This window comes from Pararge aegeria, chromosome 8 (genome assembly GCF_905163445.1).
Source record: "Pararge aegeria chromosome 8, ilParAegt1.1, whole genome shotgun sequence".
NCBI classification, from domain to species: domain Eukaryota; kingdom Metazoa; phylum Arthropoda; class Insecta; order Lepidoptera; family Nymphalidae; genus Pararge; species Pararge aegeria.
The window spans coordinates 2,629,017-3,106,822 of NC_053187.1; the positions used below are offsets into that span (position 1 = coordinate 2,629,017).

Consider the following 477,806-nt stretch of genomic DNA (forward strand, 5'->3'; position numbering starts at 1 on the left):
AAAACGGTTAAGTGGATCTGGATTAAATTTTGCACGAAGATACATTTATTAATATACTCTGGAAGAAGCACATAGGCTTATTTTTATCCCGGAAAATGTACGATTCCCGTGGGAATGATTTGTTTTATTACTATTGCTAATATATTTCATAGAGCAAGAGATCGACATGTTTTTTGCAGGTAACATACATGCATATACATAGGCGTAAACATCAAAATTTCTACGCAAACAAAGTCGCGTGCAACATCTAGTAGCATATTATTGAGTTTCTTTCATTCGACAGGATTCTGAGGAGGTAATTGTAAATATCCATATCATCAACTGAGTATTATTTGTTTCATACCCATTTTCAGAGAAGGAATAAATCCGGGAATTTCACGTGTTTTACATTGTCTACATTTCTGCGTAATTACCGGCTCTACGTTTCGATTACAATACGATTCGGTTGCTATAAAAGCATAACTACAACATATAAACTTATAAAAACGTACTATTTAAACTAAATATCCTTATCACCCCTATCGCACATAAAAATAGAGTGTAAATTCCTTTAACAATTTATATAATCACTTTAATAGCAACCAACTTAATCTTGCAGTACATTTGCTTTAATCTATTTAACAATAAGGATTCTTTTTCTAAAACTATGCTTAAAGCTAAATTGGTTTCCATGCAGGTTGTTGGTTGTTTGCACGCGGTTGCTTTGGCAACTGTCGGGCCATCTAAAACTTGGCGTGGTCAAGTGATTTGACCAGCGGTCGTTGACTCCATTCTCATGTATATTATACACATTTATTTAGAGGTTAATAACGCAATTTTATTGAATCTTATACAAGGTCACGGAAATATATGGCTCTAAACAGTGCGTGTGGCTTGTGATGTTTTATGGCTCCGAAACATGCTCGCTAGCCTCGGGACTGATAACAAATCTCATAGAAAGTGGTTGGTCTCACTAAGTGGTTTTAGCATTGCTTCGTGTTCAAATCAGAAATTAGGAGATCTGTTGAAGAAACAGTGGCTCGATGAGTGACGCCACGAATAGGACACGTTAACGATTATGTTTTGATATGAGTTATCACTAGAAACACCCACGATATTGGTCCGAAGGCTAGTAGTAGTAAAGCTGTATGTGGCATTACTATCGCCTTGCTTATGAGTGCCTGGTAGCATCGCTAAGCTCCAGTATGAAGGGCGTGGTTGCCGGCGTGATTCCATGATTCCAGGCACATGAGGGTTACCACCAACGCCTCAAGTTGATGGGCATAAGCCACCAATTTGTAGGTCATGTTACTTGCATGCCCTGCGAAGTGTTATTTGGTTTATAGGCGATGATTTTCCACTTACAATCAGATGGCCATTTGCTTGGTCTTGAAACTAATCTAACTTGATTGGATTGCAAGTCCTGATCAAGTTTATAATTGTTTAGAAAAAAATAAATTAGGAGAATTCTGCATGTCGCACTTTGAAAATGGCGTCGTCCAACCTGTGAGAACTTTTTCACGAAACCCGATTATTATCACTGAGATCGGTCACTATCATCCTACTAACGCTGGCAGCCTTCCTTTCTCATACGGCTGGAATTTTAATTTTGTGTTTAATTTTATTAAAAAAAATCACAATTCACAAATTAATCGGATTCCCAACAATATCTGTGACAGGTTGCACGAAGCGCTTTTCATATACGTTTCTGATACGGACTGTTAAGTTTGGAACGCTCTTCCGGCTTCGGTGTTTCCTGATTCATACAACTTGAATGCTTTCAAGGCAAGAGTGAATAGGCATTTTCTAGGCAAGCGCGCCCCAACTTTGACCGCATCATTGCTTTAGATCAGGCATGATAGTTGTCAAGCGCAAGTCTATCCAGTATAAAAAAAAAGACTGGTGGAGCAAAATATGACCATTTTATGACCAATTTGCAATACATAGAAGCAGGCGTTAATTTGGTGAATTCCATGATTGAACATATACCTAAGTATAGCTATATATATATACATTATATATATATATATATAGCTATTCTGCACCTACCTGAATGATTCAGATACCAAACGTAAAATTTATCCAATCGTACTGGAAGTGCCAAATATACAAACCTATTAAGTATTTCAACATATTAAAACAAATGGGGCAAATAATATGTGTTTTTGCTCTTGACGCTTTATTCACCCACTATTTGAACCTTTAATCACGTAAACATTGCCTATCGCAAATGCCCGTCCCGAGAACCTACTCCCGTTTTGCTTTGAATTCCCTATAAAAAATACTGCAAAAATAATGTTTTGCTTAACAGCAGCACTACATATTTGTTATATGTTATAGCAACATTTAACCAAGTCAGTGAATGGATGGGTGCCCGTCTTTGGAAATTTGAAAGATACTTTGGTTTCAATGTACAGAATTCAACTCGTTACAGTATTATTATGAGTATAGAAGATATTATTAGCTATTCAAGTGACTTAGTCATAGATACTGAACTGGTTACAAGATTACAGTAATCCACACAAACTGGACTTTAATAGTTTTAGTTTACGGCACGCATACATTATTTATACGTAAAGGTCGAGTTTCTGGGACAGATGAGGTAATACTAACTAAAATATGAATTTGTTGATTACACAATCCGTTCGTGCCTACTTGTATATAGTACCTACACATAATGGTCTTTATTATTCCAAATGGCACGGATTTTTTTAAAGTAATCATTAGGCTTTCAGTAAGAAGTTCCAGTAACATCTGGTAAAATCATCGTGACCTAAGTCTTAGTTTAATTACGAGTAATAATAAGTTGCTGTAAAAAGCTTATAAAACTTTTAATCGTCGAATTAGATACCCAGGCGAGGATTCACTAACTCCTGCGCAACTTAAGTCTCGATCTTCGTCGTCAAGCCTTAAAACAATTTCATCAATGGAATTTTTTTTTCTTTTTCTTCTGTCGTCATACAGCCAATGTCAAGTGTTTATATGTTTAATAAAAGTTAGGGAAACTTAAAATATAAAACATCAGGAGAAATTGGCTGATGAAAAGGGCGGGAAACTTCGCCCATCTACCGCAAACCCGCCCCGAAAGCGACTGGTGCTGCTTTTACTGCACATACCGCAGTACCAGCGCCACTCCAACAGCAGCTAGCCGCTTGCTAATATAGGCAAGTTATTCAAAATATTATATTGTAAATTTTAAACTTTTATAAAATTGTAAAAGAACTCACTCATAAAAACAGTCACTGACACCAACACCACAAAATGTATATACAAACAACACCTATTCTCCCCAACACGTCGAGTTCACAATAAATTTAAAGTAAAATCCGAAAAAACTATGTCAACCATGGACAAAGCCTCCCGCCATTTTTTCTCAATGTAAATTAAGATCTGTGTTTACATCTATGGTACTAAAATAAAAACCTAAGCTTAGTTCCGCTATTCAACACTAGATGGCGTTAATAAGGTAAAAATAAATATTTTCGGCCAGTGTTCAGATACTTTATTTTCCTTAAAATCTACAATGAAAGTAACTAAAACTACGTTATTCAATTTTGATTATAAATTCATAAAAAAATCATGAAAACGAATATTTTGACAAAAAGTTCAAGACGAAAACATTGAATAAAATCTACAATTATGAAAGTATTAAAAACTACATTATAAAATTTTGATTCTAAATTCATAATTTATGAATTAGAATTCGCCACTTGTTATTTTTTTCCAAAAGTTTTAAGTTGTAGGCCAAAACATAAATGCCTCCCTTCTCTAAATATTTCTATTTTTGTTTTGGACCTTAAACATATCTATAACTAGTCGACAATAATTTAACTTAGGTACATAAATTATGGAGGAAGTTTTGGAAAAACTATTTAATTTAACATTACTTTTATCTAAAATCTATTACAGAGTGGACTAGTTTTAGAATTTATTTTAATGCTTACAAATATTGACAAGTGCGTAATGCGTATTCGATTTAAAGACAAAATAGGATAAGAATGCCGTACCTACCTACTACCTACACTATAAACAGTGTATATCTAACATATATTTTTACAGTGGAATTTTTACAGCATCATTTATTTTCAAACATGTCAGCATTTATAGATATAATCCACAGAATAAACAACATACAGAAACCGTGTAGACTAATATGGAAGCATCAAAAACCATTCCACTTTTGTAGTGTTTCACGAACAGTCACTTCATTCAACTTAGCAGTTGACAGTAAATGATTAACCTCCACAATAGGGAAAACGGTAAATGGTTGTGAGTTAGCATCATTCTGCGGGTGTGAAGTGAGATGTGCGCGGGATGTTTTCACTGTTTTTGGACATAATGCACTGCATGCAATAATGGCTGAAAGCAGAATGTGGGTTCTGTAGGTTCTTAATTCTGTGGTATAACTGATTTTATATAAGACGAATAACTGATTTTTAATTATTAACAAGGAAGGTATAAATGAAATTAGGAAGGATAGTAGGCATACACTGTACAAAATGATGGGATTTTAAAATTGTAATTCTTAACTTGAAATATATACCTCCCTACTTACTAGGTAGCATCTTACTTTCGTAATTTCAATGGATAAGTTCTTGAAATAATGGTAGATAAATATCAAAAGTTTAACATTAATAGAATCATCTTTTATTATTTTTTCCATGATATGCTATTTTTGAGTTAATAAACTATAATTATATTTGGGAAAAATCTAAGTAAAATATGAAATATATGATTTACACTTGTCAAAATTATTTTAATATTATTTTTAAATGCGAGGACTAAGATATTGGCACTATAAAGATAACTAAGTAGTTTCAGTTTTTTTTTAACTTAATTAATTGAACAGGACGCGCCACAAAAGTTGACACTAAGTTTATATGTATGATAAAATTTAATTTGAATCGACAATCGACCATCAATGTTGGTTATTTTAGTCGACGAATGCAGTCTACATTGATCACCATGGATTATAGACTGCTCAACTTCAACCATTGTGTTCTGAACAACCAACCATCATCAACTATTGTGTTCTGATCAAACCGCTCAACATCAACCATTGTGTCCTGATCAAACTGCTCAACATCAACATTTGTGTTCTAAACAAACAAAGAAATCGATTGATGAACGTTCTGATCTGTTTTCGTTATATAATATGTAACTGTCGATTGTTTCATTAAACTTTTTTGCTACGGTTGACAAATCGACAGAATATCAAAATATAGTTGATATATATTTGTCCGAGGCTCCCTCCCAGAATTATCTACGTTGGTCGGGGTGTTATGTTATGGGTGATAACATTTTCAACTTTCGAAGCGCGTACTGGTTATATAGTGGAACGTACATATATAATTAGAATAATACTTATTTTAAAATTATTTAATTTAACAAGCAAATGCCAATATGAAGTACGACACATTTCCAACTCGTATTCTCAAATAAAAACACTTATAGCGATGAGAATGTTAGCATTGTTAAATTATAATTTATTTTCATTATAATAAATGAATATTTAATCAAAAAACTTAAGTTACGTTTTAATTAGTAGTATGAATCTTAAGATTTTAATATGAAAGGCAAATATTAGTGAGAATTAAAATTATATAAAGTCCACGCTCGCTTTTTTACGATGAAGCATAGTCATTTAATTTATAGATATTTCTTGGTTTTATTACATCGAAAGCAACAATGTATTCTAAAATCAAAGTGTGCTGAACAGGTTATAATTAGGAACCTACTCTTACGTTCTTCTGTTCATTTTCTCCTTGGTTTTATACCAAAAAAATAAATTGCTAAACAGTTAGATTTTCACGACAGTGTTGTGGTAACTAGCCTCGGTCAAAGTCATACGCGAATCAATTTAGAAATCTTCATTTTCCAGGAACCTTATCACACCTCTAATCTCCTAGTTTATTCATCTTGATGTCATTTTCTTAACGAGTTAGGCGTACAACGGGTTACATAATTCATACCATTTTCCTTAGATTTTTTTTTCAGATCACAACCAGGTCTCTGTCTTTGCATATGTATTATATAAATATTAGTTCGGAATAATATTTCAATGTGATAGATAGCTTTATTTTGACAGCGTTTATGAAATCGGCAATTAACGAGCGTGAACTTTATTTTCCATTCTTTAATAATTAAAATGCATATACGCTGTTATTCTTTAAATGCTTAGGTTCGTACATCTTTCGATTTAACTTACTGACTAGTTTTACACTACGTAATTTTGATGATTTTATAATTGGGTTTAGTGTGTTAATATAACTATTACTAAGCGGTACTTAAAATTAAAATGCTGTTTGACGGTTTAACTATAAGGGTTTATTTAGACATATCAGAGTTGGACGAGCAAGACTGGATTTTCGAGATTAAACTAAAGGTTAGATTGGGGACTTATAAAGCTTTGAAAGAGAGGGTCATGGATAGAGAAGGTTGGACAGGGCTATACCGACAAGAGCTTAGCTTACTTAGCTAAGTTCATGGTTAAAGGACCCTAGAAACCTGTCACGGATCCGTGCTGTCAGTTATCTATGTTCATAAATATAATAGCAAATTGCTCAGAGGATTGGATGGTTATTCGGGTACGAAGTTTTAGAATGGCGACCCTGCAGTGAAAACGAAACGTTGGTAGACCTCTTGTGGCATAACGTGAACGTTGGCATAAGACGTGTCACAGGGTGTCTGGATACACATGCGATGTCCTGCAGAAGTACGGCGAGTAAGATAAAGACAAAAAGTGCACTTTACCGGAAAATAAACATCGGTCTCTTCAGTTAGTTGGAAGGTTTGACAGCTATAAAACAGTCTGGGTTACGTCAAAGCAAAACTGGGTAGACTTAAGAGCATATGTTTGTCCCCACATGCTTTTGAAGTTCTCCAAACCTTCAGATAAGGCTGAAAAAAATCTTAAAAAAGTATTGAAGCCATTTTTCCCTGTTCTTGGCGGAATACTGACAGGTTACAGACCCTGATATGTCTGGATAGACCATAAAGATGCAAGAAATCGTAATTCCTATGCAGACAGTGGTGCAGACTTAAGAATCACGTTTACACATTATTATTTAAGTCTGAACCAAGCCTTACATTTATACATCACAGACTAAAGAAAAAACAGACAGGCGTCAGCACTGGTATCAATTTCATGAATAAATTTGTCCACGATGGCTACCTACTTCCATATTTTTGCTTTAGTGTGTGCTAAACATATATACTTTCTTAGTGCTTATTCATATGGCCTGTTTTGAACTGCAAGCCAACTGCATATTGGCAGTTTGAGTGCATGTATGCACTTGTCATATAAGTAGTGTGGGTACGCTTTTGTAAGTAGACGACTGCTAGTCGGCAGTTCTAATGTACCTATGCCAGTTGCATTAAAACTGCATCAAAACTGCAATTTAAGACTGGCTTTCAGTTCAAATGCAGTCTGTCTCTAAACTCTTAACGTTAAAAAAACGCAATCATAATAAATCTGATTGTTTGAAAGCCTAAGACTTAGTACACACGATGCAATTATAGTAAATAAGTGTTCACACAGAACTTCACAGCGAAGCACATCTTAAAATTACACAAAAAATACAGTTTATAAAAAATAAATACTTGTTGTAAATAAAAAAAGTTCATGTTCACGTATTTATAATCGGGCAATAATTCTGAAAAAGGAATCAGTTAAGCTTCGAGGCACGAGTGATGCGAGCTCATGAATTTCCATTCAAACCTTGATTTATAGTTCGTAGGTGAGCAAAGATGATATCGTGATTTTATTGTGATTTTGTATACATGTTTGACGTTTATTGTTAACTGTCACACTTATTATTTAAAGAGTGCTTTATTAAAAACAATTGTTTTACTCAGAATGTAGAGTTAATTTTTAGTTGAAACCTCAGTTTTTCTCTATGTTCCGTAACATCATTGTAAGTGTGCGTGCGATCAGCATTATAAGAGTAGGTGTTCAGATCTTTTTTTTAAATGGGTATGATAAGAAATTTCATCATCTTTGAGTGAATATAAACCGATGCGTCAGTGCCGATTATAAAGTTTGCCGTGAACATCTAGACTAAAATATAATAATAAAGATTCTTTGCAAATTGGGTGGGACTTGTGGAAAAAATAAGAAAATACTATCCCAGTACGTTTTTACGGTTCGTAGTCGAATCGATTTTGAAGAATAAAATACTGGAACGTCAGAGTAAAATGTACCTAATTTGTGCAAGTTTTCAATCTTTATTCCGCACGTTTACAGTAAGCGCTCCAAGCGGAATTATTATAAACTAAAACTAGTGGTACAGATAACGACTTTAAAGTCAGTTAGGTTAATTTTACTCTGATGCACGATTTTACTGTTTCAAAAAAGACTACTATTGCGAGCGATCAAATCATACAAAGAGCATAAGCTAAAAATGAAGAGTGCGAATTTAATGGGCGATAATATAATCGAAAGCGTTGCACATTTTTTTAATCAGCAAAAAATGTCAACCAGAGCTGTAAGACATGAAAAAGAAACGCTTGCGGAAGTGCTAAAAGCTTTAGGCATTCGAAGCGTACAGATAAGAATTAAGATTAAAAGTGAAAGGAACTTATAAAGAATTTATTTCGATTTAATTTAACGGATTCAATGGGAATTACCAATAACGCTCATATTAATTTGACGCATTTACAAAGCTGGTTTGAGATAAACTTTATCTCTTTGCAAAAGATTTTGGGAACCCCACTTGTAGATAAATTCCAGACTTCGATAACTCATAAAATTATGGATGTTATTAATATGTGAGTAAATTATTAAAAAAGTTGATGAGCGTTTCAGTTAATAATCCAAAGAAGTCTACCTATTACCAAATCCCGCGCGTTGGCCTCGGTAAAACTACAGGGGCGGGTGGCGGCATCATATCGAACTCTTCTACGATCGTTTTGGGATGAAGCGCGCTTATGTTATTATCTACGGTGTACGTCCGGGCGTGTGTGCGAACTATCGCTGGTGGGGCATCATTTACGAGCCATTCGTCTTTGTCCCGTATCCGCTTACGGCGGGCGATTTGTCTGTCGCGCATGTGTTGTAGGCGCGAGAGGTGGGCGTTGATTTGCTGAGGAGTGAGGCCGGTGCGTCCCGAACGGAGAATGTTGACGTTCAATTGGTATGAGCCTTCGGGGTCGCGCCTGTTCCATCGGTAACTGGAATTTGGAGACAACGAAATCATTTAGTGCTTATTTTTTTTTTTTTTATGAACTGGCGAAAGGAATAAGCTCAAGTCAACAATAATGGAATATATCAAAGCAGAAACTATAACAATCACAATAAAAACCTATAAAGGAATGGGCTGGGCATATATCATACGAGAAAAAGGTAAAATTTAATAGAATAGAATTTAGTAGGCTTTTGCAGAAATCCATGATATACAAGCTTCATCATCAACATTGTATCTATTTAATAGATACACATACATTGCTCACTACTGCAGGCGCACGTCCCATCCTATATAATAATCTGGTAAATCTGCACGGCGCAATTTGCACACCACATAGACCTTCTGAAATTCACTATCCCGCAATTTAATCTACCATTTTTATGCAATAACAGTTAGGAGGTAGGTAACCAATACATACCCTGGGAATGGTCTCTTAAGCTTTCTTTGGGCGTTAGGTCGCGATCGCTTCCTCAACTCATTGGGTCGAAGGTCGTAAACTTTCGGGTTGTTGCGTATCGGGTTTTTCTGGCCTCGTCGTGAATTTGGATGAAGGTCATAAGATTTCGGGTTCAAAATGGGATTGCTAGTGACGTCATTCGTTCTAGGATGGTCCTCCTCCCTACTCGACAGTACAGTGATCTCGTTGATCTTCCCCATCCTCTGGTACCTTCGTCGAAGGCCTTTGAGTTTCGACTGGGGGACCTTTTTTAGTTTCGTTTGGCAGATGAATTGTCGAGGCTCATAGCAGCTCTTTGGGGTCCACCTGTGAATGAAAGCACAAGGGATTTAATGTTAAACTAACACAGATAACAGGACAATGTACCTACTGATGGTTGTCGATATGCTGGAAGGTGCAAAAGAGATAAGGTATCATCAAAATTATTTAAAATCTAATTTCAAATTCTGCATTAAAAAGTGTTTGTAAAGTTTGGGTGCCATAAAGGGGTCCATACATTAAAATGAGTGTTACAATAAGAAATAAAAAATCTTTTGTCATATGTCAATGTCTATAGAATACTTTTTTGGTGCGCATTGCATGTTATTTAAATAATCTCAGTAAGAATTAAAAAAAGTCTCAAACTTCCCGAAGCTAGTCGTAACTAACTTAAAGCAACCTTATAAATAAATTGAAGTACATCCTTGCTGCCACCCAGCCCGTAACACTTACGAGGACAATCGATGCAAAATGGTTTAATCAGATCAATTGAGAAAGGTGATTGTGAACTCGCATCTGTTCACAAATGCGAATTGGCGTGTGGGTCAACTCGGTTGACATTTAATTTACACTCTACTTTGAAACAGAGGAACGATGAATAAAATATTGTATGAATACACTGAATGAATACACTTTTATTGTACACCAAAGAAAAAAGTAGTTACAGAGATATATATACATAGCAAGAGAGTACAATTTGGTGGCCTTATCGCTACATAGCGATTTCTTCCAGGCAACCAATGGCGTAAAAGGAAAAAGCACAAAAAACATTGTATTTGGTGAATTAAAAAAAAGTATGGCTGGAAATGTATGTAGTGTCATTATATTTTTTAGGAAATATAATTTCGATATGTAATATGACACTTGACAATTTTGGCCTTGGTGGTAAATATCCAGGGAGATTTACTACTACGCCGGAGATATTATAGTGCACATAATAAACACAGGTTCACTCTCCATTCCCCAACTCTCATGGTCCGATTCGAAGGCACGGTCCTGGACCGCTTGCCTCCAGCGCTTTTGGCTCCCAGCGACTCGCCTGATGTCATCTGTCCATCCCGTTGGGGGCCGACCTACACTGCGTTTACCGGTGCGGGGTCCGGTTCATTGGTCCGACCAAGGGATTGAAACCAGGGCCTCGTGATCTGCAGTCCAAAATGCACACCACTCGACCAACGATGCAGCAAGAAGTTGGTCTTTTACTATAATGAAATCTGGAATTCTATAGACTAGGAGATTTCTATAGACGTTGTTTTGTATTGTGAATACTGTTATAAGTGAATTTAACAGATGTAGTGGTTACGGGTTGAACATTTTAAAGCAAGTATTGGTGAACTTCTCATAAATAGCCTATAACAGTTCACTGCTGCACAGATGGGTTGGTGATCGCTGTAGTTGAGAGAGATAGAAGAGGAGACAATTATAAGCCGTCACCACTCGGCTTATAATTGGCCACACGTTGAACATAAAAATAATTTTAAGATGTGATCAAAGGAATAAAACAATTCATACTGATCAAAGTTTTGTTATCTTAAACGAATGTTTTATTCACTAATCTACTATACAATAGTCTACCTAAAGAGATTTTTTGCGTGAAATCTTTTAAGTCATTTAAAAATAAGCTAAAAAGCACTGTTTACATTTTTTATAACGTGCCGCCTTTTATTTTATTTTACTACTAAAAACTGTTATTAGTTTAATTGGAAGTTTTTTATCACAGTAACTAGATAATATATTACCACTTCTTTATGTTAATTTTAATTTCTCATTAAGTGAAACTGTTTGCAATCGCAACATTTACATATCGATCGCATGTAGGTACCTACTCTTTTTATACAGTCCCAATACTTTTTACCATGACATAAGCCCATCATACACCTAATCAAATCAATTGAGCGAGGCAATTGTAGGGAAACAATTCTCGAAAATAATATGAATTGACGTGAGGGTCAACTAGTTTGACATTTAATTTACACTTCGCTCCCATGGCACATGTTTATCTCACATTGTCCATTGTTCGCTTCGATCTCAATCAAAAATGTGACTCTCACAAATACCAAATACACATACGTAATAAACATGTCGGATTTATAGGCGCTCCTTGAGAATTCTGAGAATATCACATATGTCATAACTACATTGTATTTGTAATCTTTGAAATCGTAGAGGTATTAATTTTAATACGAGTGTTTTGCTGTATTTTGGGAATAACATCATCATCATATAAACCCATTATCGTCTCCTCCCACAATGAGGAGAGTTTAAGGCCGTAGTCCACCACGCTGGACCAGTGCGGCTTGGTGGACCCCACACACCTTTGCGAACAGTATGGAGAACTCTCAGGCATGCAGGTTTCCATTCCACTTCAATTGTTAAAAACACACATAACTAAGAAAAGTTCGAGTTGCGAGCTGGGATTCGAACTCGGCCCCCGAAAGAGAAGCCGAAGTCACTGGGCTATTACCGCATCTATGGGAATATATTGTAAACTATATAATATGAAATACCGCATTCATGACATACTGTTGAGCATTCTCTGTCTGTCCGTCTTCTCATCATAAAGAAGAGCAAGATGAGCTTAGCCGGTCTTATCTGCTCTAAAATGATTATTATCGCATGGAATTGTTAAAAACCGGGTGTTTTTCAAAATGCTAGGTGGACAATGAAATTTTCGTAAACCCGGGAACTAAGAATTTCATTCGACTTAACTGAACCCGAGAATCGAAAGCTTCAATAAAATCCGAGCAAAACATTTGCTGTAGTGTCTTAAATAAATCTTGGGAAAACAAACTTTTCATGAAAGTCATATTTCGCTATTAAAAATGTAGATCGCTATTAAGCGATAAGGCCGCCTTTTATATTCTACTTCTTACTATATGTTTCCGTTTTTTGTTATATTTTGTATATTTTAATGTTGTGGTATACAAATAAAGTGTTTAATAATAATATTTCTAGCAATAATATACGCGAACGAGTTAGTAAAAAGAAGCAGTAATAAAGGTTATTAAATCCGTTTGCTTAGTTTATTACAGCTACAATGACACATCCCACATCCCCTTTCGAAAACCGTTCCCCTTTTCCTAATTTAATTTCGGATAACAGCAATCCCAATAAGAGTTTACTGGTCACATCGCCATCTGCGTTGAGGAATTAAGGGCAGACACAATGGGCCAATAGGCGATTTGGACACGTATACTAAAATATCGCACATAAAATTTTATTGTGTTTCGTCGTATAGCTCTTTGTTAAACAATAATGGTTAACCGAATCTGTTTTATTTTAATATTTTGTGTGACACATGTTACAGGCGTTAGCGGATCTCAACTAGGCGAAAGTTAGAGCAAATTTTGTATTATGTATAAATCATTTAAAGCTGTAAATGCAGCTCTAAGGCCGTTGGAGGCATACATTTCGGCATGCTGCATCGAAGTCGGAATGCAAATATAGTTACATAGTAGGGAATTATAGCATTGTAACTGTCTTTGAACCAAGATAAAATTTAATGATTCAAACACACTTTGTCAACATACTATATTAATTTGCCTGATTCAATATACTGTTGTCAGTACATCATTCTCATTTTAAAATTTTGTCATTATAATTTAATAAATAATGTTTAACGGAAGTTAAATGTGTATTAGCAAATCAAGTGACGATGAGAACTATGCTTTGCCTGCTATGTCCTGCGAGTTCTGTAGTATACTGTGCTACGTCACATGTATTAGCATACGGTCAACAAAAAATTAACCCGTCATGTACATTTCTCGTAGTACATAATAGCTTAATTATTCCATATAAACGTGAATAACTGAATAGTACATACATAAAAGCTGCCACGTTTTAATATATTTTATTTGAATAACATTCAATCCAAATTCAATTCATATTTATCGTAAAGATAATAAATAAAACGTGTTTTGATCTTGATGTTAGATCAACCCATATCATGCTGGTCACTCTTAAGGCAGACATCGATGGCGACGATGTATTGAAAATAACAATCTACCAACCGAATATAACACTACTGGACGAGACTACAGTAGGTGACGGATACGTGAGGCCAGCCTTGTTTGGACAAAGACTTAAACGAATCTCACACGCAGTTGAGCTCTGCTAGTGAGGTTGAACAAGGACGACCTATAACCCCAAACGAATAAAAATATCGGAAAACAAACGTACGAATTTGAAGTAGTTGTTTATGTATAAATTATTCACTATATTTTATAGTTATAATTGACAGACAAAGCAGATATCTCACCTGATGGTGAGAAGTAAATAAATATATTACGACAATACACACATCGCCATCTAGCCCCAAATTAAGTGTAACTTGTTTTTTGGGTACCGAGATGACTTATGATTATTTTTATGAATATTAAACATCAAGTTGCAAATCCACAATTTTTTTTCATATACCATTTACATCCCATCTCGGAAAACAAGCGCCTATTACGTATTTGTGCGAAATACAACGAGTTTTTTAAAAAGATACCTGGCATCGATATCTTCCATGACTCACCCACAGCTTTTAGAAAAAAACTCCCCGAACACTTATCGGTGAGTTAAATATTGTGTTAATTTTTTTTGTCAAATTAAGTTTACACGAACCTTTGTCAATGCTATGTGCACTTGTCATTGACGTGCATATCAGTAAATGTTTTTGAGTGTTTGCTATGTTTAAAAAACGTGTAATATGCATGTTGTTAGTGCTCTTAATAAATAAATTAATAAATACTTATAATATACAGATAAAAACTCTCATTTTCTGTGTGTGATTCATGTTCATCACACAAACATTTTCCAGTTTTGCGAATGGCTGTCCACTGCGCCAATCGGCCGTCAAATTGGAAAGCTATTGCCTCTGAAAAGAATAAAATTTCGCAGGGCATGCAAGAAACATGACCTACAAAGTGCCGCCCTATGCCTATTAAGTTGAGACGCAGGTGTTAAGCCTCGTGGGCCAATGACCAACCAGCAAGAAAAAAGCATGGCGGATGTACTGCCACGGACGTACTCTTTCACAAAAAGCTGTACTATTAAAACACTTATGACTTGCCCCACACACTGTCGGTCCATATTACTCGGTTTTATTATTATGAATTCCTATGTATACTGTTGTTAATGGTCGCTGGAATCAGTGTGTCAGTGGCTTAAATCTGTTAGCGCTTACCTCTCGCATTGATTCCCCCTCTTCTTTATATGTCACGAAATCTCGACATTTTGCACAGTAACTTTATGGCAAAAATATTCATGAAATATGTATAGACGCGGTGATAGCCGGGTAGGATTTCGACTTCACTTCAGGGAGTCGAGTTCGAATCCTAGCACACTTTTCTAAGATATGTGCGTTTCATGCAATTAAAATACGATCTTCAACGTTGAAGGAAACCAACCTGCATGCCTGAGAGTTCTCCATAATGTTCTCAAAGGCGTGTGGAGTCCAACAAACCGCACTGGGCCAGCGCGGTTGACTTCGGCCTAAATCCCTCTCATTCTGAGTGGAGACCTGTACCCTGTAGGGGGTCGGTATTGGGGTGTAGATGATGAGGCTGATGATATATATATGTATCAAAGATTCGAAGATTAATATCTTCTCTAAGACGACCTGGCGCTGCGGTGAGCGCTGTGGTTTTAAGTTCGAGGCCCCGGGTTCGATTCCCGGCGGAGAAATTTGGAAATTTATTATTTCTGAATTTTTAATCTAGGCTCCAGCCATGGTAGTTACTACCCTACAGCGTTCCGGTACGATTTCGCGAAGAATCTGATAAGGATACCCCTTTTCAGTTTCTACGCAACTACGGGTTTAATATAACTGCATTACTCCTAGGCAGGTTATCCCGCTTCCATCTTAGATTGCATCATCACTTATCACCAGGTGAGATTGCAGTCATAGTCAAACTTGTAGTGGCATCAAAAAAACAAGAATTTTTCATCAGCATGGATTCAATTTGATTATAAATGTACGGAACATGGTTAATGCGTATTGATGTACGCTTTAGATCGTTCAAATTTTTCTTAGGTTGGAAAAAGTTTTTAATTTGATTCTCAAATAGTTTTTTTTAAAATTTTTTTTGTTAAATTTTGTATATATATATCTTGCTACACATACATATATAAAGACATACATAAATCGTATGTCTTTATGTTATTGAAAGAAAGTTTCGAAACAAATATTTTATGCGAAAAACAATAAGCTTTTTAAGTGATTAAGTGCGTTCATATTTACGAGTAATTAAGTAAAAACTAGTCGTTAACTTTCGTTCTCACAGATTTTTATTGTGGATCTTCTATAAAGTTGCAAGCTTAGCATTTAAATAAAATACCTAAAAGGGACATTTATGCTTTAACATATAACATATACACATTAAATATTTAAAGTTCCGGTAACATCAATAAAACTAGAAGCTTAAAAGCTCTACGGAATTGACATTTATACGGTACATTAGCAACGGTGATTTATTTTCAGTTGTGTCATGACATTTAAAAGTTTCGCGACCGCTATGCATTTAAAAATGATAATGTATTCATCTCACTTTGATTTTATTTACGAGGTGATATATGAATACATTTCCGATGATAAAATAGGTCAAAGACGTCATTGTCTTATTTCTATAGACATATTCTACTTAAAACGGCGTAAGAATGTCTACATAATATCTTTGATCAGATTTGAAAACTCTTTTTGCAGTTAATAGTCAAATTCTTGAGGAAGGTTAAGGCTGTATTTTCACTAGAGAAGTTAAGAGGATTTCAAATAGTGGAAACTTCTCAGCTGAGCGATGTTTTTGTACTGTACAAAACAAAATAAGGATGGTTTAGAGGTATGTCTAGTGGTGAGCATGTTGGACTGCAGATTACGAGGGCCTGAGTTCGATCCCCCATAGAGGATATGCAGATGAAATAAAATGAAGAAAATCTCAAGTACCAGTTATAAATACTTAAGGGTAGGCTTTTTATCACTCTTACAATGCCTATCCTTAAGTTTATTACAACTCGTACCGGAGATTATTCTCATTTTATATCACCTGCATACCCTGTGCATACCCTCTATGCACGCCACTGGGCTGGCCCAATGAATAAGCATTGGGTTTCTCTATCAAGAAATTCTTAATAAGAACGTAAATCTATGGCTGTTAAATGTAACAAATTGGCCCACAGGTTCGCTCGATGTAGCAAGGAAGTTAAAGTAACGTTGTTTAAAGCCTACTGGAAACCTTTTACACGGGAGCCCTGTGGGTTAACTATACACAAAGAGCACTGAATACATCACGTGCTCAGTATATCAATGGGTTTAACACAGTTGGGTTTGCCGAGGTTCTGTTCGGCGTCAGGGATATTTACGCCATTATGAGAAAAAATACGTCATCGCTCCTGACAATGCTGCGGCCAAGCTCAAACAGTTTCTTAAATATGTTAGCGGGAAAGTTCGACTCACTTATCCTACATCACTTCATGTCAGTGCTTTACGGTGAACTGAACTTTAAGTGTTGTAAGTTTTTATTATTATTTTAATTTAACAAATATTTAATGTATAATGTATACATAGTCGTTTAAGTTGTACTACTAATAAATGGGCCTTAGTTGTCATAATAAAGAAATTTATTTTCATAATTAATATTATAAATACGAATGTGAGTTTCTTTTGTTCGTTTCATAAGTTTTTACTGCTCAACCGATTCATTTTGCACGGTTCGAGAAATGCAGAGAAAGGAAATAGTGTAAGTTTCGTTCAGGAACAAAGGACTTCCTTAGAAAGGAATTTAAATTGATTGATAACAGGAATTGATTGACAGAATCAAGTATATAATAAGATTGCCTACACAGGGATTGCAGTCTAGTGAAGACGCATAGCTAGTTAGCTAGTCAAACATAATAATTTGACGGCCGATTGGCATCGTGGGCTGCAGCGACCCTGCTTGAACATGAATGTTTTTCAGTTTCTGGGTGTTTATCTGGACTTATATTATAAGTAATAATGAATATTATTCATGGGTTATCTTGTTTTTTATATTAATAATGATGGACCAAGCAGATGGCCCTGTGTCGATCAATTTGTGGCGTAGGTGTTAAGCTTGACGTGCCTATAATTACACCGGCCACCACGCCCTTCAGACTGGAACACAACATTGTAAAAATGCCGCTTAGGCCTTCTTTATTACTTCCCCATACGAGCTTTGTGACAAACAAGTAATAATAGAGCTCACTACTGAATCTGAGTACCTATAACACAAGCTACGCTTACAAATTCAAATTCAAATTCAAAATTAGGTATTTGCTGCCAGATTCGACTGCCCTATACTGTGCCACTGTGTGAGAGTAGCAATCGGGCGAGTGTAATGTTGTTTATTTTTATTTTAAATTTTTTTTATTTATTTTATTTATTTTTATTATTTAAACTAATCAATACTAACTTAGTGGCTAAGGATTTTTTTTTTCTAATATACTAACAATCTATGGATGGAAACGTATAAACGTATTATAAATTCAAATTCAAAAATGTTTTATTCATGTAGACCTAATTACAGGCACTTATGAAGCATTCATACATTTAACATGTTACACTAATTAGTGATGGTGATAACTGCATTCGTTAACTTACAACTAAAGCTAGGCGGGTTCCAAACGCGCCCTAATCTAAGAAGAGCCCATAACACACGTAGCCAGGTTACTTTCGGGCTCGATGGCGTTGTGTTTATTGTCGTAGTATATTTATTATTAGTATATTTAGTTACCTGTATAGCAACTCCGGGGCCATGGCGATGCAATGGAACTGCAGTTCCGCGGGTGACAGCCTCTTCATCTTGGAGAAGGACTGGTAGTGCATCTGACGCAGCTCTCCGCCCCACTTCCAATCCCGCGCCTTGTAGTCGTAGATGCCGCCGATCCAGCGGCTGGCTCGCACTGGGAAGCACAAACCATGTTTTTTTTATTCCACTGGAAGGTCAGCCTTTGATTGCAATCCCACCAGCGGGGCTAGCTCAGGCGCAGTTGTTAAAGCACGAGAACATGGAATAGGAGAAGTTTACCCCCGTTTATTATTACACATTTTTTGATATTATTTCCACTCTTGCGCCAGTGCTCTGCGAGTTTATAAAGCTGTGGGAGAAGATACATTTTTATGCTTTTCCCGGGGATGCCCGTGCTAGCCGTGCTGGTGAGTGATGATATATATATTTTTTAATTTATTTATTAAAAATAAAATCCATAACTAATTTAAGTGAGAAATCTGTCCTTCACAACCTGATGAGCGAACACCGCTGTAGCCGCCTGCCTCATAGGATCCAGGGCTACGCCTCAAACCCCTAGCGCTCCAAAAGCCCCGTGAGCTGGCACCCTCACAACCCCCAGGTTACTGTAATAGCTGCCCCCCAAAGTCAACGCGGGACGCAGCAGTAAACAAGAGCGCTCAGCGAGCAAAGTTCAGCGATAGGCTAGAGTCCTTCCTTACATTTTTTTTATAAATTTTTAATAGTGTTTTTTTATTTTTTTTAAGCATTGTTAAGAATTAAAAAAAAGAATAAACGGAAGAAGTGTAAAAACTAGGTGAAATAGTTCTAGCATGTCTCAATGTTCTTGTATGTAATATGACCAGGAGATCTGTATCACGGCAACCAACTTCCACCACGAATCCAAACAAAAGCTAGTGAAGTTCACAAAAATTAAATTAGGTACCTTCTTAAAAATATTTTAACATGCAAAGCTTGTGTTGTAAGTTGCTAGTGGGTTAACCTGTTTGGGTTATGGCGCCCTAATCAGTGAAGTGGTGATAGACATCGGCTTTACTTTCGGGGGTTGACTAAAGGTTCATGCCGGGGCATGAACCTCTCTACTTTAGAATTAAAATGAGGGCCCTGTGTAGTCGGATTATAATATTTTTCACTTACCCACGTTATGTTTGTTGAGATACTTCCGTAGGTTTCTGTCTTCCCACCGCGCCGGCACAGAAAGGCTGCTGTCGCGATCCTGTAACAAAAAGCACACTGGGTTATCCACTTACTCCTTTCTTTCGATTTCAATGGACACCTTGCGGGCTATGAGTACGAGAATTACATTTAAAAAGAGAGAGCCAAAAATTATTAAATTATATAGTTCGGAAACTGGCTCCGCCTAGCTCTCTAGCCTCGGAGAGAACTTTACGCCATCGGGCGCGGTTGTTTTCGTTAACTTGTGATAATCTATACTAATATTCAAACGAGGAAAGCGGCAAAATAAGCATGGCAATAGTACTTCCCCGGACGACCTCTGTCACTAAAAAGCTCTACTACTACTTAAACATATAGACCAATGGACGAAATATTTCATCATCATCATATCAACCCATTATAAGCACACTACCGGGCACCGGTCTCCTCCCACAATGAGAAGGGATTAACGCCGTAGTCCACCGCTGGCCCACTGCGGATTGGTGGACTCCACACACCTTTGTGAACATTATGGAGAACTCGCGGGCAAGCAGGTTTCCTCACGATGTTTTCCTTCACCGTTGAAGCAAGTAATATTTTAACTGGAAAATTTAGAGACAAAAGTGTAGTGTAAATCCTACCAACTGGGCTATCACTGCTTCCATAAATTATTAATTAAAAAAAAAAATAGTATTTTCAAATGAAAAAATATGAACCTTTGCAACAAAGCCAAAATAAAGTAAGCTATTCTTTAAGCGCTCAACTATTTTATGATACAAGTCGCTATTTGTCTATGGATGTTTTGGCGGTAAATCAAAGTAGCTCGTATTAAAAAGTATACTTTTTGAAAAAATACTAATAATGATCGACACAAAGTAAATAGAAAAACAACACGGTATTTCTTATTGTGATAACAATACACCTACAATATGATTCAAGAGATGGCGTTAAGCAAAAACGGTAAAAGTTTATGTGCCTTGCAGGGCAAGGTCTTACTTCGGGGCGTACCACTAGTTCATATAATGTTGACATTAAACTCATACTTTTATACGTACATTAACGTTCATACTTAAAACATGCATAAAATATAATCGATTCTGTTTTAAATTACACGCCGACACAAATGATAACAAGCTGAGCTTAATTTTAGATTTTTTTCTCTTAATCTGTTGATCGTTACACCTTGAGATGTCAAAATGTTTGATCAAAGTGACTGATGAATTAACACACTGACCTCATTTAAAGTAAGCCACATTTGCAAGGAGTTAAACCAAAATGGAAACAATGTTATAAATGTGAAAGTGTGTTTTTTTGTTAGAAATAAGTGTAAACTTACAGTGCAATATATTAGGTGACAAGAAATTCATAATTCGTTTAAGGAAAATTGCATACAATTCTATAATAAACTACCCGTTTACATCATGGAGATTTTTGCGGGCTTCTTTTTAGACCATTACGCGTTTGGAACCCTCGTAGCTTTAGTTTTAAGTTTACGAATATGGTTATCGAAATCATATCACTACCGTATAATTCTCATGTAATGTACGCATCAAAAATGCCATCGACCGGCCTACTTGCAATTGTATGCAATGTATTTCTCTCCGACGCCGGAGCATCCGCCACAATAACAATGGATAAGATTATAGTGGTCAACAAGCGCTTTCTGGTCAGCTATAGGGTCAACCAAGTAGTAGTAGTAGGTCAAACACATAGGAACTAGTATATAACCTTTAATGTATTATTAAAGTTTCCCCACGGAGTCTGGTATCTCTCTAGAAAGGCCTCGTTACTTTTGTCCCACAATGCTTTTACCGGAAAACGAATACAACAAGTCGATGCGGTTTTGAGGATTGAACAAAGTTACGTAATCAGTACAGCACATATCCCGACTTCAATACAAATTCATTGACTTTATCAGTTCTACAGATGAAGGCAAAATTTTCGCTTTACTTATGATCTTGCTGAATCAATATTACCATTAACATTCTCTCAGCTTCCATCATGATGTCATCAGGGACTCCAGTCATTGGCAATTGTCCCACTTTAGTACTTGCGCCAATATTTACCATGTCTAAAGACTCTAAACCGCTTCTTTGTATTGAAGTGAACAACTCAATTATGTCTATCGGTATTCTTGGAATCTACGATGTTTTACGACTTTCGCTTCTTGCAAATAATTTTAAACTCTGTCCTGTCTGGTTAAGGATGAAATTAAAATACACGCGGGTTCTATGTTTGTAAAACCTAATGCCTTTTAGGTAGGACAGTATCTAGGTATGGGTCTCTATAAGAAGTAAGAAAGTATTTTTTATTGTACACCAAAAATTACACAATATTAACGCACAAACGGAACATTGAATTAAAAATATAGGATTTGCGGAGATTCCTCTCCTCAACTCCCGCACTACCCGGACCACTCCTAGAACACTCCTCGCAAAGTCCACTTTCTACACAAGAAAAGAAAAAATCTGTAGGACCGTTAATTGTTTTCTCGCGGTAAAATGTGTTAAAGTTTTCCCTGCATACTTTTATTTACCGGCCTGTGAAAGTACCGATACAACAAGCCCACTTGGTTTCTATAGTAAAGTGCTGTAGTGTTGTCATTCCTGACAAAGTTCAAAGTCAAAGTTGACCTGATGTGGATGCTTTGATAATACTCCTACAGTCCTCTACCTGCCAGCAAAAGTCCTGAGAAAGTTAATTTAGCCGTTTCGATGATTTTGTTCTGTGACAAACTGACAGTCAAGCAATAGCCATGTACCCATGACGTGGCATGAATTCTGTTTGTTGACCTAAATGTAAGAGTAGGTGACACATATTCTATAAATTGATAAAGCATTTTAGCGTTCAACAATCTTTCTCAATTAGAGTATAAAAATAGCATTGAGCGTTCGAACACACTGGAGATATGACGCGAGACAAAAAGTTACATATACTAAGCTGAAGTTAAACTGTCTATGTTAAATTTACTAACGTATTAAAGACGTATAGTGCTGAGATTACACTAAGCATAAGCAACTAAAATCGAAGATGACAAATTCAAAACATCTTTGACTGACTCCAGTTATAGCGCTTATATTTTAAAGTACGCCTCAAGTGTTAGGTGTACCAAAAATGTTACACTTATTTCGAATGTAAGTACAACATTTTGTCATGTTGCTATCATAAGGTTTTGCGTACATTGCTTTGCTAAGCAGGGAATGAACTGGAACTCGATGATAACCATGAAAATACCAATATTTCCTTAATATCAAGATAAGTTGGAAATTTGAGCTAAAGCTAAGCACGTAGGTTTAGGAAGTTTGTACAGTTAATATCGCTTTCATACTTACGTTTGTAATCATAAAAGGTTTGTTGGTCTACGTTACTATTAAAATATTAATCCTGAATTAGAAGTCCTGGCAAAATTGGTCCGGAAATATAGCAGACTAGCCCGAGCTAACAGATATATAAATAATAATGTGTGATAAGCTTATTCGTTTTTTCAGATAGGTAATCATGATAGTTAATTAATGTAACAAAATAAATATGCATGTGCAGAAACCTAACCAGACAGAACGTCGCAAGACAATTTGTTCTAGTCAGACGGAAATAAAATGTAGTTAAGAGATAAAGAAAAATAGTAGACTCAATCATAAAGACCTATTAAAATGTTTGTCTGAATGAATCATTGAGACAGTTTGATGGGCTACAACCATAACTGCAAGATTTAAACGATACGATCCATTTATTTCTCGTAATATTTGTGTAAAGCTTGGCTGAAATAGCCAAGTAGGTAGGTTCATTTTTGTTTTCAGGGAGGCCGAGTGCAAACCCCGGCATACACCTCTAACTTTTTTAAGTTATCAGCGTTTTATGAATTAAATATCAATGATTTAACGGTGAAGGAAAACATTGTGAGAAAACCTGAATGCCTGAGAGTTGAACAAAATGTTCACTTGGCAAGCGTGGTAGGTTTCGGCCTGAACCCAAAAATGAGAACATTCTGAGAGGAAGCCCGTGCCCTGTAGCGGGTCCGTAATGAATGATGATGATGATGATGATGTTAAACTAAAATCTCTATTACGCTCTGACTTCCATTAACCAAACTCACTCACTAGAGTTTGCGTTTAAGTTTTTCTTCATCATGATTCTCAAACTAATAGTATCCCACTACAGTTCTTTTTAATATTAGAGAATAGAGATTTAGAGCCCGATCACCTTGTTTGTTTAGCCATGCTGCTCCAATGCTGATAAACGGTCCTATAATCTCTCAGGTTGTTTAGGGAACCAAAAGGTTAGAGACGATAATTAAGTTACCAAATATTTTGAGAGGTAAGTTTTTGGTGATGGGAAGATTGGCTTTAGAAATTTAGTTCCAGAATATTCCTTGGTCACATTACTAATTATTTAATTCGTAATATCATATTATGTGTCCATTGAAGTATCTACTAATAAATATAACTAAGTACTCCCATAATATTTCTAATACCATTTGCATTTTTACCCAAGTTTGGTTATTGACACCATAAAGAATTGTTTAATTGTTGCGTTTCATCCTAAACTATAGTGAAATACTAAGAAAAAGAACACGAAAGCGGGTAGTAAGATTCTGCCCGTGTCATCTAATTTGTCATCTCGCACCTCCGCAGTCCCGTCCACAGATAATACACTTAAACTAGGTTCCGCCGTGACCACGATCCATGCAACTGGGTCGAAATCTCGACATATTCCATAATATTATCGCGGTATGTACCGGTTGAACTATTTTAAAAAAATACAAACTATAGTTATTTTATTGTTATTAAAGTTATACTTCTTTTTGGCGCGTTAGGGAAAAATGATGAGAGTAAATTTTTACGATGCGCGCTCACACCGTCACAATAAACCGACACCCTGAAGTTAGCTATAAGGTTTGACAGTGTACACTTTCAATAGTCAAAATCTGCGGGCGGTTCCGGTGATTAAATTGATTCAATTGTACATAAATCTCAAATTTTAATGTTGTTTGTCCGATAATGAGTATATTTGTATTCCAAATTTATTTATATTTATTAGGGTCATTTCTTTTATCATATAGAAATATTTTTTTTGTGAAATTTAAATAAACTTTATTTAACTTACTAAATAACTAACTGATAATGCGTTATAATAAAACTTTTAACGTATTAAATACCTTTTCCTACAAACGTTGAATAAGGTGAAAGATGATTTATTGAAAAGATTTTTAATTTTTATCTTGTTACGCCAAAGGAGTATAACTTATAACGTGTGTTCATAAGTACACGCACGTTTTTCTTACATTTGTGATAAATCAAAACGTTTGGAAAGATCATAGCTAAATACAATAATGACAGCGCGATAAATGATATTTCACCACCTCAATAATATTAATATCGCCGTCGAAAAAATATTCCAACTGACTGTTCCAGCTGGCAGCGTTTAAATCCGACAGAGTCCGGAGAATCATGCGAACATAAATTGCTATTTCCCACGCTTGAAATAACGTATTGTTTAACACGCCCCGTACTTTTAGAAACTATTTCGAATTGAGAACTCAAATGTTGATGAAAAGCTCATAACGATTAATACTATCAGATGATGATAAAGCGGTTGGTGTGGGTAAAGTGCAAATCAATCGATTGCGTTAGTTAAGCAACTATTATTATTCTTTAGGGTACTTTTTTTTTGACGACATCCCTTGCGTAATAGTTACCGCTTTGAATGTATGTAGGAGGTCCCGAGTTCGATTCCAGGCAGAGGCAATCTGGGAATTTATAATTTTAGATTTTTTTCTGGTCTGGTCTGGTGGCCGTGGCTAGTGACCACCCTACCTACAAAGACGTGCCGCTAAGCGATTTAGTGCTTCTGTGCGATTTCGCGTTCACCTATTAGGGATATTACTACCATACTCCCTAACAGTTTAGCCCGCTACCATCTTAGACTGCATCATCACTTACCACCAGGTGAGATTGCAGTTAAGGGCTAACTTGTAGTGGAATAAAAAATGTTAATCTACTTTATTCAACAATAACTGGTTACGTTTCCATTATCAGGTTAAAGAATCATTTATTTCTCTTAAAGAATAATTTACATATTCACTTACAGAGAAATCATATTGAACTTATATTATTAGATTAGCAATCATTTATTTTAAACTTATTATTAAGGTATACATATAAATTATTAAAGATCTACCCTCAGATACTTCGATAACCGTATGTTGCGAAATGCGAAGTCGTTGCCATAGTGTAGTCATAAGCGGTATTACAACATTACAACTGAGATAGTAGATTTTTTAGTTTGCGTTATGATCCTGATCATAATCATTTACTAGCGATTTGGATAAAAGCATTATTTTCCGAAATTCTATGATATAATATAATATAAGTAGGTACTACGAAGACGAAGCTTAATTTCGCGAAAACCACGGGTTGATGACTTAGCAATTATTCTTTGCAAAGTAAGTCTCCTCTATTGTGTCGGGGCAAAAAGTGCGCAGAGAGTACGATTTGGATTATCTGTTTGGTTTGAAGAAGTTATTTTAACTCGCTATCCATGGCGATTAACTAATGAAGATTTCGTTATTCTATAAATTAAAAATGTAATAACCCCGAATTTCAATTAAGTGTATATTATTCTACTAGTCAAGCCCGTTCGTTTACTCATATTGCAGGAGTTGTGGAAAAAATATGATATCCGCCATTTTGTGGCGGCAGTCGTTTTTGCGTCGTGAGTTAAAAATTGAAGCACTGTATAATAACTTGGTTTCTTAAGTGATAACTTGACAGCGTAGTACCAGATGGCTGGCGTCTAAGATGGTAATATAAGATGGTAAGATGGATTTCCAGAAGTAGAAGAGCTTTTTGTAGCATAGCTTGTCTAGGAAAATACTATCGCCATGCTTATTTCTGCCTTTGAGCAGCATTGTTGCAATGCTGTGTTCCGAATTCATAGCTAAATTTAATTTTTGACAATCACAATGATAACAAAAAAAAAAGCCGGCTAAGTTTGTTCTGGGCTCTTCTTAGACTAGGGCGCCTAGCTCCTAGATTTAATTTAAAGTTAACGAATGTAGTTGTCACCAGCACCTCCCAATAATGGTAATAGTATCTGTATGATAGCTTCATAAGTGCCTGTGATAGGTACATGAATAATAATAACCTTTATTGAATTTTAATTTAGAACTTTTGAATTTGAGTTTACTGCTTTATCGGTGCCAGAATTTAAATTACTTGAAAGTGCGTGATGCTTCCTAAAATACGTGCAATATGTTTGCAACAAATTAATCCGAAGACCTCGGCCTAGAAATTATGGGGAACAGAGGCAGTCTTTTTTGTATCACCTCTTAGCTTTACGAGCTAGTATTTTACACCCAAGTATTTTTATTCTATCGCTTTAAGTGTCCAATAAATTCGTTTACTCCTAAGCTTTATCTGCCCGAACATTAAACAAGACATAAATCGCGAGGCGCGTCCACATTAGTCTGGTGTGTGGCGGGACGTTGCAATTTACAAATTGGATAAGAAACTTTCATTAAAAAAACCAATAATCTATTTTTAGCCCAAACCAATCCCCAAACCAATATAAAATTAAACAGTGTTTGAGTTTCGCCACAATCAACGAAATTTGTCTCATCCCTCTGTTCTTTTACTTTTGAATTATTATGGACCGATTCTCGTCCAAAATCCCTCAGTGCCTGAAGACTAAAGTCTTCGAAAAGTGCGTGTTGCCAGGGATGACAGCAGAGTCGCTAACTATAGGCCTCGTAAGAAGGCTCAGTGTCACTCAGCGGGCGATGGAGATATGCCAGGAGTATCTCTAAGTAATCAAATCAGAAATGAGGAGATCCGTAGAAGAACTAGAGTTACCGACATAGCTCAGCGAGTCGCGAAGCTGAAGTGGCTGAAGTGGGAGACCCCGCACCGGTAAACGCAGCGTAGGTCGGCCCCAACGAGGTGGACAGATGACATCAGGCGAGTAGCTGGGAGCCGCTGGAGGCAAGCGCCTCAAGACCGTGTATTGTGGAACTCCCTACAAAAGACCTATGTCCAGCAGTGGACTTCAATTGGTTGAGGTGATGAAGGGCCGATTTGCGTTAGACCCACTTGTTTGTGCATTATCTATCAATCAGTAAGCTAGAAATCTTTTGATTAAGATGTTAATGTAGGTTACTCAATAACTAAAAGATTTCTTGTAGGAATAAAATAACTATTGACTTAAAGTTTAAGGAAAATATACGAACTACGGAACTACGAACAAATTGCAGCCAAGTTAAGAGCACCTGCGACTTGGTAACTTTCCAATCATCGATTTACGGGCTTCGCAACTTGACTCTCAGATTGATTGTTACAACTTAACTTCATTGAGTTCCACAATATTTACTCTGGTTTCTGCCCACAGAGTACTTCATTAGTTTAACTTATATGGTTTCTACGTTGACACAATTAAAATACTTATTAATAAAGAAAAATTCTGGGGAAACTGACGGTTCCCGCGGGATTTTTAAAAACCGTAATCAACGCAGACGAAGTAGTGGGCAACAGATAGTTATAATATAAAGTTGAAAGCGAAACAATATAAAAACTTCTCGCATTACTCCATAAATTGCAAAGATAAAGACGTCTTGGATGCAGACGGGAATATTATTATCATATTAAATTATTAAAGTTTTTGCACACGAAGAGACTGGTTTGATTTAGAATTTACGAGTAGATTTTAATGGACTGCAAAGTCTAGATATCTACGACGAAAAACGTGTTAAAATATAATAGAATCTGTTTTTTGTGAGGCACCTCTTGAAATCGAGTAAGGGGCATAGGAAAAGGGTGAAGGGAAAGAGTGCGGTCGGACTGAGATTAGTCCACCTCCTTAGATCGGAAGCAGGTGTCTGGTGAACAAAAAAATCAGGACTATTATACTCAAGAATAAAGTACGGCGAAGAAGTAGGTACTCTTGATTAATGTTAGCCAAGAGCTTCAACTTTTCAGGGCAGTGATTAAAGATGAAGCATTTGTTTGTTTTATTGGTACGTACCTATCTACATTTTAATGTATTTAGTAAAAGCTGTTACTTAATATTATAAACAGATGTTTCAATTCGTACGACTTATATATATTAGTTATTAATATATATATTATACATATATTAATAACAGGTGTTAGAGATACCGCTACTAAGGGTTAACTGCGAACAGCGCATTTTACCAGTGATGACTTATGGATCAAAAACGTGGTCGCTAACTATGGGCTTCATAAGAAGGTTCAGAGACACACTGCGGGCAATGGAAAGAGCTATGTATCTCTACATAATGTTCTCGAAGGTGGAGTCCACCAATCCGCACTGGGCCAGCGTGGTGGACTATGGCCTTAACCCCTTCTATTAGTGGGAGAAGACCCGTGCTCTGCACTGGGACGGTAATGGGTCGATGTGATGATGATGATGATGCTGATGTTACCGACTGATATCAATTCGAATTTAAAAAGTTATCTTTTTATAAGCTTCAGCTGAAAAAGATCCTCCATAAATACATCACTCTGGTAAGTACCACTATATAAATCATGTATCCATTTTTATTTTATTTTCTGCTCAATATATAAATAGACATGAATCAGGGATCTGCGTGAGGGATACCGACTATTTTCTCAATCCGTGATTCATAAGGACGTCTACCATCCGGCTGTATTTCGAATCGATTGCAAATACTGCAAGCGAGCTACGAATACAAATCAAAGATTTATTCTCAACTCGATTTCTCTCGGATAAGTCTAGAACGTTATACCTACTGATGTTCTTCTTTGTGGAAAGTAAAATCTTTTGTAACAGAAACTAATACTTAAGTATTTTAGTTAAAACTCGCTCTCGTATATATCATCCAGAATTGTTTGATTGTTAAAAATACAAAAACATACTCAAAAATGAAGCGGGGAACGACAAAGTTTCGGGGCGCAGGGGGGTCCCAGCACGCACCTCTAAATTTCGTTTTTATGTGCGTTTTAGGTAATTTCAAAATAGCATGTTTCGACGGTGAAGAAAAACATCGTGTGGAAACCTGCCTGAGCGCTCTCGATATTGTTCTCAAAGGCGTGTGGAGTTTACCAAACCGCACTGGGCCAGCCAGCGTGGTGGACTATGGCCTAAACTCTCATTGTATGGTTTTTTAAATACTTTTTTGATAATACTCAAAAAAGTATTTAAAAAAAACCAATCGCAAAGTGTTGTTTATACTTCTAATGATGGAAAAGGATACCGCAAGTGCCTTATTTGCGAATGAATGATTTGTTGTTTGTGTTGAGAAGATTCCATTATTTAAATTAATATAATTACCAAAAAAAAATAAAAAATGAAATAATTTAAATGGTTTTTTCAAAATCAACATATAATATGATGCATTATGCTCTGAGCACAGCCCAGATTAAAATCCACTATAGAATAAAGTCTATAGATCTGATTAGAATTTTCTCTGAAACTGAGAGTAGCCATGGAGACATACATCCTCATCTCAAAGCAGGGAGACATCATCAAGACCGGCATCCGCAGCTGAGATGGCTGAAAACGGCAAAGGGCGTAGGTATGCCTCTCTTATAGAAATTTACATATTTGCTTCGTATGCAGTGGAGACCTTTGGGGTCATGGAGACTGAAGTCTAAGTGCAAAGAAAATCCTGCGAGACATTCCACCGCGTTTGATTGTCTTACCTGGTGATAGAAGGGCTGGTTCATTTTTCGCGAAAAGAATCACGGGTACGACCTTAACATTAATTAGTTTAGTAGGTAAACTGAAAAAAAGGGTAAGCATTAATGATAATTCATATGCTGTGTTTACTTTTAAGAAAACATTACACTTAAATAGAATAGTTAAATTTTAAAAACGGTTGTATTAGTGTAAGTGTTTGTAAGTAAACCTAATAAATAAAATAAAATAAAATAAAATAAAATAAAAATAAAATAATTAGACTGATGACGATGAAGCTGAAGATGAAGGGGAGAATCTGCTGATATCGAAACTATTGCACGCCTCATAAGCGAAGCGTTGAGGTGGGTATATTTATATTGCAGAAAAGCGCTGCACGATCAATATATAAACTTAAAGAAATAGGTATACTAACTGTAGCTTCACAATATATTTATAATAATAATATTTGTAAGACTTTTTGTTTATATAGACTAATATGTTCAGTCTATATGAACAAAAAGTGGATATAAAAAGTCGTCTTACAAGAGATGGTCATAAATTAGTGTCAAGTAATAAGTCATTTGTGGGATTTACTATACGCTTTTAAAATATGATTCCTAAGGTAATTTTAGGACATAAGTTTTAATAATAATACACATTTATTATAGCGAGGTGCTTATATTAGGTCTACTTGAAATAAATTAATTTTGAATTTTAAAGATAAGGCGTATTATGGCGATGCTTTTATTGTACAGGGTATCATAAACTTCCGCAAAGTAACGTCGGATTCTGAATCCTATGAGTATTCTAATGGTTGACCTTCAGTTTGTATGAATTTATATAACTTTTAACGTTTAAAATTCATAACCAATATTTTGCAGCAGCTGCAATATACTACTTTGTTTATACGACTACATTGCCAAGTTTTCTGGTGGTATTTAAAATAAACGATTGGTGGAAGCAGGTGGCGTCAATCATAGCGGCTTCTAAAACAATGAACTAAGGAGCGTCAGGCTGAAATACTGGCAGTAATACAGCTTTGTAAATTTTAGGTCATAGTTATTGTAACCTTTAAAGAAGTATTGCAATTTTGATTGTTGGAACTTTAGATTTTTTTTGTATTAAAAATGTTAAAACAATAATCCACGACATTGCTTATCAGCTACAAGGACTTTAAAGCAGTGTTATAAAAAAAATCTTCATCAATAGCTTCAGGTTGTTTTGGCTTTTTTTTTTAATAGATCAAAAATATAGTTAAAACTTTGACAAAACAGTACAATAGGTTGCTATATTTATTAAACTGGTAAGTAAGTAAACACTTGAAGTAGATCAACATTTATTCCTATAAGTCTTGTTTATTTAAGAATTAAGTTAACTTTTTTTTGTTTTGGTGTCTCATTGTAATATGGACCTTTGAAAAAGTAGATTGAAACTGCAACGTTTCCTACTAGATGACGCTACAGTCGCTATAAGACTGATGTGAAAGGCATATACTAATTTCGGCATCGACGGTAGGAGAGCCGTTGCTGAATTGGAGAAAGTGCTCAGGCCGCGATTGCCAGAGAGTCGCAGGTTCAAATCATGTCGGTTCCGAAATTTTTTATATGCATTTTAAATTTATAAAATTAAGTTATTTCAAAGACAAAAAGTTTTATCGCGCTCAACATTGACACTACATTAGAATTCCCGTCGTAAAGTCTATGTGGTCTCGGCTTCCTCCCAAATAGCTAGCCATATATATATACCTTGACTTTGTAGTCAGATATTTTTTCCGCGAAGCAAAATGGAAAATAAACGAGATCGAGTGGCATTCTTCGTTCTTTGAAGGAAAGGAAACGCGTGATCGCGTAATCATTTCAAATAGGCCACTTCTGTGTCTACCAACTTTTAACTAGGTATATGCAAGATAATCTTGCGCTTGATCATCTTTCCTGATGGAATGCAATAGTACTTACCTATGCTTTATATATGTGTCTATATATGTGTGTGGTTATATATGTGTCCAGTGGCGTGCATGCACAGGGTATGCAGATGATATAAATAGAAGAAAATATCCAGTACGAGGTATAAAAAACTTAAGTATATCGTATCGTAAGTGTTATAAAAAGCCTACCCTTAAAAGTATTAATAATTCGTACGGGAGATTTTCGTCATTTTATATCATTACCATACCGCTACGCTCTATGTACGCCACTGTATGTGTCTAATGCACAGAATTAAGAACATACAGAAACCTCATGCAGTTATTGCAAGCAGTGCATTGTGTCCAAAAACAGTGAAAACGCCCCGCGCACGCCTCACTTCGTACCCGCGGAATGTTGCTAGCTTACTCACTTTTTACATTTTCCCCCTTTTATGGTAAACGTTTGAATAGAAGAGTTGAAAAAATAACAAAGCAGAAAGATTCTTCTGCAATACGGGTTTTACGAATCTTGAGGGTTAACAAGCAATGCTTGTATGTACTATGAAGTACACGGCACTGTACGGACAGTAAACTTAAAGGTTGGGTTTTGTATTATAAGGTTTCATTAACATTATCCTGTATATTATAATATAATCCTATTATAATATTAAGGATTACATGTATGATAAAAAAGCAGTATGAATTGCTCTTTCTTCATAGCTCAACACTAGACTGTGAGATGGTGATAACAAAAAAAACCTGGCTAAGTTTGTTATGGGCTCTTCTTAGACCAGGGCGCGTTTGAAACCCTTCTAGTTTTAGTTTTAAGTTAACGAATGCAGTTATCACCATCACTAACATTAGTGTAACATGTCAAATGTATGAACGCTTCATAAGTGCCTGTAATAAGGTCTACATGAATAACACATTTTTGAATTTAATTGGAGCATCTGCTTGTACTATAAAAAAAAATAAGTATTTTGTGTAGTCTATATATTATATACCTGATTTGCATGAAGTATTAACTTTCATTAATATGCATATTTGATATATCATAATCGGAAAAAAAAGTCAATAAAGATTGCCTTGTGGATGGAGACGTTCTGAGAAAAATTCTGCGGCTATCGCAGGTATCGTAAAAAACGATTTTATCTGTCGTAAAACGATAAAACTGTCCGCGGATTCATTTGGGTTTAAATTGAATTATGATACTTAGGATATCTTTTTGGAATCGACACAAGTGGGATATATTATTATGTGCTTTTTAGAAGCATAATAATATTGTATTATATGAATATTCACTTAATATTTAAATTATATATATCTAATATCTTCTGATTTGATCAAAAGTTGAATGGCATAAAATGTTTTGTGTAAATATTGGGTGTCTAATTAAATAAATAAATATATACAATACCATATTACACACGTCGCGATCTAGCCCCGAAGAAAGCATCGCTTGCTTTAAGGGCACTTAGATGTCTGATGAATATTTTTATGAAACTGATAAACACCTAAACACTGAAAAATATTCATGTTCATCGCACAAACATTTTCCAGTTGTGGGAATCGAACCCATAGCCTTGGACTCAGAAAGCAGTGGCTGCCCACTGCGCCAATCGGCCATTTTTAGAGACGAGTTAATTTTTATTCCACGCAAGGGCAATAATGAAAGGTTAGGACCCCAGCCCTAGCTCAAGGCTATACTTCTAATTGGCTAAAGTCAAAGTCAAAGTCAAAAATATCTTTATTCAAGTAGGCCCACAGGTGGCACTTTTGATGCGTACATAAGAATTACACGGTAGTGAGATGATGGCGATAACCACATTCGTAAACTTAAAACTAAAGCTACGAGGGTTCCAAACGCGTCCCGGTCTAAGAAGAAGCCCACAACAAACTTAGCCGGGTGTTTTTTTTTTTTTTTTTTTGTTATCGCCATCTCACAATGTCATTTTAAATTATTAGAAGAGCAACCTGGTTAGAGCAATAATTTACACCCAAGCTTTTTTATCGTTGACGTAGTCCTTTATACTATAATAGGACTTTTCTATAAGCTTACGTTTAATACAAACTTTGAACTTTTTAAGAGACATCTCCAAGATGTCAATTGGTAGTTTATTGTAAAATTGTATGCAATTTCCTTTAAACGAATTATGAATTTTATGTAACCTAGTATATTGCACTGTAAGTTTATTCTTACTTCTAATGTTTAAATTATTGCAGTCACATTTTTTCTTAAATTTAGAAATGTTTTTATGGACGTACATTAAATTTTCAAATATGTACTGACTATACACTGTCATTATTTTAAAATCTTTAAATTTATCTCTCAATGACTCTCTCGGACCCATTTTGTAGATAGAACGAACAGCCCTCTTCTGCAGCACGAAAATAGTGCTAATATCAGCAGCATTACCCCAAAGTAAAATTCCATATGACATAATGCTGTGAAAGTAACTAAAATATACCAGTCTAGCAGTTTCTACGTCGGTCATATGGCGTATCTTCTTTACCGCATAGGCAGCAGAACTAAGCCTGTTCGATAAATTATTTACATGAGGGCCCCATTGAAGTTTAGAATCTAACGTTATTCCTAGAAAAACTGTCGTATCCTCCAGTTTCAGTTCCTCATTATTAAGTAGTACAGTGGTTTTCACGTGTTTAACATTAGGTAAAGTGAATTTTATACACTTGGTTTTTTTTCCGTTAAGAACCAAATTATTAGCTTCAAACCACTGTACCACTTTAGCGAGAGAGTTGTTTACGTCGTCAAAAGCTAGTTCACGTCGATTTATTTTAAAAGTCAGTGATGTATCATCGGCAAACAGAACTATCCCGTGTTTATCCTTGGCAAGGTAAGGAAGGTCATTAATGTAAATAAGGAACAGAAATGGTCCTAATATAGACCCCTGTGGGACACCTATTTTCATAACTGATCCATTAGACCGTTTTCCATTCACGTCGACTTTCTGAATTCTATCGCGTAGATAGTTACTCATTAAGTCTAGAGCTACACTCTGAATTCCATAGTGGTGTAGTTTCCTAACTAACGTTTCGTGTTGAACACAATCAAACGCCTTAGATAAGTCACAGAACACACCAAGTGCATCACGTGACTCCTCCCAGGCTTCAAATATGTTTTGTATTAGCTCAACACCTGCGTCGATTGTTGAGCGACCCCGTGTGAAACCAAATTGCTTAATATGAAGTAAATTATACTTATGAAAATGGTAAAGTAATTGATTTAAAATGAGTTTTTCAAAGATTTTACTGAAAGTGGGTAGTACGGATACTGGTCTAAAGTTAGTGGGGTCAGAAGTACTACCCGATTTAAACAATGGAACTATTTTACTAAGTTTCATTAAGTCAGGAAACACACCACAATCTATACAATTATTAAATATTAAGGCTAAGTCGGGTGCAACAATATCAATTAATGATTTGACAACGTTTACGGAAATGCCCCACAGATCATTTGTTTTTTTATTAATTAATAATTTAAAGGCTTTAATAACGTCAGAGCCACTAACATGCGTGAATTTAAAAGAATGGTTACACTCAGGCACATTCTGGTGAAGAGTTTAATGATTCTGTTGTGGAGACGGGAATGTTGGTAAAGAAGGTTTCAAAAGCAGTAGCCACCTCGAAATCTGTTGTTAAGGCTTTATTATCTACATTAAGTTTAAAGTTAATGTTCAAATAGGTTTTAGAAAGAATAAATCGATCAATTTGGCTATTTATAACCTTCTTAAGGAGGTTATGGTTAATAGGGATAAAAAGAAGCTCGTATGCGCGTTGTTCATGGACCTTACTAAGGCATTTGACTACGTTGACCATAACATATTAATAGATAAACTTAGTGTATACGGCATTAGAGGGAACGCACTGGCATTGATCAATTCATATCTGACAGGTAGGCAGCAAATGACGCAGATTACAAGTTTAGTCGGGTACAATAAAACTGAAACTGCATATTTATCAGAGTCAAAAACTGTAATAACTGGAGTTCCGCAGGGTAGTATATTGGGTCCACTGCTGTTTATAGTATATATTAATGATTTTCCCAGGGTAACCGATCATAAGATGGTTTTATTTGCTGACGATAGCACAGTGATCTTTGTGGGTGAGAATAAAATAGAATTTGAAAATGATATAAATGATACAATATGTAATATTATTAATTGGCTGACATTTAACAATTTAATTATTAATCTTGACAAAACAAAAATTATGACATTCATGAATAAAGGTAATAGTATGGCACTAGACATTAAGTATTTAGGTAAAAAAATTGAGGTAACAACAAACACAAAATTTTTAGGCTTGCAAATTGATGATAGCCTTAATTGGAAGAATCATATTGAGAATTTGTGTTTAAAATTAAACAGATTTTCGTTTGCATTATATATGCTGTCGAAAGTGGTTAATCAGACAGCGGTTATAATTGCATACAATGCGTATGTCACAGCAAGTTTAAGATATGGTATAATATTTTGGGGTAATTCGTCTGATAGAGAGCGAATATTTAAATGTCAAAAGAAGTGTCTAAGAGCTATATGTCACTTGCGTCCCACAGATACGTGTAAACCGTATTTTGAGAAAATGAAAATACTAACTTGTCCTTGTTTGTATATTTATGAAGTTCTGATATTTATCAAAAAAAACAATCACTTGTTTACATATAGTGATAGCGAACGCAGGAAAAATAAATTATTGTATAAGCCACATTCCACAGCGTTATTTGGGAATAGTATTTTCATTATGGCGCCTAAAATATACAACAAATTGCCAGCGTCGCTGGCCAACAGAAGCATGAATCTTGTGGATTTTAAAGATAAGATAAAAAAATTACTTATTGGGAAATGTTATTATACCATCCAAGAATATTTAACAGACACAATATTATAGGTTTGACATTTACAGTGATTATAATTTGACATGAATAATAATATTTGTACTTTTGATATCACTCTTAAATTTTATTCTTATTTTAATAATATCGATTGATTTAAGATAGTATTATTATTGTATAATTATTGTACGATCATATATATTTTTTGCATGCCATCTAAGGCGGATTGTTTGTCCCTTTGTTTTGTGTACCTACCAACAATGTAATACCAATCTGCAAATAAACGATTTGATTTGATTTGATTTGATTTGATTAATATTTCGTGGTGTTACTCTTCCCGTCTCCTCATTAATTATGTTCCAAGTAGTTTTGATTGCATTGCTGCTATTTTTAATTTTATTTTTGATGTATCGCGTCTTTTCTAAGTGGCAAGCGCGTTTAAAATTCTTGGAAAACAATTTAACATAATCCCCAAACTTATCACCAGTGTTAAATTGACGTTCAGCATACAATTCGTACAGCTTTTGCCTATTTTTATGAAGTTCAACTGTCGCCCACTCACTAAAATTTAATGTATCAGTAATCACAACCGACTTACTAGTAAATATAGAATGAAATAGTCTATTAAAGGTATTGAAAAAGGAGCTGTACATTGCATTTGGAGTCGCCCCTGAGGGTAGGAATGGGAGGTCATTTACTAGGCTATATCTCATTTTCTCTATGCGGTTGGATGTTACAGGAACAAATGTTATTTTACGTTTAGAAACATTTTTCTTCACATTTTCAAATTGAATAATTTGACCACAATGATCAGAGTCTAATTTACTAATAATATTTTTGCTTATAGGAATTATATTTGTAAAGATGTTATCCAAACAGGTGGCGCTAGTAGCAGTTATTCTTGTGGGCTCCATGAACATATTTGATAGATTGTAAGTTTTAAATAAATTCAATAACTTGATACTTAAAGAGTTATTTTCTAAAATGTTTACATTAAAATCTCCGCATATTATTAACTTTTTATTACACTTTGATATTTTAAATAACACTTCATCCATTACCTTTTCAAAAAGTTCAAAGTTTGACAAGGGTGGCCTATAAACAGTAACAATTATAAATTGCTCTAGTTCAACCGAGGCTAGCTCTATTGTCCGTTCAACAGAAAGGCTAACAATATCGTTTCTGTTTTTAAATTTTAAATTTTTATTTAATAAAATTAAAGAGCCTCCATGAATCGCTGTAACCCTGGTGAACGAACTACTAATTAGTAAAATCGTAAAAGTCCCATAAATCAATTAAATACGCTCCAGTCCCTTGTATATATGTTAATGGGCAAAAAGTGCCATGGTCATACAATAATTTTATTTAATGGGTCCCAGCTGAGGTCCAGACACATTCACGGCTACCAGTCAATGACAACGCCTAATCAGAATATCATGTCAAATAAAATTTGTTAAACTATGATGGCGTCAACTTTGGCGCCGCGCCGTTTCGTCGCGTAGAAATGTAGGTTAAAGCGTGGCACAAGACCGAAGATAAGTGCGGTTACCAAAAGTACAAATATATTAGCATAATGAATGAATGAACTAATGAATATACTTTTATTGCACACCACAGAAGTACATACAAAGAAAAAAGTAACAAAACAACGTATACAATTTGGCGGCCTTATCGCTTCTTAGCGATTTCTTCCAGGCAACCAATGGCGAAGAAAACAAATACAGACATTAGTTAGGTGCTGAATATACCCATAAAATAAATATTTCATTACTTAAATAAATATAAATAATATATATAACAATATCTGTAACTAAAGACAAATAAATAAATAGGTAACTACCAATATGAATATAATATCATAAAATATGATATTTACTTAAAAATAATATAATTAATTAAAATTGAAAAAATAATGACGTGAACTTGAATTATAAACAGCAAAGTTGGCAATATAGTATTGACGACATCCATTTTAGTTGTTTTCAGTATGCTATCAACTTGCTTAGAACGTATTAGAATGTTGCCATATCTGGATATTTATATCATAGCACTCAAATTAAAACTAAATGGAAAACACAAATAAACTTAATTAAGCATAGTAACGTGTCAAAAGTTTGATACTTAACCCAAACTATTTGACATGGTGTTCTCTGAGGATTTATTGTACAATTGTATTATGCTAGTATGACGTCATCGCTGACGTCACCGTCCGTCCTTACCTTAAGTCCCTTCGACATGATTATAGTAACATTATCAATTGGTTCGGATTACGTTGAGTAAGCCTCGGTGTCAGTAAGTTGTAAGCGTAGCGACAGTTTAGAGCGCGAACACACTCGATACTTTAGGCCTCACAAAACATTAATCCAATTAAAATGAAGTTAATTTATTAAATAAAATAATCTTTTAACCTATAATAATTGTATCATGAGTCCTGAAGTATGTTTTAAAAATATGTACCTACCTGTATACACTGACATATATTGGTGAAAAAAAAAATACTGAAAATGTTTATAAACTATTTAATTGTTTTTTTGGTTAACTTGGTAATTATTTCTTTATTCTGCATTCGTTTCTCAAATAGATTAAACTTTGTGTTTTGTAATATAAAAAATTTGGTCTTAACCCATTTGTTTCGAAGATTCAATTTTGTCTGGAAGTTACTCAAGTAAGCGAAATATTTGGCAGGAAACACAGACGCCGGAAGGACGTTCCACACCTAAGCGACTTATATCAGAAACGTGAATAAATAGCTTTTCCTGTGAGTTGATGGACTGTTAATTTCAAGCGATAACAATGCAATAATGTTACAGCGTTTTATTTATCAATGGCATAGAAACGTCTGGTACTCAGGCCAGTCATTACATAATATATTACAATAATGGATTAAGAAATCGTGCGAGTTATCGATGGGGTGTGGCCTTAGGAAATTGTATATTGAATCCATCCATAAGATGATTGTGTGATATGCTCTATGTAATGCCTTTTGCAATCATTCTCACCCCATGCATCCGAGAGCTTTCCGTTATTTCGCATCCATCATTCTTGAATTGATGAACGCACTTTATCACGGGATAAAGATCGCGCAAACTGATCGTGAAGAATCCTGCAAATTTTTGAAGATGGAGATAAATTTAAGAATTAAATGTCCATTTTTCATTTTGGTTTCGACTGTTTCTATAATTGCGTTCTTGTTTTTATCGAATGTCCCCTATTCGAGAGCAGGGGGACACTGCTTAGTTCTTGTACAATCATTAAACCGATAACTTTTACTCCATTCATCATTGTTAGAAACATTAACCATAATTGAACATGTCGGAGGAGTTTATGTGAAACGTGCCTTGTGAAAAATGCTATGTTTTTTAACCCCCCACTAAAAAATACGTGTCTGTATGTGGTTAAATTATTTTTTTCACTACTCCCTGAATTATTATTGAAGCAGTATTCAAGGATTCCATACCCATGTTTCGAGTCCTTGAATACTGCTTTGAGGCAGAAATAAACATGGCGGATACTACTTCCCCGGCTGAGCTTTCACAAAAAGCTTTACTTATGCGTGCTTCCCCTTACGAACTGCACTTTCAACTGCAGCACTAGCTAGCAGCACAGCAAAGCACTGCTACAGTTTATAATAAAAGACACGATAACCGATATAAAACTGTTTCCGAATTTCGATCACCGTGTCGAAGGAAAAAAAGGTGAAACTCATGAAAGATGTCATCAAATGCATACATTAATAAAATGCTTGAAGTCAATTAGCGATTCGCAAACAAGATAATTACGCTCAGCAATTGTTGGAATGACTGATGAGTATTTAATGAGGCGGCGTTTACAAGCCGATTGAGTTATACAACGTTTCTGTACCATGATTGCGGCATAGCTGCATTCATTGATGGAGAAGTTTAACCATAATAGGTACGGAGATAAAGAGAGGACGAGCAAATATGTGTAATTGGCGTAATTGATCACATGTTTGCCTGTACGTGGTTATGTGCACTATATTTTTAGTTCATGCCATCATTATCATCACTTTACCGATTGACGTCCACTGTTTGACATTGTTTGACTCTTAGGTCTTTGTAGGAAGTTCCAAAATCCACGGTCTTGTCCCAGCGAATCGTTTGATGTCGTATATCCCTCTCGTTGGGGGTCGACCAACGCTGCGTCACCATTACAGTACTTTGAGACCCCAACTTCCATTGGTTTGCCGAGCTATGTGCCCTGCCCATTGTCACTTCAGCTTCACGACTCGCTGAGCTGTGTCAGTAACACTAGTTCTTCTACGGATCTCATAATTTCTCTCTTCATTTGATCACGTAGAGACATTCCCAGCGCCCATTGGAATAAAAGACACTGGAAAGTACCCTATGAGTCTTATTAATAAAAGTGGCATTAGTGGGAATATAACAATTAAAGAAGAAGAACACTGCATAACTACTCCGACGTTATGCCACGTTCATTAATAACGCCAAGGTTTTGATAAAAGTCGGTGATTTAATTTTTTTGTTTAAAAACACGCTTTGCATTTTTTCAATAAAAACAAATTTAAATATTGCCTGTACAAATTATTTGCACGGGACACTTAGTTTGTTTAAATGAATAGATTTTTTCCATACTATCAATATGAGGTTTTAAACTTTTAAAACGCAATGCATTTAATACGTTCTAAAACTTTTTCACTGTCTGCTTAATTTAATTGATCTTATGTTTACTTTTAATTTGGACCCATTTCAATCATCGGCCACTGAGTCAATGGCCGTGGTGAAGTAATAATATACAAAAACTTGAGAGCGTCTCAGATTGGCCGGAGGAAGTGGTGATAAGCTGTTGATTGATCGTTCAGCGGCAACATAGTTATAAGTTAAGGTGAGCACACGATGCGCAGTACAGGCAGAGTACACTCGTATACCGCATTGCATTGCAATTGCTATACCACGATCTAATGAATGACTTACTTTATTAGTTTTTTTTTATGACCTGGTGGTCTAAGTGGTCTTATAAAGGAAGGTCACGGGTTCGAACCCGGCGGGGGCAAATGGAGAATTTATGATTTCTGTATTTCTGTGTCTTTGTCTGGTCTGGTCTGGTCGGAGGCTCTTACGCCCTTACGCTGCTTGCCACCCGACAAAGACATGCCGCCAATCGATTTAGCGTTACGGTACTATATCGCGCAAAAATAGGGTAGAGGGCTTATAACTGCTTTTAACAGGTTAGCCCACTCAGATGAGATTGCAATCTTGGGCTAATTCGTAGTGGAATCCTTACTTAATATTACAAATGCGAATGAGTGTTTTGTTCTTTTGTTTGTACTTCCTTTACGCCCCAACTAAGCAACTTATCAACTAGATATTTGAATAGATTTAATTGTTAGGACGGAGGATTAGGATAACCTTTTTATTCCGGGAAAACAAACGTTTCCCACGGGGTTTTTAAAAAGCCGTAATAAACGCTACAGGTAGTAAAAATAATTAAACTGGATACCACTTCCTAGTGTAACTACTGATACTTTCACTATTATCTCTTATACCATTTATAAGTATGCCAATATGCGAATCGATTTATATAACAATGTGTAGCCAGTCTCCCTGGAGTGTAAAGCGGTTCAAATGAAAAGCGCAATATTGTGCGACCGTCAACTTTGACTGGCATCTGTCACTCCAAACACGTCTTACAGTCTAAGTATTATAACAATACCCGTGCCGTCGAAATGGTATTAGAATTTCATTTAAGCGTCCTACTTTATATCTTACTTGAATAAGTTTCTTCATTTACATATCGATTATAATCATCAGTGTAAACTTCCTGCACCTACGTTTTTAGGAGACAAAGATTTGGGTTTTACCTCTACCACGCTGATTCATCAACATTCAGAAAAAAATCAAAATTATTTTTTTTCAAGTAGGCCCAGTTTATAAGCACTTTTGAAACGTCAAGTCAGTCTGTTTGTAGTGACTCTCGCACCACCACCAAGAAGAGCCGGCAAGAAACTCAGCAGATTGCTCTTTTTCAACATCATTTTACAGTTTACAATCTTTTAAATTCACCATCTTGTGAGAAATGAGAGCTGAGCCTGGTCCCAAGCAGCATGTCGTTAAGACATTCAGCAATCGTATAGTAACCACGATTTATTAAATGTGTTTTAACACAGTGTTTAAACTTATGCATTGGCAGGTCGTAAATTACTTTGGGAATCATATTATAAAAGCATATACTCAATCCCAGAAATGACTTTTGCACCCTTTTGCAAACGATATGCAGATGTCACTAACTTATGTCCATTTCGAGTAAGGCGGTTGTTTATATCCACTTTTCGTTAATAAAGAGTAATGTTTTGTCTTACAAATACTATATTGTTATAAATATATTGTGAGGCTACCGTAATTATACCTTTTCTGCAATATGAATATAGCAGAGCTGTACAGGTATTCTTCTAATAAATACCATATTTCGTTTAAAAAAAAACTGCACCTCACAGTAATACGAACATACAGAAACCGTGTACACGACTAATACTGAAGCATCAAAAACCACTCCACACTAGTGTTTCTCGAACAGGCGGTTATTTACTTCACGCCATTTAGCTGACGACAATAATTATTTTACCTCCAATGTTCTACACGTTTACCATAAATGGGGACAATGGTACACGTTTGGGAGCTAGCAACATTACGCGAGTATGAAGTAAAACGTGCGCTTTTTTCACTGTTTTTGGACACAATACACTGCATGTATTAATGGCTGTACGAGGGTTCTGTACGTTCCTAATTCTGTGCTGCAGCTATTATAATAACATTGGACTGGCTGTTCCATAAAATTAACAGATTTAAAAAAAATACCATTGAAAGCGTCGCATTTGACATAATCAAGTGTCTCCTAAGTGTTTTTATTAACTTTGGCGTCAATTATTAATCAATTGGAGACAAAGTAAGACAAATCTAAGAAGTTACTGCAGTCCGTCATTGGTATAACTAAAGGAACATTGGCTTCAAGTAGGCCCTTACTTGCCTCACCTCATTCGCGTAATAGTTCGTGCTTAGCTTAATAGTTCTTGCTTGTTTTAATTTCGTTTACCAGTCAGCAGATACTAGGGGCGGTTTAATAACTTACCAAACTGAAAATATCAATGTCATGGCTCGTTTGACGGACGGAGGGTAAGAACTAAAACAACTTCTGAAGAACCCCTGCTAAGACGAAGTTTGTTAGATTAGTTTAGAACCCTTACAACTTTACAAGCTATTCATGAATTAACGCGACTCAGTAAACAACTGGGAAGAATTAGTGAGTTCAAATATTCAGTCAATTGTGATAAATATCATACCCGTCAGTTTGAACACTAAAAACCCGCAATGAAAACAAACATACATAAAAAGTTAATATCTGTCGATAACGATTATATTGATTAGGATTCCCGACGCGATGTCGATTTGCCGACGCGTGCGATTGTCATTGACTGTTTAATCAGCAACCGAGATCAATATCACGGTCGCCGAATGGAATGATGTTACGTTGTGTACGGAGCAAGACAGAGCCGATAGCGATGATACTTAGACAGCTTGAAAAATAAGGATACCAAAGTTTCCATACGCAGTGGCGCGCATATAGTTTATTACCAGGGTAAGCGTAAGGCAGGAAGATGGCATAAAATGGTAATATCCTCCTGTTATAAGAGTTATATCAAGTAATGTGGGTAAGCAGTGCTTTTACGAATGTATGAAGTTCACGCCACTGTCCATACGAAGCTCTGAAGTTTGAACTGTTGTTCTTTGTAAACGTTTGTGAGCTAGCAACATTACGCGGGTATGAAGTAAAACGTGCGCAAACGATTTTAAACTTGTCGCAAGGAATTGCCGGCCACAAGAATTGTGTTTAGTTTATTTCCAACATCCGTCTAGCAGACCATCGGTTGACATGACGATGTTGGTATTTATTTTCCTATTTTAATTAAAATACACTTTCTTTCTTTCTTTGCTTACTTATTATTTATGTGTGTAGCGCACACCAACTGGGCGACAGCAAATAATAATATAGAAGAACGATATTAAGGTTGCTGATTTGCTCCTAGCAAACAAAAGTTTGTACTTGCAGAAAACAATAAAAAGAATGGAGTTTATGCTATTATGTTTATGCTTGGAGTAGCGTGGTGGTCTATGCTTTAAAAATCAAAGCTCACCTGTCCACGCTTCTGTTTAGACTACACCTTTATTAATTACAGTCAGGTGAGCCTATTTTATATACAAGACCTGTAGCCATTAAAATACCGTAGCATAAAAAGATTATTATAACGTAGGTTATATAATCTGAAAAAACTCTGTAGATTATAGATAAGATTTCGTAGTACAGTCTGTGTTGATTTGTATTTAGGTGCGCGTGGCATTGACAATGAAATCGATTATCAAAACCACGGTCGTCAAGTTGTATTGCATTGCGTGTGGTGCAAAATGAAAACGCCAGCGAAATATCACCGTTACTTATTAATAACTAACGTCCATACAAAATTACCAAGGAGTTTCTAACTTTAATTTATCTCAAACAACCTCTGTATATTGGCAACAAAAACTAAAACAATCAAATTGGTCTAGTAATTTCTGAGTTTTAGCTAGACTAAAGAACAGCAATTCATTTAGATAATTATAGATGTAAACTTATTTAACATAGTGGTTATGTTTCATGATTTCGGATTTATAGGAATTTTCATTAACAACCATTGATTTTAATTTAACAATGACTGATTTTTATGAACAATTTAATTTTTGTGTTTGCCGTATTTCTGTGACTTCGTAGTGTTTAAAGGAACGCCATTGTACAAAATGTCACTAGACAATAACCTACTATAATCGTCCTAGCCTTAAGGAGGTCGAGATTCTGTTTTCAAAGTTATGGAATCCGTTCGCTTTAATAATAATAATAATAGGTTCAAAATAAAATTGCTCCAAATATGTTTTGCCATAAAGGAGTGCAAAATTTTTTACGGATACAAATCTATTCAATTAGGCAATTTATTGTATTTAAGATTAATTCATTTAGTTTCAGTTTTAATAGTAAAATAAGGTAAATGCCAACTTCGTGGTCAACTCAAAAACAAAAATTTATATTCGAATTTCCATTACTCTGAATAAAATAGTCTCGCCTTGAGCAGTTTTATAGTTTAATAATAAATTCTCTTGTTTTTTAAGGTCAAACTTACTTACATAATATGTGTTTTAGATAGAATTAAGAACATATATAGCCCTCATTCAGCTTTTATTGCTTGCAGTGCATTGTGTCCAAAAACGGTGAAAACGGCCCGAGCACATCTCAGTTCACGTCCGCGAAATGATGCTAGCTCCACATACTTTTCCCCATTTTATGGTAAACGTTTAGAACGTTAGAGGTAGAATAATTATTGTCAACTGCTAAACGAAAAGCAGTGACTAACCGCCTGTTAGAGAAACAGTACTAAAGTGGAGTGGTTTTTAATGCTGTCTGTATATTCTTAATTCTGTCGGGTTTCACATAGAAACATCTGCGATCGAGTAATTAATTAACACGGGCGTGCTTTCGGGAAAAATGTTTTGATGTATTTTTCGCTCCAACAAACAGTACATTAGCGACAGACGAATTGATTTACGAATTCATTAGGGGGACTATTTATGTGTGCCAGATAGGAGCCAGATTTATAATGGGCTACGTAATTCCAAAGTCATATTTCGAAATCATTCCGGCCTGTTTTTTAGTGTTAATTCAAAATATCTTTGATTATTGTATTGAAGCGTTGATAGTCTAGTCTAGTGGTAAGGGCTTAGGTTTCATTTTCGGGGTGCCGAGTTCGAATCCCAGCACGCAACTCTAACTTTTTTAAGTTACGTGCGTTTTAAGCAATTTCAATATCACTTGCTTCAATTGTGACGGAAAACATCGTGGGGAAAACCGTGTTCTGTAGTGCAGTGGCGCGCATACAGGGCATACACAGGGTATGCAGAGGATATAAAATGAAGTAAATCTCCCGTACGAGTTAAAAAAATCTTTTTAGGAATGAATTTTAAGAGTTATAAAAAGCCTACCCTTAAGTTTTTATAACTCGTACTGAAGATTTTATTCATTTTGTATTATCTGCATACCCTTTGCAATACCCTGTATGCACGCCACTGCTGTAGTGGGTCGGTAATCGGTTGATATGATGATGATGATTGAAGCTCTAAAGGTTTAATAGGTGTAATATACTTATTATAATTTGTGACGTAAGGACATTATGCGCGGGTTGGTAGAAAAAAAATAGTTATTATAACTTAAATTCCCGTTAAAATATCGTATTATAGACACTTCTTCAACCTAGGTATACGTTTAGTAAAAAAAAAAACGGATCTTAGGTTGTAATAACCAAAGTTATTTTTGTTCCGAGATCTTTGATTGGACATCCAAAACGACAGGAATGCAGATGTGAAAATTGAATAATTAAAAATATATAAATTCTAGTACGAGGCTATTTTGAAATAATTCCCAGCGAATAAGCGTAAATATTGAATTATGCGGTAATTAAAGATATATACGACTAAATTCTTGTAAGATACACACCTATTTATATATCGATTTGTAATATACAGTTATATATTTAGATTTGTAAGGTACAGTTTTTAATTTCTTCTTCTCTAGTATCTTATGATAAACTATAAGCTTATCATAAGATATATTAGGTTACTATTTTTATATTTATTTCACATATATTTTTTTAATTTGTGTAATTTTTGTTTCTGTATTCGTATGTAGTTATTTGATTGTAGGTTTATAATAATTTTACACCGCCTATTTGTTCTCGCTCTTGTTTTCCTATTTCAAAGGTTGCCTGGCAGAGATCGCTTCTAAGCGATAAGCTTTTGTATTTTACTCCAGTCGTTGTGTTTCTCTCTTTTCGTCCTTTATATCCCTAACTGTGTAGTGGTGTACAAATAAAGAGTTTAAATAAATAAATAAGATAAGCATAATTCTTGTGTGTCCAGCAGTTGTAGTATATTTGCTGAGATGATACTATAAAGTTCGTTTGACGACGAGAAACAAAGCTGCGATTCTAAGGTGATAATTAAAGTTAAATCGCTTCCTGCATATTTTTTCATGTTAAAACTTAGGAAAATATATAATATATATGAAACACATAAACTACAAAAGCATACAAAAATAGGAAACTTGATTGCCTCTATAGAAATATCATGCCATGATAATGGATAAACAATTTTGCTGTACGTGCGTATCGGAGGTATTACATTAAATTTGAATTGGAAAACCGTGGACACACAGATACGGTACCGTCGACGTCAGTAAACATAATCCGACTTGATCTTGACCGAGGCTTCATTGCAAATAATCAGACGGTTAATCTTCCGGCTGGGTGAAATGACAACAACAACAGAATGTGATCACTGATCTCATTGTTCTAAAATTACCTTTTCATGGAGATAATAGAAAATGTAGACTTTATACTCTATTACTTTGTAGACTTATATTTAAAAGACACATTACTATATTGAACTAATCAGTAAATAGATGGAAGACTAACTTTAGAGATCCGTTTTTCGGTGTCCCGGACTCCCAACAAAATCCCGCCGATGAATATTATTATGAATAATATACATAAAAACGTATTATCTACAAATAAACATCCACTGAAAAAAATCATGTTCATTAAACAAAGATATTCCAGTTATGGGAATCGAACCTACGGCCTTGGACGCAGACAGCAGGTTCGCTGCCCATTGCGCCAACCGGCTGTCAATTAAATAATGAACTAATTAAGTAACATTGAGCCAAATCAGTATATTTGATGGAAGAACTTGAAAAATCCGGTTTTCCGTGTCCCAGACTCCCAACAAAATACCGCCGCTGCTGGACATATCCAGCACTATGTCAATTTGTATGCTCAATTTATATGCTAATGATGGGGTTTTTTTTATTAATAAATAAATATACTACGACAATTAACGCATCGCCATGTAGTCCCAATGTAAGCGTAGTTTGTGTTATGGTTACTAAGATGACAGATGAATATTTTTATGAATAATATACATAAATACTTATAATATACAAATAAACACCCAGACGCTGAAAAACATTCATGTTCATCACACAAACATTTTTCGAGTTGTGGGATTCGAACCCACGGCCTTGGGCGTAGAAAGCAGGGTCGATGCCCACTATGCAAATCGGCCGTTAAGTGATAATGTTTAGGATGATGCTGATGATGTACCCGTTCAAAGATTCATTCCATAGTGAAAGTGTATCACTTTAATTACACTAATTAGAAACAGACCACAACATTTTCCTAGTTGTCTTTGTCGCACATTTAGTATTTAAAAATTTCATTTAAATTTCAAAGAGCAAACTGCATAAAAGTTATGATACGATAACTTAATCAGTATTCTATTCGCTCGGAAACTTTAATGTGCTGCTACCGTCATAAATTGATTAGTACCTAATTGGGTGCACGACGTTTATGCCTCTAATTGACACGTCTCAATATACGTTGACAGATCCTAATAAACTTTCGCTCGGTGACGTGTGAATGAATTATTTTTAATTGACATCACTTGATACAATTTCAAGTGTTGTTTAAGATTTTCAAATTGTTCATGATCGACCGGAATTCAGCGTGTCTTTCCGCAATGTCGCAATATCGCAATAGAATAACGACCGTTTACACTAAGCCTATCCTAATGCCTAGAAATCGCTTAAGAATAGACGTTACTTATTAAGGCATTCCCTTGTTCGTCGTTAGTAAAACCAGGCATAAATCAGTTGTCTCCTTTTAACTTCCATCAAGAAAAACAAGATTCGTTGCCTTCCCTGGCGCAGTGATTCCCGGCAGGGTCATGAGTGTGTTGTCGTAGTATAGTTATTTACTATTATTTGAATAACATCAGGCGAGATCGTTCAAAATAAGAAACAAGAAAACCTTATCTTTAAAAAAATTGCATTGTTAACAATGAAAATATCTGTACTAAATACCAATAATACAAATAAAATTAACCTCATGTTTAATTAAAGTGCCTCTATTACCAATCGAAATATTACATCTATTGAACGAGACGAAAGTGTTGGAAGAACATAGCAGATTAATGCTCCTTCGTTGAACGTTAAATACTTTATTTAACGTACCTATTACTTCGGGCCTATGGGAGGCAGTTATTTTTACTACTGTTCCAATAATGGTTTCTGTATTGGTAATCAGTTTCATATTCATTTATGATTGTTTGTGTTTACGAGATTTCAAAAAGTTTATTTATTTACTCGCAAAAAAGTAGTCATCATCGTCATCATCTTTATCTACACGTTACCAAGAAGCGGTCATAGCCCAGTGGTTAGGACTTCGTCTTCACTTCACCTAGTTCGAAACTCAGCACGCACCTCTAATTTTTTTAAGTTATGTGCATTTTAAGCAATTAAAATAGCACTTCAACGGTGAAGGAAAACATCGTGAGGAAACCTGCACGCCTGAGAGTTCTTCACAATTTTCTCAAAGGTGTGTGGAGTCCACCAATCCGCACTTGACCAGCATGATGGACTACGGCCTGGAGAGGTCGTGTGGAGTGGATCGGTAATGGGGTTGATAAGACCATCCCACTACGGAACAGAACGGTTTTCTCTCAAAATTACAAAGTTTTAGGCCGTAGTCCTCAAAGCCGGCTAAGTGCGGATTGGTAGACTTAACACGTCTTTGGGAGCATTATGAGGAGCTCTCATGCATACAGGTTTAATCACGACGGTTCCCTTCGGGGTTGATTCAAGTGATATTTAAATTGTTCAAATGCTCGAACTCTTTTCCCCCGAAAGGAAGGTCGAAGTCCTAACCCATGGGAAGAAAGTAGGCACAAGTATTATTTTCTACGGTTTTATAACTATTAGGGTCAGCAGTTTCCATAATTAAGTAATAATAAAACTGTCAGATCACCGTTTACACGACAAACATAAATGCCAGCTTTAATTACGAAGACACAAGATGAAAAGCGCATTAAGTGAGGTTAGTTCGACCGCAGCTAGTTCATGCATATTGAAACCTTTGGTGCTTGTCAGTAATAAATTGAGCAGCGAGTTATTCTCATAAATAAACTTGACCCCAAAGCATCGGGGACCAAATCCCGTCACTTTCTAAACGGTGCCAAATGGGTCGTAAACCGGTCAACAATTTCGTACTACGATTCCTATTTGTATCAGACGAATTCAGCGACTGTACGTGCCAATATCATAAGTCATCAGCATTTACAATACGCGATGCCGATACGATCTGGATGTGTCAAACTAATTTCAGCTCCTTGTAATCAATTTGAGAACACAAGGTTAACATATTTTTTAGGGTATTTATTCTTTATTCGACTGATTGTGTCATGAAAAAATAACTGCTTTCTGGAACCATTACTCTGAAATCAAAGTTCATTCATAATTTCTAATATCGATGTGATAAGATGTTTAAAAACTATAGGATTTCTTTCTCTTCGCATTACTTCAATAAATCAATACAACAAATCTTATATTTGCATATTACGTATCAAAGTAGTCGTCGTAAACTCATTATTTATTCCACTACAAGTTAGTTCTTGGGTGCAATCTCACCAGGTGGTAAGTGTCGATAAAGTAAAAAGTGGTAGCCGGCTAATCTGTTTACCTGCCTGGAGTGTGGCAATTATTAAATTCTTATCTCCAATCGGTTTCTACGCGACATCGTACCGGAATCGGTAAATCTTATAGCGGCACGACTTTGACGGTAGGGTGGCAGCAAGCCTTGGATAAGTCATCCCACCAGATAAAATATTATGATTTGGTCAAGTCACGAAGTTTAGCCATCCATTGACGGTAAGAAATGTTGTATTTTGTCATATCTTCTTGACACTTACTTAACTGTTGAAGTTTTGTCGTGGATTGTAAAATATATCCCGCCTATAGCGCTGGCACACTCGCTTTTATTTCTGGGAAACACTCCATCCTTAAGTTTTAAGCAAAAAGCTGATGCTTCTTGGAATTCAAATTCCAAATATTTAAACGACACTGTTAAGATGTAACGAATATCAATTGGCTTCAGTTTAAGATGTACCAACTCAAATTTTAGTTTTCCTGACAATACTCGTGTCTATTTAAGGCTGCAATCGAGACCATAATTTTGTCCAGAGCTTTCGCCTTGTTTCTTTGTTGATTTGTAGATTGGTATGGGCGTACCCAAAATGCTGGCGCTGTTGCCACTTTGTATTGCCACACTTAGCCGTTGGCCTAAATAAGCTCCAGCTCTTGGGTCACGAGACGTCAAGACCAATTTTGGGACACGATGTTAAGAAAACCTTTCGTGTCCGAAGACCGTGGGCCCAGAGTCTCAAACGCAAGCGCTGCAAATCGTAGTCATTACAAATAACGGAGTATTTACTGTGCACTAAGCACTTAAGCAGAATTGGCAGCTGTTGCCGCTAAATAAGATTATTAAATCTGAGCGTAAAAGGAAGTAAATACCGCTGACGCTTATAAATCGCACCGCACATACTTTCGTGTTTGCATATTTTGTCATCCGTTAAAATTATTCGCACCGCGACACACATACATCGCTCTTACATGCCATTGAGTGATGCACCAATAACAATAATAGTCGCTCATCAACAACGCTCGCTGGTCGTTCCATTATACGGAGCACAAGGACAAACATCAATTCTCGAGATAATTTATGCAAGAGGAACGTTTGTTATCTATTGTTTTGTTTCGAGTGTCAAACGAAAATTTATTTTTCTGAGCGGAGTTTTCAGTTCCGGGTCATTTCAGAGTTATAGGGCAACAAAGTAAATAAACAAATATACTACGACAAAATCGCCATCTAGCCCTAAAGTAAGCGTAGCTCGTGTTATGGGCACTAAGATAGCTGATTAATATTTTTTTATTAATAAAATACAAATAAATACTTATAATATTCAGATAAATGCAGTTAAAACTTATTCTACTATTCTTACTAGTCGACTGGTTTTTATTTTTTTCCATCTATTCATTAATTTAGCTTATCATAATATAAATTAGTTTATTATTTTTATATTTATTTTATATATATGTATTTATATATATTTTTTAATTTGTGTATATTTTGTTTATATATTCTTATGAAGAGATATTTGAATGAAGGTTTATAATAATTTTACACCACCTATTTGCTTTTGTTGTCACTTGTCCTAATCCTAAGATTGCCTGGCAGAGATCGCTTTTAAGCGATGAGGCTCCAGTCTTTGTGTTTCTCTCTATTCGTCCTTCATTTTCCTAACTGTGTAGTGGTGTACAAATAAAGAGTATAAATAAATAAATAGATAAACACCCAGAAACTGAAAACATTAATGTTCATCACATAAACTTTCTCCAGCTTAAGCTTGTTGCTATGTCCATCATAATAAAGCTGCCATGCTATGCATTCAGCTCCCGTGCATGTTATTAATCTTATATCGTGTAAAGTCATTTGCAAGATGACGTCATAGGCTGAACGTTAGGCTCAAGTGAATCACCTGACAACTGAGATTACAGAATGCAAAAAGATAACTTTTAGTATTTAATTACCATAGTTACAAATGTTTATAGACCTGTTATTCTTAGTGCAAAAGAACCTGAGAACCTGTTAAATATTGCTCTTAAAATCAACTGGACTTTTTTACACGTTAAAAAAATATTTATACTAACTAAGAAACTTATGAATTCAATGCATTATATCATTAACTTATGTATATCTAATATAGATTTAGATTGTCTCAGATTAGGCATTTGAAAGTATTATAATGTCAGAAAAGTTTGGCACACCATAGCAAACGTTATTAATATGTTCCCAAATCTGTATAGGCATACATACCACGCTTACCGGATTTAACCGCCATAGTTCCCAGTATATAAAACACATTAAAAGACAATCTATAAATAAACGTAATCCAAAAGTATTTGAAACATCTCACTATTGTTTGTTTTGCTTCGCATCCAACAATAGAGACTCGTATATTATCCTCAAAGTGTTCTATTTTGCCGCTGGTTCGTTGCTGAACTATTTAGATGCTTTCAAGTTCAAGGCAATTAAAGCTTAGCTAAAATTAGCAACTTGAGATCCGATGACACACTCTCTATGAGAATAAAAGAAGATTAGGTGCATCGACTTGTCTAAGAATAAATATTATACTTCTATAATCCTTTAAAATAAAACAGTAAACAGTGTGTCGTGCAATTTAAAGAATAGGACTTCAGAGTTTGGAGCATCGTCGTAGTTGTGCCTTTCGGAATTCTATGAGATATATTTCGGAGAGTGCTCAAGAACTGTTTGATCTAGTTCTCCTATCAGCTTTTTACCATCGAACCGTAAGGTAACGGATCTGCACCCGTACGTGGTGGATATACCATGGACACGTACGAAGCGCTTTGCATCTTCGTTTCTGATTCGCACCGCTCTTCCATATATATGTATATATAAATAAATAAATTGTTTTCAGCAGGAGTATATTTAGCTATATGTTGATGTAGTAATAAGACTATAGCCAATTCGATCTTTCGAATTGACTATAGTTTTATTAATCTCGTTAATTACCTCTTGGTAATAAAGGAATCAAATAATGATGATTTAGATATTTAGAGAATCTCTTTCTTTAAATCGATACATAACCTGCTGCGATTTTGAAAGTATTTGATATTACTGGACCATGATCGTGAACTATTAAACAAATCCGAATAAGCTAGAGATAGAGTATCTATTAATAAGTAATGGAAGCAGACGTTCATAACTCGGCTTTGCTGCCTCTTGTTGCTATCCGCTATAATTAGCCCAAGTTTATGATGCTGCACGCGTCTAATCAAATATCTGAGATAAAACAAACATTTATTTTATAGAGGTGTCTTAAGTGGCTGCGCAACATACCAAAGGCGTACCACAAGCACATCATCTACGCTTCTCCAAAACTGACATACTATTATTGTTTGTCAACTAATAAAAATAACATAAACACCATTCAATAACTTCTCAAAAGAAACATCAATTAATTAAAATACAATTCAATCATAATGATGATGATTAGCAGTGGCGTGCACTTCATACATGCACAAAAGCACTGCATACCCAAAGTATTTAATATAACTCATATTTGAGGGGAAAATTTTCATTTTATGCCATGTTCCTGCTTCATGCATGCCCTGGTCGAAGGTCCTGTGCAAGCCACTGCTGATTAGCAGCACAGCCTATTAAAGTCCCACTGCTGGGCATAGGAGAAACGGTTTAAGAGCATAGACCCACCATGCTGCCCCAGTGCTGTTTCGTGGGCTTTAAAGACTATTACGCCAAGATAGTGATAATAGCCGGAACTAACGGCTTAACGTGCTCTTTAAGGCCGAACAGAGGTTGACACTGTCAAACCCCTAAATCTGGACTAGTACAGAAATTTCCTGAACAGAAAATACACAATTCTACTAATATTCTAAATGTGAAAATGTGAAAGTGTGGATGTTTGTTACTCAATCACGCTAGAACGGCTGAACGGACTTGGCATCCATAGAGCCATGGTAAAGAACATAGACTACCTTTAATCCCGGGAAATAAGAGAGTTCCAGCGGGAATAAAAACCTTAAACCACGCGAACGAAGTCGCGGGTATCAGCTAGTACTTTATAATTTTTGGCCCAACCCAGAATTCGAACCCATAACCTCGTGGTCCATAGTTGATCACGCCAACCACTAGACCAACGATTTTCAATAGTGACGCAAAATGACCGATTTTCGTTTATCTATTCATGGTATAGACAGGGAGTTTAATTTAAACTCTTCGCTTTAAGTAGTTAAATAGATTTAAGTTTTACTCACAAAAGATTAAGGCAGCTGAGAGTGATATAATTTATGCTTTTTTATATTTAAAAAACTATTAATTTTGTCGCTACTCAACAAAACGTGTTCTTTAGGAAAATACCGAGCTTAAAACAAGATAATTCGTGAACATATTAGCTTGTTAGGAAGATGTCTATGTGGCTCCCTCTTTCAAATTCAAAATTTCTTTATTCATGTAGGCCTATCACAGGAACTTATGAAGCGTTCATACATATATGTTTACATAACTGTAAGGGGATGGTGATAACTTCGTTCGCCAACTTAAACCTCAAGCTACGAGGGTTCCAAACGCGCCCTGGTCTAAGAAGAGCCTACCACAAACTTAGCCGGCTAAATTAGTTTTGTTATCACCATGTTACATTCAATTAATATTCATAGCTTTGAAGTTAGAGCAAATCACACTCAAGCTTTTTTATCGTTTAAGTAATCCTTAACATTATAATAGGATACCAAAGTTGATGACAAAAAAATTACGTCTGCATCCATCCACTATCTTAAGGTATACTAATTTTTACTCATCAGCTTTAGTTTCTTCATAGTCATGATCATATAAACCAATTACCGACCTACAGGTCTCAAGTCTCCTCCCACATTGAGCCGGGTTTAGGCTGCCACGCCTGGCCCAGTGCGGATTTGTCGACTCTGGTACGCTTTTGAGAACATTATGGAGAACTCTCAGGCTTCTCAACGATGTTTTCATTCAGCGTTGAAGCAAGTGATATTCTAATTGCTTAAAATGCACATTACTTAGAAAAGTTGGAGAAGAGAAACCGAAGTCTGCCGTTACTTACCCTTATTGTTTCAGCTTTAAAATTAGATGCGCTCGTTAAAGTTACAATCTTGCAGACACTTACAACTGCTGCATTGTGGCCAACTGTAGATGTTCAAGCGTACTAGCAATCATGTCATAACTGTAAAGTAGTTACTTTTACCTGCAACTTCTTCCATGGTTTGTTTACCCGGAACATAAGTAGCCCACGACACTGTTTGGTATTTTAACTGTATCTGTGCAGAAAATAACGTTATTGCGTGAACGAAGGTCTAACCAACTAACAAATGCGATATGTCCGTGATTGCTTCGGATTTGCCTAAAAATTCGCCGGGATCCGTTTGTTTTAATTGGCAAATAACTATCTTATATCCGTATCCCGGAGCAAGCTCGGCAAAATGTTACCAAGATCGGTTTAGCTGCGGTGTGTAAACGTGTTCGACATACTACACTGACAACGACCTACTTGTTTAATTTAAGTTTGTGTTAGTTTTAGTTTTATTGGCTCTCTTTTACAGTTTATTTGGATTTTGTTTTTTTATTTAAATTTCTTTCTTAAATTTACTCGGGCGTCGCGGTTGTTTGCTCAGTCTGATACTGGTGCAGACTGAAAATCAGTGCTGAGCATTGTTGCTAATGCACAGCATAAGGCTGAGTTTGCGGCCATTTGCCATATTGTTAATATTAATTGATGATTCTTTTAGTTATTAATCTTGTATTAACAATAAAGGATTTTTATTATTATTATTATTATTAACGTCACTTTTAAATTGAGAAGCTGTACGATGCTTTCTTGGTTTGCATATTTCTACCACTTCCACACACTTACTAATTTAAAACCGATCCATGCAACTGGGTCGAAATATCGACTAATCAAAAAATATTTTCGTGGTATGTACCCGTTGAACTATATTTAAGAAATGTTGATTAACCACAAAAATCTTAGTTTAAAATCTTTAGTCATTATTAACATATCAATCCGCAAGTCTCGTCCCACAATAATTAGGGTTTAGGTCGTAGTCTTGCACGCTGGCGAAGTGCGGACTGGTGGACTATACGCTTTTGGAAACATTACAAAAAAATCTCAGGCGTGCAGGTTTCTTCACAATCTTTTCCTTCACCGTTAGGAAAAGGTAATTTAATTCCAACGGCTAGTAAAATTCATAAAATTATATGATCTACTGTGCATGCTTGCGTTGATGTAGTGTTGTGTGTGGGATCCAGGCTATGCCTTAAGATGATGTATTTATAGAAGGACGATCTAATAAGAGCCAATCATCTGAGAGACAGTACAATTATTGGAGGCACTTGACCTCATAATATACGAAAATAATCGCCAATTAATTTTATTGGCCATCGGACGTTCCTAATGCCGCAGTTTAGAGATCGCACAGTTTGGCAAACCGCTGAAGATTTCAGTTACCTTATCGTAATTTGTCGTCATTTCTTTATTAGCTTTTGTCTACCTCGCTTTCGATACTGTAAATTTCGTCAATCGATTCGGTTTGTTCTTTCCTTAAATTTATTATGTTATTCCATTGGAAACAGCACTTTTTTTTGGAATGAAGGTACTATATGTTATTTCCTGTATACCTGACAATATGGTACGTCCAATTTCACAGTGATAGGCTGAGTAGTTAGGACTGTAAACGTAACAAATTAAAATACATAATAACTCACAGCTGAAATGCCGATTTTTAGTCCACATTGCATGACCATCGGTAACTCTAACTGTCTATTCAATTAAATTTATTACTTTTTAACAATATAGGAATGAAATTTAATAACTTATTAAATATTCTATGCTATGTATGAACAGTATTTTAGTGATATTTGACAGTTAAGTGTATTTTAGTTTTAGTTTATTATTAATTTATATAATTGACGATTTTAACTGTAACACTAGTACAGTATAGTAACAACATAAACAGTAACCATCTATTACTCTCTCTTAACTGTGTGTTTGATAAACTGTGTTAATCTTAACGATTAAGAATATTGTGAGACGGAGACAGGAATTCTGTTTGCTTAAGATAAAAAGAGACAGAAATTATAGCTCGCTAGATTGTAACGCTCTTTTTTATTGCTATAATAGGCCGTTATCGGGGTAATAAAGCTGATAGATAGGCTTGTTCATGGAAATCATTTTATTATGAAAAACATCAAATTGTAAGGCTGGTTTCCACTATTTACTTTGCTTTTCAGGCACTCAGGTCTGTGTCTTACTCTGTTGTGGTGTGTAATGTATCGTTTCTAACTTTAAGTGCTCGGTGTGCTTTAGCGATGGGCATCCGTTATTTTTACCATAACTTGAAAAAGAAATAAAAGGAAGAAAAAATAGCATAACTGGCACATATTTGTGTATAATTAGAATAATTGTGAACTATAATATCTCTCGCATAGATGGACAATATCTCTAGTGATTGGCCAGCGTGGCTCTAATAGGTCAGGGAAAAAGTTTTTCTTTATTGAATGGTCGTGGTGCTTTACGACGATGTGAGTGGGATACTCACATCGTCGTAAAGCACCATAAAAACGATAATTAAAGGCATGTTGATAATTGTGAGCTAGCTGATGATGACATCGGCACGGCATATGATAATTATTCAATGGCCCAAGCTGGTTAAGGCCATGCTTGCACAGATGCGCTCTACAAACATAACCTACTTTACCGATACCTGCTGTGTTCGAAACAAACATTAATATAATATTCAACTGTTAAAGAAATACGATAATGTAATAGCTACCTTCTCGTAAAGGAGTAGGTAAATGTATACTTATATTAATAACTGTATGCAGCATTTAGCTGTGATACCGTGCGGGCATAGGTAAAAAACTAATTTATTTACAATACTCTGGGGAAATTTACCCGGGTGCTAAAAAGAATCCATCCCCAAGGTCCAAGCTATATATGTATATGCTAAATTTCATCAGAATCTTTGTAGTGGGTTAACATAAAACAGGTAACATTCAAACAGACAATCAGACGCACTTTCGCATGTATAGTATTACCGGCTCACTACAAGGCACGGGTCTCTTCTGAGGCCTGAGGCCGTAGTCCACTTCGCTGGACATGGGCGGATTGGTGGGCTTCACACGCTGATGAGAGCATAATGTCTCATTCTCAAGCGGGCAGGTTTCCTCACGATGTTTTCCTTCACCGTTAAAGCAAGTGATTTACTTAATGTATAATAACGCAGTTAAATCTGCAAAGTAAGAGGTGCGTTTCTGGGATCGAACTCGGTCACCCCAAAGGGAGGCTGATGCCCTAAACACAAGACTATCACTCTTAGTACACTCAGTATTAGTATAGATTAAGAAATTACTTATCGATATGCAGGTACTCGTTTAAGGTAGAACAGCCTCGTAATGTGTTATTCAATTCGACGACTGCAGTCATTGAGTACACAAACATCTATAATCTATATTTACATGTTGTATTACACGGCGTGAGTCAGAACTCAGAGCACGTAGTCACTATTTGCGAGTATATCCACCACCGCCGGTGCATTTTATTGCCCTATTGTGTGAGTGACATCACTATAAGATGAAAAATTGTGTAATATTAGTATTTATTGGCTTACAAGGTCCTTTATTATGGTCTCATCATAAACGCTGCGGTTCATGAATAAGAGTGAATGCTTAGAGGCCGTAATCGATTTAATTGTATTGAATAATTTGTCAAGGAATATTTGTTGTTAGGTCTTGCCCACTTATTTGTTGGCATGGGTTACTTTTGCCAGTAAAACACTACGACTTTTTAACTATCTTTTTGGAGAATTTTCTTTTTTTCATTTCATGCGATATAAAATACCTTCCCCAGTTCTCTGTGTTGATACTCCTACTTTAAATAAGTAACGTACCACAAACCCCTACGATCAGAGCTTGGCCAAATTGCGGATGATACCGCCGTGTTCACCTCATACCGAGCAATTACCTTAATCTGGACTTGCCTTCATAAAGTTTTCGAGGGCCGTACCCTGGTTCAATAGAGGGTAGAGGTGGTTGGACTTCGACTTCCCTTTAGGTGGGCCGAGTTCGAATCCGAGTACGGCCCTTTAACTTTTCTGAGTGTGCGTTTAAAGCAATTAAACTATCACTTGCTTCAACGGTGAATGAAAAACTTGTGAGGAAACCTGCATTCTTGAGAGTTCTCCATAATGTTCTCATAGTGCTAGTTCTATGGCCTCAACCCCTTCTCCTTGTTCAAGGACACCCGTGCTCTGAAGTGGGCCGGTAACGGGTTGATGATGGTGATGATTGTTTCCTCATATAATGTATCATTTCAGTGTTGCAATACGTAATATTTATGTAATAAAGCTACACGATGTACGCGTAAATATTTATTTCAAAGCATGTTTCTTTTAGCTATAGCTTTTAGAATAGTTTTTCGCAAATCGATAAGTGTTTATATGCTCGTACATAAATTTTATCGGACCGTTTGATTTAATTTTCCAATAGTACTTCATTTGAGTGGGAAGTGCATTTAAGCTAAAAGCATCAATCAATAGTCAACAGTCTTGACGTGTTCCAGCGAACTACGTGCTGGAGTAGCCTCCTAGCAACTGATACATTGCGAGGGCTGCCAATTTTTTAATTTATATCATGTTCGAAGCACGTATGGATATTTTAATATAGTTTTTGTGTTTAACCTTGAAATCGTTAATATACCTACATTTGAAGTCGATGTAAACAAACGGAAACTTTTACAATGCTACCTGGTTAAGCACATTACGAAGTAATTGTTTTCATAAAAAATGCATAATTTGACAGCTTATAGCTTATAACGGCAGATAACGGATTTCTTGTTATCAGTGTTTAAAACTGTCTATAAGTTTATGTCCTTACTTAAAATAAGATACCTATTCTGTAGGCTTCGTTGCACTTTTAATCTTGTGTGAATTCTAATTTTTTCACAGTAACAATTAAGCAAATAATTATTTTTACGAAAAAATTTGGAGACTGACAGAAAACATACATACCCTATGTTACGGGGTAAGATATATTATTTATTTACCAAATTTTACTTTTCATGAACATAAAAAAACTTATGTCAAACCTATTTCTGACGCAAGGAAAAGATCTGACATAATAGTTTTTTTGGTTCCTGAGGTCAAAATTTTCATTTGACTCCGAATAAGAGAACGTATAACCTTATCGATCCGAGGTTAGTCTCGCGATGCGTAATATTTACAATCGAAGCTCATACGTATTACCAGTAGTAACATATTAAACCAATGCATATTACTAACATTTGTATGTAAGCGTATGTTTGATAATCAGCGAACGGAAGCAATTCTTTCGCTAATGATAACGGTATGATGTACAAATGTCGTAGATGGGAAGACATTGTAATTCATTAAAAGTTAATATGAAGGAAAGAGATCCCTTCACACAGAGCCGTGCAAAAGGTTAGAAGGGCCTTCTTATAGTATGACATATTTTTCGTTAGGGCAATATAGGTTGGATTATCAAAGATTTTTTACTAGGTATTACAAGTTTTTTATTAATAGACCTATCGATTTTAAAAACAAGGACCAGTGGCGTGCATAGAGGGTATGGACAGGGTATGCAGATGATATAAAATGAAGAAAATCTAAAGTACGAGTTATGAAAAACTTAAAGATAGGCAGTATAAGAGTTATTAAAATTCTACCCTTAAGTATTTATAACTCGTACAGGAGACTTTCTTAATTTTATACCATCTGCATACCCTTTGCATGTCCTCTATGCACGCCACTGTACATGACGTGTCACAATTATTTTCGGAACCTTAACCGCACTAAAGCAACGTGTTGGGTGTAAGCTCTATATTACTTAATCCTTTGAGGGGTAGGCTTTTTTGCCCAGTAGTGGGACACTTATTGGGCTGATTATGATCAAAGAGCAGAGTTTATTCGACGGTCATAGTCTAGTCAGCAATTGACGAACTACGGAAGGAAACCGACCCGAATTGAAGCAGCGTGATGGGTCTTAGCTCATCATCAACACTATCATATCATCCCATTTCCGGCCACAGGGCACGGGTCTCTGCTTCCAATGAGAAGGGCTTGGACCGTAGTCCACTGCGCTGGCCCAGTGCGGAGCGAACATTATGGAGAGCTCTCGGGCATGCAGGTTTCCTCACGATGTTTTCCCTTCAACGTTGAAGCAAGTGAAATTTGGAATTAAAAGAAAGACTTATAAAACCTTTAAACACACGATAACAAAACGTGTTTGTACTTATGTACACGCGTTAGAAGTTCTAGTACTTTGGCGTAACAAGATGAAAATCTTTTCAAAAATTTTATCCTTCGCCTTATTGTTCGTTTCTTGAAAAAAACGACACTAACAATAGAAAAAAGGTATTTAATACATTGAAAGTTTTATTATAACGCATTATCTAGTTATCTCACTATCGGACAACCAAAATTTGCGATTTTGTACAATTGAACCAATTGAAAAAACTACCGGAATGAGCCCGCAGACTGACAATTAAAAGTGTACTGTCAAACCTTATAGCTAACTTCAGGGTGTCCGTTTTTTTTGACGGTGTGCGCGCGCACCGTGAAAATTTACTATTATCAATTTTCCCTAACGCGTCAAAAGAAGTATAACTTCAAAAGAACACATAGTCTACACAACAGTTATCGGTACGGTGTGATCCCAAAATGGTCTTCACTTAGCATGTTTGCTGTGTCCGTTAAGACCCAGAGCTGACCCTTAATATCTATGGATATGCTATAAATACAAGTATTATATAAAAATAATTGCTTAAAACGCAAATAACTTCAAAGTTAGAGTTGTGTTCTGGGATTCGAATTCGGTCTCCCGAAAATAAAACCGAACTCTTAACCACCAAGCTTTTAGTTATCACAGCTGTCTCAGCTCCATATCGCTGAAGATGACGAAATAAAAGTTGGGCTTCTACAGCCCTAACTGTTGTTGGTCCCAGAATAACACTAAATAATTCTAAAACACTATGGTTACTATAAATTCCAATTACAAGCGCAGTCGAAGGTCGTACGTGACTCGCTGCATAGGAATAGTAATGACATAATACTAGTGTACGCAATCGATGGGAAATAATATAAACGATACGTTTAATATGCGAAATGACTGGGAAAATTTATTAAGCTTCATTGGTTTTCATATTAATATGTTAAAATAGTTGAATATGTAGTTGCTATAGAGCTAAACAGTCGATTGTGCTCATAAAGCTATATATTGATGCTAGATTTTGAGTTTACATAGAGGAGTGCAGAATGCAAATATTTTTTAAAAATTACCCACACTACCATATTTTTGACATATACACGAATATATACCTAGTCTTTTTCAATGATTTTTTGGATAATAGTTTGTTTAAATAAAACGGCTATTTGATACTCTAGCCTTGGCGAAAACTGTGATTAAAGATACTTTGAAAATAGAAATTTAATAATATTCAAACTTATGATTTAAATTAATTATGGTCGAATATCGATGGTAGGCGACCACTAAGTAGTAAAAATCACACATTTGCAACTGGATGGGTAGCCGACATCGGAGATCTGTTTACATTCGGCTTAAAGACATTATTCCTCAAAAAGAACACAATAGTTCACTTACAACAAGAAATACAATAATATTTTAAAATTAGTAAATACAAAATCTTAAAGTGCTTTACAAATGTTCCATATTATTTAAAGTAATTTTTTTTTGCGGGTGGTTAAAGAAAAAGTTAGCGAGCGATAATACAAATCGTTTTATAGGATATTTCCTATAAAACGATTTGTATTATCCTACCTAGACCTATTGGTCACATTAACTTAACTGAACGGTATTTTGTACATGTTCAATAACAAGTTTTTTAAATATGCTTATTAGGTATATGCTTTCGGCTTGGGTAATAATTTTAACTTAAAGGACGTTCGTGGACTTAGCCCGCCAACAAGTGTGGTTTGAGCTCTATTATGTCTCCTTCATATGATAGGAGGGATTAATTATGTTGATTAGGGGCAAATTGGGAATATCGGAAAGATGGGAGGTCTGGAAAGAGCCTTCGGCCGTGGCTAGTTACTACTGTACCAGGGACCAAGGACGTGATTCCAAGCAATTGAGCATTCCGCTACAAACGACGTAAAACCAATTAGGGGTATGTATTAGTTGAATATAAGTGCCATTATCTTAACAGGTCAACCCGCCACCATCTTATACTTCACAATCATCACCAGGTAAGATTTTATTGAACTAGTACTAGTTACTAGTAAGTTATTTTGGTTTTATAGCTTGGGAATCAAAACCAGTCTCAGATTGCTTATCTAAACTTCGCCATAACGGAAATAGAACCCGGAATCAGTAGCGCGACGTATATTCTCTTCACTGCTCCAGAGAGGTCGTTAAAATTGACACTTTCTTTTTATAAATCTCGTTCGGTTAATAATACGAAGAGATTTGTCAATAAAGTAGAGTGGCTTTAATCAAAAGTGTTAAATTAAAAAAAATATGAAGTAAAAAATAAAAACTTTACGAGGAATCTGCAGGGCGTTTTGAATCGTTTGCAAGAATTGATGAAAAAAAGGGATGTGGATTCTATTGTTTTTTTGGTATACAGTAGTAAAATAAAAGCAAAGGTACATTACCTAAGTCTAAAATATAAATGCTTTATCTGTCTAATCAGCAATATTAAAATGTGTCTAACTTCGCAATCAGCGTTGGATTTTGATTTGGTTTTAACAGTTCGTCAATTGTCAATTATAAATAGTACGTTAAGAAAAATAGTTATAAGGAAGATTGTGTTTTAAATAATAGTTTGAATATTTATGTTTTTTTTGTTAACAATTATGCTTGTTTTTCAGTAATAAAGGGCTTTATTATTATTTATTATTATTAAATAAATCGGGTGAATTAGCTGGCAAGGAAAGGATTAAACCAAATAAAAAGTAACTCAGATCAAACGAGACAAAAGATTGTCCAACTCTTGTCAATGTCATGCAAAAAAGAACTGTAGGCTTTATCTACAGGTGTAGGAAAATGAGCAGATGTCCTTTAGTATGATTTTATTAAAACAATCTAACATTCTCTAGACTCTAGAAGTAAACTGATGCTAGAGCGTGAAGTAGCCAAAGTAATTTTTCTTCGACATGCAAATTGTTTCATCTGTCACTAATTAATAATTTATATAATCTCTGAACTGAAAGCATAAATTGTGTTAATGTGCTAAGTCGTTAATACCTTTGTCACGTTACAGATAGTAACATATTAAATCAATGGCACAGAGTAAATATCTTAATACTCAGTGATCATTTTGCATGTGACAACATTGACAGATCTCTCACTTGTCACGTATTGTCACATATTTGTCACACTAAATTGCCTGTGTCCAGATCGATGTATCCTAATTTCTCACTTGTCGCAATGTCCACGGGTGTTGACTTTCGCTTTTGTATAGCTTGAACTTTATTTATATTATTAATGTTTGTATATTTGACGGCCGATTGGCGCAGTGGGCAGCCACCACGTTTTCTAGTGGGTTCTATTCCCACAACTGGAAAATGTTTGTGTGATGGTCATGAATGTTTATCAGTGTCTGGGTGTTTATTTGTATATTATAGTAATGTATGTATATTATTCATAAAAATATTCATCAGTCGTTTTAGTACCCATAACACAATCTACGCTTACTATGGGGCTAGATGGCGATGTGTGTATTGTAAAAGAAAAAAAAAATAATACAAGGGGAAGGTTTTTGAGTGTATTTTTTTATATTGATAATCGTTATTGTGAAGTTATTTAACGCGCTAAGATATTATTTAAATATGTTAAATAATATTATTTGTAGATCATTATATGAAGGATGGCGATGGTGATTTGTTTTTAAATTAAATTTACAACCTTTTTAAATTAGATTTACAATTATAATTTAGACAATAACTATTTAGCTCGCTTGAGATTCCATCATCACTTACCATCAGGTGTCATTGTGGTTGCAGTTGTATTGTTAATTGTAGTAGAATAATAGAAAAATGAATACTTTAATTAGGTTATTAATCAGGAACCAAGATAACCTTATTCAAAGCATTGGTCGTGATATAGACTGAATCGAATAACTGATTTAAAAGAAAATATAATTGTAACATTACAATAAAACGCAATACTGACCCGCTAACACTAGATGCCGTTAGTTGTAGTTGCGTGAAATGTAAATCGCGCTAAAGAGATTTTTTCCCACTAGTACAAGACGGTGCCACGGCCAACCATTGTCGATACTACTTTGAAAATGCATCCTACTTTGAAAATGCATCTACTTTGAAAATGCAGTCCGACACCCCAACCCCCTAGTGGTCGAGGCGTCCACTTATACCCCCGTCCCCGACGTCGAACCAAAGCGGCGACGTCCGAAGCATGTCCTTGACGACCCTGACGACAAAATAACTAGAACTACCGACAACGTGTCCCAACAACACACACACACGCAACATACACAGCGTCTTCGCGGGCGAAGACGAGGTCCCCGATTTCTGACGTCATCCGGACGTGGATCCTTACCACGGTCACGGGGGCGTTCGGCCTAAACAATGATTAGTCCAAAAGTCCACCAACAGTCAGATTAACGTCGAACCGAGCCGAGGTCCGAGTCCTCGCAGGAGGCACCCTCGGGTCGACGTCTCCCATACTCCCCCCGATGTCGTCGAGCCCTGGGGCTCTTCTCATGGCGAGCTTTCGCGCTCGCCCCACTCCCCCGGTGACGCCGTAGCAACCCCTTAGGTGGTTATCGGCAAGTGTCCTTCCGAAAAAGCAAAAAAAAGCAAAAAAGCAAACCATTGTCGATCACTCCGCCATTGTCAATCACTAGCGGTACCTGCCTGCAGTGCTTCAGCAAACGCTTTCCTCTCGAAGATACTTGCTGGACGCTGTAGTTAGGAACCTTGCTAGTGAAACCTACAGGACGTGCTTCCAGCTTTTGCTTCCACTGCGTGGGACTTTAGCCAGGGACACTGTTCTAGACTGTCGAGTAATTCTAAGTAAATTCTAAATACAACTTTGTTCTTCACGCGTGTCTTATAATTCCATCGCCCCGTCACGTAGAATTGGTTACATAATTATATAAATGTAGCTTAATACCGCTCCTTAAGAAGTCAGTGTCTTATAATTACCAACACTATTTTGTTTTATCGACATTTGACCCGCAAAACAGAAGGAAGCGTCGTAAAATTTTATCGATATCCTGAATAGCTGTGCCAAACTCTCTGACACTTCTAGGTATGATGTTATGGGGACTATTCTGCGTCACGGATTACGAAAACCACCTACATTACTGTGTACAATTCGTCATGGCTTATTTCAGAGCTGGATTCTGTAGCCTTAGTACAAGTTTTGATCGCTCGCAATCGAGTAGTGACATTTTTGAGTATTAAACTCTGTATTGCCAATGTAAAATATTAGTCTATTCAGAATCGCAATTCCTGTACTTCTAATTTTTTTTTACAAACGTTCTTGCCCACCAACCCGCATCGGAGCAGCGTGTTGGGTCAATGCTCTAAATCCTATGAGAGACGAGGCTTGGGCCCTATAGTCTAGTAGTACATATATAGAGGCCGTTAATAGGCTGCGGATGAATTATGAATGTAACGTTCTAAGAAATATTTATATTGAAGTAAAAATACGCATATGAGTTGAATGAGTGTAATGGTTCAAAACATTAAATAATATTATCTTGAATAGTTATACCTTTATGAAAATAAATGCTTTAAATTACATCACCAGTTACGCAGCCTTGTATGCGGAGCAATAAACTACAACAATAGTTTCTTTATTCCTATATACAATTATCGTTACGGCTCTTAAAAATATACACACATATCGCAGATCTGACATATTTACGAGATGAATATTTTTTTCGCGAAACGTTAGGGCGCGGTCGCAATAATAATTTAAATCACAGACATGGTAAAAAAAAATCAGAAATATTTTCTCCATGAGGTTCTTTATAGTTCGTTATTCCAATACACTTTTGATAGGGATTGAAAATGAATTTACTTTATAGTAAATATACGTCCGCAATATAGGCTCTGCGACATTGAATTTGCCAGGTCAATTTAAAAAAATAAAGCAAATATAAAACGATTTAAATCACGCCCACGTGCTGTTTGAGTCTGAATTTACTAAAATTTATCGATGCGTAAAATGGATGTTGCGTCCCGATATACTCCGCCCACGCTCTTAATATCATTGACATTGAACTTGTTTCAATTAAGACCAGCTGCCCGAATCAGTGACTTTTCCATCAAGTTATCAACTGTATTAACATAGCATTCAACAAACTTAGCTTTTGTGTAAAGTTAATCTGTCATATTTGCGAGTAAAAATGTGGATGCTAAAATGACAGATTTACGTTAAACAAAAAAGTTTTCGTGTAAACTGACATGACATCATGATATGTACACTCATCAACTCATCACTCATCAAATTTATTATGAAGTTGCCATATCACCAGTTAGCAACTGTTAAAAATTCGTTAAATTTGGTTTACCTCTGCTAAATGAAAAATTTCTTTTAAAATGTGTACACAATATACACATAATATACCCATTTTGATAAATGTGCAATACTTATTTAAATTTTATATTAATTACATTATATTTGGCCAATTTTTTTATTATTGGGTTAATATTAAGAGATTTTGAATATTTATTTGCAAAAAATAAAGTTTTCTAAAATTGTCCCATATGAAATAATCCTTACACGTGCTTTTATAGGTCAGTGTTGATGTAAAAGATTCTTTCAAAACGCAACACATGGTTTACTTTTTAATCTATGCCGCGAGATTCTCTATAACATCTGTATTGCTCTCTAACAACATAGTAACATATACAACCGGTTAACATTTGATCTTTAAGATACATGGAACTATATGATCAGAATACCATTTACGTATTTATCTAATATAATGACTTAAGCAAACTATATTAGAAAGCACGAACGCTTGGCTTACATATATAAATCCGATAAAATATCATAATCATCATCAGCCCACAAGCGTTCACAGCTGAACATAGGTCTTTCCAAGAGCGCGCCACCACGCGGTCTTCCGCCTTACTCATCCAGCCGCCTCCAGCCACCTTTTTAATGCCATCTGTCCAGTCCAATTTACAAATTATCAGCTAGGCGTACAACGACGAAAGTGCCAACGCGTGATAATGTTTCATTATTCTATCGTAGTGCTATAGAAATATAAATAGTATTTATTTGCTTGTTGTACAAAATAACTGTTCCAGTTTCAACATATTCTACCATTTCGGCATGCAAATATACAAATAATTGTTTACAGCGATGTTAATAATTACTAACAATGCCATTTTGAAAAATTTATTGATTTAAAATTTGAATTTACTAAACACAATGTCACAGAAATAATAATATGATTACAATTCAAGTTTAATAATAAAATATAATGAGAATAAAACATTTAATAAATCGTGGTTACTAAACGAGTGACGAATTTCTCAACGTTACACGAAGCAGACCGCTCTGGTCTCATCTCTCACAAGATAGAAAGATATAAAACTTCTGGAAACTTCTGCTGAGCTTCTTGCCGGCTTTTTTCAGTAAACTGGACGTTTGAAAAGTGCTTTTAAACTAGGCCTATTTGAAATAAATGAATTTTGAATTTTAATTTAATACATATTTTTTATATTGTTGTTTAGTTTAATTGAGGTTGCAGTTACTCAGTAAATGTAACGCGCGTATTTAAAAAGTTTGAGGTGTGTCGCGAGGACAGAAAAAGTTTTTATAGTGTAAACGGGGTCTCATAGATTAAATAAACACGTTCGCAATGCGGATTGTACGGTAAGCCCACGCGCTTCGACGGTGGTCTATTTATTTAATCTATTTAAAAATTCTACGTGCCATCGCAATAGAATATATTTATTGAGAATTCTACGATGTGTGTTAGCGTAAACCCATTTAGATTGGCTATGGTATTGATACTAGAGATATACTTATCTCAGTAGCGCAATGGTTAAGAATGCGGATTTATATCCAAAAGGTAGTAGATCCACGACCAACCGTCATTATTTAATAAGCTTCTAGCCTTTTTTTTAGTTATCATAGTTGACGGACCAAGTTCACCTGATGGCAAGTGGAAAACCATCGCCTATAAACAGAGCAACACTTCGAAGGGCATCCAAATAATACGTCCTACAACGTCCCGCCCTGGTCCTATTGACCTGAGGCGTAGTGGTAGTGGCGAAGGTGTGCCTGTAATTATACCGGCAACCATGCTCTTTCGACCAAAATACTGCATTGCAACAATACTGCTTGTCGGCAGTAATAAGCACAGTGGTACTTCCATAAAAAAGCTCTGTCAGAAAAAGCTCTACTGCTACTGAAAACCTAGCCTAGTTGCTGATGATGACGTTGGATGTTAAAGACGAAGTCACGGTGAATGTGATTTATTACTGTCAACTGAATATACATACACAACGTATAACAGAATTATTAAATAATATTGAAGTATGCATAAGTATATTCAATAAGGAATCACCTTTTAAAAATATTAAATCAAAAGAAGCATATTTATTTTTCCACACAAATGAATCCATAAAAGTGTTTACTTATGACAACCCTATTGAAGATAAAAGACCGACACGCGTATAGTACCTTCGCTACACAACGCGTACCTAATAAAGGTACAGAAATCACGTGATTTTAATTTTGCATGTGATGTTAGGGCTGTATCTGATTTCGGTTTCACGGACAACAGAGACAGTACATAATGTTCCTCTAAAGCCTGTGAAGTATTATTTCGGTTGTATAATATATGGGAAAACACAGTAGCGTAAAACAAGCGGTCAATCTGTATAGTCCGCTCTCATATTAACTCTGCACGATTGAATAATGTCCCTTTTGAAAGATTTGTTTCATCTTTTATTCAGTACTATTTTGCAGTGACAAATACAGGCTACTGCAACTGATAATGATGGGCTAAGTTGCTGGAAAGAGACGCATCGGTCGCAAGAGGAAGTCTTGGTTGCGCAACATTAGAGAGTGGACTGGGATCGCGAGTGCCGCCCAGCTATTTAGCCCCGCGAGAGAAAAGGAAAATTATCAAAAACTGACGGCCAACCTTCACTAGTTGGGGAGGCACCTAAAGAAAAAGATTTTGCATTGATTTTTCAACTTTATTTGAATCACATAATCAATGAGTTGAGTGAGTTTTGTGACAGAGTTCATCTTTGCAAGGACCTACTACCGTCATGCTTATTTTTGCCGCCAAGCCAAGCATTGCTGTGTTCCAGTCTGAAGGGCATGGTCACAGGCCCATGAGGCTTAACACCTACGCCTCAGGTTGATCGTCTTAGGAAAATTCGTCTAAAAATCGAACGTCGGACACACTTTAATATATTTTTAGGGCTTGTCTATCTTCAAAATCCTAGGAACGCTACTGACTTTATTCCGTGCCACCAAGGGATTTAGCGTTCTGGTACAATGCCGCATAGAAACCTACTAGGGTTCGGGTTTACCATAACTAGCATACCCCTATCAGGTTAGCCCGCTGCCATCTCAGACTGCATTCAAATGCTGAGATTGTAAATGTATGTAGGTATGTAGAAGCTAAAAAAGTAAGCTGACATTGTAGGAAGGGTTCCTTGCATGCCCTGGCGATGGTTTTTCGTTTAAGATAGGTGGGCCATTTTTGCTCGGTAGGGCAATTATAACAGTAAAAAAAAAAATAGAATTTTGCAGTAATCATGATATCAAAATATTACTTGCGGGAAATAAACGCAAGCATGCGGGTGGAGTATGAATCTCATTTTGTTATAACAGACAGAACATCAAGTTTGTCAATAAGCTAACCTAGACTTAGGCCCGTTTTCACCAAACCTAGGAATCGCTTAACCGAATGCCTAATGAGTTAGGAAATGTCTATCAACAAAAAACGTTTTATCAAGGTGATCATTATTGGTCAAAGCTAGACGCATGCCTACGAATATCCTTAGATTAGGCGATACTTGTTTAAGCATTACCTTGTTCGTCGTTAGTGAAAGCTGGCAGAAGCGTATTTTAGGTCAAAGATTTATCGGTTGTTTAATTGTAGCCTCATTTTGATAACGTTATCAAGAAAGATTCCTTTATTGTAACAGATATGACCCGATTTTAATTCGCAAATTGAATGAAGCAAAGACTTTAAAAGATGTACGCCGACTCTTTATCTCTGTAGTATACTCTTGAAGTAGATACTGTGGCACCCATAAATTGCAGACACGGTTGGATTTGAACCTGTATCAATCTGCACGTATAACTTTAATCTTCAGGATTTAATTGCGTGTAATCTTCAGTGTGCTGATGCCAAAGTTTTGATATTGTAGAGACATCTAGTAACTCACGTTTAAGGGGATATTCTTCGTATCTGCTATGAAAGGTGAGACTGGCTCAGATGAGTGAGATGGCCGTAAGGCATTTCTAAGCTGATAATGTATTCTTTTAAATTAATACAATTAGGTTCCAAATAATTATTTTCTTGAGCCTTTTGGATACAGTATAAAACTAAAGGTTAAGATAGTTTAGAGGTTTAATAGATTTTTGGGTCTTAAGATACTTGATAGACGATGACCCGCTACTAATGATTGATCTTATGGATGACACAAGCGGCACGAGAACGTGGAGTCCATGGACATGCACAAATTAAAATAAGAGTACGTTCATTTCTTAAGACTGCAATAAGAAAGACGACGTAAAATACAAAAAAAACCTGGAGCATAACATTCTGAAGCCCACTTGATTACAAGTAAGGAATGTTATGCCAAAACAGATAGGATTTTCACAAAATTGACGTTAACCGCAATAAAATTCTCAGATTATTTGGCATGAAATTAAACGAATACTCTACCTTCACACTCAATACAATGTTATTTTTTTTAAGTGTCAATACGACATCCAATTATAATTTTGCGATGTTTACCGTTACCCGTACCACTTCTCGCCTCCTTGACACTCCCATCTTGCGCAAGGCAATGGCGGTGTGTACCATTCTTTAGATTTGCATATGAAAAACGCCGTCGAGAAGTGAACCGGTATAATGTGATGCAAATCTGCCTCATTTCACGCATCTTGCGAACCAAATATGTATTCGATAAAATAATTTTATTCTCTAATGGATCACGAGATCCTGGTTTCAACCCCTTTATATTTTATTTTTTTGGCGTGGTGGAAAGCTTTATGGCTACATCCGACCCTTGGGCAGGATGGAGGTTATGTGGTACCCATATAGATAGCCCTCTTGTTGGCTTTGTTAGACCCTTGTTTGTTCAACCCTGGGTCAGGCCAATAAATTTATGATAATCATTCATCATATCAACCCAATATCGGCCCACTACAGGGCACGGGTTGCATCCCACCACGATTAGGGCCGTAATCCACCACGCTGGCCCAAAGCGGATTGGTGGACTCACCACACCTTTTAGAACATTATCGAGAACTCTCAGGTATACAGTTTCCTCTCGATGTTTTCCTGATCTGTTTATCTGTGTAATAATTTTTATTAGTGTTTTTACCTACACTTGGAGGAATTATCAATTCAAACTAATTTCGGCATCGACGGCAGGAGAGCCGTAGCTTAATTGGAGAAAGCGCTCAGGCCGCGATTGCCAGAGAGTCGCAGGTTCGAATTATGTCGGTTCCGAAATTTTTTAGATACATTTTAAATTTATAAAAATGTTCATTGTTTATTCCGCAAAGTAATGCTTGCTTGTATCCAATACCTATAATAAAAGTTTATACCTTGCTCGGGACGTTTGGTATCACCGGCCGAATACTTACACAATTTTAGTGTAGACTTTAAATTACATTATAACGCGGGATACAGCTGGTATAAAATAAAGATTACGTCATGTAAACGCTCGAGTGAGGACAAATTGTTTAGTGCTAGTTAACTTGCCATTTTTACTTAGAATTCAATTCTTAAATTATTCAATTGGTGTTGTTCTCACCGAAGCGTGAGATATCATTATTGTGTACGTACCTATGCCAAGTGACGTGGGCACAATTTGGGGTAGGTATTTGTACTTATCACAAGTGACGTTGTATGAATATAAATTATTACCTCAAAATGAGCAAAGCAACTTAACTGAATAAGCAAATTTTATTATTATTTTAAAGAATGAGACCTTAAATGTTCACAACTGATTATTGTGGACTACAAGTTCGGCGGTTAGTAATGAGGCAATAAAAGATGGTAGTGGGAGAACCTGTTGGGGGTAAAACAGTTATATTAAACGCAAATATCTAATTGGTTTCTTCAAGGCATCGTACCAGAGCGCTGAATCAAGGAAGTCGTAAAAAATACGATCATACATCCAAAAGCCAGAAAAATCTCTTTCACAAGGTTTTCAAAAGATCCATATTTTATAATAGTCATAATTGACAGACAGAGCGGATGGTCCGTCCAAATGGAAAACTACCGCTTATTAACAGAGTTACACTTTGCATGACAACGACCTTCAAAGTGCATCCTCAACCTAAGGCCTTGTGTTTAGCTTACAGTGCCTGAATTTACACCGGCAACCACGTCTTTCAGAGCGGAATTCAGCAATGCTTCTTGGCGGCACAAGTAACGTCGGACTTCCCCGGACGAGCTCTTCTACTGCTTATGCCTTCAGTCAGGTCTAAATCCCTATCCTTTTTTTTTTTTTTATCCCTACTAATATTATAAGTGCCCAAATGTGGTATCGGATTTTATAATACGAATATTATTGAATATTAAAGGAATCACGGGACGGTTTAAATATAGTTAGCAGATAAAAAGACAGAGGTCTGTCCTACACCAAGTCCCTATCCCTACTTCCCTACTAATTTTATAAATATCAATGTAAGTTTTTTTGTTACGCTTTCACGCAAAAACTACTTAACAGATCCTCATGAAACTTTGTACACATATTCTTGAAAAACATCTTGAGGAAACCTGCATGCCTACAGAGTTCTCCATAATGTTACTACGTAAGGACTACGGCTTCACTTTAACAGTCTATGTATGGATTACTCTACGTTGAAACAAAACACTTTAAGCTGTTAAAGGAAATTGAGAAAAATGAGACCATCTGCTGTAAGTACAGCCAAGGCCATACTACTTGCGGTTTTAGTGCTTGCAATAAATTCTAATAACTCTAGTTCACTTTGGCCGATTCATCGCTTCAACACTAAGCTGATTAATGCGGAGACCTTGGACATATGTTTGTATGCGCAGTGAACGATTGTCATATTTATATGGTAAATCAATTTCGCGCTTTGTAATTATATTTTCCATAAAATAGCGGTTGTCCGTGAATTATTGGCGTTTTTCAAAATAAATAGCTATTCTTCTAGAGTTTATAATGTTTACAATTTTGCTTTCCGGTTCTGATGAGATAAGACTAAAATTAGTTTATAGAAGACGAAGGATAGATATTTAGTAGCGATCGTGTAGCTTCTGTACACGAATACTAAATTAATTCATCTTTTATATAAATTGAAATTAAATTCTCTTATTAATTGCATCACTTATGAAAGGCTGATTTATTTTTCTCAGTTTTCTAAATTAAAAGGTAGAAAAAATAGCGCGAAAAATTGATACATATATATATATATATATATATATGTATCAATTTTTCGCGCTATTTTTTATATATATATATATATATATAGGAAAAGCTGAATGTGCTTTTTCTGTGTGAATTTTGCACGATGGATTTGGTATATTAATTTTTGTTTCTGACAACTTTTCAGGGGGAAAAATTACAAGGACATCAAAAACAAATTTATTAAATTCCTGTCGCGACACTCCATATGTCGGATCAGCAACATTAAACATTTCTGTAACGTAAATATAAATTTTCTAGAATATCCTACATATTCTAGAAACTACTCAGATTTTTTAAAAGATACTCTTGGTTTTTGAATTTCCACTCTCTCGGGTGTCCTAGAATTTCTAAGAAAAGTTTCTGGTTTTAACACTAGGGTGCAAAATGTTAATAGCTTACCTTGCAAGCAAAGAGTGCATCGTGCCACGTGGCTTTGTTCTCGCTGAAGTAATAGCAGCCGTGGCCCAGTCTGATGAACTGTGGCGGACACACATACGACATCTTTGTGTGGTTTTTGTGTCCGTCCACGCCTTTGCCTGAAAGTTAAATATTCTTTCATATCAATAGCCTCCCTGGCGCAGTGGTGAGCGCTGTGGTCTTATAAGTTTGAATCACCGGGTTCGATACACGGCGGAAAAAATTTACTGTAGCTAGTTACCATCCTACCGACAAAGTCGTGCTGAGAAGCGATGTAGGGGTCGTGTATGATGCCGTGTAGAAATCGATTAGTGGAATGGCCTTTTTCACAGAATTAAGAACATTCAGATTCTTCATTCAGCCATTATTGCATACAGTACTTTGTATCAAAAAACAGTAAAAACGCCGCGCTCACATCTCACACACTTGCAAAATGTTACTAGTTCACCAACTTTTCCCATTTCCCCCATTTTATGGTTAACGGTTAGAACATTAGAGATAAAATAATTACTGTCAACTGTTAAATGGAATGAAGTGACTAACCGCCTGTTCTAGTAACACTACTAATGTGGAGTGGTTTTTGAGTGAGCGACCCTGCTTTCTAAGCCGAGGCCGTGGGTTCGATTCCCACAACTGGATAATGTTTGTGTGATGAACATGAATGTTTTTCAGTGTCTGCGTGTTTATCTATATATTATAAGTACTTATGTATATTATTCATATAATTATTCCGCAGTAATTTTAGCACCCATAACACAAGCTTACTTTGGGGCTAGATGGCGATGTGTGTATTGTCGTAGTATATTTATTTATTTATTTATAAAAAAAAAGAAACTGCCCTCCCCTGCAAAAGGAAATCCGCTGTGACAGACGGACGGATTAAATCTCATTATATATGGGTAAGGGATCAATTTTTAACCCCCGACGCAAAAATGACGGGGGTTAAAAAGTACAAGTTTTATGTGTCTGTGTGTGTGTATGTGTATGTCTGTCTGTCGCATCGTATTACCCACACGGATAAACCGATTTTGATTTTGTTTTTGTGTTTGAAAGGTAGATTAGTTGGGAGTGTTCTTAGCTATGTTTGATGTAAATCAGTCCAAGATGGCCGCCAACACAAAATGGCGGATGAAATTTTTACCAATGAATAAACGGATGTATCATATAAAGTTACTATTTTGGTATGGACCTTTAAAACGCTTGGGTTCCTAAGCAATTATGTTACGTTATACTTACACTGAGACCAGAAGACGATCAAAACTATTGCTATCATCGAAATCCTCTTTCCTCTCCTCTCTAAGGCTTCCATTATAAACACTGGCACAGATATTATCACGAATATGTAATACTTTTGAAATACTTAATTAATTTATCACTTGGACACAGCACTATATTTTTATTTATCAAGTCATATTGTAAAAAAAACTGAGTTATGTTATTATTTACGATATTAATAATATAATGACACTTCACTGTTTTCACTGGTACCGGCTAACCTGAAATAAAAGAAACATAAATTAATATCGTCGTATGTCGGAAAACCATCACTCTGTTAATATTCAATTTTCTTTAATTCAACTACAAGTTAGCCCTCGACTGCAATCCCACCAGATTGTGAGTTTAGGATAACGGGTAGGGTAGAGTTAAGGGTACGGCAATTTTAAGAACCCATACCCCTAATCGGATTTAACGCGACATTGTAGTGGAACACTTAATCGCGTAGTGGCACGTCTTTATCGATTGGGTGGTAACTAGCCACGACCGAAGCCTCTCACCAGACTTATCTATATCCTCATTCGGCAGGATGAATGGTATGTTTTTTTTATGGCCCACCTGATGGAAAGTGAACAACTATCGCCTATGAACAGAGCAACACTTCACATGTCATGCAGGTGGCACGTCCTGCAATATGCCGCCAGTGGCGTACACTTCATACATGCACAAAAGCACTGCCTACCCAAATTATTTTATATAACCTCCTCCATTTTCTTGCTTTATGCATAACCTGGTCGAACACCGTGCATGCCGACATCAATTTGAGGCGTAGGTGTTAAGCCACATGTGCCGGAACCGGAATAGCAACAATGCTGTTTAGCAGTTGAAATAAACAAAGCGATAGTCCTTCCCGGGACGAGCTTTGTCGCAAAAAGCTCTGATACTACTGAGTTATGTCTGTGCCAAACAGGAAATATGTTCGGTGCAGCGATTAGGTCATACAAACAAACAAATAAAAAACAAACATTCAGATTCACTTCCACATTTTGTAAATGAGTAGATATTTTTGTGAATATAGTGGACGTGGCATAAAGCTATATTGTTATATCTCTTCTTAAAGAAGTATAGGCCTGATTTAAGAAACGTCAATGTATCTATATATACATAAAAGAGAAAGTGTGTGGGTATGTTCCGTATAGGCTCCGAAACGGCTGGACCGATTTTAATGAAACTTTCAGGGAATCTCCGGATTGACCTAGCGAGTAATCCTGCAAAGTTTGGTGTCGATTGGAGCACTCCTATTTTTGAACTGTCAAATACAGCTTTTGTTTACTAAGATGATATTCTATTGTTGGGTGTACATGGGTGTAGATAATGATCTTCACCCTCTCGAGAAGAGAATAGAAGAGAATAAATACGGAGATAAATATATGATTTAATATATTATGAGACTTAAATTAAAAATTTAATGATGTAAGTTTATCTTTTAAATAAAATAAAGCAAAATCTAGCCCGGCGAAGCGGGCTGGGTACGCTAGTGTCATATAAAACTGTCATTAAAAAGTAGTTATGCTTTAAACGATGGTACAATTACGATTACCCACAGGTGTAGCTGTACTGTGGTCTTAAATAAAAAATGTGGTTCAGAACCGCAACAACTATGGAGAAAACTTGACGCAGTGTTAATACCTCGACTGCCGTCCAGCAGTACTGGTATATCGATTTTGTATGACAACATGAATGAATAATGATTTCCAAGAAGTTTTAATTTGAAAGCGGCTAACAATAAACAATTTCCGCCCGCGTATTTAGGTCAGCGTAGAAAGTCTAGCCATAAAGAGAAATCTAGATTTAGACCGTAAAAGTGTCTTAATGTTGATCATAAACTAGCTTATGGGACGGCGTTGGTATGTAGATTGCGTTTATTGTTTTCTGCAAATAGCATTATGGTTTTTTGTACTTTGACATATATTAAGTGCCGGCTGAACAGCACAGGTGGTAATGGCGCCACACATCAGAAATATTAAACTTGTAGTTAACCTCTTGGTCGAGGTGTATTTGTGATTTTTTCATGTGCAAAAATATCAACGTTTGCACGAGCTATGCCAAAAAGTAAAACTCTATCACAATATTCAAAAAAATCAAATTCAAAATTCATTTATTTCAAGTAGGCCTAATATAAGCATTTGTAACGTATTTTGTAACGTCAAGTCTGTTTGTGTGTAGTGACTCTACTACCGGTTCGGAAGGCAGATTCTACCGAGAAGAAGACGGCAAGAAACTCAGCAGTTGCTCTTTTCCAATATCAACAATTTACATTTTACATTTTAAAATTCATTTTTCTATCTTGTGAGAGATGAAAGCGGAACTGGATGCTTCCAAGCAACCTTGTCATTAAGAAACTCATCAATTGTATTGTACCTCGCTGTAATAAATGTGTTTTAACACATTCTTTAAACTTATGCATTGGTAGGTCCAAAATTACCTTAGGAATTATATTATAAAAGCGTACTTTTTAGATATGTTGGAATATGATATATATAGTGCTTTATAACTAAAAAACTCGAAACGAAACGAAAGTTCGTAAACGCGTTCGGGACGTAGTATATAACTATACTACGTCCCGAACGCGTTTACGAACTTTCGGGGCGCCGTATATTGTCATAATATGTATATCTATGATTTTAATATTTGTTAAAATAGCTAGGAAAAGTAAAACCTTTTAAAAACTGGTCTATGTTCGTCTTATACAAAATATTTCTGAAGTTAAATGAAGGCTCCTTCTGTTTTAGGGTTCAGTAACCTATTGGCAACTGTAAAACCAGTATTATTTCACCCATCCGTCTGCCTGTAAGTCAACATAATTTAAAAAAATACTTTGAAGCCAATTCCGAAAACATGTCACGTAAGCTAAGTTTACGCGAAATTTTTTAAAGGTAGTTTTTTTTTTAAGTTCCGACTACAGGTTCGCCCTTGACTGCATCTCACCTGGTGGTAGTAAGATGATGCATTCTTAGATGGTAGTGGGCTAACCTGTTAGGGAGTATGGTATACCCCCTAATCGGTACCTACACAAAATCGCACCGGAATATATTGTTATGCTTAGCGGCACGTCTTTGTCGGTATTACTATGTATTATTATTATTTATTATTCAATGAAAAATATACATTTTTTATGTTAACATAACAATATCTGTTACGGCGTAACAAAAACCCAGTCGGTACACCGGTAGGGTAGGGTGGTAACTAGCCACTGCCAAAGCCTCCCACCAGGCCAATTGAACCGGAACCCGAATTAAACCTGGGGACCTCCTATTTAAACTCACAGCGCTCACCGTTGCGCCAGGGAAGTCGTGAAAAATTAATGTCTATTTCGCAAATAATTCATGAAGGCTTGCAGCGATTAGCTTGAATATAGTGCGAAAATACAGCTAGTTATACCGTATATGCCATTCGGTTCGAATCTAATGTACTTTCAAAGTATAGCAGTGCGATGAGATAGGAACTTAGCTCCACAAAACATTATCAGCTGCTTCACGCTCGAGTTCGTGGCAGTAATGCTTGAAATTTCAATTTCCTTTACACTTTGAAGTTGCCGTGCACGACCTAGATAACCTATGTACTTTGATGCTACATTACAGCTATAAAACTACTTTTTAGGGTTCTGTACTTTAAGGGTAAAACGGGGACCCTATTGCTGAGACAACACTGTCCGTCCGACTATGTGTCTGTCCGTCTGTCACAATTTTGACAGATGATGCATTTCTAAAGTTGCTATAACAACAAAAAACTAAAAACAGAACAAAATAAGTATTTTCGGGTGCTCCCACATGACAACAACAAACATAATTTTTTGGCAATTTTTTTAAATAATGGTACGGAACTCATTGTGCACGAGTTCGACTCGCACTTGACCGGTTTTTAAAAGACTTCAGCAAAAGGATTCCAAATTGAAGCTGAACACGCATGTCCTAGCTATTCACGAACAAATAATAAATCAACGTTCGGAACGTTGGGACTTTCGGCTTCATCAAAGACTCGGACAAAGTTGAGAAACAACAAAAATATCTAGCGATCCAATAAGGTGATCTAATCGCAAAACCAAGTTATGCTGGTAGATCGCGAACCAATGTTGTGGTTTTATAGGTAAAACAAAATGTAAATCGTAGTGTCAAAGTCAAACGTGAAACTGTAGCAAAAATTCTTTATCTGTGCCATTGATTTAATATGTTACTATTGTAAGCTCACTGATCCATTGCCTTTAACAGTTAATATTTTAAAACTCACCCAGCAAAACCATAAAACATTAACAACATAATACTTTATAAAGAGCTCCAATTGAATAAGGTAGCATAGTCTAACGTAGTCTTATGGTATTTGGTTCTATGAAGTGTCCACGTCATCATACCATAATTTATTATTTTTCTATTCGACAAGTCAACCTTATAAAGCTGTTGCCGGTAATCAGCAGTTAGCATTGGGCATTACATAAGGCCTTTGTTTAACAAATCTGTTAATTTGTGTACATGGTCAATTTTAGTGACTTTAAATTCTAGTTTATAAAGTCGATATCATACTGCTGCAAGAGTCGCGCTTGGTACTCAAAATTTAATCTTATTAACTGGCTGGAATGCAATGCTAATATTGTTTGCTCCCTCATCTCCATACGTTGAGTAAAAACTTATATTAATCCCGGATATTTAAGATATTTGTAAAAGTGTGAGCCCTCAAGCATGGAACCCCCCTTGCATTGATGATACTGTATATGACACAGTATCTTCAATATCATGTATGGACGGTATCTTTCATCTATCAAATACATTGTCTTGATTAACTGTCAGGCGACCTACAGCCCAAACAGTTGAACTTACAAATTTGAAATTTTATGAAAGTATTTTTTAAATTCTAGCCTTAAGTTTGTAGTAAAATCCGTAATTTTTCGAGTTATGTTCAACAAAATGTTGATATTCGGGCTTTTGATTATAAGGATGAGTAAGAAATGAAGTTTGTTCATGTTATTCCTGTATACCAAAATTAGTATTATGACTTTTATTTGATTAGCTTTGCCAAACAAATGCCACGTACAAATGTCACGGGCACCGGGGAAATGTCTGAATCTCGCGGAATATTAGAAATTCTACGCAGATTAAGTTTTTCGCATCTGTTACTTTTTATTAACAACTGATAGTAATAAAAAAAGTTACTGCAGGCTGGAGTATCGCATTCTGATCAAATTAGGAGATTAGTAGAAGAACTAGAGTTATCGGCATAGCGCAGCTGAAGTTGAAGAGAGTGAGGCAAATAAATTGGAGAATTAATTAACGTAGGGGTCCCAAGACCCTGAAAATGCAGAGTTCACTAAAGGACTGGGCAAGTTGCAGAAAGTCGCTGGTCACAAACAACACCTTTGCAATTTGGAAATCCCTTAAAAAACCTTGTTACAGTAGATATCCATCGATTGGGATATTGATTTTTATTTGATAAAAATAGTTGAAGCACCATCAGTGTGGAATTTATAGGAAAAATGTGATCATGATAACATAACCACACACGCCACACACGCCACACACACACACACATACGTCACACACACACATACGTCACATACACACTCCACACTCACATACTCGCACTCACGCAATCACACACAAATAAATAAATTAGTTAATTAAGAATGCACTGATTTTGTTATTTTAGTACTTAATCAATATTAAGGAGGGTAGGTCGCTGATGCCTATAGCACAGGGTTACCTAAATTAGGCAGCAGAGACCGTCCATACTTTTTGTTTGTGTATTACTAAATGTAATCATGTTGCCACAATAAATAATTTTTCATTTTCATTTCATTTTCATTTCATAAGTACTGCACCCAATTGAAAACCTCCAGCTTTTCGGAAGTTGGTGAAAAAAATTGTCTTCGCAGTTTGTGCGTGTTAAAAAGCGATTCGATGTTGAAACCAACCATGCTCAAACCGTTTCATTCGCAGCGGGAAGATGATTCGCGTGTAATTAAAAAGTGAATTTTGTTTTTTCTGTGCTAGAAAGTGTGAAAAAGAATCTTAGATAGATTAGTTTTACTTGAATGGTGAAAGTGACTTTCAGTGTACATCCAAGACTGAGAGGATAGTCTCCGTCAATAAAAGTATGAGTACACAGAATTAAGAACAAACAGAATCCTCATCCTGCCGAGAAAACCGAGAAAATTCCCCGAGCACGTGTCACTTCGCACCCGCGGAATGTTGCTAGTTCACAAAATATTCCTATTTTACCCATTTTACGGTAAACATTTAGAAAATTAGAGGTAAAATAATTACCGTCAACTGCTAAATGAACGAAGTGACTAACTGCCTGTTCAAGAAACACTTCTAAAGTGGAGTGGTTTTTGATGCTTCAATATTAGTCGTGTAAACGATTACATTAGGTAAAACTTACCTAAAGTATACTATAACAAAACTTTTAAATCCTGAAGCAAATTTGTATTAGGACATAATTCTCTATTATTCCTATTTAATACTTTAAGAGCGACGACAGCCTATCGGTGTGCAGTCAGTTATGTGCAATATTTGATTCATTTTAAGGAAAAGCTATCGCCTTCTCTCAGCCTTTGTTTAAAGATTTGCTTCAAACAACGGCTGATGTTGATGAGTTTTTAAATATGCATCTATCAGGTATTCCAGCTCAAGCGACACACTAATGGTGTAGATGCCTTTGCCACCTGATCCGATGACCGCAGGAGCAGTCACGCGTACAAACGTGTATTTTTATACTACGCTCATATAATCGAGTTCTAATTCTGTTCTATCTGCGTACTGCTGATCACACATTATCGGCTGTTCCGAACCTAAAACTGGACTCTTCTAGAAGAGAGACAGGATCTTAATACGTCAGTGATTTTAATACAATAATTTTCATATTATATTGATTAGTAGCTGCTGTAAACAACACGTTTACTAGATGGGTGTTCACCTTTGGAGACTTTTTTGGCGAATTTAGCCTCTAGCGAATTTAGCCTTAGTATTGTGTGCCTCGGTCATTCCATAAAAATAGTTCTTTAATAATTTTTTTGACCGTAGGGACTCGTTTGACTTATGGCTCCACAGAAATTAGAGCGATTAATGTAAATAAGAATTAGCGTTTGATACACGCGTGTAATGATTTCAATGTCATAGACAATAATAAAACTTAAAATGTATTTTCTACTTTCTGTCTAAAAAAGATTAGAGTGAGGGAAGCGTTTGGTTGTCTTGGTATATACTAGAAGAGGGCAAAGGGGGTCACGTATTTTTAAGTATGGTAATGTTCTCTTACATGAACTCGGAGCGCTGAGTGTGTATCCAGCTTTACGGTGTATACAGGAGCTAAGGATTGATTTCAGGCCGACTACACGTTGGATATAATTAGACGCAGAGCGCTGGAGGAATGGTCATTATAATGTACAGTTGTATCGATGAGCAATAATTATAGGTACGATGTAATGTTTATGTTACTATTCAGCTACTGCATTAGTACATCAAACAAGAATTGTGTTACCATTCCCTTTCCATACGTTATTACGCTTCCAGTCGTAGTATAAAGTAGAAGGAATGCTTTTGAAACTATGGAAAGATCAGGATATGCCGGTTTTAATAGGATAATAGATTGCACGAGATGAAGTAAAGTTAGCTCAACAGTCAACTAAAGTTAGCTAAAAGGAATCAAATGTCACCTCATTTTTGTTGTGTTGTCAACAACTTCCAGAAGTATTACGGGATAAGTGATGTCACAAAAAGCATTAGTAGGTGTTGGACGCCAAAAATGTATATGGTGGAGCAATGGTAATGACAAAGTCTTCCCTCACTGTTTGCCGGATAAATTGGAGCGTTTCAATCAATCTTTGTGTATATCTGATGAAAGTGGTTGGAGATAGAGGACAGAACTCCTCAGTTCCTTAAGGCTTAGCGATACATTTTTTTAGAACTACAACTAAATTGAATGCCACATCAAAAAAACAAAATCAAACGCAGACGAAGTCGCGGGCAACAGCTGGTTACATATAAAAACTCATATATAATGAGGCATATTTCTTGCCACCTGAGCAGGCATTTGAGCTTGGTGTTTATGTCTTTCATCGTGATAATTTAATTAATAACCGATATCTAGTGGATAAGTAGACTGCAATCGTTTAATGCAAATCAGTGCACACGACTAAATAATACTCATTATAAGTAACGACAGCTGTGAACGCGCCGAGTGAACTTTCAATATGGCATATCGTATCATGCAATCAATGAATAATAAATAATTGACTCGTATTCTACTAAGAGCTTTGGGCAGCTTTCTCAAAAAATAAAGCTTTTGTTAGCTGAACTAACTTTAACGTAGTTACTTTAAAGCAATCACGTACTTGACAAAAACATATTACAAACTAGCTATGACCCGCGATTTCGTCTGTGTTTATTTCAGGTATCAAGCCCTTAATTTTTCCGGGAACAGGAATACAAAAAATTAAAAATATCCTTGACCAAAATGTGTCCGTCTCCGTCAAGATATAAATTATTTACGAAAATAACTTCACAAGATAAGTTGAACCGGTCAAGCCATGCAGAGGTAACAAATGCTATAGTAACATTAGTTAAGCTTGCCGGTAACTTAACCTTTAAATATTAACCTTTGTCATTCTCCAGAATGCAAGCTACATGTTTTCCAAATTTCATCAAACATTGGTTACGAACATACAATCAGAAATACTTTCGCATTAATTATAGTAGTAAAGATTTACAAGAGGCCAGAATTTGAGATTTTGCTGAGTTTTACAATTGACTCAAATATATACCTGCCAAATCTCCATGTGGGTCGAGTCTTTTGGCAAGTTTTCATTTAATATATATCGGTCTAAGGACTCGTAACTTAAAACATAAACCACTGAACTAAAACCCTGAGTAGGCTAAGCTAGACAGTTCCAAGTAAATTCATCTCTATCCTTTCGTGATAATTTCGTACGAAATAAACAAAAACAATTACCTACTCGTATAATCAAGCAAAACACGCGAGACGATGAAAATTTTAAATATAAAGTTTGCTATATTGATCCTTAGTGCAATGAACTTTAGAGACAAATTCGCAAGTCCAATACAAGAAAATGCAACGTATATGCATGCACATGAAATGCATCGGGTTCAAAGCACACTCGAGATTAAGAACACTTGAGCGATCACGATGAGATGCGCTTGTTATTATCTTGTGGTGTGTTGGTTTACTTTCTAGACCTAGAGCCGGTGTAGTATTATAATCTAACAGTTGTTTTTGTAAGAGCGGTAATAGCGCAGTGGTTAGGACTTCGGCTTCACTTTTTGGGGGGTGAGTTTTAATCCCAGCACGCACCTCTAACTTTTCTTAGTTAAGTGCGTTTTGAGTAAATTAAATATTACTCGTTTCAATGGTAAACGGCCGAACAGTTTTTGTTGACAACCTTCATGATGCAGTGGTTAGCGCTATGGTTTTATGCGAGGGGTCCCGGGTTCGATCTAACGCAGAGACAATTTCAGCATTCATAATTTATGATTTTTCTCTGGTCTTGTCTGGCTTCTCGGCTGGCTTTGCCGCGGCTAGTTAACAACCTACCGATAAAAACGTGCCGCTAAGCGATTTAACGATCTGCTACGATGTCGCGTAGAAACACTTACGGGTATGGGTTTTTAATAATACCCCTGACAGGTTAGCCCTTTACTGTCTTAGACTGCATCATCACTTAGCAGCAGTTGAGATTGCAATTAAGGGCTAACTTTTAGTGGTATAAAAAAACTCATAACGCTATTATGAGAGCTTGCAATTTGTGTCTTAAGATAATGCACGTTTCTACTAGAGCAGACAAATGCCCAATGTCTTACAACCGGAATTCCAAGCGGCGGGTTAGGTGATTTATCTGGTAGGGTATAGAACCTAGCTGCGGCTGGCTGAAGTTTTGCATCATACCAGTGTTAAGCCAAGCCTTATAATCCATAATTGGCTACCGCTGCCCATTAAACCCGGAAACTATGAGTGCAGCGCACAAAAAGAGATTTAAATAAAACGTTTCTTAATAGGACGTATTAATGTCTTACTGCTTGGCACAGGTGTCTCATAGGAAAGAGAGTTCCAGAGCATAGACAAACCATGCTGCTCCAACGCGGGTTCGCGGGCTACCATTATGGCCGACTACATGCCTATTTATCACGGTGGACTCCGTACCTACAAAAATCGACGTGGCAACATACACTGATTTGTGGTAAATAGATAAGCTCGTAAAACATAAAATGCACCACGCCATGTTTAGATTCTCATTCTTGGTTATTTTTAAACCAATTTTTATCTTGCTGTTGCGTGTTTACTTTAAGGTCGCTGACGGTGGTAAGATTTTTTATGTCGCCATCATATAGTTATTTTTGTTCATTAACAGTAAGTCGTAAACTACAAAGTCCGGATATTCGGCGACCTTCGAGGGCTTTGAACATAGGCTTAGTAATTATTGTATGCTGTTTAATTTTAGTCACAGTCATAAATTCTCATACATCTTTTTGCACAGAGCAGATTTGGTACAGATGTTTTTTCTTATTTACAGTGACATACCTAAATTACATTGCATCATTCCATCGTTGTCATAAATTTTGATAATTTTTTGCATAGAGCGGGTCAATGACGGAAATCTATGAAGAAAATGAATGTTCTTAGACCACATCATTACATACCAGCTGGTGAGTCTAAGATGGTAGCGGGCTAACCTGTAGGGAGTATAACAGTTACATTAAACCCTACCTAATCGGTTTCTACCCGACATCGTACCGGAACTCTAAATCGTCTAGCGGCACGTATTTTCGGTAGGGTGGTAACTAGCCACGGCCGAAGCTTCCCATCAGAGCAGACCAGAGAATATTCAGAAATTATAAATTCCCGAAATGCTCTGGCCGGGAATTTAAAACCACATTGCTCACCGCTGCGCCAAGAAGGTCGTCCAAAGCCCGCCAACCCACCATACAGCAGCGTGGTGGGTCTATGCTGTATAACATTTTCTAATGTTTGAGAGAGAAGGCTTGGTCTGGAAGTGTGACTTTAATAAGCTGAGAAAGAAGATTGATGATTCTATAGACAAAGTAGCCTATAATAATGGCGTTACGTCACCGCGTAACGCTTTCAGTGGATGAATTACACTTGAATGTATAATGTATGAGGCATTTTTGTGTATCGCTCATTACTGCTGATTAGATCTTGAATACGTTTATTTTAATCTTTCAATAAACTCTTTAATCTATTCGCAGGTATTTTTGGCGCAATAGACAAGAGATATGGCGTTCTTTGGTAGTATGGAAAAGTTTTACTTTAATTTTTGCGCTCTCTGCTCTATAACTTATTATCACAGTTTTTAGAAAAAAAACTCATTGAACACTTATCGGTGAATTAAATTTTTTGTGAAATTAAATTTACATGACTCTTTGTCAATGCTATAAATAAATATAAATAAATAAATATACTACGACAATACACACATCGCCATCTAGCCCCAAAGTAAGCATAGCTTGTGTTGTGGGTACGAAGATATCTGAAAAATATCTTTATGAATATAATACACGTAAATACTTATAATATACTGATAAACACCCAGCACTGAAAAACATTCATGTTCATCACACACACATTTTCCAGTTGTGGGAATCAAACCCACCGCCTTGGACTCAGAAAGCAGGGTCGCTGCCCACTGCGCCAGTAGGCCGTCAAATGATATGGGCACTTGTAATTGTCCATGTTTGTGCGTGTGTGCTATGTTATAAACGTGTTATATGCATGTTGTTAGTGCTCTTAATAAATAAATAAATAAATCACCATAAACCATATAATATGATGATAAGTTATAAAGCCATAGTATAAATGATGTACCATTACGGTGAACGGGTAAATTTAACGACAAATATTTCAAATATTTATTTTTTAATATTTATTAAAATAGCCATATGTCAACTGGTCTTAAATCATTATAAGACTTTGCTTTTCCCGAGGCCGGGTTGTTAATGGTTGAGGAGTTCTCCCAGCACTGCACTATCTTTTATATTATTTTATTTGCTTTTTTATTGTCATGAGCATAAATTGCTGAGCAGTCATATACCATAATCGAACCGCAACCTGTATAATACTAATTATTGTATAGTTCCGGTAGCCAGCCATGATCTTCATCATCAGAACCACTTGACCAGTGCAAACAAATTTTCACCAAATTAAAATAGAACCACCTCTGAGAAAAGATTGAAACAAGAAGGAAAAATTAAAAAAGGAATCATCAAAATCGGTTTATAATTGGCGGCGTAATCAAGTAACAAATATACAATTAAAAAACATACAGTTCAGTTTGAGAAACTCCTTTTTTCAAGTCGGTTCAAGATGCACACTTTTGATGAGTACATTAGATAAACAATATGTACATAGTAGTGGGATAATGGCGATAACTACATTCGTTTACTTTTAGCTAAAGCTACGAGGGTTCCACTCGCTCCCTGGTCTAAGAAAAAGTTTACATATTTAAGTGGGCGACCATTCAGTATGATGCTATACTTAACTTCACACTCCTTCGCCGGTATACCTTTGGCCTTGATGTTCTCTTATCATGTATTCGCTCTTTTTTGCAATGGTGCTCACCATGTGCTGTGAATCTAAATAGGAGGGTTCGACTTCCGGCAGGGGAAATTTGGTAATTTATAATTTCTGAATTTTCTCTGGTCTGGTCTGGTGGAAGGGTTTGGCCGTGGCTAGTTACCGCCCTACCGACAACGACGTGCCGCCAAGCGATTTAGTGTTTCGGTGCGATGTCGCGTGGATACCGATCACCATAATCCCTGACTGTTTAGCCCGCTATCATCTAAAACTGCATCATCACGAGGTGAGATAGTAGTCAGGGCTAACATGTAGTGGAATAAAAAAAAAGTTCACATTCCTTCCTCCTGAGCGTCCCTTCAACTTGTAGTTGATTCTGTAGAAGGGATAGACGCAAGAATCAAAATTGTATCATAAGTTAGTGACATCTGCATATCGTTTGCGAAAAGTGCAGAAGTGCAAATAAACCGTGGTAACTATACGATTGATGAATTTCTTAACGACAAGGCTGCTTGGAAGCAGGCACCGCTCTGATCTCTCACAAGATAGAACATTTATTATAAATGAAAATATATATTTTCACTGTAAACTATAAAATGATGTTGAAAAAGAGCAATCTGCTGAGTTTCTTGCCGGCTCTTTTCGGTCGAATCTGCCTTCCGAGCCGGTGGTAGAGTCACTACAAACAGACTGACTTGACGTTTCAAAAGTGCTTATAAACTGGGCCTACTTGAAATAAATTTTAAATTTTGTATTTTGTAAATACAACTATAGTCTCAGACAGGCGGAACCGGAACTTGATGTGTATTTCCAGCCTTAATCTTTTCGCTAGTTTATTGTTAAGATGCACTGTAAGGCGTCATAGTAATGTTTGTGAACTTGGTCAGTATGCTGAAGAGGTCGTGTCCGGCAACTATGTATAAGCACCAATAAAAATGCCATTCACAATCAAACGAATCAATCGACCTTTTTTAACGACAGAGACAACCCGAAATAAATTGGTCGCATCGCTTTCACCGCAGGCGGCCGTTGAAGTGGTTCGCACACCAAACATTTCCCGCACCCGCTGGACAAGCTTAAACGTTTGAGAGATACGACTAAAAGTAGAACTAAAAAAAACTGTTTTGCTTTGTGCAACGTCGCAGGAATAAGCTCACATTTGCTTATGAAATCAACTTTACGCGTTTGAAACTAGTGGGTGTGACCCACTAGTTTCAAACTGTGAAAAAAATTATCTGCGACCTCTTTACTCTGATCCGATGTTACATACAGCTACAAAATATCGACTTTTATAAAAATAAAAAACTGACTTTTTATTGGCGCTTACTTGAAATGTAGAAATAATTAATTTTTTACTTTTAAATTGGTATAATAGCATAACCTCATATCTCCTCTCTCCTTTCTCATAACCTTTTACAAAATATTGCTTTTCCATGCTACTCCTATGCGGGTTGGTGGGCTTGAGATTGTTAGAGTCTAATGAAACGTGATATTCGCAGCCTGACACTAAAATCTTCGCAGCTTAAATGCACCGTTTTACTTCACCACGAACAGAGCTAAAATTATCGCCCAAAATTCTAGCCCCATCGGTACGCGTCGACAAAGTCGAACACACTATAAAAATGCAAATGACGTCACACACTACATTAGTTTTGCGATGCGTACGGCACGTGCTTGGTACGCGATCAACTTAAATAAGGGACGGATGCATTCGCATACTTTGCCGGAAAATGCATTGAGCACAAGGTGAAATGAGACGTGAGATAAATTGGACCGTTAAAGATGGATGTTGCTTCAATGTAGGTTCGTGAGAAATGGCAATCTCCCCACGCAGGCTCTAATATATGAAGCTGAGTTTCTTTGTTTACTTGAACGCGATGATCTCAGGAACTACTGATCCGATTTGAAAAATTGTTTCAGTGATAGATAGCCCATTACTCAAGGAACGCTATATATATATCAACACGGTAAGATCAATGAAGTACATAGCACCAATAATGTTTGAAAATCGGGTTTTTATTCCTTTTGAGAGCTTCCACTGCGTGCGCTGCTTAAACCATTAGTTTCGATAAAATCATGACAAATTAATCCCAATAAAAGTTCCAAAAAAAAGTCCGAACATATGTGTATCTGTTAAAGTTGACTTATACGCGGACGAATCCGTCCAAACAAAGCGGTGATAGCCTAGTGGTTAGAACTTCGGCTTTAGTTTCGGGGGCCAAGTTCGAATCCCAGCACAAACATCTAACCTTTCTTAGTAATGTGCGTTTCAAATTAAAATATCACTTGCTTCAACGGTGAAGGAAAACATCGTGAAGAAACCTGCATGCCTGAAAGTTTTCTTTAAAAATCTCAAAGGCGCCTCCAATCCCCAAAAGACCAGCGTGGTGGACTACAGCCCTTCTCATTGTGGGAAGAGATTCGTGCCTTGTAGTGGGCCGGAAAGGGCCTGATATGATGTCGACGTCGATGTTTCTTCACCGTTAAAGCGAGTGATATTTAATTGCTTAAATCAAAAACGCACATGTCTCCGAGTTGCGTGCTTAAAAATAATAAAAAAAAAGCATTTTAAATCGTTTAAAATTAAAACGATTTATATAAACATAAATATTGGTTCTAACATTATTTCGGCCTAACAATAATTTTTCTTAATGTGACTATCCATAGCGCTTTCTGATACAGAGTTACCATTAATGTAATGGTTAGTTTTGATGTCGAGTTGATGATCTATCGGTCTCCGCGTTACGCACACGAATGGGCAATTTAAAAACGTAGTGAGCTCTACGTAGACTTCTGTTTCAGTTATAAATTAAAATGTAGATCGATAAATGAATAAATTGTGTGTATTGTTTCAAAACAGCCGGTTATCAGAAAAGTCATAAAAGGGCCTGGATACCTCTATTTAAATAAATAAATATACTACGACAATACACACGTCGCCATCTAGCCCCAATTTAAGCGTAGCTTGTGTTATGGGTACTAAGATGACTGATGAAAATTTTTATAAATAATATACATAAATACTTAGAATATACATATACCTTAACACCCAGACACCCAGACACTGAAAACATGCTCATCACACAAAGATTTTCCAGTAGTGGGAATCGAACCCACGGCCTTGAACGCAGAAAGCAGGGTCGCCGCAAACTGCGCCAATCGGCCGTCAAATAATATCATCATATCAACCCATTACCGGCCCACAGCTCTACTCAAGATTTGTCCTGCACCGTTGAAGCAAGTTATAACTTAGAAAAGTAAGAGTGCGTACGGGCGATGCGGTATGGGATTCGAACTCGGCCCCCCGAAAGTTAACCCGAGCTCCTACCCACCTGTCTATCACCGCTTCTCAAATATAAGAATGTGGAAAAATCAGAAAAAAAACGTTTACCAAGGATTTTTGAGATAAATTATAATAATGAAATACACTGGTAAAAATGAATATTTTATAGTGTATCGCAATTCAAATTAGAGTAGGTAGGTACGCAGAAAATACTTTCTATTGCAAATATGTATTTTAATTTTTTCTGTAATAATTATTATTTTTCTTTAGTGCAATCATTAAAATTCAGATGTATATTTGAGTTAGTTATAATATAAAAATCAGTAAAAGAGATACTTCATTTTACATATCTTCTAACCAGTTGGAAGACTTATTTGTCACAAGTCTAATGAACGGGGTCCAAGCATACTTTTCACTCGTGAATAAACCTTGCGCGATATCTGCATATTTCGATTCAGGTTTTTATTTCAATACCTCGCCTGCAATTTGCAAAACGACAAGCAAAAGATCGAAACGTACCAATATTTTTTTACTTCAACTAAAAGTTAGCCTTTGTCGTCAACCTTATCCGGTAAGAGCAAGAGTCTAAAGGGATAACGGGCTAACCAATTAGATGTATAGCCATTACACCACCCCTCCTCTAATTGGTGGCATTGACTCAATGAAGCATAAAACCGTTTTTGAGGATAGAGTTGTTACTCTATCGTCAAAAATGGTTATGTTGGTAGACTGGTAAGTAGCTACGGCTGAAGCCGCTCACCAGGACATACAAGAGAAAATCTAGATATTGGAAACTCACATTGTAAATTCAAACTTTGACCCTAGCAGGAATCAAACCCAGCACCTATTATAAGAAAGTGATCAATCACTGCGCCAGGCACGCTGTCAAAAACACAATACGCACCAAATTATAAACACGTGTCTTATGCAATACGTGTGTCATAAACATATCATATTTCAAGTTTATCGAGCGTGCACGAAATGTCTTGGCAAAAAACCGCATATTCATGTGCCATTGACCTTAAAACGCGGGAAGTCGGGCTCCGGAGAGGAAACGCATAATTAATGTAACGAGTATTGTGCGATATAATGTGTTTTCTCAAAAAAAGTTTTATGCGTAAAACTTTCTTTACTTTTTTGACTAATAGTGATTTTTAAATGGCATACGATGGGCGGAGCATCTCATTGGTGGAGCATAGAGCTCAGACTTTTTTGACGTGCCAACGTCTTATAATTCGATGGAGCCGGCTGCACGCACGAAAAAACATGACGCATGCGGCGTTTCCTCGCTCTGAGGCGTTCCATTCAAGGCTTGAAGTGCAAGCGAGAGCGCGGAACGAGCGACAAAGAGGCAAAGTCGGCCTCCACGTTCGACATCTGTCTCTCTCCTACTTGAGTGAGCGGTGCGTCCGCGTGGACAGCTTCCAGACAATAATACATTTACATGTTCACGGCAAGGATGAAGTGCAGTGAAAAGTGAATGTGGTGTCAATTGTTTATAGCAACGATAATATCTATCAAACAAATAAAATTAAAAATTTCTTCTGAAAAATGCAACCATTCCATCTATTTTCTTACGACGTTGTCACAGTTTACAGACAACCAATTTTTTTTTGTTTAATATTGCTTTCTCAGGGTCAGTTTTTACTCTAACCTCCTCCTAACTTTTTTCAATGATTTGGATTTGTTGTTGTGTTTTCTACCCACACTTTATTATTATCTGTATCACAAATTTCAAATCACTGTTGTCTGTTCTCTGTTATTTATTGTATATGGTGTAAATCTGTGTTGGTCTTATATTATGAAGGGCGTACCTTCATTGTTCTTAGGTTACGCCTGTAATTAAAGACATTTTTTTCCACTACACGTTAGCCCTTGACTGTAATCTCATCGGGTGCTTAGTGTTGATACAGTCTATGGTGGTAGCGGGTACCATCCCCCTTTTAGACAGCGATGGAGTACCGGAACGTCTATTTCAGTAGGGTGGTAACTAGCAACGGCTGAAGCCTCATAGACCAGACGAGTGAAAAATTTGAAATTAAGATCGAAATTGCACTGCAAGGGATCGAACCCGGGACCTCGCACTTATAAGACTAGAATATGAGTTTGATGTTTCAATAAAAATTCCACGTGTTACCACAATTTATTCCTGTACCTTTCAGTTCAAGGCTGACGTCAGATGTTACGTATACTTGCTACCATTGTGCAACAAAAAATATATCTGAATTCCTACCGAAAGTGCAAATGATTAAGAACCTTATTTTATAGCCACCGTACTGTAGCTGAGAAATTTTCGTTCAATAGGTTCCTAGAGTGTGGGTGTGTTCATATTAAACCGCTGCTAGCATGTGATTTATGGTCCGAGAACTCAAAATAGAAGACTTGCGAATAAAATAGAACAGTAGAGCATTTTTAATGTGCTATTAATTGGATATTTAATAAGCAGACCATTTCTAAATTAGGGTATGTCTAGACGGTTTCTTGGTGAGGGCTCGACTACCCATCGAACAAAATGAGTTGCGAAGATAGACATACAATGTCCATTGACACTCACATGTGTAAAATGTGCTACACCACTGCGGAATTGTTCCACAGATATGCGAATATAGCTTGTGTTAGCTTTTATTAAAATAAATTGGTAAAATTATTGAAAATTTTTGGAACATTACGTAAGTTGTATAAAATAAAAGTACAGATTATTAAAAATTAAGTTAATGTAATTTAAAATTATTAATGTTGTTCAAACTTCCGTAAAAACATGTTTAATTTAACTTGTAATTTTAAAAGAGATGTTTCACAATTTTCATATTTTTAAATCCTTTAGTAGCTCAATTTTGACTTCCGGTAATTATGATAAAATCCAGCGGCCCCCATCGACTCGCCTGATGGGGACCTCGGTGGGGGCGGACCTACGCTGCGTTTACCGGTGCGAGGTCGCCATTCCAGTACTTGAAGACGCCAACGTTCTTGGGTTCTCCGAGCTACGTGCCCTGCCCATTGCCACTTCAGCTTCGCAAATCACTGAGTTGTCTGTAACTCTAATTCTCCCACGGATTTCCTCTTTTTACGTAGAGATTATTTTTTGATTATGTAGAGATACTCCCAGCTAACAAACTTCCGCATTAATAATATTCGTAAGGATGTATGGATTACGCGAATGTATTTCGGTCCAAACTTGTTTGCTTTGACGTTGCGTTGATTTGTACTCGTACCTCAACAATCTCTTTCAATTATCAGTTGAAGCAACAAATTAGGGCACCTTGCTTCTTTCTTCGCTTTATAGCCTGCTAATTAATTTTATTGCCTTCGTATAGTTCGTGGTGCGGGTAAGAAGCGCTGATAGCCAAGCGGTTAAGGCATCGACTTTCCTTTCGTGGAGGCCGAGTTCGAGCCCCGGCACGCACGTGTGACTTTTCGGAGTTATGTGCGTTTTTAATTTAAAAATTACTTGCTTTAACGGTGAAGGATAACATCGTGAGGAAACCTGCATGCCTGGGAGTTCTCCATAATGTTCTCAACGACGTGTGAAATCTAGCAATCCGCACTTGTATGTAATGTATATATGGTGGTAGCAAAAAAAGGCACAGTAAATTAACACACCGCCAACCCGTCAAGGGTTAATATGTAAAAAAAAAAAAAACGGGCGGACTGTAAAGTCGACTAATACATATTTTTATTCATATTACCTCATCCGTCCCAGAATCTCGACCTTTGTGTATAAATAATGTATGCATGCCGTAAACTACACCATTAAAGCCCAGTTTGCACGGATTACTGTAATCTTGTAATTTGTATTTATACACCTACGTCTTTGAAAATAATATAAAGGTTTATATACATTCAACAGGCGTAATAGAGGCGGCTTATTATTTTTTTTTTTAGTTAGCCCTTAGCTAAGATAGTAGCAGGCTAACCTGATAGGGAGTTTGGTAGTCATACCACTAATCGCACCGAAATACTAAATTGCTTAACGGCGCGTCTTTGTCGGTAGGGTGGTAACTATCCGCGGCCAAAGCCTTCCACCAGAACAGACCGGAGTAAATTTTGCAATTATAAATTACCGAATTGCCGGGACTCGAACCCGGGAACTCCTGCTTAAATTCACAGCGCTCACAACGTCAGGGAGATCGTCAAGCCCGCAGTGCCCGAATTCGGGGCGTTCTCACTTCAGCTATCGAGTTCAAATCTGCTCATGATCTTTAAAGACAAAGAATTCTTTTTTCAAATAGGCACATAGATGGCACTTTTGATGCGTTCTTTACATGTAAAATATGACATAGGGAGTTGATACGATAACTAAATTCCTCAACTTAAAACTAAAGCTACGAGGGTTCGAAACGTGCCCTGGTCTAAGAAGTAAACAGTCCCCTTTTACGACCTCTTTGGCGCAGTGTAAGAGCTATAATAACTAATATTATAAATGCGAAAGTGTGTTCGCTTGTTGTCCTCCCTTCACGCCCTAACTAAGGCTGGCAACCAACTTGATTTTTGGCATAGTTTAAAGGACGGAGAATAACAAAGGCTACTTCTTAATCCAGGAAAACAAGCGGTTTTATTAAAAAAACCTTCGATTTATATGGTCCGGTCCAGTGGGACTTCGAACGTGGCTAGTAACCACCCTATCAAGAAAAAGTGTGCTGCCAAGCGATAAAGTTATTTCGCTTAGAAGCCGACTGGTAGTGCCTCAGTAGTGTACTGCACACTCTCTTGGCAATCGAAGTGCGTCGGCATACCTGACCTGGTTTCCATCCTAACAACATTACTTCTAATTTTCACGCTTTAACAATATTTGGACTGCACGCGCGTTTATATTTGTAGGAAATTAATGTAGGAAGCGGCGCGCCGTTCGCCAAGGTCGCCTGTATCTGCTGTAATTGAAAGAAATGTACCTACAAGTGGTTGGATGCCGATCATGTAGTGTGAGCTACATTTTAGCAATACTGTGGATTGTCTCCTTTGGTATTTGCGTTCATGTGTGCTATCATCATCTCAATAACCAATTGACATGCTCTATTGATCTCCTCGTTTCGTATTTGAACATGTAGAGATAAAAATTAATTAATAGATTGCTTTATTTGTTATGAGAAAAAAAAACAGAAGTAATTAAAAATCCTAACAAATATTATGTATGAGAAAGTGTGTTCCTTCGTCTGTCGTTCCTTCACGCCCTAACAGAGTAACCAATCAACGTCATTTTTGGCATAGCGTTAGTTGAAAGGACAGAGAGTAACATATGCTACTTTTTATCCTAGGAAAACAAGCGGTACCAACGGGATTGTAAAAAATCCTGATAAACGAGGACGAATGCATAAATTCGTACATATTCCGAGATAACTAATAATAATAACTTCGCAGTTCATTGATATATAAGGTAAGAGTCCGTAATAAACCATCCCAAGCAAAACTTTTCAACATCGCTGTCAAAGTAAAACGCGTGTTATAATGAAGTTTTCAAGTATCAGAAAACTATATCGTTAAAGTAAACTGGAGCTAAGGGTTTTCGATTTTTATTTAACAGATGTTCTGCCAAAAGTGCTGGCTCTAGAAGTGCAGATGATTTTAAGCTTTAAAGCAGATTAACTTTGTTCGAAATTGACTTTTGGATTATACTAAAGGTGTCCTTAGAGTTGCTGAGCGTTGGTCACACAGTGCCTAACCCATCGGTAGCGCTTGGCGACGAGGCGCCGCGGCGCAGTAAATTAATTTGTTTTTATTGTTACTACCCGACCTATTTATTAACAAACATGAAGTGACGTTTCATTGAGCAATGGTCGATAGCTTTGTTTGCGTATGCTGGGTGGTCCGCTGATTTCTCTTTATAAAAACTAAGACACTACCTACCGGTTACCTAACGTAATAAAAAATATAAAAACATATTAGGGACGTACTTAGTTTATGCCTCTGATATTATGTATGGCTATATGGCGATTCTTATTCTAAACTGGCCATGATTTGTATTTTGTGAAATAATTTTAGACATTCATAAGGAGTTTTAATATTGGCTTGTACCTACCTACAAACTGTGGAAAAGAGTGGGCTACTCTTTTTATCGTAATTGATTGAAATGCAGTGGGATTTTTGGCCAAAAAGCGGACATTCTTGTTCTATAAAATGTGTAATCAGTATGTCGTTGTCTGGAAGAGATCGCTTTAGTGATAAGACCGCCTTTGCACGCTATATTTTATTTTCTAAGTTTCTTCTGTATTTGTGTTTAATTTGTATAAAATGTGTGTGAGCAATAAAGACTTCTAACAAACAAACAAACAATAAGTATTGTAAGCGTACGGCTGTCTTTGGTCCATCTTAATTGGCGTTATAAACTTATTTTTTTTTTCAAACCCAACCTTGTGGCCTTCTCATCGTCGACTACTTCCAGAGTTCTACTTCGTCTAATTCTTTTGGTTAACAATGTACCTAGAAGAATTCTGAACACCAGAAACCTCACCTTTCCTTGCTCTAAATGTAGAGTTAGTGTCTAGTCGACATATTGCGAATTTTTAACGTGTTCTCCGTGTAGTGGGACGGAACAGAGCCGATTTACTAACTTTCGCTGCAATGTAGGAATTTAGACAGTAAGTACTCCAATATGTCCGTCCTCGTGATCGAAGTCGAAGATGCATGCCTGGACCACCCCAATTACTTCATATACATATTCCTTGCAAACAATAACAGGGGACGATTATTAAGAATTGTTAGCAGTCTAAAAAAATAGGCGCCTACCTTTATATGCAAAACGTGACATTTTATGTCCTCGTGGAGTTATGTATAGAATTTAAATGTGGTTTCACTACTAAAATATATTATAGTCAGGTTTAAGACTATTTAAGTAACCACGAAATAACAAACGATGCCCATTTATGGTCTGGCTTTATAATGTGGAATTTCGTTTATCCTTTTCTGTTAGTCGTGTTAGATACTTAACGTATTTTTTAATCTCGAATAAAATAATACAAGTGTTAGACCGACTTTGTTTTAACCTTAGTTGGTTTGGTCAAAACGCCCGAAATCTGCTCAGTAAACTGGATTAACTAATGGTGGTCAGTAAAGTGGAGAGTAAACGCGGCCGAACCTGGTCGCTGATCTGACCAGGTCAACTTGCTCATCGATCTAACTATTACAGTAGTTGAGAAAAAGTCTGAGGATAGAAAATAATGGAAGCCTGCAATAAACAACGTAACGAATGAACTAGAGTCCATACACGACGTTCAGTAATAAATAACACGAGAAAGAAGAGAAAAAAGTAGTTACAGATATATACAGATAAGAGCGAGGGGTACAATTCGGTGGCCTTATTACTACAAAGCACTCTTCCAGGCAACCAAAGGCGTAAAAGGAAATAAATGGAATGTTTTTCAGAGTCTGGGTGTGTATACGATATAATAAGTATTTGGTGGACAAGTGATATTATCGAGCCGATATCTACACACTATTACTACATTATTTATAAAAATATTCATTATTCATCTGTTATGGGTACTACCCATAACAAAAGCTACGCTTACTTTGGGGCTAGATGGCGATATATTTATTTATTTATAGATTAATATAAATAACCTCTGTGAGATGTCTCTCGCAACTTACTCGACATTTTAACACTACTCTTTATTCGCCATAACAACGGTTCAAGAGTTAAATTACTAACTTAAAATTTATTCTTTCCTATAAATCTGATGACAAGGAATCTGGAGGTGTTCTGACTACGTTGAGGCGTGCCGGTGTGATACGATGGCACTTCATATCGTGCTATCGTATCAAACTGTTTTATTGGTCATATAGCTTCGATATCTAAACATGAGGTCCTGGATTCAATTTCTCGGTCGACCTTGATGATTGAATGACGCAAAGCAGCATTTATTATTGTACAATCCTGTTAAACTTGACCTGGATTATTTCATCGTAGAAAGAATGTGCAGTAATAATTCACTAGTTCACCCACTTCGTGCTGTAACACTAACACTAAACACCACATGCAGTTTAAATATATTTTGCATCAGTGTGTAGGCTATTTCGGTTGTATATCCTAGATACAAAATCATACAGTTGGCAAACGGCTATACCTCGATTGCGTTACTAATGGTAAATGTATTGTCCCAAACATGATACTGCTACCCAGAATGCTATGCAAATGAGTACTTAAACTATCCTAAACTTTTTTATTTCACGAATTACCCCTAATTTGTAGGAATTTTATTATCTTTTAACCAAATGCACTCATTCATCACCATCTGACTTAACATATCAACCGATGGATCTCCATTGCTCATTGCTGGAAGTATTTTGCAGGGAGTCGAAATGTGTCTATCATATACAATAATTATATGTTCCGGTTTTTTTGTGGTAACAACGCTATGCAAAGATTATTGCCTTACGCTTTTTTGCAAGAAAATACGCGTATCAAGATATAAAAGCCAATGTACATAATCGTTTAACTTTTAACCGGCAAAGAATATATAGAACACATTGATATCAAACATCGATGTCAACGCAATTTTTTTAATGATGGATAAGAGTTTACATGGCTTGTTTTAACATGAGTGCGCCATGATGCACTCGTGCAGCTTGAACAAGCAGGTCGTTTCAAACTGTAAGATTTCTAAACTGTTGATAGCATGTCTAAAATAAAAGTTTTTTGGTTTTTACAAGGCTTTCTCTGTGTGGGCCAAATTCTTCTTTTCTGATCTCTCTTTGACATTAAATTATGTTGTTAAGTAACCGATAATACGATTACAGATAAACACTGTTAATAATGAATATATTATGTAAAATTCATGCGAATATTCAACCGAGGTAGGAATGTTGTGAATTTGTTGACATCATACAATTCACTCTTTGTATTTTCCATGAACTCTAGTAATATGCTAAGTAGATTGACATTTCAATTATTTTATTATCATATCGTTTTTTTTATTCATCCTACTGAATATTCTCGAAAAAAATAATGTTTAACGAATGTGTATCGCACATGTTCAAAAATATTTATTGCCATACTTAAACAATCAACATTACGCTAATATGTAATAACTTCCTTATTACTCTGTCATAATTAACGATTATCATAATAACATTCCTGATATACTTCACTACGTATTAAAAATGTCCAGTTTATTTTTCCACTTGAATGTTTTTCTTGGTCAGTTGCGTTAAAGACGTTTATTATATTTTCCAAATAAATGGATAACTTTAAATTTTAATAACTTATTATTTTGTTCCAAATAAACCAAAATTAAAAAAAATATATATATTATTATTAAATACACTTTCATTGTACACCACATAAACATATAGAAAAATCGTACGTTTAACGAAAAGTATATATATCATAGCGATCTCTTCCACGCAACCAATGGCGAAAAATACAGCTCAAGAAGAAAGGATTTATGTAAGTTTCTTAAAATGTTGAATTAGTGAGCGGTTCGGTGCTTGCGGATGCTGATTTGTCTGCGTTGGATATCTGATTTCTTTATTCGCATCGTGCCCTGGCCTACAACCCTGCACGCCGCCCTACTCTGTGTTAACCGGCACGTTTTACCAAAAGATCATCGTATATAACTTTCAAACTTTATGTCCTAATTACTTCTTGTAAAAGACAAAGTTCGTGTACTTTAAATGTCAGAAGCGATTAAGGTATTTATTTTGATAAGAATTAATTTATTACTAGTTATCTATTCATGTAAATTCAGTGTAAATTCAGATTTTAGTGAAACTGGCTCTTAGACAATTTAAAGAAACCTAGCTGAATTTAAATGTCCATGTCACTTTCTTCCGAGCCCTATTCCTATCCCATTAACTTCCCGTTAGCTGTTTTAGGGATTAACCCATACAAACAGAAAGACAATTGACACAGTTATTTCGAAAAAAACCTTTCTAGCAACAATATTAACGTGCCAACCCTAAATAAGAACTATGCGCATTCAAACCACAAGTAGATACTAAAACAACGGGCATGTGTAAAGGCTCTTAATCCAAAGTAGAACAACGCTGCGGTCGAGCCCTAAATACTTACTACTAAAGAAGAGGTTGTGGCCAGTAACATGAGAATATCAGATGGTTAGACCCCGTTCACACTGAGAAGAAGCAGAAAAATATAACAGCAAACTGAGCGAGTAATGTTAAGGATTCAGAACGCTGGAGATGTTGAACTCAAGGGAAAGCATTGACAATTATTTTAAAAGATTGCGGTATCAGCACAGCACAATAAGAAGAAATTTATTGAAAGCCAACAGTTGATCTGGAGTGACGAGGTTAACACCGACGTAAAAACCATAGGAATAAAAAAACAGGACGATACAAAGTCTTCCCCGAAACGTTGAGATAGTCTGGAGAAAGCCCCGGCCCACAAAATGCTGTTGCCCCAATGATGATGATGAAGCTGTTTAAGGTAAAGTTTTGGACAGTTAAGGCTTAAAAGTTGGGATTATATTTTTGAAATGTGTCTAGTGAAAAATAAACAAATTATTTTGCACAGTATAACTGGCGCGTGTTTTAAGTTTTATTCATAACTTACGCAAACAGGTGTGATAACCATGACATTCCTCAAACTTACAACAACGGTCAAATGGCTATTGGTCTTTTGGATCTTGTGGATTTCAGGTCTGAGAATATTAAAAAGGTTTTAAAGGAATTATGCTTTTAATTATTTTTGTTAAAAGCTAAGAAGCTAATTCGGTACAAGTTTGCTCTTTACTTGTTCAAGACATTCTCTAGGGAATTAAAATCTTAATTTTACGATTTGTGGTTTAGACGGCCGACTGGCGCAGTGGGCAGCGACCCTGCTTTCTGAGTCCAAGGCCGTGGGTTCGTTTCCCATTTCCCACAACTGGAAAATGTTTGTGTGATCAACATGAATGTTTTTAAGTGCCTGGGTGTTTATCTGTATATTATAAGCATTTCTTATGTATTTTATTAATAAAAATATTCACCAACTATCTTAGTACCCATAACACAAGTTACGCTTACTTTGGGGCTAGATGGCGATGTGTGTATTGTCAGGGCCCCAGTTTGTATTTCTATGTGAAGGTGTCTTTACAGTTTCAGGGTCGTATTTTTGATGATTTTTGTAACCTTCATTGCCGTGTATATCAGTGGGCCGATTTAAATCGGTCGCGACCCGATTTCTCAGAAAGTGTCTGTGTCATCTTCAATACATACATCTTGCGTAAAAAATAACACTCACTGTTTTTATTTTAAACGAAAAATATTTTTATTTCGGCCTACGGCGATCACACTGAGTATTTTCCGTTTTGAAATTTGTCGCCGTAAACTCGTCACAAGTATAACGACGCTATATTTTTAAACCTTATCCTTTCAAAATGCCGTCATTCACGCTGACTAGAGTGGTATGTATAATTTGAATTTTGTTTAATACGTAGTTTTTTTTACTTAGTTACTTCTATAATAAAATATAGAATTGTGCCGAGATTTGGCGAAATGGTTAATTAGACGTAAAGTTTAAAATATTATTTCTAAGTAAATATTTGTGTAGTTTATCCAGTAAAAAAAGATTTTACAAAAAATTAATGTTAGGTTGTAAGTTTAAAAAAAAAACTTATATTTTCTCTATATTTGTATGTAGATGCGAAGTAAAATATTCCTTCCTATTATGTAATATCGAACGGTATAAACTTAGTTTTTTTCCCTGACCCAGCCAATTTCGTACCTACCACCTACCTATATACAAGGTAATCTGAAAGGGCAATTCCTAAACAAGTTTAACAATATGGAACTTTTAAATTTTACAGCTTTCATTGTTTAAACGCACTTATCTCTAGCACTACCAGTCTGTTTTAACCCCCGACGCAAAACCGACATGGTGTTTAATGTGTAGTGATAAGTTTGACGTCAACCGATTTTGATTTGGTAATTTTTCTTTCATAGTTTTGTTAGTCGGGACTATTCAAAAATTATTCTTTTTTCATGTAGGCCTATCACAGGCACTTATGAAGCGTTCATACATATATGTTTACATAATTGTAAGAAATTGGTGATAATTTCGTTCACCAACTTAAACCTAAAGTACGAGGGTTCCAAACGCACCGTTTGAGCACGCACGCATGCAAAAGCACACAACAAACTTAACCGGGTAATTTTTTTAACAGTAAATTTATATTATTTAGCTATGAAGTTAGAGCAAGTGTTCTTTAGCTAAGATAATCTGTCCAAAATGGCCGCCACCACAAAACGAGGGATTACATTTTTTTTTCAGCTCACTCAATTATCATTTGAAAGGGCTTGACACTAGTCACTAAAATATATTAAAAAAATTAAAATATATTTTACTAAAATAATGTATACTATATTAGGGATTTTTTAAATTTAAACAGTAAACACAGTATTGCTTATGTTTTTTGAGAATACAGAAACCACTGAGGTCAAGCAAAGTGTTCAAGTTAGATCAAAAAGTCTTGCATCCTATAATCTGTCAAAATATATAACACTCCTTCTTACAAAGTCAAAATATACGATCGAATAATCGCATAAATTTGCCAGGGTTTTGTAAGTGTGTACACTATACTTCACGCCTTATTCATAAAACGTGTGCATTACCAATTCAAATCTCTTATTAAGTGGCCTTGAATCTCGTATAAACTGTATAGATGGCGAAGTTTGACTCTCATTTTAATGATAATATTAGTAAAGTATAATAGAAAAAAATAAGATGTGAATACATTAGTATGTAAATAAAAAGTTCATGCCTATATATAGGTTATAATATATACACCTACATTTTGATTGGTTTTCATATATATGTGCTATCTTGACCGACTTCCAAACAAACATGTTTGGTCAATCATGCTTGGAATACCTTTGAAAGTGTAGTGGAATAAAAATAAACAAACAAATAATATTTATAATATTAAGGATTTGCTTCAAGCTCATTTAACTTCCCGATAGCTTTATGCGGTAGCAGTAATTCTTACGTATGTATATAGAGTTCGGTTAGTAGGTATGAGTCAAACGTACGGACAGTTGAATGGCGATGTGCAGTATGATAACCTCAATAACCTCGGACATTTCGTTGGTAAAATCTCCAGACGCAAGCCGGTAGCTGAGATGTTATGAGTAAAGTGCAAAATCCATTTAAAGCTACGATATCTTGCAGTGAATTCTAGTGAATATTGTCATTTGATTTTCAAAATAAATTAGAGAGTAGAGGCTAAAGTTTACCATGCAACGAGTAATGGTAAAAAAAAGACATGCCTAGGCTTGGCACAATGTTAGGAAGTTGATAGAATTAAAAATATTTTAATCTAATACAAAAACATACAAAGAAAAGTATGGTTTATGTTTTTTTGTAAATACAAAAGGCACTGAGGTCAGGCAAAGGTTTTTTCGGATCAATACAAAAAGGTTTGCATCTATAAACTAATCTCTACAAACTGTAAAACAGTCCTTCAAAACCACGCAACAGATGTGAATGCGGTTTTCACCATCGTATAGATATTTTTTTTATTACTTAAATTACTGTCCATATTTGTCTGGATTTCGCGGATTAAGCTCGACATCGAATAATTCTGCAATTTAATAAAATGCGATTGCTTTTAAGTATAATAAAGAGTGAAAACACAGTTCAAATTGTCTTTGCTATTGCATATATATGAGAAGCAACAATGACGGAAGTAAACACGTACGCCGGAAGGGCATTTCATACCTTAACAGTACAGTTTACAAACTAGGAAACTAGTTTCTAACGCTTTATCAGAATGACAATAGCAAAGACAATAAATTAAAAAATTATACATAAATAATAGGGTGGATAACTTTAGGGTGCCATCTTCAGAGCTTTGTCCAAAAATGCTTTATACCAATCCGTAGTAAATAATCAGTAGTTAGAATGCGCTTTAGAATTTAAAACTCTTGTTGCCAGCGTTTTCTGTTGTTATATTGCAATTTAGTTTTACAGTGGACAGTGGCCCTATCTAGATATGCCATAAAAGCTAACAAGGCTGACAGTCCTGAGACAAAGAGAAACATACAAACGTTCAAATGTCTTCTAATGTTCTAGACAAACGCAAAATTCGTAAAGCAGTTCTCTTCAGTTACATTTTTGAAAGCTCAAATATAAATATTTTTGGCCTGAGAGCATGCAGTGTAATCCATAATGACAATTACTTTAAGTCCTTAATAATCAAGATTAAGTTTTGGGCAAGTTCAGCAATATATGAAGCCTAAAAAATAAGAAAAACTTTTATATATTATGACATTGCCAAATTAAATTCTATCAGAATTTTTATTAATTGAATATGTTGCCAGAATGGAAGAACGTGAAACCTATAAGACGATGCTAGATGATGACATGAACCGTTTGAAATAAGTGATTCAATTTTGGATTTGGTTTGGATTAGAAAACATTGATGTCTTTTGGTTGAGTTGGTTTACATTTGGTTTGTGGCTGTGCCATTGAAGCTGTATGCAAAAATCACGAACCTGTTTAATACTTTTCAACCCATATACTCCATGAATTGTATTTTTGAAAGTAACCTTTTAACTGACATTTAACTGTTAATGATCTTTGTAATTTATCTGCATACGAGCGATTAATCAGCCATTTAAATTGTAAATAAAAAATAAGTCACGATCGATACTTGGGTGTTGACCTACTTTTACGGAATTCTATCCAAATTATATTTAACGAGCTCATGCGTGTGACTTTATTTATTTTATCAGATACATTTTGGACATTCATATTACTCGCCCAAATTAGTCATAGCAAGGTGGACGAAAATACTCACAAACGCAAGAGTATAAAAATCATCTAGTACTCGTACAAAATATTTCTTGATGCAGTTTTATTAGGGAACACTAACGTTGTCATTAACGACTGGATATGTGAACAAAATGTAAATGAAGAACCACGTATAGTTTTATGGAATCCCGTTGCGGAGCGCAAAATGGAAATGGCCATATGATTTCATTTGGGAGCCTTTTGCTGATGCTTTATTTATTTTCATATGAAATTAACTACCAGATTAATTTAAGGCTTAAGGCTTAAGTTCCAATGAGAACAGATGATTTAACTTTCTGGGTAGGTGGCAAAGCTTTTTTTATAAGTCGTTTTCTGGGCTCCTTCATGAATATGTCAGAAACAACATAGAAAATATTATAGTTTGACCAAACCTGAAAATGATTACTAGAAAAAACGGGTCTAACGAGCAATCTGATTGTGAAATTAGTCCTTAACGTTGCTTGGAATCGCGGGAGCATTAACAACGGTGAAAGGTGCCACATTTATAGTTGGCCGAAGATCCAGACGATATAGCGGTCCCATGTCCCTTATACAAGAAAACACTCTCTATCGGAATCAATGTAAGTGCTAAACTTATAAATCTGAAGCTTAAATATTAACTGCGTGAGTTTGATTTTAAGTTCTATATACGAGTAGATATTGAATTAAAAGCAAGTTTCGAAGAAATTATGTAAAAGTTCGTTTTGGCTAAATTAATAAAAAAAACATAATAGTCACTAGCGCGGGCTGGGTGGCGAAATATTTTATTAATTTGTATCAGAAACATATAATGGATTGTGATCTTTATCATTTTAACAGTCCTTACGTCAATCAGCAGTGCTTTGGAAAGACATAATTATTTAAAATGTTTATGTGTGTTCCAAAATTTAATAAATAAGGTGATTGGTTACCTTTATAAACTAAAAGCAAACTAAATTCATATCTCCTTGTGACGAAGTTCAAGGTTAAGCTAGCATTTATTGTCTCTAATTAGTCTCCTAGCTTGAGGATCCACCGAATCCAAAAACTCAAGCTCGGAATTTGCAAAGTTGTAAATAGTTTAAGAGTACTTTGTAGGATCAAACTTTAGTTTGATGTGGCCAGAAGCTTTTGGAGGATGCCAAGTATCTTGCAAGTAGTTTTCAACTTTCATAAAATTGACACCTAAAAAGCCAATGAGCCGATGTGGTTTAATTGAATTTAAATACTTCAGAAAGTCGGAGTCAAGGTAAATAGACTTAATTTCGTAGTGAACAAACACTTGCAATTTGGTCGCTTTAAATTTGACTATGTTATCGTGTCTCTTTCATTCCACTTCTTATAAAGTCAAATAATTTAATTTCCCATGCCATTTTAGCCTAAGTCATGTTTTAATATGTACAGTTAAGATGGCTGAACTCATGATAATTTTCGTCGACGTATGCTCGACTAGCTTCCCAGTTTCAGACCGATTCGGTGTTCTTAATCGTGAGCTTTTTTGAACTAATTACGTGCAATGCACAGTATCTCAACATCTTTGTAAGAACCTGTAGTAGGTTCATTTGAATGAAAACGTTTTGAGTTTAAGGATTAATAAAACGGATAAAAAGAGGTTATATGAAAACCTTATTATGTTTAATCCTATTAATTGTTATTGGCAAATAGTCGCGGAATATGATAATATGAGAGGAATTTAAACAATTACAAGCCTACGCAATGCCCAATTATATGGACCTGATAATTAAGAGATACGATATGCCAGATATTTCAATCAAAATCTCATAATGATAACCCTTGAACGGCTGTCAATGCTCGAGATTCAGTGAAAGGTTCCTGTAGACCGGTTCAGTATCCAGTGTCCAGATCTTTGTTTAAGGCGTACCTCGAAACCGTGGGGTTACGAAACCCGTATTGCAAAGTATAATAAGTATTTCCTTGTTCTTTTATAATTGAATAATGCATTACTTTAGGTATTAGAGACACATCAACACCGATATATCTCGTGATTTTGCAGAGATGGCCACACACGTTCACAAAAATACAGAAATATAATGGTACCGACATGACACGACTGATATGACAATTTGTAATCAAAGTTGGTAGTTCTGTTATGGAAATTGCTTGAAGAGACGTAATATCAAAAATTGCATTCGAGATTTAGCTTCGCAGGAGTGAACAGTCTTGAACAGTTCCTATCTTTACCTTATATTCCGACAAACAGTAGAACAGCGTACAGATTTTTGTGTAATTCTTTTTTAAGAAAATATACCTGGAGAGTCATATATCCCTTGTGCCGCTCCTCTCGCGTGGGAAGCTCATCAAACCTGTGCCCAGCAGTGGCTTTGCTACTGATATTGATTATTACACATTTCTTTCTTTTTTTTAAATAATATAATAGATTTACTTTTTAATTAGATTATTTTATTGCATATCGATAGTTATTAAGCGTTGCTCTGTCAGTGTCTACCTTCCAAACGTCACGTCTGGCTTCACGGAAGATCGAAGGTCTTCAACAGACACCGAAAACATGCTGAGTGAAGACCATTTTGGGATCACACCGTACCTATAACTGTTGTGTAGACTGCAAGTTGTATTTTAATTTTAGTGTGTGTAAACCCAAATAAAAGCTTTTCTTTCTTTACTTCTTTCTCTTCACGGAAGATCAGAGCTGGGTCTTCAACAGACACAGAAAACATGCTGAGTGAAGACCATTTTGTGATCACACCGTACCTATAACTGTTGTGTAGACTGTAAGTTGTATTTTGTTTTAGTGTTTGTATACCCAAATAAAAGCTTTTCTTTCTTTCTGATACTGGGAATGATGAAATCACACCTTAGATTCGAGAGTTTTATATGATTTTTGGATGACATGAAAAAAAAAAAAGTAAAAGTATTCTGAAGTTGAGCGAGCATAACAAACTACTGAACGATCGATCGTCTTTTAGATCGCAGACAGAGTGGCTACACAAGTGCACCTTATAAATCGATACAAGTATCTATATTATTTTATACATTTATGCAATCGTATCTAAGCTCAGCGGGTATGGTAACGCGATACCGAGGTTAATTTGCATGTACAATGTCCAGGTGCGGGGTCCGTTAGTCGGTGCAAAGCCTTGCGTAGTACGTTGTACTGGCACTTAATACGGTTAGCGCTGTGAATTTAAGCAGGAGGAGGAGGGTTCGATTCCGGCAGAAAGGGGCAATTTAGGATTTTATAATTACTGAATTTTCTCTGGTCTGGTCTGCAAGGCTTTGGCCGTGGCTAGTAAACCGACAAAGACGTGCCACTAAACATTTAAGTGTTCCGGTGCGATGTCGCGTACAAACCGATTAGGGGTATGGCTACCATGCTCCCTAACAGGTTAGCCCGCTACCATCTTACCACCAGTTGAGATTGCAATCAAGGGCTAACTTGTAATGGAATAATAATAATAAATCTTGGAATGCATCCTCGCTTATTACCTGGTGAAAAATTGCATTTGCATTGATTTGGTAAATTTTAACTGCAACGTGTTAAAAAAAAAGTCTTGCTGCTAATAGTTAGATATGAACGGAAATTCTGAAAACAGAAATCAGAAACTTTCATTTTCATCCCCTATTTTGATGCCTTTGGAGTTGGAATTTTTAAAATTTGTGAAACACGTATTTCTTTATTTTTAATCGAAAACTTGAAATCAAAGTTGCATTGATGTAACTTGAAAAATAAATTGATAAATTAAGCATATGTCAGTCACTTTTGCCTTTTATATATGTATTCATCTTTTTTTCTCAAATTAAGTGAAACTACTAGGAAGAATCGAAAAAACGTGGATATTAATACATATTGCTATTGTAAAAATATTAATATTGTATAAAACATTTCTTTTGGGTCTTCGGTTCGGTTTCAATTTATAATATTTCACAAAATACTTTCACATAGTTGTTTATTAAATATAATAATTATATTAGTGACACTGGGCACGTTCGTCTTTTGCTGAACCTGGGGTCAGATAGGGTCAGAGAGAGGACATCAACAACTGCTGTCAGTTATACGTCAACTTGCTGTCACTAGGGACGTACCTGTAGACTAGTGATGCTACTATAGCTTTAGGCGAACGGCATAGATATTTAAGAAAAGTAATATGAGTAGGTAGTTACGATATTAGTCCACGTGTATGTTTAAATCTTCTATTGGATTTAATAAGATAATCAGTAAGAAATTAATTGATATATATCAAACCACATCTTTCATTCATAAAAAATTCAATGAGTATGAGTGTTCTAAATATTGTACAAGAAACTCTTTAAAAAATAATCAAAAGTATTTGTTTACAAAGCTATTACCTAATGAAATTATTATCTTATCGCAGAGCGTTATAATAAGTCAATTACCAACGCATATATATTTTAATAGCTCATTACATTTAATTAAATTCACATTTATTCAATACATTTAATTAGCTTTATATTAATCATATATTAAGCTACTTTCCAGTGAAATCTAAACTAAAACGGTAACTTCGTACACTCTTAAAGAACGCTGTCTATTGAAAGTTATCCAGAGTGGCAATTCCCAAACCATATTAAGTTTGATTTTTCGTTTCTCTTTGAAGCTTTCCTAATTTTCTTGCATTAATAAACCACCATGTCCTGCATGTACCACGTCTTGGATTTAAAGTTTAAGTCTTATTAAAAAAACGCTGCCGAAGTCACGGTTGATACATAATTTGCAATAAATTATTTATGCCAGGCTTAGGCTCTACGTAGAAATAACGTAACTGTTTCACACAATTTAAAACTTCGGAGTTAAAATATATATTCTAATAACGTACTAGCAAAAACCATGATATCATCCCATTGTTAGGCCGAAAAACAATTCTTAGAGATAATATAATCATAAAAGCAACGCGGCTCTCCCTTGGCCACTATGTGGACGGGTATTTTTTGGAAAAGTATCGGACCACTAGGCCTACAATATGGATGTAAGAACCGACACAACACATACACCTTAACATAGGTACTTTTATGTCCACCAATCTGCAATGGGACAGCGTGGTGGAATACGGCCTTAACCCCTTCTCATTGCGGGAGAAGCCCCTTTAGCTGTAGTAGGTAATGGGTTGACATGACATCTACGTGCTACATTCAATTTTAAGTTAACATATTGTGTGATGCGGCTGATTATTATATGGCTGGCATTGTGAATCTTCTCGTTGGATCCCTCAGTTGGTTTTCAGTGGACGCCTACAGATGGTTGATTTGAGTTGTATCGTATGTTGTTTAATATAAAATTAAAAAAAAATAGGTTTAAGAACAGCTCATCATCTTGCTGTTTCTTTCGGGTAGAATGGTTCCAAGCTAGTAATTACCTTTTTTTAATTTACTCCATCTCTGCTCTAAGATAAGAGCGTATGAATTAAAAATATTGCCATATTGTATCGGGAACAAATAATTTCCTCTCTTTGACGTATTACTCAACGTTAAGGAAGATAAGTGAAAAGAGATAATTTTGCGAATTTGATTCTAATGCGGATGTCTTATGGTTTAAATTTGTGTGGCTTTAGTGGCCAGGAGATGAATTCTGTGGCGTCTTCCCATCACCGTTACCTATACGCTGGTGTCACGTCAGCCAGCGGTTCTGTTGAAAGGTGCATACATTAACTCTGTACATAAAGGCAGGATTCGTATACATTATATAACTTTGAGGTATCCATACCTGTAGGTATAGGAAAGGATTAGGATTAATTTGATTCTGTAAACATCCGCTCTATATAATAGATACTTATCAAAATAAAGCTCAATTTGAAAGAAAGAAAGAAAGAAAGAAAAATCGTATTTATTGTCACACATTTGTGTAAAATGTTACATTTGTGAAATAAAATAATTGTTTAAGTATAAAAATTTAAAAAAAAAAATGATTTGCTATACTCCGCGAAAAGCAGGAGAATCTGCGTGGTGCAATTTATAATTTCTTCAATCCTTATACTCCATCTCCTGATGATGCTCCGGTTTCGGAGCGAAACGTGCGTAGAGGGTGTATTGCCGAGGATCTGTTTGGTGTGGAGTATAAGGATGGAAGAAATTATAAATTGCACCACGCAGATTCTCCTGCTTTTCGCGGAGTATAGCAAATTGAGCTTAATTTTGATAATATATCATGGATTTCCGCAAGGTAACGCCTGCTTCTATACAATATAATAGATACTGATATTATGAATGCGAAACTGTGTAAGTTAGTTTGTCCTTACTTCACGCACAAAGCAAATATTGGACTTGATTTTTGGTTGACAGTTAAAAGACGGTACCATACTTTTGGCTCTGGGAAAACATCAAATTCCAAATGAATGGTGGTCGAATCGCAGTGCGCACCTCTAACTTTTCTAACTTTTGTGCGGTTTAAGCCATTCAAATATCACTTGCTTCAACTGTGAAGGAAAACATCGTGAGGAAACCTGCTTGCGACACGTGCTCCATAATATTCGCAAAGGCTTGTGGAATCCACCAAATCCACTCCACCACAGCCATTTTTGTGGAACACAGCCGAAACACTTCACTGTGGAAAGAGAGCCTTGCTGGCTAGTGGGCCGATAAATAAATAAATAAATAAATATACCATGATAATATACACATCGCTATCTAGTCCCAAAGTAAGCGTAGCTTGTGTTATGAGTACTAAGATAACTGATGAATATTTTTTTTTTATGAATAATATACATAAATACTTATAATATATAGATAAACACCCAACACTATAAATAATAGGTTGAAATGATGAATGTGCTTTTTTAATGGAATGTGAAGTACAAGAACAAGGCGTCAAGACTTAAGGGTGCGAAGAATCTATGATATCATCATCAACAGCCTATTACACTGTCACTAAGTGCCTCTGCCTCTCCCAACTGGAGGATTTGCCCATAATCACCACGCTGGGCAGGCGGATTGGTGATTGCAGTAGATGGTAGTATTAACAAAGAGGACGCTGCTGCCCGCTCTCCGTTATATACCCTTAGTCGCCTCGTACGACACCCGCGGGAAGAAGAGGGGTGGTGACACCTGTATTCTGATCTGCCATCACCACACGGCAACGTGGTAGTATCTATGATACTCTACATATTAATATGTATGAATAAATAAAATAAAATACATAAATATTTCCTTATCGATACTTATAATAAAACTGTAACTGGACGATTTCTGTACATTCAATATATTTTGAAAATTTTGACCGGGGGCTTTATAATCGATACTGAGACCGAAACAGATTTTTATTGAATTTTTGTCTGTCTGTCTGTCTGTTCGGGCGTTACGTGAAAACTACTGAACGGATTTAAATAAAATTTGGTATAGCGGTAGCTGATATTCCGGGTCAACAGATAGGAGACATTTTATCCCGATAAACAATAGGTTTACTCCAGGAAATGGGATATAATTTTTTATCAATTTGACTTCATAGCGCGTTTAAATTTGAGCCGATTTTAATAACTCTTTTTTATTTGAACTCTTGAATAACTCTTGTCTTATTTTAATAAGGATCTGATAAATATTGTCGGAGATAAAGGACATAACTCTTCATAAATAACAGCAAGTCGCAAGGCATATAGGACAACGATCGAATGCATGCATATAATGATATATCATCCTACTAATATTATAAATGCGAAAGTTTGTGAGTATGTATGGATGGATGTATGTATGTATCAACTAAAACAATGACATCTCTACTCATCTCTAAAATAAAACTCAGTATACCACGTAAAATAATAGAGGATATTTATTATGATGTTAGTATCAGATCTGTTCTAGCTTTTTGATTGACTCTGAGTTTTATACAAAAAAAACGCAATCGAAAATATAAAGGTGATTTTCAAACGTTTTTATAAGGCGTAGAATGTACTGGAGCCTACCTCATTTTAGTATTCTGTGCTCTTTCTGCTATCTCTGAGTTTTCAATTTTCCAATTTCCATGGGAATGGGTTTCAATACCAAAGTGAGCTATAGGCTATAGTGAAGCGTGGCTTAATTTATTCATATTCATATATTCAGCAATTCAAACCCTGTTGGAGTTAAGCTTTACCAAAAAAAACATTGACATTATAATATTAATGGAATCTTTCCAGTTTACTACTTGAAAAACTAAATTCTAAAATACGAACTTTCATTCCCTATTTTACCCTTTAGGGGGTCGTATTTTTAGTGACTCTGATACATGTGTCCTTAAGCAAAAGCCCAAATACCTCTTTCGTGGATCTAACTCGAAAAATCACGGCATGTATTTTTTACTTCACAAGTTGAATTAAAATAATTTAAGGATAATTAATATAACAAAACCCGTTCTCAGTTCACTTCTAGAGTTCTGGAAGAAACATCAAAATTTCAAATAACCTCGTTCAGCCGTTTATCTGTCAGTCAGTGAAGACAAAGTGAATTATTCATTGTTCCTGGAGATTTGGACAGTATTTATTTACATAATCTATTCTAGCACTCATGTACCGATAATATTAGCGAGTGTGTTTTGTTTTTTATATTTTTGAAATTCAAATTTGGAAACACGAGCTTACAAGGCTGTTGTTTTTTTTCAGTTCGACACAAAAAGAGGGATGTTTAAGGTTTGAGTATGTGTTCGTCTATCTGTCTGTCTATGTATCTGTCTTTACAGTCTACGTATTGTAGTTATTTAGTTATTAGCAGGTAAGTTATATAGTACTAAATGGCTCAATAATAGGTATTATTTTTAAGTGTTTAGATATTCTACGTTGGTTGAACCAGATGTTACCGACATTCCGTTTTAGACAATTTTCTCCCCGGGAAAGAATAATATCTTCTTTATTTTTTTTTTATCTTCACCTCTATACGCCAATTTGCTCGGATAGCTTTATGAACTAACTATTCGAGCCAATTGGCGCACATAATATCCAAATAATATACCCACGTGTAATAAATAATAAACGGGGGTAAACTTATACTCCTATTCCATTTTGCCGTGCTCTTGCAGGTTGAAACTTAATTTTTTTCCTTTTTGAGGGGATACATTCGGGGGATATAATTTTGGTCTCCTGCTTAAGTCAGCCGTGCTGGATGAACCCGCTTAATATTTGGTTCGATGTGGATAACTCCGGTTCTCTTTTCAAATACAATAAAACATTTGGCTGACATGTCTGAATAAAGGTACCAACTCAAAAGATTTGTCAATGGAATGGAGTGAGAGTTTAGACGGCCGAGTGGCGCAGTGGGCAGCGACCCTGCTTTCTGAGTCCAAGATCGGGGGTTCGATTCCCACAACTGGAAAATGTTTGTGTGATGAACTGAATGTTTTTCAGTGTCTGGGTGTTTATCTGTATTTTATAAGTATTTATGTGTATTTTATTCATACAATATATATATATATATATATATATTTATCAGTTATTTTAGTACCCATAACACAAGCTACGCTTACTTTGGGGCTAGATGGCGTTTGTATTGTCGTAGTATATTTATATTTATAATGGCATTGTTAAGCTCGGGAAATTAATAATAATAAGTCTAAGCCGCCGGTGAAGTTTCAACTAACAGATTTTTGCCAATTTAGGTATTTCTCAGGATTCCATAGGGAATACTAAAAAAAAATATCGGCGAATACATTATCTCTTATGGCAATACAATTTACATAATCTTTTAAAGCAACCGAATAACAATATCGACGGACATTATGCGAACGTGTTTTGATGCTTTGTATTTTTGAAATTTAAATTCGAATGGAACGAGGTGATATGATAAGCTCATGTTTTCAAATTTTATTTTTTTTGGATGAATATAAAATCAAAGAGTATTTCGCTCAACTGAAAAGTAAGTTGTAAGTTAATAAATTTCATTAAGTACCCGAGGTTATACTCAGGTACTTTATAGGACGTTTATTATATATATATTCCGCGAAAAATAATTAATATGTTTAGTGATTAATATGTTCGATTATTACGGATTATGAGTCGGGCTATAAATTATTATTTATTACTCTTAATGGGTGATTCGGCCAAGAAAACTTTCGTTCTTTGCAGTAGGTACCTACCGGCCCGGAGTTAGAATAATTGGCAATGCCTCCGAACACGCTGTTCTGTCGGTCCCAATTCCTACCACGAATAGGCGACTGTTATCATTGCATTGCAGTATGGAAGAGCATCTAAACCTTAAATCTCTCTGTCCTATGAGATATTTTACCTCTTTATTAAAAGGCTATTCGCTTTTGCCTTATAACCTTAGTACAAGATTTTCTCTCTCGCAATCTAGGTTTTGAGTATTATAACAATGTATGTGTGTGGTAATATATATGTCAAATGGACCTACTATACTTTTGATTTTTACAAACGTATTGTCAAAAGACCGAGCTTGAGAAATTTAGTCAATTTTAAGCTTTAGCATAATACAAATAACATCCATTTTACTCCGATGTTCAAGTATTTCCATATTTGAAAACGACTCCTCGATTGCGAGCCAACAAATCATTGTAAGGCAACCGGTGACTTCAATTGAACTAACTGGAAACTTTACAGAAAAGAAAACGAGAAAAAAATCGTCCCTGTTTATTTCTGTCTATTAATTACTTTTGAGTCCAATGCACGGAATTCCAGCAAGTTCCATAATTAAATTATTAGCTAATAAAATCCCCATAATAAATCATAAAAGTAGGTAGAAATATTTAGGTCAAGTAGATGTAAAGTGACTCTTAAACGTAATAGAGTCAGTCATCGGCCTGGTTGAGTAAGAGGCGAGCTTCAGCTATCACGCGTTATCAGTTTATCGTATCCAGCGATAGCTTATCACCCATCTGAGGCCTACTTAACTCGTATAACAAGGAAACTAGACCCATATACAGTATTGTACTACATTATTGGCTAAGGTAATGGAAGTATTACCGCTTTGCATATTATGAGAACACTATCTTATGCATATAACATTAAAGGATTTATAATAATAATCCTTAATTGCCATACACTATTGTTAAAACAAGATTTTTAACGAAATGTTTATCAATTTATTATTAACAATATGGAAAATGGCCGCAAACTCAGCCTTATGCTGTGCATTAGTATCCCGCCCGTTGCTATTTAACTATAACAAGAGTTAATTTTTGATCAAAAATTGATTTAAATTGTAAAAAGAACACAAACAGTACATATTTAACAGTATAAAGTAAACAAGTAAAATTGTAGAAAAAATAAAGTAAAAAAAATAAACAAAACGGCAAATATATATAACTGATCAAATGACTTACTATTTATCTATTTATTTCAAAGAAAACACATTTGGCATTGAATACATGTGAATCGTTTAAGAAAAGTAGGAATTCTGTAAAGAGTAGTTAAAATTCGAATTAAAATTGAAATTCATTTATTTCAAATAGGACTACTTTATAAGCACTTTTGAAACGTCAAGTATGTATGTTTGTAGTGATATATTATCAAAATTAAGCTTAATTTGCTATACTCAGCGAAAAGCAGGAGAATCTGTTTGTAGTAATTTATAATTATTTCAATCCTTATACTCCACACCAAACAGATCTTCGGCAATATACCCTCTACGCACGTTTCGCTCCGAAACCGGAGCATCCTCAGGAGATGTTGACTTTACAATGAATAATTATTGTTAAGTGCTGTACTAAGAAATTCTTAGTACCAGTCCTGAGTTTACAAATTGGAGGTGATTCACCCCCGTGCCTCGAAGAGCACGTGAAGCTGTCGGTCCTGCGCCTGATTTTTTCCGGTCGTGGCGGAGCTGCCATCCCCTTGGACTATGTGAGTGAGAGAGTAGAGAGTGCAACTGTGTTTGCACACTCACTTGTGTACCAATATCTCCAGCGTACTTCTCTCTGAATATTGACCACATTTAATACATAAAGGTATATTTACAGTACACTTCTTAGCTACAATGTTGTTTGGATAAACGCGCGCATGATATATATATACATATATATATATATATACATCCTCTTTCATCTCTCACATGATAGAGACATGGTTATTGTTGTAAATAAATTACCAGCTTCTTTTTGGTAGAATCTGCTTTCCAAACCCTAGGTAGACTGACTACAAACAGATAGACAAACGTTTTAAAAATGCTTATAACGTAAGCTTAGTTACTTGAATTGAATGAATTTGGAATTTTGGTACTCTGTAGTCCGGGTACGTAGAGAATTCAGCACATTTTGTAAACTAAACTTTTTCTAGTCTAGTCTTGCGACTTAGTATGCGAGTAATTTCTACTTTCCCTCTGTACTTAAATATTTGCGCGGGCTATAAAGTATTCAAGTTAATCCAGGACATATTATAATGATAGTATTACACGCTTTCCTATAACTTGATACGTTTGTAAATCCGTCTTTCCGGTTTAAAATTAGCGAGTAAAGTAAATGAATAAGTATGCCACATTTCACTAACTTATAAGTCCTGAATTTTACACAGGATAGTTTCAAAATCACATAAAACTACTAGAAAAATAAATATTAAGAGTGAGATTGTTGATTTTTCCGTGTAACACGCAGTAAGTTTGTAATTATAATAAAAGCAGGGGAGTAGACAAACATTACCTAATAGCTAATATTGTAAACGCGAATGTGAGCTTGATGGTTTTTGTTACGTGTAAACGCCTCATCATGAGAAAACACGTTGTCCAGAGTAAAGAATGTGTGCCTCGTATCCAGAAAAAAAAATAGCGATAAAAAATAAATTTTAGAATAACAACCCGAATATTTTTAGAAATCCTAGACCAAAGTTTTTTTTAGCTTGTTTGCAAAAGCAAACAACAAAAACAAAAAACAAACAACAAGAAAAAATACTCTAAAAAACAAAGGAAGATACAAACCCGGATTTTTATTGGAAACAAGGCATGGAAATACGCTTGAAGAATATCGATAGGCACGTTCACAGGTGCGTCAACCATGAGTCAACATGGCGTCAAATGCAGACGCTGAATTATAGTACCTACTAACCGTTACGGTGGCACATCGTGATTAGAATACATTTAGGTCCTCATTTAGTTGGAACGATATAATCTTCTTAATTGGAACCATAAGGACTTAGAAAGCTGTTTCATAATAGGTATTTATTAATAATTGTTTTACATATAACAATAGAACCAGCAGATTGCCTCGCTGATCTAGTGGTCAGTCTTTTTAACTACGAGTAAAAATGTCCTGAAAATTGTTAAGTATTGTGTTGTTTCTGTTAAAGAATTTCGCAGTACCAGTCCGGAGTTAGGAAATAGGGTGTAGTGCATCTATGCTCTAAAACCGTCTCTCCTACGAGAGAAAAGGCATGTGTCCAGCAGTTGGAATTTAATGGAAATATATAATAATAGGATTAACCTATTCGCAACCTATCTAAATTGCGATCTGCCCGGGCTTTACTCCCCAAACTACTGCCATGTTAATTTATAAAAAACTTTACTTAAAAGTAGCACTGCAAGTTTATCACAGCTTAAGTAACTTAAATCAGTTCAAATCTTGGTGTGAATATTTGCATTTTAATTACTCATAATAAATCCAGTTACCGAATCGATCTTCGTTACGTAATCATTGCATTCAATCAATTTTATATGCGCCCGCGCACGCCTCCGCACTACTCTATTGATTATATAGTCCTCCAGTTATACATAGACCAATGCTGTTGTGCATCTTAATTGATTTCTTGACAAATTCAAACACTTTAAAAATAAACAATAAATTAAAAATATACAAGGCCAGATTTCATGACTTAAATGAATATATCAAATATATATACAAGTACAGTTTATTAATAAATAAATAAGTAACTACCAATAAAAATATAATATATAAAATTTCCTTAAATGTATATATATATAATAAATATGAAACAAAATAAATAATTATTCTCAAACATAAAATGATAAAAACTGAAAAAAGAGTGAGCAGTGAACTATCACGGTTCATCAGACGATTGGTTTTTTTAGTTGAACGCGAAGATCTCAGGAACTACTGGTCCGATTTGAAAAGTTCTTTCAGTGCTTGGTAGCCCATTCATCGAGGTAGGCTATAGGGAATATATCATCACGCTAAGACCAATAGGAGCAAAGCACCAATGAAGAAGGTTTCGAAATCGGGGTTTTTTCCTTATGAGAGCTTCCGCTGCGTGTGCTGCGTAAACGTTTAAAGTTTCGATGAAATTATGTTCCCCTTTAAAAGTTAAAAAAAAACCGCGATAGCATATGTCCACCTTTTATGGACTTATGCGCGGACGAAGTCGTGAGGGGCCGCTAGTAAAACACTACAGCTCCGCAAAGGGATTACGCAAGTGATTCGAATATTAGATTGGTATTTTTAGTAGGTATTTTTTTGTAAACCACAAAAACCAGGAAGTATTCATACTTAATTTTTGCTCCCGAAAACAAAGTTTATTATTTGACTACATAAATCACTCATGTAAGATACCGACATATTATTTAGATCTATAGACGAAAACGTATTGTGGCTTAAGAGATTTATTGTTATAATATGAAAAAGGTTGTACTGAATATAAGCAGTTTGACTTCTTTGTTCTTGATTGCAAACCGCCAACGCGTTACTACCTATGCGATGGCGGCATACGTTTAAGAATACAGGAACTCAATCGGGAGTTAGGGACGCCAAAAAAATAAAAATTAATAAAAATACTTTTATTTCGAATATCACTGAATTTTGAAGGATATTTAGTTGAAAGAAAAAAACCATAAAGAATTTTTCGTTCTTTTTTGTTTCACGCTTGTTTATTGTTTGAATTCTATCGCAAATACAACTCAAATAAAACGTTAGATTATATTAATTATACAAGGAATTCCATTTGTGTTATCAAATATCTTGCTGAATGCGGTAGTAGTCCTATCAAATGAGTTCAACTCCGAGGTGTTTTTCTCGTTTGGGAAAAGATAAAAATTATGCAATCTGAATGATAAAAATCTGAAGTGGTGATAACTAATGCATAATGTTACATGTTTAAAATAACTTCGCTATTATTAGCAAATGAAGTAATTAATGCACTTTTATGTTACACCAAAGAATAAATGTTTATAGAGTTATAGAGCAGTATATTATATACTGCCTCTGAGACTTATCTGTGAAACCAAAAACTTACAAGTTTTTGAGTAAACCACTACCATAGTTTGAACTGAAAGAAACCAGCTACAGACATCACATACAAAATGATATGTAATATTAATATTTATAAATAATAATAAAATACATATCTATTATTACAGGGTGATTCCCTATGAAATATACCTACTGTTGCATCCTTCAACTATGTTTTGTATTTCGGTAACACTTTGTATATATATTACTTATATATACAAATAAGAATAACTGCTTTATCTGCAATTAAAATACGGAGAAGAAGGCGGTAAAAGAAGTAGTTTTATACGGTATTAACGGCTTATTGTTCTCTATAATAATCCTAAAGCATGCCAACCCGCATTTAGCAGCAGTGATGGGTTTCCGCTCTAAATTAGTGTTTTATATATGGGAGAAAGCCTTTGACCAGCTCTGGTGCTTTAATTAACTGAGCATTATAGACGATTAATAACAACGTTTTGTTATAAGTGGCTTTCAAAGTCAGGTTTTATTTCATTCAAAACAAAAATTTGCGGATTTATATTTGTATACTACGAAAACGCAAACATCAATTGTGATTATGATATTATATGTCTGACGGAAACCTGGCTGCTCCCGAGTATTTTTGATCTCGAATTATTTGACAACAGATACAGTGTCTATCGTTGTGACCGTAATTATGCACTGAGGGGGGACAAAATGGGTGGTGGTGTTTTAATAGCAGTTAATCGTGAACTCAAAGTTAAGTACTCAACTACCATCCCATCGCCCGACTCAGTGGCTGACATTATTTGTGTTTCAGTTACCATTAAAAGCCGACATATACAAACTTGGAACTTTTATTGTTGCTATTAGCCACCCCTAAACACAAAAAGGCAGGGTTCAGGGGCTGCTTTCGATTCGCTGCGGCCAAGATCTGGAATGATCTTCCTCCTCCGTTCCGTACATGTGATAATATTCTTGGCGAAATAGTATTTAAACACAAGCTAAAAAATTTATACCTTAACTTACAAATTGAAGCAGCGAGATTTGTCTATGCAAAATGAGTACTGTTTGGAAGTATGTATATGTTATGTATTTATTTTTTGTTTTTTCTACAATTTCATTTCATTTCATTTTATTTTCATTTTATTTTTTTTATTTTTTAATTACTTTTATTTACCAACTTGTTTAATTTAAGTTTGCGTTAGTTTTAGTTTTATTGGCTCTCTTTTACAGTTTATTTGGATTTTTTTTTTTTTTTTTTTCTCTTTTATTTAAATTTCTTTCTTAAATTTACTCGGGCGTCGCGGTTGTTTGCTCAGTCGGATACTGGTGCAGACTGAAAATCAGCGCTGAGCATTGTTGCTAATGCACAGCATAAGGCTGAGTTTGCGGCCATTTGCCATATTGTTAATATTAATGGATGATTCTTTTAGTTATTAATCTTGTATTAGCAATAGTGTATGGCAATAAAGGATTTTTATTATTATTATTATTATTATTTTCCTCCATGTCGTGCTCACAGGGACTTGTTGTTAAATTTTTATGAACGAATGACGGATTTGACTTTGGCTAGTCCTGATGATTATTATATTGTATTTGGGGACTTCAACATACCTAATGCTACTTGGGTGAGCAATGTGCATCCACACGTGTCTCTCCAGGGTGACTTTTCATCGGACTTAGTCAACGAGCTTTCAAATTTTCTTGCTTTTAATAATTTTCAGCAATACAATGGAATAAATAATTCCAACAATCGTATTTTGGATCTAGTAATGTCGAATATTGAGTGTAAAATCATCTCATCTTCGGCGCCACTGGTGCCTGAGGATGCACATCATCCGGCTTTCGAGGTTATCCTGGCTAGTACAAGCGGAAAGTCACTTGGACCCCGGCAAAATAAGATAAGAATATTTAAGACTGCAGATTATGACGAAATAAATAAAGCTTTGTCGGTGTTTGATTGGGAAAGTTATTTACTTTCTGATGATATTGAAGTTTCGGTTGAGAGATTTTATATTAAGTTAAATGAAGTTATTGAGAAATTTGTCCCTTGTAAGTCTTTTAATTGTAACGCTAAATATCCAATATGGTATAACCGGGCATTGGTTAAGATAATCCGTGAAAAACAAAAATTTCACCGTAAGTGGAAAATCTACAACCAGTATTGTGATTATCAATCTTTTTCAATACTAAGGGACAGGCAGAAGATTATGGAAACTGAGTGTTATAACAAGTTTATTGAGAGTGCAGAGTATAAGATGGGCATAAATAGCAAATACTTTTGGTCATACGTTAAATCTAAACGTAAATCTAATGACCTACCGGACTCGATGTACATTGGTGATGTTAGAGCCTCTGATGGTGAGACAATTTGTGAATTGTTTAATAGTCATTTTAATTCGGTTTTTGACAAAAATAAGGACTCCCTTAGGGATACTCAGTCTTTAACTTCGTTCACTTCAATATTTGTTAATTCTGTTTCCTTCAGTGTGCCCCTAGTAGCTTCGTATTTAAAAAAAAATAGATATTAGTAAGGGAGCAGGACCCGATTGTATTCCTCCTATATTTTTGAAAAGTTGTTGCTATCAGCTGGCGTATCCCTTAGTATTATTATTTAGACAGTCCTTAGGGCAGGGCAAAATGCCTATGGTATGGAAAAAGTCATTTATTACTCCTATCTTCAAATGTGGTGACAAGCACAATATTAGTAACTATCGTCCTATTTCAAAGTTGAGTACTATTCCCAAATTATTCGAGAAAATTATATATGATACCCTTTTTCGTATTATTCGACCAATTATTATACAGGAACAACATGGGTTCGTTACACGGAAGTCTACAGAAAGCAATCTCTGTGAATTCCTCGACTATGTCTACAGAGCCATGGATGCCGGGGTTCAGGTTGATGCTGTGTATACCGACTATTCTAAAGCATTTGATAAAATATCGCATGAAATTCTCATACAGAAGCTCGATAAAATTGGTATACATGGTGACCTGTTACGATGGCTTGCATCTTACCTTAGGGATCGTACCCAGGCTGTAGCTATAAAAGGATACTGTTCCTCATTCCTGCCAGTTTCCTCTGGTGTCCCTCAAGGCTCACATCTTGGTCCGTTGCTATTCAACATCTTTATCAATGACGTTATTTCTTGTTTTAAAAATTCAAAGGTTTTGCTTTTTGCAGATGACATGAAAATTTATAGGTCTATCAATACACTTCATGATTGTAAACTCCTACAAGAAGATCTTTTTAGATTGAATACGTATTGTAAAGTCAACCTTCTTGATACTAATGTCAAGAAGTGTAATGTTATTACTTTTACCAGAAAGAAAAATCATATAATTAGTGATTATTACCTAAGCAATAGCTTGCTTGTTAGAGTGGATGAGCTGCGTGACCTGGGTGTACAACTTGATAGCAAGCTCTTGTTCAGGTCGCACATAAATAAAATTACTAATAGGGCATTTGGAATGCTTGGTTTTATCATGCGTGTTACTAAGGATTTTAAGAAGACGTCAACTCTGGTTCTTTTATTTAATGCCTTGATACGTTCTATTCTTGAATACTGTTCAGCATGCTGGAATCCGCAGTATAACGTGTACATTGATGCAATTGAAAGGATTTACAGTAAATTTCTGCGTTATATTAAACGTCGTAATTTACTATGTGATCACAGTATATCTGCAACTGAAAATACTTTAGAAAAAAGACGCGATTTAAGAGATCAAATGTTGTTATATAAAATAATACATAATTTAGTTGACTCCCCTCTTCTTCTAAGTAATATCGATTTTGCATGTCGTAGGTTAAATGCAAGGCGTAAACCTCCCTTTGCGTGGGCTAGATGGAAGACAAGGTATTCGGCAAATAACTTTTTATCTCGTGCGTGCAATGCTTTTAACAACAAATATTGTGAGACGGACATTTTTCATGTCAATATTGGCACGTTTAGAAAATTTATTTTGACAAAATAAGTACTATAGCTTTAAAGTTTTTTTTTTTCATTTTTGTTTTACTTGCATTATTATTATTTTTTCTTTTTTTTTTGTACAATAATTGCTTGCTAGGTACTTACTCCTAAGCAATTGTGGTTAATGTTATCGTGTTATATGTATAACCAAGTTGTGGAAGCTTTATTGGTCTATGTGATACAAAAATACGGCATTACTTTTATGTATAATTATACTGTTTGTTTCCCTTGAAAAGCTAATAAATAAATAAATAAATAAATAAAATCGCCATCTAGCCCCAAAGTAAGCGTAGCTTGTGTTATGGGTACTGAGATGACTGATGAATATTTTTATGAATAATATACATATAAACACCCAGACACTGAAAAACATTCATGCTCATCAACAAACATTTTCCAGTTGTGGGAATCGAACACACGGCCTTGGGCTCAGAAAGCAGGGTCGCTGCAAACTGCGCCAATCGGCCGTCCTAAATTTAAATATTTATTTAGAATTAAGAAGATGATAATAAATATTTTTAAAACCTCGTAAAAGATAAGATCATTGAGCCCTATTATTTTTGCATCTGCTGCACCCCACGTTACGAGAAGTTAGATTGCATCATGGTCGGTTTTTTTTTAATCCTGCGGACTTCGACGTGGTTGAAGGGCGTGTACGACTCGCGCAGCAAAAATCCCATACAAATCATTGTATATTCGCTTAAGCGCTGCAACCTCACAGGTACACAGTCATACAGAAAAAGCGGTCACACTAACGCCCCTCGTTTCGCGTCAGCGGTTAATAAACACGAGAGTTTCAGGTTTAATTTGCACGAATAAATTCGTTTAGCTGTGGCTCCTGAAAGTTGCCAATTAAGGGGTACTTAGCTCATTGTACGCGGTCACGTACAGGTGTGCGAATTCGTGACCAGCGACGGCCCCGGTGACCCACTTGGCCGTAGGGCTACCAAACTCATTACTTCTACTCATATAATTTAATGAGCATAGTGGATAGGACTTCGGCTTCACTTTCGGGAAGCCGAGTCCAAACTAAACCTGCACCAACAGTGAAAGAAACCTGCATGCCTGAAAATTCTCCACAATGTTCACATAGGCGTGTGAAGTCCACCGTTCCACACTGGGCCTGCATAATTGGTGGACTACGGCCTAAACCACTTCTCATTGTGGAGGAGACCCATGCCCTGTTGTGGGCCGATAATGGGTTGAGATGATGATATCATTTAATTGTTTTTTGATCCTTACTAATAATATAAATGCAAATTTGTTTTTCTTTGTTTGTCTTTCGTTTACACCCTAACTAAGCAACAAATGAACTTGACTCTTGGCATAGAGTTAGTTGAACGGAGAGTATCATAGTCTACTTTTTGTCCCAGAAAAAGTGCCCGGACAGCCGTAATGAACGTGGACGAAGAACGCGGGCAGTAGCTTGTGTAAAAATAATTAAATGGCAAATTATATTGTACACACGATTATGACTATAATAATAATTCTATATATAAATTTGTAATAGATTTCTGTTAAGAAAAAATAAGATACCTCAAATAGAGCTTGCTGGTGTTCTGTCAAATCTCTTTGTTTATGAAATATACTCAAGCTGTAATCGATAGTGTTATTGATTTTTAACTGTTTCAAAAGATTTAAGAAACGAGACAAAGATCGGTGACCTAGCCAATAAAAAACTTAAGAGTTTGGAACATCGTCGCAAGGTTGCCTGCCTTTCGGTATTCTATAGGATATATTTCGGAGAGTGTGCTCAAGAACTATTTGATCTAGTTCCCCCCTCGCCTTTTTACCATCGAACCGCGAGGCACCGGAAGGATCTGCATCCCTACGTGGTCGATATACCGCGGACGCGTACGAAGCGCTTCGCATCTTCGTTTCTAATTCGCACCGCTAGGATCTGGAATGTTCTTCCAGCTTCCATTTTCCCCAGTTCTTACAACATTAGTACCTTCAAATCAAGAGTGAATAGGCATCTTCTAGGCAAGCGCGCTCCACCTTAGGCTGCATCATCGCTTACCATCAGGTGTGATTGCAGTCAAGCGCTCGTCTATAAATATAAAAAAAAAAAAAAAAGATATGTATCTTACCTTAATCTGTCTAGCTTTAACACTTAATATGTCTGAGCAGCCTTATAGTCGTAGCAACCCTGAGGTGAATTCGCAATATGCTATTCCTTGCACATACTAACTTGGTTCTTTATGAATTGGTATTGTTTTAAGATAAGCCTTTTAAATCAAGTGTCTGCTTGAGTAACTTTTATTTAGTAACATCGAGGACCAAACCACACACCTTCCGATATTTATTCCATCGTTGGAAGTTATGATGTTAAACTTGACGTGGTATTTCCGGTGCCGGTAATCCTATAGTTTATTCACTGTTGAATAATACTTACAGTCTCTCTGACTTACTGTAAGGTTCCAAATAACGAATGATGAATTTACCTGAAAAAATAAAAAAATTAAACTAATAACAGTTTTTATTGGAATAGTCAAAATATAGTCCCAGATCAGACTTTAAGTTATAAGTAATAATAATAACAAACTAAAATTAATATTTACAATAAATATAAGCCGTCTAACTGTTCACTTATGGGCATGGTACCCAAAATGCTGGCGATTGCCCCTTCGAATTGCTAGACTTAGCCGTTGGGCTAAATAAGCGTCAGCTCTTGGGTCACCAGACGACCATGAACCAGAAGATCATGGGCCCAGAGTCTCAAACGCAAGCGCCGCAAAAACGTAGTCATTACAAATAACGGAGTATTTACGGCGCTTAAGCCTTTGAGCAGATGAGACGTAGGTACTCGGCAAGTGAGAAACTGCCAACGTATCAACGTATAAACAACATTGTCCAGTAATTTTAAAAATAACATTATTCATTAATTCATTATTAGTCAGAGATAAATATTTATCTACTCAGCAAAAAAAAAGTAACTAACAAAAACTTATAGCTTCCATATTGTTTTAGACTTAATCAAAATAGTTTACGTATATGCAGTTAACTTAAATACCTATTTCCAACAATATAACCTGAAAAATAACGGACTTTTATATAAACTTTCAGCCCCTATTCATCCCTAACCCAACCTAGTGGGTGAGACTTCGGTTTTCTTATCCTGGAGACCGAGTTTTAGCCTCGGCACGCACCACTGACTTTTATGAGTTACGTGCGTTTTTAATTAAAGCAATTTAAATATCACTTGCTTTAACAAGAGAAAGAAAACATCGTGAGAAAACTTGCATGCCTGAGAGTTCTCCATAATGTTCTCATCGGCGTGTGAAGTCTACCAATCACACTTGGCCAGCGTGGTAGACTGCCTAAAGCCTTCTCATTCTGAAAGGAGTGGGCTGGTAACGGGTTGTTGGTCATTTAGACTAGAAATCGCAAAAAGTACTTAGTACAAGAGATTAACGCGATCAAACAAACAAATAAACCATCTCTTTAGCTTTATTATTAGTTAAGATATAGATATAGATAACGCATTCCTTTAATTAGTGGCCACTGGTATCTGATAAGGATATGATATCATGTGTGAAGTGTTTAGAATATAACAATATATACAGTGTCTACTTTAATCAGGAATTTTAATGAGATAATGGTCGGCGCCGGCGCAACGAGGAAGCTATTATTATGTTATACATAGCTATCGTAATTATTGCCCCTATGTGGCGGTTCTACCTAATTGGGATTGTCACGTAAGTTGTCTTTTTAGTTACTAGAGTTGCACTACGGTTTTACCCGCGTTCAAGTGTTTTTTTTGTACTAATTTAATAGGGAAGCGGTGATACCCTAGTTTAGGATTTTGGCTTAACTTGCGGAAGGCAGAGTTCCAGCTGGCACCTCTATCTTTTCTAAGTTTTGTGCGTTCTAAGCCATAAAAATATCACTTGCTTCAACGGTGAAGGGGAAACCTGCTTCAGAGTTCTCCATAATGTTCTCAAAAGCGGGCGGACACCAATGCGCACGGGGTCAACGTCGTAACGTCCTAAATCCTTCTCATTGTAGGGGGTTGATATGGTGATGAATTTAAATGAGGGACATAATATTTAATCAATGGATGGACGGTAAAGACGGAGGTCTTCGTGATGGTTACTAGGAAGCCATCGCCTGTGAACAGGGCAATACTTTATAGGGCATGCAAGGAACACGTCCTAAAACGTGCCGTCTCCTGTCCATCAACCTGAGGCGTAGGTGTCAAGCCTCATTTGCCTGTAATTACACCGGCAACCACGCCCTTCAAATCTCAACACAACGTCCGTCAATTCCTACTTTAAAAAAAGTTAGAGGCATCCATATTGAAAAAATTATAAATACGTGTCCGTTTATTTATTTATTCGTTTGTTAGATCTTTATATTTAGCTTAATAAGCTTCGAACATATTATAGAGCTTTCTAGAGATGGACATAGGATTTATTACCCCGTAAAGTACCATATAACTTGCTCGAGGGATTAAAAAACAAAGGCCTTTGTTACATATGCACGGCCTATAGTTAAACCTATCCTGGCAAAATCTTTCATAAATATATCTCAATTCTTTGGGGCGGACATTGGCTACTTGTACCCTAGAGAAAAGCGCACAAAAACGAGATAAACTGGGGCCGATGTCGCGGGCAAAAGCTATTTTACCATAAATAGGACAACGTTCAATTTGTCTGAATTGTAAGCAAGCGCAACACTAAAACCCCTTGTTTGCGTCAGGGGTTTTTCAAATATAAATTCAAAAATTCTTAATTCATGACCATCACAGTCACTTATGAAGAGTTCATACAGATGTTTCCATTATTATAAGGTGATGGTGATAACTGTATTAGGTTCTAGTTATTCATTAATCGTTCTGGTAACCTGCTACACCTACGCATCAGTACATAACGACCGTACACTAAAGTAATACCTACAACGGCTATATCTTAACTCCTTAACACTATTTTGCTATATCTGGAGGCGGGACTCTGATTGTGCTTCTAAGAACAATGGCTTTAAGCAATTTTGAAACTTAAGTTGAACTGCATAGAGTTTACATTGAAACAGTTATTTTAATCTCATCGGTATAATATTAATGGTCAATGGGGCTAGAATTACAAGATGAAGCTCAGACATGATATTTTCGAGATTAATTACACGCAGGATCGCAACGGTACCTAAATGGCTTTAAATTGAGGTCTTTGATCCGACGTGAAACATGTATCGAGTTCGCTCTACTAATTTGAATGAAAGTTTAAAATAAAAAAAATTAACAACAGAACTTTCGAAACCCCCCTTACTGTACTCATGGGACAATAATGGGACATACGATATTAAACCAGACGCAGATGGCCGCTGAGCTCAAGCTATGGAATTTATAACTACAGACAGAATATTTATGCCCAGCGTTGGTTTCAAACGGTTATGCATATGTTTGTGTGTTGGTATTACTTTATAGCTACAATAAATCAGAAGTCATTATTAATTTCATATTGAAGGGTGTATAGATTCGTCCCTTTTAAAATTTTACGAGTGACTGAAAGAAAAGCAGAAATGAGTGCCATAGGCTAATAAACCGGAGGTACACTAGAAACCATTGGTATTATATATATATTAAAGGTATTATATGCCACACGAGTAGCGTTAGTTTTCATCAAACTTATTTATATCCAACTAAAGATGACTAAAAGCGAGTTTTTGAAAAGATTTTAAATAGTAAAGCTCTGTTCTAAACTGATTTGAAGTAGCCGGAAATAACGTTGGCATATTTTGTTAGGATACGTGGCCTCTAAATTTGTAGCTGCATTATATATCAATTTAGAATCTGGGATCATTTAACTAAACGCAAAATCGCTTGGTAGCACATCTTTGTCGGTAGGGTGGTAACCAGCCACGCCAGAAGCCTGCCACTAAACCAGATCAAAGAATTCGGAAACTATAAATTCCTAAATTGCCCCTGTCGAGAATTGAACCCGATACGAGAAAGAACTTAAAACCGCTATATCGGGGAGGTTGTTAAAAAGGTATATACAAATATACTGTGTTATTGTGCAAAACTAATCACATTTTTGTAACGCAAATAACCACTTTACAAAACTACAAATACAAGTATTACCCTCTCGGGAAATAATACTTGTAAAAGCGCAAAATAACAGGTACCTACCTATAAAATTTTTGTAACGCAAATTTCACTTATCACAATTTGTAAGCTTATGAAGTCGCGTGAAAACAATATTTATAAGTAAAAGTAGAGTCGGTGTTTCTTTGAAGTTTGCTCCATTTACGTTTAAATGTTAATTATTTTTAATCTCTCCCCCTTTGATGAAGTACAACATTGACAGCACGTCCGAAGGTTAACTTAACGCTATAAGTATTAACGTGAATATTTAAATACCAGATTATTAAACTTACCAGTCGCCTACTTACTCGATGCGAAATTATATGGTTGTATCGATTAAATGGATTCAATTTGGCATGGCATTAATCTTAGACCTATGTTAGTTCCAAGCACAATTATTAATCTAGTTCCCATCTTATCTGTTTAAACTATTACCTACCTGTTTATTAATCTAAGTTCTACATCATCATCATCAGCCTATCTCAGTCCACTGCTGGACTAAGGCCTCTTAATTTGCACGCCATCTCGGTCTATTGCTGGTTAGCTGCCTCCAGTTCTTCCCTACTGCCTTTACAATATCATCTCTCCATCGAGCTGGTGGTCGGCCAATGCTTCTGTGTCCAGTACGCGGTTGCCAATCCAGAATCACTCGGCTCCACCGCCCGTCTTCCCTTCGACATATGTGACCCGCCCAGTTCCATTTCAGGGCCGCTGCTCTTTGAACGATGTCAGTGATTCCAGTTCGGTTTCTGATCTCTACGTTGGGAATCTTATCTAATAGAGACAAACCTAACATCGACAAACCTTAGTTCTACAACTATCTTAAAATCTTATTAAATTCATCTTATGTTTGTCTGATGAATATGAATGTTTTTCAGTATCTGCATATTATAAGTGAATAATATCTATACATAAATATACATATAAAATATTCAAACGTCAGCTTAGTACCAATAAAGCTACGCTTACTTTGTGGCTAGATGGCCACGTGTAAATGTGTGTCATAGTATTGTTTTTTTTTTCTGGTGGGAGGCTTCGGCCGTGGCTAGTTACCACACTACCGACAAAGAAGTGCCGCTAAGTGATTTAGTATTCCGGTGTGATGTCGCGTAGACACCGATTAGGGGTTACTCCCTAACAGGTTGGCCCGCTAACATCTTAGACTGCATCATCACTTACATGTGAGTTTGCAATCAAGTTCTAACCTGTAGTGGGATAAAATAAAATAAAAAATATTATATAATTATTGTCATAATATTTAGTTTGCCAAATTGTGGGTACAAAACACTGACGTAATAATATACCTATCGTCAGTGGTACTTAGCAAATAAACGTTTAATTAAATAGTTCTTTCACAAGCGACTGTCACCGATAATGTTTTAAAGTTAAATTACATTTGAATGAATTATATTTAAAATAAAAATACAATAATCAAACTTTTTTTTAAATTTTAAATTAATAAGGCCAATTATACAATTACAAATTAGTTAACTAATTAGTATGTCATTGTAATAACGGTATTCTTTTACATTAGAATAGTTTTTGTGTTGAAAATTTCTAAATTTGCTCGCTTGTATTTTAGTAGAGATAGGTATGTAGGACAGGTAAAAGAGAGTTTAGAACTCCTCGCGCGTTTCGACATCCTCCTGCGGTAAAGTAAATTTGGTTCTAGCCCGTAGTCTACCACGCTGGCGAAGTGCGGATTTGTAAACTATTGTAGAATTATTACAAGAAGGGTTTCCTCACGATCTTTTCCTACACCGTTGCAAGAGGTGATATTTGAATAATATAGGAAACTCTGAGAAATTTCGTGCGTGGGATTGAATTCAGCCTTACTTACACTATCAGAACTTAGAGATCGGAATGCTCCCATTGTAATACTAACCATATGCTACAATAAACATTTGCTTGCCATAATTTGGCGCCATAGCAACAAAACACAATACGCATTCTGTGCGCGCCCTTAAAGGGAAAGTAACGGCACACCGTGTATTGAACGGTTGGTATTCGTAACTTGATCCTTGTAGTTCGGGGTTAACTTTTTACACTAACGGTTTAAATGTCGGTATTTTCTGACTCGTTTTGATCTTACCTTAAGAATGATTTTCCACCTTATAGGGTCGGTGTCACCTTGTTCAATTTCATATAAGACGTACGCATATTACTTCTTACTCAAAAAAACTCTTAAAGACTATAACGTGTAGTGTTAGTTATACAAGAGCGCTATAATCATTGTGCACCTCTAATAGTGTTTTAACTGTTATTGTCAACTCTGCATCAGAGTTAAACGGTATATTCATATTTCATAATTAAGATATAGACCACATTATGCAATCTTCCGAAAATGTCTGATGTGTTATTTACGTAGCGACATTTTGGCTTCAACAACACATGTTTCAAGAATTCACAGTATTCAAAAACAAATAACATTATACTATTAATTTTGCTTGTGGTTGTAAATAACAATAAGATAAATTGATGTTAACTTTATACAACGTGTCAATGAAAACCGAAATAATATTTCACAGGCTTTAGAGGCACATTATGTACTGTATCTGAGACTTATCTGTAAAACCGAAAACCTAAAAGTTTTGGAGTAAATCAATGTCATAGTTTTTACTGAACGTAATCAGATACAGCCGTAACATCACATGCAAAATTAAAATAATGTGACTCCTGTCACTTTGTAAGTCTAGGCGTCGCGTAGCGTAGTTGCTAAGCGCGTGTCGGTCTTTTATATCCAACAGGGTTGTCATAAGTAAACACTTAGAATGTTTTGAATTCGTTTAATGGAAAAATAAATATGCTTCTTTCGATTTAATATTATGGCAGGGTGATTTATTATGAAATATACTTATGAATCCTTCAACATTATTTCGTAATTCGATTACACGTTGTATAATAGATTCCTGTGCGTAAAATTTTGGCGCAACCACGCCTTTCAGATCAGAACAGCGGTGCTTGGCTGCAGGAATAAAGAACACGGCATGGCGGAGTTAAGATATCAAACCATTATATGCGTAGATGATCTAATAACCGTAAATAGCCGTCAATGTAGAGCGCTGTATAATAATCGCTTATGAGTAAATTGCCTTAGTAAACAATCCAACCCATCAATCATACTTATTCATAACCTTAAGGCATATTGCGCACCGACGTTTTAAACAAGGTATCTTCTTCGAACTTGAATTATTAACTTTATACTAATCACTGTAAAATTGTTAATGTTTTTTTTTCTTAACAATAGGCCCGCGTTTGACAATAATTACGCCTGTTAGAAAGTAATAATGACGTCCACGCAAGCATGCCTAGAAAAAACACACTCTTGCTTTAAAGGCGAAAGGTTTGGAGGATTTGAGGATCTTTTATGAAAGGTTTTGAGGATTTGATCGACCTATTACCGGCCCACTACAGGGCAAGGGTCTCCTCCCACGATGAGAAGGGCCTTAGTCCACCACGCTGACCCAGTGGGGATTGGTGGACTCCACATACCTTTGAGAACATTATGTAGAACTCAGGTATGAAGGTTTCTTCACGATGTTTTCCTTCACCGTCGAAGCAAGTGATATTTGTTAATTAGTTAAAATGCACATAAATTAGAGAAGTTAGAGGTGCGTGCTGGGATCCGAACCTTACATAACCGAACCGAAGTTTACATTATTTTTTAAATATTATTGTACTGTTGGAATATAGATAGTTTCCATTACTTTGACGCACGTATTATTACGACGAAATAAATCACATTGCAATTTCGATCCTATGTAATATATAATATCAGATAATTTACCTAGAGCATAAAATCAACATGTTTAAGTAAGCTTCTTTACTTTATTATTTTAATTTTATGCTCTACATAAATTATGCGATATATTCCGTATGATCAATATTGCACGATGTAACACAAATCAGCAAGTAATCAATTAAATTCAGTGCATACATAAATGTTTTATTCGATTAACTTCTATTCTAGCAAATCTCACCTATTATTTTATAAATGAAATTGTTGTACTGAAGCAGGACTTCAAGTAAATTATAGTAGTAATAAGTTTTTTTTTTTAAATAAATTGCATAATATTGTCTATTCAGAATTACTCTATTTATAAGCCAGCAAATAGCTTTCAAATAGAGTACCATCTGCTATCGGAATTGTACTCAGCATATAATTATTAATACTATTCATGTTTAATTTAAATACTGAAAGAAAAAACTAAAATTAAAGTTGATAAAAATTATAGTTTTTGTGTAAAATAAGTTAAATTTACTGATCTTGCACCATGCAGGTTTAAAGCAAAACCCTATACAAATTGTTAGTGCAATAGGTAAATCAAACCCGGGAACTCGTGATCCGTTATTGAAAATGCGAACCTCTACGCTGAGGAGGCAGTTATTTCTATTCTGGCCATTATTTCAGTTTATCCACAACGTAACATGACTCATGAGTGTAAATGCGCTATTGTACAGTACCCTTATGTTGTCGTGTCGTTTATGATCATGGCTTGAATGGGCAATGATTGTAAACTCCATGAATGGCGATGATCGATTATGAATTCGATACTCGATACTTGAATGTATGTAACCTGGAACGCCGATGATTGGCATGTCGGAGTATTGTGACTGACAGGGCGAATCGTGTTCGCAATGACAATTATTAATAATAAATATGAGTATTACAAACGGCGGTGCCAAGTTTTATTCGTTTTTTATAATATTATTTTAGTCACGTTACTCTACAGACACTATGATAGCCTAGTGAAGCGGGGAAAAGTGCAGAATATATGGAGGAAGCGTAACATAAGCAAAGCCACGAAACAAAAGTCAAAGCGCTTGTTTTCCCGACATTCCTCTAAACTTCAGAAAGTTGGATCCTACGGAAAAGTGAGAAGAAGATAGACGTTTTTGTGATGTGGTGCTGAAGAAGAATGTTAAGAGTATGCATTCCAGACCAACAAATCCATTCTTGCAGAACTCGGCATAACGTGACGTCTATCCTCCATTCTACAGGCTCTAATTCTCACTTTCTTTGGACACGTATCAAGAAGAGCCAATGACTCCGTAGAACTTCTTTTTGTCCAAGGAAGACACGAGAGCACCAGATCACGCAGAAGATTGCTCATGAGATGGACCGACACAATAAAGGCTGCAGTAGCTTTTCCCATACATGAGAGAGAAGAGTGGCGACAGATAGGTCCAGCGTGCCACAACACGTAACTCACGACAACGCCCGCTCTGACAAGAGCGAACCAGTAAGGTTAGGTGCAATTAAAGTAATTAAATATCAACTGCTTTAACGGCCAAGCATAACCTAATTAGTGGTCTCCGTAAAGTTCTCAAATGTTTGTGAAGTCTATAAATCTGCAGTTGCCCGTGTCTGTAGTGGGCCGGTAAAGGGTTGATAAAGCCTTTATTTAAAGAATATATATACCTATATATAAGATGGGCACTTCTAGGCATCGGCATCGAGTAAGGATAGTCATAAAGAGGTCCGACAACGCCGTCTAGACAAAGCTATCGTGTGGTAGTGCAGGGTGAGGAATGGATCCATAAAGGCTTACGAAGTATGGGTCGTGATCTTGACGCATTTCTGTCGAACACAAATCTTTAATCTCCACACTAAATTGACAGATCAAAAAGTAGTGATGTCCTTTTCACAATATTTCCACTGGAAAAGGATAGCATAATGTTTAGACCGCTCATGTAAGTTTAGTTTCGATATTTATATACGACATAATGGGTACCAATGAAATGTTAAGGTCACGCGCGTCTTGCACGAGGTAGCGGTAATTTTATATTGTCATCACAGTCTCATGTTGTACATGCTTCATGCTCTCAAAGTGGCCTATATCGATCCCAAGGTGTCATCGATGACCTGCATGGGTTCCATGTCAGCGAAAAAACAAATGGCACAGGGCATGCAAAGAACACGCCCTCAAAGTGCCGCACTGTGCCCGTATTTTTGAAGCCTACAATTAATTACACTGGCAACCTTACGTCCGGAACACAGCAATACTATTTGGCGGTGAAAATAAGCTTGGCGGTCATACTTCCCCGTACAAGCTCTGACGCAAAAAGTTCTACCACTACAACTAGTTTAAGATTTGATTTCTACCCAAAAACTTACACTTTTTAGTCTAGTAGAAGGTATTGAGTAGGTATAGCTTTTACATAGTACCATAAGTAGAAAGTGCTTGCACACTTGAGGGCTGGCTTGCATCATGCAATGCGCCATCCTGAAACTAGGTTGCATTTATTTATAAAGCACTCAAAACAATGCAGGAAATCGTGTTTCGTATCCACCGTGCGTTACTATATTAAGCGGTGTAGTATTTTTTATCTATTACGTGTTAAAGTAGATAGCCTATATCATATATGTATATGCAGATGGGCAGGACACATATTTCTCCCCGGGGAAAGGACGAATTGTATCTTCTTTTAGAAGCACAGCTTTATCAACTCTCCGAGTATCCCTATCCCTATCCCTATCCCTACTTCCCTACTAATGTTATAAATGTAAATGTAAGTTTGTTTGTTACGCTTTCACGCAAAAACTACTTAACCGATCCTCATGAAACTTTGTACGCATATTCTTGGAAGTGTAAGAAATAATATAGGATACTTTTTATCCGGAAATTAAGCTCGGTTCCTTCGGGAGAGGTTATGAAAGTGTTTAACGATTTTAAACTCCGACGAATTATAACCAGTTTAAATAATTTTTTTTTTTACTAAAGAGGTTATAATATGTGTTTAATTTTGCCCAAACTTTGTGTAGATCTGATGAATCTGGTTGGAGTTAAAGGACATAACTCCTCAGTTTGAGGCTTAGCGATACTGAATACTATAATTTTTAGTACTACAACTAAATTGAATGCCAAATCAAAAAACAAAATCAAACGTAGACGACGTTGCAGGCATCAGCTAGTTATTTATAAGTAATAGCCAAATAAGTGTAATGATAAACGGGGGTAAACTTCTCATATTTCCTGTTGCCGTGCCTAGGCAGGTGGACACGTAAATTTTATCCCATGGGATAAAATCGGGGAAATCATTTTTATTTCCTGCCTTTGCTAGCCCTTCTGCACGGGAAGCATGGATAGGAGACAATTATCGCTCCGGGGCAAAGGACAAAAAAATATTGCTTTCACAGCTTTATCAGCTCTCAGAGCACTGGCGCATAAATGGAAATAATATATGTGTAACAATAAACGGGGTAAACATCTCCAATTCCATGTTCTCGTGCTTTAGCAGGTGGATACGTTCATTATATCCCTTGTCAGGGGATCAAATCGGGGGATATAATTTTTATCTCCAGCTATAGATATCTCTTTTGCTAGCCCATCTGGGGCGTTAATGGTTTCGGGTTATTCTTGCCTAGGTGTGTTTCTACTGACACCGACACGAAATGACAGAATACCAGCGTTGTGGGTACATTAGTATCCGGAACATTAAGCTGAGTCAGAACCTTTTTATTGGCACGACACATCATAGACTTAAGCTATTAATTATTAAGTACAAAATTTTTAATTTACTCCGTATGTAAGTCTGTTTGTGTTGTTCTGGTAAATAAACAAATTCTATTCTATTCTATTCTAAATGTGCTAGACCAATCAGATCATCATACTCATATACAAAATGGTGAAATGTTTGTAGGTTCAGGCTTCTTTCATGTAGCAACAGAACAAAGCAAAAGTATTAGGCTTATTTCTATTTCATTTTAATGTTGCTTTTAGGTACAGGACACAAGACTTTATATATTATTAGGTCGGTAGTCGGGGCATAGCAATTTGGTCCAAATTATATAAACTAAAACAAAATAACATAACTTAAAAAATCAAGTTTAATAAATTAAACTACATTTTTTATGTTATGTTATTTTGTTTTAGTTTATGTGTTATATATTTTAGCTATGTTAAAATACGCCTATTTTAACATATATTATCTTTTTCATACTAAAAATAAAAGAAATAAAACATTTAGTATATCATTGCCTGGCGATATAAATCAATGAAGCCCATGAATGTTAACTTGTCCTTTGCTGATGAATTCAATTTTATCTTTTTATAGGTAACCTTTAGAACAGCAATCATATAACGTGCCTAGTATAATTTATTTAATTCACGCTAGGTAAACAACTTGTTTTCTGTGGTAATGGATGATAATTCACGGACTAGCCCGCAACGTTATATTATTTAATGAAAAACATGCAATTATTGTAAGTTATAAGCTTGTATGATAAGTTCCAAGTAAACATATTGTATTCTCTATGATTGGGGTCCCAAGGTGCTGGAATAGCGAAAGATAATGGCAGCGTTGGTCGTCTCCCAAAGAGGTGGACAGACGACATCAAGAGCGTCGCAGTGAGCCGTTGGACACAAGCAGCAAAAAACCCTGAAATTTAACTCCCTACACAAGATTCCTATATCCAGCAGGTTTATCGGGCACGTTTATCGGTTATTGGATATCAGTCGGATATTGATTATGAATTTTATAATTTATATTTGTGTTTTTACCTACACTTATCAATTTTGTAAATTTTAAAATGTAGTTTAATATTTTCGGAACCTACAGGATTTCAACCTGCGACGCTCGCTTTATCAATTAAGCTACGGCTCTCCTACTGTCGATGCCGAAATTAGTATTATCAAAACGCACATAGCATTCAAAAGTCAGAGATTGCTGGGATTCGAAGTCGGCACCCGAAGCCGAAGTCGTAACCACTAGGCTATCACCGCTTTTCCGAATATAATGTGCTTTCCCATCACACTATAATAATGAAAAAGTACTTACCCGTAAATTCTAGTAGAAACGCATCTGTAGTTCAGATTATGACTAAGTGGATGTAACCTACTTCGAGCAGAAACTGCCTGACGTATTTGCATAATAGCGTCATTGCCCACTACATAATTTACAATGCACATCTCACGTTAAGTGACTAACCGAAATATAACTTGAGTACCTACGAGGCTATGTAGGCAAATACGTGAGGAGATTATGCGAGATACACTTAGATTTTAATGAATTCAATTGTGGTATGTTGAGGAAAATACTGGCAAACAAGCATGCATGATTCTAAACTGGTAGATTTGACGAAGAAAAACTTAAGTGCATTCTAAGTTTTAAGTAGTTCTAATAATCTTAAATTTATTTGTAACGTTTCTTTCGTTTCAAAAATTGAAGACACAAAGACACTATGAGTTTGCGATCAAACTGAATCTTAAAAGATTCTTAGGCGTGACTCAGTGGTGTGCATAGAGGGTATGCACAGGGTATGCAGATAATATAAAATGATGAAAATCTCCAGTACGAGTTATAAATACCTAAGGCCTATGCCTTTTTATAAATAAAATAAATATATAAATATACTACGAAAATACACACATCGCCATCTAGCCCCAAAGTAAGCGTAACTTGTGTTATGGGTACTAAGATTACTGATGAATATTTTTATGAATGAAATACTTGGAATATAAATATAAACACCCAGACACTGAAAAACATTCATGCTCGTAACACAAACATCTTCCAGTAGTGGGAATCGAACCCACGGCCTTGGGCTCAAAAAGCAGGGTCGCTGCAAACTGCGCCAATCGGCCGTCACCCTTACAAAGCCTATCCTTAAGTTTTTTTTAACTCGTACCGGATATTTTCTTCATTTTATATCATCTGCATAGCCTTTGCATACCCTCTATGCACGCTACTGGCGTTTGTTAGTATAAAAATGAGAAGGGGTTAAGGTAGTCCACCACGCTGACCCAGTGCGGATTGGTGGACTTCAGATACCTTTTAGAACATTATGGAGAACTCTCTGGTATGTAGAACTCCTTACGACGTTTTCCTTCACCGTTGAAGCAAGTGATTGTTTATAACGCACATAACTTAGAAAAGTTAGCGGTGGGATTTGAACTCGCTCCCCCGAAAGTGATTTTGAAGTCCTACCCACTGGGCAATCACCACTTTAATATGCTTAAATATGACTTTCCTCTTTTCGTAGGACCGACTTCTATCGGAGGTTGGCAACCATTAAGGTATTTAATATTTCGTATAAAAGGCATATGCCAGCAGTGGACGTCCATAGGTTGATACGAAAACGAGGGTTAATAATACTGCCTAATATCAAAAGCTCGAAAATGTGTTTGTTTGTTTGTCCTTCCTTCACGTCCTAGCTAAGCAACCAATCAAATGTATTTTGGCATAGATTTAGTTGAAAGGACGGGACGGGAAAAATTCAAAATTGATTGATTGATTTCAAGAAGGCCAAGTTTATAAGCACTTTTGAAACGTCAAGTCGGTCTGTTTGTAGTGACTCTACCACAGTTTCGGAAGGCAGATTAAACCGAAAAAAGCCGGCAAGAAACTCAGCAAATTTCTCTTTTTTTTTTTAAACAAAAGGTTCCCACGGGATTTTTGAAAAAACTTAATAAACGCGGATGAAGAACGCGGAATTAATAAGGCTCGCAAACCTACATTGGAACAGGGGGGTGTTTTTTGGTTCTATAACTTTTACACCTATGAGAAAGAAAGCTTGTGATGAGAACTTAATTGTCTGGTGGTGATGATAACGATGATCTATTGTGTGAAGTATGATAATTATTAACATAAATACAAGGACTGGTTGAATCACACAATTCCTGAGTAACAATATCTACCTTCATATTCATTAATTGCGCGTATTTAACACCGATCAATCACAATTGTTTTACTTGACATATTTATAAATGTATCTTCGTAATCTTGGTGAGGCAATAACTGGTTTATTCAGTCATTAATTAATTAATGGCCGGAAGTCTGAGATGATAGATGCAAGAATAAATTAATATAAACACATTCCATACAAAGTTAAAATAATTATCTACTACACCTTTAAGATGATGTATTCGGTGTAGTGATAAATTACCCTTCCGTTTGAGGAAAATATCTGAAAATTGGCATTGCCAAAAACTTTCTTGATTTGTAACTGTTATAATTAATGATTAAACTTACATACCTAAATGTGAATTTTTATCATATTATAGGTATGTATATACTGCTTCCTACGAAAATATTATTTCTATAAGTACCGATATTGTTTTAATTTTATCAATTAAGTTTCCCAAGTCTATTGAAGATCTCAAGTTTAGTTTTTTATATCACATAATATGATAAATTAATTCTTAAACCTAAAAAATTGAAATGAACTATTTGACCCAATTGAATTTAAAACAACAAAAGCATCTCTCTCTCTCATATTCCTCAACCTCAATAATTCAAACATATCCCATGGCTGGACACGGTTTTCCACTTTAATTTAAAAAAGTCTAGAGCGCTTATACAGCCCAATATTCTCCAATATGGGCTGTCAGCTTAGCTAACGTACTGGGGCTCTTGTTTCAACGATACAATAAATTATCACGTGACCGTAGTTGTAGGTTTTGTTTTGCTTTCTAAGGACTACGAATCCAGGGTTCCAGGCCAGGTCAGACCAATAATTAATGTGAGGATAGGCTAATAATAAGTGACCCAAGAGACAGGCGTTTATTTGACCCAACGGCTATATTGCAATTCAAAGGGCAATATCGCCGGCGTTTTGGGTATCATGCCCATAAATAAATTGTACGGCATATATATTTAAAAAAATCAGTATTATCGGTATACGTATTTACGGTTAAATTATAAGAAGTCGATCTTAATACAATAACTCGCAGTGAGGTATAAACTTAACTTAATCGGGATATCATAGATGAAACACAAGTACGGTAATGTTAAATAAAACACGCGTGTCTAATATCTTGGATTATGAGTCTTATATCGATGGAAAAAAGTCCATGTTACGAGCAAGTGTGATGAAAAATTATATTTAGAAAGCAAGAAAACAAATAAACGCAATATTATCAGTATGTAAACACCATTTTCATATATCACAAAGCGTGTCACGTGTTTAAAACACATAGATACTTGACCGGTTTTAAATATAAAAGCTAACAAATAAAATTGAAGTGTCTCTCTACTATTTTGAAATAACTGCCGCTTATTAAACTCATATTATTATGGCTTGAAAGATTTACTTCCTGTCTGTTTGTCATTGTAAAGCTGTATCATATAAACTTTTACAGATGGAGGTTTAAACAACGAATTTTTAAGAGGGAAAAGGCTTAACAGATTTTGATGGAACTTCGTTTTAGGACTCATTAAGTAGTGTTCCAGGTCAGGATTTTATATTATATGGGATGCAAATATCACTGCCTATGTATAGTTAACTGTGTAAGAAGGCATGGGAATATAAACTGAATGCCTTTAACAAGGATATTTTATCTAAAGAAAATGAAAAAAAGAAAGATCCCGATTTACTTACTGACTGACTCTTTATCGCACTGCTTATAAACATTTATACCTAGAAAGCCATTTTTCTCAGGCGTTACCTCTAAAAAGCTACTTCGCTCAAGTTCAGTACCTACACGCTATTTTGGAAACCATGTAAAATTAAGGTAAGGTACCTAACATTTAATATTATTTTTTAAATACAATATTGAAATAATGAAGAACCCTCCAAATCACGACGCAGCAATACTCCGCAGTGTATACTGCGGATGTATAGTGCGTGCCGAGTCTTCGAAGTAGCTGACTCCTTTAGCTTGTTTCGGCGCTTGGCGCAACGATGCTTTCAAAGCAGGTCGAGTATTTGATAGAAATAATATAGTAGATAAGGATTAAAGCCGGATTTTTTAAATTCTTACCGGATAATGGTTAAATAATTAAGAAACAGAAAAGCAGCATTAGAAGAAGTCATAAACAATAGCTAGTGTAAAAAAGCGCGCATAAACAATAAGTGCTCTTCACTTCAAGCTCAATGGGCGCATATTACAGACCGCCGTGCCCAGTGACCGTGTGTGACTGTGTAGGCTTGAGTCCAGTCGTGACGTAACTCACTAGGTCAGGGTCCCGCGTAGGCTGTGTATCATAATGTTACCGCGAGAGAAGCTACACACTAGCGACATTGGCGTGCATTCACGATATGCAATAAGCGGGCAAATGATATGCAGAACAGAACAAGTTATAAAAACCTCAACAGTAAACTTTGTACGAGTTATAAAAAGCCTTCCATATTATTATATTCCATATAATAAGGTTTTTATGTATATGTATATACTCGTAGTAGAGATTTACCATTTTATACGTATTAAGAATTGTTGTCAAAAATCTAGTCACATTATATTATACTGGCATAATAACTTATTACACACGTACATTTTTATACCCAAACTTAAGCTTTTTTCTCTGGTGGGAGGGTCGTGGCTTGTACCAAATCGACAAAGACGTGTCGCCAAACTATTTAGCGTCGCGCTACAATGTCGCGCAGAAAACGGTGCATGTAGAATAATCGTATAATTACTCAGGATGATTTTTCGACACATAAAAGGTTGAAGTGTTTGTTTTAGGGCGTAGTTGTGTTGGCAATGTTATGTAACGTTTGAAGAAAAGCGATACGACTAAAAGTTGCAAAACAAAAAGTCCATAGTGTAGCTTTTATAGATTTATCGATGGTAAATACTGATTGAATAATATGTTGATTTGTATAATTTATGTTAATTATGCAAAATTCTGTCGGATTCTTTAGTAATAAATAATAAATATTTTGATGGGTAACGTAATTGTAGATCTCAAATTCAATAATGGGATTTATTGGTATATAGTAGATAATTGTTTTGAGCAGTTGCGCAGAAGCCATGCTATTTAAGATGGGCCCTGCAAACACAAAAATAGTCTTTTTGAGTTCGTTAAATGAACATAATCCAAAACTTGATATAAGTCCCCTAATGAGGTCGTAATGTTAGTATCATTTACATTTAAGAAAACACGGAGAGCTGCTTAGGTAGCAAAAAATACATATTTTTTTGTTAAATCAAACGCACAACCTGTAAACTGTAACGTCTGCATATATCCAAATAACATATTGTTGCTGCTATAAGATTGGCCCATAAGAGTTATTGTCATGGCAACTATCCGCGCTTCATTCACGTGTGGTAGAATCACTACAAACAGACAGACTTGACGTTTCAAAAGTGCTTATATTAGGCCTACTTGAAATAAATGAATTTTGAATTTTGATTTTTTTGAATTTCATTGGCTAATCATCGCGTTGCCATGACAACAAGTTGCTCCGCCAATGAGGAGCCGTTCCCATTTACTCGCTTTCCCAATTGACGTCACCTCAAAATCTAGTCCAAGAAGAATTGCTAGTCTTGTTTAGTAATTTTAGGTCACACGTTTTAATCACTGCGGCATGCAGCGTAAGCTTATCCACATTGTAAATCATCTTTATCACTACGATCAAAGTCATCAAGCGATGACGATGGTTACATGATCAATGTTGGCATTGTGAGCCACATCTGACATACTTACGGAATTATGGTTGTAAGAATTCTTGTGTCATGGAGTTCTGATGATTTTACATCGATCACACATCACACAAATCAATAGCCTATAACAGTCTACTACGGGACAAAAGACCTCTCCCAAAGGGAGGGTTTGCCCATAAATGAGGTAAGTATCAAATCGGGTGACATCCGACTGCACGCGTTTCATGAATTCTTCATTAGACGGCCGATTGGCTTACTAGGCAGCGACCCTGCTTTCTGAGTCCAAGGCCTTTGGTTCGATTCCCACAACTGGCCAATATTTGTGTGATGAACATGAATGTTTTTCAGTGTCTGAGTGTTTATCTATATATTATCAGTAATTATGTATATTATTCATAAAAATTATTCATCAGTTATCTTAGTACCCATAACACAAGCTACGCATACTTTGGGACTATATGGCGATGTGTGTATTGTCGTAGTATATTTATTTATTATTTTTATATTTTTTTCTGTTGAGATTAATACTAAGCAAATAAATATATTTTTTATTATATCTCAAGTTATTATTTTCTCGCGCTTAAGATGGAAATGAGAATCACTCTTAGATAAAAATAGAAAACATTGCTATCGTCATAAAATAAGAGAGCATGGAAAATACCTAGAGGCGAGAGTAAAAATTAAATTCAACGGAAGCAACTTTCAAACAGAATTTCATAAAAGTGGAAGAGATACGACTATTATGCAGGAATAAAAGTGAATTCAAACACCAGTAGGCACGCTCTGCTGACGAAATTTAATGAAAAATTCTCTCTGGAATAAAATTAAAAAACTTAAAGAACAGAATGCAGTATTGTTTTAGCTCGTGGCCACGAGAAAGCCTAATTAGCCGCAATTTATTCACTATTCAACCGAAGCAGATGATGAGAGGTAAGCATATTTTTAAACTTTAGAAATACTATCCCATAGTTTATAGAAGAGGTGATAACGCATTGGGTAGGAGCTCAACTTCACTTTCGGGGTGCCGCGTTCGAATCCCAGCACGCACCCCTAACTTTTCTGAGTTATGTGCGTTTTAAGTAATTCAAATATCACTTGCTTCAACGGTGAGTTCTACATAATGTTCTCAAACGTGTGTGAAGTGTACAACTTGGTCAGCGTGGTAGACTACGACTTAAATCATTCATATATGTATAGTTTTATAATGATGATATAATGATGACATTTTGGTGGACGGATTTGCAACAGTCGATTGTGAAAAATAGCACAAGTGGAATAAACATCTATACATACACACGTAGTCTGGTAAAATACAGTCAATTGCGATGCCAGTTCCTTACTTTGGAATATATAAACTGAATAGTTATTTGTACTTACTATTTGTAGTAAATTGTTATTTCAACAAGAACAAACAAACTGTGGAAAACTCAAAAATACGACAAGGAGGCGTCTTCTCAATTTTCTATTCCTTAAACACCACAAAGAATAAAGAGGACTCTGTACTTATATTTTGGAAATGGTGACTGAATTTTGAAGTTGAAAATGAATTAAGCCACACATATTTGATGGTAAAGTTTAGATGGTTCATTTCAATCAAATTGCATGTCATGTCATTACATTGTGCAAACCGTAGGAGGCTTCTTAGAAGCCAGAGTGATTACATATTTTATGAACATTGCAATGTCAGTGAAATATTATGATGCTATTGTTAAATGTAAGGGTCACTGACCGGTAATGAATTTTAACAGGTTACATCTACTATCGACACGAGTTTTTGTTAACAATGTAAGGGTAAAACAAGGAATGTAATACGAAAACAATTAATAATAAAAAATATTTAGATTTTTCGAATTTTATAATTTATCTTCAAAACGCGCAAAACAACAAGAAGAGTTTTCTACCGAAACGCTTTATCGCTCGGCAAGTCTTTGTTGGTAGAGTGTTTCTGATATTTACTTAATTATGTTCATCTTAACATTTCACTTGTCTTGATAAAATTTTGCACATATGTATAAATTGCACCCTGGGAATGGACATAGAATACCTTTCATTTAGAAAGTTACGGGTGACGTATGCAGATGATTCTTTAAAATAATGTATGTTAGTTTTAAGTATCATTCTGCTAGCTGCAGCCCGCGACATCTCGCGAGAGCCTTAAGTTTCCCCGGGATAAAATGATTTTCCTATTCAATTTCCCATAGAACAACTTAGCTGTGAAACTGTGCATAGGAAACAAAGGCTATTTTTTTCTTTACCTGCGAAAATTTTACCACGGTACTCCTTTTTCGGGATAAATTAACGAAAGATCCTATGTCCTTTAACAGTATACCAGGTGTTTTGTGCAAAATTATAAAACTCAGTGCAATCAGAGGTGTATCCAAACGCACCTTCTCATTTATAATGTGGAACTATCTTGTTTACGTATTGCATTTTTTAGTACCTCAATGGTAAGCATGTATAACTACGGATCAAGATCTCCTAGGTTCGAATCCCAGTTTGTGCCTAAACATGATAGTTATTGGGTTGTTCTATTAAAGAATTCTCAGTACCAGCCAGGAAGTAGAAAGTTGAAACGAGAGAAGAGCACTTCAAGCCTTCGTTTCCGGTGATTATTATCATTTACTTGTGATAATTGCCCACCAACCCGCATTGGAGCAGCGTGGTGGGACTATGCTCTAAAACATTCGCTCTTATGAGAGCGGTGACCTGTGCCCAGCAGTGGGACAACGAATTAATTTCAATATTTTCAATATCCACAACAGTATTCATTATTGACAGCTATATTTTAAGTTAACGTCGATTTGGTACGCCTTTAAAAAACTTGTAAGTCCTACATCAAGTATTGACAAAGATTAAGGATTACCTTTTATGACTTTCCAACCTAAGCACGCCATTTTTAAAACGATCGTCAACCATTGATGATGCCTAATTTTTCGTGAGATTAAACCGAGTTCAAGGATAATAGTGATCGCCCACTTATATATTAAAAACAAATGGAAATGTCTCCTAATCTGTCGCCGCTGCAATCAATTGTGAAGGTCTCTAACGTCAGTGATCTCATGTGTAAGTGGGAGTTGCATGAAAAATCTCCATTTATAATTCCTCTTATTCTAGCTCTCGCTTAAATAATGATGCTCGAACGGAACTTAATTATGTAACGAATCTATTTTCATCATATCGACCCATTACCGATTACACTACAGGGCACGGGTCTCCCACATTGAGAAACGGTTAAGGCCGTAGTCCACCACGCTGGCCCAGTGCTGATTGATGGACTCCGATACGTTTGTGATCATTATCTCAGGCATGCAGGTTTCCTCACGATGTTTTCCTTCACCGTCGAAGGCAGTGAGAATTTTAAAACGCACATAACTTAAAAAAAGTTAGAATTGCATACTCTGCGGAATGGAACTCTTCCACTCAGAAGAGTTTAAAATTTAAAAATGAAGAAAAATTACATTAAATTTAGCTAATCCATATTTGAAAAAATATTTTAATAATTCCATTACGTACTGGCGGTCTAGCGCGGATATGAAGCCAGCATTCTTGGCACCTTTCCTCGCGGGAAATAATTATTAGTTTAGTTGTAAGTTGTATAGTAACAATACATCTTGTAACACATGTTAACTTCACTAGTTTTGGCCCGTGGTTTATTTCTTGTTAAGTTTGGGCTGTAGCATGCACACAAACTTGTAGTTACATCTCAGTAGATATGTGCATTGATATTTTCATAACAATTGTAATTACGCATCAAAAATACGCGGCTCTTGTCAGCAGTTGACCGTCGATATGATTTTGATGCGATGGTGCTTCAAAACTACACACTTACAATTTAAAATGTATTTATGATGCAAGATGCAAATTTTTATAATTACCCTCTTTTTAAAAATTAGCCTGTACGTTCCATTTAAGTGGAAATTCCTTTATGAAACAATAAATATCTTAAACCAGAAAATGCCTTCTAAAGGCCAATTTGAATAAAGAATACGACGTTGTCTTTAAACAAACTCAAATAATTGATTTCTTTGTATAAAGTGCTTGAATTAGTAATATACTTTTAACTCAGTTGTTAGTATGTTCTAGTCCAGGAAACGTGGGTTCGTTTCCCTAGACCACTTAGATGCTAAGCCCACGAATAATGGCGTAATAAAACATTATGGAAACAAGATTAACCAACTTTTCTACTGAATGCCACAAATGAGATAATAATATGACAGAGTCGCGATCACATTTAAATATTTTATGTGATGACAAATAACGATTAAGTAAGAATATGCAAATACACATAAACGTTTTCTATTAAAAGAAAAAATGACACCACATTTTATATGTACCAATAGATATGATAATGAATAGATACGTCATTGTTACTTTACGTGTCACACAGTGATTCATTTGTTCATAACGTTCTCAGCCTATTAATGTCACAAGGCTTTGATTTACCTTAGCTTTAGGTCCGCTGAACGTGTGACGGTAAAATTATTCAATTTGAGCAAATACTACAAAATTACTTAAATCGATTTCAAGGGATTTTTAGCAATTATTTATGGTAAATAATTGCTAAAAATCCCTTGAGGATCATCTCTTGAGGATCCTCCAGTGTCGGAGCGTAAAGTGCAAAGAAAGTACATTTTAAAAGACTGGTTTGACACGGAGTATAAAGATAACAGACATTTTTCCTGCTTTTTGCGGTTTAAAAAATGTAACTTAATATTCGTTGTATATCACGGAATTCCGGAAACTAACTGCTCCTTCTATTTATCTAATACTAGCTGTTTCCCGGGACTTCGTCTGCGTTTGATTTTGTTTTTTCATGTGGCAATAAATTTAGCTGCAGTTAAAAAAAAAATTAAAGTATTCAGTATCGCTAAGCCTTACATTCAACAAGGTTTTCTGCTGTCCGCTAAGGAGTTCTGTTTTCTATCTCCAACCACAGTTTGGGCAAAATTAAACATTTATTATAACCTCTATAGTATAAAAAGAAGTATTTCAATCGGTTATAATTTGTCGGACACCATAACGGTGTAAAATCGTCAAACACTATTCCCCTCTCCCGAGCTTAATGTCGGGATAAAAAGTATCCTATATTACTTCTAACACTTCCAAGAATATGTGAACAACGTTTCATGAGGATCGGTTAAGTAGTTTTTTCGTCAAAGCGTAACAAACAAACTTACATTGACATTTATTATATTGGTATGATATTATAGAATGGATTCCATATTTGAATCATTGTAATCGAATACGTAAGTTTAGTCACCAAAGGGTAATTTGGCTACTAAACATACGTAAACAATCACCGTTGGTCATCTGCTTGCCTAGTGCGCGAGAAACTTTATACATAATAATAAAAAAGTCCAAAAGTCTGTCCTCTTATCCGCTTTTTTTTGTTAGGTTTTTCGTTCAGTCGTTTGGTTGTTACCTATTTTCGGTTCAGCCACTGCATTGATCTTAATAAAACTTGACAGAAACATAGATTGCACTCTGCAGATGGACAAATGATAATTATTTTGGGTTAAACTTGGAACCGTTCCCACAGTATTAAAATATAGCTGATTCAGCTATAAGCTGTGATAGACATTCTTTTTACCGATCTTGGAGAAATTTTGCATTGTGATAGAGATATATGCAGTGTCCTTTTTCCTTTTTAATTTAGGGATTCAAGAATCCCTAAATGAAAAAGGATACTGTTGAGCTTAAAAAAAAAACAAACGATTGCTGGATATTTCGATAACCGAAACAAACGTCGATGAAGTTGCGGGCAACAGCCAGTGCTTGATATTTTCGGCTCTGGCTACTCGTTTTGTTGGCCTTCACGTCAGAGGTTCAACAAAGCTAATCTCCTTGAAAGGTGTAAAGGTGTAAAGTGACATATTTGTGTAGTTTGCCCAAGCGACATTTACGTGGGAGGCAAACAAAAGACATGGGAGTGTAGGACAATGAATAATTTGTTTAAATGTGTCCTTTTTTTTAAAGGCTTTCAAAAATGTTGTTTGGTGCGCTGATTTATTTATGTACCTAATCCGATTTTAGCCGCTTATTGTGGTTTTTATTCGATGTAGGTAGGATGAGATGGGATCCTATGTATTTAAATTTGATTGAAAAAATTTGATAACAATTAATTAAATTGTTATAATTTTGACAAATTAGGCGTAAAATTGACTACACTACAAATCGAAATAAAATACAAACGCCTGTCTAGAAAGCCTGCTATTGAAAAGGTACTAGTTTTTTTTAGCAAAGGAATACGTTAACTAAATACAAACATTAATTAGAATGGTATGAGCTTTTTTATAACATTTTTTTGGTTTCAAAATGATAATTTCTTGCGTATAATGAAGAATAACCTATATCGTGTAGATAAACTTAAATAATACCTTATCTAAATACAAACTTAATCCAAATCGTTACAGTCGTATCTGATATACTGAAAATATATTTATTTAATAACTTGGTCATTTAACATATTAGAGGATAAATAAATATTTCTGACTATTCATACCGGCGCATCAGCTGGTATACTTTTTTTTTTATTCAACTACAAGTTAGTCCTAAGGTAAGTTATAATGCAGTCTAAGATGGTAGCGGGCTAACCTGTTACCTGTTAGTCTGGCAGTTATATTAAACCGATACCCCTAATCGGTTTCTACATGAAATCGTACCGGAACGCTAAATAGCTTAGCTGCACTACTTTGATAACTAGCCACGGATAAAGCTTTCCATCAGACCATACCAGAGAAATTCAGAAATTATAAATTCCCAAATTGCCCGTGCCGGAACCGAACTCGGGACCTCCAATTTAAAACCACTGTACTCAGCGCGGCATCAGGGAGATCGTCAAATACTGCGTATACTGTGTAAACCAACTGATACAGTCGGTAAATTATTCTTGTCTCTCTTGCCTTATTGATACAGATGCAGCTACTATGGCTGGCACCTCTTACTCGTAGTAAAATAAGAATGTTACGGTCAACAACGGGGTTTTCATGGTGTTACAATATTCATTGCGGTGCCTCATGGCGTTTAGAATTCGGAATTCGTGGCCAATCGCGTTCCGGACGTCTCGCGCCGGAACGAATTACTTAAATCCCATTATTTGTGTACTTTTGAAGTTCAATGTCTGTCTGGAATATTATTAATAAAACTTCTTAGTAGTTGTAGAGCTTTTTGTGACAGACCTCGTCCGTGGAAGTACTACCGTTTTAAATTTCCCAAATAAAATATACGTATTATTATTACTAGCGGACCCCCGCGACTTCGTCAGCGAGTCAATCGAGAACCTAGAATATATCTAATGACATCATAATCATCGTGGGTATAGCTACCCACCTACTATTATTTTACGTGGTATTTTAGTTGATACATACATACATCCATCCTCACAATCTTTCGCATTTATAATATTAGTAGGATGGTACGCATGCATTCGATCGCTGTCCCATACGCTTTGCGACTGACTGTTATTTGTGAAGAGTTATGTTCTTTATCTCCGACAATATTTATCAGATCCTTATTAAAATAAGACCATACATGCTTGATATTATACACTTTCAAATAAAAAAAAGAATGATTAAAATCGGTGCAAATTTAACAGAGATATTTAGTAAAATTGATAAAAGTTTTCATCCCATTTCCCGAAGGAAACTTATTGTTTATCGGGATAAAAAGTAGCCTATATGTTAACCCGGAAGTAGCCTATATGTTAGCTACCACTATACTAAATTGTATCTAAATCCGTTCAGTAGTTTTCACGTGATGCCCGGACAGACAGACAAAAATTAAATAAAAGTCTGTTTTGGACTCAGTATCGATTATAAAACATCCCCCGGTCAAAATTTTCAAAATATATTAAATGTACAGAAATCTTCCAGTTACAGTTTTATTATAAGTATAGATATGATTTTATTTTTATCTATAATTATGACCGCCAATAATCAGTGGCGTGCATTGAGGGTATGCACAGGGTATGCAGATGATATAATATAAAGAAAATTCTCCAGTACGAGTTATAAAAAACTTAAGGATAGGCATTGTAAGAGTTATAAAAAGCCTACCCTTAAGTATTTTTAACTCGTACTGGAGATTTTCTTCATTTTATATCATCTGCATACCCTCTATGCACGCCACCAACCGCCATGTTTATTTTCACCGCCTAGCAGCAATGCTCTGGAATATTACCAAAAATCCGTAGTAAAGCCTTTTTGCGACCGAGTTCGTCTGGGGATGTACCTACTACCGCCATGTTTATTTCCACCACACATAGGTCTTTTATAGAGAGTTCCAAAATCCACGGTCCTGGACCGCTTGTTCCCAGCGACTCGTTTGATGTCGTCTGTCCACCTCGTTGGGGGCCGACAGACACTGCGATTACTTGTGCGGGGTCGCCATTCTAACACCTTGGAACCCCAACGTCCATCGGTTATCCCAGCTATTTGCCCCGCCCATTTCTACTTTAGCTTTGCAACTCGCTGAGCTATGTCGGTCACTCTGGTTCTTCTACCTCATTTCAGTTTTGATCACGTAGACATACTCCCAACATTGCTCTTTCCATCGCCCGCTGAGTGATTCTGAGCCTTCTTATGAGGCCCATAGTAAGCGACCACGTTTCGGATCTGTAAGTCATCAACACGAACTGTTCGAAGACTTTGGTCTTCAGGCACTGGATCTTGGACGAAAAGATGTCTCGAAGTTCACGTTTCGGATCTGTAAATCATCACTGGCAACACGAACTGTTCGAAGACTTTGGTCTTCAGGCACTGGATCTTGGACGAAAAGATTTCCCAAACGAGTTGGATTCGGCGGTTCACCTCTTTCTTTGTAATAGTTCCTCTCTCTTGGTGGGATACAAATTTGTTTTTGTTTTCTTTTTTATTCTACTTCTAGTTAACCCTTCCTTGACTACAACCCACCTGCTGGTAAATAATGATGCAGTCTAAGATCGGAACGGGCTAACCTATTAGGGGTATAGCAGTAAACCTGTACCCCTAAGCGGTTTCAACGCGACATCTTTCCAGAATACTAAAACGTTTTTTTAGTAGCAACGGCGGAAGCCTTCTCCAAATAAATACTTTAATAAGAAAGAAACGGTTATGTCCTATTTTATAAAAAAAAATCACGGAACATGCTGCGCAATGTTTTTTTATCTGCAAGTTCTAGTGACCAATTGAACGTAATATCATCTTATCTGCGAGATATCGATTTTCCGATATCAATACTGGTCGTGTTGACCACTTGTCTAGGAAGTAAGGTAATATTAGGTACAAAAAATAAGGAAGAGTTTTAAATCCGTTAGGGATTAAACCTTTAACGTCCAGCCCAGGCTCGATTCTAGGCTGTGTCAATTTAAAAATTATATTGGCTCAGTGATTTTAGTCGGGTGGAATGTTTGAGCCGCGGCTAGATATGTAACATTTTTTATTCAATGGCAAATATAGTATTACTGTAAAATCACCTGTTTTATATAACCCACTAACGTCGTAACGTAATATCATGGGAATGGGCATAATATACCTTTTATCCCGGAAAAATATCCGGCTAAAAATCGACGAGTCGAACGACTTCGTTTCATATGCGCGGCTTCACAGTTACTACTACTCCCCTACCTTCAACGTGCTGTGTGGTATTGTAAATCTAATCGGTGACATCGTGAATGAATTCAAATTCAAATTCAAAAATTCTTTAATCATGTAGGCCTATCACAGGCACTTATGAAGCGTTCATACATATATGTTTAATTGTAAGGGGATGGTGATAACTTCGTTGCCAACTCAAAGCTAAAGCTACGATGGTTCCAAATGCGCCCTGGTCTAAGAAGAGCCCAAAACAAACTTAGCTGATATTTTTTTGTTATCACCATCTCACAGTAAATTAATATTAGCCCATAAAGTTAGAGCAATTCACACCCAAGATTTTTTGTCGTTTAAATAATCCTTAACATTATAAGGTAAGGTCTCTTAGCGGTACACATTTTCTCATAAGTTAATACAGATATACGGAATCAATCATATGATATCAGGAATTAATTTCTTCGTTTTTTAGATTTTTTAGATCAAGGATAAGATGATGTAACGAGAAAAATCTTTTAATAAAAAGTTCGATTATTTAGAAAACATGTAAGGCTTTTATTTAGAATAATAAACATGAATGAATGAATGAAAAATCTGCACAGACGCTGGCCATGTGTGGCCTGGTGGACTACGATCTTGACCCCCTTCTCATTTTCGTAGGATTTCGGCATGAGCCCTTATTCTGAGATGGCATCCGTGCCCTGTAGTGGTAATGGGTATAGGTATATACTATTCTGATAATTCCACACGCTTACAGGTTTTTTTTCTTTTTTTAAATAAATATACTAACACAATACACACATCGCCATCTAGCCCCAAAGTAAGCGAAGCTTGTGTTATGGTTACTAAGATGACTGATGAATATTTTTATGAATGTAATACACATACATACTTATAATATACAGATAAACACCCAGCCACTGAAAATCATCCATGCTCATCACACAAACACTTTTCAGTTGTGAGAATCGAACCAACGGCCTTGGACTCAGAAAGCAGGGTCGCTGCACACTGCGCCAACCGACTGTCGTATTAGTTTTAACTTAGCTTTCTCTCATTTGCCAGCGGCATATATTTTAATATAAGCATGATTTCATTATCTAGGTTATAGTTAAGATTTAAGTGTTCTATTAAATATAGTTATGGTGACGCATCACTATAAAAGTCCCCTACCTTCAACGTGCTGTGTGGTATCGTAAAACTAATCGGTGACATAATTCAGACAACGACTTCAAATACATTTTGGTGCAAGTGATAAACTTATAGTGCGTGCGATTAAAGTTGGACGGACTGAAATAAGTCACCAGTCGCTGCGCTGATATCTTGTTTCAACTTCAAGTTAAGTAAACCATGCGACCAATACATAACCATTCTGTACTACTAATTCATTTTGATGTTGTCAGTTTTGTTAATATTATATTAGAATAGTATATATAACATAGTTAGAATATTGCTAGTATCGATTGACTCACGTGAATACTTTCTAAGAATAGGTAATGAACTTTTTTTTTTTTTTAAGTATTTTAATATCATTGAGTTAATCGAAACTTTAACATTACTAGCGTAGATTATTGCGTAGGTTCGCGTAGATCGCGTAGATTCGCGCCTTTGATTGACTGGAAGAGGTCGCTAAATTGTACTTTGTTATATTGTGGCATGTTACAGAATATTTTCCTTTCACGTCCAGCGAAGTGTTGCTTTATTTTTCCACTTAAAATCAGGTACGCCATCTGTAAGGTCCGTCAATTATTACTGTACAAAAACGCTATTAACAATTTGTTCGTTCAACAAATCACATTCGAGCCTCGTGTAAATACACCGCTATCGCTGGTATCATAAACCGTGCGTAGCTTTCACAGAACATTTTCGAGAAATGACCTCGAGCGACCTTCAAGTTGTATCATCTGTAATGAGCATTCACAATATAATCGCACCATTTCGGTAACAATGCCACGCCGACCTCGGATACACCTGCTCTTGGACTATTTATGCACCCGATGTACTAATAAGGCTTTCCACTTTTAAAGCATTCTTTAATTTAAGGATCGCTATCTTATTAATACGTAAATTCAGGTTTCTTGCGCTTGGGCTTGTCCATGTTGTGTATGACAACATCATCATCTGACAGCCAGTTGGCGCAGTGGGCAGCGACCCTGCTCTCTGAATCCAAGGCCATGGGTTCGATTCCCACAACCGGAAAAAGTTTGTGTTATGAACATGTTTTTCAGTTTCTGTGTGTTTATCCGTATATTATGTGTATTATATTTATAAAAATATTCATCAGCTATCTTAGTACCTATAACACAAGCTACGCTTACTTTGGGGCTAGATGGCGATGTGTGTATTGTCGTAATATATATATTATATACCATCACATCAACACTGTACCGGCCCACTACAGCGCACGGGTCTCCTCCCACAATGACAGGGGTTTAAACCGTAGTCCACCACGCTGGCCTAGTGCGGATTGGTGGACAATATCTAACATATGTAAGTACGTATAGTATACTCATTTTAACACGCGAAATAGTCCATTGTAGAATTTAAAAAAAAAACGTTCGGAATTGTACATCTAACTTTTAGGAATACCCATTTTTTTATCCTTCACTTTTTACGAGAAATAATTGTTTACAATAACGATTTTAACAACTATAATCCTTGTCCAATTAATAAATACCTTGTGCATTTAATATAGATCAATATGGTTTTGGACAGCATAAAATGAATACTTTCGAAGATATTACAGATTTTTCAAATGCAGAGACGAAGCGGTTACCGCGGTACCGGCCGTGCGTTTAAAAAAAAAGCTGTGAACGTTTTATATAAAGACATTCTATAGGTAGTATATTTAGTATCAGCGTTGCACACGGGTGAAGCAAGAGCCGGCCGCTAGTAAATCATATGTTACCTTAACGTGCTATTATTTCTACTTTGTCAAGCAATCCGGACTGCACTTTTGAATTGTAATTTTTAGTTTTCTTTTGTTATTTTTTAGTGTTTCTTATTGTAATATTAATTTTGTTTAACTCTTTGTATTTTTATTATAGTTTGTAGTGTTAATATCGGTAATTTTGTAGTAAATGCTGTGCACACCTTTGATTGGCTAGTCACACTGATTAGAACAAAATATTTGTATTTTTTCTTTACTACGTTTTGTGAACAAGCTATTGGTGCAACAAGCAAAAAAATAAACAGCATGTAATGAAAAACGGGTTTGATGAAAAACATTTTGTGTTTATCAAGAACTTTAAGAAATTTTAAATTGTTAATGTTTTATCGGGGCCACTTTTGTTATCGGTCCTCAAATCTGAAGATTGACGTCAAGTGTTTAATAAAAAATGGTTGCTCAAGTGATTATTTACTATCAAGATTTTTTTATTACACTACAAGTTAGCCATGAGTGCAATCTTACCTGCAGGTAAGTAATAATACAGTCTAAGATTTAGGGGGTAACCTGTAATGGGTTAGTTATTTTAATATAAGTACTTAATAATTTATGGACCATGCAAATAGCCCTCCATATGTTAATTGGAAAACCAATGCAAATCTAAATATAAATAAAAGAAAGTTGTGCTAGTTACACCATTTATAACTCAAAAACGGCCAGACCGATTTTTATGATATTTGATTTCTTGGATTCCTCTTAGACCGGAATAGGATAATAAGTATTAAAATATAACATTCATCAAAAAAAAAGATCCGCGTTACGAATTTCGCCGGAACAGCTAGTCTATATATATAAAAGGAATTTGTGTTAGTTACACCATTTATAACTCAAGAACGGCTGGACCAATTTTTATGATATTGGTTTTTTTGGATTCCTCCTAAAAATATAACTTTCATCAAAAAAAAAAAGATCCGCGGTACGAAGTTCGCCGGGACAGCTAGTACAATTGTACAATTGTACATGTAATTATTGTACTTAATTAGTAGTAAGAATAAACTTACAGTGCAATATACTAGGTTACATAAAATTCATACTTCGTTTGAAGGAAATTGCATACAATTCTACAATAAACTACCCATTAACATCTTGGAGATGTCTCTTAAAAAGTTCAAAGTTAGTATTAAACGTAAACTTATAGAAAAGTCCTTATGTAGTATAAAGGACTACTTAATCGATAAAAAAGCTTGGGTGTGAATTATGCTCTAACCAGGTTGTCTCTTCTTATAATTTTAAATGAGAATGTAGAATGTAAGATGGTGATAACAAAACAAAACAATCGACTAAGTTTGTTGTGGGCTTCTTCTTAGACCAGGACGCGTTTGGAACCCTCGTAGCTTTAGTTTTAAGTTTACGAATATGATTATCGCCATCATCTTACTACTGTGTAATTCTCATGTACGCATCAAAAGTGCCTCTTGAATAAAGATATTTTTGACTATGACTTTGACTTTACATGAATGCCGATAACCACTTGAGGGGTTGCTAAGGCGTCACCGGGGGATGGGGCGAGCGCGAGAACTCGCCATGAGAAGAGCCCCAGGGCTGGACGACATCGGGGGGAAGGTGGGAGACGTCGACCCAAGGGTGCCTCCTACGAAGACTCGGCTCGGTTCGACGTTAATCTGACTGTTGGTGGACTTTTGGACTAATCATTGTTTAGTCCAAACGCCCCCGTGACCGTGGTAAGGGTCAATGTCCGGATGACGTCAGAAATCGGGGCCCTCGTCTTTGCCGGCGAAGACACTGTGTTAGTTGTTCGGACACTTTGTCGGTAGTTATTTTATCGTAAGGGTCGTCAAGGACATGCTTCGGACGTCGCCGCTTGAGCTCAACGTCGGGGACGGGGGTATAGGTGGACGCCTTGACCACTAGGGAGTTGGGTGTCGGACTGCGTTCTAGTAATACTAAAACAAGGATGCAAACTTGAACGCCGCTGACGATCCGTAGCTAGTTTAATTATAATCCGCACAAAAACATTAACGCGTTCATGACCGGGTTTGTTGACAGAGGCGAAAATAGCGCCGATATAAAGATGAAAGTCGCTCCATTGGCACACATTCACCGAAATTGTAGCGGTGATTCAGTTTACACACACCTGTGTCTACATCAGACCTGGATGTAACAAAAGTGTGAAATTGTATATGTTAATTCAACTGGATACTGGTAAATTATCGAAATCTTGCAGCTTAGATATAATTGCAAACCTACTAAAAAACGTGGTAACAATTTTGACAAAAAAGAACCGACTTTGTTAAACGTCGGTAAAAAAAAGGTAAAATGTAAAAAATACGAAGTATATGATCTACACATGTATAGATTAATTTTATGTCCATAAAAATATAACAAAATTTAGTAACATATTAACTTTCTACATTTTTGGTGGCACCTATTTAAGCTAGCCCTTGACTGTAGTCTTAGAATGATCATCTTAGAATGCATCACACACCATCAGGTGAGTGAAGATAACTAGAATTTAACTTATAATATACAGATAAACACCCAGACACTGAAAAACATTCATGTTCATCACACAAGCATATTCCAGTTGTGGGAATCGAACCCACGGCCTTGGACCCAAACTGCACCTACCGGGAATTACCCCGGGGCATAAAACTTAAAACCACAGCGCTGACTGCGCCAGAGAGGTCGTCAAACAATATGTGCTACAACATTTTTAAGTTGGTCATTTAAGTCATAAGTCATATAATGGCGAACGATCTTATAGCTTGTACCAACTAGTAGTACTCAAAAATACAAGCACAGATTATTCCATCATTAAAAATATTGGTAACATCTCTTTATTAACGTTTATAGAAATAAGAAAATTTGAATATCGCGTGTCATTAAAGTGGCTACTAAAAGTTCGCACTTAGTTGGCAAGTTTTATAAAATACCACTAGAATAGAGTGTTTTGCTTTTACCTGCCTTCTGTGTCGAGGTTTTTCTTTGTAGGTAATGTTTTATTTTTAGCGCTTTACTTCGATACCACCTGAAAGTAAGTAATGAAGTGTCAAGTAAGTAAGTTAGTTTAGACAGTTTATTAAAACGATTTATGAAAAAAGGGATTATTTATGAACTCGTTGACTAGCCTATCGTACTTCATTGGCAAGTTCTATAATGTCGAATAAACTTGTATCTGAGGGACTTTCTCAATAGAATGTTTTGATCAATAGAATGTTTTATTTAGTAGGCAATGTTTTATTTTTAGCGCTTTACCACCTTAGATACCACCTAACAGTAAGTAATGAAGTGTCAAGTAAGTAAGTAAAATGTTTATACACACGTTTTTGAACTAGCCTTTCGTACTTCGCAGGCAAATTATATAATGTCGAATAAATTTGTATCTGAGCAGAGACTATCGAAGTGTGGGACGTTAGATTGTCTAGACTCCAGCGCTTAGTCAGCTGTCACGACAGTCGACAGCGCGGACGGGGCATATTTATACTGTGAAAGTTAAAGGGACTTATCTCAGCGTTTCCGTGCCTTGTACAAACTATTGTGGGCACAGATTTACTTGGGTATCTTAATATAAATCGGCGCTTATCTGGCCGTCATCCAATGTAACTTATTTTGTCTCCTACCTATAGATGGAATTAATGACTTTCTCCATTGCATTAGGGACTTTCTCAATAGAGCGTTTTGCTTTTACTTGCCGATTACCATTTAGTATTTTTTTTATTTCTATTGGATAGAAGCAGGCGTTACTTTGCGGAAATCCGTGATATATTATGAAGATTAAGCTTAAATTGCTATAGTCCGCGAAAAGCAGGAGAATCTGTATGGTGTAATTGTAACAATATGTTATAAAGATATGAATAATTGTAATAACAATCATAAGATATGTTTGGTGTGGAGTATAAGGATTGAAGAAATTATAAATTACACCATACAGAGTCTCCTGCTTTTCGCGGACTATAGCTAATTAAGCTAAATATTTTTTACTCGTAGCACTGGACATAGATTCCACCTGAATTATTTTGAGACAGTTGCGTCTGAAAAAAGTACCTACGGCAGTTTATTACAAACATATTCACAATCAAATCAAAATCGGTTGAGTAGTGTTTGCTAACAATCGTTCCAGATATTCACATTGAACCTCTTAACTAACCTACTCTACAGATAAAAAAAAATACTGTAGGTAAAACTGATGCTAATTAACTTGCATACATGTTTACTTATAAACTCCTAAATAAATGCTATCCTACTAAAATACTAAGTTAACTACTACTACTAAATTTATAAGTTAATAACTTAAAAAATTCTCCCTTTTTAACATTTCTAATTAAATGAAATTAAAAGATTATATCCTGTTATTGTATCTTGAAAATTAGCACAAACTAAAGTCTAATATAAACCCTGAAAATTAACAGTATGTGTACCCATGTGTCATTTTAATTACGAAACTAACTACCTATTTTAGTTAATTGTTTTTGTGACACTAAATATTATGCCTTTGCCACCATTCTCACTTATAAATTTAAGATGGTTGCGGACTAATATGTTAGCAGTGTGGCAGTTAAATAAACTATACTCCTAATTTATTTTATGAAAATAGAGGATGAATACAGATTCTCCTGCTTTTCGCGGATTTCCGCAAAGTAACGCCTGCTTCTATCCAATACTTCTAACCGATTTCTTCGCGACATCGTACCGGAAAATCGCTAAGCAAAAACACTTAGTTGGTACGTGTTGTCAGTAAGGTGGTAACTAGCAGCGGCCGTAGCCTCCCACCAGACCTGACCAGAGAAAATTCAGAAATTTTATAATCTTGAAAACAAGCCTGGTGTCGACACCTTGATCCTCTCTCACACTGTAATGTGAAACCGCCTTAATTTAATTACAAGTGAGGAATTTTTCTTGGAGATTCTATGTTTAGAATGTAATGATTTCTTACCGTTTTTAAATAATCCTCTATCACCGACCACATGAAACGCTGATTCTTGAAAGAAAACCTCGGAGAAACTTCAAAAGACTTCCTCAAACTAAACGTTTGTTCGTTTTGAAGATAGCTATGTTTATGTGAACCACAAGGATGTTTCCTTCGTGGAAATTGAAATATAAGAGGCGTTTACTCAATTGCGGACAAGCCTATTTTGTATGGCCTAGTTCCGGCAGTCTGTGTAACTCTTCGTTTAAGTAGTGCTTACTGTTAATAGTAATTATAAATAAATAAATAAATATAGTACGGACAAGATACACATCGCCATCTTGTCCCAAAGTAAGCGTAGCTTGTGTTATGGGTACTAAGATAACTGATAAATATTTTTTATAAATATTATACATAAATACTTATAATATAAACACCCAGACACTGAAAAACATTCATGTTCATCACACAAATATTGTCCAGTTGTGGAAATCGAACCCACGACCTAGGACTCAGAAAGCAGGGTCGCTGCCCACTGCGCCAGTCGGCGGTCTATTGTTTAATATAACTGCCATACCCCTAAAATATTGACGTGCTACTATCTAGGACCATCAAATGCACCTTAATGCATCATCAATAACCACCACGTTTTATGTGCTCTCCGGGCTCCGTGCTCTACTGAAAATTCTGTAATGGACACAAACACACACACAATACTTTATATAATTTTTAAACCGAACCGGGATTCGATCCCAGGACCTCATGACCCGTAGTTGAACATACTAACTAGTAGACCAACGAGGCAGTTCCTACCACACGATAAATAAAGCAGAATTGCATAGCTGTGTCTACCCTTTGATGTATTACCCAACTGGTTAGATGTCGTGACCATTCGTCCAAAGGGATGTTATCTTTTACACCATTTACGTCGAGAAGTAAACCGAGTTTGGTTACGCGGTCGCTAAAACAACGTCCTGCTTTACCCGAAAAGGGAAGATCAAAGACAATTAAAACTCTACATTCCACATTTCACCACGTTTTTGGTGGTGTTTATCTTGATAGTATTACATGGATGAAGTAATTTACTCGCTGTTCGTTTTAATCCGAGTGGAATTCGGAAAATTTAGTAAATTTGATTTGTTTTTATTTTCTAACATTTATTGATTTTCATTTTTATTTTAAATTTATAATAATGCTTAATTATATTTATAACTTATTTAAGTTTTTAATTTTTTTTTTTTGAATTGTGTCCGGAGATAACAGCGATAATGCTGTATACCTATGAGGACTCCACACACCTTTGAGAACATTATGTAGAACTCTCAGGCATGCAGGTTTTTTCACCATGTTTTCCTTCACCGTTGAAGAAAGTGATAATATAATTACTTAGAAAAGTTAGAGGTGGCTTTTGAGCAATTAGCTGTGTTCAATCAATAAAGGCAATGGATGCTATCTAGAACTTGGGTGCATAGCTTTTGTTTAAAGCAAGTGATATATAAATAACTTAAATTAATAACGCACATAACTCCGAGAAGTAATTGCTGCGTGCCGGGGTTCGAACTCGCTCTCCAGGAAAGGAAAACCGAAACCGTACCCACTAGGCTATCATCCCTTTCAAAATTATAAACATACTAGTTGTACCCTGCCACGTTACGCTGTGGCACATTGGTTGAGAAAAAAAGATAAAAACAATCCTTGATGCGTATTGAATATCATGCTAAAATTTCAGCCCGATCATTGCAGAACTTTTTGAGTTTTCGAAGCGTACACAAACCTACATAACTTTTTTATAAATAAAGATATGTGTTTTAGCACTAAATTGTCCCTCCTACTTCCAGAGGCAACCATTATTAATTGGAAATTAAAGATAGTTGCAATCATTCACTGCAAATCTTACATAGCCTTTTCCGCACTTAAAGTTTTAGTAGTAGTACCTATTAAAGCATTTTGTGGCCAAGCTTGTCCAGGGAAGTCCCTACTACCCCCATGCCTATTTAAGCTGCTAAGCTGCGTTCCAGTCTGAAGGGTGTCATTTCATAGGATGTGTTCCATGCATGGCATTCAAAGTGTTCCTCTGTTTATGTAACATAATATTATTATGGTTTTTTCACTAACCATTAGGTTACCACAGCTTGGTCCATCATTCATTACTATAAAAAAACCTTTAGGATGTTATCAACAATTATAATTATATAAATAATTTTAACGCCCCACAATCTCCTAAAATTTTTCGTAATCTGATAGTAAGTGACCTTAATTTAACAAACATGAAACTTTTATTAAATTTTAAGTCTTTGGGAGTTTTAGTATAAAACTTTAATTTTTTTTCATTAGCACCCGCGTAACCGATTTTGTGATTTAAACTTCATTCAATACATTCTTGTTTGCTCGTAAAATAGCCCAAAAAAATTCTGTCCAAATTTCATGTCTAAAAGAGTTTAGTTTTTTATGATTTTTTCTAATCATTAACGCCCCCGCTATATACTTCGGAGATTTAACACTTATAAAAAAGTTAGCCTATAAATTAAGTCAATGTATCCTCTACATGGATGCAAAGTTTCAATTCAATCGGATGTATACTTTAATAGTTGTAAGGGAACAACCGTAAAAAACTCTATAGATTTATATATTAGTATAGATTTATATATTTATTATCTTATATAATTAATAGTATTTTTTTTTGTATGTAAATATATGTTATTATTTGAATTTTATTGCGATTCCCCGTCTGTCATTACCTTATTCCGGACATTTAGGTAGCCTGGCAGAGATCACTTTTAGTGATAAGGTTACCTTTTGCACATACTATATTTAAGTTGAATCCTGTGTATGTTTTCCTACATTCTGCAATAAAGATGTCTAAATAAATAAATGACTCCAGTATCCATAATCTTATGTTAGACTTAAACGGGTGAAATACGTTGCAAAGTTTAAAAGGCAAAAGGCAATACACATATCATAACTAAAAGTCAGTATTAGCCAATGAAGAAAGTTAAATTTTATTACCCTCCAGAAACTTTAACGATTACCATCACTCCAATCTTATTAACAGGGAATAAAGTTCAAAATCTTTTACGTCTTTTGCGTGTGTACATATGACTGTTCAGTTATCATGTCGTACCATGAGGATGGAATGGGTTTGCAGACGAGAGCAATTGATTTACAACTTGCATTGTGGGCTGGCTATAATTGAATGACCGATATTGGTGTTACGAGTGAAAAGGCAATTGCATTAATGTACAATGTACACTCATCTTTACAGTGAAAGCGTTATTACAACAAAGAATGCTATAGAGTAGCCCTAAATTAATTCAGATGGCCATAAAGCTTTGTAAAGAAAGAAGCGAATTGGTACCAGTATATCCGATCTCTTAGCGTACGAATTATAACGTTTTTTTGCGTAAACAAGTCAAAGTTAGCTGGAGTGAACCAGCGGATCTTGAAAATTAGCATTTTTCAGCCGCTTGGCTGGAATAGTACGTAGAGCTGTCTTTTTTATTTTTTATTATTTCAAAAGTGTTTTCTAGTTACAATTGACGGAGCAAGCAAATGGTCCATCTGATGTTTAGTGGAAACCAACCATTTATTTTATTACATTACAAGTTAGCCCTTGACTGCAAACTCAATTCTTCAGGCAACCTAAGCGTAAGAAACTAGCAGCTGTACGATTTCAGATAATTTTGGTAAAGTAACATTGACAAGGTTTGAAGTCGTAACTTAAATTCCACTGTCTTTTTTACACAAAAACTTAAGGAAGCAATATCGTTTTATCATTCAGAATTGATTGCATAATATGAACCACGCCTCCAAACATTAGCTGTTGCATCGGTGATAAGATTAATAATCTAAAGATTGCAATCATAAGGGACTTGCCCACGATAAAATGATAATGATATAATCGTTTTTTTTAAGTAGAATATAAAATTTACTTAATTTGTCTTTTTTACATGAACCCCGCGCCAAAAATATTATAACACTCTCACACACACATACAAATATACACTTACACACACACACACACAAAACGCACACCCACACATACACACGTAAAGAAGGGTACATCTTACATACTTTACTAAATACCTTAATTTTAATATTTATAGATGTCAAAATGAAAGCTACATAATAGAAATGTCCTAATTTCAAACTGTTTATGTACATTCCGAAGGGCTGGTTATCCTTAACACAAATTAAGTCTAGCTAGCCAGTATCATAATATGCGGAATTTTAATTAAAGAAATAAACGATATTTTTATTATTACAGATATTATCATACATAACAAAGAAACTCATCAGTTTTATAATCATCATTAGTATAGCAGTTCCCTAATTTAGTTGACGTTTATGGTAACTGCATAGGGGTGGGCCAAGGGGTCGCAGAAAAATGTTATAATAGCCTATAGCCCTCCGCAATATGTTAAGCAGAAATATTTTTCAAATTGGACTGATATAACTGAGATAAGTGCGTTCAAATATACCAATAACTCTGCAGCATTCTTTTATTATGACAAATCAAATTATAGCGATGTTATTTATCTTACTTATACACAAACATATGTGTGTAAACAACATACTTAATTTATTAATAAAAAATTTAAGTTGACATTCTACTCGTATATGTAACAGTGATGACTAAAAATGTCCTTTCTTTAATATCTTTCTCAATGCTAAATGCGTTTTTGTGGCGTATTTAAAATGGAACAGCTCCATCGATTTATGGGTTCCCGGATAATTTTATTTCAGCGAATTACGTCTTTTTCTTCTAGCTTGTTTTAAATACCACACTAAAATATTACACACCGTTCCTGAAAATTGTAGCCTCTAGTTAATTACTCTCGATGAGAATGTAGCTTCCTATTATATCTTTGTGTCAAACTCTTTATAAGAATAATGCAACGAGTGCTTAAGCACTCGACCACTGCTGTCAAATCACCGCTGTCAACGGGGGTCGCTCTGCAGTAAACTTGGTAATGTATTTTTGACGACAAACGGTTGGCAACCTGTCATATAAGTTACACAATACGGCAGCTGGTGAGTAACCCTGTCCACACTACCCATAAAAGGAGTAGTTTGGCGCGACGCTCGTATCATAAAGTAGCGATGCTATGGCCGGAGCAGGTGGCGTTCGTACAAACAATGTTTTGGCAAATATCCCCGCGATCAGCTTCAATGCACAATGCTGACTGGCTACATAATGCTTTATACGTACGTGCTTTATTGCAATAACATTGCGTGATTTGTGCTTATACGCTCGTGTGATGTGTCTGAATTAGATTCTAGCGGAACTGGTAACTATGCAACTTTACAAAATAATATTAGACATTTTGTAATATTTTGTATATTACCTAAGATCTTCTTTCGAAAACCCTAACAGGCAAAGCAATCTGTGCCAATCTGAGAACCCATGTCAAATGAAGCATATAAAAACAGATCATGAAGTATCCCATAAAAAACGATTTCCCTACTATACGAGCCTACGAGAGATTTAACCAGGGTATGCAAAAGAAGGATGATGCCATAAAATGAAACAATCTTTTAACGTAACGTTTATGAGTTATACAAAAAATTTTGGGTATTCAAAGCTTTTGTGCATATATGAAGTGCACGCCACTGTATACGAGTACTAATCATGTCCAATTTGTGTTTCAGAAATTTATAGAATTATTTTATTAAAAAATGGATGGCTCACAAACTAGGCGTATTGTGCCTAGCACAATACATATATACCTGTATGTATTGTGCTGTATAAATAAATTTGAATTAAAATGGATCTGATTGAATGGATTTAATTATTTTTCTGTTTCTGATCTGTTTTATACATTAAATTTAGTAGTCTGCGTTTAAGCTATTATTTTTTATGGCCCAGAGAAAGTTGTTATTATTATTTGAACACTACAAACAACAGTAGGTAATACTATTTCAATCTGCTTGCCAATTATTGTCTTGTTTTCCAGACTCTCTCAAGATCTCCAACATCACCGGCGTCTATTTCGTTAAAATAATCGAGTATTCAAATGACAATAATGCAAATTAATCTTTATGACTTTCAATTCAAGTTTCATAGCCCCCAATCAACAAGGAACATCAAATTAAATAATCATCGCACAATTCTTTTAACATTAATTCATAACTATTTAAAATCGCTGACATCATGCGCATAGTAAATGGGGATTTATTGAAGAACTAGCTAATTTGTGTCACGGATGGACATCCCAATATAAATCAATGTCACTTTTGCGACACAATTGCTTTTGAGGAACTCAAAATAGCCCTGATTGGTCATTGGGCCCGCGTCAAAGGTCCACAATGATTTACGATGCCTTTCAGGAACTCGTTGTACTAATTAGTGGCCCTTTTTTGATGATGGTTTCATCGCTTTTCAGGGCTCCGTTGTTAGAATAACTGACACAAGGATATATTCATAAACGGAGAATTAGATAGATTTTTTTTTTTTGAATGTTGTAGTAGTTTATTGTAATTTTGTATTAGACCTTGAAAGCTTCTGTGCTCATACGGAGACTTTGTTTGGACTCGTTATTTTAAGCCTGGGAAAATTCGTTTCGACGATTCCTATGCCTTTAAGATAAATCTACAGAATAGGTTCTTGCACACTTGTTTTTACGAGCCAAGCCTAGCTTGGTGGGTAATCCAAGTGGTCTAAGTGATCCAGTGGCTAAACAGAGTCATAGGTAATTCAAACAGTTGATCAACCTTTTTATCATGTTTTCAGAGGTAATTTTGGATATACTAATGCATAAGTTGAGTGACAAGGTGAAATTAAAAAGTAGAAGTAAAAGCGGTGAAAACAATAGTATAAAATGTTATTGTATTTTAAAAATTAAATTACTAACACAAAGTGGTTAGTATATATGATACTATAAATATAAAATATAAATAAAAATGTTAATATATAGGTGTAACGCTTAATAATTGCTTGTGTGATAGGTCTAGATGAATAGAACATATTTGAATTAGTATTTTGAATTTATCTGAGAAGCTGGAATAACACCAAAATTCTGAAAAGTACTGTATTTAAATATTTAGTATTTCTTTACTAAAGAGAATTATCAATTATTTACACGTACTTTCGTTTCCCCCCGTAAGCTTCGAATATTTCCGCGTTTATGAAACGTTGCATGATGATCAAATGTTTCGACCGGCGCGTCGGATGTTTGTTAAACGAAAATGTTTGAAATAAATTCGTTCAATTGCCCAGTTAATGTTCTCGGCAAACTAATTGATTTACGACATCGATTTATTAATATACCAGTGTACAGACGCGCAAAAAATGTGTGAGCCTACTGACGTCATGTGAGATAGTCTGGCTTCCGCCCGCACCGGTTGACACGCTTGGGTTTATTTTGTTGTAGGATAAAGAAATTGATGAATAGGAAGCCAAATTTATTAGATATATGGTTCAATTATTTCTGCTGCCCTTCACAAATATTTACAAATAATAAAAATCAGGAATTAAGAGATCCGAGTGGCGCTGAAGTGGCAATGGGCGGGGCACATAGCTCGGAGAACCGATGGACGGTAGGGTCTGTGCTGGACCTCGCACCGGAACATTCAGCTCTGGTAGATCCTCGACGAGACGGGTGGCATCAAGCGAGTTGCAGGGAGCCGCTGGACTTAAGCAACATTAGACCGCGGTATTTGGAACTCCCTACAAAATACCTATGTCCAGCAGTGGACGTCCGTAGGTTGATATAATGCTGATCGTACATTAAAGTAAATTACCATGTTTCAGAAGCAAGTTAAACATGACATTAGCTGTGGTCTTTAAAACAAAGCTTATGCCCGTTTTTACTAAACCACGGAATCGCCTAAATCGAATGCCTAATGATAGGCGATGACTATAGAAAAAAAACTTTTCACCAACTCTGAGTTAATAACTATTCGTCAAATGTAAGTATGTACCTAGGAATATCCTAAGATTAGGCGTCACTTATTGCATTGCCTTGTTCGACGTTAGTGATAACGGGCAATAGTCACTCAGTAGACGATTTAACTATGCTCGGAGTATTTCCAAGTGATTGAATCGGACATAGCTGTATTAGTTCTGAGGCTGAAATAGCAATTGGTGAGACATTTAGCTCGGAGAATCGATGGACGCTGGGGTCTCAAGCTGGAAGACTTCCAACCAGGTGTACAGATGTCATCAATAGAGTCGTTGGGAGCCGCTGGACTTAGGTGGCAAGAACCCGTTGAATTCCCTATGTTCAGCAGTGGACTTTCATCAGTTGATATGACGATACTGATGCAAGATAAGAAAAGTTAGTGTTGTTTTGTTATATTTATAAAATAATTGCCTCTTATTGCATATTCACCCGCCTCAAAAATTTATATAATTTGTTCCTGTAAAATTGTCAAACGTTTGTTAATAGACCATAGATATAGGGAAGGCACTGTCTCCTGTAACACAGTTTAAACTACCGCCTGAGACAGGGCCACACTCAAGAAATGTAAAATAAAGATAAAAATATTTTTAATATTCATTAAGCCAAAATTCGAAAAAAAACGTGCACTTAAATACGGTCAAACCTCCCTAGAACCAAAAAAACAACAAATAGCTATATGGTGTCAGGTTATTTTGTCACTTTCATTTAGAAAAAGTGTCGAAATTTGACACTGCATTCGTCACATTCATTCCAAAAAAAAAGTAGAGTCCACAGAGTAGTGTTATGTACAGTCAGTAGCAAATATTCGCTTTCATTTTAATCACATTTTATGTCATCACCTTCATTTTCATCCTCGGCCTATATAAAAGAGATTGTATTCTTAGATATACAATAGCGTTTGTCAAAATAAGAATTTAGGTATTTTATCATCAAAATTTAACCTCCCCGAAAGTGAAGTTGAAGTCCTACCTACTGGGCTATCACAACTTCTATAATACATACAATCATCAGGCCAACTAGTAAGTACCATTACGACGTATAAACTCATTTCGGTAAATATACAAAGATAACAGTTACCTACAACTGTTAGTAAGTAAGTACGGTTGAGTGTACAGGGGGTATTAGCACGTGATAAAAACTGGCTCGTCGATCACGTCGGTACGTCACGTTGACAGATGCGCTGGTTTTTGTATCGCATCGTAAATCGCGGCCATTCATCCGAGGCGTTTGTGAATGGACGCTGACGAGCGTTAGGATGCCTTCACAAATGTTCGTGCTACGTTCGGAATGCCAGATTTCAGTTTTGCGTATAAAATATAAATATGTGTAAGAAAAAAATGTACTCTATAGATACCACTAAACACACTTTAGTGGTTATCATGGATTATAATATTATGGTTACGCATTATAAAAGGTCGCTCATCAATCACACCAATACGTCATGTTGACAGGGTCTCTGGTTTTTATATGTTGTAAATTGCGGCCGTTCATTCGATGTGTTGTAAATGGACGTTGAGGGGTGACGAGCGTTCGGTTGCATTCATAAATGTTCACGCTACATTTTATAATAATAATTAATAACATTTATTTGAATATGTCAGTTAATATGGCAAGTGAACAATTAACATTATGTGGCATAAGGTATCATTTCGATGCAAGGGTTTTAATCTAGTAACTGACAACAAACAAAAAACACGTTTTTCATGGAAAATGATATTGATTTTTTTTTTATATACGCCTGCATTAAAAAAAATTTAAAGATGCAAACATACATCACATCATAATAATACACCCCACCAATCTTGGTTTTCCTTATTCTAAGGTGCCTAAGGTTAGAAGAGATCGCAACTAAGCGATAAAGGGGGCCTTATCGCTTTTTTGTTTTGTATACTACTATCCTTTACTTTTTTTAAGTTTCCACTTTATTTTTTGTGGTGTACAAATGAAGTATACACTTAATATAATAGAAATAAATGAATATATCCATCACATTGTTTATTCTACCGTAATAATATGGCTGGCCCGTACAAGTCTGTAGACTCCCCCAAGTTCACACTTCACACTTTACGGCAGATGCGCTGTGCTGTTGTATCTAATGATGCAATCACGAGAACTGAGTGGCACACATTTCGAGTCATTACAATAATATTTACGTTATACCAATTGTGAAGCATCAGCTGTTTTGATGTTTCTTTTAAGTTTTTTTTTATTCGCCTAATAGCCCTTGACTGCAATTTCACTTAATGTTAAGTGATGCAATCTAAAGTGGGGATGGCAAACCTCATAGGAGTATGGCATATAATGGCATTAATATCTTCAACGGCCGACTGGCGCAGTGGGCAGCGAACCTGCTATCTGAGTCGTGGCCGTGGGTTCGATTCCCACTACTGGAAAATGTTTGTGGGATGAACATGAATGTTTTTCAGTGTCTGGGTGTTTATCTGTATATTATGAGTAATTCTATGTATTATATTCATAGAAATATTCAACAGCCATCTTAGTAACACAAGCTATGCTTACTTTGGGGCTAGATGGCGGTGTGTGTAATGTCGTAGTATATTGATTTATTTATATTTATCTTTGTATGTAGGGTGGTACGTAGCCACGGCCGAATGTCAGACCATATAAGAGAAAATCCGAAACGCTTAAATTTCCAAATTGTCCCTACCGGAGGTTAAACCTATGACCTCACACTTGTAAGACCGCTCCACCAGGGAGGTTGAAAAGATGTTTATGTATATGTAAATATATGATGATGGATTTTATATCCATCATCATATATAAAAAACTAAAAGAGTTTGGAGGACTACATTAGAGGTCTTACTTATATGTTGAATATTAAAACTTGATTAGTTAAACAATGTACAACTTATATTCAATGTTTATTTATTTATTTTTATTTTAAATTCTTTATACACCACTACACAGTTACGAAAATATAGGACGAATAGAGAGAAACACAAAAGCTTGAGTAAAATACAAAAGGCGGCCGTTTCGCTTAAAAGCGATCTCTGCCATGCAACCTTAGGATTAAGGACAATAAGAGCGAGACCAAATAGGTGGTGGTAATTACTATAAACCTACATTCAAATAACTACATACGACTACATAAACAAAATATACACAAATAAAAACATAAAATAAAAAATTTATATATATGTATAAAATAAATATGTCGTGGAGTTTATGTCGTTTATGTTTTATTTTTGGTGTGCAATAAAGTATACTTCCAATTACAATACTATGTCTTCTCTCTATCTGCCATCAATAATTTGAAGAAGACAAAACATTGCGTAACTATGCAAACGCCTTGACAGCATCGCATATATACGCATATATACGCATTGATTTTATATGTCACTATCAATATACGTAAGGAAATGAATTTGCCGGTACGTACATAATAATTTGTGTACATCTTTATTCTTAGCACCGCGAATTCAGTCTGGCGAGGAAACATCTGCTGTCAATGCAATTATAACGATCGTGCTGTTCCGTTTGTTTATTTATCTCAAATAAACTAGTTCACACCTTTCTAGAATTAGTTATGATATTACACCCCAATGAAAATCTGCAATTCATATTATGGCAGCAACAATTTCTATACTTAACAACATTTGCATTTTTTTTAACATTTTATATTTATTTTTATAATAATTATCTAATTATTAATGTAGTTCTTTAAAAAAGACAATTAATACCGGCTTTATTTGTTGTGTACCTACTTCTATTTAGACCTGCGCGTTTGCGAATGTACCTTCCGCCATCAAGTCACCGCTATGTACACATTTTTATATGATGTGGCTAATATTTGACTTTGATTTTTACTTTGAATAATAAAAGAAGTCTGTGTGGGAGTTGGAATAATTACTTATGAATAGTTAGAATCCAATTAATGCTAGGTGGTACGACGTTCACCGGGTCATCAAGTATTTTATTTAAAGAATTCCAATCGCCCAGTTTAAAGCCACTATAAAGTTGAGACAAGATTTGCTTGTATTTGGCTTTTTAGTGCAAAAAAAAACATTTTGCTCAGTTATTTCACAGATGGCATATAATAGGATATCAACTTTGTATGGATAATATTCACCTATTTGATGCCCCATGCTATAAAGTAAGAATACCTTTTATATATTGTTTAGAGTTAAGATATTTTTTGTAAATTCAAAATTCAAAAAATTCAAATTCAAAATTCATTTATTTCAAGTAGGCCTAATACAAGCACTTTTGAAACGTCAAGTCTGTCCGTGTGTAGTTGACTCTACCATCGGTTCGGAAGGCAGATTCTACCGAGAAGAAGCCGGCAAGAAACTCAGCAGTTGCTCTTTTCCAACATCAAAAATTTACATTTTATATTTTAACATTCATTTTTCTATCTTGTGAGAGATGAAAGCGGAGCCGGATGCTTCCAAGCAACCTTGTCATTAAGAAACTCATCAATTGTATAATAACCTCGCTGTAATAAATGTGTTTTAACACATTCTTTAAACTTATGGATTGGTAGGTCCAAAATTACCTTAGGAATCATATTATAAAAGCGTATACTCAATCCCACAAATGACTTCTGCACCTTTCGCAGACGATATGCAGATGTCACTAATTTATGACCATTTCTTGTAAGTCGACTGTTTATATCCACTTTTTGTTTATAAAGACTAATATGTTGTCTTACAAATACTATATTGTTATAAATGTATTGTGAGGCTACCGTAAGTATACCAATTTCTTTAAATTTTTCACGGAGGGATTCACGTGATTTAAGTTTATATATTGACCGTACAGCTCTTTTCTGCAATATGAATATAGTTTCAATATCAGCAGCTTTGCCCCATAATAAGATCCCGTAAGACATCACACTATGAAAGTACGCGAAGTAAACAAGTCTTGCTGTTTCTACGTCAGTAATCTGTCTAATTTTCCTGACGGCGTAGGCAGCCGAGCTTAGTTTACCTGCTAGTGTATCTATATGGGTACCCCACTGAAGCTTACAATCCAAGGTCATGCCTAGAAAAACTGTGGAATCTTCCATTTTTAGTGATTCTCCATTTATTATTATATTTTTATTAACTTTCTCTACATTTGGTAAAATAAATTCCACACACTTAGTTTTTTTTGCATTTAAAAGTATATTATTGACAGTAAACCAGTGCGACACATGCGACATAGCACGGCTTACATCGTCAGAGTTGTCTCTACCTCTATCAGTTTTAAAAATTAGAGATGTATCATCAGCAAACAGTACAATGTCACAGGTTTCACTGACATGGTGTGGTAGATCATTTATATACACCAAAAATAGAAAGGGACCCAAGATTGAACCCTGTGCGACACCCATTGACGTAGCCGACCCCTGCTACTTAATGTCTTTTATGCAAACCCTTTGGGTTCTGTCACTGAGATAAGAGGCAACCAAATTTAGTGCAACGTTTTTGATACCATAATGGGCTAGTTTAAGAAGCAAGGTTTTATGATCGACACAATCGAATGCTTTGGATAGAGCACAAAAAACACCAATGGCATTCTGCGAACGTTCCCAGGCATCGTACACATGTTTTAAAAGTTTAGCGCCTGCATCCGTGGTGCTACGACCTTTAGTAAAACCGTACTGCTCCGGATGTAGTAAGTTATTTACATTGAAGTGATTCAAAAGTTGATTTAATATAATTTTTTCAAAGACCTTACTAAGAGCTGGTAAGATTGAAATGGGTCTGTAATTGTTAATGTCGTTTTTATTGCCAGATTTAAATAGAGGTATAAGTTTACTATGTTTCATTAAATTTGGAAAAGTACCTCTATCAACACATTCATTAAAAAGTATGGCTAAGTAAGGGGCAATAACGTCTATAATGTTAGATATTACCATTACAGACATACCCCATAAATCACCGGTTTTTTTCTGTTTCAACAACTTAAAATTCTTTATTATATCATATGCAGATATATGTTTAAAATTAAATAAAACGTTGCACTCATTAACGTTGTTCCTCAATAAACTCTGAGTTGCAGTAGGTGAAGAATTAAGTGAATCAGTCAACAAAATAGGAACACTCTGAAAAAAGTTTTCAAAGGTACTTGCAACCTCACTGTCAGCGGTAACTTTATTATCATTAATAATTAATTCAAAGTTTACGTTGCGAGATTTAGCTTTCCCAGTTTCATTATTAACAATTTTCCAGGTTGTTTGTACTTTGTTATCCGATTTTATGATTTGATCCTTAAAGTATAGCGACTTAGCATGAAAGCAAACGTTCTTAAACGTTTTAGAGTACATTTTTACGTGTTGTAGGAAAGCTGGAGTATGGTTATATTGTTTTTCACTATAGAGCTCATACAAATTATCTCTACTTTTGTATATGCCAATAGTTGCCCAATCGCTAAACTTTATTTTTTTATTGAAATCTATATGTTTGAAATTGAATATTTTGTTAAATTCATTTTCTATGATATTAAAGAGCGTACCATAAATGCTGTCAGGATGACCGTTCTTAAAGACAAGGGCAGGAATTTTGGATGATATTTCACCTTTGAATCGCGTCAATTTGCTCTTAGTTATCGGCCTACACTTGACGGTATGTTTATCTTTGTTTATATTATTCAAAACAGTAATTTGTTGGCCACAATGATCTGATCTTAAGTTGGTTATTATCGATTTACCTAAGATATCACAGTTGAGAAAAATATTATCTAAACACGATGCTGAGGTTGCTGTGATTCTAGTAGGTTCACTAAAAGCATAATTTAAATTAAAACATTTAAATAAGTTTAGCAACCTAGTCGTAGTTGCATTACTAAGTAAAATATCAACATTAAAATCCCCGCATACTATTGCTTTTTTTGTGGATACAGACAATCGCTTAAGCACATCTTCCATTACATCCTCAAAAAGGCTAAAATCACCTGAGGGGGGACGATATACACACACTATTATAAATCGCTCCAGCTCCACACAAGATAGTTGTACAGTGCGTTCAACAGAAATACTAACTATGTCTTTTCGCTCCTTACAAGTTATATTATTGTGTACAAAAATTAAGGACCCACCATGAATTGCAGTCCTTCTGAAGAACACACTTGACATTTTGAAATTCCTTAAGATAACTGCTGGATGTGCACCAGTGAGCCAATGCTCAGTAATACACAGAATGTGTATATTGAGTTTTTCCACAAACAGTTCTATTTCAATTTCTTTGCCGGTTAAGCTCTGTATATTTTGATGTACAATGTTCATATTGGAGAGCTTCTCCGTTGTCTGGCTGGCCGTTGTTAAATAAACATTATTATTATTATATTTATTTAATAAAAGTACGATGATAAAGTCGCAGTCAATATCGTGGGTAGCTACAGCATAATAAGGCCGCTACATACACAGTGGCGTGCACTTCGTACATGCACAAAAGCACTATATACCCAAATTATTTTATATCACTCGTGTTGGAGGGGAATTTTTCCATTTTATGCCATGTACCTGCTTTATGCATACCCTACAAAAACCCTATGCACGCCACTGTACATACATACCGAACGTATTATAAACTTATATGTATATAATATATTTATATAAGTACCTTATACGACATACAAAAGAATTTGAATTGATTAGCATAACTTTTACCGAGATAAATATTCTCGTCTTAATTGATAATAAAAAATATAATGTTATGCAAACAACGCAAACAAGAAACGCCTTTAAAAACAATTATTATCAAAATGATGAATGGAACCGCGAACAGAATTATTATTATAAAGATTAAATTTGCATCATCAAATAGTTTGGAAACTAAATAAACAATAGGCGGTTTTATCAACGAGAGAACTGGTCTTGAGTAGGGTTTCATAGTGGTATTACGACTCGATCCTTCGCTTCATATCGTCATGACGAGCCTCCGGCTTTCTAATACCTTTCCTAAAAGCTCCACATTCATTCGAACATTATTGACTTTTATTATTGTTCCACAAGGTGGATAACAGTATTAAAACTGTAAACGTAGTTTTAATAATAACGCATACAAGCATATTTCCATTATTATATCTCGAATGCCGGCAAAACTAAATACCACAGACAATGACAATGTGTCAATATCTGTGGTTAAACTTAGGGGTTGCTAACAACCGCTTTGGTAATTCCGCACTAACAATATAATTTAAAATGTGTCTGTTTGTTTGTTACCTATGTTTTGGCTAAACCACCGATCTAGATTTTTTTTACGACAATACACACATCGCCATATAGCCCCAAAGTAAGCGTAGCTTTTGTTATGGGTACTAAGATGACTGATGAATAATTTTATGATTAATATACATAAATACTTATAAAATACAAATAAACATCCAGACACTGAAAAACATTCATGTTCATCACATAATCATTTTCCAGCTGTGGGAATCGAACCCACGGCCTTGGTCTTAGAAAGCAGGGTAGCTGCCCCCTGCGCCAATCAGCCGTCTTTCAGATTGGTATACATATAAGTACCTACTCGTATTTTGTAGCTGGCTTTAGTTTGGAGATTAATGCCGCATTGGACTCTAGCCTATAGCCTGTAAAGCGATCCAGCTTACTGTACTTTCCACCCCTTCATCTCGTGTATTTTTTTGTCTATAGTGTACAGTAAAAATATTATTCAACAATAATTAATTGAAAATTCATTAAAGCAATAATTAGCCTCTAAATTTTTGTTAGAGTATTAGATCATTTAGTGTTTACTTTTTCAATTTAGTAAACAATTACAATAATCCAAAACATTTTTCATCATCATAGTATCACGACGATCAAATCAGCTATCAATTTAATTTAAATATCGATACCAAAATATAACCCATCCCTATCGGGCTGAAATACGAGTGTGTTCGAATAACCATCTCAGGTTTGGAGGTTTGGAGTGGCGCGGGCGTTCCGTTTCTCGGAACCATTTGGCGAGCCGAGCGTTTGAAATAAATTGGTTCCTTGTGAACAATAAAATATACTACAGCCATCTGATACTTGTACATTAAATAAACAATTATGTTCATTTTGGTTTTAAAATGCTGCGTTAAAATAAATACTGTTAGTTTTTTTAATAGTAATAATTGACGGACCAAGTACATGAAGAAGAAACTTCCGCAACGCCTATGTTTGCCTCGAGTGCCGTTAATAAAACCAGCAACCACGCTCTTCAGAAAATAGTTCTAACAGTTACTACGCTGTAGCTTATAGCTCTGAGAAACCATGAACATTGGGTACCCATGGTGCTGGAATGTTGACTTTGCACGAAATGCAACATAACATAGCATCCTTTTATCTAAATATTGGATAGAAGCAGGCTATACTTTGCGGAAATCCATAATATATTAGGAAAAATTGATAAGTAAAAGTTAAGCTTAACAATTCAGGAGAAGTTGACTTTTCAATGAATAATTGTTAAGCTTAACAATTATTCATTTTAAAGTAAACATCTCCTGAGGATGCTTCGGTTTCGGAGCGAAATGTGGGTACATTGCCGAGGATCTGTTTGGTGTGGAGTATACGGATAGAAGTAATTATAAATTACACCATACAGATTCTGCTGCTGTTCGCGGAGTATAGCAAATTAAGCTTAATTTTCATAACATCCTTTTATCACCATCGTCATTAGCATATTAACGTCCGATTGATGGGCACGGGCCACAGCTTCCATGAAAGGAAGAGTTTTAGTGAATAAACCCATCACGCTGCCCAATGCATGATGTGTGGGCTTTAACGGTTTAACACATGTTGTGATAACCGGGAGCTATGGATTATCGAGCTGTCTATTTACACACTCTCATTGTCACTGGTCAGCCAAGAGATATCAGGTCTCGGTTTATAGGTTAAAAAAACCTCAGTACCATCCCGGTGTTTGGAATTTGTGAATTATTCAGCCCCGTGCCTCGGAGAGCACGTTAAGCTGTCGGTCTAACGCCTGATCTATTTTCAGTCGTGTCAGAGCTGCCTTCCCATCGGACTGTGAGAGTACGAGAACAGACAGTGTACCTACCTATGTTTGTGTACATACTCAGGCGTATTTGAATATCGGTGGGGATTGACCACAATGGCCGAAAGCAGTCTGGGAAACTGTATTCTGTATACTTTTCGGAGTTATGTGCTTTTTAAGCAATTAAAATAGTTTGATTTAACGATGCACTTAAACCCGCACGCCTAAGAGTTACGCCATAAAGTTTTCTAAGGCGTGTGAATTCCATCAACCCTCGCTTTGCCAGCACGGTTGACTACGGCCTACGCTTATTGTGAGAGGAGACCCGTGCCACAGTCATCTTTATTATCATCATCTATCCTCATCACCGGCCCACTACAGGACACGGGTCTCCTCCTATAATAAAAAAAAAAATGCTTTATTGTCATAAAGAAAAACAAAACAGAATCAAAAATACTTAAACATAACACATATAATAAGAAGGGGTTAGGCCGTACGCCACAATGCTAGTCCAGTGCGGACTGGTGGACTCTACATGCCTTTGGGAACATTATGGAGAACTTAAATTCACGCAGATTTCCTCACGACGTATTCCTTCACCGTTGAAGCAAGTGATATTTTAATTAACCGTCGGCCGATTGGCGCAGTTTGCAGCGACCCTGCTTTCTGATATGAATCGGCCGTTGGTTCGATTCCCACAACTGGAAAATGTTTGTGTGATGAGCATGAATGTTTTTCAGTGTCTTGGTGTTAATATGTATATTATAGGTATTTATGTAAATTATTTAAAAATATTCATTAGTCATCTTAGTACCCATAACACAAGCTACGCTTACTTTGGAGCTAGATGGTGATGTGTGTGTTGTCATAGTATATAAATTAAATTATAATTAATTTAAACGCACATAACTTAATTAATTTAAGCATGCTAGGATTCGAATACGGCCCTTCAAAAATGAAGCTGAAGCCCTAACCACTGAGCTATCACTACTAGTGGGAGTGGGAGTGGCATAGTAAGCCATTACTGATAATAATGATGAGCTATTACGATAAAATTCGATTGGAATAAATGTTTTGGCAGTTTCCCTGTGAGTTATTTGAATAATATTCAGTTATGTGGTTGCCGGTTGCTCTAATAAAATGCATTATGAATAAACATTAGCATGCGGCGAACATTGGAGACGTCTGTACAGTTTACGCATATTTAAATACTATTTAGTACGAATCATATGTACGACGTCGTGACGGCAGATCAGAACACAGTTGTCACAACCCCTCCTTTTCCCGCGGGTGTCGTACGAGTGTAGTACGATTTACGGAGAACGGGAAGCAACTTCGCGTGCTTCTACTACCATCTACTGCGATCACCAACCCGTCTGCCCGCCAAACCAAAACTAAGGCAAAACCTCCCGAGGCGTTTAATAAAGCAATACACTGTTTATATATACTATTGATGAGAAATAAAGAAATAATATGTAATTCCGTAAAGAACTCATCTTGAGTTAAGTATATTTCAATTATATCCATACTAATATTATAAGTGCAAATATGTGTTTGTTTGTACGTTCGGCTCCGCTACCGACATTGAATATCGTGGAGACGATTGGGATATCTTTAGGCTCGGAAAGATTAACGACTAAAATAAAACGAACGTAGAAAAAAAAAGTGGACGTATTGCTTATGTCATACAATCATCTTTTTAGAAACTTACGTTTTGTATTTACATAAAATACATACTATTATAGTAAGCTTAATTATTTTATATTATACTAGCTGACCCGTGCAACTTCGTCTGCACCAAATCGGTTATTACCGGAAAACACGAATAAAATGTCATTTTCTAAAAATGAATCCTAGCTAGATCGATTTATCGCCCCCGAAACCCCCTGTATACTAAATTTCATGAAAATCGTTGGAGCCGATTCCGAGATTCCAATTTTACATATATAAGAATTGCTCCTTTAAAGATATAAGATAATCGTTCTGTAAACGCATCTTTTTACGTTAAAACGTAATTCTTGTGTTCATTTATTAATTTCTTTCAAAACAAAATCAATACATAAGTTTAATTCAAATTCAAAATTCATTTATTTCAAGTAGGTCTAGTTTATAAGCACTTTTGAAACATCAAGTCAGTCTTTACTTGTAGGACGGTAGCTACCGAAGCCTCCCATTAGACCAAACCAGAAACCATTTAGAATTCCCAAATGGCTCCTGCCAGGATTCGAACCCGAGACCTCCAACTTAAAACACTTAAACTCACAGCGCTCACCGCAGGGAGGTTGCCAAGAAAATTGTACTTATAGCTTTATCGTAATATTTGATGATAAGCAAAGTGCAAGCATTTCTTTCCGTAAGAAACATAAAAATTTGCAATAAAATACCAGATTCATTCAAATAAATATGCATATTCCTCAATAAAGGACATGTAAAAATATTAAGGTTCTAGGAAAGGATTATATTGAAAGTCCTACGATCGACGCAAAATGCTCTTCAACATATAAATTTATCAATAATTATCTTTTGTCAAATGCCGCAAACCCTCAACGGGCCGACTGCAATCTGTAAAAACGTAGGTTCCTTCGTTCAACAATTATATTAACGCGCCAACGCGGTTTATAATAAATCTAGGGCCAAAATTTTGAACGCAATGTTATTTCGACTGACTTAAAAATATATATTCATAGTATAAGTACACTTAGGTAGATTATGTTATTTCCCTAATAATTATAGCTTGAACACACCTTTGCAAAAAACGAGACATAAAATTAGTGATAAAATAAAATAAAATTTAAATAAAATTATTATAATAATAAATTTTATTTAACGTCTAAATAGTCATTTCTCTTGAAATGTATGTAACTTATATTAATTACAATTAACTAATATCCTTTATATTATAATTTTTTTAACACTGAAATTATGAAAGAAAATTGTAAGGTAGAGTTTTCATTTGATCAACAGATCTAAATTCATTATTTACTTTGGGATAAAGTTGTAACCTCTAGCGATATATTAAAAAGATTTAAGGTTTATATTATATATATTATTTTTTATTTACATTGGCACATCCCGGCATATTTTACTTAAATTCATTTATTTCATAATTACCTTGCAATCACGTGGTACCTTCTTTAAATTGCACTTATGCACTTATCAGTTACCGCCAAACACAGTTACAGAGTTGAAAAAAATATTTTAATTCAGGTTTTAATTTACCGGCGCGGTTACAGAACCGCGAAAACCGCACGTCCTCCCTCAACGACAGTTAGGCACCGACTGGCCATGTAGGCAGCGGGCGATAATCGAGATGCGTGCGAATCGTGAAAATTATTCGTTTTTCTTTCAATTCAGCGATGTGTCATGATGTCATCTATAACGTAACCATTTTTATTTCATAACTAGCAGCGCCCCGCGGTGTTACTTGCGAGGAATAAATCGTTTGGTTGCTTTGTTAGGACGTGAAGGAAAGAAGATGTTTGGTGTAATAATACGAACTGTAAAATTTTTAAAGAACCAAGCAGATGGACCACCTGTTGGTAAGTGTTTCCACTTACCAACAGGTGGTCCATCTGCTCGGTCCATCGCATATAAACAGAGCAACACTTCACAGGGCATGAAAGGAGTACGTCCTAAAACATGCCGCCCTGGGTCTGTCAATTTGAGGTATAGTGTTAAGCCTCATGTGTCTGTAATTCAGCTGCCAACTACGCCTTTTAGACCGGAATACAGCATTGCAACAATGCGGATTAGCGGCAGAAATAAGCATTGCGATAGTACCTTCTTCCCCGGACGAGCTCTGTCGCCACTACGAAAATCAGCTAAAAAAACTACAAAAATTAAGTACATTGGTTGCTTAGTTAGAGCGTAACGGAAAGGACAAACAAATAAACAAACAAACACACGTTGGCAAGGATCATCAACTCATTACGGGCTCGCTAAAAGGCACGGGTCTCTTCTAAGAATTAGAAGGATTTAGGCCGTATCCACATAACCAAAGTACGGATTGATCACACGTCTAAGAGAACATTAACATCAGTGGCGTGCATAGAGGGTATGCACAGGGTATGCAGATGATATAAAATTAACAAAATCACCAGTACGAGGGTATACACAGGGTATACAGATGATATAAAATTAACAAAATCTGCGAGCTATAAAAACTTAAGGGTAGGCTTTCTATAACTCTTACAATGCCTATCCTTAAGTATTTATAACTCGTACTGCAGATTTTCTTCATTTTATATCATCAGCATACCCTGTGCATATACATACCCTGATTAACATTGACATATTAATACCGAATTAAATTGAATAGTGTTGAATTTTAATTAATTAATTAATTTAATAATAAATTTGTTATTATTTCATAATCTGTCATATTTTGCTACTGTTTATAAACAAAAGAAGAATAAACTAAGCTAATCGCCTCGTACGACGACCGCGGGAGGAGGGGTCTTGACAACTGTATTAAATTGATTGATCTGAACTCAAGAAATGGTTAAAATAAGAACTTTTACACTGTTAATGATTTTTTACAACAAAATGACATTTGATGCTTTATTTGCATGATGCTTAATGAATGCTATGTATGGCATTACACTGTAAACTAAAACCTTTTTAAATATGTAACAGCTTTAAAACGTGTATTTTGCAAATAAATAAATAAAATATAAATAAATAAAAATAAGATTACAAATAATATAAATATACTACGACATAACACACATCGTCATCTAGCCCCAAAGTAAGCGTAGCTGGTGTTATGTGTAGGTAAGATGACTGATGAATATTTTAATGAATAATATCCATAAATACATATAAAATACAGATAAACACCCAGACAATGAAAAATACCCATGGTGGTCACACAAATAATTTTCAGTTGGATTCAGAAAGCAGGGTCGTTGCTTACTGCATCATTCGACTGTCTTTATGGAGAACTCTCAGACATGCAGGATTCCTTAGCTGAAGCAAGTGATATTTATTTGCATAAGTTGAGTTGAGTTTAAAGAATTTGTTAAAACACATTTATTACAGCGAGGTTACTATACATTTGATGATTTTTTTAATGACAAGGTTGCTTGGAAGCATCCGGCTCCGCTTTCAGCTCTCACAAGAAAAATGAATGTTAAAATGTAAAATGTAAATTGTTGATGTTGGAAAAGAGCAACTGCTGAGTTTCTTGCCGGCTTCTTCTCGGTAGAATCTGCCTTCCGAACCGGTGGTAGAATCACTACAAACAGACAGTCTTGACGTTTCAAAAGTGCTTATATTAGGCCTACTTGAAATAAACGAATTTTGAATTTTGATTTTTTTTGAATTTTCATAAATTATTGACGCATATATGAACGTGACGTGGCTGGTAATGGGTCGATATGATAAAAAATAAAAACCATGTCATTAATATATCTAAAGAATCTTCTAGTTTAAATTAGACATAAATGACATCACAAAATTAACTTTATATAGTTTTTATCAAATACATTCAAATTAGTAGTAATGATAAGTAAAATTGTTATAGATCAATCAATTTTTTATTTTGCTTGAATATGGTACATGCAACATGTTTACATAGGTGATAATTAAATTTTATAAGTATCACATATCCTTCCAAGATTGGCGTGCAAAAATTATTCGTTAATTATTATATAAATTTTCTACATTAAATAACAAGTCACATTTAAATAATTAATTAAAAGTAAAAACACAAAAAAAAAGGAAATGAAAATATCAGGTTATATAAAAAATTAATACTTAATAAATAAAATGAATTCATGAATGTCTATAAACATAATAAATTTCCATTTAGGTAGTCATTCATATGATAATAAAGTCTATCCAAAAGTTTATCAAATAAAACTGATTCGAAAGAAAAAAGTTATAATTAAATAATTGGTAGTAGAATAAAGGCTTTTTATATTATATTATATTTATATATCTACAGGTACTACCTACTCACCAACATTCCGAACTCACTATTTGGCAGAAAAATATACCTAAAAAAAAATATAACAAATATGCTATGTACTTATAGCTGCCCAGCTATAACCTTTGTTATGATAAACTAGCTACGATAACCTCCCAAAGCTGATATAGTATAGCATAGTATATTCGTAGCGGATACAGATCATTTATCGGTATCCGCGACCTCTTAATTAATATTTAATCCATACTAACAAATAAAATGTGTTTGTTTGTTCATTACCTATGTTCAGCTCAACCTACCGATCTTGATCAAATTTGGCACATATAGCTTATATTCACAACACTTAATCTGAATATATATAAATCTCCTGTCACGATGTTTGTCCGCGATGGACTCCTAAACTACTTAACCAATTTTAAATTAAATTGGCACACCGTGAGCAGTCTGTACCAACTTAAGAGATAGCATAGCTTAGATCTTTAATTATAGTCGATCTGTAATTATAATCGTCGCAATTTCATTTTATTGCAAATTATTTGTCTATAATCAATTGACAGTCACCTGTTATATATATATATATATATATATATATATACTACTATGGCTATGACATAATATGAGGCTTAGCGATACTGAATACATTAAAAACAAAATCAAACGCTGACGAAGTCGCGGGCAACAGCTAATAGAGTATAGAAAGTTAAAGGTAGTTAGTAGTAGAGCTTCGAAGGACATCGTCAGGGGAAGTACGTCCATGCTTATTTCTGCTACCCAGCAGTACGGCTGTGTTCAACTCTAAAAGGCGTGGCTGCAGCCGATATAATTACGCCTCAGGTTGATGAACACGGAGTGAAACCTACGCTAAGGTGCTGTCTATAATCTATATATATAAAAGAGAAAGTGTGTGGGTATGTTCCGTATAGGCTCCGAAACGGCTGGACCGATTTCAATGAAATAGCTTTAAGTTTAAGTTGGCGAACGAAGTTATCACCATCCCCTTGCAATTATGTAAACATGTATGTATCAACGCTTCATAAGTGCCTGTGATAGGCCTTCATGAATAAAGAAATTTTGAATTTATTACAGTTTTTTCCAAATCCCGTGGGCACTGTTCATTTTAATAATATATATAAAATAAGATAAAAAGTAGCCTTGCTTTCAACTAACTCTATGCCAAAAATAAAGTTAATTCGCTGCTTAGTTAGAGCGTGAAGCAAGGAACAAAAACACATTTTTGCAACTAATATTAATAAGGTTTTTTTTCTTGACCGCAATGGCTGACAAATGAAGATGTAGTCGAAAGCAGGAGCAGGAGAATTTGTATGGTATAATTTATAATATCATTCATTCCTTATACTACACACCAAACAGAACTTCGGCAGTTTACCCTCTACGCACGTTTCGCTCCGAAACCGAAGAGAAACTCCTGTTTCTCGCGGAGTATAGCAAATTAAGCTTCATTTTGAAGTTTACCTTAATTTTCCTTTCTGTGAAGTGGTGTACAATTAAACAGTTTAAATAAATAAAATACAATAATAAATTACATTATGTCAGGTTTACATCTTATTATAACTGAAATTAGATATAGACTGTAATATTAATGAATTAGTAAATACCTTTCCAACTGTGAAAGAATTATTAGGAACGGTTAAGTACTTTCAAAGTATATGGTTTAAAAACCAACAAATCTTTACTTTTGCTATATTAGAAGAAGAATCATTTTATTGCCCGCAAAACATAAAGAAAGAGAGACTGTAAGAAGTTTACAATACAGGGTATACAAAGGCGGCTTTATTGCTGTAAGCATTCTCTTGCAAAAAAGCAATCGTAGGTAAAACTTATAGCAAGACAACGTATTTTATACGTTATTAGTATAAGATGTTACCTACCGCAAGATTAAAAAAATAAACTAAGAAAACGCGCAAGGCGCGAGCAAAAGCTAGTAATTTATAACTATAAGACCAATTTAAAGTTCAAGTTCATTGACTCACTATCAGTGGTGGGATTTTACAATCATAAAACAATAATACTAAATTATCACAATACACGAAATAATTATCTCCTCCTTTTTGAAGGAAGTCATTTAAAAATAACAGTCTTGTTTATTTATTTCACACGATGAAACAATCAATGAAACATTTTCGAGGAGTGATTTCAATGATTTTTAAAAATGAATTTTAAACACATTTTCAATGATTGAAAATGTGTTTTCCAACGATACATCACAATGATCACAATTTCAAAATATTAAATTTTATTCAGAAATTTTTTCATTTCTACTAAAGGAACTATTCGGGACGAGAGGATTACAATAATACTTGCTCTACAATTCTGTATGGCAACTCTATAAACTCTATGTTGAAATAAACGTTACAGATGCAGCTATTACTAAATGATAAAAAATTTGAGCTTATTCCAGCATTTAATATACTATTAGTAGAATATAAAACCTAAGTAAGGACATTTTGTCATTTTCAATACAATAGCTTTGATTGAACTTAAGGTTTATTGAATGAATGAATGAATGAATACACTGTTATTGTACATGTAGTAAAATTATAAGTAAAAATTTAACAAAAAGTATACAATTTGGCGGTGTTATCGCTACATAACGATCTCTTCCAGGCAACCAAAGGCGTTAAAAACAGCTCAAGAAGAGAGGTAGGTGGTGCATTTAAATAAACTTGCATATATACCTATATATACAAATATAATATATACATATAATAAACTTACAATAAAATATATAGATAGTGATAATAATTAATATCAGTAATAAGTAAATTTTATTGTATGTTACAGACATTTTTTTTACAACAAGTTAGCAAGCACAAGGAGTTAGCACAACGAGTTAGCTCTTGACCTGATCTCATCTGGTAGTAAGTGATGATGCAGTGTAATATGGTAGCGGACTAACCTGTTAGGGAGTATGGTAGTCATACCCCTAATCGGTTTCTACGTGTAATCGCACCGGAATACTAAATCGCTTAGCGGCACGTCTATGTCGGTAGGTTGGTAACTAGCCACGGCCAAAGCCTCCTACCAGACCAGACCAGAGAAAATTCAGAAATTATAAATTGTTCCTGCCGGGAATCAAACCCGGGACCACCATATTAAAATCACAGAGCTCACCGTTGCGCCAGGGAGGTCGTCAGACACGCAATATATCATTTCGTTACGTACTTACGTATATACAGAGTAGCAGTCGTGTGGAGCTACCTTTACAAATGCTTCTGAAATAGAACACCATAAGCGCCGTTCCTTTGAAGTGGCCGCCGTCCGTTCTCAGCTTTAACTATTTCGTTCTACGAAGTGATTTGGCTATGAGAAATATCTTAATATGGTTACGTGCTAGGGTTACACGGCTAGGATAGAAGGAGATAAAAATTATATACTCCTAATATATCCCCTTTAAAAAAATTACACGCAGGGCGTATTAAACTATTAGGTATACCTATAGCTCTTACCTTTGCGTATTACTTAATCAAATTCTCAGAGTCATTATTAAAAAATTGGTCAATCTCTGGTACAAATACGATTAACCATTGGGGCCTAGTGGTTAATAATGTATTCTACCTAGTTTTTGGAATTCTACAGAAGTAACAAATAAACTAAAATAGATTAAACAATTTTACAATTGTTTGAATAAGCTAATGAATAATAATTAAAAAAAAAAAACAGTTGGAAACATTGAAACCATTGAACTATATTTTGAGGTGTAATATCCACACCCTATATTTATTTTTCGGCGACTCAATTGTGATTTGTTATATGACCCATCTGTGAAACATGACCTATGAGATAATGAAAATACTAAACTGCATTAAAAAAAAAAGCAAAGTAGAATAACCATATCACGACAATCGTGAGCTGGCACTTATTCAGAGCAAAAAGGTCTCTGACACCATGTCAAAGGATAACTGAGTGCGAAATATAAAAAAAAAACTGCATTCAAATCCGTTTTTCGGAATATTTAGCGGATAAACAGACAAACGCGGAAAGCTGCTTAGCTGCTTGCTTAGATATATATATGTTACTGATTTTGATACTGAATAAAAGTCAAAAAATGTTTTTGGTATTAAACAATAGGTATCGAAACAAATGAGGAAAGTTTAAATTTTCCTATAAAGGTTTCATATAAAAATTATTATACTCATGATAATGATGAAACTTCTCCGGTATGTTTACTACATCTATTATTTCAGTAATTAATTATGTTATCTATCTATCTGTTATCTATTCGGAATAGCAATAGATAATAATTAATTAATGTATTTTTTAACGTAAGCAAATAAATAGTAACATTAAAAATATAATATCCGGTATAATTGTTTTTTTTTTTGGTAGAGATAATTATTCATATTAATGTTCGTCAATCGAAACCTGCCGAGTCTAACTTTTCCGTCTAAGTTATTCGCATTTTAAGTAATTCAAATAAACTTGCTTCAACGGTAAAGGGAAACATCATGTTAAAACATGCATGCCGGAGCACGCTAAAACATGCACGCTCGAAAATGCTCTCAAAGGTGTGTGGAGTCCACCAATAATAAATCAGGGCGTAAACAGTGGCATTTCGTATAAGCACAAATGCACTGTCTACCTTTAAAATTTCATATAACTCGAATAGGAAGAGGATTTTTCCATTTAATACCATTATCTCGCTTGCTAACCGGGTCTATATTCTTGTGCACGCCACTGGGCGTAAGGTAAGTACAAACAAAAAAATCTTCGCATTTAGGGATTTTTGAGATACAGTATAGATTACTAGCGTACCCAGCCCGCTTCGCCGGGCTAGATTTTGCTTTATTTTATTTAAACAATAAACTTAAATCATTAAATTTTTAACTTAAGTCTCATAATATATTAAATCATTTATTTCTCTCCGTATTCATTCTCTTCTCCAGCGGGTGAAGATCATTATCTACACCCATGTACACCCAACAATAGAATACCATCATAGTAAATTAAAGCTGTATTTGACAGTTCAAATATAGGAGTGCTCCGATCGTCACCAAACTTTACAGGATTACTCGCCAGGTCAATCCGGAAATTCCCTGAAAGTTTCATTGAAATCGGTCCAGCCGTTTCGGAGCCTATACGGAACATGCCCACACACTTTCTCTTTTATATATATATGTATATAGAGATTGAGAAGATTACGTCTATTGCATAAAAGTAAATCCTCAATTCCAATCCATTTATTGTCCATCCAATTATATTTACATCAACTATTTTTTTTTTCAGATTTTTGTTATGTACACACGTTAGCCTTTAACCGCCGTCTCACATGGTGGTAAGTGATGATGCAGTATAAGATGGTATCGGGCTAACCTGTTGGGTTAGGTACGGTTAGGCAGTTAAAGCCCGTACCCTTATCGGTTTCTACACGTCTTTGTTGGTTGTGTGGTGTCCAGCCAAGAAGCTACGCTATACCAGACCAGAGGAAATGCAGAAAATATAAATTCCAGCTGCCACTGCCTGGGATCAAACCTAAGACCGCTTAAAGTTCAACCACAACGCTTCACCACTGATTCAGAAAGGTCATCAAAACCTCTATTATGGTGTAATGTCAAATTATTTAAATTTTATTACCCTGCACGTGATGGCATCGACAAGGGTAGCATATAACGATATTTTCTTGTTCACATACCTGCTTACCTACGCTTCGATACGCATGTGCTAAAATAATAGGTGGTGATATTAACTTCAAGACTAGCAATGTTCAGGATACTATCAATGAGTATACAAACTATGATTTGTTGATATCTTTATATATATATTTCTTGTGTGCGTGTCACTGAATCACTGTCACTGAATTTTTTTAATATGCGTTTGGGTGGCACCCTGGATGGTTTAGATTTACAAATCAGCCCGACAGATGGCGTTGGGGTCCGCTAGTATTTAATATAATCATCGGGTTTATCATAGATAAAGTGCTGTAATTCCCTACATCCTAACACATACTTTTGGAATTGCTTCATAGTTTAACACAGATTTGATATTTGAGAATTTTTTTTCTTATACATATAGGTAGTTACATAGAATTAGGAACATACAGAACCCTCATTCAGCCATAATTGAAGGTAGTATATTGTGTCCAAAAACAGTGAAAACGCCTCGCAAACGTCTGAATTTACACCGTCTATATAAATGATGTCGCTAGCTAACATTTTTTTCCCATTTTTCCCATATTATGGTAAACGTGTAGCTGTGAGCTGTAAACTGCTATGTGATTAACCACCTGTTCGTAAACACTTCTAAGGAGGAGTGGTTTTTGATGCTTCAATATTAGTCGTGTACGCGGTTTCTATATGTTCTTAATTCTGTTAGTAGTTATAATCGATGGACATAGCATATGGCCCACCACACAAAAAAACACTTCGCAAGGCATGCAAGGAACACATCTTTGACGGCCGATTGGTGCAGTTTGCAGCGACCCTGCTTTCTGAGTCCACGGCCGTGGGTTCGAATTCCACAACTAGAAAATGTTTGTGTGATGAGCATGAACGTTTTTCAGTGTCTGTGTGTTTATATGTATATTATAAGTATTTATGTATTATATCGATAAAAAATATTCAACAGCTATCTTAGTACACATAACACAAGCTACGCTTACTTTGGGGCTAGATGGCGATGTGTGAATTTTCGTAGTATATTTATTATTTATTTATTATTATCTTGTAAAGTGCCGCCCTGTTATTATCGACCTGAGACGTAGATGTTAAGTAGCATGTGCTTGTAAATACACAGGCAATCAGACAGACAGAAACATTGTGAAAATGCTGTTTAGCGGCAGAAATAAGCATGATAGTACTTCGCTGGATGAGGTTCTTCACAAAAAGCTCTCCTTACAAAATTATCAGTGCTTCTCGGAAGCGGCCCTCTCGACTTAACTCTTTATTTAGGAAAGGTTTTGCTTCTAAAGTTTAACTTATTAAATGTCTTTTATGCAAAAACGTGATCTTACGTTAAAATAAATCTTTTAAATACAATGCAGCGAAATATTAAAGAAAACGAAAGTCCGGAACAAAATGTACGTTTTGCATTTCAGGTTAATCTAAATAAGATCTACTTAGAAAAAACCTATTATAAAAAAAAATGTGATAATATAAAAATGATATATTATGAAAATGAAACTTAATTTGCTATATTCCGCGAAAAGAAGAGAATCTGTATGGTGTAATTTATAATTTCTTCAATCCTAATACTCCACACCAACAGATCTTCGGCAATGTACCCTCTACGCACGTTTCGCTCCGAAACCGGAGCATCCTCAGGACAAGATCCTCCTGACTTTACAATGAATAATTGTTAAGAGACCACTTCACAACGAATAATTATTAATTTTCATAAAAACAAGACTGATTATAGAAACTAGATATGTCATTGCTGAAGTGTTGGCTAAAAAATAGGTAAGGATATATAATATTATACAGTCACCGAACAAAATTGTTTACTGAACAGTCCACTCCTTATCCCCATCCGTTTCTTATTTAAATATAGGTAATCACCTATATTACAGGCTAAGACATGTACAACTTAGGTATAATGAAAGGAAATAAAAAAAATATGTTTGATTGGATTCATAACACAGTTAAATATAACGTTTATGGTTCATTCGATTTCTACACTTGTATTCATATTAATAAATTATTCATAATTCATTTTTAAAGTTCGTTTCTTTATATACAATGCACTACTTCACCTTAAAACTAGTAGCGCTGTCTAGTGTTAAATATATTTATTTTGTTCGTAACTACTCACCACGAGATGGCGTTTGAACAGTTTTAATAGTTTTCCTCAACTATCTAATAGATGGCGCTGTGTGTGGACCTTCTAAACAAAAAAATTAAGGTGTATAATCCCGGCTACTGTATTATAAATGCTACATTGACTAATTAAGCCATTTTAACATTATTTATCTTGAAAATTTAGTATTGAGTGATATTAAATTTTACAGCACCTAACTTATCTACCACCTTACTTAGACCGACTCGGGATTCAAACCGATGTCAGACATGCTATTCTAATAAACCTGTTTCTTAACAATAAAAACACTTGTATTTTTTATTACGTTACCAAAACTTAACAATAAATAATAATAATAAATAAATATACTACGACAATACACACATCGCCACCTAGCCCCAAAGTAAGCGTAGCTTGTGTTACGAGCACTAATATGACTGATGAATATTTTTATGAATAATATACATAAATACTACTACTAGAATATACATATAAACATCCAGACACTGAAAACATTCATCACAAAAACATTTTCCAGTTGAGGGAGTCGAACCCACGGCCTTGTACTCAGAAAGTATTATAACAACCATTCATATATTACGATTACTGTTATACCTAATCTATTATTTAAATAAATAAGTAAGTTAAATCTAATACTTCAATGGTTACTTTATGATTCAATACTGTTTTCGGTCTAACAAAATATGTGTTATCTAGCTACCCGCGGTTAATCAGCCTGTACACGTAAGTAGTTGCATTAAAAAAAAATATGATTTCTAGTACTAAAAGTAGACTAAGAATATCTCCGTCCTTTCATCGATTTCTATACCTAATCATGTCATGAAGAATGGACAAACAAACCCATTTTCGCATATATAATATTAGTTAGGATTATAAAGGTGTTGTAAAAAGGTGCTTTCAGCGGTAAAACCACTTATTACGGTTACAATTTGAGTCCAGGAGTCAAAGTCTGCTACCATGTTAACGTTAAATACGATTACGCGAAAGTTAACTAGGTACTATTTATACGGTATCAAAAGCGCGCGATCTAGTGACAGTATGGTTTCCAAGCATTTTAACTAGATGTCGCTCTTTCTATACAATATAAATAGTAGTTAAACCTTCATGAATAAAAAGGTTTTAGAGTCACACAGTAAACGTTTCTTTTTTACTATTATTATCGCAATAGCCACAGAAATAAGAACATACAGAAACCGTGTACACGACTAATATTGAAGTATCAAAAACCACTCCACTTTAGTCCATTCACTTCATTCCATTTAGCGGTTGAGGGTAAGTATTTTACCTCTAATGTTCCAAATGTTTACCATAAAATGGGAATTGGGCTAGCTACATTTCGCGGGTGTGAAGTGGGATGTGCGCGAGGCTTTTACACTGTTTTTGGACACAATGAACTACATGCAATAATGGCTGATTCTGTACCTATGTTCTAAATGCTGCGGCAATATGAGACTTGGGTCCCTGATTGTGAATGAAACAACAACTATGAAGTCATTGCTATGCGCCGCGTCGCGTCATTAGACACCGAGGTCTATGATAATGACTTATCGTTATCCATAGCATACAAACACAATCAGTGGGAGAAAATGACCCACTTCCTTTGTAACCGGATTAATTTCATTCGTAAGGTTTCCATGAATCCGATACGCGACATTAGACAACACTTTGAAGGTGTGCGCATTCGGTGACACAATAGGTACATATAGCTTAATCTAATCTGAGAATTATTAAAACAAAAAACATTTACATAAAGTGTAGCGCGTTAAAGCCTTGTGGCACAGAATTGAGAACAGACAGAACCCTCTTTCAGTCATTATTGCAATCCAATAATAGTAAAAACGCTAACTTTTCCCAATTTTATGGTAAGCGTTTGGAGCATTAGCAGGTAAAATAATTACTGTCAACTGCTCAATGGAATAATGTGACTGATCGGCTTTTCGAGAAACACTACTAAAGTGGATTGGTTTTTTATGCTTCAATATTAATCGTGTACAAGATTTCTGTACATTCTTAATTATGTGCCTACTTTGTTAAAGCTAAGGTTTTCCTTTAGAGGGAACCCGGCTTGATCTTTGGCACGCATAACTTTTCGGAGTTACGTGCGTTTTAAATTTAATCAATTTAAACATCACTTGCTTTATAATAAAATGCTAATAATAATATGTTGACGGCCGACTGGCGCAGTGGGCAGCGAACCTGCTTTCTGAGTCCAAGGCCGTGGGTTCGATTCCCACAACTGGAAAATGTTTGTGTGATGAACAATAAGTGTTTTTCAGTGTCTGGGTGTTTATATGTATTTTCTAAGTATTTATGTATATATAGTTCATAGAAATATTCATCAGTCATCTTGGTACCCATAACACAAGCTACGCTTACTTTGGGGCTAGATGTCGATTTGTGTATTGTCGTAGTATATTTATTTATTATTATTATTTGTTCTTACGTTTTGGTAACGTAATAAACGGCTTCGCTATTTAATTCGATCATTTTTTTTCTGTCATAGCTACAAGTGTTTTTATTGTTAAGAAACAGGTGTACTAGAATAGCATGTCTGACATCGGTTTGAATCGGTCGGTCTTGAGAGTTCGCTATAATGTTCTCAAAGGCGTGGGAAGTCTACCAATCTTGACCTCGCCGGATTAGTGCGCCTGTAGAGAGGTCATGAGATGATAATGAAGATGATACCAGTGCTTTAATAACATTTTGATTTGTCCCGCCTTGGCTACTTAGCACCTATATGCTCGTTAATTAAACTTTTGATAACTATAAATTCATATTTGCCAGATATTTTATTAAATTGATCAGATTTTTTACAAATGCGCTAATAATTAGAACTCCGCCGTTCTAGTTACTACTTTGTACCTAAAATGTTGAGTAAAATGGCCTTTACAGGAGCTTATAAATCGCTCGTAATTAAAATTTTAATAAAATTGTAGCGCTTAATAGTTTCTGTCAACGAAAGAATCACGACATTGCAAAGTACCCGCTGTATATTATTGTAACGGCGGCCATTAACTCACTTTATTACTGAAGGTCGTTTAATGTGTAATTAATGCAGAAAATGAAGGCAATTAATGATTTTGTTAATAAAATAATTACTTTTAAAATCAACACAAAACTTTAAATACAATACAGCTGTACCTCTGATATGGAAGAGGTGTTAAACATGTGGAGAAAATTTCACTGTTTTATCTGCTATTATTGGGCGATACTTATTATTTAATACATAGATTATATCAATATAACATATCAGGTATCGAAAACGTATCAAACACTAATAATTCTAATAACTGACCCACTGAAATACATGGTCTAGTAAAAAAACGCAGTAGTATTTTCTAAAATATCTACAAATTAGTATAAATGTTGTAAAAAAATTTACCGGTATTTCGATATAAATATGTTTTTTTTATTAAATGGCAATAACTTACCATATAGTCAAAAACTTTTTGGCACTCATTGCAAACCTGTAAATCGGTATTATTAATATTCTTACTGTTTGTTTTTCTTTTATATCAAGAAAAACGTTAAATACCATCAACACGTACGAAGCGTTTTGCTTCTTCCTTTCTAATCCGCACCGTAAAGGCTTGGAATGACCTCCCATCTGCCGTCTGCCCCGATACCTATAACCTGGGTACCTTCAAATCAAGAGTGAATAGGCATCCTCTAGGCAAGCGCGCTCCATCTTAGGCTGCATCATCAATTACCATCAGGTGTGATTCCAGTCAAGGACATGTCTCTCTCTACGTCGTGTTCCTCATTGCTGAGGGTCGTGACCCCTTCCACTTACAACCTTTTGGACGATTTTGTGCCATTGGACTCGGCTTTGAGCAACGTTTAAAGCAGTATGCACTTTGGTGTCGGGAGCAGTGCGGATTTGATCCCACCAACGAATCGGGCTACATCCTCGAGGTCTCTTTCCTTCCACTTTGCCAGTGACCACTATCTTTTCAAGATTGTCTCCATCTCTTCTGGCAATGTGACCGAAGTACTCGAGAATCCTCTTAAGACAGGTTGACAGCCTTCTTGTAATTTTAAGCTGTCTCAATATCGATTCGCAGCATTCTCCTCCAGCACCACATCTCCAGCGTCTATACGTTGTCTATCAGCTGCTTTAATGGTCCATGTCTCAGCTGCATACGTAAATATAGGAAAAATAAGTGCGCGGACCAGACGCACAGGACATGTCTATATGTTTATTAAAAAAAAGAATATTTACAAAAAAACAGAAAATGTATACCTAATACAAAAGGCTTATTATGGCTTATCGCTTAACACACAACCTTAGAATTAGAAAAAAAATGTGTATGATGGTTTTATGACGCCTTCCACCCCAAATCGACCACGCGGTGGGTCCATCCCCTAAAACTCTCCCTCCTACGAGAGAGCCTGTGCCCAACCGTGTGACGTTAATAGGTTGTCCCATTTGTACTGTCACGTTTTAGGGTTACATCTACTAAGCCGTCATAAAATAAGTATACGTGACAACCTCAAGGTCGATAAATATAATAATTAGCGATGAGCCCATTCTATGGAATATGAGTCAGAGTGAGGAAAAAACAGCTACATCCCATCGGGCCTACTATATTGTTTGCGAGAAGTTTTAGGTCATGACTGCAGATGTCGATATGTGATGTCATCTACTACTTTAAAATAAATTGTTGGTTTTATTTACTTTCACTAATCAAAATAATTTATGTAGCACTAGACTTTGCTCGCGTTTTCGTCTGCATTTGTTTGAGGTTTTTTTTGATTACCTACAGGATTTCTTTGTTTCAAAGATCTTTCATAGATTCAAGCTATTTTTTTTGTTTAATATAACTACTAAAATCGATATTACATAAATATTAAATAATCTTTATTATACATATCTTTGCAAAATTTAGCTAATGGCGCAAAAGTTAATCAGCTTTAATGATTTCAAATGCTGCGGAAATGCCGCTTGGGTATTTTTCCAAGACAGTAAGTATCCATATCTATCCATATCCATATCCATATCTCCAGGATGAGCTCTCTTCCAAAATATAAATAAATACAGATTCTACCCAAGAAACAAGCAAGCAAGCAAGAAACTCAGCAGTTGCTATTTTCCAACATCAACAATTTACATTTTACATTTTAACATTCATTTCTCTATCTTGTGAGAGATGAAAGCTGAGCCGGATGCTTCCAAGCAACCTTGTCATTAAGAAATTCATCAGTTGTATATTAACCTCGCTGTAATAAATGTGTTTTAACATATTCGTTAAAATATCGAATTATGTAAACATATGTATATATACGTAATATAAGAATTTATTCAATGAATATAGTTTATTATCAGCATTAGCCTCTTAAACAATCTACTGCTGGACTAATAAACTCCAACGGGTGGATTTTCCTATAATCACCGCGTTTGGCAGAGTATTTGGTGATCGCAGTAGATCCCGGAACAAATAAAAGAAAAAGAAAGTATAAACTTATTTACAAAATCCTTAAAAAATTACTTGCTGGAAAAAGCTTATTATAAAATAAACGACTTCCTAAATGAGAATATTTAATATTGACAACAATAAGTCCGCCTCTCAACCTCACAGGGTTCCATTTCAAAAGTAAACATTAGATTGACATTCTTTTTGAAAAATATTATAACTATGTAATCTATATGACATTGTAATGGACTTGTAAATTAATAAATAAATAAATTAAAAAAAAAAAAAAAAAATGGTAGTAGTAGCACAGAGGACGCTGCTGCCCGTTATAATGCCTTATTCTTCTCGTACAAATACCGTGGTAAACGTGTGGTGACGGTAGATCAGAATACATTTGTCGCCACGCCTCCTCTACCAGCTGGTGTTTTACGAGTTGACTAAGACAATATAGCGGAGATCGGGTAGAAGCTTCCTTTGTGTCAAAGTCAATGTCAAAGACAAAAATATCTTTATTCAAGTAGGACCATAGTTGGCACTTTTGATGCGTACATTATACATAACAATTACACGGTAGTTAGATGATGGCGATAACCACATTCGTAAACTTAAAACTAAAGCTACGAGGGTTATAAACGCGTCCTGGTCTAAGAAGAAGCCCACAACAAACTTAGCCGGGTGTTTTTTTTTGTTATCACCATCTCACAATGTCATTTAAAATTATTAGAAGAGCAACCTGGTTAGAGCAATAATTCACACGCAAGCTTTTTTATCGATTACGTATACTATAATAGGACTTTTCTATAAGCTTACGTTTAATAGGAACTTTGAACTTTTTAAGAAACATCTCCAAGATTTCAATGGGTAGTTTATTGCAGAATTGTATGCAATTTCCTTTAAACGAATTATCAATTTTATGTAACCTAGTATATTGCACTGTAAGTTTATTCTTACTTCTAATGTTTAAATTATTGCAGTCACATAAAATGTTTTTCTTAAATTCATAAATGTTTTTATGAACGTACATTAAATTTTCAAATATGTGCTATTACCATCTACTGAAATCACAAACCGTCTATCCAGCGTGGGGATAATGGGCAAACCTCTCTTTTTAGAAGAGGCATTCTGTTCAAAAGCGACGGCGGACCACGAAAGGAAAGCCGGAGCCTTACCCACTGGGCTATCACCGCTTTAGTATGTCTCAAGCAAGTGTCCTAACTCCGGTTATATCTCTGAATATATCAGAAGTAGGTAGATACCGTCGTAAGCTTCATAAAACTTAATAACTTGTTAACACGTTTCATACAATTTTCATCAGGTTTTAATAATGAAGTTAGTGGGGTGAAGTTTTTAAAAACTTGTTACAAAGAACCGAGTCGGTGTAGCATAAAAAATTAACGAGAAAGACCCTGTGAACTCATAAGTTTTGTATTTTCAGTTGAAGCTTTTATAATTTCACTTTTTAATATGTAGCTTAAAGATGGTCATACTTTTTCATTTTTTCGACTACAAGTTAGCCCTTGACTGCAATCTTATCAGCTTAAATTTTTAACGGACTATCCTGTTAGTGGTATTGCAGTTACATTAAACCCTTAAATTCGAACTCCTACCCGCTATCACCGCTTCGCATTTTTGTGAATAATAAACATAAATACTTATATATACAGATAGACACCCAGCCACTGAAAAACATTTCCAGTTGTGGGAATCGAACCCACGGCCTTGGACTCAAAAATAAGGGTCGCTGTCCACTGCGCCAATCGGCCGTCAAATATGTAGAATGTCAAAGTACGAGGTCAAAGTTCAACCGCATGAATTTTTCTATATTTTGTTACTCTACCGACTTATACTGACGTATGGAACCGTGCTGAAGTAGGTACTTCTCCATGAATATTGTCTATAGTTTCAAGAGATTGGCATTCTATTATGGGGTTATGCTGCTGATATTGATTCTAGTTTTGCACAGTAGACTACTGTTCGGGCAATATATTATATGGGCCTAGAGGATTTTTATACAGATAAATTTAAAGAAGTAGAAGTAATGACGGTGCATACTCTATTCATATTTGAAAATTTTATTTATGTACATAAAAATATAACAATATAAAAGAAAGTGGACAGTAACAATATGAATATAAGAATATAAGAAATAAACTTGTAGTGCAGTCTTCATAAAATTTGTAATTCATTGAAGGAAAATTGTATATTATTTTAAAACAAATTACTGGTTGAAATCTTATTGATGTCTCTCAATAATATAAGCTTATCGAAAAATCCTATTATAATTTTAGGGATTAAGTGAATGATAAAACTAATTAACCACGGTAGCCCAGGACAAGATTTGCTCGAATCGAAGAGTCGTTTTCGAGTATCGAAACGCTGTCACGTTAAAGTAAAGTGGACCTTTCTTACTTGATTTCAGAGTCCATTATCCTGCCAGTTCTACTCAGAGAGCTGCCTAAAGAAGTGTGGACAACTTGACCTTTAACACAAGGTTGATTGTACTAAGGGTAGTGAAGTGAAAACTGATATGAGCATTAAATCACACGCACGTTTTTGTAAGTTCAGTAATCCTTTTAAACGTAATAATAGGATTTTATAGTGACATTTAATTCGGTGAATCACAACGAATAACACAAGCTGTTTATGGCGTTTGCGCCATTACCATACAAATGAGAAAGACGTGACTGAATCACAGTTTCTAATTCGAATTTGCATTTAGTGCGGGGGTAAGTTAAACGAACGTATTAATATTGGTGTTAGTCTCGTATATGTAAGGTTTATATGACTTAAAGGCAGCTATACAATAAAATTTAATATGACAGAGAACCAGCCGAAAGAGAATTACGAAGCTAAATTGCTAATCGTATATACTCGTAAATTAAGTATCCCTATCCCTACTAATATTATAAATGTCAATGTAAGTTTGTTTGTTACGCTTTCACGCAAAACTAATAAACCGATCCGCTGAAACACATATTTTAGAAAATTTTAGAAGTAATATAGAATACTTTTTATCCCGACATTAAGCTCGGTTCCTTTGGGAGAGGGGATGAATGTTTGACGATTTTACACGATAACTCCTACAAATTATAACCGATTTAAATTATTATTTTTGTACTATCTTCTTCTTCTTTGTCGTTACACTCATGACAGAGTGGTCGTGGTCATCATGAAGCGTCTTTGAGGGCAGATGTCACACGCCCCACGTGCATACGCCACTTCTCTCGGCTGGCCGAAAGCCTGGTGCAATAATTTGTACTAAAGAGGTTATAATATGTGTTTAATTTTGCCCAAACTATGGTTGGATATAGAGGACAGAACTCCTCAACGGACAGCAGCAAAACCCCTCATTTAAGCCTTAGCGATACTATATACTTAATTTTTCACATTAAAAATACAAAATCAAAAGCAAACGAATTTTCTCTGGTCTGATCTGGTGTGAGGGTTTACTACTTTACTGTGACAAAGACGTGCCGATGACCGATTTGGTGTTCCGGTGCAATGTCGCATAGACACCGATTATGACAACCTAGTCCCTAACAGGTTAGCACGCTACCATATGAGTCTGCATCATCACTTGCTACCAGGTGAGATTGCAGTCAAGGGCTAACTTGTAGAGAAATAAAATAAAAATAAATAAAAAAGGAGATAGAAAGGTTTCGCGACCTCACTGGCGCAATGGTAAGTTCATGGATCCTGTGTGTGGGAGGTGTTGGGTCCACCGTCTGGGGCACGCCATTCTCTATATCTAATAAATGTATAGCTGAGTTTCTTGCCGGCTTCTTCTCGGTAGAATCTGCCTTCCGAACCGGTGGTAGAGTCACTACAAACAGACATACTCGACGTTTCGAAAGTGCTTATTATTATTTATTTATTTAATGAAAAAATATACATTTTTTATGTTAACATAATAATATCGGTTACGGCGTACCGAAAACCCAGTCGGGTTTATAGGTACACCGGTATTCATCGTTAAGCGCTCGGAATTATAAGTAGTTAAAGTATTTTAAAGCTACATACAAAATATGACGGGTAGTTCTAAAAAAAAATATGAAAAATAATGATCGCGTTTCAACCAGTTCCACATATCGCACTTTATCGTTTGAGTAAACTTTACACAGGATGTTCCAACTATTTCTTATTACATTTATTAGTTTAAAAGAAAAATGTCTTAAGTTTCTCGTACAGATTGTTACTTTGGGGAATAATGAGTTGGGCGTTTGACATACTGCGCGTTATTATTGGTAGTTTAATCTGTTTTTAGAGATTTTTCTTGAAAAAGTTCTCCATTTATAAGGTATTTTTAATTTTATCGTGTATTGGCATGATTGGGCCTACTTGAAATAAATGAATCTTGCATTTGAATTTTGAATTTTATAGGTTTTCTTGGTATAATTTAAGCCATTAAAATATAACTTTAGTGGTGAAGGTAAACTTCGTAAGGAAACCTGCATGCCTAAGTTCTCCATAACGTTCTCAAAGGCGTGTGAAGTATACGAATCTGCGCCTAGCCAGCGTGATGGTCTACGCCCCTTCTCTTTCTAAGACGAGCCCTGTTGTGAGCTGGTAATGGATTTATGATGATAGATTTTGACCTCTCTGGCGCAGTAAGCTGAGTGATCGTTAGTGGGAGATGGGTCTAGAAATATAGAATTACTGAACTTCGTCAATGTCTGGTCTAGCGAGTGTGGTGGCTGTGACTCTAATGTCTGATGCTAGAGACGGGCCGCCAACCTTTGCATTGCAGCTTTGAGCGGAACGCTTTGGAAATCGGTGGTGTCTCCGTGTCGGAGAGCACGTAAAGCTCTCAGTCCTATACCTGATCGCTGTCCGGTCGTATGGGAGCTGCTGTTTTATCTGACTATGAGAATGAGAATGCCTATATGGTTGCACTTATGCAGGAGATATAGTTAATATTTCTGTAGGAGATATTAAAGTGCACACACTTGTGCACTTTAATATCTCCTGCATAATTGGAAAACCTCTGGAGACTGACCAACGTGGCCGAAATCGGTCAAGGTTTTTTTTTTGGTTTAATTTAACCAAACACAACATAATTAAGTTTATTTTAATTAACGCATGATGTTCGAGCCACTAAAGTGGAAAAATTTGCATTTATGTCCGCAGATTAAAGGAGAATTTTCACTCTAGATAGAGCCCTCGCAAAACCACTTGTTTAAAAAGTGAATCCTGTGTTGTTTAAAAGTGTGTGTGTGTGCTAAGAGATTTGGTTTGATTCCGTTTGAAAAGACAGCTTCTTTTGCAAACTTTTGTACTCCCAATTTTGATATACTTTTTTTTGTTATAACTATAAGTGAGTTAGGTAATATGCATTAATAGTTAATATTTCTTTAAGGATCATATTGTAAATTTAAGATATTAAATATAACATGCTTTACCGGTGAAGGAAAGCATCGTCAGGAAACACAAATGGAATGGTAAAGAGGTTCTCTGTGTAAAATAGAAATAATTCGAATTAAAAATTAATTTTTTTCCAGTACTCCTAATTTATAAGCACTTTTGAAACGTCAAGTCAGTCTGTTTGTAGTGACTCTACCACCGGTTCAGAAGGCAGATTCCACCGAGAAGAGCCGGCAAGAAACTCAGCAGATTTCTCTTTTCCAACACAAAAATTGATTTCGTACTTTATTTGTCTAGTCTGTGTTATAAAGTAGGGTAAAGTTGCCAGTTCGCCTGCTATTGGCAGCTCAATGGCACGATGACCGTGAACAAATTTAATAGGTCGCGTTCAAATTGATTTTCGGTGGAAAACTATTTAAATTAATTCCCTGCTAGTGAAAGTGGTGCTTGGGAAAACTGCTTTCATTTTGTTATTTGAATTAAAACGAAGAAATAAGCAAAATCGTATTTTATGCACATCATCATCAACGTCATGTACTGCTGGGTACACTTTTAACAGCCGTTATATTTTACATTGTAATGTAATAAAAAATATAGCGAATTACCGACGTAACACATGCGACCCGATCCTTACAATAATTTACACAAGAATCTCACACAGTAATGCCATACGAAGCCCAAACGCGAATTTGTCGTTAAGCACCGTTTATCAAAAACAGTTTCCCAGACCGATTTCGGCCACGATGGTCAATCAATGAGATTTTCCAACTACGCATGAGATATTGTACACAAGTGTGTGCGCAAACACAGGTTTTGGGGGTAGCTTTCCTAGGGTGATAGTGGCTGTGGCGGTATCCACATAACCAAACTAGATGGCGCAACAAAGATCCAACATCGCGTTAACGAAGTGTTCACCAAAATTTACCGTATACAACGTGTAAATGAAACCGAAATAATACTTCTTATCTGTGAAACCGAAAACCTTATAGTTTATGAGTAAAGCACTGCCATAGTTTTTACTGAACGAAATCAGATACAGCCCTAACATCAGGTGCAAAATTAAAATCATGTGACTGCTGTCATTTTATTAGGTAGGCGTCGTGTAGCGTACTATGCGTGTGTCAGTTTTTTATCTACATAAGTAAAAACTTTGAATGTTTTGAAGTCGTTTGTATGGAAAAATAAACATGCTTCTATTGATTTAATATTTTTGCCTTATGAAATATACTTATGCATTGTTCAATATTATTTCTAAATTCAAGTACACGTTGTATGCAACTTTCAAAGATGAATGGTCCCCGACACGATCACCCCCTCGGAGGAAGATCTTCTTAATGTTACTGTCGATCATATAACCAAAATTCCCAGACATTTGTGACCCCGACGTGATCGCCCCAACAACGACTTTAAATAGAATGCACAATGGGCCTTCAAAATGGTCTAGCCCCAAAGTAAGCGTAGTTTGTGTTATGGGTACTAAGATAACTGATAAATATTTTTATGAATAATATACATAAATACTTATTATGTACAGATAAACACCCAGACGCTCAAAAACATACATGTTCATTACACAAAAACAAATTTTTCCAGTTGTGGGAATCGAACCCACAGCCTGTGACCCAGAAAGCGCTGCCCACTTCTCAAACCTCTTTAAGGCCGTCAGTAAACCTCTTTAAGATTCCTAACGCGGCACTCAGTGTTCCCACTGGTTAACTTTGACTTACCTACTCCTGCTCGCGTGCAAATGTCAACGTGTGCGATGCTCGTAAAACCTTTTTGGTTGAACTCTAATCGCAATAATTAGATTTGCTCTCTTAGGAAGTCCCTGTGAGTTAGACCCATGTCCCCGTGCAATCTTTACAAAGGCCTTGTCCGACCGTCTGTTCCACCTGACCCTTGATGAGGGGACATATTAACTGAATTAAAATTATATAACTTGGCTTTCTTTGAAAGCCACAGAAATAACTTTACCAACTTTACTTTCAGCAGTATATGTCTCTTAAAATAGTATTCGGCTTTATGCCGTATACTCCTGTAATTATGACTTAAGATAAAAATTGTCAAAATCCACCAGCCTATATTGGAGCAGCGTGGTGGTTCTATCTCTTACTCACTATCTCCTAAGACATATGAGGCTTATGCCAACCTGTTGGGCACTGGTTGGACAGGCTAAGGATAGTGATTATTATGTGTCTAGGAAAGAGAAATGGCAATCTTTATATATATAATTCTTGTGTGCGTGTGTATGTCACTGGACTCCTCCTAAACGGCTGGACCGATTTAAATGATTTTTTTGGTATGCCTTTGGGTGGCACCCTGAATGGTTTAGATTCACAAATCAGCCCGACAGATGGCGCTGGGGTCCGCTTGTGTCTTATAATTTTTCAGACACGAATGCGTAATTATGATCCGATAGCGTACAAATTTTAAGAGAAGTTTCATTGAAACAAAAAGAAAAACATAAAAGTAGCCTATTTTTCTATTCAGACGTTAAGTTCAAGATATTTACCTATCAGCGCGTTTACGTTTTAAAATGCCTTTTAATATTCACTTTGAAATAAATATTCAAAAATCCATTTCTTAGACCTATTATTTTAGGCTATCGCTTAGTAACTTTCACATAACACCCGTGGTGTCTAAGACAATAAATGCAGTCAACAACGGTGTAAGCGTGTCCAGAAAATGCCTATTCTTGTTATAACTTTGGGAAAACAGAAGACGACTTTGTATCAGGCAAGATAGAAAAGTGATATTTGAAGTTGAAGCCAGTGATATTTTAATTGCTTAAAAAGCACAAAGCTTAGAGGTGCATGCTGGAATTCGAACTCGGCACCCCGAAAGTGAAACTGAAGCCCTTACCACTAGCCTATCGCCGCTTCAAGACGGGTATACATAAATGTAAATAAAGTTAAATTAAGCTTTATCCCTGAAATGGAATTAACAATTATAAATTAGATCTAGTTTCAATTTTGAGTAGTGAAATGTTAGATAGTTTTGTAGTTGAAAATTAGTTTCAATTTAACCGTATCTTACTAATCTATACAGCTAACAGTATATACTTCGGCCGAACCAATAATGCTTTTCTGACAGGTCTTAATTGAATGGACGATATAACTTTGCAGGGGCGTTGCTTTACCATGGAAATGTATTCATTATTTATTTGCCCTCCTATCGAATGCTTATCATTAAAAACTATATAATTATATCAAATTACAATTTCACTTAATTTAAAAGCCAGATTATACATTGGTTTGAAACAAACATAGTTCGTGGCCAAATTCAGGGGCAGCAGCTAGTAATTTTTTTATTACAATCCTCGTAATTTCAAATTCAAATTAAAAAATTCTTTATTCATGTAGGCCTATCACAGGCCCTTATGAAGCGTTGATACATATATGTTTACATAATAATTGTAAGGATATGGATATCATAAGGAATCACCATATAAAACATTAAATCAAAAGAAGCATATTTTTTCATACAAACGAATTAAATATATTCAAATTCAAATTCAAATTCATTTATTTCAAGTAGGCCTTGAAACGTCAAGAATGTATGTTTGTGTGACTCTACCACCGGTTCGGAAAGCAGATTCTACCGAGAAGAGCCGGCAAGAAACTCAGTAGTTGCTCTTTTCCAACATCAACATTTACAATCATTTTGCTATCTTGCGGGAGATGAGAGCGAGGCTGGCTGCTTCCAATCTACCTTGTCATTGAGGAATTCATCAAATGTATAGTAACCTCGCTGTACTAGATGCGTTTTTACACATTTTTTAAATGTATGCATATAAAGGAAATTCTTGACCTACACGTCAAGAATTTCCTTAGGAATCATGTTGTAAAAGCGTATACTCAAGAAAGAATCTGCACCGTTACGTGGTTGAAATACCATCAACACGTACGAAGCGTTTTGCTTCTTCCTTTCTGATCCGCACCGCAAAGGCCTGGAATGCCCTCCCATCTTCCGTCTTCCCTGATACCTATAATCTGGGTACCTTCAAATCAAGAGTGAATAGGCATCTTCTAGGCAAGCGCGCTTCATCTTAGGCTGCATCATCATTTACCATCAGGTGTGATTGCAGTCAAGCACTTGTCTATATACTTTAAAAAAAAAAAAAAAAAAAACTCAACCCCACAAAGGAGTTCTGCACCTTTCGCAGACGATATGCAGAAATCACTAATTTATGACCGTTTCTGGTAAGTCGATTGTTAAGTTCAAAGTGTTTAATTATGGCTATAGGGATTGAAGATAAAATACCGATACGTGCATAGTACCTACGCTACGCCTACCTACCTTATAATGTCTGTGAAGTATAATTTCTGTATTCATTTACATTTTGTATTTGAATACGTTATTGTTTTTTTTTTTCTTTAACGATCTCCAAAGAGCCAAAATGTAAAGTTTGGAGGCTTAATATTTAATTAAAAAGCTCCGTAAGAATAAAAATTTAATAAAACCTCGGTAGAGTAAATGAAGAACAAAAAGGTTAATATAGCTGTACAAGTAAGCACAAAATTGTCTCATTTACGCTACCTGCATTGTATTAGCTTAGATGAAAACGGTGCAGAATTAAGTTAAGGTCATTGTATAGTAGTACTTTTGACGCTAATATGATTCTTATCTAATTATCTTCGTCGGCATTGTTCTATTAACTAATGGAAATGGAAAATAACTTTTAGTCTAAGAATTAAGAAGATACTGAATTCTCATTTACCATTATTGCAGCGTCCAAAAACAGTGAAAACGCCACGCTCACGTCTCACCTGCGGAACCTTGCTAGCTCACAAACTTTTTCCCACTGTCCCATTTTATGGTAAAGATTTAGAACATAAGAGGTAAAATATAGGTTTATTGGAAAACACAGTTATCATCACAACTGTAACCGATTGACGTCCCCTGTACATAGGTCTCTTATAGGGCCCTGGGCCATGGATTTTGGAACTCCCTACAAAGCCATATTTCCAGTTGTTTCCAGCGACCGACCAATGCTACGTTAACCGGTGCGGAGTCGCCATTACAGCACTTTGGGGCCCCAAAGCCTATCGGTTTTCCAAACTATGTGCCTAGCCTCTGCACCTATTAGTAAATTATGATAAGTGCTAACGGGCTAAACTGTTAACAGGCAACGAAGGATTTTAGACTTGAAAATTCAAAATTCAAAATTTACTTTATAAGCACTTTTGAAACGTCAAGTCTGTCTGTTTGTAGTGACTCTACCACCGGTTCGGAAGGCAGATTCTACCGAGAAGAAGCCGGCAAGAAACTCAGCAGTTGCTCTTTTCCAACATCAACAATTTACATTTTACATGTTGATGAAAGCGAAGCCGGATACTTCCAAGCAACCTTGTCATTAAGAAATTCATCAATTGCCTAGTAACCTCGCTGTAATAAATGAAATGATTGATCACAACAATGTTGCAGAAACAAGCATTGGTACTTCCCGGGACGATCACGGTCTCCAAAAGCTCTATTATTACTAAAAGTAGTATATATTTCTCTATTAGTACTAAGAGCATAGAATTAAGAACATACAGAAACCGTGTACACGATTAATATTGAAGCATCAAAAACCACTCCACTTTAGACTTTAGTAGTGTTTCTCGAACAGGCGGTTAGTCACTTCAAACCATTTAGTAGTTGGCAGAAATTATTTTACCTCTAATGTGGACATTACCCATAAAATGGGAAAGTGCGAAAATATATTTTATTGTACTACAGGTTAGCCTTTGCACCGATTAGTAGATTATGATTGATGCTAAACTGTTATGGCAGTCATATTTCACACGCCATCGATTTTACAGTATTGTGTATTTTTTATTGAAGCGCTTATAATACTCTGTCATACGTAAATGATTTGTACTACGGAAAAATTGGAACTTAGTAGATCAAATAAGAAATCTGCGAGGTCATAAACCTTCCTCTCATAAATAAGTACATAAGTATTTCATACTGAAAATAATTTGCAAATTAAAATGTGCTTTAAAGTCGCCATTACTAGGCACAGAATATAAAATCTTTAGAAAAAAAATTTGGATACATAGATAAGGTAAAAAATAAAGCATTTATGAGTAAAGCTCATATACTTTTCATAGCAACTCATTCAGTAGATAACAAGTAAGAAAATGGCGAAAATAGAGAGAAAATACCTTTGAAAAAAAGTAAATTGACATTTCAAATGCAAACTAATAACATTGTTTGAGCGTACATTTCAAACTGCGCAAAATCAAATACAATTTTATTTGCAAGCGTATTTGATACTGCATAAAACTATAGACATAGATCCAAGGGCATTCTATTCAAAGAGATGTCGAAGATAGATTATTACGGAGTTTAGAAACAACATAATATAATCAGCTAGTGAAACTAGTGAAATTTTATTCGACCATCTCGCAAAAAAAAAAAATCTTCAGTCACAGCATTCAACGTTAGGAAGCTAGCTAGGTATGTGATAAACGACTAAGACACCGGGAGGTATCATGTAGGACTAACTTGTATCGATAATGCAGTCGTATTTATATCGAAATACCCACCAACTGAATGTCATGAACATTGGTTGTTAATCAAATATTATTTTAATTGTTTCTTGAAAACTATCTATTAATTAAATAATAATTATTAGCGTATTTGTAAAAATCCTAATCAATTTTGATAAAATATGTGGCAAATATGAATTTATAGTTATCTAAAGTTTAATTATTAACCCAGTTTTTTAAATTTACTGTAACATATGATTTCAGTAGTTATTGTTTAAATGAAGTCTAATAAAATGTGTACCAAAATAAAAACCAGCATTCCTAAGAACTGACGTTTAAGAGGTATTTATGTGTTCTAAAATTATAAAACAATGACAGTACCCCATTTCTATTTTTTTAAGGCAAAAATGTACGTAATAGTTAATACTACAGTACGTAGGTTTCTTCCCGGGAATATTTTTCGCTACGTAGAATCTGATATAGGTACTCGTATCTGTAACTATAAACAAATAGTTTGGACATTTCAAAAGACGTCTATTGGACATATATGGTTGGAAAATCTGATGAAAAACGGAACTACTAACGAGTTTTACCATCTCACATTGCTTATTCGTTTCTACATACAAAAATATATGTGATATAAGATACAAACACAATATAATTTTTAAATACGAAGATGTAAATTCACGAAAATCCTATTTCTAATATTTACTAAACAATAATATATGTAATTAAAATATTACTTGCTTCAACGGTGAAGGATTACATTTTGAGGACACCTGCATGCCTGAGAGTTCCACATAATGTACTCAAAGGTATGTGGAGTCCACCAATCCGCACTGGGCCAGCGTGGTGGACTACGACCTTAACCCCTTCTCATACCGCGGAGAATTAAAAACCTTATTACTCAGCTGTTAGTTTAAATTAAGCTTAAACTCAAATTCATGTTAAAAACATAACAGATCTTAATGTGAGTAGGATGGTTATCCCGAAACCACGTTCTATGTAACTGGTCCAATATATTGAAGATTTTCAAATTATGTTACGTGTAACCTACCCATTTATCATTTTAAAAAAAATTGTGATTAAATGTCGCAAAACAAACTAACTAGATCATAAATCAAAGACTTTCTATCGGTATGAATGTAGAGAATCTAGATCGCCAGTAAATCGAGCTTCGGCTAGATCTTAGCTCAAGCTGTAAGCTCAAACTAGTTCCGATGGTGAAAGTAGAGACTTTCTTCATACAACCAACACGCGAGGTCATATATCAAAATAAATCGAGCTAATATCGCCTTTATTTACAAATGAGTAACTATTACTATTGCATGTGCTTAAAATGCATGTTGTTATTGATAAGTGTACGGGTGCAGGTACTTATGTGCATTTTCAAGTAGACGTTAAAAAGCACGAGTATTTTTAAGTATTTAAACAAAAACAAACATCTATTTGAACTCTTTGTTCGAAGGAATAAAAAATTAGAATTACAAAATAATATTTTTTCTCATTTTGGAAAAATTATTGTTGATCGTCTCATTTTGAAACGTTAAGTCAGTCTATTTGTAGTGACTTTACCACCGGTACGGAAGGCAGATTCTACCGAGAAGAGCCGGCTAGAAACTCAAAGTTTGCTCTTCTTGAACATCATTTTACAGTTTACAAACTTGCATCTTACAGGTTTGTGAGAACTGGAAGCGGAGCGGCCTGCTTTCAAGTAGCCTTTTCGTTAATACCTTAATCTGGTAGAAGGCTTCGGCCGCGGCTAAATACCACCCTATCGACCGCTAAGCGATTTAGTTCTCCGGTACGATGTCGCCTAGAAACCAATTAGGAATATAAGAGTTTAATATAACTTTTGTACTCCATAACAGGTTAGCCCTGTACTATCTTAGACTGCATCATCACTTGCCACCAGGTGAGATAACAATCAAGGGCTAATTTATAGTGGAATAAAAAAATGTGCTATTACAATTAAGGTAAGTGGTACAAGGAGTCCCCGAGTCCCCAGTTAATATGAATGAAATCGCCCAATGCTCGTATTATGCTAGCAAAGCCATTGCCAATACGCCATGGAATGCAATATGCTCGTAACGTGCTACTCCTTTTATAGCGTCATATATTATTACCCACCGTGATTCCACTGCAGATATTTATGTGGTGTCACATCTCTATAAAACTAGAAGTTTATTGAGCGAAATAACAATGTTATTGCGAATGAATAATATCGTCTACGCCTTCCTGAGCCTATTAAAGGTACTTCTCTCTGAAAGGAGGGAGTTATTAAGAGCTAAAGCCCACCACAATGTTTTAAAAAAATGCTTTTTTTATGACTGTAATGTTATTTAATAGATTACCAGCAGAGATACAGGCCAGGCCTCTCCAAACTTTTAAGATAAAATAAAAAGGATTTTCTGATGGAAAAAAGTTTTAATTTAAGTTTAATTAAGTTTTAGTGTTTAATTTCTGCAATTAAATATTAATTCAAGTATACCAACAATTCATAAAATTATATTGAAAGTTTGCACTAAGGCTGACAATATAATGACATTAAAATATTTTCTACTTAAGTTTATAATTTGACTATACCTGATATTAATAAATAAATAAATAAATTTATTTATTTATTTATTGATATAATATTATTAATATAGATTATATAAAATCCACGAGTGTTTATAGTCATTCGAATTTTTTTATATTATTTGCCTAATTAATTTAAAATGACATTATAACCTATTTCTGATATTGTATTCTTATTCTATAAATTTTGAATTTTTTTTTTTTTTTCCTGAAACATTTACACACTGTCTGTGACAGTCGATTGTAAAGGAACACTTTGATTAATTGTTTACTTGTTATGTACCCACAATTATTGGTGAAATAAATAAATATTATTATTTTATTAATATTATTAAATATTATTATTATTATCAAATCCAGATCCTCCGAGATTGCTGAAGAAAAGGGTGGTTATGTCCGTTTTCACTCAACCTAAGAATCGCCTTTTCAGATGCCTAGTCATCTAGGTGACTCCTACAGAAAAAAAAAGGTTTCAGGAACTCGTAAGTCTAGCGTCGCGTCGTTAAGCGCCGTCTTAAAGTTACAACACTGATTCGGCGTAACGTAAAGAACAGGGCACTCGTTCACTTGACAGATGAAAACAAATGTAATCAACTAAAAATATATTTTTCTAGGGAAATAATAATTACAAACTAAAATTAATATATACAATAAATATAAGCTGTCTTAATGTTCACTTATGGGCATGGTACCCAAAATGCTGGCGCTATTGCCCCTTTGAATTGCTAGACTTAGCCGTTGGGCTAAATCAGCGCCAGCTCTTGAGTCACCAGACGCAAGGACCAATTTTTGGGACACGATGTTAATAAAATTTTTCGTGTCCGAAGACCATGGATGGCCCCAGAGTCTCAAACGCGAGCGCCGCAAAAACGTAGTCATTACAAATAACGGAGTATATACGGCGCTTAACCATTTGAGCAGATTCGGCAGCTGCAAGTGAGAATATAAATTAGGTTTTTTTTTAATAACCTTATATGCAAAAAATGAAAAATATGATAATACAAACAAAAAATCCCTCCCTCTTGCCTAGTGAAAATCTGCAGGTATGCACCAAACATAAATATGAAACATCGCGATTTAACACAAAACTTAAAAAAAAGAGAGTTCAAATCATTAAAGGTATACGACTACATATACACACAGAAAGACGGATTTATTGCTTCAAGCTTGATAAAAGAAAGAAGTGACCTTCAGAAACCCGTATCGACCCGTAACCCTGCCTAGTAGTTATTATTTTTAAGTTGTTGCAGAGATTTTTGTGTTTTGCTCGTCCGGGGAACGAACGCCATGCTTCTGCCGCCAAACAGCATTGCTGGTACAGCATCCGGTATGACTTGCGTGGTTGCCGGTGTTAATACAGCCACATGAGTCTTAACACCTGAGTCTCAGATTGAAAGGGCACAGAGCGGCATTTAATAAACGTGACACTTGCATGCCTTGCGAAGTGTTGCTGTTTATAGGCAATAGGTTTCTAATAACCATGTGTTTGGTCCGTCAACAATTATTATAAAAAAGGTGTGTGTACTTATGTACACGCGATAGAAGTTATTGTCTTTGGCGTAACAGGATAAAAATCTTATTAAAATTTTTGCCTTTCGCCTTATTCTGCGTTTGTAGAAAAAACTACTCTAACAATAGAAAAAGGTATTTAATACATTAAAAGATTTATTATAATGCATTATCTAGTTATCTCATTATCGGAAAACTAAGTTTCTTCATTAAAATTTGATATTTTTGTTTGTACAATTAAATCAATTAAATCACCGGAATGAGCCCACAGACTTAGACAATTCAAGTGTACAGTGTCAAACCTTTTATTGAAAAACAAAATTGCTGACTATAGCTAACTTCAGGGTGTCGGTTTTACGTAACGGTGCGCGCGCGCATCGTATAAATTTACCCTCATCATTTTTCCCTAACGCGCCAAAAGAAGTATAATTTCATAAATGTTAATGTCCCATTCCTGGAAACTCAGTATTTAAATCCAAACAAATGAAATGTGAAAGGTATAAAAATGGTTCACATAAATTTTCCAAAATTATAGTAAGAAACTTCGTTCGAAAATTCTAACATCTTTTCCTTATCTTACTTCGCCTTTTACGTGGTACTTAACCTTACTAGAGCTCTTACTAAAATCATAGTATTAAACTAGCATTCAGTGCTATTTTAGCTTCGTGAATCTGTGGAAGTAATATATTTAGTACGTGCGATTTCTTCTTGATTCCTTTTATAGCACACTCTATCGGGAATCGACCTTATTGATATACCATTCATTGCCGCATAAAATATCGTTTATATTATGCTAAGTGATGATGCAGTCTAAAACGGAGCGCTATCCTGGCCTTGTAGACAGAAAACATTTCTGAAAGCGTAGTGAAAATGTATTGTATTGTGTTAAATCGTTTTATGAAGATGTGGCCTAGTTGACAGCGCAGATCAGTTTATTTTTATTGTTTTTTATTTTACTTTATTTATTACTATCAGTAGGTAGGGAAACATAGGTGACTTGATGTCCTGAAATTCCACTGAGTTGTTAAACAAAATTTTAAAATTTAAGCGGGAAGGTATAATATATAAATATAAATAACTACGACAATACACACATACCTATCCCCAAATTAAGCGTAGCTTGTGGTATGGGTACTAAGATAGCTGTTGAATGTTTTTATGAATATTTTTTTTTTCTTGACATCTACAATCAGTCAATAGACTATAAGGAGATTTTTTGTAGTTCTTATTGACTTTGCAGTTATGAGGGCCAGTGTCCTCAAGTCTGTACAGTATCGAGCACTTCTGCCCGCTTCAGATTCTTTCCACAGTCAGTAGGCTGTGTGCCGGTGGATTGGGTTGTTTTATTTTTATGAATATAATACACATACATACTCATTATATACAGATAAACACCCAGACACTGATAAACAATCATGTTTTTCATCTACGAAATTAAATAACAGGAGACACAAAATTCATCACTTGCTCGAATATAGTCTAAGAGGTACCTTAACGCAGACACCATTTATCTTAAGGTAAGTTCTGGGATTAGACTTACCTGTCAACTAGCTTTCGCACCGGGTGACGGCTTAAGCTTCGAATACCCCTCTATAATAAATAGAGGAGCCTCTCGAATATCGGAACCCTTACAGGATATCAATGCTAATCGTTATATTGCTCATGGTATACATTGAACGTAATTAATGTATAATCCGGGAGCACCCGAAAAATCTGTACGGTATTTTTTGTGGTTTTTAAATCTACTGTGTATTGCAGTAGATTTTATATTATTATCGGAATATTATTTGAGCTCTATAATATATTAAAGCAACAACTAGATAATTGTTCGTTATAAAGTCATGATCTGAAGAGGTTTCGGTCTTGGAAACGTGCTGAAAACCTTATCGTGGAGGATCTGTTTGGTGCTGCTTTTAAACAATAGTACTAATAAAGTACACAGCACACTAAACTAATTCGTCTGATTGTGGCGAATATTCATCAGGAATCGCGGCTATGTCAGCCCCATTATGTCAATACTAAAGTGATAGAATTTTGGTCTTTCAATTACACGTTTATATACTCTACCTTCGCCCCATTTTCAAAATTTATGTAAAATCTCTCACTGATGTGTGACTTTTGCCCTTCTCTGCCACCCTGTAAAAAAAAATATTTTGTTACCTCAAAGTTTTTGACGATTCTCCGCAATTTTTCCGGAAATTACATCGCTTCTTTTAATTTTTTTCTTACTGTTAAATATTTCTTTCCTTTAATAGTTTGAGAAAATTTAAGATTTCACTCTCTTAGCAAGTGTTTCATCTAATATCAAATATGCGTTGCCAATAAATTTTCGGAATCGGAAATCGGAATCTTTGCTTAAGGCTAAACTCCTGAAATTGTTTTAGCTAAGCATAAGTTTTCAAAAAACCAGTGTTTCGTAACTGTACAATTACTCTACATTATAGAGTATAAAACTATATAATGTAGAGTAATTTGACAGTATCGAAACACTGGTATTTTGAAAATTTTAAGTTTTCATATAAAAATTTCTGAAATAAATATATTCGTAAAGAAAGTACGGATTTTACTTAGACTTGCTCATTATCTTTTTCAACTTTATTTAAACTTCATTGACGTCCACTGCTTTCTCGTGTCTTTGTAAGGAACTTCCACACTTCACGGCCTTCTCCTTAAGACTTGATTGATATTATTTCTAATTTTAATTTCCCAGCTGCGCCATGTAAACACGTGGTAATGATACACCAGCTTTAGGCGTGATATTTATTTCAGTACGTGTACTGACTTTATTCTTAAAACTACGTACATTATTCTTAGATACAATAATGGCCAAGTGAGGATTTTGTATGTTCTTTATTCAATGATCTTAACCTCTATCGTCCTTTGAGCTATGAGATAACGACAACACCAGGTATTATCTTCGCGCGCATGAGTCTGTTGCTGAGTGTGAATAAAATATAACTTTAATTATTTATTGAGAACTAATTTATATATTGAATAAACATGATAAGCACATTTATAAAAAAATCTATCCATCATCTAATAACAAATAAAATACATAGTTATACCTTAAGTTATAAGTAACAATAAATACAAACTAAATAATCCGTCTAACTGTTTACTTATGGGCGTGGTACCCAAAATGCTGGCGCTATTGCCCTTTTGAATTGCTAGACTTAGCCATTGGGCTAAATAAACGCCAGCTCTTGGGTCACCAAACGTAAAGACCAATTTTTGGGACACGATGTTAATAAAACTTTTCGTGTTCGAAGACCATGGGCCCAGGGTCTCAAACCTAAGCGCCGCAAAAACGTAGTCATTAGAAATAACGGAGTAGTTACGGCGCTTAAGCATTTGAGCTGATTCGACAAGTGAGAAACACCAGCGCACGCCCCATCGACCACGGCACTATAGTCATACCGTCTGGTCTCTTGCCATCATCCCTAAATAAACCGGGAGGTTCCAATTGTGCATGAATAGACGCAAAGGCCAGAGCGCCATGAAGATACAAGCGGCAAATGTGCTAATAATCCATCATCTAGTAATATAATTGAGATAAAGTTATCAAAAGTTTAATTATGTGTCGACTCTACACTAACACTAGTTCATTGCCATTTTAGCTTAACAACTTGTTGAGCTTAGACGATAATTCGGTCTCTTCTTCTAAGTTTTGATCTTGCTCGTAGATATATTCCGAACATAGCTCTCTCCTAACTTTCTACTGAAATACTTAGCAACTATGTTGCAGCAAAATGGAAATCTCTAGCGTAAAGGCATTATATATCCAGCAGTGGATGTCAATCCAAGTTAACATCAGTTGTATGACAGTACCGCGTATCCAAGTGGTTGCAAAACTTTGAGTTTAGTGTAAGGTGTAAATGTGTTTATAACGAAGGTTGCGATAACGTTTAGTAAAGCAATTGCAATCCTGTATCAACCAGATAAAATGACGACGCGTAGTGACGTCACCGGCGCAGGCGCACAAGATTAACCAGGCGACTGCCTAAATATAGAATGTAAACATCTAAGTGAATCATGAACGTTTAAACCGTATTAAGTAAACAAGAACAAACAAGTTTGGTAAGGCTCATCTATTTATCAAGTTTGAAAATCAAAAAACTATACTTATAAATACTAGTCCATAAAACAAGCTAAGCTAGCAGCTATTTATACACCCGAGCCGAAGGCGAGGATAGATATTTAATTCTCTGTTAGAATATTTTTTTATTTTGGAAATTTGTAATAATTATTTGTAGCCTGATATTTTTTTAGTTAATATGTCTTATTTTTTATTTTATTGCAATTATTTTTTTTGCTTTTTTTTATAATTTTTGATTTAATGACTTTTTAAATTTGATTAAGTTATATTATCGTAGTCTTTATTTCCTTATCATTACTGCATTTTTGGTTTGAATTTTTGTCATATTTATCGTATTTGGCCTGAAATAAAAGCATTTATTAATATTATTATTTTTATTTTACATCATTACTGTATTTTTCATTAAAAATATTATTGGCACATTAGATGGAAATTATGTACAAACTTTATTTAATTTTTATGCTAAATAACATAAAAAAATGGTTAAGTATACTTACAGTATCAAGAAATTTAAGACCTTATAAATGAAAACGGTTTATTTATTGATGGAATTATTTTCGCAATTTTACAGGACTGCCAACTGTACTAGAGAAACTTGACTGTTTTCAATTTATTGGTATATCTGTACCTTTCGTGTTACATGGAGCATCGAAATTACATATTGCCTACCATCCAACCATCGTGCATCGGAAAAAACTAAAATGACTCGTCATTTTACAAACACAATAAAGTTCATTTCTGACATTAATTGCCAACCACTTACACCATGTGAAATTGTGCAATTTCTATGGAGATGACTTTGAAATTATGAGATTTGCATGGCTAAGCTGTCAAATTATATATTTTCTATGGACCCGACCATTTTGCTATCAATGTTTATGTTTTGTATGTAGATGATCTGATGGCTATTTTGTATGAATACAAGAGTTTGCCTGTAAAATCGTGCTTTTTGTTTAGAGTTGACAGTCGGAAAATTACAATCAATTTCTATTACGACCATTTCATTTTCATCTGATCTTCATATTATAAAACATGTTCGATTGGACTACTGACGCCATCATAAATCTTTCGTCCGTTAATACCTGCTTACAAAAAAGGTTTCGACGGATCGGATAAAGGACTGACTCCAATACAAAACATAACCTCAAAATTTTAGGCCATTGTACAGTGAGCGTGTAAAAAATGCAGACACAACGTGAGGCTTGGAACGTCACAGAACGGAGACCCGAGTGCAGGCTATAGCAGCAGGCACCTACTGTGCCGGCTCGCCAGTCACAATCGAACCGTACGCAAGGCCCGTCGCTCGTTCCGCCCGACAACTTCCAACTCTCAAACACTCGATAACTTATCAACAAATAATTGCATGAAGTCATCGATTAAATTAAGTGCCGCGGAACAACGCTCCTTGCGTTTCAAACGTACAAAAAGTAGAACTAAAAAGGCTCAAGCAAATGCTCCGGTATCGAGGATTAACAGTAAAGTTGCGAAGTAGTTCGGATGCTCGAGTTTGACAGTGAACTTCGTTCCAACAAGTGTCCGTGAAAAAGTTTTAGTGCGTGCCGATTGGCTGATTTTGTTTTGATTCTTGTTCAAGTGATCAGGATGAACGGGACACCGGCTAGGCGACCGAAAAGCGCCTTCTCTGAAACGGTTAGTGGACTGTATTTTACCTTATAGTTTTAATGTTTTTTTTTTAATTTAATCCTTAATCCTTACTGACATTTTGAACTCCCTTCACGCTCTAAATAAGCAACCACTCAACCAAATTTTTGGCAGAGAGTTAGTTGCAAGGACGAAGGACTATCGGCTTATTCTTATCCCAGGAAAACACGGTTCCCACGGGATTTGTGTAAAACAGGAATAAAGGCTCTAGTGCTTTATATTTTCATCCGTTGATAAACAAACTGAAACTAGGTGCTGCGGTGTTCCTTCAAAGCTTGATATATTGATATTCTCAGGTAAACACATTCGTCCAGACCCGATAACGCATTCGGCGGTTTTATTCTGCACTTCTATCTTTAGATGTTTAAGGGTAGAGGTTAATGATTTTACTTCAGATAAATCAGTTTACAACAAAGACATATATTATATGGTTTATTATCTCTTGATTGTTATGAAAAGTTACCTATGACTAATGGAATGCTATTCTTTAGATAAAAGGCGGCTCTTGTTTTTGTACCTTAATATTGTTTATAGAATTTTGTATGAATTTAATTATAAATTGTAAAATAGGATTGATTGAATACAACTTTGACGCTTATCATACAAAATTTGACAAGGTTTTCCATATTCTTTATTTATATTTTTACCATATGTAATATAAATATTCTAATACAGGTTGTGTCTTCATTCGACTTTTAATAACGAATAGCGATCTTAATTTGTTCATTAGCAGTTAAAGATGAACTTCTTTTGAAAACTAAAAAAAAAACCTTTTCACGTAAAACCTTTTTTATTTTAATGTAGAATGAATTCAGCTAACATAGTACTCTATTTATATTAATTAGAATAAATTATTTTAATGTTTAAGTGATAAATGTAAAGTTTGGCGACCTCTGGCAAACTTATTTTAGACAGAGACGGCGTTATGTAAGTGATAGAGACAAAACTAAGGTGATTTGACCGCGTGAAACGTATCAGTTGTTGGGACCGTAAACAAGTCTAGTATGTTTATTATAGTTATAGTTAGGGCGGAGTGCCGACCTCTATGCCGTAGCAGCTTGCTTGGGCCTTATAAATGGAAGGTTCCGGGTTCAATGCCTGTTCGAGTTTGAGAATGCTTTAGACTACAACGTATGTTAATCAGTTGCGATCGGCACATCAAGTTTGAAAAAGTTTTATCTAAAGGTTTCTCTCATTACTTACATGTCATAAGAGTCCCCACTCATCATCCTCATCATATCAACCGATTGACGTCCACTGCTGAATATAGGTATTTTATAAGTCCAAGGTCTCCTGACCTTTTTTTGTTACCAGCGGCTTCCAGTGACTCGTTTGATATCGTCGGTATTATGAAAATGAAGCTTAAACCTCCACACCAAAAAAGTTAGCAACGTACCCTCTTCGCACGTTAACACACTACATACATTGCCAAACATCTGTTTTGTGTGGAGGATGGAAGAAATTATAAATTACACCATACAGATTCCCCTGCATTTCGCGGAGAATAGCAAATTAAGCTTAATTTTCATAATATATCATGGAATTCCGCAAAGTAACGCCCGCTTCTATCCAATATTTGATTTCGTCTGTCCACCATGTTGGAGGTCGATCAATGCTGCGCTTACAGGTGTGAGGTCGCCATTGAAACAATTTGGAACCCCAACGAACAAAAATTCCGCGAGGTAATTGCTAGACTCGCGGCACAAGAATGTGTAAATCTTTAACCAAGATGATATATTATGTCCAGAAGTGGACGTCCATCATTTGAAATGAAGATGATGAGGGTATCTAAGCAGATTTAAAGTTACCATTTGCCTGAAAAACGACTGGCATGAATTTGATGCAGTTTTGGATAAAACAGCTACCGCTTTATATCAGTTTCTTAGAAATATGTTAAGGTAACCAGGAGGTGCTGCGGAGGTTTGTTTAGGGTTCTGTACCTGAAGCCAATGAGACCCTATTACTAAACCTTCACGGACCATCTTTCCATCCATCCAACCATCCGTCCCACTGTCTGTCTTTTTGTGAACCTTGATAGATAGAGATTTAAAATGTCTATTGCCGCTTTAACAACAAATAATAAGAATAAAGTTACAAATGGAAGCAACTCTTCCAATTTTTTTTTTTAATTATTTCATTTCCATTTTTTTTATTTAATGAAACGTGTTATTAATTATTAATATTAACACTATGTAGAGTTTCTCATTGGCGCAGTGGGCAGTAACCCTGCTTTCTGAGTCCAAGGTCCTGGGTTCGATTCCCACAGCTAAAAAAATATTGTGTGATGAACTTGAATGTTTTTCAGTGCCACGGTGTTAATATGTATTTTATAAGTACTTATGTATATTATTCATAAAAAGATTCATCAGTTATCTTAGTACCCGTAACACAAGCTACGCTAACTTTGAGGCTAGATGGAGATGTGTGTATTGTTGTAGTATATTTGTTTATCATATTTCTTACAGTGCAGAACCCTTCTTGTGTAAATCCAACTAGCACTCAGTCAGTTTATTAGCATTGAATAAAACATATTATGAAATAACAGCAGTATAAGTGAATAAAACCAGTGAATTAAAAACTAGTTTTAATTCCTTACATTTGTATGAAATGACGCAAGTCAATAAATGAGACGGACTTCACTCTTGGAATTTCTTTTTCTAAATACCTGTTAACTTAATACCTAGTAAAAAGTAAAGTAGGAATCAGATATGAAAGATTTTATTAGGTTTTTTAGGGCACAGGGTGCAAAGCTTTCAATATCAACTTTTTAGCAATCGTAAGGCTAAATCGTCAAACATCTTTGGTGCTCCATTATCTTAATTTTACTTCACTTAATTGTCTTTCTGCTTCAGTTCTGTTAAACTATACAACGTGTGAATGAAGACCGAAATAATACTTCACATGCTTTAGATGAACCTTATGTACTTTCTCCTTATCCTCTTACTCTAACCTTATCTTCTTCTCGAAACGCAATAGTTTTTGAGTAAACCACTGCCATAGTTACTGAAAGAGATCGGATACAGCACTAACATACCATGCAAAATAAAAATCATGTTACTCTGTGACTTTATTAGTCACGCGTCGCGTAGCGTAGGTACTATGCGCGTGTCGGTCTTTTATATTTAATAGGGTTGTCATTTTGTTTATCATCATTGTTATTGTCATAACATTATTTTGTAATTCGGTTTCACGTTGTATAGTAAAGACAAAAATAGAAAATTTCATAGCTGAATAGTTTATTCTGCAATCCAAAGGTCAAACACGAATTCAAAAGTTTATTTAATCAAGCAGACACGTAGACAGCACTTTTAATGCGTGCATTACATAGAAAATGTGTACATGGTAGTGATATCTACATTCGTTCTAAACACGACCTGCTAAGCTAAGAAGAAGCCCACAACAAACTTAGCTGGGAGTATGTTTTGGTATCACAATCTCGTATGTCACAATGTCATATAAAACTATTTAAAAAGCAACCTGCTTCTACCAATAATTCCTTCTCAAACTACGATATCACCTGCACTCCTACCTCTAAATTCATTCTAAAATGACAGAATAATAGCGATGTTACACATAACAAATAATACCCTCCCCTCTTCCACGCTTCCATTGAAGCGGGATCCAGTGGAGTGGAACGGAGACGAACAGGAATAGACCAATGCGATTATTGGGAGATAACGTGATAAAATGATCACGTCTGTTCATGCTTATTATGTAGTTCCTGCTGTAGTCAAACCTTTACGCTTACTACTAAATGCTTTTTTACTAGTTATTAATAGCAGAGTAGGCATGGTTAAAGCACTTTTTTTACTAGCCTCTGAGGCTAGTAAAAAAAAAATGTCAGGAGCTAATTGTAACCAAAAGTGCTTTGAAGAGAACTTCTAATATTATTAAAAATTTAATCTGTTAATATTAATTACTAGCACTTACATATAAATCATTAGTTTATCAAATAATGATTAAAACCATAAACTCTAGTTACAACCGCGGGAACTTGATTAGCTCCAAGATTCTCTATAAGTATGAAGAGCCAATTAAACCTTAATTATTGCTCCACGCTCAGTGCACCAACCAATACGTACACTCCTGTATTATCTCATTTAGATACCGCAATATACAGGAATATGTCTAATATTGCAGTTGTGTAAGATGTGTGATGATGATGTGAATTCATCACCTTTAGGATGAAGGTTCCGGAGATTTTGTAATTAGTAAGTCAGTGAGTCTTATTTCGCTGTCATAGGTAAATATAGACTATGATAAAATGACATGAGACGTCTTTTTGAAGTTATACTTTTTTTTGCACATTAAGGATAAATAATGAAAGTAAATTTGTTACGATGCGCGCACACACCGTCATTAAAGACACCCTGAAGCTACCTACTTACACACACACTAAAATGTTGACTATCATTTTAGTTTTTTAAGTAAATTTTTGACAGCGTAGTACACTGTTAATTGTCAAAGTCTACGGGCTCACTCCGTTGATTAAATTGATTCAATTGTACAAAAATCTCAAATTTTAATTTTGAGTGAAACTTGTCCGATGATGAGATAACTAGTGAATGCGTTAAAAATAAAACTTTCAATGCATTAAATCCTTTTTTCTATATTTAGCGTCGTTTTTTCTGCAAACGTAGAATAAGACGAAAGATACAATTTTTTAAAAGATTTTCATCTGGCTACGCTAAAGAAGTATAACTTTTAACGCGTGTACATAAGTATGTAAATGTTATTTATTTCTTCAAGCATGTTTTAAATGAGTAAATTTTTTCTCAGTGATCTTAACACTACTGCATAAGTTCTCCTTTGAGGTTATAAATATCCTTCTTATTAGTTCCATAGTGAGCGACCACGTTTCGGAGCCATAGATAATCACTGGCAACACGCACTGTTCGAAGACTTTGGTTTTCAGGCACTGAGGCATTTGGGACAAGAAGATGTCGCGAAGTTTCCCCGAACGCTGCCCATCCTAGTTGGATTCACTGGGACAACTAGCTAAAGCTTTTTCTTGAAATTGGACCTACCTAACTGGATTGTTTATCCTAGGTGCAGAGCTCCTAATTATTACTGGGTGGAGCGGAACATGACCGTTAGACATAATTTTCGTCTTCTCATGTTCATACGTAGGCTCACCTGTATTATACACCTATTCATTAATATTCAAAAAAGCGATCTGATAAAATACATCCTTACTAGTCTATTACAGACGGACGAAACGACATTCCAAGCAAATTTTGTGTCGATAAGACCGGTTGTAAGATGCCTCTACCTACTCGCCTTGTTCCCGCTTATATCGATATATATTTAGTTTAATGACCTCTCTGGAGCAGTGGTGCTCTGTAGTTTGATGATCAAGAAGTTCCGGGTTCGACAGTTTATTTTGTGAAAAAATCAATTGATTTCGTAGCTTAAGAGTATAAAGTGGATACAAGAAAAACCGGAATATTTTACTAAGTGATCTCACTAGATTGATGCAAATCTTGTAAACTAATCCTACCGTATATTATAAATGCAAAAATGTGTTAGTTTGTTTGTCCTTCCTTCACGCCCTATCGAATCAACTAATCAGCTTGATTTTTAGCATAGAGTTACTTGAAAGGGCAGACAGAGTAACAAAGCTACTTTTTATCCAAATGGGATTTGAGATATACCGTAATACACGCGAACGAAAATCGCGGGCAATGGCGAGTAAATAATATTTAATTTGGATGTATGACTAATTTAACGTTAGTAATAAATGAAAATTATAAACTAACCCACCGACCCGTACTCGAGCAGCGTGGTTGGTCTATGCTCTAAAATCGTGTAAGCTTTGGGGATGGAGGCCTGTACCCAGAAGTGAAACGTTAATAGGCTGCGAATGACGATGATCATGAATAAATATGACACTACGGACTCAATCAGCTTTGACCAAAGATATCTATGCACACACTGTAGCAGCTTGAACAATAATATCGTCATCATCATCGACCCATCACCAGCCAACTAACGGGCGCGGGTCTCCTAACAGAATGAGACGGGTTAGGCCGTAGTCCACTGGCCAACTGAAGATTCCAATCTTCAACGTTCCAGGCTTCAACGTTATGGTCAACTCTCAGGCCTGCAGGTTTCCTCACGATGTTTTATATAATAATAATAATAAAGTTTTTTATAAGAGGCATATAAACCCATATATCAGCTTTTATATACAAAGAAATCTATAATTAAATGTATACATTAAAACTTACATCTAACTGAATTAGTTATTAAACTTATTTCAGGTGTCATAGGTTCTTATTTTTTTTTTGTCCCAGTCTCGATGAACAGACAGCCAATAGTGTGAAATAGGACTCGGCATACCCTCGCAGACGACCCTAAGTATTCTATTGTTAGAGTTCCTAATCCTTTCCCAAAAGGATGCACGAGCACGATACACGAGCACGATACACGAGCTCCAGTGGCGTGCACATGAAGTGCATACCCTAAACATTTTGTATTACTCCTAATAGGGAAAGATTTTTCCATTTTATGCCATTTTCCTTCTTTATGCATACCCTGGTCAAAAACGCTGTGCACGCCACTGACGAGCTCTAACAATACAATAAAAGTCAGGCACTCCCGATTCGGCGAACATTGTCGAAGCGCTACAATACCGCGGTAGGCCCATGAGTATTCGGAAAGCATCGTTGTATTGCACTCTTATGGCAGAAAATGACTTTTTGAAGAAAATATTTCCTTCACCGTTGAAGCTGGTGATATTTAATAGCTTAAAAACACATAGTTTCGAAGAGCCAGAAGTGTGTGCTGTTGATCGAACTCAGTTCCTCATGAGGAAACCTTCATGCCTGAGAGATTACCATAGCGTTCTCAAATGCTTGTGTAGTTTACCAATACGTGCACGTTTCTAAGAGGTGACCTGTGCAACGTATTAGGTTTCTATCCGACATCCAAACCTTCACATAGTTGCGGCTTCTTTTTACTCACCCAAGCTACTCTAAACAAGAGGAGGCCTAAACATATCCTTCACGACCCTGGCGATCAGATTACTACTGACAATGCTCCCTATCAGAACACAATCAACCTTGCACAGCGTCTTCGCCGGCGAAGTCGAGGTTCTCGGCTTCTGACGTCATCCGGACGTCTCACACCACGTTCTCGGAAGCGTGCGGACTAATCACCGTCCGTAACCCTTTCACTCCAATCTTCGCCTGAGCTGAGGTTCGGTCTCAAATGAGGCGCCCTCAGGCCGACGATCCCTTCGCTTCCTCGAGCCCTTGGATTCAAACTCTTCCTGGCAGAGCCCTATTCCGAGGCTCGCCCGCGCTACGCTGTTAAAGTCATTTAGGTCAATCAGCTACACACAATCTGAATAAAAGACGTATTAGGTTGATAAAGGCTTGATAATGAATATATAATTTAAAACACTTTAGTGTGGACTGTGGATGAATAGAATTTTTAAGTCAGCATGGAAACAAAAATATATTAGCGAGGTGAAGTTTATTATTAGCGGCAACGTACGATACGGTCATAAAACAGGCCTTTCAAGGCTGTTATTAGCATTTCATAATTAGCAACATACCCTGTTAATATCCTTGGGTGGCTGGGGAGCGTTCACGCGAATTTATGCTTAGTGAACTGTAAATGGGACTCAATTTTATTGACTCTTAACGTAAATAGAGCAACGAACCTCCTAGTGCTCCTTCAGTACTTTTTTAAAACTTAATGTTTTAGCTGGATGGGCTTTTTTAAATTTAGAGATTTTTTTTACATTAAGCCAAGGACTTACTGCAAAATTTTCTCATATGTATTGAATGACCACTTCAGGTTAAAGTCCAAAACCCGAATTCTTAACAAAAACTAGACACTTTAAAATCGCTACAAATTTGGAAAACTTAAAAAAAGTGGCTTATAAACAGAACGTTGCAGAATCTGTTTATATTACTTTATATTATCAAACAATATCAAAATAATACTGTTAAAAGAAAGTAAGCTCCAAGTTTAATGAATTAAATGTTAGATCGATAGTAGGTATAGAAAAATAAGTGTGGTAAATAGATGTGTTACTTATGTATTTTTTTTTATTTTTACATATAATTTGTAGCAAAGGTAGTTCTGGGTCTTTTCTGGAACGAACTGCACGTTCAACTGTTTATCTTATCAGCTTATCTCATAAACACAATTTATCTGTTTTAGTTTTGCAATAAATGAACTCTACTTTGATTGTCTTTCCACCGATTGTAACGTGTTTAACCAATGCTTTCAACTAAATCGCACTAAATCTTTTGTAACGTTCTACGTTCTACTTTCCTAGTACTACCTTCTGAAGCACAAATGACAATATATGCACTGTGTAACTTATCATCATTGCATCTATCATCTTGAATCAATAAACGAGTACGCTTTTATCCATTATGATTTATTCAATGTGATAGTTTCTTTATTGCTATTAAACCGCTGTTATCATCTGACGACCTGTCGTAAACGTCAGTAACTCTCTCGCTGTGGCACTCCATAAGTGCTAATGAGTGCGAACGAGACAGATTGATAACAAGATTAATGAAAAAATCTTCTGCTGTGTTCTACTCTCCTAGTACTTTTTTTTTCAACGAAATAAAAAATAACTGATTAATTTATCATCGATGGTTTGTAACTTAGTTGCGACTAAGTCGGTAGCACTTTCGGCTTGCATACCTATTCTATTGCATATCTCTTCTATTCTCTTCTCGAGCGGGTGAAGATCATTATCTACACCCATGTACACCCAACAATAGAATATCATCATAGTAAATAAAAGCTGTATTTGACAGTTTGACAGTTCAAAAATAGGAGTGCTCCAATCGTCACCAAACTTTACAGGATTACTCGCCAGGTAAATCCGGAGATTTCCTGAAAGTTTCATTGAAATCGGTCCAGCCTTTTCGCAGCCTATAAGGAACATACCCACGCACTTTCTCTTTTATATATATAGAAGATAATATAGAAGATAATTTCTACCCGTGCGTCTATGCTTGGAGAGTAGATAAAACTGGTGAAGAAGATAATTTCTTGTCTTTTCCCCTTAAAGAAAATGTCTAAAGCCGTGCTTTGGACGTGCCGTGCGTGGTGGATAACAAACTTTAGAGGTTTCAATTCTCATTTCAGTGTGGAAAAATAATTGAGACCAAAGAGAGGTTTTGCCCTTGTATATAAAACGAATTCACTGACTTAATTAAAAAATTCAGCCAGTTTCAATTTTTGTTTTGAATAAATTCAGTTTCAACAATTTGCTGCAAATAAATTGATATCTATTCAATGCTCTCGTATTTAAATATCATAGGTGTTTATGAAAGCGCATGATAATTAGAAGGTCTTTTGATGATTATATATTTATCATGTTATGTCAGAGGCAAATAATAAGTACCTATGTATGTAGTTTATTATCGAATGGACAAATATTTACATATTTTTAGTTTGAAGTAGGTTATCGTTATCATGACCTCCTTGGCTAAACGCTGTGATTTTAAGTTGAAGGCCCCGGGTTCAATTCCCATATTACTGAATTTTGCCTAGTTACCAACGTACCGACAAAGACGTGGCGCTAAGCGATTAAGCGTACCAGTGCGATGTCGGGTATAGGTTAATTATAACTGTCATACTCCTAAAGTTTAGCCCGCTATCAACTAAGACCGTGAAGTCGCATAGCAAGTAGTTGCACTACGCTTTGTGGATAAGAAGTTACAAGGGTAATGGCCGTTCCACACGTTACGGCGCGGCGCCTGAGTGGTGCCACCGCGGCGATCTATATAAAAATATCCATGGTGAGCTACATAGACCAGACGTGGACCGAAGTACATGCATTGCACACTTTTAACTATCGAGACGAGGTCGGTACGCACGTCGTAACGCATAGACCCCTATGCGTTGCGACGCCGTAATGGCACACAACAGTACCGCATTTGGGTGATAGCCTAGGCATAATAGGGTGTTGTACAAGCTGGCCACGGAACATTAGCGCCGCGTAATAATTCACTCATTCAATTGCAGTGCGTCTCGCACCTAAAACAATTGTATATATATATAATACATACATGCATACCACGGTTAGCGGAGGCGTCCCGACGAGTACCTGTACCACGAAAAGATTCTCGTAGATAGCATGTAGTAGAGTCATTGCCATCGGCAACGTGGTAAACGAATGCCGTGATGCCGATTTTAACGCCAACACCGCAAAATCATTATAAAACCGCACTGTGTAAACCGGCCATAATGAACTGACGCTTACCGTTACTTAAAGTAAATCGTTCTTTAAATTTCGGTATATGTAAGAAAATCGAATAAGCGCATTATTAAAATTGAAAGAACTTCACTTATTTTTAATTATTAGTTTCGTAGCAATTAGAAATGAACATAACACTAAAAAGTAACGAACAGTCTTTTTACATAATAAGATAAAAATTGAATGAAAGGCTACCTACACACATATATATTAATACATTATTACCATGTATTATTTGTATCAGTAGGTAAGTTTTTTATGACAGAGGTAAAAAAATTCGCCCGTTTAATCAATCGCTAGACGTTAGAGGTTACTAACCTTTGGTACGATAAACTATTATCAACGGAAGGTAAAAAACAAGGATAATCTTTTTAAAAATGTAAACACGATTATTTCAGATGATAAGCAAATAAGCAAGTTAAAAGTAGTCTGTGGTCGGTATCTTTGCGTACTGCGGCCTGATTCACTAACTATTTTTAGGACACTGTTATCATAAATAATATGCGATGGGTTGATAACTGTCGCTATGAAATTATGCGTTTTTTATTCGACTACAAGTTACCCCTACTACACTCTCATCTGTTGATACTCGTAAGTAATGATGCAGTCTTATATAGTAACGGGCTGCAACTGTTAGGGGTATGGCACCATACCAAACCTAATCGGTTTCGACGCACTTAATCGCTTAGCGGCACACATTTGACGGTAAGGTGGTAACTTGCCACGGCCGAATCCTCCCACAAAACCAGCAATCAACCAACCAAACAAATTTAATTAATTTCTGAATTCTGCGTTTCTGATATAATTAATTTCTGAATCCCAAATCCTCTGCGTTTTGTATAAAGAGACGATAACACCAATCTTGACGATATAAAAAGCATTGCTGGTCGGGTTTTAAAGACCATTATCTTCTTCGTCTGTTCCTGGGCTTTTTCCGCACTTGGTTGGTCTGGGACCGTCCGTTGTACGTGTGGCCACTGATGCGGCTCCCCGCTAGATCACTCCAGCCAGCCGAGCTCGCTCCAGAAATTTAGACCATTATCTTACCGGCTTTGTTAAATAAAATAAATAAATAAATATATATATATACTACGACAATACACATATGGGTCCATCATGGGTACTGAGATAGCTGATGAATATTTTTTTATGAATATAATACACATAAATACTTATAATACACAGATAAACACCAAGACACTGAAAAACATTCATGTTCATCACACAAATATTTTCCAGTTCTGGGAATCGAACCTTGGACTCAGAAAGCGGGGTCGCTGCCCACTGCGCCACTCGGCCGTCACATTTAATTACAATATGTTTAATGTGCATAGTAGGTTGCGTTTGTGTGTGTGTATGTATGTGTGTTTCATGTATGAAACCAATGCTTTTAACAGAGTAGCCCTCTATTATCTTAGACTGCATAATCACCCGGTGTGATTGCAGTCAAGGGCTAACTCGTAGTAGATTACCAAAAAAGTTTGGTGATAGTAAATACATGTATCATCAAACCTCATATTACGACAATTATTATACAAAATGAGCAAAACCTCGTTACGTGTTGAATATTAAAATGCAAACCTTTTGTGAATAATGCCAACGAGATTAACCTGCGAAGGTTAATTTTGTTAATTAGCACTAGTGCTAATTATGATATTGTGTAAAATGTTACACAAAAAAATTACTATTATTACGTAAGTTATGAGGTTTTAACACTGATTTCGCACAGAGTTTCCCGCCAACTGAATTAACGCGATTTTATCATTTAATCCAACGAGCTATCTGGCACAGTTGCACGGTTCGATCGATCTAGCAAACAAAGTAGATGCTTCGATTCCAAAGAGAGTCAATTTAAAATGTTAAATGAAGGCTTTAACATCGTTCAGTCGCTAGTCATCACATCACATCATCATCATCATCATATCAACCTATACCATATATACATATGTATTTATATATTTATTTATTTTATATGTATGTCTATTTATTGCCGAATATATATGTATATTATATGTAGTATAATTGCACTATCCCGCTGTCTTGCAGCTTTTCCTTCTGTCAGAGGTTGCCTGTAAGAGATTGCTTGCAGCAATAAGGCCGCCTTTGCATGCCTACAATTCTAGTTGTTCTTTATTCTATATTTTATTTATATTCTGATGTTTGTGTGCAATAAAGTATTTCTTCTTCTTCTTCTTCAACCAATTACCTGCCCACTACAGGGCACGGGTGTCCTGCCACAATGAGAAGGGGTTAAGGCATTAGTCCACCAAGTTGACACAGTGCGGAGTGGACTCCACACACCTTTGAAAACATTATCGAGGACTCTCAGGCATGCAGGTTGTCTAATGATGTTTCCTTCACCGTTGAAGCGTGTGATATTTTAATTACTTAAACCGCACTTAACTAAGGAAAGTTAGAGGTGCATGCAGGGATTCGAACTCGGCCCCCCGATAGTGAAGTCGAGCTACTACCCACGGGGCTATTACCGCGTCCATCGCAGAATCACATAACAGCGCGGCTAGTCACAATACCACGATTTTAACATTGTGGTCAGGAGACTACAATTTTAACCCTCGATTAAATCCACTGACAAGAGATTTACTTGTCTATTTGTCAAAGCACAACAGGTAAAGAGATAAACTTCCTGTGCACAAATGCTCGGAGAGTGCTCGGTCTTACATGTAGGAGATCCCAGGTTCGATTCCAGGTCTGGGCAATTTGGTTGTTTATGATATCTGAATGCTCTCTGGATTCTGTTTTCTTGTCAATGCGATAGCTAGGACCTACCGCTAAGCGAGCGTTCCGTTTATATAGTCTAGCGCCACTGTCAGTGGCGTGCACTTCATACATGCACAAAAGCCCTGCCTACCCTAAAATTTATATATAACTGGTTTAGGAGGAGGATTTTTGTCGTTTTATGCAATTTTCTTGCTGTATGCATACCCTGGTAAGAAACCAATTGCACGCCACTGGCCACTGTCATACCTCTAGGTTAGCCCGCTATAACCGTAAACTGCATCATTACGAATCATCAGGTGAGATTGAAAAAAAAACTCAGAATCGAACCCAAGGATAGCACGGGAAGTAAAAGGATAGCACCACTAAATTCAATCTACTATCTGCTATCTGAGAATCTGTTATCTATATATATAAAAGGCAAAGGTGACTGACTGACTGACTGACTGACCGACTGACTGACTGACTGATCTATCAACGCACAGCTCTAATCACTTGACAGATCAGGCTGAAATTTTGCACACAAATAGTTATTACAATGTTGGTATCCGCTACGAAAGGATTTTTGAAAATTCCAACCCTAAGAGGGTTAAATGAGGGATGAAAGTTAATTAAAGTGCATAAAATCCCTCATTTGTCAATTTTTTTTCAATTTATTTCCATGAAGTTTTCGACTCAAAATAAAAAAATACGTTTTTCACTTATTTTAAAAATTCCAACTCCAAAGGCATCAAGGGAAAAGGGGATTTTTAGGGACATTTTTTGAAACCTATGTAGTTAAAATTTACCAAATCATAAATTGAACCTGTAGCAAAAAAAAACTAGTTATTAATATCGGCCTTTAGATTGCATCATCGCAAACCTCCTTTTTAATATTGCGTATTCAACCCACAATTGCTACGCAGTAGGTATGTTTTGGGCTAGGATTTTTAAATGAACGAACTTCAAACCACGCTAGTCAGTAGTTTTTTTTAAAACACGCGATGAGTTTCCGTGTTTTTTTTATTTTGTTTCGGTTACTGACAATTTCCACTTTTCGCAGCATCGCTCTCGGGGGAAATTCAATTTCAAAATGTCATACAAATTACCCTAAGCCTGCTACCGCTCCCAATTTATGTTTATACTGTGCAGAATTGCTTAATGCCGCACACGTATAAATCTATGTATTGCAGTTGATAACGCTTACCTAACAACGCAAATTCAGCGTAAGAGCACTTCGTTAATACGTACACGTAATTCTGCTTCTCGCAGCGTTTTCTCAACTCTGAGGATCGTAAAACTCTCTTTTTAAATCTAAATTTCTTTCGCGTTCTATATGGCAAAATTCCAGGGAACCGGTAGTTTTCCTGGACTAGGCAGTAAAAATAAATTTGTAGTATCCTATCTCCCCCAGATGCCAGCCTTTTTTATGCAAATTTCGCCAAGATCGGTATACCTGTGAAGCTGTGCATAATTGACAAATGCTTTATATGTTTAAAGTGGTGATAGCCCAGTGGGTAATGCTTCGGCTTTAATTTCGTGGAGACCGAGTTCGAGCTCCGCTACCCACGACTGACTTTTCGGAGTAATGTGCGTTTTAATTTAAGCAATTTAATTATCACTTGCTTTAAAGGGTGAAGGAAATCATCGTGAGAAAACTTGCATGTCTGAGAGTTCTTCACGATGTTCTCAACGGCGTTTGAAGTCTACCAATTCGCACTAGGCCAGCGAGGTAGAATTCCCTTAATCCCTTCTCATTCTTAAAACCCTTCTCATTCTGAGAGGAGAATAATGAATGGTAATGAATTGATGATGATGATATATTTTTAATAGCCCAGGAAATGTTTTAGTCCATTAACTGGAATGCACGTGATATATATGCTAAATTATATCAAGATCGAGGATATTTTATAAAAGAGAAACAAATGACGGCGGATTGGCGCAGTGGGCAGCGACCCTGCTTTCTGAGCCCAAGGGCGTGGGTTCGATTCCCACTACTGGATAATGTTTGTGTGACGAGCATGAATGTTTTCCAGTGTCTGGGTGTTTATATGTATATTCTAAGTAGTTATGTATATTATTCATAAAAATATTCATCAGTCATCTTAGTACACATAACACAAGCTACGCTTACTTTGGGGCTAGGTGGCGATGTGTGTATTGTCGTAGTATATTTATTTTTTATTATTAATAGTTAATAAAACTACAGGCATACTTCTGCATTTATAATATTAATTAGCATGGGCAGTGGCCGTACGGTACACCCTACAGGTGGATGGGCTTGTCGACTGCCTCTCATAACTGGTCTGATCAACGTTTCGATGATGATGGCTAACGTAAGACCGAAGCTAAGAGATCCTGTGGACAAAGATAGACCACTCTACGTCCACACGGCTATAGATCTTACCCATAAGAGAAGTAAGTAGGTACATCTTCTTATTTTACAAGAGAAACAGAAAATGAGAAAACTAATTTCCCAAGGAACTCTAATCCGAATTTTTTAATATACTGGAATTTGTTCCCCTTTAACCAATAAAACCAACTTCACATGAATATGCCTGTTTCCCGAGGGGTATGTGGGACTCACCGGCATAAAGCGGCCGAAATACCCACTAAAACTCAGCGATGTTCCTACTCGTCGCCTGGTGACTGGGACACGGGAACACTTGCGCAATCGTCCGCATCCCAGCCAGCGGCGTCTGCCGAGGCAGACCCTCCACAGGGGGACCTTTTAAAGGTCTCCAAACTCCGTCAGAGGCGTACCAGAAACATTAGGTGCACCTCCCGACTCAAGGGACATGAATATGCCTGGTAATTTATGAACAACATCAATTAAGAACTAACCTAATGTTGTTTCAAATGATCATTATCAGTAGCGAATTAATTAACAATTTGTTACACAGTATCTATGCTAATATCAGAGATGATATGCACAACTAGAATATCTTACTTGCTAACTGACGTGCAATGTGTGGTCTTCTAACTTCGTCTTTAAAATGACTGTTTAATTGACACATCTTGACTTCTCCTAATTACAAATCTTATATCTTTAAACGAGCAATTCTTGTATATATATAATTGTAATCTCGAAATCGACTCCAACAATTTTCATGAAAGTTAGTATACAGGGGGTTTTGGGGGCGATAAATCGATCTAGCTAGGATTCATTTTTAGAAAGCACGGGTCAGCTAGTGTTGTGTTAAAGCATATGAATCGCGCTGGTATCGCTGATGTCTATAATTTATAGACATACACTCCAATCAAACAACGCAACGGTGCGATTGCTGCCTCCTAAAGTATGTTTCAATTAGTGTTGCCCAAATGCAAGAACAAGACGAGACTTAGCCAGTCTTGGTCTTGGTCTTGCGCCAATACACCTGGTCTTGGTCTTGGTCTTGGTCTTGCGCTCCCAGTCTTGGTCTTGGTCTTGGTCTTGCAGCAAGAGTCTTGCAAGTCTTGCAATTACCTATTAGTCTATTACTATTTATTAAAGTTTACTTTAAATCTTAGAAAAACGTATTAGAATTGGAACATTGTGAGCTTGAATTAACATAGCCATAGTAAAGATCAAGCAGATTAATAAATAACTGAAGATTTGATAAGAAATTCGAAAAATCAACTGACCTATATGTCGTTTTCCATGGAAGTAACTGTTTCTTAATAAACATTTATGATTTATAAGCTTACATTTGCTAAAACATGTAAAAAAACAAATTAATTACAATAACTTGACTGTATTTTAAAGAACAATACTTATCTGTCTAGAAAGAGATTGAACCCTCAACTTATAAGAAATTTAATAAAAGAGTTTTACGTTTTATCATTTATTTGAATAAAAAATAAAATACAACACAAATCAACAGCTTTATCATTAGGTTATGATACTTTATATCAATTCTTTTGACCAAGAATTAATACAAAGTAACCATCTGGCTGACTCATCACTTAACCTATTTCTATGTTTTCTAATTACTAATGATGCTTTAGAAAATAACCTCTCAGCAGGTACTGAAGTTGCAGGTATTGAGAGAAAATCACGGGCCATTTTCGATAAAATCGGATACTCTGTCTCATGCGTCCTCCACCAATCTAAAATCACCAATCTGAAACTTATTTATTCTTTGGAACACCTGTAGGTACTCTTAAAATTCGAAATTATTTTGCATGAATAGTGTCAAATGTTATGATTTCGGCGCGGCGGCAACGATTGTTTTAGATTTCAAAAGAAGCCGCCGGCGCGTGTATCATAACCATGTACTTCCGAAAAGCGGCAAATTTCTTTGAGAAGTAAGTACAAAACCTTTGATGCCGCATTATCAAAGTGCCGATGGTTAAAACATAACTATGCATGCACTCAGTTTGATTTTAATAGATATTTTTTTATTCGCTATGTTTATGGTATTAGTCGTAATGCGCATAGGTCCAGTTTTTCATATTCTTTGATATAGTTTTTTGCGTCTCATAGAATTCCTAAGCGTACCTACCTACCTATACACCGAACTGTTACACCTAACTACTCCGTGAAATAGCGCTAAGTCCTAGCTGCAAGACGCAAGAGTCTTGCAGGCTATGTCTTGTTCTTGCTCAAGTCTTGCACGGTCAGTCTTGGTCTTGGTCTTGCTAAAAATACGCGGTCTTGTTCTTGGTCTTGGTCTTGCAAAAACGCAAGAACAAGACCAAGACTGAATTTGGGCAACACTAGTTTCAATATAACATGCTATAAAGATTTATGCACATAGCTTGTCTTGATAAAAGATTTTGTTTGTAAGGATTAATTTTCTATTCCCAATAATGACTAAAAACACCTTTTATTTAAATAAATATAAATATACACATCGCTTTCTTGCCCCAAAGTAATCGTAGCTGGTATTATGGGTACTAAGATGACTGTTCAATATTTGTTATGTATAATATACATAAATACTTATAATACCCAGACACTGAAAAACAGCCATGTTCATCACACAAATATTTTCCAGTTGTGGGAATCGGAACAACGGTCTTGGACTCAGAAAGCAGGGTCGCTGTCCACTGCGCCACTCGGCCATCTGATTTAATCCTGAAACAAAACGACAACAATATTAAAATTATACTGCATTACGCAATTGTGGCAGTGGTCTTGTCCGAAGCCCCCTGAAAGTGAAGAAGAGCTCCAACCCACTGGCATATCAAAGCTTCGTGCTTGCCAGCCAATAATAAGATGCCAGTGCACTAAATTGCTTTATATAAAAGTTGGTTTGCAGTCGGGTTTTAATTTTTGATTTTTATTTTTAAAATCGATCCTCCGTTGCATTATTCCAAGCTATAATGCAATGCAGGAGAGTGAGCGAAATTTTCCGAGAAAAGTTCTTCCGGAGTGTTCTTTGGTTCATTCCAATTTGCTAATTACTGATTCAGTGGATACTTGCACGCTCCGTCGACCATTTATGTTTGTGTAAAGTTTCTAGATTGAGTTAATTGACTAGATTTCTCGAGAGCAATGCGCTCTGTGGTTAAACTATAACAATAAATTATAATTTAAAATCTTTGTTTTACTTATAATATTTTAATGCCAGCTCGATTATCCGACCGTGATCTGTCGACCAACTAGGTGTGGGAGACAATTGTTTAAAGTAGTAAAGCTATGAAATGTATGGAATACAAAGTATGCAAAATTCTGATCTGCCGTCACCACACGGCGTATATCATTCAGCAACATGAAATAGTTTACAATAGTTTTTTATAGAACTTTTGACTTTATTGCACATAAAAATAGAAATCTAGGTTAACTAAACAAACGATAGTACAAAATATATGCGCATAGGCGACTTTATCGCTTGAAGCGATCTCCTCCAGTTAACCTTTGGTTGAAGAAACATATTACATGAAACGGGATAGTGCAATAACCAAATTTGATAATTAAGTACATGACATATACTATGCATACTAATACTACATATATACAGTTAAAACATATATATTTATCAATATATAAACTTAAATACATATTACCTTTTAAACATACACACATTACATAGATATTTTACAAAAAAAAAAGGCTTTTAACCGCGATTTAAAGGTGACCCACTTACAGGGCTTGCGCGGGCAAGAGATGAAATTTATATCCCCCGATTGTATCCCCTGACAGGATATATAATTAACGTGTCCATCTGCTAATATAATAGTTAATCACGGGAACATGGAATAGGAGAAGTTTACCCCGGTTTATTATTACACATACTCGTATTATATAATTTGGATATTATTATCACTGGTGTGCCAGTGTTCTGATAGTTGATAAAGCTGTGGGAGAAGATAAATTTATATCCTTTCCCCGGGGATATAATTGTCTCCTGCCCATGCTAGCTGAGCTGATGGTGAGTGGGAAACTATCGCCTATAAGATAACAACATTTCACAGGGCAAGCATGGAGCGCGTCCTGCAACATGTCCATCAATTGGAGGCGTAGGTTTTAAGCCTCATGCCCTTCAGACCGGAGCACAGCATTGCAAAAATGCTGCTTAGCGGCAGAAATAAACATGGCGATAGTACTTCCCGGACGAGCTCTGCCACAAAAAGCTCTACTACTATTTAAACTTTACTTTAATGTACGTTTTATTATAGCAATATAAAGTGGCACTAAACTTAAATTCAGTTTCATTTTGGCACGACCGAATTGTCACTACAGAAACATAAATTATAAATTTAGTTTTCAACCTCTCCAAGGGGAAAATTTTCTTGTTAGGAAAGGATATTATACTTTTGAAATTATACGATTCTAGCAGCTGCAGTGACATTTAAGCTTCCAAGATACAGCCATTTTAACTCAGAATTGGTATTTCAGTTTAAATGTACGCGCAACTATCACCGTATAGCGATAACACAGTACGGAATAATACACGAGACATTCATGACGTTTTAACATTAAATTTACTAATACTTTAGCTATACATTGAGAAAGTATTTCAGCTGTAGAATAAATAAGCAATATTATAAAGAATTATATTTACTACAGTAGAAATGTCGTATTACGTTTCTTTAAGAAATTAGAAATAAATCGTTTATAAATAATCGTAGATAAATCGTTGCGTTTGTTCCAAATTAGTCTAAGTTAGTGATTTACATTACAGAATCAGTCATCTGTATGCTTGCTACACTATGCATGGCGTAGTGTGAACTGTGAACGCTATCTACATTAGAATAGGCGCTTGCTGAAACGATCCCATTGGTGCTATAACCCATAAATACTTAGTGATTCAGCGAGGCTGCATTCCGATTGCAATGCAGTCGCGCTCCACTGTTTAATAATGTCGTTCTCGTTGCATTTAAACCGTTGAATATTTTAGCTAAAAATGTGACTTCTTTTCTTTATGGATTCCTTGTACTTTGTGCAAACTAACTAAATTGATACAATATATCGACGATGAAATGACGAAGCACTTAAAGTTAGAGTAGCATAGGCGATTATAATCCAAGTTATTTTATGCCCTTTGAAAGCAGCACATGCGAAAACCGGTCAGCTACTCCAAAGACTCGGCACGTACTTTACACCGGCAGGGCATATTTGTCTGACACGATTTGGAGGATTCAGAGGTCTAATACTTACTATTTTCATTTTTCATTATTCCACTATTGATATGAATGTGAAAACAAAAAAATATTGGTACGTTGCTCATTTATTTACACGTTTTTTTACAGAATAGCCTGTGAGTCAACTGCCAAATATTTCAGCGGGTGGTTTAATTTTTTTTGAAACACCTAGTATTAACGAGATTTAATAGCTATTGTTAGGATTTAAATTTAACTAGCATTATAATTTCCACTTCTTGGTTATTTTTTTTAATTTAATCTTATTTTTGAACGAGACGATCGGTTGTCATTCTCCGATTGTTTAACGGCGGGAACCAATCAAATTGTTTGGATCCTACCTGGACGGCTATGAGTTTTGGCAGGAGATTGGGTTTTCTTCTTGGCGGGTTGGATCGTTCTCTGGAGAGTTAGGAAGTGAATTGCGAGTTTGTAAAACAATAAGTTCATATTGTCATAGTTTATAAAGTAAATTAATAAAGGGATATTTGTATGGTATGTTTATTTGCATCTATTCGTGGCCTCAACGCTATCCTACTACAGTTCTAATACTAGCTTGTATATTTAAGTAAAAGCCGAGAAACTTTCGAGGCATAAACACGACCACGTGTTTATGTTCGTCGTCAAAACAAAATCGTGTGACTATATTTCTGACATTACAGATAACTCAAATTGTTAGCTCAGCTTTCGTGATAGTGCAAAGGTCACATTATATTAATTATGATTAAATATTTATATTACAAGACTTATATAGTCCGAAAAAAAAAAGACTACATGTTTAGAAAGTTATACAAATAGTAATTATGGTTTGTGTTCTAGTGTTTATTAACTGTTACATTATTTTTATTAACTAAGATTTGTCAATAAAAATAATTATAATAAATTTTTTATTCTTTTTTGTTAACACAATATGAAATAAAAATATTTATTAATAGCGACCCGCCCAGATTTCGAACGAGTGCAATGGAGGTACTAATTTGGCGCAGTTTGTAGTGATTAATAAAACAATTTTTGATTACACACACACACACACACACACACGTACACAAAACACATTGCAATTTTAAAACTCTTTGCCTTTTTCTGCTATAATATGCATCATTACTACACATAAACCTTTCTCTTGAATCTCTTGAACCACTCTATTACCGAAAACTGCATTAAAATTCGTTGCTTATTTAAATTAATAAATAAATAAATATACTACGATGATACACACATCGCCATCTAGTCCCAAAGTAAGCGTAACTTGTGTACTAAAATAACTGATGAATATTTTTTATAAATAATATACATAAATACTTATAATATATAGATAAACATCAAGACACTGAAAAACGTTCATGTTCATCACACAAATATTGTCCAGTTGTGGGAATCGAACCCACGGCCTTGGACTCAGAAAGCAGGGTCGCTGCCCACTGCGCCAATCGGCCGTCAAATTTAATGTGCGTGTTTAAATTAAATTTAAAATGAGCGTACTAACAGACAGCGCGACTGTAATTACACTGTAATTTGTAAAAATTAAAACAATATTGCAAAATTTGAGATCATTTTTACTTACTTGAATACCCTATTTGGTATAATCCTTATCATCATCGTCACTTCAACCGTTAGTCAATTATCAAAATCTATCTATAATTATTATCAACGACATCAACTTAAAACAGTCCTACATAAATTTCAACAAGGAACCTCCTCTTATTTATTATACAGCGCGTTAACAATCAAAGAATACCTAGCTACAGAAATCGATACCATTCAGTTATCACCCATTTGCCGACCTCCCTAGCGCAACGGTGAGCGCTATGAATTTAATTACTATTTCTGAATTTTCTGGCTGGTGGCCGTGGCTGGTTATCACCCTGCAGATAAAGACATGCCGTTAAGCGATTTAGTGTTCCGGGGCGATGTCGCGTAGAAACCGATTAGGGGCTGATTATGACAGGTTAGCCCGCTAACATCTTAGACTGCATCGTCATTTACCACCAGGTCAGATTGCAGTCAAGGGCTAACTTGTAGTGGAATAAAAAAAATCTTTTTTTTATACCACTGTGACTTTGTGTTACAGTTGAAAAGGCTACAGAAATATTGTTGTTTACTTAGTCATTGCTTGTTTTCTTTTCCCCTAAGGGTTGTTTCAATTAATTTCTTTGATGCAGTACAATTTGAATATAATACCATTGTATAATGTAATTTCTTGTAACCTTATAAAGGTTGTAAGCAAATAACGTTTAAGTCAAATATTCAAAGGAAGTTTATACCTTTGGGAATGGAAAGAAAGCTTAAGTTAATTGACTTACTAAGACTGGGAAGGAATCAAGCGAAACTTAGGCACGCGGAATTCCGCGCTCGCTATTCCGCTTCATCCGCCACTCAACAAATCTGAACGGAAATTAGATTTCAATTCAGTTACGGTGTTGATAAAGAAGTGCAACTCTTGCAGCCTTTATGCGTTTATATATTGCATCCTCGAGCCGCGGTGCAACATTGCCACTTAGCCAATAAAATATTATTTGCCTAATATTCATTTAAGCGGTATAGCCTAGTGATTAGGACTTCGGCTTCAATTTCGGGGGGCAGAGCTCGAACTCCGGCACACACCTCTAAATATACTTTTTCTAATTTATGTGCGTTTTAAGCCATTAAATATCACTTGTTTTAACCGTGATCTTAAAACATCGTGAGGAACCCAGCGTGTCCTATATTTACCCATCAATTTCATTTCTTTTCAGTGTTTGGGTGTTTATATGAATATTGTAAGTACTAGTATCGTTTTTTTTTTATTGTTATTAGGGACACAAAACAGGTAATAACTAAAAGTAGATCTAAATATAAGTAATAACAAGTTTTGTTCTAAGCTACAACCCAAAGTATGTGTACACAACTTGGAATTAAATTAAACAGAAAGTAAAGATAAAATTAAAGTTGAAACAAAAAATAAACACTTAAATAATAATATATATATTATTTCCCTAAAGATTATGTGGAATAGTGCTTAATAATTTGATTTTTAAAAATATTTATCCTTTTGTTAAAAATGTCAATATTATGATTACTTGATACTAAATCATTATAAAGGCGGCACATGCGAATGATGGGATTGTAAAAGGAAGTATTGTTCTTGTAGACACTTAGGGAAAATGGTTTAAAATATTTTAATCTGGGATTAACGCGAGTATTTATAGTAATGAGCGAGAGCAAGACGGAAGAATCAATTTGGGATAGTAGTATATTATTCATATAAATATTCATCAGTTATCTTAGTACCCTTAACACAAGCTACGATTACTTTGGGGGCTAGATTGCGATGTGTGTATTGTCATACTATATTTATTTATACCGTACTATGTATTATACTAATAAAGGACACATCGCTCACCTGATGAGGGTCCAAAAAACCATTTTTTTATTGTTAACATAATATTCCGCAAGCTTTAACTTTAAGCCACACTAAACTAAATTCTTAAGCAATTACGAGTAGTTGCGACTTATTTTAGAAAGTAGGTACAAAACGTGTGCACTGCCAAAATGCTGAGAATCGCAGTAATTTTTCATCTTTATAGCAATAAAAAGTATTTTAGTAAGCTTATTAATGACAGTTATAATTTTATTTTGATATTAAAATAACTAAGACGTTAGCCCTTTTAGTTATTTTCATTTCGCTTTATCACAAAAACTTTGATACTCTTTGGCGACCAGGAAGATCAGTGACGAGAGCTGTAATCTTATAAGGTCCCAAGCTCTTGTCCTAATCCAAAGATTGCAGAGATCGCTACTAAGCGATAAGGCCGCCTTTTGTATTCTACTTCTGTCTTTGTATTTCTATTGTTTTTTTTATTTTCCTAACTTCATAGTGGTGTACAACTAAAGAGTTAAAAATTAAAAAATAAATAATAAGGATAGGCATTGTAAGAGTTACAAAAAGCTTACCCGTAAGTATTCATAGCTCGTATTATGAGCTTAAATGACTGCGATACCCTCAATTGGTTAGCCCGCTATCAGATGGAAATTAGTCAAGCCATAATAACAAAAAATACTCAAGAAAGAGCACATCTACCTACATTATTCTAGCCTTAAACCCTTCGCTTGATTTAACACTTAATCCAAGACGGCCGATTGGCGCAGTGGGCAGCGACCCTGCTCTCTGAGTCCAAGGCCGTGGGTTCGATTCCATGTGATGAACATGAATGTTTTTCAGTGTCTGGGTGTTTATGTGTATTTTCTATGTATTTATGTATATATAATTCATAAAAATATTCATCAGTCATCTTAGTACCCATAACACAAGCTACGCTTACTTTGAGGCTAGGTGGCGATGTGTGTATTGTCGTAGTATATTTATTATTATTTATTATTATTATTATTTATTATTAAGACACCGGACTTTTATGTTTACTATTGCAACAACTTTAAAGGAGTAAATTCTATCTCAAAGTGTCCTTAATTGAAGCTTCCGGAAAGTGTTTCTATAAAGTGTGTAGTACATACTTATTCGTATCCTCACCTTGCGCATTCTGTTTACACGAGGGTGCAATAAAGTACAATATAACACAAAGAAAAATTGCTTTGTAGAATTTCTATTTATTTTATTTTATATTAAACGCAATTTTTACCCCGGGGGCTTTCTAAATGACAGCATTATCTGGAAACCTGTATAATTAATGAATATATCTAAGGTCATGAAATAACTGACTTCCTTCAAAAAGGTAGAGGTACTAACCTCTTGCTTTTTGAAGTTATGTATGTTCGGGCATAGCTCCGTCATTCATTGGCGGATATGAAAAACTATCTTTTTGTCCGAAATGGTCCCATTTAAATTACATATAGATCTGAGAGATAGATCTAAAGAACAGCTTTCGAGACCGACAACGGAACTGTTCAAAAATTAAAGCAATTCAACCGCGATTCCTGCAATCGTATAAATATGCATTGTTCACACAAACACATATCATAAGATCACGCCTGTACACTCGAAGGGGTTAAGTAGAGGTATTATTCATCATTCATTATCTATTTAAGTTAGAAGTAGCTGCAAATTTTTTTGCATAGCTCGTTGTAGAACATCCTTTTAAATTTTGATGTATACAAAAATGTATGAATTAATGAATGAATACACTTTTATTGTACATCAAAAAACAAGTAGTTACAGAGATATAAACATAGAGCAAGAGAGTACAATTCGGTGGCCTTATCGCTACATTGCGATTTCTTCCAGGCAACCAAAGGCGAAAAATAAAAAACAAAGAAAAGAGGTAGGTGGTGCAATAAAAAAGATTTAAACATTACACCAATAAATAAATATAATAAATAACTATAATTAAATATGTACTAGCTGACCCCAGCGCCATCTGTCGGGCTGATTTGTGAATCTAAACAATCCAGGGGCCACCCAAACCCATACCAAAAAATTCATTCCAGTCGCTTAGGGCCCATCCATAAAGTACGTCACACGTTAATGGGGAGGGAGGGTATCACCGAAGTGTGACATCGTGTGACAAGGGGCATGGGGGGGGTCAATACTTTTGTGACGTCACATGTTAAAATTTAAAATACTAAAACGCAAAGTTTGGATGTGAATTAAAAATTTTGATTTTATTAGATTATTATTTAATAAAAATAAGTAAAAAATGAAAATAGCTGTTTTCTCTCGATTATTTTTAAATACATACATAAATTTAAAAAATGTGTGACGTCACATCAGGAGGGGGGGTTATAAAAATGTGACAACCTGTGACAAGGACAGGGGGAGGGGTTCAAAAGTCGTTCAAAAGGAATTCGTGTGACGTACTTTATGGATGGCCCCTTAGGAGCAGTTCAGTGACATACACACGCACACAAGAAATATATAAAGATATCCCATAAAAATACTAATAAGGTATAAACATACATTAAATAAGAATATCCATAATTAATATAATCTACTAAAAATCATATAAAAAAAATGTTTTTACTATTTAGTTGATACTTATAAAATTTTTTATCAAACTCGGTATTCCTTTGGTGAAAAAAAAATATCTTGTTAATTGACTAGCTGTTGCGTCGCGTCGTCCGCGTTGATTTCGGGTTTTAAAAATCCTGCGGACCCTTTTTTTTAAGTATATCATAACGAGAATGCTATGAATAATTCCGTCTAGACTGGTTGAGCTGTTAAAACATGCGTAAGTAACAAAAGTGAGATGTTTTAATTCCCGCAGTAAAGGTTTTCACGTATCTTTATTACGATCATGGTGGATAAAAAGTATGTTATGTGCATTTCCATATATTCGCATATCACATATTTGCAGATGAGAAAGTGTGATTGTTTGTCCGTATTATTGTTACGGCTAAACTGATATCTTGTACGTAATTTTTCAAAAAAATTGCAGACTACGTGGAGACGGATTTTTTTATTGCGGATAAGTTACTTCATCAATTCATTGACGGCTCACTACAAAGTACGGACCTCCTCTCAGACATGAGAAGTGTTTAGGCCGTAGTCCACCACGCTGGCCATGCGCGGATCGGTAAACCTTTGAGAACATCGTGGGGAACTCCAAGACATGCAAATGCTCACGATTATTTCTTCACCGTTAAAACAAGTGACTGACTGCTAATTGCCTAAATTATAAGAGTTAGAGGTTAAGTTACAGGCACCACCCGGCACTCGAACAAGCCCCAGAATGGCATGCCGAAGCCTTCATCATTATCATATCAACCCGTTATCCTATATAATAATTAGTATGATAAAAAATATTGGGTATGAATTGCTCTAACTTCATAGCTCAACATTTACTAAACTGTGAGATGGGGATAACAAAAAAAAACTAGTTAAGTTTATTGTGGGTTCTTCTTAGACCAGGGCGCGTTTGGAACCCTCCTTAGCTTTAGATTTAAGTTAACGAATGCAGTTATCAGTATCACTAACATTAGTGTAACATGTTGAATGTATGAACGCTTCATAAGTGCCTTTAATAAGGTCTACATGAATAACACATTTTTTTGTTACCGGCCCACAATGAGTAGGGATTAAGGCCGTAATCCTCCGCACTGGGCAGTGCGGATTGGAAAGTTATTTTACCTCATGGAATATATTAAAATTGTTCACGGGCAAAATAGGAAGCGTTCGCTTCTTTTTTTCTATTTCATTAACTTTACATTCGTTTCGCATAAGTTCTAATCCCCGCGTATCATTCAAGGCTATCATACATATTGTACAACCAAAGTGTGTACTCCGATATCAGTTAAGACTCTTAGATCCGACATTAGATCGGATTATGTAAAAATACCGAAGCAAATATAATGCGCACAGCGATATCCGTTTGAAATTTCTTCTTATAAAACGTAATGGTGGCAGAGATTTTTATATCATTATTTCGATTTAGAATTCTTTCATTATTACTTAACATCATCAATAGTATTAAATAACTGTTCATTGCTGGACTAAAGGCGTCCCAACGGTAGGGCATGCCCATAATCACCAGGCTTGGTAGACGGGTTAGTGATCGCAGTAGATGATAGTGGTAGCATAGAGGACGCTGCTGACCGTTCTCCGTTAGTCAAAGTCAAAGAAGAAGAAGAAGAAGAAATACTTTATTGCGCATATAACATACAGGAAAAGAAACAGTAAGGAGTATACAGTACACAATGTAGACATGCAAAGGCGGTTTATTGCTGCAAGAAATCTCTTACAGGCAACCTTTGTAGATAGGACTTACAGCAAGAGAACTGGATAGTACCAAGAGTGTTAATAGATATACGAGTACATAAATACCAAAATGTAAAGATACAAATACATAATAAAGTCAAAGTCAAAAATATATTTATTCAAGTAGGCCCATAGGTGGCACTTTTGATGCGTACATTACATGAGAAGTACAACGTAGTGAGATGATGGCTATAACCATATTCGTTACCTTAAATCTAAGCGACGAGGGTTCCAAATGCGTCCTTGTCTAAGAAGAAGCCGACAACAAACTTAGCCGGGTATTTTTTTCTTATCACCATCTCACATTGTCATTTGAAATTATAAAGTTTTATAAGCAACCTGGTTAGAGCAATTATTCACATCTAAGCTTTTTTATCGATTATCTAGTACTTTATACGATAATAGGACTCAACTGTATTCTGATACTCAGATCTGCCGTCACCCCACGACACTTAATTTTGATATTTATTAATATTTTCTAAAAATTAGTGCATCAGTATAACTTAAACCTGACATTTCGTTTGCTTTATTCACTAGCTATAATGCTCTTTCTTTTAATGCTAACTACGAATCATACTATACAAACCAAACAGTTCTGTACCTATTATGCTATCGGCATGGTGATCTTCTTGCGCAACCGATTGGCGAAGAATAAAGCTAAACTATCAAAAGAACTGTTTGTCGCTAAACTTCACTTTAATAATAAACTCGCCTGGAATTCACCGGATTTTGTCTTTTATAAATATTTTGGCTGAGACATTTCAAACACGCCGTAAGGTTGCGTTTCCTTTGGAGCTGAGGCGAATGGAGCGGAGCAGAGACGTAAATTCATCTGTGAATAATCTAATTCGTCTCATCCTGCATAAGAAGGATTGGATTATTTACAGATGAAGTGAAGTATGAATCTCTGTTTCTCTGTATGAAGTCTTCCAAATTTGGAAACATAAAATTATGGAGTGATGTTTGATACTTGCACAAGCGAGACATGTGCTTTATCGAATTCTCTGCAATAGACCAATGTCAATCTATAAAGGATTCTGATACGACGCCGGTAGAAATCCATTAGAGGTATGGGTAATATAAATAAATAAGTAATGGGTTTATGGTATGTATAAATAAATAAGTAATAGTAAATAACTCCCTTAACCATAACAGATCGACTTACAAGAAATTTACATAAATTAGTGACATCTGCATATCGTCTGCGAAAGGTACATAAGTCATTTGTGGCATTGAGTATACGCTTTTATAATATGATTCCTGAGGTGATTTTGGACCTACCAATGCATAAGTTTAAAGAATATGTCAAAACACAGTTACTATACAATTGAAGTATTATAAACAAAAAGTGGACATAAACAGTCGACTTACAAGAAATGGTCATAAATTAGTGTCATCTGCATATCGTCTGCGTAAGGTACAGGGATCATTTGTGGGATTGAGTATACGCTTTTATAATATGATTCCTAAGGTGATTTTGGACCTGCCAATGCACAAGTTTAAAGAATTTGTTAAAACACACTTATTACAGCGAGGTTACTATACAATTGATGAATTTTTTAATGACAAGGTTGCTTGGAAGCTTCCGGCTCCGCTTTCAGCTCACACAAGATAGAAAAATGAATGTTAAAATGCAAAATGTAAATTGTTGATGTTGGAAAAGAGCAACTGCTGAGTTTCTTGCCGGCTTCTTCTCGGTAGAATCTGCCTTCCGAACCGGTGGTAGAATCACTACAAACAGACAGACTTGACGTTTCAAAAGTGCTTATATTAGGCCTACTTGAAATAAATAAATTTTGAATTTTTTTTTTTGATGATTTTCTTAATGACAAGGTTGCTTAGAAGCATCCGGCTTCGCTTTCATCTAACACAAGATAGAAAAAAGAATGTGAAAATGTAAAAGTCAATTGTTGATGTTGAAAAAGAGCAATTGCTTAGATTCTTGCCGGTTAATGACAAGGTCGCTTAGAAGCATCCGGCTCCGCTTTCATCTAACACAAGATAGAAAAAAGAATGTGAAAATGTAAAAGTCAATTGTTGATGTTGAAAAAGAGCAATTGCTTAGATTCTTGCCGGCTTCTTCTCAGTAGAATCTGCCTTCCGAACTGGTAGTAGAGTAACAACAAAGAGACAGACTTGACATTTAAAAAATGCTTAATTTTGAATTTTGATAAACTCGCTACCATTTGGCTACCTCGTGGGTAAAAACAACAAATGTCTAGCGGTAGACGTCTATCTATTGAGACAACGTACTAAAATGCTTAAACTCTTCATCATCAAGTTCTGGGTTCAGACCATGATCTACGACGTATGTATGACAAGAATACTTCCCAGAAAGAGCTCTGAGACAAAAAGCTCAACTACTAAAACTGTTTGAACAATTCCTAAGGTTCAGTTCCGCTCAGCTCGCTGCAAAAAACGCACCCTTAAAGTAACATGCTTATTTTGAAGTGTTGCCAGAAAACGTTTTGGAGGAAGTTCCTTTTGAAAGAATATTATGTGACAACCATATTATATTGCATATTACCATCAATGTTTAGACCATTATATTGTCCATACTCGCTGATTTAAACCCGATAGAAAACATATGGGGTTTAATGGTACAGCGATGGGAAAATAGAAATGAAAGGACCAGAAAGGCCTTAGAAACCCATTGTCAATTATTTGGGAAGACACTAGAGGCACGGATCTTTGCTCTCGTCGAGTGGGTTCCATGAAAAATAGGTTACAATGTGTTATAGAAGTTAAAGGTGGTTATACCAGTTATTAAAAATAAATGCCATAATGAACCTTCTTTTGGTCACATTTCTAGACGCTTCTCAAAAAGACTTACCTGTGTCGTAAATTTGTTTTTTTTTAGATTTGAAATCTGTGTCTGTGTTAAATAATGTAAACCCACATTAAAGTGAAAAGATATATTTGCACACCTACAATATGGTTGGGTGCTCATCCGTTCCCTTTTTTTAGCCGTGGCCGCTTTGAAGTTGTTTTTCGAAAAGATTTTTTCTCTTTTTTGACTTATTTGCATACAGTTTGGCGACCGTATAAATGGTTTCCATGGAGCAACAATTTTAACGAGAATATTCAAACTGTATTTTTTGAGTAACATCCTCGAATAGAGTTATTTAATATTTTTTAAGTCAGATTTTTTAGACTTATCACACCATCGCATTTTCAACCGACTTGGAAGGAAAAAAAGAAGCAGGTTCTCAATTCGACTGTATGTTTTTTTTTGTATATTTTTACTCGTTTACTCCGCCAATTATAAAACGTGTTCGATATATTTTATACTTTGGTAAGTTACATCTCCATTTTAATTTTGAGAAGATTTATTAGGTCCTTGAGAAATCAAATAATTAATAAATAAAAATACTAGGACAATAAACACATTTGGCTAATATAACTTGGATAATTGCAGAACTACCCACTAATGATTTTAATGTAAACCGTCTTTGGGAAACAACTAAAAAGCAAAAAATAAATATTTTAAACACTTTTAAGTCGGTGCCAAGTGAAACATAGAAAATTATTAGGTATTTTCCTTGATAGTTACCATAGAAAAGGTAGCCGTATACAAAGTATAAAGTATACTTAGTTATTTTGTATTTTTCTTGACACCATTTAAAACGGTTGAAAATATTTATTTCTTGCTTATTAGTTGTTAAGCGCACCCGGTTCTTTTTTGGTAATGTTTTTTTCTTAATTTTAATATTCCAGCTTTTTGGGGATATTTAAGTTATAAGACCGGGTTTTTTATTTTTTGTCATTTCATATTATTTTGTATTTTCTTCGCTGTCTTATGATTGTGTATGATAAAGACTTTACCTATCCATCTATCTATCTATTCGTAAATGGTGAGATGCTCATGAAATCATATCTAACACACAAGCCACAAAGATATACAATGTCCGCTAAAGTTATGCTTTCCACTCAAATTACATACGAAAAGTTTCATGCGTTTTGTATGCAATTCGAGATAATAGCAGTAGAGATAATGAGATATAAAGAGATAAAAAGATAAATACATGAACTGTAAGTCAACAACAGAAAATTTCTAAAATTATAGAAATTAAACTATTCCTACTATTACATTATGTTTCAGCCTACAATGTCGAATTTAAAGTACCTCTACGTAATTATATCCAAGCGATGTTCAATTTGTTACACTAGTTTTCAAAAATTACAAAACTAATGTAGTTTGTGTATCAAACGCCTGATTGAATTTGTGGTTTTACATGATTCCCAGAGACTCGGAGATGGGCATTACCTAGTTCTGGGTAGGTACTGCGAATTTGATAATAAAAAAACCTAATAACTTTTTTGGCCTGACCCGGCTATCGAACCCTCAGGTTTTAGCCAACGGGCTAACCATTAGTCCAACGCGAAAGTCTTAGTATATAGCATACATAACTCATAACATTCTATGAATAGAATATTCCTAATGGAACATTTTAATACCTACCAAGTACCAGGGTTTATTCAGTTGGCTTCCCTAATTTGAAACTTTAATATATCATGCTGCTTTCATATCTACTCTCTACACAATGGAGAGAATATTTGCTGGCATAATAAATGTTATCGTTTGATTATCTCACACCAATTTTTTATACGTCGTCGACGCAGTGGGCAGTTTCTGGGTCCAAGGCTGTGGGTCCGATTCCCACAACTGGAAAATGTTTGTACATGAATGTTTTTCAGTGTCTGGGTGTTTAGCAGTATATTTACAAGTATTTATGTAAATGTTCATAAAATCAGTCATCTTAGCACCCTTAACACACGCTGCCGTAACTAGCGAAAAGACATCCCTTTAGAAAATTATTTGAAACCTATTTATTAGACATGTGTGCTCAGTAAAAAAGAGTCTATTGTAGTCACTCATAATGTTATGGAAATGGAAATACATGTCCAGTGGTAAATCGTACATTGTTAGAAAAAATGAAGTCGATGATCGGTACAGATGACATGTCGAGAGTCGCATTGAGTCAATGGACCTGGACAATGGACAATACCCACAAAAAATCTTAGTCATCGGAGGACGTCCAATGGTTGAGATTACGATATCGCAAACTAGCTAAGATGCAACGTCCATTGGTTGAGATTACGATATCGCAAATTGGCTAAGACGCAACGTCCATTGGTTGAGATTACGATATCGCAAACTGGCTAAGACGCAACGTCCATTGGTTGAGATTACGATATCGCAAACTGGCTAAGACGCAACGTCCATCGTTCAAGACGACAATATGCTTTTATAGAGTTCAACCTAGTAATAATAACAAACATTGTACCGGAACGTCTAATCGCTTAGCGGCACGGGTCGGGCGGGTGGCATCTAGCCACCAGCTAAGACCAGAGAAAATTATAAATTCCCTAATTGCAACTGTCGGGGATCACACCCAGACCTCCCATTTAGCCACAACGCTGTACATGAGCTATGGAGATGCGTTCGACCGTAACAAACCGCTGCGCCAGCGAGGTCGTCCAATAAATTAGCTCGCTAATATCTCCACGAAGCGCGAACTAATACGCAAAATAGAGAGTACAGATACGGATAAGTATCTGCGCGCCGATTTTTTTCACGTTCTCGCCACGTTGAAGTCACAATTGCATGCACAGCACCGATGAAATGTTTTCAGAGCGTGAATCGATTGGCGGATCTCGCCGCTCACCGTGTACCGCTCAAGTTTTCAATTTTCACTTACTTTTCACTTGGATCGCTGCTGCTTTGTAATACTAGTCGGTGTATAATAAAGTTTTTAGTCTTTTTGTATTCAAGCAATTCCGGAGGTAGGCGTTAATATCTGTTACACAGTTAAAAACTAATACAGTTGTTACCGTTTTTTACATTGTAAGAATCCGTTGTAAATGAGAAGCAATAAAGACTATTATTCAATACATCATCATCATCATCACCTCAACCTATTACCGGCCCCCTAGAGAGCACGGGTCTCCTCCTACAATGAGAAAGGGTTAAGGCCACCACGGAGACCCAATGCGGATTGGCGGACTCCACATTTTGCCATTTAATGCCATATTTTTGCATACCCTGGTCCTGCTTTATGCATACCCTGGTCGAAGACCCTGTGCTCGCCACTGATAAGGTGTGACTGTAGAATTAAATCTTGGCCCCCTCGCTTGTAACTCGAGTCTCATAATTCGGTAAGCCACTTTCATCCCTGTAACTGGATTATTTAGTCTTCGATACTTCTATACGGTTGTCATTGAACCCACTTGAACTTTTCTCGGAAATAAAATGTCGAAGTGAACTTTTATTGAAGACCTATACATTCTATCGCCTTACAAACCTTTCATGGTCATGCTACGAATAATTGTCCTTAGATCCATAAATTAATAAACTTATGAAGTGTCCGAGATGAAACATTCCTTCACAGTTGAAAATTCGACCTTAATGGGCTCTTCAATAACTCCTTCCCGCCCTGCAGTGAAAAATATCATGCAGAGTTTGGAACTTTGCCAATAAAATAATATATGTTTTTTGTATGAAAAATTGGAAGTTTCAAAGAAATCTTCTCGAACTAATTTGGCAGGAGTTTCACAGTTTTAAACCGTTTGGCAGGCATTTTTGATCTGATTGATATAATGCCTCACTTTGCGGTATTCTATGACGTATAACCACCGTCTTCGTATAATATAATTTACAAAACAGTTATAAGGAGGGTGCTGTGTAGAGCATCTCTACGTGAAGAGGAGACCGTCAGAATAAACAGAGTAACCGACATAGCAACAAAGTTGTGAAGCGGCATAGCTGAAAGGCACATAGAAGTTGAGGTCTCAAGATAAAGTAACTTTGTTGGCATCAAAAGAGTTGAGTTACCTGCAGTAAGAGATCTATATCTAGAAGTAGACGTTCACCGGTGTATTTGATTATCATATTGATAGTGTGTGCACAAACATAAGGATGGGGCCGCCACATGAAAAAACATCATCATCTCAACCATAGGACGTCCACTGCAGGTACGTCCATTGGTATTTTAGAGAAATTTTCACTCGCTACAGTTTTGTGCTGTTTGTATCCAGCGATTCCCTCGCGACTTGTTTTATGTCTGCTGACTTCGCATAAAATACTTGCATACCATATAAAACAAGTGTTTTACAACTTGTAACAGAATTGCGAAGCAATATTGAAGGATAGATAAGTATATTCGTAAATAGCAAACGAGATATAAATAAACTCGAGTTTAAAAGTTATTTAATTCAACTAGGCCTAATATAAGCACTTTTGAAATGTCAAGTATGTCTGTTTATAGAGGCTTTACCACCTATTCGCAAGGCAGATTCTACCGATAAGAAGCCGACACGAAACTCAGCAGTTGCTCTTTTCCAACCTTAACTATTTAGATTTTAACATTCATTTTTCTATCTTGTGAGAGATGAAAGCGGAACCGGATGCTTCTAAGCAACCTTGTTATTAAGAATTTCAAAAATTGTATAGTAACTTGGTAGTTATTGACAACAGAATACGGGACTCCTACCAAAACCTTCTCAAGCTTATTATATATAAATTTCATGGAATATATTTATATTCCATGAAATTTAAGCGCATCTCCGTGATTTCTCTCAATAGAAACGTCAATGATATCTGAAGGCAGCAAGCGGAGCTGGTACAAATTAAGTTAACTCATAACTTCGTCGAGTTTCTAAGTGAGTTCACACAGGAACGCTATATCACTTGATAATTCAGCTTCAAATCTTAATTAGCGAGGATCGGCAAACCGCATATTTGAGAGTGAGAAAGACAGAAAGTGTACTTTTAGCTTTTAGCTTTTAGTTCAAAATACTGGGAAGACCTTTCATTTTGCCGATTTAAATGTATCCTTTTTGTTATTTCAGGATGCAAGCTGTCTTAATAGAAAGCTAGCCGGTTTTACAGCCTAACCGGGATGTGAAAAAGGCATTTATTTTTAAATCCCCAGAAAACATTACCCATTATCTTTTTCGGGATAAAAAGTATCCTATGTAGATTTCTAGCCTGTAAGCTATATGTGCTTTTCATGAAGTTGGTACAGGGGTTGACCTAACGATAAGTAACAAACAATTAAACATCTACTTTCTCCTATATAATTTAAGTATGAATTTTACATCAAGAAACGCAATACAACATAAAAAAAAAATAGTTTAACAATTGCACTATTGCAGCTATTGTGCAATTGTTAAACTATTATCGCTTAAAAGCGATCTCTGGCAGGCAACCAATTTGCAAACGCGTTCTAAAAGCTATAAAATAATGAATTAAAAAAGGAAAAAGCTAGAAATCACTATACGAGATTGTTCTTGGAGCAACTTTACAAGAGCCACAAAAACCGCATGGCAATAAGAAATCAGGTTTCAAAGTGTTTCAGTGACGCATACCTCGTTATCCTCAAAGATAATAAAAAACCTGTTCACAAAAGCTGCAAGTAGGTGTCTATAAATATGAACTTTTTTTAATTTCTTGCTCTAGTTTCATTAAAAAAAATTTAATTCTCGTGTTTATTTAATTAAAAAAATAAACACGACAGCCAAATATACTATACGAATTTTGACATTTGATAATAACGCCATCCTGCCACCATATTGAATTCTTTGAAAGAGTTTATCGCTAAAAACTCTATAAACTCTCTCTTATTCGGAATAGTGTAAATAATTTCAACGTTAAAATTCCAACGGCTATATACTCAAATACATATATATATTCTTTTACCGGCTTGAAATTACTTATCTCATTCCTAGAAATACAAACCATTACAAAATACTCTAAAACCATTTCGTAGTTTTTGATACGTTAAGGTTAATAGGTATTCTACCTATGCGATGCAAAATTTAAATAATTGCTTTTTGGCATGTCTACCGGGACACTGTCAATCAATTATGTTATTCATGAATTATGCATGCATAATAAAGCAATAAATAAATCTCGTTACAGTCGTATCACACAATATTCTGGGTAAATATTTTACATACAGAGCACATTTTTGGAATACTATGGAACATATTTTTAGGAAAGAAGAACTGATGCCCGTTTTCACTAAGGCCTTAGTAAGTAATGCCTAAAAAAGAAGATTCCCAGGCATTTATTTAACTCTCACCAACCGATTTTCACTAGGCAACTTATATATCTAACTTATCTATTCTTGACACAAGATGTGCTATTTTGTGAATGTATTGTCATATTTTTCATTTTTCATACGGATTTAAGATTATTAAAACTTCAGGTCGATTACTAAAGTTGACACTTTAATAATCGACCTGACGTTTTATTTACGAGTCCCCTAAACTTTACGATCCGCCGAATCGCCGTGAAACGTTTTTTTTTCTCTAAGAATCACCTAAATCCCTAGGCATCCAATTAAGGTGATTCCTAGATTAAGAGAAAACGGGAATTACCTTTCACAGATCGTCTAGCATGAGCAGGAGACATTTTTCCCCCGGGGAAAGGACAAAATGAATTCTTCTCCCACAGCTTTATCAACTCTCTGAGCATTGGTGCACGGGTGGAAATAATATCTATAAAATTTAAAACGTCAAGTATTTCTGTTTGTAGTGACTTTACCATCGGTTCGGGAAGCAGACTTTACCGAGAAGAGCCGGCAAGAAAATCAGTAGTTAGTTGCTCTTTTCCAACATCAACATTTACAATCATTCTTCCATCTTGCGGGATATAAGAGCGTAGAATTCTAGCGCTGCATTTCACTTTCGGGGAGCCAAGTTCGAATCCCAGCACGCACCTCTAACTTTTCTGTTATGTGCGTTTTAAGAATTTAAAAATATCACTTGCTTCAACGGTGGAGGAAACATCGTGAGGAAACCTAAGAGTTCTCCATTATGTTCTCAAAGGCGTGTGGAGTCCACCAATCGTGGAATGAAGAACAAAAAAACATTGTTAATATCAGGGCGCAGAATTCTCTTGATATCAAAATACTGATTACGTACGAAATATATTATTAGTTTAACTAATTTACATCCCTTTCATTTATGCGTTTTAAATCAAATCGACAGCCAGTTGACGCAGCGACCCTGCTTTCTGCGTCAAAGGCCGTGGGTTCGATTCCCACAACTGCAGATGTTTGTGTGATGAATATTTTTCAGCGTATGGGTGTTTATCTGTATATTATACGTATTTATGTATATTATATTCATATAAAAATATTCATCAGCTATCTCAGTAGATACTGAGATAGCTGATGAATATTATACAGTATAGATATACTCTGGGGCTAGATGGCGATATGTGTATTGCCGTAGTATATTTATTTAAAAAAATATATATCTGCCACTGAATCGTAAAAGGTACTCCCTACCGGATATTTAATAAAAACAAGGGATAAAATTTTATGCACCAACGTGCAAGCATTTCATGTTGATTACACTGCGAATACGTCTGCAAAAAAACATTCTAACGCTGTTTATATCGTTCTTTAGTATGGACGAAACGTACAACTTTTAGCACCTTTTTAATAAGTTTGTTTTGAACTTTTGAAGGTTGGTTAAGATGCACTCAGACTTTTAACGAAAATTTACCTAACAATTTCCAAAGTTTTCCGAAGAATAGATCAGTTAAAACTAACAGATTTAAGAGCTTGGGCAATTTAGGAATTTATAATTACCGAATTTTCTCTGTTCTGGTCTGGTGGGAGGCTTTGGCCGTGGCTAGTTACTACCCTACTGACAAAGACGTGCCCCTAAGCGATTTAGTGTTCCGGTGCGATGTGGCGTAAAAACCGATTAGGGTTATGACCGAAGCCCACTACCCTCTTAGATTGCAGTCAAGGGCTAACTTGTAGTCAAATAAAAAAAAGCTCCTACTAAAACGACTTCACAGCTAAAGAGGTCCACAAGAAGGATCGTTTGACGAAATCGGCTTATATTATACATTGAGATCATAAGAAATATCATTCTAATGAATCCTATCCTGTTTTCTGTGTCCCAAAAAAGGTGGAGGTGTTTAATATTCACCTGGGTGACGTTGATTGTTCACTAACTATGTTTAACTGAAACGTGGGCTTAAAAGTGTTTTTAAGCACCTGTTTACGTCACCCCATTTAAGGCACCTGTAGAACAATAGATGTTTTGATCAATCGAAACCGAACCAGAGAATACTGAAAATAATCTATTTTTTTTTTACATCTTAAGAATAGCACTTGACCGCAATCACACACGAATGAAGAGAGCGCGCTTGCCTATACGATGTCTATTGACTCTTCATTTTAACACGCTTGATGCTTAAATGCCTTTGCCGTACATTTAAAATAACACCGTTAGTGCAAAACGCCGGAAAAACACGCTCAGAGTGTTCGGTCGCATCCTTGCAGATACATTATGAAAATTAAGCTTAATTTGCTATACTCCGCGGAAAGCAGGAGAATCTGTATGGTGTAATTTGTACCCTCTACACACGTTTCGCTCCGAAACCGGAGCATCCTCAAAAGATGTTTACAATGAATAATTGTTAAGTTGTCTAGTGTGTACATAAATGATTTTTTTACAAATAAAAATAAGCATATTACCGTGCGATACTGAAACGTAGTTCTCATAAAGTAGATGAGAGATCTGAAGTGGCAATGGGTTGGGTACATAGCTCGAAAAACCGATTGACATTGGGGTCCGAAGGTGCTGGAATGATGACCCCGCACCGCACGCATAAGTGTAATCCCAGCGTTGATGGACCCCCAACTATGTGGACAGCGAACATCAAGCGAGTCGCTGGGAGCAGCTGGAAAGAAGCGCCCAGGACCGTGGATTTTGGAACTCTCCATAAAAGCTGGACATAGCTTTTATGGAGAGTGGACTTCACTAGACATAATGATGTTTACTGAAATATATATAGGTACAAAACTGTAAGATAAGAGCGACTGCTTAGCTTTTTGACCCTATAATCTACCTCCTGACTCCTCCTCGTACATAAAGTCGCTACAACAAGACAGAATTTAATTTTAATTCATAATAGTGTAATTTCAAGTAGACCTACTTTATAAGCACTTGTGGCAGTCGGTACATTACCAAACGAGATGGCGCCACAAAGATCCTGCATTCCGCTAACTAAGTGTTTACGGTAAATTGACCATATACACTTTCAAATTCTAATCTGTCTGTCTAGTGACTCTACCACCGTAATGTTGCATGTGCCTGTGAAATAGGCCTACTGGAATTAAACGAAGTTGTAATTGTGTTTAACAAGTCCGACCGGCCTTCGACCACTAAGCCCACGCGGGTATTTGCGAGCCCAGCTGTGAAGTCATCCGCCGCCCACGCCAAGTGATCTTGGTGACGCACAAAGTAAACTATTGCTTGTCTAAGCATTTCGATCTAGGATCAATAAATCAGTCATCGTGTCACTGTGACGTGTAAGTTTTTGCGTAATTATAGGGATGGAAAGAGCTTCTACTTCTAATCGACTTTTGAGGTTAGGATCCAAGGAGGCTGGTCATGGAAAGATCGTTAATCCAAAGTTGTAACAAAGCCGTGGAATTTGTACATCCCTTCAAAAGACCACCAGCAAATATATTATTTTTCCTTTCTTCATTAATATAGTTCAGCCGTTTAAATAATTTCAGTCATTTAATTTGTTATGAGAAACATAGACTGATAAAACCGATACTCTGCCGTAGCCCGACTACGGTAAGAGGTAAATTGATGAAGGAATTTACAACCAATATCTTCCTATTAAAATGTCATGGCTTCTGTATTCACTTTCAAAGGAAGACTTTAATGATATGAATATTGATGACTATTGTATTCAATGATCGTCCCTTACTACTGGTTTAGTTTTTCGAATTCACTTTGATAGGTCAAAGCAATAATATAATTATTTGAGGCCGAGAGCACTGTGGCGTGCATAGAGGGTATGCACAGGGTATGCAGATGATAAAAATGATGAAAATCTCCAGTACGAGTTATAAATACTCAAGGGTAGGTTTTATATAACTCTTACAATGTATATGCTTAAGTTTTTTATAATTCGCACTGGAGATTTTCTTCATTTTATATCATCTGCATACCCTGTGCATACCCTCAATGCACGCCACTGCGAGAGCCTAATCTATAAGGCATTGAAGCTTAACTGCGCTTTAAATGCATTGACAGACGTAAACTGCGACATTATATTATAAAAGAACTACTCGATCCTATAGGTTAACCAAATAAAAAGATGTGTAAAAATATATAATCCGCCATTTTTTGGCGGCAGCAATCTTGGACCGATTTTTATGTAACATACTCGTAGCTAAGAACACTCCCGACTAATTCACCTTTCAAACAAATAAAAACAAATATCGGTTCATACCGGAATACGATGTCACAGGCAGACACACAATCACACACACCACATAGGTCTAAAACGCATATAACTTTAAAGTTTGTGGTGCGTGCGAGGATTTGAACTCGGCTATCAACGCTTTAAAAATAGAAATATTTAAACAGAAATTAATACCAGGCTGAGCAATGAACACCAATCCCCTACGGCCTTAACCCATTCTCATTGTGGGAGGAGACCCGTGCTCTGTAGTGAGCCGGTACCGGGTTGATATGATGATGATGATGAGTAATGGACAACCGAAACCCGATTAATACAAGTGACATTAATGGGTTAAAGATTACTCAAAACAATACTTGTATTAAAGGTTATTTTAATCAATATTATGAATCGATTTCGATCGATAACCCGTGGTAAACCACGTACCTATGAGTGGCTTGTATTATCGTAACAGGTATTGAATTGGCGTCCGTCAGTCAATTATTGTCAAGAGCTTTGTATGCTTAGTGGAACGAATATGGGGTGCGTCGATATTCACATACGAATACGTCGGGAAAGTTTTACTGAACTCATTAGATTTTTACTGTTTGCAGTGTTTTTACAGTAATAATTGGCAAACCAGATGGCCCACCCGATGGCAAGTGGAAAACAATAGCCAATAATAGAGCGATGCTTAAAAGCCATGCAAGTTACACGTCCTATAAAGTACCGTCATGTGTCCATCACCTGAGGCGTCACTTACGTTGAAGGACACATGGCTACTGTTACTGTGACAAATATAATATGGTACTGTAATAAAATGACTAAAAAACTGAAGATGCTAACTAAACGTTGATAATTAAACATTATTATTAAACGAGCTTCGTTTTGTAAACATTGAAAATATCATTAATTCTTAACGTAGGGAATTTTTTAGAATTTAAAATCCATTTTTATCAACCTATTACCGGGCAACGACAGTGTACGCGTCTTCTCTCACAATGAGGAGGGTTTAAAGCCGTAGTACACCAGGCTGGCCTAGTGCGGATAAGTGGACTCCATACACCTTTGAGAACGTTATGGAGAACTCTCCGGTTGAAGCAAGTGATATTTTGAAATCCATACTAGTATTATAAATACGAAAGTATGTCAGTTTGTTGTTTGTTGCTGTTATGATGTTTTCATTCACCTTTGAAGCAAGTGATATTTTAATTGCATAAAACGCACATAACTTAGAAAACTTAGAGATGCGTGCTGGAATTCGAACTCGGTCTCCCGAAAGTGAAGTCCCTCTGGGCTATCCCCGCTTCATGCTGCGTATACGCTTATAGCATATACGCTTGCGTATATACCTTCAGTTAATTGGTAATTAGTAACCCTGGGTGCCACTTAATTGGTTAATATAAGCGCGTCCAGGCAATCCGTAATATTATGTAATTAAAACGTTTAGCCGGTACGCAAAATATGATATGCCACAATTCAATACTAATCGAACGGTGAATTATTTAATTAAACGTCGATTTAGTATATTGATTCAAATTCAAATTCAAAAATTTTTTTTTTCATGTAGGCCTATCACAGGCACTTATTCTTTTTATTTCTTAACTCATTACACATAATATACATCACAGGTCTTAATTTAAAGGTGTAAGCATAAACTCATTCAGTACAAAAGTTCAAAACCATAATGGTTGATTTTATCTATAATTTGGTGACCTCCCTGGCGCAGTGGTGACGCTGTGGTTTATGAGTGAGAGAGAGTCCCAGGCACGAGCAATTAGAGAACTACAAATACCCAATTTTCTCCAGCCGTGGCTAGATATATACCACCCTACTGATAAAGACGTGAAATCAAGCGACGTTAAATAAAAAAAAATACTAAAGACGTAAATTTAGCTTTTGAAATCGTTCAAATCTAATAAACCTCTCACTTGCACCTACAATCCTACTACGAAGTCACGTACAGACCTATTTATTTATTTGCATAGATGTTGTTCTGTTGCTCCAAACGCTTGTCGCGTTAGCCATAGTACAGAAACTCGCGCCATCTATTTAAACTGCACTAAACTGACCACCAAATAGCTGTAAATGGTGCCAACTATAAAAAATTATAGGAGAATATATCGTTTATCGCGGGTATTTTTACGTGTGGTCTCGTTCTTATGCAGTCATACGTAGGCAGTAACTCCAGAATTTAACCATCACTAATCCAAAATCTGACATTTGAATGTCTGATTTAATTTTGTAGTGCTATCCTGCCTTAATCTTTTCTGTAGATAAGAGCAGCATATACATAATCGATCGCGTGAAAGTAAACTACGATATGTATGGAATCGGATAAGCGCCATCTAGTGATAACTACGTACACCTGAAGCTAATTATCAATTGAATCCAAAGTCTTCAGGTTTCCAAGGTGAGATTATATATTACCTACGTGTACTTATTGTATCGCGGGCAAATTAACTCAGATTTGTATGGGATCAAAAGTCCGCCATGTTATGACAATACTAATAAGATGGCGTACAATTATAATAAGATGGCGTACCACACACTAGGTACTCAGAAGACAGATTGAATTTACTAGTGCTATTCTAATCTAGTCCAGTAGACAAGAATAGCTTTATCTACGGGGAAGATTAGGATCTGACATCTGTAGCTTTTGGATTAGATCGATTATTAATTTCGGGTGTAAATGCATAGCAAACTTAGCGATAAAGCAATATTAACCTAGGCCGTCACAATATAACCCAACATTGTTATATTGTGACGGCCGAGTTTGCAGCATAGTATTGTCGTACTATATTTATTTATTTATTTATATACAAAAGTATTTTCAAGGCAGGCAGGCAATCTACTTGAAGAATTAACTGGACTTCAAAATACATGAACGAATAAATTAAGTTAATATTTTACCTTGTTTTCGATTTTTAAAAAGTTTGATATTTTTTTTGCCGTATGAAACATTTAACTGTTGAATAAACACAATTAAAAATGGAAGTTAGGACCTCATACTCTGAACTCTGAACTTGTCGACACAATGCGGGGCACTCTCATAAAGGGAACAATACAGTAAACTATTTGCTCTCATAAAATATGGAATCCGCATCGCTTTACAATGGTATTGTTTTACAAAAGCCAAGCGTAAAAGCTCGTAATAAACGCCAATCTATGAAATTTCAAAGGGAGCGATTGCTTTGGCAGTGCTCTAACGGGCTAAATATTTTTTTTTATTTTACAATGATACGACTTCAGAAGCCACTGAAATAAAGCATAAAAACACACTTGTTAGTTTTATTTATGTAACATTTTATTTCTTAATTATGAAAATAAGACAAACAATCCTTTTATTAGTATATTTATTTTTATATTTATTCATAGTATTGCTGTATGTTTGTAGTTTGTATTACTATGTAGTTATTCGTATACATGTTTTAAACAGTGTACCCCACTTTTTTGTTTTTCTCTTTAGTTTTCCTAATCCTAAGGTTGTCTGGCAGAGATCGCTACTCAGGGATAAGACCTTTGGTATCCCTACGTACTTGAAGGATACAAAAGGTCTTATCGCTATGAAAGGGTTGGTTTTATTTTTTCTGAACTTGATGTGGTGTACCAATAAATAGTATAAAAATAATCATAAACAGGTGGCCTTTTAGAACATTATGAGAACATGTCTGTAGGTTTTCACGATGGTTTCCTTTACCGTTGAAGCAAGTGATAATTTAATCGCTTTAAACGCACATAACTTAGAAAAGTCGACAGTAAATGCTGGGATTCGTACTAAGCCCCCTGAAAGAGAAGCTCAGTCCTAACCACTATGCTATCACCGCAAAGCAGAAACGCTCCAAGAAAGCAGCTTTAAGATAATAATGTGTGGAAGTAATTAAGATCATACAAATAAAGGCAAAATATGCCATGCGCATGTTCTAGATACATAACCTTTTGAAGTTCATTAAATCATGTAATGAATACTTCTGGTATTACTTAACTCCAGTAATTGAAGCGAGCCCCCAATTATTTATGAGTGCGGCAATTCATTGAACATCTGCACAAAATTGCCTTTTGGAGTATAAAATTAAGAGTTTTATTGCAGGGCGAATTTCATGGCGTGCTGATCTCACACTGCCGCGTCAGCCGCAAGGAGCGTAAAGTGAATGCTGTGAGACATCATGAGCGGTTGCACTTAGTATGTGCAAGATATACAATTGTCTGAAACCGAACGTTTCCTATCCACGCTTCTGATACGAACCGTTATGCTGTGAAAAACCTTTCTGACATTTATGTTTGCTACTACATATCATTAGAATTTAGTTTAGAAGGCAAGTGTAAATAGGCATTCCTTTACGTATGTTTGTTGTCAACGCAAACTCAACTTAAATTATAGTTTTGAATTGTTAGCTCTATACCATGTGACAATAATATTATTTCAAGTGAATGACGCGTGTTCGAAGAGTGAGCAACGTACGCCACTGGTAAAACACTAAAGACACAACAATATTGAAATGTTTTCTTTATGTCACATTACATAAAGTTTAAATTCCGATGCTTTAATTTCATTTGAGTCGATATGATATGTGATGCTGAATTCGCATTTGCGGTTGGTGAAAAATGCGCAAATGCATCTCGCAGCTTTTGCCGCAATCTGATATTAGCATTAATGATTGCCCTTAAAATTGTTGGTAAATTGTTGCCCGTTAACATAATATATTTTGAGGTTTTAACTATTTTAATTAATAAAGTTCTTAATGAGGAATTTATTGATAGAAAATCAGAGCGTCCGTATATCGCTACATAGCCTACCGATTTAGGGCTACTTTTGACCTATAAAAAATTATGATAAACCGTGCTGACATTGTGACCACGCCCCGGAAACCGCACTTGGTTTGTATTTACACCCCTGCGTGGGACCCCATAAGGTGGACTGAAAATTAAACTCTTGTAGATTCTAGCGCATAGCTAAATCTCTAATCTCGATTAAACTTAATTGCCCCAGCATCACGTTTTACGGCCATTCCTAAGCCATTTTCAGAACAAAGCTAACATTAAATTCATATTGCAAAGTTGGTAACACGATATTTGAATACTTTTTTATATTCCACTACAATCGTTTGACGGCAATCTGGTGCCATGTGATAATATAGTGTTAGATTGAAGCGGGCTAACCTATAGTATGGCAGATATATTAAACCCTAAACCCTAGTTGTTTTAGATGCGGCATCATACCAGAACGCTAAATCGCTTACGTCTTTTTCAGTTGTAACTAGCTACGGCCGAAGGCTCCCACCAGAAAAGACCAGAGAATTTAGAAATTATAAATTCCCAAATCCGGGGAATAATTGAATTCCCAAATTGCCACTGTCGGAGATAGAACCCGGTACCTCCCGCAGATCAGACAACAATGCTTACTGCGTCAGTGAGGTTGTCACAAATTACAAAACATCAATGCTGCCATCTCTGAGAAACACGAGAAATACAAACACTTAAAATATATGCTAAACCTAGAATAAGCCCTACATTTTCAAGAATCATCTCATCATTTAAGGGAATTTCTTAGAAAAAACAAATTAAAAAACTAAAGCTACAGGGTTTGCTAACAGTCTCCATTTAGCCAACTTTAGTTTTTAAACTGGCGAATCGAATTATCTTATAGCAACAACATTTATGAAGAATTATTCATAAGTATCTATCTATACGCATGATTTAATAACGACTTTTTTACTTTTAACCTTGAATGAAACCTTTTAACCTTTGATGAAACCAGAGAAGAACTGAGATACTTCTCTGTCTATGCCGATTGGATTTAACATTCATATGCAAATAATATCGTTATTATCATATCACCCCCTTAACGGCCAACTACAGAGCACGGGTGTCCTCCCACAATGAGAAGGGTAACCCCTTCTCATTGTGGGAGGCCGTAGACCACGCTGGTCAAGTGTGGATTGTTGGACTCCACACATCTCTTAGAACATTATGTAGAACTCTCAGGGATACAGGTTTCCTCACGATGTTTTCCTTCACCGTTGAAGCAAGTGATATTATAATTACTTAAAAAGATCATAACTTAAAGAAGTAAGAGGTGCGTGCTGGGATTCGAACTCGGCCCCCCGAAAGTTAAATCGAGCTGCTACCTAATGCACTAACACTGCTTCATATAATATAGTGTTGGGAATAAAAGATTATTTGGAGTAGAAATCTGATAGTCCTACATCTACCTTTATTTATCAGTTGAAGTCTAGAAGAGAATGACTGGGGGGTATTACTCATTATCCTATTAGGCTCCCAATGCTTAGCACAGATCCGGTCATAGCAAAGAGGGATTTAAAAAAAAAAGCCACAACGCTGCAGTAATGTAGGTTGGCTGCCATTTAAGATTATTAATCTGTGTTAGTGAGATGATGAGTTGAGGTCGTAGTCCACCACGCTGGCCCAGTGCGGATTGGTGGACTCCAGACGCCTTTGAGGGTTTCACAGAGAATTCTCAGTTTTCCTTCACCGTTAAAGCATGTGATATTAATTTTCTTAAGTTCGTGCTGAAGTTCAAGCTTAAGTGAAGCCGAATACCTAACTATTAGACTATCTTACTGTTATACATTAAAGTATCTATCTATCTATAGTAATTTATGATCCGCATCTATCTAAAGCTTTTATCTCGTATCTTATCTTTGTACAATGCGTTTATGAACTGCATGTCACCAGTAACTCTTATCTATTGTGCCAGATATTAAACGATAAGATATTCAAGGCAATGTTTATGGGGATTATGATAGGTATTATACCTACCAAGGTTAAACTGTTTTATTTATAAAACATTGACCGATAAAATCTTTATTCATAAGATAATAGCTTGTTGTAATACATTCTAAGATGGAAAGTGGAACTGGAAGGGTTTCACAATACAATACCAAACACAATCCTGACTGTGCTGGGTTCGATTCCCGGTACGGGCCAGATATTTGTTTTAAGTTTTCTTGTTTTTTAAATGTCACTGACCGCCCAGCTTTGTTAAATCTTCGCGTCGGTCCCAGATCATCAAACTGCATTGAATCAGCGTGGTGGGCAAATGCTCTGAAACCCATCTCTTCTACGAGGCAGAAGACTTATGCCCAGGTGTGGGCATAAATAATGGCAATAACTTATTATGTTGATGAACTGTCCACCCCCGTAAACCCCTTGCACGCTTGCCTTGAAAAAGCCTAGCAAACTGCACTTCAAGTTTTAGTGCTATTAATTTTTAAACTATTTTACAGCAGCCCAATAGTGGGACTGTGTGCTACGAAAGCAATCTCTAGCAATATTACAAGCGCGCAGAATCAAATACAGCTGCCGATAGCACCATATTCACAAACATTCCAATCTGAATACTGAAATATGACGTGATATCATCTTCGGAATTTGAATAAACCGGTTGGTTCCCATGCACTTACACATTTGGAAATAGGTAATATAGTTTTATGAAATAAAACTTTATTATTATTAATTCTGACCAATTCAAAATTAATAAAAAAATTATCTGCAACTTACTTCCCGCATCGCGAAGTTTATTCTTCTTCGCGCGAATACTTGGTTATTGGCTTACTTGAACTGTGACAGTGATAACAAAAATAATACCTAGCTCAGGTTGTTAAAATCTTCTCTTGAGACCTCATGGGTTTCAATTTTAGCCAATGTTACTCGTACTATCAGTTTCGTTATCTAACTTACGCGCTTATGAATCGTTCATACAAAATTTATTCTAATTTTTCCTAATTTAATCTAGCCGCCGTATGCTTGATTTTTGGTAAAGTTAACAACTTGCCGGCAACATAGTTGCATCTACAAATTGCCTAAACAAATTGCTATGTACCGTTTAATACGTTCTCACGAGGTTATTATGCAGCATACGAGCTTTTCTCTCGACGCTCAAATGTTAAGTAACCCTTAAAGAGAACACAGTAATAACTTGATCTGGAACTGTTATGCTGCCGCTAAGCAATGCACGTACAAAAACACTCTCAGTGAGAGTGCAATTTTCATTATACCTTGCATTTTACAGTAACACGAGAACATACGAGTGCATTTTTCATTACAAAACACCGCGTCGCGTAAAACATTCCAAATACTTTATCGCTATTTTCTTCATATAAAGCGTATTAAACCGCAAGAGTAAATACTAAATTCGTACAGACCACAGCAATAACTTCATCAGGAACTGCTATACACGTAAAAATTACTATTTGTGAGAGTACAATTTTCATTGGATTTTAAGACTACTACTACTACCTACTACTACCGACTACCTTGGATTTTAAGAGAACTTACTGGTACATTTTGTATACCTACACGCTTCGTCTCGCTTATGAATCTAACTCTGCTTGAGCTCTCATGTTTGCTAATACAAATCGTTTGTAAATTAAAAACTAGTAGGAACTATAACATAATTTTTGAATGGAACCGTTTTGCTAAGCCCATAAACTGTTACATTACTCTCATGGAGGTAATTATCATTAATTGTACTATCATAGCATGTCGAAGCAACGGAAAATACGTGTACATTTTTCATTACGAACGTCAACTAATAAATCAAACCGTAACTTCTAAATCAAACTCCAATTTCAGCTTGCGCTTTAACAACTTAAAGATACAGATGTTTGTTAAAATTTAAAGGCAAATAACTAACGTAACTCGTAAAGAGTACACAGTCATAACATGATCTGTAGGTAACTGTTATGCTGCTGCTAAGCAATGCACGTACAAAAGCACTCTTAGAGAGAGAGTAATTTTATTTTACTACCGCTGTCTTAAATTTCGTAGCAATACGAAATCATGCAGATTAGTTTTTTAAATAAGATTTATACGTAGAACCCACAATTTCATAATAGTGAATTTGTAATTGGTAATAAAAGGATTTGGCTAGAATTAGAAACTTAGTATTAATACTTAACGTATGTATAGAGTAGATGACATATTTTCGGAGCCATACTATTCATCATATTTATTTTGTAGTATTTGATAAGTTTTAATACCCCAACTAACGACGCTTTGTATAAAAATCAAGAATAACGTCATTATAATGTTAAAATAAATAATTTTTCACCATTAGGTATGTAGCGGTGTAACTTATAAATAAACCAGCTCATATACCTACTTTTTAATGATCTAAAATGATTATGCAGCCGTTGAACAAAGCACGTACAAAAGCACTCTCGGGAATTTCCTTATGGAAATATACGGGTGATTTTTTTGTGTTTAAACGTTGGAGCTTAAGCTTTTTTTTCTTATAATTATTTTTTCTTTATACCTTCTTACGCAGGCCTCTATATGTAAATGATTGTATGAAATACTAGCTATGCCCGCGGCCGCTCCCGCATGAATAATAGCTCGTCAGACAGGTGGTGATCGCAGGAGGTAGTAGAAGCACAGAGAACGCTGCTGCCCCGTTATACTCCTTAGTCGTAGTAATAGTTAGTAGTAGGGGAGGGGGGTTGTCACCACACGACACATTTTGTGAGGATAATATTTAAAACCTAGCCTCTCATGAGCCCAGTTGGACAACCTGTTGCGTGCACAGAGTTTTTGACCAGGGTTATAGGGCCGGGACAGGGCATAAAGCCGGTACATGGCATAAAATGGAAAAATTCCCTTCCAACACGACTTATATTAAATAATTTGGGTATGCAGTGCTTTTGTGCATGTATGAAATGCACGCCACTGTAGACAACACCTCGAAGATATCCCGTTCTTCATGAACGAACCACGGTCGAAAAAAGTTGGCTAATAGCAGGCATAACTCCTTTATATACAATTAAAATTAAGCTCAATCTATATCATCATCATCACCCTATAACAGTCTGTCTATCTTTATATATATATATATATTTCTTGTGTGCGTGTGTATGTCACAGAACTCCTCCTAGACGGCTGGACCGATTTTAATGATTTTTTTGGTATACGTTTGGGTGGCACCCTGGATGGTTTAGATTCACATGACAGCCCTACAGATGGCGCTGGGGTCCGCTAGTAACAGTATATAATGGTCCACTACTGGAACTCACTGCTGCCTTGTTCTGTTTGGTGATCAGTTTGGTATGGAGTATAGATATTGGAGAAATCATATATTATACCGAACAGTATACAGGATTAAACTTCTTTTTCATTGTAAATTAAAAAACGCAGCTAACTCCAACTCCCAGCAGAATTATAACGATTCCATTTTAGTTCAAAGAAACAATTTAGCGTTTTAAAGTCGGTAAATGAAATTAATTAAACTACAAACGATGTCGCAAGCGGACGTGAAAAATAAACCTGCATTCACTTTGTAAAAAAATACCTACAAAAGGCGTGCATAAAATCGTTTTTCGCAGACTAATTATTGTTTATTAAGTCCCGCGTTATTTTAATATGGCTTTTTTCTACTTCATCATCTTCATCTATTTTGTTAATATATGATGGTGACTGGAAAGCCTTCGCATATAAACAGATATCTCTGAGATATGTGGAGACATATCTCAGAGATATCTGTTCTGTGGAGATCTATTTGCTTCAGCCCAATTAATTAAACTCACATCTCACTTGGTAATTCTCCTTCGGATCTCGTCCATCGGTTCTCCGAGCTATGTGACGCGCCTATTGCCACTTCAGCTTCGCGACTCGTTGAGCTATGTCGGTATCTCTAGTTCTTCCACAGATCTCCTAATTTATTCATTTGATCGCGTCCTGCTAGGTCGCATTTAAGAATTATAATACTTACCTAATAAATACAGGTAATGCACCCGCAATGCATCAGGGCAGGTCATTAAAAATATAATTCAGGTTTAAACTGGCCCGCGTCCAAACTAGCCATTTCCTTTGAAAAATCGCTCATCCGAAATAACATTACTTCCAATTGACATACCACATTACTTCTAGCAATGCACATTAATAACTGAATTTAAGATCTGATAATGGGGAGATGACGTGATAATATCACGTCATATTTTAAAAATCTAATTGGTTTTCTGCTCCACGCTTTTGGAACTCAATAATGTAAGAATTTTAAAATGTAGTATACATAGATCTTATTTTAAGCTACGTTATCATCATCAATAACAGCTCATTTGCGGCTCACAAGAAGAAACGGGTCTCCTCCATGAATGAGAAAGGTAAGGCCGTAGTCTACCATGCTGGCCAATTGCGGATTGGTGGACATGGCTTTGAAAACAGTATGGAAAACTCTCAGTCATATAAGTTTCCTCACGATGTTATCCTTCACCTTTCATGAAAGTGATATTTAATTCATAAAAACGCGCATAATTTAGAATAGTCAAAGGTTTGGAGGATCAGCCGATGTACAAATAACTACCTAAAAGTACTTTTAAAATACCTATTTTCATCAGTGGGGTAATAATGATGAATCGTAGATAAAAGCTAGTGTTGTGATAATACAGGTCAAGTGCTAGTCAGGCTAGCACCGGGGTTTTTTTTTATTTATAAATAAATAAATGTGCATAGAAACCTTATGGCTAAAATCGCGATCCTATCGTAGAAATTGAATGAAAACTATTGAAAATTCCAATTCCACTGTAACAGCATGATATTTTAGGATGTTATCGAAGCATAAGTTAGACCGACCTTTCTCTGTGGAACAAGTTTTTATTTAACCATCCTCGTTAGCTTTGACTGGAAACCTTTCTCCTAAGCATGAATATATTAAGATTTCAAATACTATATTTGTTCGTTATCAATTATTTACAAAGTTAAAAAAGTTCTTATTATTAATGTATTGGTCGTCCTATACAGACAAAATAATAATATAAAATACAAACCAATACTAATCTAAAAATAATGTAAAAATTATGGTAGTAGAATGGCAAATACAAAATTATGCTTAACTTAAAACAAATAAATAAATAAATTTTGAAAAAATAAATGTATAAATTATGGCTTTTTTATTTTTATTTATTTATTTACAAACGATTGAAAAATCGAATATTTGTCTGATCCTTGGGTGGTTTCAATATTTCATTTTTTCAATCACTCCCGTTTTTGTTGAGTTATTTATGATCAATATGTTTTCCTTTACCGTTGAAACAAGTGATATTCTAATTACTTAATACGCACATAACAATATAAATATTTATTTATTTCTTCGTTTCGATTACAAGGTAAAAGCCTTTACGTCCGTATTTGTATCCTCTTTGGCAAAAGTTTAACAGCAATACTCGAAACAAGGAAATGCAAGAGCGAAATGTTGCGTATCTGTGTAGTATTTTCCTACAAAGCCTAGCACTTTGTCTAGCTCTAACTGGTCGGCCTTTAAAGTTCTAAAACATTCCTTTTAGGCTGGAAGTAGTAAGTAGGCAGCGTTAGGTCATACGGCGGAGCCGGTCGAGCGGCCCCCACTCGTCTCGCCAAATACGGCTTACGGAAAGGCATTGTTCGACAGCATTCCTTAAGCGGTTACATTACGTTAACTCAGGACCTTGCGATCAATTTTATCGCATTGTGTTTTGTATTTGGTAATAGTGATAATGGCTTAACTAGCGCGAAGAGCAGTAAGCATAGAATTAAGAACATACAGACACCGTGAACACGAATAATTGAAACATCAAAAAGAACTAAAGGCGGGAGGCTTGTTGCATGGCGGACGCGGTTTTATCAGATTTTTCTTTAAATTTATTGTGAACTCGTTTTGGGGAGGGTTGGTGTTGTTTGTATTGAGCATGTTGTAGTATTGGTGTCGTTCCTATAGTAGTTGGCTGTTTGTATGAGTGAGTTCTTTTAAAATATTATAAAAGTTTAAAATTTACGATATAATATTTTGAAGAACTTGCATATATAGGCGGCTAGCTGCTATGCTGGTACTGCTACATCTGCAGTGTAGACAGCACCAGTCCTCTTTGAGGCAGGTTTGCGGTCGGGGAAATGTTTCGAAGGCCGCGTTCGCTATGTGCGAAGTTTCCTGCCCTTTTCGTCAGTCAACTTCTCCTGATATTTCATATTTTAAGCTTCCCTACCTTTTATTAAACAGATATACACCTAACCCAGAAGATAAAAAATACAAACGCATCAAAAACCAGAAAGCCAAAACCACGGCATGTTATTTTGATACATGGTGCCAAAGTCTCCGCGGCATCCTTTAAAAAAATGCGGCACGGGCCAAGGCGGCACGGCACAAACGTATCTAAGCGAATAGACTTTGCTCACATCTCGGTAGCTCAGTGTGGGATGCTGGGCAGTTCTGTGAGCAGCTTCTTAGGGCAGTCCACCGTACCGTCCGGCGTGTCCACTTGTGTTTCTCGAACAGGCGATAAGTCACTTTGTTCCATTACGAATTTGACAGTAATTATTTTACCTCTAATGTTTTAAGCGTTCATCATAAAATAGGAAAAAGGGGGAAACTTTGTGAACTAGTAACATTGCGCGGGTGTGAAGTGAGAAGTGCGCGGGTTGTTTTTACTGTGTTTGGACATAATACACTGCGTGGCATACTGGCTGAATGAGGGTTCTGTATGCTCCTAATTCTATGGCAATAAGCTTTAAGTTGCCAAAGAAGCATGAGACTAAAAATAAAAAAAAATAAAAATTTATATGTAGGTATAACTTGGGTGTTTCTTTTACGTATATAGACTTGCGGTTGGCTGCAATCACACTTGATGGTCCAGTCATCACTTGCCATCAGGTGTGATTGCAGCATCATCTGTCTGCATCATCATACAGCCTAAGCTGGCGTAATTACAGACACATGAGGCTTAACACCTACACCAAAGGTTCTCCATTGAACATGTTCCTTGCTCTATTGAGCATCAGGTCACAAATATATGAGCGATGGTTTTCTTCTTACCGTATCTCGTATATGAGTTTGACAATCTCCGTGGCGCAGCGGTTAGCGCTGTGAATTTATAATTTCTGAATTTTCTCTGGTCTGGTCGGGTCGGAGGTTTGGGCCGTGGCCGTTTACCACCCAACCGACAAAGGCGTGCCGCTAAGCGATTTAGAGTTCCGGTTCGATGTCGCGTAGAAACCGATAAGGGGTTTAATATAGCTGCCATACCCCTATCAGGTTAGCCCGTTACCACTTAAACTGCATCATCACTTTCCATGTGACACGGGTGAGATTGCAATCCAGAGCTAACTTGTAGTTGAATAAATAAAAAGATTTTGTAGTCCCATGCCCAGCTGTGGGATATTAATAGAGTGAGGATGAATCCTTTTTTTTTCTATATAATTAATAATGTTTATAATATTTGACGGCCGAGTGGCGCAGTGGGCAGCGACCCTGCTTTCTGAGTCTAAGGCCGTGGGTTAAATTCCCACAACTGGAGAGTTTTTGTGTGATGAACATGAATGTTTTTCAGTGTCTGGGTGTTTATCTGTATATTATAAGTATTTATGTGTATTATTCATAAAAATATTCATTAGTCATCTTAGTAACCATAACACAAGCTACGCTTACTTTGGGGCTAGGTGGCGATTTGTGTATGTCGTAGTATATTAATTAAATAAATAATAAATCAATAAATAAATATACTACGACAATACACACTGAAAAACATTCATATTCGTCACACATACATTTCCCACTTGTAGGAATCGAACCCACAGCCTTTAGCTCAGAAAGCAGAGTCGCTGCCCACTGCGCCAATCGGCCGTCAATCTATGAACTTCTAAAAGTCTTAAAATGGTAGGTACGTAGTGAAATGAAATTGCAGTGGTCGTTTTGTGCTGCAAAGAATAAAATGAATTCATAAAGCCATTTCAAAATGATTTTAACGTCCGACTTGATAAAAATACAGGAAAAGCTGTCAAAGAAAAGTATTTTACTTCTAGTTTCAAAGAAATATAGGTAACCTACTTCAAGTTATTAGGGAAGTTGTAATTGAAGTACTTCAAAATCTAAAATGTTTTATCCATGAGGATCGATCAGGATCACAGGCACTTATGAAGCGTTCAAAGTCAAAGTCAAAGTCAAACATTTCTTTATTAAAGTAGGCACATAGATGGCACTTTTGATGCGTAAATTACATGTAAAATATGACATAGAAGTGAGTTGATGGCGAAAGCTAAAGCTACGAGTGATCCAAACACGCCCTGGTCTAAGAAGAACCCCACAACAAACTTAGCCTGGTTTCTCATAATATTTAGCTATGAAGTTAGAGCAAATCATAGCCAAGCTTTTTTATCATACATGTAATCCTTAATATTTTAATAGGATTTTTCTATAACCTTACGTTTTATATAAACTTTGAACTTATCGAGGGACATCTGAAGAATTTCATCTGGTAATTGGTTATAAAATATAAGCAATTACCCTTAAATGAATTACTAATTTTATGCAGCCTAGTAAACTACACTACAAGTTTATTTTTACTTCTAATATTTCGATAGAATTTCGATTGAATTAAGAAATTAATGCGTGGATTTCTTCATATGACACGATATCTTATCACAACCACACTGTTTTCTCGGTTTTGGTTTATTTGGTTGTTTGATGACGTCGCTATCCAAATTAGGTGACGGGCCAGGTGGCTCCATAGACTTAGGATGCTCCATTTCCCATTTCTCGAAACTTTGGCACATAGACCATACTGCTGGCGTGGAGGCAGCATCACGCGGTTTCTTCATCATCTTCATTTATTAATATCGTTATAGTCCACTTTCTTTTTAAAATTTGTTATATTTTTATGTACATAAATTAAATTTTAAAATATGTATTGATTATGCACCGTCATAATTTTAGCTGCTTCAAATTTTTCTCTTGAAGACTCTTTTGGGCCCATTTTATATATGGCTCGAATCGCTTCTGCAGTACAAAAATAGAATCAATATCAACAGCATTACCCCATAACAATATGCCGTAGGACGTTTGTGTGATGAACATGAATGTTTATTTGTATATTATTCATAAAAAATTATATCGAAATTCAAATTCAAATTCAAAATGTCTTTATTCATGTAGGCCTATCACAGGCACTTATGAAGCGTTCATAATATATGTTTACATAATTGTAAGGGGATGGTGATAACTTCGTACGCCAACTTAAACCTTAAGCTACGAGGGTTCCAAACGCGCCCTGGTCTAAGACCCTATCTCACAGTTTATTTATATTAAGCTATGAAGCTAGAGCAATTCACACCCAAGCTTTTTTATCGTTCAAGTAATCCTTAATATTATAATAGGATTTTTCTGTAAGCTTACGTTTTCTATAAACTTTGAACTTATTGAGAGACATCTCAAAGATTTCATTTGGTAATTTGTTATAAAATAATATACAATTGCCCTTGAATGAATTAGTAATTTTGTGTAGCCTAGTAAACTGCACAACGAGTTTATTTTTGCTCCTAAGATTAATTTTTCAAATATGTACTTACTATATCAGTTATCTTAGTACCCATAACACAAGTTACGCTTACTTTGGGGCAAGATGTCGATGTGTGTATTGTCGTAGTATATTTATTTATATCTACAATTCACACAAGCATTTGAGCTAAGAGGCAGGAATAAAACGCGTAAAGAGGTCGCTATTGACCTACAAAGCTAAAACCTCCGCACTATGCGAATGTACACGTTTTGCGAATGTCGAATGCCTTGCTATTTTGTTCTACTACCGGTTCCCTACATCATCGACATCGCTTCTGTACTGTGTATTATTTCATTTAAAACTCCTTCTTACCTTAAGGAGAAGTTCACTTTTCTGGGAGTGCAATCCGATTTAGGATCGTGTCGCGCACTGACTCTGAGTATGCCTTTCCATAGAACTAATTTCTACAAGCACTCGTTTACAGTGCAAGCCGTTGAACTGTGGAATGCGCTCCCTATCGACCTACGGCATTCTGAACCACTTGCTATATTTAAAAAAGCTGTCAAAAACCACTAAAGTTTACGTTAAAGACGACTTGTGTAAACAATAGTATTCACTGTTATTTATCTGTTTATGATATATATATATATATATTAAACTACGACAATACACACATTGCCATCTAGTCCCAAAGTAAGCGTAGCTTGTGTTATGGGTACTAAGATAACTGATGGATAATGTTTATGAATAATATACATTAATACTTATAATATATAGATAAACACCCAGACACTGAAAAACATTCATGTTCATCACACAAATATTGTCCAGATGTGGGAATCGAACCCACGGCCTTGGACTCAGAAAGCAGGGTCGCTGCCTAGTGCACCACTCGGCCGCAGTTAAAGTGTACATTAGTTTATTTTATTTTTTTAATATTTATATTTTACGTATTAATCAATTTTCGTAATCCAATTTCAAGTATTAGTATGTAGTTATTCGTATGTATTTTTTTTAATTATGCACTACCTGCAGTCTTCTATCCTCAGGTTTTCCTTATCCTTAGGGTGCCTGGCAAAGATTTCGCCACCAAGCGCCACCTTTTGTATACTGCTTCGACCTGTGTCTTTTTTATTCTTCTTCTGTTTTTTTTTAACTAGTCGTATATAAAATAAATTTACCTTTACCTTTCATGGAGAAGGTTCTTGCTGAAAAAACATTAAATTGATTACTGTGAAGATGTTATGCAAATTATAACACTAACTTTAATCAACAACTAATGAATTTACTTATACATTTTTAAATGAAACTACAAAAATAAAATGGATTTGAGTAATTATTTGCTAATCATGATCACATTAATTTTAATTTATTTATTTCTAATCTATTCTATATGCACACTGTTAATGAAATTGTACTATGGAATGCAAGAAATAAAAGGCTTTTTATTATTTTATTTATATAAAATAAATAAATAAATTATGTAACCATTGCCGCCCCAGTACAGGGGAAGGATATACTCGCAGAATGAGATGGGTTTAGAACATATGAATATTTATTGTACACCACAAAAAGTACGATAATAAAAGTAAGAATAACTAAACAACGCATACAATTTGGCGGCCTTATCGTTTCATTCCTGCTCCCTGGCGCAACTGTGAGCGCTGTGAATTTAAGTAGGAGGCACCGGGTTCGATTTCCGGCTTTGGCCCTGGCTAGTTACCACCCTACCGACAAAGACGTACCGCTAAGCCATTCATCATCATCATCATCAGCCTATCTCAGTCCACTGCTGGACTAAGGCCTCTTCATTTGCACGCCATCTCGGTCTATTGCTGGTTAGCTGCATCCAGTTCTTCCCTACTGCCTTTACAATATCATCTCTCCATCGAGCTGGTGGTCGGCCAATGCTTCTGTGTCCAGTACGCGGTTGCCAATCCATTAAGTGCCATTAAGAGCTCAAATTCAAATTCAAAAATATTTATTCATGTAGACCTTATTACAGGCACTCATGAAACGTTCATATAATTAACATGTTACACTAATGTTAGTGATGGTGATAACTGTATTCGTTAACTTTAGACTAAAGCTAGGAGGGTTCCAAACGCGCCCTGGTCTAAGAAGAGCCCACAACAAACTTAGCCAGGTTTTTTTTGTTATCACCATCTCACAGTCTAGTTAGTGTTGAGCTTTGAAGTTAGAGCAATTCATACCCAAGCTTTTTTATCATACATGTAATACTTAATATTATAATAGGATTTTTCTATAAGCTTACGTCTCTTTAAAATGTTCTTGTGTGATGTCGCGTAGAAACCGATTAGGGGTATGACTACCATAATCGAGGTTAGCCCGCTACCATCTTAGACTGCATCATCACTTTAGGTGATATTGCAAGGGTTAACCTGTAGTGGAATAAAAAAAAATAACAGACTATGACGTAGACTTTACAAGTCCTTGAGAACATTACGGAGAAATCCCAGACATGCAGGTTTCCTCACGGTGTTTTCCTTCACAGTTGAAGCAACCGATAACCTAATCACTTAAATTGCACATAGCTCCGAGAAGTTAGAGATACGAACTCAGTCACTAAGGAAGTAAAGCCGAAGTCCTAGCCTAGTGCGGCTTCTTACATTCAATATAATATAAAAATAGAAGTGAAATAAAATTTGACGACCACTCCGATGCACGATGCAAATTTCTTGACCCCCCCTTCCACACCCCAATAACCTCCCTCTTACCACCCTGGGTGTTTGTTTGGTTTTGGTTATCTATTATTAATGTTTACTAACCTCACCAAGTCACCGGTTGCGGCTTTGTGGAAACTTATTATCTGCCAAAGTTTGTCCGCTTGTTTTGTCCTTTAAGTTAATCGTGAAATCTTGTTTGGCTCTACTTAATTAAGTCGGTCAAATATTTAGTCGGAGCAACTGGCAGTGACTTTGACCGCGTCGAATTTATAATGTACTGATTTTTTAGATCAGAAATGAAAATAAATGAATAGTTCAAAAAAACTAATAAACACGCTTGGTATAAAACCAACTAATTTCTACCTTTTAGTGTTGTTTTAGTCGGTAACCTATTCACCATCAAATAACAGAGAGTAATAGCAGAGAAATCGGCCAAAGATAATGGTTGGAAATGAAAATTAAAGTCATTCCTGCCTTATGTCGAAGATATATCTAGATTAAAGTTATGTAATTAAATAAATAAAAATCAAATTTTGCAAATTAAATCACTATTCAATAGTCTTATCAAATTAGTGTCTTGTCATGGGTCCTCAATATCTACAAAGTTTGAACGAAATCAGACCATTTAAACTATGCCATTATTTTCGATGCAATATGTAAAGAAAACGAAACTAAGAAATCTATTGACTCAAGCACACGTCGCGAGGTGTGTTACATATATGCTTCCGGCCCAAGACTCGTTGTCGACGCGTGCACCGTGCATTGAATACATTAGCCCGGATCCATCAATTGTTCTGCAGCAATTGCTCATCGGCCTTGACGTTTGACAGATGTTGTATACTCACAGTCAATTGCATCGCGAGATAGCACGTGAATAACTACATACTCAAACTTCTCATTAAGAAACCACACACAAAATGTATCGTTTTTAATAATTAATAGCTTACAACTGTCTGTACGGGAGCTATGATGATGCGCTCGACGTAACATAATAATTATTTATTTCAGACTTTACCCATAAAAATTTAACACAGTACACCAGTTAAACAGTTTACAAAATTAAATTAAATGCAATTAAAACTGGAACTGTGCCTCGCTGCGGTGGTTTCGAGGACGTTTTAGATTTTATTTAGTTTTAAATGCTTTATTTCAATTAAAATAAATACATAAATTTGGAAAGATATATCTGCAAGGAAAGATATATTTGATTTAATTAAATTTTAATTAAAAATTAAATGAAATCAAATCCAAATCAACCAAATAAAAATTTAAATTTAAAAACAGAACTAAAAATTCAAAAACATTGCAACGTGCCTCACAGCAAGGCCGGAGGTAATGACAGTCCAGTCTAGCCGCGATCGTCTTCAGAACCATGTTGGAGCGATTTCACACCCTGCGCACCAAAGACGCGCACCGCTTGCGCAACGTAGTGTGGAAACAGTACGTGCGCGCATCCGGAAACATAGGAAGATCTTCCTCCGAGCGGGTGATCGTGCTCGGGGACCGAGGTCCGACCATTCAACTTTGGAAGTTGTATTTATTAGGGTCAATTTTTGTGAACACTTCGTTAGCGCGATGCAGAATCTTTATGGCGCCATCTTGTTTGGTTATGTGGAAACCGCCACATGTCCTCTGCTGGACTAAAGATCTCTCCGAACGGTTGAGTTTGCCCATTATCACTACGCTCGGCAATCGACTATACGGCAGTAGTAGTATAGAGGAAGCTTCTGCCCGTTCCCCGTTATATTAGTCCCCTTAGTCGCCTCCTACACCCACGGGAAGAGGAGGGGTGGCAATTATTATTATTATTATATGGACCGCCGATTGGCGCAGTGGGCTTGGCTTTCTGAGTCCAAGGCCGTGGGTTCGATTCCCACAACTGCCAATGTTTGTATGATGAATGTTTTTCAGTGTCTGGGTGTTTATCTATATATTATAAGTATTTATGTATATTATTCCTAAAATGAATACATTAGTCATCTTAATTAACCTTACTACGTTTATTTTGGGACTAGATGGTGTGTACTTTCGTAGTATATCTATTTATTTATATTCTGATTTGCCGTCACCACTCAAGGGGTTCAAGCTGTCCCCATTCCTACTTCTTTAGCGTGGTAGCCCCGGCACTTAGCTGAGAGGGTTGGTAGACTTCCGGTAAGTACATAGCGGGTTTTCCAAACATCTAGGAAAGCCAATTAGATTGTAACGCCGTGGTAGTTATCCCACATAACATCCCCAAGGCGAGACGGAGGTAGCTATAGAGCTTTTCCACCAAAAAAAACAAAAGGCATTCGTAGACTGGGACCGCCAACCTGCTCTGTAATAGCGTGGCGGATTAAAGCTCGACATCCAACAGCGAGTCATTAATTAGGGTGGCATGTATGATATTAATTATGAGGTGAACTCGTAATAACAAAACCCCTCGTTTCGCTTTGGGGGTTAATTAGGAAAAGGCCGTATTAATTATTAAAGCTATTAACACGGTATGACACATTGGTTGCACAGTAAATGAGTACAATTTATTAGGCACGTGTGAAAATTCGCGATAAGGCTTCCCAAATAAATTATAATTGTATTTTAATGAATTAATTGTATTAAAATATTAAATTCAATAATTGAAAAGCTATTATAGTTCACAAAAATGTCGACACAGAGGTGCTGTCGAGCGATTTACCGTTCCGGTACGATGTCGCGTAGGAACTTTTTTTGGGGGATGGCTTATTAATAGCTTACCCCTAACAAGTTAGCCGACTTTCACCTTAGATTGCGAGAGATTGCACTCAAGGGTTAACTTGTATTGGAAAAAGATCCAACAAAAGCAAGCGTATATTTTCCGAAATATGCAAATCATAGGAGCTACTCGTACATATATAATCTGGAGGTCCTTTCCCAGGACAGGGCGCACACCAGTGTCAGGGAAGGTTTGAGTAGTTTTTAAGTTATTGTTAAGATTGTGATTTAGTTGTTAAGCAATAACATAGCTTGAGATATAATAATAATAATAATAAATATATTACGACAATACACACATCGCCACCTAGCCCCAAAGTAAGCGTAGCTTGTGTTATGGGTACTAAGATGACTGTTGAATATTTTTATAAATAAAATACATAAATACTTAGAATATACATATAAACACCCAGACACTGAAAAACATTCATGCTCATCACACGAACATTTTCCAGTTGTGGGAATCGAACCCACGGCCTTGGACTCAGAAAGCAGGATCGCTGCAAACTGCGCCTAACGGCCGTCAAACTATATAACTAACATGAATTAATTAATGAATGAATACACTTTTATTGTACACCAAAGAAAAAAAGTAGTTACAGAGATATAAATACATATCATGAAAGTACAATTTGGTAGCCTTATCGCTACATAGCCAACCAGGCAACCAATGGCGTAAATGGAAAAAACAGAAAACACCTACCTCGGTGGTGCAATAAATAAGATTTAAAATTATACAAATATATAAATAAAATATATATATATATAAATATAACTATAATATATATAAATACAAATATAGTACATATAAATACAAATAAAATATATAAAATATTCCTTATTTCCTAAATAAATAGATAACATATAACATCCTCAATTTATATGAAATACATAAATAATTAAAATTACACACTTAAAATGATCCGCTTCAGCGATGTTCATTTATGTGTTGTAACATGCTAGCCTTCCAGGTCCGAAATTAAGATTTTTATTATTATTACATTAATCATTTATTGTTTCTTTTTATTCTTAGCAAAATTTTTAAAAGTTATAAAAAAAACATCCACTTCGCCGCTTCTCAGTACTGTCTTTTGAATCCGACCCTTGATCCAACAACCAAACGAAAGCTTCTTAAGATGTTGGTCGAAGCTTTTCACGAGAAGACCATTGACTGCAACGACTATCGGAACAATAACGGTTGACTTATTATTATCATTATTAAACACTCATGAACCAAACCCCCCCACCCCCTCCTTTACATTTGTTTAAATTTGTTGGTATGGCTGAGATATAAATATTCAGTGTAAATTCCAACTCTTTATATCATTGTTCGTCGGGAAATCATCATGGATACCACCGCACCAAGGAGGTGCAGTTACCGACTTAACACAGTCTTCCAACTGGTCACATGGTGACTGGGTCACGAGAACGCGTTCGCACAAAACTGCAACCCAGCAATCAGCGCCCACCGAGGTAGACCCTCGTCTGAAACCTCATCAATGTCCCTAAACACCATCGAAGCCACACAAAGACAACGGAGTGTGCCTTTCAGCTAGAGGACTTACGACTCGTATCTCCGACGGGAATTTTTACCTCTACGAACCTTTTACGGTTCATAAGACAGCCCGCTGACGCTGCAGTTAAACTCTTCTGAAAGGTACAGCCCAGAATTATGAATATACAGAACCCTCATTCAGTCATTATTGCATGCAGTGCATTGTCCAAAAACAGTGAAAACGCCTCGCTCACGTCTCACTTCACACCCGCGTAATGTCTTCCCATTTTTCCCATTTTATGGTTAACATTTAGAACATTATAGGTTAACTTATTACTGCTAAATGGAGTAAAGTGACTAAATGCCTGTTTGAGAAACACGACTAAAGTGGAGTGGTTTTTGATGCTTCAATATTCGTCGTGTACACGGTTTCTGTATGTTCTTAAATCTAAGTTACGATTACATAGTTGCTGGAGATTTAGATCTTTCGTACTTAAAGTAAGGTAAGCTAAATCAAGCAGTTTGTTTGCACAGCTTCTCTCGAAGCTGATCTAACATGATTTGCATTTTAGCGAAAATGTAGATTTTAAAAGTATTCGTTGTGAAGGATAAAGATTATGTGTTAACGTTGCGCAGCGCTTTCAGTCATTTAATTAAACCGCTATCTACCTAGCTACTTGGTATTTAACGTATATATACATTATAATATTACGAGTCGATCCTTTTTTTATTAGGGTTATTTTTTTAAGTAAAACTTCTTTAGGCGCGACTAGGGAGTAACTCGGATTTTTTTCTGACGAAACTAACGTTTTTGCCAGACGTCTGTGTAGTTTCCGCTATTTAAAAATAATAATTTGGATTGGACGTAAGTATATGTCATATACTCCACGCTTCTTGACTTATACGCCAGCTATTGGCAAATATAATAGGATTCGGATAGATAAGGATATGGAAGGATCAATTAGGATTATTTATTTCCAATATTTTAAAACGGATCAATTGTGAATAGCAAATTGAAAAAATAAATTATTAATAAATTTTCTTACGATTGCGACATTCTATAATACTCAATGACAAGGTTATATTGACATGTGCTGATCTAACCTTCAATTTTCTACTCTCAATTATTCTATTTAACTAAAATGAAAATATTTATAAAATGTGAAAGTGATATTAATGAATTTTAAATATAATAAAAACTGAAATATTAAATGAAATGGCGGAGTTTTACTCTTTCATCAATAAATAATAATAAAAGTTTTACTTCAATCGTAATTTGAAAAAGATAAAACATAATGTATTGTGTTTTCCGATAGAAAATCCCGGAAAATCCTTTATATTAGTGTTTTTGTTTTGAAACTATCTGATATATGATTTTTTTTTCCTTCACAAAATTCCCGGAAAGTAAAGCCGAAGTGATAGCCACTGAGCTATCACCGCTACAAATGCGATGATACTGATAATAATTTAACGATGCTACAACACAGTAAGCAAAGCGAGCATAAAGCAATACATACATAGTCGTGATAACACACACCATGATGTCATTTGCAATGCAAATACTAGTGAAAGGTGATCTCTACGAGTACTCCACTCTGTCGCTACTCATACTTTGTTACACTTGAATACTAGCTTATCTGTATATGATCCTTACTGCGTACACGATAAGGTTTTTTTTCTAATAAATCAGCGTTGACGTGTTTTTTACTGACGAACTTTGTGTGTTTTCGATTTGTCCTGAATCCGTTACTTTGTTATTATTTTGTTTCGTGATATTAATGAAAATTTATTTATACGTATACTATTAATAATGGAATAAAATATAACTTATCAAAATTAAGCTTAATTTGCTATACTCCGCGAAAAACAGGAGAATCTGTGTGGTGTAATTTATAATTTCTTCAATCCTAATACTCCACACCAAACAGATCCTCGGCAATACACCCTCTACGCACGTTTCGCTCCGGAACCGGAGCATCATCAGTAGATGTTGACTTTTCAATGAATAATTGTTAAGTAACAAATCATCAGGAGATGTTGACTTTACAATGAATAATTGTTAAGTAACAAATATTCATTGTAAAGTCAACATCTCCTGATGATGCTCCGGTGCTGCTAACGTATATATATATGTATATATATATGCTTGATAGGATGATGATATTAAGAAAATCGCGGGTCCACAATGGATCCAAATAGCTCAGGATAGGGAAAGATGGAAAGTCTTGGAGGAGGCCTATAAAAATGATACATAAAGTAATAATAGATTAAGTAGTACATAATTCACTGTAGTTGTATAAGTTAAGTATAGGAAAGTTATAAGGCTTAAATAAATAAATAAATAATTAACAAATTATATTCGCACACGCGCGTGGCTAGTTCCAACAATTAGAACGAAACTTCAAATGTCAGGTTACAAAGCAGAAGTTTTAATGACGTAACACAATACGTATTTCTAGCAATTAAGGCTGCTAAGACAAGGCCAAAGCGCGGCGAACAACCCGCGTCCTTAGAGGCGTTTAAATTCGCGTCCAACGCGACGATCAATCACTAGATTCTTTTTCTTAAGCACAGTAAACGGGCAGAATGTTGACGGCCGATTGGCGCAGTGGGCAGTGACCCTACTTTCTGAGTTCTGCTATGGGTTTTTCAGTGTCTGGGTGTTTATTTGTATATTTAAGAATCAAACGAACTTACCTTGTGATGTTTGAAATCTAATTATACGAGCATCTTGACCGAAGATGATTACATGTAAATAGTAATCATCTTCGTGAGAGATGCGAAGTATATAAGTATTACATAAATACTTATATTATTCATAAAAATATTCATCAGTTATCTTAGTGCCCATAAAACAAGCTACGCTTAATTTGGGGCTGGATGGCGATGTGTTAATTGTCGTTGTATATTTCTTTATTTATTACAATGTAAGTAAAGGTACCAGCTAAGTAAGAAAGTTAAAAGAGATGATGTGGCCTTCGCTTTAAAAGACGCGCGTCCGAGAAAGAGTCTTTTAGTTGATCGCACTAAGGACGCAAACTTGAAAGCCGCCATGAACGCAGGCTAAAAGAAGTGGTGTGGCCTTCATTTTACTAAAAGCGCCCGTCACAGCAAGAGTGTCACTGCATGACAAACAACCATAAGATGGTTGTTTATCACGCAGGACACAAACTTGACCGCCGTTTAGAACGCAGGTTGAAAGAAGCGCTGTGGCTTTCGCTTTTCAAGAGCAAGAGTATTGTCAGGCTGAAAGGAGTGGTGTGGCCTTCACTTTACAATAAGCGCGTGTCACAGCAAGTCTTACGATTGGTTGTCACGCAGGACGCAAACTTGAATCTCCGCTAAGAACACAGGTTGAAAGACGTGGTGTGGCCTTCGCTTTACAAGAAGCGGGCGTTTGAACAAAAGTCTTGTGATTACCTGGTCACTAGAACGCTGTGAAAAAGGCAGATTCGACGCGGCGTTGTGGTTTCTGCTTAATTTTTTACATACAGCAGTTTCAAGAAAGTTCTTAATATCATTATATTAAAGCAATCGCTATTAAGCGGCGATAGAGTAGTGGGTAGAAGCACGCCTTGAGTTTTGGTTCGAATACCAGCATGCAACTCTAACTTTTCCAAGTTATGTGCGTTTCAAGTAATTAATAATATCACTTGCTTCGACGTTGAAGGAAAACATCGTGAGGAAACCTGCATGCCTGAGAGTTCTACATAATGTTCTCAAAGGTATGTGGAGTCCACCAATCCGCACTGGGCGAGCGTGGTGAACTTAACCCCTTCTCATTGTGGGAGGAGGCCCTGGTGTAATGGGTCGAATGATGGTTGGCTATATAACCTACGCAGCTTAGCACATCTCCGGCAGCCTCAGCGTATTATTTAAACTAAAACGAGTTCACGCTACACAATTCCATAAATTTGAACAAAGCTAATTACCTTCTAAACACGAGCATGCACCTACACTAACCCAATGACGTCACTTGCAAAACAAATACTACACGGCAAATACGTACACATTATAAGCTCTTAACATTGTGGGCTCAATCATTGTTGACGCAGTATTAATCTAGTAGCTCTTATTGATTCAAATGTAACGTAAACTATTTTCAAAACAGAAAAGTGGTCGAACTTCTCTTTTAGGCTGTAACATTTTTTTCCCAAAATGAGGAGATCAAATTCAAATTAAAATTTAAAAGTTCTTTATTCACATAAGCCTATAACAGGCACTTATGAAGCGTACTACAGGGCGCGTTAGGAACCCTCGTAGGTTTAGGTTCTCGTAGGTACAGAAGAGCCCGCAACAAACTTAGCCGGGTTTTTGTTTGTTATCACCACCTCTCAGTAAATTAATACTAAACTATGAATTTACACCCAAGCTTTTTTATCGTTTAAATAATCCTTAACATAATAATAGGACTTTTCTGTAAGCTTACGTTTTATATAAACTTGGAACTTATTGAAAGACATCTAGAAGATTTAATTCGGTAATATATTATAAAATAATATACAATTGGCCTTGATTGAATTAGCAATTTTATGTAGCCTAGTAAACTGCACAGCGAGTTTATTTTTGCTTCTAATATTTAAAATGTTACAATCCATTTTCTTTTTAAATTTTGTTCTTTTTTTATGGACTTTTAAATATGTACTGACTATGCACCGTCATTATTTTAACTTCATCCGTAGAAGAACTTGAGTTACCGACATAGCTCAACGAGTCGCGAAGCTGAAGTGCCAATGAACGGGCACTTAGCTCGGAGAACCGATGGACATTTGGGTCCCAAGGTGCTGGAAGGTTTTAACAATTATTAATTTTAAAGTCAAAATCTAAGGACGATCCGGTGTCGCGTCGTCGCGACGGAGCGAAACGCGTGTAGTGAGTACATTGCCGTAGATCTGTTAGTTGACTCCTAAAAAAAAAGGTAGCTACTTTCACGGCGAAAATCAAAGGTTCTATTTTCAAACCTACACTAAAGGTAAGCGTTTCAAAATCGGTTGAATAGTTCAACTGTTGAACATTGAAACCGTTGAACCGTTGAACAAAACATCTCACTGACTTGCGACGTAATAAAAGCTTATTGTTCTTGAAGAAAGGAAGGTTTAATCAAGTTGGAATGCCGGTGAAGTACTAAAAAATTTAGTAATAACCGCCGATATTGCGTTGCCTTTAAGGTTATCAGACCTTTTTTTATTCCGCTACAAGTTAGTTCTTGTATCCAATCCAACCTGGTATGGCTGTTAAAGGAAACAATGAGAGGTACCTCATTGTTTCCTTTATTTATATTTTTTACATACTAGCCTAACTATACTAGCCAACATACTAGCCAACTAGCCTAGCCAGCTAGACATTTAAAAAAAAACGTGATATTTTTACACTTTAGTATAAGAAATGTGCTTAATAAATCAATATACTTCGATAAAACACACATCGCCATCTAGCCCAAAGTAAGCGTAGCTTGTGTTATGAGTTCTAGTATAGCTAATGAATTTTTTTATGAATATAAACTCAGGGTTTATAGTATCCTAGGACTATTTAGTTATGTATTTAAACGTAAAAGGCGACCTTATCGCTAAGGAGAGTTTGGAAGAGATCATTATCTCTTCGAAACTACCTATGTCAACGGAGAGAATTATACCATTGGAGTGGCAATAGTTACAAATACATAAACACAATAATAGCTAAGTACATGGTAGACAATATATAAAAAGTAAAGATATAACATAGTTACAATGTTATTATATTCTTGGTAAGTATTAGAAAAAGTTTTATATAGATTTAGTTTGCTCTATTTACTTTGATGCAGAGTCACATATACCATAAACATGACAAAACAATTTAGGTGCGGTTTGAACAAGTCATGGCGTGTAACATACTTCACGCCATTAGGCGCGTAATGGTACACATAATATGGCGCTATATCGTGACGGATCATAATATAACATTGTTCTATTAAAAATAAAATATATAAAGCTTGTTTGGACACAAATATTATATGAATAGTCTCTCCCCGGACTCTCTTCCAGAGAAAGCAACAATATTGACATCTTTATTAGATTTCGTTAGATTAAATAAGAGAATAATAACGGAGAGTGGAAAGCGGAATTTGTATAGTTTTGACAACCGCCCTGGAGCAGTGGTGAGCGCTGTCGCTGTTGCACGAGGAGGTCCCGGGTTTGATCTTCGGCTGGGGCAAATTGGAAATTTATAACTTCCGAATTATCTCTGGTCTGATCTGGTAGGAGGCTTCAGACGTCGCTAGCTTACTGACAAAGAAGTGCCCTTAAGTGAATAAGCGTTCCGGTACAACACCGTGTAGATACTGGTTGAGGTGCCATGCTTACTGGTTAACCCGCTATCTTCTTGGACTACATCATCACTTACCACCAGTTGAGATTGCAGTAAAGGGCTGACTTGTTATACAATTAAAAAATCGTCCTCTGCTCTACTACTACCATCTACTGCGATCGCAAACCATTGGGAGACTGTCATGAGTTATTGAGGAATAGATATAATCAAATTTCACTCATAATACCGTCACACTGTCTGTATGTAAAGGTAAACCGGCTGAACATCAGAGTGCTGAGTGCGAGATTTTTCATCTATTCGATCGCGTAAAAGTTATACATTTAATAACATTATAAGGATTCGTGGACTTCACGCACCTTTGAGAATATTTTAGAGAACTCTAAAGTACGAGTAAGCCGGTTTCCTCACGATGTTCTCATTCACCGTTGAAGCAGGTAATATTTTAATGAAACGCACATAACTTAGAAAAGTTACAGGTGTGCTAGGATTCGAACTCGCCCCCCCGAGAGTGAAGTCCAGGAAACATCGTGAAGAAACCTGCATACTCGTATCTGAGAATTCTCCAAAATGTTCTCAAAGGTGTGTGAAGTCCACCAATCCGCACTGGGCCAGCGTGGTGGACTACAGCCTTGAACCCTTCACATTGTGGGAGGAGTGCCCTTTAGTGGGCCGGTAATGGTTTCATAATATGATGATCATGATGATAGGTATTATGTTAAAAGGATCGAGGTAGATGAGTATAGTCACTTCTTGATTGTTATCGAAATTAAGCTTAATTTGCTATACTCCGCGAAAAACAGGAGAATCTGTGTGGTGTTATTAATAATTTCTTCAATCCTTATACTCTGTTGTTGCTTAACAATTATTCATTGTAAAGTCAACATCTCCTGAGGATGCTCCGGTTTCGGAGCGAAACGTGCGTAGAGGGTATATTGCCGAAAATCTGTTTGGTGTGGAGTATAAGGATTGAAGAAATTATAAATAACACCACACAGATTCTCCTGTTTTTCGCGGAGTATAGCAAATTAAGCTTAATTTCGATAATATATCATGGATTTCCGCAAAGTAACGCCTGCTTCTATCCAATACTTCTTGATTGGTTTAAGGTTTGAATCCCTCTATTTTATATGAGAAGAGGACGGTAACAATGTGAGACACAAAAAAGTCCATGATGATAATAACTGTGAAGATCGCCCCGAAGAACTTTTGTAACATTATAGGTATTATTTTCAAAGGATTCAAAGCGATGTTTTATGAACTAGTTGAGATAGAAACACTTTTGTCAAAAGCTGTCATTAAAATGCAAAATATAGTGTTACTTCATTAGAACTTACCGCTCGCGAAGTTACCTTTAGTTTTTAATATTACGCGTAGATCTGACAAAGTTTGCGGGGTTGTTAACGTTTTGAAATTATGTAACAAAATACAGTTGTGGCGCCCGTTTTCATTGAACGTGGATCCATCGTGGAAAATAAACTTTTCGATAAGAAGTTTTATCACAAGCACTACTTACGCTTTGCGTACAGTTATTCCGGAACGCAAGTTTTTACGCGGTACTTTTAAAAATTTATTTCAAGTTAGTTACGAAGCTGTTGCATAATCGTATTTTAGCTGATGCGAACCTTTGAAACAAACCATGCGAAATTATGGTTGTAAGTAAACACTTACTTATGGCAACCCTATTACGCTACGAGACGCGTAACTTTATGATAGACTAGATGTGCCCTGCGGCTTCGCGCGCAGTCTACGCCTACCTCAACAAATCAGCACCGACTTATATACAGATTCCTTATTCAGCCCTTATTGCATACAGTACATTGTGTCCAAAAACAGTGAAAACGCAATGCACTCGTTTCAATGCACACCCGCCATAAACTATCCAGTTAAAAATAATTATTTAAATCAGGTAATTAAGATTTGACGGAGTTATGGTGTAAACTCGTCAAACTCTTTCATCCCCTCTCCCAAAGGAACTGAGCTGAATTTCGGCATACGAAGTACCCTATGTCCACACATAGTATGAACTCAAATTGTGCAAATTCATTCAATTCATTCAGTGGTTTCAACGTGATGCGCGGCCAAGATACACACAGACACGAATGATAAAAACAGTTTTGGGTTCGGTATCGGTCATAGAGTGCCCTCCGAAACATATTTTAAAATATCTTCAATGTTCAGAATTTAAATCTTTTACAGTTTTTTATAAGTATAGATTAAGTAAGTGACAGAAGTTACTTTGATTTATTTATTATATATATTTTATACTAGATATATTTTGCATATCACACGTAAGGGCAGTTTATTGTTTTTTTTTTCAGTAAAAACTATGGCAGTGGTTCACTCAAAACCAATTAGCGTTTCGGTTTCACAGATAAGCCTCCAAGAAAGTAAATAACGTACCTCAGCCTGTAAAGTTATTTTTCGGTTTTCATTTACACGTTGTATAACTAAATGGAAATCGTAAACAAACTTTATCTTTATTCAGTAACTTTTACTAACACTTGGTTCCGACTGAAAAAGGACGTGGAAATTGTCGTAATATATTTATATATTTATTTATATCTTGCTTTTAGATTTTTTTAGACTAAGCAATTTTGAATACGTATTTCTTTGCGAAGAATAAATTTACCCGCAATATCATCGCGTCACAATAATAAGTTTGTGAATCGCTACTAATAATTTCGGGTGGGCTTAAAACTAGTCGGGCGTAGACCAACCGCCATAGCTCCTGAGTATAGATGCACCCAGTAGTGACTATAAGTACCACTTACGACATTAATAACTTACCGTGTTTGTTGAACTTGGGTTTCGTGCGATGAGAAATTAGCCAAGCCTTCAGTAATTAACTAAACGATTTCTGTCACGACAAGACTCTATTCAGTTCGAGGGATGACTCCATTTTAAAGTATTTCCGAGTACTCATGCTTAGAGCAAGTCAATTTTCATTAACTCCAAACGCAAATTGCTGCACTGTTCAAACCGTAATCGGAAGAAGTTAAAGATAAAGGATGCAGCTCATATTTAGGTAAATAAATAATGGATATCGCCATCTAGCCCCAAAGTAAGACTAGCTTGTGTTATGGGTACGGATTGACTGATGAATATTTTTATACATAAATACTTATAATTTACAGATAAACACCCAAACACTGAAACACAATCACGTTTATCACACGAACATTATCCAGTTGAGGGAATCGAGCCCACGGCCTTGGACTCAGAAACCCACCGAGCCAATCGTCCGTTAAAGTAGTTTTTCACATCCTCCCTGGCGCAGCAGAGTGCTCTGTAGATTTCTTTATTTATTTTACTCTTTATTTGCACATACATTTTGAATAAAAAAAAAAGAATAGAAGAACAAAGACAGAAGCAGAATGCAAAAGGCAGCCTTATCGCTTAGTAACACTCTCTGCCAGGCAACCTTAGGATTAGGAAAACATGTTTTAAAAAGGCGTTTCCGAGTTCAAACCCCACGGCGTAATATGGGAATTTATAGTTTCAGAATTTTCTTTCTTTTGGTGGAAGGCTTCGACCGAGGCTAGTAACCACCCTACCGATAAAGATGGTGAAGAAACCTGCATGCCTGAGAGTTCTCCATAAAGTAATCAAGGCGTGTGGAGTCTACCTAATAAGTCTATCTAATGACAACGTAGATTGGAAGCATCCAGCACAAATCTCATATCCCGCAAGAGAGAAAAATGCATGTATATGTTGGTTTTGGAAAAGAGCAACTGCTGAGTTTCTTGACGGCTCGTCTCGATAAATTTGCTTTCCGAACCAGTGGTAGAGTCACTACAAGCACACATACTTCACGTTTCAAAAGTGCTTGTAAAGTAGGCCTACTTGAACTAAATGAATATTGAATTGAATTTAGAATCCGCACTTCCAGTGTGGTGTACTACGGCCTAGGGCCTTTACATTTTGAATGGAGACCCGTGCCCTGTAATCAGTCACCCGTCGATGGGTCGATAATGATGGTGATGGTTGAAGACCAATATATTGTTTTAAGGTCATTAAGTTACATAATAAACTTCATAAGCCAACCTCGACTCAACTGTGTGACTGTGTGAACTCAAACTATTATATAGTCAAAGCCTGGGATTGAATTTTTCATGCCGGTTAAGCTAGATATTTATTAATGAGAAGTATTAACAAAATATACAAGGATAGTTTCGGTTTCACTTAAATAGTTTTTTATTTGGGAAAGATATCAGATAGCGAAATCCATTGACCGTTTCATGTGCGATATCCTTGTGAGCGTTGACTGAGTTGATTGATCGCTCGTGTTCGGTTTCGCCGCATAGAATACAAACCGTTTGCCGCTCCCGCGTATCGAGCCTGTGTGACCCACAAACAAATAGGTCTTACAATCGCTTAAGCCTCGTTTCCATTGCGCACATTCAAGTTGCAAATTACATGCAGCATGATTTAAAAAGACGTTAAACTGCTTATAGCAGTCTGCGTAGAGCCAAGGCGATATGGCCTTGCTCAAGTTTGTAGGACGCATCCATCTCAGCAAGACACACACACACTGAGAGCTACCCTTAACAGGGCAAGTTAAGCGTCCTGCAACATGCCGCCCTGTGTGTGTCCATAAATTTGAGATGATGGTGTTATGTGCCTATAATCACAACGGCAACCACGCTCTTCAGACCGGAACACAGCATTGCAAGAATGCTATTCAGCAGCAGAAATAAGCATGGCGATAGTCCTTTTCCGGACGAACTCTGTAACAAAAAGCTCTACAACTACAAAGCCAAGACAGGGTTTTCCTAAGGTCCATTTAAAAAATATCTGTGCAATTTTATCGTAAAAATACGCAGTCGCAATAACGTCAGCTGTGCTTACATCTAAGGTCAATGGGGACACGGATTAATATAGCAACGGGAATAAGTTTATATATAATATTCATAAGTTCAAAGTTTATATAAAACGTAAGCATATAGAAAAATCCTATTATAATATTAAGGATTATACAGATGATAAAAAAGGTTGGGTATGAATGTTACTGCTTAGTGCCTGTGATAAGGCCTACATGAATAAAACATTTTTAAATTTTAATTTGAATTATTTAAACAATAAGTCACAAACACGTTCACACGCCCTAACACGCGTAATTCCGATTTCGATGCATAAAAATTAGGCCAGGTTGACAACTAAAAATCACTAAAAAATATTTATGTTCATTACACAAACCTTTTCCAGATATGGGAATTGAACCCACTGCCTTGAAATCAGAAAGATCTCTGCCCACTGCGCCAATCAGCAGTCATGATGACATGCATGCAAGTACTTGCACAGTAGAACCGCGGCATATCATCCATCTTTCATGCCATCCGTCAACACTGATACCACCACTCACCGTTCCATATTCGGTTACGTGTTACAATTAGTGACCATGAATATAGCAACATTGTAAGTTGTGGCCCAAGATACAAGCAATAGCGTTTTTAAATTCTAATTTGTTATTATTTTGTATATTAAAATGAATATCTCATGTAAGTTTTTTGATTTAGTTTTTATTACTGTTGTTAATTATGCTGTTATATAATAGTGTTAATGAGTGATAGTTACCAAATAATCTTTATTATTATTTAAGGCATTGCTGTCAAATAGCCACTTTTCAAACGGCTTTTAAACATAAAATAACTGAATTTGTAATTACGGCGTTGTTCTAGTTGTTAATACCAACTGCGAGTAAGGTCACGGCATCGATTTCAGAGTTGCGCCAAAAATTGATAGGTACGACAGAGTTTTCTCGCAAAGAAATTCTCAATCTGCCCAACTCACTGACTCATTTCAACCTGTGGTAATAACGCTAAAGCTCACTGATAACATGGGAGCTGATTGGTGGATCTAAATTCCTCTCTTCTATGAAGGGGAAAAAAATATCAAGGGTTCAGATCTGATGTAGACTTTATGAAATAACCTCAATAAATAGGAACGCTTACTGAGAAAAACACCAGAGTTTATTTTACTAATTGATGCAGCGAAATGTATCTATTGAGATTCGAACCAAGACTGTTGTCGGGAAGTCAATTTGGAGAGAGCCCAGCGTTGGAACTGAGATAATGTTTATACATTCAAAATTAATTTACTTGTTGAACAAGTTGGCTTATACTATAAGCACTTCTGAAACGTCAAGTTTATTTTACTTATCTGTATTCGACTGTAGGTTTTGTTTTCATGATTATTTTATTGTTTGGTATGTCATATCTCAGGGGTGGTCAGAACAACTAAAAAGCAAGAAATAAATATTATCTGCAACATTTTTATGTCGTTGCCAATTAAAATGTAGTATGGAATCTAGTAATTCTCTGCATTTTACTTGGTACCGTCAAGAAAACATTTATTTCTTGCTTTTTAGTTTTTTTACAATTTCGGTTCTTTATTGTCAAACAATTTTGATAAATAACACTTATAACATAAACCATACCGATTATATTACGCAAGCTGCGATATGAGTAATTTTGTTTGTAAAGTGTAATGAATGGAAAAAACATATGTTTTCAGCTTCAATACAACCAGGTAGAGTGTATAACAACCTCGCTACCGGGAGACGGTTACTCATTGTTAAAACAAAGGTGTTTTATAATGTTCTATGATGCTGATGTCATTATTTTGATTTTAACTCAATATAGCTAATTATATTGGATGGAAGTCCCATGACAATGATCATCCTATCCCATCCCACTTCTGAACACAGCCCAACTCTCAGGAAGAGAGGGTTTCAGATCACAAACCCACCACACTGCTTTAGAGCGGGTTTTTTATAGTTTTTTTTTTGTATAATAAGCATGATGACAGCAACAAAGAATCACTAAAATATTGTATTTATCTAATGATTCAATCAATCCTAACCGTATTCGGTCACAGCGACTGTTTCAGATTCCGGCTGAGAGCGCCGCTGGTGAGCCCTTAGATGACTCGCATAACCTGATTTTGTGCTAAACGTGCGGCTGCATTCGCTACACGTCAACACACCGGCAATGTAGTTATATGATAAGGCCGCTGGTTGTCGGGCCTTTAGCTCATCGCGTTTAGCATCAAGCGCCTTAAGTCGCCTCCACTCAAACTTCGTCACGTTCGTGTTTACTAAGCGCCGCCAATGTGAGCGGTCTTTTGTAAAGGTCTCCCAACTTGCCGGAACTATGGAACATTGCTTCATATGACGCTTCAGCACATCTTTGTACCGCAGAAGCTGGCCGCCTTGTTTCCGCTTGCCATCTTGCAGTTCAGAGTAGAAGATGCGCTTTGCAACTCTTTCGTCAGACATCCGTGAGACATGCCCACACCACCGTAGCTGCCGCCTCATCAAGTATGCCTCGATACCCCAGACATTTGCTCGCCTTAATATTTCTGTATTGCGAACACGATCCGACCATGTATCATGAAAACCGTATTTTTATTTATAACTAGCTGTCCCGGCGAACTTCGTACCGCGGATCTTTTTTTTTTTGATGAATGTTATATTTTAATACTTATTATGCTATTCCGGACTAAGAGAAATCCAATCAATCAAATATCATAAAAATTGGTCCCGCCGTTCTTGAGTTATAAATGGTGTGACTAACACAACTTTCTTTTATATATATAGATTGAATTGAGATTGGTACTTATTGAAATATAAGACTGCAAAAACCAACCACATGACAGGTAAAACCCCGAATTCAAAATTATGAAGTTACGTCTGTGTGTATAAACATAATTTTATACCACCTGAACTTCGAAAATCTCTAGGTAGGTATATCAACTATTAATAACAATAAATAATAATAATAAATATACTACGACAATACACCCACCGCCATCTAGTCCCAAAGTAAGTGTATCTCGTGCTATGGGTACTAAGATAACTGATGAATAATTTTATGAATAATATACATAAATACTTATAATATACATATAAACACCCAGACACTGAAAAACATTAATTTTCATCACAAAAATATTTTCCAGTTGTGGAAATCGAACCCACGGCCTTGAACCTACAAAGGGTCGCTGCCCACTGTGCCAATCGGCCGTCTTGTCGCCAATCGGTTCGCATTTGATTACGAACTATCAGTTACCAAGTATACCAAAATCTAAAATCTTTAGCTATGGAACAAGAAGTTAATAAAGCTATTATTTGCCTATGAGGTCCCGAGTACGGCCATGACACCCGGCGAGCGTTGTCAAAAAAAAATGAAAAATGTGAAAGTATAAAATTTACACCCATTTGATCGTTTGCGTTTTGCGGTTCAGGTATTCCGTAATTAACATAGTAGAGTCGCCACATTTATATTTTTGTTTGACGCACATAATATAAATTAATATTCACAACATCAAATTAAATTTTTAATCTTACCACGGGAACTATTTGAGATATCGGTATAGAAAGTACATTTCCTTTTCCATAGCATAGGTTACATGTATACCTAATTTCAAAGCTTTAAAAAAAAACTATTTTCCTCGGTAATTACTTTAGGAATCGGAATAAAAGGTAGCCTGTGTTCTTTTCCATGTCAAAGACTACATGCACGCCAAATATCATCCAAATACATTCCATTATTTGTGTTTAATTTATATAAAACTAGCTGTTGCCCGCGGCTTCGTCTGCGTTTGATTTTGTTTTTTTGATGTGGCATTCAATGTAGTTGTAGTTCTAAAAAAATTTAAAGTATTCAGTATCGCTAAGCCTTAAATGATGGGTTTGCTGCTGTCCACTGAGGAGTTCTGTCCTCTATCTCCAACCACATTCATCAGATCTACACCAAGTTTGGGCAAAAGTAAATACATGTTATAACCTCTATAGTACAAAAATAATTATTTAAATCGGTTATAATTTGTTGGAGTTATGGTGTAAAATCGTCAAACACTATCATCCCCCCCTTTCAAAGGAACAGAGCTTAATGTCGGGTTAAAAAGTATCCTATATTACTTCTAACACTTCCAAGAATATGTGTACAAAGTTTCATGAGGATCGGTTAAGTAGTTTTTGCGTGAAAGCGTAACAAACAAACAAACGAGACGGGAAGTCTATGGTACACAACAAGTATTAAGCTTCGTCACGATCAAAGTGCCCACTACAGGGCACGGGTGGCCTGAAGTGAAGAATTTAGGCCGTAGTCCGCCACAATGGCTAAGTGCGGATTGATGGACTTCACCAGCTTTAAGAAAATTGTAGTACCTAAACTCTCAGTCATGCCAGTTTCCACACATTGTTTTCCTTAAAGCAACTGATATTTTTAAGCGCACATAACTCCGAAAAGCAAGAGGTACGTGCCGGGGTTTGAGTTCAGCTTCCCCGAAAGTGAAGTCGAAGTCCTACCCACTGAGCTATGACGAGTAAATAATGGCTAAGCAATTTCTATTATCTCATAGAAATAAGACGAGAAACTAGTAAATATATGTGAGCCCCGCCCCACGCGGAGAATACTTTTTAGTAAAGGAATAGGTTCAAGCGATTTTTTTAAAATACATTTCGAAACAAATTCGCTTGGAGTCGCGAGCAAAAGCTAGTTTTCTATTGGTAAGTAGGTATCAGTCTGATTAACATATGTTACAAATATAGAATCCTTTGGATGTAAAGGTTGCTCCTGAGGGCACTCCGATATCAGAGCATAGTTAAACGAATCTGTAAGGTGTTGCGTTGCATATAGAATTTAAATTCAACATAATAATATTAATCTTCTCTGAAGAGAGATTTGACGTATATTAACATATTTTAATGTCAAAAATCAAAGTACTTTAGTAAAGCTATTCGTCGCTAGATGGCGCCACGTTACTATGGTTCTGTTCTAAATTTATAACTTTGAAACATTCTAGTACAGTGCACAGTGGATGATAGAAGGAAGTGCACTCTAATTCAAATAGATGGCGTTACTATACAGAAAAATTTTGTGTAAGCTTTATTGTAACTAATAATTTTATATCTGTTTTACAGGGCACTTTCGTAACTAAAAAGATTTTATCTCTTCAATTGATACAAACCCATTATTTTAGTTTAAGATTAATTATTTGGAAATGAAAGCTATAAGTTAAGGTAATTCGCTACTACTAACAAGGGACCTAACAAGCAATTTTGCCCAAGGGTGTTGCAATTTGTCAAGCCATTTACGATGGACACATTCAGCCCTATTGTTTGCATGATCGTAAAGAGTCCACACCCACGCCTGTAAAAACCACTATGCCAAGACCTTTTCTTTTCTTTACAAATCGACGAATGATTGTTAGTGATTGGGGGTCGAGATACAATTGGCGAGTGAAGCTCTAACGCCCACAAACAGGTGACCATTATCACGTCACTTTCGCAATTGAATCGTAACTATAAAAAGGTGGGCTAGTTCCCCGCGGTCATCGGAACGTGAACTACCCTCCATATATTTCCCTTGTTTGGTTGAGCTATAGCGTGGTATAGTCCTTTTATCTCATGAAGTTTAACCCTTGGTTTTAGTAGTGCAGTGTATAGACAAACGTTTGCATTTGTGTAAATATAATAAGCGTACCTATATCTCACGTGAAAATAATATACCACGAAAAACAACCTTATATACCGGTACATATCTAAGTAACAGATAGTTAGTAGTCAAAAATAATCAAAATAAAACCTAAACTTGTGCGTTCCTCATGGCATACGCACTTAGCAAAAAACGTGTCTAGGAACCTGAGTTCGCGAAAAAACTGCATCAAAATAGGTGCTAGTAGTTTTGAGGATAACGGTAACAGCAAGACACACACGCATACAGACACGCACGCACACACTCACATAGCACGCGCACACGCACCCTAATACACATATACAAAAACACACTCATACACACACATACACACACATGTGCACACAGTACACACGTATGTGTGTACTGTGTGCACATGATTGAAAAAAGGGTTACATACTGATTTGTACACATAACGTTGTAGACGTACTAAAGTTATAAAATCTTTAACTAACTAATTAAAATAACATCTTGATCCAAATATAGAAGAAATACCTAAATATAAAAATTATTTGAACATAAATCTACGTATTAAATATTAATTTTATAATCTACAAAAAAAAAGGCTATGGTATTTTATTGAATGAAATAAATAGTGAAAACATGTACGAAGACTGACATGAACTTGAAGAACTTTCTGCTATTAATAAAGGCATTTTTTAATCTCAGCTCATCAAAGAGAAGAAACATGTACAACCTGAAACGTAGAAGGGAGTCGGTTGCGTCAGTTTATAGAAGAACCACAAAATTCCTTGCGACCAACACAGTGAGTTTGTTGAAAAAGATGCCGAACACACGAAAGTACCATCTTTTAGCTAGAATAGCTGAAGGCAATCTGGGGAATGATCAACCTGGAGTCAATGGTGATGAAGTTGGCGACGATGATAACCACAGTGATTTGGGTGAACGAGATTTAGACTATTATTTAGGAGTAAAAGAGAAAGAAACATGCTGGAGGGATCTAGCTGGCAGGGAACAGATCAGAAAAGACTACCTTCTATACCATTGTGGAGTAACGGAAGAGGATTATGAAAAATTGTACAAGAAAGCCGAAAAACCGAAACCGTGTACAGCACATCCAAAGTTGAAACAAGTGCCTTTCAAAATTCATAAGAAGCATAAGAAAACAAATAGTATGAAGGAAGAAGTGGCTGAATCTTGGGTTGAGAAGAGGGGTATATTTAAACTGTTCGGTAATAGACGCGACAGTGAAACAACCTCTGACAGTTACAGTGAATGCGATTCTGAGGAAGCTAAACTATCTGATGCATCTAACGTTGAATGTGATGAAGATATTTGGAATTTGAACGATGGATTGAATGGATGTTACATCGATGCGTTAAACAAACTAATGGTACTTAACAATGTTAATGATTTTAAAAAACATTAATTTAATTACTAGGCAGTCTGAAGATTACCAGAACTAATGATTAACGCTCATTCACAGAATTAAGAACATACAGAAATCGTGTACACGACTAATATTATTAGTGTTTCCGTAACAGCCGGTTAATCACTTCATTCCATTTAGCAGTTGGCAGTAATCGTTACCTCTAACTTTCTAAACGTTTACCATAAAATGAGAAAAAAAAAAATAAAAAAATGTGACTTTGAAGTGAGACGTGCGTGGGACATTATCACTGTTTTGGGACACAATGCAATAATGGCTGTATGAGGGTTCTGTATGTTTTTAATTCTATGCGCTCATTATCCTCATCACCCATTACCGACCACCACAGGGTCGCTCAGAATGAGAAGGGTTTCAGAGAGTCGCGCTTGCTAGATGCGGATTAACCTAATAATAAACCGACGGCCGATCGGCGCAGTTTGCACTGACCCTGCTTTCTGAGTCCAAGGCCGTGGGTTCGATTCCCACAATTGGAAAATGTTTGTGTGATGAGCATGAATGTTTATATTTATATTCTAAGTATTTATGTATATTATTCATAAAAATATTCATCAGTCATCTTAGTACCCATAACACAAGCTATGCTTACTTTGGGGCTAGGTGGCGATGTGTGTATTGTCGTAGTATATTTATTTATTTATTTTAATAAAGGCTTTTTGAATCCAATATCGTGTGCGTATAGTGAGAGAGTTGAGATGTTCAGACCATATTTACGAATAAGACCATGACGATATGAGCAGACTCGGCACGAACGCGATCCCTGTCCGTATCTACGCGGGTGCGAGAACCAAATGTTTGGCTGACCCATCTTTATTACTTGGTTTTCACCAAATAATCGTACAGAAATGTACAAAATGGCGTTTTGGTAGACTCCACGCGACTTTGAGAACATTATAATTTACTCTCAGGCGTGTTTGTTTTATCACGATGTTTCTTTACTTCAGCTTTGACATGATATTTAATTGAATGATTTAAAAACGCACATAACATCGTGCGTTCCAGGGGTAGAAATCGGTCCCCCAAAGGGAGTTCAAATCATAATTAATGCGGGTGTAGTGTTTATGTAAAATAACAAAGTGCAATTTGACTTCACTTCGTACGGCCATTGAAGTATCTAATAGTATATAGTCAGTCTTGTTACTATACCATCCAAGACACAAATTATAGTTCGGCGTTTTTATTGATATTATAATTTGACCTGAATATCTAATAGTAGATTATACCAGCACTTGAGTTTAGAAATGATCAGAAATAAAATCGGTTAATCTTTTTAATTTTAATGGCAGTCTTGAAATTTGATACTTATTTTTTATGACGATTATTGGATTTAAGCTAGTATTATTATAAAAAGAAGAAATTAGTGTAAGAACATATATTTTTTGCATGCTATGTAAGGCGAATTGAATTGTTCCTAATATTTCATCTACCAACATTGTAAAACCAATCTGCAAATAAACGAAATGAATTAAAAAAAAAACTAAAATTGGCAAAGTGGTCATGTTTGACTACGAATCACGAAGTACTAGTTCGACTTCCGGGTTGGCCCCGTTCCTGTTATGTATCGGGTGTTTCTGTCAAGAAATCCTAAGTGTCAGTCAAACTTACTAGAGCTGAAAGTGTCAGAAAATTGACAATGATGTCAATCTAAAATAAAAGTACTAAAGCTGAAGAGTTTGTTTGTTTGTTTGTTTGTTGGTTTACTTGAACGCGTTGATCTCAGAAACTAATGGTCCGATTTGAAAAACTGTTTTAGTGTTGGAAAGCTCATTTATCGAGAAACGATATTGGCTATAATCACGCTGAGCCCAATAGATGCATAGCACCAATAAATAATGTTTGAACATAGGGGTTTTTTAACCTTTTCGGAGCTTCCGCTGTGCTGCGTAAACGGTTTAAGTTTCGCTAATATGACAAAGTTATTCCACTTAAAATTTTCTAAAAAAAAGTCCGCGACAGCATATCTACTTCTATCTTTTAAGGTTAACTCGCGAGGGACCGCGGATGATGACGGTATTGAAACTCGACCTAAGGAACAATTAGCCAGCTGAGTCGAGAACTTTCCTTTATAAGTCTAATTTTGTTTTCCTTTGTTTGCAGGGCGTCAGGATAAAGGAAGTCTCAGAGGGGCGTCCATGCGACAACTGTCCGGAACTTTGTCCTGGCTTTATTTCTCACCCTTGGAGGTAAGCTAGCTATCTTTTAATAGTGACTAAGTACTCTGACATGTAATCGAAATTTACGCGACTTATATAATTTATGTATTCTTACTTTCTTTTTTTTATGTATGCTACCCGATTACTCGAAGACACCTAAACCGTTTTGAAAAATTCTTCTTTTGTTTTCAAGGGCATACTTTCCAGGTGGACCCATTTTATCCAAATCGGTCGAGCTGTTAATAAAAGAACAACAATAATGTAACCCAAAGAAGCAAATTTTTGCCTATAATTTTTTGCTTTTTAGTTCCTAGGCGTATGTTGAAGTCGGTTTTTTTTTTAGATACTTGTCTTACAACGTAAACAATCTTTGTGGTTACTTTTTAGTCGTAAAGTTTATTTTAAAACTGTGGGTTTTTGTCTTTTATTTAATTTAAGTACACCATTATCAATCAAAATTCTAAGACTAATTTCAATTGTGATAACCCTGATAGGGCCTCGTGACTGTGTTTAGACATAAATAAATTAAATGAGATAATATCAGTGCATGCTATTGTGTGTGTGCCATATTAAAAAACGTATAATATGTATGTTCTTAGTGCTCTTATACATAAACAAATGAGCTATGTACCGAAATGATTAAACAAATTTGCATATTTATAATAGAACTAGTGTGCTATCATTATGACACTAGTGTGTTGGATTGGTCATTACATTATAGGCCTTTATTCCATCATCTCAGGAGACTCGAAAAGAATTAAGAGTGTAGTGATTGCTGCACACTTGTTGCATACGAAATTTTTCTACACACTTGCAGGGAAAAAAACCAAAGATGAAACTTTTGAAAAAGCTTTCCAGGTATTTTTGCTGTTTTTAAACTCAACCACACAGTGAAAAAGTTAACCTATATCTAAGGAAATAGACGAGCGGTTTCCTTTTTTATTTGGCCAACGATACCAAAAAATTTGCTAGTAAAGATTTATGAAATTCATTTCGTATTTAGATAATTTGGTCATAAACTTTTATTGGTGAACTCTTGGTATTAAAATTATCGATAAAGATTTATTTATTTATCTTGTTAGTACGGCAGAGCCACTTACAGTAACATAATTTATAGATAACTATGAGAGAAATCAATGAAAGATGACATTAAACATTATAAAAGACATGATATAAATATAGTGTACTATACTGATACTCTGCAATATTGAAGTATAGGCCGTTTGGTATTCTCAGAGTATCTCAACAATTCACGGAACAATGCTGTCCACCCGTCATGGAATAGATCCCATTGAGAATTGCTGTCCAAGACCACATTGAATGAATGACATGTTACAGGGACCTCGTTTTTTTTTTTTTTTGCGAACGTATAAAACAAAGTTTTGGTTATGAAGATCTGTAGCTTTGACGTCTCCTCGTAAGATAAACGATAAAATTATAATAAATCTTCTCAATAGATATGTGATATTATATGATATTATTTCTTAACATTTTTGAACCTAACGTGGATAATGCGCCGTACACAGGGAAACCGTGAGGTCGTTGGCCTACTGTCGTATCCACTACTAGCAGGTTATTTTATTGAGGTTAGCATATTACGAGGTTATACAACCTTTTACATAATATCACGTTATAAACTGCGTTACTATGGCACACTAAATATAAAACCTAGCTTATACAACGTGTAAATGAAAACCGAAATAATACTTTACTAGCTTTAGGGGTACATTATGTTCTGTCTGTGAAACCCAAACCTAGTATTTTTTTTATTAAACCAATGCCATAGTTTTTACTAAAAGAAATTACATACAAAATCATGTGACTCCTGTCACTTTATAAGGTACGCGTCGCGTAGCGTAGGTACTATGCATACACGTCGCGGTCTTTTATCTTCATTAGGGTTGTCATAAGTAAACACTTAGAACGTTTTGAATTCTTTTGTATGAAAAATATGTATATAAAATATAAAAATAAAATATATCCTTATGAAATATCCTTACGCATCCTTGTATATTATTTCATAATTCTGTTACACGTTGTCTACTGTGGCTATGGTATCTTAATTCTATCTAACAGGTATTGTATGAAAAAATTTGATCTTAACTACGACTAACTATTCTTCGACGCGTTACGCTGCTCCAGTGCGGATTAGGTAACGGGCTTGTGCTATTGGTTTGGACTTCGGTTTCACTTAATTTTCTCTGGTCTGGTCTGCTGGGAGGCCTTATCGTATCCATTACCGGCCCACTACGGGACACGGGTCTACAATGAAAAGTGGTTAAGGCCGTAGTCCAACACGCAGGCCCAGTGCGGATTGGTTGACTCAACATACCTTTGAGAACATCATGTAGATCTCTCAGGCATGCAGGTTTCCTCACGATGTGTTGCTTTACCATTGAAGCAGGTGATATTTCAATAACTTACACACACAACTTAAAAAAGTTGTTGGACGTGCGTGCTGGGATTCGAACTCGGCCCCCCGAAGTGAGTCGAGCTCCTACCCACTGCGCTATCACCGCTTTTTTACCTGTTTTTTTGGGAGGCCTTAGCCGTTACTCAATACTACGCCACAAACAAGTAAATGCTGTCAAACCTTTTAGCGTCAACGCGACTGTAAAAGTATGGCTAATATCCACATGCAAACTCATTTACGCACTCACGCACACCCACATACACACACACACCCACACACACCCACGCACACACGCACACACACACATCACACACACACCCACAAACACACACACGCACACACGCACAAACACACACACGCACACACCCTAAATGCCCGATACTGACCTAAAAACTTTATTTTATTTTCTTATGTTTTAGCTTTTAAATTGTAATAATATGTAGATTTCATAAAACATAGCACCCTTTGTAACATCAGGAAGGACCTACCCTCTGTAACAGGTTTCCCTTCCGCAAAGGTTACGGCATTTATGTATTTATTGTATCCATTATTTTTAGCCTGAATAAATGATTATTATTAGTATTAATACAACTGCCATTCTGCTGCTAGCACAACCGAACCTAACAAGTTAGCCCGGTATGATATTAGATTGCGTCATCACTTACCTTCAGGTGGTATTGCAGACCAGTCAAGGCTTAACTTGTAGAGGAATAAAAAAGGACCTATCATACTCTTTGATACATTCTCCAACCTACGTTGATGTTACCGCAATCAGTAATATTTGAGTTACAAAACTAAATTATTGTTACCTTAATGTTATTTATCTAATTAAATAAATGTTATTTTATATGTTGTTTCATAATAATTATTATTATCTTATCATTGAACAGTTCCTAATTATTCTTCCTATTATTAAAATAGTGTAATCAGTCATAATTATTGATAGTAATTGAGTACCTTCCTATCCTTTCGAGCTATAGAGAAATACATATAATCTTATACTAATATATAAAGCTGGAAAGTTTGTTTGTTTGTTTACTCGAACGCGATGATCTCAGGAACTACTGGTCCGATGAGAAACATTCTTACAATGTTGCATAGCCCATTTATTGGAGAAGGCTATATGATAGGTAATATCATCACGCTAAGACTAATAGGATCATGGCACCAATGTGATATGTTTAAAAAATCGGGGTGATTTTCCTTTTGAGAGATTCCGCTTCGTGCGCTGCGTAAACAGTTAAAGAAATTAAATTATGTATGACAAAGTTGTTTACCTTTGGTTCTAATAAAAGTCCTCGTCAGCATGTGTCTATCTTTTAAGGTTAAATTATACGCGGACGAAGAGGCGAGGGACCGGTAGTGTATTATCAAAAGAACTTTCCAACAATACGGGAGTCACATCAAGAAATATCAAATCAATCAACTCTTACAAGAAAATTCACTATCTTAAATCTAAAACATATAGGCAAGTAAGCTAGAAATTCTAAAAGCAAATTTAAATTTGTTGACTTCACGTTAAAATAAATTTATGTAAAATCTTATTTACAGCATTGATGCCCTGCCGAGTTGTCACACAAAAAATCCAGAAACAAGGCACTGAAATATAAAAAATTAAAACTAAAGTAATTTTACAAGTCCTAAAGAAGTGTTGCAAAACATTATTTTTATTGAAAAAAGTTCTATTTAGCACTATCGATACAGTTCCTAACCCGAAACGTATGTTTACATTGAACAGAATAATAATTGTTTTCGTTTCTTAACGACAAACAAAACAAAACATTGGACGCAAACAAATGGAATAATCACTGTGTTATCGGCCAGACTCTGCGCCGACTCCATCCGGGTCAAAGATAACCTTATCGGTACGCTTGATGATTTCATTATTCATTTACTTCTCAGGCTTGACAGCTGTCGAACGTGCAATATTCCACGTTCAAATCTCATTTCTTCAACTGTTAAACTTCATAGGACGAAGATCTGTTGTGGAGACTTCCACAGTCCACATATCTGTGCCACTTGCGTCCAGCAACTCCTAGCGAGTCGCATGCCGAAGAAAATTTGGCATTCATTTCCAACAATCAATCTTATAATAATCTCGTTTTTTTTTAAACTACGTGAAAATAAAAGACCAATTAAGTGCTTGTGTTGTGCGGAAAAGCCATCGGTCTTCTTCCCGAAATTGGCTACGTGACTTAAGATATATTGTGAAAAGGTCCCAGAGGAACTAAGAAAGAATAACTGCGTGACCTTGTTGAAAATAATATACCAAAATTGTACACGTTTTGTAATAAGAAGCGATCAATTTCCTTTGTAACATTGGCTGACGTGAAGTTAGGTGTATTGTGGAAGGTGCAACGGAAAGCAAATTAAGAAAGAATAAAACTGCGTAACCTTGCTGAAGATAATATATCAAAATTGTATTATTGTGAGATAGGTATATTGTGGAAGTGAACCGAAAACGAATTAAGAAACGAAGAAGGAAAAAATGCAACCTTGATCAGGAGGTTGCGGCGCAGGCGCATCGGGTATCAACAATTCAACAATCAAAATCAACAGACTGTATCGTAATCATTCGTCATTGTCAACTGACACTTGACGCGGGGCGGACGCGTGCTCAAATATCAGTGTAACATCGCACATCACATGAACATGTGTTTATCGTTGAAGCAAATGGAGTGGGCGGATATATACAGACGTGTGATTAAGAATGACAAAGAGGAGGTCCAGGAGAAGCTGCAGAAGTTTCCGTCGCGGGAAAGGAATCACGCTGTACGTAGGAAGTTGAACAACAACAATTTCCGATCGCACGCTAACTGTGTGACATGTGCCAAAATAGCTGAGGACGACAGATGATCTGGTGTTACAGTTTGTTTAGTTGGATGTGATAATTGGATCTAATGTGATACGAATATTTGATAGTTTTAAAATTAGACTGAGTCCTGCTCGATACTTAAGTGTAATTTTGAGTGTAATTTGGTTACTTTACGATATGGCTATGTAAAATATAAATCATAAACTCGCACCAATCGGATTGAGAACAGCGAAACCTAGACTGTGCGCTCGGATGGACTGTGAGACTTCATAGTAATGTTGGTGACTACGGCTATATTATTCTGTGTACGTGTACCTATTTGACTGTTGTGATTATATCTTGCGACTAGGTTAAATTGTAAGTGTCCTGAAGAATTAATAATAAACGCGTAATCTTAATATTATCTTGTGTTCTCTTACTATTTTTTTTGTAACTTACCCTGTTTTTACTGCCATGATTGTATTTTTTTAGGCAAGATTCATTCAACACCTTGAGTGCTGAAAGCAGTGTACTAGGACACCATAAAAAGTACAACTAAAACTCGCTTCAGAGAAGTTTGTATATTCAACTAACTCTGAGTATTTCTAAGTGGTACTTATATATTTTAGTTTTCATATAAAAGAAACCTTAAAAAATTGACAACCTAATTTTATTATTTGTTTATTTATTTATTGCATAAAAATTAAAATTAACATAAAAAGGCCAGGGCTCTTTCTGAGCAAATGCGTAGTTTTTGTGAAAATCGAAAATGAAAATAAAATTTTTTTGAGGTTACTTTCGTATTACAACTTTAAAAAAAAAACTTAGTCATTGTCGTATTAAGAGGTCTAATTATCCCGCATACACGCGATATTAATAATTAATTCATTATTATTGTCCGCTTGTGGCCCAAAATGCATTTAAAAAACTAGGTTAGGTTAGGTAGAAAGTTACTCAGAGCCGAGCGGAGCGGAGCAAGGCGTTCCCTATCGTCCGTCTGTCAAAAAGGTCTATGTCACTTGATAATAATTACCATATAGGTCAAAATGCATTTTATAAACTAGGTTAGGTTAGAACGTTATAGAACCACTCAGAGCCGAGCGGAGCGGAGCGAGACGTTCCTTATAGTCTATAGTAGTAAAAGATAAACATAACCTCAAATTTAGTTTTTAATAATTTTTTTTCAAAATTAGACATTTCCTCACAAAAAAAAGGGTACAAGGGTGGTGGAGTTGGGTGGCACTGTGACCTGTGACCCCACACGTCTTTGAGAACATTACGGAGAAATCTCACACGCGCAGATTTCCTAACGACGTCATTCTTAATTGTTAAAGCAAGTGATGTTTAAATATTTAAATCATTGATTAGAATTAAGTCGGTGATAGCCCAGTTTTTAATACCTGGGCATCCCTTTGTGGGATCAGAGTTACGAGTAGATCACCGTCAAATACCACTTAACTTTTTTATATGCATTTTAAATTTAAGCAGTAGTATAAATACTACGAATAAGATAAGGTTATGCCAATTCCAAAGCCTAGATTGATGACATAAAAACTTATATTCTATCACATACAGTGGTCTACCACGACCAAAACATTCATCCTTTTGTCAAATTGGTGCTAATTTCGTAAGTAAACTGTATTTACAGGTGCAAACATAGTGTTTCCTGTTTCCTATTTTACAAGGTTCCCTCTCGGAAAGAATAGCACCATTTTGAAAGCTGTCAATATGGTCTACTTCTAAGATTTGGTTTCAGCTGATTAGCATTATCTAAGAGAGGTTAAACATTAGATACAAATTGCTTGAAAGTTTATCTGTAGTTCATTAATTTTGGACGGCCGATTGGCGCAGTAGGCCGTGGGTTGGATTCCCACAACTGGACAACGTTTGTGTGATGAACATGAATGTTCTTCAGTGTCTGGGTGTTTATATATATATTATAAGTATTTCAAAATTCAAAAATTCAAAATTCAAAATTCATTTATTTCAAGTAGGCCTAATACATTACATCAAAAATTTACATTTTACATTTTAACATTCATTTTTCTATCTTGTGAGTGATGAAAGCGGAGGCGGATGCTTCCAAGCAACCTTGTCATTAAGAAACTCATCAATTGTATAATAACCTCGCTGTAATAAATGTGTTTTAACACATTCTTTAAACTTATGCATTGGTAGGTCCAAAATTATCCCTATTTATGTATATTATTCATATAATTATTCATCAGTCATCTTAGTACCCATAACACAAGCTATGCTTACTTTGGGGCTAGATGGCGATGTGTGTATTGTCGAAGTATATTTATTATTTATTTATTATTTATTATTAATGGATATAACCCCGGTGCGGCGGGGGCAAATTGTGATTTTTCTCTGGTCTGGTTTGCTAGGCGGTTTCAGTTATCTCGCGTGATTTAAACTTTAGATGAATTCTATAATGGTAGCGGGCTAACCTATTAGGAGTACGCGCAACGTCTTCAATACGCCTTTATATAACTGGCATACTTAGAATGCAACTAGAATCTAGTAAACTGGTCAGACCAGAGGTTTGTTGTGGGTTCATACTTAGACCAGACTGGCTCACAACAAAGTTAGCGCTTACATTTATATATCACCATTGGTTGCCTGGAAGAAATCGATTTCCACCAAATTGTACTCTCTTGATTTGTATTTACCTATATCTCTGTAAGTACTTTTTTTCTTTGATGTACAATAAAAGTGTATTCATTCATTCATTCATCACCATCTCACATAGATTTACTGTTCCCGGCATTGTAAGTACTAGGTTTTTTACAGTTTATAAAGATTGGTATTAAACTATTAAATCACACAGGACCTATTTAATATTATGGAACCTACCTAGTAAAACATGATTTATAGCGTTCAACAAAGTTAAAGTAATAAACATTCGTTGACGACAGTTGAAAACAATTATTGTTTGTGACGTACCAATTAAAGATACTTATATTATCTACCTACAACAGAATATGGCATTTCAAACGTTCATACCTACTTTGTATAAACTGAGGTGACCTTATCGCGGTTACAATTTATACGTCACATCTACCTACTATAAATAGATACGAGGACCTCCTTTGCGCAGTGGTCTTATTAGTGGGAGGTCAGGGTTTCCATCCCCGGCGGGGCTTTTGGTAAATTTATAATGAGGATTATATTTTTTTTACATACCTATCTGACGGAACACAAATCAGATCTGTACAGTTGGCGTAGATTATAGCAAAATTAACTTTAATATATAACTACCTAATTTGATTCACAAATAATATGTACAATTGAAATTAAATTGTTAAAAACAACCTAACTTATTATTAACAATTCCTTGCTAAATTTTTTGTGGGTGTCGAGATCGATAGTGGCCATGAACCGCGTGTTATCTGGTGTTGCAAGTAAATACCTAGTACCTACGTATTTTTTGCAACATTTGTTTAACAAACTACAAAATTATTTACTGTCCTCACTCGCTTGACTGCGGAACGCGATAATTTCAAAAGACAAGATAGGTAGGTTACCTATTAAAAACCTACAAGATTTTTTTTTATTCCACTACTAATTAGCCCTTGACTGCAAACTCACCTGGTGGTTATAACGCAATCTAAGATGGTAGCGGGCTAACCTTTTAGGGAGTATGGTAGTCATACCCCTAATCGGTTTCTACGCGACATCGCAACGGTAAACTAAATCGCTTAGTCAGATAAATCTAAATAGTCTGTGTCAGAACGGACCAGAAAAAACTCAGAAATTATAAATTACCAAATTGCCCCGCCAGGAATCGAACCCGGGACATCCTACTTAAATTCACAGCCCTCACAGTTGCGCCAGGTAGGTGGTAAAAAAAGTCCGAATTGAAAACATTTATGTTCATCACACAAACATTTTCCAGTTGTGGAAATCGAACCCACGGCCTTGAACTCAGAAAGCAGGGTCGCTCCCCACTGCGCCAGTCAGCTGTCAACGAAAAATAAATTAATTTATTGTATAGTATATGCAGTATTTATGTATAGATTTAATAGTAATAATTGACGCCACAATGTTAAGTGGAAAACCATCGCCTTTGAACAGAGCAACACTTTGCAAAAAAAAAGTGTTTTAAAAAGTATATTCCTAAAAAATAAAACTATAAAAAAATGGGATATTATAAAAAATGTCTTGCGACCGCTAATGAGATATTGTCAGCATTAATTTATGTTTATGATTAAAAATTAAGCGTAACGAATAGAAATACTGAGTGGGCGAATTTTGTACGACTATATATTATAAAAACAAAAAAATGAAATAAAATAAATGATCATAGTATATTTGTGACTTTTAGGTCGCTGTGTCGTCAGCGATCCATTCTTCCAATCTCGACTTACAACTAAAGTTATGTTAGCACATTCTCTTTTTCTCTCTATTCTCAACTATGCGGACGCAAGCGAGGACTATCTTTACAAACTTGAGCGTCTTCAAAATCTAGCTATTCAGTTCATATTTGGCTTGCGCAAATATGTATCCAAATTTCGTCAGAAGCTTAAGTGGCTCCTTATTCGCCGTTGCCGGGATCTGCATGTATTTTCAGTTCTGTACTGTACCTATGTTATTTAATCCTAAGACTCCTTCTTAAGGAAAAGTTTAAATTTCTTGGAGTGCAGTCCGGTCTAAGATCTTACGCTGACTTTGAGCATTCCGTTCCACAAAACGAAGTTTTACAAGCATTCGTTCACTGTCAAAGCTAATGAATTGTGGAACGCACTCTCATTGAACATACGACAGTCGATGTCACTGGGCATATTTAAATATGATATGAGGGTAATTTTCAAAGGCGACTAGGTATTATTTATTTATCTACGCTAACTCATATTTAAGTATTTATGGTATGTTAAAGTATGTGTTAGTATATTTATTTTTTATATTTATTATATAGAATTGTTGTATTTGTGTAGTCTGGTTTATGTATTTAGTATGAAGTTATGCGTATGTATATGTTTTAAACAGTGTACCCCACCTTTTCGTTTTTCTTTTTAGTTTTCCCAATCCTAAGGTTGCCTGGCAGAGATCGCTTCTTTGCGATAAGGCCGACTTTTGTATCCCAGCACATTCTTCTTTTGTTTCCTACTACATTCTGACGTGTTTGTATAAATAACTAGTATACAACAGTCCATTGCTGGACTAAGCGGCTACTCCCAGCGGGCAGTCGATTTGGTGACATGGAGTCGAATACATTTATCTCTGCTTTTCACGTGATGAGACGAATAACGTGAAAAACCATGGCTATATATAAGCTTTTGTAGAAATATAGAGAGAGGTAATGAGTAGTGATAATTATCTCGTGCGCATCCTAACCCTACTGCGTGCTGAGTGCGCGATTTTTTATCTATTCGATCTCGTAAAAGTTAACTATGATTTGTATGGCGCCGCAAGAGCGCCATCTAGGGACCAGAGATGGCACTCTTTCGACGCCATAACGCCAATACAAATCATAGTTAACTTTTTTAAGAAGAAGCCCACAAAACCTAAGCGGGGAACTTAGCTGTAATAGTTTTATAAGCCAATAAAAGAAACAAGAATAATTAAGAAGGCGTTTTTGAATTGCTCATTCATAAAACACGTGTTGCGACTTGCGACAAAGAATAATACGAAATCTCCTATTAAGTCCAATCATTGATAACAGGTGGTCCGATTATTGTTTGTAGGTATTACAGTCATTCGATTGACATAGTTTAGTTTAGTGTGCGATAACGACCGGATGCCGGCACCAATATCAGCTGATTTAGGTCACTCATCACCACACAATTAAAAATATACAAAACCTTTATGAAAATTAAGCTTAGTTTACAATACTCCGCGAACAGTAGAAGAATCTGTATGGTGCAATTTATAAATTATAATCTTTATAATCACCACTAAACAGATCTTCGACAATGTACGCACCTTTAGCTCCGAAACCGAAGATGTAGTCTTTACAATGAATAATTGTTAAAAATTCTAAAGCTTTAATTTGCTATACTCCTACTTTTCGCGGAGTATAACAAATTAAACTTAATTTTTGGTAATATATCATGGAATTGCGCAAAGTAACGCTTCGGTCCGATACATATAAAACCCTTATACATTATTGCTAGAATGAGGATACAGCCTCGTCGATGAATGGAGTTTTATTAAAGTTAATTTAGACATGACAGAGTTATGGTGTAAAATCGTCTATGTTTTTCATTCTTTATCCCGCAGGAACCCTTTTATTTTTGGGCTAAAAACACCTTTAATCCGGATTAACAATCCGGATAAAAAGATCTGATTGTGTTTCCTATCGATATTTAAGCGTCCCCTGATTAAAATTTTCAAAAAATATTGAATGTAGGACGCACAGTTTTACCATAAGTATTTAACCATTTCATAAAAAAAAGAAAGCTTAGGGTGGAATTTTAAAATATCCTTTCTTAGTGGATAAGATAGAACCTACACAATATAAATAATACACCCTGCAATATTTATGACTCTGAACCCTTGGTTTAGGCTGTGCGCTCATTTTCGAGTTGTATTTTGATCTTTATTAACCCCGTTGGGGATAGAATATCTAAAAACTGTGGTACACGCATAGCTTTACTTAATTTTAATTGATGTAAAGGAAATTGTTTAGAATTTTACAATAAACTACCAGTTGATATCTTTGAGATATCTCCGAAAAAGTTCAAAGTTGGTGTTAAACGTAAGCTTAAAGAAAAGTCCTATTATAGTATTAAGGACTACGTCAACAATAAAAATGCTTGGGTGTTAATTATTGCTCTAACCAGGTTGCTTCTTTAATAGTGACAATGTGAGATGTTGATAACAAAAAAAAAAAAACCCGCTAAGTTTGTTGTAGGCTTCTTCTTAGACGCCTCGTAGCTTTAGTTTTAAGTTGACGAATTTAGTTATCGCCATCAAATCACTTCTATGTTATATTTTACATGCAATGTACGCATCAAAGGTGCCATAAATGTGCCTATTTAAATAATGAAATATTTGACTTTGACTTTATGAGTAAAGTAAAGTACCAACTTTTGTGGATAAAACGAGAAAATGAGAGACTTCCATACAAAGTTTACACCCCCATTTTACCCACTTGGGTATGAATTTTCAAAAATCCTTTCTTAGTGTGCGGTTTCATCATAACAGAAATCTGCTTTCAAAATTCCCAGTGGTTTACGCTGTGCGTTGATGATCAATCAGTCAGGACTTTGAATTTTACATACATACATAAGTAATATTTAAGTATCGATATCGAGCAAAATATAATCCAGTATTGTACGTACTACAAGAAAATGTTATTTATTTCAAGTAGCTACATAGATAGGTAAGTCTTATCGGTTATCTTATCACAGTTGAGTAAAAGATTGCATCTCGCGATTGGAGGACAGGTTATCTCAATATGATTGACATTTCAAAGAGTCTGTCGCAAAATATTTCTGTATTTTATGTACATAAATACTAGCCATGGGGTTTAGTGTTATACTTTATTTATAAATAAACTTCGGTATTTAAAGTTTTCATTACCTACTAACTATTTGAAAATCTGTTATATTTTGCTACTGTTTATAAAAGAAATAAAAATAAACTAAGCTAATCGCCTCGTGCGACGACCGCAGGAGATGGGGTGGGGTGTTGACAACAGTATTTTGATCTGAACTCAAAAAATGGTTAAAATAAGAACTTTTATACTGTTAATGATTAATGAATGTTTCGACAACAAAATGGCATTTGTTGCATTATTTGCATTATGCTTACATTTTGCACGCCATGTATGGCAATACACTGTAACTTAAAACCTTTTTAAATATGTAACAGCTTACGTTAAACGTGTATTTTGCAAATAAAGATAGTATAAATCAAATAAACATATATACTACGGCAATACACACAACGCCATCTAGTCCTAAAGTAAGCGTAGCTTGTGTTATGGGTACTAAGATAACTGATGAATTATTTTTTTATCTCCATTATAAGCCGACTACAGGGCAGGGGTCTTCTCCAACATTATAAAGAACTCTCAGGCATGCAGATTTTCATGTTTTCCTTAACCGTTGAAGTGATATTTTAATTATTTAAAACGTACATTACTTAGACAAGTTAGAGGTGTGGGCTGGGATTAAAACTCGGCACCCCGATAGTCTTATTATTACTGAAAATAAAGGATACTGGATAAAATAGCACTATATTTAATGGTAAAAGAATCATTAAAACTGGTTCAGTATTTTCATAGTTTAGTAATTGCAAATAACAACCTAATCTTTCCTCATTATAATATTAATACAGATTGCAAAATATTCTACTACAATAAGTAGGAGAGTGACCAGTCAGATAGTTTCGAACGAAGTGCAACGACTCATGACTGAGTCATCTGAACAAAAACAAAAGATTCTTTGTGTAAATGTTATACAGTAGGTACCTACCTACGCTTCTTCATAATAAGAGTTGTCTGTATGCGAATATATTTTATTTTGTTTTCATAAACAAAAATAACTTATGTACCAAAATTGTATATGCCCCACTAATTTATAAGATTAAAAAAATACAAAAAATAATAAATTCCACCATCGTGCATATTTAAATTCTGAATCAATAATATTCGAGTTCACAACTTATCACCATCATCCTCCCACAAAGATAACGGTTTAGGCCGTAGTCCACCATCCTGGTCCAGGGTGGATTGGTGGACTTGACAAGCATGTATGAACATTATAGAGAAATCGCAGGCACACCAGCAGGTTGCAGGTTTCCTCAGGATGTTTTCCTTCACCATCGCAGAAAGTGCTATTGAAATTGCTTAAACCGCACATCACTTAAAAAAAACGAAAGTACGTGCTTTCGAACTCTCCCCTCTGAAATTCGATGTTCGATGGTAAAATGGCGAGGGGGGAACTAGATCAAACAGTTCTTGAGCATCTCTCTTCTCATCTCTTGACACTCTCCGAAATATACCCTATGGAATAGAATATGTAGATGTGGTCTTATATATCGGAGGTCCCGAGTTCGGTCTTCCGTTGGCCTGATCTGGTAGAAGGTTTTGACTGTGGCTAGTAACCCCCTCACGAAAGAGCTATATGACGTTCCGGTACGATATCGCGTAGAAAGAGATTAGGGGTTTCATAAATGCCATACCCGTAAATGGCTATAGTGAGATTGCAGTCAAAGGCTATCTAGGCGATTTTGTAGTGAAACAAAATATCTACTACCTATAAGAAAGATGCTATCGTTAGTTTTTTTACGATTTCAATAGATAAATCAAAATGATAACAGCAAGGACATATTATTAAGATATCAAAGCGTATCCGGCAATCATACATTTTACTGTATATCTACTTATATGCTTACATTTCAAAAATCAAAAAAAAATCAAAAACTAAAATGTTTTTTTCATGAAGACCTCATCACAGGCACTTATGAAGCGTTCATGCTAGTGATGGCGATAACTGCATTCGTTAACTTAAAACTTAGGTAAGGAGGGTTCCAAACGCGCCCTGGTCTAAGAAGAGCCCACAACAAAATTAGCCAGGTTTTTTTTTGTTACCACCATCTCACAGTCGAGTTCATGTTTAGCTATGAAGTTAGAAAAATTCATACCCAAGCTTTTTTGTCATCATTGGGAGACATCTCAAGGATTTCATGTGGTAATTTGTTATAAAATGAATAACCAATTTTATGCAGCCTAGTAAACTGCAATACAAGTTTATTTTTACTTCTAATGTTAATATTGTTAATCCACTGTTTCGGTGATTTTTTTTTTTAATAGTATTTAATATCACAGACAGACCTAAGATGTAGGCGGTAATTATAGTTGCCGCGAAGTAGCATTGTAACAATGCTGCTTCGCGGCAGAAAGAAGCATGGTTGTAGTACTTCCCCGGACGGGTTGTCATAAATAGGTCTACTCCTACTAATAGGGATAATTAATCTCGTTTATAATCGATTACGTTTTTAGGTATTTATAATGTAAGCAAGCTTTCAAAACTGTGTCATAAAAAATAATTGGCCTAGATCCACCTACTTCAGGTTAGCTAGGTTGGTTTGTCGCAGATTATAAATTATGCATTAGGATTATTATTCAGTCTTTAAAAAGGCTAACAGCAAGGACTTGCATGTGCACTTCCTTTTATAAATAATTAAATTAATTACCGGCAGATATGTACCTACCTAATATTATTTAGGTAGTTTATATAAGAACTCATGGTCTTTATTTGCAGTTGTGATTTGATGACAGCGCCATCTATCATCGAATAGCTGATTTAAACAATAAATTTAAAATTTCATTTTGATTTTATTTCATTTCTATTTTAGTTGTTAAATATTTAACTATTCTATATTAATAAGTATTCAATTCAAAAATACAATTGAATTTTATAGGTTTAGCTTTCTCGATTTTTATAGTCGTTATATTTTTTACTAGATGGCGGTAAGAGTCTTTCCAAGTTACAATTTCAACACAAGTCCATTTTTGTTGTAAAATAACTGACTAGATAACTTTTCATACTAATTTATTTTCATAAAACCAATTATCTTTTCATACTTTTCACACTAAAAATAAAAATGGGCATGCCGATTTACTTAAATTATTGAATAACCTATAGGTACAAATCAATACCTATAATATAATAGAATATTACTATTACTTATTAAAATTACTGGTGTGATTTGAGGTTACATAGCGCCATCTATCGCTCTCCAACGTACCTTTAATATTTTTTTTTGAATAATGACTTATATATTATATTGATGTGATAATATTATATTGATTATGCTTCGTTTAGTCGAAGGAGGGTGTTCACCTAAATTAGATGCTCCCTTTACTATAATTCACCCGTCACCGACTGTTTATTTTAGTAGGAATAGCAAACTTGTATCAACATAAGTCACGTTTGCAAACTAGTAGGTAAGAATAAATTATTAGAACTCTCATGTCCTTAAACTTTATCGTTTAATCAACACAGCTTGTATCTCTTCACGCTATAATGGTCTAGATAAGATAGTCACGGCCCAATTTTACTATCAGTTAATTTTTATATGGAATGATAAGCAATATAGAACTGCGAAGGCTCGAGTCAACACCAATAAATTCAGTATACTATTTTTTATAACTACAGCAAAATTTTATAGACTCATTTCTGAAGTTATCCTTTTTTGGTGCGTTATGGAAAAATGATGAGAGTAAATTTTGCGCACGCCCACCATCACAAAAAACCATGAAGTTGGCTATAAGGTTTGACATAGCCAACTTCATGGTTGGCTATGTCAAACACACTACTACACGTGTACACTTTCAATTGTGAAAGTCTGCGGGCTCATTTAATGATGTTCATTATCTCCATTTCTTTAATTATGTAGATTTTTTTTTGTGATATTTAAATACACTTTATTTAACTATTTACCCTTTTTTCTATTTTTAGTGTGATTTTTTCTTCAAACTTAGAATAAGGCGAAGGATAAAATTAGATTTTTATCTTGTTATACCAAAGAAGTATAAATTCTAAGGCGTGTACATAAGTACACGCACGTTTTTTAAAGATGTTTTGCTATAGGTATCATTAGAGATATAACACGAATATGTGCAGAGTAGAATAAACGTTGAACTCTATACCTACCTAGTCGTTTCGGGAGTTTACTGTAGTGCAAGGTATTGCATTTAAGGATATCTTGCAAATTCTTTTCTAGCACTATATCTACACATTATGTATTTGCTTATCTCCAATATCTTGAAGTGTGAAACTTTGAGGCATAACGGAATGAAGGGACTATAAGCGCTTTGACTTTAGGACCCTTAGTTTATTTCTGGTTTCTCCATATTACCATCATTTTTTGTTTTATCAAAGCCTAATTTATCTTACCTCGAGCAGTTACAGCTTGGACTTCGCAAAGCCTGCTTTTATCCAATACGTTTATCTTTATAGTCAAGTCACAATAATCACTTTTTGCAAATTAATAGATCACACCATCGAAAGATGAGATTTTCGTATAACGATATTATCCTTGTATACTTTGCTTTGTTGCAACAAGGCTGAAAAATGGCATGTTGTGCTTTTTTATAAACTTTTATGCGGTTTACAATAAAAGTGTACTTACTCATATAATCACTTCTTATCCAACTAAAAAAGTTATGTACATTAAATTAATCCTCTTTAAATTTTATTCGAATCGTATCTGTCATATAAAAATGTTGCGGCGTGAGATGGTTTTGGGTAACATAATAGTTGTATCTTCTCATAAAATTAAGTTAGGTTCTTTATTTTAACCTTATCAAAACTGTCTCTATAGCAAATAATTCAGGTAAGACGTTAAAAATTTAACACTACGAGTAAGTTACCAATGAAGAAATATTTATAAGGATTATTTCAATATTTCTAAGAGTTTTTTTTTTGTTCAGTTTATATATCTGTATTCTACTTACTAATTTCATTTAAATGAAACCCAGAATACCAGGATAAGACAAAACAATTTGAAGACTGAAATCTATTGCGTCTACAACTGGAAACGGAGTGGCATAGAATATAGGTCTCCGTTTTGCTCTATGGATACAAATACTAAGTACATACTATAAAAACTACAGCTTGAGTTTTATACTCAATGCAAATTTCAGCTATTCTTTACAGTATAATCATAGTGAAATTTCAATTATGTTTTTCATCACTTAATTGTTATTCCAACACAATGTCTTCGCTCGAAGACTTTATTCTTATGTTTTGCTTCGCTATCATAACAGATTATTGTTATCACAATAAACACCCATACATTTCGAATGACATCATCATAGTCACATTAGAAGGTGCCTTAAGAGATAAATAATTAACGCCCAGCTATGTTAGAACTCTTACTGGCCTCACCTAACAATCATAGAGTAAAGAATAGTGTAGAATCTACGGTCACGTTTCATTGGCTAGTTTGTAAAAGGGCTGTCAATCGCGCTTTACTTATTTCAATGTAGTAGAGGTATTTTTGTCGGGGATACAGTGTGAAAAAATAGCATTAATGGTAGACTTGTCAATTTTCTTTACTGTGTATTTGTGAGCAAAGGTAAAGTTTGTCAAAATCCAGTAAATTTTTTTAAGGGCGACGTGTTAAATTATTCTACACTACGTCTCTCAGAGTGATAAATTCTAGGCCTTGTTTTCGTGACAATTTGGGCATTTTTTATCAACATTGCATGGGGCTTTATAATATTAATATTTCGTTTAAAGTACTTAAATTAAAACGTGCGTTCTTACCACTTAAAGATACATAAAATATGCAAAGCTTCAAAATATCCCTAGTCTAGGTTAGTCTTCCAAAATAAAGATTTGGTCACACGCTTTATTACTAATTATTTATTATTATTAATTATTTATTATTTTTAATTATTTATTAATAAGAAACACCAGCAATGAATTGCAATAACCTTATTAACAACTAAACAGGGTAAGAATTTTAGTTGTGTGCATTCCATTTGTCCATGTTATTTTGAGTGCCCTAACAAGCATCAATAAAAGGTATAAACAGCAATAAATAACTTTTTCTTTTGTTAATACGTAATATAATAAACTTAAATCTATAAATAATAAATAATAAAGCAGATTTTGTGAATTAAATTAAATAAAAAAAAATTAACAGTAAATTAAAATGAAGCAACACAAAATTGATATATAATAAATAAATGAGTTATTTTACTTATAAAGACAATAATATAATATATTAATTTAATAGTATCCATAATCTCCCAATATCGTTTATTGCTTTTTGCTAAACAAACTCTAAAATCTACAGCTAATACAAAAATGGTGGCAACCCTGGCACGCGTTCTTTTTCGTTATAATCCCTTGAACTTGAGCGAGCGAAATCGCCGAGGTAAACAAACGAGCAACCCGTTGACGCGCATTTGTCACTGGGAAGTCGGAACGTTAACGCGTCTAGCGCTGGTGTCACACGCGCTTCGTGTTTTTAAACGAAACAAAAGCATAACTGTCAAATTTATATTAGGAAAACGTTATTTTTTTTCCATGTGTTTTAATCCATCTGTGACTGTATGTTATTGTGATATATTCAAAAAGTGAAGTTTGTCATCGATTTATTGTTACTGTGATTCATGAAGGAAATGACCGATAAGAAGTTTGATAAAAGTATTCTGATTAATTTTTCTGCGAAAATAATCCAAATCTCGTCTAAAACGGTTGAAGATGAGTTCTAGAAAGCTATGGGGTAAATTTGTAAGTATTTACCTATAACTACCTAGGTACATAGGTTTTAAAAACGGCTCAACGAACTTTGTAGTTTCTATCTTTTGCTGAACTTGACAATGAGTTCTGAACTCGAGTTTTCCATAAATAATTATTCTAAGATAATATTTCGTTTGGAAGGTCCAAATGTTTGATTATAATTAGGCAGTTATATTAAAACCATATACCTACCTAATCGGTTTCCACGAGACATTTACGCTAAATTGCATAGCGGTACGTCTTTGTTGGTGGATGACCTAGCTCTTTGGTCAGTATTAAAGAATTGCTTGTTAAAAGGAATTAGATTGAAATATCATACCTACGTATTATTGTTTGTAAACGAAGTTTCTGTTAGGTCGGAACTTTAGGCCGTGGCTAGTTACCATTGTACCGACAAAGAAGCACTGCACAGCGATAGAAAGCGTTAATAGTTATGGGATGTTAGAAGTTCAGAACCTAGGACTATAATAAGCTGACCTGTTCGCGTTAGGTACATATCCTACCGGGAACAGGTCAGCCCGTTCTATTTTTTTTCATTATTTTGATAGGTATGTCGCATCATCGCGAGATTGCAATTAAACTAACTTTTAATAAAATAAAGAAACAAACCATTTATTATTATTAATAAAGGACTTAGAATAGACAATATCTACCTAGTTCCTAAGTACTACGTTAGGATTTAACTAGGTACCATAAAACTTTAAAACCCACGAAATGCATATTGGTTTTAATCAAAGCCTACTCAAATTGTCAGTTGTTATACCTACCTAGATGCTTTTAAAGATACAAGGTACGTAGGTAGAGGTTTTCTTCGTTCTAAATAATATTATTACATGCACTAGCAATTTTTTGTATTGATACTCCATAGCTCCTTGATATATTATCCAATTGCGATAATTATTTTCTATGGGTCGACAGACCTAGGTATCTACCTATTGTCCAGTTGCTCCCGTTCCGATGTTGAAGGTCTTCAAAAGAAAAAAAAATCTCAAGTCAATAGCATTCAAAGCAATCAGTACAACTGATGACATCCGATTGAGCTAATACACCAAAGTTATTTGGATTAGGCCTACCTGAACCAAAGAGCTGACGATGCAATCGTCAGTTGATCATAGAATCTGCTAAAAGGTGATTAGGTAAAGAATATGATGTTAAAAATCTGTTACCTATGATTTTTTAAAACTCTAAAGACAACTTATTTACACTGTAACCATTAGGTAGGTTCCTATCTACCAACTTTTTCAAACACATACTGGCAATTGGCATTCGATTGAGCTGACATACCTACCTACCTAAGTTATTGGCATTAGGCATACCTACAATTCGTCCGGGAGGTACCTACCTATACAACGGGTTCTCCTGGTGTCTAACAAAGCCAAAAGTTTTTAGTTCTGCCCAAGAGTCTGAGATAGCAACCTAAGTAGGTAGAGTAGGTGGTGTGACCACACAAAAAAAAAAAAGCCTACCTACAGTTAAGAGCTTACGACGCAGTAGGTGATTAGGTACCCAAATAGTACGATTTTTAAAATCTGTTATGATTTTTAGAACCCTGAAGACTACTTACGCGGCCGTCCATTTAACCAATTACCTTTTTATCAGTAAGTTCCTAAGACCGTAACCATTAGGTACATTTAACAAGGTGACGGTTTTCCGAGTACCTAACTACCTACCCAGTAATGAATAAATAATGATGCATCGAAATACGCATAAAATAACATCGCGATGGAGTTCCTGCTACCTGTGATTCAACATTTATGTCAATGTTTTGACTTCGGAAGTAATTGCATTTGTAATACCAAAGCGTCATCCAGACGAAAGTGTGACTCAGATATACGACGGGACTTCAAAAGGAATTTGGTTTAATACAAGACAGACATAAGTCACCGAGAGATTAGGATTAAATCAACAATACTTTTTTTTTTCACACTTGTTATTTTTGTTATTGCGGTATGTCGACAATAATTAAGTAACGGCAGTTTTTAAAAGTAGAAAAAAATTAGAGCGTTAAATTAAATAAAATTAAAAGAGATTTGAATTCGATTTTTAATTTTTTATTAAATGTTATACTTCATACATATTAAAAAAAAATTATAAAAATACAAGTAGATATTTAAATACCTATTTATATGTATTTTTATTATTATTTGTGACGTCAAAAAAATTAAGTATACAACGAACGAAAAGATTAAATTACTATCGTGACGTTTTTGTCTAAAAATTCGTCATTTAAAGAAAATTACCATTTATTATGGACGACCAAACGTCATCTATTACCTATTTAAAAACATCGTTTTTACTGTCAGTGTGACGTTTGTTTGCTTAGAAACTTAATGGAATAAATGTGGCACTGAACAGACTGCTTCGGACCTTCTCCAACTCAGACAGAAAACTTATTATTACACATGAAGAATTATACAAGAAAAAAAGAAACATTAGAATAGAAGCAGAATATAAAATGCGGCCTTATCGCTTAGCGTAGCGTATCTTATAGTAGCGATATCTGCCAGGCAACCTTAGAATTAGGAAAAAAAATAAGAGAACTAATTGCAGGTGGTACAAAATATAAAATAGATACATACGAATTACTAAATACTAATACTAAAACTTACCTTTCTGAGCTCTCGGAGCTACTCGACACTGGCAAAGTGCATGAAAAGTAAAATAAATCCTGAAAATCTTTCTAACGATTAAAAATTCGCCCCTAATACATATATCTATTATTATAATAAAGCCTATATAAGAGTATTAAAGAACGGCAGTTATTTCTATATCACAAGAAGACACTTCTTGACTTGTATAGATATTACTATACGTAAAAGAAATACACTAGCTGGTTTCATTAGAGATTTTCAGCTTTATTTAATTGGCCTCTTATTAGAACATCTTTATGATTATCATAACTTTTACGATTTGCGATTATAACGATCATAATTTTCTTTACGATTATTTAACACCCATCTAGTGGTTCTTTCGTAGTCTATTAGCCATAGACTAAAATATTTGTTCTGAATTATAATTGAATCAAGTGTTTAATACTCATAGTGATGTTCGTGTCTTGAAATTTCAAATGCGTTTGTTTTCCCTTAAAAGAAGTATAATTTCAGTTTCACCGGAATTTTTGTTTTATTCTTCAACTTAAAAAAAAAAATGGACTAAAGAATAAATATTTATTTATTAATTAATATCCGTAAACTCTCCTTAATAATTGTGAACCCACATTGGGTTCAAAATAACGCGCCTCTTAACTTTTGAGGTCAGTTGAAATCCTTCACTTCTCAAACTTTTATTAAATTTGCTTATGTCTTAAGACTATTCATGTCCCACTGCTTGACTCAGAACTCTCACACTGAAAAGAGAAAATTATAGCATAATTCCACCACGCTAATTCGATGCGAGCTGGCGGGCTACACTTCTAAAAAGAAAGGTTTAATGTGAAACATGGAATTTAGGGGACATTCTTTGTAATGTTCTAACTAACCTTATTACCCCAGACTGGATATTACCTGGACTGCTGCCAGAGACCAAAAATATGGTTTATGTTGGTAACTTATCATATTTTCGCAATAAATTTTGTTATTGTGAGAATAATGAAACAAATTCTGTCCACTATATTTATTGGTTTCCGTATCGAAAAGTTTTGAGACGTTTCAGAGGCGACAGACTACTTTAGAGAGTACTAGAGCGCTAGATACATATATAAAACAATAATAAACATTATTATTTTCCTTGTAACAATAAATTTATGAGTCCCGAGTTCGATCCCCGGCAGGGTAATGGGAATTTATAATTTCTGGATTTTCACTGGTCTTTTCTAGTGGCCTTGGCTGTGGCTAACGAAGAAAAAAATAAGAGCACACTACACTACCGAAAAAGAAGTGCCGCCAAGCGATTCAGCGTTCCGGTACGATGTCGGGCGAAATATTAGGAGTATGGACTTAATATAACTGCCATACACCTAATAGTTCAGCCCGTTACCATCTTAGACTGCATCATTACATACTCCTAATAGTTCAGCCCGTTACCATCTTAAACTGCATCATCACTTACTCCTAATAGTTCAGCCCGTTATCATCTTAGACTGCATCATCACTTACTCCTAATAGTTCAGCCCGTTACCATCTTAGACTGCATTATCACTTACTCCTAATAGTTCAGCCCGTTACCATCTTAGACTGCATCATTACATACTCCTAATAGTTCAGCCCGTTACCATCTTAGACTGCATTATCACTTCGGTAGGATCTTAAGATGGAATTGGTGTCAAGGGCTAACTTGTAGTGAAATACAAAAAAAAAGTGTTCATTTTTAAGTAAGAATGTAGAGCGAAACAAATGTGACGCGTAGAGTACACTCATTATTGTAACGACATGTAGGTCCGTCCGTGGCTGTACACAATGCTATGTCAATATTTACTTTAAAAAGTCAACAGTGAAATGTTTCGTTTAGTTATAATTGGAATAAGAACTAATTGCTTCTCGGAACTTATTTGCTTTTTAAACAAATTACGATGGTTTAACAAGAGTTTGGATAAATGGTAAATTTAATTTTGTGTAAAAATATCAAGGTCTATCTTTCGGCTGTTTTGTGTGATTTTTTATTCGATAAGGGATGCTCTAGAATAGCTCCCCACTACAAAGAAGTTTAGTTTAGTTCAGTCGTTTCGTCGGTCAGTTTTATCTTTTATTTACTAATTTAAACATGTTCGTACAAATCTTTTTCCGTATAATAAAAGTGGGTAAATAATTTAATTTTTGATAACTATAATTTCATATTAGTCGGATATTTTATTAAATTGATAAGATTTTTTACATAAACGCATATAATTATTATTTAGTTACAAAACAGTTTTCAAGAAACAATAAAAATTATATTTGATTAACAACCAATGTGCATGACATTGAGTTGGTGGGTATTTTAATATAAACACGACTGCATTATCGATACACTTCAATCATGTATGGACTCGAACGATGCAAAGATAACTCCCGGTTTCTTAGTCGTATAAATATCGCGACGAAATCTGAATGCCTGAGAGTTCTCCATAATGTTCTCGTGTGAATTCTACCAATTCGCACTTGGCCAACGTAATGCACAACTGCTTAAACCCATCTCATTCTTAGATAAGCTTGTCATATAATAAGTCGGTAATAGGTTGATAGTGACGACGATGACTGAGCCTAATGCCTGATTTCACCGTTGAAACAAAACGCGATCGAGTAAGCTAAACTCTAAACGCGTTAAACTGAGTTCAAGGCTGCAGTTTGAACATTTAAACGTATACCAACACGTGGTTTATTAAAAAAGCAAAATGTGTAATCAGTTATCAGCCTACCTCAGATAAAAATCTCCATTCATATAATGAAACTAAACATTGTACAACCTTCAACTACTCCACTAATGTATACAGTTTTCTATTAGGGATGTTTAAATCATTTATTTGAACAATGTCGATCAACGTGCAGTGCTGTTTACGCTTTTAGGAGCATCTGCGAGAAATATTTATATTTCGCAATGTCTCACAGTTGCTCTACAGTTATCTATTGTTCTATAAGAGTTGCTCTTTCATGTACTATGTAGTAAAATAGGCTAACTATCTTTTCTAGTTAACTGACATCATAATGATGATGTCGTAAATCTATAATTTCTTTTAATCTTGGAAAATTATTTTAAGTTGTATTCGTAGATTAAAACGAAGTACTGGTTTGGTGAGACTAACGACGCCCGCGAACTATTTCTAATATTTACGTAAAATTTTCTATTAAAATGAAACTTTTATATTCCTTTGGTAGTTGTTTAGAAAAACGCTTTTCGAAGTATTTTATTTCAACCTATTTCGAGTTGCGTCAAGATCAATAGATACAATCCTCAAAGCCCAGTTTTATTCCTCTATAGTTAATTATAAAAACTCTTTCTTGGCGGAGACAAAGCAATTTTAATGTCATAACTATGAATAACATGAGACCACCGTCTTTCAATGCTTATTTCGACCCTTTTAAGCCGCATAAAAAGCTATTTCGATTTGGACTACTAAGACAAAAAGAAAACAATCTTTAAAAAAAATATACCATGCTGTCAACCATCTTAGCCAAATACTCTATTGCATATGTAAAAACAACCTTTAGACCTTGTATTTTTTGTGTGCAAAAGTGACGTTTGACAGCAATGTTTGCAAGATTTACGCCTGTTGCAAACCTGTAGTGAGATACGTAATGACCCTGCCCAGTTATGCTGCTTGCGGCACAAATAGGCGGTAGAGCTACTGCATAAAACAAAGAAAAAACAATCGTACAGAGATCTTTGTCAAATTTTCTAAGATCAAATAATCATCATCATCAAAAGTCATTTAAACAGTCCACTGCTGGACTAAAGGCCTCTCCCAACCGGAGGGTTTGCCCATAATCACCACGCTGATAATCGCAGTAGGTGGTAGTAGTAGCACAGAGGACACTGCTTTCCGTTCATCGTTATATTCCCTTAGACTCCACCCACGACAAGATGAGGGGTGGTGACAATATAAACCCTTCACCAAACAGAGCTACCTAAACTTAAATAAATAATGGCAAAGATCACTTCCGACCTGACCTGAAGCACATATGCCAAGGTCGAGGCGCGCCTTAACCGAACTAACATAAATAAATAAATAAATATACTACGAAAATACACACATCGCCAACTATCCCCAAGGAAAGCGTAACTTGTGTTATGGGTACTAAGATAACTGATGAATATTTTTATAAATAACAAGCGCACCCAGCCCGCTTCGCCGGGCTAGATTTTGCTTTATTTTATATAAACAATAAACTAACATCATTACATTTTTAATTTAAGTCTCATAATATATTAAATCATTTATTTCTCTCCGTATTCATTCTCTTCTATTCTCTTCTCGAGCGGGTGAAGATCATTATCTACACCCATGTACACCCAACAATAGAATATCATCATAGTAAATAAAAGCTGTATTTGACAGTTTGACATTTCAATACGGAACATACCCACACACTTTCTCTTTTATATATATAGATAGATAATATAGGTACATACATGATTATAATACACAGATAAACACCCAGTCACTGAAAAACATTCATGTTTATTATACAAACATTTTCCAGTTTCGAGAATCGAACTCACGGCTTTAGAATCTAAAAAGCAGGGTCTCTGCCCACTGCGCCAATCGGCCGTCATAATATGTGATGTGCGTCATGTATGCTGATATGCCTTCACCAAACAGAGCTACCTAAGATTAAATAAATAATGGCAAAGATCACCTCCGACCTGACCTGAAGCACATATGCCAAGGTCGAGGCGCGCCTTCCCCCAGCTGACATAAAGCCAACATAAAGCTTTATTCGCCGATTTTTCTAACTAATACGTCCTTATATCCCACGCTCGGCCGTAAACATGGTTTAATTAAATTAGCGACACCTATTTCATGAATACTGCCGTGTGACATGATATTTGGTTTATAAATAAAAATGGCTCTAGCTAGTAATTTTGTTGGCGTACAATATTTGATTTCCCGTGATATATAATGAGATATTCCCGCGGTATCCTATGCCAGCAAAGCCACACGAAAATTTCTAATAATCTTAAAATATGTTAGGCTTATTTATTTACTTATTTAAACATCTTTATTGCGTAGTATAGGATAAATTAAGAAAAAACATAAAAAAATTAGAGGCAAAAGGAGACCGTATCACTAAAAGTGATCTCTTCCAGGTTACCTACACGATAGGAATATACATGAGAGACGGGAAATCGCAATTACAAAACAAATTGAAAAATCCAAAAGTGCATGTAAGGTAATTTATTAAGATAATTTTTTCGTCCAATTTCTCTGCCACATACACGGATCCGTAAAACCAGACACACGGACGTCCAAGTATGATTGATTAGTTTTATTTACTATATTGAACATTAATAATTGCTTATAAAATAAATATCATATGTGCCAGACAGATTATTTAACTTGGATGTTAGTGCACTCATATTATCCTGTAAGTGTTATATTAATAAAAAAAAAAATCATTTAAGTTTTGAAAGACTGGGTTTTTTGACATGTCGAGAGTAGAGCATCACTTCACGCTCCGCTTATGAGGCGTGCAAAACAATACATAAATTTACACAAGTACATACTACTAATGACTAATATGTTAATTAAAAAGAGGAAAATAAAATAAGAGAGAGAGATATATATATATTATATAAATGCATATATACGAACAAATTAATTAAAATGACAAATAGTGATGTTAGGCATCACTATTATACACGGCTTTTGAAAATTGCTAGTGAATTAGAAAGACGAATATCGTTGGCGTCAGGCGTCAGGCTTATTTGTGATTTGAAGTACTTTTTTAGAAGTTCACGAACATAATTTGTCATTCAGCCAGCCAGGCTGACGAAAGCTACGTAAAACTTTAGCTATAAAAAACTACCTAAACCTTTTTACGAATTAGTCTCGCGTTGGTGAAAACCTACGCGCTGCAGTTAGTTTTGAGGCTAGCGCGTATAGAAATCACAAACAAACTAACACAATTTAGCATTTATCCTATAAAAGTATGATTAAAAACACTTGAAGAATCAAGAACTTCGTTTTTAAGGGTTACAGGGACTTTTTTTGACTTATGTAGGTTTACCTACTCCCTGACATCAAATATGGCATCATCATCATTAATTCAACCACAATATGCTTAAGATAAGTCTTTTTTAGGGTGTTCCACAATCCAAGGTCCTGGGCCGGTTGCCGCCAGCGGCTCCGACTCGCCTCATGTCGTCTGTCCACCTCGTTGGGGCCGACCTATGTTACGTTCACCGGTGCGGGGTCGCCATTCCAGCACTTTAAGTGATCCTAAGTTGTCCTAAGTTATTTAGAAGCCTATTTTGTCCGGAAATTTCAAAATAGCCCGTATAAAATCTAAAGTATCTGATGGAGGACCTGGTTCAAATCAAGAATCAAAGTCTAAATAACAAATTAAATTTACCTGGCCAGAATATGGTGCTTTTATCCCGTTTCACCACATTATCGAGAATTTCGAAAGCTGCTTCAGACTTTAGCTTGATGACGCGATCATCTACTTATATAAACAGAACAGCATATGATGTGTAGGTACTACTTACACTAACAAAAGGCAAGTGTCTACAAGGTCAGTTTGTAACAGTTCTATCGACCTATATGCTCGGAAACCTTACATCACTACGGTAATCTATGCAGTCTGTCCTGCTTTAATGCATTAACGTGGAGACATCGTCAGCTCGGAATCACTCATGCTAAGACATTTGCTTGAATCTCAACGTGATTAAATCAAAAAATGAGGAATTTCGTAGTGAACTATATTTTTATACTAATACTAGCGGTCCCACGCGACTTGGTCTGCATACAATTCAAGTCAAAATCTGTCGCGGACTTTTTTCTTGGAACTTTTAAAGTTAAAAAACTTTGTCATACATGATTTTCCTCCCTTTGAGAGAGACCCTTAGCCCAGCGGTGGGCTGTAGATGATGATGATGACAAGTGAGATCAAAGTAATGACCAAATAAATATATTAATAGAAGATATACAAATTCTTGAAGTCATCACATTCAGCTCGATTCTGTAACACAGTTGACACTAAATTTAACTAGACACTATGGAAAGTTGCCACCAGATAACCTGTTAAATCCATATTTTGCATTCTGAAACCTAAATTTCCAACTGAGTTCATTTCCACTCGGTTGGCAGATACAATTATCTCATGCATAAAAAACCGAACCATTAGGTTTCGGCGTTATTTAATGTCAACTTCAACTAGTGGCTAGCTAGATTTGGTGTCAACTGAGATAAATAATATGCCCGCTGAAAGCTGTAATCTCTTTCTTGGATAACGTAGAGTGAACCCACTAGCGTTGTCGTTGAAAACATGGTGGATCCCCTTCTGATCTGTCTGACAAGATGTGAAGAGGTTGTAGATGTGTCTTTGTGTGCAGGCGTTGTTAGTAGTAATTTGCTCGTCTGGGTCGTAAAGGACGTGTTTAAGCCGCCTCTAGACGAGAGACGCTTCGATATTTGGTGAAGTGCGTAGAAGGAAGGTCCATAACCCCAACGGTTTTGAGATGTCTGATTGAATCCTTGTAGAGATTGTACAAATGAATGATTTAAAGCATTAATGAATCACCGGATAAGCTGCACAGCTGTGGGACCATAATTCGGATAGTGACGAAGAATATACAAACATGTCGTGAGAGATTAATATTCGTTGTATAAACTTGAACTAAATATGACACTAGTGTTAAGCATATATGAAAAACGTCGGCAGTGAGCTAAATGTGTCCAGTGATAAGGCTGTGTACAGAAGGATGTGATAATGGTCATGTTACTATGATGACTACTGAGTAAATGGTTGATCGCAGGAAAATGAGTTTTGTGCTATTTGTTATAAAGTAGAATGTGATTTAAGCTTCAAATTACTGATAATTAGATGGATATGTGACAGAAGTCAATAATAATTTTATTTACGTGTGTTCTTCATAACATACTTGAAAATAGAAAGACAATGGGAAGGATGTTAAAAACACACGGTTAATATTTGTTACAGGAATTTTGTAAAGTGTGATATTTTATTAAATTGATTAGTATTTATCAAGTGTAATTAGTTCCAATATCGTATTCTGTAATGCGTGCGCTTTTAGCATTACACTTCAGTCTTGTATTGAGACTCAGACGGTGCAATTATATTACTAATGATAGGTGAGGCCGTTAAGTTTTAGGCAAATAAGAAGACGGAGCCATTTTTGAAGTGATGTACTTTCCTTCTTTTTTTTCGTGATTTGAAAATGAGCACATGAGAGTAAATTTTTCTGCTTTGCGCGAATTATTTTTATTATGTATTTATTTCAGTTGCCTATTCTATAACTCAGATAAAGATTTTTTGCTAGTTGATAAAATTATAATTCTTGTATATAAGCATTTTTTTAAAACTTGAATTTAATCAAAAACTTTAAACCAAGCTATGAACTTCTTTATCCGAATATATAGTATATTACCGGCGCATCTAAATAGTTCATTTATGGGTTATTTAATGTTTTACATTATTGTGAGGATTGCTAATAAGTGATTGCTAATCGCTTACAAGTGACAAAAAAAACAATATAATCGGTTCATATTATTTAAGGAAGATGACTACGTAGTAACTTCGCAAAAACATCACGTTGACTCTGCAATAATCAGTCTCTTGTATCAAATCGACCTGCAGAGGAAGCTAGTAAATAATCCAGTAAGAAATGATTGTAGTTATCGCGAATGTCGCACACGACAAATGGTGTCATAGGAAGTTCCAATTTAAACAATTCCACGATGACAGCTATTGTTTCTGAGATACATAATAAAGCGAGCGATATTTTGATTGCTTAGATTAAATTAAAAACTCACTCGCATTATTCCGGTGAAGGAAGACATCGTAAGGAAACCTGCATGCCTGAGAGTTCTCTATCTTCTTCAGGCTTTTTGACCAAATTGGTGTAGGCTCCTTCAACATCTTCCACTTCTCGCGACATTGAGCTGTTTCGATCGCATTCAATCCGGCTACTCCAATTCAAAACGGCTACTCCAATTCAAACCGGCTACTCCAATTCAAACCGGCTACTCCAATTCAAACCGGCTACTCCAATTCAAACCGGCTACTCCAATTCAAACCGGCTTCTCAATTCAAACCGGCTACCCAATTCAAACCGGCCACAAGCCTTTGAGAATATAGTAGAGAGAGTTCAGCGTGGTGTATTACGACCTAAACCCTTCTCATAGTGGTGGAGACCCGTGCTCTGTAGTGGGCCGGTAATAGGCTCATATGACGATGATGATATTTGGAAAATGTTTGATTTCTCGGTTACGCTAATTCGGCTGCAAAGGCTCGATATGTAATCAAGCAGCAACAAACTCGTGCATTACTTACGCGAGTGCAATAGTAGGTGGAAACGATTCACTTTTTTTGCGGTCTCCGAGAACGACTGCGATGTATGTATTGTGGCGTAGGTACTCTTGTGCGCCCTTATATTGCCCCTTCTATGGAGCCCTTATCAACGCTGTTGACTGGCGAAAGCAAACTAAAATTAATTGCGCTCGCTTCACGGCATACTCTCTATCGTTTCCCCCATGGAATTAAGAACATACAGAATCCTCATTCAGCCATTATTTATGCAGTGTATTGTGTCCTAAAACAGTGAAAACGTCCACCGCAACTCGCAAGTCTACTTTTACACCCGCGAAATGTTGCTAGCTCACAAACTTATTCCCATTTTATGTACATACTAACCGTTTGTTCGAGAAACCATTCTAAAGTTGAGTTGGGTTTTTGATGCTTCAATATTGGATGTGAACATGAACACGGTTTTTTTTAATACATATATAGATAAGTTCTTGATTGCAATCACACCTGATAGTAAGTGATAATGCAGCCTACGATGGGGCACGCTTGCCTAGAAGATGCCTATTCACTCTTGATTTCCAGGTACCGAGTTATACTTATAGTCATCGGGGAAGACGCTTCGTACGTGTTGATGGTATTTCAACAACGTAACGGTGCAGAATCGGTGCCTCGCAGTTCGATGGTAGAAGAGAGATGGTGTAACCAAATCGAATAGCTCCCGAGCACACTCCGAAATGTATCTCGGTTTTGTAGGTTCTTAATTCTGTGGTTTCGCCGCGTAAGTAGACACATAAGTCTGTATATAAACCGCGCAAGTAAATTGAAGGATTTACCTTAAAAGGGCAACATTACATTAACCTTTAACTTCGCGTTTTCTATTTGTATAAGGTTGAATGGCATAGTCTGAGTCAGTGAATGAATTTAAAGAATGTGAACAACGACCTCTCAGCTAGGATCTTGTATTTTTTGTCTCGTTTATAGAGGTGAATATTGCATGAAAATAGTCGCATATTATAAGTTTTAGCTTGGTGTTAGTTTTGCCTTGGCTTCGCCTGAGCAGAACCCGTAACGTACGCTCGTAGTCGCTTTCGAGTTTCAAAATTGTAACGTCAAATCAATATGAACCGAATGTCACTTGTTTTAGAGTCGGGTATTCTGTAATCCTGTTTTTTTACTCTGCATGAACGCTTTCACGGTGGAATTTAAGCGTTAAAACCATTTTTATAAATTCCATATTACTTACCGATACTCTGTAACGTAAGTACGTTACAGAGTATCGGTAGTAGAAATCGTGAGGTTCAAACGGCATGCACAGTTTTTTTGACCAGGGTATGCAGTGAGAAGGTAAATCCTTCTCCTTTATGAGCTATACAACATTTTAAAGCAGTGCTTTTGCGCATGAATGAAGTGCATGCCACTGGTGAGGTTGGTTTCAACTACCGATAGAAGCGTACAAATCTTTTCCTAAGTAACTGTACGGTCGCACTTATCGCTACATCCCTACTAAAATATAAGTATAAATTCGAATACTGCCTGGTAACGCAGGAAAAAAGGAACTTATAGGTAGGTACACACGATAATAAGTAATAGCAACATGACACTAAGTTATATCAAGAAACCTTCGGCATTTAATAATAATAATCAGTTAGTAAACCCGTTGGTTGCACCGTTACTGCGTGAAAGATGTTCAAGCGAACGAACACACTTTCGCATTTATAATATCGGTAGGGACTGGCTAGCATGACTTAGTTAGCGCATAGTAATAGAACCTTGTAAATGTATTAGCTGTGGGACCAGTAATCTCTTCAGTGTAGTTGGAGAATGATTATTTCTTTATAAGCTACTTCAAAATAATAGTATGTCAAATACGATCAATTTATCCGCAGACCAAATGTAAGTAATAAATGTCATTTTAGACTAGGTTTACTAGGTCACAATTATTTATTTATGTTAATAATTTAAATATAAAATAAATAAGATGGTTATTTTACAATACTTGTTTTCATTAAAGAAATATGATTTATTTATAAAAAGGTTGTACAAAACCTTAGAATGTACAGAAATATTTGATATAAAAAACCAAAATTATATAAAATTAGTTTATTCCTTTTATAATGCGACCGGAGAATATTTTGCTTTTAACCAGGCTAGAGTAGTAAAAGTTCCTACTTGAATCATAGACATATTATATAACTGCATGTGGACTGGGCAATTGAACAAACCCAATAGCACCAAACCATTGGTGCTCATCGTTAAAAGAGCAACAAACGAGCGGTTGACAAAACCTTGTAATGCCTATTTATCTGTATGATTTGACTGAATACACCAAGCGATGCCTGACCTTTCGTTATCCATATAGTTTGCTTTCCAGCTACTTGTTATACAGTATGTGTTTTTTGGTATCTCCATCCCAAATTTCAGTCAACTTGGTTCAATAGTTTTTGCGTAAAGATTATTTACTATTATCATATTAGTAGGAACTGTCCTACTAGTACGAAAGGATACATGGTCCATAGTAGTTTCTGAATATTCTTACATAGCACTGATTTATTTGAGGTTGAGTTAGTGTAAAACATTTGATTTGCATGTATATATCCGTATCTTCTCATTAACCTATAAGTTAAAATAAGACCTAATGTTGCTTCTATAAACTCTGAATTTCTCACTCTACTGATTTCTCTCTGCTAGAAAAACGTATTTCCTTCATGAATCACTTAAACAAACGCCATAATTAGCTATAAAATTATGAAAGACTAAGATAATTTACTCTAAAAGACTGAATCAGAACCAAAGATCTCCAAAGTAGTGAAATAAGTACCAAAGATTAAATGCCTCCAACGGAAACTGCTCGCGACGGCATGTTGTGCCTGTCAAGACACGAGAACTGCCCCTGGGACGAGGCCCTGAAGTCAGCTAACTTGACCTGGACGGGTCTTCAGTACACCTGCTTAAAAATCCTTCACCTGTACTGCAAGGTCTTTGAGAGGGAAGATGTATTGGAGCTGGTTATAAGGTGAGTAATATGTGTTATAGCATCATATGTTTCAGTGCGGTTGGCGCCAACGTTGGCGTTGGATATACAGGGTTAAATAAAAAATACAAAAAACCTCTCGGCCTTAATTGTTTACATTAAAACCAACAACTTGTTCTGAGACTTTTTTTAACTTGATAGTTTATAATATATTCAATATTCAATATTTTATATAGATACTCTACTTTTTACTACTCTGTATTGTAACAAAGGCAAAAGCGTGCGAACCAAGACTCAGCAAAAGAGACATGTATTTAGGTTCACAGAGTAAGGAGGTCACTTTTAGAAATAACATGATTAATATTTTTTTTGTATATAATAAATAAATAATAATGTGAATTAACATAAATTCGTAGAGCAAATGTTGTTAGTTTTTAATGACAGGAACTACGAGGCTTTCAAGCTTTCTGGTATTCTTTATTTTACCCTGTATAATTGCATCATAATAAGATAAGAAGTATAATACAAGTTTAAATAATGTGTTAAAACACGTTTAACACAACTTAATCGTGGTTCCTATTCGATTATTGAATTCCTAAACGACAAGGCTACTGGAAGCAAGGTCCGCTCTCATCTCTCACAAGATAATTGTAAAATGATATTAAAAAGTACAACCTGCTGAGTTTCTGCCGGCTCTTCTCGGTGGAATCTGTCTTCCGAACCGGTGGTAGAGTCATGTAGTGACTGACTTGACGTTTTAAAAGTGCTTGTAAACTGGGCCTACTTGAAATAAATGAATTTAATTTTTTATTTATACTAATTATTAATTCAACGTAACACTGAAACTCTTGAAAATTGTTTGAATTTGCAAAACCCAATATTCAGTGCTTTAGAAGTTTTCAAATCAATTGAACAGAGAAAGAATACTGTTAAATAAACTCTACTCTAGATGAATAATGACACAATGGAAAAATGCTTTTTTTGCGTGAAAGACTTTCAAACATTGTTTTATCTCTAAAAACTAACGAGGACTATTTCGGTAGCTATTTTCGAACTCTATGCCTTGTCTTAAATAGTGTTGATGTCTTAATACCACTGACAAATATTTTTGGCTTGAATATAAAAACTGCTTATCAATTACTAATGTGGGCATAAATATTATTTCTAACTTGCCCTACTGTTATTTCATTTATTCATTCCTTCGTTCAAAATATAGAGCGTAATAAGTATATATATATACAAGTATGTAGGGTACTACAGAATTTAAATATTACTTTTTAATTTGCAAGATCATTTTGCATTACATGTTTCATTAAAAATCACGACTTCATTTACATTTACAGTCCGTTGTTTCGATTCAATGATAAAAATTCATGCAATAAGCTGTCAAACGCTTTTTCTAATAAAAAAAAGCAATTGCGCTCCGGATTTATTAAACGCAGTGAAATAATCGACCGGGCCATTAAGTGTTATTTATTCGTTTGCCATTTTAACGGAACGTTCCAGATTTATGTTTCATGGGTGTTTTTATTTGCACCCTTTTGATGAGTGAGTTTCTTGATTGCTGTTTACCGAGAATTTGTTTGTTTGTTAAAATATGTTACCTACTATGTAGTCTCTACACTGCATATAATACAGTATTCGATCTAAGAAGGAGTTTATTTGCGGTAAGTAGTATATGATATACAAAACTATAACAAGACAAAGATTAGAGATATAGATAGATAGATAGATATTTTCACAGAATTAAGGACATACAGAATCCGTGTACACGACTAATATTAAAGCATCAAAAATCACTCCACTTTAGTAGTGTTTCTCGAACAGACAGTAAGTCAAATCATTCATTTAGCAGTTGACAGTAATTTAACCTCTAATGTTCTAAACGTTTACCACCAAATGAGGAAAGTGTGGAAAAGTTGATGAGCTAGCAACATTCCGCGGGTGTGAAGTGAGAACATGTATTTAATTGAATGCTCAACATGTGAGCTAAATTATTAGTGACAGTAACCGACACTGACGGCGCAACGTGCCCTCTGAGTCTCGGGAGTGGACATCCTTAATTTCCTTATCTTCCCTGGAAACTTAACCCCACCTAGAAATTGAACCCAGATCTTCGTGATTTTTCTTTTAACATGCAAAACAGTTAGGAATTTTGACCTTACAACGAAAAATGTATGCAAACACCTTTAGCAATAATTAGGACAGCCTTTGATCAATAATGTATTAAATATTCACTTCCATACGAAATCTAGCAGACAAATTGACTGTTTCTTGATTTTAACCAAGTCGGTTTTAATTTTTTTAAGTGACTAAAATATTTTATTAAGTAAATAAACTTAATTAAAATAATATCACTTTATTTTTATTTTTCGGAAGCTGAGAACTTGATGGAAAACATATTTTTCACGGACACTTTGTCGACTTTTGATGACAGCACATGTATACTTTATATTTGTCGAAGAGGATAGCAATTTATGGACCTTATTAAGGTAAAGCGGTGATAACTTATCAAGAATTTCGGATTCACTTTCGGGGAACCGAGTTTGAATACAAAGCAAGCATGTCTAACTTTTCTTCGGTAATGTGCGTTTTAAGCTATTAAAATACACTTGCTTCAACGGTGATGGAAAACATCGTGAGGAAACCGGCATGCCTGAGAGTTCTGCATAATGTTCTCAAAGGTGCGTGGAGTCCACCAATCCGTACTGGGCCAGACTGGTGGACTAGTGGCGGCCTAAACCCTTCATTCATTGTGAGTGACCCGTGCCCTGTATTGGGCATAATGTTGGTTGATAACAGTAAGTCAAATCATTCATTTAGCAGTTGACAGTGATTTAACCTCTAATGTTCTAAACGTTTACCACCAAATGAGGAAAGTGTGGAAAAGTTGATGAGCTAGCAACATTCCGCGGGTGTGAGAACATGTATTTAATTGAATGCTCAACATGTGCGCTAAATTATTAGTGACAGTAACCATAGTAGTAGTAGTACAGATTAAGGTGACATAACGTTGGAATAGTTATGTTATACCTCACCGGCCAGCAAATAGGAAAGCCCTAAGTGTTACTTAATACGCGCATTATTTTCATGTACCCCGATCATCAGTAACGTAAACATTGTAAACAATACAGCACTGTACTGGTTTCCTCAATTAGATCGCAATGACCGATGATCACTAAATGTTTTTGTGGGCATTAAACTCGGCATCGGGCGGTCGTAACACGTTGATAGCCTAGTTAATGAGCATGGCTTTCGCTGCTATTGGAGATCCGTGGTCGTTAAACTGGGCATTACATCAAATGCTAAAGAAAATAATTAAATCGAACGCGAATTTTTCCACGCAAATACTTTTTACGTGCAATAAATTGTCGAAATTGTACGTGTTGCAGATATCTTAATTAAATCTGCCTGTTAGTTTTTCCTAATATTACGATTGAATATTTCCTCAGTGAAGAAAAAAATAAAATATTATTGGTTTGCCATACCTAATATTGCACTAATTTTGAAAAACTGCCCTTTGATGTTCGGAAGTATCTACTTTTTACAAAAATTATCTCATTGCAGAAATAAAAGGGTTTGTTGAAATAAATTGCATAAAAAAAATATTTCCCGCGAAAACGCCCCCGGGTGTCATGGCCGCAATCGTGACGTCAAAGGCAAACTAGAGTTCTAGTAAGTACTTGTTCCATAGCTAAAGATTATTTTATTAGTATTGGTAACACAAACTTAGCACCCGATCGATTGAAATCACAATATATTATGACTAGCTGTTGCTCGCGACTTCGTCTGCGTTAGATTTTGTTTTTTGATGTGGCATTAAATTCAGTTGTAGATCTAAAAAAACTTTAAAGTATTCAGTATCGCTATTCCTTAAATGAGGGGTTTGCTGCTGTCCGCTGAGGAGTTCTGTCCTCTATCTCCAATCACAATTTGGGCAAAATTAAACACATATTATAACCTCTATAGTACAAAAATAATTATATAAATCGGTTATAATTTGTCGGAGTTATGTTGTAAAATCGTCAAACACTCATCCCCTCTCCCAAAGGAACCGAGCATAGTGTCGGGATAAAAAGTATCCTATATTACTTCTAACATTTCCAAGAATATGTGTACAAAGTTTCATGAGGAACGGTTAAGTAGTTTTTCCGTGAAAGCGTAACAAACAAACTTACATTGACATTTATAATATTAGTAAGGATATACGCAGATATTTTCGAAGTTCAAATTTATGTTTAGGTACGAGTATATAGACGTGACGTACTCGTAATAATTCTGACTTCGGCGTTTCACCTGTCATGGCGGATCGTTAAATTTTCAAAGTGCCGCCTTGTGTCCGTCAACCTCAAGCATAGGTGTTGATCCTCATGTTCACACCGGAACACACCAATGCTGATGCTGCTTGGCGGCAAAAATAAGCAGTACAGTAGTACTCCGGACGAGCTCTGTCACAAAAAGCTAAACTTAAGTCAGAAAACTTTAAAACAAACGTAAGTGAGTTAAAACTTAAGTCGGTAATTTTTAAAATATTGTTTTGAAAAGACGTAAAAAAAATTAGAGAATGGAATAACTGGTCTATTTCCCCATTTATAAACAGTATAGCCGCGAAATTAAACAATTATTTTAAAATATTATTCGACGCTTCAATGTTTTCTGTAAATCGCTCGACTAATGGGTTACCATAAGTTTCTAAACATATGCAAGGTAAATGGCATCATGGGCGGGGCATTATTCTTTCCATTAGACGTCGATCGACGCGCCAAAGGTCGGAGTCAAGGATGCAAATAATCTGGAACCGACTGAAAGCTTTACACTGCGCCCTAACCAATTAAACGTTAACTACTATGTTGACGTTTATAATAAAGATTTTTTACTAACAGTCTAGTGGTGGTATTATAGTTCGGAACAGTGAAGATTAAAAGAACGAACTGCAAAAATTTTGTGGATTTGTTACAAACAATCTTATGCCAAGTAGGTTATTATCTATAATCAATTACGAATGCACGCCAAAGCCATGTAATGATTGTTAAGTTTAAAACATCACAACCTATACGGTTCTATGGAGTAAGTCTCGAGTACTTCTAATATTATTTCTTAGAATTCTAGTTACTACTAAATCCACTCTTATCAGCACTTTTGAAACGTCAAGTCTGTCTGTTTATAGGGTCCGCGCCGGTTCGGTTCGATTTCGAATTACATTTTTGATTTAATTCCCCTTTCATATTTATCAGTTTTTCATATTATTATAATTTATTTCATTTAAATTTACAAACTTTAAAATAAATCTATCACAACCTGCATTCGATTTGCTAATTAATTAAGTTATTACTGGATATAAATTAACATATTAAGTCATAACTTTTTCCAATTAATGAACTTAATTAACAATTTATTCTCGCAACTAAGTACTGTCTACAAAGACTTAAGGCAGTGGTCAAGCGTCAATGCCTCAAGCCTATTTTAATGGTATCTTTCTACCTACAAGTTGCTCTAGCATCATTAGTTAAAGGAGATTAAATGTTCCTAAACATTAACTAACGAATTAGTGCACAAACCACGTTTGAAAATTTGCTAATTAGTAAAACGCTGTTACTTAATTAGTAACTCCTCAGTCCCTATCATTATCCCTATCCCTAATAATATGATAAATGGCAATGAAAGTTTGTTTGTTACGCTTTCACGCAAAAACTACTTAACCAATCCTCATGAAACTTTGCACTCATATTCTTGTAAGTGTTAGAAGTAATATAGGATAATTTTTATCCCGACATTTAAGCTCGGTTCCTTTGGGAGAGGGGATGAAAGTGTCTGACGATTTTACACCATAACTCCGACAAATTGTAACCGATTTAAATAATTATTTTTACTATAGAGGTTATAATATGTGTTTAATTATGCCCAAACTTTCTGTAGATCTGATGAATGTGGTCGGAGATAGAGGAAAGAACTCCTAAGCGGACAGCAGCAAACTCCTCATTTAAGGCTTAGTGATACTGAATACTTTAATTTTTTTTTAGAACTACAACTAAATTGAATATAAATTAAGGATTAGGGTTCGTCATTATTTTCATTTCATGTTTAAAAGTGAAGGTCCTTCCAGTGTTCTTGATATTATTTCCAGCATCGCCCATCTGTTTGGTACAGAGAGTAATAAGATCGCCTTTACATACACCACTTTGCATATTGATGGAATACCAGCTGCTCAGTGATATCTACCTAATGGATTTTATGATAATTCCAAAAGAGAAGAGATTTGACGGGCGATTGGCGCAGTTTGCAGCGACCCTGCTTTCTGAGCCCAAGGCCGTGGGGTTCGATTTCAACTACTGGAAAATGTTTGTGTGATGAGCATGAATGTTTTTCAGTGACTGCGTGTTTATATGTATATTCTAAGTATTTATGTATATAATTCAAAAAAATATTCATCAGGCAACTTAGTACAAGCTACGCTTACTTTAGAGATAGATGGCGAAGTGTGTATTGTCAAAACAAAAAAAAAACAAACGCCCGGGGTGTTTGCCAGGTTAAAAGAAACAATAAAGATTAAAAAAAAAAAAGAATAAAGATACATAGTGTACTGAGAGGAACGCTTCATGTTTGTTTCATCATATCAACCTATTACCGGGCCACTACAGTGCACGGGTCTCCTACCAATGGGCCCGCGTGGTTCAATGGTGTTCTCAATGGTGTGTGTAGTCCACACACCATTGAGAACACCATTGAGAACTCTTACGCATGCAGGTTTCCGCCCGGTGTTTCCGTTCACCGTTGAAGCAAATTATATTTCAGTTGCTTAAAACGCACATAACTTAAAAAGTTAGAGGTGCGTGCTGGGATATAACCTCGGCCCCCGAAAAGAGAAGTCGAAGTCCTTCCCACTGGGCTTTATTAATATTTTATTTGGGCACTTTATTTATATTTTATCATGAACATTCTATGTTTTGTGTTTTGCCTTCTAGGGTCTGTCCCTTATCAGAAACACTGCTCTATTCGAAATTTAAATTTAACGAAAATACATTTATTTCGCGTACTTTTTAGCGACTATCTTCAATACTATGGAAATTAAGCTTAATTTGCTATACTTCGCGAAAAGCAGGAAAAACTGTTTTAATATAAATTTATAACTTATTCAATCTTTATACACCAAAGATCTTCGGCAATGTACTCTCTACAACACACTTCTCTATACGTTTCTTTTGTAGTTACTCTATTGCCGATTCGGATGACAGATTCTATGATTGATTCAATGTACACTGGACTCTATTAAGAAGAATTTCTTGTTTACAATTAAACAATGTCGATGTCGGACTAAATAAAATACTGCGTTCCTTATTAGATTATCCTTGGAAGAATCAGCCTTTTGAAGGAATTAATTTATAAACAATCCATAGAAATATTACTATAGCTATAAATAATCCATAGATTATTATCTATGGATTATTTATAATAAAATCATAATAAAGTCTTCACAATAAACTATCTAACGCTAGTAAGACTTAAGTATTATAGGTACATTAGAACTATTCCACTGCGAAAAAAAACATGATTTATATATAACCTCCTATTCTATTCACTTATGACAGAATAGATATGAGTACTACGTACTTATGGTAACCTGGTATATTATGGTCCCCAACAAAATTGATATTAACATTGACGATTGAAGTATTTGTAATGAATTCCCAACAGACGGCAGACGTCAGGGATAAATTAAGCGACACTGTTCACAAATCTTGAGCAAAAAAGTTAAAATGTCTCGTGCATTGACTTGAATTTACAACGTAATGAAGCATACATTTAAAGTAAGCTGAGAGATGATAGACTCGCTATCACGTCTTGAAGTCCCATGAATCCTTCTTTAGAGATTCCTCCTTTTTTACGCTAATTTAGACGTTTCCAACACCCTGCACCCTGGAGCACCCTAAGTCTCGCCGTCTTGTCTGCGCGCATATAGGTAAGTACCTCTTAGACTGAGAACTGGAACTTGGAACTAAATAAGTCATTCACACGCGCTAGTATGAAATAGTAGGTAGCTTTTTCCGGGACTACAAATCTAGCACATTATTGACCGAAGCGCCTTCTTAATTTGAGTAAGTTACATCGATGCAAATATGCTTAAAATAACAACAACCCTAAAATCGATATTTTCTATCGATTCACGTGTACACCAAGGAAGTCGTTTTACAATAGTGCAATGCGATGCGCAATAAATCCGTGACATTTATCTAAAGTTTATAGACAATAGATTTATGTTTGAAACTGAATTTCCTTTTGATCTCGGACCGGTGGGTCGAGCTTGCCCGTTAACGTCAGTTTATCATTGATGTCTAGTCTCGGCGACCTTCAGGTGTCAATCGTGTCTTATCCCTTGCCAAGAAAGTCTCCATCATAATAATAATAACCTAAGCAAACGAAGTCATAGCGCGAGTAGGTGTCGCGACGAATATGACCAGGGTAAAATGCGAATGAAAGTTTTTATACGAAAAATTTACTTATCCAAAGTAGAAGTTACGCAAACGAAGTCGCCAGTATTAAATAAACTTTTCGAAAAACATTTCCTAATGTGGTAAACCTATTTATTTAAATTATCATCCAGCTAATTTTAATACTTTCATAAAGCGTTTTGACAGCTTTGACTTAAGTATCGCGATCTACATTAAACTTAACCAAACAAAATTTTTGAAGTTTATACTTCTTTTGGCGCGTTAGGGAAAAATTATGAGAGTAAATTTTCACTCACCGTCACGAAAAACCGACACCCTGAAGTAAGCTATAGTCCACAATTTTGTTTTTCAATAAAAGGATTGACACACTTTGAATTGTCAAAGTCTGCGGGCTCATTCCGGTGATTTAAATTGATTCAATTGTAAAAACAAAAATCTCAAATTCTAATGATGAAACTTGGTTTTCTGATAATGAGGTAACTAGATAATGCGTTATAATAAATCTCTCAGTGTGTTAAATACCTTTTTCTATTGTCAGAGTAGTTTTTTCTACAAACGCAGAATAAGGCGAAAGATAAAAAAATGTAAAAGATTTTTATCCTGTTACGCCAAAGAAGTATAACATCTATCGCGTGTACATAAGTACACACACGTTTTTTGTTTAGGTTACTATAGATGTTGTGTTACGGAAGTCGGGATGGACTCCAATAATACTCATTTGTTACTTATTACAATTGTTCTGTTTCCAAGCAGACTTTCGTTCTCCCAACTCTTGATGTAACAGAGACCGCTTGACAATCCAATCCTGACAATAATGTGGCGTGTTATTGGTGGAAGTCGGTACTCGTAACATTTGTTAGCGACATGTTTTTTTTTTTTTTTTTTAAATATTATCCATTTATATTCCTTCTTCTCTTGCCAAAATTTTGTAAATAACTATTTACGCCCCAATCGAATCCAGGAACACGTTATATCCGTTTAAAGTGTTTTATTACGCGCTAGCGAGTAGACGCAAAAACCCATAGTTTGCAGCCCTACTCAACCCATTCATCGATATCGGAATGTAAAGCAATAACCGACGATAGTCGAAACTCCAGTGAAAGAATGAAATGTTTACTAAACAGTTTATTTAACTCAATATCATTGTTTATTCTTCAGCCACTGATAAACATGTTATTTATGAAGATAAACATTCTTTCGCCGCGCAAAAATGCATGTTTCGTGTTTATAATTTTATTGACTTGCACAGGATTTAAATTTTTAATGTTAAGTCACTCGACTACTGCAGGAGGGTATTGTGTTTAACAGTCGATATATGTATGTATAAATGATCCACTTTCGTGAAGCTCCTGTTGGGTCGATTTTGATAATTTGGATGCCGTTTGCTTCCCCTTAGCTAATAGTCGGAGACCTCATATTCCCACTAAACTCAAACGACTTTGGTGGTTTTACACGGTCACAATTTTCAGTACCGGAAAGATTATAACGGTTTGAAGACCCAACACCCAACTGTACATTACCAGGTATTAAAATAAAACCTGTGATAATATTAAAAAGATCGCCTGCTGCTCAGTTAAAGTTCATATCCGATAACTACTTTTAATTATATCACTTGTGAAAATATTAAAAAGCTCGCCTGCTGCTTCGTTAAAAATTCATATCCGATAGCTTATTTTAAGGAGCCTCATTCCACTAAACTCAAACAACGTTGGTGGTTTTACACGGTCACTGTACATTACCAGGTACTATAATATCACTTGTGATAATAATAAAAAGCTCGCCTGCTGCTCAGTTAAAAGTTCATATACGATACCTTCATTTAAGGGGCCTCATATTCCACTAAACTCAAACGACGATGGTGGTTTTACACGGTCACAATCGGCAGTGCCGGAAAGATTATAAGGGTTTAAGACCAAACAACCAACTGTACATTACCAGGTGCTATAATACCACTTGTGAAAATATTAAAAAAGCTCGCCTGCAGCTTAGTTAAAAATTAATAATAAATAATTTAATAATTATTAATTTATTATTTATTATTATTAGTTAAAAATTAATATCCGATACCTTCTTTTAAGTCACGCATCCAAAACACTGCAATATAGGCTTTTCAAGGATTTATGAGATACTGTATTTTTCAAGGAAATACATAAGATATACTTATATATCTACTACGTATCCTTGAAACAACATAACCTAAATCCGTATTATTTTGATATTCCTCCCACGTTGATAAAGATTAGTTACTTGGATCAATTGTTACGAATCAGAATCAAAATACTCGAGCCTCTTGCCGGATGTTATATCTAATTGATACATTACGAGATAAAACGAACCCCACTTATTTAGTGAATGCTTTATAGTTTATTCCAAGAAGATTTTATTATAGTATTTGTTTGAAAAGCACTTATCGCTAGTTGCAAACAAACTTTTCTATTGCGTACCTTTATATATACCGATCGTTTGTTGTTTTTATTTATTTAGTTTATTTCTTAACATGTTACATCCGTTCTGATACATCTGCTAACTATATCTTTGTAGCCTACTAGGTAAGTAACACTACAATAATAATACGTGTTGCAAAACTTTAGACTGACTGACTTCTGTCAACTCTCAGCTTAAACCGGTCGACGTATAACATGTAAAGTATTTATATAGCGATTTTTTTAAATTAAAATAATATCTTAATGAAATGCGAGTTATTTATTTCAAACGGTTTTGTGGAAAACTCAGTACTAGTATGAATTGAATAAACATATATTTATTAATGTAAATAGACAAATATACTACGACAATACACATCGCCATCTAGCCCCAAAGTAAGCGAAGCTTATGTTATGGGTACTAAGACAGCAGATGTGATATTGATTTTTTGAATATTTTTATTGATCATCATTAATGTTCATCACACAAACATTTACCCAGTTGTGGGGATCGAACCCACGGCCTTGGACGCAGAAAGCAGAGTCGCTGCCCACGGCGCCATCCGACTGTCCAATTGTCCAAAAATGTACCGTTAAAACTGAAAGTCCGGGCAGTATTTAATTAATAATTAATTTATTGTCTCTGGTCTGGTGGGGGAGGCTGCGGCCGTAGCTAGTTACCACCTCACAGACAAAGCAAATAAGTTATATTTATTTTACTTTCTTTTTAAATCATCATTCTACAAACTATGTGATAAACTGGATCTTTTTCTATTTCCGATGTGTAGGACATAAACTACAAGACTTAGCTATTCCGTAAATATTATTAAGAACAAGAACATTATAATCGGATGAAATTTATTGGAATGGCGTCAGAGCTGGTGACATCGAAATTACGTAGATAGGCTTTTTACGCTGCTGGTAAATAATGTATTCTTGGAATATACCTACCAAAATGAGGCTAGTTTCATTATATACGAAACTCATTTGATGCATATTTTTGTATGTATATATTTTATAAGTCTGAATTATTCCTTTTACTTGCCTCAACAGGCTTCAGTCCCGGTATTTCTTAAGGGACCGATTTGATTAGTTAACTAAAAAATCTTATAAGAGAAGTATAGTGAGTCAAATCTCAGTTGTCTAGCATTGGGGAATCTTTTAATTAGGCTTAAGATTAAATAATATATAAAAATGTTCGCACATGTACCAGGAATGCATCACCGCCAGGTATTTCTATAAGGTACAGAAGTGAGGAAGCACTCATTTGTATCGAAAATCAGGGCATAGAAGGAGCGCGGTACTTATGGAACGCGGCCAAATTGCTCGGCGAGCGTCTTTCAGTAATATCTACTAACTATGTAAATACAGTCTGTCTGTCTGTCAGCTAGCTTTACTAGGAGTTAAAGTTTAGTTTCTAGACCGGTGATGGTCGCTTGTTTGTGATTTCTGTGTACTGTGTGCATACCTCTAGAAAATTTAATTCGTATATATAGGTAAATTCTTTGTATATCATGCGTGATTTAAATCCCCATAAATACTTTTTATAATGTCATCTTAAGTATTAGCCAGTTGTACAAACTGCCCTAAAAAGGAATGTTTTTTTATTACATGTACCTACGTGAGTAAGTTTTTGTATTCTACTATAACTTCATTAAATATGCTTGAAAAGATTTGGATGTATCGCTAGAATCCTAACATCATCCCAAGTTCATCATCATCATCATATAGTTTTTAAGTATTAGTGAAAGTAGATGTTACATGAATACATGATCTATATTTCCCAGTGGCGTGCACTGGGTTTCTTACCAGGGTATGCATACAGCAGGAAAATTGCATAAAATGGAAAAATCCTCCTCTTATACGGGCTATATTTCAATTTTAGCGTATGCAGTGCTTTTACGCATGTATGAAGTGCACGCCACTGATATTTCCTGCCTAAAATTGGCGTGCAAGTTGATTATAATAAATTTAATGGTGCATATTTACTCTTTGATGTTATTTTGAACACTAAACTATTAGTTCTCCGGTGTTCTCTGAGGGATGGGCAATGCCAACATCTTAACAGACTTCCTTGGCAGAGAAACTTAACGATGGTATAGCTGAAACAAATTTGAAAAGAATATTGCCGTCGCGCTGAGTCCGTGATGCCCCGTTAAATGCGATAGGGACAGTTGCAACGCAAAATGATAATTACAAATAATGGTGTCGGATTCAAAACGGAGATTAAATTATTTTTAGCATGACAATTTTAAGAAAAATTGCATCTAGATTTCTCTTTCTTTCTTTCATGATATTTATTTATCATATTTTTCTTTGAGTCCTCTGAACGTAATGGAACAAAGTGATTCATTGGTCATGTTAGAGGGTCAGATTTTCAAAAATATTTAGCTTTTCACGAGAAAAGAAATGTCTTCACAAGACTTTGATTTGCGAAAAAATTCAATGCTCTTGAGACATTATCCAGGGAGGAAATAAGGGAATACGTTTGTATTGAGAATCCCATATGGAGAATTTTGTCAATTTTGACCTGACCTGGGAATCGAAACCCAATCAAACTTGATACCTAATAAACGACCGAGGCAGTTTGAAAATATAAACAGAAAAGTAGTACTAGTATGGTAAAGGCAGATACGGTAAGACTTGTTGTTCTATGCAACAAAAACGCACCTTAACAATACGTGGTATTTTAAAAGAAGGCGACACGAAATTGATTTCAAATTAAAATGAGTACAAGCAATCGGCATGGCAGTGGGCGGAAGTGGGTCATTTATTTTGTAAATAAGCAAATTGCTTACTATTCCTGAACGACACTAATCGCTACTCGTTGAAAACAGGTTACCAACAGCTTAAAATTCTTTACTCTTTAATGAACTAAAAATAAAAATTCAAAAACTGAAACACGTTCTTGGATTTGAGACCAAACTCGGAATATTCCAAAACTTATTTTTCTGTGCGTAGTTTGAACAGTCATATCCACAATATTGATGGTTGCTTAATTAATAATTAAGCGGTAATAATTAAGCGTAACTTGCGTTTTTAGCAATTAAAATATCACTTGCTTCAACGGTGAAGGAAAACATCGCGAGGTAACCTGCATGACTGAGAGTTCTCTATAATGTTCTCAAAGGTGTGTGAAGACCACCAATCCGCACTCCTCCTCCTCAACTCCTTCTTATTGTGGGAGGAGACCCTTGCACTGAAGTGGCCCGGTAATGGCTCGATATGATGATGATGATGAAGTTAATAATTTTGATAGTAAGTAAAATTAATAATTCATTTATTTCCAGTAGGCCTACTGTTGAAAGAAAATAAGTGTATAGAAAAGTCCTATTATAGTATAAAGGACTAGGTATTTGATAAAAAACCTTGGGTGTAAATTATTGCTGTAACCAGGTTGCTCTTCAAATAATTTAAAATGACATTGTGAGATGGTGATAACAAAATAAAACACCCGGCTATGTTTGTTGTGGGCTTCTTCTTAGACCAGGACGCTTTTGGAACCCTCCTAGCTTTAGTTTTAAGTTTACGAATGTGGTTATCGCCATCATCTCACTACCGTGTAATTCTTATGTACGCATCAAAAGTGCCACCTATGGGCCTACTTGAATAAAGATATTTTTGACTTTGAAACTTCAAGTCTGTCTGTTTGTAGTGACTGTTCCAAGGGCAATAAACCACCAGAAATCAGCTAGAAACTACGCAGTTTCTCTTTCCCTATCATTTTACAATTTTAACAATCATTTTTCTATCTTGTGAAAGACGCAGAGCGGCCTGCTTCCAAACAACCTTAATCGAAACCACGATTTAGTTAAGGTGTTATAAAACATTGTTTATATTGTGGCTAAGTTTAAATCGAATACTTTCTTCGGTACCATGTTATAAAAGCATATACCCATTCCCACGAAGGATTTCAGACGTCTGTACTTGTCTCAGACGATATGCAGATTTCAATAATTTATGTCCGTTTCTAGTCGATAGTTTTAAACATCATTTGGGGGTTCGTGGGTTTATAAGGTTATTTTGTTTGTTACGGTTATTTTTGTTTATTATAATAACCGAGACTCGTGCTCAAAGATAGTAGTAGGGTTGACATCACACATTTCCTGTCTTCAGTTTCTTGATAGATAAACCGATTACCTCACATTTATAAGGTCTGATTCCATATTCAAAGCCGTTATCTTCGTGATAGGCCGATAGTTAAAAATCATTAGACACCAAAAACTTATAAATACTTAGTGTTCCAATTCTGAGAATTTCAGAAAGGCTAGTTTCTTTGAATGTCTAAGATTTTCGTAGTTATGCTCTCGTAACTATTAACTTCCATCACAAAACACCAAGATATCAGTAGCCCTTCAAAGTACCAGGAAACCATAACACACCATAGCTATAATACGTCATAGATTTCCGCAAAAGAGCGCCGGCTGTTATCAATTAACAAGTTTGCTTCTTCTTTATATGCCCAAGGTAAATACGCGATTAAAAATAAAACTAACAACCTATAATAAATACGTCTGATTGGATCTATATTTCAACTGTTTGTGTATTACGTGAGATATTTTTTTATAGTTAACCGGACTTAACTTTTAACTATCAGCCAGGATTCCGGAAAGGAATGCTTCAATATCATGGCGGTTACGTTATCTTTTTATTTGGGTCGTAGAGTGGTGATGGTAGTCAGTTCAAGTAACTACTTTTTCGTTTATTTCTGGTATCCTAATTTGATTGGCTGGTCTTTTTTCTACTCGGTTGAGTATTCTCAAGATTAACTATTTCAAAGACAGAACTTCCAGAGTTCTGATCGGAAGGGTATTGTTGCTGGTGTAATTACAGGCACGTGAGGCTTAAAACCTTGATGAACGAATGATGGACACAGGGCGGAAATTTCCAGGACGTGTCCTTTGCATACCTTGCGAAGTGATGCTCGGTTAATACGCAATGAATTTTCACTAACGTGTGCCGTTCATCATATCGACCCATTGCCGGCCCACTACAGGGCACGGGTCTCCTCCCACATTCAGAAGGGGTTAAGTCCTTAGTCCACCAAGCTGGCTCAGTCTGGATGGGTGGACACACACCTTTGAGAACTTTATGTAGAATTCTGAGGCATTCAGGTTTCCTCACGATGTTTTCCTTCACCGTCAAGTGATATTTTTAATGACTTAAAACGCACATAACTTAGAAAAGTTAGAGGTACGCAAGGATTGGAACTCGGCCCCTCGAAAGTGAAGTACAGCTCCTACCCACCTATCACCGCTTGGCAGTTAATACTGTTATAATAAAACGGTAAACGCACTTCACTTTATACTTTTACTAACTTTTGCTGCGATTTTTTGTATTACAGAAGCTAAACCATGATAAATTTACATGTCATCATAGATGTTGATTTAAACTTTAAATTGTACAAATAATTTTATTCATTAATAAAGCATAAGTAATTCTCTTTTTAATTATATAAATTTTACATTAACCTTGTTTTGGTAAAATGAAATATAAAAACGTAACCATAAAGCCAGAAGTCACAGCTGATCGCAACAAGCTCCAGTCCAAAGAAAACATCCATAAATCTATTCTTAATTTATAATCCACATTTATTACTGCGTATGAAGCATTAACGGATGGCGAATTCGTTGCGAATAAATTTTTACTATTTATCATTGATGGAATAAAGAATAAACATAAACTGTTATTGAATTCTTTAAACGTCGAACGATTTTTTTGCGGTTTAGTAATTTTTGGATGGTCTCCAATATGAAGTGTTATCAAAAAACACATCTGTCCTTCCTTAAAATAATAAAAGTTTCCGAAAGTATCTGCCGAAAATTTTTGGGTTTTCTCATGGTTTCATCGGAACAATTGACTTGGAACAAAGTTTAACGGCTAGTAATTGAGTAAGCTACTGAGAAATTAAAAAATATGTTGAGCTCTAACACGATACTGATTTCGACTACATACATAGGTATATCCCTTAGCCTTTTCTTTTATTCTCGTACTTTTTCCTTCGATACAAGCAATGGTCCTGAACAAGATGATTGGATTGGCACTTTCCAAGAAAACCTTTGTGAACTTACGATTTTTCTTCGCAGATTGAATTGCTTTTATTTTACCTTTGTTAGTATAATAGAGATTTTAGAAAGGTTCGGTCAGGTCAGGTCAGAAAGTCGGTCTGACTTCGCCGTGTTTTACATAATTTTGTTTTTATAAGTGGAAAGCCATCATTTAAACTGAGCAACACCTCGCAGGGCATGCAAGGAATACGTTCTGCAAAATTCCACTGTGTCCATCAACCTGAGGTTTAGGTGTTAGGCCTCATATGAAGCAATCACGCCCTTCAGACTGGATCACAGCTGCTGCTTTGCGGCAGAGATAAGCATGGCGGTATGACTTCCCCGGATATATTATGTTATACCAAATTGTATACTGTATAACAATTTTATTTTAATTTTTTCTGTACTTTTATGTAGTGTACAATAAAATTGTATTCATTAATTTATTCATACCTTCGTTGTGAGGTGATGGTCATATCTGAATCTATTAGGGTTCCAGACGTGCCCTGGTCTAAGAAGAGTCCACAACAATAAAAATCGTTGAAAGTTTTATGGCGCTACCGAGCGTGTTAGCGCTGCTCATGTAGCTTTTTATAAGAAGACATTCCTAATGATTCAAACTAAGAAACTGACACATTTATAATAACTAGTTGGCGACCAATGGTCAAAATTCTACAATAATTATTAATTTTAATTAAAAGTTTAAACATCCTCTTCTAACCTTCTCTAAGTTTTTTCTATATTTTTCCTTTTGTGTCTTTGGTTGTCTGGAAGAAATCGCTAAGTAGCGATAAGGCTACCAAATTTTACTCTCTTGCTCTTACTCTACTTTATAAGTATTTATTCATAAAAATATTTTTTATATCAGTCATCTTAGTACTCAAAACACAAGCTACGCTTATTTTGGGGCTTGATGTGGGTATTGTCGTATTATATATATTTTTTTAATGGTTTTAAAAAATAAATAAATAAAATAAATCTTTCCACTTTTCCACAGACTATCATGTGTCAAATACATGATAGTCTGTGGAATTGTTTTTTCATTGGTAAATTTTATAGAGAAAGAATGCAGAATGCTAATGTTTTAGCATTCTGCACTCTTTATAAAAACTATAAATGTGGGAAATTTCAAACTCCTCCGCGCAATTTTCGTACAAAGTTTTTGCTTCACGTATTAATATACAACCTGTAAATGAAAACCGATAATGATTCGGAGGCTTTAGAGGTACATTATTTACTGTCTCTGAGACTTATCTGTGAAACCGAAAAGCTAATAGTTTTTCTGTAAACCATTGCCATAGTTTTGACTGAAAAACCATCAGATACAGCCCTAACATCACATGTAAAATTAAAATCATGTGATTCTATTTCATGTTTATTCTTTAAAATAATTGATTAATTAATTCTTATAATGCACGTGTCATACTTTTATGTTTAATAGGGTTGTCGTTGATGTAATTAAAAAGAAAAATGTGCTTCTTTTGATTTAAAATCTTTACAGTATGATTCTTTCTGAAATATACTTATGCATCCTTCGATATTATTTCATAATTCTGTTATATTTGATGTAATATAAGTTTTATAATTATAATAATTAAAAAAACCTCAGAATTCCGCACTCCTTTTCCATGTAAACTATAAATGTGGTAAATATATATACTCCTCCGTCCGCGCAATTTTCTTAAAAAGACACACAAGTTTTTGCTTCACGTATCAATATATAAAAGAAGATTATAAAAAATTATAACATGATAAATGTAAGTACACCGCAGTACTCGTAGATCTATTAAAACACTACAAAATGGTGCAAGAAATTTTCCCAACGCCTTGAACTAGCAACAAAAGCGTCTGGAATATATTTTATGACAATGTCACGAGGCCAAACATAAAACGAGTGGCAACAGAACAAAGCGAACACTCGGCTGAGTGGATAATAGGATTTGTCGTGTCATGTGTGACTTGTGGAACTGGGACGGCTTAGACCAAGCCAAGGTGAAGAAACGAAAGATTAGGAAAACCAGGAGCTAGATAGAGTTGTACTTATTACAAGTAAAAATAAACTAGTGCAGTTTCATATGCTGCATAAATTAGTTATTAATTTAAGGGTAATTGTACATAATTCTATAACGAATTATTGTCTCTCAATAGGTTCAAAGTTTATGAAAAGCTTGTAGAAAAATCCTATTATAATATTAAGGCCTACATGTATGATAAAACAGCTTGGGTATCTTTATAGCTAAATATCAACTTGACTGTGATATTGTGACAACAAAAAAAAAGGAAAACCTGGCTATGTTCGTTGTGGGCTCTTCTTAGACCAGGCGCAGGTTAACGAATGCATGCAATGTTATCAACATCACAGGGACTTCCAAATACCACGATCTTGGGTCCAATGGCTCCCTGCGGATCGTTTGAAGTCATATGACCACCTCGTTGGGGGTTTAGCAACCATTTCAGCTCCTTGGAACCTTTACGTACATCGGTTGTCCGATGTGCCCGCACATTGCCACTTTAGCTCTACTCTATGGATCTCCGCATTCCTAATTTGATCACTTTGAGATACTCCGAGAGTAGCTCTCTCATCGCCCGCTGTCTAACTCTGAGCCTTCTTATGAGACACATAGTCAGCGTCCACAACATTAAATTGTTTAAACTCAATGAGAGAGGAGACCTTTGTGCAGCTGCGGAGCACTAATAGGCTGAGGTTAAGAAGATCATGAACGTTTACTTGTAAAAAATAAATCTAAAACGCCCTGAGAAGTGCAATGGAATCCAGTTAATTAATGCAGACTATAGTCTATAATAATCTTTGATCACGAAGCTGTACTTTATAAACAGTGTCCTAACGGCTTGTAATGCAAATTTGCTTGATCAATTACATACTCCATAGATTATGAAGATGCAATCTAGAATACTCCGTGCGATACTACATTACGTTTGACCATTAAATTAAGTGTTTCTTGACAGTAAGTTTTAATATATGACACAATTATGTTGTCCAAATCTAAAGCAATAACAAAGCTGAAGAGTTTGTTTGTTTGTTTGAACACGCTAATCTCTTGAACTACTATTAGAAGTTGAAGTATCTTATTTACACAAGATAGCCCAATTCTGGATGAAGGCGAGCGAGTGGGTTGGGTATATTGTGTAGGATAGAAGAAGTAAGAAAGCTAGTTACTTATCAGAAGTTTCACTCATACGAAATCGCGAGGGATCATTAGTAGGATAAAGCTAAACTAAAAGATGGCAAAAAAGGTAACTTGTGGAACAAAAAGGCATTATTTTTGTTCCACGTGTTACTATTAATTGGTTGACAATCCCAACACCGTGCACCGGAAGGAAACTAGGTTAACAAAGATAAATTTAAACAAAAAATTATGTAAAAAAAGTTGTAAAATTTATGTTAAAAAAATGCACGCAACAGTACTCAACACTTTCAATTGAATCCTACTAAAAAAGAACGCAGACGAAGCCGCGGGCAACGGCTAGCTCATAATATTTTATGTACTTTGTATAATATGATTAACGTGACTAAATTAATCTGTCAAATATAACATAGTTTTGTGGAAGGGGTATAATATTTCACATTCGATAGTAACGTAGTAAAATTAAAGTGTATCAGTAAATTGCTAAATTCATCATAGAACTTTAACCTGTAAAGCAGCGTTCTAAGAATTAAAATAGCCTGCATCTAAATAGATGGATGGATTACACTGTTGACATCGGTGTACAAGGATTAAGAGAAATGGTCAGTGCACACGTACATGGGGTCAATGACCGTACTAATGGCGCCGGCGCATAGTCATTGCGCATACCAATTGAGGGAATTACAGATGCCATGGGAACCTACGATTCATGTAAATCATCTTATTATAATAACTACTATAAATACTACGTCGAACTCTATAGCGCAGTGGTTTTAGGAGTTGTGAGTAGAAGGTCCCGGGTTCAATCCGCGACAGAGACAATTTGAAATTTAGAGGCTAAACTAACTATCGCCATGCTTATTTCTGCCGCTAAGCAGCATTGTTGCAATGCTGCTTAGCGGCAGAAATAAGTTCCGGTACGAAGGGCGTGGTTGCTGGTGTCATTACAGGCACATGAGGCTAAACACGTACGCCTCAAATTAATGGACACAGGGGGGCATGTTGTAGGACGTGCTCCTTGCGTGCTCCGTAAAGTGCCAATTACCAGCAGGTTCGCCACCTGTTTTGTCCGTCAAAAAAAATTAGAGGTATAGGTTTATTTTTACTGCTATAACCCCAAAAGGTTGGCCCGTTAGCATCTTAGATTGCATCATCACTTACCACCAGCACGGCTAGCATGGACAGGTAACACTCATTACATCCGCCGATTCTGATATGTAATAAAATTAACATGCCTCATTCCAAAGCACAGACAAACAGACAGACGTGGGGAATAGAAGAAGTTTAGTTCCACTTATGCGGCAATGCTCGGGGAGTTGATAAAGCTTGAAAGATAAAATTGCATCCTCTCTAAGGGAAGTAAAATATCTTATGCGCAAGCTAGCCGTGCAGGCGTGATTGTTATCTCATCTGTAGAACTAGTATGTACATCACGAGAAAATTATGTCTACCCACTATCTCGTCTTTCGACAAAATACGAGTATTGGAGTAGCGATAGTTAAGTCGTGACACGAATGCTAACCCTGCAGCAGGGCTAGCACAGGCAGGTGACAAAAATTATATCTCCTGACATGGGATATAATTAACGCGTCCACCTGCTAAAGCACGGGAAGATGGAATAGGAGAAGTTTACCCTCGTTAATAATTTGGACATTATTTCCATTTGTGCGCCAGTGCTTTCAGAGTTGATAAAGCTGTGGGAGAACATATATTTTTATTCTATCCACGGGGAGATAACTCCTACCGTGCAATACACAATACCCGTGCAATAGCCGTGCTGGTGTGGACATGGGCTAACTTGTATGAATGAATGAATGAATGAATGAATATACTTTTATTGTTCACAACAAAGAAAAAAAAAAAAGCAAGTTCAATAGAAGGAAGGTACAATATGGCGGCCTTATCGCTACACAGCGATCTCTTTCAGGCAACCAAAGGCGTAATCGGAAAAAGCTGTAGATGCATGGTAGGTGGAACAATAAATAAATATCCTAAAACTGATAAATACAGTACAGTATATAAATACAGTAGGGTATACAGTAACAATACATAAATAAATAGACATACTTGTAACTTAATAATAAAACAATACTTTGCTAGAGTAGTCCTACCAGGATAACAGAACACTTCAAGCGGCTGATAACCGTTTCGTTTATTTTTGACGTTTAGTCTGACGGTATAACAGAAGCCTTTTCTTGCTTAGCCTTAGTTGAGTACGTAATTATATTAAAACACCTGAGTATCACCGACGTGTGAGCCAAGGTTAAGGCTACGTAGGGTGCGCCTCACTCGTCTGATTTGATGATATCACTCTATTGATTTAGCAAACAATAAGATTACATACTTCGATTGACTTCCTACAAACTCGTTAGTCTAGTAGTTAGCATTTTGTTACCACGGATCACGCAATCCTAGGGGCTTTTAATACAATATCTGCATAGGCAGGAGACAAAATTATATTCCCCTGACAAGGGATAGCAAGAGAGGGTAAACACGAGAACATGGAATAGGAGTTTACCCCCGTTCAATTATTACACATATTTTATTTGAATATTATTTCTACACGTACGCCAGTTCTCTGAGATTTGATACAGCGGTGGCAGAAGATTTAGGGAGATCATTGTCTCCTGCCCATGCCATGTCATTGCCGTGCAGTAGGTACTATTTTCGTATTGAAGACGATTTGTTTTACAAAAAGAAAACTTGATGTAATAAAAAATCTCGGCCGCGTCTGTAAGTCCGTACGACAGACCTCCTTGCAGGTATAATTTCCTAGTACCTATCCATAGCGTCTAGGCAAAGGTTTTATATCGAACATATAGGCGTTTGTGGGAAATTGAGAAATTTTCAGAATTATTGAAGCGGGTAGCCGTGCGTTTATCAATAATTCAAAGTTAACATATTTATAAACTTAAAAATAAAAAGCCCCGGACTTTTCAATATCGTGTACATTATTCTACTAGGCAAGCCCTTTAATTTGATACCTATTGAGGGTGGTTGCTATTTCCCCGGGAAAAAGTACCCTATGTCCGTCCCGAGATGCGAGCTGTGTCTGACCGCTCTGATGAGATCGACCACCGTGTATTTCAAAACTGACTTCAACGGCCAAATCGAAGTTAATTGTAAAAGTATTACCAACAATCTGTATTAAAAAAAAACTAATATAAAAGTCCCGCGCAGACGTATCCATATTTTTAATGGATTCCGGAACAGTAAAAAAGTTTTACTCTTTATTGCTCAGCACTTTGAATAGTCTAAGCACTTCAAGACTATAAACTTTATTACGGTTTAACTCATGGAAGCGCGTTTTACTTTGATATCCGTTTTAAACATTGCATCACTGAATTACGCAATAATTTCGTCAAAACGCTATTACAAACGGTCTTAAATCTTTATTAGGACTCTCCTATTATTATTTTTATTGAGAAATTTGTTAAAATATTTTCAACTAGCTGTTACCGGTGTCACCCGATTTTACTACGACTGTTCTTCTTCTTAGTCGTTACAGTCTTGACAGCCTGGTCGTGGTCGCAATCTCGGTGTTTCGGCTCGCTTTAAAATCCGTCGCCACTCTTCTTTAACGGTTGCCTTTCCCGCCATTCATTTATGCCTCGATTGCGGCCTTCACTTGGTCCGTCCATCACATGGATTGATACGGATTGGTACGGATGTTAGGCTATAGCATATACCACATTACAAATTGATGAAATTGAATTAAGAGATGTTACATAGTGCTTACCCGTGCCTATAACCTTTGTCTTTTGACTTTTTCCGACTAGTAGCTCCCTAGAGAACTTCCCTTCGGATCCAGTGTTATCTAGATAAGCCTTTAAAAGTTAAACATTTAAACTTTTTCAGCTTGTATTAGCCAATTCTTCCTTGGAGCTATATGAAGACGTGGACAGATGAATGAATGAATTAATATACTTTTACTGCACACGACAAAAAGTACATAAAAGATGAAAAGTTTAACAAAACAACGCATACAATTTGGCGGCCTTATCGCTTCATAGCGATTTCTTCCAGGCAACCAGTGGGGAAGAAAACAAATACAGACTACACATCAGTTAGGTGGTGCATAATATATATATACCCATACAAAAAATATCAACAGATGTACTATTGTTAACTAACTAACTAAATATAACTGATTAGAAGCGGGGATAGCCCAGTGGGTAGGACTTCGACTTCGACTCGGGGGGCCGAGTTCGAATCCCAGAGCGTACCTCTAACTTTTCTAAGTTATGTGCTTTTTAAGCAATTAAAATAACAGTTGCTTCAACGTTGAAGGAAAGGCTTATGAGAAATAATGCCTGAGAGTTCTCCATAATGTGCGTCAATGGTGTGTGGAGTCTTACGGCCCCTTCTCATTGTAGGAGGAGATCCGTGCCCTGTAGAGGGCCGGTAATGGGTTGATATGACGATACCTGATTATGTGCCACAATACTAAATATATACAAAAAACATTACACACATCAGTATGTATGTATAAATATATACTCAGAAATTTATATATGAGATCATTGCTTGAAGATACATAAGCACACGATATATTTCGTATTATTTGTAAGTTATCGATTGCCATTCATCTCTTGATTTTGTCAAAACAACCATTAGTCGAGACCAATGCTCCTTAATAAATGTAGACCCATTTTGCTCTGACGTTATTTATTAGGTTTCGGGCGAGATGAGCGCACTACGGTACTGGATGTTCGACTTTGGCAGAACAGTTTGCCTTAGTTAGTGGATTACGGTTAGTTTTTTTTATATAAAAACAATTTAAAGTAATAACTTCATAAGTTCTGTTAGGCTACGTCTGGTAGGAGGCTCCGACCGTGGCTAGTAACCAACCAACCGACAAAGTCGTGGCGCCAAACGATTGACTGGTAGGATCCCGTGTAGAAACGGTATGGGTTAGGTTACTGTCATACCTCTTACAGGTTAGCTCGCTACCATCTTAGACTGCAATCTCACCTAATGGACGATGCAGTTTAAGATGGTAGCGAGCTAACCAACCTATTATTATTATGAGCTAAATTGTCCATATTTGACCCTTTTGGCACAGTGGTGACGCTATGGTTTTAAGTAGGAAGTCCCGGGTTGCTCCCGGCGGGTTTACTCTTTTTCTGAATATACTCCGGTACGATGTCGTGTAGAAACCAATTAGAGGTACGGGTTAAGTATAACTGCCATATCTCTGATAGGTTATCCCGTTAACATCCGAGACTCCAACATCAATTAAGTACCAGCAGGTACAGGATTGCAGTTGAGGGCTAACTTGTAATGGAATTAAAAAAAAATCTATTTTTTTTCCACTACAAGTTAGCCCTTGACTGCAATCTCACCAGGAAGTCAGAATGATGCAGTCTAAGATGGTAGCGGGAACTTGTTAGGGAGTATGGTAAACCCCTAATCGGTTTCTACGCGACATCGCACCGGAACACTAAATCGCTTAGCGGCACGTCTTTGTCGGTATTGCGGTAACTAGCAACGGCCAAAACCTTCCACCAAACAAATCCTAGTTGATGGTTCCTGATCCCGAGCATAATATAAACATAGTACGATTTGCGCACGCACGTTAACAAATCCTATAATAGCAAGAGCATATCTCTTCCTATATTAGTGTATCGTGAGTCATTCAATCATGTCAGCATGACGTTATAATGTATCAGACGTAAGCCAGGTAGACGTTTTATTTATAAACCTCGCTAATCTTTACCTAGCATGATGGCTTTTACGTAAACTAAGTTTGGACTTTATGCAATGGAATTAAGGAACAAGTATACGAGGTAAGGAATTCGCAGTAATTGATAAAAAATGGTGCCAATTTTTTTGTATAAACATTCAAAATTCATTTATTTCAAGTAGGCCCAGTTTATAAGCACATTTGAAACGTCAAGTCAGTCTGTTTGTAGTAACTCTACCACCAGTTTGGATGCAGATTCCATCGAGAAGAGACGCCAGGCCGGCAGACTGCTCAGAATGAGCAAACTGCTGACTTTCTGTAAATTACTTCATAAATAAACAAAATGTTGCGATAAATAATTAGTGTTATATATACATATTTTATATTAATATAGACATATATTATATTAACACGTTAAGGTTTGCAATTTAACAGCTTATTAAAAGTATTTAATTAGTAAACAAAAATAATTTTGTTAAAACTAAATTAAACGTTTTCGCCACAGTTCCTAAGATGCTGTCAGCATTGGCCCTTTGGAAGGTCAAACTCATTCTTTGGCCAAGGTAACTGCCCGGTCTAGCATCACCGGTAGACTCTTGATAATTCTTTGAAAAAAGCTCGATTATAGTATAATCGAGCTTTTTTCTGTTTTTTTTTTGTATAAGCTCGATTATATATAATATGATTTGTAAATAAAGATAACAGATTTTCTTAAACTTTACATGCCCTCCTCTACATAATTGGGCAACCATTAGTCGCTTTTGATGCAAGAGATGATTTGGTTGGCCACTAATGTATCAAAAATCTGTCTACGTGCATGTTAGCAGTATACGTGTTAAATTATTACTAGCGAAGTAGCTGGCACAGTCCTTATGACTTCAATGTATGCCAAGAGTTGGCATTTGAACATTGCAACAGGAAATTACACTAATTAATGAAATAAAATCCAATTTATGTTTTCCTTATAAATAATGTGGTACTTTAAATCATATTTTATTTCATTTAATAAATCGGAACAAGCTGTTTATATTCGGGGTAAATAATTTTAATAATATTTGTTGTTTTAGGAATATTTTTTCCCTCCTCGTTTAGTCGTTAGCAATCTGTTTTGTTGTACTCTTACTAGACTCACAAAGGTTGCTCTGTTGTATATTTGCTTCATTAATATTACTTAGTATGTTGGTATATAAAATACAGTTCATAATATATTTAGGTAGATGCATCAGAATATTAATGTCTACGTTAGTGAATTATGAAAACCCCTGTAATGTAGTAGTAGTAAAAAGAAAAGTTCGAATACAGATTGATCGATTCACTTGATGCCACTGTCGCTTAACGCAGAACGTGTTATTTAAAGTTTGTTGACGCTTTTGTTACCGAATAATTCCACTTACCTTATCCTTATTTTAGGGACGTCAAGGTAAGTCCTATAAAACGGTAATTTTCAAATAGTTTGCTTTATTATGCTTTACGAGATGGTAGTAATTTTACGGATCAAGCAAAAAATTTAACTCCTCACGTTTACGTTTTCGCTCCCGACTTGAGCTGTCGGTCTTTTATAATATTCGACTTCAAACTGGAGGAGGTTCTATGTATGTTTGTTTTTTTTATGCCACTCATAATAATGACTTCAATACCTACATGAGTAGTGAGTACACTGTATTGATATCATGTCTTTTATAATTTTTTAATGTCATCTTTCATTCATTGTCTTATAGTTATGTTATCCATAAATTATGTAGCTCCATCTAGTTTGTTTAAATGGCACTGCCGTACTAACAAGATATAAAATAAATAAATAATTAATATGAGAGAGGATAGATGTGCCCAGGTCACCAGTGGAACAACTGTTATACTGTTATTTGTATGTTAATTTGGAATGTGTCCCTTGATAAAGTACACTTTCTTTCTCAATGTGAAACAACCCTAAGTGTTGCGAAAAGGGCCGGCTAATGCGACACTGGAAATCACTTATCGCCGTTCTCATTCAATCATGTCAACCGATCGCCGGCCATTGTTAGCGTCGCACTCATTGTACAAACAGACTCCCTTCAATACCGCGTCTTGGGGTGCTAGGGTTGTCACCTGCGCAACTTTCCGAACGATATAATATGTAACTACTATTTTATAGTACTAATTACTTTCCCATAGATAGCTCGAGAGAAAATATGGCTCGAGAAACGGACTCTGATTCTGTGAAGAGCAAATCTAGTAACTACTTATATTTTATAGTCGCTATAAGACTGATATAAAAAGCATATATACTAGTTTCGAAATCAGCGGGAGGAGAGCTGCAGCTTTGTGGAAAAGCGCTTAGCCGATTACCAGAGTGTTGCAGGTTCAAGTCCTGCAGGTTCCGAAATTTTTATATCGATTTTTTAAAAGAGCCTTGTGTTCCGTCATTTGCGTTCCTTACTTCTAGCCCGTTCGTGTTAAACGTTAGGCCAGAAAAACTGTTTATATATTTTTAATTGTATATATAAGCTTAGTGTACGCTTAAAATGCCTACTATTTTTAGCCGCACAAAACCTATTTGTTGGTTAAAAAAAAGCATCTGTATTACTCGGCTAAAAAAAATCACCTATCTTCATACAAAGCAATAGGTACAAACTAAACTTTATAGGGTCATTATAAATAACGCAAAGTCTTATATCTTGGAGTATAAGCCTTATATCCACTTTATAAGGTCCACGTTACGGGCAAGTGTGATGAAAATAACCTTGGCTAATTAGAGCTTTTTTTTTGTTTTTGTGTGCAGTGAAGCATTTTTAATTGATTCATTTAACACTATTATTGTATACAAGAATTGTTGTCACCTGTAAGTTTACCATCAACGCTTATTGCAGTACTATTGGCTGGCTCATTAAGACTTCATTACTTTTATACTTAGTACAAAGTCTTTGATCATTAAAAAAGATAATTGCGATACACAACAAGTGGCAACCCTAGTAATAAATGGTTTATTCAAGACTCCGTTTCCGTGCCCCTTTAATACAATATGTTCACGACAAACGCCCGACATAATGTCCTTAAGAAAATACCATAGAAATTATTGTATGACAACGTGTGTATGCGGTGTGTTGTTGCGATGTGCTACCTCCAGTACTTTCGTTCGCGCTTTTTTATTTAAATGCCGCGGAAACTATTACTTTTCCCGAGAAAAAAAAACCTCCTTTGTCCGTTTACATCTTGTGCGAAATTTCGCCTAGATCCGGCTTTTCTGTGAAGCAGATAAAGAATATTATTACAGATTTTTTTTAATTCACCGTGAACGGTACTTTTTTTTTTGTTAGGTCCACAGAATTTAGAACATACAGAAACCGTGTACACTACTTATATTGGAGCATCAAAAACCACTCCACTTTAGAATGGTTTCTCGAACAAACGGTTAGTCCCTTCATACTATTTAGCAGTTGGCAGTAATTATTTTACCTCTTATGTTCTAAGCGTTCACTATAAAATAGGAAAATGAGGGAAAATTGTGAACATTCCGCTCGTGTAAAGTGAGACGTGCGCGGAGCTTTTTCAACGTTTTTGGACACAATTCACTGCGTACAAGAATGGGTGAATGAGGATCTGTATGTTTTTAATTCAATGGTTAGGCCATTTAACTGGCTGCCCATATTAGTTTGTGCATATAATAAATGCATCAATAAATAAAAATAAAAAGCTTTTGGGCGGGATTTTTAGACAAAAAAATTAAACGCTAATAAACAAATGGACAAGGTGACTATTGATCTAAATTGTTATGACTACATGTCTTTTCATACAACTACAGTTTTTGACTTGCATGAGTTACAAGTGTCAAACTATTTAATGTAACACAATACGCCATATTGTCCCGGCAACCTGTACCTACTTTTTGAGTATGGATGCGGTTCAAATGAAATGTTATCTAAAGGAAAATTGTACCGTATAACATTGTTTATTAATAGATAGATGAGGAAATAAATTACCTACCTACGCATAATGTAATATAGGTTACTACTTTAGGATAAATGTTTAAACAAAGTATAAACACGTACGACGTAGCTATTTTGGGTGTACTTAAAGCTCGTGATACTTAATACTTTTTAGTATTTGGTAGTAGAGAGAGCTCGCCTAGATCACAGAATTAAGAAAGTACGGAAACCGTTTACACGACTAATATTGAAGCATCAAAAAGAAAATACAGAAACGTAGTCGTGTACACGACTAATATTGAATCATCAAAAACCACTCCACTTTAGTAGTGTTACTCAAACAGGCGATTAGTTACTTTATACCATATACATTTAGCAGTTGACAGTAATTATTTTACCTCCAAGTTTCTAAACGTTTGTATATAAAATGTTTTTTTTTAAACTTAAAAAGTATCTTCTTTTGTCTGCAGGAAGACCTGCAAGTCATGTGGATGCGATCGCCTGCAGCACTCGGTGTACCATGAAGAGCTGGGCTCGGTACGGGACCGCCTGGGGCTGCGGGAGACCAGGGGCCACATCGCCTACGACAACAGCCCACCTGGACTAACAGCCAAGCAGGTAAGATAGAGTCCTGCGCTACACTCGTGTAAATAAGGACTAAGTGGGCCCATACTTACCCCTCTCATACCTCCCAAGTATGTTATATAAAAAAATCGATGAAGCCGTTTCGGAGGACTGACAGTGCAACTAAAAACCACCGTGACACGTGTTTTTTATATAGGTATAAGATTATGTGCTGTAATTTATAATGTTTTTTTCATAACCTGTTGTAGAAATTATAATGCAGAGCTAGGAATTATATCGCTCAAATGATGTTAAAACTAATTCAATTTCACAATTAATTTATTTCAAGTTTTTTTTAAGTATTTAAAGCACTTTTGAAACGTGAAGTCTGTTTGTTTGTAGTGACTCTACTACCGGTTTCGAAGGCAGATCCTACCGAGAAGAAGCAAGCAAGAAACTCAGTTGCTCTTCATGAACCTCATAAGCCAAAAGTCAAAGTCAAATATTTTTCTATTCAAAAAGGCTAATAGATGGCACTTTGCATACATTAGGTACATACAAAATATGTACATAATAGTGAGTAGTGATGGCGATAACTACATTCGTAAACTTAAGACTAAAGCTACGAGGGTACCAACCGCGCCCTGGTCAAAATAGAAGCCCACAACAAACATACTCGTAGTTCTTTTGTTATCACCATCTCACATCATTAGTGAGATGCATAGAGCAATAGGTCATAATTTTTTGTTACAACTATCTTGTTAGCGGTGGAATCGGAGCGGAAATTATATCTAATGAATACCAATTAATTACTTTTACTAAGTAATTCAGAATATCCCTATCCCTACTAATATTATAAATGTGAATGTAAGTTTGTTTGTTACGCTTTCACGCAAAAACACGAAACTTTGTACACATATTTCTGAAGGTATTAGAAGTAATATAGGATGCTTCTTATCCCGAAATTAAGCTCAGTTCTCTTGGGAGAGGGAACGAAAGTGTTTGACCATTTTACACCAGGCTTAGATATCCTAAATACATAAAGTGTTGCCACATTTACGAGGCACATGTCTTTTGAAAAACAAAAACAAAAGCGGACGAAGTCGCGGGCAACAGCTAGTTATAAAATAAATAAATATACTACGACACTTCACACATCGCCATCTAGCCCCAAAAAAAGCATAGCTTGTGTTATGAGTACTAAGAAGCCTGATGAATATTTTTATGAACTATATACATAAATACTTAGAATATCTATATATAAAAACACCCAGACACTGAAAAACATTCATGCTCATCACACAAAGTTTCCAATAGTGGGAATCGAACCCACGGCCTTGGGCTCAGAAAGCAGAGTCGCTTTAAACTGCGCCAATCGGCCGTCAAAGTTATTATATAGTAGTAGTAGAGCTTTTTGTGACAGAGCTACTGCCGCTAAGCAGCATTGTTGCAATGCTGTGTTCCGGTCTGAAGTTCGTGGTTGCCGCTTTAATTACAGGTATATGAGGCTTCACATCTACGCCTTAAATTGCATGCCCTGTGAAGTGTTGCTATGTTCATCTGCTTGGTCTGTCGATTATAAAAATGAAAATGTCCATAAATAAAAAAGTAATATTCCTAGAATACATTTAAATTCACGTTTTTGGTAAAAGACAGAATTTCTTACTGTTACGTCCATTTCTCATGAACCTGAATTCGATGTCATAATAATCTTACCAGAATCGACCCAAGTCAACACTGATATTTACTTATCACTACAAATTAGTAAATCTTACACCGACGCCGAAACTATTCTGAATATTTACCATATCGAAACTCTGATTATACCAAATACATTGTAAGCCAAACAACATATAAATTAACGTCTAAATTTCTATATTTACACCATATTTCAGAGCATCGCTAACTGTAATTAATTTAATCTTTCGCAGACTGAACTATATTGGTCCGCTTTGGCCGAACGAGCGCCCAACTCCGTTGGCGGCGCCACCGGACCTGCCGCCTGGCGCGCGTGGCGTACCAGAGCTTTAGCTTACCAGCTGCCGAGGCAGGACCTGTCGCTGACGCAATGCAAGAACATAGATGAGCCCCATCGGAAACAGTTTGAGGACTTCGTCGCCGCCCGTAATGAAATAGCGTTAGATATCGGTAAGTAAATCAGCGCCATCTAGCGTGCAGTAGAACAATTATTAGTGTTTAAAACAAACTGGTAAGTAAATAGAAGAAGGTAAAGGTAAAAGTGACAAAATTAAAACTTAGTAGTATTGCAGCTTTCTGTGAGAGATTTCTTCCGGGGAAGTACCTGCCGACATCTAGCATTGCTGTGTTTCGGTTTGAAGGGATGGTCGCCCTCCGTTAAAAGGCAATGATTATTCCACATATCACCAGGTCATAGGTCATAGGCCATCTACTTGGTCCGTTAACTATTACCCACTATAAAAAAGTTGCGGTCATTGAACATATCAACAGGTAACTTGTTTTTTTTCAGGAAATGCCTGCCAACACCATGGTCCTTCCGTTGAGTGTATGGGTTGCAATAAGGGAATTCGTAATGGAAACATCGCTATTCAAGCTCCAAGAATTAGCGAAGAGGTATTTTTAATCAAATTTAACCTCACTCTACTAACGCCATCTATTGACACATTTTAAAACCTAGTGCAACACATTATCTAAAGATGATGTATAGATGGCGTTATTTGGTATAGCCTCAATTCAGCTACTTGACGCTAGATGGCATTAATGTTTTTAATTTTGTTTTAAGGCATTCTTTCACCCAGCGTGCTTTACATGCTCCGAATGCGACGAGCTTCTCGTCGAACTTTCCTATTGTGCCTTGGATGGACGCCTATATTGTGTTCGACATTATGGGGAAAGGTTGAAGCCGAGATGCCATTCCTGTGATGAGGTAAGTTTAAACAAAGTTACGTAAAATTAAGGCTCCTTACAGGATGGCACTTACAGGATCTTAAAAGTCAAGTCTAAAAGTCTGCCAAGTACCAGCTTGAAGCTTTAGATTCGGTGGATCGTCGCGCCAGTAGAATTATAGGCGACAATTCGTTAACACAGTCGAAACTACATAGTCTCCAGCACCGACGCAATGTTGCTTGTTTATCGGTTTTTACCGGATATACTTCGGTGAGTGTGCTCAGGAACTTCACAATCTTGTTCCTCCTTCCTCGTTCTACCACAGAACAGCGAGACACCGAGAGCGGTGGCATCCTTATGTGGTTGATATTCCATCAACACGCACGAAACGTTTTTATCCACGTTTCTGATACGTGCCGCTAAGATGTGGAACGCCCTCCCGGCAACTGTGTTTCCTGCCACGTGTAATATGAGTACTTACCTTCAAGGCTAGAGTGACTAGGTTTTTTCTAGGCAAGCGTGCTCCAACCTAGACCTCATCATTGCTTTCTAACGGGCATGATTGTCGTCAAACGCTGGCCTATCGTTAATTAAAAAAAAGCATATCTATATATAGTATATAGTATAGTTCCATACTGCTAGACCTTTAAAAAGGAGTCATTACGCGACATTTGTGGCTCGGGCATCGGGCTTTGAGCCGGTCGCGTCCGGAGCTCATATTAGGTGATATTTTGAAATCGACTCCATAGTTTTTACGGAAATCGCAGCACCTTTTTTTCCATAGAACTCTCAAAAATAATTCCAAAGAAACTAGGTTATTTTTCATTTCACTAAAAAACGTTCTAAAGGGAAAACGGCATAGAGTTTTCCTTATCTATGTGATCGCTTTTATTCGATTATAACGTGCATTTACAATTTTAATCTTTATTTATTTAGTATTTACTTTGTATTTTGGCATATCTTAGTCCAGCTTTATTTTATTAATTTTTCATCATATTTATAGAATGGTCACTAGTGACTACCCACTTTGGTATCACATGATTGTTTGAGAGCCAAATAGCTGAGGAAATCAATGTTTGACTCATAAATGACGATTAATTAATAATGTATGTGTGTTCACCTTGTTACTTACCGCGAACACCTATTTAGTATGTCTTGATCTATCCCGTACAAACTAGAGTGCATTTTAAATCATTCCGATGCAGTAAACACATACATGAATGAAATGGTTTCGGATTCGGCAGGCTACTACCCCAACGCGAGTAATTGCACCATAGATTATTGTAGAACAAGAGAGTTATACTAAAATAGTTAACTACTCAACACTGTGATATAACAGGTGTATATGGAAAAAGGGCAAAATACCTACGAAGGTCGACGCAATCTATAAATTTTACGAGGACAATGCTACCCTTTGATACCGTGCCATATTTCAAACTCTTTAAAGGTCGCCTGGTATTTTATACCGTTTGACGTTCTTGCAAATTAAACTCTGCTCTTAAAATTGTTTTGATAATGCAGTTTTACCCCATCTGTCTCTCAAAAACAACTCTTAACTCTCGGGTTCTTGAAATCTACGTTAAGCCTGCGCCCCGGAGAGCACGTTCAGCTGTCAGTTTCGGTTATTAAAACTAACGTGTAACAATAAATATTCTTAGCATATCTGATGGCTTCATAAAAAGAGATATATCACAGATCAGATATATCAGATATTATAATCACAGATCTCGTGAAACGCGTAATTAATTTCAAGTAATGGGACTACTTACAGGTGCCTCATATTAATTATATCTGATGACTAGCGCTGCCCCGCTTCTTTATCGATGTACGAGGCAACCTTAAAAAATAGACATGCTTTGACGCATCTTTTTTTTAGAACTTTTAAAGAGGAACAATTCCGCCATACTTTGTTTTGACGTTTTTGACATCGTTTGAGCATCGCAAGCCTCGGAAGCTCTCAAAGAAATATTTTTTCCTCCTTAAACATTTTTAAGTGATGCTCCATACCTATTAGTCGGAGCGTAATGTATATTGCCTATGGACTTCCCCGTTAAATAGACTATCCAACACAATTTTTTTTTCCAATTCGAACCATTAGTCCCTGAGATTAACGCTTTCAATAATAAATAATAATAATAAATAAATATACTACGACAATACACACACCGCCATCTAGTCCCAAAGTAAGCGTAGCTTGTGTTATGGACCCTAAGATAACTGATGAATATTTTTCATAATTTACATAATATACAAAAAACACCCAGACACTGAAAAACATTCATGTTCTTCACACAAACATTTTCCAGTTGTGGGAATCGAACCCACGGCCTTGGACTCAGAAAGCAGGGTCGCTGCCCACTGCGCCAATCGGCCGTCAAATTCAATCAAACAACTCTTCAGCTTTATAATATTAGTATAGATATAATAATAATAATAAATAAATAAATATTTAGTAACCACAATAAATAAATTACAACACTACAACAAGAGGACAGAGAAAAAGAAAAAAATATATATAAAATAATTTAGGCGTATGTTACTTCGTTGTGGTCAACGGGTCACCTACTCAGCTCTGTGCCGAAGCACCATGGCAGTAAATGCCAAGGAATACTACATATAGAGACTTTTAAGACAAAACATTAGTCTTTATAAACAAAAAGTGTACTTATTATGGTCGTAAACTAGTGACATCTGCATATAGTCTGCGAGAGGTACATACGTCATTCTATTTATTTGATTATCTCTAAAATATAATTTTTATTAATACATAACTATAACCTAAAATAAACTATTTAAAAACTAAATACGTCATTTATATAGTTGAGTATGTTTTTTTTAATAAATAAACTACGTCAAGACACACATCGCCATCTAGCCCCAAAGTAAGTGTAGCTTGTGTTTTGGGTACTGAGATGACTGATGAATATTTTTATGAATAATATACATAAATACTCATAATACACAGATAAACTCCCAGACACTGAAATACATTCATGTTCATCTCGCAAAGATTTTACTTTTGTGGGAATAATTTCCTGTCGAACCCACAGTTGTGCTCAGAAAGGGTCGCTGCCGACTGCGCCAATCGGCCGGCCCTATTTATATACATGATTACTAAGGTAATTTTGGACGTCTCATCTGCCCAGCTTAGTGATTATGGGCGAACTCTCCTTTTGCCTCGAAGAGATCTTTAGTCCAGCAGTGCACATCTATGGGCTGTTGAAAAGTGGGGTATACTATGACGTATTTAAAGTACGTATTCTAAAACATTGTTTATTGCACTTCTTATTTATTTATTGTTTTTATTTAAACATCTTCATTGCGTAGTAAAGGAGAAATTAAAAATATACTTAAAAAAAAATTAAAAGCAAAAGGCGACCTTATCTAAAAGTGATCTCTGCCAGGTAACCTTAACGATAGTACACAATAATACATGAGAGACGGGAAATCGCAATTACAATAAACAATACATAAATTTACACACTAACTACTACACAAATGTACATACTACTAATAAATAATATAATAAATACTTCTCTACTTTATAACGCCTATAAATAATTATGAATCATGGTGTAATTGCATCGCGCGATCGTTTGCCCAAAACGTCAGCAGCTATCTGTGGAAAGTTGACCCAGATGGGAAATTAGCGCTTTTAATAACAGTAACTTCTAACACACAGACATACCATCTTATACCCTACTAGCGGTTCCCTGCGACTTCGTCTGCGCACAATTTTTGAACCCCAAATCTCCGCTATTGCAAATATCTCACTGGTAGATTAATGAAAAAAGTACCAATTTTTTTTTTCCATGATTAAAATATAATGTGCTTCAAATACTAGACGTTTGGCGCAGTAGGCATAGACCCTGCTTCATGAGTCCAAAGCTGTTTCGATTCCTACTACTGGAAAATATTTGTGTTATGAAACATGAACGTTTTTCAGTGTCTGGGTGTTTATGAGTGAACATAACAAATTAAAAGTAAAAATTTAACAAAAGGTACACAATTTGGCGGCCTTATCGCTACATAGCGATCTCTTCCAGGCAACCAAAGGCGTTAAAAACAGCTCAAGAAGAGAGGTGTTTATCTGTATATTATAAATTTATTATAGTGTAAATGAAAAATATAAATGAAATGAACATACACTTTATTGTACACCTAACAGAAATGAAATTATAAACAAAAGCAACACTAAATAAATGGTACAATGGGCGGCCTTATCGCTAAAAAGAGATCTCTGCCAGGCAACCCAACAAAGGAAAGGAAAAAAAAACACAGACAGTGTACTCTATATAGTGTGTATCTTAGTACCCATACCACAAGCTACACTTTGGGCTAGATTGCGATGTGTGTACTGTCGTACTATATTTATTTGTTTATTTAGTTATTAAGACACACGGCAGTGTGTCAGCCAAAGTTCCAGCCAAGAATAAGGAACTGGCGACGTTATTTATTTACTTAGTCGAGGAAGTTTCTTGCAGGAGGTTTGAGATCAGCAGAGCAATCATTTTTCTTTAATGACATTGTATTTAAATTTATTTTCGGTAACCGGATCAAAACTTTTTGTCATAAATCGACCATATCGGATAAAAGCAGGCGTTACTTTGCGGAAATCCATGATATATTATGAAAACGAAGCTTAATTTGCTATACTCCGCGAAAAAAAATCTGTATGGTGTAATTTATGATTTCTTTAATCCTTATACTCCACAACAAACAGATCTTCGGCAATGTACATTGTAATTCGCCTAGAAGAGATCGCTATAAAGCGAAAAGGTTTACGCTGTTTTGTTGTCCTTTTTTATGTACTTTTGCGGTGTACAATAAAGGTATTTTCAATCATTCATTCATAATTTACGCAGTAAAGGCATGTTAAACCTGTTTGTAATGAAACTTTTATGAAAATGGAAATACAGTCAAAACCGTTTATGGCGACATCGTTTAGAACAACATCAAAGGTCCCGGCTGAATACTATTTGACCGCCTTATCGGAAAACATTGGTTTTTACGACATTGTTTACTACGACATACCGCATTAAGCGACCACATTTGGTTAATGTTTTCGGAAAATTATATCTGTAGAACGACCGGTTCAGCTGTATTGTAAACAATTTGAATAGGTAACAGTATCCACATCTGGCACAGTATAATGGTCAATGGCTATTATCGTAAAAGTAAACAAAGTTTAGGGTCTTTTATAATTCTTAGAAACAAAGCACGTGCATACCCTAGCCTCAAGGCCCGCTTCGTCATACCTCTTAAGTCTGTTTGTTACTTATCTTTACACAAGACGCACTAAAACATATTGATGAGTTAACTGTGAAAATTGTAATATGTCGCAAAGAAAACAAATCAATATCAAAGAAAAATCGCGTATTACATACATGTATTGTCTTTCCTATTAATATCTGTCACCGGTTGTTACAACTATCGGTTTTTACGACTAAATATGAGTAGTCCCTCCGATGTCGTTATAACAGATTTTGACTGTATTTATAATACATGAATTGAATATTGTATGTAATAATATAATCATTCATCAATTATCTAAATCAAATGTTATGATCGATATGTTGAGGTCGTTGAATATTTCAGTTGTCTTCCTTTCAAATGACTTTGTACCTTTTTACTCTTGGTTTAATTTCAGAGCACGGGTAGTTGTTGTATTTATTTACTCATGTCGCTTGTATACTAACATGTTCTGACATGTTACTAGGCGGCTATTCCGGTGCTCCGCTGACGGCTTGACATTTACCAGTCGATACTAGTGCTGTGTTCATGGGGCGTTTCAATGATACATTAACTAGGGCTGTCACTCAACCTGATGTTGGCAGAAGTTTACTGCAGGACTTAGCTTAAACTACTACTACTATTTTTTATTCCACTAAAAGTCAGCCCTTTTCTTTAAAACCCGTGATAATCGATGATATATTCTAAGATTGTGTAGCGGGATAGGCTGTTATATTACAACCCTACCCCTAATCGGTTTTTACGCGGCTGCATCGTACCGCAACGCAAATCGCTTGGTCGGTAGGGTAATAAATAGCCACGGGCAAAGGCCTACCACTAGACCAGACAAGAGAAAATTCGGAAATTATAAATTCGAGAAAAAAAAACCCGAAAACTCCGTTTATAAGACCACAGAGCTTTTTAAGTTGTAAGCGATTGTTATTGAAATCAATGTGTCCTTTATTTTATATATAATATTTTTTTTCCACCTCGGAGAGAGTCATGTTCACTTTCCATTCTATCTGTTTAAACGTTTCGCAGTCATCCGTGCCAATAAAGGCTATACCTGAAAATCAGCGCTGCAGTAGCCAAAACCTGCAGCATCATGCTGAGGTAGCATCCTTTTCAGCTGTAGCACCTTTCTATATGGCATTTAGTTTTTAATATAGTGTAATTAATTTTCAAGTAATTAGTAATTAGTTTTCTTTTGTGTGGAAGCTGAATGAAGTTTATTATTATTTAAATATACTCTCAGACCCGTGTACGAGAAAAAATAATACGGTGAAACAAAACGACATATTATTAATATTTCAAACGTTAATTTTAGCTTTCTTAAATTTATACAATTTTGGACATAGACTGTGTTCTGGCGTTCGGACAATAAGTGGCAACCCTAATGCTAACAAACGACTGTTGATCGCAGAGTTTCCGTAAGAGAAGATTTATTGACACACGTTTACGTAGCATTCACGTAACTCTGCTAAATGAAATTGTTTGAGATTCCTTGCTAAATTAAATTTTCATTCAAAAGTATTGAAACAGGCGCCGCGTATCTATGAAATTCATAATCGCTGAGTGCATTCTAATTTTAGGCACTTTGTAACCTATAGTATGTATGGTTATATGCGCGGCGAATGACTAACCCCGTTAGTTGGGATGGATTTAGAATGCGCAGTTTATTTTGAACTTTTATTTTTGCAGCTATCTTTACACAGTACGAGTAGAGAAGTACGGGCAGGTTTAAATTGCGAAATTAAAGAATAGATGTATAAAACTCGGCCGATGTCGAATCTCTTTCGCATACAACCCTTATACTTTGGAGAGATATCTTCGATCAATAACTTAATAGATATCACCTAGACTTTTTGAGCGATTTACGTTTTATTACCAAACTATATAATAGTATATTATAGTAGGTACATATCTAGACAAATACCACGGCACACGAAATCAATTTTAAATTTTTGTTCTCTCGTAGAAGAATTTGAGCTTTTTGAGACCGAGCTTGTCCAAGGAAGATGAAGAAGAAACACTTTATTGTAAACCAATGCATAATACGTATATCAGACAGGAATAGAAACAGTACGGAGTTTACAGTAAAACACAATGTAGACATGCAAACATGCACACTCCATATTATAACGACCTTACTTCATATGATAAACGAATACAAAAGGAATACACAAACAGGCCGTCCCCAAACACGCAAAGACACACACACACACACACACACACGCACACACACACACACACCAACACACACACACGCAGCGCCCTATTCCGCCAACTTGAAAAAACTTACGCATAACCAAAAGGGTGGTCTCCGAGAGACTGAAAAAAAAGCTTTTCTTCTTTTGAGTCCCTTATACGATGGCGTCTTGTGTTTTATTTTACTTATTTATTAAATGATGCCATTTAAATGTTGGACACATACATAAAAAAACATCCGTATCAAAATCAACCGCGGAAAATCATGTGTTGATTGTTAAGCGGAAATCGGAGCGACCGATTGGACGCTTCGAGGTGACATCTGTCATCGTCTCGCTTGCGATCTTTTCGCCGACGTATTGATGTTATAAAAGGCCTTAGGTACATGAAAATGATGCCAATGCGAAATAGCAATAGCGGCAGATAACAAAATAGATATTTTAGTATACTGATAATAATAATAATTTTTAATACTATCTTTGTAATCTAGTATATGTAGTAGCGTAGTTGTTAGGACTTCGGCGTCACTTTCATGGGCCAGAGTTAGTCATGCGCGTTTTATGCAATCAAGTGTTACTTGCTTTAACGGTGAAGGAAAACATCCTGAGGAAACCGGCATGCGTTAGAGTTCTCGATAAAGTTCTCAAAGGCGTGTGAAGTCCACCAATCCGCACCTGGTCAGCGTACACGTAGACTACAATCTCAACCCTTCTCACTCAGAGAGAAGGATTCATTGGACCCCTCTTCATCATCATCATCCACAGCCTATTAACGTCCCCCTGCTAAGAACAAGCCTCGTCTCATAGGAGAGACGGTTTTAGAGGAAAGACCCACCACGCTGCTCCAATGCGGGTCGGTGGACTTTAACGCCGGGAACGACAGCTATACGTGCTCACCGAGGCATTACATTATGGGTTGATAATGTAGAGTAGCAATAACTGTTCCTTTTTTACTCACGTATACATCTATCATAATCTTTTTTATAGCATCTTTGTGGGTATCTTACAATGTGAGCTAAATTTGGGTCTTTAAACTGTGTGGGAAAAGTCATTCTTTTCATAAAGTCAACCAAGGTCTGGTGATTATAGAAAGTGTGGATTATACATATATTCTTAATCCAAACAAATAAATAGGCGTCTGTACGAAAGTATAACCGTACCAAAAACCTATATTTGTAAGATTTTGTACCGATTAATCTGAGAAACGACTGGCCTGATGTTAATGTAACTTTCACAGGCAGGTAGAGGATTAGACATAGAGTAACGTAGTAGCATAAGCTTCTATTTATTGCGGAGTGCTAGCCCCAAAAGGGTTCACTCCTGTAGGGGTAGTATAGCGCTGAGATGGGGATTGAAAGAATGTATGAGAGTCCCATGATCTCTAACCACGGATCGTGTTTTTTGAGGAAATGTTCAGGATTAGATACGTCATTATTTTTTCTACAGACTTGGTATGTTTGTACCGATGTTTAATTCAACCAATCAGACCAACCTATACCAATCAGATAACCTTAATCGCCTCGTACGATGCACTGTATTCTGATCGGCCGTCACCACGCGGCTAAATGATAAATATTGTGATCGAATTACGAGTAAAGTCACGGGAACGAGTGGAATCGCGACCAACCACTTGTTTACATCATAAATTACACGCATTGGACTTTATTACTGAGTTTCTAATTTATTTTGTTCGCAAAAGATGTACAGATGTAAAAAAACTTCTCGGCAAACTGAAGAGCTTGCTCTCATCTTTATTCATCTATCCTCAACTTTAAATAATAACTAATTCTCATCAACTTTATGATCATCACCACTATCATCATCATCATCATCATCATCATCATCATCATCGATCCATTAAAGGTCCACTACAAGGCATGCGTCTACAGCTGGCCTTATTGTGGAGTCAACCAATCTTTGTCGAGCTTAGACGAGTTAGTTAGTTTTTCGTCGAGCGACAAGTCGCTGGTGTGATCGTAAGCTTTTGTTTGAATCACGAGATGTATTTTAGTGTATTTTACCGTTAAATATAACTTTATTTTGATATTAGGCACTCTTCACACTCGGCTGTTAAACGTATGCTTATATCGCAAATTATTGTGGATATTCAGTTGTCCTCAAGCATTAATTTTAGTTAATCCATGCTGATAATGCGACTTTTTGTTTATTTGCCCTTTACGTATGTTTGGTTCTACCACTGCACCGGTCTAATTGATATTTGCATCATCTAACTCGACATGGGATACTTCATTAATTAAGAAAATGAACGATTCCTGTTAAAAAAAATTAAAAACAAAAATGGAGTGTGTTGTAAGAGTGGTGTGTTATTCAAATATTTGAGGAAAACTTGCACTTAAATTGCACTTAACATATATCTATGGTGCCCAATGAGTATACGAACACTACAATGCACATTGGTGTATTTTCTATTACGTCCCTGCAACTAATAACGCGGGCGTTCGGCCACTTAATGCGTTTAAAGCCTAAAATAGCCAGAATCGGCTAAATGTTTACCAAGTATTCGCTTATGGAATAAAAATAACACTAACAGTTCGGGCACTGTGCGGAATTATTCACACCTTAGTAACACTTTAACCACTGCCTCAGTTGCTACATTTTCGCGCTATTTTTCGGCGCCATCTTTTGTGAAAGAATAGTGACGATTAACTTTTTAATACGGTCAGTGTCAAGGCGAAGGGTTGTATTCAGACATCCTAAGGTATTTACGTACTTAAATATTTTTAGATCCTATTTTAATTAAGTAAAACTTGGTGTTTCAATTTAGGGGAGTTGGAAGCTTTAAAGTACCTCTGGCTTGTAACCAATGCATGTCCAATGTTGGACGTGTCTTGTATGAATTTGCATATTCCAATATCTTGTACGGTTATGCGGCGGCTGGCATAATTACAGGCTCGCGAGGCTTAACACCTACGCTTCAGGTTGGTGGACCCAAAATGGTTTTCCTTGCTAGTTCTACCGGTTTTCTACTTACCAACCGGTTTGTCAGCACTGGTACTTTAAGCAGATCGGGACCCTAGTATTCATCTGCCATTGGTGCTGTGTCCCGTGTCGTTTCAGCTATCTAGGAGTACTTAATGAAGGACTACGTAATTGATAAAGAAGCTTGGGTGTGAATTATTGCTCTAACCAGGTTGCTCTTCTAATGAAAATAAAATAAAATTATATTTGACAATGTGAGATGGTGATAACAAAAAAGAAAACCCAGCTAAGTTTTTGTGGGCTTCCTCTTAGAACAGGGCGCGTTTGGAACCCTCGTAGCTTTAGTTTTAAGTTTACGAATATGGTTATCGTCATCATCTCACTATCGTGTACACATTTTTCATGTAATGAACGCATCACAAGTGTCATATATGGGCCTAGTTGAATAAAGATATTTTTGACTTTGACTTAAGCTACGTCGACTCCTAATTTCATTTTTGACGCTTGACTCTTTCTCAACATCGTGCGCTGAGTCAACATCGCAATCATGTTAATTATACCTGGATTGGACAGAAAATATTTCACGTCTTGAGCAACCCCAAAATCCTAGTTTTATTGGAGCATGTTAATAAATTACGTAACAATTTTGTCTGGTGGAAGGAGTGTTTTTTTATGCGTTAAAAATGCCTGACATATACCACTCCGTTCACTAAAATATAATCGAGATATATAATCGAGAGCACGGAATGTACTTGAGTATTTAACGCACTGTCTAGAAAAGGCTCGGTATCTTGGTTTACCACCCTTCCTCCATACACGTGCCTTGAGACAACGTAGCGATCCAACCGGTGCCGCGTAAAATCGGTTTACTGCCGCTATTTAGCCGCTAAAATACAAAACTGCACCATTACTTGCCACAAGGGCCCAGCTATGTGCGATATATATTTTTCCATACGGACTTTTATCTACAATTTTACACAATATACCGCGTACCATGATAGGTACACCTGCATAGTAATTTAATGTTGTTGAAGTCCATGATAAAGGTTATAATTGCTTTATTTTCTCTTGTCTGATTTAGTGTGAGGCTTCGGCTGTGGCTAGTTACCACTCTGCCGACAAAGACGTGTCGCTAAGCGATTTAGCATTCCAGTAGGATTAGTTAGTTAGCATTCCAGTGGGTAAGATGTAAGATTTCGCGTAGAAACCGATTATGGCCATTGATTTAAATTTAACTGCCATTCTCCGTAACAGGTTAGCCAGATACCATCTTAATCTGCATCTAACTTCTTAGAGGTATTTTTTTTTAAATCGTTGTTATTTTTTATGGGTATATGTATATATGCACTACCTTCGCCATTGGTTGCCTGGAAGAAATCGCTAAAAAGCCATAAAGATATAAAGGTATACGTTGTTTTGTCATACTCTTCTTTTTGATGTACTATTGTGGTGTGCAATAAAAGTGTATTCATTAATTTATTCATTCAATATTCTTGAATCAAAGAATTCGGAATTTAAGTTTTTACTATTACCTACGCAGGTATGTAAGTATATAATTAGGTTCTTTTTAATGCAAATTTTCCGCTAAATATCGCGGAAACGGTGACACCAGACAGTGTCGCCTTCGGCCGCACACATACTTTGCTCATCGATCCTCTAAATAGCGATCGATCTCTTTGATGTTGTCGCCGCGCCGTGTGCTCATACATTAAGTATAGACACTAATATACTCCGCTTCATTTTAAAATGATGTTTGACAGTTCCTATGTATCGCTTTAAGAAGAGGCCGATCAATACGCATGGATAATGTGTACATACACAGTACAAATAAATAGAAACAGTGCCACAGTTTAAACAATACGCCCAAAGAACTAACTTTCTTCACACATGATGATTCTCGCAATGCTGAATCTCGATCGCCGACGATGTGTATAAACAATATGAATTACTAACATTATTTAAAAAAAAGTACAATATTAAGAATTTTCTATTACAGATGCTTTAAATTGTAAAATATTCATGTTGGAAAATAGCTACTGCTACATTTATTTATTTTATTTTATCTTATTTATTCTTACATATATCATTACATAATACTTAAACCTAATGCTATATTGAAGCATTTAAAAAACCTTATATACTTACTTCTTTAGCAAATAAATATAAGTAAGTATTTAAACGTAAGCTTATAGAAAAGTCATGTTATAGTATAGAAGACTACGTAATCGATAATAACAGCGTGTGTGTGAATTGCTCTAGCCAGGTTTGTCTTCTAATATTTTGAATGACAATGAACGAATGAATGAATGAATGAATACACTTTTATTGTACACCACATAAACATAACAAATTAACAGTAAAAATTTAACAAAAGGTATACAATTTGGCGGCCTTATCGCTACATAGCGATCTCTTCCAGGCAACCAAAGGCGCTAAAAACAGCTCAAGAAGAGAGGTAGGTGGTGCATTTAACTGTACTGTGTTGCAAATAAACATGCATAAACCTATATATACAAATATAATATGTACAGATAACAAACTTACAATAAAATATATAGATAGTGATAATAATTAATATATACCTATATAATTAATATCAATAATAAATAAATATATACAATATTGTCAAACCACAAATAAAACAGAAGGGAATAGGCAAGTTAAAGATCCGCAGATGCAGACAGAAAATGATCTTTGACAAGTTTTTTAAAAATGGTAATAGACTGTGCCTCTCGGATTTCAAGAGGCAAGGCATTCCAAAGCTTAACAGCCTGAACAGTGAAAGATCGGTGGAAGAAAGATGAATTATGTGAAGGCACCCTTAAGATCAATTTCCTTGCAGTACGGAGAACTTCACCAGGGCGACCAACGAATTCAAATTTTTCCTTTAAATAAGGTGGAGAAGAATAAGAATAGAAAGAATGTGCAAATTCCGGCGAAGTCGAATAGGTAACCACTTGAGACGAGAGCGAAATTGTGATACATGGTCATATTTACGTAACCCAAATATGAACCGAATGCTAATGTTTTGAATTCTGTCAAGTTTATTTAACTGATCGTCAGTTAGGTTAACAAAGCTTGCGTCAGCGTAATCCAGAATAGGAAGAAGGAGAGTCTGTGCTAACATAATCTTGGTAGGAATCGGAAGGAAAAATTGAAGGCGACGCAAAGAGCCTAGAGATGCAAAAGTTTTCCTGCTGACTTCCTTTAAGTGATTAGTCCAACTTAGAGTGGAATCCATAGTTACACCCAGATTTCTAACGCTGTCAGAGTACGGAACTATGAAGCTATTGAATTCTATGGGCGGCAAGGAAAACCAGTCAACTCTTGAGATTAGGTTCCGACTACCGATAATAATCACCTGAGATTTTTTAGGATTTACAGTGAGGCCATAGGATCTACTCCATTCCAGGATAACACTTAAATCTTTATTCATCCTTGAAACGGCTGTCGGAAGATTCTCAAGAGATGTTTGAGTATAAATTTGAACATCATCCGCATACATGTGATAGAGACAATGTGAGATAGTGATAACAAAAAAAACACCCAGCTTAGTTTGTTGTAGGCTTTTTCTTAGATCAGGTCGAGTTTGGAACCCTCGTAGCTTTAGTTTTAAAATTACGAATAGATATCGCCATCATCTCAGTAACGTGTACACATTTCTCATGTAGTGTACGCATCAAAAGTGACATCTGTGTACTTTTTCACTTTGAGTTTGCAACTAAGTCCAGGTAGCAACGGTTAAAAAAAACACTTATTGAATGGAAAATCAATTGCATAATAGAATAGATTTTCATCGATATTTAAGTAGGATGATGTGCTGTTGTGATACGGCACTATACCTGTCAAAGTAGAAATACTATAATGAACCAAGTATAGTCCGATGTAATAAATATAATCGACGCACTCACGCGACAACACTTCTAACTATACACAGCGCCAACTGTGAACTCGATAGTCTCAATACTCTTTCGACATCTATCGAGGACGTGTCTTCCAGCAAACCTCCAGTGTTCGAAATTTTAATTCGAACAAAAAGTTTCGAGTGAACTTAAACAGTGCTACGAAAATTCGATATTCAAATACTGCGCGCGAAATTTTAGTTCCCGCGATTGTGTTGTGTGCGTTCGGAAACGGGCGATAAGAGAAAAGTTTGCTAATTGTGAGTGAAAAAAGATTAAAAGCATGACCGTGTTATATTCCTAATTCCTTTTAATAAATAACTATTCCAATAGTCACATATTTTTTCCTAATCCTCATATACGTACCTAATATTTTAAAGCTGTATAGAAAGTTTGGAGATTATTTCCGATGATATTATTAAAATGTGAGCTTATCACTAAGTATTTGATAAATCTTCTTTCTATTTATCAACAATTGGAAAAAAAAACTTGAAGTCCTATTGTTTTGCGATTATGATTGTCAGAATAGGCTATACGTATCGTTACACGCGGTTATATCACTTTCACTTTAAAAGTTTCGCTACTCGATAATAGATGGCAGCACATCTCATTTTCATTTGTGTATAACATGGTTTAGAAAATATTGAAGATAAAATGTCTACTTCCTACAATCACAATTTTGTTTATGTAAATAAGCAGAAAAAAAAACTTTTCCAGATATATTATCTGGACGTTATTTTGTTACGAAATTTATTTATATCCAGATTATGCAGGCTGCAAACTATAATTGCTGTATGCAAGTTCCACGTAACCTTCGTCCTGCCCAAGGGTCGGAGGTAGCAATAAAGCTTTTCTACCACGCCAAAATAATAAAATAAATTAGTTATAGTGAAAAGGATAGAGCTATTTTCAGATTTACAAATTTAGTTTCAGTTAAGAGATCTCGTACAACGGAATTGGCATCAATATTTTATGTATTTCTAAATGATCGTCATACTTAGACTATGAGTATTTTACACCCTGTTCCTTTTCCTTGCATTACAAGTTAGTCTTTGTCTGCAGTCGCACCTGGTGGTGAGTTATGATAAGTACATACTAGTAGAAAGTCTTACTTTTTTTTAATTTAGTTATTAATTGATGGACTTAGCAAAGCATTTTTATTTATGGTTTTAAAACTCTTTATTTGTACACCACTACACAGGAAAATAAAGGACGAATAGAGAGAAACACAAATACTGGAGTAGAATACAGAAGGCCTTATTGCTAACCTCAGATGATGTGAAGCCTCAAGCGCTGCAATTCAAACGGCAACCACGCCCTTCAGACCGGAACAAAGCATTGTACTAATGCTGCTTAGCGGCTGAAATAAGCATGGTAGTAGTACTTCCCGGGACGAGATCTGTCAAAAAAAAGCTCTATTGCGACTAAATACTAAATCACCATACTAAAGTTGTGAAAGTTTACCCAGAGCCAGAAAATGTCCTAAAAATCAAATTGCAATGAAAGGGCAACATCAAAGGACAAGGCAAAATCAAAGGGCAACCATGATTTGAAAAGGGGAAAGGATGGCTTTTTTTTTAACTAGAGTATCAAAATGGATACGAAAGCCAGAGAGAAAGGAGTGAGATCGTGGCGGGCTTACCTGTTAGGAGTCAGTCATTAAAACCATACCCCTAATCGGTCTCTAAGCGGCATCGTACAGCAACACTAATGCCATTTTTAACTGAACCTAGGCTTCACCTCAATCGAATGCCTAATGATAAGGCGATGTCTATAGAAAAAAACGTTTACCAACTCTTAGGTTATAACTATTGGGTGTCTCCTTAGATTAGGCATTGGTTACTTATTAAGGCATTGCCTTGTTCACTTTGCGTCACGTCTTTGTCGGGTGGTTAAAGTCCACTGTCGAAACCTCCTTCTCGAAGAATTAACTAGACCAGAGTAAATTCACAAGTTGGCCTTGAAGGCGATCGAATCTGAGACCTCCCGTTTTGAAGACATGTACAGAACAAGTTCAAGGTCAAATGATTTAATCTTCCACACAGCTTTTGTACGATTTTTTAAGGTCTACTAATAATTAGAATATTTTAAAATTGTTAATAACTAGGAAAAACGAATTAGCGTGCTCACCAAGGCACGGAGGACGCAGAATGTTAATTTCCTAACTCTAAACAAACAATACAAGTTTGAGGGAAAACCGTAGACGGCAACTGGTTTTTTGATTTGCATGAGAACGATCTTAGGACTTACTATCATACCTTAAAGCAGTATTATTTTAATCTCGTTAATGTATTGTTTTAGAATATACCTAATGTTTATTTTTAGGGCATCAACGTATGCCATATATGCCATATGTATATGAAAGTATCATTTAAAATGATACTTTTATGGTAGTGAGTTTTATGGTAGAGGTAGAGAAGAATACCAAGAATCCAGATGTTTAGGAGTGTTGTTTTAATGTGTTTGTTTCTGCGGCGCGGCGTGAGGTAGGAACGTCGTATTCATGCAAATGTTTCTCATGTGCGAATGAAAATGGTGCAGGGTTACAGTGACCTCGAACTTCAAATGTAATTTGGCTAACCTTGTTTCGTTGCAATTCTGTCAATCGTCACTTCGACCCAGCTCGGGTAGAACTGTTTGTTTATTCTTGATCAATGCCCACTCACAGGGTTAAACTGAAGGCTTTTGCTATTTACAGTGGTGTGTTTGGATGGAGACATTATTATGTGTTGTAGATAACAAATTGATCATAATAAAAAGGTTGCTGATTTGGTTATGCGGTGCAACAGCTTTCATAGGTACCTCATTTCTAATCGCATAAAACTGGTAGCTTAGCTGTATCTAGGCGCATTCGTTCGGAATGCTTAACGGTGTGAAGGCCTAGCGTGCATTAGCCACTTGTACTGTTTAGAGGTGGTCGTAAAGACTCTTAGTGTTTGGCTAAACGTAATTAGTCAAAGGAATTTAGCTGAAAGGGTAAACTATTGAAGGATTTGCTGATGGTCGCTTGAACAAAGCGTGTCCTATCAGGCAATACATTACATACGTCTACATACTACGAGCAGTAGCGTGCATAGAAGGTATGCACAGGGTATGCAGATGGTATAAAATGAAGAAAATCTCCAGTACAAGTTGTAAAAAACCTAAGGATAGGCATTGTAAGAGTTATTAAAAGCAAAGTGAAAGTGTAAGTATTTGATGACCGACTGGCGCAGTGGGCAGCGACCCTGCTTTCCGAGTCCAAGGCCGTGGGTTCGATTCCCACAACTAGAAAATGTTTTGTGATGAGCATGAATGTTTTTCAGCGTCTGGGTGTTTATGTTTATCTTATACATTATATTATAAGTATTTATGTATATTATTCATAAATATATTCATCAGTCATCTTATTACCCATAACACAAAGCTACGCTTACTTTGGAGCTAGATGGAGACGTGTGTGTTGTCGTAGTATATTTATTATTTATTTATTTACTATTATTTATAACTCGTACTGGAGATTTCCTTCATTTTATATCAACTGCTTACCCTCTATGCACGTCACTGAGTCTATGAGGTAGGACTCTAGGTGCCTATATTGAAAAGTTGGCTTCCGTACAGTCTTTTGCTTTCCGTTATTTGAAATCATCATCATATCAACCCATTATCGGGCCACCACAGGGAACGTGTCTGCTTCCACAATGAAAAGGGTTCAGTCAGCCTAGCTTGGTGGAGTCCTCACGCCTTTGAAAACATTATGGAGAACTCTTAGGTATACAGGTTCACAAGATGTTTTCCTACACCGCTCAATCAAGTGGTATTTGTATTGATTCAAACGCGCATAACTTAGAAAAGTTAGAGGCGGGTGCTAGGATTCGAACTCGCCCTCCCACTAGGCTATCACCGCTTCTTATTGAATTTCTTCGTAATTAGAAATGCTTCAAGGATATAATTAAGGCATTGGTATCTAAAGATCGTGGTTGTCATGAGCTGATGATAACCTGGAATATTCAATACCAAACTCCGCACTACCTTACAGAATAGTATAATATACCTTATAATATAATTTTAGAGTTACTAAAATTTTTATTTTAGACATATTATTCTTGGTCAATCGCCATTCATTAATATAATAAATTTAATCGAAAATCCTCATACGGAAATCTGTCTCATTTGATTTATTATTATTTTTTAAAGATGATTTTCTCCTACCTCCTTTTGTTATAATAACACAACGAAAGTTACGCCATTGCCCAGGCATACGTTTTCTTTAAATTGAAATTTCGATATTTTGTATCTCTTTAATAGGGATATCTTTACAAATGGCTGAACCGGTTTTGATCCAATTTAGACAATACACGGAAAACGGAAGAAACTGTAACTCGCTCGGAAGAAGCCGTGGGTAACCGCTAGTAAATAAAATAGCATGAGATAAAGGTCATTCACATGTACAGTTGGTGCCAATATTTTTAAAATAAAAATTACGTTCGGTGCACCTCCAGAATCTGTTTAGGGTTCCGTGGACAGACAAATAATCTTTTAATCTTGCTTTGAAATATATCCCGTCCCTCTAACTTAAAAATATCGAAAGAAAAAAGACACTACATTTCGGATAAACACGTTAATGGCTTAAAGTCTAGGTCTCAGTTTTTGGATGCACCTAAGCACGGCCTACCCTTGTTTTTTTTACATTACTCGTATAGGAGGGGAATTTTATACCATGTGCCCGCTTTATGCCTACCCTGGTCAAAAACCCTGTGCTCTGTAAGTTCTATGATCCGCTTCGTAACCTCTTAAAAAACCTGTATTTTTAAGGGCAATAATTAAGGCCGACTGTGTAAGATTGAAGACAAATTAGCACTATATATTAAAAGCAGAGGGGTGCTGCTTTTAATAAATAGTACGAAAGTCTTGAAATATCATGAAAAATCAATTAACTCAGAAGAAGTACATGGATATTTACTAATTTGTATTTAATCTCGCGTCTACCTAAAGACCAGTGGCGTGCATAGAGGGTATGCACAGGGTATGCAGATGATATAAAATTAAGAAAATCTCAAGTACGAGTTATAAAAAACTTCAGAATGGGAATTGTTTGACAACCAACTTGACATCTCGTACCTACGCAGTCGCATCAATCCATGCAACTGGGTCGAAATATTCAAGGACAAATCTAATAATATTATCGTGGTATGTAGCCGTTGAACTATATTTAAGAAAGGCATTGTAAGAGTTATAAAAAGCCTATCCTTAAGTTTATATAACTCGTACTGGAGATTTTCTTCATTTTATACCATCTGCATACCCTGTGCATACTTTCTCTGCACGGCACTGTTAAAGACAAAGATAAATTTTAATTATACATAACCTATAACAGTCCACTTGTTGACTAAAGGCCAAACGTAGGGTTTTGCAAAGAATCACCACGCAAGGCAGACGGGTCGGTCGTAGTAGATGGCAGTACTAGCACGGAATACCTTACAACGCGTTGTGACTCGCCGTTGACCAGTTTTCTTTTCGTTCACCAACATGACATCTGCGCAATACAAACGAAATAATGTCAAAACTAAGGTGTTTTGAGAATGAAGTAGGTAATTTATATTGCTACAGAAGTTTGAAATACTTTTTATTTGGGCTCCTTGCCAAATCTGTTATCGGAGAATTTAAAGACTTCTGTTGGAGAACAAATTTTACCATTTTATTGCTATAATATTAGACTTCAGTTATGTTTTTGACTCCGAACTCTTGATCATTTATTAGTCCCGTTATCATCAATAGAGACCCGTGTATCTCTCACAGGAGAGAGGGGTTTCAAAGCACAGACCAGGGTAACTCCAACATGGCTTGGCGTGTTGTAATTATTAAATCATAGATAACATTTTGCCCGTAACCCAGATATGCGGTGATTGCGCATTAGGTGAGAGTTCGACTTCACTTTCGGGTGGCTGAGTTCGACTCCCAGCTCGCACCTCTAACTTTTCTAAGTTATGTGCGTTTTAATTAAATAAAATCTCACTTGCTTCAACGGTTAAGGAAAACATAATGAGGAAACCGGCGTGCCTGAGAGTCCACCAATCCGCACTGGGCCAGCGTTGTGGACTACGGCCTTAACCACTTCTCATAGAAGGAGGAGACCCGGGCTCTGTAGTGGGCCGGTAATGGGTTCATGTGATGATGATGGTGAACCCAGATAAATTGGCTGGACAAAGATTTCGTCTCCTTTTATAAATAAATAAATAATAAATAAATATACTACGACAATACACACATCGCAACCTAGCCCCAAAGTAAGCGTAGCTTGTGTTATGGGTACTAAGATAGCTGATGAATATTTTTTTAAGAATATAATACACCTAAATACTTATAATATACAGATAAACACCCAGGCATTGAAAAACATTCATGTTCATCACACAAACATAATGTCGACTGTCTACAAAGCTGGTAATCCAATGGCCGACCCAGCACCTAGAGACCCCAGTAAAAATTAAAAAAAAAAACCAAAGTCAAAGTCAAAAATGTCTTTATTCAAGTAGGCCCATAGATGGCACTTTTGATGCGTACATTAATGAGAATTCACGGTAGTGAGATGATGGCGATAACCATATTCGTAAACTTTAAACTAAAGCTACGAGGGTTCCAAACGCGTCCTTGGCTAAGAAGAAGCCCACAACAAACTTAGCCGGGTGTTTTTTTTTGTTATCACGATCTCAAATTGTCAAAGTCTATTATTTAATACTATGATTTGGCATGTTCTAACTAATAGAGGGTTTACCAAATCTGGTAATCCATTGGTAACTCCAGCACGTAGAGAACCAAATAAGAAAATAATTAAATAATCTATTATGTAAAGAAAACGGAAGAACATAAATTAACCGAGACGAAGCGTACAAAAAATCAAATGATGTTCCCTCGCACTCCCGCCAACTCGGATTAACCTATAAACACCGGAACGATGTCATGCCGTACGTAACATTCCGTCTGGCATCCCATCATAGATCACGAGCCGATGAATTTACGAGGCGTTCGAAAAAAAATATATCTTTTTTTCTTTTAAATTTCACACTAGTATTTGTTAGATAGAAGCAGGCATTACTTTGCGGAAATCCATGCATACGAAAATTAAGCTTAATTTGCTATAGTTACTCCGCGAAAAGCAGGAGAATCGGTATGGTGTAATTTATAATTTCTTTAATCTTTATACACCACACCAAACAGATCTTCGGCAATGTACCCTCTACGCATGTTTCGCGGACCGGACCATCCTCAGGAGATGTTGACTTCACAATGAATAATTGTTAAGTAGTATTTGTACTTTTCTAAGTTGTGTGAGTTCTATATAATGTTCTCAAAGGTTTGAGGAGTCAGTCCACAATTTGAACACTAATTTCACACTAATTTTTTAGTTGTTTGTTATCATTTTGTGCTATCTCTACGAGATGTCTACGAGTTTCTTATTATAAAGGGAATCATATAGCCGTCGCTTTGTAGGTAAAATTTTACGAACTCTCGAAGGAGGTCTAATCATTTGTGCTAATTCTGTTGTCAGAGATTTGCACAAGATTTGCAAACCTAAAAATGAAAATCCCACTGTGACAGTGGCAATAAGAATAGTACCATTTAGGGATTTATCAAGCAAAAAGTTCATACCGAATTCCGGGCTGGTACTACGAAATTGACGATATAATTAAATACCTATTAATTTTGGTCCAACCTGGATTGGTTAGTTCGGCTGAACTTGTTAACTATTAAACCGATGTGGTAATAACTAAAATGGGATATTTAAGTACCATATTTCAAATTTCATTTATTTCATGTAGGCCTAGTTTATAAGCACTTTTGAAACGTCAAGTCGGTCTATTCTTTTTTTGGTGACGAACACTTACCTCCATATTAAAGCGATGAGTTGACAACTGTCGCTGTCAAATTATCTACGTTTTGTATAAAGACGACCGGTTGGCAACTTAATAGAAAAGTTACTCAATCGGTCAGCTGGTTTGCTACTACAGCATGCTGGCCACCCGTGCACACGGCTCGCTCTGACGTCACGCCGGGTGTCCGATTACGCCGCCCGCCCAGTGCATGTACCGGCAACTTTCACTCGAGCCCATCTCAAAGGCAAGGTCGCTCTGACACGATGCACGCGGCACGTGACACTGTGCCGGATTCTGTGTTTACCTTATGATACGGGCTCGGTATTCGGAAGGAAGGAAGCATTGTTGATGGAAAACATCGTTACAACAATATGTTTATACTTTTTTTTTAATAATTTGACAGGCTCCTTTATGAAAGTACCCTGAGTATAGGACTTTTTGAGGTGTTTTATTACCGTTTCTGCTGTCGTACACGACCGATGTATCTATTTTGTATTCTAAGCATAGTCTGCGATATGTTTGAAGCCTCTGAATAAGTTCAAATATTTGTTTTATGTTTTGTTGTCTTTGTTTGTTGTAATATTTTTTTTTATTTTATGACTTCTGGTTAATACTAGTTGTTATAGCAACGTAGTTTTACTTCATAGACATAGACGACCTGGACTAGGTTTCAGCTGACAATTACCGCTCAGCTTTTATTTATTTAAACTCTTTACTTGTACACCACATCATGTTCAGAAAAACAATAAAAGAGAACAAACACTTCAAGTTTGTGGTAGGATAAAGAAGGCGGCCTTATCGCTATGTAGCGATAAGGTGACCTTAAAAGCTTTTTAGCTTTAAAGACTATTAAGTTAGTTTAAGGCATACAGCATATCTGTTTTATTTTTTTCGTGGTTGTACCAGTCATATTTTTTTTTAACACTTTATACACCACACAAAGAAAAAAACATTAACTGGGAAAAATTCACTTTACAAGAAGGACACAAAAGGTACAATTTGTGTATTGTCGCTTTTATTATTTAAAAACCGTTGTTTAGCTCTTAGTTCTAAGCAATTTTGTAGTTATTCTACATTTATTGCTGAGTCACTTTCTAAAAGAGGCTAAACTGAATAGATTTCAACGCTTAAAATTCCTAATCTATAAACCATACATTTAGCACGGTCTTTCGTCATAGTGACGTCATGCAGTCATAATTATTGAAACACGTAATGTATCCGTAAACAAAATTTCTCGTTACTTCAATAAATTCCTTGCGTTCTAACAAGTCTTGTTCATGAATTGAAAATAATTAAATTAATAGAAACGTTTTTCTGCAAATCCACCTTACCATAATATAGTAAATATACCTAACAGAAGTTTTAGTACAACGGCATAAGAAACTATTTTTTTTTGAGGTAAAATGAAACTGTCGTAGCTTATTTATCGCATGAGAATAAGCCGAAGATAGATTTTATTTATGTAAATAATTAATATAAAGCTAAGCCACACAAACACATTAAATGCTTCAAACACACAACCACACACACACACCTTTTGGTAAATCATTGTTTCTAAAATACTGAGGAATATAAAAAAAAAGTATAGAAGTAGTTACCATGCCGTAACCACGGCATCCCGCTGATGCAGCAAGCCTCACGAACAATAGGCCAGAGAGGAATGCCAGCCTTCAAATTGAACCGCGCAGGGAACAATGGAAAAGAACGTCAGTCTGAAGTCACCTACACACGCGTTAACTATTAATTGTTATTTTATTCATTTAAATAATTTCTGTAATTTTCAATTAATTTTTGATAATTAAATTTATAATTTTTTAAAAAGTCTTTTGTTCACCGCCATATCGTAACTAAGTTACTGAATATCTTATTTTTTTCTAAAGTAGATTAAAAAAATATCATTCAGTTAGAATCATTACAACAGCAACTAATGGTCCCTGCACGTTATCCCTTTTAAAATCACCGGACAGTTTGGTAAAGTATTTATAAATTAAAAATTGCTACATAACACAAAACTAAATAACGAGTAAAAGTTTCCAATAAAAGCAATAAAATCGTCTTTGGCGTTGTGACAAAAACATTGCGTTGTTTACTGAAAGGTTCAAAAGATTTTTTCGGGTTCAGGGGCGTCGCACGCGAGTGTTCGCGCGCAAAATTATATTTTCTCCGTCTTACTTTTATTTACACAAAGAGAGTTGTCACACGCACACACATAAAGACATTTATTACACGTGAATAGATAAACGTATACTTAGTATGCTAAACTAATGAAATTTGGATGCAGTTCGTTTGTCTCCTTTTGTTAAATAACTTTTTTATTTCACTACAAGTTAGCCCTTGTAATTTTAAATTACAATCCCACCTACTAGTATTAATTAATTAATTAATATAAACACTACAAAAAGTACATAAAAGAAGAAAAGTATAACAAAACAACGTATACAATTCGGCGTCCCTATCCTCCGGAGATTCTTCCAGTTAACCAGTGGCGAAGAAAACAAATACTGAGAAGTAAGCGGTTAGTCATGATGAAGTCTACGATGGTGACGGGCTAGCAGGTTCGGGGAATGGCAGTTATATTGAACCCATATCCCTAGTTATCGTACCGGCACGCTGAATCGCTTAGCTTAGAATACCAAATTGCACCAGGGGATCGACTTTTTCTCACCCTTTTTAGTGAGTAGTTATGCATTATCTAAGTTATAACTAACATGATTATAAACTTCTCAACTTCCCTTTGCCGGGGTGTTAATGGTTGAGGAGTTCACCTTCAGCTTTTTATTGTGACGAGCATAAATTGATTAGCAGATATACACAATAATCGAAGCGCAACCTGTGTAATACTAGTTATTGTTTATTTCCGTTGGCCATCCATGTTCTTCATCATCAGTTCCTCTTGACCATATGATGATTTTCGAAAGAAGATACACAAGTTCCTTTAGAAAATACTCAAATTGTTATAAGTGTGCACAGGATCCCTGCAATAAATCTTCACCAAATTAAAATAGGACCTGAAGTATAACGTACACAATTATAAAAATAATCATTCATATCGGTTTATAAAAAACATTAAAAACGTAAAGTCGAATTGAGAACTGCCTCCTTTTTTTAAGTCCATTGAAAAGTAACAGAAAACTAAATTACATAGAGCTAGTTAGAGAGAAGGTACAACGTGATAATCGTCAAATAAATTAAAGCTTACGACTTTTCGCCAAACTCTTTCGATATAAATGAGATTTTAATCCCAAAAGGTCGATGTCTCACGAGTTATGTCAGAACGGGGGATCAAATTGAAACACTATTTAAAAGTGACCGCTGAGTATTTCAATGTCAAGCCGACGACGCTGGAGAGTCATAAATAAGAATCTCTTAACATTTAACAGAAGTACCGTTATATCTCTTGAAAATACTTGCAAATTGCGAGATCTTTAAAAGTCGTCTCGAAAGAAAATTCTTTTAAAGATTGGAAGTTTCAACGTCTTGGTAAAGTCTTAGTCGATGATGTTTTTATCTAAGTGTTACCGCAGTATCACCGTCTAAAATGATTGCAAGTTAGCCTTAGAGCTGTATGACGTGAGGGTTTATATCAAACAATTTTATAAGTTTCTTCTCGGCATCGTATCGGAACGCTTATTTGGTAGGGTGGCAACTAGCCTAATAGACCAAAGTTTGCTTTATTTCTCATAAAGTAAAGCTCACATTTGAATGCTTTAATTTTAGCCGAGTTGGTGTTAGGTTGATATGATGTACGAAGGCCATAAGGCGTTTCTGCTGCATACAAATTATTAAACATTTAAAAATGAAAAATTATGAAATAGTCAAGAAAAATTAAAATCGTTAATAGACACCTAAATGATATTATAAAAATGATAATATATCAATATTTTTTTATTCTTGCATTGTAAACAAAAGCACCAATCAAACTTGAGTAGCATACTAAAACCGTTATTTGATTCTCCCATCACGAATGGTTGGTATTCTTTCCACAACTGTATTTCCAATAATTTAATTGTATAAGCCAATAGCGGCTAGGCGTCATCATTATATCAATCCATTAACGGTCCAGTACAGGGCAATGAATAGGGTTTACCTTGTACACCACGCTGGTTCAGTGCGTATGGGTGGAACAGCAGTATACTGTCTACTAATTGAACATATTGATAAGGATTATAAAAGGTCGATGAAAGAGACGCTGATAATAAATCACTTTATTGTCTCAATTATGAACCTAATAATATAACCTTGAATCGAGATTTAAACGCTATAAACACGTAATCATATCTGGCCACATCGCCAAACTCATTTCTAATTGTGGCCACAATGTTTGGCAAAGTGCAGCATTTTAAATCAGTTGTTCATATCTTGTGCCCTGCGTTACATCGCTAATTCCAATCCCTTTCCCATCGATCGATTAACCTTCCCCTTTCCCTTATCAGAAACAGTGACCGGTGAACGATGGGACTGCTTATGTCGGTAGCCATATCGTATGTCGGTTTTCATGAAGCTTTCGAGTGCATGAAATACATAATCAGTGGAATCGTACCGGACACAGAACCGAACTTCAACGACCTGGTCGAATATTACACGCGCCTGCTCCAAGCGTCAGCGAACTCACCACGGGATTGGGCTGGAGCCTGCGGTCTGGGCTATCTCTCTCTAACCGCAGATAAAGAAGGAAGGATAAACTATGCCGAAGTCAAATACTACAATCAGCAACACAATACGACTGCTCTGCTTTTTTCCACAAAAATATCCAGCTTCGGACAAGACTCCGTAGAAGAAAACACTTATTCAAACGGTGATATATCAACGGATAAATATCCACCCACGAAGACGAAAACAATTATATCGAATACAACAGAATCTTTTAGTGTAGGACAGAAAAGCAAATCACCGACGCCCACGCACCGCCGTTCGCCAAACGCTTTCGAACGTGTCGATCGCACCGGAAATGAGGAAAATAAAAACAATCGAAAACTTGTATGGGAATACAGCCCCATAGAAAGTAGTCCAAGAAATCCGTCATCACCACTACCTGATATACAGTTCGAATCGTACAGTGGCGACAAAAATGGAGAAATTGTACTCAGCGACAATTTTTTAAGGTTAATATTCCGTGTTAATGACCACCGTGTTCTATTAGAAATTCATAATGCACGCTCTTTTGTTCACATTGTTCTTTTTGGTCTCATATGGTTACATAATATTCACCTAAGTTTGGTTACTTTACTATACGGATCCATTTCCTCATTTGCATTATATCCTACTCACATAATGATACATTTGTTTAAGATCTCTTGATGGGATTAAGTATCGGCCGTTGCAAAGAAATGATCCAAGTGGCAGGCGGAGGTCGTTTAGAAAACGGGCGTCTTCATCTTCGAATTCATCTAAGGAGTCGCGAGCTTCGCGAGAGGAAGAGCTAAAAGCGTTCACGTCACTCGAGGAAGCTGAATTCAAAAGCATGAGTCGAGACGAGAATTACAGTGGATTTGGAAGTGCCCCTAATTTAGCCGCGCGTTCTTATTCCAGAAGTCGATCGAGAGAGAAATCCCGAAGCCCATTTGGGGTTGATGAGAGGGTAGATGAAGCGAATTCGGTACTCAAGGACGCAACGATATTAAGCTCCTTCGAGGAGAAAGATGAAACGAAAGAAATACCTGAGGTAACTGAGGAAGAAGAGGTTGATTTTTGGGCTAAATTGGAAGATTAGAGGCGCTTATTTTAACGCAGCACGTTCGCACCACTGCTTTATTTATAAACGAGCATGACAGATTGGAATAAAAATCGATGATTCCATTCATGTGTTTGTTTTTGAACTCCCTTTAGATAAGACATTCCTTTCAGACGGGAACAAGCGATTTCATTAAAGGCTTATGTTTGGCTTCTTTGAGGTAGTTTATGTAATTTTTTTGGAGGTAGATGCTGGCGGACACCCTGAAGCAATATATAAACGCATAAAAGCACTCGTTAATAGTTTTTACTTCGAAGTATTTCTTTAGTTAAATGGAGTTATTTAATTTTAGGTTGTGGTTTGGTCTAACTTGGACAACGTTAATCGACGGCTGATTAAGATACGTTAGCTAAAGTCGGTAATGTTTGGGGTGGTAGACTTTAAAATGCTTTTACCTCTGTCATGTGTTTTGAAGTCTGACTCTTAATCTTTACCTAAGAGTCTTGAATTACGTAAGGCTTACTCTCCTGTGAAAGAACAAAGCAGTGTCAGGCAGTGAGAATTAAGAAATTAAATTGACGTATTATGATTATTTGTTATCACTAAGATCACTTTATACATTTTTGTTGTTTATTTTAATTACATAAGTTATGCGAAATAACGTAATATTGTGCCATCAAGAAGTATCGTTTATTTTTAAAATCACATTCATCATCTTTCTAAGTCTCCTTTGCTCGGCACTGGCCTTGTTTCTCATAGGAATAAGAGAGGGATAATAAGAGAATTACCCATGACGCTGGTTTAATGCAGGTTGGCAGGCTTTAACGGTTATTATCATGTGTGTGATAAAAACTTTTAACGTCGGCTTAGCGTGCCTTCCGAGGCACGGGGGTGTACATTGCCAAATTCCAAACTCCGAGCTGGGACTGAAACTTTCCAGACATAAACTCAACGCCTAACAGTTAAAGGAGCGACCTGGGATTCGAAACCAGGGCCCCAACCACTAGTCCAACGAGTAAGTTAAATTTTAATATAACATGCCAAAAATCATCACTTTAGAATAAGCAGTACCAAGCAAGCATAAACATCTCTCTTATCGTTTTAAACATAATGATAAAAATAAAGGTTTTTTTTATTTATACTGGCTGTTCCCAAGCTTATTACGATTTTTTGCAAATCTGTTTGTCTTTCTGGGATCAAAAAAGCCTAAGCCACTCTATGTCTTTTCAACTAACTCTATACCAAAAATCAAGTGGCGTGGTTGCTTGGTTAGGGCGAGAATGAAGAACAAACAAACACAATTTCACATTTATAATGGAAGTTAGGGTTTTTACCTATTAAATTTTTGCATAATACGGTAATAAAGTGTTTTTTGTGTGTCTTGCTAACTATGATAACTTTACAAACGCGGTGTACCTCTACATATCGAAGATTACTACTGGTTAGCCGAATAATGTCACAATAAAACTTATAAGTAAACTAATTATTGTAAACGTCAGGCCCGCGTAGAATGTTACCGAGAATGCTGGCTGCATAACTGCGCTGAACAGCCAGGCCGATTCTTTGCGTGAACATGCCTACTCCTTCTGTCAACAGATGAGGCATTGGCGGTCCCTAGGTCTCCACGGCAAACGAAAAAAATATGTAACTCTCTGTTAGAGTGGCACACTTACGCCTTTTACCGTTTTCAGCCATCTCAGAATACGGATCCCGGTCTTGATCCTTCTAGAATTCAGATATTTGAAACTTATTAGGATTTATTGAACATAAACTGTGAATGCGTGTTGCACAAGAAATCCTAAAATATACGGGCGCGGTATCCTCGACCTACTTACGTTGAAATTGACGCGACACCGACCTTCTGTCCACGCCACTCCTCGTTTAATTACGGGATATATAGGATAATACCCCTATATATAGGATAGTAGATCGCTTCGATATTAATTACTTTCTATATTATAGTGATATCTAACGACAATAGGGAAGAGACTGATATATTACGTAACTAGCTATTGCATATTATTTTTATTACTGTTACAAAGCCCGTAGGAACTGTTTGTTTAACTAAGGTACTTAAGGTTCGATTCCCGGCAGAGGCAAATTAGGAATTTATAATTTCAGAATTTTCTCTGATCTGGTCTGGTGGGAAGCTTTGGCCAGTTACCAATCTACCGATGTCCCGTAGAAACCTATTAGGTGTATGCCTACCATACTCCCTAACAGGTTAGCCCGCTACTATCTTAGACTGCACTTCACTTACACAATCACTTACCAGCAGGTTAGATTCCAGTCAAGGGCTAACTTGTAGTGGATTAAAGAAGACGTGCATAACTTCGAAACGTTAGTTGCATGCCGTGGTTCGAACTCTGTCCTCTGCAAGTGAAGCCGAAGTCCTAACCGCTAGGCTTTTACCGCTATGAACCCCCAACCATCATCTCATGTAAATAAATTCCAGATACGTACTAAGTAAGAGACAAAAGCTAAAATCGAGATTATTCGCCACAGACATACGTCATCTTTTTACCTCTGCGGTGAGGCGAGTAAAATATAAAATTACAGCTTCCATTACATCTATGCTAATATTATGAAGAGGAAAGATTTGTTTGTTTGTTTATTTATAATCGGTAAACTGTCATTTTTGTCAAAATATTTTTCATAGAGAGGCCTACTTGAAAGAAATTAATTTAAATACTTGAATGGTTAAACTTTGAAAGTTCTGAACCAATTTTAATATTTCTTCCCCCTTGGAGGAACCAAGAGGGTAAGAATTATTAAAATAGGTTCAATGTTTACGGCCTAAGCAATTTAATCCAGAAGTACCTAACACATATTTGACACTTTTAAAAATTAATTAACACCTACGTAAACATGATGCATGTACAATAGTCAGGAATATCCTAGAGCGGGCAGTTACCTTGGCCAACGAATTAGTTTGGCCATCCAAAGGGGCAATGCTGCCAGCATCTTAGGAACTGTGCCTCGCTGCGGTGGTTTCGAGTACGTTTTAGATTTTATTTGGTTTAAATTTTTTATTTTAGGTTATATTTATATTTTAATGAAACAATATTACTATAAAAAAAAAAAAATATCCAAGAAAAATAAAAATTGATTAATTGATTGAAAGTTTCAATGCACATTGAATGTCAGTATAATAAATTAAAAAAAACAGAAATATATATATAGAAAAACGACACTAACGATAGAAAAAGATAATAATAATTATCTTAGTATCATTATCTAGTAATCTCATTATCGGACGATCAAGTTTCAATCAACATTAAAATTTGAGATTTTTGAACAATTGAATTAATTAAATCACCGGAATGAGCCTGCAGACTTTGACTTTTGAAAGTGTCACTGTCAAACCTTATAGCTAACTTCAGGGTGTCGGTTTTTTGTGACGGTGTGCGCGCGCATCGTAAAAATTGACTCATCATTTTTCCCTAACGCGCCAAAAGAAGTATAACTTCAATAAGTCACATCTTAATTAAAATGAGAATATTTTAGCCTTAAAAAGAGTTACTTATTCATCAAGAAAATCTTATGTAGATAAACCTTGACCTTTGCAGCATGTTATTTGGTACCATTATTCAGGAGAGAGTGCTTTAAGTGCTTTTTTAAATGTCATCCTTTTTGATGTCCTAATAAAGCATCCGGACGACCTATTAAAACGGGCAACATCGCGGGGTATAGCTAGTAGACAATAATTCTCGCAAACCGCACGCTACTTTATCTACCTACTCCAAACTATATACATTTACGACAGGAAACCTCATTGCCAATAGCTTTAAATTCTTCGGACAGTTGGCATGTATTTGTACATCGCTCTGCGAGAGGATAACCTATCAGCCCAGTAAACTTTGACTTCTCTTTCGGGGGCCGAGTTCGAATCCCAGCAAGCATCTCTTACTTTTCTAAGTTATGTGCGTTTTAAGCAATTAAAATATCACTTGCTGCAATGGTAAAGGAAAAGATCGTGAGGAAACCTGCACGCCTGAAAGTTGTCCATAATTTTCGAACATGTGTTCACCAATCCGCAATAGCTGGCCCATTGCAGATTGGTGGACACACCTTTCAGAAAATTATGGAGTGGTGGAGTGGTAGTTACGTGGGGGGGGGGACGGCCTTTAACCCTTCTCATTATGGGAGGAGACCCGTGCCCTAGTGGGCCAGTGATAGATTGATATGATGATGATGATGATGAAGGTAATGATGATATGATTACTTTTGAAGTTGTGCGACCGCTGGGACAGCTGTCTGCTAAGTTAAGCCAAGCAGCGAAACTAAAATGGCTAGCTATCTGTAACAGTTTCGCTAGCCATCTTTGGAAGTAAAAATTATAAAATTCGAGTAGTACTAGAACTTTTTCGGAGATGTACTACTCATTTCTGCCGCCAAGTAGCATTGCTGTGTTCCAATGGCCGGTGTAGTTCCTCTTAGTCTTTTGCACCTATATCTTGGCGTGACGACATATAGCCTGTACCCTCCTCGATAAATGGGCTAGCCAACACTGAAAGTTTTTTTTAAATCGAACCAGTAGTTCCTGAGTACATCGCGGTCAAGTAAACAAACAAACTCTTCAGTTTTATACAATGCAACGTGTACTCGTAAATGAAAACCGAAATATTACCTCACATGCTTTAGAGGAACATTATTTACTGCCATCATCGCGTGTGAAACAATTAATCCGTAAAAAAAAAATGCCAAGGTTGTACAAAACAATTTTTATCTTATGTTACAGCATGATTTTTTGAAAACCAGATGACAATTCGTACACTGCACTTGGAGACTAAACTTAGAGAAGTATCGCTTTTTAACTATTTTTTCTGTTCGGGAAACTAATGTCTAGGTTTGTTAGACCAAATTCTATGTCTAATAATAATATATTTTAGTTTCTACGACTGGTTAAACATATAAGCCATTTTAATTTTCTCGTTTTCGACCGATGTTAATTAGTAGTGTAAAGATAGAAACTGTCTTGCTTAATAGAAAAACTCTTTCTGATTAACTCTTCTCACTAACCCAGTGAGAAGAGAAAATCTTGAGGGAGTGTAAATCTGATTTAATTTATAATTTCGGAGATGCCGTAAAAACCCCGATATGTCCAAAATGTATCTTTTTCATGTTGAATCACCTCGAGCAAACACAAATATGCTATGAAAATTTTCCTCAACACAATCGCCTTAAAAACCGGTAATGATTCAATCTTTCCCCTTTTTCCATTACGTTCTATAAATGTTATTTATTATCGCATCAAAACAGAATTACCTATCCCCTTTCTAATCTATTCTCGCTAAGCCATCATCCGTAACAATCTAAATTGAGAATAAAACTATAGATGCGACGCCAAAGTCAATAGACAGATTAGAATAAAGCAAACTGTGGTTTTTAAATTCTATGAATCCTCAAAACTGACAATGAATTTATTTGAAATGATGATTCTTGAGTTTATTTTCGACGTATGATTTGTAACAGAAATTTGTATCTTCATATTTGAGACTGCACTCTTGAATAGCACGAGTAAAAATAGCATTCTTTGTAATTGAGTTTTGATTGCGATTTGCTTTGGTGTTGCAGATGCTACATTTATTATTTATTGCGAATCGTTTATTTTTACCCGTGTACGGTCGAAAAAGAATTATGTATTTCATATTCTAATTATAATGTATACAATTGCTAATTCCCGTGTACACGATCGTACACTTAACTAAATCAAAAAGTTTTAAAGTATTGACTTTCTTTTCAACTAGAGATTTTCAAATAGAACCTTAAAATTAACTATTATTACTTAGTAACCTAATAAATATTACTTAGTAACCTAAGTAACCTAAGTAATATTTATTAGGTTATTTATTAAGTCATATTTATTAGGTTAGGTCAACTTAGGTTTTAGGTTGATATACGAAGTTAAACATTCTACTTATCTAAATGAGATAGTTAAAAGTAAAGAAATTTGTATAACTATGCTCGGAGTTATACAAATAGGTATATATCCATAGTTATACAAATTTAATCTTAATGTTTGTATAAAACTGACTTACCACGAATATCAGTCAACATAAAAGCTTAGTTTCAAGTATATATAATCCGATTTCGTCTTCAATAAACTCTGGTATCCTAGTCAAATACAACAAACCCGATTTTGTTGACTTTTCTCGATAGATTTATAATTCCGCTCGCCGGTGTAACTGGTTTACTAGTCAAATATTTAAACTGCCAAATAGCAAACGGAGGCATTTCGAAACAATCGATAACTTCAAAGTTCTGCCCACGATCACCAGGTGTTTCCGGACGAAGAAGTGAACGTAAGCGAAGCTTAAAAATAAACCGATGAATGAATGTTGACCGAGACCTTGCTAGATCCAAGACATCGACCTACGTCTAGACTGAAGGCTGACTGTATTTGAGGAAGCTAAAAAACACATTCTGAATGATAAATACATGCTAAATACAAGCATATATATAAATACAAGCTTTCTCCGAAAACAATTTAATGCATAGCTATTATAATACGTGAATATAAATGAAATGAACAATGGGATATCCGCGTTTCTTATTGCTTTAACACAACATTATAATTTAATCACAAAATGTACTGAACGGATATCAGATCAATTTATTACCATTAAAGGGCAGGTGCCAAAAAATTCTAAACAAATTATGATGTTGTAAATATCTTGTCACTTCCTTTTGACAAATTAATCTTGACCCTTAGACTATCTAAGGTGCACGTATGTAACCTTCTTTAATTATAGTCTAAATCGGTGCAATATTTTGGCTCGGGTAATTACTTGATGATAAAAACAAACGACTTCTTCATACATATCAATTCGCGATAAGTAGGGTCGGATTCCTGAAAACTTGTACACATGCTGTAGTCGACGCGTTTAACGCATGTGGGTCAATGTTTATTTATATTAGTCATTGAATGTAAATCATTGATCGTCAAACAATTACTGCCGATTCTGAACCTTAGCCAAGCGATAAGCTCGCCGCTTTAGCTCAAACGTTTTGGCCTATATTTCACAAGTGCTGTGCATTTATTCGGAGCCGGCACCGAATCCCTTAACAGTCGGTCGGCGTGGGGTAACTCGCCGGATCATCGAGGAAAACGCGCGATTCCCCGGACGTTAGGAAGCGCCTCCCGCGCACCTGCCCTCTCCGTCACTCATCCAAATTTAAATCCTAAACTCCCCCCACCGGCGCGTGCGCTAAACATTCTGGAATAATTCCTGCGATTCAGCCACCGGTACTCGCCATTCGAATTCGGGTCGTGACCGCGTTCGGTGATATCGTTTATCGTTACAATAGTTGTATTACCCAAAAGGCAACACAGGCTCCAGCCATGGCAGACGTAGACGTACAAGTCCAGTACACCACTACCGAGAGGAAAACCAGGAAGGTCAAAAAGACCTCCAAGCGTAGGGAGTCCAAGGATGGCGACGTTACCGTCACAGAAGTTGAACAGACCAACACGACTAACACCAACGACGATGGGTATGTGTTGTGGTGGCCAAACCTTGACCGTGTAGTGCGATGGGACTGCAGTGTGTTTATAAAGTGCAGATTACAAATGACGTTTTAATTTATAAGATTCAACAAATAAAACTTTTTTAACGTACTCTGGCCACCCTCACATACCCAGCCTAATTTAAGGTATATTATATTACTGTGATCTAAAGAAGATTGACAAGTAAATTTGAACTAAAATATGACCATTTATAGCCAATTAAACAAAAAATCAACAACTTATGGGTCACTTAAATATTCGTTAGTATTGATATTGTGTGTCTAAGCTCTGTCGTGTCGTGATTTCGAGATTTGTATTGTTCGATTTTTTCCACCGAGAAAGTTGTGTCGTATTGCTTAAATTTGGCTTCTGAAATTTGAGTCCACAATATCAAGACATATTTATAATCTTGTATTCGTTTAACGATGTGTTTTACGTTTGCTAGCGTTTTGTTTTACATTGATGGTTTTGTTTTCAGCTAATTTTCAGCGGCGAATACACCAAGGCGATGAACAAGGACTGGCACAGTGGTCACTTCTGCTGCTGGCAGTGTGATGAGTCTCTCACAGGCCAGCGCTATGTCTTGAGGGATGAGCATCCTTACTGCATCAAGTGTTACGAGAGCGCCTACGCTAATGGCTGCGAGGAATGCGATAAGATCATCGGAATTGACTCTAAGGTCAGTTATTAACTCTTAAAGTTAAAGCTTTACATCTTAATTAATGATTTCTGTTCTTTAAACGTTAAATTTTCTATGAAAATAAGGTACTCCTTCAAAAGCATTTAAGAGCAGTTACGATTTGTTAACTGAAACATTTCATTGATTAAAATATTAACAAAAACGATTAAATAAGAAGATTTGTTGCATCATATTTAACTAAAACACAATTGAAACTTTAAGAACTGTTTCATGATTCTGTATTTATTTTATAAAATTATATTGTGCCAAAACGATTATAATTAGTACGGTAGCCACGTAAATTATCTAGGAATAGATTAATGCTAGTCTGTTTAAAATAAAAAGTCGACAATCAATTCTAGATTTGAATTCCGAAATCAGCTTTAAACTTTCTCTACGTTGTAGTAACCTAAAACTGTCAAATAATATAATACCGCAGATTCCGTGTCTTCGGTGGCATTATTTAGCTTTGTCACTCTGATCAAATTTAGTTTTGTAACTCCAGCCGGCCCAGATTCTTCGGGCGTACCTCTGCACACGGCCCTAGCCTGAACGCTGCCAACATCAAGTATACCTATACAACGTTTATCTCGAATGACTTTTCCCGTTATACCAAACAGCTGCAATATCCCAATAGCAACAACATTAAAACTCCTTTGAACTTCGCCTGTCATTCCCTACCAATCAGCTGAAAGCGAAAAGATTTTATTAATGATGATTTTAACATTAATGTTTAAACTAAACGATGGTTGTATCTGATGTTTTTCTAAATGCGCCATCTTTTTTGGCAGAAAAAAGTGGGTGCGTCGTAATACTTATGAGCGCGCATTTGTTTTTATTATGCTTCTTTTTGATAATTTAAATTTAATTTAGTTTTGTATTGTGTGATTGTTGTGACAGCGCCAAATTGAATCAATAGAATATCTTGACGAATAGCTTTTTGAAGGTTTTGTTTACCTCCTTCCTTTGCGTTCGCTTTTCGAAAAGTACATTATACTATGGGGCCCGGTCTTTAGCACTTAACACATGATAGTTATCATCAAAGAACAGCAGGAGTTCGTTAGCTAAGTCCACCTTTGGATCGGAGCACTGGGTTGATCTAATCCCTACAGTGAGATACAAGCCCGTACCAATCCGTTAGTAGTCGGGTCAATAATGATGAGTGACTGAAGTTGCTACGGCTGGAGTTATCATCTTCTGTGACATACAATATAGTTTAACCATTTATTTAAATATATATGATAGCTATGCAGTATTATTCATAAGGCCTATCGTCTTATATTGTATTGATATTGGTTTTCCATGCGCATTCATTGCTGCATAATATAATAACACTTGAATAATATTTTCCACAGAAGTATAACATAAATATTAATTTTAGACGCGCCATTTGTACTGAAAAGCACAAACATTTTACTCGCTCTTATGAAATGAATATTGTTAGTTTTAAAATAACGGGTCTCGAAACAAATAGCTGACAGTTTTCTAAACAGAATGGAAAAAAAGATGTCCATGTACTATTTTTGGGTCGGTAACAAGTGATATTCTAATGTGCTCATTCAGATTCAACCTTGAGAAGCCATGGGAGGATTCGTCAAGCGATTCTTTCGAGATTTATGCTCGATTCAATACCCACTTGGTGTTTCGTAATCGGCGAAAATAAACATTCATATTTTATTGACATTACGACATTTTGGTTACTTTTAACGTGTTTGTTCTCGCCATGGAGCCAAGAATAGAACGTTAAATGAAGGGGCTCTATTTTGGAACTCGTAGAGTGGATATGTTTGTATACTCTTAGTCGTTTAACTGGCAGTTTACGCGCGACGTTATTTTTGTTTATTTTCGAAATGATGATGTCCAATTCCATTATAGTCCATGGTTCGTGCACATTATGTTAAAGGTGTTTTTCATGTCGAGTCTGGGTTTTTTCTTTGAATGCGTATTCTTCTTGAATGAAATATAAATCAAATTTGTTCATCTATCTCAATCCGTTGAATAAACTGCCTTCGTTTATTAACTTCATATTTTATATCTTCCCTAAATAAAGGCTATGCGTATATTTATCAGATCGTAGGCGAAACAATCATACAATGATCCGGTCAACATTCATTGACCGGATCATTGTAATACTTTATCATGATCTTTTTTAACGCGTATGTCTCTAATGTTTTCGTATTTCAATACTGAGATTTTTCATTCAAATATTGTCAACTTCTTAATAGAATTAAATGACTAACCATCTGTTCGAGAAACACTGCTAAAGTGGAGTGTTTTTTTACGCTTCAAAATTTAATATAATTTAATAAACGGGAGTAAACTTCTCCCTATTCGCTGTTGCCGTGCTTTGGCAAGTGCACACGTTTACTTTACCCCTTTTAAAGGGACATAATCGGGGGTTATAATTTTTGTCTCCTGTCTGTGCGAGACGTGCTGGTCTAAGTAGAGCCCAAAACAAACTGTATATTATATCTTGCAGGTGCTTTAAATCTTATAATTATGCGTATGTAAAATGTAATTTATAATGTACGTAGATAATTATATCCTACCTGACTTCCGATTTTTTTTTATACCTGACTGCAATCTCACCTGCCTAGCGGTGTGGTAGTTATATTAAACCTACACCCCCTAATCTGTTCCTACGCGACATCGTACCGGAACGTTAAATCGCTTAACGTTTTCTCATTAGGGTGGTTACTAGCCACGGCAGAAGCTTACAACCTGACCAGACCAGAGAAAATCAGAAATTATAAATTCACAACTTTAGCGGGCTAACCTGTTTCTGCGCGAGATCGCACCGGAACACTAAATCGCTTAGCGGCACGTCTTTGCCGGTAGGGTGGTAACCATACCGTAGAAAATTCAGAAATTATAAATTCCCGAACTGCCCCTGCCGAGGATTGAACCCGGGACCTTCCCTTAAATCCACAGCGCTCACCGCTGCGCCAGGGAGGTCGCCGTAGCTTAGTTAATATTTGCTCATCACATCAAAGGCTCATTAATCATTCTGAGCTTACAGCGTCATTGTTAATGCTTTTAGCGGTTTCCACGTGATTGACAAAGTAATTATCATTGTTTTATTAGTACACTTGTTATTTATAAATTCTCATAACTTTATTTTATAATGGAATCACGTACACTCGCCTTTTAAACACATTACCCGTCTGTAATCGGGTAAAAAAGTAACTTGAACTGCATCAGTTTCGTTCACAATTCGGCCTAGAAATTGTAGAAACCGTTTTATTTGCCATGGTAAAAAGTATCCTATGTCCGTATTCAGGATTCAAGCTATGTCTGTGGCCAAATTTCATGATGATGCGCAGTTCCTAAGCCGAATACAAGTAGCAAACAGACAAACAAATCAGACACATTTGCATTTATAATTTTTTTGACGACCTGCCTGGCGCAACGATGAGCGCTGTGAATTTAGTAGGGGGTAATTTGGGAATTTATAATTTCTGATTTTTCTCTGGTCTGGTTATCAACCTACCGACAAAGACGTGCCGCTTAGCGATTTAGTGTTCCGGTTCGATGTCGCGTAGAAACCTATTAGGGGTATGACTAACATACTCCCTAACAGGTTAGCCCGCTACCATCTTAAACTTCATCATCACTTACCACCAGGTGAGATTGCAGTCAAGGGCTAACTAATATGTTTTTATTTATTTTATCACACTTGCTTTTTTGTTAATTTTTAAAGAAAAATGGAGTGTAGATAGAACCTGCCTACCGAGCCTGACAAACAGACATAACGTTTCAATTAGGTTATAGAGTAAGAATTAATGAATTTGGAAATTGAACTTGATACAGTTGATAACCTTTTCTGTTCCAAAGTAATTGAGTGTAAGAATAAATGAATCTGGAAATTGAACTTCATACAGTTGATAACCTTTTCTGTTCCAAAGTAATTGAGCGTAAGAATAAATGAATCTGGAAATTGAACTTGATACAGTTGATAACCTTTTCTGTTCCAAAGTAATTGAGCGTAAGAATAAATGAATCTGGAAATTGAACTTGATACAGTTGATAACCTTTTCTGTTCCAAAGTAATTGAGCGTAAGAATAAATGAATCTGGAAATTGAACTTCATACAGTTGATAACCTTTTCTGTTCCAAAGTAATTGAGCGTAAGAATAAATGAATCTGGAAATTGAACTTGATACAATTGATAACCTTTTCTGTTCCAAAGTAATTGAGCGTAAGAATAAATTTATCTGGAAATTGAACTTCATACAGTTGATAACCTTTTCTGTTCCAAAGTAATTGAGCGTAAGAATAAATGAATCTGGAAATTGAACTTCATACAGTAGATAACCTTTTCTGTTCCAAAGTAATTGAGCGTAAGAATAAATGAATCTGGGAATTGAACTTGATACAGTTGATAACCTTTTCTGTTCCAAAGTAATTGAGCGTAAGAATAAATGAATCTGGAAATTGAACTTCATACAGTTGATAACCTTTTCTGTTCCAAAGTAATTGAGCGTAAGAATAAATGAATCTGGAAATTGAACTTGATACAGTTGATAACCTTTTCTGTTCCAAAGTAATTGAGCGTAAGAATAAATGAATCTGGAAATTGAACTTGATACAGTTGATAACCTTTTCTGTTCCAAAGTAATTGAGCGTAAGAATAAATGAATCTGGAAATTGAACTTCATACAGTTGATAACCTTTTCTGTTCCAAAGTAATTGAGCGTAACAATAAATGAATCTGGAAATTGAACTTCATACAGTTGATAACCTTTTCTGTACCAAAGTAATTGAGAGTAAGAATAAATGAATCTGGAAATTGAACTTGATACAGTTGATAACCTTTTCTGTTCCAAAGTAATTGAGAGTAAGAAAAAATGAATCTGGAAATTGAACTTGATACAGATGATAACCTTTTCTGTTCCAAAGTAATTGAGCCCTGTATTGTTCTATTGCTTCAGGATCTGTCATACAAGGACAAACACTGGCACGAGGCCTGCTTCCTGTGCGCCAAGTGCCGCGTGTCGCTGGTGGACAAGCAGTTCGGCTCCAAGGTCGACAAGATCTACTGCGGCAACTGCTATGACGCCCAGTTCGCGAGCCGCTGCGATGGCTGCGGCGAGGTCTTCCGCGCTGGTGAGTGCCATTTTTTTTTTAATAGATAATATGTTTATTTCAATTAACAGTTACACAGTAAATTAAAAATAGTACAAAATAAAGCAAACAAGGTAAGGTGTATCATGGAACCCAAATTCGATAATACTGCTATAGTGCAAGACTGAGTCGCAGTTATTATCGCCCATCTCTGGAGCGAGAACCATACACTTAAATTAAATCTAGTGAGATGAATAAAAATAGAAACCCAAAAACCTTTTAAATTAAATTCAATTGATAAACTCAATATTTTTTTTTTCTTTTTCTACATTTACATAAATACATCCATAAGATTTTTTTTTTTTGAAATATAATTAATTGTACTTAAAAAATTAAATATGAGTGTGTGCGTGCGCGTGTGTTTATGTGTATGTGTATGTGAGGGTGGGTGTGGGTGAGGGTGTGATTGTATGTATTATTGAATAAGGTTTTCAGTCTCATCATAAGTTATACCTTCACTCGCTGCAATACGATGTTAAGTTAATACCTCCACTCGCTCGAATCTGGATCCATCATCTGGATGTCTGGAGTTCTTCGACTGTCCGTTATAGTAGAACGTTGCGGTGTTTCCACTTGAGTTCAATATAGGATTATCTAAGTGGTGATTAAACAAGTGTCTCCAAGGCCGTCAACACATTGACGGTTCCTCTGGTGCTGTTGACGTTCATGGGCGGCGGTGTTCACTTAACACCAGGTGACCCGATTGCTCGTTGGCTCGCTTTTTCTTTGATTAATAAATAATGAGTGAATGAATGAATGAATATCATTTTATTGCACACAACAATAAGTACATAAAAAAAGAAAAGTATAACAAAACAACGCATACAATTTGGCGGCCTTATCGCTTCATAGCGATTACTTCCAGGCAATGGCGAGGAAAACAAATACACATACATATAGAAAATAGTTAGGTGGTGCGTGCATATTTACCTGTACCCATAAAAAATATACAATCTGTACATTAATATAAATTGCAAGTAAAATAAAAGCTTGTAAAAAGCTTGAATGCTGTAGCGATTCGCAGTCCAAAGTAAACGTAGCGCATAGTAAATTTATCGTGTACATTTGTAACATTGCTATAATAGTTCCCCAGGCACCACATTAAAACATGTATAGCATATTCTCTGTCAATTCGTATATCAACAAAATGGAGTTTTCAACATTAAAGTCAAAGCATAAAAGTCAAGGATTTTCCACAAAAAAAAGCATTACCACTTTCCGCGCAACCGTGCATTTAGTCATTTAATGCGGACTCGTCAAGATCCTTTGCAGCTCATTCCTTTTATATTCAATGGAAAGCGGGCCTTATTGCATCATTCGACGTGGAAATATTAAACGAAGCTTTTAATTAGGAGGCCTCTCAACTTTTTAGCATTCGCTCGTAAGCCGGCTCGGATTTGTGTACGCCTGCTTGCAATTGCGTGCAGAAAAACTAATATTGCAAAGTTAAAACAGTGAAAATATATTTTCCACGTCTTCATCTCTGGATACTTGATTTTGCGGGGATTAAAATTAAATTGTTTTACGCTCTAGCATACAAGTTTTTATAGGTAAACCGAAGAGAAGGATGTAGAGAAATAAAATTTGTATGTAATTTTTTTAGTATAGTATACCAGTGTCATTTTCCATGAAAATTTCACTAAAGTGTCTACAGGAGTTTTGATCACTTAAATACCGAACTACTTACTGTCAAATATTAAAAGAAAATTGCGTTATTCTAGTGTTAAGCATAAGTATTAAACAGTTCGAATGTCAATATCATCATCATATCGACACATTATCGACCCACTACAGAGCACGGGTCTCCTCCACAATGAGAAGGGGTTAAGGCCGTAGTCCACCACGCTGGCCCACTTCGGATTGGTTGACTCCACTTACTTTGAGAACATTATGTAGAACTCTCAGGCATGCAGGATTCCTCACGATGTTTTCCTTCACCGTCGAAGCAATTGATATTTTTAATTACCTAAAACGCAGATAACATAGAAAAGTTAGAGCGAAAGTGTAGTCGAAATATATATTCACTTAAAATATTAATGTATAATTTCCTCGCATTTGAAGTGAAAGACAAATCGCAAATGAAACCAATTTCGATGCATTTCTTTTACAATGTACTACAAATATAAACGAACTTATAATGTTCTTTATTCGAAATAAGCTGCTCAAACGTCATTTTAAATTTCAAAATGGCGGAATAAGATTCCTTGCAGCAATAGCATGCTGTGGCCTGATTACATAATTCAACAGGAAATAGTTATTTGGTTTATAAACTGTTGTTAGAATCGTGCTTTTTACAATATTCCTACTTATAAAAGCCGGCACGATTACAAGTCGAGTTCTTTCAGTTTAGTAATAAATTGTAGACCTATTCCTCATACTCACTCGTATTAACTCGCCGATATAGAGCAATATCGGTATAAGCATAGATTGACCGATTCCACGCTTCACCAGTTCAGTTTTATCACATTATGTTTAAGTTTATTTATTTATCTTATTATAATCGAATCCTACATCGGTGCTAAAATCAAATTGTGACAGGTTATATCAGACTTATAGTTATAAGTAATAAAAATTTCAAACTAAAATTAATATTTACCTAAATATAAGCCAATTGTTTACTCTTGGGCATGGTACCCAAAATGCTGGCGCTATTGCCTTTTTGAATTGCTAGACTTAGCCGTTGGGCTAAATCGCTTATTTTTCTGTGGCGCTGGGTGTTTATCTGTATATTATAAGCATTTATGTATACCGCGTTCATTGTCGTTGTTCAACGTGCTCTTGGACAGAAATGCTCAATGGGATTTATTCCATGACGGGTGGACAGCATTGTTCCGTGAATTGTTGAGGTACTTTGAGAATATTGAATGACCTTTTTCTCAATATTCGCAGAGTACCACTACAGTATGCTATACTCATATTACTATCATGTCTTTCATAAAGTTTAAATGTCATCTTTCATTCATTTGTGTTACCGTTTCCAGTATATTCCAGTTATCCATAAATTATAAAGATCCATCTCATTAGTGTAAGTGGCCTTGTTGTACTAACAAGATGAAAAAATAAATAAATAAATATGATTCCTAAATATTTATCAGTACACAAGCTTATACGCCTATTTTAGATAGATGGCGATGTGTGTATTGTCGTAATATATAAATATAAAAGTGCCTCGTAGATCCAGTGTTTAGCATGTTCTGCTAGGAATCACGAAGTTCAGAGTTCGAATGCAGGGTCAAGTAATTATTAGAACCAGCCCGCAACTGTGTATTTCTGTTTCTTATCTTGCCGACGTCTCTTATAAAGTTTAAAGTTTATATAAAAATACGATTATAAAAAAGTCCAATTATTGTGTATCGGATATAAAAGGTTGCTTTTTTAATAGTTTAAAATGACAAGATGGTGATAACGCAAAGATCAATCGTATAACTTAGTTGTGGGCTTAGACCAGGCCGCGTTTGTAACTAACGTAGTTTTACATTTACGTTAACGTTATTGCCATCATCTTAGTACCATGTACACATTTTTTATGTAATGTACGAGTCAGAAATACCATCTAAGTATTTGAATAAAGAAATATTTGACTTTTTTGGTCTTGACGTCTGGTGACCCAAGAGCTGGTTAACTTATACTAAGCCGACTGGAAAACATTCATTTTCATAACATAGACATCTTCCACTTGTTAGAATCGAACCCACGGCCTTAGATACAGGAAGCAGGATCACTTCCCACTGCGCCAATCGGCCGTAAAACTTTCAACTCTTACTCGCATAAAATGAGAAGCGTGACGTAAATACACTGAGTAAAATCACGTATTTGCGTTATATCCTAGAACAGTATAATTACTTGACACTACCATTAAACATTATTTACGAGATGAATGATTATCGGCTGAATAAGGAGTGATGTGGCGATCATTGCAATGAATATAGACTTAACTTGCTGTCAGGAGCGAACATATGCCCTATTGCTTGAGTCACTCGATTTGAGACACACAGTTGAGAAAAATATCGAGCATTCCATTAATAAATCAAATTGGAGTTTATACATATGTATATAGATAGATAGATAAATTATTTATTGCACACAATTAAGGGATAAAGATTATATATATGTGAGTTTATGTTGGGATATATAGGGAATTATGGATTTATAAAACCTCAGCGAGAGAGCTAAGATCGGAGTGGCTTTATAACATAGTCAAAATAGAGTTTAAGTCACATCGATAGAACAAACCGAGCTAACACTAGATCTTAGTCTGGCGGGAAGCTTCGGCCAGGGTTATTTAACACCCAGCTGACTTTAGACGTTAGGGTTAAATATTACTGCTATACATATATAACAGGTTGGTCCGCTAATATGTAAGACTGAATCGCCACTTACAGACACAAAAGACTGCAATTAAGAGCTTGCAGTAAAATAAAGAAAAAAGAACTATGGGCCCAGCAGAGGCTGTCTATCATTTGAAATTAGGTTGCTGACAATACACTTGTTTCACCTGTCCTATTAAAGAGTAGAGGAGTAAAAGGGGCAGATGCCGTACTATCTCTTTCACACACAATAGAACGACATCAGTCACCTTTTTATAAATCTATTGTTTAATGGCGCGGGCTATACATTCATTTGTTGATACAAACAAAAAACTGTATAAAAATATAACACAATTTAAAAAGAAATTGGACTAATAATATTTATATTAGGAGTAAAAATAAACTTGTAGTGCGGTTTACTGCTTCGTATTAGAATCATAGAAGTATATTAAATATATATAAGTAAGATTATAAGTAAGGTTAAAGACGAATACATTGAATGAGTAGATAAAAGTAAGATTGAATTTAGTTTAGTCTAATGGCAGAATGTATTAATTTATTATAGAAAATTAAGTTTTCCTATGTAAGTGACCTAGGTCTTTTTATGGGAATAAATGTCTTTAAACCTAAACCTAAGATCAATTGTAACGAACTAAAGGTTTGTGTGTCCAAGCGCAGTTTACTCACTGCGCCATATAAGGTCGGTGAGATACCCTTGCTTCTTAAGGCGATGTAAGGTGATTTGATAAAAAACCGGCCATTGCCAATGCCGCAGCCTCCAACCGCAAAGGGCTTTTGACTTTTAAATCGCGAATTATTCACTACCGACAATTTGTAACGAGTTTCGCAACGTAGTGACATTTTCCAGCGATTTTTTAAGAGGTTTGCGACATTTTTGTGTTCGGTAACTCGAATAGGTCCTATGAATATTACGTTAACATTAGTTAATCAAATCTGCCTACAAATCGTTCATACTTAGCAATGACGCATCCGGGGCGCATTCGGGACTCTCACAGCTTTAGTTCTAAGTTTACGAATGTAGTTATCGCCATCATCCCACTACTATGTACCTATTTTTTATTGTATTACTTAATGTACAAATCATAAGTGACAAATATGTGACTATTTGAATAAAGAAATATTTTCATTGGTATTCATTAAAAGTTATGTAGTAGTTAGTGGCAGTGTTTTTTGTGACAGAGCTCGACCGGGGAAGTACCTACCATTGCCATATTCAGGGATCTACATTTCATAATAATGAGGTAAAGGTTAGTTGAAAATCGATAATAACAATTGTCAAGTTTAAATTCTCAGTACCATTAGGATTAGGAAAATAACATTGTCTATTCACGTGTCTCAGAGAGCACGTTTAGATAACGTACCAAGTAACTTACAAAGAAAACAAAATAACGCGGGCTAGTCTGCAATAAAGAAATGTAATTCTAACAAAAGACTATAACTGTACATCATCAGTGAAATAATTTTTCTGTGCCCATTATATTGTCTTAGAATTATCATCTCATTAATTTAATTGTGACCTAAAAGCTAATGGATGGAATACCTTCACACAATATCTGCACAATTCCGCCAATCACGGTGTTATAACGGTACTGTATCCTACTAAAAACTAAAATACATGTATAATTATATGAATGTAGTACGTATGAATCAATAGAGACGTTGAACTCGCTGAGTTACTGTATTATTTTTCAATAATATTTCTGTTTCAATAGTTATTTATTTATAATTATTATTGTTAACTACCTCTATAATACAAGTTTTTTTACAATGATTCAAAACTTATACCAGAGGTATAAGTTTAGAATCCAAAACATTGGTATTTTAATTAAAACAAAACATTAGTATTTTAATTTGAAAAAATAAATTAAATTGAGAGATTGAGAATGATTGATTGAGATTGCTCTAAAAATAACTGTTTTGTTATCGGTGTTTTTGTTTGTATATTTTTAGTCCTTACATTTTTGACAGCCGACTGGCGCAGTGGGCAGCGGCCCTGCTTTCTGAGCCCAAGGCCGTGGGTTCGATTCCCACAACTGGAAAATGGTTGTGTGATGAACATGAATGTTTTGCTGTGTCTGGGTGTTTATCTATATATTATAAGTATTTATGTATATTATTCATAAAAATATTCTTCAGTCATCGTTGTACCCATACCACAAGTTACGCTTACTTTGGAGCTAGATGACGGTGTGTGTATTGTCGTAGTATATTTATTATTTATAAAAAAATAAAAAAAAAACTCTCGATAACTTCTATAATAAAACCCTTGATGTTAAATGAAACCATTTATTTGATAAAGAATTAATACTGGGATGCTAATGTAACACACCTTTGTTTCCACCGGTGACCGGCGAGAATAAAATTTTAAAACATAAAAGCTCCTATTACGTCTTATCTATAATAGTAAGATATATTCCTTCGCGGACTTTTTTGTAGGTAATAACTTTAACCATAAAATACATAATTTTTATGTATCATCAATAGTTTTTTCAGCGCACGCCAAGATATGAATTTTTTAGGCAAAATTTGCTACTTTTGGTTACAAATTGCAATTTTCATAAGGATCTCCAGTTTATTTCGAAAATAAATTATATTACTACTTTGTGATAGTTAAGATTTCTATTGGAGAAGAAGTAATTTAAATCGGTCCAGTACTTTCGGAGTATATTAGGTACAAAGAAACAAAAAAATATTCCCTCTTTATAACGTTTATATAGACCGGGATCGTTCAATTCTTATTCAATTTATTCCAATCAGCGGAAACTACGCGAGCATTACTAGGGCATCATTGGAATCTCGGGTTTGCATTTAATTGATCATTCTGCCGATTTATGGCTTTCGGAGGTGTCTATTGCTTCATTAATTTGTGGAGTCAAGTGTAGACTTGTATCATGCCATAGATTTATTTGTTACTTTTTCATAGCAGTGTTACAGTAATTTTATAAAGTTGGAAAATAATTAAAATTAGTATATTAGTTTTTATGTATTTAGTTATGCAGTTACTTCTCCTCTTTTTTTTCCTAATTCGAAGGTTGACTGCCAGAGATCGCTACTAAGCGATAAGGCCGCCTTTTGTATTCAACTTCTATTTTTGTTTCTTTTTTCTTGTATAATTCTTAATGTGGTATACAAATAAATTCAAATTCAAATTCAAATTTCTTTATTCATTTAGGCCTATCACAGGCACTTATGAAGCGTTCATACATATTTGTTTACATAATTGTAACGGGATGGTGATAACTTCGTTCGCCAACTTAAATCTTAAGCTACGAGGGTTCCAAACGCGCCCTGGTCTAACAAGAGCCCACAACAAACTTAGCCGGGTAAATTTATTTTTTTGTTATCACCATCTTCCAGTAAATTTATATTAAGCTATGAAGCTAGAGCAATTCACACCCATGCTTTTTTATCGTCTAAATAATCCTTAATATTATAATAGGATTTTTCTGTAAGCTTACGTTTTATATAAACTTTGAACTTATTGAGAGACATCTCAAAGATTTCATTTGGTAATTTGTTTTAAAATAATATACAATTGCCCTTGAATGAATTTGCAATTTTGTGTAGCCTAGTAAACTGCAACCCCAAAGAGTTATAATAATAATACAAACTTTTAATAACTATAATTTGATTCATGATGAAACTGTGATGATTCTTATTTAATTAACAAATACTTTTCAAGAAATAATTAAAATTAAATTTGATTCACAATGTTCATGACAATGCCGGTGGGTATTTTGATATAAATACGGTTGCATGGACTCGAACGATGCAAAGATCTCCCTGTGTCTTAGTCGTTATCAGTAGATAATAAATGACTGAATAAGCAGAGGGCTAACCTGATTGTACGTGGAAAGCCATCGCCTATAAAAAAGCAACACTTTGCAGGAACACCTACAAAGTGCCGCTCTGTGTCCATCGATTTGGGGCGTATATATGGGGGCAATACGACAATAGACACATCGCCATCTAGCCCCAAAGTAAGCATAGCTTGTGTTATGGTTACTAAGATAGCTGATGGATATCTTTATGAATATAATGCACGTAAATACTTATAATATACTGATAAACACGCAGACACTGAAAACCATTCATGTTCATCACACAAACATTTCCCAGTCGTCGGAATCGAACCCACGGCCTTGGACTCAGAAAGCAGGGTCGCTGCCCACTGCGCCAGTCCGCCGTCAAAATCCCATGCGGCTGTAAATAAATCCATCCAAAATAAAATCATCGGCCGTTAAATCGCATGTGGCTGTAATTACACCGGCAACCACGTTCTTCAAAACGGAACACAGCAATTCTGCTTAACACAGAAATACCTACTATAAAGTAGTGCCTAGTAAGACCTCCCTTTCGGAGGGACCACGCACCTCTATTTTTTTGGAGTTATGTGCGTTTTAGTCAATTAAATATTTGCTTTAATAGTGAAGGAAAATATCGTGAGAAAACCGGATGGCCTCAAAGTTCCCCATATTGTTCTCAAAGGCTTGTGGTGTCCACCAATCCACACTGGGTGTAATGATGTACATTAAGACTATATGGAACGAATGCGACCTTTAATTCATCTTACCAACCCATTACCGTCCCACTACAGGGCACGGGGCTTCTCTCACAATGAGAAGGGTTTAGGTCGTAGTCCACCACGCTGGCCAAGCGCGGATTGTTGGACTTCACGCGCCCTTGAGAACAGTATGGAGAACTCTCAAGCGTGCAGGTTTCGTCACGATGTTTTCTTTCACCTTTGAAGTAAGTGATATTATAATTGCTTAAAACTTACATAACTCAAAAAAAGGAAGTTAGTTGTGTGCTGGGATTCGAATTCGGCCTCCCCGAAAGTGAAGCCGGCGTCCAAACCACTGGGCTATCACCGCTTCCTTTAATTAGCTCTTGGTAAATCTGTACGTGACGTGTTTAAGTACCTACATTGTTACTAGTAGACCACTTGCACGGTCTAGAACCGTCGGTTATGATTAGGCACGTCGGGCAGCGATCCTTTGGTGCATATTGCATAAAGAATGAAACTGGCTAAGTGCGTAGTTTCGTCTACGGTGCAGTTACGCATATTTAAGTTTTTTTGCCACATCTCAAGGAATGAGGGGTCGATTGAACGATTGGTGGTGCAAGGACAGTTTGAAGGAAAAAGGGCAAGAGGGCGGTCACCTACTCGTTGGACAGATACGGTGAAATCGCTGACCCAGACAACTGTGGTGGAATGTTTTCGACACGCTACCATCCGCCAAAAGTGGAGAAGACTCGCGCGGGAAGCCGTGCATTCCAATTAGGCGCCATGAAATTTATCTCAGCAGCCACGACCACTCAGCCAAGAGTGCACGACTAAGAAGAAGAGGCTAAGTGCGAGGTGGACTCGCACGCGAACGGTTCCGTACCAACGTGCAAGTTTTCAACACTACGTAGAATGTAGTAGAGCTTTTTGCGACAGCTCGTCCGGGGAAGTACTGTCGCCATGCTTATTTCTGCCGCTAAGCAGCATTGTTGCAATGCTGTGTTCCGGTCTGAAGTGCGGGGTTGCGTTTGTAATACAGGCTTATGAGGCTTAACACCTTTGCCTCAAATCGATGGACACAGGGCGGCGTTTTGCAGGACGTGCTCCTCGCATGCCCTATGAAGTGAGTGAGTGAGGTTAGCCATTTGCTTGGTCCGTCAATTATGACAACAATAAAAAAAAAACATTTAACCATTAAAAATATTTATTGCTTTAACGGGGAAAGAAAATCTTATTATCATCATATCAACCGTACCTTTATAAATATATTATAAATTGTCATCATATTACCGGCCCTCTTCAGAGCACGGGTCACGATAGTTAAGGCCGTAGTCCACTACGCTAGCCCTGCACAGTTTGGTGGACCAGTGCCTAAGCCCTTTTTAATCTAAGAGGAGACCCGTGCTCTAAAGTGGCCCAATAATGTTTTTTTTAATATTTACTTATAACGGTTTATACGATAAGCCCGTTAACAGACAGACGGACGAGCAGACTGACCGTGGTTGTTTATCTTGAGCATCCTTCGGATACGGAAGTTTTTCATAGCTTACCGAGTGTTAGAAATAGGTAAATAAATCATAAATTGAAAACCCCACGGCCCGCAATGTATTTTGCGACAGACGTAAATCTTGCGATCACTGCTGTCGAACTTCACTTTTCCATATAATAAATAAACAAAAGTGACGTTTGACAGCACTGGTCGCGAGATTTACGCCTGTTTAAAGCCTGTCGCGAGATACGTAATCACCCCGCGGGAGTACCTCTAACTTGTCTATTGAGAAGATGCAATCACTTTACTTGACTGTGGATAATTGAAATTCAAAGCGCTCTACGGATTTATTTTGGTCTGGTCAATGCCCTTTATTGATTTAATTTAAAGACAAGGCAACCAAATACAATATTGCATTTGAATGCAAATATAACGATTTATAATCTGCGATCTGCAAAGCTTGTTGTAGAGTACCTACCTTCCTACACCTAGACTACAAAATTGAAAGTTTGAATACCAAATGATGAAAGTACGACGAACTAAGGCTATCTGTAAACTTGTAAGACCTAACCGGAAATAAAAGACGACCGTTTTATTGGTAATTGGTGTGAAATCGATCGCGTCATACTCAGTCACAGCCACTGGGGTTCCGAGTTTGCTTCTCTTAGCACGTTGATCAAATCTTAATTAAACTATTAGAACCATATGTTTTTTAAAATAAATGATTTCTGTACAAATCTTGTTTACGTTCTGAGGGACTTCCTTTTAAGCCAGAATATGATGCTTTTTTTTTCAATTTTATAAATTTAATAAAAACACCATATTCAGCTCCAGTGGCGTGCATATAATTTATGACCAGGATGGGCAGGGTAGGCAGTGCTTTTACGAAAGTATGAAATGCACACCACCGTGCACCTCGATCTTACATGGAAATCCTTTTTTTTTAATAAAAATGTCTTTATTTTAGCAATTTATAAACAAATAGGTTACGTATGGTTTTGATAAATCATTATAATATTTTTTAGGATTGCGTGAAGTGGTAGCTTCGTCACGTAGGTGCAATGCCTTTGGCGTAATCATATGTCTGGAATTAAAATAACATTATCGTGTTATGGTTTTTAGTGTTAACAAAGCAACTATACCTCTGTGTATATACTATAATATCACGGGTGGAGACCGCGGTTTGCTGTGATAGTTTGTTATCGATACGTAAAGTTTCAAAAAATGTCACAGAAACTGTCGTTTGTGGAGCGCCGAAGAAACCCGTTTCGCGCTATATCACTATATAGATAGTTAGTTCTATACCTCTTTTCTAAATATCTAGTTTGTTTATTTATAACGAAGTGAACGTTTCTACAAGCATCTGTTGTAGAGCCAATTTTATTTACGTTTATTTTTATTACAGACATGAGACATGTAATGAATGAGATATAAAAGAGCACTTTCACCTTTAGCTATTTAACAGAGTTTTTGTAGCGAAAACTTCCTCAAGCGCGTTCAGCACTTTTTGGGTGAACAAAAATCATGGAACTCGCATCACCTTCACTATTACTGTAGTCTCACTCAGCTATGGCCTATATGTTAACTATATATATATATATATATATATATATATATATATATATGTGTACGTTCCGGTTAAAATACAGTGTATATAAGTACATGGATTTAGTTTTCACTGATATCGGCAGTCCCCAAAGCAAAATGGTTTTTATATAATATGTTTGTTTTTTTTTTTTTTTCTAATTATCGTTCGTTTTATTGATCTAAAGTAACTAAACCTGCCTGAGGAATATAGTAACATTTTAAATCAATGTGGTGAATGAACAAAAACCAATTTGGTTGTTAAATTTTTGCTTAAAGGCAAATTATTTAAATTACTTTCTTTACTACGATAGCATACACTAACTAGGACTTTGCACGCTACAGCAAGTAAACGATTTTTATTTGAAAAATATGGCAATGCCACAATCGCCCTCGATTAGGTAACTTAACCAGTTCAATTTCCACAGGATTACATTAAAAATTGATTTTCTAATTCGCTTGACATACACACATACACATACACTCTTCCACACAGAAAAGCTATCTGGAACACAATAGGTAACTAATATTTTGGTGTCCGCTCTTCATATCTTAAGACTAATCTTACCTTGATACAAGAAAGATCACATAATTACAACACTTTCGCATTTATAATAAGATACTTACTTAATATTATAAATGCGAAAGTGTTTGCGTGTTTGTTTGTCTTTTGTATGTGTTTTTAAATGAAACTATACATGATCCTGAACAGATAGCCCAATTATTAAATAGCTATTTTATTAATTTGAATAAACCTTCGGAAAATAACAGTTATTACCAGCCAGGTAACAATAAATTATGTAAAAGCTTGTTTCTAAAGCCTAACTAGACTAGACCTAATTAAAATTAATGAAATATTTAGAAAACTAAAAATAAAAAAAACTATGGTCATAATGAAATATCCACTCAACTCATTATAAAAACTGCGTTTGTGTTATCGAGCCACTTAGGTACTTAATAAATTTAACTTTATAAAGTGGTATTTCTCCTAATGTTCCTTTAAACACTAATTAAACCATCAAATAAGAAAGGCCCAAAAAACATTATGACAAATTATAGACCCCTTTTACGTACGTTTGCAAAAACATGAAAAAGTAACCATATCCTTCTTCAGTGCCATTAAGATTTCAGACAAATAAAAATACAATAATAATTTTTAAAGTCGGTTATTTATATAAAGTGTATTGAACATGTCTAAGATTATTCATTCAAAATACACAATAAGACACCTACCTATGAGTAGCGCTCTTAAGTATAATTTATTCTTTACATCTAAATCAATATTTGTCACTCGCTTCTAAGTAGGTAAACTTGTAAATTGATTGACTCGTTGAGTCATCGGCGTAGGATGATATTGTGTGTTATACATACATCGTAATATTTATATATATACATAGAGTCATCTACAACCGAATACCGGACCTAAACAGCATCCGTTTAGGTTTATAGCCTTGTACACATAGAATTAAGAACATACAGAACCCTCATTCAGCCGTTATAGCATGCAGTGCATTGTGTCCAAAACAGTAAAAACGCCCCGCGCACGTCTCACTTCACACCCGCGGAATGTTGCCAGCTCACAAACTTATTCCCATTTACCCATTTTATGGTAAACGCTTAGAACATTAGAAGTATAATAACTACTGCCACCTGCTAAATGGTATGAAGTGACTAACCGCCTGTTCGAGAAACCCTACTAAAGTGGAGTGGTTTTGATGCTTCTTTATTAGTTTCCCTATGTTCTTAATAATTATGTGCTTAAATATAACTAACATATACTATATGTTATAGTAAACTATAGTTTCATGATTATGAACCCATCACCATCCCACTACAGCAGGGCTAGCAAAGTCAGGAGACAAAAATTATATCCCCCGATTATATCCCCTGGCAGGGGATATAATTAACGTGTCCACCTGCTAGAGTACGGTGAAATGGAATAGTTTATCCCCGTTTATGACACATATACTGTGTGGATGTTATTTCCACTTGTACGCCACAACTTTATCAACTCTCAGAGAGTTGATAAAGGTGTTTAATTTGTTTATCCTTTATATAATTATTTATATTATTTAAATAATTCGAGAGTTGATAAAGCTGTTTATCCTTTCAACCGGTAGATAAACGTCTTCTGCCCATGCTAGCCGTGCTGGGTACGGGTCTCAGAATGAGCCGGGTTCTTGGCCTTAGTCCACAAAGCTAGGCTAACTGCGGATTAGTAGACAAAACGGACTTTAAAGTTTAGGTATTATCTTTACATAAAAAAACGTCGCTCCCGCTGTTTGTACACTTAGATCTACAAACTTTGCAACTGATTTATGTGTAGGTTTCAGAAATAGATAGGAGTGATTCAAGAGGAAGGTTCTTATGTTTATTGTAGAAAAAAGCAAAGAAGTTCAAAGACTTGTTATGTAATGTCGTACCTATAACAGAAATATTATTGTGCGATTACATTGCTAACGCTGGCTTATCCTTACGTGATAGATTAATGGATAATAATGTACTACGGAATAGGCATGATGACAGTGTTAAAGAATTTAATTTTAAATTATAATCTGTGCATCGAATGGATAGAAATTAGAGTGAATGTAAACTATACCGTAGTTATATGTCAAACAGAAGTTTGAGGAAATAACTTACGCTTTGTCTGTTTAAATAAAATTCACGAATGAATTAAATAAAACAAATGATCGCGCTAGCATAATATTAGCAATAGATCACGTAGAGTCGCGATAAAAGTAAAAAGCTAACGAACGCTGTTATACAAATAATATCAGCAAACGAATGAAATACGGTCGCATTAAATCATTCAGCATTCGTTCAGGATTGTAAACGTCACAGAACAGATTAAATATCTCGATTAAATTGAACATACGATGTTAAATGAATATTCATAAAGCTATTCGCATTTTGTCTTTTAAATTTTTTACAACCGTTTTGAACATTACTTTACTGTAAATTCTGAACTGACACGAGTATTTTTTTATAAAATTTAAACTCCGATATTTTCCTACTTACAACGGCGACTCATTTTATCGTCAATGTGTCTAGTGAAGAGATCTAGGAGATTTTTAAACATTTAAATAAATAAATTACATTTTCGCAACAACGTTTAACTTATTAAGAAAAATTTATTAAGAAACATCCTAGTATTGCTGTCGCGATGCGGCATCGGTATCTTTAATGTGCATTCATAATTATAGTCGCTTACAGTATCACTTTATAGGTATATAAAAAATTACTTTAGCAATGTTGCAAGGCAAAACGTGGGCAAGTAGCCGCGACCTTTGCAACAAATAGACATCGCGTCAACGTCACATTGTTTATGGCGAGTGACATTTCATCTTAAGACCATCAGCGTCATTAATTTAACGTTTGATTGCTGATAACTGCACTGACACCGGGGCATTAATCAGCCACTATTGATTACTATAATGTATTACTTGAGTACTTCTGTACTCTTCGCTACGTACCCTCAGTATGGGATTAGTACGCTCGCGATCGGACTTGGAAGGTCTCAGCTGTAATCTCTCTCTCCTATCAGAGAGAGAGCCAACGATAGGAACATATTTCTACTAAGTAGTTACATTATCTGTTCCTTAATATTTTTGACTTCTTGAACATTTCGTTTTCAATTAAGCAAAAAAAATATCACTTGCTTTAACGAAAGAAAACATTAGAGTTCTCCATAACGTTCTCAAATGCGTGTGAAGTCTAAAAACGAACTTAGCCAGTGCAGCCTGGTGGACTACCTATAAACCATTCTCATTTTGAGAGGACCCGTGCCCTGTTGTGGGCAGTGGCGTGCACTTCATACATGCACAAAAGCACTGCATACCCTAAAATTGAAATATAGCCCGTATAAGAGGAGGATTTTTTCCATTTTCCTGGTGTATGCATACCCTGGTAAGAATCCCAGTGCACGCCACTGGTTGTGGGCCAGTAATGGGTTGATAGCGACGATGATGATGAACATTTTCGCATTCAGAACAATTAGATTCTGATTGGAAGACAGACATACAATGCGTAGAATGTAAAATGTTGAAAATTAAGGTCAATTGCAAACTTTCTTGCCGGCTACATCACAAACGTAAATTAATGACATCAGTCTATTACTTCCTCATCTCTCAAAAGAATTCGAAACGTTTTATCGTATTCGATCAATTAAGTTCAATCTGCAGCCTACACACATGCCGGGTACGTTGTAGCCTGTATGCCTCGCCCGTGCCATCCGTCAGTACCGAACTGTAAGCCGAGAAGCCTACACCTCGCGCTTGTGAAAAAAAAACAAAAGTTTCCCGCGCTATTCTATTAAAAACAAAAATTAAAGGTCACTTTTACTTTGCAAAGTTTCCAAATATTTAAATTGTTTAAACATCGTATCTACTAGTGAGAAAATTACGGCAAAACCTATATTGTTATTTAAAAGAAAACTGTAGCTTGTTTTTTTTTTAAACTAAGTTTAAGCAACGATTTTCTAAATTCGTTTTTTTATCTGTAATCAAAAAGTTTTGGGACATGTCGGCGGACGTGTTAAGTGACGATTTCAAGTCCCGTCTACACTTGACAACCAAAACAGTAGGGCAGGATAGAATACGGAGGGCGAGGGAAAATAATGAGGATGTCGCCATATTGTCTATGTTTCTGCCGAATGCAACAGCTGAGAGGGAAAACAAGAAATTCTGCTGCGCGATGAAAGACCAGTGTCTACTTGGCGATTCCAGGAAAACTATTGCAGGTTATTTTTTTTATTACACTCATCATAATTATACTGCAGATTTTTTCTTGATGGCAAAACCTAGATCGGTGAATTAATTTTTTTGGGATTAAATCGGTGTATCTTTTTAATTACACTTTCTACTTATTGTATTTTGAATGAAATCAAGCTGTATTTACGATTCTCGGGATAAAGCTTTTTAACTAAATAATGTATACGCTACATGAAAAGCCTCATCGTTTCATTCAGATTTTTTAAATGAGTGTTAAGTCAAATTTATTTCAATTTATCGTAAAACTTATATAACGTTTTTGTTTATCCTCGATCAAAAACATAGCATTTAATATTTATTTATTTAAACGTAGTATTAGAACAGCATAATATGAATTGGTTTAAAAAATATTGTTTACGAATATTTGTATGTTGCTCACGCTGCTGATTTCATTGCATTATTATCGTCTCTAAATGAATACGCTCCATATATTTGTATTTTAAGTATAGGTTACCTAAGCACATGTTCAAGTTTTTTTGGCGTAAAAGTTAGTTACCTATTACGTCCGTCTAAATGTAAAAGTACTGAAGTGAAAGTAATAAAACGCTAATTAACACCTGTCTAAAGCTCGTTTATTTACGTCGCGCCATTAATTAATTCCCTCGTAATTGAATGAAATCCTCTCCATTCATTCAATTAGAGCTGACATTCGTTCGAAGGGCAGATTTTAATTTCATTCATTAGCCACATAGTACCTACGGTTACAGAGCAAATATGGATAGAAATACGGCCAAATGAATATTAAAACAATTGCGAAGGATTAGCTCCATTGACTAGATTATTCTGATATAAGAACGCCATATATTCATATTAAATACGCAGTAAAATTCGAACGCATGGATTTTCTGGAGACAAAAATATTTTTCCGGTATCAATGTAATTCTATGTGCGAATCCATTCATTGTGTTCAATATTATCTGTCTAAATGTGTGATATTTACAAACGACACAAACATCCCAAAATAGATAAACCAACATACCTAAGCTTCCGACATCATTCTGATCTTATTTTTTTACCCACGCTGGGAAACCCACCATGGGGGCCCAAAGTCAATCGGTCCACCGAGCTACGTAGCTTCGAAACTATAACAGTAACTCAATTTGTTTTATGTAAGTCCCCATTTCTGATTTTATTACATCGATATGCTTAATTTCTATTTATTGTTATTTCTTTACCCTTTCTCAAAACACCACTCAAGGAACTTTAGTGAATTTGCATGAAAAGGTAGCAATGTTTTGAAAAACATGTGGGTTTGACCATTCCGACATTGGATGCTTGATAAGTCCATATACTTAGCAAACATTGAGCTCATGCTAATTAGTAAACTCGGCTACGACCTTCACCTCGATTGTGCGATGTAAATATCAAACCTTTTAATACCAATGACAAAAGTATTAACTTAAGAGTAAAGTGAAAGAAAACAAGCGTGAAGGCACATGAGTTCAAACTGTTTTAAAGCTGTATAATATACTGCGTACATTGAGTTCTATACTAGTCTAATATCTGGATGTTAAACCCCAACAAAGCAAAACCGGAAGGTAGTCCAATATAATAAACTTACATAATTCGTATATTATGATCTAGTGATGAAAATAGCTAAAAGGATTAAAACTGTATGAGTACGAAGAGCTAGTTATTGCCCGCGACTTCGTCTGCGTTTGTTTTTGTTTTTTATGTGGCATTCAATTTAGTTTTAGTTCTAAAAAAAATTAAAAATATTCAGCATCGCTAAGCCTTAAATGAGGGGTTCGCTGCTGTCCGCTGAGGAGTTCTGTCCTCTATCTTCAACCACATTCATCAGATCTACACCAAGTTTTGGCAAAATTAAACACATATTATAACCTCTATAATACAAAAATATTTATTTCAATCGGTTATAATTTATCGGAGTTATGGTGTAAAATCGTCAAACACTTTCATCTCCTCTCCCAAAGGAACCGAGCTCAATGTCGGGATGAAAAATATGCTATATTACTTCTAACAGTTCCAAGAATATGTGTACAAAGTTTAATGAGGATCGGTTAGGTCGGTTAAGTATTTGGAAGATAAAGATCTACAATTCAAAAAGGGAAGGAAATCAATAATAAGACATACCTCGTAGACACATCTGGTATTTACTTCTAAAACAAGTAGTCCCACTCTCTGCAGTAGCGAAAATTAGTGAACACTTCAACTGCAAATGGCAGATTTTCATTACCTTCACGTTAAAAAAATTTGATAAAAAAACAATCATATTAAAACATAAGGACCCTTTTAAGAACTCCCCTCCTAGTTGAATGTGTTAAGGACAAAATAATTACAAGTCACATTAGGAGTCATTATTTTCTTCCATCACGTTAAGTTTTATTGTAAACAACGTCATGGAAAAATGTTCCCTTAAAAATATATTTGCCTACTGGACTGGACACAAAATTAATGGAGTAGAAATTATGCAAAGTTTTTGATGCTTAATATTTCATCATACATTATAGTCTATCGATCATAGAATCAGCACCTTTATTTACCTGACGGTTAACCGGTAGGATCTGTCATCTCCGTACACAATTTGCTATAAGTTTACAACTGTTTAAATTAAATTTTGAACAAGACCATTTGGCAACTTATTGGAAAAGTTACTGAATTGGAAAGCAGAGCGGTCGGGACACCGCCGAATCGTGAAACCCTAGAGGGACGTGTGCTTAGTTGGCTGTGCTTTATGGTCATTAAATGTCAAGAAAACAACATCAGTGTTTTTCTTAGTTCGGAATAAGGAGTCTTTAAACAGCTTTGTTTTCGTTTTCAGAAGTGCGGAAATTGACGTAGTCCACCTAAGTGTTTCGGGACGCTAATCTGTCCCAGTTATTATCACAAAAATGAGATAGCTATCGATAATACCATCAGCATTGTAAGCCCTCGCGTACTAAGCCCTCTCTGCTATGAAAGAGGAGGTTTGCATAGCAGCGAAACATAAATACGCTGAAGATGATTAATGATGGAAGAAAAAATTACCCTGTAAAAACTTTGTTAGTAGACAGTCATGATAACGTTTATAGCTCCATTGTTTTCCTCTTCGCACATTTATTATTATTAAAAACATTGCCGTAGAAAAACGTTGTTGCGAAAACGTAATCGCCGAACAAAAGATTAATGGAGTAGAAATTATGTACATTATTTTGTTACATTGTATACAACTGCAGGGCACGGGTCTCCACTCACAATGAGGAGGGTTTGCGGCGTAGACCACCACGCTGGCCATTCGCACACCTTTGAGAACGTTATGGAGAACTCGCAAGCATACAGGTTTCCTCACGCTTTTCTTTACCGTTAAAGAAAGTAATTCCTTGAATTAAATAACTACACATAACTCCGAAATGATAGAAGTGCGTGCCCGGGATCGAACTTGGTCACCCTAAAGATAGGGCGAAGCTCTAACCACTGATCTATCACCGTCTTACTAGGCTACAACTGCTTTTGTTTTCTATGTTAAGATGTGTGCTAGTAATAAGGGTACTATAAAGTCGTTTAAATTTTTTTTCACGCGTGAGATATTATTAAAATTACAATCTTACCTTAAGATTAATTTGTCTTTTTCTTAATCTAACATTATACATTAGTTTGTATCTAAGAGTTAGGTCCAATGACTTATCTTAGGTGTTCATAATATGGGAAACACTTTGTTCTTGTAATCCTAAAATTGCACTAGCACTACACTGTGACTAACTAACTAACTACACCGCACTAGCTCAAAAGGCTTCGTCCTTTTGAGTCTTCTCACTCTGTCCAATTAATGAATAAATTAATAAAATCGTTTAATGATAATTCCATTTTTAATTTGAAAATAAATTGCGTCAACCGGACCAATATCAATTCCATTTGTGCAATTATTAGTCCATCGATATGCATAATTACGTCGAAGGTTTGGATTATTAATTATAATCAGTATCTGTTTTATACGTATTACGTAATTTCACTTCTCGAAGACCTAAACGATGTCTTATTGATTTTATTGGAATTTGATAAAGCAAAGAACGCGACTTAATTTTATACTTTTAATATATATATACATTTATGCAGTGGCGTGCACTTCATACATGCACAAAAGCACTACCCAAATTATTTTATATAGCTCGTATTGGAGGGGGAATTTTTCTATTTTAGGCCATATATCCGCTTTATGCATACCCTGGCCGAAGACCCTGTGCACGCCACTGTTATATATATTGAATTTAAAAATTGAGGAAGTTTATAGGTGGTAATATAATATAACATCAAGTTTCAAACATTTCACACACATGTATACAATTATATTTTAGAGAGTTCCTGAATCTCAATAAAATTAAACTTAACTTGCTACATTCCGCGAAAAGCAGGAGAATCTGTATGGTTTTATTAAGTGGCGTGCATCGAGGGTATGCACAGGTTATACAGATGATATAAAATGAAGAAAATCTCCAGTAAGAGTAATAAAAAACTTAAGGATAGGCATTGTAAGAGTCACGCCACTGGTGTTATTTATAATTTCTTCAATCTTTACAAAATCCAAAGACTGTTAAGTCTTAATTCACTGTAAAGTCAACATCTGACGATGCTCCGGTGTTGGAGCGAAAAGTGCGTAGAAAGTACATTACCGAAGATCTGTTTGGTGTGGGTTATAAACATGGAAGAAATTATAAATTACACATCCGGGATCTCCAGTTTAAAACCACGGCGCTTGCCGCTGCGCCAGAGAGGTCTACAAAAGTAAAGCCAAACATAAGCAACAAACAAACAGACACAAAAACACACTTTCCCCTTTACAATATTAGTATGGATTTAGTTACTACGTATTATGAAGTCGGTCACGGTAGCGGTCGTACATCACATTCAGATTGAACCAACATACAACACTAATCACAATACCCATAAGCTATTTCGTAAAGCCATAAAAACGACCATAACTCAGAAACTTGCTTACCAATAAAAGTTGGCTGTGAACGAGTAAGCCAATATACTCGTAGGTATCTAATCGCGTGATATACCTAGTTTGTTTGGTATGGCTTTGGTTTTTGATTAGGTAGCGAAAACTTTGCATTGTTACGAAAATCTACCTACTAATAATATTAAAAGAAAAGTTTTTTGTTTCTGTGTGTACGTCAAAGTAAAGTCAAAGTCAAATATTTCTTTATTCAAATAGGCACATATATGTCACTTTTGATGCGTACATTACATGTAAAATATAATATAGAAGTGAGTTGATGGCGAGAACTAAATTCGTCAACTTAAAACTAAAGCTACGAAGGTTTCAAACTAAGAAGAAGCCCACAACAAACTTAGCCGGTTTTTTTTTATATCACCATCTCACATTGTTACTTAAAACTATTGAAGAAGCAACCTGGTTAAAGGAATAATTTACGCCCAATAATATGTATCCAGTAGGCTCCGAAAGTACTGGACTGATTATAACCATTTCTTTGTCAAAAGAAAGCTAAACTATCTCAACTATATACTACATACGCTATAAACCATTTTCCAAAAATATTGCGATCCTTAAGAAAATTTCAATAGTGTAAAAAAAGCCTATAAAATTCATTACTTGGCGTGCGCTGAGAAAACTATTGATGATACATAAAAAATATGTACATACTACATGATTAAAATGCTTATTATTCCTACAAAAAAGCCCGCGAGGGAGTATATCTAAGTATCATAGTAGTCGCAATAGCTTTTTTGTCAAAAAAATTCTATTGGTATAATTTTTTATTGAAATAAATACCTTTATCATCAAGGGTATTTGTATAGCACTTAAATACATTTTAACTAATTCCAATTAGACATTTAATATAGAAGTAATCATGAGTTTAAAAAATGTAAGGACTACTTTTTAGAGATACGCTTCATTGAAAAAGTTATTTACAACCGATTTTTTTTACAAGAATACACAATTTAAAATATGCTTTAACAACTAAACCAAACGCGGACGAAGTCGCGGGAACAGCTAGTCATCATACAAATGCCCGAGGGGCATAGGCACAGGGCCACAGGTCTCATTTATAGGAGACATTAAGATATAGAGCATCGGGTGTTTCTAGAAATTCTCAGGCAAGGCACGGTGTTGGTTATTTGAACCAGCACACGAGAACCCCATCAGCAGGTCTTCAAAATAGGAAGAAGAATAAACGACCAAATCTTGCAGCGGAATAAACGAATTTTAATTCAAATTTTGGTATTAATAAATTTATAAAGTGGGTAAATAATTAAATTTATATTCATGACATTGGGTTGGTGGGTATTTTGATATAAATACGGGTGCATTTTCTATACAATTCAGTACTACATGGACTCGAACGATGCAAAGATACCTCCCAGTGTCTTAGTCGTTTATCACTTTCGATCATAAACAATATAGAATTATAGAATTAGGCACTTTTCACACAATCTAGTCATAAACATAGTAAGTCCACACTATCAGCTTAAACGTGCTGCTGTCATTGGCGTTGACACACGGAGTTAGGTGATTAGCGTTACCCGTTACCGTGTTTTATTTAATATATCACTAACACTAACATATCAGCATTGGAGCAGCTTTGTGTGTCTATGCTCTAAATGTCTCTAAAGAGAGGAGAGGTTTTAGTCCGGTAGGAGGATTTGGCCGTCGCTAGTTACCACACTACCGAAAAAGACGTGCTGACAAGCGACTAAGCTATCCTCTATGATGCCGCGAAGATACCAATTAGGGATATCGGCTTAATACAAGTGCTATACCTCTAAGATCTAAGACAATAATCTAAACAGTTCTAATTGTAATATAGGGCTAACTTGTAGTAAAATATATTACAGATATTCAGGCTCAGGATGAATGTATTAATTATATAAGATTCGAGAAAGATATATTATGAAAATTAAGCTTAATTTGCTATACTCTGCGAACAGCAGGAGAATCTGTATGGTGTAATTTGTAATTTCTTCAATCCGTATACTCCACACCGCACAGATCCTCGGCAATGTACCCTCTACGCACGTTTCGCTCCGAAACGGGAGTATCCTCAGGAGATGTTGACTCGGTAGTATGTATACGGATTGAAGAAATTATAAATTACACCATACAGATTCTCCTACTGTTCGCGGAGTATAGCAAATTAAGCTTAATTTTCATAATATATTATGGAAAGTAACGCCTGCTTATATTCAATATTCGAGAAAGATCCTAAACGTAACCTATATACTTTACGTTTAAGTGAAAGAAAAATAATAACGATTAATTACCTCGATTATATAGTAGGTATTAACTTAAAATTCGCTGGTATTTACCCTGTCAGGGCGTTTAGTACAATTATCATTTTTTACTCTCAATTTTACGATTGACTTTGACCCAGTATGTTTTTATTTACATACTTTTAAGGACTATAATTCAGTAAATGTATACAATAACTTTTAATACGAAATTAAAGACTATCAATTATACCTCATTACGGGTATTTTGGATCGTTAATTATAAATAATAAATAAATATACTACGACAATACACACATCGCCATTTAGCCCCAAAGTAAGCGTAGCTTGTGTTATGGGTACTGAGATAGCTCATGAATATTTGTTTTATGAATATAATACACATAAATACTTATAATACACAGATAAACACCCAGACACTGAAAAAAATTAATGTTCATCAATCGAACCCACGGCCTTGGACTCAGAAAGCAGGGTCGCTGCCCACTGCGCCACTCGGCCGTCAAATTGGTTCATTATTATTGCTTACTTTTATCGGAATACATTTTAAGCGACTTCTTAAAAAGCAGAGGTGTTTAAAAGAAGAAATGCTGTAGAATATATCCCAATAAAGAGATTATAAAGCAGAACGGATAGCAGCGTCCTCTGTCCATCCACTGCGATCACCGACCCGTCTGCCAAGCGTGGCGGTTATGGGCAAAACCTCCCGATGGGAGAGATCTTTAGTCCAGCAGTGTGTGACATCCCAATAGCGTTTTCTTGGGGTAAGTAGTATTTTCGACTACCTTGGATAATTACTGGTACAATAGCTTAAATTAACAGAGATCTCTGTCTGTTTTCACAAAAAAGGGCACAGGTAAAAAATCTTAAAACAACACACTTAAATAGAGCAGTATTTTAATTTACTATTTAAAAGTGGATAGGCAAAAATTGAGCTGCATTAAAGGAAACGAATTAAAAAATTACAAACTTAGTATTTCTTTAATTCTATTTTTAAAATAAGATAAATACAGACTCTACAAACAATCTTCTATAGAATCCACTGCAAAAATGTAGGTAATTAATATGACGCCATCCGATTTCCTTAACTCCATTTAAGTTTGGCTCGTCAAGGCCGACGGTTGAATGGACAGCGAGACGTGAGTTTCTTATATGGCTGCATGCGACGGGAACATATGGCGGGCGGTTCACCTCAACCTTCGCAGTTTTATCATATCTCCCCAGCTGTAGTTTGCGACTCTTGGCCCTGTTTGTTTGCGATGGATGTGGGACGTTTCCTGATCCATTTGAGTACGAGACCTTAAAAGTTTCCAGGCATAAACTTCTAAAACAAAGTCATCTTCTAGTAATAAAAAACATTTATAGTTAAGCAACAATAGTGCCTTTTTAGCTTATTTGAATATATAGTAGTTTTCACTGACAGAATTGCCACCAATATCCTACTAATAGGAGTTAAGTTAAATGATTATATCGAGAGTTTCACACCGCCTTAGTTCAACGGCCTGCAGCTTTCTACTAATTCACCTACTTACGAGTAAGCTCGCGCAAGCGATCCTGCAATTACTTGTTACGGCTCTGATAAGTTTATCTTAACTTTAAGCGAGGTTACGACTCGCATGTTGCATAAACTAAACTCTGAAACGAGAAACGAAAATTTCTCTTACCCACGTATTAGTTAGGCCGTTGGAATTATTTTATTCTTGATCGTGTAAATTGCATTTAGGTATTCCTTGAACGTAAAATGTTATTTAAAATTTTTCTGCGTAGTTAAGTTATGAATGTATAGGAATGCAAACATTCTGATAACGTTGATTCGATACGCATTGCTTTGATTAGAACTGAGTGAATTAAAATTTTTAATGCATTATAATTGTATGTAATAATATTATCGGATTTTTAAAAACGGCCTCTTATGAATGCCGAGTGGTATTTGACTACGGTTTCATCATCATCATATCAACCGCTAGACATAGGAGGTTTATAGTTCCAAATTCCACGGATAATCGCTTGTGTCCAGCGGCTTCCTGCGACGCGCTGGTGTCTTCTGTCAACCATTGGGGGTCTACCAACGCTGGGTTTAACAGTGCGGCTTTAACTACCGACTAAGTTTTAAGAGTTATATTTTCCATTTGCGCGTAGGGACAGAAAATGTTAGGTGTGTTTTCTGTAAAGATATTAGATATGTTACAAGTTTGGAGTTAGGACATTGGCTTTATCAATGCAACGTACCTGTTATGTTAAGCCATATTTCCGGGTTATTATCATTTACATGTGATAATAATTTGAACCTAGCCATGGAGTTTCAAAGCTATTAGTCCCAATTTTACTCATAGGACTCTTCACTCAAAGGACTTAGGACTTAAACCCATCGCAACGCTTCGTAGCAGTTGGCGGACTCACATACAATCAAACTTATATATATATCATGTATTGTCAGTTTATAATCAAGTAACTCAGTAACGTACAAAGCGATTTTATATATCAATCAACTCAACAAACCACACATCATCATGATCCGCAGCCTCACATCGTAGACTGTTTTAAAACACAGACCCACCACGCTTATCCAATTCAGGTTGGTGGGTTTAATGAACATTATTACAAGATTATGATCATAACCGGGATCGTCGGCATAACTTGCTCTCCGAGACACATGGTTATAAACCGTTAACTCCGGGTTGTTACTTAAAATTATTTAACAGTAAAAAAATTAACACTATCAATACCGTAAAAATTTCTGGCCCGAACCCAGTCCCTCGTGATCCTTAGTTAAGCATGCTAACCACTAAACAAACGAGTATTTCGATCTTGAAGCCATATAAATCATGTACCTGTTTGTATTACAACTTCGATATAGGTAACATGAGGGATTTGGTTCGATATTAAGCCATACAAACAGAATTAATGTGCTTTGCACGCTAATACCTTTTAATCTCAGTCACGTTTGGATCGCATTTTGGTAAATCGTGCTTCGTGTAACACCCCGAATCATGTAGGGAAGTGAACTTGGTTTGGTAGCTTGTTATTCTAATGGAAGCAGTATAAAAACCCTTAGAGCAATCTAACTTTTACCTTGCCTCCCTGGCGCAGCTTTGGTCGGTCCTTGGTTCAATTCCCGGCAGGGGAGATTTGGGAATTTATTAATGCAGAATTTTCACTGTTCTGGTTTGGCTTCTGCCGTGGATAGACCACGAAAACGTGCCGCCAAGCGATCCGGAATGATATCGCGTAGAATTAGGTTAGGGTTATGTCGCGATCGATATGATATTGATATGATCAGCTCCGAAAGCAAATTAAAATGTTATTTAGAGAGTAGGTAACCTAAGATATTAATAATATGTTTGAATGTTTTGTTTTTTTTTATTATTATGAATTTTTGGTTATTGTTATTCATATTGTTTTTTTTTTTTTAATTCTTAATTTTATATAGTTCTTTATTATGTTTTAATTTTATTAAATTTTTTGTAATTATTACTTGGTTGTTACATTCTTTTTATAGCCCCGGGGAGACCAATTGGGCAACTGTAATGTATACCTTCACCTCACTGGGTGCGTCGCAAAATAAATAAATGAATGATTGATGAATTTTGCATAGCATGATCCGCACAGACATTTGATAGGTACCTGCTGCTTAAAACACGAAACAAAAATAGTATGTAACTTCTAAAAAAACAATATAATGCAGGTGTAGTGGAGGGCAGCAGCTAGTTTTTTTTATAATACAACTGTTACCCGCGATTTCGTCAGGGTTTTTGTGGTTGTTTTTCCCGCAGCGACCGTTCGTTTTCCCGCTAGAAAAAGGATCTTATAGTCAAAATTCAAATTCAAAATTCATTTATTTCAAGTAGGCCTAATATAAGCACTTGTGTCCAGTCTGTCTGTTTGTAGTGACTCTACCACCGGTTCGGAAGGCAGATTCTACCGAGAAGAAGCCGGCAAAAAACTCAGCAGTTGCTCTTTTCGAACATCAACAATTTACTGTCAGGATGCCAGCTTCCCCTACGCCAAACTTTTGATAAACGACTAAAACACCGGGAGGTATCTTTGCATCGTTCGTGTCCATGTAGGACTGAAAAGTGTATCGAAAATACACCCGTATTTATATTAAAATAGCCACCAACTCAATGTCATGAACATTGGTTATTAATCAATTATAATTTTAACTGTTTCTTGAAAACTATCTTTTAACTTATTAATAATTATTATTTGTAAAATCTCATCAATTTAACACTTTATTCAGTGATGGGATGAACATAGCTATATACATAACAAACAAACAGACACATTTTCGCATTTATAACGTTAGGTACTACGTTACGCCTCCACGATCGTGACCCGCTATACTCACAATGTCAAAATGAATAACTAGACATGCTCAAGAGATATCTGGGAGTGAGATAATTCCGCGATTATACTTACATTAATTAATCACAGAGGTTCGAACGCTCTTCCCACTCGCTGGCTGACATCACCCACTACTGCCTACTGCCAACGACCTTCGAATATTGCCCGATCGTTCCCCGTAGCCTTAGTGTGAACATTTGATCGCACGCAATCGAGTAGTTTTCGCATATATACTCTGTATCGTTAAAGTAAAATGGTAACTAGTTTTAGACTCGCAAATCCTGTACTTATGATTTTTGTTTTACAAATATTCTGCCCGGGCTAAAGAATTTTATGCAAATTTGAACTCTAATGCTATGCAAATCATTCCATACTCGATAACGACTCCTTGAAATCGAGGCGAGAAAATCTTGCACTAAGGCTACTGGATACTAATGACGCAGTTTAGGTAGAGTACAGAAGGGGAATGGCTAAACATCGTGTTTTGCGTGTGACTGTTTTTTAGCTCTTGACTATAATCACACCTGATGTTAACTAATAATGCAGTCTAAGGTAGTAACGGGCTAACCTGTTAGATGTATTGAAGTTATATTATATCCATACTCCTATCGGTTTCTACGCAACATCGTACCGGAACGCTAAATCGCTTGGCATCATGTTTTTGGGAATGGCCATACATCGCGATTCGCTGACTGTTGGTTTGGACAAACTCTCTGGCTTAGCGATGAAAGCTGTGCCCGTAATACTGGAGGAATTCATAATTTCTCTAGTTTGCTATTAACAGAACCTCAAAGTTACTTTGAAACCGATGGGCCGATTTGCCACGCCCTGGCAAATCGGCCTTATGACTGTGTTTTGGCATGAATGCAAATAAAAAAATAAATAGAGGTATAAGTATGGGTTAAAGACTCTATACTGAGAACTTAAGCGCTCTATGATCTTAGACTGCATCGAAAACTCATCATCTAGTAGAAAAATAACATTGCAACCGGTTAAAAAATAGTATTCTCTCCCAACAGTTCAAAACTATATAACCTGTCGTGCAATAAGGAACCTGTCACTGGCGGCAATTCAAAAATTATTGGCGGAATTTAATATAATTATAATTTAATTTAATTTATTAATATACTGCATCGGGTCGCCGTTTATTAAATTTTCTTTGTGTTTTTCCCTAAACAGAACTGTACGATCGCTAAGCTTAGGCATCGTAGGCGAAGAATTTTGAACCCAGCCTTTAGGCCACAATAAAGTCGTAGAGGTCGACTAGTTACTTTATAAATAAACAAAGGAAACTTTCAGTGATGTTTTGATCTTAGATAGACAATTTAACAGTTCATTAACATAGCATGCTGCTGCCCGCGTTCTTTGTTCGCGTTTCTAACGTTTATTTTAACAAATCCCGTAGGAATCGGTTCTGTGATAAACAGTACGCCTATGTTACTCTACGCCCTTTCAACTAACTCGATGCCAAAAATCATGTTGATTGGTTATACAAATAAACAAACACACTTTCGCGTTTATAATAGAATAGAGTAGAAAAACTTTATAGGAATAACAACAACAGCACAACACAATAGGAAAAACACTAGGAAAACAGTAATAGTATTTAGTGCTAGGGTGCAAAGGCGGCCTTAGCACTTAAATTATTTTTTTTATATACTATAAGTACTTAATGATTTTTATTTATTTTTTGTATACGGGACGTAAAATGGTAATGTTGTGTACACTAGTTATTGACATTCGGGTACAAATCAGCAAATAATATTTTTTGAAGTAAAACTTCTTTAGGTGCGACTAGGGAGTAACTCAAATATTCTTATGACGGAAGTAACGCTTACGTCAGACGTCTGTGTAGTTTCCGCAATTTAAAAATAATAATTTGGATTGGTCGCAAGTATACGTCACATACTCCACAATTCTTGACCTATACATGTTATATATAACCTCTTTGATGTATTTTAGAATAGTTTTGGTTACCATGACCACTGATTGTTATTAATTTATTAAACGTTAAATGGCCTGATAAATTAATTAATTAAAGACCCACCGGGCATGGGTCCACTTCAGAATGAGAAGGGCTTGTGCGGATAGACTTCACAACCCTTTGAGAACGTATGAAAATTCACAGGCATGCAGGTTTCCCCACGATGTTTTCTTTCATTCTTAAAGCCTTTGACATATCTAGCTGACTATCTACTTCTAGTTGTGACATTTACGAGTCGTTGGTCTACCAGGCCGCTCATTGTCGTGTTCGGCGTAAAGGGAAACTGAATACCATTGTGGTGTATTCCATTCTATTCCTGTTACAAAGGAGATACTTTCACTCGTGGGTAAACTTACGAGTGCACTGACTTGTTTACTTTTGTTAGACAAACGTATAAGTTGGTATAACTACTGCAGTTTCCATAGGGCATTAACTCATTGCTATACCCCATTTCCATTTCCCAAGGAACTAATAATAATAATACAGTTAACATTTTGCCAATAGTTATCTCTTCCACAGGTGTCATCCCAAAAACATTGCAAACCAATCCCGACATACTAAAAATGCCAAATTTTACTCGCACTCTTATTCAGAAGTTATTCTTAACACGTGTCGTATAACCCGAAAATTTTTAGCATCGCCACTATCCTCATAGCTGATAGCCCCTTATAAAAATTACTACAAATGCCGTTACGCTTGGTTACGACCCGCGTATAAGTTTATTTCATCATCATTATGTCAACCAATTGCCGTCCACTGCTGGACATAGGTCTTTTGTAGGGAGTTCCACAATACACGGTCCTGGGCCGCTTGCCTCCAGCGGCTTCCAGCGACTCGCCTGATGTCATCTGTCCACCTCGTTGGAGGCCGACATACGCTGCGCTTACAGCTGCGGGTTCGCCATTCCAGCACCACAAAAACCCCTACGTCCATCGGTTCTCCGAGCTATAGAATGTTAAATGGATTCTAAATTTACATAATTATAAATAAATGCAATAAACTGTTTGGGTTAGTAATTTTACTTAAAACTATGTTACATTTAATATTTGTTGTAAGGACCACCTTTGGCGGTAAAAGCCTTCTCCATGAGGAGCCAGGATTTTCTGTCCATAGCTGCTCGGCCTCGTCTGCGCTTAGAGTCTCCTGGTTACCAATTGGTAACTATGTGTGACCACCGCTCGTCTTTGACATGTCCTGCCCATTTCCATTTCGAAACGAATACATGTTTAATGGCATCTGTAGCCTTTGTTTCTTCCTAAAAAGAATTTTTTACTTGCAGTAATTCCTTGATTAATTCCCAAGGAATTACTGTAGTAAAATCGGGTACAAATTTACGTATAGCCTGTTATATATTTCTATATAGCCTGTCTCGTTGGTCTTGAGCTAGCATGTTCGACTTTGGATCACCAGGTCATGGATTCGAATCGCGGGTAGATCCCGTTTATTCATTTTATCATTATCGGCCCTCTCCAGGGCACGATTCTCCTCCCACATTGAGAAGGGTTTAGGCCGTAGTCCACCATGCGGGCCCAGTGCGGATTGATCTCATGTGACAAACTTAGTTTAACTCGATCAACTCGGTCGGTCGTGGGTTGAGGTCTGGTAGGGCCTCCTCCGTGTGTTTGAACTTCCTGACTTTCAAAACACGTAAAGATAGAGAGTTTACACAAGCGACACAGCTTGAAGTGGACAGATACTGTGTACCATTTATCTATAAACAAAAAAATCATGTCTGTTGTAAGGGAGCTCCCTTTTATGTATTTTTATTGTATTCTTTAGTAATAATTGCACAAATGTTCAAGAGATACAGCCTGGTGACCGACGGACGGACATTGTGATTTTAGTTATAGGTAATAGATGTTAAACACACCTGATTCCCTTCAAAGCAACCCTGGCCTGTTTTACGGCGTTAGCGACAAACGATAAACCTATTTGGCTTGCAAATGCGCCCACCGGACCAACACTAGCTTAACTACGCAATAACTCACGTGTAATAGCTACTTTATTTGCTACCTTCGTTTATGCTCTTTATATGGAGGAGAATTGACGACCCTATGTTAAATATGCATCGGTATTATGCATATGTGTTGTGTTGAAGCGGTGAGAGTCTAGTGGGTAAGACCTGAATCCCTTCGTGCCAAATTTAAAGAAATAGGTATACTTACAGTAGCCTCTCGATATTTATAATAATATAATCTTTGTTAAACAAAACATAAGCAATTATAAACAAAAAGTCGATATGAACAGTCGACTTACTAGAAACGGACATAAATTAGTGATATCTGCATATCGTCTGAGAAAGGTACAGAAATCCTTTGTGGGGATGGGTATGGGTTTTTAAAACATCATACCGAAGGTTATAATAGATCTACCTCTACCTAAGTTAAAACAATATATTAAAACACATTTAACAAATTGAATTCCTTAACGACAAGGCTGCTTGGAAGCAGGCCACTCCACTCTCATCTCTAACGAAGCAGAAAAATTCTAAAGATTCTTAAACTATAAAATGATGTTGGAAGAGAGCAATCTGCTGAGTTTCTTGCCGGCTCTTCTCAGTGGAATCGGCCTTCCGAACCGGTGGTAGAGTCACTACAAACTGACTGACTTGACGTTCCAAAAGAGCTTATAAATTAGGCCTACTTGCAATAAATTAATTTTGAATTTGAATTTAAGATGCCAGTTTTCTCTTCTGCCTATGAGACTCAAAGACTTAATTCTACAATATATTTGTTACCGACTTGACCTTTGCGATATCGTAGTAATTCGACCGCACTACCAGCACCACGTTGACCTACTTAAAGCTGGTTGAACTTCTTGCATGCCTCATTTATTCATAGTGGAACAAACATAAAATACTACAAAGCGTATTCAAAAACCACGATTTTATATCTCCGAATATCATCTTTAAGTCCTGACAAAACAAAGGCTAACCATGCAAATTCGAAATACAAAAACCCAAGGCGAAACAGAATAATAACTCAATATCGGTCCAAGCAATCTGATCCCGTGAATACAAATGTACCAAACTTCAACCCAAAACAAATATATGACATGGTTCGACTATCATACAGTTGGGTGAAGTCAAGCACCGCATCATGTTGGTATTTGAACAGTTAAAGGCAACAGACACGACATTCTAACCTGTTAAAATGTTAATGCAGTCAATGCGATAAATCATATATCGTTCTGCTAATTCCATAAACCTAAAATCGATGTTATAACTATTTGCAACGGTATTTTTTAATGATTAATAAATTCAACATTAATGGAGGTGCACTTAAAACCGCGAGGTAATAAACTTATTTCAACTTATTTTGGTAAATAAGTTACAATAAGTTTATTAAGTCTGGTGATTGAAGTGTACTTTTGGCATAGCCACACTTAGGATAAGCCTTACAATTACTTGGAGGGGAAAGGGGAATATTTTTATTATTCCACAGATAATATTATCTTTAAAGACCATCACTTAATAGAGATCAGCAATTTATAGCATAAAGCTATTTCCGGAGAGGCCCCGCCGCGATGTTCCTGTAATTTTGTTGATGTTTTAATTATTTCATTTATTTGTCGATAGGTGAGCCTTTCAAGTGCCGCTATGACATGCTTACATATTTCTACGAATAAAATAAAACTTTTGATTGGTTTACACTTATTACTACGCATGAAAAAATATTTTAGATACGAAAGGAATCTGCTAAGACAGAGCTCACCCGAAGAAGTACTATCGCCATGCCTATTTCTACCACTGAGCAGCATTGTTGTGTCAGAAGTGTTCCGCACGGTTTGTTCCATTCATTACCAATATTACATAACTGTATGATAGTTAAACCTAGGCGGATGTCTTTGGTCACGCGATCTGAAACTTATACTCGTCGAAGTTCGGGCATTAAACTTCGCCGAAACATAATGATAAAGATACAATTCCCCAAGCCGTTGAACTTGGTGTATGATGGTATAAGTTTTGAGTTTTTGGTGTAATGACATTATTCGCAGCGTATACCGCTTTGCAAAGTACGTAGGTATATACCTTCCTTACAAAGACCCTTTGATTAATGCTGCTAGTACATCCCACGTATGAGTGCCGTTTTATTAAGCAGTCTTGTATTTATATTACATCCCACTTCTGAGTGAAACGGCTGAAGACACAAGGACCCATCTTCATACCTCTTTAGTTCTTTTATAAGGCTTAATTATATCGCAATTTCTAGCAAAGTACCCAAATATGGTAAGCTTTATAGCTTAATATATAACAGTTGACGAAAGTTTTATTATTCACATTTTACAGGACACGAGTCTTCTCTCAGAATGAGTAGGGTTCTGACTAAGTCCACCACACATGCCTTTGAGAACATTATGGAGAACTCTCAGGCGTGCAGGTTGAATCACGATGTTTATATTTATTTCATTGATTGAATCAAAAACGCACGTAACTCTGAAAAGCACTGGGATCGAACTCGTTCCCTCTGAAAGGGCTCTACCACCACTTCCAAGTAAATAGCTTATTAGTTTATTGTTACAAATAATAATAAAAATGCTCTTACTTGTATTTTCAAAGTGATTTAATCTACAAGTTTGCCATAATGCTACATGCACCCTTCAAAATATAAAAACTTGGCGCGACGAATTTTACTCATAAAATTCTACTGGCAATGAACTTGACAAATCAAACCAATCGGTCGTGGAACCTTCGGAATTTAACAATGCATGGATTCGCGTGCATCGCCCAAATATCCTGTAGTGGCAATGCCACATGCAACCATCCGTACCACGCTTTTCAAGGACATATTAAATTCCGAATCTTTACCATCACGCCATCAATACCAATTTACGATCGGAAAACGATACACAATACACGAACCAATCGAAAGTTCGTATACTAACTTCTATGTGGTGAAAATAAAGTAGATAGAGATTAAATTCTAAATTCAAAACCGCAGGAATACGTTTATCGTTCTTTATGGATATCATTCACAGATATTTTTTAAAGCGTGATAAAAAAAGTCCCTTAAATTACGGGCCGTAAACTCATTCGATTTGTTATCAATTATCATCTTAAAATTAAATCATATTTAATACAGATACACTTAAACAAAGCTAAGTATGTTGTTTAACGTTAATTTCTTTTAACACTACTGTTTAGAATAGTATTAAAAGAAATTACGACAAGAAAAGTTAGGATTGTAGACGAGCCTTCGACTGCTGTTGAAACTCCATATGAACTCGTACATTACTGGCTGTTCTTATGGTTTAACAAGATAGGTTTATAATATTGGAACTATACAGTAATTAATAATGTACACATTTTTCCATGACCTCATCTCGAATGGCGGTAAAACTATATACCACAGACAATGACAATATCTGTGGTTAAACTTAGGGTTGCCAACACGATTAATTAAAGTAGAACACCGTTAGCTATGGTATTTCATACAAGATTAATTCATTATAGATTTCTGTAATTAATTTAACGAACCGTATCGATCCGCTCAATTTATCTCGACTGCGAATATTTTGCACCCACGGACCACACCTATAAGGCTTGATGTTTTCTCATTAACTACTTTAGGTATTACATCATCCATCTTGAGCCATTATCTTACTAAAATAGTAGGCATTACCAGAAATGGATAGTTTTTTGCGACCACAATTAATGTTAATAAGGCCATCTACTGTTGAACTTACGCGTTCCAACCGGTAATAAGAATTATGGGGACAATTAACCACCAATAAGATATTGGCTTGCGCCCTAGTTTGTAGTTGGATTTAGATGGATGGCTGGATGGACGTCACTAGACCTATTTTGTTATTGATGACCTCGTATTTTTTATTTATGATTAGCCACCAATAAGATGATTAGCTGCCGATCTAACTTTCACTTGGATATCTCCATACAACATAAATAAATTAATATACTACGACAATTATACACATCACCATCTAGACCCAAAGTAAGCGTAGCTTGTGTTATGGGTACTGAAATAGCTGATGAATATTTTTATGAATATAATACACATCGATACTTGTAATATACATATAAACACCAAGACACTTAATAAGATGATTAGCTGCCGATCTAACTTTCAGTTGGAGATAAACATAAATAAATTAATATACTACGACAAGTATACACATCACCATCTAGACCCAAAGTAAGCGTAGCTTGTGTTATGGGTACTGAAATAGCTGATGAATATTTTTATGAATATAATACACATCGATACTTGTAATATACATATAAACACCAAGACACTTAATAAGATGATTAGCTGCCGATCTAACTTTCAGTTGGAGATAAACATAAATAAATTAATATACTACGACAATTATACACATCACCATCTAGACCCAAAGTAAGCGTAGCTTGTGTTATGGGTACTGAAATAGCTGATGAATATTTTTATGAATATAATACACATCGATACTTGTAATATACATATAAACACCAAGACACTTAATAAGATGATTAGCTGCCGATCTAACTTTCAGTTGGAGATAAACATAAATAAATTAATATACTACGACAATTATACACATCACCATCTAGACCCAAAGTAAGCGTAGCTTGTGTTATGGGTACTGAAATAGCTGATGAATATTTTTATGAATATAATACACATCGATACTTGTAATATACATATAAACACCAAGACACTTAATAAGATGATTAGCTGCCGATCTAACTTTCAGTTGGAGATAAACATAAATAAATTAATATACTACGACAATTATACACATCACCATCTAGACCCAAAGTAAGCGTAGCTTGTGTTATGGGTACTGAAATAGCTGATGAATATTTTTATGAATATAATACACATCAATACTTGTAATATACATATAAACACCAAGACACTTAAAAACATCCATGTTCATTACACAAACCTTTTAGTTGTGGGAATCGAACCCACGGCCTCGAACTCAAAAAGCAGGCCGTAGATAGATGGACGGATGGATGTCACTAGACCTATTTTGTTAATATATAAGATGATTGGTTGCCGATCTAATTTGCAGTAGGAGCTAGATGGATGGATGGATGAACGCTACCAAATCAATGTTGTTCTTATGACCTTGTAATTGACTTTCTTGCGTTATACTTCCAGTTTTGGACCAGTTTTACGATAAACGCGGTGAAGCCTCCGTTTTTGGAAGGTCCTCGGTAAAAAACAAAATGATCGACGGTTTCAGGAACCTCATGGAGTCCTTGACTGCTAGCCAGTTTTAATTACACTCACCTCGTATTTCCCCGAATAAGATGTTTTAATAATGTATGTAGTTTTTAATTAACTTGGCGAGGTTAGGTGCATTTTTTCTGCTTATTAATTGATCACGAATCGGAAGTAGATTTTTGGAGTGCTTTTACCTAATGTTGAAACTTTGTTTTAGTTGCTAATGCGTAAACTATTGTCATATATTAAGCATAGCTTATATATAAAGACGATAACGTTTCGTTTCAAAGTTCTGCGTCGTAAACTGAAAACACCGTTAAATTTGTCACCATCGCCATATTTATGGTGGTTTGTGAATTAGAAAGTTTACGTCGACTTTGCTTTATTGCTCCTATAGCACCACTATTTGTTTCATTTACTCATTAGCTTTACGTTCAAATGCTTAGCTATTCGATTCCGATGTCTGTCCACCTCGTTGGGGGCCGACCAATGCTGCGTTTACCTGTGCGGGGTCGCCATTCCATCACCTTAGAAACCCAAACTCCATCGGTTCTCCGAGCTATGTGCCCCGCCCATTTCCATATCAGCTTAGCGATTCGCTGAGCTATGTCGGTAACTCTGTTTCTAAAGTGGGCCGGTCACTTGATAATCATGTTTTGTCTCAATTGTTCCAGGTACCAAGAAGATGGAATACAAAACGCGACAGTGGCACGAGAAGTGCTTCTGCTGCGTAGTGTGCAAGAACCCGATCGGCACCAAGAGTTTTATCCCGCGCGAGCAAGAGATCTATTGCGCCGGCTGCTATGAGGACAAGTTTGCCACCCGCTGCATCAAATGCAACAAGGTATGATTGACGTAGTTTTGTAACCCCCCTTTCCACATAATGCAACCAGAGGATGCTGAATTTCTTCCAGCAAGGAAAGTGCTGCTTTTCCTGAAGGCGACCAATGCTTGCTGGGAGATCTAGACAGCGGCGTCACAATAGATCGTAGCCGGTCGACGTGACACCAGGGACCAGGCGAACCTGAACCGCAAGCAGAAGAAGAAGAAGAAACCCCTTCCCTTCGCAGAAACGACGGGGTGTTCGGTGTGTCTGTGTTGTCTGCCTGGATGGTCTAGTGGTTAGCTTGTTCAACTACGGCTCACGAGGTCCTGGGTTCGAATCCCGGTTCGGGTAAAATTATGAGGTGCTGTATTCACAGAAAGAATTCAAAGAATTCTATTAAAGAATTTTCGGTAACAACCCGGGGTGAGGAAGTTGGCGTTAAAGTCGTCGGTCCCGGTTATTGTCAGTTAATTGTGGTTACAGTTGTTAAAGCCCACCAATCCACATTAGAGCAGCGTGGTGGGTCTATACTCTTAGAACCGTCTCCTATGGGAAACGAGGCCTGTAACCCTGAAGTGGGTTGTTAATAGGCTGCGGATGTCCGTCTGTGGCATCGTATTTCCCGAACGGATGAATCGATTTTAATTTTGTTTTCTTTGCTTGAACGGAGAATTAGTTCGGAGGGTTTTTATCAAAATACTGAAAATCGACAAAAAAATGGCGGTTGGCATATCTTTTCAGAACTTAATCAATATGTATCAAATATAAATGATATTGAAATTGAAATCGGGGGTTACTATTTTTTATAAACATTATTTAATAAGCTAAAATATTTAATAAACACTATATTTCTAGATTATAACGCAAGGCGGCGTCACCTACAAGAACGAGCCATGGCACCGCGAGTGCTTCACTTGCACACACTGCAACACGTCGCTCGCTGGGCAACGCTTCACGTCGCGCGACGAGAAGCCCTACTGCGCCGAGTGCTACGGAGAGCTGTTCGCGAAGCGCTGCACGTCTTGCTCCAAGCCAATCACTGGTAAGATTAGAAGACGCCGCCACTGACATAATGACTTCAATTTCGGGGGGCCGAGTTCGAATCCCAGCACGCACTTCTAACTTTTTTAAGTTATGTGCGTTTTAAGTAATTGGACGGCCGAATGGCGCAGTGGGCAGCGACCCTGCTTTCTGAGTCCAAGGCCGTGGGTTCGATTCCCACAACTGGAAAATGTTTGTGTGATGAACATGAATGTTTTCCAGTGTCTGGGTGTTTATGTCTGTATTATAAGTATTTATGTATATTATTCATCAGTTACCTTAGTACCCATAACACAAGCTACGCTTACTTTGGGGACTAGATGGCGATGTGTGTATTGTCGTATTATATTTATTTATTATTATTATATATTTAATTAAAACATCACTTGCAACGGTGAAGGAAAACATCGTGAGGCCTGCATGCCTGAGAGTTCTACATAATTTTCTCAAACGTGTGTGGAGTCCACCAATCCGCACTGGACCAGCATGGTGGACTGCAACCTGAACACCTCATTGTGGGTGAAGGAAGATCGTGAGGAATCCTGCAAGTCTGACAGTTCTCCATATTGTTCTTAAAGGTGTGTGGAGTCCACCAATCCGCACCGGGCCAGCGTGGTGGACTACGGCCTTAACCAATTCATATTGGTTGATATGACACCGATGATGATGATATCCCCTGGCAGAAATAAAATATACGTTCTTCTACTTCCTGTTATTTTAAGGTCCTATCATTTATTGATTTTCATATATTTTTTTTTAATTCTTAAAAATGCCGTATAAAAAAACTGTTAAAAGTTTATAAAAAAAAAAACATTAAAATCAATAAATGATAGGACATAAACATAACGGGGGTAAACTTGTCCTACTTCCTGTTGGCGTGCTTTGGCAGGTCGACACGTAAATTTTATTTCATTTCTGCGTTTATTATTACACGTTTATTGTTTGGATATTATTTCAACTTGTGCAACAAGCTGAGGAGAGCTGATAGAGCGGTGGGAGAGGATAAAATTGTATCCTTTCCCCGGGGAGAAAATTGTCTCGTGCCCATGTTAGCAGAAGTTGCAATGATTATAAATTTCGTATCACTGGTTCTCAGGCATCGGCGGCACCAGCTTCATCTCTTTCGAGGACCGACACTGGCACACCGACTGCTTTGTCTGCGCGCACTGCAAGAACTCTCTCGTGCGGAAGGGCTTCATCGGCGTGGCGCAGGACATCGTGTGCCCCGACTGCGCCAAGGAGCAGCTCATGTAAATCCTTTGTCACGTCTTTTTCAAGTACCAAATCCCTTTTGGCACATTAGACAGTTATGTCCCAACTTTCAACATTATAAACAATTACGACCTTTGAATCATCCGTAATATTATTTAATTGATTGTAAACATTCTATACGTCGAATAAGAACTGTAAACGCGAAATGATTAAACAAACTCAGTCTTATCAACTTAGAATCATTATTGAATTTGAGCATTTTTCAATAAGCTTGCATTTTAAACGTTTTTCGGAAAGAAACATGCTAGATTCTATCCGAATCACTTCTAGCTTAATTAAGATTTCCTTACGTAAAAAAATTACGTTTAGTTTCGATAAGTCATCTCTCTATATCCACTCGCTATCATAAAGAGAGGTGCGTGAATATAATAGTCGTTGCAAATTGCCACAAGGGACTTGAAATGTGAAAAAGATAATAACTCGCTCCCGCTCTAACGCACACCATTCTCTCGCCACGTCTCTGTCGCACTAATCATCGTATTACTTCGCAGACAGCATGATGTCACCCAAAATCTCTAACACGCATATCGGTTTTCGATCGGCTAAAATACCGTTTGATTTCTTTTTCTCCGCAGTAATTCAGTATGTAGTTAAAATATTGTATCGCATTTCAAATTCTGCAAAAGAAAGCCCGAATTGCGGGATTATTTCTTAATGATAATATTAGATTGGGTATACCTACCATTATACGGTATTGGGTATACCGCGTACGGAATACCATATCCACAGATCATACACCTTGCTTCTAGATTTTTTTTCTCTTTAGTTAATTCCACTAAGATTTATTATCTGTATGATCGAAATTTTTACGTGTGCAAGGGATGCGTAATGTAATTATATACCTGCGATTAATGTGTAAGTAGCCAAATCGATTTTTAAAAGTTCACCTTGTGGATAACTTTGCGACCGCTTGAAGCTTCAGGGTGTGTTAAAAAATGCAGTGACTAAAATGTGTTTTGTCTCTTTGCACTTGTGTAGCGACAAGACAATACTCCCGATTATCGCAAACGCGAGAGATTGGTGCGTGTTCAAAACAAAGGATATGCCAAGCGACCAACTTTTCGACCTTGCCGACAAATTCACTAAGGTCAAACCGTAGTCTGTTACTTCGAGTTGTTGACGATATTTTTATACAAAATCGAGAAAAAAATCACAAAAAAATATAAGTATATATAAAATGAAATGTGAATGCACAAATATTTAATTTCGCTTCTTTTTCTACTCGATTAAATTATTTAAGGTGTTTATATATTTTGTTTTTATATTATTATTGTACCTATATTGTTACTAATCGCAGCCTATTGTATTTGTATAGATAACAGTATTTTATGCGCTAATTGCCATATATTTTTCGCTTTGGCTGTTGTATTAGTCCTTTGGGTATGACTTGTATTTGTCAAATTACCTAGTGCAATTCACACGATGCCTTAATAACATATCTAAGTCAATTTCGAATATATTTTTTGTGTTGTAATGTGCCAATCATTATATTTGAAGACATTCAACGCTAACTTCGACGTCTGGTGTTGCCAGACGTATTAAAGTATTTCATTATATTATTATTATGTAAGCGCTTGTCATTGTTTAAATTGCGTAACATTAAGGATAATGCCCGTTTTCACTAAAGACGTACAAGGCAATGCTTAAACAAGTAACGCCTAATCTAAGAGATTAATAGTCCATACATCAAAAGTTCACCAATAGTTATCACCTAAGAGTTGGTGAAACGTTTTATGTAAATAGACATCGTATAAATCATATAGGTATTCGATTTAGGTGTTGCCTAGATTTAGTAAAAATGGGCATTAGTATAATTTTATCGACAAAGTAATTAAATGTTTATAATATTTAAGTATTTATTTACGTAGTATGCACTTATGAGAGGGAATGCCGATAAATATAATCAATTTTTTCTTACCTGTCTTAAGTTAACATTTTTTTTAAACATACTTCACACTAGTATTGATAAAAGATTGTTATAACTTTATAAGACCGGTTAATGAAGTTAGGATATAGAAAATATGCAGGTCCTATATTGTCATACGCTGTCGGCCGGAAGCTTCCTAACACTAAATATTTAAGTGACGCCAGTCATGTAGTTTCTACTAATAAATGGATAAATAATAAAATATTTTTGCCGTCATAAGAGGGCCGTTCGTTATATTAATGTAATTGAATGTTATATATCTATTTTTAAATAATAATGACTTATACTATTTTTTTAGCGTTAGACTTGTATTATAAGAGTAACATCTGTGTTTTAAGATCGCAGTTTGCGGAATGACCACGCAATGTAAGGGGAACACTTTGTAGGGTATTTATTAATGGTTTAAATTATTGAAATGTTGAAAGATTAATTTATAATAATATACATTTTAAAATTGCTTAGCTGTGTGATCTGATCTAATAAAACTTGTATCTACCCATAGTTAGATTGTATAATGAACAACTGAATTAAATGATCGAAAATAACTTTATCGTTTGTTCTTATTTACTTATCCATCCCCCTTAAAACTGTTTAATTCTCAAAGATCCTTACTCATAGTTTTGATTTAATAGTAAACAGTAGGCTAAACAATAACAGATTTTCAACTAAGATTTTCGTGGTTAATCAATCAACATTTCGACCCAGTTCACGAAGGGACCACGATCCATGCAACTGTGTCGAAATATCGACAAATCTAAAAATATTATCGTGGTGGTGGTGGTGGTGGTTGAGCTTAAATATAGTAACTATATTTAAGAAAGGCTAAACAATATCCTGGGCTAAACACTTTTTTCGAGGAGGAGTCTCACAAGGTAGATTCCTTTGCCAGATACTCCTCCTTATTTATTTTAATGGTAAAGTGTAAAAAAATATTGTGCAGGTGAGTAACTTAAAATTTTACGTTTTTTAATTTAATCAAGAATTAAAATGTTTATAGTTGAAGTTATCATGCGAGGCTAGTAGACATAAGTAACGAATCGGTGTATTTCTGGATTTTTTTCCTTGTCACTTTAAGTCGCAAAACCGAACTTGATTTAGAATGAACGAATCCGGGGGTCAATCTAGATTGTAATAAAACAACATTGTTAAATTATTATGTTTTTTTATTTTATTTAATTTAAATTAATTAATATTACATGAAAAATACAGTTATTATCTGGGTAATACATAAGCCTAAATAGTAATATTAAAAACATATCTGGTTATTAGGAACAAACATTAAGCTAAAATGTAAAAAAAAAGTTATTTTTTGCACTATAAACTATACATTAAATTATTATTTTTACAAAATTTTGTTTCCTTAAAGTACTGAGATGATGTAAAAAAAGTCGAAACCTAAAAATAATTTGTTTAAATAACTAAAATTTACAGGTCAATTTTTGGAACCTCAATAACAGAGTTTGCTTAGTAAAGTTCATATATTTACAATTTCATATCTTCAAAGTTTGTTTCTTGCTATCTAAAATATAACAGTGTTAATTTCAGCTCCAGCAACACCGCTTTACGACATAACTGCAACAATGTTCTATGGGTATCAATGTATTTACATAAACAGCTGCCCTGACCGATTTAGGCCACCGTGATCAAACTCCAGAGATATTTTACAACTACGCGAGTATATATTATAGTGCAAAAGTGTTCGTAAACACAGGTGCAATCTCGCTTCCCTCACTCGCATACTCTGATGGGAAACCTTCTCTACACGACCGGAAATACAGGCGCAGGACAGAAAGCTTACCTATACGAGGCGTTTGGGTTTATCACCACAAACTTCCGGGTTGGTACTACGAATTTATTGATAGAAAGCCTATTATTAGGGCTCCATTCATTGGCCCGACTCGGGGATCGGACCCAGGAACTCGTGATCGGCAGTAGCATGCTCACCACTAGACCAACGAGGCAGATATACTAGGAAAGTTGGTAAGGGTGTATTAAGCCGATAGTTACCGGTATTCGTAATTATGAAAACATATAATAAACATAGCGAAACGTCAAAAAGTTAAGCAATGGTATGTCGCACTTCAAGTGGTTGCCTTAGCCTAAGTAGTATCTGTCACACAGGCGTAACTACTCCACTCCGACGCTACCAGTTTCCTAGAACCTAAAAACCTGGCTCCAACATATCCAATAATCGATCGTCTCGCAAAGCCTACGTCAGGCCGCCCAATTGAGATCGCTTGTCAAACTGCTGGTCTATTGGTTAATTTGATCGATATAGTTGAGTCAATATTATTTTAAATTTTTCAACACACTTTCAGTATTATCAGTAATACCCACGGGTGTGGGCAGCCTATGGATCGCAAGGTTTTGGATTCAACGCTTGGGTCAGAGGAAATATGTATAATTTGTGGTATTGCAATAGAGCAATTTCAACATCACTTAATTTAATGGCGGAGAAAAACACCGTGAGGAAACCTGCATGTCTGAGAGTTCCCCATAACGTTATGAAAGGAGTCTGAAATATACCAATCCGCAATTGGCCAGCGTGGTGTACTACGGCCTAAGCCCTTCTCGTTCTGAGAGGAGACTCTAGAGACCTGTAGTCTGCCGGTAAAGAAAAATAACGATTATTGAGCCATCTGCGCGTCCCAAAAATTATTGCAATAAAAAAATTGGTTGTCTCCAAAGTCGGTTTACGGACGGTAGTTTTACGTGATAACGTCTTGAGGAAACGTTACAAGCCGATCGTTCCTCTCTATCGCTTGCACTTTCGGCTCAGGTGGAACGTGACAATGAGTCATGCTATTTCGTGCATGCAGCCGGCGTTCATCGATTTACAATTAAATCTATTCAGTTGTTCACTGAGCAAGTACATATGCTAATTATTAGTTATAGTTTTTCTTTATTTTTAGAATTATCTTATTGATCGCATATCGCAAGCCTGTAAATAAAGTTTTGTAAATAAATAAACAAATAAATAAGATGTTATCACGTCAAAAATAAATAATTCGCTGAGGACGAAGCAAGAGTGTGTATCTAAAGTTGGTCACGGAATCGCTACCTTAAAAGTCATCCTCATATCAGTCGGTTCCAAAGTATTTCTGGCCGAAGTGGTTGGGCGCTACGGGGTGCAGCTCTGAGGTGAGTATTTTCATCCTGGGCACGTAGTCCACGACCGCCTGCGCCGCGGCCGGCGTACAAAAGAGGTTTGACAGGATTATGTGCTCTTCCTTGACGCCGTGCTGCGAGAGGACGTTCACTGCCTGGAAAGCACATTCTCCATTTAAAAATGTCTAGTGTCTAGTTACCATTGGGCCTGCTTTTTGTGAAAGTAAAAGTGAAAACGTTTTTTATTTTAAAGATGCGCTGCGATGTCGTAGCGTGATGTTATTCATGTAGCCTTTCCTGATTGGTCTATCATCATCATCATCATAAACCCTTTACTCTCAGAATGAGAAGGGTGTAGGGTCTACCACGCTGGCCAAGTGCGGATTGGTGGACTTCGCACGCCCTTGAGAACGTTATGGCGAACTCTCAGGCATGCAGGTTTCCTCATGATGTTTTCCTTCACCGTTTAAAACTAATTATATTTAAATGACTTAAATTAAAAACGCACATTACTCCGAAAAGTTAGTGGTGCGTGCCGGAGCTCGAACTCGGTCTCCACGAAAGGAAAGCCGAAGTCTTACTCACTTGACTATCACCGCTTCAAATGGACTATCAAAAAAAAAACCAATTCGAACTATGAGTTTCTGAGATTAGCGCGTTCAACCAAACGAACTCTTCAGCTTTATAATATTAATACCTATAGATTCATAATATCGACCCATTACCGGCCAACAACAGGGCACGGGTCTCCTCCCACAATGAGAAGGGGTTAAGGCCTCAATCCGCAGTGCGGATTGGTGGACTCCACGTACCTTTGAGAACATTATGTAGAACTCTCAGAAATGCAGGTTTCCTCGCGATTTTTTCCTTCACAGTCGAAGAAAGCGATATTTTTAATTACTTAAAACACACATACATAAAAACACATATAAAACTTACTTAGAAAATATTGGATAGAAGCAGGGTTTACTTTGCGCAATTCCATGATATACTTATTATGAAAATTAATCTTAATTTGCTATACTCCGCGAAAAGCAGGAGAATCTGTATGGTATAATTTAGAATTTCTTCATACTCCTCACCAAACAGATTTTCTGAGATAAGTCTTAACAATTATTCATTGTAAAGTCAACATCAACAATTTAAAAACATTTTTCAAGTAGGCCTAATATAAGCACTTTTGTATCGTCAAGTCTGTCAGTTTGTAGTGAGTTTGTAGTGTGTACCGTAAAGAAGCCGGCAAGAAACTCAGCTGTTGCTCTTTTCCAACATCAACAATTTCCAATTTAAATTTCAACAGTAATTTTTCTATCTTGTGAGAAATGGAAGCGGCGCGGGAAGCTTCCAAACAACCTTGTCATTAAGAAATTCATCAATTGTATAGTAATTTCGCTGTAATAAATGTGTTTTAACATATTCTTTAAAATTATGCATTGAATATGTTAAAACACTTATTACATCTCCTGAGGATGCTCCGGTTACGAAGCGAAACGTGCGTAGAGGGTACATTGCCGAAGATCTGTACCTCCGCCTCTCCTAGTAAAGATTAGCATGGCAGAACTGCTATCCAATGGCTAACTGGCCCACCTGTTTAACCGTGTTCCCGGTAGACATGATGGGGTACATGAGCAACACCTGCCGCCTGGAGATGTCCTCGGGGAACTTGGCGTACACCACGTGCGCCTCGTGCGTATCATTGTCACTCTCCACTAGGATCTTGCCGATGCGGATTGAACGGCAGCAGTCGCGTAGACCCTTAGAATAATTGTCGTAATTATATTATATCTTTACCCCACTCGCTGTCGCTTACAGACTGCGCCATAACGCCCACCTATTTGTTGGCATTTCTATTTATTTATTCATTTATTGTTATTAGATACACAATACAGGTCATAACTAATAAATCTAAGTAATAACAAGTTTTGTTCTAAGCTAAAACCCGAAAAATGTGAAACTTGGGATTAAATTAAACAAAAAGTAAAAATAAAATAAAATTTGATACAAAAAATAAACACTTAAATCTATAATCCCTACATTTATGTGGAATGGTGCTTTATAATTTGATTTTTATAAATATTTATACTTTTTTTAAAAACGTAATAAATAATAATAATAATTAATAAACCACAGAATTAAGAACATACAGAAACCGTGTACACGACAAATATTGAAGCGTCAAAAACCACTCCACTAATTAAGTGACTCAATTCATTTACCAGTTAACAGTAATTATTTTGCCTCTAATGTTCTCAGCTTTTACCATAGAATGGGAAATATGCGGAAAGTTTGTGAGCTAGCAACATTCCGCGGGTGTAAAGTGAGACGTCCCCGGGCTTCTTGTCTGTTTTTGGAAACAATGCTCTGCATGCCTTAATGGTCAGCCATTGAGGAATCTGTAAGCTCTTAATTCTGTGACAAATGTAAACCATTAGAAAATAGGTTACACATCTGTTCACCAGTTTTCTAAGGCTCATTAGTATGGCAGAAAGCATGTCATTTCATTTGCTAAGCTATACCCATATCAAAAGAAAGTTCTGGTTGTTCTATATATGCTGTTTATTCTGATATTGCTTTCTTGCTTTCTATGTATCCACTCACCCCAGAAGCAAGAACCATAAGAGTACAGATTATTGAAAGTTTGCCCAATCTGTAGATTTTTTTTTAATAGCCTTTTCTTACTGGCTTGCAAAGTGTAAAAAGTACAGTATTCACTTTTCACAAAAACATTTCTCTTGTCTTTGGCGTAGCTAAACCCCTCGTTACACTTAACATCTATCAAAAACAGGAAATTTCTATAAGCATACCTGCTCCATAGCTTCTCCTGACCTGACAATGGAAACCCCGCAGTTCCCGGAGCCATACTTCAAACCTTTGTACAGGGCTCCAGTAGGGGTAACAACTTCACAATCAGTGAAAGGCAGCTTGTTCAGGCTCTCCTCAATTACTAGTCTTATTAATCTGTCAGCGTAAAACTTGAAGTCGCTACGGGAGGTGTTTCTGTAAATAGAACTTAAATTTTAAATTATTAAATTGAAGTTCCAAGGTGCTGGAACAGCAATCCAACAATTTCTGCAGGGTTTCTGCAAACACTAGGAAAATATGTTGAACAATTTGTAAGGACAAAGACTAAGAGTATTAGATATTTCTAATAAGAGACAGTAAGCCATTAACAAACTTCCCTTAGCTTAGACAGTGAGTTATGCAATAAATATTTTGTTTGTTTAGATGGATTTTCAATATCCCTATATTTATGATTTAAAGTAGGTAAAATGATATTGATAGTTGGTTAGCCATATGATAAGCATTTTTACCAATAAAATGGAAGAATATATATTTTTGCGTTTCATGAGAAAGGATAAGTCCCAACCCACATTATACTTACTATATGTTACTTTAATGCGGGTGAAACCGTAGGGCACAGATAGTTAAAATGATCCAAAGATATTTATTTATTTAAGAGATATGCTTTGTTTACGATAGTGTGGAAAATGTAACCTCACTTACTTGTCCCGAAGAATGGTCTGCAATTCTTTGATGTTATCATTTGAAGGTAGCAACATGAGGCTGTCGCCAAATTGTTCCTTTACATCGTTTACGTCCCATTGACGAATGTCACTATCAACTAAATCCATTGTTTATTTAAATAGTAAATACAATCTTGCAAAACGCAAATGTAAACGATAAATCATGAAAATTTATTATGTAGAATGTCAAACTCAAAATGACAGGACGAAACTTCAAAGTCAGCTGTTGTTGTGTTCAGAATTTTTTATATTTCCAAATAAAAATAAAATCTTTGGTTGTTTCCAAAATCGGACAAGTAATTTATTTGGTCAACCATAGTATTATAATACAAATGATATACATATAAATATTGTGGCTAAAAAAGAAGTGCAGAAACACTGACGTAATAAGAAAAATACGTTAAGTTTGCAAATATTAACAAAATATATATGTATGTCCTTGCGTCTTCTTTAAAGACAAGACGCCAATGGCCATGGATTGCAAACTATGATAAAATGCTCCTAACATCAAGAAGTATCAATATATGAGTACCTACTATTACAAGAGCGGTAGCTGCTTGTCTTCAAACATTGTAAGGCTTTTAACAAGGCTTGGTTCACCAGCCGGATGGAATAGTTTTTGATACAATAAAATTAAAATTATAATGTTCAGTACAGTGCAGTGAGAGTGCAAGATTTAGTACTGAAATTCTTCAGAAGAAACTTGTCATAGGAAGAAAATTGAACAAAACGTGGAGTCAACTTACAAATCAATTCCTCTGTGGACTCATCTTTGGTTGAGTTTTGAATGACAATAAGAATAGTTTATGGGGATTATGCAGGTTATGCTTGTCACTAAGAATTATTTTTAGGTATACTTTAACTTCCAGCTATCATGAATTGGTCCAACCAACTGGAAGGTAACTGACTGGAGGCTTGTGTGTCCAATAAATAAAACAAAATACTTATTATATAATGCATTAATGCTTTATTTGCCCAGAAAATACAAATTAATTATTATTGCAAGAATAATTCCACTTTATACTGTAGATTACAACACCACTGATGTTTTACACTTTTCAGAATACACCAGAGTTGTATTCACAAAACATTTCCACAAAAATATATTATAAAATTTCTTCTTGAAACATCATGGAACTGTTATTGCTAATTCGTTTAGCTAGGCTGATCTAAATTCTCTTGTTACAAGAAAATAAAACAAAACACTATCATAAAATAAATAAATGCTAAGTGCCAATAATATATTTTTTTAACTAAATGTTTGCATATTTTCTTACACAGAATTGAGTAATGGCACGGGCACTTAAGCAAAACGCTACCAAACCCAACGCGACGCAAGGCATGCATAGTCAATTTTTAAGTAAATTTTTCATGTATTTTTAATTTCAGCTCGGTGCTATGATTCTGAAAAGTAGAAATACATTGACATCTTATGATGGTACCTTTTCGGGGCATACAAAATACTAAAATTTAAATTGACTTAACACGCGTTGCGTTTTGCTTGTAGGATGACGTATTGCCATTGAGTTCCTGGCTTAATTGTGACGGTTGTAACCATATCATACAACATATTTGTATTAAAAAATACAGTAACTGTATGTATACCCTATAAAAAAATATAGAAGCACCAATAAATAGGTATATTAATTGTAAGAGCTAGGTGATGAAAATGCGTAACTAAACTAAAAAAAAAAACTTTTACAAAAAAAATGGATAAAATTTTCAACAAATTATATGTTTTACCCACGCAACTTTATTTTATTACAAATCGCCGTACATACTTTTCCGACCGTCCGGCTTACTTTTAGGTGAGATATCTTCTTTCCAATTCCTACTTATTCAGTATGTCTCGATGTCAGACATAGATGTCGGAAAGATAGCATCTACATACTTTTATTTTGGGCCAATAGCTGAATTCTTAATTGAAAGAACAGGAATAATCAGTTTGAAAAGTCCTGTTCATTTTTTTTTTATACATTTGCATAAACATGAATGCCTAGAAACTTTGTGATAGAAAAATAAAAACCTAACTTAGTAATGCTCGACCATATACCACTTTATTTAAACACTTCCCAATGTAGGTAACATGTATAATGATGCCTTAACAAATGAACGTAATCCATACCCATGTGATGATATTAACGTTAATGTACTATATTTTATAATTTGTACTTCGAAGCCATTTTTTGCATCAAAAGACAGAAATTGAAATTGCATTCGTTCCCAAATTTACCAATCTCATATGCGTTTTAATCAAACCTTTTGTTATATTTTTTTTTATTTTCAAGTTTGGGTAATAGAACAAATGCAAATGGCAATTGGAAAACTTCATAAAATTAATATTATTCTTTTATGTAGTTTATTCGGAGTGAAGGTGTTTCAACAACATTAAATTACAAATTTGATTTCTAGTTTTTAATTAATCCATAAATAGTAGAAAGAGTCCTTAAAGGACATTGGCTAGAAGAAAGTTATAAATAAACAGCCTAATTGGGTACTACTTCAGAACTTCTATTCAACTAGTCGAAATTGACTTGATCTATTAATCTATGGTAAGTTCCCCACTTTTTTTTTACTCAGTCGCTTTTAATGCAAATGTTTAAAGGGATGGTTTATCTTTTGTTTAATTAATGCGTTAGGTTACTATTTAATTTAGAACTAATTATTAACATTAACTAATTTGACAAAACTAAAATCTAAATTCTCTCTCTTATTCTTCCTAATGAAAAGGATTAAGCCTAAATTTAGTTTAATTTTTGTATGCTTGAAATAACAAGCATAATGTAATTATATAATATAGAATGTTTCAGTATTTTCATTTCACAAATACTTATAACCGTTTTTCATTAAAAGCGACTAAAAAAAATGCCCTAATAATCTAAAAAGATTTGAGAAATAGATAATATTATTTTTGGATTAGTACCAAATACCCAAATTACTTTCGCGTTAGATTTAAACTCAAATAAAAATTGTACATTGCTTTCAAATATGGCGTATTTTGAACTTGTGTTTTGCGTTTTCTACATTTTTTTTAAAAACATTTTAACACGCTTTGTACACAAATAATTGTAAATTAAATGTTGTAAAATTTAATTATATCAAACGGTCAGGCTAAGCGCATAAATTATTATTTATTCATAGTTTAAAGACTTTATTTTATACAATCATTAAGAATCGACGTCGTGAGTTATATTATATTTTAGTTATTAAACCCGTGTCAGGAAAACAGATCATCAAGATCGCAATAAATAACTATTTTATTGGAGGAAAATCGACAAATTATATGCGTTTAGCCGAAACCAATTTTTTTTTATATAATAAATTCGGCGCTTTCTGGACACTTTTGGCATTTCACTGTTGTAAACATTTTACATATTTTAATTTATATTACATACAAAACGTACGTGTTGTTCTTTTTAGATTCCTAATTCACTAATTGTCTTAAGAAGTCACGAAAGGATGTTGCATATCACTTCGATTCCGGCGAATTTAAACTAAACTAAATTTGAGTTTAGTGCACTCGTTTATTCTCTGTTGCTTGTGTTTGTAATTTACTGTCTTAACTGGTAGGACTAAAACATTTCTCCTTCATTTACTAAAATGAGAAGAAGCGAAAGTACTTCACTTAAATTCAGATTAGTTTCGCCCGAGCCGAAACTATAAGCAACTAAGTCGGCCTAATAAAGTTTACGGGATTCAAACACAGGTTGAAGGGACTTATACAATATAATATGCTAATCTTTGTACATTATGCCACTAGGGCTTTTGTTTAAGCGAAACTTCACGAGCCATTTGTAGGAATACTCCACTTATGTCTCTATTACTGCCCTTTCTATTATTATTTACAATAAGCCAGTTACTATTACAAAAAAAAAACGGTATGTACATCGTGTAGCAAACAGCAAAGATTTAAAATCGTTAGATATTCCCCCGCCTCTACTCCGTCAATCATTAAGGAAAAACTATACGAACCACATCGTTCTTTCTTCGTATCTCGGAAATGCTCACAAGCATTTTAAAAATCGTAACAGTAGTTTTCAAGTTATAAAGCTGGCCTCACTAAGTTGGAATGTCTTCCTAAATTCACAATCCGAATTCATATTCACAAGCTCGGAATTCCATACACTTACAGTATGCTCCACACATGAATTTTTCTGACTATGAATTTTCCAGATCAATCTGTAAGAATGATACTCACGAGCGTTCTGAATTCCGGTTCGGAATATTTAAGATAATGATTTCATAACGGGCGTATTTCCACACATATCACACATACCAGTATCAGATTATGAATTATTCATCGAATTGATCGAAGATCATTGCGATTAGTATTAATTTCTGGAGACTACTGATCAATCTGAATTTTTAAGATATGTTTGAGGCAAGGTGCCTAAATTCAAGAATATGAATTCAGAGAAACATTCCGGCTATGTGAGGCCAGCCTTAAAGCAGGTTGGAATTAAATCGGGTTGGAACACGCAGGTATGTTCAAATGACGCTTTGAAGGTTAATATCAAATTTAAATGCACTGTTGTTTAAGTATGTGAGCTCTCACAGTTGACAGCAGTCACTTTGTCACCAGTATATTCACACAGCATTATTAATAACGTCGCATTTAAAAAAAACCCTTCTCTTCTCACAGTCGTCTACGGATGATGGACAGCAGCATCTTTTGTGCTACTACTACCATCTACTGCGATCACCGACCCGTTAGCCCAGCGTGGTGACTATAGGCAAAACCTCCCCTTGGAAGAGGACTTTAGTCCAGCAGTTATAGACTGTGGATTGATTAATAATAACGCGTTATAGTAAGGATCTTATACCAATTCCATATGAAAACAATGTCGCTAACTATGGGCCTCATAAGAAGGCTCGGAGTCACTCAGCGGGCGATGGAGAGAGCTATGCTCGGAGTATCTCTACGTGATAAAATTAGAAATGTGGAGAACCAGAGCTACCGACATAGCTCAACGAGTCGCGAAGCTGAAGTGGCAACGAGCGGGGCACATAGTTCGGAAGAGGGGTGGAAGTTGGGGTTCTAATGTGCTGGAATGGCAGCCCCGCACTGGTAAACGCAGCGTTGGTCAACCCCCGACGAGGTGGATGGTCGACGTTAGGCGCGTCGCAAGTAGCCGCTGGATTCGAGTAGCACAAAACCGTGGAATTTCGAACTCCCTACAAAAGACCTTTGTCCAGCAGTGGACGTCTATCGGATGATATGATGATGAAAACAATGAGATAATTGTTTAGTGACAAAGCATATCTAACGATTTAAATCTTTGGCGAACAGCTTTATTCTGAACAACATTGTCAAAAAAACCCTTTGACAAAAACACCAAACAGTCTTAAAGGTTGCAAACAAACAGCCTTTTAAAGTTTGCGTCATTAATTTTTCGATTAAAATTCGTCATCGGAAATGATAGGTAGTTCATACCAGTGAGATGTTATAAGCTCTGGAGCATCTTTTTTTCGTGTTCTTCATTCATTTACTACTCTTGAACGTGTACTAAGTAAGAGTTCTTGTTTACCGAGATGTGTTCTTCCTACTTTTACTACACATCAGAACTCTTGTTACTGGTACTCTTGAACGTCATTTTCAAAGGCCATACAATTAAGTTCCTTAGTATAAATAGGATTTAGTATAACAACACTTAAACATCACATTGAAATGGACCTAACTCGTCTTGTTTTAAAGCTTAATTTCACCCACAAAGTTTGTGATACAAATATCAGAATTTTGTCCATTTCTCTTTGCTGTTTGATAGTGCAAATCTTAACTAACGGGTACAGGCATACGTATATTGAGTACAATAGTGAGTCAACATCTTTGTATACTCATAGAGAGTACCGGTACACAAGCAAAACCGTCATGTAGCGGGCGTCGCGGGCCAAGGTACTCCGATCTCCGCACACCGTTCCCATTTGTTGCCGGGCGGCAGAGCTGAGTCACTAGATACTAAATACATATATCTTACCGTTTTTGCGAGGAAATAAAGACATTCGAGATAATAACATATCACTGGTGAAAACCATTTCTGTGTGTGTAGAATGGCATTTCGGCTTCTTCCGAATAGCACTTTATAAAGGACATTTGCAATACAAAACCTATAACATTTCTATAAATAGTCTTATTAAAAGGGTTCCTCCCATAAAAATCCTATCCCAGAAAGGCTGTAATAATACTTAACTAGCCAAGCGGTATATCAATACACGAACAAGCATGTTAAGTATAACAGTAGAATCGCTTAATTTACCTAACCTATATAATAGACTTTGTGCGCTTGTTTGACAAGCGATTCAAAGTTGTTACCACTACAACACCTTAATAACTAAGACCCATCTCCACTGAATCTGCAATGACTAATAATGTAACTTTTTAATGTATCACTAAGTTTGGGCTGCCATACGTTTCGTATTGTACGTTACACGTAAAAGAGCATTAAAGGCTGACACACGCGGTAGACAATTTATAAAAATGTTGACATTGAAAATATCGTTGACGGTAACGGTACCATCATACTTAAAGTTTAAATGCGGAACATTGTTCTTCTCTTTCACTGTCCCGGATTGTAATGTTAAACAGGCAGAGAGTAACAAGTCGCGGCAAAAGATAATACAATTATATGCATGAGTTTTTTAATAATTAAGAAATATTTACTTAGATTAGTAAAAAAAAAAGTTAATCGTAGCTGTAAGCTAAATTACAATAAGCAGGTACCTAAATAAAATAATTATATATATAGTCTCATGCATACCTATCAGCGCTCTTTTTACGTGACATAACTTACACTAGATGATTGTTGTCCTTAGTTTTTGTCCTTTTTTTGTAACATTTTAACTACCTATAATATGTTTATTTCTTGTTCGCAGATTTGATAAATTCTTTAAACTGTTTAAAAGTTTAAAATCTAGTTAACAACTACATTGTTAACGTCACAGAAGTTTAAAAACTGAGCAGTTACCTTAAGAAAACCTAAATATAAGAAGACTCATTTTCAATTGGGGAATAGGGGGAAATAGAATCGAATGCCTAGTGATTTAAGTGATCCCTAGAGAGAATAAACGTTTCACCAACTCTTATGTGACGTCTATGTCTGCGCCGTCCAAAGTTACGAAACCGTTTGGGCGGATCGTAAAGTTTAGGGGACTCCTAAACTGACATGACAGATAAAAAAAAAATAATATTTTTTTTTTATAACAACCGAAACACAAAATATCACACCTTCTACCAAGAACCATAGACAATTTAGGTTACATGAGTTGCCAAGTGAATTTCGATTGGTGAAAGGTAAGTGTATGCCTAGGAATCTGCTTTCATTAGGCGTCACTTAATTAGACATTGCCTTGTCCATAGTTAGTGAAACTGGCATAAGATAGATAAATAGATGGAAGCTCAGATACCGGAGCATCCTCAGGAGATTCTCAATTGGCTTTACGATGACTTTTCTTATTGTTCATTGTAAAGTCAACATCCCCTGAGGATGTTGTCGGAGAGAAAAGTGCGTAGAGAGTGCACTGCTGAAGATCTGTTTGATGAGGCGCTATAAGGAATTAAGAAATAATAAATTACGTACATTGTATACTTAGTTATTCTAATGCAAATGCGTAGAAGCCATACAAAATGACAGCAGATTTTAAACTTTTGTGACGCTCTGTACCATAAAGTGACAGTGACACGTATGGCAGCTTTGATGACATGTCCCTCGGCCCTTACCTCCGAACTGAAAGGCCGCCTAAAACTCGAGCGCGCTTTAAATTTTTATGTAAACTTGACCAAAGAAGACCGATTAAGTGCTTTTTTACGAGAACTAGTAAAAGGATATTATAAGCAACCCCACAAACTCGTCGCCGATCGTTAAGTTTTGTACACCATTCATTGCGGTGCAATCACTTTGTCTTGAAATAATGTAACATATACAAATGCGCAATGTAAATAATTTTTTAAAAGTAATAAATTCTGCGACTGGAAATAAGGCCCGCAGTGTAAGCTCACTGGGCATACAACGTTATGCGTCTTGTCCTCTTTCTCTAGAACTTTAAGATTTTGAGGTTTCAACGCTTTACCCATAAAGGAAACTTCAACTACCTTTGCTAAAAATCTAAGGAGCGCTGATATATTAAGCGGAGTTTCATTATTCGGTTTAATAGATTTTTAAACATCGCGGTTAAGTGAACTCAGTCTAGCTATAGAGCTTATAGTGAGGCTATTGCTAATTCAGGTCTAGGTTCTCTCTCACAACGAAATGTATGAAACATAGTCAACAAATTATTTCAGCGACCTGCAACTATACAGCTAGGCTGGGCCCACTTCAAATGAAGACCATAAACTATACACCCTGTACAGCTCTGCACAGTAACTACCCTTTACAAATAAATTACATTACAAATCACTATTCTCTTTAAGTAATAAATACGATAACAACAAAAGAGTTGCGCTTCTACACTCTTATACTCTATGCGACATTATTTATTTATACAGAGACTGTATAATTACATTTATTATACAATTTTATTGTTCCTTATAAAGCATGATGACGATATGTGTCGTAATAAGAATAATACTAGTATAGTCAGTGGCGTGCATAGAGGGTATGCACAGGGTATGCAGATGATATAAAATGAAGAAAATCTCCAGTACGAGCTATGAATACTTAAGGGTAGGCTTTTTATAACTCTTACAAACCCCATCCTTAAGTTTTTTATCACTCGTACTGCAGATTTTCTTCATTTTATATCATCTGCATACCCTGTGGATACCCTCTATGGACGCCACTGAGTATGGTACACCAGTATTCACAAACGTTAGTATGAAGTTTCTCAGTAGACTCCAAAGCACAGAGTAGGGTCATGATATCGTCATATTTTTATAAACTGATTAAAGAAAATAAATATTACTATAAAGTTAGTATCATGGATAAGAACTTTAGAATAGCTAATAGTCATTCGAAATATTCGGAAATGTAGTTCTCTGTATAATCTATGCGCATAGAATTAGCGTAGAAACTCGACGCTAAGAGCGTTTCCATATCATTCGATCCGATAGAAATTGTAATGTATGCAAATACGATATTATCGAAACATGAACAATAGTCATATAATCGGCCTGTTCATACAGGTGAAGTGAATTTCTGTTAAAATTTTCAGCGTTTCGCTTCGAACAAAACGTAAAAAAATTTTCAACAATGGTGTGTAATAAGTGCTTTGCCCAGGGAATGTCGGAGATTTACCACGATCAAAACATAAACAATAGTCATTAATGGCTTTATAACATCCAATAGAATTTTTGTAAAAAAAGAAAATTAATTCGCTTTGATCCGAATATTATCTCTTAATCCCAATGTATAAGGTCCAAAGTACTTTGCCAAGATAATGTCATAGATATGCTATGATCAAAACAAAAAATAATTAACAATGAACTTATCTCTTAATCTCAATGTTTAAGGTCCAAAATGCTTTGCCTAGAGAATATCAGGGATGTGACATAAAGAAAACGTAAAATATTTTCGACAATCAATTTATCGCTAACTGTATAACGTCCTAAATGTAGAAGAACGTCAAAGAATCTGTATGATCAGAAAGAGTGCAGAATTGCATTTGTCTTTCTATATACCTTATCCTTCTGAATGAGTCTAGAGTGATTTACTTACAGTACATCATATGGTCTTGTATCGGATCGTATAATCTGGGAACGCGGTAAGGATGAGTCGTCACTAAGCGCAATGAAAGTAAGCCAATTGACATACCAGCGGTGTGACATAGCATGGAATGTTACCAGTGACGACCACCCCTAAAGCCGGCGACCACCGATTTAAACAATTTCCGATTTATTTTAAACTACCCTCGATTGTGATCAACACATAATAAAACTGTTTTTTTTTTATCTAAACTTATATTAACGCTTGAGGAGTTTCTATGTTTGAACGCGCTCGGAAACTACACGTCAGGTTACAAACCTATTTTTGCGTAAGGTAACTTTTTAACTGAAATAATGGGAGGTACTTTGATTGTTAATAGCGTGTGTCCGCAATGCACATGTAGTAAACATACATTCGAAATTTAAATAAAGAGGCATTTGTGGCATTTTGTCGTGTCGGCCATATTCGATTACTCGTGACGTAATATAATCTATACACGTAAAACGGCACGAGTAAATAAACGATACTTTATTCATGAAAATTATTCCAATGCTATGCAAAATCAAACATACATACCTACTAAAATATACACAGTTAAATTCTCTCCATATACTTCGCAGTAGTTGAGTTAAAAACCGCAAGTATAAAACGTATGTCATAAATAATAATCATCTTTACCAACATATTACCGTCCTACTAAAGTTCCCTCTCAGAGTGAGAACGGCTTAGGACGTAGTCCACCACGCTGGCCCAATTCGGATTGGCGGACTCTTTTACCAAGAAACAAGCGATTTCAAATGCTTAAAACGCACATAACTCCGAAAAGTCAGAGATGCGCGCCGGGGATCAAACTTGGTCCCCCAGAAAGGGAAGCGGTAGTCTCAACCACAAAACAATGAACGCTTCGTATATAAATAATAATCATAGAATAATAATAATTTTGTAAATGACATAAGTATGTAATATAAATTGATATCTAAAATGACTCTGCATCATTGATTAAAAACATAGATTACTTGTGACCTTTGGGAGCAAAGGTGGCACCCATATGTCAGGTGTTATTCGCTGGGCCACAGCCTTGTGGTACAAGCGGTTTATGCGTTCAAGTTCAATTACGCTAAATGTTCCAACTTACTACTTTGTACGTTGGACGCAACGTATAAAATAAAATAAAAGACTGATAATGATCAAAACTAACTAATTGAAATCTATAAGTGTACGTACATAACCAAATAAATGTAAGAAAAAGGTTTTCATGCTTGCCATACATAGATAAACTCATTGCCTACCATTAAGGCTTATTTGGACATTGGAAAGGTATTTTTATCCCTCAATTTCTGAAGAAATTCCTATTTGCTACTAGTTAAGTCGTTCTTTTTGCGTTCAAAAAACCTTACCAATATTATAAATGCGAAAGTTTGTTTGTTTGTTATTTTTCCTTCCCTAACTAAGCAACACATTTTTGGCATGCCATTCTTTACCTAAGGACGAAGGGAAGTAATATATTCTACTTCTTGTTCCGGGTTTTCAAGGGATATTTGAAAAACCGTAATAAACGCGGACGAAGAACGTGGGCACAGCTAGTTAAATAAACAAGAATGTTTCAAAGTGCGCTACGGCTAAGTATTTTATAAGGTAAGTTACGACTAACAGCGATAAAAGTGTTTTAAAGCCGTGGC

At 35.8% G+C, this 477,806-nt stretch overlaps 4 protein-coding genes across 11 annotated transcripts; 1 reads left to right on the plus strand and 3 right to left on the minus strand.

Moving 5' to 3' along the window:
* Positions 1–3,492: 3,492 nt before the first annotated feature.
* Positions 3,493–186,459, minus strand: LOC120625596. The gene is made up of 7 exons (XM_039892660.1): positions 186,309–186,459; positions 78,011–78,270; positions 76,757–76,893; positions 19,764–19,842; positions 18,612–18,780; positions 9,583–9,927; positions 3,493–9,150 (listed from the first exon to the last, which is right to left on the minus strand). The coding sequence occupies exons 2-7, from the start codon at positions 78,081–78,083 to the stop codon at positions 8,811–8,813; spliced, it is 1,143 nt and encodes a 380-aa protein (XP_039748594.1). The 5' UTR covers positions 78,084–78,270; positions 186,309–186,459; the 3' UTR covers positions 3,493–8,810.
* Positions 186,460–223,625: 37,166 nt separating this feature from the next.
* On the plus strand, positions 223,626–460,410 carry LOC120625712 (four and a half LIM domains protein 2). 7 transcript variants are annotated; one of them, XM_039892867.1, is made up of 11 exons: positions 223,626–223,985; positions 308,885–308,970; positions 373,356–373,503; positions 375,381–375,597; positions 375,938–376,041; positions 376,211–376,354; positions 412,108–412,308; positions 417,240–417,414; positions 455,469–455,638; positions 456,476–456,662; positions 457,758–460,410. In XM_039892867.1, the coding sequence occupies exons 1-11, from the start codon at positions 223,938–223,940 to the stop codon at positions 457,913–457,915; spliced, it is 1,638 nt and encodes a 545-aa protein (XP_039748801.1). In that variant the 5' UTR covers positions 223,626–223,937; the 3' UTR covers positions 457,916–460,410. The 7 variants fall into 7 exon arrangements, with proteins under 7 accessions (XP_039748801.1, XP_039748798.1, XP_039748800.1 ...); XM_039892864.1 differs by lacking the exon at positions 223,626–223,985 and adding an exon at positions 306,043–306,733; XM_039892866.1 differs by lacking the exons at positions 223,626–223,985; positions 308,885–308,970 and adding exons at positions 328,045–328,351; positions 342,952–343,276.
* LOC120625684 (40S ribosomal protein S29-like) lies at positions 307,425–307,595 on the minus strand. The gene has a single exon (XM_039892808.1). It carries the CDS (start codon positions 307,593–307,595, stop codon positions 307,425–307,427), a length of 171 nt encoding a protein of 56 aa, XP_039748742.1.
* A 635-nt stretch (positions 460,411–461,045) lies between the features above and the next one.
* Positions 461,046–466,682, minus strand: LOC120625930 (uracil phosphoribosyltransferase homolog). 2 transcript variants are annotated; one of them, XM_039893201.1, is made up of 5 exons: positions 466,473–466,682; positions 465,773–465,977; positions 464,556–464,723; positions 462,922–463,123; positions 461,046–461,432 (listed from the first exon to the last, which is right to left on the minus strand). In XM_039893201.1, exons 1-4 carry the CDS (start codon positions 466,598–466,600, stop codon positions 462,941–462,943), a joined length of 684 nt encoding a protein of 227 aa, XP_039749135.1. In that variant the 5' UTR covers positions 466,601–466,682; the 3' UTR covers positions 461,046–461,432; positions 462,922–462,940. The 2 variants fall into 2 exon arrangements, with proteins under 2 accessions (XP_039749135.1, XP_039749136.1); XM_039893202.1 differs by having other exon boundaries at positions 461,047–461,432; positions 465,773–465,965.
* Between the last annotated feature and the right edge of the window lie 11,124 nt (positions 466,683–477,806).

Excerpts from the sequence above, each read along its gene's own strand:
- LOC120625596 (XM_039892660.1), bottom strand. The coding sequence starts at position 78,083 with ATGGAAGCCTTAGAGAGGAGAGGAAAGAGGATTTCGATGATAGCAATA. Across the intron at positions 76,894-78,010 it reads GATCGTCTTCTGGTCTCAGT|GCAAAGGCGTGGACGGACAC; the intron begins GTAAGTATAACG and ends TTTAACTTTCAG. Across the intron at positions 9,151-9,582 it reads CTTAAGAGACCATTCCCAGG|TTACCGATGGAACAGGCGCG; the intron begins GTATGTATTGGT and ends TCCAAATTCCAG.
- LOC120625712 (XM_039892864.1), top strand. The coding sequence starts at position 306,068 with ATGTACAACCTGAAACGTAGAAGGGAGTCGGTTGCGTCAGTTTATAGA. Across the intron at positions 306,734-308,884 it reads ATGCGTTAAACAAACTAATG|GGCGTCAGGATAAAGGAAGT; the intron begins GTACTTAACAAT and ends CTTTGTTTGCAG. Across the intron at positions 375,598-375,937 it reads TGAAATAGCGTTAGATATCG|GAAATGCCTGCCAACACCAT; the intron begins GTAAGTAAATCA and ends GTTTTTTTTCAG.
- LOC120625684 (XM_039892808.1), bottom strand. The coding sequence starts at position 307,595 with ATGGGTCAGCCAAACATTTGGTTCTCGCACCCGCGTAGATACGGACAG.
- LOC120625930 (XM_039893201.1), bottom strand. The coding sequence starts at position 466,600 with ATGGATTTAGTTGATAGTGACATTCGTCAATGGGACGTAAACGATGTA. Across the intron at positions 464,724-465,772 it reads CAGGAGAAGCTATGGAGCAG|GGTCTACGCGACTGCTGCCG; the intron begins GTATGCTTATAG and ends AATTATTCTAAG. Across the intron at positions 463,124-464,555 it reads CCGGGAACACGGTTAAACAG|GCAGTGAACGTCCTCTCGCA; the intron begins GTGGGCCAGTTA and ends TGTGCTTTCCAG.